This window comes from Heterodontus francisci, chromosome 7, assembly GCF_036365525.1.
Source record: "Heterodontus francisci isolate sHetFra1 chromosome 7, sHetFra1.hap1, whole genome shotgun sequence".
Classification (NCBI taxonomy): domain Eukaryota; kingdom Metazoa; phylum Chordata; class Chondrichthyes; order Heterodontiformes; family Heterodontidae; genus Heterodontus; species Heterodontus francisci.
This window is the reverse complement of record NC_090377.1, coordinates 121,642,031-122,102,945: the sequence shown is the minus strand read 5'-3', so window position 1 is coordinate 122,102,945 and position 460,915 is coordinate 121,642,031. Positions and strand designations below refer to the sequence as shown.

Sequence of the window (460,915 nt, the reverse complement as noted above, 5' to 3'; positions counted from 1 at the left end):
TCAGCATGATTCACAAATGCCTATTTTGACCCTGAGAACCCCCCCCCCCCCCAGCTAGTCGTGGATGCAAGCCTGGTTGACTTAGGTGCAGTTCTCATACAGAAGGACAAGACAGGTAGCTCATTAATCGTTGTGATGGCAAGCAGATTGTTAAGACCTGTACAGCAATCTTAGTCGCAAACAGAGAGAGAAGTGCTCTCAATTACATGGGGTATCTTACACTTTCATCTCTACCAATACGGAAGCTAATTTAATGTAATAATTGATCATAGACCACTAGTGAGTTTGTTCAACAATCCACATAACAAACCACCCAATCAAATAAAATATTGGATATTCAAATTATAAGAGTACGAGTTCCAGTTGAATATCAGCCCAGCGAGCTCAACCTAGCTTTTGTGATGTCCACTGCCGACAGTCATTCCTACTAGTCGTGAGAAAAAGGTACCTGAACAACATCTTAACTACGTAAGCATAAATGTAGTGCCAAAGTCACTAAAAGTACTTTAGATGGGTCAGTTTTTGTCCAGTGTGTGCAGGAGGGTTTTCTGACACAGTATGTAGACAGGCCAACCAGGGGCGATGCCACATTGGATTTGGTACTGGGTAATGAACCCGGCCAGGTGTTAGATTTAGATGTAGGTGAGCACTTTGGTGATAGTGATCACAATTCGGTTAGGTTTTCCTTAGCGATGGGCAGGGACAGGTATATACCGCAGGGCAAAAATTATAGCTGGGGGAAAGGAAATTATGATACGATTAGGCAAGATTTAGGATGCGTAGGATGGGGAAGGAAACTGCAGGGGATGGGAACAATCGAAATGTGGAGCTTATTCAAGGAGCAGCTACTGCATGTCCTTGATAAGTATGTACCTGTGGGGCAGGGAGGAAGTTGTCGAGCGAGGGAGCCGTGGTTTACTAAAGAAGTTGAAGCGCTTGTCAAGAGGAAGAAGAAGGCTTATGTTAGGATGAGACGTGAAGGCTCAGTTAGGGCGCTTGAGAGTTACAAGCTAGCCAGGAAGGATCTAAAGGGAGAGCTAAGAAGAGCAAGGAGAGGACACGAGAAGTCATTGGCGGATAGGATCAGGGAAAACCCTAAGGCTTTCTATAGGTATATCAGGAATAAAAGAATGACTAGAGTTAGATTAGGGCCAATCAAGGATAGTAGTGGGAAGTTGTGTGTGGAATCAGAGGAGATAGGGGAAGCGTTAAATGAATATTTTTTGTCAGTATTTACAGTAGAGAAAGAAAATGTTGTCGAGGAGAATACTGAGATACAGACTACTAGGCTAGATGGGATTGAGGTTCACAAGGAGGAGGTGTTAGCAATTTTGGAAAGTGTGAAAATAGATAAGTCCCCTGGGCCAGATGGGATTTATCCTTGGATTCTCTGGGAAGCCAGGGAGGAGATTGCAGAGCCTTTGTCCTTGATCTTTATGTCGTCATTGTCGACAGGAATAGTGCCGGAAGACTGGAGGATAGCAAATGTTGTCCCCTTGTTCAAGAAGGGGAGTAGAGACAGCCCTGGTAATTATAGACCTGTGAGCCTTACTTCGGTTGTGGGTAAAATGTTGGAAAAGGTTATAAGAGATAGGATTTATAATCATCTTGAAAAGAATAAGTTCATTAGCGATAGTCAGCACGGTTTTGTGAAGGGTAGGTCGTGCCTCACAAACCTTATTGAATTTTTCGAGAAGGTGACCAAACAGGTGGACGAGGGTAAAGCAGTGGATGTGGTGTATATGGATTTCAGTAAGGCGTTTGATAAGGTTCCCCACGGTAGGCTATTGCAGAAAATACGGAAGTATGGGGTTGAAGGTGATTTAGAGCTTTGGATCAGAAATTGGCTAGCTGAAAGAAGACAGAGGGTGGTGGTTGATGGCAAATGTTCATCCTGGAGTTTAGTTACTAGTGGTGTACCGCAAGGATCTGTTTTGGGGCCACTGCTGTTTGTCATTTTGATAAATGACCTGGAAGAGGGTGTAGAAGGGTGGGTTAGTAAATCTGCGGATGACATGAAGGTCGGTGGAGTTGTGGATAGTGCCGAAGGATGTTGTAGGGTACAGAGGGACATAGATAGGCTGCAGAGCTGGGCTGAGAGATGGCAAATGGAGTTTAATGCGGAAAAGTGTGAGGTGATTCACTTTGGAAGGAGTAACAGGAATGCAGAGTACTGGGCTAATGGGAAGATTCTTGGTAGTGTAGATGAGCAGAGAGATCTTGGTGTCCAGGTACATAAATCCCTGAAAGTTACTACCCAGGTTAATAGGGCTGTTAAGAAGGCATATGGTGTGTTAGCTTTTATTAGTAGGGGGATCGAGTTTCGGAGCCACGAGGCCATGCTGCAGCTGTACAAAACTCTGGTGAGGCCGCACCTGGAGTATTGCGTGCAGTTCTGGTCTCCGCATTATAGGAAGGATGTGGAAGCTTTGGAAAGGGTGCAGAGGAGATTTACTAGGATGTTGCCTGGTATGGAGGGAAGGTCTTACGAGGAAAGGCTGAGGGACTTGAGGTTGTTTTTGTTGGAGAGAAGGAGGAGGAGAGGTGACTTAATAGAGACATATAAGATAATCAGAGGGTTAGATAGGGTGGATAGTGAGAGTCTTTTTCCTCGGATGGTGATGGCAAACACGAGGGGACATAGCTTTAAGTTGAGGGGTGATAGATATAGGACAGATGTCAGAGGTAGTTTCTTTACTCAGAGAGTAGTAGGGGCGTGGAACGCCCTGCCTGCAGCAGTAGTAGACTCGCCAACTTTAAGGGCATTTAAGTGGTCATTGGATAGACATATGGATGAAAATGGAATAGTGTAGGTCAGATGGTTTCACAGGTCGGCGCAACATCGAGGGCCGAAGGGCCTGTACTGCGCTGTAATGTTCTAATTCTAATTCTAAAAACTAGCTGACATCACAGCAGTAACAAAACAAGATGAAACTTTGCGACTATATATGAAGGCTATGGAATTACAAAACTGGAAAGATGCGATCGAGAAAGTGTCTACAAGCAAAATAATTCACACACTACAAGGTCTTCACAATGTTCGACATGAGCTCACCATTACAACCAGATCTAATTTTGTATTATGCAACAACTGTATTGTCAGTCCATACTCATTGAGGGAATGTGTTGTTAATATGGCATAGGAAGGATACCAGGAATAGTCAAATCCAAACAACTCCTTAGGGAAAAGGTATGGTTCCCAGGAATTGACCGTATGTAGAGCACAAAATCAATCAGTGTTTGCCATGTCAAGCAACCACAATGTCAAATCTTCATGATCCTCGCAAGATGTCCAAACTACCTCCAGGCAGTGTTGACTTCACAGATTTGCCCACAGCTGAACACCTGCTTGTTGTCACTGATGACTACAGCAGATTCCCAATCGTGGAATTAGTTACGTCAGATTCAACAAAAGCAATCATTCCAAAGCTTGACCAGATCTTCACTTGTTTGGAATCCCTCAAATGGTAAGAAGTGACAATGGACCCCCATTCAACAGTGATGAGTTCAGTAAATTCGCAAACTACCTAGAGTTCACTGATAGGAAAGTCACACTTTGTTGGCCAAGAGCTAATGGTGAAGTCGAGAGATTTATGCGAACCTTGAAAGAAGTGACACGTACAGCTACAGCTGAGAACAAATCATGGAAGCAACAGCTAAATCAATTTCTTCCTAATTACAGAGCGACACCTCACTCGACTACTGGAAAACCTCTGGCTACACTCACCTTTACACATCCTATGCGCACATGTCTACCTGAGCTACCCTGCGGAGCTAATGATCAACATGTACACGAATGCAATCAAGAACAGAAGGGTCAAATGAAAGTACATGCAGAGCAAAACATGACACTTAGAACTACGCTACTGAAGCCAAGAGATGAAGTACTTGTGAAACGTGATGGTCATATTGGAAAACAAACAACCCTTTATGACATCCAACCACTTGTTGTGACCAACACAAAAAGATCAATGATCAATGCTAAGCACAGTTCACACATCATCACAAACTCGTCATTCTTCAAAGCACTGAAAACACCACTCGTAAGCATTGAATCTGATTCCGACATCGACATCTCAGATGAAGAACATGAGTCAAATGAGACTACACCTGATGTCCAATGATATCCTACTCATGAGAGAAAACATCCACCATACTTAAGTGACTATGTTACAAAATGAACTATTTATGAATGAGCTTATTGCTCACATTTTTAGAAACAAACCATTGAAACATGCTATGTCTCTCATTTACTAAGAAGGGGAGGAATGCAGTGTTGTAGTGTTTTGAAATTGCAATTGCATTGTGCATTGTGTACTCTAGAGGCTGCTGTAAAACACACATGCTAGCAAAGTGAAAGTGAAACTAAGGCAGAATAAAAGGAGAAGGCTTCATGTTCAGCAGCTGCAGTCTTTGGCTCTCTGTCTTTGCTTCATATCCTATACCAACCTCAGCGAAACCTCATTCAAGTCCTGAGGACATCACATACACAAGATGTCCTGAGGTTGCACTTTATAACTGGAACCCTACCTCCACCTCCATAACATCACTCAACGTCACCCCTGTCTCAGCTCATCTGCTGCTGAAACCCTCATCCATGCCTTTGTTACCTCTAGACTTCACTATTCCAATGCTCCCCTGACTGGCCTCCCATCTTCCTCCCTCCATAAATTTGAGCTCACCCAAAACTCTCCTGCCCCATATGCTTTCTGCCCCCAAGTCCAATTTACCCATCATTTGTGATTTCTGGCTTTCATTGACTTCCAGTCTGGCAGCAGCTCAATTTTAAAATTCTCGTCCTTGTTTTCAAATCCCTCCATGACCTCATCCCTCCCTAGCTCTGTAATCTCCTCCAGCCCCACAACCCCTACAGATCTCTGCACTCCTCTAATTCTGGCCTCTCGAGCATCCCTATTTTAATTGCTCTACCACTGGCAGACATCCCAGGACCTAAGCTCTGGAATTCCCTCCCTGCATCTCTCTACCTTATTTTCCTCCTTTAAGACGCTCCTTAAAACTTACCTCTTTGCCATCTGTCCTAATATCTCCCTGTGTGGCTCAGTGTCAAATTTTGTTTGATAATGCTCCTATTAAACTCCTAGGGATGTCTTACTACGTTAAATGCGCTATATAAATACAAATTGTTGTTTGTTGTTGTTAGAGTCATTAACGGATCTGATTGAAGCACGTATGGGGGAGAAAGAGCGAAGATTTCACTTAATAATCCGGGCAGAGTTAGCCTCAATGTTAGTTATTAGTACAAACTGTACAAGTACAATTGTGTGGGCAGAATGTGGTACTGCAACCAGCATGACATCAGCCTGTATTAGGACTGTTCAGTCCCAACTGGCATATTTACTGCTGGGTGAGTGATGTGTACTGAGCCATAATTTTATCAATTTCTATAGCCCATTTTTTTTACTTAGCCCCATGGGACTGAGAGGTTCTATTGTCCTGTCACTCAGTAGTGTGTGTGCAGTTAAATTGGTTCACACAGAAACCTGCAGACAGATGATCTCATTTCACTTCGTCAAATGAATAATTCCTTTCAAAGTTGTTGTGAAATTCAGCAAGGGTAGCGACTGTTTCTATAATATCCATGTTAGGACAAACTGTCAGAAAACAAGGTGTGTGGTGATATAATGGGGCTGATTTTCATCGCCACTGCCTGGAGATTAACCTGGTGGAGTTGACCAACTCTTTGCAGAATCTCTTGAAATCAATTGAGTGAAAATCAAGTGCGTTCCATAGAGGATGGGCAATCTCCTCCACCAGATTACAATCCAGGCAGTGAAGGCTAAAGTCTACCCCCGGTACCTTGGCACTGTTTATAGAAGAGCAGGGGAGTTCTCCCCGGTGTCCCAGCTAACATTATCCATCAACTAACATTGCTGAAGCAGCTTATCTGCTTGTTTACCCAACTGTTTGTGGGAGTTTGCTGTGCAAATTGGTTGGCAAGCTTCCTTCATTACAATACTGCACTTTTAAAGTACTTCATTGGCTATAAAGCACATTGGGATGTCCTGAGGACATGAAAGGTGCTATATAAAGTAAAAATAACTGTGTACACTGCTGCAGGTGGGGTGGGGTGACTGGTAGATGTGTGTCATGAACCTTACTGTCCTGACCTCTCTATGTTGCCATTCCTCTTTCAAGAAACAGAGGTGCAGGGAAATTCCAAATGGGAAGCCCATTGTTCTCTTTCTGAAGAGAAGGGAGAGGAGGGGAGGAGGCACTAATTATCCAAAACCAAGAACAGAAAGAAAACGATCAAAAATGATGCAGTATTAAGGTTTAATAGTAACTGTAAGAATGCACCCTAATCACTTTAATGTTCTCCCACCTTGAAGTATTGAGCAATTTAGCTGCCAATTTTATTTTGCCGTCATGTAGAATGTACATAACTGAAGTCGGATTGAGATGTAATGACATCAACACGCTTTCAGCTGCCAAGGCCCTAAACTCTGGAATTTCCTCCCTAAACCTCATCGCCTCGCTACCTCTCTCTCTTCCTTTAAGATGCTCCTTAAAACCTACCTCTTCGACCAAGTACCTGTCCCAATATCTCCTTATGTGGCTTGATATCAGTTTTTGTCTGATTACACTTCTTGTGAAGCACCTTGTGACGTTTTACTACATTAAAGGTGCTATATAAATGCAAGTTGTTGTTGGGATGGTTTAGGATATAGTTGCGTATACGTGTATGAAGAAATGTATTTAGGCACGATAAATTTATGACATTTACCAAATTACCATTTGTAATCCTTTTACATCTTTTCAATCTAACTGTTTATGAACTGTAGATGCAAGAGGGCAAAGAGGGAACTGAACATCATCATGGGAACACAGAACAGTTTGTGCCATAAAACAGGAATCAATATAAATATAACTACTTGGAAATTTCCTGAAGGCCTGGAATTCATGTTAAACATGAAGGTGCTGGGGGAATCCCTCAGCTCCTCAGCTAACACAGTTATAACTATCCCTCTCAAGTATCACAATATTATTGTGCAGATCCATATCAATCCTATCCCATTGCCCTATCTCTGGAACAGCTATCCAGAATTATGCAATGGTTTTCCAAGCCATTCCCAAACATCCTCCCTTCTCACTTTCATGAGGATGACCTTCCAGTCAGTCAAAAATACTTTTCGCTGTTGTAGTTTTTGGGTTGGACATGAGTTGCCAACCCAACAGGATTGCCCCAGAGTCTCCAGGAATTGAAGATTAATCACCAAGACACCACTGTTTGCAAATCTGGGAGCACCAAAAAAAAAAAGGTGTTATTTGTTTTAGTTTATTTGAATACCTTCATTTATTAGTTTAAAAAATATTGATGAAGAGGAAAAAGGCTGTTTTACTGGGTGCAATAGTTGGAGGTCATGTGATGAAGCCTCCAGGATTGCATCCAACCAGAGTTGGCAACCCAAGGTTGAACCTAAAGCTTCTTTCTAGAGCACAGGGGCAAGATTGGAGTTAGGGTTTGGTTCAACCCTATTTCACCGATACTTTTTAGCAATGCTTAAAACTTCACAGGCCCTGTGAGAACAAGCTTTATTTGACCCTAACTGCAGACTGATAGAAACTGGGCCTTGCCATTTGCAAGTCCATTCGAAACAAAACTACATTCCTATTTGAAGTCAGAAAGCTTTTACGTGCGTGGTAAGTAACACTTTGATTTTTTTTTTCCCTTTCCTTTATTAGTTTATTCCATAGTGAATTTATGAATACATTGATGTGAGGATGAACCCGATATTAAAGAGAGCTGACCTTTCGTTCATTGTTGGATGAGGCCTCTGGTTTGCTCATGTGCCTGTTACCTGGCAGCTGCCTTCAGTGGCAACAGTTGCCATGGTTATCATCCAACCAAAAGATCCTTGCTATTGTTTGAAACAATAACTCATCAAAACAACCCACCTAACGAGATATAAATAGAAACACATTTTATATTTGATGATAATAAAAAGTATATAATTGTTTGGCAGTCTGTAGGTAAACACCTTTGGGATTTCACGTTTCTACGCGGGAGAGAGCCTGACAACCAACATTGTTTTTGCTCATGGTCTTCACTCTTGTAAACTCAATGCTTCAAGTGGTATATTGCTGGTTTAGCTTGGTTGGTAGCACACTCACTTTTGAAGGTGGTGGGTTGGAAAAATCAACAGGTGATCTCCAGTGTAGGTCTGGGGGAGTGCTGACTTTGTGGGAGGCGCCATCCTTCTGATAAGATACTAAACCCAGGTTCCGTCTGCCTAATCTGGTAATTCAGGTGGATGCTACAAATCCAGTGGCACTATTCAAAATGAGGCCGGGAGTTCTCCCGATATCTCAGCCAACATTCTTCGCTGAACCATAAGGAAACAGATTAATTGGCCATCCATCGCATTGCAGTTTATGGGATCTTTCTATGCACAAAATGGCTACCCACATAATTGGGGGGGGGGAGGGTGGAATTTTATGGGGCCTGCAAGAGTGGCTTTCGTGGCGGGCAGGGTGACTTAATTAGACAGGAGGTGCTATTTTGCATCCCAACAGCGGGTTTAATTTTTGAGATGAAGACAGCGGCGTGTTTGTGGCGGGCCGGGGCTTATGCCATCCTGTGGCGGGTTCCATCTTTTCATACATGTGCATGCCGTAAATACTCATTACCTTATAATTATTTGAAATTAAGTCCGACCTGCCAGATTCAGTCAGCGGTGCACGGGAATCTAGTGTCACCCAGTTCACGTTCGTTTAAAGGTGACGTGCACCAGTCGACTTGATGCTGTTGTATCTGACGTCAGTGGTTTTCATTCTTGAACTCTTGGCACAAGGAAGGCCAACATTGGAAAGGATGTTTGGCTCCAGGCTCGGGACCAGCAAGGGTGATTCTTTTGCAGGGGAGGCGGGAAAGTCTTGGTGGGGGAGGATTATAGGGTGGGGTCTCAGGTGCATGGAGGTGCAGGGGAGGGAATGGTGTAGCGTTCAAGGTGTGGGCTAGGCACAGGTGGGGTGGTTGGTGGGGTTGGAGCAGATAATGGGCTGGATTTTGTGGAGGAGGAACCCTGCCTCAGCCTTTTTGAGCTTCCCCCCCCCACCCCACAGCGCGATACTCCATTGTTCCGGAGGTGAAGTTTCCGGCGCCAGGATCTCCTTTCCATTAAAGACGGGAATCCCACCTCCAAGAGCTGCTGGCCAATCACAGGGCAGGCAGCTCAGCTGTATTGAGGCCTTGGACCCAGGCCCAGCGTTGGAACCCCAGACCTCAGTTAAGTGAGGCAGTGTTGCCGGGGCCAGGCCAGAAGGCCCTGGCAAGGGGGGAGAGTGGGGGTGGTGGAGTGCTCATAAAGTCCAGGAGAAGGGCGGGGTTCTGGGAAGCGCATTGTTTCCCGACCGGGGCCCTGCGTAGATTGCCCATGAAGGCGGGACACCCCCCAACAAGCCCGTAGGGAGGGAATCTCGTTTTACATGGCATCCTCCCCGCATGGCAGAGGACCGCCCCACCACTGGCTAGATCCCAGTGGTGGGGGGAAAGAGGCCCTTAATTGGCCGTTAATGGGCCACCTAAGGGCCTCAATTGGGCTCTGAGCAGGAAGGCCGTCGTCGGCCTATCCCGCCACTATGAAAATTGTTTTGCAATGGGATGGCGATGGGCCCTCCACCCCCCTCCCCCCCTCCCCCCCGGCTCCCTGCCACCCGTCGTGATTCTATGGGGCCCACCTGCCTCCGAGCCTACCTTGGGGGGGGGCCCATAAAATCCAGCCCAATGTATGTGAGGTTCATGATAGGCCTAAAGGAAGAGGTGAGTACTGGCAATGCCAGGGTCCTCTGCAGCGAACTCAGGGTGCTGGCTGGCATAGAGAACAGTCACAGTCATAGTCATTGTCACAGGGGGCAGTTCCAGAGTCAGGTTTGGGTATTGGATTGTAGGGAGGGGCACGAGATTCGGTGACAACATTGAGTTGGAGAACTGGAAGATCTAGGGTGACAGTGGACATATCGATAGCGCCGTGTAGACACAGGGGGAGAGATGGCATGTAAGACACCAATAATGATTCAGTCCACGGATAATGGGTGGTGGTTTAAGGGTCACAGAGGGAAGGATCAAAGTAATGTTGGGTGGATCAAGGGTGATGGGGGCAGGCTGGAAGGTGGCAGAAGGAGGGTGGAAGGTGGGGAAATGTGCCTCAAATCTGGGGTGCACCATTGTTCAAAATGAAACGTGAAATCACGTGGGCTTGCCAGGAATGCAGATTGAAGTGGGAGGAGGCCAGAGGGAAGAGGCCAGAGTTGGGTGGGTGAAGTTGCGGATGTGTACAATGGTAGACGCATACAGGTTATCTGCTCATGACTTCAATGGTTGAGCATCGTGGGCAAACAAGCCTTAAGTTTAATGCTTGTCTCATTCAAACAGTTGCGAAGCTGCGATGACACGGGACTCATACACCCACTGAAGGGCCTCAATTGGCCTCAGGAACAAGAGCAAAGGATGTGACTGAGGAGGGTTCTTGTCGCTCAGCGGCTGATGCCACAACGCTTAAGAGGGGAAGGCTGCTCAGAATGATGCCATCCGGGGAAGGCTTCACAGAGGGTGGGCACTGGCGCGTCCTCAGGGCAAGAACAAACTACCTTCAGATGTCGGAGAGGCAACGCCAGTGAAGTCTGAGGATGTTGTGTGAAATGGTCACTGAAATTCATGGGATCATCAGCAGGACCTGCAACAATGTGGTTTTGATGGGAACCCCATGCCAGTTGCCCTCAAGGTGACTGCAGCACTCATGTTTTTCACTAATGGTGCTTTCCCGGGCTCAACGGGCAACATACATGGCATCTCACAGGCTGTGACTCACAGATGCATAAAAGAAGTGGCCTATGCCCTATTCCATTGTGCCAATGATTTCATCTATTTCCCTGTAGAGGAGGACAACCAGGCTGCAAGGTCTGTGGCCTTTGGCATCATCGCTTGTTTCCCTATAGGGGTGATCGAATGTACTCACGCAGCCGTTAGAGCTCCCTGGGACCAGCCTGCTGCATTTGTGAATCGCAAAGGCTTTCACTCTTTGAACATTCAACTGGCTTGTGACCACGGGTGAAAATCATGCAGGTCTGTGCTCATTTCCCTGGGAGTTGTCACAACGCATACATTCTGCGAAATTCACAACTAACAACAATTTTTGAAGCACTAGCTCAAGTTGACGGCTGGAGCCTGGGTGACAAGCATTACTCCCTTTGGACAAGGTTAATGACACCAATGAGGCATCCCAAAACTGCAGCTGAAGAGCGATACAATGCTGTTCACGCATCCACCAGAGCCAACATCGAACACACCATTAGTATGTTGAAAATGCGCTTCAGCTGTCTTGACCGGTCTGGAGGAGCTCTGTCGTACGCACCACAGAGGGCCTCACAAATAGTCGTAGTCTGCTGTGCACTGCACAACCTGGCAATGCAACGCAGATGTATTTTGCAGGAGGAGGAACGGGAGGAGCACTGCTCCTCCTCTGATGAGGATGAATTGGATGAGCCTGAGGAGGAGGCCATTAATGTGAATGAGCCTTTAATGGATGCCGGGGCCATGGAGGGACGTGCACGGGACATCAGGGAATACCTTATATTTGGACGTTTCAGCCAAGAGTGAGGCACCTACATGATTACAGCTGCAACACAACAACTACTTTATTTTCCTGGGATATTCCTCTTCCCCTGTCAGCTTAACCATTGCTCCAGTCTAATAGGAGGCGTCCTCTGTCATCTATAATTGCACGTGGGGTGGAGCTGTACTAAACGCAGTGGCAATCCAGTTTGCAAGTTCTCCCTGTGTCTGTGTGGGTTTTTGCCGGGTGCTCCGGTTTCCTCCCACATGCCAAAGACTTGCAGGTTGATAGGTAAATTGGCCATTAGCAATTGCCCCTAGTATAGGTAGGTGGTAAGGAAATGTAGGGGCGGGTGGGGATGTGGTAGGAATATGGAATTAGTGTAGGGTGGTTGATGGTCGGCACAGACTCGGTGGGCCGAAGGGCCTGTTTCAGTGCTGTATCTCTAAAGCAAAACAAAACTAAAAACAAAATAAGCATCATCGCAGCATGAGCTTGTCACCTTTCCACGCAATCCTCCTGTGTGCCCATATGGCATCAACACTAAGGTTGACGCTTCATCCTTATATCTTGACGATCCAACCTCACCATCCACAATGGCTCTTCCTCCCTCCTGCACCACCTCCTCCTCTGCTGGGGTCAGGAGTCTGAGATCCGGCACACCACCCCCTGCTTTGGTGTGCTCCCTTTCATTGTGGGTCTGATTGTCCTGCATGAGAAAGTACTGACTTAATGACATGTCAATTGACGCCTAACATCCCTCGTTTACGTGCACCGACATCACTCATTCTGGCCTGTCAGTCGCACGCTGCATCCAAGCGCCACCAGACTTCAGACTCGTACATTCTCCAGATTGAATTGCAATGTGGCACCAAGGCTGATCACATATTTGAACGCATGGCATGGATTCCCACTGACAGTCATAAAGTTTAACAGAGCCCTCCCGATCACATATCTAAAGCTTCGGACACATCACTTACCCTCGCCCGTTTCTGACACTGTACCCAGGTTCAGCGTGTGACCCCCAAAGCTCTCCAGCACTGGGGACTTCCTCGTGACATGCCTGGGTATGTTGTAGACTAATTGATAGGGATAGGGATAGGCTTTTCTCGTTTGGCAATTCCTATGTTCCTAAACATGTTGGACATCCCTCCTACATTAAAGGTGCTGTGTAAGTTTTTATTGACCCGAAATTGATTTGAATATGAATCTGACTTGGACACAATACAATCACCTAGATTTTAGAATGAAATTGAGGGGCAGGAAGCCAGTCCATCAAGCCTGCCTTGCACTGTGGGGCAGAGCATTACAGCTAAACACTTCTTCCCTAACCCCCCACCACCCACCCCTACAGTCATGTGATCTAGGGGAGGGAAAGCACTTAGGGCCAATAAGGGGAAAAAATACTCCGGAACGTTCCTCTCCGACTCCCTCAGGTGATCAAAACCAGTCCAGGAGATCACAGGGAACAAGTGTTATCTATAAAGACACTTACCTTCTTTATGATGTGATCTCTGCCTCAGTCAGGAACTGGTCCAGCTCCCTCTTAAAGGCTGCTGAAAGTCAGCACCCAGCACACAAGCTGGCAACATATTCCAGGGGACCACTACGCTCTGAGAAAAGGGGAACCATCTCTAACATCCAGTCTATCCCTATCCCTACTCTCCCTTTCGGGTGAGAAATTAGAACCGAGGCCCCGTCAGCCCCCTCAAGTGGACGTGAAAGATCCCACGGCACTATTTCGAAGAAGAGCAGGGGAGTTCTCCCCGGTATCCTAGCCAATATTTATCCCTCAGTCAACATCACTAAAACAGATAATCCGGTCATTATTGCTGTTTGTGGGATCTTGCTGTGCACAAATTGGCTGCCACGTTTCCTACATTACAACAGTGAGCACACTTCAAAAGTACTTCATTGGCTGTAAAGCGCTTTGGGATGTAGTGAAAAGTCGCTACAGAAATCTTTCTTTTACATAGTTTACACCCATGTGCCCTGGTGCTCCCCAGTGTGCTGAACTGGAATAATCTAGCAATGGGCAATCCAATGAGTTGGTTTGTTTAAATGGCCCTTTCCTTGTTTCTCTGCGGTACAAGCTCTGTTCAACCCAGGAGTCCCCAAGGATCCTGAAAGCCACAGTGCTGGGCCAACGCTGTGTGGGAATTGACTCTCAATCACAGCCTGCAATGTGTGGATGAAGACTGACCCCTGCAGCCCATCTGCCATTGGTAGAAGCAGCGGAAAATTCAGAACCACTCAAAGTTGCAGGGACTTGGCACAAGGACAGCCTTCACTCACTCAGCAGCTGGTCACTGCAACAGGTAGTGTATTTATTCAGCCAGAGCTTTAACAATTAAGCCATTGGGATGCCAAGCGTTGAGGTACGAAAGCAGCTGAAGTTGTAGGTTGACAAAAAAAGGAAAGAAGTTGCATTCTTGAAGTGGCTTTCCGGACATCCCAAAGTACTTTAAAGCCAATGAAACACTTTTGAAGTGTAATCACAGTTGTAATGTGAGAACGCTGAAGGACACTGGGGAGAGCTCCCCAGCTATTCGAAATGCAATCTTTTATGTCTAACCCCCCCAAGAGCTCAGTTTAATGTCTCATTCCTACATTACAAGAGTGATCACACTTCAAAAGTACTTCATTGGCATTGGGACATCCTGAGGCCGTGGAAGGACCTATACAAATGCAAGTCTTTCTTTCATCTGACAGAGCACCTCCAATGGCGCAGTGCTGCCTCAGTACTGGCACTGGAGGGTCAGCCTAGATCTTGTCGCAGGAGTGGAGCTCGAGCCCATAATCTTTTGACTCAGAGGCCAGAGGGTTGCCCCACTGAGCCACAGCTGGCAACTTACTTTGTGATGCTTATCTCCATATTGGCTGGTAGTGGGGGATAACCAATCCCGAATGTTTGAAAGTCGGGGACCTGCAGTCATTTAGTGGAGGAACAAGATAATCGCCAGTGGCTACAGCTAAATTCGCAAATTTGAACGGTGCAAAAATGGAAAGATTTTTCTTTTTCTGAGAAATAATTCCCCACCTTTGTTTGCTGTAACAAAGGATTGGGGTCAGTGTAAGGTCCACAACTGATCAGTGAAAGATGGTCATTTCCTGAGTTTTGACTGCAGCCTTTTCTTCTTGGAGACAAGTCAATATTTCATTAATTTACGCAGAGAAATTTCTATCAAAAAAGAAACAGCTGTCTGGGGATCAAGTCCCATTCCAGATACTTGAGCACAAAACCCAGGCTGACACTCCCAGTGCAGTACTGAGGGAGTACCGCACTGTCGGAGGTGCCGTCTTTCAGATGAGATGGTTAGCCAAGGCTCTGTCTGCCCTCTCAGGTGGATGTAAAAGATCTCATGACACTATCCGAACAGCAGTAGGGAAGTTCACCGCTCTCTGCCTATCTTTCCTCCTTTAAGATGCTCCTTAAAACTTAACTTTGTCCATATGTCTGAATATCTCCTTATGTGGCTTGGCGTCAAATTTTGTTTGGTAACACTCTTGTGAAGCGCCTTGGAATGTTCTACTGCTTTGAAGGCACTACATAAATGTAGGTTGTTGTTGCTTTTGGTGACGACACTTCAAAAAGTACTTCATTGGCTGTAAAACACTTTTGAATGTCTTGTAATCAGGAAAGGTGATGGGTAGATGGATACAGAGAGATACAGAGATTGATAGTATGAGGGCAAGTTTGCAATATCATGCCATTCCAGGGGTTAGTTTAAACTGGCTGTATCGACTCTGACACAGCGCTTTATGTTCTTGGTGCTTGCATAATTTTTTCATTTAAAAACATGAAGGAAAATATTCTATTGTGTGATCTGTCTGTCCGAGGCCAGGCCTTCATATGCTTGAACATGTAGTTGTGTAGATCTGGATCTCTCAGTTAGACAGCCTGTGACTCAGTCCCAGGTATCCACTAATCAATATATAAGCCTTCTAAACCCTTTGATTAGATTCCAGCCTGTAACTCACTCCTAGCTATCCATTATTCTATATATAAACCAGCTAAGTCCCTCAACTCAGATGAAAGGGGATATACATGTCAGGACACAACTGCATGATATTAGGTACCTTCTCTCTGGAGCAGATTATTTCCACTGATGTTCTTTTCACTGAGGTCATGCTCTTGGGTTGTAATTGTACAATTATATTTGGATAACCTTATCAATCCGTGTATGTATTGACTCCTGTCTTGGAGAACATAATGAACTGTGTAAGCCTGGGAAATGCTACTTTTCTCTGATAAAACCCAAATTCCTGCTGAACTCACCTTTTGTCAAAAGGAAAGATGAGGGAAAAGATTTTCATCAACACTTCCCACACACTCACATTCACAAACACACACACACACACACACACACTGTCATGATCCAGTTTTTTGTTTCTCCTTGGGAAATATTGCGGTATGTCTTTAAGGCAGCAAAAGATCAGTACTTCTTTAAGCTTCATAAGTAACTGAGTGAAAGTGCATCTTGGCAAATTTAAAGCGAAAGAAGAGAAGTTAGTGTATTTATTTCTCTCTCAAAATTCTGAAAAGTCAAGCCAGATTAATTCTTTAAAAAATAATAGCAATTGTTGATCTGGTGTGTTCATCGCTGGAAAAAGATTAACACTTCAACTGCTGAGCTGGACTGCTGAATTTCTTATCGTTGAAGAACTTGTTTTTTTTCCCATCGGACAACTGCGAAGACTTGAAGCAACCTTGGACTGTTTCTACATTGAGGATTCCATTTCGTCAGGAATGTAAATCTGCAAAGACTTTATTGTTATTTCTATTTTTCGGCCAGCTAACTAAACACCAAACTATTGATAGTTTGCATATATGTATGCGAATGCGGGAGTTAGATTCTTTAAATAAGTTATAAGGTCTTTAGATATTGGTTTACCTTAGTAGTGTTTAAGATTTTATTTTTTTCTAATAAACAGTTAATTTGTTGATATCTAAAGATACTTGGTTTGGTTTGCCTCATTTGAACATTACTAGTTTGTTTCAATTCGGCTGCTGCTTTCTTTGATTTGGAAAACTTTAAGATATGTATGATGTGACCTATGGGGCGGCGGGACTGAATTGACAGTGTGTTGCTCCCACTACAGTCAGAATTATATATATATTGATTGGGGGCTTTGTCTTGAGCGGTCGTACCATAACAATTCTCTCACACTCTCTCTCACACTGTCTCACACACTCACAGACTCCCACTCCCACACACATATGCACAATCACAGTCACAGACACATACACTCACACTCACAGACACGCACTCTCACACATACTCGCACACACTCAGACACAAATATTCACACTCATGCACACTCAAAGACGCACTCACACTCACATTCACAGCCACATACACTCACACTTCCAGACACACACACTCACACTCCCAGATACATGCACTCACACATAATCTCACTCAGACATCACGCTCACATACTCACAGATGCACACTTACAGACACACACACTCACACTGTCACAGACACACTCAGACTCATACACACACTCACAGACTAACTTATACACACCCACAGATACACACACACTCACATACTGACGCACACACTAACTCACATACACTCACAGATAAACACTCTCACACTAACTCATTCACACTCACAGCCACACACTCACAAAGGAAAACACTCACAGACACACACACACACACACAAACTAACACACACACTCTCACTCACATTCACAGCCACACACCCATTCACAGACACACACACACTGATATGTATGCACACACTCATGGACTCATGGACAAACACTCACAAGCTCACAGATACTATAAGTTTTCAGGTAGATATTACCTGAATAAAGTTCAGACAGAGGAAACCCAACCCATCTCAACATAGGATTCTTGACCAAGATAAACCTACAAGGTACAGATTCAAGTTCTAGGATCAAGTCAGAGAGTTTATTAGGCTTAATTAAGAGATACAAAGTTAATAATTAACAATGGCAATAAGTATGCAGCAACACTCAGCACCGGTTCTTGTTTCGGAGCTCACTGGGGCACCGAATTCTATCCTTCTTCTCTTGCTGTGTTCTGTTGACCATAGTCCATCTTCGTCTTCTAAGTGTGCCAACAATGTTCGGTTAACTCCTCCCTAATTGTGCCAATGAGATCCTGAACTCTCCTCTTTTTATCCCTTTTCGGGGGTCTCTGTCTTGTCATATTGGGCCATGATCTAATTCAGCTAACATGATTGGGTTGAGACTACATCATTTTTGATCCTAGTCTCATGATGTCTTAGCACATAAACCCTCACAGATGGTTCCTGTTTTAAGCCTTGCCCGATACCTGAAGTTCCCCTTTGTCCTGAGTTAGCTCTATTTCTGCAACTTTGTGGTTTTAGTGACTAGACTCTGTTAAGACCAGGTGAGGAAGAGGTCTCAGTCTCCCCTTTGGCCCCTTTCCTGGTTTGGCCATAACAGGGCTTAATTTTTAAAAACACAGTGTTTTTAGTTTCCCCTCAGTCAGTCCTTGCTCACTGCTCTCTAACTGTAATTGTAAAGGAATCAACCAGACAGGCTTTCTCAGGTTTCAACAAGAAAGGTGTAAGTTTAATAACCTTAACACTCTACCTCAGTTAAAACTACTAAAAATATGCGATGCCACCACGCTAGCATGCATATGCGATAAACACACACACCAATAGATACAGAGGAGGAGGAAGAATTAAAGGGGGATGGTTTGAAGTAGTAGATGGAATTCAGTTACTGCTTTTTGTTGTTGCTGTGAAGTCTTTGATTGAGGTTAAGTCTTGCAGTTCTCGTTGGGGCCCAGTGCACATTTTCAAACTCATTTCGCTGGTACCAGAAGGCTGCAGGAGTCTTCTGTCTTGAAGCTTAAGTTACTTCCGTGGGTCCCTGGAACCTTGTGTAAGAGAGAGACTAGAGATAGAGAGAGAGAGAGAAAGACCTTGCTTCTCTTTGGTCTTCAAAACTGCAAGCTACCTCAAAACTTGTCTGTGATGCACAATTCAATCAATCCTCAGGTTGGCCAGCAGGCTAGTCATGTGACCAGCTCTTTGACACAGCATCACCTACGAGGGTTGTTGATTCTTCAAAGCTTACTAGACACACTCGGTGGAGTCGGGGATGGGGGAGGGGGGCTTGCAGGGGGTGGGGCTGGAGTGCTGGCTCTTACACAGACAATGACTCTCAATGTCTTTTGATCATCACTATCGACAAAATCCATCTGCTAATTGAATTAAAAAAAAAATTTATTCATTCATGGGATGTGGGCATCGCTGGCTAGGCCAGCGTTTATTGCCCATCCCTAATTGCCCTTGAGAAGGTGGTCGTGAGCTGCCTTCTTGAACCGTAGCAGTCCATGTGAGGTAGGTACACCCACAGTGCTGTAAGGAAGGGAGTTCCAGGATTTTGACCCAGTGACAGTGAAGGAACGGCGATATAGTTCCAAGTCAGGATGGTGTGTGACTTGGAGGGGAACTTGCAGGTGGTGGTGTTCCCATGCATTTGCTGTCATTGTCCTTCTAGTTGGTAGAGACCGCGGGTTTGGAAGGTGCTGTCTAAGGAGCACTTCCATTGTCTCTCTGTGCAACTGTCTCTCAGTGCAGCCACATTTTCAGCCAAGGCTCTGTGATCTTACTGAACAAGTTGTGTTCAATGCCTAGGATCGGTTCAAATAGTGTTCCATATGATGAAATTAATATGTTTCCATTTGGTAGGTGGGGTTTCCTTCACAACTCGTTTTGACCATTTTGTTCTTACATTACTGCAGAAAAACATGTTTTCCAAATGTCAATTCAGCACTAAACAGCTATATATTGACCTATTTCAGCCAAGCCAATCCATCATACCTTGCAGTCAAGCCTTGACTCCAGTTTCTTACAGAATGCTATTCATAAACGTAAGCAATGAAAATACTATAAACCTTACAATACATATTCACTAACTCACTCATATAGAAACACACTCACACACACTCACACACACACACACTGACTCATACACACTCACAAATATGCATGCACACTGACACAAACACTAATTCACACACACTCACAGATACATATACACACACACGCATATGCACACACACTCAGAGACACACATACATACACTAACTCACTCACACTCACACACATACTCACACTCATGAACTAACACACTCACACACTAACTCACACACTAACTCACAGACAAACAGCCACATACTAACACACACTCTCATTCAGATGCTTAACGTATACTCACAATCACACACATGCTTTTCCTGCACTTACTCAAATTCACACTCACATTTACACACATTTGGAATGCAAAAATACGAAGCACAGAGAAACAGAGAAGGAAAGAACAGAGATGTACATTTGCAATTGCGACTGAGTTCATTTACTTGCACAAAAAAATGTCTGTCTCTATCCTTTTATTAAAATCTGGTTAGAGTCATACCTAGCACAAAGGAAGATGGTTGTGGTTGTTGGAGGTCAATCATCACAGTCCCAGGACATTGCTGCAGGGGTTCCTCTGGGCAGTGTCCTAGGCCCAACCATCTTCAACTGCTTCATCAATGACCTTCCCTCCATCATAAGCTCAGAAGTGGGATGTTCGCAGACGATTGCACAATGTTCAACACCATTTGCATCTTCTCAGATGCTGAAGCAGCCTGTGTTCAGCTGCAACAAGACCTGGACAATATCCAGGCTTGGGCTGATAAGTGGCAAGTAACATTTGTGCCCCACAAGTGTCAGGCAATGACCATCTCAAACAAGAGAGAATCTAACCATCTCCCCTTGACATTCAATGGCATTACCATCACTGAATCCCCACTATCAACATCCTGGGGGTTACCATTGACCAGAAACTGAACTGGACCAGCCACATAAAAACTGTGGCTGCAAGAGCAGGTCAGAGGCTGGGAATTCTGCAGTGAATAACTCACCTATCTCTCCGATGCCTATCCACCATCTACAAGGCACAAGTCTGGAACATGATGGAATACTCTTCAATTGCTTGGATGGGTGCAGCTCCAACAACACCCAAGAAACTCAACACCATCCAGGACAAAGCAGCCCGCTTGATTGACAACTCATCCACCACCTTAAACATTCACTCCCTCCACCACCAATGCACAATGGCAGCAGTGAGTACCATCTACAAGATGCACTGTAGCAACACATCAAGGATCCTTCGACAGCACCTTCCAAACCCATGACCGCTACCACCTAGAAGGACAAGAGCAGCAGATGCATGGGAACACCACAACCTGCAAGTTCCCTTCCAAGCCACACACCATCCTGACTTGGAAATATATCGCCGTTCCTTCACTGTCGCTGGGTCAAAATCCTGGAACTCCCACTGAACAGCACTGTGGGTGTACCTACACCACATGAACTGCAGCAGTTCAAGAAGGTGGCTCACCATCGCCTTCTCATGGGCAATTAGGTGTAATGCAACATAAATGAGATGCGTGGAGTCCAATTGGTTGAAGATCTCAACAGGTTTATTGCAGCTAAACCATTATACAGTACAGAGCTAACTATTTACAAGACCTGCTGCTAGATGTTACAGTTGCAGAGTGACGCTGGCTAGTCATCACATGACTGTGTCTTGGTACTTAGCTCATTAGCATACTAAGATCTTAAAGGGACGTCACTGTTCAAGACAATCATACAACATTAGGGATGGACAATAAATGCTGGCCGAGCCAGCGATGCCCACATCTCATGAACAAATAAAAAAAATGAAATCATCATAAAAATGCTTGGCTTATTCTGACTAAATTCCTTCCTGTGTTATATTAATGAGTTAGTGTTGTAGATTTTTGGTTTGTCACTGAAATATAAATCCTGCCTGTGGATCGGCGTCCTTTACAGAAACCAACCAATGGTCATTTCCGCCAATCAATCAGAGCTGGCTGGTGAGTTGAAAATCTACCCCAGTGTCTCAGTTGAAATAGCACAGATAGTGAAGCTGATACGAACATTTCAAGTGTTCGCACGAGTGTCGAATATCACAACATCGGGCTTACATCCCACCGGGCCGAACAAGTGCTCACAAGCACTCTGCAGAAACTGCCGCTGTGCTGACGTCTCACTCCTGCCCTTACAATGGAGTGAAGCCTCGATTTTAAAATTAGCAGCCTTGTCTTCAAAGTCACAATGCCTCCCCCCCGTGCTCTCCTCCAATTCTGGCCTCTTGAGCATCTTCGATTTTCTTCGCTCTGGCATTGGTGACCGTGCCTTCAGGTGGCTGGGGATGTAAGCTCTAGAATTCCCCCACTTAACTTCTCTGCCTCTCTCTCTTCCTTTAAGACTCTTCTTAAAGACTCTCTCTTTTGTAAGGCTGATTATTGGCTGTGTGTTGCTCTGTCTGCCACATGGGTGTGCTATACACTAAGTCAAGGCAGTAAATCTGATCAACTAATTCACTATATCATTCCACGTACAGCTCAAATCTAGCAGCATGTCCCGATTTGCTGCCAAGGAATAACAGGCACTTGGGCGTGATTCCAAAGGGGGAATCCGTACCTGTTAGAACTGTACCCCACCAGGGACTCAATGCTTTGTGGATAGCACCACCATGTGGCAGAAGCAACCAAAAACAGATCATATTAATCAATACACAGAACAAATTTGCATTTATAGCATACCTTTTTTGCAACTTCATGACATCCCAAGGTGGTTTACAGCCAATTAAGTACTTTTTGAAATCTTGTCACTTTTGTGATGTAGGAAATGTGGCAGTCAATTTGCGCACAGGAAACTCCCACAAACAACCATGTCATAAATATTTAAAAATCTATATTATTTAGGTGTCGGTTGATGGATAAATATTAGTCAGGGAAATCAGACCCTTCTTCAAATAGCATCTTGCAATCTGATACATTCACCTGTGAGAGTAGAATGGACATTGGTTTAACTCTTCCAAAAGACAGCATCTCCAACAGTGCAGCACTCCCTCAGTACGGCACTAGACTGTCAGCCTTGGTTTTTGTGCTCATGTCTCTGCATTGGGATTTGGATCCAGAGCCTTCTGACTCAGGTGCATGAGAACGACCAACTGAGATACAGCCGACATCGAAAGCACCTTTAACACAGCAAAACACCCTGAGGTGTTTCACAAGAGTGGTCTGTCTTCAGAAGAGACAATTGGTAAGAAGAAAGAAGTTAAAAAGCATCCCAAATATCAGCCCCAGATTTCCTGTCTGCCCCATTGGCAGCCAGGGCAAGGGATGGGTGTAGTTACACCTGTCCTTTGATTAGACTGCGACCCTCGATTGGGGGCATTTGAGTACTTTGGGCAGCACCATGGGATGTTTACAGGGCCCCTCTGGCAACTCGCTCAGTTTGGAGGGTGGTGGTGGTGGGAGTGGGGGGCGTTGTTGTATTCCATAGGATCATATCCCAGAATGAGTCAATGCCCACAGGACCGTATCTCACAATGAGTCAATGCCAACAGGACTGTATCCCAGAATGAGCCAATGCACATAGGACCATATCCCAGAATGAGTCATTTCCCACAGGAACATAATCCAGATGAGTCAATGCCCACAGGACTGTATCTCACAATAAGTCAATGCCAACAGGACTGTATCCCACAAGGACCCAATGCACATAGGACCATATCCCAGAATGAGTCAATACACACACAACTGTATCCTAGAGTGAGTCAATGCTCTCTCATGTTTACGAGAAGTGCAACGATGAAAAGATACAAATTTAAACTGAAGAGTTCTAAAAATTGACTTTTCTTTTTTAAAAACACGGACAATGCTGCATAATATGGTTGCGTGGGTATTCGAACGTTGCCACATAGTCTGTTTACAACAAAGGATGCTTAACTAAGTTGAGAGGTGTGAATTTCACCCATCCCAAAACATTCCTGAATTGAATGGGTTGTACTTAAACAAGGAAGTTATGAAGTGGAAACATCATAACCAGATTATTCTCATCCTGGGCCATTGTGTGATCACCATGGGGGATAGACCAAAGCGTCTCTCTCTACCAGAATCTGATTTGACAAACTTTTACCTTAAAAAGGCATCCAAAGGAGAGAGAGAGACACACACACACACCCAGAAAGAAGCACCACCAAGAAGCTTGTCCAGCTAAGAGCTAGGAGAAAAACCAACAAGCCAGAAGGGAGACACTCTGCTGTAAATTCTACATTTTCAACTTATGCAGCAATGAAATTGGAAGTGATCCTATCTTCAAACTGAACTTTCCACCAAGAGAGAAATTACAAACACCTTAAGCCTGCAACCAACAAGAACGTGACCTCCAAAATAATTCAACAGGTTTACTGTGAACCCTGAAACCTTACCTCACTTGAAAACCACTTATCCCTTTTCCTCTCTATCTGTCTCTTCGTGTGTGTGTGTTTGCATGAGTGAATACGTGACTGGATACGGTTGTGACAATTTTGGAAAAAGGCATATTGCTCAATAAATAATTAACCTCCTGTTTTAAACCTATAAGAAAATCTGTTGCTGTCTGTTTACTTGACAAATGAAACACAAAGGGGTTAAAGCCCTAATAACAGAAACAAATGCTGCGGTCAGGTGGGAGTTGGGCAGTGGGGACCACCCATACCCCTCACCACATGGCTGTAACAATTGGGGGCTCAAAGCCAGGACCTGAACTTCCAGATAAGGGCGAGATATGGAAAATGGGATGAAAATTGACCTCTAAAATTGTGGAAAAGTAAGCAAACAGGTTTTCTTGTATTTTTCTGTTTTTTTCTCTACAGTGCTAGAAGGAAAAGAGATGGCCACCTTTAATGTTGAAGAGTTTGTAGAGCAGGGAGACATATCCCATGATAAGTTAAATAAATTAAGTGTTGAAAATTTTAAAAGCTTAGCTATGGAGATGGGGATCACTTTCAAACAATACCAAAGAAGCTTGAACTGGTGAAGAGTCTAGCTAACCATTTTAAACTTACCCCTGAACCAAAGGAAAATATGGAAACAGAATCTGAAAAAATAATTCTAGCTAGAATCCAGTTGCAGGTCAAAAGGGAAGAAATACAGTTGCAATTGAAAAGAGAGGAGATGCAGTTTCAGAAGGAAAAGGAAGAAAGGGAGTTTCAGCTTCAAAAGGAAAGAGAAGAAAGGGAGTTTCAGTTGGAAAGAGAGGCAAAACGGTTTGAGTTACTAAGGTTGCAAACCCAAAATAAGAATGCCAGCAGCCACTCAAACCTTATCCCCAATTTGGAGCAAAACTTTGATGTACTGGGACACTCACAGTTAGTGCCAAAATTTAATGAGGAGGAGGTTGAGTCATATTTTATCTCATTTGAGAAAATAACTACCAGGCCAAAATGGCCTAAAGAATTTTGGACTCTCGTCTTACAAGGTGCATTTGTGGGCAGGACTTGTGAAGCTTTCTCTCTGTAATCAGAAGAGAGTTCCTCTGACTATGAACAAACTAAAACTGCAATTCTAAATGCATATGAGTTAGTACTCAAGCATATCAACAGATATTCAGACACACCAGGAAAAGAGCTGCACAGACTTATATTGAATTCAAAAGAATTAAACATATGGCTTTTGATTGATGGATATAATCTCTCAAGCTAGAACCCTCATATGAAAATTTGAGAGAAGTGATGTTGCTGGAAAAATTTAAAAGCAGCATCCCAATTAGCATAAGGACCTACATTGAAGAACAATTTACAAAGGTAAGAGAAGCAGCAAAAATGGACAACGATTATGAATTAATACACAAATCTCTAACTCAGAATAAATTTAGGTCTAGTTACTCTTACAGGCGAGGGAGAGACAGCAGGGATGCAAAGGAAGTAGAAATGGACTTGAAAGAAAAGGAGAGTAGGGAAGGAAAACCAGATCAGTCTCCAACTTTTAGAAGAAGGAACCCAGGGGATAAAGCAATAGAGGCATGCCTATGTGTTTCCAGTGTGGCAAATCTGGGCATGTCCAGGCAAATTGTTGGTATTCCAAAAAACAAACAGGAAGCACTGCAGTCCAACCAGTGTCCGTGGCTATGAAAATGATAAGTATGTGTTCTAATATAACCCACGAACAGAACACATACCAGAACTTTTTACAAAAAGGAAAGATGAGTCCTTTTGTATCCCAGGCACAAGGTAACAAGACAACCGTCCTCAGGAATGCTGGTTGTTTTGAAACATTACTGTTATCCAGGTTTACATAAATGCCAGCTGAAAACAGAACAAATACCATGGTGTTGGTAAAACGGCTTAATGGCAAATGCTTAAAGGTCCCTTAGTTAAAGCTTACCTGCAGAGTAAGTTGGTCACCATTGTAGTGATGGTCAGGATCATTCTGAGCTTACCAATGTAGGCGGTCAACCTATTGCTAGGCAATGGCTTGGCAGGAAGCACAGCATTATATCCAGTGGGTCCAGAGAAGTCTACAGAGACTGGAGAAACTGGGAGGAACAAGCAAAACTCTGCACAGCTGCAGAGGGCTGAGGAAGTGCCAAAAATCCTACAGGGGTGATAGGGCCAGTAAAGATTAAAGATGCTAAAGGAAAGCCAGTAGAATTTTACAAGGCCAAGATAGAGCCAGGAAAATTTAAAGAGGGCAAGACAGAGCCAAATTTTTATAAAGAAGCTGAGATGAAAGCAGCAAAGGTTGAAGGGAAAGCACCTGAGATATGGTTATCTGAAACCTTCTTTGAAGATTTAAATAGGGACAAGGTAAGTTCCCAAACAGACAAGCTAAAAGTGAGGGAAATGCCTCACCTAGTTGAACTGCTACAGGGGAGTGCAGCGGAAGCAGGACAACCACTGGCAAGCTGTAGTGTCCCAGAGGACATGGAGCAGATTAGGGAGAAACCTATCCCTGAAGTAAAAGGAAAAGGGAAGATAAAATGCCCTAAGGTAAACCTCACTTGTGAAAATCATTAAGAAAACTAAAAGTGAGGTCAATGTAGATCTACCCACTGAAGAATCAAATGATCAGGTTCAAAATCTAATTTATTTATTTAGAGATACAACACCGAAACAGGCCCTTTGGCCCGCCAAGTCCGTGCTGACCATCAATTACCCATTTATACTAATCCTACATTAATCCCATATTCCTACCACATCCTCACCTTTCCTCAATTCCCCTACCTATACTAGGGGCAATTTATAATGGCCAATTTATCTATCAACCTGCAAGTCTTTGGCTGTGGTAGGAAACTGGAGCACCCGTCGAAAACCCACACGGTCACAGGGAGAACTTGCAAACTCCGCACAGGCAGTACCCAGAATTGAACCCGGGTCGCTGGAGCTGTGAGGCTGCGGTGTGCAGCCCAACAATCTAGATTCAGAACTCAGAAAGAACAGGGAGAAGAGGAAATTCCAGACACCTGTTACAACCAGGTGAGCTAGGTGTCAAGGGAGTCTCTTGCTGTCCTCACCTGGTCTTATTGTAACAGGGTTTAATTATAAATACACTGTTTTTAAACTCCCATTTTTGTGAATCCGTGTTCACAGTCAGGCAAATAACTGAGCACAAACAGGCTTTCTTTGGTTTAAAGCAGAAAGATGAAATTTATTAAACCTTAAACTTAACTCTAATACAGTTCACACCTGCAGATATTCGATGTGCTCATGCTAGCATGCACACGCGATATAACATACAAGATAGGGACAGAAAAGAGTAGAAGAGATAAGTAGAACAGTTTGAGGCAATATCTTATTACTGTTTCTCAAGTTCACTGTAGTCCTTGGCTGAAGTTATACTCTTGCATTTCGTTGGGGCCCAGTAATCTTCTGAAAACTTTGTTCACACGGCAAACCTTTCTCTCTTTGACTCTTATGTGTCTTCAGTGGTTTCAGTTCCCTGAGAGAGAAGCAGCAGGCAGACAGACAGGAGGTGTTCTTAGTTCCAGGAGAGCACACGGCATTCTGCCTGGCAATTCCTTTGTTTGGGAGTTCAAATTCAAAAAGCTCCCAGGGTGCTCAGTAGGTTAGTCATGTGACTATTTCCTTATATGGAACAGTCTCTTCACATCCCTTGTTGGAGGTTCAAATTTCTCTGCCCCAGCCAGCTAGCCATGTGACTAAAACTAGTCTGACCACTTCTGTGCATTGGAGAGCCACTGCAGAGTCTCCATTGTTTCAACATTTTCTGTTACCACGGAAATGTCTTTCCAGTCAGGGCTTGCAATTTTAAGTTTTACTGTTCATGTGGCAAAATAATGTGTACCTCAGTCTGGGCAGGTGGGGTTTTCCTGACACACTCACAGGGGTGAAAAAAGAATTTATCACCCACTACCACCCTAGGATAAGATTTATCAATGTGCCAGAACCTGACTTGTTAAAGCCATCTGTTTCAGAAGCAGCAGTTAAGGGGTTAAAGCTTGTACAGACAGGGAAACTTGCCACCAGCCAAGGACAATGCACGAACAGAAATTTGCATACTACAAGCTTCACCAACAACCATGATTGAAATTAATGTTCCCAAAGTACAACAAACTCCGACTTTATTCAACAATACATATCTTAAAGAAATGCAATCTTTTAATGGTACCTTTTCCAAAGGAAGAATGAAGAAAAACTTCAAACTTGAACATGAAATGGCTGGTACAGACAATGCCAGCTGTAGCAGTTGTAAGATTGAGGAGTGGTCTGGCCCTATATCTTCTTTCTTTCTGAAAAAAAAAATGAAATCTGAGGAATTTCACTTTTTAATTTTTTCCCTTTGGGGAGGTGTCATGCTTGCAAGAAGATGATGAAAAAATACAAACTCAAACTGAAGAGGTGTAAAAACAGACTTTTTCAGAAAAATGAACAATGCTGCACAATATGGCCGCATGTGTACTCATAAATTACCACACTGTTGCTTTACAGTAAAGGATGCCTAACCAGGTTGAGAGGTGTCAATTACACCCATCCTGAAACTTTCCTGACTTGAATGGGTTCTACTGAAACAAAGAAGGTATGAAGTCGAAACATTATAACCGGATTATTCTCATCCTGCATGATCACCATGGGGGAGAGACCAAAGCATCTCCTACCAGAATCTGATGTGACAAACTTTTACCTTAAAAAGGCAGCCCTTGAGGCAGCGAGAGGGAGAGACACCCAGAAAGAAGCATTACCAAGAAGCTTGTCCAGCTAAAAGCTAGGAGAAAATCCAGAAAGCCAGAAGGGAGGCACCCTGCTGTAAATTCTACATTTTCAACTTATGCAACAATGAATTATAATGGATCCTCTGTCTTCAAACTGAACTTTCCACCAAGAAAGAACCTACAAACACCGCAGGCATGCAACAAACAAGAAATTGACTTCCGAGAGAATTCAACAGGTTTACCGTGAACCCGAAAAACTACCTCACTTGAAAACCACTTACCTCTTTTCCTCTCTATCTGTCTCTTCATGTGTGTGTGTCTGTGTCTGTGTCTGTGTCTGTGTGTATGTTTGCAAGTGAATGTGTAAGTGGGTGCAGTTGCGACAATTTCAGCATAAGGTATATTGCTCAATAAATAATTAACCACCTGTTTTAAACCTACAAGAAAACCTGATGCTGTCTGTTTATTTGATAAATAAAACACAAAGGGGTTAAAACCCTAGTAACAAAGCACTTGCTGTGGTCAGGTGGGAGTTTGAACAGTAGGGAAGCACCCACACCCCTCTCCACGTGGTCATAACAGCCAACAGGATCATATCCCGAGTAAGTCAATGTCCACAGGAACATTTCCAGACTGAGTCAATTTCTACAGGACCGTATCCCAGAATGAGTCAATGCCCATGGGACCGTATCCCAGAATGAGTCAATGTCCATGGGACCATATCCCAGAATGAGTCAATGTCCATGGGACAGTATCCCAGAATGAGTCAATGCCCATGGGACCGTATCCCAGAATGAGTCAATGCCCATGGGACCATATCCCAGAATGAGTCAATGTCCATGGGACAGTATCCCAGAATGAGTCAATGCCCATGGGACCGTATCCCAGAATGAGTCAATGCCCATGGGACAGTATCCCAGAATGAGTCAATGCCCATGGGACCGTATCCCAGAATGAGTCAATGCCCATGGGACCGTATCCCAGAATGAGTCAATGTCCATGGGACTGTATCCTAGAATAAGCAATACCCACAGGACCATTTCCAGAATGAGTCAATGCCCATGGGACCATATCCCAGAATGAGTCAATGTCCATGGGACTGTATCCTAGAATAAGCAATACCCACAGGACCATTTCCAGAATGAGTCAATGCCCATGGGACCATATCCCGGAATGAATCAATGCCCATGGGACAGTATCCCAGAATGAGTCAATGTCCATGGGACCATATCCCAGAATGAGTCAATGTCCATGGGACTGTATCCCAGAATGAGTCAATGTCCATGGGACCATATCCCAGAATGAGTCAATGTCCATGGGACAGTATCCCAGAATGAGTCAATGTCCATGGGACCATATCCCAGAATGAGTCAATGTCCATGGGACTGTATCCTAGAATAAGCAATACCCACAGGACCATTTCCAGAATGAGTCAATGCCCATGGGACCGTATCCCGGAATGAATCAATGCCCATGGGACAGTATCCCAGAATGAGTCAATGTCCATGGGACTGTATCCCAGAATGAGTCAATGTCCATGGGACTGTATCCCAGAATGAGTCAATGTCCATGGGACTGTATCCTAGAATAAGCAATACCCGCAGGACCATTTCCAGAATGAGTCAATGCCCATGGGACCGTATCCCAGAATGAGTCAATGTCCATGGGACTGTATCCCAGAATGAGTCAATGTCCATGGGACAGTATCCCAGAATGAGTCAATGTCCATGGGACTGTATCCCAGAATGAATCAATGCCCATGGGACAGTATCCCAGAATGAGTCAATGTCCATGGGACTGTATCCCAGAATGAGTCAATGTCCATGGGACTGTATCCCAGAATGAGTCAATGTCCATGGGACTGTATCCTAGAATAAGCAATACCCGCAGGACCATTTCCAGAATGAGTCAATGTCCATGGGACTGTATCCCAGAATGAGTCAATGTCCATGGGACTGTATCCTAGAATAAGCAATACCCGCAGGACCATTTCCAGAATGAGTCAATGCCCATGGGACAGTATCCCAGAATGAGTCAATGCCCATGGGACAGTATCCCAGAATGAGTCAATGCCCATGGGACAGTATCCCAGAATGAGTCAATGCCCATGGGACAGTATCCCAGAATGAGTCAATGCCCATGGGACAGTATCCCAGAATGAGTCAATGTCCATGGGACTGTATCCCAGAATGAGTCAATGCCCATGGGACAGTATCCCAGAATGAGTCAATGCCCATGGGACAGTATCCCAGAATGAGTCAATGTCCATGGGACTGTATCCCAGAATGAGTCAATGCCCATGGGACAGTATCCCAGAATGAGTCAATGTCCATGGGACTGTATCCCAGAATGAGTCAATGCCCATGGGACAGTATCCCAGAATGAGTCAATGTCCATGGGACTGTATCCCAGAATGAGTCAATGCCCATGGGACAGTATCCCAGAATGAGTCAATGTCCATGGGACAGTATCCCAGAATGAGTCAATGTCCATGGGACTGTATCCCAGAATGAATCAATGCCCATGGGACTGTATCCCAGAATGAGTCAATGCCCATGGGACAGTATCCCAGAATGAGTCAATGCCCATGGGACAGTATCCCAGAATGAGTCAATGTCCATGGGACTGTATCCCAGAATGAGTCAATGCCCATGGGACAGTATCCCAGAATGAGTCAATGTCCATGGGACTGTATCCCAGAATGAGTCAATGCCCATGGGACAGTATCCCAGAATGAGTCAATGTCCATGGGACTGTATCCCAGAATGAGTCAATGCCCATGGGACAGTATCCCAGAATGAGTCAATGTCCATGGGACTGTATCCCAGAATGAGTCAATGTCCATGGGACTGTATCCCAGAATGAGTCAATGTCCATGGGACTGTATCCTAGAATAAGCAATACCCGCAGGACCATTTCCAGAATGAGTCAATGCCCATGGGACCGTATCCCAGAATGAGTCAATGTCCATGGGACTGTATCCCAGAATGAGTCAATGCCCATGGGACAGTATCCCAGAATGAGTCAATGCCCATGGGACCATATCCCAGAATGAGTCAATGTCCATGGGACTGTATCCTAGAATAAGCAATACCCGCAGGACCATTTCCAGAATGAGTCAATGCCCATGGGACCGTATCCCAGAATGAGTCAATGCCCATGGGACAGTATCCCAGAATGAATCAATGCCCATGGGACAGTATCCCAGAATGAATCAATGCCCATGGGACAGTATCCCAGAATGAGTCAATGCCCATAGGACCGTATCCCAGAATGAGTCAATGTCCATGGGACCATATCCCAGAATGAGTCAATGCCCATGGGACAGTATCCCAGAATGAGTCAATGCCCATAGGACCGTATCCCAGAATGAGTCAATGTCCATGGGACTGTATCCCAGAATGAGTCAATGCCCATGGGACCGTATCCCAGAATGAGTCAATGTCCATGGGACAGTATCCCAGAATGAGTCAATGCCCATGGGACAGTATCCCAGAATGAGTCAATGCCCATAGGACCGTATCCCAGAATGAGTCAATGTCCATGGGACCATATCCCAGAATGAGTCAATGCCCACAGACTGTATCCTAGAATAAGCAATACCCACAGGACCATATCCCAGAATGAATCAATGCCCATGGGACCATATCCCAGAATGAGTCAATGCCCACAGACTGTATCCTAGAATAAGCAATACCCACAGGACCATATCCCAGAATGAATCAATGCCCATGGGACAGTATCCCAGAATGAGTCAATGCCCATGGGACCATATCCCAGAATGAGTCAATGCCCACAGACTGTATCCTAGAATAAGCAATACCCACAGGACCATATCCCAGAATGAATCAATGCCCATGGGACAGTATCCCAGAATGAGTCAATGCCCATGGGACAGTATCCCAGAATGAGTCAATGCCCATGGGACCGTATCCCAGAATGAGTCAATGCCCATGGGACCATATCCCAGAATGAGTCAATGCCCATGGGACCATATCCCAGAATGAGTCAATGTCCATGGGACTGTATCCCAGAATGAGTCAATGCCCATGGGACCATATCCCAGAATGAGTCAATGTCCATGGGACTGTATCCCAGAATGTCAATACCCATGGGACTGTATCCTAGAAAAAGCAATACCCGCAGGACCATTTCCAGAATGAGTCAATGCCCATGGGACAGTATCCCAGAATGAGTCAATGTCCATGGGACTGTATCCCAGAATGAGTCAATGCCCATGGGACCATATCCCAGAATGAGTCAATGTCCATGGGACTGTATCCCAGAATGTCAATACCCATGGGACTGTATCCTAGAAAAAGCAATACCCGCAGGACCATTTCCAGAATGAGTCAATGCCCATGGGACAGTATCCCAGAATGAGTCAATGCCCATAGGACCATTTCCAGAATAAGTCAATGCCCAAGGGACTGTATCCCAGAATTAGCTGGTATCCACGCAACTGTCCCCGGGTCTGTGAGGAGCGTCAGGACAAGAGGGGAAAAAAATTGAAACTACATTTAATAAACTGGCACCGGTACTGCGAGAGATGGTGATTTAATTTGTGTAGTGACTTTAGTTGAATCTGGCCCAGGTTTCCTTTTAAGAATAAAAGCAAAATACTGCGGATGCTGGAAATCTGAAACAAAAACAAGAAATGCTGGAATCACTCAGCAGGTCTGGCAGCATCTGTGGAAAGAGAAGCAGAGTTAACGTTTCGGGTCAGCGACCCTTCTTCGGAACTCAATGAGTTCCGAAGAAGGATCGCTGACCCGAAACGTTAACTCTGCTTCTCTTTCCACAGATGCTGCCAGACTTGCTGAGTGATTCCAGCATTTCTTGTTTTTGTTCCTTTTAAGAATGTCTGTTGTATAGCGTTCTCCCACTGTCTCAGTCTGCCGCGTGGATGTCAGCAAGGCATCCATAGCCGAGAACATGCTGACTGGGTACAGAGCAGTCAGTGAATCATTGTAGGTGGTGCTGTTTTATGATGCATGCTGGTGTCATGTTGGGGACCTACACTCAGCAGGAACATAAGGCCTGTGACAATGCATGTGAGAAGCACAGGAACCAAAATCAATTCAAAGAAAAATATTTCCTTTAGCAGGCTCTGCTGCCCATATCCTAACTTGCACCAGGTCCCATTTATCCATCATCCCGTCTTCACTGACTTATGTTGTCTGCCATCAACACCTCAATTTTGGAAATCTCATTCTTGTGTTCAAAACACTCCACGGATTCGCCCCTCCCTATCTCTGTAACCTCCTCCAGCCCCACAACACTCTGAGATCTCTGCGCTCCTCCAATTCTGGCCTCTTGCGGCATCCCTGATTTTAATTGCCTCACCATTGGTGGCCTTTCCTTCAGCTGCTTAGGAATTCCAACTCTGGAATTCCCTCCCTAAACCTCTCCTCCTCTCTACCTCTCTCTGTCCTCCTTCAATACACTTCTTAAAATTTATCTTTTTAACCAAGCTTTTGGTCATCTGTCCTAATATCTCTTTGTATGATTCAATGTAAAATTTTATTTGATTTCGCCCATGTGAAGTGCCTTCGGGTGTTTTACCACAGTAAAGGTGGTATATAAATGCAAGTTATTGTATTCAATGTTGATCAGTTCTGCTCTCCATTGGGAGTAAGCACTCAGACCAGCAGTCACTACATGTCCAGGGCACTTAATTTACCCTATAGAATGTGAAAGGCTCCATCTAAACACAAATTCTTTCTTTGTTTTCTTTCTTATTTAACAAATAGCTGCTTTAGGTATGGGTGGAATGTTCCGGAGTCCAGCAGCATTCGTGTGCTCATGGTGCCCAGTCAAATATAGCTATATGGGTCTAGTTACCATTAAAAGAAAGGTTTGCATTTATACAACACCTTCCACGACCTCAGGATGTCCCAAAGAGCTTTATAGCCCACACAATACTTTTGACGTGTAGTCACTGCTGTAATGTAGAAAACACAGTCGCCAATTTGAACACAGCAAGATCCCACAAACAGCAATGTGGTAATGACCAGGTAATTTGGCTTTTAGTGATATTAACTGTCGGATAAATATCGGCTAAGGTACCGGGGGAAATCCCCAGCTCTCTTTCAAAGTAGTGCCACGGGATCTTTTTTATCCACCTGAGAGGCCTGACAGGGCCTCAGTTTAATGTCTCACCCAAAAGACAGCACCTACCAACAGTGTAGCACTCCCTCAGTACTGCACTGAGGTGTCAGCCTGGATTTTGTGCTCGGATCTCTGGAGTGGGATTGAACCCATAAGTTTTGAACTCAGTGGTAAGAGTGCTACTAACTGAGTCACAGCTGACACAAACAATGTTTTTGGCTGTGAATTAATTCCATGTTTGAAGCATTGTCCATAAACTCCCAGGTCAACAATTCAACCATGAATTAAGAAACAGAATAGAATGCATTAGGTCAAGTAATGGCTTTTGCATAATTTTATGACTACAAAGCATCACAGAATCACAGAATTGTTACAGCGCAGTAGGAGGCCATTCGGCCCATCGTGTCTGCACTGGCTCTCCAAAGGAGCGACTCCTTCAGTTCCATTCCCCTGCCTTCTCTCCATAACCCTACACATTCTTCCTTTTCATATAACTGTCTGCTTCCCCTTTGAATGTTTCAATTGAACCTGCCTCCACCAGGTGCTCAGGCAACGCATTTCAGACCTTAACCACTTGCTGTGTGAAAAGGTTTTTCCTCATGTCACTTTTGCTTCTCTTACCAAATACTTTAAATCTGTGCCCTCTCGTTCTCGATCCTTTCACAAGTGGGAACAGTTTCTCTCTATCTATGCTGTCCAGACCCCTCATGATTTTGAATACTTTGTCACAAAAACCCCCACCAGCCTAGAATGAGGCATATTAATTTTGTCATATGAATATTAATTTTAAGCTGTTGCTGGAGAGAGGAAATAACTTGTTTAAAGAGGTTACCAGACATTTGGCTGGAGGACATTTGCATACTAAGAGACAGTGCTTGGAGAGACAAAGCAGCTACTCCCTGGTCCAATTAACCCAAATGGATTTTGATCACCAGACATTGAAGGTGTAAGAAAGCTCGCATTCCAGTGTCTGCTAAGATGGAGGATCCATAAACGCAGGAGTGGTTAAACCAGTTCATCACATGACTAACCTGCTGGCCAACTTGGAGTTTTGAATTGTGCTCACAGAACAGTTTGAAGACAGACTGCAGATTCCAACTGAACCTGGAACAAGAGAGCCTCTCCCATGGCTGGCTCTCTCTCGCTTTCTCACAAACCTCCAGACCCACTGAAGTCAATAAAACCTCAAGAGAAAAAAGACACCTACATCAAAACAAGTTAAAGCATGCACTTGGCCCCAATGAACGGCAAGACTTACTGGTAACCAAAGACTCCACATTGAACTCAAAGGACTGTAAATACACCCAGCTATTGCCTTTTCCCTTTATTCTTTCTACTTTTTCTGCCTCTATCTGCATGTGTTTATTGCGTCTGCATGCTAACGTGGTCGCGTCACGTATTCGTATTCACTAACCGAATTAGAGTTTAAGATTAATAAACTTCCATCTTTCTTGTTTAAATCTAAGATTTAAAAAATCTGTCTGATTTATTTCTTTGCCTTACAATTGGAAAGCAGTGAACAAGGATTCACTGAGGGGGAGTTAAAACCATGGTGTTTCAAAATTAACCCTGTTACTGTTAAACCAGGCAAAGGCTCAGAGGGAACCCCTAGACCCCTTTCTCACCTGGTTGTAACAACCTCGATCAAATCACCTCTCAGCCTTCTCTTCTCCAAGAAAAACAATCCTAACTTCTCCAATCTATCTTCATAACTGAAATTCCTCATCCCTGGAACCATTCTCGTGAACCTTTTCTGTACTCTCTCCAATGCCCTCATGTCTTTCTTCAGAATTGGATGCAATACTCCAGCTGAGGCCACACTAGTGTCTTATACAGGTTCATCATAACTTCCTTGCTCTTGTACTCCATGCCCCTATTTATAAAGCCCAGGATACTATATGCTTTATTAACCACTCTCTCAACCTGTCCTGCCACCTTCAATGACTTAGGCACATATACACCTAGGTCCCTCTGCCCCTTTTGAATTGTACCCTTTATTTTATATTGTCTCTCCATGTTCTTCCTACCAAAATAGAAAACTTTGGGATTTCCTTTAATGCTAGCTGACAGTGTCTTTTCATGCTCTCTCTTTGCTTCTCTTATTTGCTTTTTCACTTCCCCCTCTGGACCTTCTATATTCAGCCTGGTTCTCAATTATACTTTCTACCTGGCACACTGTTTCTTCTTTATCTTAATCTCTGCCTCTTTTGTCATCTAGGGAGCTCTGGATTTGTTTGCCTTATTTTTTCACTTCGAGGAAGCATACCTTGACTGTGCTCGAACTATCTCTTCTTTGAAAGTAGCCCATTGTCCAAGTACCAGTTTTTCTGCCAGCTTTTGACTCCTATTTATTCACCCCAGCTCCATTCTTACCCCATTGAAGTTAGCTTTTCCCCAGTTAATTATTCTTATCCTGGATTGCTCTTTGTCCTTTTCGATAGTCAGCCTAAACCTTATGATACAATGATCACTATCCCCTAAATGATCTCCTACTGATACTTGATCCACTTGGCCCACCTCATTCCCAAGAACCAGGTCTAGCAGTGCCTCCTTTCTCGTTGTAGAAACTTTTCCTGAACACGCTCTAGGAACTCTTGCCCCTCACTGTCCTTTACACTACTATTATCCCAGTCTATCTTTGGATAATTATAGTCCCCCATTATAACCACCCTATAACCTTTGCACTTTTCTGTAATTTCCTTGCAAATTTGTCCTCCATGTCCTTCCCACTAGCTGGTGGCCTATAGACAACACCGAGCAATGTAACTGCACCTTTTTTGTTCCTTAGCTCTAGCCAAATTGATTCTGTCCTCGACCCCTCTGGGACATCCTTTTTCTCCGGCACTGCAATGCTCTCCTTAATCAACACTGCCATCCCTCCCACTTTTTTCCCTTTCCTATCTTTCCTGAACACCTTGTATCCAGGAATATTTAACACACAGTCCTGCCCTTCTTTGAGCCAGGTCTCTGTTATAGCCACAACATCATATTTCCACATGGCAATCTGCGCCTGTACCTCACCAGTCTTATTAAGCACACTCCGTGCATTCACATACATGCACATTAACCCTGATTCAGACTTTATTACTTTGTCCCTTACTCTGACCCCACCTAATAACGTACTATTCCCTGCTCTTGTGCTATCTATCTCCCCCAGTATTCTGTGCATCTTGATATTCCTCTCTAATACTTGCTCCTGGTTCCCACACCCCTGACAAGTTACCGATTTTGCTTCCCTCCAAACATGAGCTCCCCCTCAGATTCCCACCCCCCTGACAATTTAGTTTAAACCCTCCCTAACAGCACTAGCAAATCTCCCTTTGAGGATATTCGTCCCAGTCCTGCTAAGATGCAATCTGTCCATCTTGTACAGATCCCACCTGCCCCAGAACCGGTCCCAATGTCTCAGAAATCTGATGCCTTTCCTCCTACACCATGTATGTAGCTAAGGCGCTATTAAACTGTGGTTGAAATTCTCTGAGGGTTAGATCCCACAACACTAATCGGACATGGATCTTTAATGAAGTTTTTGAATTTTCAAGCAACATTGTATTTGGAAAATCAGCTATATTGATTTAAAATTTATCTTGTTCGTAATATTTATGGTAAGTTTTTCTGCACCAGATGCACACACACAAAAACAAAAAGTTATCACTTTTTTGATTGGTTCCTCGGGAAATCTGAGACACTGATCACATCCCTCTTAAAATTATTTCGAAATCCTAACGTTGTTTGTCACTCCTGAGGTAACTTCCTAATGGGCTCCAGTGACAAGTAGGATTCTCTAAGATGTCAGCTGTGGCGCAGTGGCGAGTACTTTTATGTCTGAGTCAGAAGGTTGTGGGTTTGAATCCCAGTCTGGAGACTTGATCACAAAATCCAGGCTGACACTCTCGGTGCAGTACTGAGGGAGTGCTGCACTGTTAGAGATGCTGTTTTTCAGTTAAGATGTGACACCGCGGCCCTCTCATGGGGATAAAAAAATCCCATGGTAGTATTTTGAAGAAGAGCTGGGGAATTCTCCCTGGTGTCCTGGTCAATATTTATCCCTTAATGAACATCGCTATCTCATTGCTGTTTGTGGGAGCTTGCTGTGCACAAATTGGCTGCCGAGTTTCCTACATCACAACATTTCAAAAGTGCTTCATTGGCTGTAAAGCGCTTTGTTGCAGTCATGATCTCCAGAGCTTTAGCGTATTAGTATAAAGCTTTGCTGGCAACATTTGTCAGTGTGTGGTATGAATCAGCCCTTACAGTGCTGAGCTCATCTAACCCTCATAAGGCAAGTATTTGGAGATGCTTGAATCATAAATATAACTGGCCCATATTAACAGTAGCTCTATTTAACTCATGTCATAGATCTGTCCAAAACGTTGGGCTGATTAATTGCCTCTCCCTTCCCCAACTCCCACCCACCCAGCTTTTTCTGCAGGATTTTTGTTCTACAACTGACCAGGATATTTACAATCCTTCTCTAAAATGATGGCGAGCACTGTTGAGTGGGAAGCGTGTGCATCTTGCTGAGTCTGATTCTTCTTCCAACCATTAGCAAGGGTATCTATTTCACTGATTTAAATTCAGACCTGTCAACATTTTAGTGTCGGCTCAGCAGATTCCCAGAGGCAGGTGGAGGAAGAGAGGAAGATTTGATTTATCCTCACACATCGCTCCCCTCACTGAGCATTCCAAATCTTCAACACCATAGGGTAAACAGGTTAGGATTTCAATCATTGATTTTACACAGCTCCATTCTGTTCACAACATAAAAAAAGAGCAAATGCGAAAAACAGACCAACATTCCCGTTGCTCATCGGGAGGCTTATTTCAGTCGGAAATCTTCCCCAGAGCAGAATGTTGCCAGGAAACTTGCCAGACTGCACTAACTTGGCTCACGTTCATAGAATTACATTGTATTTACAGCACAGAAGTGGGCCATTCGGCCTAACGGGTCTGTGCTGCCTTTATGCTCTACACGAGCCTCCTCCCACCCCTTTTCCTCTCACCCGATCAACACATCCTTCTACTCCTTCCTCCCTCATGTATTTATCTAGCCTCCTTTTAAATGCATCTATGCTATTCACTTCAACTACTCCATGTGGTAATGACTTCCACATTCTAACAAGTCTCTGGGTAGTTTAAAGGTATTCCCTGAGGGATAAGGGATTGAGGTGGTGATCTGATTGAGATGTTTCAAATGTTAAATGGATTCGATAGGCTAGATAGCAAGAAACTATTTCCTCTGGTTGGGGGTGGGGTGGGGGGTGGGTGGGGAGTCCAGAACAAGGAGGCATAACCTTTGAATTAAAGCTAGGCCATTGAGGAGGAATGTCAGGAAGAACTTCTTCACACAAAAGATAGTGGAAATCTGGAACTTCCTCCCACCAAGAGTCTACAGATGCTGGAGGACTATTGGAGCTTTCAAGACTAATATTGATAGACTTTGGTTGGGTAAGGGGAACAAGGGATACAGAGCTAAGGTGGGTAATGGAGTTGAGATACAGATCAGCCATGATCTAATTGAATGGCAGAACAGGCCTGCTCCAATGCACAGGATTTCATGTACATCCGAGGACACAAGTTACAAGTTTCCAAGCCCTGTCTCTGACATTGTAATGAAGTGACAGACGTGTTGGAGAAACAATAACAATTTACATTCATATAGTGCCTTAAATGTAGGAAAATGCCTTAAGGCGCGTCACTGGAGCAATTTGACAGCGAGCCACCTAAGGATATTTTCGGACAGGTGACCAAAAGGTCAAAAAGGTAGATTTTAAGGTGTAATATTACTCGTTCCTTTGGTATGGGAACTATTGTAAGATTCACAGGATTGCATGTAATATCCAAAGGATGCATGGGTTTTTATTATAATTTAACTAGAACATATACATACACAGCTACTGCACGAGCACACCTACACACATCTTACGTCTACACCCGCAACTCCTTGGTCTTGTGTGACATGACATCACTTCCTCTGGTAGCCTTCACTTACAGCCTCTTAACGTGGTCCCACAACAACCCCTTTTTTCCAAAGATACAAATATATGTACAATATACAATGATGCGGTTTGGACTAGCTATACATGATTAAAACAAAGCGTTATTTACAAGTAAGCAAGTTTAACATTCTGTAAAAAGTGGAGGAGGTTTGCTTATTCATCCCAATCTTGTCATCCGAAACCTTTACTCAAAGCAGAACTTGTTTTGACAACTCCCCTGAGACTCTGGTGACTCAGAACTCTGGTTGGCATCTTCTTTCTCTGTGCTTGTAGCCTCTATGTGTTCATCTTCAGACTTTGTCTTTAACATGTGTGCGATGCCACAGGGTTGTCACTTGTAGTGTTGTCGTACAGCTCTCTGAGTTGACTTCGGTTCTGTCTTACAATTGCACCATTGGGTGGCTGGACCTTGTACAATCTGGGCTGGTCACATATCCTAGCAACCTCTGCAGGATACCAAGTTCCCGACACATGATTAAGGACTCTGACTTTCTGTCCTACTTGCAATCGAGCTAATTCTGGTCCCACTTGCCTGTCATATGATGCCTTCATCTTCCCTTGTTTGAAAAGAAGTCTATCCTTTACTGTGGAAAACTTAGAGAGATGATGACTGGGCAGGGTAGTTCTTGCCTGCCTTCCAAACATCAACTCTGCAGGCGACGGTATCCAATAAACCCGTATCAGATAGAGTAGCTCGGGGGGGTGCAGCATTGCAACCTTGAGATCTTGTCCCATCTGCCTACAGTTTAAAATTAGTGACTTGATGGTGCGCATCATGTGTTCAGCCATACCATTGGACTTTGGATAATGCGGCGACGATGTCAGGTGACGGACTCCCTACCTGGCACATGTCTTGGAATGGTCTTCCTGCATATTGCGGACTGTTATCGGAGATTATTTTGTCTGGGATGCACTGACTGTATCAGAAACCACTGCACTTGACATATCTTTGTATCTGCCTGATGATCGGACACTTGGTGAAGTAATCCGTAACAAGGAGAAAATCATCACCTTGAATGTGAAATAAATCTGTGCCGATTTTCACCCATGGGATGTGAGGGCGTTTCAAGGGGAATCAAGGGTTCCTTCTGTTGACTTGGCTGGGAACTTTGACATGCCTCACAGGATTTCACCACCACCTCAACATCACTGTTGATCCTGGCCAGTCGACCGTCTCTCTGGCAAGCTGTCTGGTACATTCTATTTCTAAATGCCCTTGGTGCAGTTGGGTTAGAATATCAGAACACAGAGCTTCAGGTATCAAGATTTGTTTCCCTTCAAAAATCACCCCTTGTGATATACCGAGCTCATCTCAATACAGCCAGAAACAGCGCAGACATTTGGTTACCTCCTGCATGGTGTCAGGCCATCCTTCCACAATCATCTTCCATAACAATGATAGGGTAGAGGCACGTGTCATCTCATCTCTTAGTTGCTCGCATTTGTGGTGTCAAAAACGCATGCGGTCGATCTTCAGGACATCTTTAATCTCAGTATTCACACCATGGACATGCAAATCTAGCGAGATATCTGCATCTTTATTTGGGTTAGGTAACCTGCTCAGGGTGTCCAATGCTCTGCCCAGTTTATATCGGAAATCACAATTGTAGGCCTGGACCTTCAGCAAAAGACTCTGCAAATGCAGAGGAGCACTCGTGAGCAGTTTGTACCATATGGCTTCAAGTGGCTGGTGGTCAGTGTCCACAGTAAAATGTTTTCCGCACAAGTAACTGTGAAACCAGGCAACACCAAAGTTTCACATTTGATGTTAGAATAATTGGATTGGGTTTGCTACAAACTCTTTAATGTGAAGGCGATTGGCTTCCCTTCCTGCACGATGCAGGCGCCTAATCCCTTCTGGGACACGTCGACTACGAGCGTGGTCTGTTTGGTTGGGTTGTAATACTGTAGCACGCTGTCTTGACTTGACAGAGCTAAGTTTAAAAACTCAAACACCTGCTGGTGGTCTTCCTGCAACAAGTAAGGGGTATCTTTATGCAGTAGTTCCCTAAGTGGTGCTGTTTACTCAGTGAAATTGGGGATGTACGGGACAAACATTGAGCAGCCCTAGACACTGTTGTAGGTCTTCCCAGTCCTGAAGAGTTGGCATGACTCTGACATCTTCGATCTTATCTGGGCCTGGGTATATTCCTGTGCGGGATATATTGACCCAAAGAAGTTGATGTGCCCAACGTTGACCTGGTACTTTTTGCTATCAAACACAAGGTCCTCATGACAAACAGTTTCAGTCATGTTCTGCCTTGGTCTGCCCCATCACCGCAATATCATCAGCTATACAGATACAGACCGTGACATTTTCCATTACCCTGTTCATGTATTGTTGGAAAATGTCCTGGCTAATACACAGACCAAATGGTAACCGTCGGAAACAGTATCGCCTGAATTGCGTTCTAAAAGTTGTGAGTAGCTGGGACTTCTTGGTTAAATGGACAGACCAATAGCCATGTGTCGCATCAAGCTTTGAAAAACACTTAGCACCTGTGAACTTAGGATTCTGCTCCTCCAGGGTCAGGATGTTATGCAGGCATCTCTTGAAGGTTAAATTCAGTCATCACAGGTCTAAGCAAATCCTGAGATTGCAATCTTTCCTCAGCATGCAGGTGATGAAGCTGCACCAATCAGAATGCTGGTGAACTTGACGGATGACTCTGTTGCGTTCCATCTCATCCAGATTCACTTTAAGCTTTTCTTGAATGTGCATGCTGCACTTCCTAGGCACATTGATAGTAGGAACTGCATCCTCCCTCACGCACAATATGGCATCACCTTTGAAATTGCCGATTGCATCAAACCTGTCTGGGTAAGGTAGTTTCAGGTCTCTAACCAACTCAATGCACTCCGTGTTGCAACCTTCCATACCCTTCAGTACGGTTCTGACCTCACATAATGTGATGATTTCTAAATCTTGGAATACTGGAAGTCCTGTGACACAGGCATGGTGGCAGATCACATGTAGAGAGAAGGCCTGCAAGATCAGATAGCAAACCCAACAAGAGATATGCCATCACACAACAAAGGCCCAAGCAGATACATCAGGTCAGCAGAGAGACAGATTGTCAGGAGGACATAGGTGAAGAGTGCACTCATGCGAACAGTGAGTAAGCATTTCCTGCAGTTAATTCGGAGCACCATGTTACACAATCTGAGGCATTTGCCATACAAAGAACAAAGAACAGTACAGCACAAGAACAGGCCATTCGGCCCTCCAGGCCTGCGCCGATCTTGATGCCTGCCTAAACTAAAGCCTTCTGCACTTCCGGGGTCCATATCCTTCTATTCCCATCCTATTCATGTATTTGTCAAGATGCCTCTTAAACGTCTCTATGGTACCTACTTCCACCACCTCCCCCGGCAACAAGTTCCAGGCACTCACCACCCTCTGTGCAAAGAACTTGCCTCGCACATCCCCTCTAAACTTTGCCCCTCGCACCTTAAACCTATATCCCCTAGTAACTGACTCTTCCACCCTGGGAAAAAGCTTCTGACTATCCACTCTGTCCATGCCGCTTATAACTTTGTAAACCTCTATCATGTCACCCCTCCACCTCCGTCGTTCCAGTGAAAACAATCCGAGTTTATCCAACCTGTCCTCATAGCTAATGCCCTCCAGACCAGGCAACATCCTGGTAAACCTCTTCTGTACCCTCTCCAAAGCCTCCACGTCCTTCTGGTAGTGTGGCGACCAGAATTGCACACAATATTCTAAGTGTGGTCTAACTAAAGTTCTGTACAGCTGCAGCATGACTTGCCAATTTTTATACTCTTGCCATGATTGGGATTATATGTCCACAGTTGTTCAGTTGTGGCTATGATATAAAACATTTGTGGTACCAATTCAGAGCTCCCATAGCTGCACTGCAGGATTATCATTTCAATCCATTTGATTGCAGAACCATTACAGGCAGTCAGCCTAGCTGTGGTGGGTTATACCATAGATTCCCATTCATTAATTACATGTCCTCCAGTATACGGAGGGATAGAAAGTTTGCACTTGCTCCGTTATCAATATTCACTCAGAGCTTATGCTTGCCACTCTTCTGTGGACATATAATCCCACATGTGACCTGCCACCATTCCTGTGTGCAGTATCTGAGCTCGGCCTTCTGCACTGCCTTGCCCAATGTCCTCACATGCCACAGGCTTGGTCCTGGTAAGCCGGATAACTGTGAATTGGGTGAGTTAGGCTAGATTTGCCACCAGGCCTAGCAGACTCCTGAGCCTTGGTTACCATACCAATTGTCGTAGCCTCCCCAAACACTTGTAATGATTGGCATCTAGCCATGATGCCTTAAAAGTTCCATCCATCATTGAGTAGTGCATCTATGGTGTGTCCTTTCTTCTTTTCTAGCAGGTCTATTTAAAAGGCCTCTAGTGGTGTAGATGCGACTACTAGCTCTGTAACCCATTCTAACAATTCAATATCTGCGAAGTTGCATTCTTGAACTTTGATTCAATACCTTGCAACAAACTGGTCAATGGACTCATCTGGCCTTTGCTGGTAGGTCATAAGTTCAAGCCTACGTAGTCAGAAATTGATCTTCACCTTGAGTTGCTCCTCCAGGAATGTCCATAGCTTGCTAACGTCCTACTGATCCTCAGCTGACAATCCTTATGTGTTGATCCATTGCAGGCCCTCGTTGCCCAGTGTGATCTTGATTTTCAATGCTTGTTTGTCTGGTTTGCTCACTTCTTGATCCAGGAAACACAGTTCTATTCGCTGTGGAAACAGTTTAAATTCAGATGCTATGTCTGACATCTTCCAATCCATAACTGGATACTTGAGTGCCATATTCTGGATCATCCTGCTTTTTTACAAATATAGACTTTTCCACAGGTTTTCTTTTTACCAAATACTGCTTTCTGTTTCCTTTTTAGACAGTTTTGTTTTTGCAGGTCTGCCCATTTTAAGAGTAACAAACTATAGCCGCTTTCTTTGTTTGCACAGCTCATTCATTTTTTTAAACTAAGACAGCAGGTTTTTTTCTCTGCAGAGAGCTGTAGCTTGCAGTACTGGCAGCTGCCACAACCATCCTTTTACTTTGTGCTGAACCTCCAGTGGCACTGTTGAGCTCTTCCCACTCTTTTCGGCTTAGGCCCTGCCCATGGAGCAAAAAACCCAGGGAAACTAATACAATGGCTACATTTTTCAAATTATTCCACCCACTGCCAGATTAGTTGAAAACTTTGATCTCCTGGCAATTTTCCCACTGTACTCACAGAGTTTCAACACCTTCCAGGTTCCAGTCTGCAGTCCTAGCTCATTGCACTGTTTTGTAGGGTCTCCTGCCAACTGCTGTCCACCTGAATCTTCAGCCACTCCATGTAAGAAATTGGCTGTTCTTTGTTCTCTCTTGGTGTGTTTCTTAGAAAAAAAAATCAAACATTGCCATGATGTAATATTTGGTGGTCTTCAGAAAAATATATCCCACTGCTGCCACCATATACTATTACTTGTTCCTTTGGTATGTGAACTGTTGTAAGATTCACAGGACTCCAAGTAATATCCAAAGAATACATGGGTTTTTATTATAACTTAACTGGAACATACACATATACAGTTACTACATGAACACATCTGCACTCATCTTACTCTGTCAGACTACACCACAACTCTCTGGTCATGTGTGACGTGACATCATTTCCTCCGGTGACCTTCACTTACAGCCTCTTAAGGTGGTCCCACAGCATAAGAAGCATTTTTATCAAGTATGGAGAGGTAGAGAGGCAGAAAGGTTTGGGGAAAGAATTCCAGAGTTTAGGGCCTAGGTAGCTGAAGGCACAACCATGAATGGTGCGATGAAAGAATTGGCAATGCGCAAGAGGCCAGAATTGGAAGAGTGCAGAGAGTTTGGAGGGTTGTAGGAGAATGCAGAGATAGAAAAGGGCAAGGCAATAGAGGGATTTGAACACAAGGATGAGAATGTTAAAATTGAGGTGTTGCCGGAGTGGGAGCCCATGTAGGTCAGCGAGCACAGAGGTGATGGTTGAACGGAACTTGGTGCGGGTTTGGACACGGGTAGCAGAATTTTGAATGAGCTCAATTTTACAGAGGGTGGAGGAGAATCATAGAATTGTAGAATGTTTACAGCACAGAAGGAGGCCATTCAGTCCATCATGTCTATGCTGGCTCTCTGTAAGTGCAACTCACCTAGTCCTGCTCCCCTGCGCTTTCCAGGTAGCCCTGCACATTTTTTATCTTCAGGTGCTTATCCAATTCCCTTGTGAATGCCATAATTGAATCTGTCTCCATCACACTCTTAGGCAGTGCACATATTTCCCCAGGTCTCTCTGTTCCTGTACCCACTTTAGAATTGTACACTTTAGTTTATATTGCTCTCCTCGTTCTTCCTACAAGAATGCATCATTTCACACTTCTCTGCATTAATTTTCATCTCCACATGCCCATCAGCCTGTCTAACTCTTGAAGTCTATCACTATCCTCCTCACAAGAGGCACGAGATCTAGTCATATATCTGAATGTGGGACTTTGCTGTTCATAAACTGGCTGCCATGTTTCCAACATTAGAACGAGGACTGCACTTTGAAAAAATATTTCGTTGGCTATGGTCCTGAGGTTGTGAGAAGTGCTGAATATGAATAAAAGCTAACTACAGTTGGAGATGGAAACGGTAAATGTTTCTGCTCCATGTTGTTACCAGTGAACCTCACTGGGGCTTGTGTGCCTTTGGGTGTTGGGAGTGAGCTCAGGTCTGTGTTGACCCTGTTGGTGGACAGAATTGGCAAAAGAACCAGAGACAACGTGAGGAAACATTTGTTTGCACAGCGAATTGTTGTGATCTGGAATGCATTGCCTGAAAGGGTGGTGCAAGCTGATTCAATTGTGGCTTTCAAAAGGCAATTGGAGACATACTTGAAGGGGGAAAAACTGCAGGGTTGTGGGGAAAAAGCAGGGGAGTGGAATTAATTGGATAGCTCTACCAAAGAGCCACCATAGACACGATGGGTAGAATGGCCTCCTTCTGTGCTATATGATTCTATGATTCATTCCAGGCTCTGACATGAAAAGCGGGCAGAAACAGATGAGATATTGGAGGACTGCTGGTTCAGCGTGAGTCAGCTCTTTCCGGAGACTAGCAAAGGACAACAGCATTTTTTAAAAAGAATGGGACTGATGAAATCCCACAGTCCGCAAAGATGTGCTTCAAAAGTAAATCATTGGTCAGTAATGGGCAGGTCCAGAACACAGTGTAATTCAGAGCAAAGGCAGAAAGGGAGATCAGAGTCTTTTAACAGCTCCTTATTGATTCATAATTGGCAGAGGGTACCTTCCCACTGGTGTTAAAGATACAAGGCTGAATGTAATCAGCCCCTCAATGCTGTGCGTCATGGCGGGGAGGCCTGTAAAATGCTAGCGGGAGCGGTTCACCTCGAACCACGATGCCGAGAAGGCTCCGCCAGATATTAGCGGTGGCATCGAGGCCTTGGTGTGGCCCCCCACCCCCGCCGCCAAGTAGTGGGGTCTTCATTAAAATGAGCATAACTAACATTTAAATCAGTCCCCCTGCGTAACATCGCTGGGGGGTGTGCAGCGGCACCTCCGTGTCGGAAGGCCACCACTTTCACAGCCCACAAAATAAGGGGGAAAAAAATAGAAAATTGAGCAGATTTTCAGGCCTTGAACAATACTCTGTTGATTGTGCATTTGCAATGTTTGGTGCTGATTTGACAGTAGCCCAAGGTCTTATGATTGGATGAGTCAGCTGATCAGAATTCATTTGATTTGTTCAAGATGTGCTGAATGCATGGGATATGTTTCTAATTTTACCCACAGCTGTGTTGATATGGATTTAGTGGGAATTAGAGGCACCAGGGAGCCCGGCAGGAGCCAAGGACCAAAGTAAATTTGATAAGGTCAGCTGTTGGGTGTCAGTGATCACAGCAAGTGACTAAACATGACATAGAAGGGCCTCGAAATGCAGTTAGGTGTCAACATCTTGCATTTATGTAGCATATTTCACCCCAAGAAAGGTCCCAAGGTGCTTCATAGAGCTATGCCTAGAAGTTAAGCTCTGAAATTCCCTCCCTGCATCTCTCTGTCGCTTTACCTCTCTCTCCTCCTCTTTTAAGGCCCACATCTTTGACCAAGCTCTTAGTCACTGGCCCTAAAATCTTCTCTGGTTTGGTGTCAAACTTTGTCTGAAACTGCTCCTCTGAAGTGCCTTGGGACATTTTATTACATTAAAGATGCTATATAAATGAGCATTGTTGTTGTTGGAATGCCAAAATGGATACCAAACCATTGAAGGAGCTGCTAAGAAGGCTGACCAAAACTTAAACACAGATTATTGACTCAAGTTTTACTGTGTGATGAACTTCTGCAAATATTAACACAATCTTGGGGACCCCCTGCAACTATTAACACACACCTGAAAATCCTAAGGAAATACTAACACTCTCCCGGGGACCCTCTGCAAGTATCAACAAACTCCCAGAGAGTGCCTGCAAATATTGACAAGCTCCCAGGGACCACCTACAAATATTAAAACATCTAGGAGTCCAAAGCAAATATTACATGCACACATGTTCCTGAGCAAACATTAACATATTCCCAGAGATTGCCTACAAATATTCAAACACCTCGGGACCCACTGCAAATATTAACACATACCTAGGTCCCCTAGAAAATATTAACACACTCCCAGGGAGCCCCTACAAGTATTGACACACTCCCAGGATATCCCTGCAAGTATTAACACACTCCCAGATATCACCTGTAAGTATTAACACACAGCTGGGTGTCCTACGCAAATACTAACACACTCTCGGGGACCCCATGCAAATACTAACACACTCCCGGGGATCCTCTGCAAATAATAATGCACTCACAGGGACCCCCTGAAAATATTAACACACAGCTGGGAACACGTTGCAAGTATTAAATCAATTCCAGGGTTCCCCTGTTCTCACTACAACCTGGAGGAGGCCATTTGTCTCATTGTGATTATACCAGCTCTTTGAAAGAGCTATACAATTTGTCCACCTCCCCCTACTCTCTTTCTGTAGCCCTTGGACCTGTGAAAAGTATGTCAGTTCCCCAAGCAAGACAGTGTTAGAATTGCAGAAAACAAGCATTATGGGGCACTGCAATAGAATAATGTGTTAGTAAGTAAGAAAAAGGAACAATATTAACACAAAACTGATGACAGACTTAAATCTGTTGACAATGGGCAGCCACTCAAGAACTTTAATGACCTTACCAGGCCAGGTAAAGCAAGTTATGAGGAGGTGGTCACATTTTCTACGAAAATACGATACTGAACACGTAGGTACCCAAAAACTGAAAACGGAAAATTGGGTAGGTGCTAAGTGGTTGAGGGTCTAGCAGAATGGATTTCCATTGCAGTTCCCAGCACTTACTCTCCCAAATACCCCCCAATTTTCAATAGGCAAAGAAAAATGAAGGCTTACCAGTCTGTTCCGTGTCTGACCATAAACTGTGGGAGAAGTGAGGGGGAGGCGGTGGTGGTGGGGAAGAGTCGGAGAAGTAAATTGTATTCAACAATAACAGCTTGCATTTGTATAGCACTAACATTGTAAAATATTGCAAGGCGCTTCACAGGTGTGTTACCAAACACAATTTGCAGTCACATAAGGAGATATCCAAAAAGACAATCAAAAGCTTGGTCAAACGAGTAGGTTTTAAGCAGCATCTTAAAAGAGGAAAGAAATTGTCCAGAACTAGGGCCTTGGCAGGTAAGGCAAGGCTGCCAGTGATGAAGCAATTGAAATCAGGGATGAGCAAGACACCAGAAGAGTGAAAAGATCTCAGAGGGTTGCAGACCTGGTGGAGGTTACAGAGATTGGGAGAGGCAAGGTCATGGATGGATTTGAAGACAAAGATGAGAATTTTAAAATTGAGGTGCTGCCGGGCTGGGCATAAATGCGGGTCAGCAGGCGCAAGTGTAATGAATGAATGGGACTTGGTGTGAGTTAGGATACAGGCAGCAGAATTTTGGATGAGTTTATGTTTATGGAGGGCGGTAGATGGGAGGCCAGCCAGGAGAGCATTGGAATAGTCAAGTCTAAATTCGGAATACTACGGAAACAACTTAAGTATATTGCCCTGCTTTAGACCTTCAATGGCCATTAAAAATTAAAAAGAGAAAGAACTGCATTTACATTCATGGGGCCTGGGAGAGTAGTTTATCTGATGCTGTGATAGTGGTGGGTTATCCCTCCAGGATTGAAGAGCAATCTCCAGGATACTTCTGCAAGCAACTCAAGGGAAGAATCATAGAGGAATTAAAAAGAATAGAGTGCTTAGTTTTCATTATTTTTGAACACCACATTTATTAGTCATAAAAGTATTGACATTGTGATGAAAGGCTGCTCGATAGTCAACAATTATCCAATTGAGTCAAGAAGAGTCTGTTCACTTTGCAATTGGAGTGGGCAGATGGTGCGCCATGAAGATGGACGTGTCGGGTGATCAATGGCGTGAGCGCGGAGGTGGGACAGTGGGAGGTGGGAGGTCTTATAATGAAACCGCCAGGAATACATCAACCGGAGTTGGCAACCCTAGTGGGTGAAAGGAGGGAAGGAGGGGCTTGGAATTTGGGCAGGAAGCCAGATCCAGCCCTGTCTGTAATGCTGGGAATTTTGCAGGTTGGGTCCAAAGCCATCTGTGAGTTTCAGATCCTGGGTCCTGATGGACTTCATCTACACTCTTAAAAGAAGTGGCCAGTGAGATAGTTGACGTGTTGGTTTTAATTTTCCAAAATTCCCTAGATTCTGGGAAGGTTCCATTAGATCAATATAACTCTTTTATTCAAAAAGGGAGGGAGACAGAAAGCAGGAAACAACAGGCCAGTTAGCTTAACAGCTGTCATTGGGAAAATGTTAAAAGCTATTATTAAAGATGTTATAGCAGGGCACTTAGAAAAATTCAAGGTAATCAGGCAGAGTCAACATGGTTTTATGAAAGGGAAGTCTTGTTTAACCGATTTATTGGAGTTCTTTGAAGAAGTAACATGTGCTGTGGATGAAGGGGAACCGGTGGATGTACTGTACTTAGATTTCCAGAAGGCATTTGATAAGGTGCCACATCAAAGGTTATTGCAGAAAATAAAATCTCATGGTGTACGGGGCAACATATTGGCATGGATAGAAGATTAGCTAGCTAACAGGAAACAGTGAATAGGCATAAATGGCTCATTTTCTAGTTGGCAAGATGTACTGAGTGGTGTGTCGCAGGGATCTGTGCTGTGGCCTCAACTTTTTACAATTTATACAAAAGACTTGGATAAAGGGACCAAAGGGATGGTTGTTAAATTTGTTGATGACACAAAGATAGGTAGGAAAGTTGTGAAGAGGACATAAGGAGGCTACAAAAGGATACAGACAGGTGAGTAGGCAAAGATCAGGCAAATGGAGTATAATGTGGGAAAATGTGAAATTATCCATTTTGGCAGGAAGAATAAAAAAGAAGCATATTATGTAAATGGTGAGAGATTTCAGAGATCTGAGATACAGAGGGATCTGGGTGTCCTAGTGCATGAATTGGAAAAGGTTAGTATGCAGGTACAGCACGTAATTAGGAAAGCTAATAGAATGTTATTGTTTATTGCGAGGGGAAGGGCGGCACAGTGGCGTAGTGGTTAGCACTGCAGCCTCACAGCTCCAGGGACCCGGGTTCGATTCCGGGTACTGCCTGTGTGGAGTTTGCAAGTTCTCCCTGTGTCTGCGTGGGTTTTCTCCGGGTGCTCCGGTTTCCTCCCACAAGCCAAAAAGACTTGCAAGTTGGTAGGTAAATTGGCCTTCATAAATTGTCACTAATATAGGTAGGTGGTAGGGAAATATAGCGTCAGGTGGGGGATGTTTGGTAGGAATGTGGGATTAGTGTAGGATTAGTATAACTGGGTGGTTGATGGTCGGCACAGACTCAGTGGGCCGAAGGGCCTGTTTCAGTACTGTATCTCTAATCTAATCTAATTGAATACAAAAGTAGGGACGTTATGCTTCAGCTATACAGGGCATTGGTGAGACCACATCTGGAGTATTGTGTACAGTATTGGTCTCCTTATTTAATGAAGGATGTAAATGCATTGGAAGCAGTTCAGAGAAGGTTTACTGGACTAATACCTGGAATGGGCGGGTTGTCTCATGAGGAAAGGCTGGACAGGCTAGGCTTGTATCCGCTGGAGTTTAGAAGAGTAAGAGGTGACTTGATTGAAACATATAAGATCCTGAGGGTTCTTGACAGGTTGGGTGTGAAAAAGATGTTTCCTCTTGTGGGAGAATCTAGAACTCGGGGTCACTGTTTAAAAATAAGGGGTCGCCCATTTAAGACAGAGATGAGGAGAAATGTTTTCTCTCAGAGGGTGGTGAGTCTTTGGAATTCTCTTCCTCAAAAGGTGGTGGAAGCAGAGTCTTTGAATATTTTTAAGGCAGAGGTAGATAGATTCTTGATAAGCAAGGGGGTGAAAGGTTATCGGGGGCAGGCGGGAATGTGGAGTTGAGGTTACAATCAGATCAGCCATGATCTTGTTGAATGGCGGAGCAGGCTCGAGGGGCTGAGTGGCCTACTCTTGCTCCTAATTCATATGTTCGTATCCAAAATCCACAGTGTTGATGTTCAGCCTGAGAGATTTGATGGATGCAGAACAGCTCCCACTCAATTGGAAACAATTCAACAAGATTATGGAATCATAGCATCATAGAAACTGACAGCACAGTGGATGTCATTCAGACCTTCATGCCTGTGCTGGCTCTTTGAAAGACCAGCCATGCTTAGTCCCAGACCGGTGCTTTTTGGCTGTAACCCTGTAAGTTCCTATTCCTTAAAGTACCTGTCCAACTCCCTTTTAAAGTTATTTATAGAATCAGCTTCCAGGTAAGGTGTTTCAGGTCCCGTCGACTCTCTAAGTAAAAGATTTCTCCTCGTGACTCCTCTAAATCTTCTGCCAATGTTTTTGAATCTATGGGCTGGATTTTAGGCAACAATTCCCACCGCCGCAGCTGGAAGCGGGTGTCGAGGCCATGCGGGCAGGATGTGGAGCTTCGCACATGATATTATCAGTGTGTACTATCTACAAGATGCACTGCAACAACTCACTGAGCCTCCTTCGATAGCACCTTCCAAACCCGCGACCTCTACCACCTAGAAAGATAAGGGCAGCAGACAGATGGGAACACCACCACCTGCAAGTTTGCCTCCAAGCCACACACTGTATCGCTGTTCCTTCACTGTCGCTGGGTCAAAAACCTGGAACTCCCTCCCTAACAGCACTGTGGGTGTACCTACCCCACATGGACTGCAACAGTTCTACAGAGCAGCTTGCTGGCACCTTCTCAATGGCAATTAGGGATGGACAACAAATGCTGGCCTAGCCAGCGATGCCCACATTCCATGAATGAGTAAAAAAAAATCAGGGCTGGCGGATTAAGAGCCAACAGGCGGCGGAGGCATCCATTGAAGCATTGGCTGTCAGGTGCAAGTCAGTTTCTCCGTGCAGGACACTGGTCAGGCAGAGGTGAGTCCTGCACGGCTGGTGCTGATTGGTTGCATGCAGGAGACTTGCCAGCTGCCACCAACATAGGGGTCATGCCTTTCTGTGATTGGTGACTAACAATGGGAATGTGTGTTCTTGCAGGAGAAGAGAGCTCATAATGCAGGGAAGTGTCTGGAACCGGAGGCAGCGTGCCCTACATGGCCATCCTCATTTCCATGGAGGAAGAAACGCTGGAGCTGGTTGGAATGGAGGCAGGCCAGGCTATTGCCAATGGTAAGACGGTTGTAGAGCCCCGAGAGAATGGTTGGCGAACCCGGCCAATTACCACCCCAACAGCCTACTCTCAATCATCAGTAAAGTGATGGAAGGTGTCATCAACAGTGCCATCAAGCGGCACTTGCTTAGCAATAACCTGCTCAGTAACGCTCAGTTTGTGTTCCGCCAGGGCCACTCAGCTCCTGACCTCATTACAGCCTTGGTTCAAACATGGACAAAAGAGCTGAACTCAAGAGGTAAGGTGCGAGTGACTGTCCATGACAGCAGGGCAACATTTGACTGAGTATGGCATCAAGGAGCCCTAAACTGGAGTCAATGGGAAACAGGGGGAAAACTCTCCACTGGCTGGAGTCATACCCAGCACAAAGGAAGATGGTTGTGCTTGTTGGAGGTCAATCATCTGAGCTCCAGGACATCACTGCAGGAGTTCCTTACGTTAGTGTCCTAGGCCCAACCATCTTCAGCTGCTTCATCAATGACCTTCCTTCAATCATAAGGTCAGAAGTGGGGATGTTCGCTGATGATTGCACAATGTTCAGCACCATTCACAACTCCTCAGATCCTGGAAGTCCCTTCCTAACAGCACTGTGGGTGTACCTACCTCCCATGGACTGCAGCGGTTCAAGAAGGCAGCTCATGACCACCTTCTCAAGGGCAGTTAGGGATGGGCAATAAATGCTGTCCTAGCCAGCGATGCCCACATCCCATGAATTAATTAAAAAAAACGTATCCTCATTGTTGCAGGAGGCAGTGTGCTGCTGGATGTCCTCATCGTTCAAAGCTTCTCCCCTTTGTAGCACCAGGTCATGCAAAGCACAGTACACCACCACGATACTTGCTGGGATATATTGAAGGGCCCCAGATGTACATTACTATAATGTGATATATGAATTTCAATGCTAGTGTGATGCTAGGTTTATAGGCCTTATGTTGCAAAGCCTGGCAGATCCTATCAAACAACATGTCCCTTCCGCTATTCGCAATTGGCAAGACACAGGCTGTACCCAACCAGCCCATGCTTGCAAAACTCAAAACACAGTGTCCAACATTAGATGTGATTCCGCGATTGGGCAATGTTTGCTCAATAATATTCAATGTGCTCAGAAGTACGCTGACAACCAATTTAAGATGGTCAGTAAGGCTTCCAGTGCGGTGCATTTGCGCATACTGGAAGCTACATATATTAATACACAGGTCCCTGTTCTTTGCAGACAGAAAGAATATGTACAAACATTGCGCCTGTTTCAGCTGAACAAAATAAGTGATAGCCATTCGCTGGTTTGTTCCTCAGGGCAATGCCTTGACCAATCTGAGTCAAGCAGCCTGGTTTTAATTTTAAACAAAGCTTGGCTGTTAACTGTCACTCACTGTAAACTGGTTCATTCGCCATGGCAATGCCTCTACCAATCAGAGTCCACTTGCCAACCAATCAGCACTCTCTTCTCATGCAGTATAAGTTGTTGTTTTCCCTTACATCGGTTATTCTTGCGATTGTCCTGATGAGTGCAAGATGAAAAGCTTCGACAACATGTCTCTGTTTTCAGCAATACTCAAGTTCTGTACTACATTCTTACTTGATGAATTGGTGTTGAACTTGTTAAAGGATAGGCTGAAAAACAAACTGAAAATTTATCATAGCTCATCATTCCAGATGGAATGGACAAAGCAAACAGAATACTGAGCTATATTGCTAAATCAGTAGTCTAAAACTTGACATTGTGTATTAAGTAACATGCGCAGGCGAGGCAATGGTTGAGGCAATGACCATTAGCAACGGGAGCATAACCAATGCTCCTTGCATTAAATAGCATCATCATCGTTAAGTGGTCCATCATCAACATCCTGATGGGGATGATCAGAAACTGAACTGGACCAGCCACATAAATGCCAGGGCTACAACGGCAGTTCATAATATAATTCGGCGAATACCTCACTTCCTAACTCCCCAAAGCCTCTCCACCACCTACAAAATACAAGTCAGGAGTGCAATGCCATACTCTCCACTTGACTCGATGGATGCAGCTACAACATTATTATCCAAAAAAAGCAGTCTTCTTGATCAGCACCCCATCCACTGGCTTAATCACCCACTTCCTCCACCATCAATGCACAGTGGCTGCAATGTATCCTAGCTACAGGATGTGCTGCAGTGACTCACCAAGGATTCTTCAACAGATCCTCCCAAACCCGTGATCACCATCACCTAGAAGGACAAGGGCAGCAGGCATGTGGGAACACTATCACCTCCAAGTCCCACTCCATCCCGACTTGGAAATATATCATCGTTGCTTTATCGTTACTGGGTCAAAATACTGGAACTCCATCCTGAACAGCACATTGGGAGCACATTCACCACATGAACTACGGCAATTCAAGAAGAAAGCTCACCATTAACTTCTCAAGGGCAACTGGAGATAGGCAGTAAATGCCGGGGTTGCCAGTGATGCCCACATTGTGAGAATGAACTAAAAGTACATTTGGGTCAGTGTCACTCCATGGTGAACAATGAACCATTCTGCTTTTGTGGAATCGAGCAGAAATAATATGACCGACACAGTGTGTCCAGTCCCTTTGAATTGATCAAAAATTCCACTTTCGACTACAATTCAAAAGAACTTAATTGGCTGTAAAGCGCTTTGAGATGACCTTAGGTTGTGAAAGGTGCTATATAAATGCATGTCCTTGATTTTTATTACTGCCATAATTATGCAATCCTCCAAAGAAATGTAGCATAATCTAACTCTCAATAATGCATCCTGCCTGGCATTATTTTCTGCAATTAATTATAAATAAGCAAATTAGCTTTATTCGTTCAGTGACAATTCAGCATAAAAATGACAAGCACGGCTTAAGTGTTGCATTGATGGAGGCCGGAATTGAGTGACTGGCTGCTGGGGTGTACTTCAGATAGTGCCATGAGATCCTTTACATCCAACTGAGAGGGTGGACGGGACATCGGTTTAATGTCTCATCTGAAAAATGGCACCTCTGGCAGTGCAGTATGCCCTCAACACAATGGAGGGTATCATCAAAGTGAAGACGGGACTCTGTCTCCACAAGGACGGTGTGGTGGTCATTCCTACCAATACTGTCATGGACAGATGTATCTGCGGCAGGCAGATTGGTGAGGACGAGGTCAAATATGTTTTTTCCCTCACCACCTGTCGCAGATCCAGTCTAGCAGCTGTAGCCTTTAGGACTCGGCCAGTAGTGGTGCTACCGAGCCACTCTTGGTGATGGACATTTAAATCCCCCATCCAGAGTATATTCTGTGCCCTTGCCACCCTCAGTGCTTTCTCCAAGTGGTGTTCAACATGGAGCAATACTGATTCATCAGCTGAGGGGGGGGGGGGGGGGGGGGGGTGCAGGCAGTAGGTGGTAATCAGCAGGAGGTTTACTTGCCTGTGTTTGACATGATGCCAAGAGACTTCATGGGGTCTGGAGTTGATGCTGAGTGGTGCTGAGCCCCTATTAATTCTAATCTACGTGAGCAAGCTGCATTCAAAATAGCAATGTGCATTGCTGATATTTGAAGGTGAGACTAAATTGGGGGGAGAGGAGGGGAACAGATGAGTTTACGAAGCAGCCAAGGAACTACAGAAAGATCTGCAAGTGGCAGAATTACAGAATGCAAAATTTAGTCAGGTTAAGCCCAAAGTGTTTTATATTGGGATAAAATAATGAGGACATTCTTACTTAATGAATTGGCGTTGAACTTGTTCAAGGATAGGCTGAAAAGAGAGAAAGATAGCAAACTCAGAATTTGCCATACCGGATGATTGCAGAGCAGCAATTGACAAAACAGAATAGTTTTAAATCATAGAGCAAAACTTGACATTGTCTATTAAGTAACATTTGCAGGCAAGGCAATGGTTGAGGCAATGACTATTATCAACACGAGATTATAGGTAGGCAGTAGGTAGGTGAACCCACACCTTCCCTCATTCCAGCGTCCAGCCTGAACGTCTCCAGCTGGGGTAAAATGATCAAGGCTCACAGCTCAGGACAACTCTGTATTCTTTTAACTATTGATTGTACCACGGATGACATACCAACGTCAGTCCACTGTTCCCTTTAATTTTAAGCAGTACTCACATACACTGTTCTCTAACTCCCTTCAGTTTCAATTAGTACCCACATACGCTGTTCCCTTTGACCTTCCTTAATTTCAAACACAACTCACCCCAGCAATCACTCAGGGGGTACATTCCCGTGGTTATCCTTACAAGTTGGCCAGTCTGTCCTAAATGCACATTTCTTCTTGTACAAAGATCACACCTGTGACAATGATTGATGCAACCTTCCCTTTTAATTGTAACATCTTAATCTTGTCTGTTTCCGCAATCATTAGAATTCTTGACTTGATCACGTCCACATCCTGAGTCCTTGAATAGGCCATTAATACACAAAGGTGGTTTGATGGGGAAAATTCTGGTCTTATCAGCATCCTCAGGCTGGTGAATGAATTTACCTTCTGTGTCAGTTTTGAGTTTAACATTTCCAAGGGATGGGGGGCCGATTTAGATGCACAGGAGGGATGGTCATCATTTTGTAAGTCCTGCTAAAACTTAGTCGCAGGTGTTCAATGGTCAGGACAGTCACTTAAAATTGAGCAAACACATACCATTATGTGGTCTGATTGCTCCTGCTATTTTTTGTAACATATTCATGAAGTCAATGCATCACGTCTGTGTCTCTGTATGGGTAATTTCAATTCTGCTCCCAGTTTGTTTTAAGAGTTCATTTAAAAGTCTTTTGGAGAGACCAAACCCAGATTGGATGACCACTTTGCGGAACACCTCTGCTCAGTCCAAATGCATGACCCCAAGCTTCCGGTTGCTGGCCATTTCAACACATCCCCCTGCTCTCATGGTCACATCTTTGTCTCTGTACTAACGCTTTGTCTTTCACCACACTATTAACATACCGTTTGCCTTTTCTCCATGACCTTTTGGTCAGTTATTCTCTGTGACCTTTTCCTATCAACCCCTTCTCTTTTGTTATCTCTTGTCCCATCCCTGCTTAACTTGCTTCAAACCTTTTACATTTCTATTATTCGCCAGTTCTGATGAAGGGTCACTGACCTGAAACGTTAACTCTGCTTCTCTCTCCACAGATGCTGCCAGACCTGCTGAGTATTTCCAGCATTTCTTGTTTTTATTTCATTTAAAAGTCCTGTTGGTTCCTGGATTCAAAACGTGGCCCATTTCTGCCAATTGTCAATTTACAAAGTGCCTACATAGCACAGCTGCTTGATCCTTTAATGTTTGTTTACTTTAAGTTAAATGAAAGACTGCATATTCAAATCCCTTTGGCATTAAATGGCATTACCAAGGTTGAGTTCTGAGGGATGATGAGAAATGGAATTGGATGAGACACATTAATGGCATGGCTACAAGAGCAGGTCAGAGACTGGGAATACCGTAGTGAGTGGGTCATCTCCTGATTCCCCAAAGCCTCTCCACTACCTACAAAACACAAGTCAGGAGTGTGGTGGAATACTCCCAATTCACTGGATGGATTTTTAAAAATTCTTTCTGGGATGCAGGCGTCGCTGACAAGGCCAGCATTTATTGCCCATCCCTAATTGCCCATGACAACTGAGTGGCTTGCTCGCCCATTTCAGAGGGCAGTTAAGAGTCAACCACATTGCTGTGGGGCTGGAGTAAGAATGGCAGATTTCCTTCCCTTAATGGACCTTAGTGAACCAGATGACAATCGATGAGAGTTTCACGGTGCTATTACTGAGACTAGCTTTTAATTCCAGATTTTAATTAATTAATTGAATTTAAATTACACCAGGTGCCATGGTGGGATTTGAACCCAGCTACAACAACACTATCCAGGACAAAGTAGTCCACTTGATTGATACCTCATCCACTGGCTTAAGCATCCACTGCCTCCATCATTGGTGCAGCATGGCTGCAGTCTGTACTAAGCTACAACATACACTGTGGCAACTTGCTTAGGCCTCTTCGACAGTGCCTTCTAAAGACATGGCTACCATCACCTCGAAAGCCAAGGGCAGCAGCTACATGGGAAGACCATCACCTCCAAGTGTCACTCCAAGTCACACACCATACTGACTGTAAAGTACATATTCATTCCTTCATCATCATTGGGCCAAAATCCTGGAACTCTCTACCTCATAGCACTGTGGGTGCGTCCTCACAACACAGACTGCAGTGCTTGAAGAAGACTGCCAATGACCTTCTCCTCAAAGGCAACTAGGGATGGGCAATAAATGCCAGCCTCGCCAGTGATGCCCACAACCAGAAAATGAATTTCAAAAACCTGGATCAGTGATATCACATGGCACACATGGAATCATTCTGCTATTGTTGTATAGATCAGAAATAATATGACCGACACACGGTTTTCTCCAAACTTGTTGACTTGACCGAAAATTCCTCTTTTGACTACGCTTCATAAGTACTTTGTTGGCTGTAAAGTGCTTTGGATTGTTCTTTGGTCATGAAAAGTGCTATGTAAAAGCACAACCTTGATTTTTAATGCATACCATGAATATGTTACCCTCCAAAGGAATGTAGCAGAATTTAAGTATTAAGAATTCACATTGCCTAATATTATTTTGAGCAATCAATTATAAATAAGCAAATTAGCTTGATTCATTCACTAACAATTCAGCATAAAAATGACAAGCACAGTTTATGTGTTGCATTGGTAGAGACCAGGATTGAGTGACTGGCTGGTGGGGGGAGCGAAAACCCTCTGCTGTACTTCAAATAGTGCCATGGGATTCTTTATGTCCACCCGAGAGGGCTGACCGGACGTTGGTTTAATGTCTCATCCAAACGCTGGCACCTCTGGCAGCACTCCCTCAGTACTGCACTGGGTATGTCAGGCTAGATTATCTGCTAAATCCTGTGACCACCGCAGGGATCGATGCTGTAACCCTTGCTGTTTGTAGTGTACATTAATGATTTAGACATGAATATAGGAGGTATGATCAGTAAGTTTGCAGATGATACGAAAATTGGTGGTGTCGTAAATAGTGAGGAAGAAAGTCTTAGATTACAGGATGATATAGATGGGCTGGTAAGATGGGCAGAGCAGTGGCAAATGGAATTTAATCCAGAGAAGTGTGAGGTGATGCATTTTGGGAGGACTAACAAGGCAAGGGAATATACAATGGATGGTAGGACCCTAGGAAGTACAGAGGGTCAGAGAGACCTTGGTGTACTTGTCCATAGATCACTGAAGGCAGCAGCACAGGTAGATAAGGTGGTTAGGAAGGCATATGGGATACTTGCCTTTATTAGCCGAGGCACAGAATATAAGAGCAGGGAGGTTAGGATGGAGCTGTATAAAACACTTAGTTAGGCCACAGCTGGAGCACTGTGTACAGTTCTGGACACCACACTATAGGAAGGATGTGATTGCACTGGAGAGGGTGCAGAGGAGATTCACGAGGATGTTGCCTGGGCTGGAGCATTTCATCGATGAAGAGAGACTGGATAGGCTAGGGTTGTTTTCCTTAGAGCAGAGAAGGCTGAAGGGGGACCTGATTGAGGTGTACAAAATTATGAGGGGTGTAGATAGGGTAGATGGGAAGAAACTTTTTCTTTAATGGAGGTGTCAAAGACAGGGGGCATAGATTTAAGGTGAGGGGCAGGAGGTTTGGAGGGGATTTGAGGAAAACATTTTTCACCCAGAGGGTGGTTGGAATCTGGAACACACTGCCTGAAGAGGTGGTAAAGGCAGGAACCCTCACAACATTTAAGAAGTATTCAGCTGAGCACTTGAAACGCCATAGCATACAAGGCTAGGGGTCAAGTGTTGGAAAATGGGATTCGAGTGCTTGATGGCCGGCACGGACACAGTGGGCCGAAGGGCCTGTTTCTGTGCTGTATAACTCTATGACTCTATAAAATCTGGGAGAGGGGCTAACTCCCCTGTTCAACTTCAAATATTGCCATGGAATCTTTTATATTCATCTAAGGGAGCAGACTGGGTCTTTGTTTATTGTCTAATCCCAAACATGCAAGGAATTGGCTGAAAGCAAAGAAGCAATGGGAACTAGTTATGGGAGTGATATTGGTTTTAGAGATGTAGTGACTGATCTGTGCTCAGGCCCCTGTTAATTCTAATCTATACGAACAAGCTGCATTCAGAAAAGCAGTGCAGATTGATGAAATTTGCAGGTGAGATTAAATTGGGAGGCGAGGAGGCAACTGATGCAGCTATGAAACAGCCAAGAAACTACAGAAAGACCTGCAACTGGCGGAATTACGTCGGATAAAATTCAGTCGGGTTAAGTCCAAAGTGTTTTGCACAGGGATAAATTAATGAGGAAAGTTTTACTTAATGAATTGGTGTTGAACTTGTTAAAGGATAGACTGAAAAGTGGGAGTGATAGTAAACTCGGAATTGATGCCTATATTATCTCTAGACTTGACTATTTCAATGTAGTCCTAACCAGCTTACCCCATTCTACCCTCCTTAAAATTGAGGTCCTCTAAAACTATACTGCCCCTGTCCTTACTGGCACAGTATGTTGTTCACATCTGACCCTTACACTCACTGACCTACATTATCTCACGGTCAAGCAATGTCTTGATGTTAAATTTCTCATCCTGGTTTTCACATCCCTCCATGGCCTCACTCCTCCCTATCTCTGTAATCTCCTCCTACCCCACAACCCTCCAAGATATCTGGTTTCTTGAGCGTTCCTGATTTTAATTGCTCCACCATTGATGGCCGTGTCTTCAGTTGCCTAGGCACGAAGCCCTGGAATTCCCTCCCTAAACCTCTCTGTCTTTCTCCCCCGCTTTCTTCCTTTAAGATGCTCCTTAAAACCTACCTCTTCAACCAAGTTTTTGGTCATCTGCCCTAATATCGACTTATGTGGTTCCATATCAAATTTTGGTTTATAATGCTCCTGTGAAGTGCCTTGGGATGTTTTATTATGCTAAAGGCACTATATAAAAGCAAGTTGTTGTTGTTAGAGTGGCAATTGACCAAATAAACAGAATACTGGGCTATATTGCTAAATCAGTAGAGCAAAACTTGACATTGTGCATTATGTAACATTTGCCAGTGTCAAGACAATGACCATTTCCAATAAGGGAGAGCATAACCAACTGCCCTTGGCATAAAATTACATCACCATCGCTAAGTCGCCCACTATCAACATCCTGGGGTGATCAGAAACTGAACTGGACCAGCCACATGAATGCCATGGATACAAGGTCACCTCCTCACTCCCCAAATCCTCTCCACCACCTTCATAGCACAAGTCAGGAGTGTGATGGAATACTTTCTACTTGACTAGATGGGTGCCGCTAAAACAAGATTATCCAGGACAAACTAGTCATCTTGATCGGCACCCCATCCACTGGCTAGAACATTCACTCCCTCCACCACCGGTGTACAGTGGCTGCAGTGTGTGCTATCTACAGGATGCACTGCAACAACTCACCAAGATGTCTTCAACGGCACCACTAAACCAGCCACCACCATCACCTAGAAGGACAAGGGCAGCAGGCATATGGGAACACCATCCCCTCCATGTATCCCTCCAAGTCACACACCATCCTGACTTGGGCATATATTCCTTCACTGTCACTGGGTCAAAAACCCTGAACTCCACGTGGAACAGCAGTGTCGGAGCAGCTTCATCACATGGACCACAGCAATTGAAGAAGGTGGCTGAACGCCTTCTCAAGGGCAACTAGGGATGGGCAATAAACACCGGCCTTCCTGGTGATGCCTATAGCCCGAGAATGAACTAAAAGCGTATCTGGGTCACTATTACTCCACAGCGAGCAAGGAACCATTCTGCTGTTGGGGTGCAGATCAGAAATAATATGACCGACACAGCACATGCTCCAGACTCTGAATTGACTGAAAATTCCACTTTTGACAACGCTTCAAAAGCACTTTATTCGCTCTAAGGTGCAATATAACGACACATCCTTGCTTTCTAATGCATGCCGTAAGTATGTAACCCTCCAAAAGAATGCAGCATAATTAAAGTCTCAATAATGCAGCCTGCCCAATATTATTTTTCTGCAATCAATTATAAATAAGCGAGTTAGCTTGATTCGTTCCCTGATAATTCAGCAAATTGTGTTGCATTGGTGGAGCCCAGGACTGAGTTGCTGGGGATGGGGGAGGGACTCTGAGTGCGCAGGTGCGGCACCTGCTTCGGCAGCATCCGTCAAGATGTCCACAGTCGGGCATCCCTGAATCAGACAGACAGACAGACAGAGAGAGAGAGAGAGAGAGGGAAATAGGCAGCGAGATGGGAGCCAACACCGCACATCGACACCTCTTTGAGTAGGGAAAGAGGGAAGCAGGCGGTGGAGCAAGGAATTAACCAGCCAGAACCAAGAAAGAAAGGCAGACAAATATGAATCATGAAGCTTCCCGGGTGCTGCTGTTTTTTGTCCCTGGTGATGCTGTGTTCCAGTCTCCAGCCTTTTGGTGCAACGGGTATGTAAAGAAGGGATGGGTTTTTTTTTGGGGGGGGGGGGGGATCGTCTGTAAATGTATTTTTAAAATGTAATAGTAATAGTGAAATGCAGTGCAGTTGGACTAACGTGGGGGCTCTGTGCAGTGCTGGCTGAACGTTGCACTGGATGAGAGCATTGCAGGTACCCTGAGTATTGCTCAGACGCAGAACGCGTCTGGAGAAGTGTTCGTGATTTTTTTTTAAATGTAATTTATCCCCCTCCTCAAGTGCAGGTATATTTATTTGTGTGCAGGGTTTGGGCTTATTGTAGATGCGGCTTGTGGGATTGCATCATCCGAGACAAGGCTTTGCAGTGAATTCAAAAACAAGGGGAATTCGTCCCCTTAGCAACAAGCTCTGAAAATGAGCTGTAAACATGTGGGTTTTTAAAAAAAATCTCGCTGCAATTGATTTTTTGCATATGCAAGCGAGTCGTTCATTGATGTGTTCCGTGCCTATTTGTTTAGCATTTCTTTATCTGTAATTGCGTGGAAATGCAATGTGAAAACGCCTTTTCTTTCTCTTTCATCTCTCTTGCTTGTTACAAGCAGTTTTGCAGTTGAACGGTGCTGATGGAGAGCCATTGGCAGCAGATGGTGGTGCAGCATTCAACCACAGCAGCAATACGACTGAGCAAGAGATAACGTGGCCTTTACGCTTGATCTATTACGTTCACGACGACAATGAGAGCACTTATCACATCCTGGATACCAAAGCCAGGAACCAGCAGAAGCACCATCAGGTGAGGAGGCAAGAGTGAGCAAAGCAAGCGATTTCTCCAAACCCTCCCCAGACAATTTTAATCCCAGCACTTGGGGGGTGGTGGGTCTGCAACCATCCCAAAGTGCGGTGAGAATGGGAGACTGGTCACTGCAGTTGTACTCCAATTCAAGGGTTTTTGAGACTTTTATTTCGCACCTTTTTTTTAACTGCTAGTATTGTGCTTTGACTGTTTAGTCCTGCAGCAGAAATATATTGATTCTAATGTTAACTTAGTGCAAACAGAAGTTGCATTCTTGCACCCAGATGTTAAGTTAGATATGCAAACACTGGCTTATTGAACTGTTTAGGTAAATGATAACTTACATTTATATAGTGCCTTTAATGTCATAAAACGTCCCAAGGCACTTCACAGGAGCTATTAGGACAGGCGCTCAAAGTAGGTATTAAGGAGTGTCTTAAAGGAGGAGAGAGAGGTGCAGTGGTTTAGGGAGGGAATTCCAGAGCTTGGGACTGACACAGCGGAAGACATGGCTGCCAGTATTGGGGCGAAGGAAATTGGGATGCACGAGGCCAGCATTGGAGAAATGCAGAGGTCACGGAGACTTGTGTGGTTGGAGGAGATTATAGTGTTGGGGAGGGGTGAGACCGTGGAGGAATTTAAATACAAGGATGAGGGTTTTTAAAATCAAGAGGTTGCCAGACCGGGAGCCAGTAGAGGTCAGCGAGCACAGGGGTGATGGTGAACAGAATTTGGTGAGGTAGACTGTTTGTGAGGCATACAGGCCAGGAATGACCCACATCCTATTTGAATTAGTTTGAATAAGCTAGAAAAGGGTGGCTGCTACAGTTGATCTTTGTCGAGGGTATAAGGAGAGGACAAATCAACTAATCTTCCTGCTCCTGATTTCTATCCAATGACCGTTCTGGAAAGTGGGCATGTATGGATTTCCACTGAGAGCATCACCATGCTTGGTTGTGATGGAAAGAAAGACTTGCATTTACATAGCCTTTCATGATCCCAGGATGCCCCAAAGAGCTTTACAGTCAATGAAGAACTTTGAATGTAATCACTGTTATATAGTAATCGCAGCAGCCAATTTGCTCACAGCAAGTTCCCACAAACAGCAAAGAGATGATCGTCTTTTTAGTAATGTTGGTTGAGGGTTAGATATTGGCCAGGACACCAGGGAAAAATCCCCTGCTTTTCGAATAATGCCTTGGGATTTTTCATGTATGTCTGAGAGGGCTGACGGGGCCTCGGTTTAACATCTTATCGAAAAGATGGCACCCCCAACAGTGCAGCACTCCCTCAGTACTGTATTGGAGTGTTGGCCTGGATTTTGTGCTGAAGTCTCTGGAGTGGGACTTGATCCCACGACCTTGTGACTCAGATGAGAATTCTACCAACTGAGCAACAACTGACGCCAATAGTTTAGACTTGCGGATGTAGCTTGGATCCCTGCCTGCTTCTGCAACCCTTTCAGACAGTACATTCCAGATAACAACTCACCAGCTAAAAAAAATTCTCATCTCCCCTCTGCTTTTTCCAGTTATCTTAAATCTGTGTCCTTTGGTTACCAACCCTCCTGCTAGTGGAAACTGTCCCTCTCTACTTGGTCTATTCTAACCCCTCATTGTCATTTGCTTGACCTTTTCTGTCCACTAGTTGCCAACACTGGCCAATTCCCTTTTACACAAGGCAATTTGAGAAGGAGACTGCAAATCAGATTCACTTTTGCACAAAAATTTCTGAATATTCATTGCGGCTTTCCAGATTTATGATAAATTTTCATTGGGCAAGGGAATTAAAGGTTACAGAACAAAGGCGGGTAGATGGAGTTCGGACACAGATCAGCCTTAATCTAATTGAATGGTGGAACAGGCTAGAGGGGTTGACTGGCCTCCTCCAGTTCCTGTAACCCATTGCCTTTTGCATTGAGGAAGTAAGCTGGCAAGTCATGGTGGCAACCTTCAGCTCTGTCCATTATGCCCATTGGGCATTACGCTTTGTCATGTTTGTAGCAATAGTGTCAATAGTTTACTGCAATATTGTAGTTTGTATATTTGTACAGTACATTGCAGGATTGTAATTTTTATAATTCTAGGTAATGCGCTTTAAGAAATGTTCATGTAAATTAGTTATTTTTATTGGCAGATTCTGCGTGCAGTGTTTGATTATTTTTCAAATATGCACAATTTCCATTCAATCCCATTGCTGACTAAACCGCTTCCTATTCATTCCACTTGTATAGCGTTAATGGACTGAAATCTTCTCCATTTACTGGCCACTGTATAGAATTCCAATGGGTCAAACCAGTTGTTCCCTTGTAAACGCTGAACGGAAAACCCCGGGCTTGCCCTCCCATTGAGGAGTGGCCTTCCCAGGGTTGATCAGAAAGGCTTGCATTTTCACTTCCATTTTAAGTGCTGGAAAATTACAATCAGGAATTTGGCTCCCATGTATCTAATTTAGTCCTGTTGTGTACAATTCTGGAATGTCTGGTGCCCATTCTACAGCATTGTTTCCTGTTTGTGTCAAATCTCAATGGATAAAATAATTTTCTGCTCAGACTAATCTCAGGATTATTCCCTGTGCCACGTGCTAGTGAGGGTAGGAATAGGAGGATTAGGCAAATGAATAAAAGCAAAATACTGCAGATGCTGGAAATCTGAAATAAAAACAAGAAATGCTGGAACCACTCAGCAGGTCTGGCAGCATCTGTGAAAAGAGAAGCAGAGTTAACGTTTCGGGTCAGTGACCCTTCATCGGAACTGACAAATATTAGAAAAGTCACAGGTTATAAGCAAGTGAGGTGGGGGTGGGGCAAGAGATAACAAAGGAGATGTAGATTGGACCAGGCCACATAGCTGACCAAAAAGTCACGGAGCAAAGGCAAACAATATGTTAATGGTGTGTTGAAAGACAAAGCATTAGTACAGATTAGGTGTGAATACACTGAATATTGAACAGCAGCAAGTGCAAACCTGAAAAAAAACAGTGGGTAAGCAAACTGAACAAACTAAGATGAAATGAAATAAATGCAAAAAAAGATTGTAAAAAAAAATGTAAAAAAAAAAGGAAGAAAAAATAACTAAAAATGAAAGTAAAATGGGGGGCTGTCATGCTCTGAAATTATTGAACTCAATGTTCAGTCCGGCAGCCTGCAGTGTGCCTAATCGGTAGATGAGATGCTGTTCCTCGAGCTTGCGTTGATGTTCACTGGAACACTGCAGCAATCCCAGGACAGAGATGTGAGCATGAGAGCAGGGGGGAGTGTTGAAATGGCAAGCAACCGGAAGCTCAGGGTCCAGCTTGCGGACTGAGCGGAGATGTTCCGCAAAGCGGTCACCCAGTCTGCGCTTGGTCTCCCCAATGTAGAGGAGACCACACTGTGAGCAGCGACTACAGTATACTACATTGAAAGAAGTACAAGTAAATCGCTGCTTCACCTGAAAGGAGTGTTTGGGGCCTGGGATAGTGAGGAGAGAGGAGGTAACTGGGCAGGTATTACATCTCCTGCGATTGCAGGGGAAGGTGCCATGGGACGGGGACGAGGTGGTGGGGGTAATGGAGGAGTGGACCAGGGTGTCGCGGAGGGAACGATCCCTTCGGAATGCTGACAGGGGAAGGGAGGGGAAGATGTGACTGGTGTTGGCATCACGCTGGAGGTGGCGGAAATGGCGGAGGATGATCCTTTGGATATGGAGGCTTTTGGGGTGAAAACTGAGGACAAGGGGAACCCTGTCACGGTTCTGGGAGGGAGGGGAAGGGGTGAGGGTAGAGATGCGGGGAATGGGCCGGACACGGTTGAGGGCCCTGTCAACCACAGTGGGGGGAAATCCTCGGTTGAGGAAAAAGGAGGTCATATCAGAAGCACCGTCATGGAAGGTAGCATCATCAGAGCAGATGCGTTGGAGACGGAGAAACTGGGAGAATGGAATGGAGTCCTTACAGGGGGTAGGGTGTGAAGAAGTGTAGTCGAGGTAGCTGTGGGAGTCAGTGGGCTTATAATGGATATTAGTAGACAACCTATCCCCAGAGATGGAGACAGAGAAGTCGAGGAAGGGAAGGGAAGTGTCAGAGATGGACCATGTAAAGGTGAGAGAAGGGTGGAAATTGGAAGCAAAGTTGATAGTTTTCCAGTTGGGGGCGGGAGCAGGAAACGGCACCAATACAGTCATCAATGTACTGGAAAAACAGTTGGGGGACGGGGCCTGAGTAGGACTGGAACAAAGAATGCTCGACATATCCCACAAAAAGACAGGCATAACTAGGACCCATGCGGGTACCCATAGCGACACCTTTTACTTGAAGGAAGTGCGTGGAGTTGAAGGAGAAGTTGTTCAATGTGAGAACAAGTTCAGCCAGGCGGAGGAGGGTGGTGGTGGATGGGGACTGGTTGGGCCTCTGTTCCAGGAAGAAGCGGAGAGCCCTCAAACCATCCTGGTGGGGGATGGAGGTGTAGAGCGATTGGACGTCCATAGTGAAGAGGAGGCGGTTGGGACCAGGAAACGGGAAATTGTCAAAATGACGTAGGGCGTCAGAAGAGTCATGGATGTAGGTGGGAAGAGACTGGACCAGCGGAGAAAAGATAGAGTCTGGATAGGAAGAAATAAATTCAGTGGGGCAGGAGCAGGCTGACACAATGGGGCTGCCGGGACAGTCCCGTTTGTGGATTTTGGGAAGGAGGTAGAAGCGGGCTGTCCGGGGTTGTGGGACTATGAGGTTGGAAGCTGTAGAGGGAAGATCTCCAGAGGAGATAAGGTCAGTGACAGTCATTTGGACGTTGGCTTGATGTTCGGTGGTGGGGTCATGGTCCAGAGGGAGGTAGGAAGAAGTGTCCGTGAGTTGGCGTTGAGCTTCTGCAAGGTAGAGGTCGGTACGCCATACAACAACAGCACCACCCTTGTCTGCAGGTTTGATGACCATGTCGGGGTTAGACCTGAGAGAACGGAGTGCCTCAAGTTCAGAGGGGGACAGGTTAGAGTGAGTGAGGGAGGCAGAGAAATTGAGATGACCAATGTCTCGCCGACAGTTTTCAATGAAGAGATCAAGAGCGGGTAAGAGGCCAGGGGGAGGGGCCCAAGTAGAGGGAGAATGCTGGAGGAGGGTGAATGGGTCTGCTGGTCGGGGGGAGGACTCCTGGTCAAAGAAGTGAGCCCGGAGGCGGAGGCGACGGAAGAAGAGCTCAACGTCATGCCGAGCGCGAAATTCATTGAAGTGGGGGCATAAGGGGATAAAACTGAGACCTTTTCTGAGTACAGAACGTTTAGCATCAGAGAGGGGGAGGCCAGAGGGTATAGTGAATACACGGCAAGGGGTCAGATCAGAAGGGGTGAGGTCAGAGGGAAGTGAAGCGGAGGGAGGATCTGGAGGGGCATTAGTCCCCATCAGCTGCTGGAGCTTGCGTTCCTTAACACCTGAAAGGAAAAAAAAAAGTTTTTTGTTAATGCGTCGGATGAGATGAAAGATGAAATGAAACTGCGGAGCAGAACAGCTTTGAGATAAGGTGAGACGGTGCTGCAGGAGAGAGAGGTCCAGTGTGTGCATGTGGTGGCGCATGGCACTGAGTGTGGATCTCAGGATGTGGCGAGAGTAGCAGTCCGAGGAATGTTGTATTTCTTGGAGATACCTGTGATCCTGGGTGGTTTCAAAGCATGATGGGTGAAACTGCAGTTGGGAATCCACGTGGAATAACTCGGAGCCGCAGACAGTCACTGAGGAAGGAGATGTGGCTGTGAAAACGAGTTTTGGTCGATACCTTATCAAACACCAGGAGGGAAATAGAAAGCAATGAAGATGAACAAGGTAAAAGAGACAAACGAAAATCCCGTCGGAGAGAAGAGCAGAACTTCTTCAAGGTAGGCATTCCTGGAAGAGAAGTGGCAGTGAATTTAACACCAAAATAAAAGCAAAATACTGCAGATGCTGGAAATTGAAACAAAAACAAGAAATGCTGGAACCACTCAGCAGGTCTGGCAGCATCTGTGAAAAGAGAAGCAGAGTTAACGTTTCGAGTCAGTGACCCTTCATCGGAACTGACAAATATTAGAAAAGTCACAGGTTATAAGCAAGTGAGGTGGGGGTGGGGCAAGAGATAACAAAGGAGGTGTAGATTGGACCAGGCCACATAGCTGACCAATAAGTCACGGAGCAAAGGCAAACAATATGTTAATGGTGTGTTGAAAGACAAAGCATTAGTACAGATTAGGTGTGAATACACTGAATATTGAACAGCAGCAAGTGCAAACCTGAAAAAAAAACAGTGGGTAAGCAAACTGAACAAACTAAGATGAAATGAAATAAATGCAAAAAAAAATTGTAAAAAAAAAAGGAAGAAAAAATAACTAAAAATGAAAGTAAAATGGGGGGCTGTCATGCTCTGAAATTATTGAACTCAATGTTCAGTCCGGCAGCCTACAGGCTGTGTGCCTAATCGGTAGGCAAATGAATGTGTGGCTGAAGAGCTGGTGTAGGCGGGAGGGTTTGAGCTACTTGGATCATTGGGATCTCTTCTGGTGCGGAGGTGACCTGTACAAGAAGGACGGGTTGCATCTAAACTGGAGGGGGACCAATATCCTTGCGGGGAGGTTTCCTAGCACTACTCGGGAGGGTTTAAACTAGTCTTGCAGGGGGGTGGGACCCAAAGTAGTAGTCTCTCAGATGAGATAATTGAGGCAAATGTAGAGTTTAAAGCAAGGAAGTCCAGTAGGCAGGCCAGGCAGGGGCAGAACAGGGAGCGTGGAAGGTCTGGTGGGCTAAACTGCATTTACTTTAATGCAAGAAGCCTTACAGGTAAGGCAGATGAACTCAGAGCATGGATCGGTGCATGGCATTGTGATATTATAGCTATTACGGAAACGTGGTTGAGGGATGGGCAGGACTGGCAGCTCAATGTTCCGTGGTACCGATCTTTCCGGCGTGACAGAGGTGGAGGTAAGAGAGGAGGGGAATTTGCACTATTGATTAGGGAGGACATCACGGCAGTACTTAGAGAGGATATCCCAGGGGGAATGTCTAGCGAGGCCATATGGGTGGAGCTTAGAAATAAGAAAGGGGTGATCACTTTGATGGGATTATACTATAGGCCCCCCAATAGTCAGAGGGAAGTGGAGGAGCATATATGTAGGGAAATCACAGATAGGTGTAGGAATTATCGGGTTGTAATAGTAGTTGATTTTAACTTCCCTAATATTGACTGGGACTGCCTTAGTGCTAAGGGATCAGATGGGGAAGAATTTGTTAAGTGGGTCCAGGATAGTTTTCTGAAGTAGTATGTGGATCGCCCTACTAGATAAGGGGCTGCACTCGACCTCCTCTTAGGAAATGAGGATGGGCAGGTGGTTGATATGTCAGTGGGGGTGCACTTTGGGACCAGTGACCATAACTCTATTAGCTTCAAGATAGTTATGGAAAAGGATAGGACTGGTCCTCAAGTTGAAGTCCTAAATTGGGGGAAGGCTAATTTCGATGGCATCAGACAGGAACTCTCAAGTTGAATGGGAGAGGCTGTTTACAGGTAAAGGGACATCTGGCAAGTGGGAGGCTTTTAAAAATGAGATAGGAAGAACTCTAGTGAGTTCAAGGGAGGGAACAGCGATATCCTGGAGCATATCAACATTACAAAGGAGGAGATGTTGGAGGTTATGAAGCGCATTAAGGTGGATAAATCCCCAGGGCCTGACCAGGTGTATCCTTGGATGCTATGGGAAGCAAGGGAGGAGATTGCTGGGGCGCTGGCAGAGATTTTTGTATCATCGTTAGACACGGGTGAGGTACCGGAAGACTGGAGAATAGCTAATGTTGTGCCTTTATTTAAGAAGGGCAGCAGGGATAAAACAGGGAACTACAGGCCAGTGAGCCTTACATCAGTGGTGGGAAAGTTATTGGAAGGGATTCTGAGAGACAGGATTTATATGCATTTGGAAAGGCATGGTCTGATTAGGGATAGTCAGCGTGGCTTTGTGCGTGGGAAATCATGTCTCACAAATTTAATTCGGTTTTTCGAGGCAGTGACCAAGAGGATTGACGAGGGCAGGGCAATGGACATTGTCTACATGGACTTTAGCAAGGCATTTGATAAGTACCCGCATGGTAGGCTGGTCCAGAAGGTTCAAACACATGGGATCCAGGGTGAGCTAGCAAATTGGATACAAAATTGGCTTGGTGATAGGAGGCAGAGGGTGGTAGTGGAGGGTTGTTTTTCAGATTGGAGGCCGGTGACCAGTGGTGTGCCGCAGGGATCGGTGCTGGGCCCTCTGTTGTTTGTCATATATATTAATGACTTGGATGTGAATGTAAGGGGCATGGTTAGTAGGTTTGCAGATGACACCAAAATTGGTGGTATAGTGGACAGTGAAGAAGGTCGTCTAAGCTTACAATAGGATATAGATCAACTGGGAAAGTGGGCAAGGGAGTGGCAAATGGAATTTAACACAGTCAATTGTGAATGATGCATTTTGGGAAGTTAAACCAGGGCAGGACATATACAGTGAATGGCAGGGCCCTGGGGAGTGTTGTTGAGCAGAGAGACCTTGGGGTGCAAGTACATAGTTCCCTGAAGGTGGCAACACAGGTAGACAGAGTGGTGAAGAAGGCGTATGGCATGCTTGCCTTCATCGGCCGAGGCATTGAGTCCAGGAGTTGGGACGTCATGTTGCAATTGTACGTAACTTTGGTTAGGCCGCATTTGGAGTACTGTGTGCAGTCTGGTCGCCGCACTACAGGAAAGATGTGATTAAGCTAGAGAGGGTGCAGAAAAGATTCACAAGGATGTTGCCTGGTTTGGAGGGCTTGAGTTATAAAGAGAGATTGGATAGGCTGGGTCTGTTTTCTCTGGAGCGAAGGAGGCTGAGAGGGGACATGATAGAGGTATATAAAATTATGAGAGGCATAGATAGGGTAGATAGCCCGAGTCTGTTACCCATGGTAGGTTTGACTAAAACTAGAGGGCATAGACTTAAGGTGAGAGGGAGGAGTTTTAAAGGGGTAAAATTTTCACGCAAAGAATAGTGGGTATCTGGAATGAGCTGCCTGAGGAGGTGGTGGAGGCAGGAACAGTAGTGACATTTAAGGGGCATCTGGACAGTACTTGAATGAGCAAGGCATAGATGGATATGGAATTAATGCAGGCAGGTGGGATTAGTATTGATGGGCATTATGGTCAGCATGGACGCGGTGGGCCGAAGGGCCTGTTTTTATGCTGTACGACTCTATGACTGGTTGTATAAAAGTCTCGATCAACCTAAACACAATCCTGATCAGAGCAAAAAATGCTTCCCAATCAATTCGTTTTGTTTTATTTGTTAGTATAGAATCCTAGAGCACAGGAGGAGGCCGCTCAGCCCATCATGCCTGTGCTGGTTCTTTGAAAGACCTATCCAGTTAGCCCCACTCCTCAATTCTTTCCTAATGGCCCTGCAAATTTCTCTTCTGTAGAAGTAAAAATCCAGTTCTCTTTTGGATATTATTGAATCTGCTTCCACCACTCTTTCTGAAAGGTCATCGACCTGAAGCATTAATTCAGTTCCTCTCTCCACAGATGCTGCCAGACCTGCTGAGTATTTTCAGCTCTTTCTGGTTTTATCTCCTTGTTTTCCCTTTGGTTCTTCAGTCAAATACCTTAAATTTGTATCCTTTGGTTACCGACACTCATGCCGTTGAAAGCAGTTTCTCCATCAAAACCCCTCCTAAATGTGAACACCTCTACCAAATCTCCCCCACCCTTCTCTGCTCTAAGGAGAACAACCCCAGCTTCTCCAGTCTCTCCACAGAACTGAAGTCCCTCACCCATGATACCATTCTATTCATATTCATAACAGCACAAACGGAGGCCATTCAGCCCATTGAGTCCATGTCGACTCACTGTAGAGCAATCCAGTCAGTCCCATTACCCTGCTCCATCCCCAAGGGCCTGTAAGTTTATTTTCTTCAAGTGCCCATCCAGTTTCCTTTTGAAATCATTCATCGTCTCTGCTACCACCACCCTCGTAGGCACCAAGTTCCAGGTCATTACCACTCGCTGTGTAAAAAGAATTCCTTCCTCACGTTCCCCCTGTATCTCTTGCCCAAAACCTTAAGTCAGTGTCGCTTAGTCCTTGTACCATCAGCTAATGGGAACAGATTTTCTTTGTCAACCTATCTAAACCTGTCGTAATCTCTATCAGTGGTGTATATCAATACAGGAATCATTGGTGAATTCAATCTGCATATAGACTGGGTAAACCTAATGAGCACTAATACTGTGGAGGACGAGTTTCTGGAATGTGTTAGGGATGGTTTTCTAGAGCAGTATGTTGAGGAACCGACTAGAGAGCAGGCTATTTTAGATCTAGTATTATGTAATGAGAAAGGACTAATTAATAATCTTGTTGTCAAAGAATCTTTAGAATTGAGTGACCATAATATAATAGAATTTTACATTATGTTTGAAGTTGAGGTAGTTCAATCTGAAGCCAGGGTGTTAAATTTGAAGAAAGGAAATTATGAAGGTATGAGGGGCAAATTGGCTGAGGTGGATTAGGAAAACACAGTAAAAAGTATGACAGTACATAGGCAATGGATAGTTTTTTTAAAGAAATATTATATAGTTTACAGCAACTATATATTCCTTTAAGGCACAAAACCCACAAAAGTAAAGGCAGTAAACTGTGGATAACAAAAGAAGTTAAAGATTGTATAAGATTAAAAGCAAAGGCTTATAAAGTTGCCAGAAATAGTAGTAAACCTGAGGTTTGGGAGGATTTTAGAATACAGCAAAGGAGGACAAAGAAACTGATAAAAGGAGAATAGAATATGAACGTAAGCTAGCAAAAAACATAAAAATGGACTGCAAAAGCTTCTGTAGGTACGTAAAAAAAAATGTTTGGCTTAGACAAATGTGGGTCCATTACAGGCAGAGTCAGGAGAATTTATAATGGGGAATAGAGAAATGGCAGAGAAGTTAAATGATAACTTTGTGTCTGTCTTCACTGAGGAAGATACAAGAAATCTCCCAGAATTAGAGATCCGAGGGATTAGAGGGAATGAGGAATTCAAGGAAATTAGTATTAGTAAGAAGGTTGTGTTGGAGAAATTAATGGGGCTGAAGGCTGATAAGTCCCCAGGACCTGATATTCTACATCCCAGAGTGTTTAAACTATGGAGATAGTGGATGCATTGGTGATCATCTTCCAAAATTCTATAGATTCTGGAATGGTTCTTGCAGATTGGAAGGTCACAAATGTCACCCCACTATTTTAGATGGGAGGGAGAGAGAAAACAGGGAAGCACAGACCTGTTAGCCTCCCATCGGTCATTGGGAAAATGCTAGAATCTATTCTAAAGGATGTAATAAATGGCCACTTGGATAATAATGATCTGATTGGGCATAGTCAACATGGATTTATGAATGGGAAATCATGTTTGACGAACCTGTTGGAGTTTTTTGAGGATGTTACTAACAGAATTGATAAAGTGGGGAGGGGGGGGTCAGTGGACGTAGCATACTTGGATTTTCAGAAGGCTTTTGATAAGCTCCCCCACAGGGGGTTGGTTAGCAAGATTAAAGCACATGAGATAGGAGGTAATATATTGGCCTGGTTTAAGGATTGGTTAACAGGCAGTAAACAGAGTAGGAATAAATGGATCATTCTTGCGTTGGCAGACTGTGACTAGTGAGGTACCACAGGGATCAGTGATTGGGCCCCAGCTGTTCCCAATATATTTCAATGATTTGGATGTGGGGACCGAATGTATTATTTCCAAATTGGCGGATGACACAAAACTAGGTGAGAATGTGTGTTGTGAGGAAGGTGCAGAGTGGCTTCAAGGGGATTTGGACAGATTTGTGAGTGGGCAAGAATGTGGCAGATGGAATATAATGTGGAAAAATGTGAGGTTATCCACTTTGGTAGGAGGAACAGATGTGCAGAGTATTTCTTAAATGGTAAGAGATTAGAAAGTGTAGATGTACAAAGGGACCCGGTGTCCTTGTCAATAAGTTGCTGAAAGCTAACATGCAAGTGCAGCAAGCAATTAAGAAGGCTAATAGTATGTTAGCCTTTATCGCAAGAGGATTTGAGTACAGGAGTAGTGAAGTCTTGCTTCAATTGTAATTAACCTTGGTTAGACTGCACCTGGAGTACTCTGTGCAGTTTTGGTACCCTTATCTTAGGAAGGATATTATTGCCATAGAGAGAGTGCAATGAATGTTCACCAGACTTGTTCCTGGGATGGCGGGACTGTCCTATGAAGAGAGATTGGGGAAACTGGGCCTGTACACTCTTGAGTTTCAAAGAATGAGAGGTGATCTCATTGAAACCTACAAAATACTTAAAGTGATAGATAGGGTAGATGCAGCTAAGATGTTTCCCCTGGTTGGGGAGTCTAGAACCAGGGGACACAATTTCAGAATAAGGGGGAAGCCACTTAGGACTGAGATGAGGAGAAATTTCTTTCCTCCGAGAGTTGTGAATCTTTGGAATTCTCTACTCCAGAGGGCAGTGGAAGCTCAGTCATTGAATATGTTTAAAGCAGAAATTGACAGATTTCTAAATACAAATGACATAAGGGGATATGAGGATAACGTGGGAAAAAGGCATTGAAGTGGAAGATCAGCCATGATCATATTGAATGGCAGGGCAGGCTCAATGGGCTGAATGGCCTACTCCTGCTTCTATGTTCCTATCAAATCTCCCATCAATCTCCTTTGCTCCAAGGAGAACAATTCCAGCTTCTCCAACCTAATCTTGTGGCTGAAATCCTTCATCATTGGAACCATTCTGGAAAATCTCTTCTGTTCCACTCCAAGGCCTTGACATCCCTCTTGATGTATGGTGCTCAGAATGAAATGTAATACTCCATCTGGGGTCTAACCAGTGATTTAGAAAGGTTTAGCGTAATTACTAGAATTAACATAGGCAGCCAACAGTATAACATGAACAGAAGATGAGCAGGTTTGATCCTTTCATCCATGTTGAGCTAGCTAATCTCATTGAGGGCAGAATGTAGGATTGCTGCAGTTCACCTCAGATTTACCTTATTCCTTGGGTTAGGGAGGAAGATAATTGTCCCCTGGTGCGGATTGCTTTGTACTGTTGGAAAGCGTGACTGTCGGATGAGGCCAGGATTGGTCTTGGTTGCCACAGTACCCATGCTTGAGTAGAGTGCTCATGTTTGCTCTCTGGGCTCACTCTTTGAGGAATGGCCACTTGAGCATGGTTTCTGGGGAGCTGCCGTACAAGTTTAGCCCAGTGTGAGCTAGTAATTTCAAGTTGGTGGGAATACGTGGGCAAGGAGGAACAAAAGAATTGTTCCCTGTGTTTAGAATGAATTGCTAAATATTTTGTGCCATGAGTAATGGTACAAAGATTTGCAACTGAGTATTGCCAACAAGTTGTAGAAATTCTGGACTTTACTCAAAGAAAGCCTTGCATTTGTGTAGCGCCTTTCAGGACCTCAGGACAAGCCGAAGCACTTTACAGCCAATGAGGTCCTTTTGGAGTTTAGTCACAGTTGTAATGTAGAAAACACAGGAGCCAATTTTCATGCAGCAAGCTCCCCCACAAACAGAAAAGTGATAAATTATCAGATAATCTGTTTTTAGTGATGTTGGTTGAGGGATAAATGTTGGTCAGGGTACAATAACAGCTTTTATTTATAAAAGCACCTTTAACGTAATAAAACATTCCAAGGCACTTCACAGGAACGTTACGAAGCAAAATTTGACACTGAGCCACACAATGCGATATTAGGGCAGGTGGCCAAAAGCTTTACCAAAGAAGTAGATTTAAGGATCGTCTTAAAGGAGAATGGAGGAGTTTAGGGAGGGAGTCCAGAGCTTGGGACTTAGGCAGCTGAAGTCATGGTCACCAGTGATGGAGCAATTAAAAACAGGGATGCTTAAGAAGCCAGTATTAGAGGAGTGTGGATATCTAGGAGGGTTGTGAGGCTGGAGGAGATTAAGATAGGGAGGGTTGAGACCATGGAGGTAATTTGAAAATTAAGATGAGAATTTTAAAATGCATGTATTGTGTAAATGGTAGCCAATGTAGATCAGCAAGTACAGGGATGATGGGTGAATGGGACTATGCAAGATAAGGATAGGGGCAGCAAAGTTTTGGATGACCTTAAGTTTATCGAGGGTAGAACATTGGAAGCTGGTCAGGAGTGGGTTGGAATAGTCAAGTTTAGTGGTAACAAAGGCATGGATGAGGGTTTCGGCAGCAGATGAGCTGAGGCAAAGGTGGAGTCAGGCGATGCTATGGAGAGTAGAAATAGGCAGTCTTCGCGATGGTGTGGATATGTGGTCGGAAGCTCATCTTGGGAGTCAAATGTGACACCAAGTTTGTGAAGAGTCTGATTCAGCTTCAGACAGTTGCCAGGGAGAGGGATGGAGTTGGTGGCTAGAGTTTTGTAGATGTTTTCCCAATATTTAATTGGAGGAAATTTTCTGCTCATCATCCAGTACTGGATAAGCATTTTGACAATTTAGCAAGAGTGGAGGAGCCAAAAGAGGTGGTGGAGAGGTTGAGTGGGGGTTTGTCAGCATATGTGTGAAAACTTGATGCTATGTTGTCTGTTGCTGTCACCAAGGGGCAGCATGTAGATGAGAAATAGGAGGGAGGCAAGGATAGATCCTTGGGACAGCAGATGTAATGAGAGAAGGAAGAGAAGCCATTACAGGTGATTCTCTGGCTATGATTCGAAAGGAATGTAATCAGGTGATTGCAGTCACACCTAGTTCGATGACAGTGGAGAGGCTTTGGAGAAAGATGGCGTGGTCAGCTGTGTTAAAGGCAGGATGAGAAGAATGAGGAGGGATAGTTTACCTTTGTTACAGTCACATAGGATGTAATTTGTGACTTTGATAAGAGCCTTTTGGTCCTGTGGCAGGGTGGAAACCTGATTGGAGGGATTCAAAAATGGAGTTCTGGGAAAGATGGGAACGGATTTGGAAGCGCCAACACATTCAAGGACTTGAGCAGAAAGGGAGTTTGGAGATGTGATGGTGGTTTGCAAGGGTTGAGGGGTCAAGGGTTGGCTTTTTAAAGAGCGGGCTGATGACGGCAGATTTGAAGGAGTGAGGGACAACACCTGAGGAAAGGGAACCGTTAATGTCAGCTAACGTGGGAGCCAAGAAGAAAAGCTGGGTTGTTAGCCGTTTAGTGGGAATAGGGTCAAGGAAGCAGGTGGTGGGTCTCATGGACAAGATAAGCTCAGAGAGAGCACAAGGGGAGATGGTGGGGGGCTGGGTGGGAATAAAGAAATAGAGAACAATGCAAATTTAGGGCTAGGGCAGGGGGGAGCTTTAGAGGAAGTTTCGTCCAGTGGGCTAGGGGAAGGAACGGAAGCGGCAGAGGCTGCTGATTGGATGGTCTCTTTTTGACAATTAAGTCCAAGTTGTTGGTGGTAAGGAGACAAGGGGAGAGGGGTTTAGTAAGACCGTTTGCAGTAGAGAAAAGAAGCTGAGGGTCATCTTTGCATTCGAGGATGATCCTCGAACAATAAGCAGTTTTAACAGACGAAGCAGGACCTGATAGTGTTTTATGTGGTTTAGCCAGATCTGACAGCGAATGGCTGAACCAGTTGTCCACCATATCCATGCAAGTCTGCATCACTTGGACTTGAGGGAGCAGAGATGAGGGCCACACCGGGGGAACGGCCAGGATGAGAGAGAGTAATGGTTTTAGTGGACATGGGGAGAATTCCCCTGCTTTTCTTCAAAATAGTACTGTGGGATCTATTAGGCCCACCTGAAAGAGTCCATGGGGCCTCGGTTTAACGTCTCTTCTGAAACATATTAAAGTGTTCACTAAACTGTACAGAGTGTCCCTGATGTGCCTTTGTCAGGCTGACAGGACCAACATAAATTGGAAGGCAGTAGCAATCCATGTTTACCACACCATTGGCCAACTTGCTCATGGCAAGTGTCCAGGTGGGGTAGACTGCCTGGATGTTTTTGATGTGTACAATAAAAGATCCCCTGGTGGTGTAATGGGTGAAGGCACTACACAGAATAGGCGTCAGCCTTGGCTCACTGGTAGCACACTCACCTCGGAGGCTGAAGTTCATGAGTTCATCTCTCACTCAGGACCTGAGTGCAAAATCAAGGCTGATATTCCTAGTGCAGTACTGAAGGAGCACTGCACTACTGGAGGTGCTGCTTTTCAGGTGAGATATTAAACTGTGGCCTTATTTGCAGTTTCAGGTGGATGTAATCTCTTTTGTGGGGAGATCTCTTCAGATCTGGTCAATATTTATCCCTCAACCAATATTACTTAAAAAAAAAATTATCTGGTCATTTTCTCATTGCTGTATGTGGGATCTTGCTGTGTGCAAATTGCCTGCTGTGTTTTCTACATTACAACAGTGACTACACTTCAAAAGTGGTTTGTTGTAAAGAACTTTGGGATGTCCTGACGCTGTGTAAGGTGCTACATAAATACAATTTCTCTCATTTTATCTAATTATTTCCTGCAGTGATTTCCTATGGGCTAACCTTCTGCTTTCACTTGGGACAACCAAGCCCTTTTGTTTCATTAGCTGGGGCAGGGATGAAGAAGTAGTTGAGTGGAATGCCAGTGTGCTAGGGAGGTGACAGACTGAACAGGCAACTGTGAGACTCAGCTGCCCCACTGGCATGCAGACAGCAAACTCTCTTAGCTGCTGTGGAGGTAGGGGGAGGCAAACCCGTAATCAGGTCTCTGCTGAAGAGTCTCACTTAAATGGCTTCCACTGTAGCACTGAATTGGCATGACCAATTAAAATGGTAGCCAAGAAGTCTGGCCCCGGCCTGGAGATAATGTAATTGGAGTGATGCACACCAGGAAGTGTTCCTGTTCCGGCCTTTCTCGAGGCAGCCATTGAGAGACTGTGGGAGTGATTCAGATATCTCCTACAATAACATGATTATGGACACTTTGGGTAAATAAATTCCCATTTATTAGATTCTCAGTGTTCCAATGGTCAGTCTTGAGTTGAGTGTGAAAGTAGAATTTCATCTGATTTCTAGCTCTGCGGGTTCAATGGACAGTTGACACTCAAGGGTCAAAGGTATCCAACTTGGATAGTCCATCAATGGGGGAGAAACTCTCGATAGGGTAGCAGTACCCTGCTGTTAGATGCCACGAGCACATCTAGAAGAAGCTGCATTAGATCTTATTTTCAACTTCTTCTGCACCTCCAGTCTAAAATGAGACTTCTTGCAGATTGGAGTCTGAGTGGCCTCCCAGTTTATGAATTGTTTGTGTTGTGAATAACAAGTCATTTGGATTCAATGAAATAGCCTCACCACATTAGAAAAATGCCATCAGAAGTTAGCAGCAAGTGCTCTTGTGTGATTGAATGATAATCACGTTACAGCAGGGGATATCTGATTAAATACATAATTCATTTTCAGCTACAGCATTTTTTCAAACTCAATTTAACCAAAAGGGTAGATAGTACACTTCCTAAGATATTCTTGGGGATAAGAGAGATTAACGCAGTGGATTTTAGCCATTTTACATCTGTCATCTCACTTCAAACCTACCTGAAGGACTCTGTCTACGGCGGCAAGGTGAAGTGCATCTGGACGGTTTCAGTCTGAATCCAAGAGGGTATAAATCCAAAATTCCAAATTGGCACGCTTTCCTAGAGAGGTCACAAGGAATGCTGATGTGGGGAATACTTGTGCCGCACTGTAGGGTGTTTGTAGGATAGTATGGATGGGCATTTATCCTGCCTGTAGATGGTGGCACAAATTCTAAGGCACTTTGAGTTAAAGAAGATGATGTTGGTACAGGTGGCCATAAACTTGTTCAAAGTTTTAAGGAGTGGCTTAAAGGAGGAGATAGGGACGGAGAGGTTCAGGGAGGGAATTCCAGAGCTTAAGGCCTGGACAACTGAAGACTGCCAATGGTGGGGCGAAGGGAGTGGGGTATGTGCTAGAGGACAGAATTGGAGGGGGTGCTGAGATTTGAGGTTTGTAAGGCTGGAGGAGGTTACAGAGATAGAGAGGGCAGAAGCCATGGAGGGATTTGATCACAAGGATAAGAAGTTTTGAGGTGTTGCCTCAGGGAGAGCCAATGTTGGTCAGGAAGTACGGGGATGATGGGTGAATGGGACTTCGAACCAGTTAGGATATGGGCAATAGAATTTTGGAAGTTGGGAGGCCGGCCTGGAAAGTCTTGGCATAGTAGAGTCTGAAGGTAACAAAGACATGAATGAAGGTTGTAGAGGCAGGTGAGCTGAGGCAGGCGTAGAGGTAATATTCCAGAGATGGAATTCGGAGGTCTTAGTGATGGACAGGATATGGGGTCAAAAGCTCAATTTCGGGTCAGCTAGAACGCCAAGATTACAATCAGTCTGATTCAGTCTGAGACAGTGGCCAGGAAGGGGGATGGAATCGGTGGCTAGCAAACAGTTTGTGGCAGGGACTGAAGAAATGGCTTCAGTCTTCCCAATATTTTTTTTTAAATTCTTTCATGGGATGTGGGTGTCACTGGCAGTCCAGCATCTGTTGCCCATCTCTAATGGTCCTTGACAACTGAGTGGCTTGCTAGGCCATTTCAGAGAACAGTTAAGAGTAAACCACATTGCTGTGGGTCCGTAGTCACATGTAGGCCAGACCAGGTAAGGACAGCAGATTTCCTTCTCTAAAGAACATTAGTGAACCAGATGGGTTTTTAGGACAATGAATAGTTTCATGGTACCATTATCGAGGGTAGCTTTCAATCCCAGATGCTTTTTATTAACTGAATTTATTAATTGAATTTAAATTCCACCAGCTGCCATGGTGGGATTTGAACCTGTGTCCCCAGGCATTAGTCTGGGTCTCTGGATTACTTATCCAGTGACATTACCACTGCGCTATCATCTCTCCTATAAGCTGAAGGTAATTTTGGCTCACTGGATGCTGGAGAAGCAGCATGATAAATCAGTAGCAGTTGAGAGGTCGAGAGAGGTGGTGGTGAGGTACAGCTGGCATACATGTGGAACCTGCCATTGTTTTTGGATGATGTTGCCGGGGGCCCTTGGGGACTTCAGAGGTAGTGGTGTGGGAGTGGGAAGAGAAACCATTGCAGGAGATTCTCTGGCTACAGCTGGATATGGAAGAGTGGAACGAGGCGAGGGCAGACGAGAAGTGTTGGAGGAGGATGGTGCGGTCAACCGCATAAAACATACATGAAGTACAATATACAAACACAGTGCAGTACCTAGTTAGCTAAGACGAGTGTGCAGAGCAACAAGTGAGTGAGACAAATGTATGTGACCCTTAACAATGTACAGTACAGAATTTCTGCATCCAAAGTGCAGAACATGAGCGTTTATATATTCCAGTACCACATTCTTTCAACTCATTAAAAACCTTTTCGCTTCTTAAATATAGCCACTGGTTTTTAATATTTAAATTTTGCTTTATTTTGAAAATCTAACATTGCGATTTCCTGAAATAAAAGGATTATATTTCACATTCAAGATAAGTAAGGACAGATTGTGGGCACTATAGTAAAAGTAATTTTGTGAACATTTGATTTGTACAGAGCAAAATTACTTCTGTCACAGCTTGTATTTGACCTTATCCAACCATACAGCTCCAATCTGTGGAGCCTTCGCTTTCTCAAAACATTTCCAGCAAATCATAGTTACAAAAATGAAAAGAAAGAAAGCAATCCAAGGCATACAAATTCTACCTCTAAATCAGTGTATAAACCTTAATGTAGAACTTCTTTCGGCTTGAAAAAGGGGAATGGGTGGGGCATTGATTCAGGAAGGCTCTGGGGGATGTGGAGTATGGGAGCTGGGAGAGAGATATTGATTGTGGGGATAAGGGAGGCCTTGACTGATCTTGTGGCTGAGGGAGATATTGATTGATCCACGGTGCATCAATCGTGGGAGCTGAAGGAGGCACTGTGGGACTTTATGGGAGGCATTGATTGCGGGAGAATAAAAAAAAACTCCGAGTACAAAAGAGAGCAATTCCCTGGGGATGTTGCTCTCCATTAGGTGTCTTGGGTATTGGTCTCCTTTACCAATGTCAAACAAACAGGCGTGCTTAAAAACTGCATGCTCACTCCCCTGTTTTATCCCCACACCCTAAGACATGATATTCGGGTTAACCACCTCAGAGTTGATAGTTCCGGGTACTTGACATCGGGAAGGATATATTGGCCTTGGAGTGGGTGCAGTGCAGATTGACCAGAATAATGCCAGGGCTAAAAAGGTTAAATTAATTGGCAGGTTGCATAGATGAGGCTTGTATTTCCTTAAATATAGAAGATTAAGGAATGATCTAATTGAGGAGTTTAAGATGAGTGGAAGATTTGATGGGGTAGCTAGAGGGGAAGTTGTTTTTTGGTGGGGGAGTCCAGAACAAGGGGCATAATCTTTAAAGTTGGAGCTAGGCCATTCAGGGTGATGTCAGGAAACAGTACTTCGTACAAAGGGTAGTGGAAATCTGGAAGTCTTTTCCAACACCCCCCCCACCCCCCCCCCCCCACTCCGCCAGCACACCCAAAAAGCTAATTAAAAAATATAACAATTGAAATTACTAGATATTTGTTCGGTAAGGGTGTTAAAGGATATGAAACCAAAGCAAGTAAATGGAGTTAAGAAAGATACAGATCAACCATGATGTAATTGAATGGCAGAACAGGCTCAAAGGCTGAATGGCCTCCTCCTATTTCTATGAGCGGCAGAACTTGCATTTATATAGCACCTTTCGGGACATCCCAAAGCATTTTACAACCAATTAAATACTTCGTTTGAAGTGTAACCACCGATGTTGTGTACGAAATGTATCAGCCAATTTACGTAGAGCAGGCTCTCTCGAACAGCTGACAGATAAGTGACCAAATCATCTGTGTGCAACGTCAGTTTGCTGCTAAGGCTTGAAACCAAACTCCTGGCCTGAGTCTGGAGCTCAACTGACTGAGTCTTTAAAGTACAGGACAATAGCAGTGGTAGGTTCTCTGAGATTATTGATGTTCAGTCTTTCTAATTGAAGACTGTTGACCTTTGCAATTCTTTGGTTTATGCCATGAATCATGTTGCTAGAGAGAGGCTGACACTTAGCAAATATTGAGACTTAAGCCCTGCCATTCTCTGCCTGTTGTCTTCATCTGTGTCCTTCCTGCATGGCTCCGTCTCTAGCCATGGCTCAGTAGATAGCACTTATTGGAGGATTGTGGCTTTAAACCCCACTTCGGAGACTTGAGTACATAACCTAGGCTGACACTTCAATGCAGCACTCCCTCAGTACTGCACTAGCCAGAGATGCCATCTTTCGGATTAGACATTAAGCTGAAGTCCTGCCTTCAGTTTTGAGGTGAATGTAAAATATTCCAAGTGCAGAGTAGTTCTCCTGGTGTCCTGGCCAATATTTATCCCTCAATCAGATCACCAACCAGATTTTCTGGTCATCTATTCCATTGATGACTGTGGGAGCTTGCTGTGTGTAAATTGGCTGCTGTGTTTTCAACATTGCAACAGTGACTAAACTTCAAAATTAATTGATTTAGCTGTAAAGTGCTTTGGAATGTCCTGAGATCGAGAAAGGAGCTACATAAGTGCAAGTTTTTACGTCTATTTTAGACTCCCACCCATTTTTTCCAATGCCACTATTCCTTGTTGATGGTACTTACCCAGTGAGTCGGGCATCAGCATAGATAGAGGTTGAGTCTTCCTGGCATCGTTGAGATGAAAAATGGAAGACTAGCTTTGTTCATGCATGGTTTACAGCTACAAAATCTGTCTGTGCAACACACTGCCAGTACAGCCACCGACAGCTTATTTGCCTCTGGTTCTTTCCAGGTGCTGCTGGGGCCATCAGTAGCAGCAGTCAAGTGTAACTCATCGCTGCATCAATCAGATGCCTTGTTTGCAATGACCTCATTCTCCCCATGGACTCCAGAGAACAACAGGGGGAAGCCCTAGGATATTTATTTTCAATTAGTAGGATTCTCAAAAGTGCAGGGTGTTAGGGATGGCACCATTTATCCCTATGGGACTAAAGAATTAAGTTAGGAGGATAGGTTGCATAGACTAGCTTTGTATTCACTTGAGTGTAGATGATTTGATTGAGTGTTTAAGATAAAGCATTTGATAGGGTTGGTAGAGAGAAACTATTTCCTCTGGTGGAGGAGTCCAGAACAAGGGGCCATAACCTTAGGATCAGAGCTAGGTCGTTTAGGGGTGATGTCAGGAAGCATTTCTTCACACAAAGGGTAGTGGAAATCTCAAACTCTCTTTCCGCCCCCCCTCTTCCCCCCCCCCCCCCCCTCGCCTCAAAAAGCTGTTGAAGGTTGAACATTTCAAAACTGAGATTGATTGATTTTTGTTGCTAGGGGTTATGGAACCAAGTCAGGTAAGTGGAGTTGAGATCCAGATAAGCCATGATCTAATAAATGGCAGAACAGTAGGATCAGAGTGGAGTGTGACTGGCCTCATTTTAACTGTTTTTGCATCCCTGCCCAGAGTTAAAATTGAGCTGAATTCCAGAGGTGAGGAGGGAGTGACGGTCAAATGTTGCCTTGAGGTCAAGGACAGATGTGGATCAAGGAGCCCTAGGAAAATTGAAGTCAGTGGGAATTGGGGAGAAAACTCTCCACAGGCTGGAGTCATAGCTAGCACAAAGGAAGATGGTTGTGGATTTTGGAGGCCAATCATCTCAGCCCCAGGATAGCGCTGTAGGAGTTCTTCAGGGTAGTGTTCTCGGCCCTACCCTCTTCAGCTGCTTCATCAACGACCTTTCCTCCATCATAAGGTCAGAAGTGGGGATGTTTGCTGAGAAATACTGTGTTCAGTTTCATTCACAACTCCTCAGATCATGAAGCAGTCTGTGCCCACATGAAGCAAGACCTCAACAACATTCAGGCTTGGGTTGATAAGTGGCAAGTAACATTCGTGCCATACAAGTACGAGGCAGCAATGATTGTGTCTAACAAGAGAGTCTAACCACCTCGCTTTGACATTCAATGGCATTACCATTGTCAAATTCCCCCACGATCAACATCCTGAGGATTACCATTTAACTGGATCTGCCAGATAAATACCGTGGCTGTAAGAGCAGGTCAGAGGTTGGGTATTCTGTGGTGAGTGACTCACCACCACTCCCCAAAGCATTTGCACCACCGACAAGGCATAGGCCAAGAGTGTGCTGGAATACTCTCCACTTGCCTGGATGAGTACAGCTCCAGTGACACTCACTCAAGAAGCTCAACACCATCCAGAATATAGCAGTCCGCTTGTACGGCACCCCATCCACCACCACCTTAAACATTCACTCCCTCCACCACCATTGCACTGTGGCTGCAGTGTATGCCCTCTTCCAGATGCACTACAGCAGCTCGCCAAGGCCTCTTTGAGAGCACCTTCCAAATCTGTGACCTCTACCACCTAGAAGGACAAGAGCAGCAGGTGCATGGGAACATCACCACCTGTAAGTTCCCCACCAGGTCACACACCATCCTGACTTGGAACTATATCGCTGTTCCTTCACTGTCACTGGGTCAAAATCCTGGAACTCCCTCCCTAACAGCACTGCGGGTGTACCTACACCACATGGACCACATCAGTTCACAAAAGCAACACATACATCCCAAGAATGAATGTATGATCTTTTTAAAAAATAAGAGCGAGATTCTAGGAGTTGCTTTGACTTTGCATGAGATTGGAAGTGAAAATCGGGAAACGTGTATAAACGGGCTGCCAATTCCCCAGCGCCTGATTTATGCTGTTGTACAAGTCAAAATGACTCCCTTGTTTCTTTTAGGGAACTTCTTTCGCAAACAGAAGGCAGCAACCAAATCTTTTGAAATTACTAGTTTAATACTGGCATAGGTGATGTGCAGCCACATATGCATGTCACTGATTGCAGACTCAATTTGAGTCAATATAGTCAGGGCAAAACCTGTGATGATGCCCAGTTGCAGTGTAAGTGGATGACACCTTCCTATCTGAAATTAAATCCATATTTTACCCACAGAGAGAATGCCTTCCCATAATTAAAATTCAGACTGCTGCACTTTAAAAGGCAATCATCTTCCTAGAGAATGTTGGCCTTTTTTTTTGTATGTGGATGCTGTGAAACCCATTTGTGCTGACATCGTTGCTTCACGAAGAATAGTTAAGTCATTTAAGAGTGATCAGGCTCTCTCTCAACACAAAACCACTTGTTCCCTTTCAACACCATTCCCCAAAATGGCTCCCATTCCTTTTCAAAACAGTTTGCTGTAAATATGGCTCCCAATTTCCCTTTACTTTTTTTTTTCTACTTTTTGCCTGAGAGATATCAACGTTGGGGAATTGAACAAGAAAGACTTGCATTTATGTACCACCCTTCAGGACAAGCCAAAGCACTTTACAACCAATGAAGTACTTTTTGAAGTGTAATCGCTGATATAATGTAGATAATGCAGCAGCCATTTTGCACACAGCAAGATCCCATAAACAGCACTGTGATAAATGACCAGATAATCTGGTTTTAGTAACAATTGAGGAATAAATATTGACCAGGTCACCAGGGTGAACTCCCCTGCCCTTCTTTGAATTAGTGCCTTGTGATATTTACTGTCCACCTGAAAGGACATATCAGGCACTGAGAGCCTGATTTTTAATTCCATCCCCTCACCTGTCTGAAACTGGGGGTGTATGGGGAGGAATTATATCCCGGTGGCAGGGGTTTCGACATCCGGAAAAAGTGACACCAAGATCCCCGCATCGCCTCTTCTCCGAAATGGAAGAATGAATGAATCTAGTGCCAATCAGGCACTTTAGTGAACAGTGGCGGGCCTTCCAAAGGATCAAGCCCCCATCGCTGGAGTTTCTGCTCTTGGAGAGCTACTGGCCAATCAGAGGCCGGCAGCTGCAGCACCACTGCACAGACAGTGGCTGCTGCAGGAGGAGCACCTACTGGAGGCCGAGGTGCATCACTGGAACCGGGTCAGGGCGGGAGGGGTCTCATGAGTGGAGGTGTTGGAGTGGGGAGGGGGGTTGACAGCAAGGGTTGGGTGGGGGGGCTCTCAGCGGGTCACCCCCCCCCCCCTTTCCGATGCCGGGTCCCTTGTTCAGGCAGTAAGTGCCTTGAAACAAGGCCCACCACCACACCAGAGCCAGGAAGCAGCCTGCATGGTTTTCCGTGCTGTGCTTACTGGGCGGCGACAGGGCCACCTGCTGCAGGGCTAATTGAGGCTGCGGTGGGAAGAGCCCCTTAATTGGGGGTTAATTGTCTAGTTAAGGGCCTTAATTGGCGGTGGCGTGGGAAGGCCATTCACAGGCCTTCCAGCCCCAGACTAAATATTGGTGCAGGTGGGATGGTGCCGGGAACCCCCGCCTCTGCCACCATCCCACCCGATTTTATGCTCTCCCCACCTTCAAACCCGCTGCCGGGGAGAGTATAAAATTCCCCAGGTGTGAATTGTGGGGGGGGCAGGGGGAACACAGTTTAATGTAAGGGCAGTGACTTACCTCCTGTGAACCCATTGGCTTCCTGTTTTAACCTGCTATTTTGAACAGGTGAGTGGGACACCACAGGAGGGCAGCAGGGTCCTTCTTAAAGATGCAGAATGGGGCCTGGCGACGTCCATATTAGTCAGAGGCTTGAGCTGGGGAGCAGCGTCGGCGTCTTCATCCATTCCTAATCCCTAGCTGCTGGCGAAACCTGCCGGAAGGGGCTATCGTGAGGCAGCTAAGAGATTGCATGTCATTCTGGGTTTCCTTGAGGACTAGAAGGAACAGGAGTGCTCCTCCAGGACAGCAGTGAATCCTTGGGCCTCCTTTCTCCAGGCTCCCCAGTCCTCCCTGACTAATTGCGCCCAGATCTCCCCTGGCCAGTTAGCTGAGTCCTTAGTTGTGGCTTTTTGCTGCTGAACCCTCAGTCTTGCCCACGAGCCAGGTGTGGGCGAGTCATGAAGGCAGTTTATGGAAATAAGGCCCGGTCATTTCAATGGGCTGAACATTCAGGTCCACAGGCTCCCCCCTGAATATCTGCACCCACTTTGGGGCCCACCTGCTCCATACCAGGCCCCCTTTAAAATTGGGACCTTAATGAGCACCAGCACTCGGTTGAGATATAGCCTTGGTAGATACAAAGCAAAGTTCTACCAACGGGGCCCCAACCTTAATCTCAGAAGGACTTCTCTGACTGCACCAGTACAATATTTTTCTATTTCTCATGCCAGTTATCCTTGGCCTTGTATGGTTCACTTTGCTAGTTAGTGCCAAATGGTTCTGTGCTGTCTGCTCAGACACACCATGATCTGGACGGATCCTTCCTGAAGTGTTCGTAGATGATCTTTACAGCCAGAGGACAGAAGTCTGAGCTGGATTTGAACACAGGTCCATTCCTAAACTCACTGCATCATCCTGTTCCCAGGAGAGTAGCAGGAGAGTTCTCCCCATTGTCCTCCTGGCTAATATTTATCCTTTAACCAACATCACTAAAATAAAATGCAGACTATCTGGGCACTATCACATCGCTGTTGGGGTTTTGCTGTGTGCAAATATAAATGCAAGTTCTTGCTTTGCAGCAGTGACATAATGGCCATCATAGTTAACAACTTGTTTTTGTGACTTTCTAAAATAGCTGCTGACTTCCAGTTGAGCTAGTTAACTATTGGCTACTCATTCCTCCATGAGCTACATTTAGTTGAGGCATAGACACGTATCCACTACTGGGTTGGGATCACACTGTGCTTGATTAGTAATGACTAAATTAACACATCTGTATGAAATTCTCCTGCATTTTAAATGTCAGTGCATTTGTTAAAATAATGGAGATATTTCCTACAAACACATTAACACACTCGTTATTATTGGTGAGATTTCAACACTGATCACTGCACCGTGGGATAAATATAGCATGCAGATGAAATTCCTCGCCATTTATGTTGGTATGCTGAGAGGCTGAGTGTGATATGTTAAGCTCACTATAAAGCTCGAAATGGGAAAAGGCCATTTGGCCCTCGAGTCTGTTCCAGACACAGAGCTGTATACATAGCATGAAGGAAGCCATTTGGCCCATCATGCCTGTGCCAATTCTTTGAAAGAGCTAATTAGTCCCACTCTTCTGCTCTTTCTCCATAACCCTGCAAATTTTTCCTTTTCAACTATTTTATCCAATGCCCTTTCAAAATTATAATTGAATCCGTTGCCACCACCCTCTCAGGCAGTGCATTCCAGATCATCGTAGCTTGGTGCAAAAAAAAAATTCCTCATCTTCCCTTGGCTTTTTTTTGTCAATTACCTTAAATCTGTGTCCTCTGTTTACTGACCCTCCTGCCACTGGAAACTCTTATCTACTTATTTTATCTTATCTTATTTACTCTTATCAACAGGCTTCATAATTTTGAAAACCTCCATTAAATCTCCCCTTATCCTGCTCTGCTCTAAGGAGAACAACTTCAGCTTCTCCAGTCTCTCTACATTACTGATGTCCCTCATCCTTGGTACCATTCTGCTAAGTCTGCCTGCTCTGCACACTCTCCAAGGCCTTGACATCCTCCCTAAAGTGTGACACCCAAAATTGGAGCCAATACTCCAGATGAGGCCTAACCAGTGATTTATAAAGGTTGAGCATTATTAACACTTGTCTCTCTGACTTACTCCCACAGGCTGTACACCTTACTCATGCAAGCTTCCAGATTGAGGCCTTTGGCTCCACCTTTATCCTAGATGTTACACTGAACCAGTAAGTATCAAGTTTCATATAAAAATGGTCTGGGATATAGTGGGTGTCGTGAGAGGCTCTTTCATTTTCCTTACAACTCCAAAGAATACCGACGACGTTGATTAGCTATGGGATATATACGGTTCCAACCAGAGATTTTTTTAGTTGCAGAACTGTAATTCCTGTACCTTTTACAGAGGTGGCTTTGGAAGTGTGGGCAGTGCATGCTGAACTGTAGCCTCTGGGGTCAGAGTTCAGGCACAACCATACTGATGAAATGAGAAAAGCAAGAAATAGCTTGCATTTATATGGCGTCTTTCACAACTTCAGGACATCCCAAAGCACTTTACAGCCAATGAAGCACTTTTGAAGTGTGACCGCTGTTGTACTGTAGGAAACGTGGCTGCCAATTTGCACACGGCAAACTCCCACAAGCCTGAAGTGAAGGCACGTTGTTGGGACTGGGTACAGGGATCCTTACTCTGCCTGAGCTGCAGCCTGACCCAGGGGTGCTCGGTATTGCCACAGGGTGATGTGAAATGTGAAGGGAACCCATTTTCTGGAATTTACATCACTCACATTAACTAGCAGAAATACATAAAATTGAGAGTGAGGGTTGGGGGGAACCATGCTTTGAAAAGATAGAAAGACTTACATTTTATGTAGTGCTTTTCACCGGACGTCTCAAAGCACTTTACAGCCGATGAAGTACCTTTTGAAGTGTAGCCACTGTTGTAGGAAACGGAGCAGCCAATTTGTGCATTGCAAGCTCCCACAAACAGCAGGGTAACTGAATCACATCTCCTGGATAAAGCACTTTGAGCCAATTGCCAATCTGAGATCATCTGGAAGAGGTTATTTCACACCAGTAAGGCTACAGCTGATGCAAAGCCCCAATAAGGGTGGTCGTCTTAATGTTAAAACCAAATTCTACTAGCCCACCGTGCTATCATTCACACTATAATGCCTGTAAAGAACTGACTGTGTCACCCATTTTCGAGAAGGCCGCATTTGCTGACAACGATACCGGTAGGTGGCGCTGCTGTGGCACATGCGCAAATGCAGCATGTGCCACTAAAACGTCACAGTCTGCGACTTTAGCAGCTGCCAGGACTAAAGATGGCACTGCTCAAAGAATCACACAGAGGCAACCTAACAAACACGTGGCAGCACACAATGGCCAGAGTGAGAGCGAGTAGGCCGGGGCCGGGGGAGCGGAGCGGGCCGGAGAGAGCAGCTGGGGGGCGGGGGGGGTGGGGAGCAGCGGAGCGGCCAGAGAGAGCAGCGGATAGGAGGAGGAGTGCGTTTTTCTGTGCATGCGCCATAAACTTGCAACAGCAAAAGACTTACCAGCCGGTCCCCGCACTCGGGCGACACCAAGGTCTTCAGCTGCTTGCTCCCCGCGGCTCTCTACGGCCATTCACTTCTGGCCCCCTCCATCCAGCCGTTCCCTCCAGCTGCGGATCCCCAATCCAGCTGCTTTCTCCCCTACTTCTCGACTGTACTTCAGGCATTGCAACTGTCTGGTCCCTGTCCTTTGCATGCTCCCACTACCCCCCCACCCCCCCCTCTCCCCACCCCTCCCAGTACCCCCCCCCTCTCCCCACCCCTCCCTCTACCCCCTCTCCCATCCCCCATCTCCCTCTTTCCCCCCCCCCTCCCTCTTCTCCACCCCCCCATCTCACTCTTCTCCCCCCCCCCCCATCTCCCTCTTCTCCTCCTCTCCCCCCCCCCCCATCTCCCTCTTCCTTCTCCTCTCCTCCCCCCCCCCCATCTCCCTCTTCCTTCTCCTCTCCTCCCCCCCCCCCATCTCCCTCTTCCTTCTCCTCTCCTCCCCCCCCCCCCATCTCCCTCTTCCTTCTCCTCCCCCCCCATCTCCCTCTTCCTTCTCCTCCCCCCCCATCTCCCTCTTCCTCCCCCACCCCCCCCCATCTCCCTCTTCCTGCTCCTCCCCCACCCCCCCCATCTCCCTCTTCCTTCTCCTCCCCCCCCCCCCCCATCTCCCTCTTCCTTCTCCTCCCCCCCCCCCCCCATCTCCCTCTTCCTTCTCCTCCCCCCCCCCCCATCTCCCTCTTCCTTCTCCTCCCCCCCCCATCTCCCTCTTCCTTCTGCTCCCCCCCCCCATCTCCCTCTTCCTTCTGCTCCCCCCCCCCCATCTCCCTCTTCCTTCTGCTCCCCCCCCCCCATCTCCCTCTTCCTTCCCCCCCATCTCCCTCTTCCTTCCCCCCCATCTCCCTCTTCCTTCCCCCCCATCTCCCTCTTCCTTCCCCCCCATCTCCCTCTTCCTTCCCCCCCATCTCCCTCTTCCTTCCCCCCCATCTCCCTCTTCCTTCCCCCCCATCTCCCTCTTCCTTCCCCCCCATCTCCCTCTTCCTTCCCCCCCATCTCCCTCTTCCTTCCCCCCCATCTCCCTCTTCCTTCCCCCCCATCTCCCTCTTCCTTCCCCCCCATCTCCCTCTTCCTTCCCCCCCATCTCCCTCTTCCTTCCCCCCCATCTCCCTCTTCCTTCCCCCCCATCTCCCTCTTCCTTCCCCCCCATCTCCCTCTTCCTTCCCCCCCATCTCCCTCTTCCTTCCCCCCCATCTCCCTCTTCCTTCCCCCCCATCTCCCTCTTCCTTCCCCCCCATCTCCCTCTTCCTTCCCCCCCATCTCCCTCTTCCTTCCCCCCCATCTCCCTCTTCCTTCCCCCCCATCTCCCTCTTCCTTCCCCCCCATCTCCCTCTTCCTTCCCCCCCATCTCCCTCTTCCTTCCCCCCCATCTCCCTCTTCCTTCCCCCCCATCTCCCTCTTCCTTCCCCCCCATCTCCCTCTTCCTTCCCCCCCATCTCCCTCTTCCTTCCCCCCCATCTCCCTCTTCCTTCCCCCCCATCTCCCTCTTCCTTCCCCCCCATCTCCCTCTTCCTTCCCCCCCATCTCCCTCTTCCTTCCCCCCCATCTCCCTCTTCCTTCCCCCCCATCTCCCTCTTCCTTCCCCCCCATCTCCCTCTTCCTTCCCCCCCATCTCCCTCTTCCTTCCCCCCCATCTCCCTCTTCCTTCCCCCCCATCTCCCTCTTCCTTCCCCCCCATCTCCCTCTTCCTTCCCCCCCATCTCCCTCTTCCTTCCCCCCCATCTCCCTCTTCCTTCCCCCCCATCTCCCTCTTCCTTCCCCCCCATCTCCCTCTTCCTTCCCCCCCATCTCCCTCTTCCTTCCCCCCCATCTCCCTCTTCCTTCCCCCCCATCTCCCTCTTCCTTCCCCCCCATCTCCCTCTTCCTTCCCCCCCATCTCCCTCTTCCTTCCCCCCCATCTCCCTCTTCCTTCCCCCCCATCTCTCTCCCTCTTCCTTCCCCCCATCTCCCTCTTCCTTCCCCCCATCACCCACATCCAACCCCCCCCATCTCCTTCTCTACTCCCCCAACACCCACTACCAACCCCCCCACACCCTCTTCCTACCCCCCCACTCCCCACTTCCTACACCCCCCACTCCCTCTTCCTACCCCCCCATCTCCCTCTTCCTACCCCCCCATCTCCCTCTTCCTACCCCCCCATCTCCCTCTTCCTACCCCCCCATCTCCCTCTTCCACCCCCCCCATCTCCCTCTTCCTTCCCCCCCATCTCCCTCTTCCTTCCCCCCCATCTCCCTCTTCCTTCCCCCCCATCTCCCTCTTCCTTCCCCCCATCTCCCTCTTCCTTCCCCCCCATCTCCCTCTTCCTTCCCCCCCATCTCCCTCTTCCTTCCCCCCCATCTCCCTCTTCCTTCCCCCCCATCTCCCTCTTCCTTCCCCCCCATCTCCCTCTTCCTTCCCCCCCATCTCCCTCTTCCTTCCCCCCCATCTCCCTCTTCCTTCCCCCCCATCTCCCTCTTCCTTCCCCCCCATCTCCCTCTTCCTTCCCCCCCATCTCCCTCTTCCTTCCCCCCCATCTCCCTCTTCCTTCCCCCCCATCTCCCTCTTCCTTCCCCCCCATCTCCCTCTTCCTTCCCCCCCATCTCCCTCTTCCTTCCCCCCCATCTCCCTCTTCCTTCCCCCCCATCTCCCTCTTCCTTCCCCCCCATCTCCCTCTTCCTTCCCCCCCATCTCCCTCTTCCTTCCCCCCCATCTCCCTCTTCCTTCCCCCCCATCTCCCTCTTCCTTCCCCCCCATCTCCCTCTTCCTTCCCCCCCATCTCCCTCTTCCTTCCCCCCCATCTCCCTCTTCCTTCCCCCCCCCCCATCTCCCTCTTCCTTCCCCCCCCCCCATCTCCCTCTTCCTTCCCCCCCCCCCATCTCCCTCTTCCTTCCCCCCCCCCCCTCTCCCTCTTCCTTCCCCCCCCCCCCCTCTCCCTCTTCCTTCCCCCCCCCCCCCCCTCTCCCTCTTCCTTCCCCCCCCCCCCTCTCTCCCTCTTCCTTCCCCCCCCCCTCTCTCCCTCTTCCTTCCCCCCCCCCCTCTCTCCCTCTTCCTTCCCCCCCCCCTCTCTCCCTCTTCCTTCCCCCCCCCCCCTCTCCCTCTTCCTTCCCCCCCCCCCCTCTCTCCCTCTTCCTTCCCCCCCCCCCCTCTCTCCCTCTTCCTTCCCCCCCCCCCCTCTCTCCCTCTTCCTTCCCCCCCCCCCCTCTCTCCCTCTTCCTTCCCCCCCCCCCCTCTCTCCCTCTTCCTTCCCCCCCCCCCCTCTCTCCCTCTTCCTTCCCCCCCCCCCCCCTCTCTCCCTCTTCCTTCCCCCCCCCCCCTCTCTCCCTCTTCCTTCCCCCCCCCCCCTCTCTCCCTCTTCCTTCCCCCCCCCCCCTCTCTCCCTCTTCCTTCCCCCCCCCCCTCTCTCCCTCTTCCTTCCCCCCCCCCTCTCTCCCTCTTCCTTCCCCCCCCCCCCCCTCTCTCCCTCTTCCTTCCCCCCCCCCCTCTCTCCCTCTTCCTTCCCCCCCCCCCCCCCCTCTCTCCCTCTTCCTTCCCCCCCCCCCTCTCTCCCTCTTCCTTCCCCCCCCCCCCTCTCTCCCTCTTCCTTCCCCCCCCCCCCTCTCTCCCTCTTCCTTCCCCCCCCCCCCCCTCTCTCCCTCTTCCTTCCCCCCCCCCCCCCTCTCTCCCTCTTCCTTCCCCCCCCCCCCTCTCTCCCTCTTCCTTCCCCCCCCCCCCCTCTCTCCCTCTTCCTTCCCCCCCCCCTCCCTCTTCCTTCCCCCCCCCCCGCCCTCTCTCCCTCTTCCTTCCCCCCCCCCGCCCTCTCTCCCTCCTTCCTTCCCCCCCCCCCCCCGCCCTCTCTCCCTCCTTCCTTCCCCCCCCCCCCCCCGCCCTCTCTCCCTCCTTCCTTCCCCCCCCCCCCCACCCCGCCCTCTCTCCTCCTTCCTTCCCCCCCCCCCCCCCCCCGCCCTCTCTCCTCCTTCCTTCCCCCCCCCCCCCGCCCTCTCTCCCTCTTCCTTCCCCCCCCCCGCCCTCTCTCCCTCTTCCACCCCTCAACCACAGTTGAATATCTGAAGTGCAGTTGCAAAGACGGGAAAATAGCATCCAAAACCTCAACAATTCCGGGTTTAATTATTGAGAAGTTTTATTAAGTACATGAAGCATTCGAGGAACAGCTGTGCATGGATACGTGAGTGTTGAGTCGCCAGCATTCCCGTGAGACAGGCAGGCCGAGTCTCTGCTGTGCACAGCTAAAGAGATTGTTCCTGGAGAGCCTTGTGGTGAATGAACGCTTGGCTCTCTATTCCACTACTGTATTGTCCATGTGAAGAAGGCAAAGTCACAAGAGTCTGAGCTCAGTCTATTCTTGGTGAATGTTCCCCGAGCGCATCCCAATGTGCATTCCCAATTCATCCATAAATGCAATGTTCCTTTCCACATCATAACAAGCTCCGCAGCATGATCCAGTTGCCTTCGTTGCTTGAATGCTGACCTTAAGTCTCAAGGATTGTTTTCTCGACGGCATGTTTTACATGAAATGAAATAAAGCAAATCTGTGTCAGAGCTTGCCTCCCTCCATCCACTGAAATTACTGTTGTGCACACCTTTTTAAGTTCTGCAGTGAAGGCACTAATTGATAACGTTGCCAATGAAGCACTTATTACCCACCTCAGATGCAGGAATCAGCACATCCTTGCGTCCTCTCCCGCACTGCCTCGTTTGCTTGAATGCCGTCCTTAAGTCTCAAGGATTGTTTTCTCAAGGGAATGTTTTACATGAAAAGAAATAAGGAAAGAACAGGAGTGTCAGAGCTTCCCTCCCTCCAATGAAATTACCGTTGAGCATGCTTTATGTTCTGCAGTAAAGGCATGTTCTGATAACACCGCCAATTAATCACTTAGTACCCACCTCAGCTGTAGGAGTCAGGATGATGTAACTGCCCCTATCTCGTGAAGGTTCAATGCTGCTCTCAGGGAAAACATGAATGATGTGAGGGTGCTGGAAAAAGAAGCACATTTCTTTTGGACTATGAACATAAAGCAGGGCATTTAGCCCAGCTGTTCCCTGCTAGTGGTTATGCTACTCGTGCGCCTTCCCATCCATTCCCATTTAATCCTGCCTACTACTATCAGCATCACCTTCCATTTCTTTCGCTCTTATCTACCTTTGCCTTAAAGCAACACTGAGGATGGAGAATGGTGTGGCTGCACTCCCACCTCACCAGTTGTGTACGCAGCAAGAGCATTCACATTCGTGCTACCACTGGACACGGCATGCTTGTTTCTTTTAGTGCTCAGTCTCTTCTTGCTGAATGTTCCCCAAGCGCTTGACCCCTTTGGATGCCCTCTCTGCTTGACAGGCAGCAGCTGGCAATTGCGGAGTCTCACAAGGCTCTGCATGGTTGTTTCAAGAGCGGATCGGGAAACAGGTGGCTGTGTGTCCATGTGCACTGCTCTGATGGGTGCAGGAACAGGTGGCTGTGTGTCCATGTGCACTGCTCTGATGGGTGCAGGAACAGGTGGCTGTGTGTCCATGTGCACTGCTCTGATGGGTGCAGGAACAGGTGGCTGTGTGTCCATGTGCACTGCTCTGATGGGTGCTGGACATCAGTCACGTGCCACAGTCCATGGATCCTGAGCATTTCACCCCCTGGCCTAATGAGCTGATGGACCATACATATGCCTGCCTGTTCACAGCTCTACTTCCCCCACCTGCGGTACCCTCTCCTTGCTGTTCAGTCACACAGCCGCCTGTTCCTGCACCCATCAGAGCAGTGCACATGGACACACAGCCACCTGTTCCTGCACCCATCAGAGCAGTGCACATGGACACACAGCCACCTGTTCCTGCACCCATCAGAGCAGTGCACATGGACACACAGCCACCTGTTCCTGCACCCATCAGAGCAGTGCACATGGACACACAGCCACCTGTTCCTCACGGGAAACCTCAAGGGACCACACGGGAAACATGAGATGAGATAAGAAATACAGAATGCACTCCATTGAAACTTTACAGAAATGAAAGTGACCGTTTAGATGGAAAGCTGTTCGCTGGACTGCAGCACATGTACTGCCTGCACACAGCCCCAGACAATGGAAATGTTTTCAGAGCAACTTACAACAGCAGAGCAACTTACCTTGGAGCAATCTCCTCTTTCTAATAAAAATGAAGCAGACTGAAATCTCCAAAATGACTAAATAATTGCGATAGAATGTGAGAAAATGCCAGACGAAACCTCTCCTCCTTCCACTTTCAGAAACTCGCGCCGAAGCTTTGATCCATGCGTGAATATCCGAAGGTTGACGCATGCGTGAATACCCATTGGCGTTACATAAAGCGCATACGCAGAGGCCGACCAGGCGCGTTGCCCGAAGATGCACACGTCACGCGATGACGTCATCGGCGCATGCCCTAACCAGTCCTGGCAAGCCGGAACGCAGCGCATGCGCAGAGAGCAGGAGACCGTCTGCGCATGTGCGCACCGCGGCGCAGCCTGATGACGTCAGTGGGGGCCAGCGTTGTCAGGAATCACTTTGTTTCGAGAAAAACAAAATCATTTAGGTGATGGGAGAAAGAAAGAAAGACTGTGGCACTATATAAATACAAGATGTCCCAAAGCACTTTATAGGCAATGAGGTAGTTCTGAAATGGGCACTGTTGGGTTCAAGACCCACTCCAGAAAGTTGAACATAAAATCAAGCCTGACATTCCCAAAAGCATTACTGAGGGAGTACCACACTGCCAGCGGTGCTGTCATTCACATGAGAGGTTAAACCGAGGCCCCGTCTTCCCTCTCAGGTGGATGTAAAAGATCTCATGGCACTATTTCAAAGAAGAGCAGGGAGGTTATCCCAGGTATCCTGACCAATATTTATCCCTCAATCAACATAATCTAAAACAGATTATTTAATTGTTTATCTCATTCCTGTTTGTGAGTCCTTGCTTTGCGCAATTGGCTGCTGCATTCCCTACATAACAGTCACTGCACTTCCAAAATATTTCATTGGCTGTAAAGAGTTTTGGGATGTTCCGAGATCGTGAAATGCGCTATATTAATGCAAGTCTTAGAATCATAGCTTATGGCACAGAAAGAGACCATTTGGCCCATCGTGTCTGTGCGGTGAAAAAAAAAATCGAACCACCCAGCCTAATCCCACTTTCCAGCATTTGGTCCATAGCCCTGCAGGTTACGGCACTTCAGGTGCACCTTTTAAATGAGATGAGGGTTTCTGCCTCTGCCACCCTTTCAGTCTGAGAGTTCCAGACTCCCACCACCCTTTGGGTGAAAAAGGTTTTCTTCATCTCTCCTGTAATCCTTCTACCAATTGCTTTAAATCTATACCCCCTAGTCACTGACCTCTCTGCTAAGGGAAATGGGTCCTTCCCATCCACTCTATCCAGGCCCCTCACAATTTTGTACATCTCAGTCAAATCTCCCCTCAGCCTCCTGTGTTCCAAGGAGAACAACCCCAGCCTATCCAATCTTTCCTCATAGCTGCATTTTTCCAGTCCTGGCAACATCCTCGTAAATCTCCTCTGTACCCTCTCCAGTGCAGTTATATCCTTTTAGTAATGAGGTGACCAGAACTGCCCACAGTACTCAAGTTGTGGCCTAACTCATGTTTTATATAGTTCCAGCATGAACTCCCTACTCTTATATTCTATACCTCAGCTAACAAAGGAAAGGATTCCATATGCCTTCTTATAATATAACCAACTTATAGACCTGTCCTGCTACCTTGAGGAATCAGTGGACATTCACTCCAAGGTCCCTCACTTCCTCTGCACTTCTCAGTATCCTCCCTATTCTTTCCTTCGTTATCCTCTTACTCTTAATGTAATGATAGAACATCTTTGGGTTCTCCTTGATTTTACTTGCCAATATTCTTTCATGCCCTCTCTTTGCTTTCTTAATTTCCTTTTTGATTTCACCCCTCCATTTCTGTACTCCTCTTGGCTTTCTGTCATATTGGCCAGAATTTTACGCCCCCACCAAAGAGCGGGAAGATGGAGGGGTGGGGGTGGGTTTTCGTAAAATGGAGCGGGAGGCTCTGGGGGCCCTTCCCAACTGGTTCCTGTCTCCGCCGCCATTTTACACAGGGCGGCGGTGGTGAAAAATGGCCCACCCTCCCCAGTCCAATCAAGGCCCTTAAGTGGCCACTTAACAGCCACTTAAGGGCCTCTTCCCGCCACCACGGGGATTTTACCCGTGGCTGGTCGCGTGGCCCAGGCCCGAGAGAAGCCACCTGACCACAGCCACCTGGTGCCTGACTGACGGCCACTCCCGCTACCCCAACCACCCCCCAGCACACAACATGCCCACCGTCCCCCCAATCGACCACCCTTGCCTCGCCGGGACCCGACCGAACACCCCCGGCGAGGCACCAAAAACTTATCTTCGTTCCGGGCTCCCCGACATTTTCTTTGCGGTGGCTGGGTTGCAGTCCCAACAGTGGCCACTGCTCCCTGTGGCGCTGCTGGGGCAGAGAGCTGCTGGCCCTCTGGCCGGCAGCTCCATTAGGCGGGACTTCCTGCCTCAGACCAATTAAAAGCTTTGGGACTGCAAAATGCGGAGCAGATCCCCAGGCCAGGCGGAGGCGGGTTCGCCACCGACTTTTCAGTCGGTGGATGGCTCCTATCCCCCAAGGGTTAAATTCCAGTCATTGAGTTCTTGGTGCCTGACATAAGCTTTCCTTTTCAGCCTTGTCATACCCTGTATGCTCCATGGGGCTCTAGGTTTGGCCATCCCACCCTTGCTCTTTGTGGAAACATGTTTACTCTGAACTCCCTGAATTTCCCCTTTGAATGCCTCCCACTGCTCTGACACTGATTTACCTTCAAGTAAATGTTTCCAGTCCACTTTTGCTAAATCATGCCTCTGCTTAGTAAAACTGTCCTTATCCCAATTTAGAACTTTAACTCCTGTTCTATCTCTGTCCTTTTCCAGAATTATGTTAAAACTGAGTTATGATCGCCATCACCAAAATGCTCTCCCACTACCACTCCTTCCACCTGCCCATCTTTATTAGCTAAAACCAAGTCCAGAACTGTACCCTTTCTTGTTGGACTTGCTATATGCTGGCCAGAAAAGTTCCTCTGAATGGACAATAAGCATTCTGTTCTCTCCATTCCTTTTAAACTAAAACTATCCCAGTTAATACTGGGGTAGTTAATATCCCCTACTATTACTGCTCTATTATTTTTGCAGTTCTCGGAGATTTGCCAACATATTTGCTCTTCTATCTCCCTCTGACTGTTCGGGGGTCTATAGTACACTCCCAGTGACTGCCCCTTTTTTGTTCCTAAGCTCAATCCATATGGCCTCATTTGATGATCCTTCTAACATATCATCCTTCCTCACAGTTGTAATTGCTTCTCTAAACAAAATTGCCACCACTCCCCTCCCCCTCCCTTTTTATCCTCCTCTCTATCTCATGTGAAAACCATGTAACTAGGAATGTTGAGCTGCCATTCCTGTCCCTCTTTAAGCCTGTAATAGCTATGATATCATACTGCCACGTTTCTGTCTGTGTCCTCAGCTCATCTGCTTTATTTGCTATTCTCCTTGCATTGAAATAGATATCCTGAGCACTGCCAAACTCTTTTAAAAAAAAAAAAAAAATATTTTCTATTCTTTGTTTCCTCTGTCTTCCAGACTCACTCACTCATTTTCTGCCTTCCATTTCCATTTAATTTTGCCCCATCTGAGTCTACCCTCAGGTTCCCATCCCCTGCCAAATTAGTTTAAACCCTGCCCAACAGTACTAGCAAACCTCCTGGCAAGGATATTGGTCCTGGCCCTATTGAGGTGCAAATGTCCGACCTGTAGAGGTCCCACCTTCCCCTGATCCACTCCCATTGCCCCAGGAATCTAAAGCCCTCCCCCCTGCACTCTCTCCAGCCACGTGTTTACCATCTCTAACCTCCTATTTCTATGCTCACTAGCATGTGGCACTGGGAGTAATTTGGAGATTTCTACATCCGAGTTCCTGCTTTTTAATGCCCTAACCTAGCTCCCTAAAATCTACTTTCAGGACCTCATCCCTCTTTTTATCTAAGTCGTTGGTACCAATGTGAATCAGGACCTCTGGCTGTTCACCCTCCCCCTTAAGAATGTTTTGCAACCGCTCTGTGACATCCATGACCCTGCATCAGGGAGGCAACGTACCTTCCTGGAGTTATGGTCCATCTCTGCAGAAACGCCTGTCTGTTCCCCTGTCGAATCCCCTACCACTATTGCTGTTCCGCTCTTTTTCCTTCCTGCCCGTGCTCCTGAAGTTTTTCTTCATGTCGTGGCAAGCAGGTCACGTGAACCATGTCCAAAGCAAGGTGAGGATAAAATGACCAAGATTTGAGCTGGATTTGAGATTAGAGAGAACCTTTGTTTCCCAAAGAGTTGTGGGAATAGAAGGTGCTGCCAAAGCAAGTGTCAGTTAGCACTTTTAATGGAAAGAGCTGGATGAATACCCAGTTGGAAATGAGATAGATTTATAAGGATAAGCACCAGATCAAATGAATCAAATAAAGTGATGAACTTGATGGTACCTTAGGCTTTAAGTGTGCTAAATCCTCCAGTGTGCTGGCCTAGTGCATAGCTTTTAGGCTGTAATACATAGAGTGGCTGATTTGTTATTGCTCAGCTCTGCTTAGAAAATGGCAGTTTTCCTGGCTTTTTTAAAAAATACATAATTGCTGTGTTTGGGCGACAGTTGTGCTATTTCACTGACTGTGAAGTGCATCGCGATGTCCTGAGGTGGTGAAAAGTGCTTTATAAATAGATGTCCTTCCCTCCTTTCCTTCTGTATTTGTGGGGGTTGTTCCAATTTATCTCACAGCAAAATATTGTGGAAGGATCCAGAACCAGAGGACACTGATTTAAGGTGATTGGCAAAGAAGCAACAGTGACATGAGGAAAATCATTTTGTACGCAGCGAGTGTTTAGGATGTGGAATACACTGCCTGAGAGTGTGCAGGAGGCAGACTCAATCGGGCCTTCAGAAGAGAAGTGGATAATTATCTGAAGAGAGAAAATTTGCGGGGGTAAAGGTGGGGGAGTGGGACTCTCTTGCAGAGAGCTGGCAGGGACATGACTGGCCAAATGGCCACCTTCTGTGCTGTAACCATTCTATGCTTCTAATGTTTATAAATCTTATGCAAAGCCTTACAATATTAAAAAAAAAACTTCTAAAGATTATGCTACAGTTTGCAACGTTCTTCAGTACACACAGGTATTAAATATTTTAGTTCTGTGAGTTAGTTATTTTGACTCTGCTGCCTGTGTTCATATTTGCCTGCTGATTTACCATGGTTGGGGAGGGTGGTGGAGTAAACAAGCCCATTCGCAGTATTGCACCAATGTTGCTCTTTGAGTTGCCCGCTCGAAGATGACGCGAAGATCATGAAACTTCATTCTGCACCTCGCTTGGGAAGCCTGATTGAGATAGGGAACTAACCACTGCTGGGAGTAATCTTTAAATGCAGATCTCCACTCGGTCACTCCATGAAACAAGGTCATAGCTCCAATGAGTTGCACTTTGTAGCTGCCCCCTACCCTCACAATATGTAAAGTCCGCAGCATTGCTGAAGAGCACCGCTACGGCAGTTGTGAACATGCTCTGCAGGTGGTGGCCGCTTTCACCTCACTAGACAATGAGGGGTAGCATGACATGAAGAGAAACCTCATGTTTGTCCTGTTGTTGAGGGGACAAATAATAGAATATTTTTAGGAGCAGAATATTGAAAATTAAAAACAGTAAGCTTTTATATTGGGCCGGATCTCGCTGGAGCATTTCATGGCGTGACGGGTGGTTAGACTTTTTCTCGCACCCTTCAGCTCAAATCTTTGCACTGTAACCTGCTGGAATTCTGAGCTAATAACCGCACAACAGGGGCAGTGGGGCATCTGGGACCTCAATGGCGGGACCAATGTTATATCTCCTTAACTTGTAAGATTGAGGGATTGTGAAAGAAACACAGGAATGACAGAGAAAGAGGGTGAATTAGATTCAACTCGGGTACAGAAAGAGAAATAGAGTGGTAATGAAAGATTTAATTAAGACGGGGGGAGGGGGGAAAGGTAGAAAAATCAATACTTGAAATTTTTTTAATTGCTCAGAAGAATTTACTATGTGCAGGAATGAGACTCAACAGTTCAAATTGTTTTCTTTTCTGGACAAGAAATATTGATTGGAATTGCATTACCAATGATCACAATGTACTTGCAGTCTTAATTGCCAGTTTTAACTTTCTGTGACGAATGTACTGGACGATTAATGTGTAGATATAGCAAGTTCTGAAAAATAATGGAGATGCTGTTTGTGTGAAGTAAACAGTGGAGCAGTGTAAATTGACCTACAAGTTCTGGAGGTTCACAGCTCACAGCATATCTTCATCCCCTAAACTTGCTGACTGATTTGCGCATTAATAATTGCATGCACCGTTAACACGTGGTTATTTTTACAGCAAGATCCTGCCCAATATTAATTGGAAAATGAAGCCTACAGGCCTGATATTCCTCCCTCCTTGCATCTGGGCATTGGGTCACCCATAAGGGTGTATATGACAATGAAATAAGTTTATAGGGTAGGTGATGGTGAGGGGGATGGGGGGGAGGTGGTGGTCGATGGAGTCCAGAACAAGGGGGCATAGCCTTAAAATTAGGCTATTGGGATGATGTCAGGAAGCATTTCTTCACACAAAGGGTAGTGGAAATCTGGAACTCTCTCCCACAAAAAATCCTGTTGGGGCTGGGGTCAGTTGAAAATGTCAAAACTGAGATTGCTAGGTTTTGTTAGGTAAAGGTATTTAGGAATAGGGAAACAATTGACTTAAGATACACAACAATCATGGCCTAATTGAATAGCTAGCGGAGCAGGCTCGGTGGGAGGGTTGGAAGGGGGTTTAAGTGGAGCTGAGGCCATGGGCGTTCCCACATGCAGACTTCCTTCCCTGTCCCTTGGTTTCAGGCCTGCGCCCAGAACTGTCGCTGGGTGGGAGGTGCAGAGATCTAGCTGCAGCTACAAGCCCACAAGGCCTTCAGCTGCAGGCATGGTCCTCTAGCCCATATCTCCTTTGGAGATCTGTGGTGTGGGAACAATGCCAGTTCAGCTCTTAGTCCGCACTTCATCTTACAGCCCTCTGCTGGCTTCTGGGTTCCCCATGCATCTGGGTGTCTGACTGGCATCCGGCAAGAAAATGAGGCAAGCCCAACTAATCCTTCAGGAAAATTGACCCTTCTTCACCTATGTGCAGCATGTTGTGGAATTCCAGGAATAATGTGGACTAGATGCAGGGTTAAAGTGTTTTCTTCTCTTACCCAACATGTCAGCTGTGACTCGGTGGCCAGCACTCTTGCCTCTGAGTCTATGGGTTCAAATCCCACTACAGAGACTCAAGTACAAAGTCTATGCTGACACTCCCAGCGCAGTATTGAGGCAGTGCTGCGCTGTTGGAGCTGCTGTCCTTTCAGATGAGATATTAAACCAAGGCCCCGTCTGCCCCCTCAGATGGACGTAAAAGTGGTATTCGAGAAAGAACAGGGCAGTTCTTCCCAGTGGCCTGGTTAAGATTTACCTTTCAACCAACATCACTAAAAAACAGATTATCTGGTCATTATCACATTGTTATTTGTGGAAGTTTGTTGTGTGCAGATTGGCTGCTGTGTTTCCTACATTACGTAAGTGACTACGCTTCAAAAGTACTTCATTGGTGCTTTGGTATGTCTTGAGGTTATTGAAGGTGCTGTATTAAATGAGAGTTTTTTTTGTGCCCCAACCCTAACTTCAGCGTACTCTCTTCTGAGTTTGCATGCAAAGCAGAAGTGACAATCACCCACAATGCCTTGCTGAGTCATCTAGCCCATACTGAGCCAGTTAGGGTTGACTTATGGGCATTTTTATGATTTGTAGGAGCCAAATCTATTAAGGAGTGGGCTCTGACTGGCCAGACTTCTTCACTTAGAATCCAGACAACTGCCAGAGAATGAGCTTTTCATCCATTGGATTGGCCTGCCTTTCAGGTGCCAGTCGTAAAGGTGCTGTACCATCAATCCCCAACACTCAACTTTGCTTTGCTTCCCCAATGTATTGACTTTTCTCCAGCATTCATTCCAGTATTCCATACACTAACTGCACTTTAAAGCCAAGTCGTGGAAAGTATTGGAGGTGGGATCCTTCCCTCTCCAATCTGCAGCACACAGCATGTTATGTCAGATCTGCTGTGAAAGCAAATTGAGTTTCTTTTTTAAAAACTGTCGAGTGAAGAGCTTTCTTGATTAGCTATCGTGCAATGGGTCACCATTATGTTCATTATCAGCAGTGGAAACAGATTTAAATTGAATGAAGAAAAGAACCTGGCAGCTGCAAATGCTGACTTAGAACCTTTTTAGGATTTATGAGTTCCTAGTCTGAGAAAGCCGGTGCTGAGGTAGAGTTGGAATTAGCTATGAGAAGGACCAGATTTAGCTGCAATTTAAAAGCATGATTCTGTCACCTCTGCCGATCCCATATTTGAATTTTTCTGTTGCATCCCAATGGACCACTTACCCTTTATTCGACAACACTTGTAACACGAGCATTGAATCGTTCTTTGTTTCGTGTGTTTTTTGTAAACATCATTTTCTCCCCAATCTCTCCCCACTGGGCCACTTGCCATTCTCAGAATCATAGAAAGTTTAAGGCACAGAAAGAGGCCACCTGACCCATCATGTCTGTGCCAGACGAAAAACGATCCACCTATTCTAATCCCACCTTCCAGCATTCGGTCCGTAGCCCTACAGGTTACGGCACTTGAGGTGCATATTCAGACTCTTTTTGAATGAGTTGAGGGTTTCTGCCTCAACTACCCTTTCAGGCAGTGAGTTCTAGACCCTCATCACCCGTTGGGTGAAAAAGTATTTTGTCATCTCCCCACTAATTTTTCTACCAATCACTTTAATCTATGCCCCCTCGTCACTTTTCATTGAGATAAGTGCCATTCTGTTCTTATCTGAGAGCTCAAGGGCTGAGGAGATAGTGAACAGGAGCGGAAACCTTGGATGGTCTGTCCCCTCCGCAGCCCAAGGGGTGTTGCTTCCAATTTTAGCATCCCAAAATGTTAGCCTGACTAACAGCACGCACAAGGGGATTGAACTGACCTGCTCTGTATGGACTTATTGCTACGCTGAGTAGTACCTTTCCCTAATTGGCCACAAGAGGAGAATTTTTCTTATTTATCTCTCTCCCCCTATAAGATTCTTCTTTAAAACCTACTTCTATGTCCATGCTTCTGGTTAGAGGTGTGCAAAGGAAACCCAACCCAAGTCCGAATGCTGGACCTGGAAGCCCAACTCGACCCGACCCGAACCCAACGCATGCCGTCGGATCCCGTCGGGGTCAGGTCGGGTAGCAGGCCTTTACCCATATACTGATGTAAAGGCCTGCCACCCGACCTGACCCGGACGGGTCCTGATGACATGTGCCCTGGTGGGGTCGGACTTCCAGGTCTGGAATTCAGGCTTGAGTCGGGTTTCCTTTGCACACCTCTACTTCTGGGTTACCTGTCCTGTCGTCTGGTTCTTGGTTTGGTGTCGGTTATTGTCTGTCAAGGCTCCTGTGAAGAAAGACCCATTTATACAGCGTCTTTCACAACGTCCCGGAGCACTTTACAGCCAGTTGAGTACTTTTGAAGTGTAGTCACGGTTATAATGTAGGAAATATGGCTGCCAATTTGTGCACAGCAAGCTCCCACAAACATTCATGAAGACTGAGTCGTCTGTTTTGGTAATGTTGGTTGAGAGATAAATATTGACCAGGACACTGGGGAGAACTCCCCTGCTCAATGTTGAAGTAATGCCATGGGACGTTTTATGTCTACCTGAGAGGGCAGCCAGGACCTCGGTTTAACGTCTCATCTGACCGACAGTACCTCCGACTGTGCAGCACTCCCTCCGTACAGCACTAGAGTGTTAGCCTGGGTACTGTGTTCAAGTCTCTGCCACAGCTAATGTCTGTAAGGCCTGAAATGAAATGAGTATGGGCAGTATGCAGTCCATTTCCTTGTGCCATCATACCAGTCTGCAACATAAAAGTGCCTGATATGTGAAACCTATTGTCCGTCACGATCACAATGACAGCTATTGTGGGGAAAATGGAAAAGCTACATTGAAGTAATAGGTAATCATAAACAGAATTGCTGGGAACTAGAGCTCATATTTATGTAACTGTCTTCAGGTTGATGAATGTCTCAAGTACTTTATAAAGGGAGGGGCTCCAGAGCAGATATGGAGTGAAGAAATTTGGGGGAGTGGGGGGGATGAGGAGAAAGTCATTGGACGTGTTTAAGGCAGAGAAAGAAAGACACCAGGATAGAGTGGATTTGGAAGAGAGTCCGACAGGGCAGGGGTGCATTGGCTGAGAGGATGGTCCTCCAGTGATGAAGCAGGGGCTACGAAGGAACACATTGTAATTCGGACTAAGCTACTATTCTGATCCAACAAGGTGCCTCAAGTCTACATGGAATGTGCAGCACAGAAACAGGCCATTTGGCACAACTGGTCTATGCTAGTGTTTAAACTCCACAGAAGCCTCCTCCCACACTACTTCATCTCATCCCATCAGCATATCCTTCTATTCATTTCTCCCTCATGCTTATCTAGCTTCTCCTTTAATTGCATCTGTGCTAGTGTCCTCAACCAAACCATGTGGTAATAAATTCCACATTTATTGATGTGTAATTGATACGTAAAGGGATTACATGCTGTAAAATAATGAGCAAATACCGCTGTATGTGTTGCATGCGCTTACACTAAGTCTGAATTTCTCGCTCTCTTACGTGTGTCGCTTGATCCCTGTGCTCAAATGCATCTCAGCTCATTACAATGGCCCCCATTCAAGGCTAATGAGCCTTGCACGCAAATTTCCAGCAATTACGACAGTTCAAAACAGGTATAAAATTACAGCCATAATTTTAACTATTTTAAGCACAGCCAATTATTTAGATATGAGTGTGGCACGTTGGCGAAGGTAGATGGGGAAATTAGATTCAAATGATATGACGGTAGATAAGCAATGAGAAAAATTTTAAGAAATAATTCATAATTCTCAACAATTTTATACATTCCCTTGAGGAATAAAAACACTATTGGAAAAGTGGTCCAAATGTGGCTAACTAGAGAAGTTAGGATCTTCTTCTTTGGCCTCCTTGTCTCGGGAGACAATGGGTAAGTGCCTGGAGGTGGTCAGTGGTTTGTGGAGCAGTGCCTGGAGTGGCTATAAAGGCCAATACTAGAGTGACAGACTCTTCCACAGGTGCTGCAGAAAAAATTGGTTGTCGGGGCTGTTACACAGTTGGCTCTCCCCTTGTGCTTCTGTCTTTTTTCTTGCCAACTGCTAAGTCTCTTCGACTCGCCACACTTTAGCCCCGCCTTTATGGCTGCCCGCCAGCTCTGGCGATCACTGGCAACTGACTCCCACGACTTGTGATCAATGTTACAGGACTTCATGTCGCATTTGCAGATGTCTTTAAAGCGGAGACATGGACGGCTGGTAGGTCTGATACCAGTGACGAGCTCGCTGTACAATGTGTCCTTGGGGATCCTGCCATCTTCCATGCGGCTCACATGGCCAAGCCATCTCAAGCGCCGCTGACTCAGTAGTGTGTATAAGCTGGGGATGTTGGCCGCCTCGAGGACTACTGTGTTGGAGATGCGGTCCTGCCACCTGATGCCAAGTATTCTCCAGAGGCAGCGAAGATGGAATGAATTGAGACGTCGCTCTTGGCTGACATACGTTGTCCAGGCCTCGCTGCCGTAGAGCAAGGTACTGAGGACACAGGCTTGATGCATTCGGACTTTTGTGTTCTGTGTCAGTACGCCATTTTCCCACACTCTCTTGGCCAGTCTGGACATAGCAGTGGAAGCCTTTCCCATGCGCTTGTTGATTTCTGCATCGAGAGACAGGTTACTGGTGATAGTTGAGCCTAGGTAGGTGAACTCTTGAACCACTTCCAGAGCGTGATCGCCAATATTGATAGATGGGGCATTTCTGACGTCCTGTCCCAAGATGTTCGTTTTCTTGAGGCTGATGGTTAGGCCAAATTCGTTGCAGGCAGCCGCAAACCTGTCGATGAGACTCTGCAGACACTCTTCAGTGTGAGATGTTAATGCAGCATGGTCAGCAAAAAGGAGTTCCCTGATTATGACTTTCCGTACTTTGGTCTTCGCTTTTAGACGGGCAAGGTTGAACAACCTGCCAACTGATCTTGTGTGGAGGAAAATTCCTTCTTCTGAAGACTTGAACGTGTATGACAGCAGCAGGGAGAAGAAAATCCCAAACAGTGTAAGGAAAGGGGTCTGATGAGGCACCGCTATGCTGAATTGTGCCTTACATATTGTCATGGAATGAGGTGATGATACTTAGTAGCTTTGGTGGACATCCGATCGTTTCTAGTAGTCTGAAGAGACCACGTCTGCTGACGAGGTCAAAGGCTTTGGTGAGATCAATGAAAGCAATGTAGAGGGGCATCTGTTGTTCGCATTTCTCCTGTATCTGATGAAGGGAGAACAGCATTTCAATGGTCGATCGCTCTGCTCGAAAGCCACACTGTGCCTCAGGGTAGACACGCTCGGCCAGCTTCTGGAGTCTGTTTAAAGCAACTCGAGCGAAGACTTTCCCCACTATGCTGAGCAGGGAGATTACATGGTAGTTGTTGCAGTCACCGCTGTCACCTTTGTTTTTATAGAGGGTGATGATATTGGCATCGCGCATGTCCTGTGGTACTGCTCCCTCATCCCAGCACAGGCAAAGCAGTTCGTAGAGTGCTGAGAGTATGGCAGGCTTAGCACTCTTGATTATTTCAGGGGTAATGCCGTCCTTCCCAGGGGCTTTTCCGCTGGCTAAAGAATCAATGGCATCACTGAGTTCCTATTTTGTTGGCTGTACGTCCAGCTCATCCATGACTGGCAGAGACTGGGCTGCATTGAGGGCGGTCTCAGTGACAATATTTTCCCTGGAGTACAGTTCTCGGTAATGCTCCACCCAGCGGTCCATTTGCTTGCGTTGGTCAGTGATTGTGTCCCCTGATTTAGATTTGAGGGGGGCGATCTTCTTGATGGTTGGCCCAAGAGCTCTCTTCATGCCATCATACATTCCTCTGATGTTTCCGGTGTCTGAGGCCAGCTGAATATGACTGCATAGGTGTTGCCAGTAGTCATTTGCACCTGGCTGTTCTTTGTCTGGCAGCGCTTCTGGCTGTTTTAAGTGCTACGGATGTTAACTCGCTGGGGGCTTTTTTGTAATTCAACAGTGCAATGCGCTTAGCGGCTATGACAGGTTCCAGCTCTTCAAAATGAGATTGAAACCAGTCAGCATTCTGCTTCTCACGTTTGCCATAGGTGGTCATGGCTGACTCATAGATGGCGTCTCTTATGTGGGCGTTCTTGGTCTCTGCATCCCCTGTAGGAGTGTTTTGAAGGGCTTTTTCAAGTGAATTTAGAGATTTATATAACAGCTGTGGACAAGAAATTCTGCTTGTGTTGATGCGCGGGTGGCCCTTCTACTTGGAGTGATGCAGCTTCTTTGGTTTGAGTCTAACCTTGCTGCACACCAGGGAGTGGTCAGTGTCGCAGTCCGCACTGTGGAAGCTGCGTGTGATTTGAACACAGTTTAAGGAGGCTCGCCTTTTGACGATGAGGTCCAGCTGGTGCCAACGACGTGATCTTGGGTGCCTCCAAGAAACCTGGTGACAGGGTTTAGTATGAAAGAACGAGTTGGTGATGCAGAGGTTATGATAGGTACACAACTCAAGCAGTCTCTGTCCGTTCTCATTCATCCTTCCAATGCCATAGCGCCCAAGGCAGGAGGGCCATGAGTCATGGTCGGCCCCAACCCTGGCATTAAAGTCCCCCAGCAGGAACAGGTGTTCGGTGTTGGGGATGCTACTAATGATATTATGGAGTTCCTCGTAGAACTGGTCTTTATCTTCAGGTGGGGAGCAGAGTGTTGGAGCATAGATGCTGAGTAGGTGTACTGGGCCAGAGGTGGTGAGCAGTCGGATGGACAGTATGCGTTACGAGCCATTTGAAGGTGGCTCTATCATGCTGAGCGAAGTGTTTCTGATGGCGAAGCCCACTCCATGCTGTCTTGGTTCTTCAGGATCCCTACCCTGCCAGAAGAAGGTGTAGTCTTGCTCTGTTAGAGATCTGCTCGCAGGGAGGCGTGTCTCCTGAAGTGCTGCAATGTCTACATTGAGTCTACTGAGCTCGTTGTTAATGATGGCGGTCTTCCGAGAATCGTTGATTTGTGTAAGTTCTTCCGACAGGCCAGGACACATAGTTCTGACGTGCCAGCTTGCAAAACGAAGGGCTGGTACCTTCTTTCCTTTTTTCATGCTGTTTGGTGCGGTGTTGCAGTCCGCTTTTCAGGCAATGACCCTGAGCTCCAAGCACCCATTGAAGCAGGTGGACTGTGGCGGGACAGAACCTTACTGACCGGGGGCTGCCTGGTTTGAGGCGGGCGGTAGCTGTCCAGTGAGGTGCGATGACCTCTCCCACCGACAAAGGCAACCCGCGGCGCCCAATCTCTATGCCAATTGAGCTGGACTTATAACCCGTAACTGCTGCCTTCCGTGTTGTTTTGGTCGCTGTGAGGCGACTATGGAGTGACCTCTCCATGACGCATGCCTGGGCGAATGTATGGAGGTTGTGAGTTGCCCAAGCGTCAAAACCCCCCTCTCGGCCTTTCTGGTGGGGTCCAAAGGAGTGCAGAGCACGATGTTTGGCACCGGTATGGCTGCAGGAACTGCCGGAAACATGCCAAAGGTGACACATGACTGCCTATGGGGTTCCGCTCCGGAATTTCTGTTAGGGTTTACTCCCTTAGCCTTGGACTCTCCCGAGACGCCCACAAGGCAGTGGGGTTGTTAGGACCCCTACTCAGGGATAGGTGGATGCTGGTGGGAGGAGGGGGTGCGAGGGGGAGGGGTGGAGGGAAGGGGGTGCGAGGGGGAGCTGGGAAGGGGGCTGTAGAGGGGTGGGGAGTGCAGGGGAAGGTGGTGCAGGGGGAAGATGGTGCGAGGGGGGAGCTGGGAAGGGGTTGCGAGGGGGGAGGGGTGGGGGAAGAGGGTGCGGGGTGGGGGAGCTGGGAACGGGAAGCGGGGGGGGGAGAAGGGGAGGCGGGGGAAGGGGGTGCAGGTCATAAAACATTTCAACGGCAGCAACAAGAAGACTCCTGGAAGGTGGCTCTCTAGGAAGCTCCCTTGCTGTGCAACTCTAACCATGGCCATCTGCTCCCATTCTTAGTGCTTTCTCCCCCAATCTACCCTCTTAAACTCTTTGAATTCCCCTGGCTCTGTAATCAGTACATTTGAGCCCTAACTACAAGTTAACAGCTAGTTTAATGTTACCTGGGCCCACTGCCCTCTCCCAGCCATACCTGCTCTTTGCTTTCTTCATTGAGCACTGAATTTTGCTGAAATTGACATCCAGTTTTCTGGACGCCCGGGCTACACTTCTCTACCGGACAAAATTGCAAAGTACAGCTGGTGATACTCTGATCTTCTATCCTGTTGTCTACATTGTCCAGAGCGTCCGCGGCCACGGCGTGCGGTAAGTCCAGTGCAGAGAGGAAGGAGCAGCGGAACCCTAGGGTAATAAGACCTAAGAAGTTAGGATAGTATTAGATTAAACGAAGCGGCTTACAATGTTGGCAAAAGTAGTAGTAAGCCTGAGGATTGGGAGGGTTTTAGAAATCAGCAAAGGAGGATCAAGAAATTAGTAAAGGTGGTGAAAGTAGAATGAGTTCCTACTCTGCTCTTTAATTTCTGTTTCTTGGAATGTGTTTCATGGCTTCAGTATGAGTCACATTAAAAATTGAAAAGCTTCCCAATTGCCTGTTGTTAAACATGCTGAGCTTAATGTGCACCAATGATGGTTCATTGGCTTGCTAACTTTTCATTTTCATATTTTACGAAGGAATATATAGTAAGAGTTCCATGCTGCCTTTGGGCTCAGAGTGCTTACGCTGGCCTAGTAATCACAGCACAGAAGGGAGGCCATTTGGCCCATTGAGTCCATGCCAGCTCTCTGTAGAGCAATCTAATCAGTCCCATTACCCCGCTGTATCCCCATAACCCTACAAGTTTATTTCCCTCCACTGCCCATCCAATTTCCTTTTTAAATTGTCTCCATTTCCACCACCCTCGTAGGCAGCGAGTTCCAGGTCATTACCACTCGTAGCGTAAAAAAAAAAGTTCTTCCTCACATCCCCCTGTATCTCTTGCCCAAAATCTTAAACCTGTGTCCCCAGTCCTTGTACCATCAGTTCATGGGAACAGTTTCTTTGACTACCTATTTAAATCTGCCATAATCTTGTACACCTCTATCAGATCTTCCCTCAATCTCCTTTACTTCAAGGAGAGCAACCCCAGCTTCTCCAACCGAACCTTGTAAATAAAATTCCTCATCCCTGGAACCACTCTGGTAAATCTCCTCTGCACCCTGTCAAGGAACCTCATATCCATCCTAAAGTCTGGTGACCAGAACTGGACTCAGTACTCCAGTTGTGGTCTAACCAGAGCTTTATAAAGGTTGTAAATGTCAGCTGTGGCTCAGTTAGTAGTACTCTTGCCTCTCAGTCATAAGGTTCCTGGTTCAAGTCCTACTAAAGGGATTGAGCATAAAAATCAAGGCTGACACTCCAGTGCAGTACTGAGGGATATAAAGGATTCCATGGTACTGTTTCGAAGAGGAGCAGGGCAGTTAGCCTTGGTGTCCTGGCCAATATTTCTCTCTCAATTAGCATCACAAACAACAGATTATTTGGTATTATCACATTGCTGTTTGTGGGAGCTTGCTGTGCACATACTGGCTGCTATATTACTACACTTCATTGGCTGTAAAACGCTTTGAGATGTCCGGTGGTTGTGAAAGGCACGATATAAATGCAACTCTTTCTTTCAGCATAGCTTCCCTGCTTTTGTACCCGATGCCTCTATTTATGAAGCCCAACATTCCATATGCTTTGCTAACTACTCTCTCAATATGCCCTGCCACCTTCAAGGATCTGTACACATGGACCCCCAGGTTCCTCTCTCCCTGCCCACTCTTTATAACTGTGCCATTTAGTCTATATTGCCTTTCCATGTTCCTTCTGCCAAAATACATCACCTTACACTTCTCTGTATTCGATTTCATCTGATACCTGTTTGCCCATTCTGCTAGCCTATCTATGTCCTATATCCTAGTGATCATCCTCACTGTTTGCCACACCTCAAAGCTTGGTATTATTGGTAAATTTTGAAATTGTACTCCGTATTCGAATATCCAAGTTACTTATATATCATCAAAAAAGCAGTGGTCTTCGCACTGACCCTTGGGGAACACCATCTTCCTTCAGTCTGAAAAATAACCATTTACCACAGCTAGCTGTTTTCTGTCCTTGAGCCAATTCTTTTATCCAAGCTGACACTGCGTTCCTATTCCATGAGCCTCAGTTTTGTTAACCAGCCTTTTATGTGGTATTTTGTTAATCGTTTTCTTAAAATCCACATAGACAACATCCACTGCATTCCATTCATCAACTTTCTCTGTTACTTCATCAAAAAATTCAATTAGATTAATCAAACATGATCTGGCTTTTACAAATCTCTGCTGGCTATGCTTAATTAATTCAAACTTCTCTAAGTGCCTGTTAATCTTTTTCCTGATTATTGTTTCTAAAACCTTACCCATCACTGATGTTAAGCTCACTGGCCTGTAGTTGCTAGGACTGTCCTTGCACACCTTCTTGAATAAGGGTGTCACATTTGTCGCTCTCCAATTCTCTTGCACCTCCGTGTATCTAGGGAAGATTGGAACATTTTGGTAAGCCCTTCCGCTATCTCGATTTCCACTTCCTTTAGCAACCTGGGATGCAAGCCATCCAGACCAGGTGACTTATCCACTCTAAGCATAGCCAGCCTTTCCAGTATATGCTGCCCATCACTTTTCACTCCGTGCATTACCCCTACCATCTTTGCTTCTACTGATATTTTGTCAGCATCCTCTTCCTCTTGTTTACACAGAATTTTAAGTTTGGCAGGAAATTTGGAGTAAATCCATATAGACAAAATGAGGCTAATTTTGGGTGCCGCTTCCTGATTATGCACCTTCAGGAAAATCCACCCCTTGGAGCCAATGGCAGTGATTTTAAAATCAAAGTTTAACATTTTAAATTCACCCTTACTTCAGCTGCTTCATCCATCCCTTCCCTCCAGCATAAAGTCAGAAGTGGGGATGCACGCTGATGATTTCACGCTCCTGACTTGTACCTGCTCCACTTGCAATTCCTCAGATAATGAAGCAGTCTCTGCCCACATGCAGTAAGGCCTGGATGACATCCAGGCTTAAGCTGGTCAGTGCCAAGTAACATTCGCACCACACAAGTGCCAGGCAATGACAATATCCAACAAGAGAGAATTGAACCACCTCATGGCTTTCAATTACATTACCATCACTGACTCCCCCACCATCAAGATCCTGGGGATCACCAGTGACCCAAAACTCAACCGGACCAACCACATGTATGCCATGGCTATTAGTGCATATCAGAGGTTGCATTTACTGCAGGGAGTGGCTTCATCTCACCACTGCCAAAAACCTCATCACCACTGACCAGGTACAAGTCAGGAGCGTGATGGAATACTCTCCACTTTCTGGATGGGAACAGCTGCAACAACAGTTAAGAAGCTCAACACCATCCAAGAAAAAGAAGTCTGCATGATCAGCACCCCATCATTCCCTCCCTCCACCATCAGCATACCATGGCTCATGTGTATTATCTGCAGGATACACTGCACCAACTTGCCAACCCTCCTTCAACAGCACCTCCCAAACCCGCAACCTCCACCACCTAGAAGAACAAGGGCAGCAGGTGCACAGGAACGCCACCACCTGCAAATTCCCCTCCCATTCATGCACCATGCTGACTTGTTAATATATCACCGTTCCTGGTCGCTGGGTCAAAATCCCTCCTTAACAACACATTGGGAGCACCTTCACCACACTGACTGCAATAGTTCATCTCCACCTTCCTGAGGGCAATGAGGAATGGGTAATACATGCTGGCCTTGTTAGTGGTGTCCACATCCAAACAATGCACAAAAAGGAAGACAAATTCAAACAAAGATGAAATGTCTTCTCTGAGGAGGCAGGGAGGTTACCCCACACTGGATCCAGTGCATTGTTAAATCACTTGTTCTGACCTCCAGAGGTGATGATATCTTGCGTACCTGTGTACCTGTATCAGGCCCACTCTCCATACCTTGTCTGACAGGACAATATTATACTTGCCTTTGTTGGAGGCACAGAATAAAAGGAAGCTGAGGTGACCTTTACGCATATGTATAAAGCTGGACAGGAGAAGACCAACTGGTCTCAGCCAGTCATTATGCTAACAAAGTACGGTTACTGTCAGGTTTCACCCTTACTAGTAGTCACATAATTTCTTGTCAGAAGCAAAAGGAAATTGAAAAACCCTCAATCAATTTGGGGAGAAAAACATCTGGGTAGTTACTTTTCCAGCCTTGAAGGCAATCAGTAACCAGTTCCAGGAGATCAGTGACCATGAGCTACAAATCCTACTCCCATCTACCTTCCGTACGCACAGATAGTAGCTGCAGCTGAAAACATCAGATAACTTCAAGTGTCATTTCGTATAACGCATTTGTAGCTCACGAGATATATTCAGATGAAGAAACTCTTCAGATCACTTGGTCTCATCCTATCATACTCTTATGTAAGATACTCTATCATCTTTCAATGATCCTGAACCTGTGCCCATGGTCCTATCCTTACAGTGCGGATGAACGGAAGAATTAGACAATCTGATTCTTCACACATTCCAAACCTTGCATTCACTTGGTATTCTGTGTATCTAGGGTCTTAAATCTAAGCAAAGGAAACTGTGAAGATATAGTGGGGGCTAATTGGAATTGGGGCGGCACAGTGGCGCAGTGGTTAGCACCGCAGCCTCACAGCTCCAGGGACCCGGGTTCGATTCTGGGTACTGCCTGTGTGGAGTTTGCAAGTTCTCCCTGTGTCTGCGTGGGTTTTCTCCGGGTGCTCCGGTTTCCTCCCACAAGCCAAAAGACTTGCAGGTTGGTAGGTAAATTGACCATTATAAATTGTCACTCGTATAGGTAGGTGGTAGGGAAGTATAGGGACAGGTGGGGATGTTTGGTAGGAATATGGGATTAGTGTAGGATTAGTATAAATGGGTGGTTGATGGTCGGCACAGACTCGGTGGGCCGAAGGGCCTGTTTCAGTGCTGTATCTCTAATCTAATCTGTATCAGGCCCACTCTCCATTTAGAATGCGCTCAGAAATAAGTGGCATTTCACTACCAAACGGATAGAAAGTCTTGCATTTATTTAGCACTTCATGACCTCAGTCTCAAAGTGCCTTGCAGCTAATGACATACTTTTTAAAGTCACTGTTGTAATGTAGGAAATGTGGCAGCCAATTTGCACGTAGAAAGCTCCTGCAAGCAGCAATGTGATAAATAACCAGCTAATCTTTTTTTAGTGATGTTGGCTGAGGGATAGATATTGGCCAGGACACCAGGGGAGAACTCCCCTGCTGTTCAAATACTGCTGTGGTATCTTTTATGCCCACCTGAGAGGGCAGACGGTGGGCCTGGGTTTATTGTCTCATCAGAAAGATTGCAACTGAGTACAGCACTTCCTCAGTATTGCGTTGGAGTGCCAGCCTAGATTTTTTAATGCTCAGGTGAGGGTGCTACTTATTGAGCCACAGCTGACACCTCAGCTGGAGCTGTCTTGTTAGCTATTTTCTGAAGAATTCCCTCCTCCTTCCTTCTGTGTTTTGAGGTTGAAGCACAGTGGGTCATCTGGTTCAGCAGGAGATTTTGTTCAAAATGCGGCTGTGTGCAAGCAGACAAGATATTCACAGTGCAGTTCCCAAGTTAGCTCACCATAGCATCCAACAAGCTTCATGACTGAGCTTCAGCACTAAAGCTCAATCCATCAAACCAAGTTAATGGAGCCCACCTAGAGGTAGTCAGCTGTGGCTCAGCTCAACATGAGCAGGTCTATCCACTGTGTGAGGTGCGTGGGGTGCAGGAACCCTGAGGAAAAGCCCAGGGAGAGGATCTAATAAGTAACTCGGAATCTGAAGAGGTGAACAGGCTAAGGCCAGGGAAAGACGTGGATAGGTATTAGATGTGGTCATTGCGATTCTGCCCAAAGAAGCTGAAGATCACCTATCTGTTGGTGAGAACGGCTTAATCAACAAAAGTAACATGTCAGTTCATTCGCCTGTGACAACGGGTTTTTTTTTATTAATTAAGGTCTTAGTTAATTTGCCAACAAATAGCAATTAATCATCAAATTAAAGCCTGTTAGGAAGTAGAAAATGACAAGTGTACACATTAAGCCAGCGGCCTGTAGTGACTGATGAAGTACGGAATAATTAATTGCTAAATTGTGAACAGGAGCTAAAATGTTCCTTTCACATTTTATTTCCCTATTTTCTCCCCTTCCCTATTATGCTGGCCATGGTTCCTCATGTGTTGCCATATCTCGCCAAAACTATGTTTACCATGTGTCGTCTTGAATACTAGTTATCATCTGGTTACTCAGTGGTTGGGTAGGGGCTTGACCGTCAAGCTAGGCTCTCTCCTTATCTGCTGACGTACGCTACTTTCCAGCAGTTCTCGGGCAGTGAACCAGCTCGTGATTTTTCTTTTTCTTAACTTGAGGGCAATTATAGGGGACCTTCCGAGATGAACTAACTCAACACAAACCAAGAATTGAACCTGAGATCTTCCTGTTGTTTACTGTCCAGCATTTTAATAAGTGGTGCATTATATCACTGAGCCAGGACAATGGCCTAGTAAACGGTTTTGGGTTAGTTAACTTTGCTACTTGTTTTACCATTCTTTGGTGTCTATAGTTCAAATCTCTCCATGGGTTCACCCCTCCCTTTGTCTATAATATTCTCCAGCTCTACATCCCTCTGATCGCTTTTCCTCTGATCCTGGCTTCTTGCACTTTTCCTCATTTTCTTTACCCCACCATTTGCAGCCATGCCTTCTGGAATTTCCTCCCTAAACCTCTTTGCATCCTTTAACACAGTCCTTAAAACCTACCTCTTTTTGACCAAGCTGTTGCTCACTTGTCTTCATATCTCCTTGTGTGGTGTGGCACCAAATTTTGTTTGATAACACTCCTGTCAAGTGCCTTGGGACATGTTGCCACATTTAAGGCATCATATAAATGCAAGCTACTAATTCAAAAAAGGAAGGATTGGTGTCAAAGGCATGAAATTGTCTGAAATTCATCAGCTTTTCAGTTTTGGAATGGGTATTAGAGCGTCTGAATTATACTGCAGTATGCATTTTTGCATTGAGGTACAAGTACATACTGTGCAAGAACAGGTTCAAAGACTGACTAAACCTCAGGAAATATTGAACATCATGTGCAGCCTCTTTTTAGAAGGTGGTGTTTATTTCTACACCAGTGTGTCTGCATTACCAAATGTTTCCGAACCTACTGCCTACAGTGCCAAGATTGACATAAGCTGCAATTTGATCTCTTGGGTATACAAAATGACAGCACTGGTCTCACTTATCTCCGCCCCCAGAATCTGGGTGTCATTTGCATTCATTTGAGGGAAAAGAAGGGGACGGTCAGCAGATCCAGCTGAAGCGATGGATCAAAGTTACAATTACATGTAGTAATTTCATAGAATCTTATAGCACAGAAGGAGGCCATTTGGCCTGTTGTCCCTGTGCTTGAAAGTGCCACCATCTAGCCCCACTCCCCCGACCTTTCCCCATAGTCCAGAAAACTTCTCCTTTTCAAGTATTTATCCAATTCCATTTTGAAAGTTACTATTGAATCTGCTTGCATCAGGCAGTACGTTCAGATTGTCACAAAAGAAATTCTCCTGGGAGGGGGGAATTTTATGCTCTCCCCTGTGTCAGGTTTGGAGGTGGGGAGGGTATATAATCGGGCGGGATGGTGGTGAGGGGTGACCCCGCCATCTTCCCGCCTCCACCCAAATTAAGTCCAGGGCGCAAAGGCCGTTCACAGGCCACCCCGCTCCACCGTCAACTGAGGCCCTTAAGTGGGTAATTAATTCCCAGTTAAGGGCCTCATCCACTGTCACTGAAATTAGCCAAGTTGCAGGTGGGCCTGTCACTGCATGGAGAGCACGCCAAACAAACCCGTATGGATTGCTTGCCAGCTCTGGGGTGTTGGGTGGGGGGGGGGGCGTTAGGGTCGCTCGTTAAAAGGCACTTTGTGCTTGAATGAGGGATCTGGCATCAGGAAGGGGGGAGGGCCCGCTGAGAGCCAACCCCTGCCCTTGTAGCCGACCCCCCCTTACACCCCCTCACCTGCAATCCCCAGCCCGTGAAATCCCTCCAGCCCTGACTTAACTGTGGCCTGGGTCCCTTGGTGATCCATGGCTACTGATGGGTATGTTACCAGCAGCAGCCACCGCCTTGGCAGTGGCGTTGCTCAATTAAAGAGCCTTTGATTGGCTGGCAGCTCTCAACAGGTTTGACTTCTGCTGCTGGGGTCCTTGATCCTGGGGAATGCCTGCTGCTGTGCATTTAAGTGCCTGATTGGCACTTGATCCAGAGGAGGCGATGTGGGGCTCTTGCTGGCGCTTTTGTCAGTGTTCGAGACCCTGTTGCCCGGGTAAAATCTCGGCCCTCGTCATCCCTCTGGTTCTTTTCTCAATTGCCTTAAAGCTGTGTCCTCTGGTTACCACCCCTCATGCCAGTGGAAAGAGTTTCTCTCCATGTACTCTATCAAAAACCCTTAGAATTTTGAACACCCCGGTTAATTCTCCCCTTAGCCTTCTCTGCTTGAAGAAGAACAATCCCATTTGGTTGTAACTCTGGGAGATGACTGGCAGAGCTGCACGTTGACATTCAGTTAATTGCTCTGCTGGGGGCATGAAAGGCTTGTCTTTTGTTATTGAATTTGACCCTGAGGTGGGAGGATGGTTTTTGACATTTGCAATAAAAAAAATTTTTTTTTTTTATAAGTGTTATGTGTTTGGGTCAGTACAGCTGGTGCAGCTTAAAAAAATTCTGCTGCAAACTGGGCAGATGTCACTCAACAATTTAGTTTATATTAAGCTGCCTGCCTCATCTCTGCCATTATGGGTAGGTGCACCGCTGACATTAGAATTCCCCCAACAAAAACTTTAATATTGAAAGGAGAATCATCCTGAGGTTGCTTTTGTGAAACTCAGGGTCATTGACAACGACCTTGCCTGCTTTACCTCTTGCTTGTGGTAGGGTATGTTGAAAGGGGAGTTATACAACAATCGTTGTCCTACTGAATAAACTGGAGCTGCAGAGTTACACAACAATCCCTGCCTTGCTGAATCAACTGAAAATATACTGTAATGCAACAACCCGCACGGTACTGAATAAATATTACACTACAGTCCTTACTTTTTTTTAATAACCCTGCTGAATAAACCCAGAATAAACTTAAAAAGTATATCGAAACACTGGAGAAGGTGCAAAAAATATATATACCAAAACTGAGAGTTATCATTACTATCAGGAACCTTTTCTTCTAGAGAAGAGAAGGTCTGATAGAGGTCTTTAGGATTATGAGGGGGTTTGATCGGGTAGACCTAAAGAAGATTTTTTAACTTGTGGGGATTACCAGATTTAGAGGTCATTTATATCAGATAGTCACTAATAAATCCAACAAGGAATTAAGGAGAAGCTTCTTTAGACGGAGGTTGGTGAAAAAGTGGAACTCGCTACCAGAAGGAGTAGTTGAGGCGAATAGCATAGATGCATTTTTAGCCGAAGCTGGATAAGCACGCGAGGGAGAAAGGAACAGAAGGATATGCTGATAGGGTTAGCTGAAGTAAGGATGGGAGGAGGCTTGTGTGGCGTATAAACACCGGCATAGACGTGTTGGGCTGAATGGCCTATTACTGTGCTGCAAAATTGTAATTCTGTGTAAACTCTACAGATATCCAAGAATCCTAGAGAACAGCACCTGGGTCACTTGGTGAATGCACTGCAGACTGGCTGATATTGGTTATATTGCCTGTGGAAACTTCTTAGAGCCGAAGAAATTCAAAGCCACATGGCTCTAAGTACACTGTAACAAGTCACATGTCTCCTCAACTAGTTCCCCAGCAAGCCCGAGCCTACATGTGCATTGTGCCCCCATAACAACCAGTTCAATTCTTCAGGAACACTAAATACGGCCTGCAGTGTAATCTCAAGTAGGTGCCCTCTTCCTCTTGTGATGTCTGAGCTCCCTAACACCCAGAAGAGCTTCATTCAAAAGCTTCTGCCTCTTCCTTCTAATACACCAAAAACAGGAGAATGCCTAATGGGACCAAATGGGAGGAAAGCACTTGCTGGCACATTTTAAAAAATTCTTTCATGGGATGTGGGCATCACTGGCAAAGGCAGCATTTATTGCCCATCCCTAATTGCCCTTGACAACTGAGTGGCTTGCTAGGCCATTTCAGAGAGCATTTAACAGTCAACCAGATTGCTGTGGGTTTGGAATCACATGGAGGCCAGACCAGATAAGGACAGCAGACTTCCTGCCCTAAAGGACATTAGTGAACCAGATGGGTTTTTCAGCCAACGTCAATGGTTTCCTGATCACCATTAGACCAGCTTTTTTTTAATTGCAGATTTTATTAATTGATTTCAAATTTCACCATCTGCTGTGATGGGATTCGAACCCATGTCCCCAGAGCCTAAACCTTTGGATTACTAGTCCAGTGACGCTACCACTACGCCAAAAATTAATCTTGCCCAGTGGCTGCAGGTGACATTTGTCAAAACTGAACTATTGCACCATTTGCTGCCTGGCCCTTTAAAAAGCATAGCTGATCAAAGTAGCTTCCCTCCCATCAGCGCTCAATTTTTCAGGGGCAGTCCGCACTAATCCTAATGCTCACTTTTATAGACACAGAGTGCACTAATCCTAATGCTCGCTTTTATAAGGGCAGCCCACATTAACCCTAACCCTAACATTTACTTTTATAGGGGCAACCCGCACTTACTGTAATCCATAGGTCCACATTTATAGGGACATCTTTCACTGGTGTATTGTATCCAGCTCTGGGCACCACACTTTAGGAAGGATGTTAAGGTCTCAGAGAAGGTGCAGAAGAGATTTACTGGAATGGTGCCATGGATAAAGGACTTTGGCTACATGGAGAGACTGGAGATGCTGGGATTATTCTCCTTAAAGCAGAGAAGATTATGAGGAGATTTAATAGAGGTGTTCAGAATCATGAACGGTTTTGATAATGTAAGTAAGGAGAAACTGATTCCACTGGCAGAAAACAAAGGACACAGATTTAAGGTGATTTGCAAAAGAACCGGAGCCGACGTGGAAAAAATAAATTAGGCATTGAGGTGATGTGATCTGAAATGCAGTACCTGAAAGGGTGATGAAAGCAGATTCAATAGTAACTTTTAAAAGGGAATTAGATCTATATTAAAGGGAATAATTTGCAGGGCTATGGGGAAAGAACGGGGGGGGGGGGGGGGGGGGGCGGGGGGGGAGTGGGACCAATTGGACAACTCTTTCAAAGAGTGGTATAGAAACGATGGGCCAAATGGCCTCCTCTTGTGCTGAATCGTTCTATGATTCTAACTGTAATGGCCAATTTTATAGGAGCATCCTGCACCAACACTAATGCTCACTTCTATAGGGGCAGCTTATATCTGACCTACAACTGACAGAAGTGGGACAGCTCTGGTCACAGACTCCAATGATGCAATTTCCCTGTGGTTTAAATTGAACTTAGAAGTAGGAACACCCTTTTCAGTCACTTCTGGGTACCTGCTCTCCTGGCACCCACTTGAATTCTGAAGGCAACTCAACTGGGGTAGAGACATGAACTAAAGTGCACTTTGCTCATATTTGTATGGAAAAGTCTAGTATTATTTAGAGGAGTATTAGGGCCAATAAGTTGATCTGAGATCAAATAACAATAATACAGTACAAATAAAAAGACGAGCTGTGGCTCCAGGGGCAGCACTCTTTGCCTTGGAACCACTGGTCATGGGTTTGAACCTCACTCCAGGGACTTGAACTCAAAATCCAGGCTGACGCTGCCAGTGCAGTACTGAGGGATCAGACGTTAAACTGACGCCCTGTCTGCTGTCTCAGATGGATATAAAAGATCACTTGGCACTATTTTGATAATGAGTAGGAGAGGTTTCCCCTGGGTTCGGGCCAATATTTATCACTCAAACAAATTACCTGGCTGCTACCGCAGTGCTGTCTGTGGGATCTTGCTTCATGCAAATTGGCTGCTGTGTTCCCTGTAATGAGTTCTTTATGTTGTCTGATGCAACATAAATGAGATGCGTGGAGTCCAGTTGGTTGAGGATCTCTGACAGATTTATTACAGCTAACTATTTACAGAACCTTACTCTGGGTGTTACAGCTGCAGAGTGACTCTGGCTCTGAGTCACATGATTATGTCCTGGTACTCAGCTCATTAGCATACTAAAATCTTAAAGGGACATCACTTGTAAAAGCAATCATACAACGTTACCCACATGACAACTGTGACCACACTTCAGAAGTATTTCATTTGCTGCAAAGTGCTCTGAAGTTGTGAAAGGCACTGTGCAAGTCTTTCTTTGCTGGCATCTAAATGGAACAGACTATTATTTATGGAGAGTGGTACTGAGACTCTTGCTCTGTCACTTCGCTGACACTGCTGCCATATATAAATTATAATCGTGGGAGCAGCAATGGCTCTTGTTCAAGCCACTGTTTGTTGACAGCAGCCTTGGAAGAGGCAACTAATGGACAGATCTGCATCTGCAAACTTCATTCACTTGGCAATCAAAGGGGCCCTTTCGAATCTGAGGAAAAAATAAAGTAACTCTAGCCATGAGTTATTGTGTCGAATTAATTTGGTGCAATCGTCCAAATAGAAGATGTTATGATCCCTCATGGGCTCCCTGGTTCTGTGCAGCCAGTTATGTTTCCCTCTGAGGGAGTCTGTGATGGGCAAAGTGTGTCTGTTCAGTATGAAGAGCCAAGAGAATAAATGTCCCAGCCCTTAATGTTGGCTATGCACCTGCTATGTCTTTCCTGTCTATTTTCCTCCTATTTGTAGCATATTCAGCACACCCTCCATTTACCTCCCCCATCCCTTTAGGGAGGGTACAGAAAAGGTTTATGAGAATGATTCCAGGGATGAGGGACTTCAGTTACGAGGATGGATTGGAGAAGCTGGGGTTGTTCTCCTTTATAAGATTATAAGAAATAAGAGCTGGTTTTGGCCATTCTGGCCCTGGAGCCTGCTTCTGTCATTCAATAAGATCATGGCTGATCTGATTGTAGCTTTAACTCCACTTTCTAGCCTTCTTCCCCCCCCCCCCCCCCCCCCCCCACAAACCTTGACTCCCTTGTGGATCAAATATCTCTTTAACTCAGCCTTGAATATATTCAATAACCCAGCCTCCACTGCTCTCTGGGGAAGAGAATTCCAAAGATTTATGACCCTCTGAGAGGAGAAATCCCTCCTCATCTCCGTCTTAAATGGGAAATCCCTTATTTTTAAACGGTAACCCCTCATTTTAGATTCCCCCACGAGGAGAAACATCCTCTCAGCATCTATCCTGTCAAGCCTCCTCAGAATCTTATACGTTTCAATAAGATCACCTCTCTTTCTTCGAAGCTCCAATGAATATAGGCCTAACCTGCTCAATGTTTCCTCATAAGAACCCCTTCATCTCAGGAATCAGCCTAGTGAACCTTTTCTGAACTACTGCCAGTGCAAGTCTATCCCTCCTTAAGTAAGAAGACCAAAACTGCATGCAGTATTCTAGGTACAGTCTAACCAATGCCCTATACTTGATCCCCTTGCTATAAAGGTCAACATTCCATTTGCCTTCCTAATTACTTGCCGTACCTCTCACATTTTCTGCTTCATGTACAAGGACACCCAGATCCCTCTGTACTGCAGGATTCTGCAGTCTCTCTCCATTTGAATCCTAGTCTGATTTTCTGTTCTTCCCGCCAAAGTGGGCAACCTCACATTTTCCAACATTATACTCTGCCAAACTTTTGCCCACTCACTTAACTATATCCCTTTGCAGACTCTTGGTGTCCTCCACACAACTTGCTTTCCTACCTTTCTTTGCATCTTCAGCAAATCTGGCTACAATACTGTTTGCCAACCTGAAAATGACCTGTTTATCCTGACTGTCTTGGTGGGGCGGGGGGTGGGGGGGGTTGGCGGTGGATTTTATGCTCTTCCCCCTGCGGTGACTTTGGAGGCAGGGAGAGCAGGTTATAGAGTTATAGACTTCTATATTAATCCCATATTCATTACCACATCCCCACAGTTCTCCTACCACCTACCTACACTAGGGGCAATTTACAATGGCCAATTTATCCCATCAACCTGCAAGTCTTTGGCTGTGGGAGGAAACCCACGCAGTCACAGGGAGAACTTGTAAACTCCGAACAGGCAGAACCCAGAACCAAACCCGGGTCGCTGGAGCTGTGAGGCTGCGGTGCTAACCACTACGCCATTGTACCGCCCAATTGGTAGCTCATTGTAATCGGGCAGCTTGTTGGCAGAATGGGGGGATCACGCCATCACCCAAATTAAGCCTGTGGATGGCCTTCCCACCCCCCCACTAGTGGGCAATTAATGCTCAATTAAGGGTCTCATGCCGCCGCCGGTATTAGCCCAGCAGTGGGCGGGCCTGTCACTGCATGGCAGGCAAAACGTTGCGGATTGTTTGCTGGATTTGGAGGTGGAGGGACCTTTGTTAATATGTACTTGGCCTGAAAGAGGGACCCGCCATCAGGAAAGGGGGGGTGCAGAGGTTGCGGGTCATTCCCCTGCCCTTGCTGCTGACCTCTCTACACCCAACTCCCCAGCAACACCCACCCCACATAAAGCCCTCTCTTCCTGAATCACCTAACCAGTGTCTCCAGTGAGTCCAGTACCACCAGCAGCCTCCGCAGTGGCGCTGCTCAGCTAAAGAGCTGCTGGCCTCTGATTGGCCAGCAACTCACCAGGCGGGACTTCAGTCACCAGGGTCCTTAGTCCTGGGGAAGGCCCGCTGCTATCCACTTAAGTGCCTTTTTTGTTATTCATTCATGGGATGTGGGTGTTGCTGACTAAGCCTGCATTTATTGCCCATCCCAATTACCCTTGAGAAGGTGGTGGTGAGCTGCCTTCTTGAATCGCTGCAGTCCTTGGGGGTGTAGGTACACCCACAGTGCTGTTAGGAAGGGAGTTCCAGGATTTTGACCCAGCGACAGTGAAGGAATGGCGATATAGTTCCAAGTCAGGATGGTGTGTGGTTTGGAGGAGAACTTGCAGGTGTTGGTGTTCCCATGTATCTGCTGCCTTTGTCCTTCTAGGTGGTAGAGGTCACGGGTTTGGAAGGTGCTTTCAAAGGAGCCTTGGTGAGTTGCTGCAGTGCAGCTTGTAGATGGTACACACTGCTGCCACTGTGTGTTGTTGGTGGAGGGAGTGAATGTTGAAGGTGGTGGATGGGGTGCCAATCAAGCAGGCTGCTTTGTCCTGGTTGGTGTCGAGCTTCTTGAGTGTTGTTGGAGCTGCATCATTCAGGCATTGGAGAGTATTCCATCACACTCCTGACTTGTACCTTGCCGATGGTGGACAGGCGTTGAGGAGTCAGGAAGTGAATTACTTGCTGCAGAATTCCCAGCCTCTGACCTGGTTACCACAGTATTTACGTGGCCGGTCCAGTTCAGTTTCTGGTCAATGGTAACCCCCAGGATGTTGATAACTGGCACGTAATTTGGCAGGCCTTCTCCAGAGGAGGCGAAGAAGGGCTCTCGCTGGCGCTTTAGCCAGTCGCTGAGACCCTTGTCACCCAGATAAAATCCCGGCCTCTGTTTCCTGTTAGTTAAAACCAATCCTCTATTCATGGCAATATATGACTCCCAACAGCATGAGCTCTTATCTTGTGCAGTAACCTTTTATGTGGACCCTTATTGAATGCCTTTTAGAAATCTAAATACACTACGTCTACTGGTTCCCCTTTATCCACCCTGCTCATTACCTCTTCAAAGAACTCTAATTAATTTGTCAAACATGACTTCCCTTCCATAAAATTATGTTGAATCTGCTTTTAAATGTCCTGCTACTAGTTCCTTAATGATGGATTCAAGCATTTTCCCAATGACAGCCATTAGGCTAACTGGCCTATAGTTTCCTGCTTTCTGTCTCCCTCCTTTCTTGAATAGAGCTGTTACATTTGCGGTTTTCCAGTCCACTGGGACCTTTCCAGAAACTAGGGCATTTTGGAAGATTACAACCAATGGATCCACTATCTCTGCAGCCACTTCTTTTAAGACCTTAGTGTGCTGGTCATCCGGTCCAGGGGACTTGTCAGCCTTTAGTCCCATTAGTTTTCCTAGTGCCTTTTCTCTAGTGATAGTTATTATTTCAAGTTTTTCCCTCCCTTTTGCCCCATGATTTCTTGCTATTCTTGGGATGCTTTTCATGACCTTTATTGTGACTTTGTTCAAAGTCGCTCCCATTTCCTTGCTTCCCATTATTAATTCCCCAGTCTCATCCTCTAAGGGACAAATGCTTACTTTAGCTACATTTTTCCTTTTTATATACTTGTAGAAGCTTTTCATATCTTTTTTTATATTTTTTGCTAGTTTACTCTCATATTCTAATTTCTCCCTCTTTTTTTAGCCATCCTTTACTGGTTTCCAAAATGTTTCCAATCTTCTGGCCTGCCACTAATCTTCGCAGCATTGTAAGCCTTTTCTTTCAATTTGATACCATCCTTAATTTCCCTAGTTAACCATGGATGGTGCATCCTTCTCATAGAGTCTTTCTCATTGGAATATATCTTTGAGAGTGATGAAATAACACCTTAAATGTTTGTCAGTCCTTCTCTACCGTCTTACCTTTTAACCTATTTTCCCAGTAGAGAAGAAAAGGTTGAGAGGAGATTTGATGGAGGTGTTCAAAATCATGAGGGATCTAGGCAGAGTAGATAGAGAGAAACTATTCCCATCGGCAGAGGGTCGAGACCAGAGGACGCTGATTTAAGTGACATGAGAAAACATTTTTTTTACACAGCGAGTGGTTAGGATCAGAAATGCGCTGTCTGAGAGTGTGGTGGAGGTAGATTCAATCATGACTTTCAAAAGGAAATTGGATAAGCACCCGAAGCTAAAAAATGTCCAGGGTTACAGGGAAAGGGCAGGGACCCGGACTTGATGGGCCGAATGGCCTCCTTCTGAGCTGTAACCGTTCCATGATTCTATGATCCCCTCTTCATGAACAACAGGGCAGGTGGTCAATTGGGCCACTATTCCTGTGCCAAGACCTCTCTCCAGGGAGGCATGCAAGAGTGACCAGAGGTAGATTGACCTTGATTTCTCACTGCCCTCACCCCCCTGGTGCACATTTGGGGGGTGTCTAGGTGTATACCTCCATCCTGCTGCTGCGTAGTGGATGGCATTGATACACCAATGGAATGCCCCCATCTGGATGCATGATTACAGAACTGATGTGCGAAGTCTGTAGCAGGCCAGAATTAAAACATGGACATGTCGGGAGAGTATTAACAGGTTGGAGGTAAGGGGGTCGATATTAACACCAACCCTCCCATACTCTCTGACCCTGAGCTCGAGAGGCCTGCCCCTCAATTGTATCAACCACCCCACTCTGACATCCCCCTGCCCACCACCATCCCCCCCAGATCTTTCCCTCCCTCTTGATTGGAGGAGTCCAACCCATCACACTGCCCACCAACCCCCAATCTTTCCCAATTGTCGGGGACTGTGCCTGAGGTTCTCTGGCTCCAGTATTCTGCCGATGGCTTTCCACCCTGTCTGGCTACCAATCTGTCAATCTGTCCAGCTACCAGGTGGGAAACAGAATCTAAAATATAAAGAAAATGAGGTCTTGCTGCTAAATCCGGCAAGACCTCCGCCTTCCTGGGATTTCTGAATTTTCCCCCTGCAAGGACATGTGCTCCCTCTTCCTTGCTTCCCCATAAAAATCAGGGCTAAGGTATCGCCCGTGGTTTAGTTGGTAGCACTTTCGCCTTTGAGGTAGAAAGTTGTGGCTTTAAGACTCACTTCAGATACTTGAACACATAATCAAGGCTGACACTTCAGTGCAGCACTGTCAGAGGTGCCGTCTTCCATATGAGTCCTTAAACTAAGGTCCCTTTTGCCCTCAGTTGGATGTAATAGATCCCATCGCACTATTTTGAAGAAGATAAATAGGGAGCTGGCAAAGGTTTTCAAGGAGTAATAAGGCAGGGGAGGGTTAATCAAGAAATGAAACAAGCTTAAATAGAAACAAAACAGGAAAGACGAGCCTGGGACAGGCCAAACTGCAGAAAAATGTAAATAACCAGGGAATAACTAGAGTTGTAGAAGTGTAAAAAAAGATGGTTAAAAATAAAGTGAGAGCACCTGCCATCAAAGATGAGTTAAGCTGTTGGTACAGCAATGCACATAATTTTCGTAATAAAACAGGGGACCTGGAGGCAATAATACATTGTGAGGAACTCGACATTGTAGATATTACTGAGACATGGCTGCGGAAAAAAATCTGGGAATTAAACATTGCAGGGTATAACATATTTAGAAAATATAGAGAGGGAAAAAGGGAGCTGAGGTAGCTGTACTTACTAGAGATAACATAATGACAGTAGAACCAAGTGACACAGCCATCAGTAAGACAGAAATAGAATCCATGTGAATAACGATAAGAAATTTAAAGACAGGAGCAATCACATTAATACGGGAAGTCTGCAGACCAGCTTGTGGTGGAACAGAGGCGGAAGAAGAAATATGCAAAGAAGTTAGGGAATGAGTAATAAACATCAAATAAAAATCATGGGGGATTTCAACCACCCCAAAATTAATTGGCCAGAAGAGGTAGGTAAAAGGAATAAGGGAATGGAATTCCTACATGGTGTAGAGGACTTCTTTCTAGCCAGTATGTAAGAAGCTACTGGATCTGGTAATGGGGAATGAACCAAAGCAGATAAGAGAAGTAAATGGGCAAGGGATGGGGGGGTGGTGCATCTAGGCAATAGTGACCATGATATGATACGGTTTAAGATAATAATTGAGAAGAATGTAGGCACGCCAAAGACCATGGTAATAGATTGGCGGAAAAGGTGTTTTTGAGGGGCTGAAAGTAGAATTTGGGAAAATAAAATGGACAACAATATTGGTAAACAATGATGTAGAATAGTAATGGGAAACATTTAGAATGGTGTTTAACAGAGTTCAAAAATATATTCCACTAAAAAAACAAGAACAAAGCAAACACCAGTGAGACACCATGGATGAATAAAGAGAAAGGGAATAATTGAGGGTGAGGAAAGGGACATACGTTACGTACATGGACAGAAAGGGACAGCATGACAAAGGAGAATACAAAGATTAGGAAAGAAGTCAAAAAACATTTCAGAAGGCAGAAAGGAACATGAAATTAAGTTATCAAGGAACACAAAAGGGTGAATTATTCTGTGGGCACATAAATAAATGAAGGAACGTTGGTATTGGAGAGGGCCCACAGCTGCTTGTGGGATCTTGCTGTGTGCAAAATGGCTGCTGCGTTTGCCTACAGAGTAACAGCACTGCAATTGAAAATAATTTGATGTGAAGCTCCTGAGAGAGGCCATGAAATGTAATGTAAATGCATGTTTCACTTTTTGAAAGAGGCTTCATTTTTGGAATGGCTGCCTGATTTAGCGGACTCCTTGGCTCAAATCCCACTCCTCGGGAGATTTGAATTCCACCAGTTCCTATTTTAGTTCTTCATCTCCGAGTACAAAAAAAAATCAGTCCAAAAATAAATTCTCATTGCGCTGCTAAGACAAGTCCCTTTGCTACTGTCCCGATTATTTTTAGATTGGTATTGGAGATTGCATATTAAATCTGGCATCACGGAGGGAAGTCAATGATGCTTGAAGAGACACAGCTGCTACCAACAGTGTCACCTGTTTCGCTGTTCTCTGTGATGGCACAAGAATCCTTTTCAAGTGTGAAAATGTTGAGGGAGCCATGCCAAGTTGTGATAGTTGGGGATCTACATAGTGTAAGCCTTGACTCAGTTGGTCGTGATCTTGCCTCCAGTCAGAAAGCTGTGTGTTCAAGTCCCACTCCAGAGACTTGGACACAAAATGCAGTCTGATGCTTCAGTGCAGTACTGAGCAGGGCACCTGTGACAATCTCAGGACTTCCTTAAGTGCTTTATAGCCAATATTTTTTTTTGAAGAATAGATACTGTTGCAATACAAGAAATGTAGCAGCCATTTTGCACAAAGCAGCAATATGATCGTGACCAGATAATCTATTTTTTAGTGATGTTGGTTGAGGGTTAAATATTGGCCAGGACACCGGGGTAAACTTCCCTTCCCTTCTTCGAAATAGTGCCTTGGGATCTTTTATATCCACCCGATAGGGCAGATGGGGCCTCGATTTAACATCTCACCTGAAAGATGGCATCTCTGACAATACAGCACCCCTTTAGTACTGCACTGGGAGCGTCAGTGTAGATTATGTGCTCAAGTCTGTGGAGTGGGTCTCGAACCCGACAACCTTCTAACTCAGAGGTGAGGGTGCTGCTAGTCGAGTAACGGGTTGGCATCTGGTTGTTGCCAGCATCATCAGCCACACTCGCTGCTGTTGAAGCATAAAATTGTGCCGAGTGGATTCGTGCACTACTGTGCAAGTGGAGTTAACAGAGCAATGGAATGTGACTGGAACTAACAGCAAGGGAGATGTGCTGCTATTTATAATTGCACTTTGGAGACATAGCTAGCAGTAGGTCAATTATATATGCGAGGTATTTTTTCACGCACTACCTTGGGACTCCTGATTGAAAGTGTTTTCAAACGGCCATCATTAAGGATAGTTTCCTCCATGCGCTCTGTGTAACAAAAGTGAATGTGCTCCTCATGAATAAGTTGGAGGATAGCTGAAATCTTCCCCTTTATCTGTTATGCTGAGATTTACCAACACATCTCTCTCCTCCCACAGAGCTGTGGAATAGTCCCAGATAAAAGCATCTGGTTTCAGATGAAAGCTCGTCACCTTCTGATCGAAAGAGGCAGTGAGAAAGATAGCACTTGCATTTCTGTAGCGCCGTTCATGATATCCTAAAGTGCTTGACAGCCAATGAACTTCTTTTGAAATGTGGTCATTGTTGTAATGTCGGAAACGTGGCAGCCACTTTGCGCACAGCAAGATCCCACAAACAACACTGTGCTCACGACTAGATAATCTGTTTTATAGTGACGTTGGAGGGATAATTATTGGCCAGGACGCCGCGGAGAACTCCCCTGCTCTTCTTCAAAATAGTGGCAGGGGATCTTTTATATCCATCGGAGAGAGCAGAAGAGACCTCGGGGCTTAACGTCTCAACCGAAAGATGGAACCTCAGCAGTGCAGCACACCCTCAGCACTGCACTGGAGTGTCAACTGAGATTATATGCTCAAGTCTCAGGAGTGGGACTTGAACCCAAAACTCACTGCCTCAGAATGGAGAGTGCTATCAAGTCAGAAGTCCATGAGTAATGCCTATTTCACATTAAAATAAAAATGGATCGATTCTGTGTATAAACAAAACAGAACTGTCAACTCTAGGCATAGTCCTTGGGTTTCCAGTCAGCAGTGTCCAGTGAGAGGAAGGTTTCAAGCTGGATGCAGATGCTTGTAAGATAAAGAGGGGAACTCAAAAAAGAATAGTCAGGGTTTTGTTAACATTGTGATGTATATAATCCATTGAGCTTTAAGGCAGGGACCCCATTCTGGTGGAATGTGGTACTTGGCGAATCGATAGGCCCCAAAATTTGGCACCACAATGCCCAGAGAAAGGAGCGAAAACCAGTACAATACAAGCAACCTTCATTGAATTTAATCTCTGCCTGCACCCTTGATTCTTAACAGATGGGTGATATGTCAGTGGGCAGCACAGCGATAGTGCTGTGTTCAAGGCTTTGTCCCGTCAAGTTTCTGGCAGATAATCGAGAGACTAGGAAATACAGGCTACACTTTGCGTATTATAACCGTCTAACTCCCTGGCATTTTTGTCGATGTCTGAGTCAGTCCCTGTTTATTTCAGAAACTAATGGGGTTTGATCAGCATATGCAAATACATGCTAACTTTAGATGCCGCTTTTATTTTGTGTGACCCGAAAACACTTCTCAGCTGAAGATGCTCAGTCCTGTTACTGCTGCTTCTCTGACTGTCATTGGCTGTCAGCTTTTTCTGGGTCCTGAGACTGTGTATCTTAAGGGTGGGAAATGTGGGACTGCTTTCCATTGTCCCCACCCCAACCCCCCCACCCTGTTCCATGGACCCAGTGGGGATAGTGGCACATTGGCCACTACATTGGCCAAACTGAATACTGGGGTTTATTTCTAGAAGGATAGAATTGAAAAGTACAGAGAAGTTATACTAAACTTGGTTTGACCCTTGGTTGGACCGCACGGTTTTGGTCACCAAATTATAGAAAGGATATAAAGGCAGTGGAGAGTGGGCAAAAAAGATTTGCAAGGATTGTGGGGATTATATCTATTAGGAAAAGATGAACAGTTTGGGTCTCTGTTCTCTTAACAAGGGAAGGCTGAGGGGTGACCTAATAGAGATCTTTAAAATTGTGAATGGCTTTGATAGTGTAGACACCGAGTGCGGAATTTTATCCACCGAGAGACGGGTTTGGAGGTGGGGGGGTGGGGTTGGTGCTGGTGGGGTCCGTAGAATTGCAACAGAAGGTGGAGGGCCTAGCACCTTCCTGTCTCATTGGAATTTTGTGTATGGCGGGATAGGCCGATCACAGCCTTCCTGTCCAGATGTCAATTGAGGCCCTGAAGGTCCTCTTCATGCTGCCGCTGGGATTTAATCAGCAGCGGGTGTGGGGGGCGGGGGGCGGGGGGTGGGGGGGAGGGGGTGGGTGGAGGGAGCCGCCACCAGGCAGGGTGGGTCACCCAGTAAAACGAGGTGACATCCTTGTAGGCTTGTGGGGGTGGGGGCGCTCCTCCATGGGCAATCTGTGACCCATGGCGGGCCCCCCACCGGGGAAGCTTCCACATAGGCTAACCACTCTCCCCCTGCACTATGATCAAAGCACGTGGAGTCGGGAGACAAGCAGCAGAATAGATAGGCTGCCAAGACAGAGAGCAGGAGTAAAGGGTAGCTATTCGGAATGACAGAATGTGGGAAGTGTGGTCCCAGGAGCCCCGCTGGCACGACAAAGTCCACTTCAGAGTGTGTGTTTCCACATGTGGGGTGGAGCAAAACTTGAGGACATCGCTGTAAGATAGTCACTAATAAACCTGAAGAGATATTCAACAGAAACTTCTTTACCCAGAGAGTAAGAATGTGGAACTCACCACCACAGGGAATGGTTGAGGCGGGTAATGTTGATGCATTTACCGGGAGGCTGGAAAAGCATATAAGGGAGAAGGGAATAGGGAGTTATGCTGATAGTTAGATGAGGAAGAGTGAGAGGAGACTGCAGACTGCAGCGGTTCAAGAAGATGGCTCACCACCACTTTCTCGAGGGCAATTGGGGATGGACAATAAAAGCTGGCCTTGCCAGAGACAGCTACATCCCATGAATTAATAAAAAGAAAGGAGCATAAACACTGGCTGGACTGGTTGAGCCAAATGTCCTGTCTCTGGACTGGTTGAGCCCAATAGCCTGTTTATGTTCTGTATTGTATTTGTAATTCTATGTACAATTTTTAAATGGGTGTAGGAATAGAGACACCTGGCGGGGCGGTGGTCACATTACATTTTTTGAAAGTGGCAGGACAAGTCAGTAAAGCTGTTAATAAAGCATATGGGATCCTTGGGCTTGTTAATAGGGGCATAGAGTAAGAAAGCAAGGTAGCTATGGTAAACCTTTCTAAATCACTGGTTAGGCCTAAGCTGGAGTATTGTGTCCAATTCTGGGCACCGCACTGCAGTCTCCTCTCATTCTTCCTCATCTAACTATCAGCATAACTCTCTATTCCCTTCTCCCTTATATGCTTGTCTAGCCTCCCGATGTCAAGGCCTTAGAGAGGGTGCTGAAGAGATTTATTGGAATGGTACGTGCAGAGACTGGAGATGCTGGGGTTGTTCTCCTTACAGCAGAGAAGGTTAAGAGGAGATTTAATATAGGTGTTCAAAAGCATGACTCTTTTGATAGGGTAACTAAGAAGAAACTGTTTCCAGTGGCAGAAGGGTCAGTAACCAGAGAACACAGATTTAAGGTAATTGGGAAAAGTACCGGAGGCAATATGAAGAAACATTATTTTCCCAGTGTGCTGTGAGATCAAATGCATTGCCTGGAAGGTTGGTGGAAGCAGACTGGATAGTTTTCAAAAGAGATTTGGTTAAACACTTAAAGGGGGGAAAAAATTGCCAGGCTACGGGGAAAAAGCAGGGTGGCGGGTCTTATTGCATAGCTCTACCAAAGAACTGGCACAGGCATGATGAATCAAATGGCCGCCTGTGCTGTGTAATTCTATGATTACAACAGTGACTATCCTTCAGAAGTCATTAAATGTGCGATATAACTGCAAGTTCTTCCTTAACCTCTATCGATTTAGAATTAACATTTACAGTTGTATTTTTTTGCTTTTCTAAACTACCTTGTGCATTGTAAGGAAGTCAGGCTGAATTGTGGGGTGTTTTAAAATAATTAGAAACCTAAGGTTCCATCCGCAGTGCCGAGGGTTTGATTGGTTCTCTGATCTCTGTGCTGACTAACCTGTGTTTTCTTTCTCCACCCTCACAGTAACCTGCTGTCCTCCAAGTACAAAGAAATACATTACGAGAAACAAAAGACATTCCTATCAAAGGTAAGCCCTGATTTTATTTGGTCTTTTGAGGTGAGAAGGAGAAAAGGATCTGAATTAAATAAACTGATGTGACACCTACATCGGTTTGGGGTGCGATTTCCCCTGTCTGCAGTTGGAAGCTAACAGCTGCTGAGGGAAACTCCATGAACAAATCTAGGGGATATAGGAAGTTGGCCATTCGGCTTCTTTAGTCTGTTCCGTCATTCAGTTAGACCATGGTTGATCTGTGTCTTGAGCCCATCTATCCACATTGGTTCTGTGACCCTTACTTAATAAAAATCTTGAGCCCCTCCGAGCCTCAACAGCATTTTGTGGGAGAGAGTTGCAGATTTCCACTACCCTTCATCACCCCTGAATGGCCTAATTATAATGTTATTCCCCCTTGTTCTGGAGTCCCCCACCAGTTTCTCTCCTGAATGACCTGGCGTGAATGTTTAGGCAATGATCCCTCGTTCTGCTGCAGCTCCTGCAGGAGAACATCCAAAGCATCTTCGAAGTGGGGCAGGGGGTCCATATACTCATGGATACCTTTCTTTGCTGGCTGCCCCTCCTGCAAAAAAACAGGCTCACTTAAAGTGGCAGCTGTGGCCCTTTAAGAGCTGCTTGATCCTGTCAGGGAGTGGTGGAAATGGAATGTGTCCCACTTCCCCCAGCACTAATGAGAAGAAATTGGCAGAGAAAAGCAGAAAGAAGCCCTGACTCAACAAATATGGCATGCGCTTGGTAGCTGATGAAAAGTCATCGCACCTTCATGAAAATTGATCACATTTTCTAGCTAGTTCTTAGTAACCATGCGTGCTTAATAATCAGTCAAAGCAGACAACCAAAGTTTATGTCTACTGTGTATCTGAAATTACACTGTGCACAATGAGCCTATATAGTTCAGAGTTAATTGCTTTGATATTTGTGGGAAGGCAGCGGGGATGCTTATTAATGGGCGGGAACTTGGAAAATTTGGGAACGCTGATTTAACGGCATGGCTGCATTAGAATTTCTTCACTCCATTTCCCACCTGGCAGCCAGCCAGATTAAGAAGCTGACTAGCTGCTAGGCGGGAAAGCCCGTGATAAATGGCACTGACCAGGGATGATCCCCAGCATTTGGGAAAATTGGGGGTCAGTGGGATTAGGGGCGTGGTGGAGAGAAGGGAGGGAGTGGGGGGTAGAGTTTGCGGGGAGAATTAGTCAGGGAGTGACCCTCTGCTGCCTGCCATAGGGTGGTTAAACATACCACCAATGCCACAGTTTAAGTGGCTGACGGAAAGATTGTACGGTCCAATTTCAAAGCATGTATTTTTGTAATGCAGATTTGTTTTATCGTTTGCTGCAGAAATGCAAATGAAGGGTTAACAAAATGTTTTTACAATAAATGTTCTTAACAGTGTACAATCAGAAGTGGAAGCTTATGACACCAGAGATTTCTTGGCAATGCAGTAATTATGTTGCTCAGTAGTAAATCATTCCTTGCCAGCAAGTTTTTAATTTTTTTCATATATTGATTGTTTTTTTGATACATTAAGCTACTACTACAATCCCCCAAAGTACCCAGTTTGGAGTGGCCAAGTAATACAACGAACAGTGCAATTATAAAACTGTCCTGGCATGCAAGCAACTGCAGCAGTCGGGGAATTGCGGATTGCTAATTCAGCAAAGAGTTTAAATCAGCATCGGGCATCCGTGTGGAGTGGGAGGAGCTGACCTGCTGCCTCACAGGGCTTGAAGAGGACAGTCAGCCTATTGTCACGTGGTTAGATACACTAACTGACGATACACTAGCCCCCCCACCACTCCCTTGCCCTCTTGGCATCAGTGAGACACATTTTCTTTGACTTTTGGTGATTTATCGTGGTGTGAAAGTGTGCAGTGGTGGGAATGTGGGCAGGTTCAACCAACAGCTTGCATTTATATAGCACCTTTAACATAGCCAAATGTTCCGAAGCGTTTCTGACATCATTTGACTCTGAGCTGCATAAGGGGATATTAGGACAGGTGACCAGGTGGTCAGAGGGGCAGGTTTTAAGGAGTGTCTTAAAGGATGAGAGAGAAGGTGGAGATGTTTAGGGAGGGCATTTTAGAGCTTAGGGCCTCGGCAGCTGAAGGCCCGGCAACTAATAGTGGGGTGAAGGAAATTGGAGAATCTCAGCGGTTTGGAGGGCTGAAGGAGGTTAAAGGAATAAGGAGCAGAATTTCCATTCTGGGGTCAGGAACCTGACATCGGGACCAGTTCCGGGTGTCGACCCTGCGCGCCATTTTCCTGACATGCCCACCTCAATTTTTAAAGTGTCAGCTAATTAATGGCCAACGAGCGGGCTCACCATCCAATTAAAGCTGGCGGCTGAGTTTCTGAGGCTGGAGGGCCAATGGGAGGCCCTCCAGCACTGACACATCGGCAGCCCCACTGGCCGAAGTGGGTGCTGCTGATGCGTGATGGAGCGAGAGAGAGGGCACCTCGACGTGGACGTGCCCTCTGAAGAAAAGGTCAGATGACTCTGATCGGGGAGGGGCAATGGGATTAATTGCAACTCCCTTCCCCCCACCCCCCCCACCCCTCCACCTCCCACTTTCCCATCGTGAGGCTGCCTTGATGCACTGGCCGTGATTTGACCAATGTGCAAAGCCCACATGCTGACTTGAAATCCCAGTTGGCGCAGGAAGGTCCTTTAATTGTCCTCAGTTGGCTGCCCCCTACTTGCGGGCGCATAGCTGTTCTGACTCCAGCCCTATCTCTCTAAAAATGGCTCAGTGTTGGGGACGTAGCGTTTAATCGACATGACGGCCGGTGGCGCAATATTGCAGGCCCACCCGCATCTCATCCTGACCCCATGGCCGACTGAAAATCCCGCCCGGGGAGGGGAGAAACCTCGGGGGGAGGGGGCAGATTTGGACACCAGGATGAGAATTTTAAATTGGAGGCGTTACCAGACTTGGAGCCAATGTAGGTTAGCAAGCACAGGGTTATGGGTGATTGGAACTTGGTGCGTGTTCGGACATGGGCAGTAGAAATTAGGATGAGCTGAAGTTTACAGGGGCTGGAAGGTGGAAGGTCAGCACAAGAAATAGGGGCAGGAGTAGACCATATGGCTCATTGAGCTTGTTCTATCATTCAATACCATCACTTGCCTGCCCACTCGCCATATCCCTAGATTTCCTGAGAGACCAAAAATCTGCCCATCTCATACTTATATGTATTTAATGATGGCACATCCACCAACCCTTGGGGGTGGAGAATTCAAAAGATTCACAACCCTTTGAGTGAAGTAATTTCTCCTTTTCTCAGTCCTAAATGATCGAACTTTTATTCTGAGACTGTGCTCCCGTGTTTTAGATTCCTCGACCAGCGGAAACAATCTCTCAGTGTCTACCCTATCCAGCTCCTTCAGAATCCTGTATGTTTCAATGAGATCACCCCTCATTCTTCTAAACTCCAGAGTGTATAGGCCCGATTTACTCAGCCTCTTATCAAAGGACAACCCCCTCATCTCAGGGACCAATTTAGTGAACCTTCGCTGTACCACCTCCAGTACAAGTATATCCTTCCTTAAATATTGTGACCAAAACTGCACACAGTATTCCAGATGTGATCTCACCAAAACCCTGTACAATTGTAGCAATACTTCTTTATTCCTGTACTCCAATCCCCTTGCAATAAAGGCCAACATGCCATTTGCCTTCCTAATTGCTTGCTGTACCTGCACGCTAACTTTCTGCGTTCCTTGTATAAGCACACCCAAGTCTCTTTGAACATCAACACTTACAAGTTTCACACCTTTTAAAAAAATATTCTGCTTTTCTATTCTTATGACCAAAGTGAATAATCTCACACTTCCCTACATTATACTCCATCTGCCATCTTGTTGCCCACTTACTTAACCTGTCCTTATCTCTTTGCAACCTCTCTGTATCCTCCCCAGAGCTTAGCTTTCCACCTACCTTTGTATCATCAACAAACTTAGATACATTACACTCTGTCTCTTCATCTAAGTCATTAATATAGATTGTAAATAGCTGAGGCCCCAGCACTGATCCTTGCGACACTTCAATATCCACTGCCTGCCAACTTGAAAATATCCCGTTTATGCCCACTCGTTGCTTCCTGTCATTTATTCAGATAGACAGTCTATTTGTGCTAATATGTTACACCCAACTCCATGAGTCCTTATCTTGCCTATTAACCTTTTATGTGGCACCTTATCAAATGCTTTTTGGAAAACCAGGTACACTACATCTACTAGTTCCCCTTTATCTACCCTACTGGTTACACCCTCAATAAATTCTAATAAATTTGTCAAACAGGATTTCTCTTCAGTAAAACCATGTTGACTTGTTCTTATCATACTATGATTTTCTAAGTGTATTGTTAAGACTTCCTTAATAATAGATTCCAGCATTTTCTCAACGACTGATGTCAGGCTAACTGGCCTGTAGTTCCCTATTCTCCCTCTCCCTCCTTTCTTGAAAAGCAGTGTAACATTTGTCAACTTCCAATCTCATGGAGCCATTCCTGAATCTAAGGAGAACATTGAGCAAGGAGAAGATTGGAATTGTCGTGTCTGGCAGTAAGTAAAGCATGGAAGGAGCACTGAAGCTGCTCAGTTGCTGCTATGCGTTACAGGCAGCAGTATTGTGAACATGCTTCTAAGGAACATCAGCAGCTGCTTGTTTAGAAAGCTCAGCAATGGCAGCAGCTGAGACGTAACCTGCAGGAACTTGAGCTACCAGGCAGTAGCTTAATCCTACTGTGCGAGCACCTTGTGCAGGAGAAAGTGCTGAGCGCCTGAAAAAAATAAAATGAACAAACACAAAAAAGAAATTCCGTCAACACTAGCAATCTTCGGAACAGTTTGCTGAGATCAGGGCAGGTTGATTTCATGCTGCATCCCATCATAGTGAGTAATTACTGGCACAAGGAGAGAAATGGACCACTTTACAATGCTGCTCCCTCTGAGGACCTGACAGGCATGTGTTAGTGCGCAGCTGGGCGAGAAACTTCAGGGTGCCCAGCTCCGTCCTGGAGAGGCGTCATGGCCTGACTCACCCACACAGTCCTACCACTATCTCTTCAATGCTTTGCTCTCCTTGTGTTGAGTTTTTTTGCTTTGGCATTGCAAATTCCTGTACTAGAAACAAAAGCATCAAAGCCACTGCTCTGATCACTGTGCCAGTCATTAGATCCATGGATGTTTAAAGAACAGATGCAGGCCATTCAGCCCATTATGCCTGTCCTAGCTCTTTGCTAAAGCAATCCAAAAACTTAGCTCACTGCCCCTCGGTTCCTCTAGCCTTGTGTCGTTCTCTGCTTTGAATATTTATTCATCCTTCCCATAAGAGATGAAATGGCCTCTGTCTCAACTGCCCCTTGCACCAAAACATTCCATATCCAACAATTCTGTGTGAAGAAATTGCCCCTTGCCCCTCTCCTCACTCTCAAGCCTCTCCTTCCAACAAAAGTTTTCATCCCTGTCATTTTTATTGAAAAAAATCATAGAAATTTGCAGCACAGAATGAAGCCATTTGGTCCACTGCCCGCTTACCAGGAGCTATCCGGCCTAATCCCACTTTCTGGCTCTTGGTCCATAGCCTTGTAGGTTGTGGCACTTTATGTGCATGTCCAGGTACTTTTTTAATGTTATGAGGGTTTCCGCCTCTACTACCCTTTCAGGCAGTGAGTTCCAGATCCCCACCACCCTCTGGGTGAAAAAGTTAGCAAACAATATATAACCAAGGCCTACATTCCTGAGGGAGCACTGCACCGTCGGAGGTGCTGTCTTTCATCCGAATTACGAATTAGGGCCTCGATTCATAGTCTCATCTGAAAGACAGATGGAGCTATTCTCTGCAGATAACCCTTTTCTGTAGCTTTTTATAAATTCATTCGCGGGATATGGGCATCGCTGGCAAGGCCAGCATTTATTGCCCATCCCTAATTGCGTTTGAGAAGGCGGTGGTGAGCCGCTGCCTTGAACACAACTGAGCGGCTTCCCAGGCCATTTCAGAAAGCAGTTAAGAGTTAACCAAGTTGCTGTGGGTCTGGAGCCATATATAGACCAGACCAGGTAAGGACGACTGATTTCCTTCCCTAAAGGACATTAGTGAACCAGATGGGTTTTTATGGCAATCTGGTAGTTACGTGGTCACCATTACTGAGACGAGCTTTTTATTCAAGATCTATTTAATTAACCAAAATTAAGTTCTCCACCTACCATGGTGGGATTTGAATTTATGCTTTTGGATCATCAGTCCAAGCCTCTGAATTACTAATCCAGTAACATAACTACTATACTGCCAAACCTATGCTAATACTGTGTAAGAATTTGATGCTGATAAAATGGGCACAAAGTATTCCTTTCCCCAGCAATGACATCTTTCACCTTGAAATCTGACTGCTCATGCACCTTCTGACTTATCAATCGATTATTTTAACTTGCGTCATTACTTTGGTGCATATTCAAGTAGCTGTAAGCTATAAATGCATCCCAAGGCTGATGGAATTAATTTAGTGCTTACCATGGCAATTTTCAGCAATGGGCTATATTTTATATGCAAATCATGCTTTAGCAATCCAAATACAGGTTACTGTAGAGGAACAACGTGAGGTGATAGTCAAGCTGTTTGGAGGCTTGATTGCAAAATGGAACTCTTGATAACTTTGGGGAGAAAGGGGAGAGTGGGATTGATGAAATCAATTATTATCGAAGAACGTCTTTTAAGTAAAGCAATTATCCTAAATGGAGATCATCACCTTAGCCTCTGAGCAGCAAAACATTTTGGCATTTTAATGTTAACCTATCCAAGGTTAACATATTCAGTTAAAAGTCTGACTGCGCTGTTGCAAGTTCTGTGTTTTTGGTAACCTTTTGCTGGGCTTTGTGCTTCATGGGAAATGTAAGGGCTGGGAAATGGAATGTTCTTTATTGCAGACTTCCAGAGCCATTGTTAAGCACTCCCAGGACATGAAAGCATGACAGGATGAGTTTACTGTCCCAACAAAGTGCCTCAACTGGATATATGTATGAGATCCCTATGGCACCAATATGACATGATTCCAGTTCCCATGCCAATCTTCCCATGTCACAATGCATTAAACTGCCAATTGGTGCCCATTTAGAGGCAGTTTTATAGCATGGGCTATGTCCATGCTGTGCTGTGGCTCAGTGGGTAGTAGTCACTTCTTAAGCTGAAAGGTTGTGGGCTCAAATCTAACCTTCAGAAACTTAATCTAGATTGATGTTCCCAGTGTGTTGCACTATTGACTGTACTGTCTTTTAGATGAGATGTTAAACTATGGCCCTGTCTACCCTCGCAGGTGGCCGTATAAGACTCCATGGCACTATTTTGAAAAGGAGCAGGGGAGTTCTCCCTGGTGTCCTGGCTAATGTCTATCCCTCAATCAGTATTTCTAAAGCATCATCACATTGCTGTTAGTGGGAGCTTGCTGTGCACAAAATTGACTGTTATGTTTTCTACAGCGCAGCACTTCAAAAAGTATTTCATTGGCTGTAAACTGCTTTGGAATGTTCTGAGGTGGCAAACAACACTATATAAATGCAAGGCTCTTTGAAATGCTCCTTGTCTGTGATATGCTGATATCAGTGTATTGTGAGGCAGCTGGTACAGTAGCACTGCAGTGTGTATCACATGGTGCTGAAACATTTCAGACTGTGTGATTTAGTGTGCAATCTGCTGTGCATTTAAAATGGATCTGCTTGCTTCAAGATACAGTTGAATGTTATATATGAAAGCCTTCTGGTGCTTATGGAAAAACCATGACGGCATGCTGAGGCTTGGAATATTTCTCTAATTAGAAGTATGCACAAGCCCTCCCCCACTCCCTCCAAAGCTAATTCCCAAACAAGCTCTTTGAATTTGCTCCTCAGTTTCGGGAGTTGACAGCTGGAGATGAAGTACCAAACCCATGTTCTGGCACCTCGGGTCTGATGGACCATTCAATAAATCCTGGTTCTGCTGTTGACAGTTAGCAACAATAACTTGCATTTATATAGCACCTTTCAACAACAACGTCTTATATTTATATAGCGCTTTTAATGTCATAAACCATCCCAAGGCACTTCACAGGAGCGTTATAAAACAAAATATGACCAAGCCACGTAAGGAGATGTTAGGCCAGATGGCCAAAAGCTTGGTCAAAGTGATAGGTTTAAGGAGTATCTTAAAGGAGGTAGAGAGGGAATTCCAGAGCTTAGGGACTAGACAACTGAAGGCACGGTCATCAATGGTGGAGCAATTAAAATTGGGGTGCTCAAGAGGCCAGAATTAGAGGAGCACAGATATCTCGGAGGGTTGTAGGGCTGGAGGAGATTACAGAGATAGGGAGGGGCGAGGCCATGGAGGGATTTGAAAACAAAGATGAGAATCAAGACGTTGCTTGACCGGGAGCCAATGTAGATCAGCGAGCACAGGGGTGATAGGGGAACCAGACTTTGTGCATGTTCGGATATGAGCAGCAGAGTTTTGGATGACCTCAAGTTTACGGAGAGTAGAATGTGGGAGACCAGCCAGGAGTGCATTGGAATAGTCAAGTCTAGAGGTAACAAAGGAATGAATGAGGGTTTCAGCAGCAGGTGATCTGAGACAGGGGTGAAGTCGGGCAATGTTATGGAGGTGGAAATAGGTGACCTTAGTGATGGCACGAATATGAGGTCAGAAGCTCATCTCGGGGTCAAATGTGACACCAAGGTTGTGAACCGACTGGTTTAATCTCAGACTGTTGCCAGGGAGAGGGATGCAATCTGTAGCTAGAGAACGGAGTTGGAGCAGGGATTGAAAACAATGGTTTCAGACTTCTCAGTATTAAATTGGAGGACATTTCTGCTCATCCAGTACTGGATATCAAATAACTCTCTTTAGCTTTGCATCATTGCCAATGCTTCACATCTACTGCTCTTCAGCTGGGAGTACAGTCCAATTCAAGCAAGACTTTTCCGGTTGCAATGGGGGCATTGTAGATTGCCATTCACTGATGCAAGAGGGTACTGCAACATGCACTTTCCTGCAATGGTGCTTTTCTGTGGCAATCTGAAGACGCATTTCTACAAATTTCTGAGCTCCAGTGTGGATATTTCTGCGCCAAGTGCTTCGGTCATGTGCAGACTGTTCCCCTAAGTCAATCTGGCATGAAATTATGTCTTGTTTGCATGAGTCCTTGTATTTTAGCTTTGGCTGCCCAATAGGTCTACTGGCACCGTCAAGCTCTCCATACAGTGCATCTTTTGGTAGGTGACCATCATCCATTCTAATGATGTGGCCTCGCCATCGTAGTCGATGTCACTTGAGCATTGCCATGATACTTTCTGATTAGAAAGCTGCAGTCCATGAGCACCTTCCACTTATTGTTGGAGGTGAGGGTGGAGGGGACAGGGGAGAGGGGTTTCAGAAGACAGTTTGCAGTAGAGAAAAGAAGCCAGGGGTTATCTTTGCATTCCATAGTGAGCAGTTTTAGCAAACAAGAGCAGGATCAGATTGTGATTTAAGTGGTCCAGCCAGATCTGGCGGTGGATGGTTAAACCAGTTGTCTGCCATATCCTTTCAAGTCTGTATCCCTTGGACTCAGAGAGCAGAGATGAGGACCGTACCTAGGGGAATGGCCAAGGTGAGCGAGAGTAATGGTCTTAGTAGGGACTAGATAGATAGAACATAGAACAGTACAGCCCTTCGGCCCACGATGTTGTGCCGAACCTTTAACCTACTCTAAGATCAAACTACCTACATACCCTTCATTCTACTATCATCCATGTACCTATCCAACAATCGCTTAAATGTCCCTAATGTATCTGCTTCTACTACCACCGCTGGCAGTGCATTCCATACACCCACCACTCTCTGTGTAAAACACCTACCTCTGACATCTCCCCGAAACCTTCCTCCAATCACCTTAAAATTATGCCCCCTGGTGATAGCCCTTTCCGCCCTGGGAAAAACCCTCTGACTATCCACCCTATCTATGCCTCTCATCATCTTGTACCCCTCTATCAAGTCACCTCTCATCCTTCTTCGTTCCAATGAGAAAAGCCCTAGCACCCTCAACCTTTCTTCGTAAGACATGCCCTCCAGTCCAGACAGCATCCTGGTAAATCTCCTCTGCACCCTCTCTACAAGCTTCCACATCCTTCTTATAATGAGGCGACCAGAACTGAACACAATATTCCAATTGTGGTCTAACCAGGGCTTAATCGAGCTGCAGCATAACCTCGCGGCTCTTAAACTCAATCCCCCTGTTAATGAAAGCCAACACACCATACGCCTTCTTTACAACCCTATCAACTTTGAGCGATCTAATAGGACATAGAACAGTACAGCATAGTACAGGCCCTTCGGCCTAGATAGATGGAATTTTGAAAGTGCAGTTGTAAGTGAATTAGGGAATAGTTTTTTCCAGAGACGGATACAGGTAGGGTTGGAACGTGGAAGGGAGGGTGGGTGGTGAATGATACAAGGAAGCGATCAGAGAATGCGTTATCTGTGATCGATATGATGGGACTAGCAAGACCATGTGAGATGGCAAGGTCAGGGAGTTGGTTGTGAATATGTGTTGGGGAATTTATGTGGAGGGAGAGATTTAGGGAGAATAAGAGGACAGTGAACTCAGAGGAGAGAGAGCCTGTGCGGAGTTTGCAAGTTCTCCCTGTGACCGCGTGGGTTTCCGCCGGGTGCTCCTGTTTCCTCCCACAGCCAAAGACTTGCAGGTTGATAGGTAAATTGTCCATTGTAAATTGCCCCTAGTGTAGGTAGGTGATAGGGGAATTGAGGGAAGGTGGGGATGTGGTAGGGAGTATGGGATTAATGTAGGATTAGTATAAATGTGTGGTTGATGGTCGGCACAGACTCGGTGGGCCGAAGGGCCTGTTTCAGTGCTGTATCTCTAAAATTAAAAAAAAATGATGAATTGAGATGGAGGTTGGAGTCATGAGGATGAGAAGTCGTTTGGTGCAGAGGCTGAGGGCGGAAAGCAATGAAGATATCTCGATAACAAAAATGTTATCGTACTTGGGCAGGCAGTAGCGAATGAGGATTTTAAATGAGAGGTGAGAAGGGTTGAACAAGGTAATATGCTCAAAGGAGGAGCAAGTGCCAGAGGAGTAAGGGGTCAAAGCAAGGTGTGCCAAGGAGCACCACATCACCACCACGATGGTCTCGGCGGGACAAGTGGTGAAGGTATAGCCAGGCAGGGAGGCTTCATTGAGGAGGAGGTGTCATCACCCCTCAGCCAGCTTTCCATTAAGGCCATGATGTTGGTGCAATCATCCACAATAAGTTCATGGATGGCACAGGCCTTGTTCACAAGTGAACGGACATTCTGGAGGGAAATGCGGAGAGGGATGGTGAGAGCTGATCCACTGGCAGAGTCCACAGGGTCAGCAGTGGGAGGGGTGAGTTGGACAGGAAGAAGGTTGGCAAGATTAGCCCCCAGTGGGCGCACTGGGCGGGAGGTTTGGTGTGAGAGTGGGATGGGGCAATTGGGATTACTGCTCATAATGAGCCAGCGCCGAGTGCCTTGATGAGCCCTCCAGTGGATGCTAAAAGAGGCAAAGAGGGAAGCTGTTGGCTTATCTAATAGGGAGTCAAGCCTGGGACAGCAGCAGGAGAGCAGGAAGGTCGAAAGTACTGAAGGGTTGGGGTAGGGAATTGGGAGGGCAGAGTATCTGAGAGTGGAGAAGTGAAAGAAGACCTGACAGTAGAAGAGAAGGGTCTAGGAGGGGTAAAGAGGAAAGAAGTTAAAAGGAAAGAAGAGCTCAAGTTACATCGGTCTGGTTACATAAAAATTGGGGTGCATAAAACCTGACAGTAAAATACTTGGTAAACATCCCAAGACGCTTCACGTTATCAAACAACATTTGACACTGAGCCAAGTCAGGAGACGTAGGATAAGTGACCAAAAGCTTGGTCAAAGAGGTAGGTTTTAATGAGTGTCTTAAAGGAGGAAAGAGAGGTAGAGAGGCAGTGAGGTTTAGGGATGGAATTCCAGAGCTTGGGCCTAGGCAGCTGTAGGCATGGCCGTCAATGGTGGAGTGAAGGAAATCAGGGATACATGAGAGGTCAGAGTTGGAGGAGCAGAAATGGTAGAGGGTTTTAGGATTGGAGGAGGTTACAGAGATAGGGAGGGGGAAGCCTTGGAGTGATTTAAAAATGAGGATGAGAATTTTAAAATTGAAACATTGCTGGACCTGTCAGTTAGCATAGGAGTGGTGGGTGAACAGGGCTTGGTGCATGTAAGGGTCCAGACATAAGAGTTTTGGATGAGCTGACGTTTACGGAGGGTGCAAGTGCAAGTCTGGCAGGAGAGCGTCGGAATAGTCAAGTCTGGAGGTAGCAAAGGCATGGTTGATGACTTTGACAGCAGATGGGTTGGGGCAGGGGTGGAGGTTGATGATGTTATGGAGGTGGAGGTACGGGGCCCTGGCGATGGAAAGTATATAGGGTTGGAGGCTCGAATCAGCATCAAATAGCAGTGTATACGGGATGGAGTTGCAGCTGGTTCCTCTGTCTGATACATAGACTATCTGTATCATTTCACCTGCAATGTCACGTTGACACGAGAGCAACCTAAGCCCCATGAGTGGAATAATTGCCATTGTGCTTGCACCGTACTTAAAACATACAGAAGTTACAACACAGAAACAGGCCATTTGGCCCAAACTGTCTGTGTTAGCATTCACCCTCCACGCAAGCAAATGGCCCTAATTGTATTTACCTGGCCTTTTTCTAAATTCCTTCTAACTCTAAGAATATAGAGATGCGTTTGCATTGTTTTCAGGATGGAATGAAGACAGGACAGCTAACGTATGTTAGTAACACCAATCAGAACTTATTTAAAGTGTGTGTTGGCAAATCCTGTCTTTTGATTGCAGTGACATTCCTAAAGTAAAGCCATAGTTCAGGAAGGTTGCTGAGATAGGAACAGGAAGATAATATTAAAATTCAGCAAGAGTTAGACAGCGTTCTTGTTAATGATGAGGATGCCTGTTTGCGAAAACGGTACAACTCAGGGGTTACAAAGAAGTCCTCAGTTAGATAGACCACCATCAACATCCTGGGGGTTACCATTGACCAGAAACTGACCGGACCAGTCATGTAAATACTGTGGCTACAAGAGCAGGTCAGAGGCTGAGGATTTTGCAGTGAGTAACTCACCTCCTGACTCCCCAATCCCTGTCCACCATCTACAAGGCACAAGTCACGAGTGTGATGGAATACTGTCCACTTGCCTGGATGGGTGCAGCTCCAACAACACTCAAGAAGCTCAATACCAACCAGGACAAAGCAGCCCATTGATTGGCACCCCATCCACCACCTTCAACATTCACTCCCTCCATCATCGACGCATAGTGACAGCAGTGTGTACCGTCTACAAGATGCGCTGCAACAATTCACCAAGGTTCCTTTGACAGCACCTTCCAAACCCGCGACCTCTACCACCTGGAAGGACAAGGGCAGCAGATGCATGGGAACACCACCACCTGCAAGTTCCCCTCTAAGCCACACACCATCCTGACTTGGAAATATATCGACGTTCTTTCACTGTTGCTGGGTCAAAATCCAGGAACTCCCTTCCTAACAGCACTGTGGGTGTACCTACACCACATGGACTGCAGCGGTTCAAGAAGGCAGCTCACCATCACCTTCTCAAGGGCTATTAATGATGGGCAAAAAGTGCAGGTGATGAAGGAATGAAGCACTTTGACTACGTTCAAGGAGAGCTACTGTGAACAGCCAGGATAGACATCACTCACAATTCTTGGGGAGTTCTTTACAAGTGACTTTCTAGATGTAGGAATGCGCGTACTGTTCTTTGTGTGGTCTTAAAACGAATGTTTTGAAATGATGATAAATTAAGTTGCTTATAGACATATTACTGTCACTAGCTTTTCAAATCTGATACTAAAAGGATAAAGATTATCCAACACCCTTTATCTAACTATCCCATCTAATCTTGAATTTTTCTGCCTCAACCACGAACCCTGGAATTTTGTTCCTCAGAACTCTTAGTGAAGATGTTTCTCCTGCCTTCTGTTTTAAATCTCTTAGATCTAATCCTGTATCTATGATTCCTTGTACTTGACCCCTCAACTACTGGAAGCAGTCTTTTTTTCCAAAAATATTCTTAATTCATAAAATTTGTAAAATAAATAATACATTACAGAACAATTCAAATTGGACATTTCATAAAGAGCAATACAGATCAGTTTCTTTCAATACAGTACATGAGGTGCCTCACTACCCTTGCCACTACCCAGACCAAAAACATTCTCTGGTGTATACAGCCCAAGGGGTTTTACACAGCTTCTAGCCCCTTGGTTCACTATGGCGGGAGGACCTTCCACAGTGGTCTTTCCCCATTGAGCCTTTGCGGCGGCTGCCCCAAGCTTTAGTGCATCCCTCAGCACATAGTCCTGGACCTTGAAATGTGCCAGTCTGCAACACTCTGTCGTGGACAACTCTTTGCATTGGAAGATGTGCAGGTTTTGGGCAGACCAAAGAGTGTCTTTCACCGAGTTGATGGTCCTCCAGCAGCAGTTGATGTTTATCTCGGTGTGCGTCCCTGGGAACAGCCTGTAGAGCAGAGTCCTTCATTACAGAGCTGCTTGGGATGAACCTCGACAAAACCCACTTCATCTGTTTCCACATCTGCTTCGCAAAGGCACATTCCAGAAGGAGGTGGGCAACAGTCTCCTCCCCATCACAGTCACCTCGAGGGCAGCGTGCGGAGGGGATGAGGGGCTGAGCCTGCAGGATGGATCTGACGGGGAGGGCCCTTCTCACCACCAGCCAAGCTATGTCTTGGTGCTTGTTTGAAAGTTCTGGTGATGAGGCATTCTGCCAAATGACTTTGACAGTCTGCTCGGGCAACCATCCGACAGGATCTGCCATGTCCTCTTCCTGCAGTTCCTTGAGGACATTCCGTGCAGACCACTGCCTGATGGATTGTCATAAAAGATGTTTTTCTGCATAAAAACTTTTCCACTAAGGATAGGTGGTTTGGCACAGTCCAACTGAATGGAGCGTTCTGCAGCAAAGTGACCAGACCCATCTTTCGCAACACCGGGGACAGATAGAACCTCAACAGCTTAACAGGGGTTTTTCACATGGCTTGATGCAGTTGCACACAAAAATGGCCATCAGGATGAGGACAACGTCAGGTACGTTTTTTTCCCCCTTTATCTAAAGGTTTGAACATCGTGTCCCTGTGGACCTGGTCCATTTTTGATCTCCAGATAAAGCGGAAGTTTGCCTACCCTGGTCAATTCTTTCACAGTTTTTCAGCAGAACTGTTTACATTCTAATAATTTAATTCTATTTTGCTACCTCCATTTATTATGATGGTGTATCATGAAGAGACTGGTTTACTATTTCAGCCATACAGCCACCAAGCCTATTTTATCTTGCTCCTCCCTATCTCTGTAATCTCTACTAGGTCTACAACCCTCCCAGATCTCCAACTCTGGCCTCTTTTGCATCCCTGAATTCCTTTGCTGCACTGTTGGGGGCCGTGCCTTTAGCTGGAATAAGCTCTGGAATTCCCTCCGTAAACCTCTTCACTTCTCTACCTCTCCTCCTATAAAGCATTCCTTAAAATCTAATATCTCCTTTTGTGGCTTGGTGCCAAATTTTATCTGATTAGGCTCCTGTGAAGCACCTTGGGGTGTTTTCCTGTAATGGCGCTAATGCAAGTTGTTGTTTATTTATATTATGTTAGCCTGTCTGCTACAGACGTACGACAGTAACAGCCAAGGGAATCGTTTAAAAACTCTCCTAATAAGCAGTGGTTAATGATGCCATGTGGTGTGGTGCTAAAGCCATGCAGAGCAGAAGGTAACAGGCTGAATCTCCCACCTCTGGTTAGTCAGTTGATCTCTGCTGAGGGCAGAGGCTAGGGTGCTACAGTTAGCTGTGGTTCAGTGGGTAGCACTCATATTTCTGGGATAAAAGGTTGTGTGTTCAAGTCCCATTGTAGAAATCTCAGCCCATAATGTCAGTTGATACTCCAGGTGCAATATACAGGAGTTGCTGTCTTTTGGATGAGATATTAAACTGAAGGCCCTTCTGCCTCCTCAGGTGGAAGTAAAACATTTTGTGGCATTATTTTGAAGAATAGTAAAGTTCTGCCCAGTGTACTGTCCAATATTTGTGTTTCAACCAACATCAATAGGGCAGACTATCTCGTGTGGGAGCTTCCTGTGCACAATTTGGCTACCACATTTTCTACATTACAACAATGGCGATACTTTAAAAAGTACTTAATTGATGGGGCCATCCTGAGGTTGAGAAAGGTGTTTGATAAATGGGAATCTATTTTCTGCCTGGTTTTCACATCTCCTGTTTCAGTGAAGATTGATTACCAGACACACAGCTCTCAAGACCAGGGGTATGTTAGGAATGAGAGTTATGATTTGAAATAGGAGCGAGCAAGATCATTAAACCCATTTAAACCCGATGGGGATCTCTTTAACTTTAAGAGTGGGAGATGTGAAAAGGCCAAATGATCGAGCCTTGCTGCAAATGATTGAGACGATGCAGGGATGCACACAGCCACTGGCTCTTGCTCCACTCTGACCGTCTGATCTGATTTCCCCTCCCTCTTTGTAAGGAGAAGCCACAGTCTCTGACCAGCACGGACCACAGTGGGAGTTGAAGAAGCTGCCATCAAATCTTTAATCGTACAGTTTACATTGAGTCATGTGCATTTTACATAGCTGTACTTTGTGCATCAGTTGTGGCGGAGTAGCTAGCACTCTTGCCTCTGAAGCAGAAGGTTGTGGGTTTCAGTCCCACTTGAGCATAAAAACAACGCTGATGCTCTAGTGCAGTACTGAGGGAATGCTGCATGGTTGGAGGTGCTGCCTTTCAGCTGAGATGTTAAGCTGTTGCTCTGTCTGCCCCCTCAGCTGGGTGTTAAAAAAAAAATAATTCCCTGCTGCTATTTTGAAGAAGAGCAGGGGAGTTATCCCCAGGTGTCCTGATCGATATTTATCCCTCAATCAACATCGCAAAAAAAAAAATGATCTGGCCATTATCTTGTAGTGTGTGGGATCTTGCGTGCAAATTAGCTGCTGCTTTTCCTACATTGTAGCAGTGACTACACTTCAAAAGTACTTCATTGGCCGTGAAGCGTCTTGAGATGTTCGGGGGGTGTGCAAGGCGCTATTTAAAATTAAGTCTTTCTTTCTTATAGTTACAGTGCAGAGGAAAGGGTTGCAGCAACTGTGAGACGTGGGGGCTTAGCATCTTCATGCCTGACACCCCTGCTAGAATGTACTCCAACAAAGAAAGAAGCCAGGAATCCACAGTTGCAAGGACATCAAAATTCATTTGGCTCCGCAAAGTGTTGCTCATTAAGGGACCAATTTTAACGTAACCTGCCTGTCAGGAAGCTGACAGGATTGGGTATGACATTGGTTTTACATCCGTTGTTAATTTAATATCGGGGATGGAGATGGGCTGCAGGGTGTAAAACTATCATTGCACCTGATCATGTGGATTTCCACCCAGTGACATGGATTAAAATTGTCCCTAAATATTTCTTAACTAATAAGAAAGGGTGCTTTGGGGCCATCCGAATGGTGTTTGACCTGTATTCGTGCTTCAACTGTATTCTTTTCTGTTTACTTTTCCCTCAGGGTGGAGAACACTGTTACTATCATGGTCAGATACGGGACAATGCCAAGTCCAAAGTTGCACTGTCCACCTGCGATGGGCTTCAGTAAGTATGATTGGGAGCTTTCCTTGGGAGGATCGCGCGGGGCTTTACAGCTGGGTTACGGGGTGAGTTCAGAGGTTAAAGATCACTCGGGAGACCAGGCGGTGGAGTCGGCTCGCCCGCAGCCCTTTCACTCCCTTGGACTAGAATTCAAATCCAGTACAGACCAGTGGAATGAACATTGTGGAATGGATGGGGAGGCTAAATCTATTTGTTGGTGAATGACAGAAAGCTGCCCTGATGTGGCTCGCAGTTGACACTCTTGCTCATAGAAAGCTGCAGGAGGGATAGAGGGTGTGGGAAAATGGAACTGTCCCCAATGCGAATGCTTCGGGGATTAACGCTTATAGGGCGAGTTTAACTCTGTACCTTGATGTACTGCATATGACCCCCTCCCCTCCCCCAAAAGCAAATGTAAATCCAAAGGAACAGTTCACCAACTCAGAGCAGGACCACTTTGGTAGTGCAGTGTTATAATAGATACTGAGAACATTTAGCTTCCTTTGCAGCCTATTAGATAAGGCAACGTCCTGCACCGCATTGAGCTACATGAGTCAGGAGGACGAGTTTAAGTTCCTGGTATACAGTGAATAGTTGGTCCAGCAATTAGAGCGCAGTTGGTTTTTAGTGCCGCTGGGGGTAGAGAAGAGAAAATGGACCCAGTGACCAGCTCCTATTTTCCACCATTGACAACCTCTGTTGGAAGTGTGCAATGGGGAGGCTGAGTGACATCACCATTTGGTTTGGCGTTGACACCCGTCACAGTCAAATAGATGGCGAATGAGATAGAAATATTGCACTGTACTAAGATGCCTCCTGGATTGCTGTAGTCACGTGACCTCGATCTCGAGGCACTCACTGCACGCAGCCATCACAAGACAGTTCAATAAAGACACAGTACAAGCAAGACTGTTGTCCTGTGAGCTTGTAACATGGTGTCAGATTGGAGCTGAGATTGAGTGTTGAAGAGCTATTTAGAAGCACAACTACTAAAAGAGGAACACAGGAATGTTCAGAGCTGCTAAAAGTCACAGAAAAGGAACAAAGAAGCAGGCCACAGCTGAAAGCACTCGGTAAAACACAATGGCTCCTCTCCCAGCACCAGTCGAAATGAAAGGTGATATGAAGCAGAACTGGCGGTTTTTCCACTTGTAATGGCAAAATTACAAAATTGCGACAAATTTAATTAACAAACGAGAGCAGCTACGAGTAGCTACACTTTAATCATTGTTGGGGAGAGACTGTTACAAAATGTATTCCACCCTAAATCTCTCCGAAGAACAAAAAAAAGGACACCAGAAATTCTGAAAACCTTGAAGGCACGCTTTGAACCCCAAGTGATTGTAACTCATGAACGGTATGTGTTCAATATTAGGGCCCAAGGTGAAAAAGAGTCCATTGATCAATATGTGACTGCATTAACACAACTCGCAAAATCTTGTGAATTTGCACGACTAAAAGATGATCTAATTAAAGACAGGATTGTATTAGGCATAAGAGATCCCTCAGTGAAAGCACGTCTACTGAGATAGGAGAAACCTACTCTGAGGCAAGCTATCGACATGTGCAGAAGCGCTGAGGTTGTAAATCAGCAGTTAGAGCATATTCATGGCAGAACAGACCAGGCCTTGCATTAAGCTGATGGACATTCACCGCCGAAACGGCAGAAAGATCACGGACAAAGGGCAGAATGTAAATACCACGGAGGACATCACACAAAGGAAAAGAAGGCATGTCCAGTGTGGGGAAAGCAGTGTTCTCACTGCAGGAAGCCAATCATGTTGCACACAAGTATTTGGCTAGAAGGAAGCACAACAAGCAGGTACAGATGGCCACTGGAGAGATATCCGCCAAAGATTCTGACGAATCACTATACACCATACAACAGGTTGGGTCAGTCAGGTCAGTAGGTGATAAATGGTTTGTGACTGTTGGAATGATGACTGCAGAAGGAGAATATCAAGTCAACATAAAGTGTTAGATAGACACCGATGTGTCATGCAATATCATGATCTTCATAGACCTGTGCAAAATGGCTCAACATGGCGATCCAAAAGTGAAACCATCAAAAGTAAGTTTGAGGCTATGTGATGGCACCATACTAGTGCTGAGAATTCAAATTATTCTGAGCGCTCAATGCAATGACAAGAACGAAGATCTGGAATTCCAGATCATAGACGGCAAACAAAAGCCACTCATCTCAACCGGAGCAAGTCTAAAAGTTGGACTGGTAACCCTCAATGTGCAGAAAGAGATTTGTAATGTGTCGCAGCACACTAAACCATTGACCACGGAACAGATCCTAGAGGAGTACAACGATGTATTTACAGGTTTAGGATGTCTTCCTGGAGAATATCATCTTGAAGTAGATGAGAGGGTAAGAACAATTCAGCATCTGCCTAGGAAAGTTCCCACTGCCCTCAAGGCCAGCCTGAAAGACAAGATAGAAGAGCTAGAAAAAAAGGGAGAAATCAAGAAAGTGACAACACCTACAGAATGGATTAGCAGCATGGTAACAGTGAAACAACCGGGAAAGCTGAGAGTATGCATCGACCCAAAGGATCTAGATAAAGCGCTGAAGAGATCTCACTACCCCATGTCAACCATCAGAGGAACCTTACCACAACTTGCAAAGGCAAAAATCGTCACTACCCCAGATTTGAGTAATGCTGGATGAAAGAAGCAGCTTTCTAACTATGTTCTGGAAGCGGTGCGGGGATACAGATGGTATGCATGCTGTTTGGCATTTCCACAGCTCCAGAGGAGTATCAACGCAGACAGCATGAGATAGTTAGTGATCTACCTGGAGTGGAAGCTAGAGTGGATGATCTGCTAGTTTATGGATGCGGAGACTCAATGGAAGAAGCCATTGCTAACTATGATCAAAATTGAATGCAACTGCTGGACTGAGCTTGCCAGATTAACCTGAAGCTGGACAAGAAAAAGTTGCAATTAAGGATGCCCGAAGTCATGTACATAGGTAACGTACTGACAGCAAAAGATCTTCGCCCAGATCCCGAAAAGGTGAGAGCGGTAACAGCAATGTGGGACCAACAGATGTAAAAGCAGTGCAACGATTTGTTGGATTCATCAACTATTTAGCAAAATTTTTGCCCAATTTGTCGTTGAAGTGTGAACCATTACACCAACTCACTGCCAAGGATGTGCAGTGGTATTGGGGCACAGAACAAGAAGCAGCGTTCACTTAAATCAAGCAACTAGTGATGGCAACGCCAGTGCTGAAATACTATGACGTAAATGATGTAGTCACCCTGCAGTGTGACGCCAGTGAGACAGGACTTGGAGCAACCCTAATGCAACAAGAAAAACTGGCTGCATTTGCATCCAGGGTGTTAACGCAAATGGAACGATGCTATGCTCAGATCAAGAAAGAGTGCTTGGCCATTGTCTTTGCTTGTGAACATTTTCATCAATACTTACTTGAAAGAGACAAAGTGATGGTCGAGTCCGACCACAAGCCACTCCAAAGCATTTTCTTCAAGTCGCTACTATCCACTCCAAAGCGTCTGCAAAGAATGTCACTCTGGTTACAGAGATATCATCTGGACATGACATACAAGCAAGGGAAACAGATGTACATTGCTAACATGCTGTTGAGAGCTGCACTCCCTATGAAGAAAGTAGGGGGTCGTATGACAGAGAAATCTTTCAGATCCAACTTGAAGCTGCAGCTCCACATGCTCTGGAAGTCATCAACCCAGCAGAGACGTTGAATCTGATTGACAAGTGCCTTGCTCAAATCAAGCGAACTACCCGACAAGATGCAACTCTGCAAGTGTTGAAAGAAGTAGTGATGAAATAATGGCCTGAAATCATCAAGGACACTCCTGTGATCACAAAAGCATATTGGGCATACAGCGATGAATTGACAGCCCAAGATGGCATCTTATACAAAGGAAATAGAGTCATTACCCCTAAGGAGTTGAGGAGAGACAGCACAGGGGCGGCCCAGTGGCGCAGTGGTTAGCACTGTAGCCTCACAGCTCCAGTGACCCGGGTTCGGTTCTGGGTTCTGCCTGTGCGGAGTTTGCAAGTTCTCCCTGTGACCGCGTGGGTTTCTGTCGGGTGCTCTGGTTTCCTCCCATAGCCAAAGACTTGCAGGTTGATAGGTAAATTGGCCATTGTAAATTGCCCCTAGTGTAGGTCGGTGGTAGGAGAATTGTGGGGATGTGGTAGGGGACATGAGATTAATGTAGGATTAGTATAAATGGGTGGTTGATGGTCGGCACAGACTCGGTGGGCCGAAGGGCCTGCTTCAGTGCTGTATCTCTCTCTCTCTCTCTATGACTCTAGATGCGAAAATGCATCCATGCAAGCCACCAAGGAATTGAGTTGAGTCTGAAGAAGGCAAGAGAAGTGCTCTACTGGCCAAACATGAGCAATGAAATTAAGGACCACATCAGCCAGTGCAGTGAGTGTAACGAGTACCAAGCTAAGCAAGCTTAAGAGTGCTGATGACAAATTATATCCCAGACAGACCATGGATGAAGCTGGGAGTAGACTTTCGCAGGAGCTGATTATCTTGTCACCGTAGAATGCTATTCTGACTACTGGGAGGTAGACCAGCTGACTTCAACGACTACCGGTGAGATTGTAGAATGTCTGAAAGCACACTTCGGTCATTACGGCATTCCAGACATTGTGATGCGCGACAATGGCCCTCAGTTTACGAGTGAAGAATTCAGCAGTGTCATAAAGGACTTTTTTCCTTATTCGTTCATTGGATGTGGGCATTTTTGGCTATGCTAGCATTTATTGCCCATCCCTAATTGCTCTTGAACTGAGTGGCTTGCTAGGCCATTTCAGAGTCAGCCATATTGCTGTGGGTCTGGAGTCACATGTCGGCCAGACCAGGGAAGGACAGCAGATTTCCTTCCCTAAAGGTAGGCCACCTGGCCACAATAATGTCAGATTAGAGAGCCCAGTGATTAATTGTATAGATTTCCAAATCTCGCACTCAGTCTGCTGCAGTTGTGACTCACACACATTACACATTTCACTGAGTCAGCGAATCATCTTTCTAAAAATTGATTTCCACTCCCACTCTCTTTTAATCTCTCTGCATCTTTTCGCATTTTCTAATCTAGTTTCCACCTCCACCTCCACTTAGGGTTGTGTACATCCCTTCACTGTGATTTGTACCCAGAATTTTGTAGCAGGTGAATTGGTCCTTACAGTTTTATCACCCTCGTTATTATCTTCAAATCTCATCATCCTCCCTCCTGCTTCCCTCTGTCACTATCCATTCCCCATCCTATCTCACGCACTCTCCCTCTGTAATTCACCCACCCCCATCCCATCTCACACACTACACGCTTCCTCTATAACCACCCAGACCCCATCCCATCTTACACATTCTCCCTCTGTAATTCACCCACCCCCAACCCATCTCACACACTACACACTCCCTCTATAACTACCCATCCCCCATTCCATCTCACACTCTCCCTCTATAACTACCCATCCCCCATCTCTCACACTACACTTTCCCTCTCTAACCACCCATCCCCCATTCCATCTCTCACACTACACTTTCCCTCTCTAACCACCCATCCCCCATTCCATCTCTCACACTACACTCTCCCTCTATAACTACCCATCCCCCATTCCATCTCTCACACTACACTCTCCCTCTATAACTACCCACCCCCATCTCTCACAATACACTCTCCCTCTATAACTACACATCCCCCATCTCTCACACTACACTCTCCCTCTATAACCACCCATCCCCCATTCCATCTCTCACACTACACTCTCCCTCTATAACTACACATCCCCCATCTCTCACACTACACTCTCCCTCTATAACTACCCATCCCCCATTCCATCTCTCACACTACACTCTCCCTCTATAACTACCCATCCCCCATTCCATCTCTCACACTACACTCTCCCTCTATAACTACCCACCCCCATTTCTCACACTACACTCCCTTTATAACTACCCATCCCCCATCTCACACACCACACTCTCCCTCTGTAACTCACCCATCCCCCATCCCATCTCGCAGACTACACTCTCCCTCTTTAACCACCCATCCCCCATCCCATCTCATCACACACACTACACTCTCCCTCTATAACTACCCATCCCCCATTCCATCTCACACATTTTCCCTCTGTAACTCACCCATCCCCCATCCCATCTCACACACCACACTCTCCCACTGTAACTCACCCATCCCCCATCTCATCTCACACACTACACTCTCCCTCTTTAACCACCCATCCCCCATCCCATCTCACACTCTGCACTCTCTCTCTATAACCACCCATCCCCCATCCCATCTCTCACACTACACTCTCCCTCTCTAACCACCCATCCCCCATTCCATCTCTCACACTACACTCTCCCTCTATAACTACCCATCCCCCATTCCATCTCTCACACTACACTCTCCCTCTCTAACCACCCATCCCCCATTCCATCTCTCACACTACACTCTCCCTCTATAACTACCCATCCCCCATTCCATCTCTCACACTACACTCTCCCTCTCTAATCACCCATCCCCCATTCCATCTCTCACACTACACTCTCCCTCTATAACTACCCATCCCCCATTCCATCTCTCACACTACACTCTCCCTCTATAACTACCCATCCCCCATTCCATCTCTCACACTACACTCTCCCTCTATAACTACCCACCCCCATTTCTCACACTACACTCCCTTTATAACTACCCATCCCCCATCTCACACACCACACTCTCCCTCTGTAACTCACCCATCCCCCATCCCATCTCGCAGACTACACTCTCCCTCTTTAACCACCCATCCCCCATTCCATCTCACACATTTTCCCTCTGTAACTCACCCATCCCCCATCCCATCTCACACACCACATTCTCCCACTGTAACTCACCCATCCCCCATCCCATCTCACACTCTGCACTCTCCCTCTTTAACCACCCATCCCCCATCCCATCTCGCACACTACACTCTCCCTCTTTAACCACCCATCCGCCATCCCATCTCACACACCACACATTCCCTCTGTACCTCACCCAACTCCCATACTACACTCTCTCTCTATAACCACCCATCCCCCATCCCATCTCACGCACTACACTCTCCCTCTATAACCACCCATCCCCCATCCCATCTCACACACCACACTCTCCGTCTGTAACCATCCATCCCCCATCCCATCTCACACACTACACTCTCCCTCTGTAACTCACCCATCCCCCATCCCATCTCACACACCACACTCTCCGTCTGTAACCATCCATCCCCCATCCCATCTCACACACCACACTCTCCCTCTATAACCACCCATCCCCCATCCCATCCCACACACCACACTCTCCCTCTTTTACACACCCATCCCCCATCCCATCTCGCACACTACACTCTCCCTCTTTAACCACCCATCCCCCATCCCATCTCACACACCACACTCTCCCTCTGTACCTCACCCATCTCCCATACTACACTCTCTCTCTATAACCACCCATCCCCCATCCCATCTCACACACCACACTCTCCGTCTGTAACCATCCATCCCCCATCCCATCTCACACACCACACTCTCCGTCTGTAACCATCCATCCCCCATCCCATCTCACACACTACACTCTCCCTCTGTAACTCACCCATCCCCCATCCCATCTCACAAAGCACACTCTCCCTCTGTAACCATCCATCCCCCATCGCTTCTCACACACTACACTGTCCCTCTGTAACCACCCATCCCCCATCGCTTCTCACTCCATTATCTCCGTAATCATTGTCGTTTGTTAAACTCTTTTTACTCTTTAGTGTAATCCAGAGGATCGGTTAAGACTTTAAACTCTTGAAATAATTGGCGTTATTGAATATAAAACACAACAGCTTGACAATAAGAATGTTTATAATGCAGCCAACAGTGCCTGGCAAAACTCAGAACGGTCAAGTTCTTCTGCTTCGGGAGACTGAGGGGGTTAATGCTTTGTTGATATTCCTCCCTGGCCTGTCTCCTCGTTCTTACTAAAAATGGCCCTCTGCACCAGTCTAACTGGCAAAGCAAGCTGTGGGTATTGTCCCGCTCCCATTCCCTGTCCCCCTTCCCTGTCCCCCTTCCTTGTCCCATTCTCTCTCCCATTCTCTCTCTCTCTCTCTCTCTCTCCCATTCTCTCTCTCTCTCTCTCTCTCTCTCTCTCTCTCTCTCTCTCACTCTCTCACTCTCTCTCTCTCTCTCTCTCTCTCTCTCACTCTCACTCTCTCTCTCTCTCTCTCTCTCTCTCTCTCTTTCTCTTTCTCTTTCTCTTTCTCTCTCTGTCTCTCTCTCTCTTTCTCTCTCTGTCTTTCTCTCTCTGTCTTTCTCTCTCTGTCTTTCTCTCTCTTTCTCTCTCTTTCTCTCTCACATTTCAAACAGGCCGCTGCTACAAAGACAGCTTCTGATGTTACATGGCCTAGTTTGGCAGCTTGTATTATCTTGAACCTCACTCCCATGGCCTGCATTATATTGGCCCCAGGATGGTGGGAACAGAAGCTTGCGGGGTGGGGGTGGAGTGGGCTCGGTAGGGGGTGGTAGCAGTGGTAAAATAGCCGGGCGCCATGTCAGGATGTCTCTTTGTCGCAGTCCAGCCGTCAGAGAGGTTTCCCAGAGGCGGGCCAGGTTGTGGATAAGCTACTCACTACACGGAGGCAGGTAGCCAATTTGCATAATTAACGGCCCGATTACAGGCTATTGAGCTGAGTCGCCAACATGGGGAGGCTGCCAGCCTCATGGAGGCGCCTCCTTGTGGCAGCCCTGGGGGGGGTGGCATCAGAGCCAGGGGTTCAATGTGGCTGAAAGAGGTGGCCAGAGGCTGGAAAGGCAGCCTCCTTGTCACAACGATTCCCCCCCAGAGGGGTTCCCCAACCCCCCCCCCCCCGCCCCCGATCGGCAGGGCCTTTTACTCATGGCCATTCTGAATTTATTATATCTACTTACCAGTCCGAGGGCGCCTTGCGTTCTCCTTCCTGCATCAACAGTGCCCACCTCTCCCGATGAGGCTTCAGAGCTGCCAGCCCTGTAATTGGGCCTGCAGCACCAGGAGCCTGCCCATCATCATTAATTGGACGGCGAGCCTGGCGGAGGCCAATTAGGAGGCTACCTCCAGTAAAATCACCAAGATGGTCCCACTGCCAGCAAGTGTGGTCAACAAGGTGGTAGATGGAGTATAATGTGGGGACGTGTGAGATTATTTACTTTGATACTAAGAGTAGAAAAGCAGAATATTTTTTAAAAGGCGTAAAACCTTTAAATGTTGATAGAAAACAGGAGCAGGAGTAGGCCGTTCGTCACTTCGGGTTTGCTCCGCCATTCAAAAAAGATCATGGCTGATCGTCTAATTCAGTACCCTGTTCCTGCTTTCCCCCCATATCCCTTGATCCCTTTGGCATTAAGAAATATATCTATCTCCTTCTTGAATATATTTAATGACTTGGCCTCCACTGCCTTCTGCGGTAGGGAAATCCACAGGTTCACCACCCTCTGAGTGAAGACATTTCTCCTCACCTCGGTTTTAAATGGCATACCCCATATACTGAGACTGTGACCCCTGGTTCTGGACTCCCCAGCCATCAGGAACATCCTCCCTGCATTTAGCCTGTCTACTCCTGTTGGAACTTTACAGGTTTATATGAGATTCCCTCTCATTCTTTGAAACTCTAGTGAATATAGGCCTAGTCGACCTAATCTCTCCTCATACGTCAATCCTACCATCCCAGGAATCAGCCTAGTAGATCTTCTTTGCACTCCCTCCAAGGCAGGAACATCCTTCCTCAGATAAAGAGACCAAAACTGCACACAATACTCCAGATGTGGTCTCACTAAGGCCTTGTATAACTGCAGTAAGACATCCTTGCTCCTGTACTCAAATCCTCTTGCAATGAAGGTCAACAGACCATTCGCCTTCCTAACTGCTTGCTGCACCTGAATGCTTGCTTTCAGCAACTGGTGTACAAGGACACCCAGGTCTCATTGCACCTCCCACTTTCCCAATCTATCACCATTCATATAATAATCTGCCTTTCTGTTTTTACAACCAAAGTTAATAACCTCACATTTATCCACGTTATACTGCATCTGCCATGCATTTGCCCACTCAAGAAGCTCGACACCATCCAGGACAAAGCAGCCCGCTTGATTGGCACCCCATCTACAAACATTCACTCCCTCCACCGCCGACGCACAGTGGCAGCAGTGTGTACCATCTACAAGATGCACTGCAGCAATGCACCAGGGCTCTTTAGACAGAACCTTCCAAACCCGCAACCTCTACCAACTAGAAGGACAAGGGCAGCAAATACATGGGAACACCACCACCTGCAAGTTCCCCGCCAAGTCACACACCATCCTGACTTGGAACTGTATCGCCGTTCCTTCACTGTCGCTGGGTCAAAATCCTGGAACTCCCTTCCTAACAGCACTGTGGGTATACCTACCCCAAATGGACTGCAGCCGTTCAAGAAGGCAGCTGACCACCACCTTCTTAAGGGCAATTAGGGATGGGCAATAAATGCTGGCCTGGCCAGTGACGCCCATATCCCATGAATGAATAGAAAAAAACTCACGCAACTTGTCCAAATCACATTGGAGCCTCTTTGCATCCTCCTCACAGCTCACATTCTCCTGCAGCTTTCTGTCATCAGCAAAGTTGGAAATGTTAAATTTAGTTCCGTCAGCCAAGTCATTAATATATATTGTGAATAGCTGGGGCCCAAGCACTGATCCCTGCGGTACCCCACTAGTCACTGCCTGCCACCTGGAAAAAGACCCGTTTATTCCTACTCTCTGCTCCCTGTCTGTCAACCAATTCTCAATCCATGCCAGTATATTTCCCACAATCCCATGTGCTTTAATTTTGCACACTAACCTCTGATGTGGGACCTTATCAAAAGCCTTCTGAAAATCCAAATACACCACATCCACTGCTTCTCCCTTATCTATTCTACTAATTACATCCTCAAAAAACTCCAGTAGATTTGTTAAGCATGACTTCCCTTTCGTAGACTCATGCTGACTTTGTCCAATCCCATTTATGCTTTCTAGGTGTTCTGCTATCACATCCTTTATAATAGACTCTAGCATTTTCCCACTACTGATATAAGGCTAACTGGTCTGTAATTCCCTGTTTTTTCTCTCCCTCGTTTTTTAAATAGTGGGGTTACATTTGCCACCCTCCAATCTGTAGGAACTGCTCCAGAGTCTATAGAATTTTGGAGGATGACCACCAATGCATCTACTATTTCCAGGGCCACTTCCTTTAGTACTCTGGGATGTCGATTATCAGGCCCTGGGGATTTGTCAGTCTTTAACCCCATTAATTTTCCTCGTACTTTTTTTTTTACTAATACTGATTTCTTTCAGTTCCTCCGTTTCATTATACGCTTGGTTCCCTAACATTTCTGGGAGGTTATTTGTGTCCTCCTTTGTGAAGACAGAATTTGTTTAATTGTTCTGCCATTTCTCTGTTCCCCATTATAATTTCCCCCGTTTTTGACTATAAAGGACCTACATTTGTCTTCACTAATCTTTTTCTCTTCACATATTTATAGAAGCTTTTACAGTCAGTTTTTATGTTCAGAGAGACTTGGGTGTACTCATACAAGGAACACAGAAAGTTAGCATGCAGGTATAGCAAACAATTAAAAAGGCAAATGGTGTGTTGGCCTTTATTGCAAGGGGATTGGAGTACAGGAATAAAGAAGTCTTGCTACAACAGTACATGGCTTTGGTGAGACTGCACCTGGAATACTATGTGCAGTTTTGGTCTCCATATTTAAGGAAAGATATACTTGCATTGGAGGTGGTATAGTGAAGGTTCATGAGATTAGGTCATGGGGTGAAGGGTAGTCCTTTGAGGCTGAGTAAATTGGGCATATACTCTCTGGAGTTTAGAAGAATGAGAGGTGATCTCATTGAACCACACAGGATTCTGAAGGGGCTAGACAGCATAGACATTGAGAGGTTGTTTCCCCTGGCTGGGGAATCTAAAACACGGGGGCCATTCTCAGGGTAAGGGGCCAATCATTTGGGACTGAGATGAGGAGAAATTTCTTCACTCAAAGGGTTGTGAATCTTTGGGGATTCTCGACCCCAGAGGGTAGTGGATGCTCCATCACTGAATATATTTAAAGCTGTGATAGATTTTTGGTGTCTCAGGGAATTCAAGGGATATGGGGAGCGGGCAGGAAAGTGGAGTTGAGGCCATGATCGTACTGAGTGGTGGAGCAGGCTCGCTGGGCTGCATGGCCTCCTCCTGCTCCTATTTATGTTCATATGAGCTGGCGTGTGGATCGGCTGCCCACTGCACAGAGGTGGGCAGCCAATTTGCATAATTAAGGTCCCTATTAGGGGCCATTAAGCAGGGGCCGCCACTATTTTGCCAGTGGCAGAGTGGCGTCCTGCCACGTGGGGATGCCGCCACCTTCATGGAGGCGGACACACTGTGGCAGCATGGGGTAGGGGGGACCATGGGAGGCTTCCCCTTCAATCAGCGGGGCCTTTTGGCCTCTGCCATCCTGAATTTATTATATCTACTTATCTGACCGAGGGCATTGAGCCTGGAGGCAGCCGGTTAGGAGGCTGCCTCTGGTAAAATCGCCGAGCTGGGCCTGCCGCCGTCAAGTGTGGGTTCAGGATCCCCCGTTTGGTCCTGACATCGGGTCCTGAAGCTCATGGTAAAATTCAGCCCCTTATCTCAGTGAAAGCTCATCATCTCAGTTAGCCTTCACCAGTCAGAAGCAGCAATAATACTGTTCAACTTGGTCAAGCTTCCCAGCATGCCGTCTTGTAATAGTCAAGTCGAACAGTTCTGTGTTAAATGATACGTTGTTAATGATTTCAACCAAACTCTGCTCGTGTAATCCAGGGTTTCTAGTTGATCGTCTTCGTTTCCTTGAAACTGGTGTTAAAAAAAAATCCACGTTTAAAAAATCCCCGAATCTTAAGTGGCAGGGTAGAGAGAGCTTTAATTTGCATTTGACTTTGTACCACACTTGATGTGAGAGTGCTTGATGCTGACACTGGTAGTTGGGCAAGTACAGGGTTTCACAGTACCAGCAACCCATAGCTTCAGGAACACGGAAGAGAAAACTTGGGTGAAAGCAGTTAAAATGCTGGGAGAGTGGCACCAAGGATTGGTCAGCTTCGTGCGAGCTATTGGGCACTGACCAAGACCACTGACCTTATTCTAACACTGTCATCCCTCTCTCTTTCTAGTGGCATGTTTGATGATGGTAACTACATGTATATCATTGAGCCATTGACACAGACACATACAGAGGTGAGTACCAAATATTATTCCTCATGTACTGTCAGATGATAGGTGCCACCAGTATTGCTGATATGGTAGGCCTTGTAGATTGTTGATAGAGCTTTTCTTTCTTGGGATGTGGGCATCGCTCGCAAGGCCAGCCTAGTTGATCGAGAAGGTGGTGGTGAGCTGCCTACCTGAACCGCTGCTGCCCATGCGGTGAGAGTGCTCTCGCAATGATACAACTGACTGGCTTGCTAGGCAGCTGCAAGAGGGCAGTCCAGAGTGAAGCACGCTGGTATGGGACTGGAGTTGCGGGTAGGCTATTTTAATCCAAGAAAGCCAGTTGTTGAAGGATGAAACTGGAGCCAATCTTTCCTCAGTCTTACATTATTCAGAGTGGAAGATTACAAACATGGAACTCCTAACTCAAACCTCCACTCAGTTTCAGTAAGTGACTCCTTATAAGTGCTCAAGTAAGACCCTAATTAACACCTTTCACCTGCATATAATTAAACAATTGATATGAAATTAACAGGCCAGACTGGGCAAGAGCACCAAGTTTATTTCCCTAAAGTGCATTAGTGAACCGACAACACCTTTAAAACGCCACAAGGTGCTTCACAGGAGTGTAATTGGACAAATTTGGACATAGTCACATAAGGAGATATTAGGACAGGTGACGAGAAGGTTGGTCATAGAGGTTCATTTTAATGAGCATCTTAGAAGAGCAGAGAGATTTAGGGAGGGAATTCCAGAGCTTAGGCCGCAGACAGCTGAAGGCACAGCCACCAATGGTGGGGCGAAGCAAGTGGGGGGATGCAAACGAAGTCAGAATTAGAGCAGCGCAGAGATCTCGGAGGGTTGTGAGGCTGGAGGAGATCGCAGAGATAGGGAGGGTGAAGCAATCGAGGGATTTGAAAACAAGGGTGAGAATTTTAGAATTGAAGCAATTCCAGACCAGTTAGATTTTTACAACAATCCAACAGTTTCCGTTTGTCCGTTACCTTTTTTGTATTTCCATTTTTTTTTAATATACATAACTGAGTTCAGATTCTCAAAACTGCCATGGTTGGACTTGTATTCACACTAACCGGATTATTAATCTGGGCCTTTGTCAAACCATGAGGCTGTTTCCACAATTGGAGACTCTTTTTGGAGCAGGAAGATACCCATTAGCCCGATGTGCCTGTGTGACATCATTGGGACTATTCCAAAACTGACTGGCTTTACTGTCTCAGCAGAATTGTGAAGGATGCAATGTTTTTTGTTCTGTAACATGAACTTTACTGCAGTAACTTGGGAGATTTTTTTAATGAGAGTTTTTTTCAAAAGAAATTGCCTTTCAGCAAATTTGCTACTGAAATCAATTCTGCAAGATGCAAAAAAAAAAGTCTCTTTTTCAAAGCTGCTGACAGCTGATATAGGAGAGCAGTGAGAATGGAGAGGTCATAAATCAATCACCAGACTTGATAAATGCACAAATGGCAACTCTGCACCCCTGCTGTGGAGGCAGATTATCAGCCCTAATCAGCCTCAGAGCACGCTGAAAAAGAACAAAGAACAAAGATAATTACAGCACAGGAACAGGCCCTTCGGCCCTCCAAGCCTGCGCCGATCCAGATCCTCTCTCTAAACATGTCGCCTATTTTCTAAGCTTCTGTATCTCTTTTCTTCCTGCCCATTCATGTATCTGTCTAGATACATCTTAAAAGACTCCATCGTGCCCGCATCTACCACCTCCGCTGGCAATGCGTTCCAGGTGCCCACCACCCTCTGCGTAAAGAACTTTCCACGCATATCCCCCCTAAACTTTTCCCCTTTCACTTTGAACTCGTGTCCTCTAGTAATTGAAACCCCCACTCTGGGAAAAAGCTTCTTGCTATCCACCCTGTCTATACCTCTCATGATTTTGTACACCTCAATCAGGTCCCCCCTCAACCTCCGTCTTTCTAATGAAAATAATCCTAATCTACTCAACCTCTCTTCATAGCTAGCGCCCTCCATACCAGGCAACATCCTGGTGAACCTCCTCTGCACCCTCTCCAAAGCATCCACATCCTTTTGATAATGTGGCGACCAGAACTGGCATTTATGCAACTCCTTTCAATCAGAACTGAAGGAGGCCATTCAGCCCCTCGAGGTGTTCCACCAATCAGTTAGATCATGGCTGATCTGCATTTTACTGAACGAAAATCTATTAGTCTCAGGTTTGAAACTTGAAATTGACCCCCAGCTTCAACAGTTATAAAATAAAAACAGCAAGTGCTGGAAATGCTCAGCATCACTGGGGAGAGAAAGAGTTAACAGGCCTAATAATACGTTTGGTTGTGATGGTGGGGAGGGGAGTGCGGGGCGATAGCGAGTGAGAGCTCAGAAGAACTTCTAGCACATCTGTCTATGGTATTCCTTTGCCCCACTTTTCTCTGTTTCCCATGCAGTTGTTTGCTGATGAATGGGAAGATATGAATTGACAAGGACCAATTGGGGATGTGCAGTGGGCGTTTTGGATGAACCTTATAGCTATTGTGTGTCAGCCGTGGCTTAGTTGGTAGCACTTTCGCCTCTGAGTGAGAAGGTGACAACGCAGAGTATGCGCAGAGCGATTGCTGCTGTCATCGGTGCGTCTGAACATTTTCCAGCTTGCTAGTATGAATCTGTGCATGCGCGCGGCGACGTCACCACATAATGTTGTCAGACGTAGTGATGTCCCAGATTTATCTCCCTCCTCAATGGCCACGATCGCTGCCTCCACCTCCCCCAACAGTATCCTGCTCCGTCCTGCAATCGCTGCCTCAATCCCCGCTCCCGTCTGCTCGCCAGTCCCGCCTGCCCGCCGCTCCCTCTCCCTCCCACTCGCTCTATACCGTCACTTCTCCGGCAGTGAGACAGGTGTGGGAGAGAACGGAGGGATGGAGCGGCGATTGCGGGAGGGAGCGGAGTACGGTTGGGGAGGACGCTGTCGATGGAGCAGCAAGCACGGCCATTGAAGGGTGATGGGGTTTGGGTTTAATTTGTTCCTTTGTGTCAAATTGAGCAGCGCCATCTTTATTACTGGAAGCTGCCCGAGACGTCGCAGACAGCGACATTTCAGTCAATGAGACTGCATTTGCACATGTGCCAGTACCGCGCCACCTAGAGGCTACATTCTTTTCCCGAAAAATGTACTTTATTCATAAAAATTTGCAAAAATACATTAGAAAACAGTTCAGAACAGTGCAAATTTCACATTTCGGAAATCAAATTTGTTCATTACAGAAACATGAAGTGCCTCACAATTGTTGCCATTCCATTTTAAATGCAATGTATATTGGCATTACATAACAAAAAACATTTTGGTGCATACAGCCCAAGGGGTTTTACACAGGTTCCAGCCCCTCAGTTCTCGATGGCAGAAGGATCTTACACCGTGGTCTTTCCCCATTGAGCCTTTGCAGCAGCTGCCCCAAGCTTTAGTGCGTCCCTCAGCACGTAGTCCTGGAATGTGCCAGTCTGCAACACTCGGTCATCGATAACTCTTTTCTCTGGAAGACCAGCAAGTTTCAGGCAGACAAAAAGAATGTCCTTCACTGAATTGATAGTCCTCCAGCAGCAGTTGATGTTTATCTCGGTGTGCGGCCCTGGAAACAGACCGTAGAGCACAGACTGCTGTGTTACAGAGCTGCTTGGGATGAACCTTGACAAAACCCACTGGATCTCTTTCCAGACCTGCTTTGCAAAGACACATTCCAGAAGGAGGTGGGCAACTGTCTCTTCCCCACTACAGCCACCTCGAAGGCAGCGTGCGGAGGTGGTGAGATTCTGGGTGTGCAGGAAGGATCTGACGGGGAGGGCCCTTCTCACCACCAGCCAAGCTACGTCTTGGTGCTTGTTTGAAAGTTCTGGTGATGAGTCATTCTACCAAATGACTGGCAGTCTGCTCAGGGAACCATCCGACAGGATCCACCATCTCCTTTTCTCATAGGGCCTTGAGGACATTTCGTGCAGACCACTGCCTGATGGATTGATGGTCAAAGGCGTTTCTCTGCACAAACCTTTCCACGATGGATAGGTGGTACGGCACGGTCCAACTGGATGGAGCATTCCGTGGCAATATAACCAGACCCATCTTTCGCAACACCAGGGACAGATAGAACCTCAGCACATTGTGACACTTGGTGTTTGCGTACTGGGTTGTACGCACAGCTTGATGAAGCAGTACATGAAGATGGTCATCAGGATGAGGGCAACATTGGGTATGTTTTCCCCCCCTTTATCCAGAGGTTTGAACATAGTGTCCCTCCGGACCCGGTCCATTTTGGATCTCCAGATAAAGCGGAAGATGGCTCGGGTGACCGCCACGGCGCAGGAGTGGGGTATGGGCCAGACCTGCACCACATACAACAACAACGTGAGCGCCTCGCATCTGATGACCAAGTACTTATCCACAATGGGGAGAGAATACTGCTCCCACATACTCAGTTTATGGTGTACCACGGCTACTCGCTCCTTCCAGGTTTTGGCACACACCCCGGCCCTTCCAAACCATTAAAAAAAATTCATTCGTTGGATATGGATGTCGATGTCGCTGGCTCGGCCAGCATTTATTTCCCATTCCTAATTACCCTTAAACTGAGTGCCTTGCTAGGCCATTTCAATCACATTGCTGTGGGTCTGGAGTCACATGTAGGCCAGTGGCGCAGTGGTTAGCACCGCAGCCTCACAGCTCCAGCGATCCGGGTTCGATTCTGGGTACTGCCTGTGCGGAGTTTGCTCCCTGTGATCGTGTGGGTTTCCGCCGGGTGCTCCGGTTTCCTCCCACAGCCAAAGACTTGCGGGTTTCTTGGTAAATTGGCCATTGTAAATTGCCCATAGTGTAGGTAGGAAAATGGTAGGGAATATGGGATTAATGTAGGAGGGGATGTGGTAGGGAATAATGTAGGATTAGTATAAATAGGTGGGTGATGGTCGGCGTGGACTCGGTGGGCCATAGGGCCTGTTTCAGTACTGTATCTCTCTATGATCAACAGATTTCCTTCCCTAAAGAGCATTAGTGAACCAGATGGGTTTTTACGACAATCAACAATGGTTTCATGGTTGCCATTAGATTCTAATTCTAGTTTCACCATCAGCTGTGGTGGGATTTGAACCCATGTCCCCAGACCACTAGCCTGGACCTCTGGATTACTAGTCCACTGACATTATCAACGCCACCAACTCCCCAACACCTTCAGGTAGTCTGACCTGATGGTGAAGGGGACAAAGGATCGGTCGGCCCAGTTCCCAAAGAACGTGGCCGTGCTCTTGCTGTGGCTCCCGAGGCCAGTTCGAACTGGTCGCAGATGCTCATCATTCTGCGAACGGACAACGGATCCGAGCAGAAGATGGTGACGTTGTCCATCTACTGGGAGGCTCTAACTTGAAGGCCTCCGCTGCCTGGGATTATCACCCCTCTTGTGCCCGCATCCTTCCTAATGGACTCAGCAAAAGGTTCGATACAGCAAACAAACAAGACGGGAGAGAGGACAGCCCTGTCTGACTCCAGATTGAATCGGGAAACTTTCTGATTCCCACCCATTAATTGAGACAGCGCTACTGATGTTTGTGTAGAGCAGTTTGATCCAATTGCAGATACCCTCCCCAAACCCCATTTTGGAGAGCACGTCCATCATGTAGGTGTGCGATATCCTGTCAGAGGCCTTCTCCTGGTCCAGGCTGATGAGGCAGGTATCCACCCTCCTGTCCCGTACATAGGCGATCGTATCCCTGAGTAGCGCGAGACTATCAGAGATCTTCCTGCCTGGTACAGTGCAGGTCTGGTCAGGGTGAATCACCAACTCCAGAGCAGACTTGACCCAACTGGCGATGGCTTTGGACAGAATCTTGTAGTCAACATTAAGCAGTGAGATGGGCCACCAATTTCTGATTTCCACCCTCTCCCCCTTCTGCTTGTAGATGAGGGTGATGATGCCTTTCCTCATGGATTCTGACATGCTGCCGAGCAGGAGCATACTCTCGTATATTTCCTGCAGGTCTGGGCCGACCCTGTCCCACAGAGCCGAATACAACTCAACCTGTAAGCCGTCGCTACCGGGAGTTTTACTCATCCCGAAGGACCTGACGGCCTTTATCAGCTCATCCAGAGTTAGTGTTTTGTCCAGACTCTCCTGCATGCTGTCATTTAAGATCTCCGAGACAGATGACAGGAAGGACTGGGAAGCCGTGCTGTCCGTAGGCTTCATGTCATACAGCCCAGCATAAAAGATTTGCTGATCCTTAGTATATCGGACTGCAAAGAGATTACCGAACCGTCCTCTTCCTTCAGGCCGTTGATCACAGAGCTCTCTGTGTGTACCTTTTGGAAGAAGAAACGTGAGCACACCTCATCCTGCTCAACGGAGCAGACTCTGGACCGGAAGATGATCTTGGAAGCCTCTTGGCAAAGAGCGAGGCCTGCTGGCTCTTCACTTCTTGGAGATCCTCCTTGACCTCGACCCCATCGACTGCAGTCAGAGCAGATTTTGCATTCTTTTCTGGAGTCGGGACATTTCCCTCTGTCTCTTTCTTGCCCTCTGAACACCTTTGAGGATAAAGAACCTCTTGATGTTCGCCTTGATCGCCTCCCACCAGTGAACTGGAGACTCAAAGAGGGGTTTCACGGTTCTCCAACCATTGTAATCCCTTTTGAGTTCCTCAATGTTCCCTGGGATCAGCAGTGTCCAGCTTCCATGTTCACCTGCCAACCCGCTGGTCATCCTGTAAGTGTCAGTCTGACAGTAAGAGGCAGTGGTCAGAGAAGAACACCGGCTTGACGTCGATGGATCTGACCGTGACAGCACGGAATACAAACAGGAAGTCAATCCTGGAACAGGCAGACCCGTCCAGTCTTGACCAGGTGTATCTACGCTGCGCTCCGTCTGCAGATTTGCTGAAGACGTCGTGCAGCTTGGCATCTTTTGCAGTTTCCATTAGGAATCTGGACGTAGCATCCAGTTTGCTGTTGTCACTGCTGGATCTTCCAGCTGCATCGATGATGCAGTTGAAGTCACTGTCAAGAATGATCGGCCTGGACGTCACCAGCAGCAGTGGGAGCTGCTGGAAGATGGTCAGCCGCTCGCTGTATTGAACCGGGGCGTACATGTTGATCAACCGGAGCAGAGCATTGTTGTACATTGCATCTGCTACGAGGAGGCGACCGCCCACCACCTCCTTAACTTCGGAGATGGTGAAGTTACCTCCCCGCAGTAGAATACTCAGGCTGGAGGAATGGGAATCATTACCCCCTGACCAGATCAGTGGCTCGTGGGACCACCATTGCGACCATTGCCTGTAAGTGCTGAGGTGCGGGATTCCACACTCCTGCAGAAACAGCAGGTCGGCTTTGACCTTGGCGACGTAGTCCATCGCGTAGTGGATTTATGCTATGCACGTTAATCGAAGCAGTCTTTATATCCATTTTAAAGTTGGGTGTTGCTTCCCACACCAGGTGTCCTTGCTAGTCCCAGTCCTTGGGTATGTTCCTGCATACCCATAGTGTACACAAGCTGTTTCACATTCGTTGGGCTCAGAAACCCCTCCTGGTTACGCATGGGGGTTTGTTCTGCTGGGGTGACATCGGTGGGGGGGGGGGGGGTGTTCTTGTAGGTAGCAAGGCTTGGGCTGTCCTCTGCTGTTGGTGTCTTTCCCCTCTGTTCCTCCTCAAAGACATCACTGCTCCTGGCTTCCCGGAGCTGGAGTGTGCTGGGCATCTCGCTGGAGTTGGGGCGCACTGGGCCTATCACAGCTTCCAGTGCCCCGGAGCTGGGGGATTTGCTCTTCCAGCTCCTTTGAGTTCTCCTGCTTCTTTTGCAGGTTCCGTCGTTCCGGCCCTTCCTTGTCCAATGAGGAGGAGCTGCCATAGTCTGTCTCAGACGGTAGCCTCCTCTTGCCACTGGTTTGGGTTGTGACCTGTGCCTTTTTTGGAGGCTTCTTCTTTTTGGTTTTTCTTTGTACCACTTGCCACTGACCAGTTTGTCCATCTGCTGCCTCCTCCTCCATTGATTCTATCTGTAGAGGAGGGATTTCCGGGCACGGGGTAGGTGTTGGGTCGCTGTTTGCAGCTGCCTCCCCTTTCTTCTCCTTCTCAAATAGACTTTCCTTGCTGCGGAGAAGATTGCTGTCTCCTTCCCAGCACCAAACACATTCACCGTTCCTTCTCCCGGCCTTTCCTTGGACCTTGCCGCCTGCGCATAACTGAGGCACCGTTTGGGGCAGGTTTTGTACCGGTGGCCTGCCTCACCACACAGGTTGCAGCACTTACTCTGCTTACAGTCCTTGGTCTGATGGCCTTCCTTCTTGCAGACAACTGTGCTGCAGTTAGCTGCCATGTGACCAGATTTGCCACAGGTGCGACAAACTCTGGGCTGCCCCGCATAGACCAAGAAGCCCCGACTTCCCCCGATAGTGAAGCTGGAGGGACGGTGGATGATGGCTCCATTGGCATCGACCTTCAAGGTCACCTTGACGTGCCGCTTGCTGGTCCAAATCCCAAATGGGTCCTTGACATAAGTGCTGCTGCCGGCCACCTCGACCTACCTGGCGAGGAAGGTGAGTACATCCACGACAGGAACATGGGGATTATAGAGGTGAATTGTCACCACCTGGTTGCGTTGCGACGGCAGCATGAAGAGCGGCTCCATTGTGAGGATCGACAGCGGCGCCTGGTTTCCTCCCTCCTTGAACATCTTCAGGAACTTGATGCATCCCGCCACATTCTTGAAAGTCACATCGAAATATCCACTGCTGGGGAAGTCCTGCAGGCAGAAGATGTCTGCAGCTTGGAATCCACAGCAATCGATGAGGATTTTCTTAATGAAGATGGTCAACCAGAGCACTTCCTTCATTATCTGCCACCACCACCCCAACGGTGTTAGGCACTCCCTGGCCTGAAGCTCTAGAATTGGTTATAGCATTGTCAGCAAGCACAGCCTTAGGTCCCACTGCAGGACTTGAACCAAAAAATATAGGCTGACACTCCAGTGCAGTACTGATGGGGTACACAGTACAGTCAGAGGTGCTATATTTTGGATGAGGCATTAAACTGAGGGCTTGCCTGCCCTCTCACATGAATGAAAAAGATCCCATGGCAGTAGTTTGAAGAAGAGCGGGGTGGGGGGGGGGGTTATCTTGGTGTCTGGACAACATTTATCCCTCAGTCAACATCACAAAAACAGATTTTCTGGACATTATCACATTACTTTTCATGGGAGCTGGCTGTGCACAGACTAGCTGCCATTCTTCCTACATTACAACAGTGACTACACTTCAAAAATGCTTCATTGGCTGTGAAGTGCTTTGGGTCGTCCTGAGGTTATGAAAGGCGCTATATAAATGCAAGTCTTTCTTTTCTATAAGAGAATCCCTGGCAGCATTGTGAATGGCTGGTGCTGCATTGAGGTCACCATCTTCCACCTCCACCACTGCTTCCTCTCCCTCCCCCTCCTCTCCCTCCCCCTCCTGTTCCTCTTGCAGGTCCATATCTCACTGCTGTGCAACATTGTGCTGAATGCAGCACACCGCGATCATTCCGGCGTCCCTGGCTGGTAAGTACTGGATTGTGCTGTCAGATCTGTGCATCTTGACCATGCCAGTCACTTGCTCAGTGACCTATCTGGTGATCATGTGGCTTTCGTTCTTGGGCTTCATTCATTGTGTTTCTGAGGGTTGTCATCGGCCAAGTTTGAAGCAGGTACCCTTTATCACCTAGCAGCTGCCCCTTAAGTCTGCTTGCAAGTCCAAAGAGGTCAGGGAGGGTGGACTGCTGTAGGATGAAAATATCGTGACAGCTGCCTGGGAATCTGCCGCCCACCTGCATTAATCTTTTCTTGTGGTTGCCCACCAGCCACACATTGATAGATTCGAAGCCTTTGTGGTTGGTGAATACTCCTGGATGATCTGGGAGTGCCTTAATTGGCATGTGTGTGCAGTCGATGATGCCCTGCGCCTGTGGGGGGCCAGCCAGAGCTGCAAACCCTGGCACCCACTCATTCTGACTGGCGCGTTGCAGGCGAAATTCACATAATTGCTGGTCCTGGCAAACGTCCCAGCAGTCACCCATCTTATGCATTTGTGGGCTGCTGACTTGAAGAAAATACAAGCCAAGTCTACGCAACCTACCCTCATCATTTAACCCTTTTCTCATGATGTCCCAAAGCACTTCACAGTCAATGAAGTACTTTTGAGGTGTAGTTACTGTTGTAATGTAGGGAACACGGCAGCCGATTTGCAACACAGCAAGCTCCCACAACCAGCAACGTGGGGGGATGTCCAGGACACCGATAACTCCTCCCAGTGCCCAGTTCTCCCCAGTGTCCTGGTCAATATTTATCCCTCAACCAACATCACAAAAAGAGATTATCTAGTCATTATTGCCTTGCCGTTTGTCAGAGTTTGCTGTGCACAAATTGGCTGCTGCGTTTCTCACTTTACACTAGTGACTACACTTCAAAAAGTACTTCATTGGCTGTAAACTGCTTTGAGACGTCCGTTGGTCGTGAAAGGTGCAATATAAATGTCGGTCTGTCCAGTCAGTGTTTTTCACCTACCTCTTGCCTTTGGGCAGAGGTCTGAGGTTCGCTGATTCTGGAGATTTGGGACAAAAATGTTTTCAGTAAAATTGAGCGTGAAGCTGTTGAATTGATGTAAAACCCTAACTGGTTCACTGATGTTCTTTAGGGCAGGGATTGACAACCTTTTTGCTTCAGAAGCCGTCCTCCCACGTTATTTAAATTGCATGGACCTCTGTGGCACAAATAATTTTTCTGTATAAAAATTAATTAGGAACGTGGAGCAGGAGTAGGCCATTCAGCCTATCGAGCTTGCCCCGCCATTCGATGTGTTCATGGCTGATCATCCACTTCAATGCCTTTTTACTTAATGTGAACCTTGTATAGTTGAATTAAGATGGGCTGAATGGTCTGCCTTATCTGTAATTATCATGATCTTGGACTACATTTTGTTTGCACTCAGTTTAGTCAGGTTTGTAAGTGGTCATCCCATGATATTCAGTGATTGCAGATCAATTCTGGTTCACTGTGATGGGGAAATCCCTAAGCTTGTGGTGTGGTGGGAAAATATTATGAGGAATTTTCCCCAGCCTTCATGAAAAATTAAAAATAACGTATTCCACAAAGAGCTGCATGTTTCTAAAGCTATGTAGTACTGGACGTAAGCAGAGATGTCTATAAAAATATTAATGGTCAACATTGTTTTTTTAAGAGTTAGGAAAAAGTATCAAAATCCCCAAAGGGGTTTACTAATTTTTAATCACTAGAAAGTTTGCTAGCGACCATTGGCATGGAATCATGTAGGAGGCCCAGACACAGTATAAGGGGCTGGCAGCCAGCTTTGCAGCTGCAAAATAAACACAACCTCCTCTGCAGCCACTTGAAGAAATATTTCAGTGTTTATTCAGTTTGCTTTCCAGTAGTTCTTGTGTTGAAATCCAGTTTTAATAATAACAGAAGCCAAAAGTGATACAATGGCACACGATACGTTAACATCAGCCTGGCAGTGGCCCCTCCCACCTCTGTCAGGTTTTTTTTAGCTTCTAGAACTGGATTGATTCCCACTTGTGCCATTAGGCACTTTACACGCAGATTAATTCATCCTTTTTGTTTTGCCTCTAATCACACGTTCCAGGCGCTGGAACAATTCCTGCGTGTTTGGCTCTCAGCTGCAGTCAATACCTTTGTTGGGGTCAGCCATTTACCCAGCACATTTATGTCCATTTTGTCGTATTTGACACGGCGGAGCTCTGCCAGCGTCTCACCCACCTTGGTCAAGGCGAGAAGTCCCGATCACTCGTGCCAGTCTGCCGACGTGTTGCGGCTTCAATGGAGACAAACCCCGGCTCAGGCTGCGTGAGCTACACTGTAGCAGGCTGAGATACTCCTGACTTTGGATAGTCTCTGCGCACCTCGCCCTCAATCCTTATTGGTTGCATTGAGTGGTTTTTCCACAACTCCGCGCTCTGCTAGAAATGAGGGTGCAATGGACATTGCTGCCAGTCAGTGGTGCAGAGGTGGTGCTGAGGGGAGGGCAGCGTCAGCTGGAATTTTATTTTTGGCAAGCCCCTTGAAACCTTCTCGCGGACCCCAGCTTGAGAACCTATTGCTTTAGGGAAGGAAATTTGCCGTCCTGACCCGGTCTGACCCTATATGTGACTCCAGTCCCACACCAGGGTGGTTGACTCTTACTTGCAGCCAATGAAAAGTAGATTCTCATCTCAATCAGACTGATCTGTGAAGTGGCTTAGCAAGCCACTCAGTTTTGGCAAACCCACTACCATCACCTTCTCAGGGCAACTAGGGATGGCCAAGAAATGCCAGGCTTGCTAGTGATGCCCATAACCTGAGGACAAATGAAGAAAAACGTCTGAATAAATGTACTTTTTTTTTTGCATTTCCTGCTTCTACTTCTAACTATTGATAATGTAAGAGTAACTGAACACTTTGCTTTGTAATTGCCAAAAAGCTTCCACCCTCCGTAACCTTCTGCAGGCTAAAGTGGGTTGTTAGAGTGGAGCAGAGGGAGGTTTATCCTTCAACCAGTATTCCCAGCCTGGTAGTACCTTATCATACCTGCAGTCTGAATTCAGCCTCGATGGTTAGTGGTGAACGTTTCGGAGAAGTCGGTACAGTAGGTGGTCAGCTGTGCCTTGGTGGTAGCGTTTTTGCCCCTGAGTCAGAAGGTTGTGGGTTCAAGTCTCACTCCAGTGCTTGAGCACATAAACTAGGCTGACACTCCCAGTGCAGTACTGAGGGAATGCTGCATTGTTGGAGGTGTTGTCTTTTGGATGAGACATTAACCTGAGGCCTCATCTGCCCTTCCAGGTGGATGTAAAAGATCACATGGCACCTAAACTTAAATAAGGGCAATTATGAGGGCATGAAAGCAGAGCTAGCTAAAGTGAACCGGCAAATTAGGTTAAGAGATAGGTCATTAGAGATGCAGTGGCAGACATTTAAGGGGATATTTCAGAATACACAGAATAGATACATTTCAACGAGAAATAAAAATTCCAAGTGTGGGACCCGCCATCCATGGTTAACTAAAACAGTAAAAGATAGTATCAAACTTAAAGAAAAAGAATATAATTGTGCAAAGATGGGAGGCAGAAAATTGGACAGAATATAAAAACAGCAAAGAATGACTAAAAGATTGATAAGGAAGGTAAAATTAGAGTACGAGAGAAAGCTAGCTAGAAATATAAAGACAAATAGTAAGGGTTTCTATAGATATTTAAAAAAGAAAAGTGTTAACAAAGTGAGCGTTGGTCCTATAGAAAGTGAGTCTGGGGAATTAATAATGGATAATAAGGAGATGGCAGATGAACTGAACATGTATTTTGCATCCGTCTTCACTACTGAGGATACAAGTAACATCCCAGTATTAGCTGTAAGTCAGGAAATGGAAGGGAGGGAGGAACTCAAGAAAATTACAATCACCAGGGAAGTGTTACTGAACAAATTGTTGGAGCTGTGGGCTGACAAGTCCCCAGGTCCTGATGGACTTCATCCTAGGATGTTAAAAGAAATGGCTAATGAGATAGTTGATGCGTTAGTTTTAATTTTCCAGAATTCCCTAGATTCGGTGAAGGTTTTGTTAGATTGGAAAATAGCAAATGTAACTCCTTTATTCAAAAAGGGAGGGAGACAGAAAGCAGGAAACTACAGGACAGTTAGTTAACATCTGTCTTAGGGAAAATGTTAGAAGCTGTTATTAATGACATTATAGCAGGGCATTTAGAAAAATTGAAGGTAATCAGGCAGAGTCAACATGGTTTTGTGAAAGAGAAATCATGTTTAACCAATTTATTGGAGCTCTTTGAGGGAGTTACATGTGCTGTGGATAAAGGGGAACCAGTGGATATATTGTACTTAGATTTCCAGAAGGCATTTGATAAGGTGCCACATTAAAGGTTATTGCAGAAAATAAAAGCTCATAGTGTAGGGGGTAACATATTGGCATGGATAGAAGATTGGCTAGCTAACAGGAAACAGAGTAGGCATAAATGGCTCATTTTCTAGTTGACAAGATGTAACGAGTGGTGTGCCACAAGGATCTGTGCTGGGGCCTCAAATTTTTACAATTTATATAAATGATTTAGATGAAGGGACCGAAGGTATGGTTGCTAAATTTCCTGATGACACAAAGATAGGTAGGAAAGTAACTTGTGAAGAGGAATAAGGGGGCTACAAAGTGATATAGATAGGTTAAGTGAGTGGGCAAAGACCTGGCAAATGGAGTATTATGTGGGAAAGTGTGAAATGGTCCACTTTGGCAGGAAGAATAAAAAAGAAGCATATTATCTAAATGGCGAGAGATTGCAGAGCTCTGAGATGCACAGGGATCTGGGTGTCCTAGTGCATGAATCGCAAAAGGTTTGTATGCAGGTACAGCAAGTAATTAGGAAAGCTAATAGAATGTTATTGTTTATTGCGAGGGGAATTGAATACAAAAGTAGGGAGGTTATGATTCAGCTATACAGGGCATTGGTGTACAGTACTGGTCTCCTTATTTAAGGAAGGATGTAAATCCTTTCAGGCGGCACAGTGGCGCAGTGGTTAGCACTGCAACCTCACAGCTCCAGGGACTTGGGTTCGATTCTGGGTACTGCCTGTGTAGAGTTTACAGGTTCTCCCTGTGACCGCGTGGGTTTTCGCCGGGTGCTCCGGTTTCCTTCCACAGCCAGAGACTTGCAGGTGATAGGTATATTGGCCGTTGTAAATTGCCCCTAGTGTAGGTAGGGAATATGGGATTACTGTAAGGTTAGTATAAATGGGTGGTTGTTGGTCGGCACAGACTCGGTGGGCCGAAGGACCTGTTTCAGTGCTGTATCTCTAAATAGAAATAAATGTATTGGAGGCAGTACAGAGGTTTACTGGACTATACCTGGAATGGGCGGGTTGTCTTACAAGGAAAGATTGGACAGGCTCGGCTTGTATCCACTGGAATTTAGAAGAGTAAGAGGCGACTTGATTGAAACATATAAGATCCTGAGGAGTCTTGACAGGGTGGATGTGGAAAGGATGTTTCTCTTTGTGGGAGAATCTAGAATTAGGGGTCACTGTTTAAAAATAAGGGGTCGCCCATTTAAGACAGAGATGAGGAGATAATTTTTTCTCTCAGAGGGTCGTGAGTCTTTGGAAAGCTCTTCCTCAAAAGGCAGTGGAAGCAAAGTCATTGAATATTTTTAAGACAGAGGTAGATAGATTCTTGATAAGCAAGGGGGCGGAGCGTTATCGGGGGTAGGTGGAAATGTGAAGTAATCAGTCGAGGGGCTGAGTGGCCTACTCCTGCTCCTAATTCGTATGTTCGTTCGTACTATTTGAGAAGAGCAGGGGAGTTCTTCCTGGGGCTCTGGCCAATAATTATCCCTCAACTAACATCACTAAAACAAATTTTCTGCTCATGATCACATTGCTAGTTGTGGAAGCTTCCTATACACATGTTGGGTGTTGCATTTCCTATATTACAACAGTGACTCAACTTCAGAAAAGTACTTCATTGGCTGTAAAGCACTTTCGGAAGTCCTGAGTTGGTGACAGGCGCCGTATAAATGCAAATTCTTTTTTTCTGCCTTGTGTGGAATTGGTTTCAGCAGTTTCAAACCCATTCCCACTGACACAAGTTCATCATACAGGACTGTCACTCATAGATTTAATCGGGATGTAACCTGTGCCATAATCTGACCTGGAATGGCTTTATCATAACAGTGAGTGTCTACAAGTCACCCAGGCATTGGTGGATGGAGTGTTTAGATACGAACTAAAATGGCCAGGCATATCAGTGGGAAAAAGGTGTCTGATATTCCTTTGGGTCGGAGATATGTGGAATATGATGGCTGATAGAGAAATGTTTTCCTGTTTTTTTTAGGAGAATTCAGCACGGCCGCACATATTACACCGGATACCTGTTGGATTGGAAGACAAACCTCTCCACTTTGGTAATTCCAGTCATTGGTGATGTTGGTACTATCTAACTCTTAGGCTGCTTTCTGTCCCAGACTGTATGGGGGGAATTTTCCCAGGAAAGGGGAGGCAGGATTGCACCCATGTGAAGAGTTAAGTTCCCTGAAATTGACATCAGGTCGGGATCCTGACATCATCATGCCCTCTTCTGGGTTTCCCCGGGGCGGGATTGAATGCAAGTGGGAAACCCCTTTGGATATGTCAGGTAAGTTATTAAGGTCATTAAAAAGCCAATTAAGAATTGTTTAAACCCTCATTTCTGGATTTCCCAGCCATGGAACCAGTTTTCCGACCAGTCAGCAGCTTGTCAGGGTCACTGAGACGGGTTCACAGAGGATAGAGCTTCTTCAGTGAAACTGACAAGCTGGGAAGTATTTGATCAGTTAGACTGAAGAGTTGCAGCCATGGCCAGGTGAGAGGCTGCTGTTCAAAGCACTTCCTCTCTGAGAGAATGCTATCACTGCTTGGCTGGTGATTGCCAACTTCTTGGAAGGCACTTCACCTGTCTATCACTTCACTCACCTTCAGCTGCACTTCCCTGCTGCCAGCCTTTCCCAGGGCATAGGATCAGCTGATGCAGCTCCACTTTCCACCTCTGTCGAGGGGCAAGAGCAGAGGCCACACCGCCACCAGAAACACCAGCAACAGCACCAGCTGCCTTCTCCTCAGCTGCATTCCCTCAACAGGGCAAATGGGTTGGACACTGAGATCCAGCTGGAAGGAGGCAAGACCTAAACACAGGGTCTACAGGCAGAGGATCAGCTTTCCCACCACATCGGAGCAGCAGTGTCTCATGGCAGGTCACTACTGACATCTGCAGCCTCTTGTAACAAGGCCTCCTTCCCAGCAGATTGGGTAACTGTCACTGGAAGGCCAATCACCAGCACCCCCTCCCCCCCCCCCCCCCACCTCAGGTCTCTGCCTCTCTTTACGGTTGTGTGTTCTCTTTTCCTGCAAGGAGAGAAAACAGAGAGGTGTGAGTGCTCATAATGGCTTGTGTTGAGTGGAGGGAAGGACCCGATTTGCGGAGAGTGACTGTGAGGCATGGGTGCGAGAGGGCAATAGGCTGAGGGTGAGTGTGATGTGCTGTTCAAATGGGGATTTGAGGTACCTGCAAGGAGAGGATTGAGTGGAGTGGCAAGGTGTGTGGTTCTGAGGAGTGCTGTGCAGGAGAATGCTGCGCAATTCAGAGTGTGGGTCTTGGCACCTGAAAGTGTTATTCCACTCATCTGTCATGGCCTTCTGAGGTCCTGGATCCACTTAACGCTGTCTCCAGATTGGAGGTAGCACACCTCTGCTGCTGACTTTCTCAGCCACCTCCATCCATGCCTGCTTGGTTGGAGAGGCTGTCCTCTGCCTCCTGTCCTTGGTGAGCTCACCTCACTGCAGCCCCTCAGATCCCCCAGCAGGACCTCCAGGTGAGAGTGGGAGACTTGAGGGAGCAGCTTTCCCAGGTCTCCTCTCCATTCTTGTGAACAAAGAGTCAGTAGCTTGAACAAGGTGCAGGAGAGAAAAAATACAGGACATTTCAGTAATTCTTGTGGCTGCTGCAGTGTCAGAATTCCAAGTGCTGATGAGCCCTTGTCACCCATATCGTGGTCCCTTTAATTAGAAATCCTTCCTTTGACAGATTTAACATGTCGTCCTGCCCACCCTCCCTAATTGGTCGGGGATCCAGGAGGCAGGCTGATAATGTCGTTGCTGAGTTAAAGAGCCACTGCAAATCCCGCACATTAGTAAATCCGACTGCTGACCCGAAAATGGTCCCTGCCGGAAGATTGGAAGATTCTGCCCTTCCTGCTTCCCAGTAACAGTTGGCCTCATGGAGCCTTACAGCTCAGAGGGAGGCCATTTGGCCCATTGTGCCTGTGCTGGCTCTTTGAAAGAGCTATCCAATTAGTCGCACTCCCCTGCTCTGTCCCCATAGCCCTGAAAATCTTTCTCTTTCAAGTCGTGTCAGCAAATTATTGCAATATTAACTTTTCCACTGGTGTAAAAAATGTCAAAAAAAAGGTTGTAAAGCCTTTGGCTTCATCTTTTTTTCCCCACTTCCTCTCCCCTCTACTCTTCTTGCGTACTTATTTCATTCCACGTTTTAATTACTGAAATGTCCTGTATTTTTCTCTCCGGCACCTTGTTCAAGGTACTGACTGCTTGTTAACCTGGCACCTACCATGCGAGGGCAGGCAGACAGCTTGAGCCACTTGGTGGGGATCACAGCTGGACCTGGCCCTGTCCTCGCTCAGAGTCCCAACACACACACACACACACACACACACACACACACACACACACACACACACACACACGTACGCGCACAACTACAGGCATGTACATACATGCACACACCTACAAACACACATGTAGAAGAAGCCCTTTCTCAAACTGTGTAACTTTTTTACACTGGGAGCTGGAAACCTGACTATTCCACTGCTTTCCTGGTCGGCTCCCATCTTCCACCCTCTGTAAACTTCAGCCCATCCAAAGCTCTGCTACTTGTATCCTTACTCGCTCCAAGTCCCTTTCCCCTATCACCCCTGTGCTTGCTGGCCTACATTGGCTCCTGGTTTGGCAACGGCTTAGCTTTTAAATTCGCATTCTTGTTTTCAAATCTCTCCATGGCCTTGCCCCTCCCTATCTCTAAATCTCCTGCAGCCCCACAACCCTGGGAGTTGTCTGTGCTCCTCGAGTTCTGGCCTGTTGTGTACCCCCACTCTCCTTACCCCACTAGTGGTGGCCATGCCTTCAGCTGTCCAGGCCCTAGGCTCTGAAATTCTTTCACCAGACCTCTCTGTTTCTTTGAAATGAAATCTGTTATTAACCCTTTCAGTAAAAGCTGGTCGAGTAACGCTGGGTTGCTGTAGGTCACTTCTCTCCCACAATCTCTTTCAGGGGATCTGAGCAAGGCTGACAGTCCATGGTCTTTACTGGCAGACCTAACCTGGCTCCGAACACGCAGGAGAAAAAGAGCAGTAAGTGTCCTGTCACTCTTTCATTATCCCTATCAGTCTATGTGCTGTGTCGCAATTAATTTGCTGATAAGTTGCCTATTTCACAAGCAGTTTGAAGGAGCGTTGGGGGTGGCTGAGTTCTTAGTGTCCCGGCCAACATTCACCTCACAGCCAGCATCACCAGTTTAAAAAAAAAACACATGGTGGACTCATAATAGAGATTAGGGGTTAAAGATAGTTACTCAGACAGGCAGAAGGTGGGAAGTGGGGTTCCACAGGGATCGGTGCTGGGACAACTGTTGTTCACCATTTGCATCAAGGATTTGGTCTCTGGATTCATAAGTACAGTTGCATAATTTGGGGATTCTAGTTAATATGGAGGATTGCAATAAAGTGCAAGAAGAGATTAATAAATTTGCACAATGGGTGCGTTATTGGCAAATTAATTTCAAGATAAAAGCGAGGTGGTGCATTCTGGTAGAAGGAATATGGAGGCTCCATACTCCTTGTAAAATTAGGGGGAATTTTAACGACAAAAAGCAGTCGGGTCGGGGGGAGGAAAACCTTAAAAATCAGATTCCCGACACCAACTCACCTTCAACCTGCCCACTTCCGGCTTTAACTGAGATGGGAAGGTGAACGGTGACCAATCTGCTCCAAGGAGGCAGTTGGCACTTTAAATATTATAACAAGGTTCTGAGCCTCCTTGTTCAGCTTTTGGAATTTAACTATGGGAGGCCGGGTTTTTTCAGCCTTGGGAAACTTAACAGCTATAGCCAGGCGAGGGCTTCCACCTACAGTACATCAAAGGTTTACTAGATTGGTTACTGGGATGAGAGGGTTGTCCTTTGACGAGAGGCTGAGTAAATTGGGTCCATACTCTCTGCAATTCAGAAGAATGAGAGCTGATCTCATTCAAACATACAGGATTTTGAAGGGGCTTCACAGGGTGGACATTGAGAGGTTGTTTCCCCTGGCTGGGGAATCTAGAACATGGGGGCGTAGTCTCAGTATAGGGGGACAATAATTTAGGACTGAGATGAGGAGAAATTGCTTCACCGAAAGGGTTGTGAATCTTTGGAATTCTCTACCCCCAGGGTTGTGGACGCTCCATCGTTGAATATATTTAAGGCTGAGGTAGACAAATCTTTGGTCTCTCAAGGAATTGAGGGATATGGGGAGCGGGCGGGAAAGTGGAGTTGAAGCCGCAGATCAGCCATGATCATTTTGAATGGCGGAGCAAGCTCGACGGGCCATATGGTCTACTCCTGCTCCTATTTCTTATGTTCTCATGTACCTGCTGGATCCAGTGTGCCTGCCTCGGCAATCCCTGCGGTCGGGGACCAACCCACCAGCCACCGCTGCTCCCCAGGCCTTTGCTCCCCCACCCCTACTCCAGCGTGGTAGGTTTCCCCACTTCCAGGTTACTTTACCGATAACACCCCTCCCTCTCCCACTCCCACATCTGCTCCCAGTCCATTCGGTAAATTAAAATCCAGGCCTAAGAGTCTAAATGGGTTAGAGGAACAAAGGGATCTTGGGGTACAGATTCATAAATCATTAAACACAGTTAACAAATCAAAATAAATCAATATAAAAAGCAAAGTACTGGGGTTCATTTCTACAGGAATAAAATCCAAAAGCAGAGAAGTTATGTTAAGTTTAAGCCTTGGTTAAACCATGCTTAGAGTACTGTGCACTGTTTTGGTCTCAGAAAGGATGTAGATGCACTGGTGAAGGTACCAAAGAGATTTGCAAGGATGATACCAGAACTGCACGGTTATGCCTATTGGGAAAGACTGAACACATTAGGGGCTCTTCAGTCCAAAAAAGAGAAGACTGAGAGGTGACCTAATAGAGGTTTTAAAAATTATGAAGGAGTTCGATCGGATAGATGTAGAGAAGGTGTTTCCACTTGTGGGGAAGACAAAAACTAGAAGTCATAAATATAAAATAGTCATTAATAAGCCCAATAAGGAATTCAGGAGAAACTTCTTTACCTCAGAGAGTGGTTATAATGTGGAACTTGCTCCCACGTGGATTAGTTGAGTTGAATAGCATAGATGCATTTAAGATGAAGCTGGATAAACACATGAGAGTGTCATGCAGGGCCCCACCTTCCAAGAATGAGGCATATTAATTCCGCCACATGAACATTGATTTTAAACTGTTACTGGAGTAAAGAAAGAACTTGCTTTTAAATAAAAAAACACCAGACCCTTGACTGGAAAGACATTTGCATATTTACAAACAATACTTAAAAGGGACAAAAGACCATTCCCTGACACATTCAATCCATAATGGACTTTTGATTACCAGACGTTGCAGGTGGAGGAGCTAGCATTCCAGGTTGACTGCTAAGATGGCCAAAATACACCAATGGATGTGGTCACACCAACTAGTCAGCTGACTAATCTGCTGGGCCACCTGAGTTTTTAGAATTTGAACTTGCCACAGAATTTTGAACTGGCAGAAAGCTCCTGGCTCCTGCATTGAGAACATCTCTCTCCTGTCTGCTCCCATCAGTTGCTCACCAGCTTTAGAATCCATTCTTTTGGGCCTCCTTATCTCGAGAGACAATGGATACGCGCCTGGAGGTGGTCAGTGGTTTGTGAAGCAGCGCCTGGAGTGGCTATAAAGGCCAATTCTGGAGTGACAGGCTCTTCCACAGGTGCTGCAGAGAAATTTGTTTGTTGGGGCTGTTGCACAGTTGGCTCTCCCCTTGCGCCTCTGTCTTTTTTCCTGCCAACTACTAAGTCTCTTCGACTCGCCACAATTTAGCCCTGTCTTTATGGCTGCCCGCCAGCTCTGGCGAATGCTGGCAACTGACTCCCACGACTTGTGATCAATGTCACACGATTTCATGTCGCGTTTGCAGACGTCTTTATAACGGAGACATGGACGGCCGGTGGGTCTGATACCAGTGGCGAGCTCACTGTACAATGTGTCTTTGGGGATCCTGCCATCTTCCATGCGGCTCACATGGCCAAGCCATCTCAAGCGCCGCTGACTCAGTAGTGTGTATAAGCTGGGGATGTTGGCCGCTTCAAGGACTTCTGTGTTGGAGATATAGTCCTGCCACCTGATGCCAAGTATTCTCCGAAGGCAGCGAAGATGGAATGAATTGAGACGTCGCTCCTGGCTGGCATACGTTGTCCAGGCCTCGCTGCCGTAGAGCAAGGTACTGAGGACACAGGCCTGATACACTCGGACTTTTGTGTTCCGTGTCAGTGCGCCATTTTCCCACACTCTCTTGGCCAGTCTGAACATAGCAGTGGAAGCCTTACCCATGCGCTTGTTGATTTCTGCATCTAGAGACAGGTTACTGGTGATAGTTGAGCCTAGGTAGGTGAACTCTTGAACCACTTCCAGAGCGTGGTCGCCAATATTGATGGATGGAGCATTTCTGACATCCTGCCCCATGATGTTCGTTTTCTTGAGGCTGATGGTTAGGCCAAATTCATTGCAGGCAGACGCAAACCTGTCGATGAGACTCTGCAGGCATTCTTCAGTGTGAGATGTTAAAGCAGCATCGTCAGCAAAGAGGAGTTCTCTGATGAGGACTTTCCGTACTTTGGACTTCGCTCTTAGACGGGCAAGGTTGAACAACCTGCCCCCTGATCTTGTGTGGAGGAAAATTCCTTCTTCAGAGGATTTGAACGCATGTGAAAGCAGCAGGGAGAAGAAAATCCCAAAAAGTGTGGGTGCGAGAACACAGCCCTGTTTCACACCACTCAGGATAGGAAAGGGCTCTGATGAGGAGCCACCATGTTGAATTGTGCCTTTCATATTGTCATGGAATGAGGTGATGATACTTAGTAGCTTTGGTGGACATCCGATCTTTTCTAGTAGTCTGAAGAGACCACGTCTGCTGACGAGGTCAAAGGCTTTGGTGAGATCAATGAAAGCAATGTAGAGGGGCATCTGTTGTTCACGGCATTTCTCCTGTATCTGACGAAGGGAGAACAGCATGTCAATAGTCGATCTCTCTGCACGAAAGCCACACTGTGCCTCAGGGTAGACGCGCTCGGCCAGCTTCTGGAGCCTGTTCAGAGCGACTCGAGCAAAGACTTTCCCCACTATGCTGAGCAGGGAGATTCCACGGTAGTTGTTGCAGTCACCGCGGTCACCTTTGTTTTTATAGAGGGTGATGATGTTGGCATCGCGCATGTCCTGGGGTACTGCTCCCTCGTCCCAGCACAGGCATAGCAGTTCATGTAGTGCTGAGAGTATAGCAGGCTTGGCACTCTTGATTATTTCAGGGGTAATGCTGTCCTTCCCAGGGGCTTTTCCGCTGGCTAGGGAATCAATGGCATCACTGAGTTCCGATTTGGTTGGCTGTATGTCCAGCTCATCCATGACTGGTAGAGGCTGGGCTGCATTGAGGGCAGTCTCAGTGACAGCATTCTCCCTGGAGTACAGTTCTAGGTAGTGCTCAACCCAGCGGTCCATCTGTTTGCGTTGGTCAGTGATTATGTCCCCCGATTTAGATTTGAGGGGGGTGATCTTCTTGATGGTTGGCCCAAGAGCTCTCTTCATGCCATCATACATTCCTCTGATGTTTCCGGTGTCTGAGGCCAGCTGAATGTGACTGCATAGGTGTTGCCAGTAGTCGTTTGCGCAACGCCTAGCTGTTCTTTGTGCAGTACTTCTGGCTGCTTTAAGAATCCATTGAAGACACATTAACACCAAGAAAGAAAAGTCTCCTACAGTGAACAAGGTTTAAGAAGAATACTGGGCCCCAACAAAAAGCAAAAATTACCTACAAGCAAGAATCACCTACGAAAGGACTCTACAGTGAGCTCGAAGCACAGTAACAAGAAACTCTTCAGATATTGCCTCAAACCTCTCCACTTTATTTTTCTTCTCTTTTCTGTCCCTATCTGCATATGTGCATCGTGTATGCATGCTAGCGTGGGTGGGTCGTCTATCCGTAGGCGTTAACTGAATTAGAGTTTAAGTTTTAATAAATTTCGCTTTTCTTCTTTAAACCTAAGAAAGCTTGTTCGTGCTCATTCCTTTGCCTTATAATTGGAAAGCGGTGAACAAGGATTCACCAAGGGAGAGCTCAAACCACGGTGTGTTTAAAATTAAACCCTGTTACAGTAAGATCAAGTGAAGGCTGAAAGGGACCCCTAGACCCCTTTCTCACCTGGTCATGACAGAAATTTGGGTGCTAGTGTCCAGGGTTTTACCCACAGACAAACAAGAGAAATTGGAAGTAGGAAGCCAAATTGTTCCCAATCAAAAAAAAGAGAAAGATTTCAATACAGGTTTTCTTGCGGTTGTGTATGCTTGAATACTAACATGTCTGTAACTGAAGATCCAAGCCAGGGTGAAGTAACTTCGGATAAGTTAAAAGCACTGTCTATGGAGGAGTTGAGGAAAATGGCTGAGCAGATTGGGATCACTGTACTTGGCAAGGCTAGGAAGTCTGAACTCCTAAGACTAGCGGCCAACCATTTTTCCCTTGAATCTGAAAAAGCAGAAGCAGTGTTAGATGCGGAATCTGACAGGGTATTTTTAGCAAAGATACAATTGGAACAAAGGAAACTTGAATTAGAGGAAAGAGAGAGGGCGAAAGATAGCGCCTTCCAGAAGGAACATGAAGAAAATGTAAGGCAGGGGAGAGAGAGAGAAAGACAGGAGAAGGAATGAGAGAGAGAGGAGAGAGAGAAAGAATATTCCAGAAAGAATGCGAAAAAAGAGAGTTGAAGCAGCTTGAGTTAACTAGGGGGTGACATAGTAACCCCAGTGAAAGCATGGCCAATATGGAGGAGCATAATTCAGGGCTGGGTACAAAATTGCTAAAACTCGCTCAACTAATTCCAAAATTCAATGAGAGAGATGTGGACGCATTTTTGGGTCTTTTGAGAAACTGGCAAGGCAGCTAAAATGGCCAACTGAGAACTGGTCTCTTTTACTACAAAGCAAGCTAACTGCAAAAGCTCATGAGGTTTATTCGCTGTTATCAGATGAGAGTTCATCAAATTATGAACTGACCAATAATGCTATCCTCAAGGCATATGAATTAGTACCGGAAGTTATTGCCAAAAGTTTAGAACCCTCAAAAAGCAAGCTAATCAAACTTATCTGGAGTTTGAAAGAAGTAAGCTTCTTGACCAGTGGCTGAGGGCTCTTAAAGTACAGCTCAGCTATGAAAATCTCAGGGAAGTAGTTCTGTTAGAGGAATTTAAAAACTCTCTCCCACTCTCCATAAAGACCCACATAGAGGAGCAGCAGGTTCAGAGAGCCCGGCAAGCGGCCGTTCTGGCTGATATGTTTGCTTTAATTTATAAGTCGGTTTCCCAGGGGAGAACCTTTCCTAATTGCCCCCACAAATCCGAAAAGGACAAAGGGTGGGAAGGTGATAGGAGCCCAGGCAGTCCTGGGAGAGAAAGGAAATCAGGAAACACAGGGGGGCCCTCCTCCAGCCAAAAAGGAAGGTGCTGCGAGCAAGAGTGAGATCTGGAGACCTGTGTCCTTCCATTGTAATAAAGCAGGGCATTTAAACGTAGACTGCTGGAAACTAAAGGGAAAACTGGTCGGGTTAATCAGGGCACACTCACTCAGTGAAGACGGGACCCTGATGGAAAGCACTGCAGAACAAGCTGTGGCTTTAACTGCAGTTATATTGAGTCCCAGGAAGCTTACTACTACAGGGGCAGGAAAATTTAATAGGATTCCTGAAGGTTATCAGGGTTTTGTGTTTGAAGAGAAAGTAACCCATACCCCTTGAGTGGGACAAGCAAGCCCATAGTAATTCTCAGGGACACAGGGGCCACTAGATCCCTTTTACTGGGAAAGGGCCTGACCTTTCCCCCAGAGAGTGCAGCGAACACCAGAATGGTGGTGAATGGTATTGGAGGGCAGTGTATGCCTGTACTTGTACACCGGGTGCACCTGGAGTGCGACCTAGTTTCGGGACTGGTCTGTGGACAGAGTTGACCTGCTCCTAGATAATGGCCTGGCGGGGGTGAAGGTGGTATCCCCCTCCAGTAGTAAAAGAAAGACCGCAGGAGGTCAGAGAGACAGGGCAGCAGCAGGAGACAGTCCCCTACAGTTTCCCTGAATGTGTAGTGGATCAGCCCATGATCAAACCACTTCCCCAAGAGGAGACTGAATTGGCACTGCAGGCAGATGACCATGAGGTCTGCCTGGCCGAGACTTTCTTTGGAAAGTTAGGAAACCCAGGGAATGAATTAAATGGATTTTCCCTAGCTGAGGCTCAGCGAGCCGACCCAGTACTGCAAGAGTTAGCGCAGGCTGCCCAGTCTGAAAGTGAAGCAGAGGGAGTCCCTAATTGCTACTATTTAAAGAATGAGGTACTGATGAGGAAATGGAGTTCTTCTGAGAGCATGAAGTGGACAGTAGTTCACCAGTTAGTGGTGCCACAGAGTTACTGGAGAGAAATATTAAGACAGGCCCACGAGACTACAGTGGCTTTACATGCCAGTATATGAAAGACCAAACAAAAACAAGAAATGCTGGAATCACTCAGCAGGTCTGGCAGCATCTGTGGAAAGAGAAGCAGAGTTAACGTTTCGGGTCAGTGACCCTTCTTCGGAACCCGAAACGTTAACTCTGCTTCTCTTTCCACAGATGCTGCCAGACCTGCTGAGTGATTCCAGCATTTCTTGTTTTTGTTTCAGATTTCCAGCATCCGCAGTATTTTGCTTTTATGAAAGACCAAAGCCTGCATAAGACAGCAGTTTGACTGGTCAAAACTCCACAAAGATGTGGTGGAGTACTGCAAGAGTTGCCACATGTGCCTGGTTGAGGGGAAACCCCAATCTACAGTGAAACCTGCACCCCTAAGTCCTGTACCAGTGTTAGGAGGACCCTCCAGCAGAGGGCTAGTGAACTGTAAGGGACCCCCGCCGAGAACAAAATTGGACAGGCAGGCACATGGCTGGCAAAGGTTTAGAAAGAGAAGGCAAAAAGGTGCCCCAGAGGGCAGTTTAAAGGAAGTCCAAGAGGATTCCCGGATGAAAAGCCCTACTGTCTGGTCAGCCAACCCCGACAAATTTGAAAAGTTAGACCCCACATCCTCCTATGTAAGCAGACTCTAGAAGCACCCCACCAGAGTTGCTAACAGCATTTACACGAGTCTGCAGAGACACAGAGAGTCCTGTAGGGGGCACAGAAACCATGAGGGTGATGCCTCACCTAGTCGAAGTGCCACAGGAGAGTGCAGTCGAGTCTGCACTAATACCTACAGACCAGGGTGTCCTAGAGAAAAAGGGGAGATTAACAAAGAATCCTCTCCCACAGTCAGACTTCATCCCCTGAAGTCAAAAGCCTTTGCATGACTCAGCAAAGCACTGAAAGAGAGTTCAGGGTATACCCGCCCACTACTGACTCTCCTGAAAAAAAATACCTAAGCAGAAACAAAGACCCTAGGCAGTCATGGAAATGGGCCAACTGAAGAAAAACTTCCCCAAAGAACCACATGGTTACTGGAATGTCAAAAAGGGGCAATTAAAGCAACACTGGCACCAAGAAAAGACAATTTTAATAAGCTTTAAGATTTATGATTGAATGGAAATGAATGCGGGAAATGCATGGTTTTTCTTTCTGTATCTTATAATTTTCTCTCGACATTTTAATGAAATGCGCTTCTCAAATCGCATTTCATTCCGCTGGGTGTGGGGGTGTCATGCAGGGCCCCACCTGCCAAGAATGAGGCATGTTACTTTTGCCACATGAACATTGATTTTAAACTGTAATAAAAACAAGAAATGCTGGAAATACTCAGCAGATCTGGCAGCATCTGTGGAGAGAGAAGCAGAGTTAACGTTTCAGGTCAGTGACCCTTTTTAAACTGTTACTGGAGTAAAGAAAGAACTTGCTTTAAAAAAAAAACAGACCCTCGACTGGAAAGATATTTGCATATTTACAGACAGTGCTTAAAAGGGACAAAAGACTATTCCCCGACACATTCAATCCACAATGCACTTTTGATTACCAGACGTTGAAGGTGGAGGAGCTAGCATTCCAGGTTGACTACTAAGATGGCCAAATACACAAACGGTCATGGTCACACCAGCTTGTCACATGAGACACATGATCCCCAAGAGAGAAAAGTCTCCTACAGTGAACAAGGTATATGAAGAATACTGGGCCCCAAGGAAAAGCAAGAATTACCTACAAGCAAGAACTACCTACAAAAGGACTCCACAGTGAGCTCGAAGAACAATAACAAGAAATTCTTCAGATATTGCCTGCAACCTCTCCATTTTATGTTTCTTCTGCTCTTTTCTGTGTCTATCTGCATATGTGCATTGTGTATGCATGCTAGCGTGGGCGTGTCGTGTATCCGTAGGCGTTAAATGAATTAGAGCTTGTTTAAGTTTTAATAAATTTCACTTTTCTTCTTTAAACCTAAGAAAGCTTGTTTGTGCTCATTCCTTTGCCGTACAATTGGAAAATGGTGAACGAGGATTCATCAAGGGGAGCTCAAACCACAGTTTGTTTAAAATTAAACCTTGTTACAGTAAGACCAGGTGAAGGCTGAAAGGGACCCCTAGACATCTTTCTCACCTGGTTGTAATAAAGGGGAAAGGAATAGAAGGGTATGCTGATAGGGTCCAATGAAGTAGGGCAGAAGGAACCTTGTGTGGAGCATAAACACAAGCAGAGACCAGTTGGACTGATGTTTCTGTGCTGTAAATTCTAAGTAATTCTGTGTATTTAACTGGTCGTTCACCGTATTGTGGTTTGTGGGATGATGCTGTGCACCAAATGACTACTGCATTTCAACAGTGAGTGCACGCTATAGTAACTGATTCTGGAAAGCACTTCGAGATATTTTGAGATGCAATATAAATACAAGTGTCCTGTTAACCACTTACAGTCTATCTGGCAGATCATTTCCCAGGTTAAGGGAATATCGGCATTGGTTGGGGAGCAGGGGTGATGTTACGTGATGGGCACTGACAGTAACTAGGCCCCATATCTATCAGACAGGCTGATCGATCAACTTCTGTCTCCTCAGGCTCACCGCAGAAGTGTCTTCTATGAAATGAAGTATCTGGAGCTGATGATTGTTAATGACCACACGATGGTAGGGAGCTGCTATACTTTCTACAGTCTACCTTCCTCACAGCCAGTTTGCATTGTGTGAATTACTCACACGTACAGCAACAAGTTGCATCATACAGTGTCTCTATCGTAGTAAAAATGTTCCCAAGGTGCTTCATAGGAGACAAAATGTGATATTGAACCACACAAGGAGATATTAGGACAGGTGACTAAAAGCTTGGTGAACCAGGTAAGCCTAAAGGGTTAGGGAGAGACAGAGAGGTTTAGGGAGGGAATTCCAGAGCTTAGGGCCTAGACAGCTGAAAGCACAGCCGCCAGTGGTCGAGTTAAGGAAATGGAAGAGACCAGAATTGGGGGAGAAGAGTTCTCAGAGGGCTTTGAGGCTGGAGGGGGGTTACAGAAATAGGGAGTGGCGAGGGATTTGAATACAGGATGAGAATTTTAAATTTGAGTCATTGACGGACCGAGAGTCAGTGCAGGTCAATGAGCACAGAGGGTGATGGATAAATAGAAGGTACTAGTTTGGACATGGGTAGCAGGCTTTCAGATGAGGTGAAGCTGGTAAGCTAGTCAGGAGAGCATTGGAATCTGGAGGTAACAAAGGCATCGGTGAGGGACTGAGACAGCGGTGTAATTACATATATAAGGCCCCAATTCAGGAAGCCCACTGCCTATTGGTGAATGCAGATCGTAAAGTCGCACCTATAGTGTTTTTGGACTGTCATTCACGTCCAATGTCGCTGTGTGACTTAAGTGGAGCCTCTGAAATGATGCTTCAATTGTATATAAAGCACTTAATCAATCGTCAAGTTGTGTATATTAATTTTTAGTGAAGGGTTTAAAATTAATAAAGAGAACATATTAGATAGGCTGTCTATACTTAAAGTGGATAAAACACCAGGACCGGATGAGATGCATCCAAGGATATTGAGGGAAGTGAGGGTGGAAATCGTGGAAGCACTGGCCATAATTTTTCAGTCTTCCTTAGACTCGAGGGTGGTGCCGAGGACTATAGAATTGCAAACATTACACCCTTGTTCAAAAAAGGGTGTAAAGATAAGCCCAGCAACTACAGGCCAGTCAGTTTAACTTCAGTTAATGTAACTTCGAGACAGAATAATTTGGGAAAAAATTAATAGTCACATGGACAAATGTGGGTTAATTAAAGAAAGCCAGCATGGATTTTTGAAGGGAACATCATGACTAACTAACTTGCTGAGTTTTTTGAGGAAGTGACAGAGAGGGCTGAAGAGGGCAATGCAGTTGATGTGTACATGGACTTTCATAAGTGCTACACAACAGACTTGTTAGTAAGGTTATAGCTCATGGAATAAAAAGGATGGTAGCAAGATGGATACTGGATTGGCTGAGTGACAGGTAACAAAGAGTAGTGGTTAATGGGTGTTTTTCGGGCTGGAGGAAGGTTTGTAGTGAAGTTCCCCAGGGGTTAGTGTTGGGACCCTTGCTTTTCCTGATATATATTAATGACCTAGACCTCGGTGTACAGGCACAATTTCAGAGTTTGTGGATGATTTGAAACCTAGAAGCATTGAGAACTGTGAGGAGGATAGTGTAGAACTTCAAAAGCACGTGGACAAGTTGGAGGAATGGGCGGATGGGTGGCAGATGAAGTTCAATGCAGAGAAATGTGAAGTGATTCATTTTGGTAGGGAGAACATGGAGAGACAATATAAAATAAAGGGTACAATTCTAAAGGGGGTGCAGGAGCAGAGGGACCTGGGTGTATATGTGCATAAGACATTGAAGGTGGCAGGACAGGTTGAGAGAGCAGTTAATAAAGCATACAGTACCCTGGGCCTTATTAATAGGGGCATAGAGTACAAGAGCAAGGAGGGTTACATTGAACTTGTATAACACATTAGTTCGGCCTCAGCTGGTGTATTGGGTCCAGTTCTGGGCACCGCACTTTAGGAAAGACGTGAGGGCATTGGAGAGAGTACAGAAAAGATTCACGAGAATGGTTCCAGGTATGAGGAATTTCAGTTATGAAGATAGATTGGAGAAGTTAGGGCTGTTTTCCTGGAGAAGCAAAGACTGAGAGGTGATTTGATAGAAGTATTCAAAATCATGAGGGGTCTGGACAGAGAAGATAGAGAGAAACTGTTCCCACACGTGAACGGATCGAGAACGAGAGGGCACAGATTTATAGTATTTGGTAAGAGAAGCAAAAGCGACATGAGAAAAAACTTTTTCACACAGAGAGTGGTTAAGGTCTGGAATGCACTGTCTGAGAACGTGGTGGAGGCAGGTTCAATCGAAGCATTCAGTTATATGAAAAGGAAGAATGTGCAGGGTTAGGGGGAGAAGGCAGGGGAATGGAACTGAGTGAATTGCTCTTTCGGAGAGCCGGTGCAGACACGATGGGCCGAATGGCTGCTTTCTGCACTGTACCGATTCTGTAATTGTTGTCTGCAACAAGTTTGGGGAAGTGGGAGGTGGAGTGTCGTTGCTGGGGAACCAGTGTCAGCATCAAATTCCCAGTCAGGTGAGCACATAGCTAGAATCAGAGGAATGCTTCTTCAGAAGGCCAACACCTGCTGCATCATTGTTGGCTTAGACCTGCAAGCTGTAGATCAGGAGGTTTATATGCTTGGTCTAGGGATATCTCTTCAACAATATTTGAGTGATCTAGCAGGTGAAATTAGGAGAAGCATATTTTGTTGGAGGAACAGTCAACATGGATTCAGCAAAGTGAGGCAACGGCTAAGTGACCTGCTGGAAGTTTTCAGACATTATTGATAATGTAAGCGAGGGATATGTACTTGGATTTTCAGAAAGTTTCTGCAAAGGAGCAACCTTGATAAGTATCAGCAGTGCCAAGGTGTCACAGAATAGTAGAATAGTATTGGGTAGAACATCAGTTTTAAAAAAGGGCAGCAGTAAGTGGAACTTTTAAGGCTGGAACAGATACACTCAGGATTCTTGAATGTTTTTCATTTGGAATTGACCACCACCTTGTGGCTTGTGGCCTGAACGAGACTCAGTGAGTACCCTGTTCTGGGTCATTTTGTGCTGGGGCCCATGTCTACTATAAACTGGGTTGGGAATTTCCTCAGACTCATTCACTTTACATCCAGCAGCGGGAGGAGATTTTCATCCCACCAGCTGATTTTTTCCCTCCGTTTTTATTAAACCCTCGTAGAGGTACCTACATGGAACCATTAAGGTATCAGGCAACACTGCTTCAAGCTGACCCTTGACAGTCGGCTAAGGGGACACAGGTTCAAAGCTGTGACCTTGCGTGTGATGTGGGAAGGCCTCCTTGACATAATGAGTGATCAGTATATGGACTGGGAATATAGGTCACAGGAGGACAAAACCCTGGAATCGTCGTTCCCTTACCCAAAGTTGGATGTTATGAGTTGGGGAAACTGTTCAGTTTTCCAGGTTGGAGGAGCTGGGATAAGTTGTGCAACTGTTCTGCTGGACACCCTATACGATGATCTTGTGAGAATAACTTCAAACCTGGGGAAATGAATGTTAGATTTTCAGAGAGGCAGTTGATGGGGATTCAAAATTACACAAAAGAGCAAATGGCAGTTTTTTTTTTATAAACTCACCCTTTGTGATTAATAACTTAAATCACAGGAGCTCACTGTAATTTTGCAGACTGCAATTTGATTAATAATTACAGGTGTGGAGGAACGGGCTCTTTTGCTCTGGGTCCAATCTCATGTGCTTCACCTGTCTACACACCAGAGGGCAACCTGTACACACAGATCACAGAGAATCAATTACTAGTTAAACCAGTTTACTTCTCAATAAAAAGTATTCCCAATTATCGGGCAATAGTGCTATTCGTGTAAATACTTTTATTACAAAATTAAATTCTACCTGAAAGACTTCAGGTTACAGTATCCAAGTTTATTTTAGTTCCAATCCGTTCCTTCATTTTCAGGCCACTGATATTTACTATCAAAAGTTCTTCATTTTACAAATAACCTTCATCAGTTACTACTTACCCATTTATCTTTTACTGTAGATATAACCCCTCAATTAGATTCTGGCCTGTAACTCACTCCCAGGTATCCATTACTATGTATGGAAGCCATCAGAACCCCTCAATTAGATTAGAGCCTGTCACTCATTCCTGGGGACTCATTAGAAAGATACACCGAAAGAGGCCATTCAGCCCATCATGTCTGTGACGGCTCTTTGAAAGAGCAATCCAATTAGTCTCACTTCCCTGCACCTTCCCCGTAGCCCTGCAAATTTTTCCCTTTCAAATATTTATCCAATTCCCTTTCAAAAGTTATTATTGAATCTGCTTCACTCCTTTCAAGCAGTGCATTCCATATCGTAATAACTTGCTTTAGAAAAAGATGTTTCTTCTTGTCGTCTCTGGTTCTTTTGCCAATTACCTTAAACCAGACTCCTTGGGTTACACTCTCTTCTGCCAATGGAAACAGTTTCTCCTTATTTATTCTATCAAAATTCTTCAAGATATTGAACACCTTTATAAAATCTCCCCTTAATCATGTTTCATCAAAGGAGAACAATTCCAGCTTCACCAATGTTTCCACACAATTGAAGTCCCTCATCCCTGGTACCATTCTAGTAAATCTCCTCTACACCCTCTCTGAGGCTTTGACATCCTTCCTAAAGTGTGGTGCCCAGAATTGGTCACAATACTCCAACTGAGGCCTGGCCAGTGATTTGTAAAGTTTTTTTTTAAACTTCCTTGCTTTTGTGCTCTATGCCTCTAGAAATAACCCCAGGACTGCATATGGCTTTTCAATAGCCTCCTCTACTTGGACTGTTACCGTCAAAGGTTTGGGTACATATGCCCCCCATCCAAGGTCTACACCCCCTTTAAAATGGTACCATTTATTTTATATTGCCTCACCTCATTCTTGCCACCAAAATGCAACACTCCACACTTCTCTGCATTAAATTTAATCTGCCATGTATCTTCCCATTTCACCAGTCCTCCCGAAGTCTGTCACTATCCTTCTCACTACATTTCCAAGATGGTGTTATCTACAAACTTTGAAATTCAGTATACCCAAACCTAGGTCATTAATTTATAGCAAAAAGAGCAGTGGCTCCAACAACGACCCCTGCGAGACGCGAGTATACTTCTCTCCAGTCTGAAAATCAACCATTTACTCTTCCTCTCTGCTTTATGTCCTTCAGCCAATTTTGTTTTCACACAGCCACTGCCTCTTTAATCCCATGGATACCAACTTTACGAAGAAGTCTATTATGTGCTACTTTATCAAATGTGTATATTGACTTTCAAAAGCCAACATCAACCACACTACCCGCATCAACGGGGACGGCAACGTGTCCGTACACAGACATCAGGGTCCGTGGTAAAAGATTTTGAGGCCCATGACTGGTAATTTCAGGGATGAGACCTTCTATATAAAAACAATTTGCACTGTCAGTTTCACAGCTGACAGGTGCTGGGAGCGGGAACAGTGGTTTCTGAACTTAGGACAGATTCAGGGTTTTCCGATCCATTCCGATTTTTTTTTTTAAAAGCCCGCCGGAAAACTCCGAATCTGTCTGAAGTTCAGAAACTTCTGTTCCCACTCTCAGCAACAGTCAGTTAGGGAGGGGAGAGTGAGGGGATAGAGAGATGGGAACACAAGGGAGAGAGAGGGACGACAGAGACGGGGGAGAGAGAGGGGTGAGGGGGAGAGAGAGAAAGGGAGAGGGGGGACAGGGAGGGAGAGAGGGGGAGGGAAAGAGAGAGAGGGGGAGATGGGGGGAGGAAGAGAGAGGGGGGCAAGAGGGGTAGGGAAAGAGAGGCAGCGAGGGGAAAGAGAGTGTCCCCTCTCTCTCTCTCTCTGTTCCCAACTCCTGAGCAGCTAAGTTATTTTAAAACACAAGTTTAAAGGCTTGTGTTATGTAAACTCATTTCAAAATGGCAAAAGTCACCTGGGGGATGTCTTGATTTCTACTCTCTGGCATGCATTACTTTCACTTGTAACACAAGCTCAATGACATGTTGGACTTTTACTTCAGTATTAATGTCACAATTCTGCTGCTATCCATTTGGAATCACATTGCTGCAGTAATTGTATTGAGGGGAAAATAAGCAAGAAAATCCAAGGAATCTCCAGACGTCAGCACTGTACATTTCTTATGAATACAAAAGTATGGTGTAATGCGACTGAGTGATAGTGGCAAAAACAGGGTGCTGCTGACCCATATACAATAGTTAGTAAATACAATGTAACGGATAGCTTTAATAAATATTAATCTATGATGAACTGCCTACAATTCCTTAACAAAATCCATGCTGCATTTGTAGTTTTAAGACTCTCGGGGAAAACAGTAAAAAAATTATTATATTTCACTGACCATGTTAGAAACAGTCATTCACTGATTTTTTTTTAAGCTGTGAATTGGATTAAAGGAAAAGTATTACAAGTATGTCAAAGTTCAGTCACTGCAATGTGCATCATTTACTATCCAGTTTGAGGGCAGATAACCTGAATAGCAAATGTCATTTGAAAGTTGCCTAGATCATATAATTACATTAGGTTAAGAGTGCACCTTTCCAACAGGTAAGAGATTTGGCTTGGACATAAATTGGTTATTCTGGAGTACAATCTTACAGATAGTGACTAAGCATTTTATAACAGAATAATATATGCAGTAACAACCGCTCAAAATATTTTTGCAAAAAATATTCTTGTTAATAATTATCTTGTCAGAGCTGAATTGGAAATGGCAGTGATAGACTGAGATATGGACATAAGTCAATTTGAGAGAATCGCTTTATTGGAGGAACTAAAGGGCACTCTTTATTTGTAATTGTATTTATCTAATTTTGTCACTAGCTTTGGTGAGTAAATGCCATTTTGTCCATGAGAGATCCTGTTGTTTCTGTATTTTAGAATTCAGGACCTAGTTTAACAGCCTGACAAGATGAATAACCTAGTCTTGGCTACCGTCCGTTAATCTCTATGTCCCTTCCTTTCCCACTCTGCTTTTCTGTTTTACATGACTCTTCTGAAGTACTATCTGCTTTCTCCTATAAAATTCCCCTGATTTGGAGAGCACTGCCCTTTTGTTGGCTGCCCTGTCTTCAGACACATGTTACAAACAGGTGGCGAAGTTGCACAAAGATTGACCATCATGGGTTAAGTTGTGTTGTGACAATAGCAGTTTGACAAATGTCTGTCGTCTTACTGCTGATTTTTCTCTGCTTCACCTCAATAACCTCAATAAGAATTTGTTCCTTAAATTTCATGGTTTATTGGACGAATTTGCACTCCTGACACAGTGTGAATCCACAGAGGCCATCCGATAAGATCCGTCTATTCTGTCAACAAATGTAGTTCGCTTTGGCATTGCTTGCTAGTTAGCTGATACAATTTTGCCGCTCTCCATTGATGTTTGTATGCTTAGCTATTTTATTTATAAGGAGAAATGTGTTTTAAATCGGACTGTGTTTTGGTGGCATTAGATTGGCTGTAAACATTATATACACATTAATTGCCCCCATGTCCGTGACTGAGACAATAATTTTGTCAAATGTCCATAGTGCAACATGCCAGTGCCTATCCCTGCTAATCAACCCTCTCTGTTGCTTCATCAAAGAACTCAATCAAGTTAAACAAACATGACTTGCCTTCACCAAATCCATATTGTCTTTCATTTATTAACCTATATTTTTCCAAATGCCTGTTAATTTTGTTCCATATTAATGTCTCTTAAACTTTCCACACCACTGATGTTAGGCTGTCGTTGCCTGGTTTATTCCTCTCTCCTTTTTTGTACAGGGGTGTAACATTTGTTGTCTAAAGTTTATTGAGTGTTACCTGTGTTCTGCTAGGGTCTGATGGTCCTTTTCCTTCTCTCTCACAGTATACCAGGCATCGATCCTCCCGGCCTCACACCAACAACTTTGCCAAGTCCGTGGTTAATCTGCTAGACTTTGTAAGTAGAAATCCAATTTGCACAGAAAATGAATGATGGCACAAAGGTTATTTTGTTTTCCCGCTACTTCGTGGAATCGGGGCGTCCATTCGGGACTGCAGATGGCAGTGTGTCAGGGCAAGCGCTCACACAGTCTTCCCCTGTGGCGTTAACATTGGGGGTTCCTGTTCTCCACCTGGCCAATGAAGGATTTTTGAAGTGTAGTCATTGTTGTAATTTGGGAAATGTGGCAGCCATTTTGCACTCAGCAAGATTTTTTTTATTCATGCATGGGATGTGGGTGTCACTGGCAAGGCCAGCATTTATTGCCCATCCCTAACTGTCCTTGAGAAGGTGGTGGTGAGCTGCCTTCTTGAACCGCTGCAGTCCATGTGGGGGTAGGTACACCCACAGTGCTGTTAGGAAGGGAGTTCCAGGATTTTAACCCAGCGACAGTGAAGGAACGGCGATATAGTTCCAAGTCAGGATGCTGTATGACTTGGAGGGGAACTTGCAGGTGGTGATATTCCCATGCATCTGCTACCCTTGTCCTTCTGGGTGGTAGAAGTTGTGGAGTTTGGAAGGTATTGTCTGAGGAGCCTTGGTGAGTTGTTACAGTGTAGACCTGTGTTGCAGCTTCACTAGGTTGACATCTCATTTTTAGGTATGCCTGGTGGTGCTCCTGACAAGCTGTCCTACACGCCTCATTGAACCAGGGTTGATTCGCCTGGCTTGATAGTAACGGTAGAATGAGGGATATGCAGGGCCATGAGGTTACATATTGTGGTTGAATACAATTCTGCTGCTGATGGCCCACAGTGTCTCATGGATGTCCCGTTTTGAGCTGCTGGATCTGTTTGAAATCTAGCACGGTGGTAGTGCTACACAACATGATGGTGGGTATCCTCAATGTGAAGACGGGACTTCGTCTCCACAAGGGCTGTATGGTGTTCACTCCTAACAATACTGTCATGGACAGATGCATCTGTGACGGGTATATTGGTGAGGACGAGGTCATGTAGGTTTTTTTCCTCGTGTTCGTTCCCTCACCACTTACCACAGGCCCAGTCTGGCAGATATGTTGTTTAGTCCTCAGCCAGCTTAATCAGTATTGGTGCTACCGAGCCACTCTCACTGATGTACATTGAAGTCTTCCACCCAGAGTCCATTCTCTGTGCTTGTTACCATTAGTGCTTCTTCCAAGTGGTATTTCAACATGGAGGAGTACTGATTCATCAGCTGAAGGGGTGCAGTATATGGTAATAAGCAGGAGGTTTCCTTGCTCATATTTGACCTGATGCCATGAGTCGATGTTGAGGACTCCCAGAACCACTCCCTCCCAACTGTATACCACTGTGCCGTCACCTCTGGTGGGTCTGTCCTGGTGGGACAGGACATACCCAGGAATGGTGATGGCAGCGTCTGGGACATTATCTGTAAGGTATGATTGGGTGAGTATGACTATGTCAGGCTGTTGCTTGACTAGTCTGTGGGACAGCTCTCCCAACTATGGCACAAGCCCCCAGATGTTCGTGAAGAGGACTTTGCAGGGTCAACTGGGCTGGGTGTGTCGTTTCTGCCTAGGTCGATGCCAGGTGATCTGTTCAGTTTAATTCGACTTTTCTCTAGTGGTTTGATACAACTGAGTGGCTTGCTAGGCAATTTCAGGGGCCAGTTAAGAGTCAACTACATTGCTGTGGATCTGGAGTCACATGTAGACCAGACCGGGCAAGGACGGAAGATTTCCTTCCCTCAAGGACATAAATGAACCAGGTGGATTTTTAGGACAATCCGATAGTGTTACGATCGTCATTACTGAGATTAGCTTTTCATTCTGGATCCCACGATCAGTAATGTGATATTGTCCAGTTAAGCTGTTTTTTAATGATGTTGGTTGAAGAATAAATATTGGCCAGGACACTGGGGACAAGTGTCCAGCAGCTCTGAGAGGGCAGACGGGACCTCAGTTTAATGTCTCATCCGAAAGCCGACACCTCCGACAGTGCAGCACTCCCTCAGTGAGATTTTGTGCTCAACTCTCTGCAGTGGAATTTGAACCATCAACCTTCTGGCTCAAAAGTGAGAGTGCTACCAACTGAGTCACATGCAAGTAATTCAACACTTACCTATGACCGGGGCCGTTTCTGGTTCCCTAATGCATTTCAAGGAAGGTGCTCTGCCGTGCTTACACCGTGTGGGTTTATATGTGACTCCAGTCCCACACCCCAGCGTTCTGGATCTTGAACTGCTCTCTGAAGTGGCATTTCAAGCCGCTAAGTGGTATCTAACGATGGGCAATAAATACTGGCCTTGCTGGCGATGCCGATATCTCAGAATGAATTAAAAAACAGAAACATTTTACAGCCCACCTCGTGGACAACTTTGAAAACCACTGGTTCAGACTAAGAGAGTCCCTGAGAATGATTGAATCAGTACATGCAAAGTTTAGCCCAGGAGGTATCCATGGCAACCTCAAGCTGTGCCCATATCGGGCCCATTTCGGACCTGCGAGCAAATCAAGGCATTTTCAAACAAATGGCACTATTTCCTGCTAATACCTATAATTTCAGAGTGCCTTTGTATTTTTGTGATTCTTTGCAAAATTATTTGTTACTGTCCCCTTCCTTTCTTTCTGTCTATCTCTGTCAATCTCTCCATATCTATATCTGTCTCTCTCTATCTCTCTATCTATCTATCTCTTTATCTCTATCTCTTTCTATCTGTCTATCTCCATCTCTCCATCTACCTGTCCCTTGAACTATCTATATATCTGTCCCTTCATCCATCTCTGTCTCTAGTTACCATTTTGAGAATGGCTGTTAGTCATTACATTTGGGGAATGAGGGGTCCCAAACCACAGTGTTTTAAAAGTTATGAAATGCAGATTATAAATGGCCATGAGTGAAATATCAGCTTAAAAACATAAATTGCTGTAAATGCTTAACAGGTCAGGCTGCATCTGTGGAGAGTGAAACAGAGTTAACATATCAGGTCGATGACCTTTCGTCAGAATAGGGAGAAGTTAGAAATATAATGGGTTTTAAGCAAGTGAAAGTGGGTTGGTGGGGGTGCGGGGGGGAGATGGACAAAAGGGAAGGTCTGTGATAGGGTTGAGGGCAGGAGAGATTAAATGACAAAGGGTTGATGGTGCAAGACCAAAGTGAGTGGTAATGGAACAAGTAAAGAAACAAAAGATGTGTCTGGAGGAGGTGTGAATGGCAGAATGATGAAAGCTGCTGTCTGAAACCAAAAACAAGAGAGAAGCTAGAAAGAAAAGCCAAAACCAAAGAAAAAGAAAACCAGATGGGGGGGGGGGGGCAGAGGTTGCCATCTAAAATTGTTGAACTGTTGAAAATGTTGAGTCCAGAAGGCTGTAAAGTGCCCAGTCGAAAGATGAGGTGCTGTTCTTCGAGCTTGTGTTGTGTTACATTAGAACGTTGCAGGAGGACGAGGACAGAAAGGTCAGAGTGGGAGCAAGGTGGAGAATTAAAATGACAGGCAACTGGAACCTCGGGGTCGCACTTGTGGACTGAAGGGAGGTGTACCGGAAAGCGGACACCCAGTTTGCGTTTGGCCTCCCCAGTGTAGAGGAAATCACATCGTGAGCAGTGAATACAGTATACTAAATTGAAAAATGTACATGTAAATTGCTGTTCCATCTGAAAGGAATGTTTGGGATATTGGATGGTGAGACATGTGGAGGTGAAGGGCAGGTGTTGCATCACCTGTGCTTGCTTTTGTTAAATATAGACTCTTTCATGATGTGGGTCTCTTTATGTGTTCTGCAGAATTCTGAAAAGCTGAAGGACTTTATTTAGCTGAATAGTATGTCTTTGATGTGAGGACACCACAACCTTGTTACTGATGCCTGTGCTGTATGTTCACATTGCCAGGCTTGAGGGCAATCATGTGCAATTCAGACAATGGAGCCAGTTCAGTTCAGGATCAAAGCAGCCACATCACTGTTTATATACGAGCTCTGTCTGGTTTCACAGGCGTTGCAGACGCAGGGGATTTTTGGGCCGCGCCAAGGTCGGAAACAGAGGCGGACCGGGCCCGGAAACACTTGGTGCTAGCCGGTGTGCTAGTTTTCTGACAGTGTTCCTGCTGGCAGCTAGTTCGGGGGAGGCAGGTTCAAGCCTGGCAGAGCTGCCCGCCCCCATGAGATGGGCAGCTAATTAGGCTCATTCAGAGCCTTTTTAAGGACAGTTAGAGGAGGCCCATTGGGATTTTCCGGTTGGCCTCCGGTTGCCAATGTGATAGGATTGGTGGGCCACTGTTCAATGCCGCATCCAAAATAAAGCGTGCCAAGGTCGGAGCAGCATAGCATCAAGCTGGTCGGGATTGAAGCAGAGTAACCTATAAAGTAGGCTGGGATCGGATCGGGGCAGCGTGAAGCAGATCGGGATCGGATCGGAGCAGCGTGAAGCAGGCTGGGATCAGATCGGGGCAGTGTGAAGCAGGCTGGGATCAGATCGGGGCAGTGTGAAGCAGGCTGGGATCAGATCGGGGCAGTGTGAGGCAGGCTGGGATCAGATCAGGGCAGCGTGAAGCAGATCGGGATCGGATCCGGGCAGTGTGAAGCAAACTGGGATTGGATCTGGGCAGCGTGAAGCAGGCTGGGATCGGATCGGGGCAGTGTGAAGCAGGCTGGGATCAGATCGGGGCAGCGTGAAGCAGGCTGGGATCAGATCGGAGCAGTGTGAAGCAGGCTGGGATCAGATCGGGGCAGCGTGAAGCAGGCTGGGATCAGATCGGGGCAGCGTGAAGCAGATCGGGATCGGATCGGGGCAGCGTGAAGCAGATCGGGATCGGATCCGGGCAGTGTGAAGCAGGCTGGGATCAGATCGGGGCAGCGTGAAGCAGGCTGGGATCAGATCGGGGCAGCGTGAAGCAGGCTGGGATCAGATCGGGGCAGTGTGAAGCAGGCTGGGATCAGATCGGGGCAGCGTGAAGCAGGCTGGGATCAGATCGGAGCAGTGTGAAGCAGGCTGGGATCAGATCGGGGCAGCGTGAAGCAGGCTGGGATCAGATCGGGGCAGCGTGAAGCAGGCTGGGATCCGATCGGGGCAGCGTGAAGCAGGCTGGGATCGGATCCGGGCAGTGTGAAGCAGATCGGGATCGGATCCGGGCAGTGTGAAGCAGGCTGGGATCGGATCGGGGCAGTGTGAAGCAGATCGGGATCGGATCCGGGCAGTGAAGCAGGCTGGGATCAGATCGGAGCAGTGTGAAGCAGGCTGGGATCAGATCGGAGCAGTGTGAAGCAGATCGGGATCGGATCCGGGCAGTGTGAAGCAGGCTGGGATCGGATCGGGGCAGTGTGAAGCAGATCGGGATCGGATCCGGGCAGTGTGAAGCAGGCTGGGTTCGGATCCGGGCAGCGTGAAGCAGGCTGGGATCAGATCGGGGCAGCGTGAAGCAGGCTGGGATCAGATCGGGGCAGTGTGAAGCAGATCGGGATCGGATCCGGGCAGTGTGAAGCAGATCGGGATCGGATCCGGGCAGTGTGAAGCAGGCTGGGATTGGATCGGGGCAGTGTGAAGCAGGCTGGGATCGGATCGGGGCAGTGTGAAGCAGATCGGGATCGGATCCGGGCAGTGTGAAGCAGGCTGGGTTCGGATCCGGGCAGCGTGAAGCAGGCTGGGATCAGATCGGGGCAGCGTGAAGCAGGCTGGGATCAGATCGGGGCAGTGTGAAGCAGATCGGGATCGGATCCGGGCAGTGTGAAGCAGATCGGGATCGGATCCGGGCAGTGTGAAGCAGGCTGGGATTGGATCGGGGCAGTGTGAAGCAGATCGGGATCGGATCCGGGCAGTGAAGCAGGCTGGGATCAGATCGGGGCAGCGTGAAGCAGGCTGGGATCAGATCGGGGCAGTGTGAAGCAGGCTGGGATCGGATCGGGGCAGTGTGAAGCAGATCGGGATCGGATCCGGGCAGTGTGAAGCAGGCTGGGATCGGATCGGGGCAGTGTGAAGCAGATCGGGATCGGATCCGGGCAGTGTGAAGCAGGCTGGGATCAGATCGGAGCAGCGTGAAGCAGGCTGGGATCAGATCGGAGCAGTGTGAAGCAGGCTGGGATCAGATCGGAGCAGTGTGAAGCAGGCTGGGATCAGATCTGGGCAGTGTGAAGCAGGCTGGGATCAGATCGGGGCAGTGTGAAGCAGGCTGGGATCGGATCGGAGCAGCGTGAGGCAGGCTGGGATCAGATCGGGGCAGCGTGAAGCAGGCTGGGATCGGATCGGAGCAGCGTGAGGCAGGCTGGGATCAGATCGGGGCAGTGTGAAGCAGGCTGGGATCGGATCGGAGCAGCGTGAGGCAGGCTGGGATCAGATCTGGGCAGTGTGAAGCAGGCTGGGATCGGATCGGAGCAGCGTGAGGCAGGCTGGGATCAGATCTGGGCAGTGTGAAGCAGGCTGGGATCGGATCGGAGCAGCGTGAGGCAGGCTGGGATCAGATCTGGGCAGTGTGAGGCAGGCTGGGATCAGATCTGGGCAGCGTGAAGCAGGCTGGGATCAGATCGGAGCAGCGTGAAGCAGGCTGGGATCAGATCTGGGCAGTGTGAGGCAGGCTGGGATCAGATCTGGGCAGCGTGAAGCAGGCTGGGATCAGATCTGGGCAGCGTGAAGCAGGCTGGGATCAGATCTGGGCAGTGTGAGGCAGGCTGGGATCAGATCTGGGCAGCGTGAAGCAGGCTGGGATCAGATCTGGGCAGCGTGAAGCAGGCTGGGATCAGATCTGGGCAGCGTGAAGCAGGCTGGGATCAGATCGGGGCAGCGTGAAGCAGGCTGGGATCAGATCTGGGCAGCGTGAAGCAGGCTGGGATCAGATCTGGGCAGCGTGAAGCAGGCTGGGATCGGATCGGAGCAGCGTGAAGCAGGCTGGGATCAGATCTGGGCAGCGTGAAGCAGGCTGGGATCAGATCTGGGCAGCGTGAAGCAGGCTGGGATCAGATCTGGGCAGCGTGAAGCAGGCTGGGATCGGATCGGAGCAGCGTGAAGCAGGCTGGGATCAGATCTGGGCAGCGTGAAGCAGGCTGGGATCAGATCTGGGCAGCGTGAAGCAGGCTGGGATCAGATCTGGGCAGCGTGAAGCAGGCTGGGATCGGATCGGAGCAGCGTGAAGCAGATCGGGATCGGATCGGCGCAGTGTGAAGCAGGCTGGGATCAGAGTGGGTTGTGAGTCTGAACCAAGCAGGAGGAAAAAAAATTGTGAAGTGACATCACGTGACAAGGAGTCATGTGGGGGTGAGTTTTCTGGTAAGCTTTTAATTTCATCTAAATTAATCAACTATAAACTAGGATTTGATTGATTAATTAGTATAAATACTAAAGCCAATTTTATAATTCATCATATAATTAAAGAATGTTTGACAACAAAGACCTCAAACCTGGCACCAAGCTCATGGTCTACAGGGCCGCAGTGTTACCTGCCCTTCTATATGTGTCAGAAACATGGACACTGTACAGCAGACATCTCAAAGCCCTGGAGTGATATCACCAGCTGTGCCTCCGCAACATCCTGCAAATTCAGTTTCAGGACAGGCACTCCAATATCAGTGTCCTCGCTCAGGCCAACATCCCCAGTATCGAGACACTGGTCATGGCTAGTCAGTTATGTTGGGCGGGCCATATTGTCTGCATGCCTGACACAAGATTCCCAAAACAAGCTTTCTATTCTGAGCTCCGTCACGGCAAGAGGCTGCCAAGAGGGCAGAGGAAACACTACAAGGCTGTCCTTAAAGCCACCCTGACAAAATGTGACATCTCTTGCCCGAGTCCGCCCAAAATGGAGAAGAAGCATCCACGAAGGTGCCAGCCAGTTTGAACAACGTCGACATGCCCAGGCAGTGATCAAGTGCAAACAGCGGTAGGATCGTTAGGAAATTCGAGCATCCCATTCACTTGCCTCACCAAGCACCACCTGCCCCACCTGTGGCAAAGTGTGTGGTTCCAGAATTGGACTTTTCAGTCATCTAAGGGCCCATAACCCTGGAGTAGAAGAAAGTCATCCTCGGTCCCGAGGGACTGCCTAAGAATTAATCAGATCTAGGGGATAAAGTTGAAATTAAGTAACAACGGATAGTAACGCTAAAGAGTTTTGAATTTCTTTAGTAAATTAAAATCTAAGATATTTAGATAATGAGTTAAGTAAAAAATTTCAGTGAAGCTTCCTATATAAAATAAATTGACATCAGCTCTAGAGAAGCAGCTGAATGCTGAGTAGCTGGTGAGTATTTATTTAAGTCATAAGTTTAATAGTCTAATAAATAGAGGCATGGCAGGGCACCTCAGACCTGTGGAGTGTGCATCGTGTATTATGTGGGGACTCCAGGACACTTCTTGTGTCCTGGATAACTATACGTGCAGGAAGTGTCGTCACTGCTGCAGCTCGAGCTCCAGGTTTCGGAGCTTGAGCAGCAACTAGCACCAGTGCTCTATATCCACAAGGCTGAGAATTTAATGGATAGCATGTTTATAGCTGTGGTCACCCCATAGCTTAAGAGTTTGCAGGCAGAGAGGGAACGGGTGACCGTCAGGCAGACACCCACCACCCACTGGATGAACATTTTTTTTCCTCGTCCCCTCTAATCCTTCTACCAATCACCTTAAATCTGTGCCTTCTGGTAATTGACCTCCTTGTAGGGGAAACAGGCCCTTCCTGTCTACTCTATCTAAGCCCCTCAGAATTTTGTACACCTCAATTAAGTCACCCCTTAGCCGCCTCTTTTCTAAGAAAAACAACCCCGGCCTATCCAACCTTCCCTCATAGCTGCAATTTTCCAGCCCTGGCAACATTGTTGTAAATCTCCTCTGTACTCTCTTCAGAGCAATTATGTCCTTCCTGTAATGTGGTGACCAGAACTGTACGCAATATTCCAGCTGTGGCCTAACCAGCGTTTTAATGATGATTCATTGAGCATATCATCCCTCCTCACAGCTGTAATTTATTCTTTGACCTATAATGCTACACCCCCTCCTATTTTATCCCCCTCTATCCTGCCTGAAAACTCTATATCCAGGGATGTTGAGCTGCCACTTTTTGCCCCTTTCAGGCAAGGGGTGAGTATTCCAATACACTTCTTTCTTGAGCCTGTGTAGAGGGTGAGAGGAAAAATTAGTTGTCGCAGAGTATTCAACCGCTAGTCCACTCTTTCAGCTTTGATACTGATATATGGTTCATTCCACAAGCTAAGTGATGCACCCATTGTTGGGGTGAAATTGCTGTGTGATATGAGCACACAATTGCTTCATGTGCTCCGACACAGTTCTTTGGGCCACTGATTTCACATCATGGGGATTTCACATCATGGGGGTGATTGTACTCCTGGTTCTGATATTCACTTGTTGGGAACTTGTATTCACAATTGGCAGAGGGTGGCACATCCTTTAGGAAATCTCAAGACGGACGTAAAATTATGTGAGTGTGAGCACCTCTGAGCCTGATTCACAAAGTGCACCCTTCACCCAGAGCTCTGCTTTAAACCGTGTCATCTATGGATCGCTAGGTAGCACTCTCTCCTCTGAGTCAGAAGGTTGTGGGTTCAAGCTCCCACACCAGAGACTTGAGCACAAAGTTTATTCTGACAACCCAGGGCAGTACTGAAGGTGTGCTGCACTGTTGTATCTAGGAGCATGAAAGCGAGGTCTTGTCTGCCTGGATGGTAAAGATCCCACGGTACTATTTTGAAGAATAAACAGAAAGGGGGGAATTTTATGGAGGCGATGGGGGTCTCGGCCACCGCCTGGAGAGCTGGCGTGAGACCCACGCTGTGTCCTCCGGGAAGACAGGCAGTTGAGAGGTCACCGGCGGGCCTTCCTCGGGATCAGGACCCTGGGGGCAGAAGTTCGTTCCACCGAGAGCTGCTGGCCAATCAGAGACCGGCAGCTCTTTTGCTGATCAGCGCCGCAGGGCAGGTGTGGCTGCGGCAGGAAAGTCATCCACCCGAGGCCTGGGTCAGCACTGGATCCCGGACTTAGGTAAGTGATGGCAGGAGGGGTTCTGCGGGCTGGGGGTCGCGGGGGAGGAGGGTGTAGGAGGGTCGGCAGCAAGGACAGGGGGGTGGCTCTCAGCAGGTCCCTCTATCAGGCACTGAGTGCCTTTGAATGAGGAAACCCACCCTGGGAGGCAGCAAGCAACCCGCAAAGGTTTGCATGTTGGACTCCCAGCATGGCGACAGGCTCTCCCACTACTGGGTTAATATCAGTGGCATCAGGAAAAGGCTCTTAACAGGGCATTAATTGCCTCTTAATTGTCTCAGTTGGCGGCGGGGAGGGAAGGCTGTCCACAAGCCTTCCCACCATGGGCTTATTTGGGGTAGAGATGGGAGGGTGGGGGGGTCCCCACCCTTCAATATCCTGCCCGATTAAATGCCCTCCCACCTCCAAACTTGCCATGGGGGAGAGCATAAAATCCAGCCCAGTGTTCTCCTCGGAGTCCTGGCTAATATTTATCCCTCAACCAACATCACCAAAAATCAGATTATCTCATCATTATCTCATTGCTGTTTGTGGGAGCTTGTTCTGCGCAAATTGTCTGCCACATTTCCTACATTACAACAGTGAATTCTCTTCAAAAGTACTGCCTTGTGAAGTGCTTTAAGATGTCCTGAGGACGTGGTAAGTTTACCTTTCTATGTGTTTTCTCACTGGATATCTGTAATGAATAGAAGATTTTTTTAGGTATTGGCGTCTGTCAGTCTCACAAGGAAAGGCAGCCTTTAATTTTTGTTGCTGCTTTGAGAAGAAAAAAATAAATTGTCTAATAGAGTGTCTTACCCCATGTGTGTCTCCTGCTTTACCCTTGTGTTTCTGCTGATCTGATTGGCTAACTGTCTGTTTACCCAGTGTTCCACTCCTGTACCTGTCCTGTCCTCCTGTCTTGCAGATTTTCAAAGAGCAGCTGAACACCAGGGTCGTCCTGGTCGCCATGGAAACGTGGTCGGACAAGGACAAGATTGACATGAGCCAGGACCAGATGCAGACCCTGCGCCGTTTCTCCAAGTATAGGCAGCAGTTCGTGAGGGAGCAGGCCGACTCTGTCCAGCTGCTCTCGTGAGTAAACTGTCTCAAAAACTTGCATTTATATAGTGCCTTTAATATAGGTAAACATCCAAAGGTGCTTCACAGGAGCGTTATCAAACAAAATTTGACACCGAGCCACATAAGAAGATATTAGAACTCATGACTGAAAGATCGGTCAAAGAGGTAGGTTTTAAGGAAGGTCTTAAAGGAGGAGAGAGAAGTCGAGAGGCAGAGAGCATTCGGGAGGGAATTCCAAAAATTGGGGCCTACGCAACTGAAAGCATGGCCGCCAATGGTGGGGTGAAGAATCGGGGATGCACAAGAGGCCAGAATTGGAGGAACGCAGAGATCTTGGAAAGTTGTGGGGTTGAAGGAGATTACAGAGTTAGGGAGGGGTGAGGTCATGAAGTGATTTGAACTCAAGGATGAGAATTTTAACTTCAGTGTGATGCTGGACCGGGAGCCAATGTAGATCAGCCAACACAGGAGTGATAGGCAAATGGGACTTGGTGCGAGTCAGGATACAGCCAGAGAGTTTTGGATGAGCTCAGGTTTAGGGAAGGTGCGAGTCCAGTCCGAAGAGCAAGGCTTCCAGAAATGAAGACAAGGGAAAAACAACTTAAATGATAAATATCTGGATCCTAAAAACATCCGTTAGCTAAGCCCAAGATAAAACAATAAGCACTACTAAATTCTACCATCATGTCCTCTCTATCTGAGCATTTGGGAAGACAGCATTTCAAATAGAAAATAAGTACTTAACAAATAAACAATTGTTCAGTATCAGAAGTAGCTTTTATTTCTCTCTTTCTTCTTCATTTCCCCTCTCTCCATCTTCCTTCTAACCATCTCACCATTAGTTCCATCCCTTCCAACACACACTAATGCTCTTTTATCCAACTGTTCTATTCTCCGCCTTTCCCCCTTCTCAGTCTTAAAAAAAAAAGTGCTAAGTCATACATGTCAGACCTTGTGAAACATGCTAGAATTTCAGTTAAAATCAGGATTAATACTTACTGTGTTACCAGAATATCTATCACAACAACAACTTTATCGCGCCATTGTCGTAGTAAAATGGGTCTTTGGTTTAATGTCTAATCCGAAAATCGGCACGTTCGAGTGGCACTCCTTCAGCACAGCACTAGAGTCTTAGCCTGAATTCTCTGCTCAAGGAGGTAATTTTAACCTCCAAAAATGGGACGGTTTGGTTTGGTTGGGAGGTTAAAAAGTTAGAAATTTGTAACAGGAAGCCAAACCAGCTTGAACCCGCCCACTTCTGCTTTTAACGGAGGCAGGACAAGGGGGCATGCGGCCTGCAGTCCTGCCGAATTCATTCGTGAATGGTGGTGGACAATTAAACAACTAACTGGAGGAGGAGGCTCCACAAATATCCCCATCCTCAATAATGGGGGAGCGCAGCACATCAGTGCAAAAGATAAGGCTGAAGTATTTGCAACGATCTTCAGCCAGAAGTGCCGAGTTGATCATCCATCTCGGCCTCCTCCTGAGGTCCCCAGCATCGTGGAGGCCACTCTTCAGCCAATTCAATTCACTCCGCACGATATCAAGAAACGACTGAAGGCATTGGATACTGCAAAGGCTACGGGCCCTGCCAACATTCTGGAAATAGTACTGAAATCTTGTGCTGCAGAACTTGCCGCGCCCCTAGCCAAGTTGATCCAGTACAGCTATAACACTGTCATCTACCTGGCAATGTGGAAAATTGTCCAGGTATGTCCTGTACACAAAAAGCAAGACAAGCCAATTACTGCCCCATTAGTCTGTTCTCAATCAGTAAAGTGATGGAAAGTGTCATCGACAGTGCTGTCAAGCGGCACTTGCTTAGCAATAACCTGCTCGCTGACGCTCAGTTTGGGTTCCGCCAGGGCCACTCAGCTCCTGACCTCATTACAGCCTTGGTTCAAACATGGACAAAAGAGCTGAACTCAAGAGACGAGGTGAGAGTGACTGCCCTTGACATCAAGGCAGCATTTGACCGAGTATGGCATCAAGGAGCCCTAGCAAAACTGGCGTCAATGGGAATCGGGGAAGACTTACCACTGTTTGGAGTCATAAAGCACAAAGGAAGATGGTTATGGCTGTTGGAGGTCAATTATCTCAGCTGCAGGACATCACTGCAGGAGTTCCTCAGGGTAGTGTCCTTGGCCCAACCATCTTCAGCTGCTTCATCAATGGGCGGCACAGTGGCGCAGTGGTTAGCATCGCAGCCTCACAGCTCCAGTGACCCGGGTTCGATTCTGGGTACTGCCTGTGTGGAGTTTGCAAGTTCTCCCTGTGTCTGCGTGGGTTTCCTCCGGGCGCTCCGGTTTCCTCCCACATCCCAAAGACTTGCAGGTTGATAGGTTAATTGGCCATTATAAATTGCCACTAGTTTAGGTAGGTGTTAGGGAAATATAGGGACAGGTGGGGATGTGGTAGGAATATGGAATTAGTGTAGGATTAGTATAAATGGGTGGTTGATGGTCGGCACAGACTCGGTGGGCCGAAGGGCCTGTTTCAGTGCTGTATCTCTAAACTAAACTAAACCTTCCTTCAATCGTAAGGTCAGAAGTGGCAATGTTCACTGATGATTGCACAATGTTCAGCACCATTTGCGACTCCTCAGATACTGAATCAGTCCATGTAGAAATGCCGCAAGACAATATCCAGGCTTGGGCTGATAAATGGCAAGTAACATATGCGCCACACAAGTGCCAGGCAATGACCATCTCCAACAAGAGAGAATCTAAGCATCTCCCCCTGGCATTCAGTGGCATTATGATCGCTGAATCCTTCAGTATCAACATCCTGGGGGTTATCATTGACCAGAAACTGAACTGGAGTAGCCATATAAATACCGTGGCTACAAGAGCAGGCCAGAGGTGGGAATCCTGCGGCGAGTAACTCACTTCCTGACTCCCCAAAGCCTGTCCACCATCTACAAGGCACAAGTCAGGAGTGTGATGGAATACTTTCCACTTGCCTGGATGGGTGCATCTCCAACAACACTCAAGAAGCTCGATACCATCCAGGACAAAGCAGCCCGTTTGATTGGCACTCCATCGACAAACATTCACTCCCTCCACCACTGACGCACAGTGGCAGCAGTGTGTATCATCTACAAGATGCACTGCAGCAATGCACCAAGGCTCCTTATACAGCACCTTCTAGACCCTTGACCTCTATCACCAAGATGGACAAGGGCAGTAGATGCATGGGAACACCACCATCTGCAAGTTCCCCTCCAAGCCACATACCATCCTGACTTGGAACTATATCGCCGTTCCTTCACTGGGTCAAAATCCTGGAACTCCCTAACAGCACTGTGAGTGCATCTGCACCCTAAGGACTGCAGCGGTTCAAGAAGACAGCTCACCACCACCTTCTCAAGGTCAATTCGGGATGGGCAATAAATGCTGGCCTAGCCAGTGACTCCCACGTCCCATGAACGAATAAAACAAAAATCTGCTGACAGGAGGCGGCTCGGTTGGTGAAACCTTTTAAGGAGGCCGCGTTCATCCGTTTTAACAGAGCATTTAGGCCAAATGGCCTGTGTACCCCTTCGTGTAACAGTGGGAATGATAGAATTAGAATTGAATTATGTTTTCCTGGTTTCTTGTCAATTCTGTGATTTTTTAAAATTTTGGTTTCAATTTCTATCATGTTGCATTTGCGTTGTTCTTGTGTTTTTGAGCAGAGGCATCACGTTTAAAAGCAGCATGAGCAGCTTGGCGTTCTTTGGAGGTGTTTGCTCGCTGACACGGGGAGTTGGAGTGATTGAGGTAAGAGTTTCCAGAAATGCCTTCTGCTCACTCATTGTTGTATAATACATCTACTATTCCTTAACACCATTGATTATAATCTACGTTGACACTCCAGAGCTGTACGGAGGGAGAGCTGCACTGTCGAAGGAGCTGTCTTTCTGGTGAGATGTTAAACCGAGGCCCCATCTGCCCTCTCAGGTGGATGTAGAGGATCCCATCAAAGATGAGAAGGGGAGAGCTCCCCCGTGTCCTGTGCCTGATAGCCTGGATTTAGTATTGAGAGTAACAGTGAGCCTTTAGTGCTCACCATTATTATGGAGTAAATTGGATAGCAACTTCCAGAATCCGCATGTACACAGTTAAATGTGGAAATCCGATTTACCCTGCTGCTCCACAGTCTGTACTATAACAGCACCTCACCAATAGACTCAGCATCACATATTGTTACAGCAAGAAGGAGGCCATTTGGCCCGTTGTGTCTGCGCCGGCTCTCCGAAAGAGCAACTTACCTAGTGCCATCCCCAGCCTGATTCCTGTAGCCCTGAACATTCTTCCTTTTCAGATAACAATCCAATTCCCTCTTGAATGCCTTGATTGAACCTACCTCCACCACACTCTCAGGCAGTACATTTCAGGTCCCAGCCACTCGTTGCAGTTTTTCCTCATGTCATCATTGCTTCTTTTGCCAATTACCTTTAATCTGTGCCATCTTGTTTTCAATCCCTCCACCAATTGGAACAGTTTTTCCCTATCCCACCTGTCCGGATACTTCATGATTTTGAATGCCTCTATCAAATTTCCTCTCAACCTTCTCTTTTCCAAAGAAAATAGTCCCAACTTTTCCAATCTATCCACAGAATCACAGAATTGTTACAGTGCAGAAGGAGGCCATTCGGCCCATCGTGTCCGCACTGGCTCTCTGGAGAGCAATTCCCACAGTCACATTCTCCTGCCTTCTCCCCATAACCCTGCATATTCTTCCTTTTCATATAAGTATCTAATTCCCTTTTGAATGCTTCAGTTGAACCTGCCTCCATCACACTCTCAGGCAGCGCATTCCAGACCTTAACCACTCACTGCATGAAAAAGTTTTTCCTCATGTCAATTTTGCTTCTCTTACCAATTACTTTAAATCTGTGCCCTCTCATTCTCGATCCTTTCACGAATGGGAACAGTTTCTCTCTATCTTCTCTGTCCAGACCCCTCATGATTTTGAGTACCTCTATCAAACCAGCTCTCAGCCTTCTCTTCTCCAAGGAAAACAGTCCCAACTTCTCCAATATATCTTCATAACTGAAGTTCCTCATCCCTGGAACCATTCTCGTGAATCTTTTCTGTACTCACTCCAATGCCCTTGCGTCTTTTCTAAGGTGCGGTGCCCAGAACTGGACGCAATATTCCAACTGAGGCCTAACTAGTGTCATATGCAAGTTCAACATAACTTCCTTGCTCTTGTACTCTATGCCCCTATTAATAAAGCCCTGGATACTGTATGCTTTATTAACTGCTCATTCAACCTCCAATGACTTATGCGCATGTACACCTAGGAGCCTCTGCTTTTGCACGCCTTTAGAATTGTACCCTTTATTTTATATTGTCTCTCCATGTTCTTGCTACCAAAATGCATCACTTCACATTTCTCTGCATTGAACTTCATCTGACACCTGTCTGCCCATTCCACCAACTTGTCTAATATAATAAAAACAAAATACTGCAGATGCTGGAAATCTGAAATAAAAACAAGAAATGCTGGAAATACTCAGCAGGTCAGGCAGCATCTGTGGAGAGAGAAGCAGAGTTAACGTTTCAGGTCAGTAACGATCAGAACTCCAACTTGTCTATGTTCTTTTGAAGTTCTACACTATCCTCCTCACAGTTCAGAATGCTTCCAAGTTTCGTATTGTCTGCAAACTTGAAATTGTGCCCTGTACGCCAAGGTCTAGGTCATTAATATATATCAGGAAAAGCAAGGGTCCCAACACTGATCCCTGGGGAACTCCACTACAAACCTTCCTACAGCCCAAAAAACATCCATTAACAACTACTCCTTGTTTCCTGTCACTTAGCCAATTTTGCATCCATGTTGCTACTCTCCCTTTTATTCCATGAGCTACAGGTTTGCTCACATGACTGTTGTTTGGCACTGTATCAAACGTCTTTTGAACGTCCATGTACACCACATCAACAGCATTGCCCTCATCAACCCTCTCTGTTAACTCCTCAAAAAACTCCAGCAAGTTTGCCATCCAGCAACTCCAGGGGCGGCACAGTTGGGCAGTGGTTAGCACTGCAGCCTCACAGCTCCAGAGACCCGGGTTCGATTCTGGGTACTGCCTGTGCGGAGTTTGCAAGTTCTCCCTGTGACCGCGTGGGTTTTCGCCGGGCGCTCTGGTTTCCTCCCACAGCCAAAGACTTGCAGGTTGATAGGTAAATTGGCCGTTATAAATTGCCCCTAGTGTAGGTAGGGGAATTGAGGGAAGATGAGGATGTGAGAGGGTAATGGGATTAATGTAGGGTTAGTATAAATGGATGGTTGATGGTCGGCACAGACTCGCTGGGCCGAAGGGCCTGTTTTAGTGCTGTATCTCTAAATAAATAAATAAATAAAGTTAGTGAAACATGACATTCCCTTAAGAAATTCATGCTGGTTTTCCTTAATTAACTTGCTTTTGTCCATGAGACTATTGATTTTGTCCCTAAATATTTTTTCTAGAAGGTTTCCCATCACCGAAGTTAAACTGACTGGCCCGTAGTTACTGGATTTATCTTTACACCTTTTTTTTGAACAGTGGCACAATGGTTAGCACCGCAGCCTCACAGCTCCAGGGACCCGGGTTCGATTCTGGGTACTGCCTGTGCGGAGTTTGCAAGTTCTCCCTGTGACCGTGTGGGTTTTCGCCGGGTGCTCCGGTTTCCTCCCACAGCCAAAGACTTGCAGGTTGATAGGTAAATTGGCCATTGTAAATTGCACCTAGTGTAGATAGGGATTATGGGATTACTGCAGGGTTAGTATAAATGGGTGGTTGTTGGTCGGCACAGACTCGGTGGGCCGAAGGGCCTGTTTCAGTGCTGTATCTCTAAATAAATAAATAAATTTACAATTCTCCAGTCCTCTGGCACCACCCCAGAGTCTAGGGAAGTCTTGAAAATTATGGCCAGTGCCTCTGCCATTTCTACCCTCACTTCCCTCAATATCCTTGGATGCATCTCATCTGGTCCTGGTGTCTTATCCACTTTAAGTACAGACAGCCTATCTAAGACTTCCTCTTTATCAATTTTAAACCCCTCTAGTGTCTGAGTTACCTCCTCTTTCAACATTTCCTGGGTTGCATCTTCTTCCTTGGTAAAGACAGATGCAAAGTATTCATTTAATACTTCAGCTATGCCCTCTGCCTCCATGTGTAAATCCCCTTTCTGGTCCTTAATCTGTCCCACTCCTCCTTTAACCACCCTTTTACTATCAATATACACATAGAACACGTTTTGATTCCCTTTTATATTAGCTGCCAGTCTCTTTTCCTACTCTCTCTCTACTTCTCTTATTTGCTTTTTGACTTCCCCTCTGAACCTTCTATATTTTGCCTCATTCTCAGTTGTGTTATCCACCTGACATCTGTCATAAGTATAGTTGTTCTTCTTCATCTTGATATCTATCTATTTTGCCATCCACGAAGCTCTGGATTTGTTTGCCCTGCCTTTCCCCTTCGTTGGAATATATCTCGAATGTGCCCGACCTACCTCTTCTTTAAATGCTGCCTTTTGTTCTCAGCATTGAAATCAATGTATGGGCATGAAGTTGCAGTACCTACCCATTAAACACGCCAAAAAAGTTAGGGCTGGTGCATTAAAGGGGCAGTTGATTTTTTAATAGCGTTGTAAGTCTTAATTACTGCCAAACAACCTCTGACCCTGAAAATTTAATTTTCCAAGTGTCGAGTCTCATTCCGTCAGAATTTAATTAGTGTGTGAAATTAAATCTTTTTTTTAACTATTTTTTTCTTTTTCTTTTATCTCTCTCTCAATCCCTTCTTTTTCCCCTTCTCTTTGTTTCACTTTCTGTACACAATTTAAATCTAATTTATATTTCCTGGTTTGTACTCTGTGGCCCCAATATTGAAGGGTGGGTTTGGTAAGTGGTGGGGGGAGGGGGAGGGCTGGGTGTAGTTTCAGCTGGGAAACCCTGTGTTGTGTGCAAGCTATTTTCTACTGAAATTACATGTGCTTAAAATTGTGTCACCGTAGCCACATCTTGTGGCTAGTCACCGATTTGTATTGGCCAACATTACGGTAAATGATTGGCTCAACTTTATGCTCATCAAATTGAAGACATACCCCAGAATTGATTTAAGGCACTCCTCGGTTAGATATGATCAAGGACAGGGTTGAGCTCTCTAGATTGCCCATCAAAAGACTTGAGGTCAGGTATAGCACAGGTGGGGTGCAGGGTAAAATGTCCTTCACTTGTCCTTACTGTAGCAGTATAACCTTATTATTTCCTACTATCTGGAAGCTCTAGCCACCAATTAGCAGAGGATCATGGGCAGTTTGCGCTGTGAACTCAAAGTTACTAAAATGTGGATGGGATCTGCCCCAATCCATTTCACCATCATTTTCCAGCAAACACAGGACCCTTTCATCCTGCTATTCTGGATTGGCTTCAAGCCAATACCCAAGGTGAAAGGACCCTGTGTTAAATTGCTGAAGGACACAGGCTATCAAAGCCCATCCTTCTCCCTCCCTAACTCTCCATCAAAGCCCATTCCCTCTCCCACCCTAACTGTCCAAAGTTTAACCAACTCCCACTGTAACTGTCCCAAATCGAATCCAGCTGCATTTTAAATGTGTCTGATGTTGCCACTTTACACAACAAGTCATTGCAAATATTTACCTCTTTACTAGTTGATGTTCTTTGGTCCCACTGACCTGGGTTCATTTGAAGTAATATTCTGGATCTGCCTTGTCTGTACCATTTAATATTTTATATGCCTCAGGGAGATCCCCTCAGAGCCACCTTCCTTCTAAGCTGGAGGACATGAGCTTGTCCAATCTACCATCATAGCTCGCCCCCATTACACTAGGGTCAGACATGGAGCTCCTCTCTGAACCAACGACACAATGACAGTATGTCTGTGCTTTTATTTAACTAATTCTTATTGTCCTTATTTTAATCTCTCAAAACCAGTATGGACAAGTGTGGTTGACGACTATTGCATTGGGGCAGAGTCTTGCACAGAACCTAGGCATACAGTGGAAGTCTGAATCGAAGAGGAAAAGTAAGTACCGTTAATATTGTCCCGATATGTGCTCCTAAAATGAGATGTGAGGAGCACTGTAATCACACCAAGACAGTGAGGAAGGGCCTTTTCCCCCAGTTCCTGGCAATGAGATGCATAATATTGGGTGTAATGTTTGCAGTTTGTGCATCAGTTTATTAAAGTATCTATTGAGCAGTGGCATGGAGATCCATCAGAGTGATTTGAACCTTGGTCCTTCTCGTGATGATGGTACCATTTTGTTTTTGCTGCTGATCACACACATAAGAAGCACGTACAGTGACATGTACAGTGGTTGGTGTTTGCCACTCAAATACCAGGATGGTGTGAGAGGAGGGAGAGACAACAGATGACCTGGCGCGTGTACAAGCTTCAAATTGTTAGTGACCTCTTTGTTCATTGCATGAAATTTAAAATGCTCATTCTTGTATTCAAATCTCTGCATGGCCATGCCCCTCCTGCCTATCTCTGTAATCGCCTCTAGCCCTGCAGTGCTCTAAGATCTCTGCACTTCTCCAGTTGTGGCCACTTGTGTTGCCCCAATTTCCTTCACTCCACTGTCGGCGGCCATGACTTCAGCTGTCCAGGCCCTCAGCTCTGGAGATTCCTCTCTAAATCTCTCCATCTCTCCGCCTCTCTTTCTTCCTTTAAGATGCTCCATGTACATTCGATCACCCGTCCTAATAGCTCTTTGTGTAGCTTGGTGTCAAATTTTGTCCTGTGACGCTTCCTGTGAAGCACCTTGGGATGTTTCACGGTGGTAAAGGCGCTTTACAAATGCAAGTTGGTGTTGCTGAAATGACTATTTGGGACAACTGACAGAGATACACTAACCACCTGTCCCTTGAATTGAAACTATGGAGGGCTGCTTTGCATGCAGTTAATGCACATTTTCTGAGCCCATCCACTGCTCAGTGCATACACAGAGAGACAAGATGTTGCATAAATGCTAATACTTACCCTGGCGCCTGCTCTGCCATCAAATAGATCATGGCTGATCTGTATATTAACTCCATCCACCCGCCGTGGTTCTGTTACCCTTGCTACTCTGACCTAACAAAAATCTGTCAATCTCAGCTTGCAATTTTCAATTGACCCCCAGCATCAAAAGCTTTTTAGGGGAGAGAGTTCCAGATTTCCAAGAAGTGCTTGCTGACATCTCCCGTGAGTACCCTAGCTCTAATTTTAAAGTTATGCCCCCTTGTTCTGCACTCTCCCACCAGAAGAAATCGTTTTCCTACATCTCCCCAATCAAATCCTTTCATCATCTTAATCATCTCAATTAGAGATCACCTGTTAAACTCCTATACTCAAGGAAAATGTTGCATTTAAAACTTTGTTGTTGTGCATGGCCAATATTTTCAATGTGTGATTGCTTCAGATTTTTTTGTGCAGTTGCGCATGCACAATATTTAACACCGAATGAAGTCTGCATGCTGTGCACATGTGCAGCTTAGCCAGAACGTTACTGAAGGGTTTCTCCTGGGACTGCCCACTGGCTTGCCGATTGTCACCACCCCTCACGCCTGTTCCTCTAGGCTAGAATACAGTGGCTGAGCTGTAATTCTGAATCAACTGTATGTAGGTGGGATTGGTTTGAACTGCGATGCTGCCTCAGGAAGCTCCATTCTACCCTGCCCAAGCCAGAGCAAAATGTTGAGCCCAGTTCGCACCTCTCGATGTGCAATGAGCTGAAATGTGGGAATTAGGTTCAGGGACAGTAATTTGGGTTTCAGGTTTGGGATGCAGGGTGCAGGCCCTGCTCTTTTTCTCAGTGACACTCCAAGATGACTCCAAAGAGGCAATCCAAATACAATAGGAGGACTGTGAGACGCAGTCCTGTGGGACTCGATTTAAACACAGCAGTAAATGAAGCTGAAAGCAGAGCCTTGCGGCTGACGATGTACTTTGTTTATTTTCCAGAGGAATGCGAGTGTCCGGGCTCATGGTCAGGATGCATCATGGAAGACACAGGGTATGACTGCATCAAATTTACATTACAGAAGTAGGCCATTCGGCCCAACAGTTCTAATTCTGTCTTTATGCTCCACATGCGCCTTCTCCCACTCTACTTCAGCTCACCCCATCAATATGTCCTTCTATTCCTTTCTCCTTTCTGCACTTATCTAACTTCCACTTAAATACATCTATACTATTCACCTCTTTCAAGATGGCTCCTGGGCTGGAAGCTCCCTAGGAAGCTCCCTTGCTGTTCAACTCTATCCATGGCCATCTGCTCCCATCCCTCACGTTTTCTCCCCCAATCTGCCCTCTTAAACTGTTTAAATTCCCCTGGCTCTTTAAATCAGTTCATTTTAGCCCTATCTAAAAGTTAACAGTTAGTTTAGTGTATGTTACCTGGGCCCACTGCCCTCCCCCAGCCACACCTGCTCTTTGTTTTCTCAATGAAATTGATCCGGATGAAACTGACGAGCACAGCTGCCGATACTTCAATCTCCGATCCTGCTGTCTTCACAGTCCAGAGTGTCTGCAGCCACGGCATGCGGTAAGTCCATTGAGGTGAAGAAGGAGCTGCGGGACCCGAGAGAAGTCCTGTGAAAAGGTGCCCCGAACACCCAAAACATCCACGAACGGCCCCCCCGGCCGCAACTTCAAAGCGCCCGCGGGAGATGGCTCGGAGAGCATCTGCAGCGCACTGTCGGCAATGCTGCATGCCTTTATTTAAACCACTGCAAAAAAAAACCCTTAGCGAATGTAATCACCTCTAAGTCTGCCAAATGATGCTTCACCTCCCGAAGGACGTGGATGAGCTTTCCGGACGTCGATGGTGGGCACTGAGGAAATGGCTTATTACCTGCACCAGATTCCACCCCTCCCTCCCCCCCCCCTTTACCCCCCTTCCACCCCCCCCCACCCCCGTCCCCTTCCCTGCTCCACCCTCTCAGCTCACCCCCTCACAACCCCGTCCCAGCCCGCCCCCCCCCCTCGCACCATCTTCACCCCGCACCCCCTTCCCCTACACCCCCCCCCCACCCCCTCCCTCTACCCCTCCCCCTTGCATCCCCTCCTCCCACCGGCACCATCCTACACCTGTGTAGGGGCCCCAACAACCCCACTGCCTTGTGGGCGTCTCGGGAGAGACCAAGGCTAAGGGAGTAAACCCTAACAGAAAATCCGGAGCGGAACCCCGTAGGCGGTCATGTGTCACCTTTGGCATGTTTCCGGCAGTTCCTGCAGCCATACTGGTGCCAAACGTCGTGTCCTGCACTCCTTTGGACCCCACCAGAAAGGCCGAGAGGGGGGTTTTGACGACTGGGCAACTCTCAACCTCCATAAATTTGCCCAGGCATGCGCCATGGAGAGGTCACTCCATAGTTGCCTCACAGCGACTGAAACAACACGGAAGGCAGCAGTTACGGGTTATAAGTCCAGATAAATTGGCGTAGAAACTGGGCGCCACGGGTTGCCTTTGTCGGTGGGAGAGGTCATTGCACCTCACTGGACAGCTACCGCCCGCCTCAAACCGGGCAGCCCCCGGTCAATAAGGTTCTGTCCCGCCACAGTCTGCCTGCTTCAATGGGTGCTTGGAGCTCAGGGTCATTGCCCGAAAGGTGGACTGATACACCGCACCAAACAACATGAAAAAAGGAAAGAAGGTACCAGCCCTTCGCTTTGCAAGCTGGAACGTCAGAACTATGTGTCCTGGCCTGTCGGAAGACCTTACACAAATCAACGATTCTCGGAAGACCGCCATCATTAACAACGAGCTCAGTAGACTCAATGTGGACATTGCAGCACTTCAGGAGACTCGCCTCCCCGCGAGTGGCTCTCTAGCAGAGCAAGACTACACCTTCTTCTGGCAGGGCAGGGATCCTGAAGAACCAAGACAGCATGGAGTGGGCTTCGCCATCAGAAACTCCTTGCTCAGCATGATAGAGCCTCCCTCAAATGGCTCGGAACGCATACTGTCCATCCGACTGCTCACCACCTCTGGTCCAGTACACCTACTCAGCATCTATGCTCCAACACTCTGTTCCGCACCTGAAGCTAAAGACCAGTTCTATGAACAACTCCATAACATCATTAGCAGCATCCCCAACACCGAACACCTATTCCTGCTGGGGGACTTTAATGCCAGGGTTGGGGCCGACCATGACTCATGGCCCTCCTGCCTTGGGCGCTATGGCGTTGGAAGGATGAATGAGAACGGGCAGAGACTGCTTGAGTTGTGTACCTATCATAACCTCTGCATCACCAACTCGTTCTTTCACACTAAACCCTGTCACCAGGTTTCATGGAGGCACCCAAGATCACGTCGTTGGCACCAGCTAGACCTCATTGTCACAAGGCGAGCCGCCCTAAACAGTGTTCAAATCACACGCAGCTTCCACAGTGCGGACTGCGACACCGACCACTCCCTGGTGTGCAGCAAGGTTAGACTCAGACCAAAGAAATTGCATCATTCCAAGCAGAAGGGCCACCCGCGCATCAACACGAGCAGAATTTCTCACCCACAGCTGTTACAAAAATTTCTAAATTCACTTGTAACAGCCCTTCAAAACACTCCCACAGGGGATGCTGAGACCAAGTGGGCCCACATCAGAGACGCCATCTATGAGTCAGCTTTGACCACCTACGGCAAAAGTGCGAAGAGAAATGCAGACTGGTTTCAATCTCATAATGAAGAGCTGGAACCTGTCATAGCCGCTAAGCGCATTGCACTTTTGAACTACAAGAAAGCCCCCAGCGATTTAACATCCGCAGCACTTAAAGCAGCCAGAAGTACTGCACAAAGAACAGCTAGGCGTTGCGCAAACGACTACTGGCAACACCTATGCAGTCATATTCAGCTGGCCTCAGACACCGGAAACATCAGAGGAATGTATGATGGCATGAAGAGAGCTCTTGGGCCAACCATCAAGAAGATCACCCCCCTCAAATCTAAATCGGGGGACATAATCACTGACCAACGCAAACAGATGGACCGCTGGGTTGAGCACTACCTAGAACTGTACTCCAGGGAGAATGCTGTCACTGAGACTGCCCTCAATGCAGCCCAGCCTCTACCAGTCATGGATGAGCTGGACATACAGCCAACCAAATCGGAACTCAGTGATGCCATTGATTCCCTAGCCAGCGGAAAAGCCCCTGGGAAGGACAGCATTACCCCTGAAATAATCAAGAGTGCCAAGCCTGCTATACTCTCAGCACTACATGAACTGCTATGCCTGTGCTGGGACGAGGGAGCAGTACCCCAGGACATGCGCGATGCCAACATCATCACCCTCTATAAAAACAAAGGTGACCGCGGTGACTGCAACAACTACCGTGGAATCTCCCTGCTCAGCATAGTGGGGAAAGTCTTTGCTCGAGTCGCTCTGAACAGGCTCCAGAAGCTGGCCGAGCGCGTCTACCCTGAGGCACAGTGTGGCTTTCGTGCAGAGAGATCGACTATTGACATGCTGTTCTCCCTTCGTCAGATACAGGAGAAATGCCGTGAACAACAGATGCCCCTCTACATTGCTTTCATTGATCTCACCAAAGCCTTTGACCTCGTCAGCAGACGTGGTCTCTTCAGACTACTAGAAAAGATCGGATGTCCACCAAAGCTACTAAGTATCATCACCTCATTCCATGACAATATGAAAGGCACAATTCAACATGGTGGCTCCTCATCAGAGCCCTTTCCTATCCTGAGTGGTGTGAAACAGGGCTGTGTTCTCGCACCCACACTTTTTGGGATTTTCTTCTCCCTGCTGCTTTCACATGCGTTCAAATCCTCTGAAGAAGGAATTTTCCTCCACACAAGATCAGGGGGCAGGTTGTTCAACCTTGCCCGTCTAAGAGCGAAGTCCAAAGTACAGAAAGTCCTCATCAGAGAACTCCTCTTTGCTGACGATGCTGCTTTAACATCTCACACTGAAGAATGCCTGCAGAGTCTCATCGACAGGTTTGCGTCTGCCTGCAATGAATTTGGCCTAACCATCAGCCTCAAGAAAACGAACATCATGGGGCAGGATGTCAGAAATGCTCCATCCATCAATATTGGCGACCACGCTCTGGAAGTGGTTCAAGAGTTCACCTACCTAGGCTCAACTATCACCAGTAACCTGTCTCTAGATGCAGAAATCAACAAGCGCATGGGTAAGGCTTCCACTGCTATGTTCAGACTGGCCAAGAGAGTGTGGGAAAATGGCGCACTGACACGGAACACAAAAGTCCGAGTGTATCAGGCCTGTGTCCTCAGTACCTTGCTCTACGGCAGCGAGGCCTGGACAACGTATGCCAGCCAAGAGCGACGTCTCAATTCATTCCATCTTCGCTGCCTTCGGAGAATACTTGGCATCAGGTGGCAGGACTATATCTCCAACACAGAAGTCCTTGAAGCGGCCAACATCCCCAGCTTATACACACTACTGAGTCAGCGGCGCTTGAGATGGCTTGGCCATGTGAGCCGCATGGAAGATGGCAGGATCCCCAAAGACACATTGTACAGCGAGCTCGCCACTGGTATCAGACCCACCGGCCGTCCATGTCTCCGTTATAAAGACGTCTGCAAACGCGACATGAAATCGTGTGACATTGATCACAAGTCGTGGGAGTCAGTTGCCAGCATTCGCCAGAGCTGGCGGGCAGCCATAAAGACAGGGCTAAATTGTGGCGAGTCGAAGAGACTTAGTAGTTGGCAGGAAAAAAGACAGAGGCGCAAGGGGAGAGCCAACTGTGCAACAGCCCCAACAAACAAATTTCTCTGCAGCACCTGTGGAAGAGCCTGTCACTCCAGAATTGGCCTTTATAGCCACTCCAGGCGCTGCTTCACAAACCACTGACCACCTCCAGGCGCGTATCCATTGTCTCTCGAGATAAGGAGGCCCAAAAGAGAAAGATTCACCTCAACTACTCCATGCACGTTCCACATTATAACTTCTGTCTGGGTAATGAAGTTTCTCCTGAATTCCTCATTGGATGTTATATTTTTTGGCCCCAATTTTGGGCTCCCCCACAAGTGGAAACATCTTCTCTACATTTACCCTATCAAACCCTTTCATAATTTTGAAGACCTCGTCAGGTTACCTCTGTCTTCTCTCTCATTGAGAAACAAACCCCAGCCTGTTCAATCTTTCCTGATAGTTCTAACCTGATATCATCCTTGTTAATCTTTTTGGCATCTTCTCCAGTCCCTCTACATCCTTTATGTAATATAGAGACTAGAATTGTGCACAGTGCTCAGTGTGATCTCACCAGCTGCTCAATAGTTTACAGTTGCACAGTGGTCAGCATGGCAGTGTAGTATTAAGTGAAAATGTAGCTACATAAGATAATTCGGGAACATTCCAGATACCTCTCCTCATACCTAATGGTATTGCTTCCAGAGGCAGTACCCATTGAGCTAAAACGGGAACTTACACACAAAGTAATGAGGAAAAGCAGGCCGCAGTGGCCACTGAGGTAAGCATAGGAAATGACGCCTCTTACCACCGTAAGCCCCGCCCTCACTACCTGATTGACTAGTACAGTTGATGGGCCAAATGGCCTCCTCCTGTGCTGTATGATCCTGTCATTGTCGTGTGTAGACAGCTAAAGTGTATGTTTGTCTTTGCTAACTGAAGTGTAAGGAAATGAAAATAAGCAGGATCCACCCTCTCCAATGGCCCAGTGGGAAAGCCACCCCTAGGTGTAGGGTTGAGCCAACTAGATCAAAACTGTTTGATCCCTTGACAGAGTTAAATTGGCCAAAGTGAATCTGGCTTCTGAACTTGGACCTCAAGTTTCTTTAGCAGAAAAGGAATAAAAAAACTTCCAGGGTTCCTGGTGCCGGTGGACCCGTGCTGCAAAATGTGTGAGAATCGTGGGGGAGGACTGCACCAGGGTTGCCTGCGATGCCTTCATTGCTTGAATAACTTGTCAACATCAGGGCCCCAATTTTAAAAAGGCTGGGGTTGGGGAGTGGTGGGGACTGCAGTGCGAGCCCCAAAGCAGGGTGATGGGTGGGGTGGGGGGGGGGGGCGGTGGGTGGTGAGCAAGAATGGGGGCAAACCAGGGGACACGGAGACCCAGAGTCCGAGCCCCACACCTTGCCAGATTATCCAGTTGGCGGGTGGGTGTGAATTAGATGGCAAGAGACCACAGTTGGGGACCTATGGGATTGGGCTCTGGGAGTCGGTGGAAGGAGGGTTCAGGCCTGGGGGGCGGGGGGGGGGCGGAAATCAGAGGTGCAGGATTGACTGGGGATCAGTGAGGTGCAGAGGGGATTGGGGCAAAGGATTTGGGAAGAGGATCGGAGGGAGTGCAGAGGAGATGGGGAATTGGGCGTGCAGAGGGAATCAGGTGGGGGATTGGGAGCAGTGGTTGAAAATTAGTGGGGTTTGGAGAGAGGGGAGATTGGGGATGGGGGGAGGGGGATTGGGAATCGAGGGCTGCAAAGGGGACTGAGGTGAGTTGTGGACTGTGGGACTTACCTATCTGGGCTGCCAGCTACCTACATTCGTGGGTTCTCCATTGCCCATGGAACTGACACCTGCCTGTCCGCTCGGAGACTCAGTTCATTCAGGAGAGGTGATTGGGGAGGACGCGGTGATGGAAACTCTGAAAAGGACAAAAAGAATTGAAAGCAACATGAAGAAATCATGTTTGTACTCACAGGCAGTCAAACAGGTCAGTTTTGGCCTTGTGCCCCTTTGATTTGAGCGCGGCTTCAGATGAAAGAAGGAAACTGCTTGGCTACTTGTGTGGAGCACTGATGGCCCTTGAGAGGAAATGAGCAAATCAGTAAACTAGCTCCACAGGGAAGAAACAATCTTTTTTAACAAGAGCCTGGATTTCTAAATAACCCAGTGTGGTCTCTGGACCACTTCAGAGACGCGTAAGTGCTGAGGCCTCTCAGCTTTACTGTTGTTTCAAACTGGAGTACGCTCATTGGAATTGCAAAGCATCACACTCAGCCTTGATGAGTCTTTTTAATTGCTCAGTACTGAATTTGTGAGGAGGCTACAAGTACACCTTAACTACATTCTTTATAGATGGCAGTATTAACATCAGCTGTGGATGTGAAATTCTGCAAGTGTTGATGCGCGGCTGGCCCTTCTGCTTGGAGTAATGCAGCTTCTTTTGTTTGAGTCTAACCTTGCTGCACACCAGGGAGTGGTCAGTGTCGTAGTCTGCACTGTGGAAGCTGCGTGTGATTTGAACGCTGTTTAGAGAGGCTCGCCTTGTGACGATGAGGTCCAGCTGGTGCCAATGGCGTGATCTTGGGTGCCTCCAAGAAACCTGGTGACAGGGTTTAGTATGAAAGAATGAGTTGGTGATGCAGAGGTTATGATAGGTACACAACTCAAGCAGTCTCTGACCATTCTCTTTCATCCTACCAGTGCCATAGCGCCCAAGGCAGGAGGGCCATGAGTCATGGTCGGCCCCAACCCTGGCATTAAAGTCCCCCAGCAGGAACAGGTGTTCGGTGTTGGGGATGCTGCTAATGATATTATGGAGTTCCTTCATAGAACTGGTCTTTAGCTTCAGGTGGGGAGCAGAGTGTTGGAGCATAGATGATGAGTAGGTGTACTGGACCAGAGGTGGTGAGCAGTCGGATGGACAGTATGCGTACCGAGCTATTTGAGGGAGGCTCTATCATGCTGAGCCAAGAGTGTCTGATGGCGAAGCCCACTCCATGCTGTCTTGGTTCTTCAGGATCCCTACCCTGCCAGAAGAAGGTGTAGTCTTGCTGTGTTAGAGATCCGCTCGCAGGGAGGCGTGTCTCCTGAAGTGCTGCAATGTCCACATTGAGTCTACTGTGCTCGTTGTTAATGATGGCGGTCTTCTGAGAATCGTTGATTTGGGTAAGGTCTTCCGACAGGCCAGGACACATAGTTCTGACGTTCCAGCTTGCAAAGCGAAGGGCTGATACCTTCTTTCCTTTTTTTGTTGTGCTGTTTGGTGCGGTGTTGCAGTCCACTTGTCGGGCAGTGACCCTGAGCTCCAAGCACCCATTGAAGCAGGTGGACTGTGGCGGGACAGAACCTTACTGACCGGGGGGCTGCCCGGTTTTGAGGCGGGCGGTAGCTGTCCAGTGAGATGCGATGACCTCTCCCGCCGACAAAGGCAGCCCGTGGCGCCCAATCTCTATGCCAATTGAGCTGGACTTATAACCCGTAACTGCTGCCTTCCGTGTTGTTTTGGTCACTGTGAGGCGACTATGGAGTGACCTCTCCATGGCGCATGCCTGGGCGGATGTATGGAGGTTGTGAGTTGCCCAAGCATCAAAACCCCCTCTCGGCCTTCCTGGTGGGGTCCAAAGGAGTGCAGACCACGACATTTGGCACCAGTATGGCTGCAAGAACTGCCGGAAGCGTGCCAAAGGTGACACATGACCGCCTTCGGGGTTCCGCTCCGGATTTTCTGTTAGGGTTTACTCCCTTAGCCTTGGTCTCTCCCGAGATGCGCACAAGGCAGTGGGGTTGTTAGGGCCCCTACACAGGGGTAGGTGGATGCCGGTGGGGGGAAGGGGGTGCGGGGGGAAGGGGGTGCGAGGAGGAGGGGTGCGGTGGGAAGGGGTGGAGGGAAGGGGGTGCGAGGGGGAACTGGGAAGGGGGCTGCAGGGGGTAGGGGAGAGGGGAAGGGGGTGCGAGGGGAAGATGGTGCGAGAGGTAGCCAGGAAGGGGGCTGCAGGGGTTAGGGGAGAGGGGTGCAGGGGAAGGGGGTGCGAGGGGAAGATGGTGCGAGGGGGGAGCTGGGAAGGGGGTGCCCTTCAAGACACTCCCACAGTGGATGCAGAGACCAAGTGGGCCCACATCAGAGACGCCATCTATGTCTCAGCAATGACCACCTATGGCAATTGTGTGAAGTGGAATGCAGACTGGTTTCAATCTCATATTGAAGAGCTGGAACCTGTCATAGCCGCTAAGCGCATTGCACTGCTGAACTACAAGAAAGCCCCCAGCAAGTTAACATCCGTAGCACTTAAAGCAGCCAGAAGCACTGCACAAAGAACAGCCAGGTGCTGCGCAAATGACTACTGGCAACACCTATGCAGTCATATTCAGCTGGCCTCTGACACCGGAAATATCAGAGGAATGCATGATGGCATTAAGAGGGCTTTTGGGCCAACCATCAAGAAGATCGCCCCCTCAAATCTAAATCAGGGGACACAATCACTGACCAACGCAAGCAAATGGACCGCTGGGTGGAGTACTACCGAGAACTGTACTCCAGGGAAAATATTGTCACTGAAACCGCCCTCAATGCAGCCCAGTCTCTGCCAGTCATGGATGAGCTGGACGTACAGCCAACAAAATCGGAACTCAGTGATGCCATTGATTCTCTTGCCAGCGGAAAAGCCCCTGGGAAGGACAGCATTACCCCTGAAATAATCAAGAGTGCCAAGCCTGCTATACTTTCAGCATTGTATGAACTGCTTTGCCTGCGCTGGGATGAGGGAGCAGTACCACAGGACATGCGCGATGCCAATATCATCACTCTCTATAAGAACAAGGGTGACCGTGGTGACTGCAACAACTACCGTGGAATCTCCCTGCTCAGCAGAGTGGGGAAAGTCTTCGCTCAAGTCGCTTTAAACAGGCTCCAGAAGCTGGCCGAGCGTGTCTACCCTGAGGCACAGTGTGGCTTTCGAGCAGAGAAAGCCACCATTGACATGCTGTTCTCCCTTCGTCAGATGCAGGAGAAATGCTGCGAACAGCAGATGCCCCTCTACATTGCTTTCATTGATCTCACCAAAGCCTTTGACCTTGTCAGCAGACGTGGTCTCTTCAGACTACTACCAAAGCTACTAAGTATCATCACCTCATTCCATGACAATATGAAAGGCACAATTCAACATAGCCTCATCAGACCCCTTTCCTATACTGAGTAATGTGAAACAGGGCTGTGTACTCGCACCTACACTGTTTGGGATCTTCTTCTCCCTGCTGCTCTCACATGCGTTCAAGTCTTCAGAAGAAGAAATTTTCCTCCACACAAGATCAGGTGGCAGATTGTTCAACCTTGCCCGTCTAAAAGCGAAGACCAAAGTACGGAAAGTCCTCATCAGGGAACTCCTCTTTGCTGACGATGCTGCATTAACATCTCACACTGAAGAGTGTCTGCAGAGACTCATCGACAGGTTTGCGGCTGCCTGCACCGAATTTGGCCTAACCATCAGCCTCAAGAAAAGGAACATCATGGGACAGGACGTCACAAATGCCCCATCCATCAATATCGGCGACCACGCTCTGGAAGTGGTTCAAGAGTTCACCTACCTAGGCTTAACTATCACCAGTAACCTGTCTCTCAATGCAGAAATCAACAAGCGCATGGGAAAGGCTTCCACTGCTATGTCCAGACTGGCCAAGAGAGTGTGGGAAAATGGCGCACTGACACAGAACACAAAAGTTCAAGTGTATCAAGCCTGTGTCCTCAGTACCTTGCTCTACAGAAGCGAGGCCTGGACAACGTATGTCAGCCAAGAGCGATGTCTCAATTCATTCCATCGTTGCTGCCTCCGGAGAATCCTTGGCATCAGGTGGCAGGACCGTATCTCCAACACTGTAGTCCTCGACGCGGCCAACATCCCCAGCATATACACCCTACTAAGCCAGTGGCGCCGGAGATGGCTAGGCCATGTGAGCCGCATGGAAGATGGCAGGGTCCCCAAAGACACATTGTACAGCGAGCTCGTCACTGGTATCAGACCCACCAGCAGTCCTTGTCTCCGCTTTAAAGACGTCTGCAAACGCGACATGAAGTCCTGTCACATTGATCACAGTTGCCAGCGATCGCCAGAGCTGGCGGGCGACCATAAAGGCGGGGCTAAAGCGAGGCGAGTCGAAGAGACTTAGCAGTTGGCAGGAAAAAAGTCAGAAGCACAAGGAGAGAGCCAACTGCGTAACAGCCCTGTCAACCAATTTTATCTGCAGCACCTGTGGAAGAGTCTGTCACTCTAGAATTGGCCTTTATAGCCACTCCAGGCGCTGCTTCACAAACCACTGACCACCTCCAGGTGCTTACCCATTGTCTCTCGAGACAAGGAGGCCAAAGAAGAATTAACATCAAGTCTGCAAACGTGTCCCAAATAAATTCTTTTGATTGCTGATATATTTAAACACAGATCGACAAAAATCTTGCGAGGTCCTCCTTCCCTCTCCCCAATCCTTTCAGATTTTCTCCTGAGAATAGAAACTTCTGTTTTACTAAGGTTGACGAGGGCCTGCAACCATCTGATACCCGGCCTATTTTTTTCTCATGCGAGAGCCTGGACCTTGAGTTGTCGCTGGCTGGCCGACAATGGCAAGCACCCGAGTCAAGGCTGATGCCAGCTGCACCCAACACTCACGCACACTGCCAAGCAGAGGTTGCTGGATGAAGGAAAGAAAGACTTGCATTTATATAGCACTTTTCACCACCACCAGACATCTCAAATCACTTTACAGTCAATGAAATGCTTTTGAATACTGTCATAATGTAGCAGACAATTTGCACACAGCAATGAGATAATGACCAGATTAACCTGTTTTTGTGATGTTGATTGAGGGATAATTATTGGCCAGGATACCGGGAATAACTCCCCTGCTCTTCTTCAAAATAGCACCATGAGATCCTTTATATCCAGCAGACAGGGCTTCAGTTTATCATCACATTTGAAAGATGGCATCTCTGACAGTGCAGCGCTCCCTCAGTACTGCTCTCGAGTATCAGACTTGATTTTTGTGCTCAAGCACTTGAGTGGACTTGAACATAAAACCTTGTGATTCAGAGGCAAGAGTGCTACCAACTAAGCCGTGGCTGACACTCAACAGCAAGCGGGAATGGGAACCCCTTTCTTATCCCCTATCCATGCTATTACGACACTTGCATAGAATTACATAGAACTTACAGAACAAAAATAGGCTGCTTGGCCCAACTTGCCCATGCTGCACACAAGCCTCCTCCCATCTGTCTTCCGCTTACCTCAACAATATATCCTTCTTGTATTTATCTAACTTCTTCTTAAATGTATCTCTGCTACTCACCTCAACCATTCCCTCTGGTAGCGAATTCCACATTCTCACCACTCTGGGTAAAGAGATTTCTCCTAAATTCCTTATTGAACCACTGAAGCTCCCTATAGCATCCTCCCCCCATCCCTGGTCCAACTGCTGCCTTATCAGAAAGCAGCAAACTCAGCACACACCTGGAATAGAATCTGGGATCCTTCTGATTGGTATCACTGAACTTACCTCTTGAGCGATCAAGGAAGCATTGCTATATTTGTTTTTTAAGTTTTTATTTGACTGTGACTCAGTAGTAGTAACATTCCCCACTGAGTCAGAAGGTTGTGGGTTTAAACAGGGAACCCATTTCCACTCCATCACTGAGCCCACCTACCTCCACCTCTGTACCATTGTCTGTCTGCACCAGTGCCGAAAGTCTCATCCATGCCCATGTTATCTCTAGACATGATTGTTTCAATGCTCTCCTGGCTGGCCTCCCACCTTGCCCCCTCTGTAAACTTGAACTCATCCAAAACTCTGCTGCCCCTATTCTAACTTGTATTTAGTCCCATTCAGTCGTCACCTCTGTGCTCATTGACCTACATTGGCTCCCAGTCTGGATTTTAAAATTCTCATCCTTCCTTTCAAATCCTTTCCTGGCTCACCTTTCTTATCTAACATCCTGCAGCCCCAAAAACCCTCCAAAATATCTGTGCTCCTATAATTCTGGCCTCGTATATTCCTAGTTTTAATAATTCCACCATTGGTAGCTGTGCCATCAGCTGCCTGGGCCCTAAGCTCTGGAATACCCTCCAAATCTCTCCGTCTCTGTATCTCTCTCACCTCCTTTCAGACACTGCTTAAAACCTACCTCTTTGACCAAGCTTTTGGTTACCTGTCCTAATATCTCCTTGTGTAGCTCAGTGTCACTTTTTGTCTGATAATCGTTCCTGTTGAGCACATGGGACATTTTGCTACAGTAAAGGTGCTATATAAATGCAAGCTATTGTTGTTGAGCATATAATCCAGGCTGACACTTCCAGTGTAGTACTGCGGGAGTGCTGCAGTGTTGGAGATGCCGTCTTTCAGATGAAACATTAAACTGAATCCCCCTCTCCCCTCAAATGAACATAAAGCGTTTCATGACACTGTTTTGAAGAACAGCAGTGGAGTTCCTGGTGTCCTGGACAATATTTATCCCTCAACCAACATCAAAACAGATTATCTAGTTATTATCACATTGCTATTTTGTGGGACCTTGCTGTGTGCAAATTGGCTGCTGTATTTCCTACATTACAACAGTGACTTCAGGTCAGAAGTGTTTTGTTGACTGTAAAGTGCTTTGGGACATCTTGGGGTCAAAAAAGGTGCTATATAAATACAAGCCCTTCCTTTTTCTCTTTTACTATTTTGCCATTCAGCTGACGCACATTATTTAGACAGTAATGATCAAGTATACTCTTTTAGCAGATTTATGCTTGGCTTTTTCACACCACCATTGTTTTGCATCTCTAAAATGACGCCTGGTACCTAAACTGAGTATATACTTCAAGTGAAATCTGTAATTTCAGTGGAGGGTGGGAAGATTTGCTCTGTGCGTCACATGGTCAATTTCAGGAGACTCAGACTCTTGACCCAGTGGGGGTTGGAATTAGCAGTTTATATCAGAAAATTGGGACCGTGCTTCCTGACCAGGCTGACTACATTCTCAGACACTGCAGCAGTCCAGAGTCTCTCTGAATGTACTCTTGACATTCAGGGAAATTGTAAACCTGTTCTTTACACATCTACAAATTCACTACACTGAGGAAGTCTTCTAATTATAATAACTAATTGAAAACATGCACAATTCACATATAAATTTATAAGATGAAAACAGTGCTGAATACAGTGACACTTTAATATTTTTGCTTTGGGCAATTTTGGGAAGTATATTGACATGCCCAGTGAGAGATGGTGGGCTACATTTCTCCACATTCATTTGGAGCAAGTCCCTTGTATAGCACCTTCACTTGTTTGTATGATCATTTGCTTCTACTTTGTCTAATTACCAGACGTGTAGACATTCAGGTAAGTGCATTGGTCTAATTTGCTGGTTACATTTGGCGTTGACAGATTGAAGTGAACGAAGGTGGGAGGGACAACTATCGCTCAAGTTTGACTTTGAGAGGGTCCCACTGGATTCTGTTTTTATTTGTATTGCATGGAACTGAGTGTGGATTGAAGTTGAGTTGAGTTTTTGGGTCAGGCCTGATTTTTTTGGCTGGCTCCATTTTTAGATCAATTTGATTTGGGTTTGTTTTTATGTGGGTTGGACTGAGGTTTGTTTGATTGAACTGGCATTGGCAAAATCGGTTGAATTTTCCTTTGAGTTGGGTGTCGAACTGGGATGGATTGGATTTGTGATTCGTTTATTTTGATTGGGTTGGGTTAGCTTTGTCTTGGTTTGTTTGAGTTCTCATCTCTACTGTCACTATGGCCCATCTGCAGGTTCCACCATGCTCGCAAGTTTTCCAAGTGCAGTATTATGGAATACAGGGAGTTTCTACAAAGGGGTGGAGGAGCTTGTCTCTTCAATAGACCAACAAAGGTAAGATTTCCTTATTCGAGAACGCCCAAGTTCAGTCAGTTCCCACTAGCTATCAGTCCACATCAGAAGCTTTATTTAAACTCATTCGCCAGGTTCACTCAAGATACAAGGAGAACACCCATACCCAGGTAACTTTCCTAATCCCTCACTCGCCAATCTGGACATGCGATGATCTGAAAGGTCATCTGATAAATGATCCTTCAAGTTCCCTCCATTACAAACTTTCTTTGTCGCACTGTATTTTATTGTTAGTATTATGGTCTATGCTCTTCTGAATTTCCATCTCATGTTTCTTCGAAACAGTGTATACGGGGACGAATTTTTGGGGGGGGGGGGGATTAATTTTTTTTGGGTCACATAAGAGGTACCTGCCCCAATCCGTGTGCCAAGAGGCGTAAAGTTAAGCAGCTGCTCCGCTGGGAGGACCTCGAGGCCCTTTCTGGCCCAAAGACGGAAGAGGTCCAAACGAACTCTTCAGCTCCAGTGGGAGCCAGTAATGATTAAATTAGGCCGAAGGATCTGCTCTGGGGATCAGGTAGTTTACTTCTGGTAAGCTCCAGGGCCTCAGCTGCTGAGTATTCTGCTCAGGCCATTCAAGGGTACAGAAGCAGGAATTCCCATGTTTAACCAGGAACTCCAGCAAGCATGCCCTCAAGATGTAAATGGAAGTACTGCCGTGCTCCTCTGGCCAATGGGAAATAGCAGATCAGAAAAACAGTGTGAGGTCCAGTGGAATTGACTTCCATTCCATGTTCCAAGCATTTTCCAGGCGACCTGCCCGATTCCACCTAGGTCCAAATCAGAATTACAGACCCAATGGGCTGAATTTTATACGCCCATTGGCGGCTGGCAAAAAAGACGCAGCCCGCCCATGCGGGCCGCATGCCGCAGAGCCGCCACGATTCTAAGCACGGCGGCTCATTTAAATAGCCGACCCCCGCCCCCCTTCCCGATGACGTGGAGAGGGCGGGCTGTCCGTCCCTGGCAATGGTGTCAGCTGCCTGTGTGCAGGTGCTGACGCCACTTTTAAAGGGCTGTTAGCCCTAACAGCTAATTTAAATATTTAAAGGTAAAGTGCATTAAAACAAATACATTCCTTTTGCCCCTCTCCCACCCCCTCAATAACAATTAAATTAATTATTTGCCCTTTTCCCCCCAAAACCTTTACCATCTGACCTTCTTCCCCCCCCCACAAACTGCACAAACTTTCAACTACAAACCTTCCCACCATCCCCTACACCCATGATGTTAATTTGACCCCGTTCCCCCCTCCTGCACTGATAAACTTACCTCCCCCCTCCCCACCAGTGTTGCACCTCATTTCCCTGGACGGGGATCCGAAGGAGCAGGAGTGCCAGTTACCGGGCCGAAGATTTCAGCGGAACATTGGGCGGCGACGTGAGGTTCATTAATTCATTCATTTTGATTTATTTAAATATTCAAATTAGGGTCCTGTCGTCGAGCAACGGTTGGGGGGGTTGGGGGTGGGGCTGCCACAAGGCCTCACCGCCGCCAGCAATATCGGGCCGGGCCCACCCGGCATCGGGGTGTGTGGCTGCCCTCTGCCGGAGGCATCTTCAGGCCCCCCCGCCACAGAACCCAACGCCTGGGGGAGAACAAAATCCAGCCCAATGTCTCTGTTCATACCTCTAACCTGAGTGCCAATTGCTCACTCTCTCTTATAGCTGTTCGAGACCACAGAGTGTGGAAATGGATACGTGGAATCTGGGGAAGAATGTGACTGTGGATTGCGAATGGTAAGCTTAGAGTGTTATGGTGGGTTTTTTTCCTCCTGCTTCTTAAGGCTGCCCTGTGCCTCCTCTGGCATATTAATTCCTTGGATTGTGAGCGAGCCAATTGGTCAGGCCGATAGCTGCATTGTCATTGGTCAGCTATTGCAACAGTTGCGTGGTGGGGGTAATTTTCAGCTTGCCTGCTGGGCACTAACCTGGCAGAGGATCCATGATCCTTGTCAGACCCCAAATCTGAAGCTTCTCCAGTTGACAAGTGAGAGGCCAGGCAAGGCAACCAGTGTTTAGACCACATCCCGGCCTACCAGGGTAGGAGGTAAGCTGCAGGGAATCTTGAGCATTTTACGAGTCTAAGGAAAGTTGAGACCAAGAGCACTCGTATTTTGCCACTATCGTTTACTCTGCTCTCAACCTAAGTTAAACCAAAATTGGAGTCTCGCTGCAGATGGTGCTTACAGGCTTGTGTTTGTATCAGGTCACAAGTGAGTCTTAAGTTACCTTGATAATTTGAACATGATGTCCGACTGAGGGGATCAATTTAATAGCGCTATTATTGGGCGTTAATCATTTGGCCGAGATGCAGAGTGGTGTTGGAAATCATGAGCTACAGACCTCGATTATCCAATAATAATGGAAAGAAAGGCTTGGAACTGGTCCAGTAGCATTAACTTATCTGCAAGTACAGTGCTTCACTCTGCAGTGGGGATCCCCCTTACTAAGAGCTTGGTCTGTAGAACAATTGGCTGAGGATTGGAAAATGCATTGAGGGCAGCTGCTCTTAACAGACTGCAGCTAGCCATCACAAGGGAAATGGGACATAAAGGTACAGGAGAGACATGAAAAACACAGCTCCTGTCTGATTCTGGAAAGTCAGAGGTCCTGGTGTCTAGGGTCCCTCTTGGAGCTGAGGAACATCTACCCAATGCCAGCTGAATGAAGGAACGTCAGCGAACAAGTCATTGCAGTCACTGAGCTCACTCATATCTGGCTGGCACTGAGAAAGAAGTGTGCTGGCAATTGGGAACTCCCACACCCTTTGTGTGGTACAGATTCAAGCATTGTATGCAACCATTGCTGGTTCTATACACTCCTTCATTGTACCAAAGCTGGATGGCGCACTTTCCTTGCAGATGTGGCACAGCAAGCAGTTATTCAGATTACCAACCGAAGGACCTCTTGTCCTATTAGGGCATTTTTCAGTGAGGTAAACAGGCATGGACTCAGAGGTTTTTTAAAATTCATTCATGGAATGTGGATATGGCTGGCTAGGACAGCATTTATTATCCATCCCTAATTGCCCTTGACAAGTGGTGGTGAGCTGCCATCTTGAACCGCTGCAGTCCATGGAGTGTAGGTACACCCACAGTGCTGTTAGGGAGGGAGTTCCAGGATTTTGACCCAGTGACAGTGAAGGAACGGCGATATAGTTCCAAGTCAGGATGGTGTGTGACTTGGAGGGGAACTTGCAGGTGGTGGTGTTGCCATGCACCTGCTGTCCTTGTCCTTCTAGGAGGTAGAGGTCGTGGGTTTGGAAGGTGCTGTCGAAGGAGCCTTGGTGAGTTGCTGCTGTGCATCTTCTAGATGGTACACGCTGCTACCGCTGTGTGTCAGTGGTGGTGGGAATGAATGTTTGTGGATGGGGTGCCAATTAAGCGGGCTGCTTTGTTCTGGATGGTGTTGAGCTTCTTGAATGTTGTTGGAGCTGCACCCATCCAGGTTAGTGGAGAGTATTCCATCACACTCCTAACTTGTGCCTTGTAGATGGTGGACAAGCTTTTGGGAGACAGGAGGTGAGTTACTCGCCACAGAATTCCTAGCCTCTGACCTGCTCTTGTAGCCACAGCATTTATGCAGCTGGTCCAGTTCAGTTTCTGGTCAATGGTAACCTCAGGACGTTGATAGTGGGGGATTCAGCGATGGCAATGCCACTGAACATCAAGGGGAGATGCTTTGATTCTCTCTTGTTTGAGATGGTCATTGCCTGGCACTTATGTGGTGTGAATGTCTCCCAAGAGCCAATCCTCCTCCTTCCCCATCCAAAAATGCAGCCAGCATTGACTGCCACTAATTAATGGCTGCCCCCTTTATCATTGGCCATTGCTTGTGCATGACATTTTGGTGACCAGTTGCTGCCTGATTTACAATTGAGTGCAAACTCCTTTGCATGTCGGGCGTAGAGTTGGATATGACGATCCATTATGCCCACCTGGGTGTCAGCCTTGACACCTTGCACCTGTCCACTGAGAAAGTTTTTTTTTATACGTTCTGGAAATGTGGGTATCACTGGCAAGGCAGGCATTTATTGTATATCCCTAGTCGAGTGCGGTTCATGTGGCAAAGGTACTCCCACAGTGCATTAGGTAGGGAGTTCCAGGATTTTGACCCAGTGACAATGAGGGAACAGAGATACATTTCCAAGTCAGGATGTTGTGTGGCTGGAGGGGAACTTGGAAGTGATGCTGTTCCTTTGCTGCCCTTGCCCTTCTAGGTGGTAGAGGTCACAGATATGGAAGGTGAAGATGTTGCCTCTCGCAAATATAATTTCTGGAGACTACCAGATGTGACTGATATTTCTGGGGGTGGTTTGGACGGATGCAGTAGCCATGAAAGCTACATGCTATGGTGCCCTCTTCTCCTACAGAAAGAGTAGACCCTGTAATACAATTCGCTGTACAGTCATAGGGCAATCTGGATAGTGATTGGGAGTGGAAACCCTGACTGAAGTCCTCTCCCTAGTCCCATGGCACTGAGCCAAATTGTAATATCCTGACCGCAGTTTCAGCAGAGGCTAGCTAACTCTGGGCAAACCAGGGCCAATGACTTTTCAGGTTGGCATAGCTCAGTATCAAGCCATATGGTGCATTTGCTCACTGAGTCATTGAGGGCACTCTTGTTTCCATTTTTAAACGTGCAATGTCTAATTAAAAAAAGAATCGTTCAGTCAACTGATTCGTAGTTAACCCAGCCAAGTTAATTTTCCAGGTGACCTGATAGAGGTCTTTAAAAATATGAAGGGGTTTGATAGGCTAGACGTAGAGAATATGTTTACACATGAGGGGAATCCAAAACTAAGGGTCATCAATATAAGATAGTCACCAATAAATCCAATATTCTGGAATTCTGGAGAAAATTCTTTACTCAGAGAGGTGAGAATGCGAAACTCGCGACTAGTTAAGGTGAATAGCATAGATGTACTTAAGGGGAAGCTAGATAAACACATGAGGGAGAAAGGAATAGATGGATATGCTGATATGATGAGCTGAAATAGAGTTGGAGGAGGCTAATGGGGAGCATGAACACTGGCACCGACCAGTTGGGCCGAATGGTCTGTTTCTGTGCTGGACATTCCATGTGTGGATATAGTGGATGACCTTCCGTTGTTTTTGTCCCCTCTCCCTCTCCCAGGAATGCTTCGGGACCTGTTGTAAGAAGTGTTCCCTTGCCAATGGTGCCCATTGCAGTGATGGACCTTGCTGCAATCACACTTGCCAGGTAACTCATGCCAATAACATGCAACTTCACCATAACTCTGCCCAGAGAAATGATCTCAATGGGGTTAATGCCTGCGATCGAATCTCCCCACTAATGCAGGGTGGTGGCGGGGGAATGTACAGGTGACAATCTGATGGCTTTAATGGAAGTAGTTTCCAGGGGAACAGTGGGCATCTGGGCTGTGCTGACAGGTTGGAGGCCCCTGTTCTGTGTAGCATTCATTTGGCCAAGAATAACCTCAGATCTGCCTCCAAACACCCAACCCACCTCCTGCACTGTATCTTTACCATTTACGGGGTCTTTTGACGCACTTGGGGCAAAGTTATGGTGGAGTAGCTGGATCAATGTTGTGGGAATTCCTGGCCTCTGTCTCTCCAATTTTAGGGAATTCTAGAAACAAGGTGTATGCACAGTGATAGCTCATGAGTTTCCTACATTATAACAGTGACTGCACTTCAGTAAGTTGGTTGTAGATTGGTTTACATCCTCTTGAGGTCATGAAAGGCATTCCATAAAGAAAAGTCCATCTTTCCTTTAAATGTAAGAAATGAGTGTGATCTAGGAATGAAAGGAATGCTGAATGAATCAGTAACTTCACATTAATGGCTGATCAACAACAACTTGCATTTGTATATCGCCTTTAGCATAGTGAAATGTCCCAAAGCGCTTCACAGAAGTGTTATCAGACAGAATTTGATGCTGAGCCATAGAAGGAGATACTGGGACATGTGACCAGAGGCTTATGCAAAGGGGTAGGTTTCGAGGAGTAGGTCTGAAAGGAGGAGAGAGAGGTAGAGAGGTTTAGGGAGGGAATTCCAGATCTTAGGGCCTAGGCAGTTGAAGGCATGGCCGCCAATGCCAACAGGCAGTTGACAAGGAAATAAGACATTAACTCTCAGTGTGTGTGTTAATAAACTCTAGACATATTTACCCCAGGGTAAAATTTAATGTCTGCTCGCTTAATGTCGCATCACAACATCTCCCCCCTTAACACACAGTTTGTACCAGGACCAGCTGCACAGAGCAAAAAAAAACTTAGGCGGTGAAAGGTGGCATAAAAGACTGTTGCATTTATATAGAACCTTTCTCAAGCTCAGGACGTCCCAAAGTACTCTACAGCCAATAAAGTGCTTTTTGGGGTGCAGTCAGTGTTGCAATGTGGAAACACGGCAGATAATTCTTACTCAGCAAAGTCCCACAAACATCGATGACCCAAGACAAACTTTTTTTAAGTAATATTTTTTCTATATTCTCTTCAAAGAGTATCTCAGTAATGTTCTGTGCTTTTACACTCTTACAGTTCCTGAAGCGAGGGTATGATTGTCGAGATGCAGTGAATGATTGCGATATAGCAGAGTACTGCACGGGAGACGCTGGTCAGGTATGTATTGTCCATTGTACTGAAGGGCCCAGAATTCTGTGGGGGTGGAAGAATCTTCCCACATTGTTGACCATAGGCCCCATCCCAAGTTGTGGGCTATGGAGTCATTTGCACGATCAGGGTACCCGCAAGGCCATTTCAGTAGCATCTGGCCCCAATAGGGTCTCACTTCCCCTAGGCCCTTGCAGCCTGAAGATAAAACAAAACAGTATCAGCTCTGCTCCAAAAGGAGCCATTTTTGTACAGAAGCTGATGGCCTTGGTGAGGCCTGAGGCCTTTCAAAAGACCACAAAGGATCGAAACAGCAGAGATTAGAATCCAGGAAAACCTGGCTGCTCCCCATTTTCTCGTCCCCTGACTGAAGATTCACCTCAGTTATCATTTAAAGGGGATGTGTATCTATCAGATTTATCATTGAACCATGAATATTATAAACAGCATGATCTTAACTTGTCCATTCAGCGTACAGTGGCAATCAAACAATTGAATGCTGAACGATATTGCTAAATCAGTTAATTCGGAGCTGGAGTGGTGTAGAAGTGTGTTGCAGCTAATACACCATTTAGCTCCTTGAGCCAGTTCTTCCATTCAATTAGATTATAGCTGATCTGTATCTTAACTCCATCGACCCGGCTTGGTTCAACATTACTTAATACATTGACATAACAACAGATCTATCTAGTAGGGAGGTTACGCTTCAGTTTATACAGGGCATTGGTGAGACCACATCTGGAGTACTGTGTACAGTACTGGTCTCCTTATTTAAGGAAGGATGTCAATGCGTTGGAGGCAGTTCAGAGAAGGTTTACTAGACTAATATCTGGAATGGTAGGCTGTCTTACGAAGAAAGATTGGACAGGCTAGGCTTTTATCCATTGGAATTTAGAAGTGTAAGAGGCGACTTGATTGAAACATATAAGATCCTGAGGGGTCTTGACAGGGTGGATGTGGAAAGGATTGTGGATGTGGAAGGATTGTAGGCGTCACTGTTTAAAAATAAGGGGTCACCCATTTAAGACAGAGATGAGGAGAAATTATTGGGGGTAGTTGGAAATGCGGAGTAATCAGTTCAGCCATGAAATTATTGAATGGTGGAGCAGACTCGAAGGGCCGAGTGGCCTACTCCTGCTCCTAATTCGTATGTTCATATGTATCAGTCTCAGTTTTGAAGTTTTCAATTGACCCCCAGCCTCAACAGCCTTTTAAGAGAGAGAGAGAGACAGTGCTCCAGATATCCAGTACCCCTTCTGTGAAGAAATTCTTCCTGATGTCACCCCAGAACAACCTGCCCTCACGATTTAACCCCTTTAGCCCTGGTATCATTCTGCCTCCAAGTTACGTCCCTGTCTCTTGAGGCACCTTAAAAGAAAGACTGTTGGCAGCTATTTTGTCTTGCTGTATTACAAGGAGGATGGGGATTGATTCCTGTGGAGTTAAGCACTGTTTATCTGCCATACGTTCAGTGGAAGCAATCTGCTGTTCCATCTGCAGGTGTGATCCTGAGCTTCCAGTCACCTGCACACTTCAGTTCTCCATTCCTCTCCTACTCTGACCTGTCTGTCCTCGGCCTCCTATACTGTTCCTGTGAAGCACAACGCAAGCTTGAGGAATAGCACCTCATCTTTCTACCGGGCACTTTACAATTCTCTGGCCTTAGCATTGACTTTAACAACTTCAGACTTCTCTCTTGGCCAGCAGGTGCTGGTAGTGGAGGATGACTGCACTAGAGCCACTGGGCGTGGAGGAGGTGGGGGGAGATTTGGGGATCCCCCCCTCAGGACACGGCCAGCAGGGCGGTCCACACCCCTGGGGTCTACCCACCTATCTCCGTTACATTCACAGGCCACGGAAACCCTCTCTGCTTTGCCAGATTTTCCATGCTTCCCTTCCCTTCTGCTATTCTGCTGTAACCATTTACACCTCCTCTGGACCCATCTTTTGTTTCTTTACTTGTCCCATTCTCACCTCCTTGTGCCTCATCATCCCTTTTCTCATTTAATCACTCCCCTCCTGCACCTTTCTCTTTGTTCTTTCCCTGCCCCCTTTCCCCTGGCTCTGCACTTGCTTAAAAGCTAGTCATCTCTAACATCTTCCAGTTCTGGTGAAAGGTCATAGACGTTGGGGCAGGATTTTCCACCCGATAGGGGAACAGGAATGGAGGCGGGTGGGCGTGTAATTTCCTTTCCCCAGGCCATTTTCCTGCATGCCAGATCGGGGGTGGAATGGCTACCTGCCCACAAGTGGCGGGTAGCTTGTTAAGATAATTAGAAGACTGGAATTTTCTAGTTGGCCTGCGGGCCTCCCTGCAGATTCAGGAGCATGTCATCTGCCTGGAGGCTCCTGGCTGACTTTGAGGCCCCCACTTGCCTACCTGGCCTCAGATGCGGCTGCAGTGGTGGCATGGCAGCTGTGGCCATTTTTTAAAAAGCTTTAAAAGTGCTGAGAAGGTGCCTCAAGGTGGAGGCATCCTCTCCTTCCCTTAACTTGCATGGCAGACTGCCACTCCTTCTGTGCTCGACGGCCTCCTATTGGCCCTCCAGTTTGGAGAGCCATCCTTAATTGGACGGCGAGTGCACCCTCTGGCCACTGATTGGCCAAACCAGGCAAATTCAATGTCGGGTTGCAGCTCCCGACACAGTGCGGGGTCGGGACCCACATCTGACCCCAGCATCTGGGTCCTGCCCCAAAATGCAAAATCCTGCCCATTAACTCTGTTTCTCTCTCTACTGATGCTGCCTGACTGGCTGAGTGTTTCCAGCATTTTCCTGCTTCTTTTGTTTTCAGATATCCAACATTTGTAGTATTTTACCCTAATATTGGATTCCTCGTTCTGTCTTAGTAGACATGTTAGCCCTTTGGGTAAACCTCTGTGTTAAGATAGAGGAAGAGAGCAGCTTGATACTAGCATTATGGAAGGACACCTGCCGACCTTCCCTGGCCTGGCCTACATGTGACTCCATTCTCTCACCTACGTGCATGACTTCTAACTGTCCTCTGAAGTGGCTTAGCAAGCTACTCAGCTCTATTAAACCATCTTTAAAAAAAAGAGAGCATTACAGGAGTACATTCACCCCATGGGCTGCAGCAGTGCGAGGAGGCGGCCAACCGCCTGCTCCTCAGGTTAACCGGGCAAAAAATGCCAGCCTTACCAGCGAGGCACAAAGCCCGAGACTTCTTCAAAAAAAAAAGTCACCAGCAATTTTGTACCCTATTATTATCACAAAATTACCCAGTTTAGGAGGTGTTTTTAGAAGCAATCATTGATTCATGATATTAAGTCTACCTTCCGAAGCCTATTGGCGAAATTTTTTTCGCACAAGAGGATAACTTTTACAGACTCAAGTTCCTAACTTGGAGCGTTGCCATGCGAGCACATGTCAGGAGTTCTGGTACAGAGTTTGTCCATCCATTTATTTCCCCTAATATTAAACAGTTAGACGCTATGTTGTGACATTAACATCATTCTGTGGCATTGCAGAAGGAATAACATTCGACCAGGGTCTCTTAAGGAGGCTAGGTATTCACTCCTCCTGAATTATTGATTTTATTTTTGTTAATTATATGTTTTTTTTTCCAGTGTCCACCCAACCTTCATAAGCAGGATGGATATAACTGTGACTTCAACCAGGTAGGTGCAGTTTGGCCTTCTTTCAGGCTACTGTTGGCATGTTCTATGGAACAAGATTCATCTGTTGTCCTCAGTGGCCCACAGGCAAAGTGAACCATGGACCTTTCTCACCTTGCAGGGCCGATGCTTCAGTGGAGAGTGCAAAACTAGGGACAACCAGTGCAAACTGATCTGGGGCTCAAGTAAGTGAACCACCTTCAGTACTGTCATTATTCAGAACTCGAGTACAGTCACCAGCACCGCTGTAAGACGTTCACCTTCAAAATTGGAAGACCCTTATATCGGCCAAAAAAACAATCACCCCTGTGCTCGCTGACCTACATCGGCTCCTGGTCAAGCGACGCCTTGATTTTAAAATCCTCATTCTTGTTTTCAATTCCCTCCACAGACTCTCCCCCTCCCTATCTCTGTAAGCTCCTGCAGACCCACAACGCTCTGAAATATCTGCACTCTTCTAAATGCTGGCTTCTTGAGATTCTCAATTTTATTTGCTCCACTGTTGGCAGCCATGCCTTCAGCTGCCTGGGCTCTAAGCTCTGGCATTCCCTTCCTAGATCTCTCTGCCTCTCCACCTTGCTTTCCCCCTTTAAGACGCTCTTTAAAACCTACCTCTATGACCAAGCTTTTGATCGTAGCTCGGTGTTACATTTTGCTTTATGACACACCTGTGAAGTGCCTTGAGACATTTTATTGCATTAAAGGCACTATATAAATGCAAGTTGCTGCTTTTTTTTTTATGTGAATGCCAGGTTCAGTATTGCCAGTTGTAGCGTTTTACATGCTTCATTTATTTTGGGCAGAAGCTGTTTTCCCACCTTTTTTAGGTGCACTGAATGCAAAAACAAACATAAAGAAGTAAATAGCACCTCATCAATATTCTGTTTCCTTTTGTGTGCTTGAACCTTTTCTAATGCCTCTAAGTGGGCTTACAGTTTTAATTAAATACTGACTAGTTTAAATAAAGCTACAAGTTAAAGTTGAGCTGGAGACAAAAGCTCACAACACAGAAGGAACATTCTTGTTATAAAGTACCATAGAACCATAGAAAAATTATGGCGCAGAAGGAGGCCATTCAGCCCATCGTGTCTGTGCCAGCTGAAAAAACTAGCTGCCCAATCTAATCCCACCTTCCAGCAGCTGGTCCGTAGCCTTGCAGGTTACAGCACTTCAGCTGCATGTCCAGGTACCTTTTAAATGAGTTGTGGATTTCTGCCTCCACCACTGATCTGGGCAGTGAATTCCAGACACCCACCACCCTCTGGGTGGAAAAGTTTTTCCTCATGTCCCCTCTAATTCTTCTACCAGTCGCCTTAAATCTGTGCTCCCTGGTAATTGACCTCTCCACTAGGGGAAGCAGGTCCTTCCTGTCTATTCTATCTAGGCCCCTCATAATTTTGTACACCTCAGTTAAGTCACCCACCCTAGCCTATCCAATCTTTCCTCATAGTTGCAATTTTCAAGCCCTGGCAACAAGTACAGTGCTGTAATTGTGCTACCACATTATACCGGACATTGTGTATTGCGGCAAATCACGGTCTGCTATAAGCAGTTAGAACTGTACCGCTGTAAGTTTTTTTACCATTCTGCGAATTCTGGGCTCGTTCCTTGTGATAAAAAGAGGTCTTTTAAATTGAACTAGGACGACACTATTTAAGACTGTCTCTGTTATGCTGTATTCTGAGTATGGCCTTGCTTACTTTGAAAGAAGTACTTCTCCCAAGAAGGACTTTTTTCTGATCCAAGGACTTGGGAGCTTGTCCGCTCTTGTTTGGAATATAGCATAACTCCCACCAGAACCTTTTGGATTTATGTAGCATATTGTCATATATCCCTATTGCCCTTATGTCACGATATTATTGGATATTGTCATATATCCCTTACCTCCAAAACAAGTTCAGGAACATTGAAAGGTCCGGTTAGTAATCTAAATTAAAATGAGATAATAAAACATTGCCCCCTACATGCCGTGTATATGAGATGTAGGTACTAGTTATACTCACATACCAAGGACTTCTTCAGGAGATTGAAAGTGTGCAACTGTTTCTTGTTATTAGCCACAGTGAGGGGATAGACAATGCCATACTCACTACCTGAACTACCTCGGAATTGGGGGTTGGGGGGGTTGTCATTGAGGTTTGTCGATTGGAAGATGCTACCTCAGCAGCAGAAGTTTTGATTTTGTCTCAGGATCTGTATCAGCCTCCAGTGGGGTTATTAAAACTGTCACTGTCTTATCTAATACAGATTTTTAAAAAGGGACACTGGGAAATATAAAACAAGAGTAGCTTTCAAAGCCTAAGGTGATTGAAGCACTTGAACATTGACAGGTTTCCACTTGAATCAACAAATTGGCATCAGAGAAACATAGATAAAGGGGGAACGGTAGTAGGCCATTTGGCCCTTTGGGCCTGTTCTGCCATTCAAAAAAGATCATGGCTGAACGTCTGATTCAGTACCCTGTTCCCGCTTTCTCCCCATATCCCTTGATCACTGAGACCAGGCCCTTTTTTCCTGGTAGCATCCCTCAGTGCCAATGTCCTGAAATGCATCTGCATGCTATTTTAATTAACTCATCAACAGGACCTCTACATTTACAGGAGGTCATTGGGACTTTGAGGGATGGTATAAATAGAATTGTCCAACGTACGGCCCTTGGGCCAGAATCTGGCCTGCCAAAGGTTTCGATCCAGCTCACAATCCTGTGTGACTGACGGGGCTGCCGGTGGCTCAGCTTTGATTGATGGCAGGATCTCTGGGACTAACCAATAGCTATTGGAGGAGGGGCGTAGTTTGGCTTTGATTGACAGCTCTCCTGTTAAGGTGTACGTCAGGCAGAGGGGTTTGGCTGGACCTATGTCTGATGGATGGCAGATGCCTGTCTGTGATTGCTCACTGTCTGTGACTGGCGGTGGGGTGAGCGCTGATTGGTGGTTCGCGGCGCAGGCACGCTGGGATCGACCATCCCTGTTGTTTTCTGGTGGTTCAGGGAGTGAGCGAGTGATTGGGAATGGCTGCTGCAGGGAAGAAGGAGAGAAAGGCTGAGGGGAGAGCAGGAAACAGGCCAGCACTCAGCCAGAGGTGCAGGGCAGAGTGGCGCTGAGGGAACAGAGAGAGAGAGATTCAGGCAGCCCTTTAAACAAGCACCGGCCCGGGGAGTAGAGAGAGGGTGAGAGGTGGGAGAGAGATAGATACAGAGAGGAGGGGGTAAGAGGAGGGGGTGAGGGAGGAGGGATACAGGAGGAGAGGTGGGGGGAGAGAGATAGACACAGAGAGGCAGGGAGAGACGAGGGGACGAGAGAGGAAGAGACAGGGAGAGAGAGATAGACTCTGGGAGGGGGAGAGAGGGGGTACAAAGGGTGAGAGAGAAGGGTGAGAGACAGATAGACAGAGAGGAGGAGGTGAAAGAGAGGGCGGAAATGGGGAGAAAGATAGATGGAGAGAGGAGTGGGGGGGCACATGGGGGGAGAGATAGAGGGGGAGAGAGGGACACAGCGGGGGGGAGAGGGGGAGGAGAGAGTGACACGGGGGAGAGAGAGGTGAAGAGAGAGAGGGACACTGGGAGAGAGAGGAACACAAAGTGGGGGAGAGCGAGTGAGAGAGAGAGAGAAAGAGATGGACACAGTGGGGATTGAGAGAGGGAGAGAGATGGACACAGAGGGGAGAGAGGGATGGATACAGAAGGGAGAGAGAGGTGGGGGAAAGAGAGGGACACAAGGAGAGAGAGAGAGGAGGAAGAGTGATGGACACAGAGAGAGGAGAGGGATGGACACAGAGAGCGCAGAGAGAGAGACCAAGATATCTCCTGACAGATGCAGATCTATCTGAATACTGCACATTGCTACATCAAGTGTATGGACAGACATTGACTACTTGTGCAAACAAAAACAATACCAGGTATCTCACTAAAGCAGCGTTCAACATAGTGACGAGAAAGTAAGTTAATATATTAGTCTTCTCATTTCAAGCTTTTTCATAAAAATGCACATTTTTTGTTGTTTTGATTATAGTAAGAAAAGCCTTTATTTTTCTAAAATTTGCTCACTGGCCCATTATGTAGGACAAAAATTGTAACGTGGCCCCTCACGCAAAAAAGTTGTATATTCCTGGTGTAAAACATGTGATATTGGCTTGGCAGCTCTTTAAACACCTTTCTGATGGAAAGGAAATTTGGGAGAAGTGTTCAATGGCTGGCCTGGCCGATATGGCATGTCATACACTGTTGCCACAGGGCACAATGACTGCTGTAGCATGCAGTGCACCTTGTAACATTTACAGGACACCAACAACAGCAACTTGCCTTTATATGGCACCTATAACATAAAAGGCATTTTGGGAGGAGCATTATCATACAAGATGAGACATCGAGCTACATAAGGAGATATTAGGACAGGTGGCCAAAGAGGTAGGTTTTAAGGAGTGTCCTAAAGGGGGAGAGAGAGACAGATGCTTTTGAAGGATGGGAATTTTAAAATGGAGGTGTGACCAGACTGGGAGCCAACGTAGGTCAGCAAGTACAGGGGTGATAGGTGAATGGGACTTGGTGTGAGTTCAGATAGGGGCAGCAGTGTTTTGGATGAGCTCAAGTTGGTAGGTGAGAGGCCTACCAGGAGAACATTGCAACAGTCGAGTCAGGAGGTAACAAAGACATGAATGAAGATTTCATCAACAGACAAGCTGAGGCAGGGGCAGAGATGGGTGATGTTATGGAGGTAGGAGTAGTAAGCGGTCTTGGTAATGGATATGGGGTCGGAAGCTCAACTCAGGATCAAATTAGCCGACACATTATGGTAGTGAATGAGCTCTCCTGAGTGGTGATGCTGGGCGTCTGATCAAATGGAGTGTCAGTCGTGTTTGTGTCTACTGCCACACTTACCTGCTGGAGTTTGATGTGGGTGCGTTAATCACTGCACTAAAAATAACACAGTCAGGAATTAAGGCTTGTGGAATGTTAGCCTTTATCTAAGGGAAGTTATGTTACAATTGTATAAAGCTCTGGTTAAATCCCATCTGGAGCACTGCATTCAGTTCTGGGCACCATACCTCAGGAAGAATATATTGGCCATAGAGAGGGTACAGCACAGATTCACCAGAATGATACTGGGGTCAAAAGGGTTAATTATGTGGACAGGTTGCACAGACTAGGCTTGTATTCCCTTGACTACAAGTTTAAGAGGTGCTCTAGTTGAGGTGTTTAAGATTATAAGATTTGATCGGGTAGACGGAGAGAAACTGTTTCCTCTGTTGGGGAGTCCAGAACAAGGAGGCGTAACCTTAAATTTAGAGCCAGGCCGTTCAGGGGTGATGTCAGGAAGCATTTCTGCACACAAAGGGTCGTGGGGATCTGGAACTCTCTCCCCAAAAACTGTTGATGCTGGGGACCATTTGAAAATTCTAAAGCTGAGATTGATAGATTTTTGTTGGATAAGGGTATTAATGGTTACAGAACCAAGGTGGGTAAATGGAGTTGAGATACAGATCAGCCATGATCCTATTGAATGGTGGAAGGGACTCAAGGGGCTGAGTGGTCTGCTCCTGTTCCTATGTTCCTTCCTCTATTCATACTTTGAGGACACCATCTGATTAGATCGGAACTGTACAGCTAAAACTATTCGGGCACCGATATATATGGATTTTGGTATAACTGATGGTACAAGGACTGGGAGATACAAATTTAAGGTTTTGGGCAAGCGACACAGGGAGGAATGTGAGGAAGAACTTTCTATACACAGCAAGTGGTAATGACCTGGAATTCTTTGCCTACGAGGGTGGTGAAAGCAGAGATGATGAATGATTTCAAAAGGAAATTGGGTGGACACTTGAGTGAAATAAACTTGCAGGGCTACAGGGATAGATTGGGAGAATGGGACTGACTGGATTGCTCTACGGAGAGCTGACATGGACTTGATAGGCCGAATGGCCACCTTCTGTGCCATAATGACTGTAAATATAAATATGTGGTATATATGCTTTTTGACAGCTTTTCTCATCCACAGAGGCCAGGGGCTCAGACAAGTTCTGCTACGAGAAGCTGAACACTGAAGGTACCGAGAAAGGGAACTGTGGGAAGGATGGCGATAAGTGGCTGCAGTGCAGTAAACAGTAGGTATTGACCGGTTAATAATGAAGAGGGCGTTCGGTCTCTGTGAGTTCAGTCAATGCCACTGCTGGAAGGGGAATCTCTGAGATGCTGGATTAATCTGCAGACTGGCCTCTGCAGCCATAGCTGCAGTGAATATAAATGCAGTAATTGCATCATGTGTTTTTGCATCATCTCATTTTGACGATAGTTTTGTGGGGTTTGGTCCCCAGTGTGGTGCCTTCCAAGATGGCAGCATGGATTGGGGATTGGACTCCAATTCAGTAGGGCTGATCATGTGACCTGCATGGCCATCTAGCAAGGCTGCATGCTCCACACAGGGCCTTCTGGCGTCACTCTTCATGAGGATGTTTGTGAGGCCGCGTTTTTCCGGTGACATACACCCCTGTCGGTGAGCACACCCCACCAGTTACAGTGAGTGAAATAAAAACAGAAATTGCTGGATATACTCAGCAGACCTGGCAGGAGCGAGAAACAGAATTTCAGGCCAGAACGAGTAGAGTGAGTAATCTGGTCACAGCACCGTATTCCGGGGTCGTCGGACACTTGGCACATATGTAAGACTTGCTGCTCCAGGACTGCAGTTTGCCATGGCAAGATCTGGCATCAGTAGAAAAGCCAAGTTGCTGAGCAGATCAGTGATAACAAGGCACTTAGCCCAAGTGTAGGCAAGAATAGGGGAGGAATTGTTCCACCTGTTGAACTGACTGTCAATTAAATCAAGGAAGGTTTTCTTTTTCAGTCCCGTTAGCCTGCCCCACTAATTTAAATAAGTGAAAAGATCTTATTGGGTGGGTGGGGAGGCAGGGGTGGTGGTGAGAAGAGTTTTAAGCTAGAAACCCGACCAGCTATTCGGCAGGGTTGTGCTTGTACCATCCTTACTTGATTTTCTACCCTGACTGGAGGGGTGGTACCGATTAGTCGTGATGCCATGGGGCTGCTTTGTGTTTGCCTCACCAGGCAGACGGTGGCTAAAGAGGGACTGGTAGAGCGGATGCTTCAAGGTAGTCAGTTTAATTTGTGCTTAAGTATGAGTGAACAATCTTTCCCAGCTCCCAGTAAGCAGCTCTTCCGTTTCTGACCTCCTGTAATCGTTCTACAACCAGCCTGCCTGCTGCATGTCAATCCCAGCAACATAACTGGTTAAACTCAGCTTCACATTACCTTGAAATAAAACGATTTAGGGAACCATAATCAACACTTGCAACCTTCTATAATTGCATTTCTATCAAAGTAATACTTGTACCCTTTATAGCTATACCCAAATATATTTCCATACCTTTATATATTTATGTATCTATTTATAACTTGAATTTTTTATTCTTTCATGGGATGTGGGCGTCACTGGCCAGGCCAGCATTTATTGCCCATCCCTAATTGCCCTTGAGAAGGTGGTGGTGAGCTGCCTTTTTGAACCTCTGCAGTCCTTGTGGTGTAGGTACACCCACAGTTCTGTTAGGAAGGGAGCTTTGGTCCAGCAACAGTGAAAGAATATCGATATATTTCCGAGTTAGGATGGTGTGTGGCTTGGAGGGGAACTTGCAGGTGGTGGTGTTCCCATGCGTCTGCTGCCCTTGTCCTTCTAGGTGGAAGTGGTCGCGGATTTGGAAGGTGCTGTTGAAGGAGCCTTGGTGAGTTGCTGCAGTGCATCTTGTAGATGGTACACACTGCTGCCACTGTGTGTCGGTGGTGAAGGGAGTGAATGTTTAAAGTGGTGGATGAGGTGCCGATCAAGCAGGCTGCTTTGTGCTGGATTGTGTGGAGCTTCTTGAGTGTGGTTGGAGCCGCACTCATCCAGGCAAGTGGAGAGATTTTCATCACACTCCTGACTTGTGCCTTGTGATGGTGGACAGGCTGTGGGGAGTCAGGAGGTGAGTTACTTGCCACAGAATTCCCAGCCTCTGACCTACAACCTTCTAAGGTTGTGGAGAATTGGTTATTGGCCCCTGCTGGACCCTCCGTTTAATGGTGGGATTCCCTTCCAACCTTTCTCTCGTGGGCCACAAAATCTGGAGGGCCTCTTTAGTATAGTGATCACCTGTACCCTTATGTTTAGTTTAGTTTATTTTAGTTTAGAGATACAGCACTGAAACAGGCCCTTCGGCCCACCAAGTCTGTGCTGACCATCAACCACCCATTTCTACTAATCCTACGCTAATTCCATATTCCTACCACATCCCCACCTGTCACTATATTTCCCTACCACCTACCTATACTAGGGGGAATTTATAATGGCCAATTAACCTACCAACCTGCAAGTCTTTGGCATGTGGGGGGAAACCGGAGCACCCGGAGGAAACCCACGCAGACACAGGGAGAACTTGCAAACTCCACACAGGCAGTATTGAACCCGGGTCGCTGGAGTTGTGAGGCTGCGGTGCTAACCACTGCGCCACTGTGCCGCCTGTGCTGTTCATTCCATCACGGTACTGAGGACACAGGCTTGATACACTCGGACTTTTATGTTCCATGTCAGTGCGCCATTTCCCCACACTCTCTTGGCCAGTCTGGACATAGCAGTGGAAGCCTTTCCCATGCGCTTGTTGATTTCTGCATCGAGAGACAGGTTACTGGTGATAGTTGAGCCTAGGTAGGTGAACTCTTGAACCACTTCCAGAGCGTGGTCGCCGATATTGATGGATGGAGCATTTCTGACGTCCTGTCCCATGATGTTCGTTTTCTTGAGGCTGATGGTTCGGCCAAATTCGTTGCAGGCAGCCGCAAACCTGTCGATGAGATTCTGCAGACACTCTTCAGTGTGAGATGTTAATGCAGCATCGTCAGCAAAGAGGAGTTCCCTGATGAGGACTTTCCGTACTTTGGTCTTCGCTTTTAGACAGGCAAGGTTGAACAACCTGCCACCTGATCTTGTATGGAGGAAAATTCCTTCTTCTGAAGACTTGAACGCATGTGAGAGCAGCAGGGAGAAGAAGATCCCAAACAGTGTGGGTGCAAGAACACATCCCTGTTTCACGCCACTCAGGATAGGAAAGGAGCCTGAGGACGCGCCACTATGCTGAATTGTGCCTTTCATATTGTCATGGAATGAGGTGATGATACTTAGTAGCTTTGGTGGACATCCGATCTTTTCTAGTAGTCTGAAGAGACCACGTCTGCTGACAAGGTCAAAGGCTTTTGTGAGATCAATGAAAGCAACGTAGAGGGGCATCTGTTGTTCGTGGCATTTCTCCTGTAGCTGACGAAGGGAGAACAGCATGTCAATGGTCGATCTCTCTGCTCGAAAGCCACACTGTGCCTCAGGGTAGACACGCTTGGCCAGCTTCTGGAGTCTGTTTAAAGCGACTCGAGCGAAGACTTTCCCCACTATGCTGAGCAGGGAGATTCCATGGTAGTTGTTGCAGTCACCACGGTCACCTTTGTTCTTACAGAGGGTGATGATATTGGCATCGCGCATGTCCTGTGGTACTGCTCCTTCATCCCAGCTCAGGCAAAGCAGTTCGTAGAATGCTGAGAGTATAGCAGGCTTAGCGCTCTTGATTATTTCAGGGTAATGCCGTCCTTCCCAGGGGCTTTTCTGCTGGCTAGAGAATCAATGGCATCACTGAGTTCCGATTTTGTTGGCTGTACGTCCAGCTCATCCATGACTGGCAGAGACTGGGCTGCATTGAGGGCGGTTTCAGTGACAATATTTTCCCTGGAGTACAGTTCTAGGTAGTGCTCCACCCAGCGGTCCATTTGCTTGCGTTGGTCAGTGATTGTGTCCCCTGATTTAGATTTGAGGGGGGCGATCTTCTTGATGGTTGGCCCAAAAGCTCTCTGAATGCTATCATACATTCCTCTGATGTTTCCGGTGTCTGAGGCCAGCTGAATATGACTGCATAGGTGTTGCCAGTAGTCATTAGCGCAACGCCTGGCTGTTCTTTGTGCAGTACTTCTGGCTGCTTTAAGTGCAACGGATGTTAACTCGCTGGGGGCTTTCTTGTAGTTCAACAGTGCAATGAGCTTAGCGGCTATGACAGGTTCCAGCTCTTCAAAATGAGATTGCATTCTGCTTCACACGTTTGCCATAGGTGGTTATAGCTGAGTTATAGATGGCGTCTCTTATGTGGGCCCACTTGGTCTCTGCATCCCCTATAGGAGTGTTTTGAAGGGCATTTTCAAGTGAATTTAGAAATTTATGTAACAGCTGTGGACAAGAAATTCTGCTCGTGTTGATGCGCGGGCGGCCCTTCTGCTTGGAGTGATGCAGCTTCTTTGGTTTGAGTCTAACATTGCTGCACACCAGGGAGTGGTCGGTGTCGCAGTCCACACTGTGGAAGCTGCGTGTGATTTGAACGCTGTTTCTCGAGGCTCATCTTGTGACGATGAGGTGCAGCTGGTGCCAACGACGTGATCTTGGGTGCCTCCAAGAAACCTGGTGACAGGGTTTGGTATGAAAGAACGGCACAGTGGCGCAGTGGTTAGCACCGCAGCCTCACAGCTCCAGCCACCCGGGTTCAATTCTGGGTACTGCCTGTGTGGAGTTTGCAAGTTCTCCCTGTGTCTGCATGGGTTTCCTCCCACATGCCTAAAGACTTGCAGGTTGATAGGTAAATTGGCCATTACAAATTGCTCCTAGTATAGGTAGGTGGTAGGGAAATATAGGGACAGGTGGGATGTGGTAGGAATATGTAGGATTAGTAGAAATGGGTGGTTGATGGTCGGCACAGACTCGGTGGGCCGAAGGGCCTGTTTCAGTGCTGTATCTCTAAAAAAAAAACGAGTTGGTGATGCAGAGGTTATGATAGGTACACAACTCAAGCAGTCTCTGTCCATTCTCATTCATCCTTCCAATGCCATAGAGCCCAGGCAGGAGGGCCATGAGTCATGGTTGGCCCCAACCCTGGCATTAAAGTCCCCCAGCAGGAGCAGATGTTCGGTATTGGGGATGCTACTAATGATATTATGGAGTTCCTCGTAGAACTGGTCTTTAACTTCAGGGGGGGAGCAGAGTGTTGGAGCATAGATGCTGAGTAGGTGTACTGGACCAGAGGCGGTAAACAGTCGGATGGACAGTATGCGTTCTGAGCCATTTGAAGGTGGCTCTGTTATGCTGAGCAAAGAGTTTCTGATGGCAAAGCCCACTCCATGCTGTCTTGGTTCTTCAGGATCCCTAACCTGCCAGAAGAAGGTGTAGTCTTGCTCTGTTAGAGATCCGCTCGCAGGGAGGCGTGTCTCCTGAAGTGCTGCAATGTCCACATTGAGTCTACTGAGCTCGTTGTTAATGATGGCGGTCTTCCGAGAATCGTTGATTTATTTATTTTATTTATTTAGAGATACAGCACTGAAACAGGCCCTTCAGCCCACCGAGTCTGTGCCGACCATCAACCACCCATTTATACTAATCCTACACTAATCCCATATTCCTGCCACATCCCCACCTATCCCTATATTTTCCTACCACCTACCTAAACTAGGGGCAATTTATAATGGCCAACTTACCTACCAACCTGCAAGTTTTTGGCTGTGGGAGGAAACCGGAGCACCCGGCGAAAACTCACGCAGACACAGGGAGAACTTGCAAACTCCACACAGGCGGTACCCAGAATTGAACCCGGATCGCTGGAGCTGTGAGGCTGCGGTGCTAACCACTGCGCCACTGTGCCGCCCTCTGCTTCAGGTAAAGCAGCCAGAAGCGCTGCACAAAGAATCCGACAGGCCAGGACACATAGTTCTGACGTTCCAGCTTGCAAAACGAAGGGTTGGTACCTTCTTTCCTTTTTTTGACGTGCTGTTTGGTGTGGTGTTGCAGTCCGCTTTTCGGGCAATGACCCTGAGCTCCAAGCACCCATTGAAGCAGGTGGACCGTGGCGGGACAGAACCTTATTGACCGGGGGCTGCCCAGTTTGAGGCGGGCGGTAGCTGTCCAGTGAGATGCGATGACCTCTCCCACCGACAAAGGCAACCCGTGGCGCCCAATCTCTACGCCAATTGAGTTGGACTTATAACCCGTAACTGCTGTCTTCCGTGTTGTTTTGGTTGCTGTGAGGCGACTATGGAGTGACCTCTCCATGGCGCATGCCTAGGCGGATTGTGAGTTGCCCAAGCATCAAAACCCCCCTCTCGGCCTTCCTTGTGGGGTCCAAAGGAGTGCAGAGCACGACGTTTGGCACCGGTATGGCTGCAGGAACTGCCGGAAACATGCCAAAGGTGACACATGACCGCCTATGGGGTTCTGCTCTGGATTTTCTGTTAGGGTTTACTCCCTTAGCCTTGGTCTCTCCCGAGACACCCACAAGGCAGTGGGGTTGTTAGGGCCCCTACTCGGGGATTGGTGGATGCCGGTGGGAGGAGGGGGTGCGAGGGGGATCACCTGCATCAATACAACCGCTCATCCAACTTGCTGGTGTTTCATGTGGGGACAGGAACAGGACAGTCTGCTCAGTCAGGAGTTCCCAGACTAACTGCAAGACAGAGAGGTGGCAATTAGACTCACACAATGAGAGATCCCCATGCAGAATCACAGCCAGAACATCGTCCATCTTGGAGTGGGATATTCCTGTTAGTTAGGGACATCCAAACACACTCACTGTGGAGTGGATGGAAGGCTGGAGTTCTCCATCTCCTGCATCACCACCGCCAGCTCATCCAACTTGAATATGTGTAATGTGGGGACAGGATCAGGACATTGTTATCAGTCAGGAACTCCCAGACCCACAGGGGAAAAGCGCCGGTAAATAGCACTGTGGGACTTGGAGCTTCTTATTCGGGTCTTGCGGCCTACACCAGGTGTTTCTGAAGCCTCCTCCCCTCCCACCGCCTCCTTTTCTCTCCTGTGCGCCACCGACTCCCTCCCGCTGTTGACCGCAATGGCGGCCTGCAGGAAGCAGACTAGATAGTAACTTTCAATAGGGAATTGAATACATACCTGAAAAGGAAACATTTGCAGGGCTATGGGGAAGTGGGGGAGAGGGGTGGGGGAGTTGGGGGGTGGGGGGGGGGGTGAGATTAATTGGATAGCTGTTTCAAAGAACTGACACAGACGCAATAGCCCGAATGGCCTGCTTCTGTGCTGTATGATTCTATAACAACTGAGCTCCAAGAATGTGCTGTGAGAAACCAGCGTGTTCCTGTGAGCAGCCTATAAAGAGAATCACAGATGAAATTAATTCTTAAGTTGACGCTCAGTTCCACAGTGATTGAAAAAGTGCAAAGTTTTTGTCCAGCTTGTCGATGTGGCAAATGGGTTTGGATTTGTTGGCAGGTGGTTTGTTTATGGAGTTTGGTCTGGGTAAAGAGTTGAACCTGGCTACTAAGCCAGTCTGGGTCCGAGGAAGCTATCAGTGTCAGATCGACACACAGCAGCAAGATCAGATGAGAGGACATCCCAGTAACAGCTATGATAACTTACAGCAGATACACAAAGCCGTCAGCATGACATTATAAGATTGTATCTGCCTCCTGATGTATTGTACACCCGATATTCGGTCCCACTACCGTTGATATAACTGCCTAATAGAACTTAAATAGTTCAATACAACTCAGCCAACCTCCCACAGTCTGCCCTCTGTAAACTTGAGGTCATCCAAAACTCTGCTGTCTGCGCTCTTGCTTGCACCAAATCCCATTCACCCTGTGCTCACTGACCTACATTGGCTCCTGGTTAAGCATCATCTCAGTTTTAAAATTCCCATCCTTGTTTTAAAGTCCCTCCATGGCCTCACCCCATCCCTATCTCTGTAACCTCCTCCAGCCCCACAACCCTCAAAGATATCTTCACTCCTCCAATTCTAGCCTCTTGAGCATCCCTGATTTTAATCGCTGCACCATTGGCGACTGTGCCTTCAGCTGCTGAGGCCCTAAGCCCTGGAATTCCCTCCCTAAAACCTCTCCACCCCACTCTGCTTCTTTAAGACACTCCTTAAAACATACCTTTTTGACCAAGCTTTTGCTCATCTGACCGAATATCCCCTTAGGTGGCTCAGTGTCAAATTTTGTTTTATAATGCTCCTGTGAAGCTCTTGGGACATTTTATTACATTAAAGGCACTACAAAAATACAATTTGTTGTTGAGTATCAGGCGAGTGTATAACAGGGAGGTGATACAACATCATCCAACTTGCGCTATTGCTCAGGACAATTTCAACCCCTAGCTTTCTAAAGCAACATGAAAGAGTAGAAGCAAATTACAAGGAGAGGGGATATTGGTATTTATTTTGTCTTAGCATTCTAATAGTTTGTTAAAAGGGAGCGATGAATCAGGAATGGGATCTTGCATTACATGAGTAAATGTGTTTAGCAATTGTTTACAGGGGTGTTTTTTCTTTATGGTGCTGGCGTTCTTGTTTGCAGATATTAACCTCAATGTCCAGCTTCCTCTCCCTTTATTTCTAACAATTCACCTAGGGAACTAGTCTGCTTAGGAGCTCTGGATAACATGGAGGCTCAGGATGCAAACAGACGGGGTCAGCGAACTGCAGTAACTTTGCTTCAAGAGGTGGTGTTATTTGTGTGTTGCTGTTTCTGGAGCGCAATGTATGCGAGTGTATAAGTGCCTCCAGTTGTCAGAGTCTCAATCACGTTGTCTTATTAATTGTCAGTGTTTCTAACCCTCTTTCTTTTCTCGTCCCACTGTTATCTTTTCCTTCTGTTGCACCTTTCCATGCTCGCCCTCTGACCTTCTCTATGCCAGTGATGTCTTCTGCGGCTACCTTCTCTGCACCAGCATTAGCCGAGTCCCGCGAATTGGCCGCCTCCTTGGTGAGATCACGCCCACGTCCTTCTACCACCAGGGGAAACTGGTGGACTGTAGGTAAGAACTCAACATTCCGACATTTCCAGTTTCGCGTTGTCGGGATTGCTTTCCATTTGAGAGCATAGGCCAGATTGGTGTTAAAGTGAGCATTTGAAAATCTGCTGTGCTATTTTTTGTGTTTTCTTTATGGCTGAGCTTTGAAACTTGGGCTTATTTGTGTTGTGTTGCTGTAGTGTGGCAGTTTTTGTGCCCGGTAAGGATATGTATACATGCGTGTGCATCTACATATGTTTGTGTATATGAGCGCCTCCATCTAATGTGTTTATAAATTTGCATGTATATTGTGTATGTAAATGTGTGAGTATATAATGCAGGTGTAGTTTTTCATTCTCTTCCCCGACAAGATTTCTGCTATGTGCCAACACTCATTATCATGAGCCTTGTCTAATGTATTCAGCACCCGTCTCCGCCCCTGCCTCAGCTCATCAGCTGCTGAATCCTTATTCCGTGCTTTTGTTATCTCCAGACTCAACTATATCAACTCTCTCCTGGCTTGCTTCTCATCTTCCAGCCTCCATAAGCTTCAGCTCCTCCAAAAAGCTGCCCGTATCCTAACTCACACCAAGTCCCGCTCACCTATCACCCCTGTGCTCACTGACCTACATAGGCTCCCGATCCGGCAACACCTCACATTTAAACTACTCAGCCTAATTTTCCAATTCCTCCATGGCCCACCTCTCCCTATCTCTGTAATCTCCTCCAGCCCTACAATCCTCCAAGATACCTGCATTCTTCCAGTTCCGGCCACTTGCATATTTCCTACCTTCTTTGCCCCACCATTAGAGGCTGGGCCCTAATCTCTGAAATTCCCTCCCTAAACACCTCTCTCCTCATTTATGATGTTTTTTGAAATCTGCTTCCATGACTAGGCTCCTTGAAACCTATGATCATCTGTCCTAATAGCTCCTTATGTGACTTGGTCAAATTGTGTTTGATAATGCTCCTGTGAAGAGCCTTGTACTACATTAAAGGTGCTATATAAATGCACATTGTTGTTTCCAGCTGTGCCCTGCTTCTAATTATGGCTGGAGTTTGCTTGGCGGGTTTTGGACTCTTTCACTGTCATGTTGCTTCATGTCTTTCAGTGGTAGTCACATCATCATGAATGACGGGACAGACCTGGGGTACGTTGAGGATGGAACTCCCTGTGGACCATCCATGATGTGCATGGATCGCAGGTGCCAGCCCATTCATTCCTTCAACATCAGTAACTGTCCGAGTGGGTCTGTGACGAAGATATGCTCCGGCCATGGGGTGAGTGAGTGAGTGTCTGTGTGTGTGACACGGCAGAGCTGGCTGTTATCCATGCTAGACTCATGGTAAGAGGACCCGAGGATGTATAAAAAGAGAACGGCTGTGAAATTCCTCTCATCAGCCACCGTAACTTTGCTGGAAGATCATTGGAAACTCGATCTTGACGTGTCAGCCAAGGCTCAGTGGGTAGCACTCTTGCCCCTGAGTCAGATGGTCGTGGGTTTCAAGCTCCATTCTAGAGACCTGAGTACAAACTCTTTGCTGACATTCCAGTGCAGTACTGAGGAAGGTGCTGCCTCGTCTGCCCTCTCAGGTCAAAGTTCCAAAGGCACTATTTTGAAAAAGAGCAAAGGAATTCTCCCCAATGTCCTGGCCAGTATTTCTCCCTCAGGCAACAGCACTAAAAACGGCTTATCTGGTCCTCATTGCATTGCTGTTTGTGGGAGCTTGCTGTGCACAAATTTGCTGCTGCATTTCCTACATTACGACAGTGACTGCACTTCATTGGCTGCGAAGCGCTTTGGAATGGCTTAAGTTGTTGCGTAAGGCACTATATAAATGCAGGTTCTTTCTTTCTGCTAAAGTTACGGGGGATAAACCAGATCTGTGGCTTGGGATTTGGGAATCATACAACATTAAGAGGTGAAGGCTTTAGTGTTGATTTATCTACCGGGGTGGGAGCCATGCGTGTGTAAACAGGCAAAGAAAAGTAACGTTACAGGACATGGAGAGATTTTGGAGAGAAGCTATTTCCATTCACACCCATTATCGGGTTGCCGTCATTTTAAAACTGTGCTTTATAATGGACATGCAACGGAATAGGCAGGGCCTGTCCCCCGCTCCCAACATTCGTGTTATCAACTGTGGGTTGATGTAATCCTGGAAGTTCCCACCTCCGACTGCCCCACCCAGTCAAACGGCCCTCTTTTCCTCATCTCTATTACTTTTATAACTAATAAATGAAAGTATTCAAAGAACATTAAAAAAGATACTTTTTCAATGCCGTCTTGATTTTTACCTCGTAACCTTGGCGTCCTCTTCAACCTTGAACTGAGCCTCCAACCACTGATCCCCACCATCACAAAGACCACCTATTTCCACCTCTGTAACATCTCCTGTGTCCGTCCCTGCCTCAGCTCATCTGCTGAAACCCTCATGCAGGCTTTTGTTACCTCTAGACTTAGCTATTCCAACCCTCTCCATTAAGGATTATTATCATTATAAGAACTGTTCTCCTGAGAGCAGAGAACATTAAGGGGAGATTTAATACAGGCGTTCAAAATTAAGAGTGGTTTTGATAAGGTAAGTGAGGAATAACTGCTTCCACTGACAGGTGGTTCAGTAACCAGAGGTCACTGAGTTAATGCAATTGGGAAAAAAAATCTAAAAGGGAGATGAGGAGAATTTTATTTTCACGCTGCAAGTTGTTGTGATCCAGAATGTGCTCTCTGAAAGAGCGATGCAAGCAGGTTCAGTAGTATTGTAGTAAAAGTGAATTGAATGTATACTTGAAAACGCGAATATTGGCAGAGTAATGGGGAAAGAATAGAGGTCTTGAGACTAATTGGATAGCTCTTTTAAAGAGATGATACAGGCACGCTGGGTTCTTCCTGTGCTATGGTTATGCCTTGTAGGACATAAAGGTAGATATGTAATCGCTTGATTTATCTTTGGAGCCTGAGAGGCATGTTCTAGAACATGTCCTCATCAGGTTAAATAGTCAGGTAGCATCCATGATCGAGTCAAACGTGCATGGTCTGTGGAAGGAGAGAGTTTGATGGGCTGAATGGACTTTTTGGCATGCCGTGCTCAGCTGTCTTCCAGCGCTGTGCTTGACACCATCTATCTTCCTGTGCTTTCATTCTCTCTCACTCTTGCTCCCATCCGGCTTCCCTCTTCCCTTTGCAGATGATGTTCTCCCTCTCCCCCACTCTCCTAGTCAGTTTGTGCAATAATATTCCAAAGAGAATCTCAGCAGCCATTTTGGAAAGTAAGAACCTCCGAAAGAAATAGGAGCACCTGAGCTTCATGGAAAGACGTCTGGTGCTGCATTTCTGGGAAGTGACTCAGTACCAATGTGCTGGGTAATCCTTATCCTTTTAATAACTGATTCCTAAAGCTAGAAGCAGTAATGTGTCTGACAATTATTCTATTGTTACAAAACATTCATCTTAAGACTACATACGGAGCAATGCATGCAGTCCTACAGCCAGAAACTCAACTCCCTGGGAATCAGGAGTGATACCTATCCAGGCAGTTCATGTTACCTCTCCTTGAAGGTAACCACAGCTTCTAACTAGGTTTTGCTTCATATCTCCCTCATACTTTTATTTAACAAAAGTAGACATTGGGTGGAATCTTATGAGACCTGCAAAGGCGGGACTAGGAGGGAAATGGGAAGTGTCAACATTGGGTCGGCAGCGGCAGATAACCAATAATTGCTGATTATTAGGATAATTAGGGAGACGGGGAGGACTCCGCTGGGTGTGGCCTCCTGCTGAGTGCTGAGCCCAGCAGCTCCATGGAGGTGGCCTCCCTAGTGGCATTCGGAGCCAGAAGCTCCATTCCCTAATGATGGGGCTACGAGCAGGAAAGGCCATACCCACAGTCCAAATGAATCCATCGGAAGGCTTTCCCCTCTGCTCCGAGGGGCCTACAGGCTTCGGCCCTCATATTATCAAGTTTGCTGATGACACAAAACTAGGTGGGAATGTGAGGTGTGTGGAGGATGCAAAGAAGCTTCAACGGGATTTAGACAGGCTAAGTGAGTGGGCAAGAACATGGCAAATGGAATACAATGTGGAAAAATGTGAAGTTATCCACTTTGGTAGTAAAAACAGAAATGCAGAGTATTTCTTAAATGGTGAGAGGTTGGGAAGTGTTGATGTCCAAAGGGACTTGGGTGTCCTTGTTCATAAGTTACTGAAAGCTAACATGCAGGTGCAGTAAGCAGTTAGGAAGGAAATGGTATGTTGGCCTTTATTGCAAGAGGATTTGAGTACAGGAGTAAAGAAGTCTTGCTGTAATTGTATAGAGCCTTAGTGAGACCACACCTGGAGTATTGGCAGTTTTGGTCTCCTTACCTTGGGAAGGATATACTTGCCATAGAGGGAGTGCAACGAAGGTTCACCAGACTAATTCTGGGATGACGGGATTGTCCAATGAGGAGAGATTGAGGAGACTGGGCCTATATTCTCTAGCGTTCAGAAGAACGTGGAATGCACAAGAGGCCAAAATTGGAGGAGTGTAGAAATCTTAGACGGTGGGAGGGCTGAAGGAGCTTCAGAGACAGGGAGGGGTGAGGTCATGGAGGGATTTGAAAACAGTAATGGGAACTTTAAAATCGAGGCATTGTCGGACTGGATGTCAATGTAGGTCGGCAAGCACGGGGCGATGGTGGCAATGTTAGCAGAATTGATTTAATGTGTACAGCAGAAGCATACAGAATTCTTACAGGGCTCGACAGGGTCGATGGAGGAAGGATTTTTCCCCTGGCTGGGGGGCTCTAGAACCAGGGGACACAGTCTCAGAATAAGAGGTTGGCCATTTGGGCCTGAGATGAGAAATTTCTTTACTCAGAGGGTGGTGAATCTGTGGAATTCTCTACCCCAGAGAGCAGTGGAAACTCAGTCATTGAGTAAGTTCAAGACAGAGATCGATAGATTTCTAAATATTAAAGATATCAAGGGATATGGAAATAGTGCTGTAAAATGGCATTTAGGTAGAAGATCAGCCATGATCTAGTTGAACGGCGGAGTAGGTTCGAGGGGCCGAATAGCTTTCTCCTATTTCCTATGTTCCTATGTCTAAAGTTATCATTCTTTTGTTAACTCAGCACCCTTTGCTTTAAATGCTTGCTCTTCATGAACGATGACTTTCCTCAGGAGTGTCAGGGTGATCAACAGATAGGATCTGCTGCTGTATAGGTGAAATCATTTCTGCTAACATTACCACCATCACCCCATGCTTGCCGACCTACTTTGGCACCTGGTCCGACAATGCCTTGATTTTAAAGTTCCCATCCTTGTTTTCAGATCCCTCCGTTACCTCACCCCTCCCTGTCACTGAAGCTCCTTCAGCCCTACGACCATCTAAGATTTCTACGCTCCTCCAGTTTTGGCCTGTTGCACATCCCATATTTTTATTGGTGGCTGTGTCATTAGCTGGCTAGTCCCTAAGCCTGAAATTTCCTCCCTAAGCCACTCTGCTTCTCTTTCTCCTCTTTTAAGATGCTTCTTAAAACCTGCCTCTTACCTGTCCTAATACGTCCTTATGTAGCGCGGTGTCAAATTTTGTCTCCTCTGAAGCACATTGGTATGTTTCTGCTATGTTAAAGGTGCTATCTCAATGCAAGTTATTTTTTTTAATAGAGGACAAGGTAAATACATATCTATATTCTTAAACTGAGAGACAATGGGCGGAATCTTCCTGCACCCGTGGAGGTGGATTTGGAGGCAGGGAGCCGGGAAAGTAGTGGAAAACTCTCTCGAGACAGTCCCCCGACGTGGTCCTTCCTCTAGACAGGTTTCCCAGGGGCAGGATGCCACTAGAATCGGCAACCTACTCCTGGAGGCAGGCGGGCAATCAACATAATTAAGGCCTCAATTGAGGGCCATTTCTGACAGTGTTGAAACTTTCCTGGGGTCGCACGGGTCCCCCGCTGTGTCAGGAGCCCACTATCGCTTCGGAGGCAACCTCTCAGTGGGAGGTCAGTGGACCGTTGGATGCTGACTGAATGCCGCTATCAGGGAGCCACAAGGCTCAAAGAGGCGCAGTTGCGGCCGCAGGCATTCTCGTGGAGGGACTTTCCCATCCACTCTGAGCCCCTTCGCGGTCTGGCCCTTGTTTTCGGAAACTGTGTTTGGCGTCTTTCATGAGTGCCTCCATTTTGAGGACTGCCTGAGTTCACCCACTTCTTCAGCAGTGCTCCTATTGGGGCTGCCGGCTGGGCTTTCCTACGGGTCCTCCCATTGGCCCTCCTGCCTCCCTGTTCCACCCACCATCTTTAATTGGAAGGCGAACGTGGAGGCTGCCTACTAATTGGCTGTCTCCCAGACGATTTCCCCTGCCAGCTGACACAAGTGGGGTCGGGACTCGAAAACGGTCCTGATTCCCGAAACTTTCATAAGTGCTGAAGATTCCGCCCAATGTGTGCAAAGGAAGATGGTCTTTTGAGCATCTGAATAGTGAAGTGCAGAATTATAGCTGATTTGATCCAATCTGTTGCAGCTATGCAGTAATGAAGCGACCTGCATCTGCGAGGGCACCTGGGCGGGAACGGACTGCAGCATGTACGACCCTAAACGCGACCAGGCAAAGCCACCACCAGAAGGCCCCAAGGGTTTGTTTGATTTCACTCTCAGCTTCTTTGCTTGACACTTTGATGCTCTTGCTCTTTCTCTTTCTTTTTGCGTTCCTCATTTGTTGCAGGGTGTTTAGAGTTTACAACAAAAAAAACTCGGCATGTTCACAGGTTGGAACTCAGGAGGGCTAGAAAGGCCAGGCAGCTGTCAAAGGAAAAATATTGCTGTCTGCATGTTTTTCACGTTTATTTCTTTTTAATACATTGTTTTGTATATTCTCCTTGCCCTTCCTCTGGTGTCTTCACCATGGCTTATAGAATTGCTGAAAGGCTGCTAGGTGACCGTTGCCAAGGCTACAGCTATCATCACTCTGTAACCAGCTACCCGGGGAGGTGGGGATGTCTGAGAGCAGCTCTTGAAGTGACCCTCTCGGACCAGGACGTTTGATCGTTAACCGCTGCCCTCCACCAATCCCGCTCACCCATTTGAGAACTGGAGCTATTCATGTGTGGAGCATTAGAGTGGTAGCAGGCTCATTGTCCTTCAGAAGAAGACTCTCAATAGAGCGAAACATTCCCTTGACCCAGCAGTTCAAATATGCCAGTGCCACGCAACAACAACAATGCATTTCCATTGCACTTCTCACCTTCAGGACAGCGTCTCAAAGAGCTTAATGTTTGGAGAACACCCATAAGGGGAATATGGAAAACTGGTTAAGATAGAGCGAGGACCAATGGCACAGTTTAAGAGCAGGATCCTGAGATTTTTGAAGGCAGTGACAAGGTAGAGACAACCAGCCAGGGGCATTTAAGAGAGCAGCAGTGTAGGGGACTGCAGCATTTTGAGTGTGTTAAAGCTTATGGAAGGCAGTACAGCATTGGAGAATCAACCTTCAAAGTCTACTGCCTGGCTATAAATATCTCAAAAGTGACCAGGGGAATTGAATAAAGAGGAAGACTGGAAGGAGAGAAATGTAGCATAGTGAGTGAAGAGGACAGGAGAGGAAGAGGAAGGAAAAGCAGAGAACTTAAGGAGTTTCAAACTGAATTTCGCAGAGGACTTGAGGGGACTAAATATTGAGGTGTATTGAAGGTAAATGCATTGACTAAAGAGGGGATTAAACATTGAATAACAGCAGGACTCAATGAGTTGGGGCATTGAATAAAAAGGAGACTCAAATAACAGGTGAGATGTGATTACATCTCATTCCATAATTTTCCTCTTTTTTATTGAATGTTTTTAATGTGTTGCTGCATCAGATACACCAGCTGCTGTGACCGACAGCGCAGTGACATGGTGTCTCAGTTGGGTAATGTCAGGAATTAAAGTCCAGAATGAGTTGATTATATGGTCATAAGACAGAGTAGTAACTGGGTGCCATAGTGAGTTAGGCACTTGGATCTGGGTGCAAATCCAACCAAGAGTGATGGACATCTCTCTGGGTGTCAGGGGCCCTACGTGAGATGCATTTTGACAGTCTTTACCGAGTTCCTGGTAGGGACAGGTCCCCACTGAATAAAATCTCAAACCTGGCAAGGTGGCTGCAATCAGAAAGTTCACAAGGATGGGTGTGGAATGTCACACTGATGCAGTAAGGGGAGCTGTTCTCAGGTTGGGCTAATGCCCATTGTTGTCATAGGTTAAAAATGATCTTTCTTCTCCAACTTGGAGCGATTGAGATGACACTGGGCCCTTGAAATTGGAAATGTTCCTTTCCCCATTGCTCACGTCCCTCATGTTAAAAGGAATGACAATTAACTAGCTCCTACTGCCCTTACAATTTGAAGTCACTGGGGGACCAACAGATTCTGTGGAAACGTCCTCCCACCACCCACCCCCCACCCCACCCCCACTCTCCCTTTGATAAGACATTTTGTTTTAAATTGGTGAGTCACTGAAGCAAAATCTGTTTACAATTCCCTTTTTATTCAAGTGTTTCTTATTCTGCAGGCTAACCCCAAAATGATCTTTACAAAAACCATCTCCAGCTCATGCTACGTGGGCTGAACCTACAAACGAATGCAACTGAAAATCAGTGCAGCTCCCTGCAAGGCTCAGAATATTGAGGCTCAGGCTTTGATATGTCTCAACCAAGCCATTATTATAGTGGGAAAGCACGTACCTCTAACCACAGCCTCTATGTATTTGGAAGTGGTAGAGGAAGGGTAATTGATTGTGTTGTTATTTACAATTGACTCCTGAAGCATACAATAAATAATCATACACATCGCAGCAACACTTACAACTAAACCTTGTGAGTTTTAACTGCAGAATTCAAATGCATTGCAGTTCTGAGCTCAGAAAACCGGTTGATCAGACCTTATGTCGAATTCTGAAGTGTCTCTTCCAACACTCACTCTTTATACCTTTTACTAACCCGACATGACAATTCGTATGTTTCATATTATAGAATCATTATCACACAGAACAAGTCCATTCGGCCCATTGAGTCCACTTCATTCAATGCTGATTTCATAATGCTCTGCCTTTGCAGCCATAGATCGTAGCTCCCTAACATGCCTACAGTCTCGAACTTTCCCTATTAATGGTCTTTCTCAGACATATGCTTATCTTCAAGGCCTCCCTCCAAAATATTGAACAAAGGGAGCTATACTGCTGTTGTATCATTTAAGAATCATACCTCCCTACTGAACATACAAAGACTAAAAGCTAACATTTGGACAATGTAAGGATTCACCCTTTTTTCTTGACCATAACATTACAATTCAGGACTAAAACATGCATAGTTTTGGTCCCTGTGAGTACCTGTACCCATGGTTTACATTTATTCAGTCTCCACGCAGCTGAAGCCATGGTGCTGTCATCTGGAGGGAGTGAACAGAAATTAAATTGGGTCCAACATACAGGAACTCAGTTGTTCCTGCTTTCTATCTATCACTCCATTGTAGATTCTCTCCTTTTTAAACAAACCCCTGATGGGGCAGACCTCTACCATAAACTTTAAGGAGTGTCTACACTCCCATCCTCCAAGTTCCAACATAAAATGTTGATGTTCAGGGTTTAAAAAAGAAAATGATTCTGTTGAAAATTGTAGCCAAACTTTTTTGGTGTTACTTTTTTAGAATTAGAATTAGAACATTACAGCGCAGTACAGGCCCTTCGGCCCTCGATGTTGCGCCGACCTGTGAAACCATCTGACCTACACTATTCCATTTTCATCCATATGTCTATCCAATGACCACTTAAATGCCCTTAAAGTTGGCGAGTCTACTACTGTTGCAGGCAGGGCGTTCCACGCCCCTACTACTCTCTGAGTAAAGAAACTACCTCTAACATCTGTTCTATATCTATCACCCCTCAACTTAAAGCTATGTCCCCTCATGTTTGCCATCACCATCTGAGGAAAAAGACTCTCACTATCCACCCTATCTAACCCTCTGATTATCTTATATGTCTCTATTAAGTCACTTCTCCTCCTCCTTCTCTCCAATGAAAACAACCTCAAGTCCCTCAGCCTTTCCTCGTAAGACCTTCCCTCCGTACCAGGCAACATCCTAGTAAATCTCCTCTGCACCCTTTCCAAAGCTTCCACATCCTTCCTATAATGCGGTGACCAGAACTGCACGCAATACTCCAGGTGCGGCCTCACCAGAGTTTTGTACAGCTGCAGCATGACCTCGTGGCTCCGAAACTCGATCCCCCTACTAATAAAAGCTAACACACCATATGCCTTCTTAACAGCCCTATTAACCTGGGTAGCAGCTTTCAGGGATTTATGTACCTGGACACCAAGATCTCTCTGCTCAGCTACACTCCCAAGAATCTTCCCATTACCCCAGTACTCTGCATTCCTGTTACTCCTTCCAAAGTGAATCACCTCACACTTTTCCGCATTAATCTCCATTTGCCATCTCTCAGCCAGCTCTGCAGCCTATCTATGTCCCTCTGTACCCTGCAACATCCTTCGGCACTATCCACAACTCCACCGACCTTCGTGTCATCCGCAAATTTACTAACCCACTCCCTTCTACACCCTCTTCCAGGTCATTTATAAAAATGACAAACAGCAGTGGCCCCAAAACAGATCCTTGCGGTACACCACTAGTAACTAAACTCCAGGATGAACATTTGCCATCAACCACCACCCTCTGTCTTCTTTCAGCTAGCCAATTTCTGATCCAAAGCTCTAAATCACCTTCAACCCCATACTTCCGTATTTTCTGCAATAGCCTACCATGGGGAACCTTATCAAATGCCTTACTGAAATCCATATACACCACATCCACTGTTTTACCCTCATCCACCTGTTTGGTCACCTTCTCGAAAAACTCAATAAGGTTTGTGAGGCACGACCTACCCTTCACAAAACCGTGCTGACTATCGCTAATGAACTTATTCTTTTCAAGATGATTATAAATCTTATCTCTTATAACCTTTTCCAACATTTTACCCACAACCGAAGTAAGGCTCACAGGTCTGTAATTACCAGGGCTGTCTCTACTCCCCTTCTTGAACAAGGGGACAACATTTGCTATCCTCCAGTCTTCCGGCACTACTCCTGTCGACAATGACGACATAAAGATCAAGGACAAAGGCTCTGCAATCTCCTCCCTGGCTTCCCAGAGAATCCTAGGATAAATCCCATCTGGCCCAGGGGACTTATCTATTCTCACACTTTCCAAAATTGCTAACACCTCCTCCTTGTGAACCTCAATCCCATCTAGCCTAGTAGTCTGTATCTCAGTATTCTCCTCGACAACATTTTCTTTCTCTACTGTAAATACTGATGAAAAATATTCATTTAACGCTTCCCCTATCTCCTCTGATTCCACACACAACTTCCCACTACTATCCTTGATTGGCCCTAATCTAACTCTAGTCATTCTTTTATTCCTGATATACCTATAGAAAGCCTTAGGGTTTTCCTTGATCCTATCCGCCAATGACTTCTCGTGTCCTCTCCTTGCTCTTCTTCGCTCTCCCTTTAGATCCTTCCTGGCTAGCTTGTAACTCTCAAGCGCCCTAACTGAGCCTTCACGTCTCATCCTAACATTAGCCTTCTTCTTCCTCTTGACAAGCGCTTCAACTTCTTTTGTAAACCACGGCTCCCTCGCTCGACAACTTCCTCCCTGCCTGACAGGTACATACTTATCAAGGACACGCAGTAGCTGCTCCTTGAATAAGCTCCACATTTCGATTGTGCCCATCCCCTGCAGTTTCCTTCCCCATCCTACGCATCCTAAATCTTGCCTAATCGCATCATAATTTCCTTTCCCCCAGCTATAATTCTTGCCCTGCGGTATATACCTGTCCCTGCCCATCGCTAAGGTAAACCTAACCGAATTGTGATCACTATCACCAAAGTGCTCACCTACATCTAAATCTAACACCTGGCCGGGTTCATTACCCAGTACCAAATCCAATGTGGCATCGCCCCTGGTTGGCCTGTCTACATACTGTGTCAGAAAACCCTCCTGCACACACTGGAGAAAAACTGACCCATCTAAAGTACTCGAACTATAGTATTTCCAGTCGATATTTGGAAAGTTAAAGTCCCCCATAACAACTACCCTGTTACTCTTGCTCCTGTCGAGAATCATCTTTGCTATCCTTTCCTCTACATCTCTGGAACTATTCGGAGGTCTATAGAAAACTCCCAACAGGGTGACCTCTCCTCTCCTGTTTCTAACCTCGGCCCATACTACCTCAGTAGACGAGTCCTCAAACGTCCTTTCTGTCGCTGTAATACTCTCCTTGATTAACAATGCCACACCCCCCCCTCTTTTACCATCTTCTCTGTTCTTACTGAAACATCTAAATCCCGGAACCTGCAACATCCATTCCTGCCCCTGCTCTACCCATGTCTCCGAAATGGCCACAACATCGAGATCCCAGGTACCAACCCATGCTGCAAGCTCACCCACCTTATTCCGGATGCTCCTGGCGTTGAAGTAGACACACTTTAAACCAAGTTCTTGCTTGCCAGTGCCCTCTTGTGTCCTTGTAACCTTATCCCTGACCTCACTACTCTCAACATCCTGTACACTGCAACTACAATTTAGGTTCCCATTCCCCTGCTGAATTAGTTTAAACCCCCCCGAAGAGCACTAGCAAATCTCTCCCCCAGGATATTGGTACCCCTCTGGTTCAGGTGAAGACCATCCTGTTTGTAGAGGTCCCACCTACCCCAGAAAGAGCCCCAATTATCCAGGAAACCAAAACCCTCCCTGCTACACCATCCCTGCAGCCACGTGTTCAACTCCTCTCTCTCCCTATTCCTCGCTTCGCTACCACGTGGCACGGGCAACAACCCAGAGATAACAACTCTGTTTGTTCTTGCTCTAAGCTTCCACCCTAGCTCCCTGAATTTCTGCCCAAATATATAGTTTTTACTTACCCAGCAGTCCCCTGGTCCTCCGAAAACAAAAGGGAATTTACTTTAACTTCCACTGAAACTGACCTCCCAGCTGCAAGTTCGCTCCGCACCTCCGCTTCTGTCAAAGCTGCTGCACCAAAAGAAAGTGATTTTAAACCGCCCAAATATATATTTACTATGACTATTGTACTATGGTCAGTCACAGATGGGATAATGGTTGGCTACCAGTGCATTTCTGAAGAGGAAAAATTTATAAGGATATGGGGAAAGAGCAGGGCAGTGGGAATAATTGCATAGCTCAAAGAACCAGCACAGACACAGTGGGCCAGTTGGCCTCCTTTTGTACTGTAAGATTCTATGCTTCTAGTTTATGATTGAATGGACTACAGATGAGCAGGGAGTTAGCACCATGATTGAATACAGGAGATGTAAAATGACATGGACATGTATCAATAGTGCTGCTGGATTATAAGGTTGGTGTGTCAGCAAGCAAGGCCCACCAACTGAGAGCACATGGATTCATGGCCTGTTTTTATAATGCTCTGAGATCTCCAACTCAGTCACTCTCTAGCAAGGCAGATTCAGAAGAAGGTAGAATGCCTGTTGTATCTTCACATCCAAGCAGATCAGAGTGCAATGACCTGACTGGAACCAACCACACTTCCTAACAACCTCTCTAAGTCATGGTTTCTACACCATCTTGTGAAGGCCGCAAACTAGAGGAGTTGCCACCTCCAAGCAGAGAAATGAAAGGGTGGGAGAGGAGGCAAACCCGCATACCACACACTGTTGTACCGTTGAGCTGGACCAGAGAGACAGGGATGGGTTGCCATGCCTTCCCTCGCAGTTCATGAAAGAAAGTGGCCCCAGTGGCAGTGGGAGGGACGGGAGGTTGTTGGGGGAGGGGGCAGGATAGTAACTGGTGTCACGGGGTGTCACTGTTTAGGTGCACCCCAATCCCTTGAAGAGGCCTCGCCTGATAACACTACATCGACGATTCAAATAAGTTTTGGTCTCCAGGAGTGCCGGAGCAGAATTCTCGGCAGCACAACCAGTGAAGGACTAATGGGCCTTCTGTTCAGCGCTGGGGATCTGTCCAGCGTCAGGGGAGGGGATGGCATAGCTAACACAGTTGGTGGGTCGCTAAGATATATTGTTTTAATTCAGCATCACGCGATGGGTCGTTCACCAAATTTGGATAGCTTTTTCAGTTATCCAATGAACCTTGCACGCACGCCATCTAAGCAAGTTTCCAGAGTCCTTCACCCAGGCCATCAGCACTAGGCCTCAGGCTTCTGCACTGAGTGACACAGGAAGTACATTGATATGGAACATTTAATTGGCCATTATCTATCACAATACTGATCGCAGTCATGAATGGAGGCACAAAGTCATCCACCTTATGTGGTAGACTCAGTTAAATCGTCAATAATATTAGGGAAATTACTATGTGAAATAAAAGGTTGAGTGGTGGATTAAATAGAAAATATGGATAATAGGAAAAAAAATTACCAGGCTGTAATTTAATCAGTGGCAATAACTGAGCTTATGAAGATTTTTCAAGGTCAGCTGACCTCCCCCAAGATTAATTTACAGCATTGAACTTTTTATCTGCAATTTTAATAAAACAACAGTGGACAGTTTTTCTCAGTTTCAGCGGAGCTATTGCGCATATTTTTGTTGTTATGAACTTTTGCACCCTTGAAGGTATTGGAACGATTTGATTTCAGAGAATCATAGAATGATACACCACAAGAGGCCATTCAGCCCATCGTGCCTATGCTGACTCTTTGAAAGAGTTATCCGATTAGTCCCACTTCCCTGCTGCTTCCCCATTGCCCTGCAAATTTCTGCTTTTCAAGTATTTATCCAATTTCTTTTGAAAGTATATTATTGAATCTGCTTCCACGTCCCTTTCAGACAGTGCATTCCAGATCATAACAACTTGCTGCATCAAAAAGAATTTCTCATCTCCCCTCTGGTTCTTCTGCCAATTAGCTTAAATCGGAGTCTTTTGGTTACTGACCTTTATGCCAGTGGGAACAATTTCTCCTTATTTACTCTATCAAAACCCTTTGTGATTTTGAACACCTCTATTAAATCTCCCCATATCCTTCTCTGCTTTAAGGAAAATAACCTCAGTTTCATGTTCAGCATTGAGCATGTGGTAGAGAACAGTTTGATATAAAGTAAAGCTCCCTCTAACCTGGCACGCCAGTGTAGGGAAGGTTTCCTCCTGGCGCTATGCATAGAGAGATTGCAAGCAAGCTCCTTATTGATGCGTTTACTGTTTCTCTACACAAATTGCTGAGAGGAAATGTACCCTAGTCTCAATCTCAAAAGAGTTGCATCAGTGTGGTATTCCCAGTTCTGACACCAGCCCTCCATTTTGGGCTCTCTGAGTGAGGTTGCTATTACAGTGCTAGTTTTCCAAATATCTCTGTCACCCAGCACCTGTGGAGCTCTTGGATACCTGGCCCCCCCCAATATGTTAGGACTCTTGTGATTGGCCACCCAAATTATGTTAGGACCTTTGTGATTGGCCACCAAAATGATGGTACAATCCTTGTGATTAGCCACCCAAACTTTAGCAAGCTAGTGAAACTTTGGACAGGCAGATTTAGTTAACAGTCGCTGTTTGGAAAAAAACAAATCCTCGGATTTCTGATCCATTAGGTGCAGGTCAGGCATACCTGGGGTCTGACCCCAGAGATCGTTGCCGAGTTAGCTGACCTCAATCAAGAGGATGACTAGAACATTACAACCAGCTCCCAAAAGCAAGGTTAAGCTGTGAAGCCTCCGTAGTTTAATAGTCAGCTGAAACCCGTGTTTAGGTTGATACGTCAAGAATGGCCATTCAGGCGAAGAGCTGCTGGCTTATTGTGGAAGTGTGCCCCGGCACGTGGACTGGGGAATGACCCCATTTCCTTTTGCACTAAGTCATTTATCATGGGCTTGAGTGTAACGTATCACCTTGAAATGTGACTGCCTCAACATTTCTTTATAGAAATATTTCTTGTGAAAAATCGCTATTGATTTTATTCTTAATCCATTTCTTTAGGTGGGTGGGGGGAGCCGAGGTTAACAAAATAGGCGACAGAAATGCAGCACTCACAGGCACAAATAATGGCAATAAAGGGGGCAAAGATGTCCTGCGCAATAATTAAATCTGCACCAAGTGAAAGGGATGTGTGAGGAAGTCGCTGGGAGAATGATGCTGTGGACATATGGCTTGGATAGATGCCTGACCAAGCAGGATAATGGACTGAGCGGTCTGTTCACAAACAGTGTATGTGTTGCAGTGAATGTCCGTACATGTTTGCCTCACGCACAAAGGAAAAAATGGCTTGACACAGTTGGTCCTTTTCTTCGGAAGGCCTCCGAGGCTTTAGCATTGGGCGCATTCAAACCTGTGTAAATATATTTGCTTTTGGCATAGATGAGAGAAGACCAGTCCATTTGTCGACATACTTTCACTGGACTTTTCAGGCTGATTCTTTGATTATTCTCCTATAAGTCTTTAATTGAGGCGCAGGTGATTTTACTTACATGTTTATAAGATATTCCACAAGGTAATAGGCTTCAAATGCATTTTATTTATTGGCTTTCATAGAAATTAAGCATACAGTGAGAACTACTGGATCAGATTTTGAGCTGTAAATAATAGTGAGGCTCATGGCACTCACCGTTTTTTACGTGGAATTGGACAGCGACTTCTGGCGGCCGTGCATCTGTAGTTAAACGTGAAAATTGTGAAGTTTCTATCTGAGATGCCCTGCTCCTCCACAAGCTGTGTAACAACAGAAAAAGGCTTGCCCATTCCAGCAGTACACTGTTAATGTCTTGATGTCTTAATTACAGCCTCTCTGGCACTGAAAATTAACTTTTTCAAGTGTGCAGTCTCATTCCTTCAGCTTTTAAATATTGTTGGAGTTTTTATAAAACTTTTTCTTTGTCTCTTTTATCTCTCGCTCTCTTTTAATCCAATCTTTCTTTCCTTTTTATTTTACTTTCTATGCCTGATTTGACATGGAACTAACTGTTCTAACTGGCATTTCCTGTTTCAGACTCATAGAATCCTAGAATGGTTACAGCGCAGAAGGAGGCCATTCAGCCCATCTTATCCATGCCAGGTCTCTGTAAGAGCAACTCTGTTAGTCCCACTCCTCTGCCCTTTCCCCATAGGCTGCAATTTTTTTCTCTTCAGGTGCTTATCCAATTCCTTTTTGAAAGCCGCAATTGAATCTGCTTCCACAATACATCTGACAATGCATCCAGATCTTAACCACTCACTGCATAAAAAAAGTTTTTCCTCATCTTGCTATTGCTTCTTTGTCAAGCACCTTACATCAGTGTCTTCTGGTACTTGACCCTTTCACAATGGGAACAGTATCTATCTACTCTGTCTAGACCCCTCATGATTTTGAACACCTCTATCAAATCTCCTCTAAGGAGAACAACCTCAGCTTCTCCAATCTATCTTTGTAACTGATGTCTCCCATCCCTGGAACCATTCACATAAGTCTTTTCTGGGCCCCCTCTAAAGCCTTCACATCCTTTCTAAAATACAGTGTGCAGAATTGGACAGAATACTCCAGCTGACGCCGAATCAGTGTTTTATAAATGTTCATCATAACTTCCTTGCTTTTGTACTCTATACCTCTGTATATAAAGGCCAGGATCCTATGTGCCTTTTAGCCGCTTTCTCAACCTGTCCTGCCACCTTCAACAATTTGTGTACATATACCCCAGGTCTCTCTCTTCCTGCACAGCCTTCAGAATTGTATCCTTTATTTCTTATTACCTCTCCTTGTTCTTCCTACTATGATGTATTATCACTTCACAATTCTCTGCATTAAATTTCATCTGCCACATGTCCACCCATTCCACCAGCCTATTTAAGTCTATCGCTAGCCGCCTCACAGTTCGCAATACTTCCAAGTTTATGTCATCTGTAAATTTTGGAATTGTGCCCTGTACATCCAAGTCTAGGTCATTAATATAGATCAGGAAAAGCAGGGGTCCTAGTACTGACCCCAGGGGCACCCCACTGTACACCTTCCTTCATTCTGAAAAACAACTGTTCACCACTACTCTCTGTTTCCTGTCCCTCAGCCAACTTTGTATCTATGCTGACATTGTCCCTTCTGTTCCATGGGCTTCAACTTTGCTGGCAAGCCTATTTTGTGGCACTTTATCAATTGCCTTTTGGAAGTCCATTTTCGCTGCTGACCACAAAATCCAGCCCATTATTCATAATAATGACACATGTACTTAAGATTACACTTATAATATGGAGAATTCACTATTCTTGAGCTGGAGTGGATGGGCTGGCCCAGCTTTATTGAATTATGGCATATGTACTCTAACACCCTTTCTTTTTATACTTTTCTGGCACATTGGCCACATGAGAATCCTCATGTTTTAAACATTACCTCATCCAGTTAGCTGGATTTCAGCTAGAACAAGGCTTCCCATACATCTTATCAAGGCTTTACCTTGACAGAATTGTCAATTGAATCATTCAGCTGATGGGTTATCACTTGCATTGGGCAGATGTTTCCTTGGAACAATTGAACCTTTGGAGGAAAGCTGCTTGCTCAAAGAAAACTTGTAGCCAAATGTTTCTCAGCTAAAGTCTCTGTCTGGTAAACGGAACCGACTTTTTCAGGCTTCTAACAGAAACTTGGAGCAAAATTTTTGGGGGTGAGTACGGTGGCGGGCGGGCATGAACATTCTCACTTCCGGCTGGTGTGCTGGTTCCCGGAACCATAGAATCACAGAATTGTTACAGCGCAGAAGGAGGCTTTTCGGCCCATCATGTCCACACTGGCTCTCTGAAAGAGTAACTCCCTCAGTTCCATTCCCCTGCCTTCTTCCCGTAATCCTACGCATTCTTCCTTTTCATATAACTGTCTAATCCCATTTAGAATTCTTCATTTGAACCTGCATCTACCACTTTCTCAGGCAGCGCATTCCAGACCTTAACCACTCGCTGCGTGAAAAAGTTTTTCCTCATGTCACTTTTGCTTCTCTTACCAATTACTTTAAATCTGTGCCCTCTCGTTCTCGATCCTTTCACGAGTGGGAACAGTTTCTCTCTATCTACTCTGTCCAGACCCCTCATGATTTTGAATACCTCTATCAAATCACCTCTCAGCCTTCTCTTCTCCAAGGAAAACAGTCCTAACTTCTCCAATCTATCTTCATAACAGAAATTCCTCATCTCTGGAACCATTCTCGTGAATCTTTTCCGTACTCTCTCCAAAGCCTTCATATCTTTCCTGAAGTATGGTGCCCAGAATTGGACGCAGTGCTCCAGCTGAGGCTGAACTACTGTCTAATACAAGTTCAACATAACCTCCTTGCTCTTGTACTCTATGCCCCTATTAATAAAGCCCAGCATACCGTATGCTTTACTAATTGCGCTCTGAACCTGTCCTGCCACCTTCAGTGACTTATGCACACATACACCTAAGTCCCTCTGCTCCTGCACCCCTTTTAGAATTGTACGCTTTATTCTATATTGTCTCTCCATCCCCCCCCCCCCCCCCCCCCGCCCACAGGCCATCTTCCCAGAGGCGGATCGTGGGGGGGAGGGCGGGGGGTGGTGGTCGGGTGGTGGGCAAGGGTAGAAGGGAAACCTGCTCACAAGCAGTGAGTAGCCAATTAAGGTGAGTAAAAGAGGTCAGCTGCAATTTCCAGTAGGCCTGTGGGCCCTTCGCTGCGTTGGCAGGCACGGGAGCTGGCTGGAAGTGGCCTCCCAGCGGCACACCCAGGGGCCAGTGTTCCAAGCTGACTTTGAAGCCCTCCCCGCCTGCCTGGCCACAGCAGCGGCAGCAGGCCGTCCTGTGGAGTGGTTTCCCCTCCACGATGATGGCTTGGCAGCTGTGACCATTTTTTTTTATTTTAAAATTATAAAACTTGCTAAGAGGGTGCCTCAAGATTGAGGCCCCACCCTGTCTCTTTCACCTGAAATGGCTGGCTTCATCTCCTTCAGTGCTGGAGGGCCTCCTTTTGGCGGGTAACTGTTTCCCACACTTTGTGGAGTCGGGACCCTGACCCATAACACACAATCCTGCCCTCACTTGGCAGAGGAAACCAAAAATGTTAAGAATTAACCATTAACTTACCCTCTGGACCTCAGTTATTTGGAAAGCTTATGACCCTTTCCAGCAGTTGTGATGTCCCCCTTCCAGAGTGATGTGAGGACAGACTTGGCAGCAAGCTGCCTGCCCAAGGTTCACTTGGATAATGTAGTGCTAACAGTAATGGGGAATGCCTGCAGGGATGGTGGCGGGGAACAGATATTCACTGTCCCACAACGCTGGAGGCTGGATTCTCCTTTTCCTCAGTGGCACACGTTATGCTCCCCCCTCAGGTCACAAGCTTGAAGCCAGCCTGCGCTGATGGATGAACCTTATTGCCCATCCCTAACTGCGCTTGAGAAGGTGGTGGTGAGTTTCCTTCTTGAATACAACTGAGTGACCTGCTAGGCTAGACCAGGTAAAGATAGCAGATTTCCTTTCCTAAAGGACATCAGTGAAGCAGTTGGGTGTTTATGATAATCCAATAGTTACATGGTCACCATTACTGATACTAGCTTTCTATTCCAGATTTATTGAATTTAAATTCCCCAGCTGGCAAGTTGGGGTGAGGCCCACTTGAGGTTTGTGTTTATACCCTCTTGAGGTTTGTGTTAAGGCCATCCTGAGGATGGGTTTGAGGAACACTGAATGGTCAGTGTAAAGTGAACTTTATTCTGCAACTGCCCACGATATAATTGACTTGGCAGGGGGTGGATGCGGGGGTTTGCTCGATGCTAAAACTAAGTCACCAAATTGAAAAAGTGCCTCATCTCCGAGGGCTAACACTCTCTCACCGCTGTCGAACACAAAGAGACTCACACGACCCAAATCCCACTTGCAACTGGAACAAGGAGATTCACTCTGAAATGGGGCAGTTTAACTGGCTCATTGTGTTTAGAGCTGGGGGGTTATTTTGGTAAACGGGTTAAGACTGTCAAACCTTGTGATGTTTCTGAAAAAAAGGGAAGGGAAGGAGAATCATTGAACGTCATCCTTTGAAACGAAACAAAAAACATTCAATTCATTTTAATTTCATTTTGTAAGTGCCATTACACATTTCCAGATGTTTCCATCTTTTCATATTTCTGTGACAGATTTAAGTTTAATCAATAGAGATGACAGACTCCGCTCATTATTTTATTTTTTCTTTCCAAAGGGCCTTTTAACAGCAGGTCTCTGTGTGCTGCCTGTTAACTCTAGCCCTTGCCTGTGTTCAGTCTTACTCTTGAGACTCCTGTAGCCTAGAGTTACTACATTCTGTGATACCAAGCTCAAGCCAAATGTCTTTCTGTGAAATTGTCAGTTTGGAATCATAATTCAAACATACATAACCACACAAAAAGAAATTAGACTGCTAGTTTGTCTCTGTAAAAAGCTTTCTTTACATATAGTTTAAAAAAAACTGAATTCAGTTATGCGGGAATAAAGCATTCATAGGAAGCTAGTTAATTATGGACAAGGCATATTCAGTCATTTAATTTTCTATATTATAAGATTAGTGCAAACTGTTTAAATAATCTATATTAAGAAAAAATACACCGTTGTATTTTTTAAAAAAATTGTTTTAAAGAAAATGCACCTTTTTTTTGGTTTGTCTGTATAGAGTTTATCTGTTGACAGTGTTGCTTTAAAGTATCCCTTTTTCCCTCTATACAGTGAGCTTGGCCACTAACAGGCTAATAGGTGCAGTGGCAGGGACCATTCTGGCTCTGGGGGTGATATTTGGAGGAACAGGGTGGGGAATAGAGTAAGCATCCTTCTCGGTCTCAGAGTTTGGTATTGGTGCCAGTGTGTGAGGTACATGTATGCACCTGAGGCCTTTCTGTGTGTCGTCTTATTGGCTTTGTGTCAGTGTGGTTGACTGTATTTCGCATCATGTGATTGACCGTGTCTGTGTCCTGTGATTTGCTCATGTACTGTTGAAACCCTCTCCTTTCTGGGACATGTGGGGCATGAGAGAGAAATAAATTGGGGAAAAGATACTAAAACAAGAGCAGAAACGTTACATAGTATTTGAGAAGTCTTTTAGTTCTACTTTCAAATGGTCAAGGCCTAACAAGTTTCCTAGCAACCAGTTCTGTTCTTCGCTGAAGCCTGTTTGATCAGGCCTTAAACTAGTGAGTCTCCTGGTAGAAGGAAATGCAGTGAGGACTTCAAAATCTAATCACACGTTCTAGTCGAGAAACTAGCTGCAGTGTCGATGATGCACAGTAACAAACACAGGGCTGATATGAAGGCTGACCCAAAATTGATGTGCACCATTGCAATTATTTCCGATCCTACAAGTCACTTGGGCAGGATCTATGAGGGGAAATTGGATGGATTGAGAGCACAGAGAGAAGCTCTGCTGTTCCCCCTGTTTTTAATCTGGTTTTAAATCCAACTCTCCATCTCCCCTCACAGTCACAACCGGTGTAAGGCCACTGAATGCAGTAAATGCACAGGGTGTTCTCATTGGAGACTGCAAGAATCAGTGGCACCCACCACGAAAGATGCCATCTCGTTATGTGTCAATTGGCACTTTAAAAAAAATACATTTTTAGAAAGCCATCATTCTATGGCAAAAAAAAACAAAATTGCAGACCAAGGCGTCAGTGACGGGATCAGTAAAGTGGAAACTTACCATTTTATTAGTTTCTACCAACTGACGTTGGATGAGAGGAAAGCTATCATAAGTTGGGTTATCAGGCTCATCGAATGCTAGTAATGGCAAAAATGAAGTATTCCCCCAGCCCCACAACAGCTCATTTCTATTGAAATGGCTAAATTTTTCTAGGAGTTGCTGCTCCTTGCAAACTAGTCCCAAACACAGCTCTTGGTCGAAGCTCCTGGACTCACAAGTTATCACTGTGCACTACAGAATCGTCATGGCAACTGTGTTTGCGATTTTAGACTTGTTAGAAATAGTGCTCTTTCCAGCTGGTTAAGTTGCTGAGGATAGAGTATGACGTTGGACCAGTGCACTTACGGAAGTATGTCCCCATCTTTTTTTAAGGAACTGTTCCTCCACTCCTGAGGGGCATCAGGATAGCGAATCAGTAATGGAGGCATTTTCCTGCTTTGGGCCTACTTGAAAGTGACTGTTTATGGTCCAAGAGTGTTATGGTATGGATGCTCCAGGCTTTAACTCTGTTAACAAATGTTGTCAGACATTTCTTATTGAGTTAATTTATCCATATTAAAAAAAGTAGGTTGAAAAAAGCTCCTTAGGAGAAAACCTGCTCACGTAGTTAGCGCATGTTAAGTCTTCAACGGGAAGCATATCTGCAAGAATGGAAAATTAAGTATAGTCCTAATCTGTTGAAATATCAAATTGGAATATTAAGAGGTCACCCTCTTTCTTCCCATCCTTTTCCCCAATCTCCCTCTTTCTCCTCGGCTTTCTCTCTCTCAATCTCCCCATCTCCCATCTCCACTCTCTTGTTCCCCGTCTCTCTCTCTCTCTCTTCTATCCTGTAGAAAATTCCAGAACTGATTTGGCACTGCATATCCACAATTATACAGTTGTCTTTGGGCGCCTTAGCTAAACACAATTTTCATCTGAGAACTCCTCTTCACAGATCTAATCGTCACTTAACCCTCCAATCTTGTTTTCCTTTAAGCTGTAGCGTGGGTCCTTGGCGGTTTCACTTACTTAACGATTTGATTTTTGCATGTTGTAGTGTTTAACAATGAAGTGATAAAAATTTGTTATTCGATCATTTCTAATTAGCATAAATAATTGTTTTCCCTCAAGTGTGAACTCGGTGGTTGGTTCTCACGCTGTTTCTTCCCATGATCCTTTGTCACAGGTCCTAGTGCAACCAATCTTATAATAGGGTCCATCGCAGGCGCCATCCTGGTGGCTGCTATTGTCCTTGGGGGGACAGGATGGGGCTTTAAGTAAGCAATGTCGCATGTCTTATCTTCAATAGCTGTGGCACCACTCTTTGCTTACAACACCAAGTTTCGAGGTCCTGCTACAAGACCTAACAAAAATAATAATTCTGGCTGAAAGATCAACCATTAATGTGAAGGGGCAGCTCTGAAAAATTGCTGTCTTTTTTTTCATTTCTCTCTGCAACAAAAAAAAACAATCCCAGGAATGGAGAGAAGTGTTCTTTTACCATCAGTCAGTCTGCAGCAGAACCACAGACAATTTGGACTGGCCTAGCTCAAAGCTTGAAGTGCATGTTTTATAAAGTATATATATATATATATATATAATTTGTGTCATTCTCCAATATTCCTAAGTGGTTTGCAAGAAGACCAGCACATGTGCCAAGTGGTATTGATACACTGATCAATTGTTGGTTGTGGGAAGGAGGCAAGGTTGATTGCATTGGGATTCATCATTTTCTTACAGGATTTAGATGGGGCGTTGGAGGCCTGTTGGGGGGAGTTATTTGGAATCCAGGAAACTGGATCATCACACAGTTTCGTTCTTTGTTTTGAATGCGTCAATTGTCAAACTGTTGATTTATCAGTCATGTGGCACCCTCCCTGCCTGTGCTGGTCTTTGGGGAGTGTTATCGCACTGTCCCATCAGTGTTCCGCTCCTTAAGGCAGCAGCCACAAGAGAAAGAAATGCACCATGGAGAAAAAGGAGTCTTGTGGGGCTTGTGTTAAGATCATTTCTCTTTCCTTCTATGGTTAGATTATGAGCAGAAAAAATATTTAGTCCCTACAGTTGTCCCTTTGGGGTTATTATAGTTATAAAACTCTTTGACATTAGTCGTTTTTTTTAAAATTAATTTTCAATCGGGAGGGTTGGCAGGATAGGGAAATACTCTGAACACCGCGATCATGTCATGTGAGCCCTCCCACTGTTCTCCAGATGTGATCTTGAAACTCTCATGAATGAGGGTAATGTATTTAATTTCTGAGGCGATATCACTTTGGGTGCATTTTTGATTCAGCAGTGAGTTAACAGGGCTGGGATGAGCCTTTAACTTAATGAATTTTACATTCCATTATATAGCGCTGTTTTATTTGTTTGGTTACCTGCAAAACCTTCTTCTGAGATAAAGCAACCCATAGGAGCAGGAGCGACAATGGTTGATCGAGGGAGTGATGAGATGTGGAATTTTGAAGAATATTTCCACCTTAAAGAAGCCCGCTGAAGGATTGCAAGTGTGCTTTGTTGACTGAAAGACTCTCTAAGCTAGGTGAAGTAAAGCCAGGAATGGTTTTGTAGGGTTTTCATTTAATCCTCTCTGTACTGCTTTAGCATCCAAGGGGGGATATGGATCAATGGAGGCTGAAAACTTCACTAAATAGTTGCTTTATTGACACTAAAATGTTAGAGTTGCTTATGACTGTAGTTAATAGCACAATGCGAAGCTCTGAGTGGTCAATTTTCCTGCTTCAGCAGACTGAAGGGTTAATTCTTCATTTTATATCTTCTTTTGATCTGCCCCTTCTTTGCCTCCTAGAATTTGCTGCAAAGTGGCTGGTTTTCTATCCTTCTAGCTGCTGCAAAAACAGTTGCTGATTGTGCATAACAGTTTCTCTCAGTCTTCCAAGGCTAGGCAGGCAACTGTCTTTATCTGTAAACCTCACTCTTATCTCCACAAAAGTACCTCAAGTCTCTTGAATGCAGCAGTGAGTCCTCAACAACCTGTAGCAATAGTAATAATTCACGATAGCTTTTGAGACGTGGTCAAGCTTCCCAGCATGCCTTCTGAATAGTTCTGTGCTACTAGTCCATTCTTTTACACTGAAAAGTCCCCAAAAAACTTTTATGCCAAAAGTCTTATCTATCAGTTCCATCTCCCGCTTCTCCCTCCTGTGAACAACATTTTATTTAATTTGACTTGGCACTTGGCAGTCTTTGTCAGTCCCATTTGGATATCACACCAGAAAATGTGGATATTATTTTAGCTTTTCTATCACAAGCCTAATTACACTGGAGTGACTATTGCAACACTAATGTGTGGCTAACACATCTCTTCTATAAAAAGTATGAAGAGGCCCTGGAGTAGCTGGGAAAAAGATTTACAATGTTGCTATCAGAACTGAGAGGTTATACCCATCAGGAAAGATTGAACAGGCTGAGGCTCTTTTCTCTAGAAAAGGGAAGGCTGAGGGGTGACCTGCTAGAGGTCTTTAAAATTATGATAGGGTAGATATAGAGAAAATGTTTCCACTTGTGGGGGAGACCAATGCTAGGGGCCATAAATATAAGACAGTCACTGATAAATTCAATAGCGAGTTCAAGAGAAACTTCTTTACCCAGAGAGTAATGAGAATGTGGAGGTGAATAGCATGGATGCATTAAAGAGAAAGCTAGGTAAGTATATGAGGGAGAAAGGAATAGAAGAATATGTTGATAGAGTTAGAAGAAGATGGTAGGAGGTTCGTGAGGAGCATAAACACCAGCATAGATCAGTGGGGCCGAATGGCCTGTTTCTGTGCTGTAAATTCTATGTAAATCATCCTTGTAATAGTTTTCAGGAAGGGCACACTTTATTTAGCCTGAAAAATGATCACGCTAATCCATTATTTCATATGCCCCAATGTACAATGATATTCTGGTGATGCTAAGGTTTTTGCCTCCACTATGTGTCTGTGTTTTGATCATTCTGTGGCAAATTCTTCCTGTCCTAAGGTCATCTTTCACTGACTTGATCTTTGTCCCACTGTCACTGTTTAATATTGACATGGTTTTCTGAATCTGTCCTTTCCATACTAGTTACTAGCTTGCATACTGCTGTAACATTACCTCTTGGTCCCCTGCATTCAAAGCTCAATAGGATCTGCCCTGAGACTTTTCTCTGGATGTCTGGCTTCGGCCTCTGTGACCAAAACTGGATCATAGTGCTGAAACTGTGACCTGACTAAAGTTTAGTTCTTACCTTGTGCTAAGGCCGTGCAGTTTTGATTTGCTTTGCTGACCGCTGCTCTGATATTAAAAGTAATCATATGAATTTGATCTCCTGGCTTGGGAGGCTCACCTGCGGGAGTATTTATTGGCAATTCAGGAGCTTCCGTGAAAATGAAATGTTGATGGGTGGGGGCTGGAATTGGCAACTGTCACCGTATTTATAGTCATAGGGTGGAATTTTATGCTCTCCGCTGTGGCGGGTATGGAGGTGGAGATAGCATGAAATCGGGTGAGATGGTGATGGGAGGGGGGGATGGTGGTGGTGGTAGGGGGCTCCCAGCCATCATACCACCTCCACCGAAATTTAGTCCAGATCGGGAAGGCCTGTGAAATTAGTGCCTGAGCAATGGACCCAGCATTGGAAAAGGGGGGTCCCGCTGAGGGCCACCGCACTGCCCTTGCTGCCAACCCCCTGCCCCCCTCCTTCGTGATCCCCACCCCGTGAGACCCTCCCACCCCGACCTACCTTATGTTTCGTGCCATTGCCGCTCCTCGGTGTTTGGTGGCTGCAGCTACAGCAGCGGCCACCGCCTCCACGGTGGCGCTGCGTCTGCTGGCCTCTGATTGGCCGGCAGCTCTGCAAGGCCAGGACATCCGGCGACGGGGTCCTAAATCAAAGGCCCTCCATTGTCCAGTTGTGCCTGATTGGCACTAAATTCGGCAGGCCTTTTGTACAAGAACTGGCGCAGGGAACTCAGCGTCAGTTCCCCCCACCGTCGAGATCCTTGCCGCCAGCAGAAAATTCCACCCGTAGAGTCATTATGGCACAGAAAGAGGCCATTCGGCCCATTGAGTCCATGCTGGCTCTCTGTATTTGATTCATTGCTGGTAATGCAGCGAAAAGAAAATCAAAAAAATACACACAGGTCTGAAGTGTAAAAGGTGCAAAATTTATATTCCAAGGGGAGATCTTATGACACGCCTTATCCCAGAAAATGTTGCTTGTTGACGTCTTTATGCATTGTTTAGCCATGGCTCAATTGATAGCACTCTGGCCTCAGAGTCAGAAGGTTGTGAGGGGGTTCAAGCCCTACAGACACCTGAGCACACAATCCAGACCGGCACTCCCAGTGCAGTACTAAGGGAGTGCTGCACTGCCGGAGGTGCCGTCTTTTAGATGACACATGCAACCGAGGTGTGCTGGCCAGTATTTATCCCATAACCAACATCATTAAAACAAATTATCTGTTCATTATCTCATTGCTGTTTGTGGCTGTGTGCAAATTAATAGCTGCATTTCCTAGATTACCATAGTGACTGTACTTCAAATGCAGTTAATTTGCTATAAAGCACTTTGGGATATCCTGGCATCGTGAAAGGCGTCATATAAATGCAAGTCTTTCTTTCTTATTTGATATCCACTTTCAAACCAAATGAATCTAGGGATCTGGGTATGTTAAGTATGAAAAATAATAACCCTGACCTCAATGCAAATTTAAATGCAGAAACACAGCACTGGTTATCAAAATTGTTTTGAATTAGTTGATACGTCTTTTTATCGCCAAGGTTAGTTCTGAGCACCTGTTTGGTTCATTCCAACGTGTTGGATGTAACAATATTTCCCTGGGTTTGATTGCATTTAGCAACCAAACAAAAGAGAATGGCCAAGGATTGCCTCACACATTGATTGCAAGGCGAATCCCACGTTGGCAATTTTCTTGGAACCTCTCCCACTCTGGCCACTATATCTTTGGTGGCATTTTAGGGGAATTCTGAAGAATTTCTCAGCATTAGATTCCTCATGATCAAAGTCACACAGGAGGGAATACCTGTATGTGCCTGAGGGAGGGTAGCCCTTGGGTTACATAGAGGCGGTTGGAAATATCAAGGGCCATGCTGAAATTTGTGACAGTGAGGGGAAGGGAGTAGTGAGCCACACACAAGAAAAAATATGGGTTGGGAAGACATCTCGCCCATCATTCCCAGTGTTTGCACCATTGGAATAGGGAATTTCAGAGCATGAGCCTAGGTAGGTGAAGGAATGATCACCAGTGGTAGGGTGAAGGGAGGAGGGATGCACAAGAGGCCAGAGTCGGAAGAACAGAGATTTCTTGGACGCTTGTAGGGCTGGAGGAGGCTGCAGAGATAGAGAAAGAGGAAGTCATGGAGGGATTTGAAAACTAAGATGTGAATTATAATATCGAGGCATTGCTGGATCAGCAACCAGTGTAGGTCAGGAAGCACATGGGTGATGGGTAAAAGGGACTTGTGTGAGTTAAGATACAGGCAGCAGTGTTTGAATGAGCTGAAGTTCATGGAGCATGGATGATGAGAGACCGTCCAGGAGAGCATTAGAATAGGCAAGTTTGGAGGTAACAACAGTATAGGTGGGGTTTTCAGCAGCAGATGGGCTGAGGGAGGAATGGAGGCTGGTAATGTTACGAAGGTGGACATGCGGATCCTCTGTGATGGAGAGGATATAGGGTTGGAGTCTTGGCTCCAGGTTCTCTAGGACCCTGAGGTTGCAAGCAGTCTGATTCAGCCTGAAACTGGGGCTGGAAGTGGCAAGAATACACAGCTTGTGGTGGATCCTGAAGACAATCACTGGTCTTCCCAAAGTTCAGCTGGGGGAAATTGTGACTCATCCAAGACTGGATGTCAGCCACACAAGAGGAAGTGGCGGGATCGAGAAAGATTGTCAAAGGGTAGAGCTAGGTTTTGTCACCGTACACGTGGAAGCTAACCCCATGTATGTAGATCATGTTGTCATACTTTAATGTGTAGATGTGAAGGAGGAGAGGGGGTAGAGGGTAGATCCTCAGGGGACTCCAGAGGTAGCGGTGGGAAGAGGAGCTGTTGCTGGATTTGCTCTGGCCACTATTCAGAAGGTAAGAGTGGAAACAAGTGAGGGCAGAACCACTTCAATAGAGGGGCAGTATTGGAGGAGAATGGGGCAGTTGACTACATGAAGGGGTACATTCACAGGACATCATTTGTGACTTTCATAAGAGCCACTTCAGTACTATGGCAGAGATGAAAGCCTGTTTGGAGACATTTAAACTTAGGAGTTGATGGAAAGATGGGTACAGATTTGGGAGGCAACAACATGTTCAAGGACTTTGGAGTGGAAAGGGAGATCTGTTGTTTGCAAGGACAAAGAGATCAAGGGCAGTGGGTCTAAGGATTTGGACTCCCACTATGTTTACTGGCTTCCAGTCTGCAGGACGCTGTCACTGCCCACTGATTTCTTTATTACATTCGCCACAGTGCCACAAATTTCCACCAGAGCAAATTTGCATATTTTAGACAAAGTCAGCCGTCAGTGATATTAGCAAACAACAGAATATTTGCCAATCCTGGTTAAGGTTTCTTATCACAACCTGCAGTGAAAGTGTACTGTTGGCCATTCTCTATAATTGTATTGGTTTAGAACACATCACTTCAATTAGTTTACCATAAACTCGTACCAATCTCACTCAGGGAAATTTTGGAAATAATGCAATATTGGGAGTCATTTTGCAGTAGGTTCAAAGCACATTGACAGGACAGAGTAAAGGAAGCTTTTTATATTCACTTTGATTACTGTGCCTGCGCTAAACTTGACCAAGAATGCCAAATGTTGCCATTGTGTGTCACAATGGGGAGGTTACATTCCCTATCTCAATTTGCGCAAACTATGAAGCAGCAGTTGAGACTTGAGGGTAAATGTAGGAAATGAGGAATCCAAATTGTGCACTGCAAGGTCCAACAAACACTAATGAGATGATGACCAGATAATGCCTTTTTGCGATCGATGCTGGTTGAGGGATAAATATTGGCAAGAACTCCCCTGCTCCTCTTCAAATTATTGCCATGGGATCTTTCATGTCCACCTGAGAAGGCAGATGGGGCCTCGGTTTAACATCTCATCCAAAAGACGGCACCACCAACAGTGCAGTGCTCCCTTAGTACTGAACTGGAGTGTCACTTTAGATTATGTGCTCAAGTGTCCAAAGTGGGACTTGAATCCACAACCTTCTGACTCAGAGTTGAGAGTGCTATCAGATGATTTATCACTGCTGCATAGAGTGAGCACACAATGCAGTGTACACTGTACAAGTTAACAATTTAATTTGTCTTGGGTGATAACCCACAGTAGGAACATAGGAACAAGAGGAGGCCATTTGGCCCCCCGAGCCTGTTTCGCCGTTCAGTGAGATCATGGCTGATCTGGACCGAACTCCATATCCTTTGCCCCATATCCCTTAATAATTGTAGATAACAAAAAATTTATTAATCTCAGATTTAAAGTTAACAATTGATCTAGCATCAATTGCCATTTGTGGAAAAGAGCTCCAAACTTCTACCACCCTTTGCGTGAAGAAGTGTTTCCTAATTTCTCTAATTTTTAGACTATGTCCCCTAAATCCTTGACTCGGTAACTAGCAGGAATAGATTCTTTATCCCTATCTGTCCCCCTTAGTATCTTATAAGCTTCGATCAAATCACCCCTTAACCTTATAAGTTCCAGGGAATACAACCCTACTTTGTGTAATTTCTCCTCATAATTTAACCTTTTGGAGTCCAGGTAGCATTCTGGTAAATCCATGCTGCATGCCCTCTAAGGCTGACATATCCTTCCTAAGGTCTGGTTCCCAGAACTGCTCACAGTATTCCAGGTGTGGTCTCGCCAGGGCCTTGTATAGCTGAACAATGACTTCCAGCCCCTTGTATTCTAATCTTCTAGATCTGTGGTTCTCAAACTGGAGTCCACAGAGACATTCCAGGGGGTCTTAATGCAGGGCAAGCCTTTAGGATGAGTGATGTGGGCGACTGCCCAAAATGCCATGGTTTAGCGTAATAAAGTGAGCGGTGGCCACAGGTGTGCTCTGCTCTCCCCTGTGCTGCTGCTCTACCCTTGCTCCTCTAGTGCTCCCCCTGTGCTGCTGCTTTGTCTGGGCTCCTCTCTCCATGCTCCTACCAAGATACACAGACTGTGCAATGAGAAGCAGGTACACCCATCTTACTGATATCGCTACATAAAAGCATTATTAGACATTCTTTACATGCAGCACTTTTGTATTATGAGTATTATATAGTATTATAATTTAATGGAGGTCATGATTGCTAATCCATTTGAAAAATAGTCCTTCAACCAAAAAACCTAGAGAACCACTGCTATAGATATAGCTTTCCATTAGCCTTTCTGGTTATTTTATCTATCTATTTGCTAGTTTAATGATATATGTACCTGGACCCCCAAGTCTCTTTGGACCTCCACTGTTTCTAGCTTTTCACCATTTTGAATGTACCTTGTTCTATCCTTTTTAGGTCCAAAATGAATAACCTCACATTTGCCTACATTGACATCCTTGCCACAGTTTTGCCCATTTACTAAACCTATCAATATCTCTTTGTAATTTTATGCTTCCAGCTACACTGTTTACAATGCCCAACTATATTTGTGTCGTTGGCAAACGTGGACATACAGCTTTCTATTCCATCATCTGAGTTGTTAATATGGTGAATAGTTGAGGTCCCAACACAGATCCCTGTTCGATGTCACTAGCCACATCCTGCCAATTAGAATAACTACCTATTATCCCTATGTCTGTCTTCTGCCACTGAACCAATTCCCTAACCAAGGTAATAATTTGCCTTCAATTCAATGAACTTCAACTTTAGCTGACAGTCTCTTTATGATGGACTTTATCAAATGCCTTCTGGTAGTCCATATAAATAACATTCCCTTGTCCACTACTTTAATCACTTCTTCAAAAAATTCAATCAGGTTTGTCAGGTCTGACCTACCCTTTACAAATCCATGCTGGCTGTCTCTGATAAGCTGAAAATGTTCAAGCTGTTCAGCCATCCTATCCTTAATTACAGATCTTGCAATTTCCGACCACAGATGTTAGGCTAACTGGTCTACAATTGCCTGATTTTCCTCTCTCACCTTTCTTACATAGCAGAGTGGCATGCGCAACTTTCCAATCAAAAGGAATGGTTCCCGAATTGAGAGAACTTTGGAAGATTTGAGTTAGGGCATCTGCAATGTTCTCACCTACTTCCTTTAAAACCCTGCGATGGAAACCATCCTGGTCCTGGGGATTTGTCACTCTTTAGTACCATTCACTTCATTACTTCGTTACTTTGCTTATATTAATTTTGGTGAGTCCCTGTTCTGGATTCAATATTAGTTTCCTCGGAACGTCTGAAAGGCTAACTTTTTCCTTTCCTGTAAATAGAGATGCAAAATAATGATTCAACATGTTCACCATTTCCTTATTTTCATTTGTAGTCTCACTGTTATCAGTTTTTAAGGGACCCAAATTCCTCCTGAAAACCTTCTTTTTTCCTAATATAATTGTACATTTTTGTGCTGATTTTGAGGTCCCTTGCAAGCTGATTTTTATATACCCTTTTAGTAGCTCTTATTATCTGTTTCGTCACCCTTTATTGTTCTTGGTATTTTTCCCATATCTGTGCCATTTTTTGCATTGTGTATTCCATTGATAGGGTTCATACTGGCTGCATAACACTAGAATCATACAGCACTAAAGGAAGCCACTCAACTCATTGTGCCTGTGCCAACTCTTTGGAAGAGCTATCCGATTAGTCCCACTCCCCTGCTCTTTCCCATAACCCTGCAGATGTTACCTTTTCAAGTGTTTATGCTTTCAAAAAAGGGCAGCACTGGGAACTAAATATTCCTGGATACAAGGAGTTCAAGAAAGATGGGGAAGGAAAGAAAGGAGGAGGGATGGCAGTATTGATTGAGGAAAGGGGGGGGACCAATTAGGGACCAAAAAGGGTACATATGCATGAAGGCAGAGGGCATGGCTGAGGTACTAAATTAATACTTTGCATCTGTCTTTACTAAGAAAGAAGATACTGCCAAAGTCATAGCAAAAGAGGAAGTAGTTGAGATACTGATGAAGAGGAGGCATTGGAAAGGCTGGCCGTACTTAAAGTTGATAAGTCACCAGGACCAGATGGGGTGCATCTGAGGATGCTGAGGGAAGTAAGGGTGGAAATTGCAAAGGTCCTGACCATAATCTTCCAATCCTTCTTGGATACAGTGCTGGTGCCAGAGGACTGGAGAATTGCAAATGTTACACCCTTGTTCAAAAAAGGGTGTAAGGATAAACCCAGCAACTACAGGCCAGTCAGTTTAATCTCGGTGGTGGGAAAGCTTTTAGAAATGATAATCCAGGACAAAATTAACAGTCACTTGGACAGATATTGATTAATTAAGAACAGTCAGCATGGATTTGTCAAAGGCCAAATCGTGTTTAACTAACTTGAGGTAACAGAGAAGCTTGATGAGGGTAATGCAATTGATGTTGTATACATGGACTTCCAAAAGGCATTTCATTAAGTGCTACATATTAGGCTTGTCAGCAAAGTTGAAGCCCATGGAATAAAAGGGACAGAGACAGCTTGGATATAAAGTTGGCTGAGTGACAGGAAACAGAAAGTTGTGGTGAACAGTTGTTTTTGGACTGGAGGAAGGTATGCAGCGGGGTTCCACAGGGCTAGGTATTAGGACTGCAACTTTTTTTGGATCTATATTAATGATCTAAACTTGGGTGTAGAGGGCACAATTTCAAAATTTGCAGACGATACAAAACTTAGAAGTATTGTGAACTGTGAGGAGGATAGTGATAGACTTCAAAAGGACATAAGCTGGTGGAATGGGTGGACACATGGCAGATGAAATTTAATGCTGAGAAGTGTGAAGTGATACATTTTAGTAGGAAGAATGAGGAGAGGCAATACAATATAGTGGGTACAATTCTGAAGGGAGTGCAGGAACAGAGAGACCTGGGTTATAAGTGCACGAATCATTGAAGGTGTCATGGTAGGTAGAGAAAGTGGTTAAAATCAGATCCTGGGCTTTATAAATAGGGGCATAGAGTACAAAAGCAAGGAAGTTATGATGAGCCTTTATAAAACACTGGTTCGGCCTCAACTGGAGTATTCTGTCTAATTCTGGGCACTGCACTTTAGAAAGGATGTGAAAGCTTTAGCGAGGGTGCAGAAAAGGTTTACAAGAATGTTTCCAGGGATGAGAGACTCGGTTGTTCTCCTTTTAGAAGAGAATGTTGAGAGAGGAGATTTGATAGAGGTGTTCAATATCATGAGGGGTCTGGACAGAGTGAATAGAGAGAAACTGTTCCCATTGGTGGAAGGATCGTGAACCAGAGGACACCAATTTAAGATGATTGCCAAAAGAACCAAAGGCGACATGAGGAAAAACATTTTTACGCACTTAGATCTAGAATGCACTGCCTGAGAGTGTGATGGAGGCAGGTTCAGTTGTGGCTTGCAGAAGAGAATTGGATAAACACCTGAACAGAAAAAAGTAGCTGGACTATGGGGAAAGAGCCAGAAGTGGGACTAGAGGAGTTGCTTTTGCAGAGAGGTGGCAAAAACATGACAGGCTGAATGGCCTCCTTCTGTGCTGTAACCATTCTATGATTTGATGGAAGTTACTTTTGAGTTAAGTTCCACCACCCTTTCAGGCCGTGCATTCCAAATCACAACTTACTGCATAAAAATATTCTCTTTATCTCCCCTCTGGTTCTTTTGCCAGCTAAATCTGCTTGCTGGTTACTGACCCTCCTGTCTTGGGAAACAGAGTAGGTGGGGAGAAACGATCAAGACCCTTCCTATTAGAATAGGGAAATCCAATACATATGTGCTAGTCAAGAACTTCAACCTTTATAGCTCCAAGGCGCTTCACACAGGAGCTGGGTGGGATGCGAGAGGGAGTAACTGATACTAAGCAAGATTTAGGAGAGGAAGGTTTATGGAAGTGACTAAGGCATGAAGAAGTGATAGGTTTTCAAGGGACTTTAGGAAGGTGGAAATGGAGGTTGAGGACGACTAGAATATTGGACTTGGTGTAGAACTGGATGCATGCACTGCATTCTGGATGGTGGCACAAGACTGAAATAAATGCAATAATACACCTGCTCAGTATGAGTGCACGAGGGCAACATGTCAGAGAGTCAGAGAGTAATGCACTCCGATTCTGCTGCTCCTATCCTATGCTAGACCAAGCTCCACTTGCTCATCAGCAACCTACATTGATTGCGCAACACCTCAAATTTTGAATTCCCTTCTATGGCCTCGCCCCTCCCTTTCGCTTAATCTTCTCCAGAAGCATGATCACCACCCTCCAAACTGTCCGAACCGCTCACTCGATCCTTTAATGCACCCACTTTCCCCTTTCACCACCCACCCACAGTTAGTGGTCATCCCTTCAGCTGCCTCTACCTCTTAAAGACTCTCCTTACATCTCCACTATTAGACTGAGCTTTTACTCACCAAATATCCCCTCCTTTGGCTCATTGACTATTTTGCTCATACATCCCAGTTAAACGCCTTGGGAAGGTTCTTGACTCTAAAGGTGCTGTTGTGCTCTGGACAGTGAACAAGAGCAGTATGATAGGTGTGAGGGAGTAAATACATTCCCAATCTGTGCCAGTGTACAGGGGCAATGTGGCGTATTTGGTCGTGCTCGCAGCTTTGGGTCTGACAACCCACTCTGGAATCAAGTGGGTGATCTAGATTGACACTTCAGTGCTGTACTGAGGGAGTGCTGTATTCTTACAAATGTGTTCTTTCGGACATAGTGTTCAACTGAGGCCCTGCCTGTTAGGGTAGGGAGTTGTCCTACCAATTTTGTTCCATTGACCAGTTTAGTTCCTCAGTTCATTTGCAGTTTGTAAATTGACGGCTGTGTTTGTCTACAGGACTTCCATGACATTAATGATTTAGACGTGAATATAGGAGGTATGATAAGTAAGTTCGCAGATGACACGAAAATTGGTGGTGTCGTAAATAGTGAGGAGGAAAGCCTTAGATTACAGGATGATATAGATGGGCTGGTAAGGTGGGCAGAGCAGTGGCAAATGGAATTTAATCCTGAGAAGTGTGAGGTGATGCATTTTGGGAGGGCTAACAAGGCAAGGGAATATACAATGGATGGTAGGACCCTAGGAAGTACAGAGGGTCAGAGGGACCTTGGTGTACTTGTCCATAGATCACTGAAGGCAGCAGCACAGGTAGATAAGGTGGTTAGGAAGGCATATGGGATACTTGCCTTTATCAGCCGAGGCATAGAATATAAGAACAGGGAGGTTATGATGGAGCTGCATAAAGCGCTAGTCAGGCCACAGCTGGTGTACTGTGTACAGTTCTGGGCAGCACACTATAGGAAGGATGTGATTGCACTGGAGAGGGTGCAGAGGAGATTCACCAGGATGTTGCCTGGGCTGGAGCATTTCAGCTATGAAGAGAGACTGGATAGGCTCGGGTTATTTTCCTGAGAGCAGAGAAGGCTGAGGGGGGACATGATTGAGGTATACAAAATTATGAGGGGTATTGATAGGTTAGATTGGAAGAAACTTTTTCCCTTAGCGGAGGGGTCAATAACCAGGGGGCATAGATTTAAGGTAAGGGGCAGGAGGTTTAGAGAGGAAAACTTTTTTTTCACCCAGAGGGTGGTTGGAATCTGGAACGCACTGCCTGAAGAGGTGGTACAGGCAGGAACCCTCACAACATTTAAGAAGTATTTAGATGAGCACTTGAAACGCCATAGCATACAAGGCTACGGTCCAAGTGCTGGAAAATGGGATTAGAATAGTTAGGTGCTTGATGGTTGACATGGACATGATGGGCCGAAGGGCCTGTTTCGGTGCTGTATAACTCTGACTCTGTGTGACTACCAAGCCAATCCAATGGCAGTAAACCACTTTGGGGCAATTTGAGGATATGAAAGGCATTATATAAATCTTTCTGGTTTCTTTCTCACTCTGTGCTAGTGCTTTCAGGTATTCCCATTCCTGGCATGATTCCTGGTTGGAATGCAAGGATTCTCAAGTTTGTCCGAAATACAAAATATCTAAAGTTTGATCTAGAAGATGTTTAATGTCTGGCCTACAGGAATTCTTTTTCATTCGTTCATGGGATGTGGGTGTCACTGGCAAGGCCAGCATTTATTGCCCATCCCTGATTACCCTTGAGTAGGTGGAGGTGAGCTGCCTTCTTGAACTGTTGCAGTCCATGTGAGGTAGGTATACCCACAATGCTGTTAGGGAGGCAGTTCCAGGATTTTGACCCAGCAACAGTGAAGGAGCAGTGATATAGATCCAAGTCAGGATTGTCTGTGTTTTGGAAGGGAACTTGCAGGTGGTGGTGTTCCTATGCACTTTTTTACCCTTGTCCTTCTAGGTGGTAGAGGTCACAGGTTTGGGAGGTACTATCAAAGAAGCCTTGGCGAGTTGCTGCAGTGCAACTTGTCGATGGTACACACTGCAGCCACAGTACATCAGTGCCAGCTAAGCGGGCTGCTTTGCCCCGGATGGTGTCGAGCTTCTTGCGTGTTGTTGGAGCTGCACTTATGCAGGCAAGTGGAGAGTGTTCCAGTACCCCACCGACTTGTGCCTTGTAAATGGTGGACAGGCTTTGCAGAGTCAGGAGGTGAGTAACTGGCTGCAGAATTCCCAACCTCTTACAGGAACAGGAGTACACTATATGGCCCATCGAGCCTGCTTCACCATTCAGTATGATCATGGCTGATCACCCATTTCAATGCCTTTTTCCCGCATTATCCCCATATCCTTCTATGTCATTGGTATTTAGAAATCTGTCAATCTCTGCTTTAAACATACTGAATGACTGAGCTTCCACAAGCCCTCTGGGGTAGAGAATTCCAAAGATTCACAACCCTCTGAGTAAAGAAATTTCTGCTCATCTCAGTCCTAAGTGGTTTCCCCCTTATTTTGAAATTGTGTGCCCTGGTTGTTTCCCCAACCAGGGGAAAGATCTTACCTGCATCTACCCTGTCTATCTCTTTAAGTATTTTGTAGCTTTCAATGAGATCACCTCTCATTCTTCGAAACGCTAGAGAATACAGGCCCAGTTTCCCCAATCTCTCTTCATAGGACAGTCCCGCCATCCCGGGCACAAGTCTGGTGAACCTTCGTTGCACTCCCTCTATGGCAATAATATCCTTCCTAAGGTAAAGGGACCAAAACTGCACACGGTATTCCAGGTGCGGTCTAAACAAGGTTGTATACAATTGAAGCAATATTTCGCTACTCCTGTACTCAAATCCTCTTGCGATAAAGACTGACATACCATTAGCCTTCCTAATTGCTTCCTGCACCTGCATGTTAGCTTTCAGTGACTCATTGACGGGGACACCCAGGACCCTTGGTACATCTACACTTTCTAATCCCTTACCATTTAAGAAATACTCTGCACATCTATTCCTCCTACCAAAGTGGATAACCTCACATTTTTCCACATTATATTCCATCTGGCATGTTCTCGCCCACCCACTAAGTCTGTCCAAATCCTCTTGAAGCTGCTTTGCATCTTCCTCACATCGCACATTCCTACCTAGTTTTGTGTCATCGCAAACTTGGAAATACTACATTTGGTCCCCACATCCAAATCATTGATATATATTGTGAACAGCTGGGGCCCAAGCATTGATCCCTGCGGTACCCCACTAGTCACAGCCTGCCAACACGAGAATGACCCATTTATTCCTACTCTCTTTTCTGCCTGTTAACCAATCCTTAATCCATGCTAGTATATTACCTCCTATCCCATGTGCTTTAATTTTGCTAACCAACCTCTTGTGGGCTTTATCAAAAGCCTTCTGAAAATCCAAGTATGCTACGTCCACTGACCCCCCCTTTATCAATTCTGTTAGTAACATCTTCAAAAAACTCCAACGGGTTTGTCAAACATGATTTCCTATTCATAAATCCGTGTTGACTATGCCCAATCAGATCATTATTATCCAAGTGTCTATTTAACACATCCTTTAGAATAGATTCTAGCATTTCCCTACTGTTGATACAAGGCTAACAGGTCTGTAGTTTCCTGTTATCTTTCTCCCTCCCTTCTTAAATAGTGGGGTGACATTTGCTACCTTCCAATCTGCTGGAACTGCTCAAGAATCTATAGAATTTTGGAAAATGATCACTAATGCATTCACTATCTCCTTAGCTACCTCTGTCAACACTCTGGGATGTAGAATATCAGATCCCGGGGACTTATCAATCTTCAGTCCCATTAATTTCTCCAAGACAACCTTCTTACTAATACTAATTTCCTTCAATTCCTTATTCTCCCTAGTCCCTTGGATCTCTAATTCTGGGAGATTTCTTGTATCTTCCTCAGTGAAGGCAGACACAAAGTAATCATTTCTGTCATTTCTCTATTCCCCATTATAAATTCTCCTGATTCTGCCTGTAATGGACCCACATTTGTCTTAGCTAAACGTTTCCTTTTTACGTACCTATAGAAGCTTTTACAGTCTGTTTTTATGTTTATTGCTAGTTTATATTCATATTCTGTTCTCCTTTTTTTATCAGTTTCTATTTCCTCCTTTGCTGTATTCTAAATTCTTCCCAATCCTCAGGTTTACTACTATTTCTGGCAACTTTATAGGCTTTTTCTTTTAATCTTACGCAGTCCTTAACTTCCTTTGTTAGCCACGGTTGACTGATTTTTGGGGTTTTTGTGCCTTGAAGGAATGTATAGTTAGTATAAACTATGTAATAATTCTTTAAAGACTATCCATTGCCTATGGACTGTCAAACCTTTTAATGTATTTTCCCAATACAACTCAGCCAATTTGCCCCTCATACCTTCATAATTTCCTTTGTTCAAATGTAACACCCTGGCTTGAGATTGATCTGCGGCACAGTGGCGTAGTGGTTAGCACCGCAGCCTCACAGCTCCAGCGACCTGGGTTCAATTCTGGGTACTGCCTGTGTGGAGTTTGCAAGTTCTCCCTGTGTCTGCGTGGGTTTTCTCCAGGTGCTCCGGTTTCCTCCCACAGCCAAAAGACTTGCAGGTTGGTAGGTAAATTGGCCATTATAAATTGCCACTAGTATAGGTAGGTGGTAGGGAAATATAGGTACAGGTGGGGATGTGGTAGCAATAGGGGATTAGTGTAGGATTAGAATAAATGGGTGGTTGATGGTCAGCACAGACTTGGTGGGCCGAAGGGCCTGTTTCAGTGCTGTATCTCTAAATAAAATAAAAAACATAATGTAAAATTCAATCATATTATGGACACTCATCCCTAAAGGTTCTTTTACAACAAGATTATTAATTAGTCCTTTCTAATTACATAATACTGGATCTAAAATAGCTTGTTCTCTAGTCCATTCCTCAACATACTGCTCAAGAAAACCATCCCGAACACACTCCAGAAACTCATCCTCCACAGCATTAGTGCGCATTACATTTACCCAGTCTATATGCAGATTGAAATCACCCATGATTACTGTAATACACATGCTATATCCTTCCCTTATCTTCTGATTAATACCATGCCCCATACTACCACTACTGTTTAGTGGCCTATAAGCAACAACTACAAATGTTTGCTGCCCCTTGCTGTTTCTTAGCTCCACCCAAACAGATTCCACATTTTGTTCTTCCAGTCTGAGATCCTCCCTTACTAATGTACTGATCCCATCCCTTATCAGCGCTCTTGCATTCACAATATTTATATGACTGATCCAGTTAAGTTTCTGGTCAATGGTAAATAAACCCCAAGATATTGAATGTGGGGGAATCAGCAATAATCATGCCGTTGAACATCAGGATGAGATGGTTAGACTCTGTCTTGTTGAAGATGGGTCATTGCCTGGCACTTGTGAATGTTGTCCAGGACCTGCTGCATGTGGGAACAGACTGCTTCGTTATATGAGCAATCAGAAATGGAACTGAACACTGCTCAATCATCAGCAAACATCCCCACCTCTGACCTTATGATGGAGGGAAGGTCATTGATGAAGCAGCTGAAGATGGTTGGGCTCAGGTCACTATCCTGAGGAACTGCAGCAGTGATGTCCTGGGACTGAGATGATTGACCTCCAACAACTACAACTGTCTTCCTAAATGCTGGCTATGACTCTAACCAGTGGAGAGTTTTCCCCTGATTCCCATTGACTCCAGTTTTTGCTGGGAATCCTTGATGCCACACTCGGTCAAATGCTGCCTTGATATCAAGGGCAGTTGCTTTCTCATCACCTCTGGAATTCAACTCTTTTGTCCATGTTTGGACCAAGGCTGTAATGAAGTCAGGAGCTGAGTGGTCCTGGCATTACCCAAACTGAGCGTCAGTGAGCAGGTTATTGCTGAGCAATTGCCACTTGATAGCACTGTCAATGACTACTTCCATCACTTTGCTGATGATTGAGAGTAAACTGATGGGGCTGTAATTGGCCAGATTGGATTTGTCCTGCCTATTGCTGGTTGGGCCTCAATTATTACATTTGTGGGCAAATTTACACCCCCCCCCCTCCCCCTCTCCCCGCCATCACAGGAATTGTCTTCTTTATTCTTGGTTGCTGCTAGCATTGAAATCGCACCATAAAATGAAAGTTCCAGGTACAGTGCATCGTTGAAGCGAGGAAGAGGATCCCAACATATCACATCTCTATGACCCTTACGGAGTTTTGGCCAGAGTGACCACTAACTCAGGACCTGCACCTGCACACAATGGAGGATTCCCACATTCATCACCTCTGGTAGTCTGAAACTGAGCTGTGCTATCTGTTGCACAATGACCTGCACACAACATCTGGATTAGGGAGTCCTCTTCCAGTAGAAGGCTAGGTTCCCACAGTGTGAAGAATCCTGGGAAACATCTGCTACATCAACATGCCTCCCATCTTCCACCCTCCATAAACATAAGCTCATCCAAACCTTTGTTGCCTGTATCCTAACTCACAGCAAGTTCCTTTCTCCCATCACCCCTGTGCTCACTGACTACATTGGATCCCAGTCTGGCCAGGCCTCAAGTTTAATATTCTCATTCTTGTTTTCAAATCCCTCCATGGCTTTGCCCTTCTCTATTTCTGTAATCTCCTCTAGCTCTACGACTCTGCAAGATATCTGCACTTCCCTAGTTCTTCACTGCTTTCCTCCCTCAGCCTCCATGCCAAATGACTTCTCAGTGATTTCAACCTCCATCTCAACTTGTCATGTTCTCTCTTCTGTGAGTTCACTGGTCTCCATCCTCCCTAAATCTCTCCATCCATGTAAACTCCTCAACCCATACTCAAGGCCAACTCCTTGACCTTGCCTTCTCATGTGGTCTTGCTAGCCCCATAGTAACAATTATAGTCAAGGCCATCTCTGATCACCTCCTTGTATTGCTTAACACCCATATCCCCCTTCCATGCCCAACCTTACCTCATTCTGTATTTGACCCTCATCTTTCTTGACCTGTGAGCAGTCTTTGACACGTTGACCACACCATCCTCCTCCCACTCTCCATTCTCATCCAGCTGGGTGGGACTGTTCTCACCTGGCTCCAATCTTATCTATCTAATCGTAGCGGAGTATCACTTCCAGTGGCTTCTCTTCCTGCTGCTACACTGTTACCTCTTGCATCCCTCAAGGATCTATCCCTGGCCCCTCCCTATTTCTCATCAACATGCTGCCCCTTGGCGACATCACCCGAAAGCACAGTGTTAGCTTTCACATGTATGCTGGTGACACTCAGCTGTACCTCACCACCATTTCTCTCGACGACCACTATTGCTAAATTATCAGACTGCTTATCTGACATCCAATACTGGATGAGCAGCAATTTCCTGCAATTAAATATTGGGAAGACTGAAGCCATTGTTTTTGGTCCTCGCTCCAAACTCCGTTCTCTAGCTACTGACTCCATCCCTCTCACCTGCAATAGTCTGAGATTAAACCAGTCTGTTTGCAAACTTGGTGTCACATTTGACCCTGAGGTGAGCTGCCGACCTCATATTTGCACCATCACTAAGATTGTCTATTTCCACCTCCGTAACATTGCCCAACTCAGCTTATCTGCTGCTGAAGCCCTCATTCATGCCTTCATTACCTCTAAACTTGACTATTCCTAGGCACTCCTGGATGGTCTCCCTTATTCTACCCTCCGTAGACTTATGGTCATGCAAAACTCTGCTGCCATGTCTTAACTCGCACCTTGTGCCATTCACCTATCACCCCTGTGCTTGCTGACCTATATTGGCTTCTGCTCAAGCAACGTCTTGCTTTTAAAATCCTCATCCTTTTTTCAAATCCCTCCACGGCCTCTCCCCTTCTTATCTCTGTAATTTCCTTCAGCTCCGCAACCCTCCGAGATTTCTGGGCTTATCTAATTCTGGCCTCTTGAACATTCCTGATTTTAATCACTCCACCATTGGTGGCCATGCCTTCAGTTGCCTTGGTCCCAAGCTCTGGAATTCCCTCCCGACACCTCTCTGCCTCTCCACCTTACTTTCTTCCTTTAAGACACTCCTTAAAACCTACCTCTTTGACCAAGCTTTTGATCATCTGACCTATTATCTCCTTATGTGGCTGAGTGTCATTCTTTGTTTTATAATGCTCCTGTGAAGTTCCTTGGGATAGTTTATTAACATTAAAGGCGCTATATAAATATAAATTGTTGTTGATGTAAAAGATCCCATGGTATTATTTCAAAGATGAGCAGGCGAGTTCTCCTGGTGCCCTGCCAATATTTATCCCTGAACCAACATCAGAAAAAAAAAAGATTATCTGGTCATTATCACATTGCTGTTTGTGGGACCTTGCTGTGCACAAATTGGTTGTCACATTTCCTATATTCGAAGAGTGACAACATTTCAAAAGTACTTTAAAGAGCTTTGGGAATTCTTGAGGAAGGTGCTGTATAAATGACTTTTTTTCTTTCATTCTGTAACATGACAGCAATGTGCCTGCACCTTGTGCAGAAATCCCAGCACAACATGAAGGGCCTGGTGAAATTGGTCTCGGTCACCACACTCCCCACCCCTCCCTCCCCCCCAACCATTTCCTGACCTTTGTGCATTCCCTGGAAGCAAAGGGCAGGAAAATTACCCTCTTTGTGTAAATGAATGTCCACCTTCATTGTGCAGAGTGCAAAACAATTAACGAGCATCAACCTGGGCCTCTTATGGAATGTATTAGCCTGCTGAATATTTTGGTAATGGTAATCATTTGAGGTTCCTATGCGAGATGAGACTCGCCTTGTAAAATTGGCTTCATATCTTGTTTTAAAAGTGTGCCAAACATGCAGTGAGAGTAGGAGATGCAATTCTATGTTTCTGGCATAGGGCACACTTGCCATGCTCTGTCCAGCAGTATCAGAACATGGGCATCCATAGAAAAGCACTTAAATCGACATTCACAAGATAAGTGTCTTTGGGGGACTTGATGATCTGAAGAAAAAGCAAGTAGCCAACCAAGCCTCTAATGTCTGAAGTACAGACACCCTACAAACATTACTGTACCTAGAGTGGCCAACTCTTGTTGGATGTATTCCTGGCGGGTTCATCACATGATGTCCCACCCCCAGGCTCCCAACATTGGTGTAACCAACATGTCCATCCTCATGGACATTATCTTCCTTTGCCAATTGGAAAGCAAACAGACTCTTCATGATTTAATTGGATAATTATTAACTGTCAAACAGCCTTTCCCTTCCTGCTTCCAACTCCTATATCTTTTTATTACCAATAAACAGAAGTATTTGAAAAAAACGGGAAAAAAAGACGCAGAATTTTTTCAGTGCATCTATGATTATCTCCCAGGTTACTCGCAACAGTGTCCTGGAGATTTATCTTCAGTTACTGGAGATGCCAGGACAATCCTGGAGAGTTGGCAACCCTAGTAGTACCTCATGCCATGCCTTTTCAGTGGTGACCTTTGATCACTGCGAGAAGAAGTATCCTTAATGATTATGCTGAAGCAATTGTATGCTCTCGGTTGTCCGCAGAGTTCATGACCTCTGGAATATTCTTTGTGTTGGTGCGCCCTCTTTAAGATCACTGGTTTCCCCTAGGTTTCTTTTGCATGCCATTTCTAACGGTGTTGGGCATGTTTTGGAAGGAAAAGAAAAACACAATAGTAGGTCGAGATGCCTTAGCATGAGGCCTTGCTTAAATGCCCCACATAAAGCCAGACTTTGGGGAGGTTGGAACACATCCCTATATCCATTGCTTTGTGATGTCTTGCTGTTTTTTTTTCCATGAAGGAACAAGCTTTATTTCCTCCCACTCCTCCCTCTCCTCTCCTTCCTCCTCCTTCTTCCTGGGAGAATGGACAGCCAGTGCCAGCAGATCCTATTATAATTCTGAGGGGGAAAAGCCAAAAGCTGTCACCAGCTCCAGAAATCTGTAAAATCCTCAATGTGCAAAGGTCATGGCTTTGTCCATTTTCCGAGGGTGTAACAGTAGGTGTGGTGTGTAAGTGTAACCTCTAACCTGTTATGCTGCTAGGCTGTGCTTCTATTATACAGGAATCCCTCAGTCTAAAGTTTAATTCAAAATAAAACTCAGGCCCAAACGTTGAGTGTTGTGTGACAGCACTTCTACAGCCATTGATGACTGCACCATTTGTCAAAATATAAGGCGGTTTCATGTGACGATTGAAACTGGAGAGAGGGAAGCAGGGAAAAGTAATGTCATGGGCATGAGCAAAAAAAAGTTACCATTTTAGCTGCTGGGCAATGTGGGCATGACCTGTTAGCGTTCAGACTCGCTATGCCACCGAGTGGAAGGGTTTGTGTTTGGGATGTCACCACCTGGTGAGCTCCCCAGCTTCTCCATGGCGCTGTAGAGAGACATGGAGGGCAGTTCCTCACCTCTCACCTCTTCCCCACACACTCAATAGGGAGGAAAGTATAATTAGAGGGAGTTTACAACTCTGCTTGCTGCTTTCCAGCAACCAGCATGAGGAGAGGCCTGGGGGAACAGATGGGCTGCCTGTCAACTCGGTTATCCAAGGTGAGCTGCATGGCCCAGGATGGGGTCATTAACATCATTTTAATTGGGTCAGAGGTCAGTTGTATCTCAAGCTGCTGACCTGTGCCATTCCTTTCCCTTCCTCTGTCTCCTGTAACCTCTAGAGGAATGTCCATGTATTGTAAGGAGCTTTAGAGCGAGGGCATGACTGTACCGTGAAGGCAGCACATTGGAATGCAAGCTAGTTCCTCTGTGCCATTACTAATGTTCTTTTTTATCCTCCCCCCCACCCCCACCACCAAACCTCCTGCCCCTCCCAATGTGTTTTATTTGCTCCCACCATCCAACCCCTTCCTTTCTACTGCACATTTGCAAGAAATGTCAAGAAGAGAAGGTACGATCCCAGCCAGGCTGGCGCAATCTGAAGAGAGGTGAGGGAGTGCCTCATCCGCTCTGCACCTGTGGATTCTGGGTACAATCGCTTTGCATAAACTGTCATGGCTCAGCGCAGCGGGTGAAACACAGAGCAGAAGCAAAACACCCAACGCCATGTTGACTTGAGATTTACACTCCACTTGCAGTGAGGGGGGAGCTGGAATACTCTACAGACAGAGAGGCTACCCTTTTTCCCTCAACTCCCAGCCCACTTCCTCCCCTTCCCTTTCCTCGACTTCCCACTCCCTGAGGAAGATACAGAGACTTATTGTGGTCTCCAAGTACACTCTTGCCAACATCAAAGCAGAGCAAAAGAGGATTCGATTCTCACCTCGTGGACAATCCGATGTGACACAGAGGAGGCACGCGACGGAGATTGAACGTTCCTAAGACATAGCTGCGCATGAGTTTTTATTTCCCTTTTTTGTTCCTGGAGCAGGCACTACTCTCCCATGGCATGACATTCTCTTTCCGAAGGTACTTGCATGGAAATTAAATGAAAACAAAACAAAAACCCAAGGGAAGGAGATAGCATCACAGCACTGATTGATGGATGTCTTAACAGCACTGTTTTTTTTCCTCAGAAGCTTAAATGGTCAATATTTTCATCCAATCTCAGGTCCATCTACTCAGCATTTTTACTTTATCTGCTTTGAACTGCCACAGATTTTTTTCTACTTTGTAACCAAGGCAGCGACAGAACATGGATAAAATATATGGATGTAAAAATAGGGACTGTAAAAAGGAGAACTACAAAATTGAAAATATTCTTTTTCTTTTACCACCTCATAATCATTTGTGTTAATATACAGCGGGTGTTTTATGGCAATCAGGTGAATGTTAGAATTTACGGCACAGAAGGAAGCTATTCGGCCCATCGTGTCCAATCGAAAAAGAGCTATCTAGCCTAATCTACTTTCCAGCTCTTGCTCAAACACCTTGTAGGTTACAGCACTTCAAGTGCATATCCAAGTTATTTTTTAAATACAGTGAGGGTTTTTGCCTCTACTCCGCTTTCAGGCAGTGAATGCAAGGTTGCCAACTCTGGCTGGTGTTCCTGGAGATTTTATCACATGACTGCCTCCCTCCAACTGCTCCACACCCACATTTCCCCCATTGGACGCCTGGTGCGACATTCTGCCTTCCCACACCAATTGGAAAGAGAGCAGACTCATTACCTGATTGGATGATTCTTAACTGCCAGTCAGACAGCCCATTTTGTACCATCACCGACATTTTTATAACTGATTAAAAGTGTTATTTTTTAATGCCCATATGATTTTTCTCCAGCGTTGCTCCCAGCACTATCCAGGAGATTAATCTTTAATTCCTGGAGACTCCAGGGCAATCCTGGAGGGTTGGCAACCCTAAGTTCCTCTTCATGCATTAATAACCTCAAGAAGATGGGTTTCCTCAGCATGTGACTTCCACCGAGGTCAATGGAGATGGTACCTGGACCACAGCACCTGAATGGCCACCTGCCTTGCCCCACTCCACCCGCTCTACAGCTGCTGCTTCTGTACTGTATATAGCATTAGCCATTCTAGAGAACACAAAACATTGGCCATAGCTGGGATGCTGCATGTAGCAACACAATGAGGCTTGGATCATTCATTGAGAAATTCAAGATTAAATTCAGCAGGAATATGCTAATAGGTGCATGGGGAACAAAACAAAGAAAGAAAAGATTAACGATTCAATTTTTATTTACTATGCAAAAATGTGTATTGCACACAGCTATCCACAAGAAAAAGATTCATGGTATGAACTGCTAAATACTTGAAAATCATGAAGAAAATGTTTTTTTTATATGCTCAATTCACTTCTGTTCTTAAAAGTTTTACTTATTAATGAAATGCCATGAATGAATGGAATGACTTACTAGTTCTTTAGTAATATGACAGCACCAGGTTGATTTTCATTAAAGGTCACCAGACTAAAAGAAAAATGATTGGGCTAATTTATATTTAATATTGTTATTCATCATGTAACAGGAGCATCATGATTGCTATGACGCTATAATACACAAGAGTGCAGTAAACCTTGATCCATGTTTCATATGTATCAGGGGACAATATACTATAGCAATATAATATATATGCTATATCACATTCTATGGCAAATGAATAAACTACAAAATAATGTTTTCCTTTCTCTACCGACAAGAGATTACAATTCACTCCAATCAGGTAACTTCTTCCCAAGGAACAGTTCTTCAGAATTCACTGCATGTCACAGATAGTTCTAGCAGCAATGCTAGTTTAGTAGGAGCGCATTGGTGGGCACTTGGTAAGTAACCTCTGGGACTTCTGTTCAAAAGTGCTCAAAATCATGGATGGTGTTGATGAATAGGGAGAAACTGTTTCCACTGGCAAGAGGGTTGGTAATAAGAGGACACAGAATTAAGATAATTTGCCAAAGAACTAGCAGGATGAGGAGAAATTTTTAATTATGCAGCAAGTTATTAGGATCTGGAATGCACTGCCTGAAAGCCTGGTGGAAGCAGGTTCAATAGTAAATTTCAAAAGAGAGTTGGATATATACTTGAAGGGGAAGCATTTGCAGAGCTATGGGGAAAGAGCAGGAGATTGGGATTAATTGGATAGCTCTTTCAAAGAGCCAGAAAAGGCACAATGGGCCAAATGCTCTCCTGTGCTGTATAATTCTCTTGATTATGGCAGAGCTGCTAAATGACTATTTCACATCAGTATGTACTCATGTAAAGACTGTGATGTCTTTCTCCAGTGGATGTGAGGATCTTGTAAAAGCTGTTCTATCAGCCTCAGTGCACCTCCTCGTGATCTAAAGTACAAGCTACCTGATGCCTATTTATAGACTTACTCAGATAAGCTATGAGGATAGTTTTTTTTTTAGATTAGAGATACAGCACTGAAACAGGCCCTTCGGCCCACCAAGTCTGTGCCGACCATCAACCACCCATTTATACTAATCCTACACTAACCCCATATTCCTACCAAACATCCCCATCTGTCCCTATATTTCCCTACCACCTACCTATACTAGTGACAATTTATAATGGCCAATTTACCTACCAACCTGCAAGTCTTTTGGCTTGTGGGAGGAAACCGGAGCACCCGGAGAAAACCCACGCAGACACAGGGAGAACTTGCAAACTCCACACAGGCAGTACCCAGAATTGAACCCGGGTCACTGGAGCTGTGAGGCTGCAGTGCTAACCACTGCGCCACTGTGCCGCCCTCTGTTTGTCTCAGACAATAGTAGTGTCACATTGGTGTACCAAGAGGGTCTTGCTTTTGACCTGATCTGATCTGACATGCTGATACTGACTGCAAAAAGTGAGATAACATTCCATTTTTCAGAACTGACACATTTCCATTACTGCCATTCGTTGCGATGCGGCTGCTGGGATTTGGATGGTCTGGCTCTGCTGGGATTCCAGTTGTTGGGAAATGGATGGTCTGGCTCTGCTGGGATTGGGATGGTCTGCGATCTGCTGGGTTTGGGATGGTCTTATACTTTACCTTCCCTGTGGTTGTCTTCATTTGTATTAAGATAGCAGGTCGTGTGAGCAGCAAGTGGATGCCAGTTTTTTTTTTTCCTTTCCTTTTTGCCTGGCTTGGCATCTCAAATGGGAGCATTGAGATGAAGAGCAGTGCGAACTGATCCATTAGGCTTGGCAATAATTGGTAAGACTCACATAAATAAGGTGAGCACATTGAGTGGCAGCCAGCCCCAAGTTGGATTGAGTGCTGACATTCTTGAGCACCTAGTTGTTTAGAGAGCGGGCACATCCCGTTATAGGGAATATCTAGGAAATGACATTCATCTTCTCGTAAACCAGTTGCAAAGTTGGGTGGCCCAAGGCTAGGGCATAGGATGGCATCTCCTACTCACACTTCATAAAGAAAACTTCTGATCATAGTTTATCTTTACTCTATGAACGATCAGCACTCTGTTCACAGCTCAAGATGCATATGTGACTATGTTCTAATGTCCAGTACCCACCAGAATTTGACAAAATATGTAAATTAATGAATTTTATGCCAAAACATCAGAGCAGTCGACTTATTGGCACTTTTCCTCCTGTATCACTATGAACGGAAAGAGTGGATTTTGTCAATTTGGAGTCAATTTCCCCATTCATGCTGACAGAATAAAACTAACTGATGTTATGGGAGAAATACACAATATGGCTACTCTGAGGCCACACCTCACCAGCAGATATAAAGCAGAGCGACATATTTCTTGGATTGCTAAAGAGGTTAACCCCTTTCAGGCAATTTTGTAGATTATACTTCCCCTTTGAACACTGAAGGGCTCTACATGTGCCCCTATATGTACCTCAACATGTCATACCCAAGGTGACTCTAGTAGGGTTTGTTTCAGGTACCTAGTACCATTACCCAGAGCAGATGAAATGGGATGTCAATTGCATTTCTAAAAGCTCAGCTTTAAAGAAAAGAACGACTTGCATTTATTTAGCATCCTTCATGGCTTTTCAAATCACTTTACAGTCAATGCAGTGCTTTTGAAGTGCAGTCACTGTTGTAATGTGGGAAATGTGGCAGCCAATTTGTGCACAGCAAGATCACACAAACAGCAATGTGGTAATGACCAGATCACCTATTTTGGTGATTTTGGTTGAGGGATAAATATTGGCAAGGATACCAGAGAGAACCCTCCTGCTCTTCTTCAAAATAGTGGCCGTGGGATGTTTTACATCCACCTGAGAGGGCAGATGGGGCCTAAGTTTAATGTTCCATCTGAAAGACAGCACCTCTGACAATGCAGCATTCCCTCAGCATAGCACTGGAGTTTAGGGAGATAATGGAGAACAGAATGTACAGATGAGAACAAGGACTGCAGGTGGATGAGCAAACTGACCATGGCACCATGGTGCAGGATGCCATTCAAGTAGAAGATGTGAAAAGGAATTTGTTAGTGATAGGTGTTACGACCGACCGCTCCTGTCAAAGCCCCCAGTCAAAATATACGATTCTGATTGTGGTGGGACCAATGCACTGTTAATTCAATCTGTTCCACAGATCGGCGAACATATCATTTAAAAACTTTCCAAATTAAAGAAAGACCCACCAAATTATACCATCTATTAACCCCCAAATGAGGCTAACCAAACCAGATTTCTTTAAATCAATAAATTAACTTTTTAATTAGAAGAACTAATTTCTTAAACACTTTGAAGATAGAAACAACATTTAAAATAGAAAAAATTAGAGTCCTTGCAAATATACAGTCCAATGTTGCTCAAAGTCCTCACAGCATGTTGTTCGAAGTCCCCACAGAATGTTGATTGAAGTCCAGCGAATTTCAACAATTAACGACTTGCAAACACTTTCAACAGAATCAATCTGACTTTAGAGTTTTTGAGTGATAAAAGATTGTCACAGTCTAACTTCCCTTTCTTCAATTTAAATTACCAGAGATCTCTGTCTTAGAATTTAGAATTTCGAGAGATAATAATTAAACAGACAAAAATCCTAATTCCTTCAGTTACAATGGTTGAGAGCTTTTTTTCAGTGCTGACACCACAGCTGTCTGTGTCTTCTGTCTGTGTTCAGTTAGGACAAACTGTCCTCAACTAAAAGCCAGTTCAAACTGAATTGAAACAAATGTATCGCATTTGTAGGCTCACTCCCAGTGGCTATATCTATGGTAACGAGAATGCACTGTTTGAATCAGTCTTCAAATGGCTGTTCTAAGGCAACGAAAATGCACCTTCCTATAACTCCTAAGGCTTACCTGCTCTTAAAGCAATACTGATCCCTTGCAAGCCTTAAAGGCAAACCGCATATTCCAAAAAAAACTACAGGACTATGACACCTCCGCTCCTAACGGAATGAAACACCATTCCTGAAATGCGTTTCATTACAATGGGTAAAAAAATACAAATTGAAAAATGCCAACACATTTTTTCATGCATTTACAGTTATACTCTACTAATAATTTACAGCGTTCTCATCACCATCCACATCGTTAAATCCACGACAAAGCGTCAGCGATAACATTATTTTTCCCCAAAATGTGTACAACCTTCAGATGATAAGGCCGTAACAATAGACTCCATCCAAAGATTCTAGCATTTTGGTTCTTGAACTTTTCCACAAATGTTAATGGGTTATGGTCAGTGTATATTAATATCTCCTGACAATCCTGGCAGACATATACTTCAAAATGTTAGAGAGCTAGTAAAAGTTCCAATGTTTCTTTTTCCACAGTGGAATATTTTTTCTGATGACAATTTAGTTTTTGAGAAAATACCCTACTGGCCTCTCTACGCCGGATTTGTCATTTTGCAGTAGCACTGCACCAACCCCCAGGTCGCTGGCATCGATCGCTAATTTAAAGGGTTTAGTGAAATTTGGAGCAGCCAATACTGGTTCATTAATTAGGATTGCCTTTAGCTTTTCAAAAGCTGCCTGGCGTTCATCTGACCATACCACTTTGTTTTTCTTTTTTTGTAGCAAGTTGGTTAACGGAGCAGCCACAGTACCAAAGTTTCGTACACATTTCTGATAAAACCCACACATCCCTAAAAATCTCATTATTTCCTGTTTAGATTTAGTGATAGGGAACTCTATTAAGACTTGCACCTTTGAAGTTTTTGGTAATACTTGACCTTGTCCCACTATGTGTCTGAGTTAAGTTACTCTTGCCTTTCCAAATTCACTTTTTTCCAAATTTACCACTAAGTCTGCAGCTCATAACTTTTTAAACAAAAGTTTTAGATTTGTTTCAGTGTTCTTGCCAAGTGTTACTATAAGTACATCATCGAGATATACTACACCGTTGGGAACACTGTCTACCACCTGATTCATTAATCTTTGAAAAGTTGCTGGGGCATTTTTTAGCCCGAATGGCATTACCCGGCACTGATAAAGACCGTCAGGTGTTACAAAAGCTGATATCACTTTGGCTCAAGGAGTCAAAGGAACTTGCCAGTGTCCCTTTAACAAGTCAATCTTGGTAAGAAGCTTAGCGATGCCTACTCTGTCGATGCAGTCATCTAAACGTGGAATGGGGTAGGAGTCTGCCTTTGTTACAGCATTGACTTTTCTATAATCTATTCAAAATCGGGTTGACCCGTCAGGTTTATGTACTAGAACTACTGGTGAACTCCAGCTACTCTGACTAGGTTCAATCAAATTGTTTTCCAGCATGTACTGGATCTCTGCTTTCACTTGGACCTGTTCGTCTGGACTCAAGTGGTAAGGATGTTGTTTTAAAGGAACGGTACTCCCTATATCCACATCATGTGTGGCTAAGGTTGTACATCCCGGCTTATCCCTGCAAACTCCTTTAAACATTGTGAAAAGCCTGGTTAGGTCTTCTCGCTGTTTTGCCTCTAAGTGTAAAAGCATATCGTCTAATTTTCCTAGCCATTCTGTGTTCGCTAATCTGACAATTGGAGGTTCAATCTGAGAATTTCCTAGGCCTAATTCTACCTCATCCTCACTATCCTTTTCCTTCTCCGCAGTCCCGATTACCTGACATACCTGTACTGGCTTATCCCTGTGGTAATATTGTTTGAGCATATTACAACCGCTGACACAACCGGTTCTTCTTCCGGCTATCAGGGGTGTCAATCAAGGAATCTACCTTACCCACTCTTTTGATCACTCTGTATGGGCCACTGATCCATGCTTTTAATGCTTCTCCCTGTAATGATAACAACAATAATACTTCATCCCCTGATTCAAAATCACGGGCTTTTGCATTCTTGTCTGCCCATTTTTTCATATTGGCTTGGGATGCTTTAAGCTGTTCCTGAGCCACATCACAAGCTTTTATGAGCCTTTCCCGGAACACAGATACATAGTTTAGTAGTGAGGATTCATTCTTTTGTTCCAAGAATCTGTCCTTTATAAGTTTTAGAGGACCTCTTACTTCATGTCCATAAACCAATTCAAAAGGACTGAAACCTGTAGACCCATTTGGTGAGTCTCTGGTGGCAAATAAAAGAAAGTATAATCCTTTATCCCAGTCATGTGGATATTCATGATAGTATATTCTAATCATCATTTTGAGAGTCTGGTGAAATCTCTCGAAAGCTCCCTGTGACTGTGGGTGACATGCTGAAGATTTCAACTGTCTAATCGCCAGATTGCCCGTGACTTCTTGAAATATCCTAGGCATGAAATTGGAACCTTGATCTGATTGAACTTCAAATGGTAACCCATATCTCATAAAGAATTGGGTTAACTTCTCTACCACTACTCTAGCAGTAATTGTCCTCAAAGGAATGGCCTCGGGAAATCGAGTAGCCATATCCATGATAGTAAGTATGTATTGATTTTGTTTTTGGCAAGGGTCCTACACAGTCTACCAATACCCTGCTAAATGGTTCCTCAATCACTACTATGGGAACTAGCGGTGTGGGTTTTATGGTAGGTTGTGGTTTTCTCACCATTTGACAGATATGGCATGTCCTACAAAATTGTCTCACATCCTTTGTAAGACCTGGCCAGTAATAATGTTGGCTTATGTGTGATTTGGTCTTCTGAATTCCCCTATGTCCTGCAAAAGGAATGTCGTGTGCTAACCTTAATAATCCTTGTCGATATTTAGGTGGTACCACTATCTGTTCAACAACTGTCCAGTCTTTGTCGGCAGGCCTATGAGGCGGTCTCCATTTCCTCCTCAAAACCCCATTTGCCATATAATAGCCTTTCTCCTTTCACCTCGGCTTCTAACAGAGTAGTCTGTGCTATTTGGTAGATCTCTGGATCAGCTTGCTGTGCTGCAATGATAGACGATCTGTTAAACATCTCATTTGGATTATCTAAATCCCCAAATAAGGTTTCAGATGCCTGATTACCTATTTGTGGTGCCCCTTTTACCTCCAAAAATGGATCCTGTTTCGCCATTGCTCGGGTAACTACACACGCAGGAAATATTCCCAGAACTTGCTCCCGTAATTGCTCTGTTTCCTTAATTTCACATGGTTCCTCTGTAACTACAGGGAGAAACTGATACTTTTGATGCAGCCAAATCGTTTCCTAGGAGTAGATCAGTTCCCTTTACTGGTAAACTGTGGACAACACCTACAGTTACTATCCCAGATATTAAGTCACTCTCTAGGCATACTTTATACAAAGGTACAGGTATATACTCCCCGCCAATTCCATTTACTAAAACTTTAGCATTCAAGGCGCTCTCTGGTGGAAACCTCATATCTTTCCCCAGCAAGAGTGTTTGGGTTGCTCCCGTATCCCTGAGTACAATGACAGGTTTTCCTGCCTCACTTAGAGGATACGGAGTTAATCTCCCCTTTAACAAAAAATCAATCTAACTCTCAGGTATTTTAATCTTAACCTCTACACTCTTCTTAGTTTTAGTATCTGGTTTCACATTCACAGCTGTCGTTAAAGCTATAGCCTGGGTCTGCCATACGCTCAGTCAGCGTTTTTTCCTCTGCAATAACTTTGTGTACCCCAACAAGTCCTATGGGTTTACCTCGCAATTTCCAGCACTCTGAACAAAGATGACCTGTTTTGTTGCAATGATAACACTTTGGCTTGCGAACCTCACTTCTACCCTCAGCACCTTCCTTTCTGACCTGAGGAGGTGATCCTGGGGCATTCCCAGCTGCTCCTTCTTGTCCCTGGCTACTTGCCTTCCTTTCACACTCCCACTTTCTATCCTTCTCGCATTTATGGGGGGGCGGGGGGGGGGGTGGTGGTGACGGACAAAATAGGTTGGCTTATTCACAAGCTCAAAATCATCAGCAATCTCTGCTGCTTGCCTAGCTTTCAAAACTTTCAGGTTATCTATATGAGTTCTCACTACTGAAGGAATGGAGTTTTTATAACTCTTCCAAGAGAATTAATTCTCGAAGGTTCTCATATGTGTTTTCTATCTTTAATGCCCGTATCCAACTGTCAAAATTCATTTGCTTCACCCTCTCAAATTCTAAATATGTCTGCCCAGTCAATCTCCTTAAGTTCCTAAACTTCTGGTGGTAAGCTTCAGGGGCTAACTCATACGCAGAGAGAATAGCCTTTTTTGCCATCTCATAATCTGCAGAAGCCTCTTCAGGAAGCATGCATAATCTTCATGAGCTCTACCTGCCAGCCTACCCTACATGAGCAATGTCAGCTTTCTTTCAGCCATTTCATCTGTTTGGCTATTTTTTCAAAAGATGAAAAATGCCTCTACGTCCCTTTCCTCAAACTTAGGAAGAGCCTGTATAAATTTAAACAACTTCTCGCTGGGTCCTGATCTAAATTCATATTCTTCCTCTGAATTTTCCCTGGATTTAAGACTACCCCTTTGTCTTAGTTCCATCTCTTTTAACCTAAATTCCCTCTCTTTTTCACTTTCTCTCTGAAGTTCAAGTTTTCTTATTTCTAACTGAATCCTAGCCAATACCACTGCATCACTCTCGGACCTACTACCTTCATATCTCTCATATTCCCTTTCTTGTTCCTCGTATTGCCCCTCATCTGTATTACCATCATCATCTTCTTCTGCCAATTCCAGATGTTCTGCTATTATGTCCATTACCTCTGCATTTTTTGGCACCTGATTTCAATTCCAACACCAATTTCGTTGCCAATTCCTTTAATTTGGTCTTAGTTAAAGTTATCAAGTCACTCAGGGAAACATTCTGCTTTCCCAAAAACTCTGCTACAACCACTAATGCCATAACAATGGTATAGACTGTACCTTATCATACAAGAGACTTGGTTCTTTTAATTTCTTTGTAATTGGTGTCAGATTTAGATCCCAACAATCAAGTTTCCAATTGATAAGATCCCAGACTTGAGAGCAATTAATCTGATGCCAAACGCAAGACCACAATTTAAATATGTTATCCCAGAGATCAGTAATTACTGATTCCAAATGTGAGCCCTCCAAATTTGTCTGATTCTGATCCCAAACGTGAGCCACCAGATTAAATATGATTCAACTGCGAGCGAGCCCCCAATTAAGATATGATTCAAATCCAGAAACCCAATTAATATGTGATTCAAATCTTGAGTGAGCCCACAATTAATAAGTTATTCAAATCCCAGGACGAGCCCCCAATAAATATGTTACGACCGACCTCTCCTGTCAAAGCCCCAAATCAAAATATACGATTCTGATTGTGGTAGGACCAATGCACTGTTAATTCAATCCCATTGTTCCATAGATCGGCTAACATATCATTTAAAAACTTTCCAAATTAAAGAAAGACCAACCAAATTGTACCATCTATTAACCACCGAATGAGGCTAACCAAACCAGGTGTCTTTAAATCAATAAATTAACTCTTTAATTAGAAGAACTAAATTCTTAAACACTATGAAGATATAAACAACATTTAAAATAGGAAAAATTAGAGTCCTTGCAAATTTATAGTCCAATGTTGCTCGAAGTCCTCACAGCATGTTGTTCGAAGTCCTTGCAGAATGTTGTTCGAAGTCCAGCGAATTTCAACAATTAATGACTTGCAAACACTTTCAACAGAATCAATCTGACTTTAGAGTTTTTGAGGGATAAATGATTGTCACAGTCTAACTTCCCTTTATTCAATTTAAATTACCAGAGATCTCTGTCTTGGCTTGACTTTTTAGAATTTCGAGAGATAATAATTAAACAGACAAAAATCCTATTTCGTTCGGTTACAATGGTTGAGAGCTCTTTTTCAGTGCTGACACCACAGCTGTCTGTGTCTTCTGTCTGTGTTCAGTTTGGACAAACTGTCTTCAACTAAAAGCCAGTTCAAACTGATTTGAAACAAATGTATTGCATCAGGCTCACTCCAGTGGCTATATCTATGGTAACGAGAATGCACTCTTTGAATCACAGTCTTCAAATGGCTGTTTCTGAGGCAACGAAAATGCACCTTCCTATAACTCCTGAGGCTTGCCGACTGTTAAGCAATACTGATCCCTTGCAAGCCTTAAAGGCAAACCGCATATTCCGAAATTGGATTGGTGGCATTGGGACCAGTACTCAGGAAAGAGAGAGGTGTTCCGTTAGGATGGGCTCCACGTAAGCCAGGCTGGGACCAGTGTCCAGGGCTGTGGATAGGCCTTTAAACTAACGGGGTGGGGAGGGAGGAGGGTCTGGGTGAAGGGAGATTTAGAAAGTCAAAGAGAAAAATAAAGGCAAAAGAACAGTCTAGTGATGTGGATAAAGCCAAGCAGAGTGAGACAGGAAGGGACAGAGAGTTTAACAGTAATTGTGCATCAGCAAGTAAGGTCCATGCAGGGAATAGCAGTAAAAAAAAATTAAAGGTTCTTTATCTGAATGCACAAAGCATCCACAATATAGTAGATGAAATAGTGGCACAAACAGAAAAATGGTTTCAATCTAATCGCCATTACAGAGACATGGTTACAACGTAACCAAGGCTGGGAAATAAATATTCCAGGGTACACAATATTTCAAAAAAAAAGGGCAGAATTGCAAAGGAGGAGGGGTAGCCCTGATAATATAGGATGACAGGGCTTTGGTGAGAAAGGACTTGGCTCAGAAGATCACGAAGTAGAATCAGTGTGAGTGGAGATCAGGAGTAGGAAGAGTCAGAAAACGCTGGTGGGAGTAGTTTATAGGCTCCTTAACAGTAGATATACCATTGGACAGAGCATTAAACAAGAAATTATTGGAGCATGTAACAAAGGCAATGTAATTTTGGGGGACTTCAATCTTCATATAGACTGGACCATTCATATTGACAAATGTGGTCTAGAAGTTGAGTTTGTGGAATGCTTTCATGACTGTTTCCTGGAGCAATACATAATGGAAACATCTACTGATAAAGCTTTTTAGATCTACTGTTGTGTAATGAGGCAGAGTTAATTAGTAATCTCACAGTAAAAGATCCACTGGGAAATAGTGATCATACTCTAATCACAAACAAGATAATCTTAAATTTAAACAAAGCCAATTACATAGGTATGAGGAGAGAGCGGCCTGAAATTAATTAGGTATGGCAGCAAACAAACCATGGGAAATATTTAAAGCTACAATCCAAAATGTTCAACAAAAATACATTCCATTGAAAAATCAAAACTCAGTAAGAAAGATCCATCTGTGGCTTACTCAGGAAATTAAGCATAGTATTAGATTAAAAGAAGAGGCTTATAATGTTGCAAAGAAAAGTAAGAAGTCTGAGGATAGGGATTGTTTTAGAAACCAGCAAAGGCCTAACAAAAAGTTGTTAAAAAGCGTAAAAAATGGAATACAAGAGTAAACTAGCTATGAATATTAAAACAGATCCGAAGAGCTTTTACAAGTATATAAAAAGGAAGAGAGTAGTTAAAGTTAACATTGATTCCTTAGAAGCAGAGAAAGGAGAAATTATTATAGGGAATGAGGAAATGGCAGAGACATTGAACAAATATTTTGTGTCTGTCTTCACAAAAGAAGACACAAGTTGCATACCAGAAATAGAGGGTAACCTAGAGGCTAATAAGAGTGAGGAAATCAAGGTAATTAATATCTGTAGAAAAAAAGTATTAGAAAAACTTGAGGGACTAAAATCCAACAAAACCCTAGGACCTGATGGGCTAGATCCTAGTGTTCGAAAAGGGATAGGTATAGACATAGTGGGCTAGATTTTGTTCCCAGCCTGACGTTGGGCTCCATGGCAGAGGGGGCAGAGAATCAGAGTGGCAGTGGCCCACCACGGAACCTGACGCCGGGATTGCCGGGCCCAATATTTCCGCCGGCGGGGAACCTCCGTGGCAGCCTCTCCACCACTCTACGATAAGACCCTGCTTTCCATATGCTAATTAGATGTTTGCATTAATTTAAATATATCCTGCAGCAATCTTACCTTCAGTTCCCGATCTTCAGTGCGATGTGCAACACTCGCGCCTTCAGTTTCCCGTCCAGGGAAAGCTGGCACCACCAAGGTGGAGAAGGGTTCAACTCTGCAGTATTTGTATGGGGAAGTTGGGGGGGAAGGGGTCAACTCTGCAGTATTTGTATGGGGTGGGGGGGAAGGGGTCAACTCTGCAGTATTTATATAGGGAAGGTGGGGGAGGTTTGGGGGTGGGGGGGTTTGGCTGTCATGAGTATGCTAAGTGGCTGCCTGCCGCAGAATCACAGCAGCATGGGTCCTGCACAGGGCAGCGGCCATTTTCTGCACCCGCCACCACTCCCGGTGGGGGGACAACAAAATCCAGCCCAGTGGATATGCGGGCTATGATTTTCCAAAATTCCCTGGATTGTGGAATGGTCCCAGGAGGTTGCATGTTGGTGAATGTAACACCGCTATTCAAGAAAAAGGGGAACTATAGGCCAGTTGCCCTGACATCAGTCGTCGGGAAAGTGCTGGAATCTATTATTAAGGAAGTCTTAACCGTACACTTAGAAAACCAAAGTATGATTTAACATGGCTTTACAAAAGGGAAATCATGTTTGACAAATTTATTCGAATTTGTTGAGGCTGTAACTAGTAGGTTAGATAAAGGGGAACAAGTAGATGTAGTTAAACCTGGATTTTCAAAAGGTGTTTGATAAATTGCCACACAAAAAGTGAATAGGCAAGATAAGGGCGCGTGGAATTGGGGATAATATATTAGCATGGGTAGAAGATTGGTTAATGGGCAGAAAGCAAAGAGTGGGCATAGATGGGGCATTTTCATGTTGGCAGGTTGTGACTAGTGGAGTGATGCAAGGATCAGTGCTGGGGCCTTAGCTATTTACAATCTATATTAATGACTTAGACAAAGAGACTGAGAGTAATGTATCTAGGTTTGCTGATGATACAATGATAAGTGGAAATGTATGCTATGGGGAGGGCACAGAGAGAATGCAAAGAGATATAGACAGGTTAAGTGAGTGGGCAACAAGGTGGCAAATGGAGTATAATGTGGGGAAGTGTGAGGTTATTCACTTTGGTCATAAGAATTGCTACGATCAGGTGAGGTGGGTTCCCCTCTTGTCCCTTTCCTTTGCTTGACCACAACAGGGTTTATTTCTTTTTTTAAAGTAGATAGACTTGCCCATTCAGTGAGTGTTTAACTATTCACGTGTTACAGTCATAAAAAGAACCAATTGGACAGGTTTTCTTGAGTTTAACAAAGAAAGAGGTTAGCTTTATTGTACTTAAACCAATATAAGTAAAATAATAAATGATGCTCCAACTTTCACTCACACACGCACACATACACTCGAGGTACACACGCTCGAGGTTCACACACACACACACACACAAATAGGTTACAGAGTGGAGAAGGATAAATCGGTTGGATTAGAGTCTGGAGCAATAAAAAAGGGTATACAATCTGTGGAGGTTGGTGACTCGGCTGGCTTTCGGCTGAATTTGGTGGTCCTGAGGCTTTCTGTTTGCAGGTGTGGACAGCAGGTACAGTGATTCTCCTGGAAACAGTGATGCGGATGATTTCCTTCACGGGGTCTCTGTCTGCAGCAGTGATAGGCCTAGGTGGTTACAGACAGCAGGCAGATTGCAAGGTGGACTGGAGAGAGAGAGGGATCCCACTTGAGTCTTCTCTGGTCACCCAGTGTGTATTTCCTCTTACAACTTAATCAGTTCATATCTAGGAATTCCCTTCTCTCAACCAGGGTCCTATTGTTCAAGTGATTAGTTCTGAGTAGTCCATTTCCACCAGTTTAGTGTTCCAAGTGATTGCCTTAATGTTCTGTTAATGAGGACAGGATTGGGAGTTCACTCAAAATTCCCAGGTCATTGTTCTTGTTGGGGACTGAGCAGACACTCGTCTCCACCTCAATGCATTGGAATGTAGGGTATAGTGATGCCAATTGCTGTGGCCAATTTAGCTGCTAGCAGACGCCTTTTATCTGTTCCTTTCTTTCCTTTTTAAAATTTAATTCAGGTTTCCAGCCAGTGGATTAAAAAAAATCATCATTTAGCATAGCACATTTTTGTGACAGAATAGAAGAGCAGAATATTTTTTATAGGTGTGGAACTTGTACATGTTGATGTTCAGAGAGACTTGGATGTACTAGTACAAGAAACACAGAAAGTCAGCATGCAGGTACAGCAAGCAATTAGGAAGGCAAATGGCATGTTGGCCTTTATTGCAAGGGGATTGGAGTATAGGAATAAAGAGGTCTTGCTCTTCATGCAGTTATACAGAGCTTTGATGAGACTGCACCTGGAATACTGTGTGCAATTTTGGTCTCCCTATTTAAGGAAGGATATACTTGCATTGGAGGCAGTACAGCGAAGATTACTAGATTGGTCCCTGGGATGAGAGGGTTGTCCTACGATGAGAGGCTCTGTAAATTGGGTCTATATTCTCTGGAGTTTAGAAGAATGAGAAGTGATCTCATTGAAACATACAATGTTCTGAAGGGGCTTGACACCGAGAGGTTGTTTCCGCTAGCTGGCAAATCTAAAATACGAGGGCACAGTCTCAGGATCAGTGGATGATCATATAGGACTGAGATGAGGAGAAATTTTTTCACTCAAAGGGTTGTGAATCTTTGGAATTCTCTACCCCAGAGAGTAGTGGACGGTCCATTGTTGAATATAAGTTAAGATAGACAGATTTTTGGTCTCTAATGGAATCAAGGGATAAGGGGAGCGGGCAGGAAAGTGGAGTTGACATCAAAGATCAGTCATGATCTTATTGAACGGTAGAGCAGACTTGAGGGGCGGTATGGCCTACTCCTGGTCCAATTTCTGACATTCTGAAGTTCCTAATATAGGAATTTCCGAATTAACTCCCATCCAGTTTCCACAGGGTCGGAAGGCTTCAGCTGCACATCAACCATGGCACAGTGAGCAGAGGTTTCCCCAACCCTTGGATTGGTGACATGATAGCTTGACTTTGTACTATCAGTTTTAATGTGTGTCATTTCCTGGGAGAGAGGCTTTTTCTCTCAATTTTCCCTTTATACATCTGTGCACTGAGCACATTAAAATCCTAACACAAGTTGAATAGATTATTGGCAAAATCACAAGTCTTGAGAGTGAGCTATTCTTTGGTTATAATTCCCAAGGGATATTCCTCTGGCCTTTTTACATTTATAGTTAATTTAATTCAAAGATCTTAATTATGGCGTTGATTTGCAGCAATAAGATGAAGGAGAAAAAGTGTGCTTATGACAGATGTCAGGTGGCTAATACAACCAAGAACCAGGCTGAATATAAAAGGTTCAGAGAGGGGAAGTGAAAAAGCAAATAAAAGAAGCAAACAAAGTATGGGAAGAGACTGGCAGCTGATACAAAATGGAATCCAAAAGTCTTCTACAGACATATTAATAGTAAAAAGGTGGTAAAAGGAGGAGTGGGAGCAGTTAGGGACCAAAAGGGATATTTATGCATAGAGGCAAGGCTTAGGTATTAAATGAATACTTTGCATCTGTCTTTACCAATGAAGAAGATGCTATGCAGACCATGGTGAAAGAGGAGGTAATTCAGACACTTGAAGTGTTTAAAATTGATGTGGCAGAGGTACTGGATAGGCTAGCTGTACTTAAAGTTGGTAAGGTACCAAGACCGGGTGAGACGCATCCAAGAATACTGAGAGAAGTGAGAGTGGAAATTGTGGAGGCACTGGTCATAATTTTCCAGTCTTTCTTAGATTCAGGGGTGGTGCCAGAGGACTGGAGAATTGCAGATGTTACACCCTTGTTCAAAAAAGGGAGTAAAGATAAGCCCAGCAACTACAGGCCAGTCAGTTTAACCTTGGTGGTGGGGAAGCTTCTAGAAACGATAATTCATGGCAAAATTAATAGTCACTTGGGCAAATACGGGTTAATTAAAGAAATCCAGCATGGATTTGTAAAGGGCAAATTGTGTTTAACTAACTTTCTGGAGTTTTTTGAGGAGGTAACAGAGAGGGTAATGCTGTTGATATGATGCACATGGACTTCAAAAAAGCATTTGATAAAGTGCTGCACAACAGACTTGTGAGCAAAGTTATAGCTCATGGAATAAAAAGGACAGTAGCAACATGGATATGGAATTGGCTGAGTGACAGGAAACAGAGAGTAGTGGTTAATGGATGTTTTTTGGACTGGAGGAAGGTTTGTAGTGGAGTTCCCCAAGGGTCAGTGTTAGGACCCTTGTTTTTCCTGATATATGTTAATGACCTAGACCTTGGTGTACAGGGCACAATTTCAAAATTTGCGGATGATATGAAACTTGGAAAACTGTGAACTGTGAGGATGATAGTGTAAAACTTTCAAAGGACGTAGACAGGTTGTGGAATGGGCAGACAAGTGGCAGATGAAATTTAATGCAGAGAAGTGTGAAGTAATTTATTTTGGTAGGAAGAATGCAGTAAGACAATATAAAATAAAGGGTTCAATTCTAAAGGGGATGCAGGAGCAGAGAGACCTGGGTGTATATGTGAATATATCATGTAAGGTTGTAGGACTATTTGAGAGCACGGTTAATAGAGCATACAGCATCCTAGGCTTCATTAATAGGGGCATAGAGTACAAAAGCAAGGAAGTTATGTTAAACTTGTATAGAACACAGGTTCGGCCTCAACTGGAGTATTGTGTCCAGTTCTGGGAGCCACCTGTTAGGAAAGATGTGAAGGCATTAAAGAGAGTGCAGAAAAGATTCATGAGAATGGTTTCAAGGATGAGGAACTTCAGTTACATGGATAGATTAGAGAAGTTGGGACTGTTTTCCTTGGAGAAGAGGAGGTTGAGAGGAGATTTGATAGAGGTTTTCAAAATCACAAAGGGTCTTGACAGAGTAGATAGGGTAAAACTGTTCTCATTAGTGGAAGAATCGAGAACAAGAGGGCACAGATTTAAGGTAATTGGCAGAAGAAGCAATGGCAACATGAGGAAAAGCTTTTTTCAGGCAGCGAGTGCTTGGGATCTGGAATGCATTACCTGAGAGTGTGGTAGAGGCAGGTTTGATCCAGAGGGAATTGGATTGCTATCTGAAAAGGAAGAGGCGCATGGCTACAAGGAGAAGGCAGGGAAGTGGCACTAAGTAAAAGCCAGCACAGACACGACGGGCTGAATGGCCTCCTTCTGTGCTGTAACAATTCTGTGATGACTTAATGGGTCAAAAGGTTGGGCCAAATGGCCTGTTTCTGTGCCATATATCCTATCCTAAAGAAAAGAAAGACCTGCATTTATATATCTCTTCAGAGCCAATGAAGTACTTGTAGTCACTGTTGTAATGTAGGAAATATGTAAATACAAGTCACAATCCTTAAGTGCCTGAGGTAAAATTCTTATAATGGAAGTAGATCATTACTTTTGCCTACAAATTATCTTGATTAACTATTTGAAACTGTGGAAGATACAGGGCTACGGGAGAGAGCAGGGCAGTCGGATTAGTTTTGGGATTGATCTTGCAAAGATCTTGCAAGTGGCCTCCTTCTGTGCTACATTCAGATTTAGTCCCTTCCTTTTAAAAATGCGTGCACGGATGAATTGGTAGCTTAATCACGGCAGGATTACCATCTCCAACAGATTGGCTATAGCTGGCTTTTAATAGTGGACCTGCCTGTCATTTTAATCCGCCAGCATAGTTTTAAATGGCTTTCATTAATATTTTATTACCTCTGGGAGGTAACCTACCTCCTTCTCCCATTTTCCCCGACAAAAGTTCTCCTCCTGTTAGAGAATTACACAGGTGGATAGGTGTCAGTGACTGGGGAGCTCATGTAGCTAGACTGGCCTGCCTCAACACATCTCAACTGCTGGTTGAAGGAAATTGCCTTTAGATAAACATCTCCTAAAGGATGATGAGAAAGAGGACTTAAACATAAAGGGATTAAAAGACGTAAAAAACCTTGCATTTCCATAGCACTTTTCATGACCTCAGGATGTCCCAAACCACTTTACAACCAGTTAAATACTTTTGGAGTGTCGTGACTGGTGTAATGTAGGAATAGGCAGCAGCCAATTCGTGAACAGGAAGCAACAGCTTAGTGGTGTTGGTTGAGGGATAACTATTGGCCAAAGCTCCCCTTGTTTGAAGTAATGACATGGGATCCTTAACTTCCACCAGAGAGGGCCTCATCCAAAAGACAGCACCTCCAACAGTGCAGCATTCGCTCAGCAATGCACTGAAGTGCAAGCCTGGATTACAAACTCAGCTCTCTGGAGTTAGGCTTGAACCCACAACATTCTGATTCAGTATGATGCGACAGTCTCACCGTTTAACCCTTAAATGCAAACTTCATTCTAGGCCAGTTAGCCTGACATCAGTCGTAGGGAAAATGCTAAAGTCTATTATTAGGGACATGACAACAAGGTACATAGAAAATAATTATATGATTGGACAGAGTCAACGTGGATTAACAAAATCATGAAATCCTATTTGGCATATCTGTTAGGAGTTTTTTGAGGTTGTAACTAGCAGTGTAGTAAAGGTGGAACCAGTGGATGTAGTGTATTCAAATTTTCAAAAAGCATTTGATAAGGTGCCACACGGGAGGTTATTGCACAAAATTAGGGCTCATGGGATTGGGGGTAATATATTAGCATGGATTGCAGATTGGATTGGGGAGGCGATGGCGTAGTGGTCATGTCACTGGACTAGTAATCCAGAGATCTAGGCTAATGCTCTGGGGGCATGGGTTCAAATCCCACCCGAGCAGATGGTGAAATTTGAATTCAATTAATAAATCTGAAATTTAAAAGAGCCAGTTTAATGGTGACCATGAAACCATTGTTGATTGTTGTAAAAACCCATCGGGTTCACTAATGTCCTTTAGGAAAGGTAATTTGCTATCCTTACCTGGTCTGGCTGACATGTGACTCCAGACCCACAGCAAGTTGTATCTAAGAAAAGGAATGAAACTGGACTGATTGATCTAAGCACTGGCAATGGCAAATCTGACCCTGCAAAGTCCTCCTTACTAACATATGGGGGCTTGTGCCAAAAGTTGGAGAGCTGTCCCACAGACTAGTCAAGCAACAACCTGACATAGTCATACTCACTAGATCATACCTTATAGACAATGTCCTAGAAACCACCATCACCATCCCCAGGTATGTCCTGTCCCACCGGCAGGACAGACCCAGCAGAGGTGGCATCACAGTCGTTTATAGTTAGGAGGGAGTTGCCTTGGGAGTCCTCAATATTGACTCAGGCCCCCATGAAGTCTCATGGCATCAGGTCAAACATGGGCAATGAAACCTCTTGCTGATCACCTGGTGAAGCTACAACACAGGAGTACTTGCATGCCAAACAGCGAAAGTAACATGCGATAGACAAGGCTAAGCGATCCCACAACCAACGGATCAGATCTAAGGTCTGCAGTCCTGCTACATCCAGTCGTGAATGGTAGTGAATAATTAAACAACTAGCAGGATGAGGAGGCTCCACAAATATCCCAATCCTCAATGATGGGGGAGCCCAGCACATCAGTGCAAAAGATAAGGCTGAAACATTTGCACCCATCTTCAGCTCGAAGTGATGATCCTTCTCGGCCTCCTCCAGATGACCCCAGCATCACAGACGCCAGTCTTCAGCCAATCTGATTCACTGCACGTGATATCAAGAAATGATTGAAGGCACTGTTTGGCATGCAAAGGCTATGGGCTCTGACAACATTCCAGCAGAAGTACAGAAGACTTGTGCTCTAGAACTAGCCGCATCCCTAGCCAAACTGTTCCAGTACAGCTACAACACTGGCATCTACCTGGCAATGTGGAAAATTGCCCAGATATGTCCTTTACACAAAAAGCAGAACAAATCCAACCCGGCCAATTAATGTCCTATCAATCTACACTCAATCATCAGCAAAATGAAGGGGTCGTTCGACAGTACTATCAAGCGGCACTTGCTCACTGATGCTCAATTTGGGTTCCGCCAGGGCCACTCAGCTCCTGACCTCATTATAGCCTTTGTCCAAACATGGACAAAAGAGCTGAACGCCAGAGGTGAGGTGAGAGTGACTACCCTTGACATCAAGGCAGCATTTTACTGAGTATGGCATCAAGGAGCCCGAGCAAAACTGGAGTCAATGGGAGTCAGGGGGAAAACTCTCTGCTGGTTGGAGTCATACCTAGCATAAAGGAAGATGGTTGTGGTTTTCAGAGGTCAATCATCTCAGCTCCAGGGCATCACTGCAGGAGCTCCTCAGGGTAGTGTCCTAGGCCCAACCATCTTCAGCTGCTTCATCAATGACCTTCCTTCAATCATAAGGTCAGAAGTGGGGATGTTCGCTGATGATTGCACAATGTTCAGCACCATTCGCGACTCCTCAGACACTGAAGCAGTCTGTGTAAAAATACAGCTAGACCTGGATAACATCCAGGCTTGGGCTGTTAAGTGGCAAGCAACATTCGTGCCACACAAGTGCCTGGTAATGACTATCTCAAGCAAAAGAGAATCCAACCAACTCCCCTTGATGTTCAATGGCATTACCATCGCTGAATCCCCCACTATCAACAACCTGACCAGAAACTGAACTGGACCAGGCACATAAATACTGTGGCTACAAGGGCAGGTCAGAGGCTAGGAATTCTGCAGCGAGTAACTCACGTCCTGTCTCTCCAATGCTTGTTCACCATCTACAAGACACAAGTCAGGAGTGTGATGGAATACTCTCCACTTGTATGGATGAGTGCAACTCTAACAACACTCAAGAACCTCGACAACATCCAGGACAAAGCAGCCCACTTGATTAGCACCCCAACAACTACCTTCAACATCTACTCCGTTCACCACCAACGTACAGTGGCAGCAGTGTGTACCATCTGCAAGATGCACTGCAGCAACTCACCAAGGCTCCTTCGACAGCACCTTCCAACCCTGCGACCTCTACCACCTAGAAGGACAAGGGCAGCAGATGCATGGGTACATTACCACCTACAAATTCTCCTCCAAGCCACACACCATCCTGACTTGGAACTATATCGCCATTCCTTCACTGTCGCTGGGTCAAAATCCTGGAACTCCCTTCCTAACAGCACTGTGGTGTACCTACATCCCAAGGACTGCAGTGGTTCAAGAAGGCGGCTCACCACCACCTTCTCAAGGGCAATTAAGGATGGGCAATTAATGCTGGCCTTGCCAGCGGTGCCCACATCCCATGAACAAATTAAAAAACAGAAAACAAAAAGTAGGAATAAAGCGGTTATCTTCAGGTTGGCTGTAATTAGTGGGGTACCACAAGGATCAGTGCTTGGGCCTCAGCTATTTACAATCTACATCAATAACTTAGATGTGTGGGAGAAGCCAGGGGGGACAATGGATCAGTGTTCACGCCGCACCCTCCATAGTACCCAGGTGCCCCTGGGGAACCAAATGATCCTACCAGCAGACTGAATTCCAAGAGGAGATTAAAGGACTCTGAAAGACTCACCTTACGGAATCCCAATCATCCCAGAACCACCAGTCTCAACATTGAGCAACCCTCTGGCTTTAGGGCATGCTCTCCAAATCTTATAACTTAATGTTGAGGGCCTATCGACTGCCAAGCGAAACCTCATTGGATGTTTTGCCACCCAAAACTCCATCAACATCATTTGCCGACAAGAGACCAATATATTTTGTAACTGAAGAAGCAGGTCATCAAAGATCAGACATGGTGAAGCAGGCTCGAAGGGCTGAATGGCCCGTACTCTTATTACCGATGTTCATACGTTGCACAAGTGAGCGGGCAGACAGCTCACAGCCAACAGAATCGTAAGTGAACTTGTGTAGGTCCCCTCGTGTGATAAGCAGTTGCTAAAATAACAAATACCAAAAATTTAGAAACCATTTCACACCTGTTCTTGATTTTACAGTCACCTACGTTGATGTAATATGCCGAGAGCAGCATGTGTGTAGATATTATCGATATTTTACACATATCACGTTGAACTAACAGATACATCCCACTGATAACGTAAACAAAAATACTGCGAACGCTAGGAATCTGAATTCGAAACAGCAATTGCTGGAAAACAGCCAACAGATCACACAGCATCAGTAGAGGCAGAAACAGAGTTAACGACCAGGATTTTGTGTGAAACGGTGAGGAGGGAAAGGTGGGGCTGGAAGCGGCTGGCAATGATGCTCCGGCTCAGATTCCCTCGATACCTGCATCAACCATCCCCTCAATACCTGCTGCAACTATCCCCTCGTTACCTGCTACAAACATCCTCTCAATACCTCCTTCAACCATCCCCTCGATATCTGCACCAAGCATCCCCTCAATAGCTCCTTCAACCATCCCCTCAGTAGCTCATTCAACCATCATCTCAATGACTGCTTCAACCATCCTCTCAATTCCTGCTTAAACCATCCTCTCAAGTCCTGCTTCAACCATCCCCTCGATACCTGCTTAAACCATCCTCCCAATTCCTGCTTCAACCAGCCCTTCAATATCTGCTTCAACCATCCCTTCGATAACTGCTTCAAACCATAAACTCGATACCTGCTTCATCCATCCTCTCAATTCCTGCTTCAACCATTCTCTCAATTCCTGCTTCAACCATCCTCTCAATTCCTGCTTCAACCATCCCCTCGATACCTGCTTCCACCATCCTCTCAATTCCTGCTTCAACCATCCTCTCAATACCTGCTTCAACCATCCTCTCAATACCTGCTTCAACCATCCTCTCAATACCTGCTTCAACCATCCTCTCAATTCCTGCTTCAACCATCCCCTCGATACCTGCTTCCACCAGCCTCTCTTTACCTGCATCAACCATCCTCTCAATTCCTGCGTCAACCATCGCCTCGATACCTGCTTCCACCAGCCTCTCAATACCTGCTTCAACCATCCTCTCAATTCCTGCTTCAACCATCCTCTCAAGTCCTGCTTTAACCAACCTCTCAATACCTGCTACAACCATCCTCTCAAGTCCTGCTTTAACCAACCTCTCAATACCTGCTTCAACCATCCTCTCAAGTCCTGCTTTAACCAACCTCTCAATACCTGCTACAACCATCCTCTCAATAACTGTTTCAACCATCCTCTCGATACCTGCTTCCACCATCCTCTCAATATCTGCTTCAACCATCCTCTCAAGTCCTGCTTTAACCAACCTCTCAATACCTGCTACAACCATCCTCTCAATAACTGTTTCAACCATCCTCTCGATACCTGCTTCCACCATCCTCTCAATACCTGCTTCAACCATCCTCTCAATATCTGCTTCAACCAACTTCTCAATACCTTTTTCAACCATCCTCTCAATTCCTGGTTCAACCATCCTCCCAATTCCTGCTTCAACCAGTCCTTCAATATCTGCTTCAACCATCCCTTCGATTACTGCTTCAAACCATAAACTCGATACCTGCTTCAGATATCCTCTCAATACGTCCTTCAGTGGTACTCTGAAGACCTGCTTCAGAAATCCCGTCAATACCTGCTTCAACCATTCTCTCAATACCTGCTTCAGTCATCCTCTCAATACGTTCTTCAGTCATACTCTGAATACCTGCTTCCAACCGCCTCTCAATACCTGCTTCAACCATCCCCTCAATACCTGCATCACCCATCCCCTGAATACTTGTTTCATTCATCTCCTCAATACCTGCTTTAACCATCCTCTCAATTCCTGCTTCAACCATCCTCTCAATTCCTGCTTCAACCATCCCCTTGATACCTGCTTCAACCATCCTCTCAATACCTGCTTCAACCATCCTCTCAATTCCTGCTTCAACCATCCTCTCAATTCCTGGTTCAACCATCCTCCCAATTCCTGCTTCAACCAGCCCTTCAAAATCTGCTTCAACAATCCCTTCGATTACTGCTTCAAACCATAAACTCGATACCTGCTTCAGATATCCTCTCAATACGTCCTTCAGTGGTACTCTGAAGACCTGCTTCAGAAATCCCGTCAATACCTGCTTCAACCATTCTCTCAATACCTGCTTCAGTCATCCTCTCAATACGTTCTTCAGTCATACTCTGAATACCTGCTTCCAACCGCCTCTCAATACCTGCTTTAACCATCCTCTCAATTCCTGCTTCAACCATCCTCTCAATTCCTGCTTCAACCATCCTCTCAATTCCTGCTTCAACCATACTCTCAATACCTGCTTCAACCATCCCCTTGATACCTGCTTCAACCATCCCCTCGATACCTGCTTCACCAATCCTCTCAATTGCTGCTTCAAGTATCCTCTCACTTGCTGCTTCAACCATCCTCTCAATACCTGCTTCAACCATCCTCTCAATTCCTGATTCAACCATCCTCTCAATACCTGCTACAACCATCCTCTCAATACCTGCTTCAACCATCCCCTCAATTCCTGCTTCCACCAGCCTCTCAATACCTGCTACAACCATCCTCTCAATACCTGCTTCAACCATCCCCTCAATTCCTGCTTCAACCATCCCCTCAATTCCTGCTTCCACCAGCCTCTCAATACCTGCTTCAACCATCCTCTCAATACCTGCTTCCACCAGCCTCTCAATACCTGCTACAACCATCCTCTCAATACCTGCTTCAACCATCCCCTCAATTCCTGCTTCAACCATCCCCTCAATTCCTGCTTCCACCAGCCTCTCAATACCTGCTTCAACCATCCTCTCAATACCTGCTACAACCATCCTCTCAATACCTGCTTCAACCATCCTCTCAATACCTGCTACAACCATCCTCTCAATTCCTGCTTCCACCAGCCTCTCAATACCTGCTACAACCATCCTCTCAATACCTGCTTCAACCATCCCCTCAATTCCTGCTTCCACCAGCCTCTCAATACCTGCTACAACCATCCTCTCAATACCTGCTTCAACCATCCCCTCAATTCCTGCTTCAACCATCCCCTCAATTCCTGCTTCCACCAGCCTCTCAATACCTGCTTCAACCATCCTCTCAATACCTGCTTCCACCAGCCTCTCAATACCTGCTTCAACCATCCTCTCAATACCTGCTTCAACCATCCTCTCAATACCTGCTTCCACCAGCCTCTCAATACCTGCTTCAACCATCCTCTCAATACCTGCTACAACCATCCTCTCAATACCTGCTTCAACCATCCCCTCAATTCCTGCTTCAACCATCCCCTCAATTCCTGCTTCCACCAGCCTCTCAATACCTGCTTCAACCATCCTCTCAATACCTGCTTCCACCAGCCTCTCAATACCTGCTACAACCATCCTCTCAATACCTGCTTCAACCATCCCCTCAATTCCTGCTTCAACCATCCCCTCAATTCCTGCTTCCACCAGCCTCTCAATACCTGCTTCAACCATCCTCTCAATACCTGCTACAACCATCCTCTCAATTCCTGCTTCAACCAGCCTCTCAATACCTGCTTCAACCATCCCCTCAATTCCTGCTTCCACCAGCCTCTCAATACCTGCTACAACCATCCTCTCAATACCTGCTTCAACCATCCTCTCAATTCCTGCTTCAACCATCCCCTCAATACCTGCTTCCACCAGCCTCTCAATACCTGCTTCAACCATCCTCTCAATACCTGCTACAACCATCCTCTCAATACCTGCTTCAACCATCCCCTCAATTCCTGCTTCTACCAGCCTCTCAATTCCTGCTTCAACCTTCCCCTCGATACCTGCTTCAACCATCCTCTCAATACCTGCTTCCACCATCCTCTCAATACCTGCTTCAACCTTCCCCTCGATACCTGCTTCCACCATCCTCTCAATACCTGCTTCAACCATCCTCTCAATACCTGCTTCAACCATCCTCTCAATTCCTGCTTCAACCATCCTCTCAATTCCTGCTTCAACCATCCTCTCAATTCCTGCTTCAACCTTCCCCTCGATACCTGCTTCCACCATCCTCTCAATACCTGCTTCCACCATCCTCTCAATACCTGCTTCCACCATCCTCTCAATACCTGCTTCAACCTTCCCCTCGATACCTGCTTCCACCATCCTCTCAATACCTGCTTCCACCATCCTCTCAATACCTGCTTCAACCTTCCCCTCGATACCTGCTTCCACCATCCTCTCAATACCTGCTTCCACCATCCTCTCAATACCTGCTTCAACCTTCCCCTCGATACCTGCTTCCACCATCCTCTCAATACCTGCTTCAACCTTCCCCTCGATACCTGCTTCCACCATCCTCTCAATACCTGCTTCCACCGTCCTCTCAATACCTGCTTCAACCTTCCCCTCGATACCTGCTTCAACCATCCTCTCAATACCTGTTTCAACCAACCTCTCAATACCTGCTTCCACCATCCTCTCAATACCTGCTTCAACCTTCCCCTCGATACCTGCTTCCACCATCCTCTCAATACCTGCTTCAACCATCCTCTCAATACATGCTTCAACCATCCTCTCAATTCCTGCTTCAACCATCCTCTCAATTCCTGCTTCAACCATCCTCTCAATTCCTGCTTAAACCATCCTCTCAATTCCTGCTTCCACCATCCTCTCAATACCTGCTTCAACCATCCTCTCGATACCTGCTTCCACCATCCTCTCAATACCTGCTTTAACCATCCTCTCAATACCTGCTTAAACCATCCTGTCAATTCCTGCTTCAACCATCCTCTCAAGTCCTGCTTTAACCAACCTCTCAATACCTGCTTCAACCATCCTCTCAATTCCTGCTTCAACCATCCCCTCGATACCTGCTTCCACCATCCTCTCGATACCTGCTTCAACCATCCTCTCAATTCCTGCTTCAACCATCCCCTCGATACCTGCTTCCACCATCCTCTCAATACCTGCTTTAACCATCCTCTCAATTCCTGCTTCAACCATCCTCTCAAGTCCTGCTTTAACCAACCTCTCAATACCTGCTACAACCATCCTCTCAATACCTGCTTCAACACACCTCTCAATACCTGCTTCAACCATCCTCTCAAGTCCTGCTACAACCATCCTCTCAATACCTGCTTCAACACACCTCTCAATACCTGCTTCAACCATCCTCTCAAGTCCTGCTACAACCATCCTCTCAATGCCTGCTTCAACCATCCTCTCAATTCCTGCTTCAACCATCCTCTCAATTCCTGCTTCAACCATCCTCTCAATTCCTGCTTCAACCTTCCCCTCGATACCTGCTTCCACCATCCTCTCAATACCTGCTTCCACCATCCTCTCAATACCTGCTTCCACCATCCTCTCAATACCTGCTTCAACCTTCCCCTCGATACCTGCTTCCACCATCCTCTCAATACCTGCTTCCACCATCCTCTCAATACCTGCTTCAACCTTCCCCTCGATACCTGCTTCCACCATCCTCTCAATACCTGCTTCCACCATCCTCTCAATACCTGCTTCAACCTTCCCCTCGATACCTGCTTCCACCATCCTCTCAATACCTGCTTCCACCGTCCTCTCAATACCTGCTTCAACCTTCCCCTCGATACCTGCTTCAACACACCTCTCAATACCTGCTTCAACCATCCTCTCAAGTCCTGCTACAACCATCCTCTCAATGCCTGCTTCAACCAACCTCTCTTTACCTGCTTCCACCATCCTCTCAATACCTGCTTTAACCAACCTCTCAACACCTTCTTCAACCAACCTCTCAATTCCTGCGTCAACCATCGCCTCGATACCTGCTTCCACCAGCCTCTCAATACCTGCTTCAACCATCCTCTCAATCCCTGCTTCAACCATCCTCTCAATTCCTGCTTCAACCATCCCCTCGATACCTGCTTCCACCAGCCTCTCCATACCTGCTTTAACCATCCTCTCAATCCCTGCTTCAACCAACCTCTCTTTACCTGCATCAACCATCCTCTCAATGCCTGCTTCCACCATCCTCTCCATACCTGCTTTTACCAACTTCTCAATACCTGCTTCAACCATCCTCTCAACACCTTCTTCAACCAACCTCTCAATTCCTGCTTCAACCATCCCCTCGATTCCTGCTTCCACCAGCCTCTCAATGCCTGCTTCAACCAACCTCTCTTTACCTGCATCAACCATCCTCTCAATACCTGCATCAACCATCCTCTCAATACCTGCTTTAACCATCCTCTCAACACCTTCTTCAACCAACCTCTCAATACCTGCATCAACCATCCCCTCGATACCTGCTTCCACCAGCTTCTCAATACCTGCTTAAACCATCCTCCCAATTCCTGCTTCAACCAGTCCTTCAATATCTGCTTCAACAATCCATTTGATACCTGCTTCAACCATCCCCTCGATACCTGCTCCTCCTCCACAGCCGTCCTTGAAGGGCCTGGAAAATCCTGGCCAATGTGTCCGGTTTGGGGAACTTGAAGAAATTAGAAATTTAACATTTTATCAGCATGTGCAAAGTCCGGGAAGGTGGTGGGAAGAGCAAAAGGGAAGGTCTGTTATAAGGTGGAGTGCAGGTGTGATTAAATGACCAATGGGATGATGGTGCACGTCAAAAAGAGGTTGGTAATGGGACAAGTTAAGAAACAATAGATGGGTCCCGAGGCGGTGTAAGTGGTAACTGCTGATCCATTACCAGTACTTCCTCTCCAAGAAAATGGGACCGGTGGTTAAGATCCAAAGTTGAACACAATGTTGCGGCCAGATGGCTGTAAAGTGCCTGACATCATTGCACTCTCACTTGTGATTGTGGTGACATATGAACAACTTCCCACCAGATGACATCAGACCCTGATAAAAGCACCTTCATTGCTGTGACTCATCTACTGATCCCATCTGCATAATTTAACCCTTACTGCACAAAGAGCAACAATTATTGTGCTTTAAACAACATGGATTTACTAATTACTCAGTCAGGTATGGTTTCAATGAACGTATAAGTCGAGTCGGCCTGTTGGGATTATAACAGGGAATATGGTTAGCCCTTGTAGTAGGGCACGTAAGTTAAGATAGGAGATCAACAGCGCAGCAGTTATCTGGGATGCAAAGCGTTTCACCACCAGTGAAGTATTTTTGAAGTGTAGTCACGGATGCAATGTAGGAAATGTGGTGGACAGTTTTCACACAGCAAGATCCCACAGACAACACTGCGATAATGACCAGATAATCTGTTTTAGTGATGTTGGTTGAGATATAAATATTGGCCAGGGCACTGGGACGAACCTCCTGCTCTTCTTTGAAATAACGCCATCCACCTGAGAGGGCAGACGGGGCCTTGGCTTGATGTGCCATCTGAAAGACGGCATCTCCGACAGTGCAGCACTCCCTCAACACTACACTGGGAGTGTCAGCCTAGATGCTATGCTCAAGATTGGGACTTGAATCCACAGCTTTCTGACCCTATTGTACCAGCGTCTGTGTCACGCAGAATTATTGCAGATGTACATTAGAATAAATTGGTAAGATTGGTGGAGTTGCTGTAATATTGACCACCCATTGAGTGATTCAAAATGATAGTATGTACCCTACAGAGTAACATCACAGGTCTTTGAAACCTACATGACTAAAAGAAGATGCTTTATGGAACAAAACAACAGAGAGAGATTGGTAAATAATCATAGGTAAGAGTTGAATTCTTACAGGCTGCCCAGGAACTCTTCCAGATGATAAATTCTATATCTTGTGTGGCTATTTTTGTTTGATGTCTTATAAAGTTGCCAAAGTATAAGTTAGCCTCAAAGTTATAATTCTCATCTTTGTGTTCAAATCCCTCCATGTGCACCGCTACTCCCTCCTCCAGCCCTATAATCAATGTTCCCTCAAAACTGCGCAGTCGTGTAGCAACCTGAAAGTTCCCACGTAGGCTGCGCACAGGTTGGCCCCTTTAAGTTGCTGCACGTGCACAGCCGCACAAAAAAAAAAAGGCCGGCGGGCTGAAATGAATTGGCCGCATACTACATTGTTTATAGCTCTCTGCAACCTCCCTGCTCCTCCAGATCTGGCCCACTATTTGTTCCCGATTTCCTTCACTTCATCATTGATACACCATGCCTTCAGCTGCCTCGGCTCTAAGCAGTGGAATTCCTTCCCTAAACCTCTCTGGCTCTGTACCTCTCTCTTCTTTAAGGCACTCCTTTAAAACGTACCTTTTTGATCAAGCTTTTTGTTGCCTGTCCCATTATGTCCTTAGGTGGATCAGTGTCAACTTTTGTCTGATAACGCTCATGGGAAACACCTTGGGACGTTTTACCATATTAAAGGCGCTCTATAAATGCAAGTTGTTGTTGTTTTATATTTTTGCTCCACTTTCCCCCCTGATAGGCCTCCCTCTGCTCATCTCCCGACTCAGGTAGGCTGCTATGTAACCTTCCAGCAGAACTGTCCTGTCACTGACTGTCGACAGGTTCTCGTGGAAATCTCTTTGAGATTTCCCCCCAGTGCTTTCCCATAGGGAAAACTCAGGCCTCCCACTAGGGACTCCTCCATCCCCCTCGGACAGCAGAATTCAAATTGGGTACTGGCTCTGTAGGGGCATCATATGCAGAAGTCCATATCCCATATGCTAAGCCTCAGAACAGAACGTGAGAGACTGCAACATCTGCATTAAGATCCAGTGTTAATACAAAGCATTATGTTTTTTATTCGTTTACAGGATGTAGGTTTTGCTGACGAGGCTGGAATTTTTTGCCCATTCCTAATTACCTCAGCCACTTCAGGGAGCAGTTAGTACTCAACCACACTGGCGTGGGACTAGAGTTACATAGAGATCCAAACCAGGTTAGGACAGCAGATTTCCTTCCCTAAAGGAATTTTAGTGAATCTGTTGGATTTTTATGACAATCACGTTCACTTTCACTAACATCTGCTTTTTATTTCCAGATTTTAAAACCTGGATGATCCAAACAAGACAACACAAACCCAAACACCTGCTCAAACACACTCACACCCAAAGACCTGCTCAAACACACCCAGACACACTCAAACACACCCACACCCGCTCAAACCCACTCACACACACTCAAATACATCCACACACACTCAAGCCCACACGCACATACAAACACACACTCGAGCCCACACACACACTCAAATACACCCATACTCAAACATGTAGAGCTCCTGCACCTCATTGGTGGGGTTCCTCATTGGTGTCAAGAACCAGCTTTGAAGGAGGTATCCCTTCGGTCCTTCAAGCCAGCCCTTAAGTTTGCTCCCTGGAATGAAAAGGTCTGGAATGTAGGGCTAATACTGTATGAGGCTTCATGACAGCTCCCAGGGAATCTGGCACACACCTGCATGAACCGCTTCTTGTGGTCACACATCAACTATGCACTGATGGAACAATATCCCTTGAGTTTGCTAAAAATGACTGGTTGCTGTGGTGATGCTTGGATTGCCACCTGCATGTAGTCAGTGGTGCCCAGTAGCTGTGGGAGCCCATCCAGAAAGGCAAATCCAAGTGGCCACTCATTCTAGTCATAGAGTTATACAGCACAGAAACAGGCCCTTCGGCCCATCATGTCTGTGCCGGCCATCAAGCACCTACCTATCCTAATCCCATTTTCCAGCACTTGGCCTGTGGCCTTCTATGCTATGGCTTTTCAAGTGCTCATCTAAATGCTTCTTAAATGTTTTGATGGTTCCTGCCTCTACCGCCTCTTCAGGCAGTACATTCCAGATTCCAACCACCCTCTGGGTGAAAAAATCCTTCCTCAAATACCCTCTAAACCTCCTGCCCCTTACCTTAAATCTATGCCCCCGGGTTATTGATCCCTCTGCTAAGGGAAAAAGTTTCTTCCTATCTAACCTATCAATGCCCCTCATAATTTTGTATACCTCAATCATGTCCCCCCTCAGCCTTCTCTCCTCTAAGGAAAACAACCCGAGCCTTGTCAGTTTCTCTTCATAGCTGAAATGCTCGAGCCCAGGCAACATCGTGGTGAATCTCCTCTGCACCCTCTCCAGTGCAATCACATCCTTCCTATAGTGTGGTGCCTAGAACTGTACACAGTACTCCAGCTGTGGCCTAACTAGCATTTTATACAGCTCCATCATAACCTCTCTGCTCTTATATTATATGCCTCGGCTAGTAAAGGCAAGTATCCCATATGCCTTCCTAACCACCTTATCTACCTGTGCTGCTGCTTTCAGTGATCTATGGACACGTACACCAAGATCCCTCTGACCTTCTGTACTTCCTAGGGTCCTACCATCCATTGTATATTCCCGTGCCTTGTTAGGCCTCCCAAAATGCATCACCTCACACTCCTCAGGATTAAATTCCATTTGCCACTGCTCCGCCCATCTTACCAGCCCATCAATATCATCTTGTAATCTCAAGCTTTCCTCCTCACTATTTACTACACCACCAATTTTCGTGTCATCCGCGAACTTACTGATCATACCTACTATATTCACATCTAAATTCTGGCTATTTTCATTTCTTTATTCGTTCATGGGATGTCAGCATTGTTGGCAAGGCCAGCATTTATTGCCCATCCCTAATTGCCCTTGAGAAAGTGGTGGTGAGCTGCCTTCTTGAACTGCTGCAGTCCATGTGGGGTAGGTACACACACAGTGCTGTTAGGAAGGGAGTTCCAGGATTTTGACCCAGCGACAGTGAAGGAATGGCGATATAGTTCCAAGTCAGGATGGTGTGTGACTTGGAGGGGAACTTGTAGGTGGTGGTGTTCCCATGTACCTGTTGTCCTTGCCCTTCTAGGTGGTAGAGTTTGCAGGTTTGGAAGGTGCTGTCTAAGGAGCCTTGCTGCATTGCTGCAGTGCATCTTGTAGATGGTACACACTGCTGCCACTGTGCATCAGTGGTGGAGGCAGTGAGTGTTGGTGGATGGGGTGCCAATCAAGCAGGCTGTTTTGTCCTGGATGGTGTCGAGCTTCTTGAGTGTTGTTGGAGCTGCACCCATCCAGGCAAGTGGAGAGTGTTCCATTACACTCCTGACTTGTGCCTTGTAGATGGTGGACAGACACTGGGGAGTCAGGAGGTGAGTTAATCGCCACAGGATTCCTAGCCTCTGACTTCTTCTTGTAGCCACGGTATTTATATGGTTACTCCAGTTCAGTTTCTGGACAATGGTAACCCCCAGGATGTTGATAGTGGAGGATTCAGCGATGGTAATGCCATTGAATGTCAAGGGGAGATGGTTAGATTCTCTCTTGTTGGAGATGGTCATTGCCTGGCACTTGTATGGCGCGAATGCTACTTGCCACTTATCAGCTCAAGCCTGGATATTGTCCAGGTCTTGCTGTACTTCTACACAGACTGCTTCAGTGTCTGAGGAGTCGCGAATGGTGCTAATCATTGTGCAGTCATCTGCGAACATCCGCACTTCTGACCTTATGTTGGAGGGAAGGTCATTGATGAAGCAGCTGAAAATGATTGGGCCAAGGACACTACCCTGAGGAACTCCTGCAGTGATGTCCTGGGACTGAGATGATTGACCTCCAACTACCACAACTATCTTCCTTTGCGCTCGGTATGACTCCAGCCAGTGGAGAGTTTTCCCCTGATTCCCATTTACTCCAGTTTTGTGAGGGTTCCTTGATCAGTCAAATGCTGCTTTGATGTCTAGGGCAGTCACTCTCACCTCACCTCTTGAGTTCAGCTCTTTTGTTCATGTTTGAACCAAGGCTGGAATGAGGTCAGGAGCTGAGTGGCCCTGGCGGTACCCAAACTGAGCGTCACTGAGCAGGTTATTGCTAAGCAAGTGCCTCTTGATGGCACTGTCGACGACCCCTTCCATCACTTTACTGATGATTGAAAGTAGACTGATGGGGTGATAATTGGCCGGGTTGGATTTGTCCGTCTTTTTGTGTACAGGACATACCCGGGCAATTTTCCCCATTGCCGGGTAGATGCCAGTGTTGTAGCTGTACTAGAACAGCTTGTCTAGGGGTGAGGCAAGTTCTGGAGCTATTGCTGGAATGTTGTCAGGGGCCATAGCTTTTGCAATATCCAGTGCCTTCAGTCGTTTCATGATATCACGTGGAGTGAATCAAATTGGCTGAAGTCTGGCATCTGTGATGCTGGGGACCTCAGGAGGAGGCCGAGATGGATCATCAACTCGGCACTTCTGGCTGAAGATGGGTGCAAATGCTTCAGCCTTATCGCTTGCACTGATGTGCTGGGCTCCCCCATCATTGAGGATGGGGATATTTGTGGAGCCTCCTCCTCCTGTTGGTTGTTTAATTGTCCACCATCATTCACAGTTGGATGTGGCAGGACTGCAGAGCTTAGATATGATCCATTGGTTGAGGGATCACTTAGCTCTGTCTATTGCATGCTGTCTGGCACACAGGTAGCCCTGGATTGTGGCTTCACCAGGTTGATACCTCATTTTGAGGTATGCCTGTTGCTGCTCCTGGCATGTCCTCCTGCACTCTACATTGAGCCAGGGCTGATGGTAATAGTCAAGTGGGGTAAATGCCGGGCCATGAGGTTATAGATTGTGGTTGAGTACAATTATGCTGATGGCCCACAGCGCCTCATGGATGCCCAGTTTTGCGTTGCTAGATCTGTTCGAAATCTATCCCCTTTTGCACAGTGGTAGTGCCACACAACACGATGGAGAGTATCTGCAATGTGAAGACGTGACTTTGTCTCCACAAGGACTGTGCAGGGTTCACTTCTACCAATACTGTCATGGACAGATGCATCTGTGGCAGACAGGTTGGTGAGGATGACGTCAAGTCGTTTTTTTCCTCTTGATGGTTTCCTCACCACCTGCCACAGACCCAGTCCAGCAGCTATGTTCTTTAGGGCTCGGTCAATAGTGGTGCTACCGAGCCACTCTTGGGGATGGAAATTGAAGTCTTCCACCCAGAGTATATTCTGCACCCTTGCCACCCTCAGTGCTTTCTCCAAGTGGTGTTCAACATGGAGGAGTACTGATTCATCAGCTGAGGTGGGGGTGGGGGGGGGGGGCAGTAGGTGGTAAGCAGCAGGAGGTTTCCTTGCCCATGTTTGGCCTGATGCCATGAGACTTGATGGGGGCCTGAGTCAATGTTGAGGACTCCCAGGTCAACTCCCTCCCGCCTGTATACCACTGTAGCGCCACCTCGGCTGGGTCTGTCCTGCCGGTGGGACAGGACATACCCAGGGATGGTGATGGAGGTGTCTGGGACATTGTAAGGTATGATTCCATGAGTATGACTATGTCAGGCCATTGCTTGACTAGTCTGTGGAACAGCTCTCCCAACTTTGACACAAGCCCCCAGATGTTAGTAAGGAGGACTTTGCAGGGTTAATAGGACTGGGTTTGCCATTGTCATTTCCGGTGCCTAGGTCAATGCCGGACAGTCATCTGGTTTCATTCCTTATCAACTTTGTAGCGGTTTGATACAACTTAGTAGCTTGCTAGGCCAATTCAGAGGGCATTTTAAGAGTCAACCACATTGTTGTGGGTCTGGAGTCACAAGTAGGCCAGACCAGATAAGGACAGCAGATTTCCTTCCCTAAAGGGCATTAGTGAATCAGATGGGTTTTTACAACAATTGACAATGGTTTCATGGCCATCATCAGACTAGCTTTTTAATTCCAGATTTATTAATTGAATTCACATTCTACCTTCTGTCATGGTGGGATTCGAACCCATGTCCCCAGAGTAATACCCTGGGTCTCTGGGTTACTAGTCCAGTGACAATACCACTACACCACCACCTCCCCTGTCAACACAGGGGAAGTTTACATAACTCCCAGCCCTGGCATACAATCCATCTATCATCTGCCTTATCCAGTTATGTGTGGCATACTACGAAACCCTTGATATGTCTCTGGTAGTGCCCTGGAAGGAGCCACAGGAAAAAAAAAACTGAGGCAATGGTGACTTTCACAGCCCCTGGTAATGCTTGACTGTCGGGTCCAGGAGGTAGCAGGCCTGCTTCTTGGAGGCTGCAGATGTTTGCCACCACCTCAGCCTCGGGAAACCCTTGCTTGGGGTGTTAAATCTGAAGGAAAGTTAAATTCCTGTGGCATGACCCTCTTTTACATCCAATTCTCACCTTGGATTATTTCATTGCCTAATTATTGTGGCGACTGCAGTCAACAGGTCGCTCAAACATCACAAAACGCGCCTCAGTGAAACCCAGATTCAGCACATGGAACCCAGATACGATTATTTTTTCTTCAAATTTAACTAAGTATCTAACCCCAACAGACACTTTTTTGTCTGTTAAAATCCCCCCCATTAGGTTTTCAGGCTCTTTGTTTTTGACATAGCTTTTTAATTAAGAAAAATGAAAAAAATGTAAATTCTTAACTTACAGTAAAACTGCAAAATTGTTTGAACAGTTGTTAATTCTTTGTATAAATTGAAAGGGGGAGGGGCCATACACAAGCTTCATGGGAATATGACCCATGATATACCTTCCTCTGGTACATTCTTCCATTTTTGTATTCTTTCATGGGATGTGGGCATCGCTGACAAGGCCAGTATTTGTTGCTTATCTCTAATTGCCCTTGACAACTGAGTGGCTTGCTAGGCCAAGGCAATTAAGAGTCAACTACTGTGAGTCTGGAGTCACATGTCGGCTGGACCAGGTAAGGACCACAGATTTCCTTCCCTAAAGAACATTAGTGAACTAGATGGATTTTTATGACAATTGAAGATAGTTTCATGGCACCATTACTGAGACTAGCTTTCAATTCCAAATTTTTCTTAATTAATTGAAGTTAAATCCCACCAGCTGCCATGGTGGGATTTGAACCCGTGTCCCCTGAGCATTAGCCTGGTCCTCTGGGTTACTTGTTCAGTAACACTACCACTGCACCACCGTCATTTTAAAATGGCTATAACTGTAGGGTTGGCAAAGAAAATATTGCCTGAAGCTCCCAATATCAGGTCACCACCCCCACCAGCAAGATTCAAAACACATTTGTACGTTGGTAAATTCTATGATCACTATATCAGTCTACACCATTTTAGAACTTTACAATTGTGTTTTATGTTCATGTTAATTGTACAGACAGAAAACATGAAGATAACTTGGGTATAATGGTCTGGATTTCCCTTCCTGAGAGGTTCACCACCGGAAGAGTAATGGGACTGCATTTCTCCCCACCAGTGTGATCCTGCTCTGACCCCATTTCTGGGTTAAGCTTCATTCTAATATTATAAGCGGGCAACCAGCGCTGGAAAGTGGAGTTGAGTCCACAAGCAGATCAGCCATGATCTTATAAAATGGCGGAGCAGGCTCAAGGGCCGAATAGCCTACTCCTGCTCCTAGTTCATATGTATGTTCGTATATGCGCTCTCTATTGGGAGCTCAGCTCTGGAGGCAGGGAGGGACAGGATCGGGTGCTGCTGCCTCATTTAGCAGCTGCTGCAGCTTAAAGAGGCAGGCCAGCAATTATTTGGGAGCAAGGAAATTGAACTATCGTGAGCAATGGATGGCATGAGTAAAGGTGCTATAGCAGCACGGAACCGAAAAGCATTCTGAAATATCCGCAGAGATTTTGTTGTGTGGAGTAAGGCTGAGGAGGCAGCATGTGTTTGGGAACAAGGGCAGGAAGCCAACTAAAGGCATGGTGCAGGTCGCTTGGAATTAGGCAGCCTTGGCAGTAAGTGCCATCTCTAGTAATGCTGGAAGAAATTCAATGACCTCACCAAGCAAACAAAGGTAAGAGGAGCCAGTAACAAAGCAACCTAATGAGCACTGTTCATGTTTTCACTCACCTAGCTCTCCATGTGTTGAACATATAGGGGTAGAGTTTCTGCTTTGGACACAATCGGGGAATTCCACCCAAAATGCGCTTGAAATTGCCCTGTTTAAGTTTCACTTCAAGGTTCCGCTAAAATTAATTAGCATAATCTCAGTCGTAAAATCTTCCATCAACCAGCGCAATCAGAAAGCGTAATAGAAGGTAATTGTTACATTTATTGGCCAACAGCCCAGATCTGCCAACAAGCTTTTGCTGACACAAAACCATTGATCAAAAAATTGACTATGTGAAAATAGACTTGAATGTCAACTTTTCAAATTTATTGAACAATATAATCCAGTCGATAAGGAAACCAGACAAGATTGATTTGCTGTACTGTGCGGAGCCGTATTCAATAATTGGTATTTTGATCAACTATCTCAGGTATTCTTGTCATTATAATTTAATAGAATACCCTCACTCATAAATATCCAAACTCACTATGACCAATTTGGTTCGGTTGGCGAAAGGCCTGTCTGATTCTGCAAATAAAATTTACAAGGATGATAGCAGAAATAAGCATTTACAACTATCAAAAAAGATTGAATAGGCTGGGACTCGATTCCCTATAAAAGGGAAGGCTGAGGAGTGAACTGATTGAGGTCTTCAAAATTATGAAGGGATTTGATAGAGTGGGTGTAGAGAAGATGTTTCCATTTGTGGGAGAGACTAGGGGTCCATAATATAAGATAGTCACTGATAAATCCAATAAGGAATTCAGGAGAAACTTCTTTACCCAGAGAATAGTTGGAATGTGGAAATCGCTGTCACATGGAGTAGTTGAAGGGAACAGATGCATTTAAGGGGATGCTAGATAAACAAGAGGGAGAAAGGAATAGAAGGATTTGCTGATAGGTTAGATGAAAAGAGGTGGAACGAGTCTTGTGTGAAATATAAAGAGTGGCATAGACAGTAGGGCAGAATGGCCTGTTTCTGTGCTGTAAATTCTGTGTAATGAAGGCTTACTCAATCTCAACACGATGATGCCTAATCTCAGTGCCTGCTCGGGTTAGCTGAGCTTCAAGTCTTGCACGCAGTCTATTATCAAGACTGCCTACGTCCTTCAAAAACATTGCCTATCTTTATCCCATCTGTAACTTCATGCCTGCTGGAGACCCTCATTCATGTCTTTGTCACCTCCATACCCTGCCTTCAGAGGGAGCTGGACTGATTCTTGATTGGGACAGAGATCATATCATATAGAAAGTAAGTGTCTTTATAGTTAACATGTGATCTCCTGCACTGGTTTCAATTGTCAGAGTGGGTTGGCGAGGAATGTTCGAGAGTTTTTTTCCCTTTTAGGCCCTGGGGCTGTGTGCCTCTCCCAGGAGATTACAGTGCTGGTGAGGGTGGCTGTGCGGGGAAGAAAGTGTTTAGTCATGATGCTCCAGCCATCATGGTTTGGGCAGGCTTGATGAACCAGTCGATCTTGGCCCTCAATTCCATAAGTTCATATTTTCCAATGTTGGTCTTTCTACAGAAATATGGTGGGTCTTCTGTTACAAACTTCTCCAGGCAAGGACCTACACATTACTTTGGTACCACCCCTATTCAGAAGCAAGAGGTTGTATATGGTAGAAGATAGGCAATTCAAGATTCACAATGTGTCTCTTCCTACATGGTATTAAGTAGTGATGAACTTGAGGTTTCACAATGTAAAGGGTACATCCTCTATCTTTACTTGCTTTTTGGTTGCAGTAATAGACCTAGGAGGCTCTGTAGGAGGGAAGGGAAAAGCTGCTTCCTGAAGCCCAGCCTATTACGGCTCCAATTTATGCAGAACTGACACATCCATCTTGTCTAACAAAAAATCCCCATCACTCATCACTCCTGCCCTTGCCAACCTCCGTTGGTTTCCTGCTACCTGTTACCTAAATATGCTTGCTTTTCAGAAACACTTTGCTGCCTCCTCCCTACTTTTTACAACCTCCCTGATCCTACACCCATCTAGCTACCCTCCAACTCTTCCAATGCTGGTTCACCACACTCACCCAACTCTTTCTGCTCTTTCAGAAAGGTAGCCCTCAAAGCACTGCCCTCCTTGTATCCTTTTGTCTCGCTACATCTAACCCACTTTCAAAAGATTCCTTAAAGCCTACCTCTTTGACAATACCTCCAATAATAACCTGACCTGCTTGCGTCCAGCCTTAAATGTGAAGAGCCTTGCAATGTTTTGCTACATTAAAACCACGATATAAATGTATGTTGCTGATCATTTTGTTCTCAGCCCTGGCTCAGTGGTAGCACACTCGCTTTGGAGTTACAAGGCTATGGGTTCAAGTCCCATAGAAGAGAATTGAGCATAAAGTCTCAGCTGATGCTTCTGCGCAGTACTGAGGGAGGTGCCTTCTCTCAGATGAGATGTCAAACTGAGGCCCTGCCTGCCCTCTCGGGTGAAGGCAAAAAATCCTGTAGCGTTATTTTGAAGAAGAGCAGGGGAGTTCTCCCTGGTATTCTGGACCAATATCCCTCAACCAACATCTAAAACAGATGATCTGGTAATTTATCTCATTGCTGTTTGTGGGAGCTTGCTATGCTCAAATTGGCAGCTACGTTTCCAACATTACAGCAGTGACTACACTTCAAAAATACTTCAGTGTCTGTAAGTGCTCTGGGATATCCTGAGGGTGTGAAAGGTGCTTTATAAATGCAAGTCCTTTTCCCTCCCCTCCCCCACCCCACACACCCAGGAATTGTGCCCGACTCCTTGGCTCCTTTCACACAGCAGAAGAAGCCATTCAGAAGCAGTTCCCAGGGGCAGGATGTCTACAGGCCACTTTGACAAAGCTTCCCCTGAACATTTTAATGCCCAGGATTGACCCATCCCCCTTCCGCTGGGCAGTACATGACACTAACCAGGGAGCACATTCCAGGCAGTATGTAAAGGATGAGGACCTTGGAAAAGCTGAGGAAGGGAGGCCCTCGCTGTGTGCTGGACGTCGGGGCGGGTGTGCGGGAGGTGGAATGTGAAGGGGGGTTGCAAATGGACCTGGACTACCACTGTGTGCTCCGTAGCCGAAATTCGGCCACTTGTGCTGGAGCTGACTGAACGGGAGCTCTGTGTCTAACTGTGAGCCAGCAATACTTGACACTGCTTCATGTGATCGAGTGACAGTCATCGGTATCCCTCACCCTGATGAACACAACAGGTCGCCAACCCCCTCAGAAAATCAAAATGAAAACAACCGAGAAATAAATTCTATTCTTCTCATTTCTATTTGAAGCCTCTTCAGAACAACAGCGGCAGTGCTGAGGTACAGGCAGCTGGCTGAATCTGGATTGATCCAGAACAGCGATTTGCTTTCTTTGAGCTCTGCGGATGATGTACAATTTGACAGAAAACCTGGCCATCCGACAGCATGAAAGAAGGAAACAAAGAGAGACTTGCATTTATGCAGCGCCTTTCAAACCCCCGGGATGTCCCAAATCATTTTACAGCCAATTAAGTACCTTTGCTGTAATATTGGAAATGTAGCTAACTTGCACACAGCCAGGTCCACAAACAGCAATGCAATAATGACCTGATAAATTTATTCTACAGTGATGTTGGTTGAGGGTTATATATTGGCCAGGAGAATTTCCCTGCTCTTCTTTGAGAAGTACCATGGGATCTTCTACATCCACCTGAAGGCAGATGGAACCTTGGCTTAACATTTCATCTGAATGACGGCACCTCCGACAGTGCAGCACTGGACCATCAATTTCGATAATCTACTCAGGTTCTGGACTAGGACTTGAACCAACAACCTTCTGACTCAGAGGTGAGACTGCTACCCACCAAACCATGCTGACATCTATTGGGTGAGGTTGGGTGGGGAAAAATGGCACTGAGAAGCTGATGACTCAGCAAGCCCCACCAGCAATAACTTGCATGTAGATATATTGCATCTGATGTGGTAAAAAGCCTCAAGGTGCTTCACAGGAGCAATATCAGACAAAATTTGACTCCATCTCTGAAACCCCTACAGCCCAGTCAAAGCTCCTTCAATATTCCAACTCTGATGTCCTCTGCACCCCCTTCTTGGTCCAACTTTATGGAAATCTGTCCGTAAACCCCTTTATCTGGTACTTCACTACTCACCTGCAAAGCCTCCTCAAACCCTACCTTTTCTCGACCATCCTTTCAGGCATCTCTTTTAACTCATTTGACTGTTGCTCATTATCTATTTATTCATCTGTTTTGGGACACTAATTGTGTCCTCCTCAATGCAATGGCTGTTGTTGTCAGATCAGTGCCAATTAAGTGCTGGCTAGGGGCCGTTTCATGCCATGAGCATTGTCTACTAGTTCGGGCATCTAGGACTAGGGGGGGCATAGTCAAAGCAATTCGAGCCAGACCTTTCAGGAGTGATATTAGGAAACACTTCTTCACACAAAGGGTGGTGGAAGTTGGAACTCTATTCCACAAACAGTAATTGATGCTAGATGAATTGCTAATTTTCAAACTAAGATTGATGGATTTTTGTTAGTCAAAGGTATTAATGGATATGGGGCAAAGGCGGGTATATGGAGTTCAGTCACAGATCAACCATGATCTCACTGAATGGCGGAACAGGCTCGAGGGGCTAAATGGCCTACATACGCCTGTTCCTATGTTTTTATGTTACTAGGAAGTGGGTTGAGACTGTCCAAACTCAAGTTGCAATAAGGAAAGATCTTGCATTTCCATAGCACCTTTGACGACCTCAGGGCATCCCAGAGAGCTTTATAGCCAATGAAATACTTATTGAAGTGTAGTCACTGCTGTAATGTACGGAAATGCAGCAGCCAATTTGCACACAGCAAGATCCCACAAACAGCAATGTGACATCGACCAGGTCATCCGTTTGAGCAACGTTGATTGAGAGATAAGTATTGGCCAGGACACCAGGGAAAACACCCGTGCTCTTCTTCGAAATAATGCAATGGGATCTTTTACGTTCAGCTGAGAGGACAGAATGGCCTCAGTTTGACGTCACATTCGAAAGATGGCACCTTCAACAATGCAGCGCTCCTTCAGTACTGCACTGGAGTGATAGACTAGATTTTGTGCTCATCTTTCTGGAGTGCGACATGATAGAAGAATTGTTTTCCCCCATCAGTCTCAGCTGGATGTGATTCCAGGAGCCGGATTTTCAAATGCCGGCGGGGTCAGGACCCAGTACGGGCGCAATTAAAAATTCACAATCCTGGAGGTCATCTCTGGATCCCGACAGCTCCGCGACAGTCTGCAAAATTCAAAGTGCTGGCGGGGGTGGGCGGGGGGTGCGCGGTGGTAAGGAATGGGGAACCCCCTTGCCTCCAATAAATAGCCTATTAAGCTCCTTTAGGAACTTTGTAACTGGCTGGAGATGTGGGTCCTGCAATTTTTAATGGCGATTTCAGTGACCCGAACAGTCTGGTGCACATTAGTGCACTGCCGTCGTGTTCGCTGCAGGGCAAAGGAAAAGTCTTTTTTTTAATGTTTAAAATTGTCGGGCCTCTGTTTTGGCCGTTTTCACTCCATCTCATCCCTTTATGCTGCTGGCCCTCTGAGGAGCTGACTGCTCTCTTCGGCAAGCGGCAGCAGCCCCCAAATTGGCTGCCGCTTGCCTTTGCCACTGGCGCCAGGCAGACAGCTCCCGCCTCCTGGAGGCACCTGGCGCTTCTAATAGAGCACTGAGCTCGCCTCCTGTCCAATTAGGGCATTAGCATTTTAAAATAGTGTCGCGTGAGTGACGCAGTGGAAATGGGGGAGCGGGACCCAAAATTCATCTGGGCGTCGGGTTCCCAAACCCCCTTTGAAAATCCGGCCCCAGGTCTCAGAGACTGAAAGGTACCTTTGTTGCTCCCTACAGTACCCAGGTGGTCCTATGCTAGATGTACTAAAAGCATCTCCGAAAAGTTTCACTAATGCACTGAGAGGGTTAAGGTCCAATGCCATCAGTTGCTCAAACATAATCTGTATTCAGTTGTATTCAGCTGTGCGTAACTGGGCTGATCTTTTGCGAAAATTAGTCATCTAAAAGTAATGATACATATTGAAATACTTTACTTGCCCTTGGGTTAGATCCAGTACATTTGATTTGAATTGCTCTCTCAATTACTATATAGCAAGTGGATTTTGTTAATAGGAAGGTAAAAGCATGCCGATGAACTGATTCATATGACATTTCAATTTAGTGTTGGACAAATGGCTCATTTATCTACTAAACCTTTCTAATGTCTTTTGCTCTCTGGGATTTACATTAGACCCAATACAGTTAAAATGAAATGCCACCTCATTTTTTACCAATTGTTCATTTCAAAAGTTCATACACAAGTACTCCGTCAATTGCCCTAAACCTTGTGCTGAGGAATCTGAGTTTGGATTGCCCTGTTTCATTTTCACCACCATTTTTTCTCTAATCTATCTATTTTGTTAAAAATATTGTGGAGTTGCTCTTTGACAACCTGATTTTGTCTGTGTCGCCTTCCCGAAATTTAATTGGTCTGTGGGAATTTGCATAACCTCCATTCTAGCAATTTCATTGGTCTGTGAGAGTTGCGCGACCCACTATTATTCGCTCGCAGTGAACAGTCTTTCACCGTTGCCTCTTCATGGCCCCACTACTGCCATGATGCACCATTCAGGGATCACGGGAGTTCCCCGACTCTCATCCCCTGTGGGGATCTGAACCGCTTGTCTCATTCTCCGTAGCCTCTCCAACTTCCTAACTTTGAGTCTGTAGCCTGGCCTCCCACACTTCTAGCTTCCGAGCTCCTCAATGTTCCCAGGTACAGACAACACAATCTCTTGGAGTGATGCACAGTGTCCTGAAAAAGCATTTGGCCAGGGATCTTACAGTAAACCAATTGCCAAAATGCCTCACTAGCTTCTATGCTCTTAAGTATAGAAGGCAAAAATGAGCAGGGGTCTGCTGGACTCCTAAGATGGAGTCTAGCTGGCAGGAGCCGCTACATTGAAAGAAAGACCTGCATTTATATAGCACCTTTCAGGGCCTCAGAATGTCCCAAAGCACTTCACAACCAATGAAGTACTTTTGAAGTGTAGTCACATTGTAATGTAGGAAACATGGCAGCCAATTGGCGGACAACAAGATCACAATCAGCAATGCGAGAACGGCCAGATAATTTGGTTTCGTCATGTTGTTTGAGGGATAAATATTGACCAGGATACTGGGGAGAATTCCCTTGCTCTTCTTCAAATATTGGCCATGGAAACTTTTATGTCCACCTCAGAGAACAGACAGAGCGTCAGTTTGACATCTCATCTGAAAGACAGCACTTCCGACAGTGCAGCACTCCCTCAGTGCCAGTGGGAGTGTCAGCCTGGATTTTGTGCTTAAGTCTTTGGACTGAGACTTGAACCCACAACCCTCTGACACTGAGGAGATAAAGTGGCAAAGAATTTAAAATAACATGACTGGATTGACTGGTGGATCGATCAAAAGACACAGAGAGGTTTTTTTGTGCGTTCAGCGGTTCCGAGTAGTCTCATCTCAGCTGCTCTCGAGGCTTCACTCATAAGCAATACAATGGGAGGTTAACTAGTTAAAGGAGTGTTCTGCTTTGGAGCCCACATTCTCTGAGGATTTGGGGAATGCAACCATACCAGCATGTCAGCTGACTACAATAATGTCATTATTTTCCAGAATGCATTGATGATCTACATCTTAACTCCATTTACCCATTTTAGTTCCCTCCCACCCCTCCCCAGGATCAACAGCTTTTTGGGGGAGAGAGTTATAGACTTCCAATAGTGTTAAGGCACTTCCCGACATTACTCCTGAATGGTCTAGCTCTAATTTTAACATTAATGGTCCTTGTTCTGGACTCTTCCACCAGAGGGAATAGTTTCTCTCTAACTGCCCTATCAAATCCTATAATCATTTTAAACACCTCAGTTAGATCACCCCTTAATATTCTATAATTCAGGGAATAGAAGCCTTGTCTATGCAACCAGTGCTCATAATTTGATCCTTTTAGGACCAGTATCATTTGATGAATTTGCACGCTGAGGTGCAGTGCCCAGAATGGAACGCAATACTCCAGGTGGTATCTAACCAGAGCAATATATAACTGTCATGTAAAATCTCATCATTTGTAGTCCGGCCTCCTTGATTTGAAGGTCAATGTTCCATTAGCTTTTTTTAATACCTATCCACCAGCTTTTAGTAATTTCTGCACTTGGGTCCCTAAATCTCCCTGCTCCTCCACAGTTCCCAGCTTCTTAGCATTTAGAAACTACTCTGATCTATCTTTCTTAGGTCCAAAGTGGATAACCTCACACTTCCCCACAGTGAACTCCATCTGGCATGGCTTTGTCCACTCATTTAATCTATCAATGCCCCACTGCAACTTCCTGCTCCAGTTTACACGAGTTACTGTAAATCATATAGCCCACTCATCCTTCAGTTCCCACACCCCATTTATAGAAAACGGCAGATTTTAATTCCATTGAAATCATTTGCAAGGTTACCATCCATGCGATAAAGATGAAAATCTGCCCCCGTGCGCCTGAAGAAGGAGTGAGTAATTTTGAAATAAAAACAGGAAGTGCTGGAAATACTCAGCAGGTCTGGCAGCGTCTGTGGAGAGGGAAACAGAGTTAGCGCTTCAGGTCTGTGACCTTTCATCAGAACGGTTTAAAAAAATTTTTATGTATATGCATAATAATTTATATTCTTTGGGAGTTTTTGCATGAGAACAGAGAAGCTAAAGGGGAGAACCGATATAGAGATTTTCCAAATTGTGAATGGTTGGCAAATGACTAACCATGAGGGTAGACTCAAGGTTATCACTCAAAAAACAAAGGTAGATTAAACATTCTCACTCCGAAGGTTATTAGAACTTGAAAATCTTTACCACAAGTGACCCCTGAGGCAGAGATTGTAACATCCTTTGCAAGCAGATTGACTAAGCACTCGATTAAGAAGAACAAAAATAGGATTATCGAACAAGGGCAGAACAATGGAATTACAGTAGATAACTAGATGAACAGCTAACACTGGAACGAGTGTGATGGGCTGAATAGCCTCCTTCAGTGCTAGTTATGTAGAGTTGGATATGTTTTCTCAAATAGATGCATTTCTAATTATTAATGTGCTTCCGTTATATACAACCTGATATATTCTGTATGATTATGATACTAATTTATGTAAATCCAATTATATATTAAGTTGCAAGATCATTTTTAGGTATGATATTTAAGTATGTAACAAGCCTGGGTGACTGGCACAAACGGGCTTAATCAATGGTACCTTTTTAAATTTTGAGAAATTTGGAATTTTGGAAATTTGAGACGGTCCCTAAAATACCCGATTCCCTTAACCGAACACGTAAATAGTGAATTAAGTAAGTAAGAGGACAATTGTTAGAAATTGCTCATTTCTTCCTTCTACTTACAATGAGCTTTTATCTTGTCAATTTAAATTTAATTCCCTAAAAGGTCTTTTGTCACTTGCTGCCATTATTATGCTGATTTTCTTGAACTTATTCATACCTACAAAATTAATTTCTTTTCTCAGTTTGATCACTTGCAGTCACATTCTTCGTTTGTCCACCTTCGACATTTCCTCTCCACCCTCTGTCCAATATTCGGGTACTTCCCGCCATCCTAGGATGCTCCATTACATTTTTACTGCTGACTGCCTGCAGCAGTTAATAGTTGTCTCTTTGGTGAAGTTTCAGCCCCTCTAAGTTAGAAGGTTTGTGGGTTCAAGTCCTACTCAAGAGACCTGAGCACAAAATCAAGGCTGACACCCCCAGCGCAGTGCTGAGGGAGTGCTGAACTGTGGTGAGATGACATTCATTCGCCCAGAGCACCGTGGCCAAGAGAAAGTGAGTGAGCGGTGGTCGGAGGCGTGCTCTGCTTACCCCGTGCTGCTGCTCTGCCCCTACACTTCTAGTGATCTCGCCGAGTACTGCCCCCCTGTGCTCCTACTCCTGCTCTCTCCGGGCTCCTGCTCTCTCCATGCCCCTGCTTTCTCCGGGCTTCTGCTCTCTCCATGCCCCTGCTCTGTCCATGCTCCTGCTCTCTCCATGCCCCTGATTTCTCCGGGTTTCTGCTCTGTCCATGCCCCTGCTCTGTCCATGCCCCTGCTCTGTCCATGCCCCTGCTCTGTCCATGCCCCTGCTCTGTCCATGCCCCTGCTCTGTCCATGCCCCTGCTCTCTCCGGGCTTCTGCTCTCTCCAGGCTCCTGCTTTCTCCGGGCTTCTGCTCTCTCCATGCCCCTGCAGTGTCCATGCCCCTGCTCTCTCCATGCCCCTGCTCTCTCCATGCCCCTGCTCTCTCCATGCCCCTGCTCTCTCCGTGCCCCTGCTCTCTCCGTGCCCCTGCTCTCTCCATCCTCCTGCCCTCTCCGTGCTCCTGCTCTCTCCATACTCCTGCCCTCTCCATGCTCCTGCTATCCCCAGGATCCTGCTCTCTCCAGGATCCTGCTCTCTCCGGGCTCCTGCTCTCTCCAGGATCCTGCTCTCTACGGGCTCTTGCTCTCTCCATACACCTGCCCTCTCCATGCTTCTTTCTCCGGGCTCCTGCTCACTCCATACTCCTGCGCTCTCCATGCTTCTTCTCTCTCCATGCTTCTTCTCTCTCCATGCTTCTTCTCTCTCCATGCTCCTGCTCTCTCCAGGCTCCTGCTCTCTCCATACTCCTGCCCTCTCCATGCTTCTTCTCTCTCCAGGCTCCTGCTCTCTCCAGGCTCCTGCTCCCTCCAGGCTTCTGCTCTCTCCATGCCCCTGCTCTGTCCATGCTCCTGCTCTCTCCATGCCCCTGCTCTCTCCATGCGTCGGCACTATCTGTGCTCCTGCTCTCTCCGTGCCCCTGCTCTCTCCGTGCCCCTGCTCTCTCCATGCCCCTGCTTTCTCCGGGCTTCTGCTCTCTCCATGCCCCTGCTCTCTCCATGCCCCTGCTCTCTCCATGCCCCTGCTCTGTCCATGCTCCTGCTCTCTCCATGCTCCTGCTGTCTCCGGGCTCCTGCTCTCTCCATGCTCCTGCTCTCTCCGGGCTTCTGCTCTCTCCATGCCCCTGCTCTCTCCATGCCCCTGCTCTCTCCATGCCCCTGCTCTCTCCATGCCCCTGCTCTCTCCGGGCTTCTGCTCTCTCCAGGCTCCTGCTTTCTCTGGGCTTCTGCTCTGTCCATGCCCCTGCTCTGTCCATGCCCCTGCTCTGTCCATGCCCCTGCTCTGTCCATGCCCCTGCTCTCTCCATGCCCCTGCTCTCTCCGTGCGCCTGCACTATCTGTGCTCCTGCTCTCTCCGTGCCCCTGCTCTCTCCATCCTCCTGCCCTCTCCGTGCTCCTGCTCTCTCCATACTCCTGCCCTCTCCATGCTCCTGCTATCCCCAGGATCGTGCCCTCTCCAGGATCCTGCTCTCTCCGGGCTCCTGCTCTCTCCAGGATCCTGCTCTCTACGGGCTCTTGCTCTCTCCATACACCTGCCCTCTCCATGCTTCTTCTCTCTCCGGGCTCCTGCTCACTCCATGCTCCTGCTCTCTCCATGCTCCTGCTCTCTCCATGCTCCTGCTCTCTCCAGGCTCCTGCTCTCTCCATACTCCTGCCCTCTCCATGCTTCTTCTCTCTCCAGGCTCCTGCTCCCTCCATGCCCCTGCTCCCTCCATGCCCCTGCTCCCTCCATGCCCCTGCTCTCTCCATGCCCCTGCTCTCTCCATGCCCCTGCTCTCTCCATGCGTTGGCACTATCTGTGCTCCTGCTCTCTCCGTGCCCCTGCTCTCTCCGTGCCCCTGCTCTCTCCATGCCCCTGCTTTCTCCGGGCTTCTGCTCTCTCCATGCCCCTGCTCTCTCCATGCCCCTGCTCTCTCCATGCCCCTGCTCTCTCCATGCCCCTGCTCTGTCCATGCTCCTGCTCTCTCCATGCCTCTGCCCTCTCCATGCTCCTGCCCTCTCCATGCTCCTGCTATCCCCAGGATCCTGCCCTCTCCAGGATCCTGCTCTCTCCGGGCTCCTGCTCTCTCCAGGATCCTGCAGTGTCCATGCTCCTGCTCTCTCCATGCTCCTGTCCTCACCGTGCCCCTGCTCTCTCCATACTCCTGCCCTCTCCGGGCTCCTGCTCTCTCCAGGATCCTGCTCCCTCCGGGCTCCCGCTCTCCCTGCTCCTGCTCTCTCCAGGCTCCTGCCCTCTCCCTGCTCCTGCTCTCTCCAGGCTCCTGCCCTCTCCCTGCTCATGCTCTCTCCGGGGTCCTGCTCTCTCCATGCTCCTGCTCTTTCTGGGCACCTGCTCTCTCCCTGCTCCTGCTCTCTCCAGGCTCCTGCCCTCTCCATGCTCCTGCTCTCTCCGGGCTCTTGCTCTCTCCATACTCCTGCCCTCTCCATGCTTCTTCTCTCTCCGGGCTCCTGCTCACTCCATACTCCTGCCCTCTCCATGCTATTCTCTCTCCAGGCTCCTGCTCTCTCCATACTCCTGCCTTCTCCATGCTTCTTCTCTCTCCAGGCTCCTGCTCCCTCCAGGCTTCTGCTCTCTCCATGCCCCTGCTTTATCCAGGCCCCTGCTCTCTTCGGGCTCCTGCTCTCTCCGGGCTCCTGCTCTCTCCGGGCTCCTGCTCTCTCCATGCTCCTGCTCTCTCCATGCTCCTGCTCTCTCCATGCTCCTGCTCTCTCCGGCTCCTGCACTCTCCGGGCTCCTGCTCTCTCCGGGCTCCTGCTCTCTCCGGGCTCCTGCTCTCTCCATGCTCCTGCTGTCTCCGGGCTCCTGCTCTTTCCAGGCTCCTGCTCTCTCCGGGCTCCTGCGCACACCGGGATTCTGCTCTCTCCATGCTCCTGCTCTCTCCGGCTCCTGCTCTCCCCATGCTCCTGCTGTCTCCGGGCTCCTGCTCTTCTGCAGGATCCTGCCCTCTCCAGGCTCCTGCTCTCTCCATGCCCCTGCTCTCTCCATGCCCCTGCTCTGTCCATGCCCCTGCTCTGTCCATGCCCCTGCTCTCTCCATGCCCCTGCTCTCTCCGTGCGCCTGCACTATCTGTGCTCCTGCTCTCTCCGTGCCCCTGCTCTCTCCATCCTCCTGCCCTCTCCGTGCTCCTGCTCTCTCCATACTCCTGCCCTCTCCATGCTCCTGCTATCCCCAGGATCGTGCCCTCTCCAGGATCCTGCTCTCTCCGGGCTCCTGCTCTCTCCAGGATCCTGCTCTCTACGGGCTCTTGCTCTCTCCATACACCTGCCCTCTCCATGCTTCTTCTCTCTCCGGGCTCCTGCTCACTCCATGCTCCTGCTCTCTCCATGCTCCTGCTCTCTCCAGGCTCCTGCTCTCTCCATACTCCTGCCCTCTCCATGCTTCTTCTCTCTCCAGGCTCCTGCTCCCTCCATGCCCCTGCTCCCTCCATGCCCCTGCTCTCTCCATGCCCCTGCTCTCTCCATGCTCCTGCTCTCTCCATGCCCCTGCTCTCTCCATGCGTTGGCACTATCTGTGCTCCTGCTCTCTCCGTGCCCCTGCTCTCTCCGTGCCCCTGCTCTCTCCGTGCCCCTGCTCTCTCCATGCCCCTGCTTTCTCCGGGCTTCTGCTCTCTCCATGCCCCTGCTCTCTCCATGCCCCTGCTCTCTCCATGCCCCTGCTCTGTCCATGCCCCTGCTCTGTCCATGCTCCTGCTCTCTCCATGCCTCTGCCCTCTCCATGCTCCTGCCCTCTCCATGCTCCTGCTATCCCCAGGATCCTGCCCTCTCCAGGATCCTGCTCTCTCCGGGCTCCTGCTCTCTCCAGGATCCTGCAGTGTCCATGCTCCTGCTCTCTCCATGCTCCTGTCCTCACCGTGCCCCTGCTCTCTCCATACTCCTGCCCTCTCCGGGCTCCTGCTCCCTCCGGGCTCCCGCTCTCCCTGCTCCTGCTCTCTCCAGGCTCCTGCCCTCTCCCTGCTCCTGCTCTCTCCAGGCTCCTGCCCTCTCCCTGCTCATGCTCTCTCCGGGGTCCTGCTCTCTCCATGCTCCTGCTCTTTCTGGGCACCTGCTCTCTCCCTGCTCCTGCTCTCTCCAGGCTCCTGCCCTCTCCATGCTCCTGCTCTCTCCGGGCTCTTGCTCTCTCCATACTCCTGCCCTCTCCATGCTTCTTCTCTCTCCGGGCTCCTGCTCACTCCATACTCCTGCCCTCTCCATGCTATTCTCTCTCCAGGCTCCTGCTCTCTCCATACTCCTGCCTTCTCCATGCTTCTTCTCTCTCCAGGCTCCTGCTCCCTCCAGGCTTCTGCTCTCTCCATGCCCCTGCTTTATCCAGGCCCCTGCTCTCTCCGGGCTCCTGCTCTCTCCGGGCTCCTGCTCTCTCCATGCTCCTGCTCTCTCCATGCTCCTGCTCTCTCCGGCTCCTGCACTCTCCGCGCTCCTGCTCTCTCCGGGCTCCTGCTCTCTCCGGGCTCCTGCTCTCTCCATGCTCCTGCTGTCTCCGGGCTCCTGCTCTTTCCAGGCTCCTGCTCTCTCCGGGCTCCTGCGCACACCGGGATTCTGCTCTCTCCATGCTCCTGCTCTCTCCGGCTCCTGCTCTCCCCATGCTCCTGCTGTCTCCGGGCTCCTGCTCTTCTGCAGGATCCTGCCCTCTCCAGGCTCCTGCTCTCTCCGGGCCCCTGCTCACTCCATGCTCCTGCAGTCTCCGGGCTCCTGCTCTCTCCAGGCTCCTGCTCTCGCCGGGCTCCTGCTCTCTCCAGGATTCCTTCTCTCCAGGCTCCTGCTGTCTCCATGGTCCTGCTGTCTCCAGGATCCTGCTCTCTCCGGGCTCCTGCTCTCTCCGGGCTCCTGCTCTCTCCGGGATCCTGCTCTCTCCGGGCTCCTGCTCTCTCCGGGCTCCTGCTCTCTCCGGGCTCCTGCTCTCTCCAGGATCCTGCTCTATCCGGGCTCCTGCTCTATCCGGGCTCCTGCTCTCTCCTGGCTCCTGCTCTCTCAATGCTCCCGCTCGCTCCATGCTCCCGCTCTCTCCAGGCTCCCGCTCTCTCCAGGCTCCCGCTCTCTCCAGGATCCCGCTCTCTCCATGCTCCCGCTCTCTCCATGCTCCCGCTCTCTCCATGCTCCCGCTCTATCCGGGATCCTGCTCTCTCCGGGCTCCTGCTCTCTCCAGGATCCTGCTTCCGGGCTCCTGCTCTCTCCGGGCTCCTGCTCTCTCCAGACTCTTGCTCTCTCCAGACTCTTGCTCTCTCCAGGCTCCTGCTCTCTCCAGGATCCTGCTCTATCCGGGCTCCTGCCCTCTCCATACTCCTGCCCTCTCCATACCCCTGCCCTCTCCATACCCCTGCCCTCTCCATGCTTCTTCTCTCTCCATGCTTCTTCTCTCTCCAGGCTCCTGCTCTCTCCATGCTCCTGCTCCCTCCAGCCTCTTGCTCTCTCCAGGATCCTGCTCTCTCCGGGCACCTGCCCTCTCCATACTCCTGCCCTCTCCATACTCCTGCCCTCTCCATACTCCTGCCCTCTCCATACTCCTGCCCTCTCCATACTCCTGCCCTCTCCATGCTTCCTCTCTCTCCAGGCTCCTGCCCTCTCCATACTCCTGCCCTCTCCATGCTTCTTCTCTCTCCAGGCTCCTGCCCTCTCCATACTCCTGCCCTCTCCATACTCCTGCCCTCTCCATACTCCTGCCCTCTCCATACTCCTGCCCTCTCCATACTCCTGCCCTCTCCATACTCCTGCCCTCTCCATGCTTCCTCTCTCTCCAGGCTCCTGCCCTCTCCATACTCCTGCCCTCTCCATGCTTCTTCTCTCTCCAGCCTCCTGCTCTCTTCACACTACTGCCCTCTCCATACTCCTGCCCTCTCCATGCTTCTTCTCTCTCCAGGCTGCTGCTCTCTCCGGGCTGCTGCTCTCTCCGGGCTGCTGCTCTCTCCGGGCTGCTGCTCTCTCCGGGCTGCTGCTCTCTCCGGGCTGCTGCTCTCTCGGGGCTGCTGCTCTCTCGGGGCTGCTGCTCTCTCGGGGCTCCTGCTCTCTCGGGGCTCCTGCTCTCTCGGGGCTCCTGCTCTCTCGACGCTCCTGCTCTCTCGAGGCTCCTGCTCGCTCCATGCTCCTGCTCGCTCCAGGCTCCTGCTATCTCCATGCTCCTGCTATCCCAATGCTCCTGCTATCTCCATACTACTGCTCTCTCCATGCCCCTGCTCTCTCCATGCCCCTGCTCTCTCCATGCCCCTGCTCTCTCCATGCCCCTGCTATCTCCATGCTCCTGCTCTCTCGGGGCTCCTGCTATCTCCATGCTCCAGCTCTCTCCATGCCTCTGCTTTCTCTGGGCTTCTGCTCTCTCCATGCCCCTGCTCTGTCCATGCTCCTGCTCTCTCCATGCCTCTGCTTTCTCTGGGCTTCTGCTCTCTCCATGCCCCTGCTCTGTCCATGCTCCTGCTCGCTCCATGCCTCTGCTTTCTCTGGGCTTCTGCTCTCTCCATGCCCCTGCTCTGTCCATGCTCCTGCTCTGTCCATGCTCCTGCTCGCTCCATGCCCCTGCTCTCTCCGTGCTCCTGCTCTCTCCGTGCTCCTGCTCTCTCCGTGCTCCTGCTCTCTCCATACTCCTGCTCTATCCAGGCTCCTGCTCTCTCCATGCTCCTGCTCTCTCCGTGCTCCTGCTCTCTCCATACTCCTGCTCTATCCAGGATCCTGCTCTCTCCAGGATCCTGCTCTCTCCGGGCTCCTGCTCTCTCCAGGATCCTGCAGTGTCCATGCTCCTGCTCTCTCCATGCTCCTGTCCTCTCCGTGCCCCTGCTCTCTCCATACTCCTGCCCTCTCCGTGCTCCTGCTCGCTCCGGGCTCCTGCTCTCTCCATGCTCCTGCTCGCTCTGGACTCCTGCTCTCTCCATGATCCTGCACTCTCCATGCTCTTGCTCTCTCCAGGATCCTGATCTCTCCAGGATCCTGATCTCTCTGGGCTCCTGCTCTCTGCATGATCTTTATCCCCCTGGGCTCCAGCTCTCTCCCTGCTCCTGCTCTCTCTAGGATCCTGATCTCTCCAGGATCCTGACCTCCCCGGGCACCTGCTCTCTCCGGGCTCCTGCCCTCTTCAGGATCCTGCTCTCTCCGGGCTCCTGCTCACTCCGGGCTCCTGCTCTCTCCAGGATCCTGCTCCCTCAGGGCTCCTGCTCTCTCCGGTCTCCTGCTCTCTCCAGGATCCTGCTCCCTCCGGTCTCCTGCTCTCTCCCTGCTCCTGCTCTCTCCAGGCTCCTGCCCTCTCCCTGCTCCTGCTCTCTCCAGGCTCCTGCCCTCTCCCTGCTCATGCTCTCTCCGGGGTCCTGCTCTCTCCCTGCTCATGCTCTCTCCGGGGTCCTGCTCTCTCCATGCTCCTGCTCTCTCTGGGCACCTGCTCTCTCCCTGCTCCTGCTCTCTCCAGGCTCCTGCCCTCTCCATGCTCCTGCTCTGTCCGGGCTCTTGCTCTCTCCATACTCCTGCCCTCTCCATGCTTCTTCTCTCTCCGGGCTCCTGCTCACTCCATACTCCTGCCCTCTCCATGCTTCTTCTCTCTCCATACCCCTGCCCTCTCCATGCTTCTTCTCTCTCCACGATTCTGCTCTCTCCATACTCCTGCCCTCTCCATGCTCCTGCACTCTCTGGGGTCCTGCTCTCTCCAGGCTCCTGCTCTCTCCAGGCTCCTGCTCTCTCCAGGCTCCTGCTCTCTCCAGGCTCCTGCTCTCTCCAGCTCCTGCACTCTCCGTGCTCCTGCTCTCTCCGGGCTCCTGCTCTCTCCGGGCTCCTGCTCTCTCCGCGCTCCTGCTCTCTCCGCGCTCCTGCTCTCTCCGGGCACCTGTTCTCTCCAGGCTCCTGCTCTCTCCATGCTCCTGCAGTCTCCGGGCTCCTGCAGTCTCCGGGCTCCTGCATTCTCCGGGCTCCTGCGCTCTCAGGGCTCCTGGTTTCTCCAGGATCCTGATCTCTCCAGGCTCTTGCTCTCTCTGGGCACCTGTCCTCACCAGGCTCCTGCTCTCTCCAGGCTCCTGCTCTCTCCAGGCTCCTGCTCTCTCCAGGCTCCTGTCCTCTCCCTGCTCCTGCTCTATCCTGGATCCTGCTCTCTACGGGCTCCTGCTCTCTCCATGCTCCTGCTTTCTCCATGCTCCTGCTTTCTCCATGCTCCTGCTCTCTCCGGGCTCCTGCGCTCTCCGTGCTCCTGCGCTCTCCGTGCTCCTGCGCTCTCCGTGCTCCTGCTCTCTCCGTGCTCCTACTCTCTCCGAGCTCCTGCTCTCTCCATGCTCCTGCTCTCTCCGGGCTCCTGCTCTCTCCGGGCTCCTGCTCTCTCTGGGCTCCTGCTCTCTCCATGCTCCTGCACTCTCCATGCTCCTGCACTCTCCGGGCTCCTGCTCTCTCCATGCTCCTGCTCTCTCCATGCTCCTGCACTCTCCGGGCTCCTGCTCTCTCTATACTCCTGCTCTCTCTATACTCCTGCCCTCTCCATGCTCCTGCTCTCTCCGTGCTCCTGTTCTCTCCGGGCTCCTGCTCTCTTCATGCTCCTGCTCTCTCCGGGCACCTGTTCTCTCCAGCCTCCTGCTATCTCCAGGCTCCTGTCCTCTCCATACTCCTGCCTTCTCCCTGCTCCTGCCCTTTCCATGCTCCTGCTCTCTCCATGCTCCTGCCCTCTCCATGCTCCTGCCCTCTCCATGCTCCTGCCCTCTCCATGCTCCTGCCCTCTCCATGCTCCTGCTCTCTCCATACTCCACCCCTCTCCATGCTCCTGCTCTCTCCGGGCACCTGCTCTCTCCCTGCACCTGCCCTCTCCAGGCTCCTGCCCTCTCCCTGCACCTGCTCTCTCCAGGCTCCTGCCCTCTCCATGCTCCTGCTCTCTCCATACTCCTGCCCTCTCCATGTTTCTTCTCTCTCAGGGCTCCTGCTCTCTCTCAGGGCTCCTGCTCTCTCCAGGCTCCTGCCCTCTCCATGCTCCTGCTCTCTCCATACTCCTGCCCTCTCCATGTTTCTTCTCTCTCAGGGCTCCTGCTCTCTCTCAGGGCTCCTGATCTCTCCAGGCTCCTGCTCTCTCCATGCTCCTGCTGTCTCGGGGCTCCTGCTGTCGCCATGCTCCTGCTCTCTCCATGCTCCTGCTATCCCCATGCTCCTGCTATCTCCATACTCCTCCTCTCTCCATGCTCCAGCTCTCTCCATACCACTACTCTCTCCATGCTCCTGCTCTCTCCATGCTCCTGCTCTCTCCATGCTCCTGCTCTCTCCATGCTCCTGCTCTGTCCAGGCTCCTGCATTCTCCAGGATCCTGCTCTCTCCGGGCTCCTGCTCTCTCCGGGCTCCTGCCCTCCCCATGCTCCTGCCCTCTCCATGCTCCTGCTTTCTCCAGGATCCAGCTCTCTCCGCATGCTCCTGCTTCCTCCATGCTCCTGCTCTCTCCATGTTCCTTCTTTCTCCAGGGTCCCGCTCCCTCCAGGCTCCTGCTCCCTCCGGGCTCCTGCTCTCTCCATGCTCCTGCTCCCTCCGGGCTCCTGCTTTCTCTGGGCTCCTGCTTTCTCTGGGCTCCTGCTTTCTCTGGGCTCCTGCTTTCTCTGGGCTCCTGATCTCTCCAGGATCCTGATCTTCTGGGCTCCTGCTCTCTACGGGCTCCTGCTCTCTACGGGCTCCTGCTCTCTCCATCCTCCTGCTCTCTCCGGGCTCCTGCTCTCTACGGGCTCCTGCTCTCTACGGGCTCCTGCTCTCTACGGGCTCCTGCTCTCTACGGGCTCCTGCTCTCTCCATGCTCCTGCTCTCTCCGGGCTCCTGCTCTCTCCGGGCTCCTGCTCTCTCCGGGCTCCTGCTCTCTCCGGGCTCCTGCTCTCTCCGGGCTCCTGCTCTCTCCGGGCTCCTGTTCTCTCCGGGCTCCTGCTCTATCCTGGATCCTGCTCTCGACGGGCTCCTGCTCTCTCCATGATCCTGCTTTCTCCCTGCTCCTGCTCTCTCCAGGATCCTGGTCTCTCCGGGCTCCTGGTCTCTCCAGGCTCCTGCTCTCTCCGGGCTCCTGCTCTCTCCGGGCTCCTGCTCTCTCCGGGCTCCTGCTCTCTCCGGGCTCCTGCTCTCTCCATGCTCCTGCTCTCTCCGGCCTCCTGCTCTCTCCGGCCTCCTGCTCTCTCCGGGCTCCTGCTCTCTCCTTGCTCCTGCTCTCTCCATGCTCCTGCTCTCTCCATGCTCCTGCTCTCTCCATGCTCCTGCTCTCTCCATGCTCCTGCTCTCTCCGGGCTCCTGCTCTCTCCATGCTCCTGCTCTCTCCATGCTCCTGCCCTGTCCATGCTCCTGCTCTCTCCGGGCTCCTGCTCTCTCCGGGCTCCTGCTCTCTCCATGCCCCTGCTCTCTCCGGGCTCCTGCTCCCTCCGGGCACCTGTTCTCACCAGGCTCCTGCTCTCTGCAGGCTCCTGTCCTCTCCCTGCTCCTGCTCTCTCCATACTCCTGCCCTCTCCCTGCTCCTGCTCTCTCCAGGCTCCTGCCCTTTTCATGCTCCTGCGCTCTCCGGGCTCCTGCTCTCTCCATGCTCCTGCCGTCTCCATGCTTTTTCTCTCTCTGGGCTCCTGCTCTCCCTATGCCCCTGCTTTATCCAAGCCCCTGCTCTCTCCTGGCTTATGCTCTCCCCAGGATTTGCTCTCTCCATGCTCCTGCTCTCTCCGGGCTCCTGCTCTCTCCGGGCTCCTGCTCTCTCCGGCTCTTACTCTCTCTAGGATTCTGCTCTCTCCATGCTCCTGTTCTCTCCGGGCTCCTGCTGTCTCCATACTCCTGCCCTCTCCATGCTCCTGCTCTCTCCAGGCTCCTGCAATCTCCGGGTCTCTGCTCTCTCCATGCTCCTACTTTCTCCATGCTCCTGCTCTCTCCGGGCTCCTGCGCTCTCCAGGCTCCTGCTCTATCCAGGCTCCTGTCCTCTCCAGGCTCCTGTCCTCTCCCTGCTCCTGCTCTCTCCAGGCTCCTGCTCTATCCTGGATCCTGCTCTCTACGGGCTCCTGCTTTCTCCATGCTCCTGCTCTCTCTATGCTCCTACTTTCTCCATGCTCCTGCTCTCTCCGGGCTCCTGCGCTCTCCTGGATCCTGCTCTCTCCTGGATCCTGCTCTCTCCTGGATCCTGCTCTCTCCGTGCTCCTGCTCTCTCCGTGCTCCTGCTCTCTCCGGGCTCCTGCTCTCTCCGGGCTCCTGCTGTCTCCATGCTCCTGCTCTCTCCGGGCTCCTGCTCTCTCCGGGCTCCTGCTCTCTCCGGGCTCCTGCTCTCTCCGGGCTCCTGCTCTCTCCATGCTCCTGCTCTCTCCGGGCTCCTGCTCTCTCCGGGCTCCTGCTCTCTCCATGCTCCTGCTCTCTCCGGGCTCCTGCACTCTCCGGGCTCCTGCTCTTTCCGTGCTCCTGCTCTCTCCGGGCTCCTGCTCTCTCCGGGCTCCTGCTCTCTCCGGGCTCCTGCTCTCTCCGGGCTCCTGCTCTCTCCGGGCTCCTGCTCTCTCCATGCTCCTGCTCTCTCCATGCTCCTGTTCTCTCCGGGCTCCTGCTCTCTCCAGGTGCCTGCTCTCTTCATGCTCCTGCTCTCTCCGGGCTCCTGCTCTCGCCGGGCACCTGTTCTCTCCATGCTCCTGCTCTCTCCAGGCTCCTGCTCTCTCCATACTCCTGCCTTCTCCCTGCTCCTGCTCTCTCTGGGCTCCTGCTCTCTCCGGGCTCCTGCTCTCTCCATACTCCTGCCCTCTCCAGGCTCCTGCTCTCTCCCTGCTCCTGCCCTTTCCGTGCTCCTGCTCTCTCCATGCTCCTGCCCTCTCCATGCTCCTGCCCTCTCCATGCTCCTGCCCTCTCCAGGCTCCTGCTCTCTCCATGCTTCTTCTCTCTCTGGGCTCCTGCTCTCCCTATGCCCCTGCTTTATCCAAGCCCCTGCTCTCTCCGGGCTTATGCTCTCCCCAGGATTTGCTCTCTCCATGCTCCTGCTCTCTCCGGGCTCTTGGTCTCTCCAGGATTCTGCTCTCTCCATGCTCCTGTTCTCTCCGGGCTCCTGCTGTCTCCATACTCCTGCCCTCTCCATACTCCTGCCCTCTCCATACTCCTGCCCTCTCCATGCTCCTGCTCTCTCCAGGCTCCTGCAATCTCCGGGTCTCTGCTCTCTCCATGCTCCTGCTCTCTCCGGGCTCCTGCTCTCTCCGGGCTCCTGCTCTCTCCGGGCTCCTGCTCTCTCCGGGCTCCTGCTCTCTCCGGGCTCCTGCTCTCTCCATGCTGCTGCTCTCTCCATGCTGCTGCTCTCTCCATGCTGCTGCTCTCTCCATGCTGCTGCTCTCTCCATGCTCCTGCTCACTCCATGCTCCTGCTCACTCCATGCTCCTGCTCACTCCATGCTCCTGCTCTCTCCAGGCTCCTGCTCTCTCCAGGCTCCTGCTCTCTCCATACTCCTGCCTTCTCCCTGCTCCTGCGCTCTCCGGGCTCCTGCTCTCTCCGGGCTCCTGCTCTCTCCGGGCTCCTGCCCTCTCCATGCTCCTGCCCTCTCCATGCTCCTGCCCTCTCCATGCTCCTGCCCTCTCCATGCTCCTGCCCTTCCAGGCTCCTGCTCTCTCCATGCTTCTTCTCTCTCTGGGCTCCTGCTCTCCCTATGCCCCTGCTTTATCCAAGCCCCTGCTCTCTCCGGGCTTATGCTCTCCCCAGGATTTGCTCTCTCCATGCTCCTGCTCTCTCCGGGCTCCTGCTCTCTCAGGGCTCCTGCTCTCTCCGGGCTCTTGCTCTCTCCAGGATTCTGCTCTCTCCATGCTCCTGTTCTCTCCGGGCTCCTGCTGTCTCCATACTCCTGCCCTCTCCATACTCCTGCCCTCTCCATGCTCCTGCTCTCTCCAGGCTCCTGCAATCTCCGGGTCTCTGCTCTCTCCATGCTCCTGCTCTCTCCATGCTCCTGCTCTCTCCGGGCTCCTGCTCTCTCCATGCTCCTGCTCTCTCCATGCTCCTGCTCTCTCCATGCTCCTGCTCTCTCCATGCTGCTGCTCTCTCCATGCTGCTGCTCTCTCCATGCTGCTGCTCTCTCCGTGCTGCTGCTCTCTCCGTGCTGCTGCTCTCTCCGTGCTGCTGCTCTCTCCGTGCTGCTGCTCTCTCCGTGCTGCTGCTCTCTCCGTGCTGCTGCTCTCTCCGTGCTGCTGCTCTCTCCGTGCTCCTGCTCTCTCCGTGCTCCTGCTCTCTCCGTGCTCCTGCTCTCTCCGTGCTCCTGCTCTCTCCGTGCTCCTGCTCTCTCCGTGCTCCTGCTCTCTCCGTGCTCCTGCTCTCTCCGTGCTCCTGCGCTCTCCGTGCTCCTGCGCTCTCCGTGCTCCTGCGCTCTCCGTGCTCCTGCGCTCTCCGTGCTCCTGCGCTCTCCGTGCTCTTGCGCTCTCCGTGCTCCTGCTCTCTCCGTGCTCCTGCGCTCTCCGTGCTCCTGCGCTCTCCGTGCTCCTGCTCTCTCCGTGCTCCTGCTCTCTCCGTGCTCCTGCTCTCTCCGTGCTCCTGCTCTCTCCGTGCTCCTGCTCTCTCCGGGCTCCTGCTCTCTCCATGCTCCTGCTCTCTCCATGCTCCTGCACTCTCCGGGCTCCTGCTCTCTCCATGCTCCTGCTCTCTCCATGCTCCTGCTCTCTCCATGCTCCTGCTCTCTCCGGGCTCCTGCTCTCTCCGGGCTCCTGCTCTCTCCGGGCTCCTGCTCTCTCTAAACTCCTGTTCTCTCCGGGCTCCTGCTCTCTTCATGCTCCTGCTCTCTCCGGGCACCTGTTCTCTCCAGCCTCCTGCTATCTCCAGGCTCCTGTCCTCTCCATACTCCTGCCTTCTCCCTGCTCCTGCTCTCTCCAGGCTCCTGCCCTTTCCAGGCTCCTGCCCTTTCCATGCTCCTGCCCTTTCCATGCTCCTGCCCTTTCCATGCTCCTGCCCTTTCCATGCTCCTGCTCTCTCCATGCTCCTGCTCTCTCCATGCTCCTGCCCTCTCCATGCTCCTGCCCTCTCCATGCTCCTGCCCTCTCCATGCTCCTGCCCTCTCCATGCTCCTGCCCTCTCCATGCTCCTGCTCTCTCCATACTCCACCCCTCTCCATGCTCCTGCTCTCTCCGGGCACCTGCTCTCTCCCTGCACCTGCTCTCTCCAGGCTCCTGCCCTCTCCATGCTCCTGCTCTCTCCATACTCCTGCCCTCTCCATGTTTCTTCTCTCTCAGGGCTCCTGCTCTCTCTCAGGGCTCCTGCTCTCTCCAGGCTCCTGCCCTCTCCATGCTCCTGCTCTCTCCATACTCCTGCCCTCTCCATGTTTCTTCTCTCTCAGGGCTCCTGCTCTCTCTCAGGGCTCCTGATCTCTCCAGGCTCCTGCTCTCTCCATGCTCCTGCTGTCTCGGGGCTCCTGCTCTCTCCATGCTCCTGCTATCCCCATGCTCCTGCTATCCCCATGCTCCTGCTATCCCCATGCTCCTGCTATCCCCATGCTCCTGCTATCCCCATGCTCCTGCTATCTCCATACTCCTCCTCTCTCCATGCTCCAGCTCTCTCCATACCACTACTCTCGCTCTGCTCCTGCTCTCTCCGGGCTTCTGCTCTCTCCATGCTCCTGCTCTCTCCATGCTCCTGCTCTCTCCATGCTCCTGCTCTCTCCATGCTCCTGCTCTCTCCATGCTCCTGCTCTCTCCAGGATCCTGCTCTCTCCGGGCTCCTGCTCTCTCCGGGCTCCTGCTCTCCCCATGCTCCTGCCCTCTCCATGCTCCTGCTTTCTCCAGGATCCAGCTCTCTCCGCATGCTCCTGCTTCCTCCATGCTCCTGCTCTCTCCATGTTCCTGCTCTCTCCATGTTCCTGCTCTCTCCATGTTCCTGCTCTCTCCATGTTCCTGCTCTCTCCATGTTCCTGCTTTCTCCAGGGTCCCGCTCCCTCCGGGCTCCTGCTCCCTCCGGGCTCCTGCTCCCTCCGGGCTCCTGCTCCCTCCGGGCTCCTGCTCCCTCCGGGCTCCTGCTCTCTCCATGCTCCTGCTCCCTCCGGGCTCCTGCTTTCTCTGGCCTCCTGATGTCTCCAGGATCCTGATCTTCCGGGCTCCTGCTCTCTACGGGCTCCTGCTCTCTACGGGCTCCTGCTCTCTACGGGCTCCTGCTCTCTACGGGCTCCTGCTCTCTACGGGCTCCTGCTCTCTACGGGCTCCTGCTCTCTCCAGGATCCTGCTCTCTACGGGCTCCTGCTCTCTCCATGCTCCTGCTCTCTCCATGCTCCTGCTCTCTCCATGCTCCTGCTCTCTCCGGGCTCCTGCTCTCTCCGGGCTCCTGCTCTCTCCGGGCTCCTGCTCACTCCGGGCTCCTGCTCCCTCCGGGCTCCTGCTCTCTCCGGGCTCCTGCTCTATCCTGGATCCTGCTCTCGACGGGCTCCTGCTCTCTCCATGATCCTGCTCTCTCCATGCTCCTGCTTTCTCCCTGCTCCTGCTCTCTCCAGGATCCTGGTCTCTCCGGGCTCCTGGTCTCTCCGGGCTCCTGGTCTCTCCGGGCTCCTGGTCTCTCCGGGCTCCTGCTCTCTCCGGGCTCCTGCTCTCTCCATGCTCCAGGTCTCTCCATGCTCCTGCTCTCTCCGGCCTCCTGCTCTCTCCGGCCTCCTGCTCTCTCCGGGCTCCTGCTCTCTCCTTGCTCCTGCTCTCTCCATGCTCCTGCTCTCTCCATGCTCCTGCTCTCTCCGGGCTCCTGCTCTCTCTCCATGCTCCTGCTCTCTCCATGCTCCTGCCCTGTCCATGCTCCTGCTCTCTCCGGGCTCCTGCTCTCTCCGGGCTCCTGCTCTCTCCATGCCCCTGCTCTCTCCGGGCTCCTGCTCCCTCCGGGCACCTGTTCTCACCAGGCTCCTGCTCTCTCCAGGCTCATGTCCTCTCCCTGCTCCTGCTCTCTCCATACTCCTGCCCTCTCCCTGCTCCTGCTCTCTCGAGGCTCCTGCCCTTTTCATGCTCCTGCGCTCTCCGGGCTCCTGCTCTCTCCATGCTCCTGCCGTCTCCATGCTTCTTCTCTCTCCGGGCTCCTGCTCTCCCTATGCCCCTGCTTTATCCAAGCCCCTGCTCTCTCCGGGCTTATGCTCTCCCCAGGATTTGCTCTCTCCATGCTCCTGCTCTCTCCGGGCTCCTGCTCTCTCCGGCTCTTACTCTCTCCAGGATTCTGCTCTCTCCATGCTCCTGTTCTCTCCGGGCTCCTGCTGTCTCCATACTCCTGCCCTCTCCATGCTCCTGCTCTCTCCAGGCTCCTGCAATCTCCGGGTCTCTGCTCTCTCCATGCTCCTACTTTCTCCATGCTCCTGCTCTCTCCGGGCTCCTGCGCTCTCCAGGCTCCTGCTCTATCCAGGCTCCTGTCCTCTCCAGGCTCCTGTCCTCTCCCTGCTCCTGCTCTCTCCAGGCTCCTGCTCTATCCTGGATCCTGCTCTCTACGGGCTCCTGCTTTCTCCATGCTCCTGCTCTCTCTATGCTCCTACTTTCTCCATGCTCCTGGTCTCTCCGGGCTCCTGCGCTCTCCTGGATCCTGCTCTCTCCGTGCTCCTGCTCTCTCCGTGCTCCTGCTCTCTCCGGGCTCCTGCTCTCTCCATGCTCCTACTCTCTCCGGGCTCCTGCTCTCTCCGGGCTCCTGCTCTCTCCGGGCTCCTGCTCTCTCCATGCTCCTGCTCTCTCCATGCTCCTGCTCTCTCCATGCTCCTGCTCTCTCCGGGCTCCTGCTCTCTCCATGCTCCTGCTCTCTCCATGCTCCTGCTCTCTCCATGCTCCTGCTCTCTCCATGCTCCTGCTCTCTCCGGGCTCCTGCTCTCTCCGGGCTCCTGCTCTCTCCGGGCTCTTGCTCTCTCCGGGCTCCTGCACTCTCCGGGCTCCTGCTCTTTCCGGGCTCCTGCTCGCTCCATGCTCCTGCTCTCTCCGGGCTCCTGCTCTCTCCGGGCTCCTGCTCTCTCCGGGCTCCTGCTCTCTCCGGGCTCCTGCTCTCTCCGGGCTCCTGCTCTCTCCATGCTCCTGCTCTCTCCATGCTCCTGTTCTCTCCGGGCTCCTGCTCTCTCCAGGTGCCTGCTCTCTTCATGCTCCTGCTCTCTCCGGGCTCCTGCTCTCGCCGGGCACCTGTTCTCTCCATGCTCCTGCTCTCTCCAGGCTCCTGCTCTCTCCATACTCCTGCCTTCTCCCTGCTCCTGCGCTCTCCGGGCTCCTGCGCTCTCCGGGCTCCTGCGCTCTCCGGGCTCCTGCGCTCTCCGGGCTCCTGCGCTCTCCGGGCTCCTGCGCTCTCCGGGCTCCTGCTCTCTCCGGGCTCCTGCTCTCTCCGGGCTCCTGCTCTCTCCGGGCTCCTGCCCTCTCCATGCTCCTGCCCTCTCCATGCTCCTGCCCTCTCCATGCTCCTGCCCTCTCCATGCTCCTGCCCTCTCCATGCTCCTGCCCTCTCCATGCTCCTGCCCTCTCCAGGCTCCTGCTCTCTCCCTGCTCCTGCCCTTTCCATGCTCCTGCCCTTTCCATGCTCCTGCCCTCTCCATGCTCCTGCCCTCTCCATGCTCCTGCCCTCTCCATGCTCCTGCCCTCTCCATGCTCCTGCCCTTTCCATGCTCCTGCCCTCTCCAGGCTCCTGCTCTCTCCATGCTTCTTCTCTCTCTGGGCTCCTGCTCTCCCTATGCCCCTGCTTTATCCAAGCCCCTGCTCTCTCCGGGCTTATGCTCTCCCCAGGATTTGCTCTCTCCATGCTCCTGCTCTCTCCGGGCTCTGCTCTCTCCGGGCTCTTGGTCTCTCCAGGATTCTGCTCTCTCCATGCTCCTGTTCTCTCCGGGCTCCTGCTGTCTCCAAACTCCTGCCCTCTCCATACTCCTGCTGTCTCCAAACTCCTGCCCTCTCCAAACTCCTGCCCTCTCCAAACTCCTGCCCTCTCCAAACTCCTGCCCTCTCCAAACTCCTGCCCTCTCCATACTCCTGCCCTCTCCATACTCCTGCCCTCTCCATACTCCTGCCCTCTCCATACTCCTGCCCTCTCCATACTCCTGCCCTCTCCATACTCCTGCCCTCTCCATACTCCTGCCCTCTCCAGGCTCCTGCAATCTCCGGGTCTCTGCTCTCTCCATGCTCCTGCTCTCTCCGGGCTCCTGCTCTCTCCGGGCTCCTGCTCTCTCCGGGCTCCTGCTCTCTCCGGGCTCCTGCTCTCTCCGGGCTCCTGCTCTCTCCATGCTGCTGCTCTCTCCATGCTGCTGCTCTCTCCATGCTGCTGCTCTCTCCACGCTGCTGCTCTCTCCACGCTGCTGCTCTCTCCACGCTGCTGCTCTCTCCACGCTCCTGCTCACTCCATGCTCCTGCTCTCTCCAGGCTCCTGCTCTTTCCAGGCTCCTGCTCTTTCCAGGCTCCTGCTCTTTCCAGGCTCCTGCTCTCTCCAGGCTCCTGCTCTCTCCATTCTCCTGCCTTCTCCAGGCTCCTGCTCTCTCCGGGCTCCTGCTCTCTCCGGGCTCCTGCTCTCTCCGGGCTCCTGCTCTCTCCATGCTCCTGCTCTCTCCATGCTCCTGCCCTCTCCATACTCCTGCCCTCTCCATGCTCCTGCCCTCTCCATGCTCCTGCCCTCTCCATGCTCCTGCCCTCTCCATGCTCCTGCCCTCTCCATGCTCCTGCCCTCTCCATGCTCCTGCCCTCTCCATGCTCCTGCCCTCTCCAGGCTCCTGCCCTCTCCAGGCTCCTGCTCTCTCCCTGCTCCTGCCCTTTTCATGCTCCTGCCCTTTTCATGCTCCTGCCCTTACCATGCTCCTGCCCTCTCCATGCTCCTGCCCTCTCCATGCTCCTGCCCTCTCCATGCTCCTGCCCTCTCCATGCTCCTGCCCTCTCCAGGCTCCTGCTCTCTCCATGCTTCTTCTCTCTCTGGGCTCCTGCTCTCCCTATGCCCCTGCTTTATCCAAGCCCCTGCTCTCTCCGGGCTTATGCTCTCCCCAGGATTTGCTCTCTCCGGGCTCCTGCTCTCTCCGGGCTCCTGCTCTCTCCGGGCTCTTGCTCTCTCCAGGATTCTGCTCTCTCCATGCTCCTGTTCTCTCCGGGCTCCTGCTGTCTCCATACTCCTGCCCTCTCCATGCTCCTGCCCTCTCCATGCTCCTGCCCTCTCCATGCTCCTGCCCTCTCCATGCTCCTGCTCTCTCCAGGCTCCTGCAATCTCCGGGTCTCTGCTCTCTCCATGCTCCTGCTCTCTCCATGCTCCTGCTCTCTCCATGCTCCTGCTCTCTCCATGCTCCTGCTCTCTCCATGCTCCTGCTCTCTCCGGGCTCCTGCTCTCTCCGGGCTCCTGCTCTCTCCGGGCTCCTGCTCTCTCCGGGCTCCTGCTCTCTCCGGGCTCCTGCTCTCTCCGGGCTCCTGCTCTCTCCGGGCTCCTGCTCTCTCCATGCTGCTGCTCTCTCCATGCTGCTGCTCTCTCCATGCTGCTGCTCTCTCCATGCTGCTGCTCTCTCCATGCTGCTGCTCTCTCCATGCTGCTGCTCTCTCCATGCTGCTGCTCTCTCCATGCTGCTGCTCTCTCCATGCTGCTGCTCTCTCCATGCTGCTGCTCTCTCCATGCTGCTGCTCTCTCCATGCTGCTGCTCTCTCCATGCTGCTGCTCTCTCCATGCTGCTGCTCTCTCCATGCTGCTGCTCTCTCCATGCTGCTGCTCTCTCCATGCTGCTGCTCTCTCCATGCTCCTGCTCTCTCCATGCTCCTGCTCTCTCCATGCTCCTGCTCTCTCCATGCTCCTGCTCTCTCCATGCTCCTGCTCCCTCCATGCTCCTGCTCCCTCCATGCTCCTGCTCCCTCCATGCTCCTGCTCCCTCCATGCTCCTGCTCCCTCCATGCTCCTGCTCTCTCCATGCACCTGCTCTCTCCATGCACCTGCTCTCTCCATGCACCTGCTCTCTCCATGCACCTGCTCTCTCCATGCTCCTGCTCTCTCGGGGCTCCCGCTCTCTCGGGGCTCCCGCTCTCTCCGGGCTCCCGCTCTCTCCGGGCTCCCGCTCTCTCCGGGCTCCCGCTCTCTCCGGGCTCCCGCTTTCTTTGGGCTCCTGCGCTCTCCGGGCTCCTGGTTTCTCCTGGATCCTGATCTCTCCGGGCTCTTGCTCTCTCCCTGCTCCTGCTCTCTCCCTGCTCCTGCTCTCTCCATGCTCCTGCTCTCTCCGGGCTCCTGCTTTCTTTGGGCTCCTGCGCTCTCCGGGCTCCTGTTTTCTCCTGGATCCTGATCTCTCCGGGCTCTTGCTCTCTCTGGGTACCTGTCCTCACCAGGCTCCTGCTCTCTCCAGGCTCCTGTCCTCTCCCTGCTCCTGCTCTCTCTATGATCCTGCTCTCTCCGGGCTCCTGCTCTCTCCAGGCTCCTGCTCTATCCTGGATCCTGCTCTCTACGGGCTCCTGCTCTCTCCATGCCCCTGCTCTCTCCATGCCCCTGCTCTCTCCGGGCTCCTGCTCCCTCTGGGCACCTGTTCTCACCAGGCTCCTGCTCTCTCCAGGCTCCTGTCCTCTCCCTGCTCCTGCTCTCTCCATACTCCTGCCCTCTCCCTGCTCCTGCCCTCTCCCTGCTCCTGCTCTCTCCAGGCTCCTGCCCTTTTCATGCTCCTGCTCTCTCCGGGCTCCTGCCCTCTCCATGCTCCTGCCGTCTCCATGCTTCTTCTCTCTCTGGGCTCCTGCTCTCCCCATGCCCCTGCTTTATCCAAGCCCCTGCTCTCTCCGGGCTTATGCTCTCCCCAACATTTGCTCTCTCCGGGCTCCTGCTCTCTCCGGGCTCCTGCTCTCTCCGGGCTCCTGCTCTCTCCGGGCTCCTGCTCTCTCGGGTCCTGCTCTCTCCAGGATTCTGCTCTCTCCAGGATTCTGCTCTCTCCATGCTCCTGTTCTCTCCGGGCTCCTGCTGTCTCCATGCTCCTGCCCTCTCCATGCTCCTGCCCTCTCCATGCTCCTGCCCTCTCCATGCTCCTGCCCTCTCCATGCTCCTGCTATCTCCGGGTCTCTGCTCTCTCCATGCTCCTGCTCTCTCCGGGCGCCTGCTCTCTCCATACTCCTGCCATCTCCATACTCCTGCTCTCTCCTGGGAACCTGCTCTCTCCCTGCTCCTGCTCTCTCCCTGCTCCTGCTCTCTCCCTGCTCCTGCTCTCTCCATACTGCTGCCCTCTCCATGCTCCTGCCCTCTCCATGCTCCTGCCCTCTCCATGCTCCTGCCCTCTCCATGCTCCTGCCCTCTCCATGCTCCTGCTCTCTCCATGCTCCTGCTCTCTCCCTGCTCCTGCTCTCTCCCTGCTCCTGCTCTCTCCCTGCTCCTGCTCTCTCCCTGCTCCTGCTCTCTCCCTGCTCCTGCTCTCTCCCTGCTCCTGCTCTCTCCCTGCTCCTGCTCTCTCCCTGCTCCTGCTCTCTCCCTGCTCCTGCTCTCTCCATGCTCCTGCCGTCTCCATGCTTCTTCTCTCTCTGGGCTCCTGCTCTCCCTATGCCCCTGCTTTATCCAAGCCCCTGCTCTCTCTGGGCTTATGCTCTCCCCAGGATTTGCTCTCTCCATGCTCCTGCTCTCTCCGGGCTCCTGCTCTCTCCGGGCTCCTGCTCTCTCTGGGCTCCTGCTCTCTCCGGCTCTTACTCTCTCCAGGATTCTGCTCTCTCCATGCTCCTGTTCTCTCCGGGCTCATGCTGTCTCCATACTCCTGCCCTCTCCATGCTCCTGCTCTCTCCAGGCTCCTGCAATCTCCGGGTCTCTGCTCTCTCCATGCTCCTGCTCTCTCCATGCTCCTACTTTCTCCATGCTCCTGCTCTCTCCGGGCTCCTGTGCTCTCCAGGCTCCTGCTCTCTCCAGGCTCCTGTCCTCTCCCTGCTCCTGCTCTCTCCAGGCTACTGCTCTATCCTAGATCCTGCTCTCTACGGGCTCCTGCTTTCTCCATGCTCCTGCTCACTCCATGCTCCTGCTCTCTCCATGCTCCTACTTTCTTCATGCTCCTGCTCTCTCCGGGCTCCTGCGCTCTCCAGGATCCTGCTCTCTCCGTGCTCCTGCTCTCTCCGTGCTCCTGCTCTCTCCGTGCTCCTGCTCTCTCCGTGCTCCTGCTCTCTCCGTGCTCCTGCTCTCTCCGGGCTCCTGCTCTCTCCGTGCTCCTGCTCTCTCCATGCTCCTGCTCTCTCCGGGCTCCTGCTCTCTCCATGCTCCTGCTCTCTCCATGCTCCTGCTCTCTCCATGCTCCTGCACTCTCCATGCTCCTGCACTCTCCATGCTCCTGCACTCTCCGGGCTCCTGCACTCTCCGGGCTCCTGCACTCTCCGGGCTCCTGCACTCTCCGGGCTCCTGCACTCTCCGGGCTCCTACACTCTCCGGGCTCCTGCTCTTTCCGGGCTCCTGCTCTTTCCGGGCTCCTGCTCTTTCCGGGCACCTGTTCCCACCGGGCACCTGTTCCCACCGGGCACCTGTTCCCACCGGGCTCCTGCTCTCTACCTGCTCCTGCTCTCTCCCTGCTCCTGCTCTCTCCATGCTCCTGCTCTCTCTGGGCTCCTGCGCTCTCCGGGCTCCTGGTTTCTCCAGGATCCTAATCTCTCCGGGCTCTTGCTCTCTCTGGGCACCTGTCCTCACCAGGCTCCTGCTCTCTACGGGCTCCTGCTTTCTCTGGGCTCCTGTCCTCTCCCTGCTCCTGCTCTCTCCATGATCCTGCTCCCTCCGGGCTCCTGCTCTCTCCAGGCTCCTGCTCTATCCTGGATCCTGCTCTCTACGGGCTCCTGCTTTCTCCATGCCCCTGCTCTCTCCATGCCCCTGCTCTCTCCATGCCCCTGCTCTCTCCGGGCTCCTGCTCCCTCTGGGCACCTGTTCTCACCAGGCTCCTGTCCTCTCCCTGCTCCTGTCCTCTCCCTGCTCCTGTCCTCTCCCTGCTCCTGTCCTCTCCCTGCTCCTGTCCTCTCCCTGCTCCTGCCCTCTCCCTGCTCCTGCCCTCTCCCTGCTCCTGCCCTCTCCCTGCTCCTGCCCTCTCCCTGCTCCTGCTCTCTCCAGGCTCCTGCCCTTTTCATGCTCCTGCTCTCTCCGGGCTCCTGCCCTCTCCATGCTCCTGCCGTCTCCATGCTTCTTCTCTCTCTGGGCTCCTGCTCTCCCCATGCCCCTGCTTTATCCAAGCCCCTGCTCTCTCCGGGCTTATGCTCTCCCCAACATTTGCTCACTCCGGGGTCCTGCTCACTCCGGGGTCCTGCTCACTCCGGGGTCCTGCTCTCTCCGGGCTCCTGCTCTCTCCGGGCTCCTGCTCTCTCCGGGCTCCTGCTCTCTCCGGGCTCCTGCTCTCTCCAGGATTCTGCTCTCTCTGGCACTTGCTGTCTCTGGCACTTGCTCTCTCCGGGCTCCTGCTCTCTCCGGGCTCCTGCTCTCTCCGGGCTCCTGCTCTCTCCGGGCTCCTGCTCTCTCGGGTCTTGCTCTCTCCAGGATTCTGCTCTCTCCATGTTCTTGCTGTCTCCATGTTCTTGCTGTCTCCATGCTCCTGCCCTCTCCATGCTCCTGCCCTCTCCATGCTCCTGCCCTCTCCAGGCACCTGCTATCTCCGGGTCTCTGCTCTCTCCATGCTCCTGCTCTCTCCGGGCGCCTGCTCTCTCCATACTCCTGCCATCTCCATACTCCTGCCATCTCCATACTCCTGCCATCTCCATACTCCTGCCATCTCCATTCTCCTGCTCTCTCCAGGCTCCTGCTCTCTCCTGGGCACCTGCTCTCTCCCTGCTCCTGCTCTCTCCCTGCTCCTGCTCTCTCCATGCTCCTGCTCTCTCCAGGCTCCTGCTCTCTCCATGCTCCTGCTCTCTCCGGGCACCTGCTCTCTCCCTGCTCCTGCTCTCTCCATACTCCTGCTCTCTCCATACTCCTGCCCTCTCCCTGCTCCTGCCTTCTCCAGGCTCCTGCCTTCTCCAGGCTCCTGCCTTCTCCAGGCTCCTGCTCTCTCCAGGCTCCTGCTCTCTCCAGGCTCCTGCTCTCTCCAGGATCCTGCCCTCTCCATGCTTCTTCTCTGTCAGGGCTCCTGCCATCGCCAGGGTCCTGCTCTCTGCGGGATCCTGCTCTCTGCGGGATCCTGCTCTCTCGGGGCTCCTGCTGTCCCCATGCTCCTGCTCTCTCCATGCTCCTGCTCTCTCCATGCTCCTGCCCACTCCATGCTCCTGCCCACTCCATGCTCCTGCCCACTCCATGCTCCTGCTCTCTCCGGGCTCCTGCTCTCTCCGGGCTCCTGCTCTCTCCATGCTCCTGCTCTCTCCATGCTCCTGCTCTCTCCATGCTCCTGCTCTCTCCGGGCTCCTGCTCTCTCCGGGCCCCTGCTCTCTCCGGGCCCCTGCTCTCTCCATGCCCCTGCTCTCTCCGTGCTCCTGCTCCCTCCGAGCACCTGTTCTCTCCAGGCTCCTGTCCTCTCCCTGCTCCTGCTCTCTCCATACTCCTGCCCTCTCCCTGCTCCTGCTCTCTCCAGGCTCCTGCCCTTTTCATGCTCATGCGCTCTCCGGGCTCCTGCTCTCTCCATGCTCCTGCCGTCTCCATGCTTCTTCTCTCTCTGGGCTCCTGCTCTCCCTATGCCCCTGCTTTATCCAAGCCCCTGCTCTCTCCGGGCTTATGCTCTCCCCAGGATTTGCTCTCTCCATGCTCCTGCTCTCTCCGGGCGCCTGCTCTCTCCGGGCTCCTGCTCTCTCCGGCTCTTACTCTCTCCAGGATTCTGCTCTCTCCAGGATTCTGCTCTCTCCATGCTCCTGTTCTCTCCGGGCTCCTGCTCTCTCCATGCTCCTGCTCTCTCCGGGCTCCTGCTCTCTCCGGGCTCCTGCTCTCTCCGCGCACCTGTTCTCACCGGGCTCCTGCTCTCTCCCTGCTCCTGCTCTCTCCCTGCTCCTGCTCTCTCCCTGCTCCTGCTCTCTCCCTGCTCCTGCTCTCTCCATGCTCCTGCTCTCTCCGGGCTCCTGCTTTCTCTGGGCTCCTGCGCTCTCCGGGCTCCTGGTTTCTCCAGGATCCTGATCTCTCCAGGCTCTTGCTCTCTCTGGGCACCTGTCCTCACCAGGCTCCTGCTCTCTACGGGCTCCTGCTTTCTCTGGGCTCCTGTCCTCTCCCTGCTCCTGCTCTCTCCATGATCCTGCTCCCTCCGGGCACCTGCTCTCTCCAGGCTCCTGCTCTATCCTGGATCCTGCTCTCTACGGGCTCCTGCTTTCTCCATGCCCCTGCTCTCTCCATGCCCCTGCTCTCTCCATGCCCCTGCTCTCTCCGGGCTCCTGCTCCCTCTGGGCACCTGTTCTCACCAGGCTCCTGTCCTCTCCCTGCTCCTGTCCTCTCCCTGCTCCTGTCCTCTCCCTGCTCCTGTCCTCTCCCTGCTCCTGTCCTCTCCCTGCTCCTGTCCTCTCCCTGCTCCTGTCCTCTCCCTGCTCCTGCCCTCTCCCTGCTCCTGCCCTCTCCCTGCTCCTGCCCTCTCCCTGCTCCTGCCCTCTCCCTGCTCCTGCCCTTTTCATGCTCCTGCTCTCTCCGGGCTCCTGCCCTCTCCATGCTCCTGCCGTCTCCATGCTTCTTCTCTCTCTGGGCTCCTGCTCTCCCCATGCCCCTGCTTTATCCAAGCCCCTGCTCTCTCCGGGCTTATGCTCTCCCCAACATTTGCTCACTCCGGGGTCCTGCTCACTCCGGGCTCCTGCTCACTCCGGGCTCCTGCTCACTCCGGGCTCCTGCTCACTCCGGGCTCCTGCTCTCTCCGGGCTCCTGCTCTCTCCAGGATTCTGCTCTCTCTGGCACTTGCTGTCTCTGGCACTTGCTCTCTCCGGGCTCCTGCTCTTTCCGGGCTCCTGCTCTCTCCGGGCTCCTGCTCTCTCGGGTCTTGCTCTCTCCAGGATTCTGCTCTCTCCATGCTCCTGCCCTCTCCATGCTCCTGCCCTCTCCATGCTCCTGCCCTCTCCATGCTCCTGCCCTCTCCATGCTCCTGCTCTCTCCAGGCACCTGCTATCTCCGGGTCTCTGCTCTCTCCATGCTCCTGCTCTCTCCGGGCGCCTGCTCTCTCCATACTCCTGCCATCTCCATACTCCTGCCATCTCCATACTCCTGCCATCTCCATACTCCTGCCATCTCCATACTCCTGCCATCTCCATACTCCTGCCATCTCCATACTCCTGCCATCTCCATTCTCCTGCTCTCTCCTGGGCACCTGCTCTCTCCTGGGCACCTGCTCTCTCCTGGGCACCTGCTCTCTCCTGGGCACCTGCTCTCTCCCTGCTCCTGCTCTCTCCCTGCTCCTGCTCTCTCCCTGCTCCTGCTCTCTCCGGTCTCCTGCTCTCTCTGGGCTCCTGCGCTCTCCGGGCTCCTGGTTTCTCCAGGATCCTGATCTCTCCGGGCTCTTGCTCTCTCTGGGCACCTGTCCTCACCAGGCTCCTGCTCCCTCTGGGCACCTGCTTTCTCTGGGCTCCTGTCCTCTCCCTGCTCCTGCTCTCTCCCTGCTCCTGCCCTCTCCCTGCTCCTGCCCTCTCCCTGCTCCTGCCCTCTCCCTGCTCCTGCCCTTTTCATGCTCCTGCTCTCTCCGGGCTCCTGCCCTCTCCATGCTCCTGCCGTCTCCATGCTTCTCTCTCTGGGCTCCTGCTCTCCCCATGCCCCTGCTTTATCCAAGCCCCTGCTTTATCCAAGCCCCTGCTCTCTCCGGGCTTATGCTCTCCCCAACATTTGCTCACTCCGGGGTCCTGCTCACTCCGGGCTCCTGCTCACTCCGGGCTCCTGCTCACTCCGGGCTCCTGCTCTCTCCGGGCTCCTGCTCTCTCCGGGCTCCTGCTCTCTCCAGGATTCTGCTCTCTCTGGCACTTGCTGTCTCTGGCACTTGCTCTCTCCGGGCTCCTGCTCTCTCCGGGCTCCTGCTCTCTCCGGGCTCCTGCTCTCTCCGGGCTCCTGCTCTCTCGGGTCTTGCTCTCTCCAGGATTCTGCTCTCTCCATGCTCCTGCCCTCTCCATGCTCCTGCCCTCTCCATGCTCCTGCCCTCTCCATGCTCCTGCTCTCTCCAGGCACCTGCTCTCTCCAGGCACCTGCTATCTCCGGGTCTCTGCTCTCTCCGGGCGCCTGCTCTCTCCATACTCCTGCTCTCTCCATACTCCTGCTCTCTCCATACTCCTGCCATCTCCATACTCCTGCCATCTCCATACTCCTGCCATCTCCATACTCCTGCCATCTCCATTCTCCTGCTCTCTCCAGGCTCCTGCTCTCTCCCTGCTCCTGCTCTCTCCCTGCTCCTGCTCTCTCCCTGCTCCTGCTCTCTCCATACTTCTGCTCTCTCCATACTTCTGCCCTCTCCATGCTCCTGCTCTCTCCAGGCTCCTGCTCTCTCCATGCTCCTGCTCTCTCCGGGCACCTGCTCTCTCCCTGCTCCTGCTCTCTCCATGCTCCTGCCCTCTCCCTGCTCCTGCCTTCTCCAGGCTCCTGCCTTCTCCAGGCTCCTGCTCTCTCCATGCTCCTGCCCTCTTCCTGCTCCTGCTCTCTCCAGGCTCCTGCCCTTTTCATGCTCCTGCTCTCTCCGGGCTCCTGCCCTCTCCATGCTCCTGCCGTCTCCATGCTTCTTCTCTCTCTGGGCTCTTGCTCTCCCCATGCCCCTGCTTTATCCAAGCCCCTGCTCTCTCCGGGCTTATGCTCTCCCCAACATTTGCTCACTCCGGGCTCCTGCTCACTCCGGGGTCCTGCTCACTCCGGGGTCCTGCTCACTCCGGGCTCCTGCTCACTCCGGGCTCCTGCTCACTCCGGGCTCCTGCTCACTCCGGGCTCCTGCTCTCTCCGGGCTCCTGCTCTCTCCAGGATTCTGCTCTCTCTGGCACTTGCTGTCTCTGGCACTTGCTCTCTCCGGGCTCCTGCTCTCTCCGGGCTCCTGCTCTCTCCGGGCTCCTGCTCTCTCGGGTCTTGCTCTCTCCAGGATTCTGCTCTCTCCATGCTCTTGCTGTCTCCATGCTCCTGCCCTCTCCATGCTCCTGCCCTCTCCATGCTCCTGCTCTCTCCAGGCACCTGCTATCTCCGGGTCTCTGCTCTCTCCATGCTCCTGCTCTCTCCGGGCGCCTGCTCTCTCCATACTCCTGCCATCTCCATACTCCTGCCATCTCCATACTCCTGCCATCTCCATACTCCTGCCATCTCCATACTCCTGCCATCTCCATACTCCTGCCATCTCCATACTCCTGCCATCTCCATACTCCTGCCATCTCCATACTCCTGCCATCTCCATTCTCCTGCCATCTCCATTCTCCAGCTCTCTCCAGGCTCCTGCTCTCTCCTGGGCACCTGCTCTCTCCTGGGCACCTGCTCTCTCCTGGGCACCTGCTCTCTCCCTGCTCCTGCTCTCTCCATGCTCCTGCCCTCTCCATGCTCCTGCTCTCTCCAGGCTCCTGCTCTCTCCAGGCTCCTGCTCTCTCCATGCTCCTGCTCTCTCCGGGCACCTGCTCTCTCCCTGCTCCTGCTCTCTCCATACTCCTGCCCTCTCCCTGCTCCTGCCTTCTCCAGGCTCCTGCCTTCTCCAGGCTCCTGCCTTCTCCATGCTCCTGCTCTCTCCATGCTCCTGCTCTCTCCATGCTCCTGCTCTCTCCAGGCTCCTGCTCTCTCCATGCTCCTGCCCTCTCCATGCTTCTTCTCTGTCAGGGCTCCTGCCATCGCCAGGGTCCTGCTTTCTGCGGGATCCTGCTCTCTTGGGGCTCCTGCTCTCTCGGGGCTCCTGCTGTCCCCATGCTCCTGCTGTCCCCATGCTCCTGCTGTCCCCATGCTCCTGCTGTCCCCATGCTCCTGCTGTCCCCATTCTCCTGCTATCCCCATGCTCCTGCTCTCTCCGGGCTCCTGCTCTCTCCGGGCTCCTGCTCTCTCCATGCTCCTGCTCTCTCCATGCTCCTGCTCTCTCCGGGCTCCTGCTCTCTCCATGCCCCTGCTCCCTCCGGGCACCTGTTCTCTCCAGGCTCCTGTCCTCTCCCTGCTCCTGCTCTCTCCATACTCCTGCCCTCTCCCTGCTCCTGCTCTCTCCAGGCTCCTGCCCTTTTCATGCTCATGCGCTCTCCGGGCTCCTGCTCTCTCCATGCTCCTGCCGTCTCCATGCTTCTTCTCTCTCTGGGCTCCTGCTCTCCCTATGCCCCTGCTTTATCCAAGCCCCTGCTCTCTCCGGGCTTATGCTCTCCCCAGGATTTGCTCTCTCCATGCTCCTGCTCTCTCCGGGCTCCTGCTGTCTCCATACTCCTGCCCTCTCCATGCTCCTGCTCTCTCCAGGCTCCTGCAATCTCCGGGTCTCTGCCCTCTCCATGCTCCTGCTCTCTCCATGCTCCTACTTTCTCCATGCTCCTGCTCTCTCCGGGCTCCTGCGCTCTCCAGGCTCCTGCTCTCTCCAGGCTCCTGTGCTCTCCCTGCTCCTGTCTTCTCCCTGCTCCTGCTCTCTCCAGGCTCCTGCTCTATCCTGGATCCTGCTCTCTACGGGCTCCTGCTTTCTCCATGCTCCTGCTCTCTCCAGGATCCTGCTCTCTCCGGGCTCCTGCTCTCTCCGGGCTCCTGCTCTCTCCGGGCTCCTGCTCTCTCCGGGCTCCTGCTCTCTCCGGGCTCCTGCTCTCTCCGGGCTCCTGCTCTCTCCGTGCTCCTGCTCTCTCCGGGCTCCTGCTCTCTCCAGGCTCCTGCTCTCTCCATGCTCCTGCTCTCTCCGGGCTCCTGCTCTCTCCAGGTGCCTGCTCTCTCCGGGCTCCTGCTCTCTCCAGGCTCCTGCTCTCTCCGGGCACCGGTTCTCTCCAGGCTCCTGCTCTCTCCAGGCTCCTGCCTTCTCCCTGCTCCTGCTCTCTCCGGGCTCCTGCTCTCTCCGGGCTCCTGCCCTCTCCCGGCTCCTGCTCTCTCCCGGCTCCTGCTCTCTCCCGGCTCCTGCCCTCTCCGTGCTCCTGCCCTCTCCGTGCTCCTGCCCTCTCTATGCTTCTTCTCTCTCTGGGCTCCTGCTCTCCCTATGCCCCTGCTTTATCCAAGCCCCTGCTCTCTCCGGGCTTATGCTCTCCCCAGGCTCCTGCTCTCTCCGGGCTCCTGCTCTCTCCGGGCTCCTGCTCTCTCCGGCTCTTGCTCTCTCCAGGATTCTGCTCTCTCCATGCTCCTGTTCTCTCCGGGCTCCTGCTGTCTCCATATTCCTGCCCTCTCCATGCTCCTGCTCTCTCCATGCTCCTGCTCTCTCCAGGCTCCTGCAATCTCCGGGTCTCCGCTCTCTCCATGCTCCTGCTCTCTCCGGGCTCCTGCTCTCTCCGGGCTCCTGCTCTCTCCGGGCTCCTGCTCTCTCCATGCTCCTGCTCTCTCCATGCTCCTGCTCTCTCCATGCTCCTGCTCTCTCCATGCTCCTGCTCTCTCCATGCTCCTGCTCTCTCCATGCTCCTGCTCTCTCCGGGCTCATGCTCTCTCCATGCTCCTGCTCTCTCCATGCTCCTGCTCTCTCCGGGCTCCTGCTCTCTCCGGGCTCCTGCTCTCTCCGGGCACCTGTTCTCACCGGGCTCCTGCTCTCTCCCTGCTCCTGCTCTCTCCCTGCTCCTGTCCTCTCCCTGCTCCTGCTCTCTCCCTGCTCCTGCTCTCTCCCTGCTCCTGCTCTCTCCCTGCTCCTGCTCTCTCCCTGCTCCTGCTCTCTCCCTGCTCCTGCTCTCTCCCTGCTCCTGCTCTCTCCCTGCTCCTGCTCTCTCCCTGCTCCTGCTCTCTCCATGCTCCTGCTCTCTCCGGGCTCCTGCTTTCTCTGGGCTCCTGCGCTCTCCGGCTCCTGGTTTCTCCAGGATCCTGATCTCTCCGGGCTCTTGCTCTCTCTGGGCACCTGTCCTCACCAGGCTCCTGCTTTCTCCAGGCTCCTGTCCTCTCCCTGCTCCTGCTGTCTCCATGATCCTGCTCTCTCCATGATCCTGCTCCCTCCCGGCTCCTGCTCTCTCCAGGCTCCTGCTTTATCCTGGATCCTGCTCTCTACGGGCTCCTGCTTTCTCCATGCTCCTGCTCTCTCCAGGTTCCTGCTCTCTCCATGCTGCTGCTTTCTCCAGGATCCTGCTCTCTCCATGCTCCTGCTCTCTCCATGCTCCTGCTCTCTCCGGGCTCCTGCTCTCTCCGGGCTCCTGCTCTCTCCGGGCTCCTGCTCTCTCCGGGCTCCTGCTCTCTCCGGGCTCCTGCTCTCTCCGGGCTCCTGCTCTCTCCGGGCTCCTGCTCTCTCCGGGCTCCTGCTCTCTCCGGGCACCTGTTCTCACAGGGCTCCTGCTCTCTCCAGGCTCCTGTCCTCTCCCTGCTCCTGCTCTCTCCATGCTCCTGCTCTCTCCGGGCTCCTGCTTTCTCTGGGCTCCTGCGCTCTCCGGCTCCTGGTTACTCCAGGATCCTGATCTCTCCGGGCTCTTGCTCTCTCTGGGCACCTGTCCTCACCAGGCTCCTGCTCTCTCCAGGCTCCTGTCCTCTCCCTGCTCCTGCTCTCTCCATGATCCTGCTCCCTCCCGGCTCCTGCTCTCTCCAGGCTCCTGCTCTATCCTGGATCCTGCTCTCTACGGGCTCCTGCTTTCTCCATGCCCCTGCTCTCTCCATGCCCCTGCTCTCTCCATGCCCCTGCTCCCTCTGGGCTCCTGCTCCCTCTGGGCTCCTGCTCCCTCTGGGCACCTGTTCTCTCCAGGCTCCTGTTCTCTCCAGGCTCCTGTTCTCTCCAGGCTCCTGTCCTCTCCCTGCTCCTGCTCTCTCCATACTCCTGCCCTCTCCCTGCTCCTGCCCTCTCCCTGCTCCTGCTCTCTCCAGGCTCCTGCCCTTTTCATGCTCCTGCTCTCTCCGGGCTCCTGCCCTCTCCATGCTCCTGCCGTCTCCATGCTTCTTCTCTCTCTGGGCTCCTGCTCTCCCCATGCCCCTGCTTTATCCAAGCCCCTGCTCTCTCCGGGCTTATGCTCTCCCCAACATTTGCTCACTCCGGGCTCCTGCTCACTCCGGGCTCCTGCTCACTCCGGGCTCCTGCTCACTCCGGGCTCCTGCTCACTCCGGGCTCCTGCTCACTCCGGGCTCCTGCTCACTGCGGGCTCCTGCTCACTCCGGGCTCCTGCTCACTCCGGGCTCCTGCTCACTCCGGGCTCCTGCTCACTGCGGGCTCCTGCTCACTGCGGGCTCCTGCTCACTGCGGGCTCCTGCTCTCTCCAGGCTCCTGCTCTCTCCAGGCTCCTGCTCTCTCCAGGATTCTGCTCTCTCTGGCACTTGCTCTCTCTGGCACTTGCTCTCTCTGGCTCCTGCTCTCTCCGGGCTCCTGCTCTCTCCGGGCTCCTGCTCTCTCGGGTCTTGCTCTCTCCAGGATTCTGCTCTCTCCATGCTCCTGCCCTCTCCGGGCTCCTGCCCTCTCCATGCTCCTGCCCTCTCCATGCTCCTGCCCTCTCCATGCTCCTGCCCTCTCCATGCTCCTGCCCTCTCCATGCTCCTGCTCTCTCCAGGCTCCTGCTATCTCCGGGTCTCTGCTCTCTCCATGCTCCTGCTCTCTCCGGGCGCCTGCTCTCTCCATACTCCTGCCATCTCCATACTCCTGCCATCTCCATACTCCTGCTCTCTCCGGGCTCCTGCTCTCTCCGGGCTCCTGCTCTCTCCGGGCTCCTGCTCTCTCCGGGCACCTGCTCTCTCCCTGCTCCTGCTCTCTCCCTGCTCCTGCTCTCTACATACTTCTGCCCTCTCCATGCTCCTGCTCTCTCCAGGCTCCTGCTCTCTCCATGCTCCTGCTCTCTCTGGGCACCTGCTCTCTCCCTGCTCCTGCTCTCTCCATACTCCTGCCCTCTCCCTGCTCCTGCCCTCTCCCTGCTCCTGCCCTCTCCCTGCTCCTGCCTTCTCCAGGCTCCTGCCTTCTCCAGGCTCCTGCCTTCTCCAGGCTCCTGCTCTCTCCATGCTCCTGCTCTCTCCATGCTCCTGCTCTCTCCATGCTCCTGCTCTCTCTGGGCACCTGCTCTCTCCCTGCTCCTGCTCTCTCCATACTCCTGCCCTCTCCCTGCTCCTGCCTTCTCCAGGCTCCTGCCTTCTCCATGCTCCTGCCCTCTCCATGCTCCTGCCCTCTCCATGCTCCTGCTCTCTCCATGCTCCTGCTCTCTCCAGGCTCCTGCTCTCTCCAGGCTCCTGCTCTCTCCAGGCTCCTGCTCTCTCCAGGCTCCTGCCCTCTCCATGCTTCTTCTCTGTCAGGGCTCCTGCCATCGCCAGGGTCCTGCTCTCTGCGGGATCCTGCACTCTGCGGGATCCTGCTCTCTCGGGGCTCCTGCTGTCGCCAGGCTCCTGCTGTCGCCAGGCTCCTGCTATCCCCATGCTCCTGCTATCCCCATGCTCCTGCTATCCCCATGCTCCTGCTATCCCCATGCTCCAGCTCTCTCCAACCACTGCTCTCGCTCTGCTCCTGCTCTCTCCGGGCTCCTGCTCTCTCCATGCTCCTGCTCTCTCCATGCTCCTGCTCTCTCCATGCTCCTGCTCTCTCCATGCTCCTGCTCTCTCCATGCTCCTGCTCTCTCCATGCTCCTGCTCTCTCCATGCTCCTGCTCTCTCCGGGCTCCTGCTCTCTCCGGGCTCCTGCTCTCCCCATGCTCCTGCCCTCTCCATGCTCCTGCCCTCTCCATGCTCCTGCCCTCTCCATGCTCCTGCCCTCTCCATGCTCCTGCCCTCTCCATGCTCCTGCCCTCTCCATGCTCCTGCCCTCTCCGGGCTCCTGCTCTCTCCGGGCTCCTGCTCTCTCCGGGCTCCTGCTCTCTCCGGGCTCCTGCTCTCTCCGGGCTCCTGCTCTCTCCGGGCTCCTGCTCTCTCTGGGCTCCTGCTCTCTCCATGCTCCTGCTCTCTCCATGCTCCTGCTCTCTCCAGGCTCCTGCTCTCTCCATGCTCCTGCTTTCCCCAGGATCCTGCTCTCTCCATGCTCATGCACTCTCCGGGCTCCTGCTTTCCCCATGCTCCTGCTTTCTCCATGCTCCTGCTTTCTCCATGCTCCTGCTCTCTCCATGCTCCTGCTCTCTCCATGCTCCTGCTCTCTCCATGCTCCTGCTCTCTCCGGGATCCTGCTCTCTCCGGGCTCCTGCTCTCTCCGGGCTCCTGCTCTCTCCGGGCTCCTGCTCTCTCCGGGCTCCTGCTCTCTCCGGGCTCCTGCTCTCTCCGGGCACCTGTTCTCTCCAGGCTCCTGTCCTCTCCCTGCTCCTGCTCTCTCCGGGCTCCTGCTCTCTCCGGGCTCCTGCTCTCTCCGGGATCCTGCTCTCTCCGGGCTCCTGCTCTCTCCGGGCTCCTGCTCTCTCCGGGCTCCTGCTCTCTCCATGCTCCTGCTTTCTCGAGGATCCTGCTCTCTCCATGCTCCTGCACTCTCCGGGCTCCTGCTCTCTCCGGGCTCCTGCTCTCTCCGGGCTCCTGCTCTCTCCGGGCTCCTGCTCTCTCCAGGCTCCTGCTCTCTCCAGGCTCCTGCTCTCTCCAGGCTCCTGTCCTCACCCTGCTCCTGCTCTCTCCATGCTCCTGCTCTCTCCGGGCTCCTGCTCTCTCCGGGCTCCTGCTCTCTCCATGCTCCTGCTCCCTCCGGGCTCCTGCTCTCTCCATGCTCCTGCTCTCTCCATGCTCCTGCTCTCTCCATGCTCCTGCTCTCTCCATGCTCCTGCTCTCTACGGGCTCCTGCTCTCTCCATGCTCCTGCTCCCTCCGGGCTCCTGCTCCCTCCGGGCTCCTGCTCTCTCCAGGCTCCTGCTCTCTCCATGCTCCTGCTCTCTCCATGCTCCTGCTCTCTCCGGGCTCCTGCTCTCTCCCGGCTCCTGCTCTCTCCGGGCTCCTGCTCTCTCCATGCTCCTGCTCTCTCCAGGCTCCTGCTCTCTCCATGCTCCTGCTTTCCCAAGGATCCTGCTCTCTCCATGCTCCTGCACTCTCCGGGCTCCTGCTCTCTCCGGGCTCCTGCTCTCTCCGGGCTCCTGCTCTCTCCATGCTCCTGCTCTCTCCATGCTCCTGCTCTCTCCATGCTCCTGCTCTCTCCATGCTCCTGCTCTCTCCATGCTCCTGCTCTCTCCGGGCTCCTGCTCTCTCCGGGCTCCTGCTCTCTCCGGGCTCCTGCTCTCTCCGGGCTCCTGCTCTCTCCATGCTCCTGCTCTCTCCGGGCTCCTGGTTTCTCCGGGCTCCTGGTTTCTCCGGGCTCCTGCTCTCTCCGGGCTCCTGCTCTCTCCGGGATCCTGCTCTCTCCGGGATCCTGCTCTCTCCGGGCTCCTGCTCTCTCCATGCTCCTGCTCCCTCCGGGCTCCTGCTCTATCCTGGATCCTGCTCTCTACGGGCTCCTGCTCTCTCCAGGCTCCTGCTCTCTCCAGGCTCCTGCTCTCTCCATGCTCCTGCTCTCTCCGGGCTCCTGCTCTCTCCGGGCTCCTGCTCTCTCCGGGCTCCTGCTCTCTCCGGGCTCCTGGTTTCTCCGGGCTCCTGCTCTCTCCGGGCTCCTGCTCTCTCCATGCTCCTGCTCTCTCCGGGATCCTGCTCTCTACGGGCTCCTGCTCTCTCCATGCTCCTGCTCCCTCCGGGCTCCTGCTCTCTCCAGGCTCCTGCTCTATCCTGGATCCTGCTCTCTACGGGCTCCTGCTCTCTCCATGCTCCTGCTCCCTCCAGGCTCCTGCTCCCTCCATGCTCCTGCTCTCTCCATGCTCCTGCTCTCTACGGGCTCCTGCTCTCTCCATGTTCCTGCGCCCTCCGGGCTCCTGCTCTCTCCAGGCTCCTGCTCTATCCTGGATCCTGCTTTCTCCATGCTCCTGCTTTCTCCATGCTCCTGCTTTCTCCATGCTCCTGCTCTCTCCGGGCTCCTGCTCTCTCCGGGCTCCTGCTCTCTCCAGGCTCCTGCTCTCTCCATGCTGCTGCTTTCCCGAGGATCCTGCTCTCTCCATGCTCCTGCACTCTCCGGGCTCCTGCTCTCTCCAGGCTCCTGCTCCCTCCGGGCTCCTGCTCTATCCTGGATCCTGCTCTCTACGGGCTCCTGCTTTCTCCATGCTCCTGCTCTCTCCATGCTCCTGCACTCTCCGGGCTCCTGCACTCTCCGGGCTCCTGCACTCTCCGGGCTCCTGCTCTCTCCGGGCTCCTGCTCTCTCCGGGCTCCTGCTCTCTCCGGGCTCCTGCTCTCTCCGGGCTCCTGCTCTCTCCGGGCTCCTGCTCTCTCCATGCTCCTGCTGTCTCCGTGCTCCTGCTCTCTCCGTGCTCCTGCTCTCTCCGGGCTCCTGCTCTCTCCGGGCTCCTGCTCTCTCCGGGCTCCTGCTCTCTCCATGCTCCTGCTCTCTCCGGGCTCCTGCTCTCTCCGGGCTCCTGCTCTCTCCGGGCTCCTGCTCTCTCCGGGCTCCTGCTCTCTCCGGGCTCCTGCTCTCTCCGGGCTCCTGCTCTCTCCGGGCTCCTGCTCTCTCCGGGCTCCTGCTCTGTCCGGGCTCCTGCTCTGTCCGGGATCCTGCTCTCTCAGGGCTCCTGCTCTCCCCATGCTCCTGCTCTCCCCATGCTCCTGCCCTCTCCATGCTCCTGCTCTCTCCATGCTCCTGCTTTCTCCAGGATCCTGCTCATTCCGCGCTCCTGCTCTCCCCATGCTCCTGCTTTCTCCAGGCTCCTGCTTTCTCCAGGCTCCTGCTCTCTCCAGGCTCCTGCTCTCTCCATGCTCCTGCTTTCTCCAGGATCATGCTCTCTCCATGCTCCTGCTCTCTCCGGGCTCCTGCTCTCTCCGGGCTCCTGCTCTCTCCGGGCTCCTGCTCTCTCCGGGCTCCTGCTCTCTCCATGCTCCTGCTCTCTCCGGGCTCCTGCTCACTCCGGGCTCCTGCTCTCTCCGGGATCCTGCTCTCTCCGGGCTCCTGCTCTCTCCGGGCACCTGCCCTCTCCAGGCTCCTGCCCTCTCCATGCTCCTGCTCTCTCCGGGCTCCTGCTTTCTCCGGGCTCCTGCTTTCTCCGGGCTCCTGCTCTCTCCGGGCTCCTGCTCTCTCCTGGCTCCTGCTCTCTCCGGGCTCCTGGTTTCTCCGGGATCCTGATCTCTCCGGGCTCCTGCTCTCTCCGGGCTCCTGCTCTCTCCGGGCTCCTGCTCTCTCCATGCTCCTGCTCTCTCCAGGATCCTGCTCTCTACGGTCTCCTGCTCTCTCCATGCTCCTGCTCCCTCCCGGCTCCTGCTCTCTCCAGGCTCCTGCTCTATCCTGGATCCTGCTCTCTACGGGCTCCTGCTTTCTCCATGCTCCTGCTCTCTCCATGCTCCTGTTCTCTCCGGGCTCCTGCTCTCTCCAGGTGCCTGCTCTCTTCATGCTCCTGCTCTCTTCGGGCACCTGTTCTCTCCAGGCTCCTGCTCTCTCCAGGCTCCTGCTCTCTCCGTGCTCCTGCTCTCTCCATACTCCTGCCTTCTCCCTGCTCCTGCTCTCTCCAGGCTCCTGCCCTTTCCATGCTCCTGCTCTCTCCGGGCTCCTGCTCTCTCCGGGCTCCTGCTCTCTCCGGGCTCCTGCTCTCTCCGGGCACCTGCTCTCTCCCTGCTCCTGCTCTCTCCATACTCCTCCCCTCTCCGGGCTCCTGCTCTCTCCGGGCACCTGCTCTCTCCGGGCTCCTGCTCTCTCCATGCTCCTGCCGTCTCCATGCTTCTTCTCTCTCTGGGCTCCTGCTCTCCCCAGGATTTGCTCTCTCCATGCTCCTGCTCTCTCCAGGATTCTGCTCTCTCCAGGATTCTGCTCTCTCCGGGCTCCTGCTCTCTCCGGGCTCCTGCTCTCTCCGGGCTCCTGCTCTCTCCTGGATTCTGCACTCTCCATGCTCCTGTTCTCTCCATGCTCCTGTTCTCTCCATGCTCCTGTTCTCTCCGGGCTCCTGCCCTCTCCATGCTCCTGTTCTCTCCGGGCTCCTGCCCTCTCCATGCTCCTGCCCTCTCCATGCTCCTGCCCTCTCCAGGCTCCTGCTCTCTCCGGGTCTCTGCTCTCTCCATGCTCCTGCTCTCTCCGGGCTCCTGCTCTCTCCGGGCACCTGCTCTCTCCATACTTCTGCCCTCTCCAGGCTCCTGCTCTCTCCAGGCTCCTGCTCTCTCCATGCTCCTGCTCTCTCCGGGCACCTGCTCTCTCCCTGCTCCTGCTCTCTCCATACTCCTGCCCTCTCCCTGCTCCTGCCTTCTCCAGGCTACTGCCTTCTCCATGCTCCTACTCTCTCCAGGCTCCTGCTCTCTCCATACTCCTGCCCTCTCCATGCTTCTTCTCTGTCAGGGCTCCTGCCCTCTCCAGGCTCCTGCTCTCTGCGGGATCCTGCCCTCTCGGGGCTCCTGCTGTCGCCAGGCTCCTGCTATCCCCATGCTCCTGCTATCCCCATGCTCCTGCTATCTCCATGCTCCTGCTATCTCCATGCTCCTGCTATCTCCATGCTCCTGCTATCTCCATGCTCCTGCTATCTCCATGCTCCTGCTATCTCCATGCTCCTGCTATCTCCATACTCCTGCTCTCTCCATGCTCCAGCTCTCTCCATACCACTGCTCTCGCTCTGCTCATGCTCTCTCCGGGCTCCTGCCCTCACGGGCTCCTGCTCTCTCCATGCTCCTGCTCTCTCCATGCTCCTGCTCTCTCCATGCTCCTGCTCTCTCCATGCTCCTGCTCTCTCCATGCTCCTGCTCTCTCCATGCTCCTGCTCTCTCCATGCTCCTGCTCTCTCCAGGCTCCTGCTCTCTCCAGGCTCCTGCTCTCTCCAGGCTCCTGCTCTCTCCAGGATCCTGCTCTCTCAGGGCTCCTGCTCTCCCCATGCTCCTGCCCTCTCCATGCTCCTGCTTTCTCCAGGATCCTGCTCATACCGCGCTCCTGCTCTCCCCATGCTCCTGCTCTCCCCATGCTCCTGCTCTCCCCATGCTCCTGCTCTCCCCATGCTCCTGCTCTCCCCATGCTCCTGCTCTCCCCATGCTCCTGCTCTCTCCGGGCTCCTGCTCTCTCCGGGCTCCTGCTCTCTCCATGCTCCTGCTCTCTCCAGGCTCCTGCTCTCTCCATGCTCCTGCTTTCCCCAGGATCCTGCTCTCTCCGTGCTCCTGCTCTCTCCGTGCTCCTGCTCTCTCCGGTCTCCTGCTCTCTCCATGCTCCTGCTCTCTCCATGCTCCTGCTCTCTCCATGCTCCTGCTCTCTCCGGGCTCCTGCTCTCTCCGGGCTCCTGCTCTCTCCGGGCTCCTGCTCTCTCCGGGCTCCTGCTCTCTCCGGGCTCCTGCTCTCTCCGGGCTCCTGCTCTCTCCGGGCTCCTGCTCTCTCCGGGCTCCTGCTCTCTCCGGGCTCCTGCTCTCTCTAAACTCCTGCCCTCTCCATGCTCCTGTTCTCTCCGGGCTCCTGTTCTCTCCGGGCTCCTGCTCTCTCCAGGTGCCTGCTCTCTTCATGCTCCTGCTCTCTTCGGGCACCTGTTCTCTCCAGGCTCCTGCTCTCTCCGTGCTCCTGCTCTCTCCATACTCCCGCCTTCTCCCTGCTCCTGCTCTCTCCAGGCTCCTGCCCTTTCCATGCTCCTGCTCTCTCCGGGCTCCTGCTCTCTCCAGGCTCCTGCTCTCTACGGGCACCTGCTCTCTCCCTGCTCCTGCTCTCTCCATACTCCTCCCCTCTCCGGGCACCTGCTCTCTCCGGGCACCTGCTCTCTCCGGGCACCTGCTCTCTCCGGGCACCTGCTCTCTCCGGGCTCCTGCCGTCTCCATGCTCCTGCCGTCTCCATGCTTCTTCTCTCTCTGGGCTCCTGCTCTCCCCATGCCCCTGCATTATCCAAGCCCCTGCTCTCTCCGGGCTTCTGCTCTCTCCGGGCTTCTGCTCTCTCCGGGCTTCTGCTCTCTCCGGGCTTCTGCTCTCCCCAGGATTTGCTCTCTCCATGCTCCTGCTCTCTCCGGGCTCCTGCTCTCTCCGGGCTCCTGCTCTCTCCATGCTCCTGCTCTCTCCATGCTCCTGCTCTCTCCGGCACTTGCTCTCTCCGGGCTCCTGCTCTCTCCGGGCTCCTGCTCTCTCCGGGCTCCTGCTCTCTCCGGCTCTTGCTCTCTCCTGGATTCTGCTCTCTCCATGCTCCTGTTCTCTCCGGGCTCCTGCTGTCTCCATGCTCCTGCCCTCTCCATGCTCCTGCCCTCTCCATGCTCCTGCCCTCTCCATGCTCCTGCCCTCTCCATGCTCCTGCTCTCTCCGGGCTCCTGCTCTCTCCATACTCCTGCCATCTCCATTCTCCTGCTCTCTCCAGGCTCCTGCTCTCTCCGGGCACCTGCTCTCTCCATACTTCTGCCCTCTCCAGGCTCCTGCTCTCTCCAGGCTCCTGCTCTCTCCATGCTCCTGCTCTCTCCGGGCACCTGCTCTCTCCCTGCTCCTGCTCTCTCCATACTCCTGCCCTCTCCCTGCTCCTGCCTTCTCCAGGCTACTGCCTTCTCCATGCTCCTGCTCTCTCCAGGCTCCTGCTCTCTCCATACTCCTGCCCTCTCCATGCTTCTTCTCTGTCAGGGCTCCTGCCCTCTCCAGGCTCCTGCTCTCTGCGGGATCCTGCCCTCTCGTGGCTCCTGCTCTCTCCATGCTCCTGCTCTCTCCATGCTCCTGCTATCACCATGCTCCTGCTATCTCCATGCTCCTGCTATCTCCATACTCCTGCTCTCTCCATGCTCCAGCTCTCTCCATACCACTGCTCTCGCTCTGCTCATGCGCTCTCCGGGCTCCTGCCCTCACGGGCTCCTGCTCTCTCCAGGCTCCTGCTCTCTCCAGGCTCCTGCTCTCTCTAGGCTCCTGCTTTCTCCAGGATCCTGCTCTCTCAGGGCTCCTGCTCTCCCCATGCTCCTGCCCTCTCCATGCTCCTGCTCTCTCCATGCTCCTGCTTTCTCCATGATCCTGCTCATTCCGCGCTCCTGCTCTCCCCATGCTCCTGCTCTCTCCAGGCTCCTGCTCTCTCCAGGCTCCTGCTCTCTCCATGCTCCTGCTTTCTCCAGGATCATGCTCTCTCCATGCTCCTACTCTCTCCAGGCTCCTGCTCTCTCCATACTCCTGCCCTCTCCATGCTTCTTCTCTGTCAGGGCTCCTGCCCTCTCCAGGCTCCTGCTCTCTGCGGGATCCTGCCCTCTCGGGGCTCCTGCTGTCGCCAGGCTCCTGCTATCCCCATGCTCCTGCTATCTCCATGCTCCTGCTATCTCCATGCTCCTGCTATCTCCATGCTCCTGCTATCTCCATGCTCCTGCTATCTCCATGCTCCTGCTCTCTCCATGCTCCAGCTCTCTCCATACCACTGCTCTCGCTCTGCTCATGCTCTCTCCGGGCTCCTGCCCTCACGGGCTCCTGCTCTCTCCATGCTCCTGCTCTCTCCATGCTCCTGCTCTCTCCAGGCTCCTGCTCTCTCCAGGCTCCTGCTCTCTCCAGGCTCCTGCTCTCTCCAGGCTCCTGCTCTCTCCAGGATCCTGCTCTCTCAGGGCTCCTGCTCTCCCCATGCTCCTGCCCTCTCCATGCTCCTGCTTTCTCCAGGATCCTGCTCATACCGCGCTCCTGCTCTCCCCATGCTCCTGCTCTCCCCATGCTCCTGCTCTCCCCATGCTCCTGCTCTCTCCGGGCTCCTGCTCTCTCCGGGCTCCTGCTCTCTCCGGGCTCCTGCTCTCTCCATGCTCCTGCTCTCTCCAGGCTCCTGCTTTCCCCAGGATCCTGCTCTCTCCGTGCTCCTGCTCTCTCCGTGCTCCTGCTCTCTCCGTGCTCCTGCTCTCTCCGTGCTCCTGCTCTCTCCGTGCTCCTGCTCTCTCCGGTCTCCTGCTCTCTCCATGCTCCTGCTCTCTCCGGGCTCCTGCTCTCTCCGGGCTCCTGCTCTCTCCGGGCTCCTGCTCTCTCCGGGCTCCTGCTCTCTCCGGGCTCCTGCTCTCTCCGGGCTCCTGCTCTCTCTAAACTCCTGCCCTCTCCATGCTCCTGTTCTCTCCGGGCTCCTGTTCTCTCCGGGCTCCTGCTCTCTCCAGGTGCCTGCTCTCTTCATGCTCCTGCTCTCTTCGGGCACCTGTTCTCTCCAGGCTCCTGCTCTCTCCGTGCTCCTGCTCTCTCCGTGCTCCTGCTCTCTCCATACTCCCGCCTTCTCCCTGCTCCTGCTCTCTCCAGGCTCCTGCCCTTTCCATGCTCCTGCTCTCTCCGGGCTCCTGCTCTCTCCAGGCTCCTGCTCTCTACGGGCACCTGCTCTCTCCCTGCTCCTGCTCTCTCCATACTCCTCCCCTCTCCGGGCACCTGCTCTCTCCGGGCACCTGCTCTCTCCGGGCACCTGCTCTCTCCGGGCTCCTGCTCTCTCCATGCTCCTGCCGTCTCCATGCTTCTTCTCTCTCTGGGCTCCTGCTCTCCCCATGCCCCTGCATTATCCAAGCCCCTGCTCTCTCCGGGCTTCTGCTCTCTCCGGGCTTCTGCTCTCTCCGGGCTTCTGCTCTCTCCGGGCTTCTGCTCTCCCCAGGATTTGCTCTCTCCATGCTCCTGCTCTCTCCGGGCTCCTGCTCTCTCCGGGCTCCTGCTCTCTCCATGCTCCTGCTCTCTCCATGCTCCTGCTCTCTCCGGCACTTGCTCTCTCCGGGCTCCTGCTCTCTCCGGGCTCCTGCTCTCTCCGGGCTCCTGCTCTCTCCGGCTCTTGCTCTCTCCTGGATTCTGCTCTCTCCATGCTCCTGTTCTCTCCGGGCTCCTGCCGTCTCCATGCTCCTGCCCTCTCCATGCTCCTGCCCTCTCCATGCTCCTGCCCTCTCCATGCTCCTGCCCTCTCCATGCTCCTGCTCTCTCCGGGCTCCTGCTCTCTCCATACTCCTGCCATCTCCATTCTCCTGCTCTCTCCAGGCTCCTGCTCTCTCCGGGCACCTGCTCTCTCCATACTTCTGCCCTCTCCAGGCTCCTGCTCTCTCCAGGCTCCTGCTCTCTCCATGCTCCTGCTCTCTCCGGGCACCTGCTCTCTCCCTGCTCCTGCTCTCTCCATACTCCTGCCCTCTCCCTGCTCCTGCCTTCTCCAGGCTACTGCCTTCTCCATGCTCCTGCTCTCTCCAGGCTCCTGCTCTCTCCATACTCCTGCCCTCTCCATGCTTCTTCTCTGTCAGGGCTCCTGCCCTCTCCAGGCTCCTGCTCTCTGCGGGATCCTGCCCTCTTGTGGCTCCTGCTCTCTCCATGCTCCTGCTCTCTCCATGCTCCTGCTCTCTCCATGCTCCTGCTATCACCATGCTCCTGCTATCTCCATGCTCCTGCTATCTCCATACTCCTGCTCTCTCCATGCTCCAGCTCTCTCCATACCACTGCTCTCGCTCTGCTCATGCGCTCTCCGGGCTCCTGCCCTCACGGGCTCCTGCTCTCTCCAGGCTCCTGCTCTCTCCAGGCTCCTGCTTTCTCCAGGATCCTGCTCTCTCAGGGCTCCTGCTCTCCCCATGCTCCTGCCCTCTCCATGCTCCTGCTCTCTCCATGCTCCTGCTTTCTCCATGATCCTGCTCATTCCGCGCTCCTGCTCTCCCCATGCTCCTGCTCTCTCCAGGCTCCTGCTCTCTCCAGGCTCCTGCTCTCTCCATGCTCCTGCTTTCTCCAGGATCATGCTCTCTCCATGCTCCTGCTCTCTCCGGGCTCCTGCTCTCTCCGGGCTCCTGCTCTCTCCATGCTCCTGCTCTCTCCATGCTCCTGCTCTCTCCATGCTCCTGCTCTCTCCGGGCTCCTGCTCTCTCCGGGCTCCTGCTCTCTCCGGGCTCCTGCTCTCTCCGGGCACCTGCCCTCTCCAGGCTCCTGTCCTCTCCCTGCTCCTGCTCTCTCCCTGCTCCTGCTCTCTCCATGCTCCTGGTATCTCCGGGCTCCTGGTATCTCCGGGCTCCTGGTTTCTCCGGGATCCTGATCTCTCCGGGATCCTGATCTCTCCGGGCTCCTGCTCTCTCCGGACTCCTGCTCTCTCCGGGCTCCTGCTCTCTCCAGGATCCTGCTCTCTACGGGCTCCTGCTCTCTCCATGCTCTTGCTCCCTCCGGGCTCTTGCTCCCTCCGGGCTCCTGCTCTCTCCAGGCTCCTGCTCTATCCTGGATCCTGCTCTCTACGGGCTCCTGCTTTCTCCATGCTCCTGCTCTCTCCATGCTCCTGCTCTCTCCATGCTCCTGCTCTCTCCGGGCTCCTGCACTCTCCAGGATCCTGCTCTCTCCGGGCTCCTGCACTCTCCAGGATCCTGCTCTCTCCAGGATCCTGCTCTCTCCGTGCTCCTGCTCTCTCCATTCTCCTGCTCTCTCCAGGTTCCTGCTCTCTCCATGCTCCTGCTCTCTCCGGGCTCCTGCTCTCTCCGGGCTCCTGCTCTCTCCGGGCTCCTGCTCTCTCCGGGCTCCTGCTCTCTCCGGGCTCCTGCTCTCTCCGGGCTCCTGCTCTCTCCATGCTGCTGCTCTCTCCATGCTGCTGCTCTCTCCATGCTGCTGCTCTCTCCATGCTGCTGCTCTCTCCATGCTGCTGCTCTCTCCATGCTGCTGCTCTCTCCATGCTGCTGCTCTCTCCATGCTGCTGCTCTCTCCATGCTCCTGCTCTCTCCAGGCTCCTGCTCCCTCCATGCTCCTGCTCCCTCCGGGATCCTGCTCCCTCCGGGATCCTGCTCTCTCCGGGCTCCTGCTCTCTCCGGGCTCCTGCTCTCTGCGGGCTCCTGCTCTCTCCGGGCTCCTGCTCTCTCCGGGCTCCTGCTCTCTCCGGGCTCCTGCTCTCTCCGGGCTCCTGCCCTCTCCGGGGTCCTGCCCTCTCCGTGCTCCTGCCCTCTCCGTGCTCCTGCCCTCTCCGTGCTCCTGCCCTCTCCGTGCTCCTGTCCTCTCCGTGCTCCTGTCCTCTCCGTGCTCCTGTCCTCTCAGTGCTCCTGTCCCCTCAGTGCTCCTGTCCCCTCCGTGCTCCTGTCCCCTCCGTGCTCCTGTCCCCTCCGTGCTCCTGTCCCCTCCGTGCTCCTGTCCCCTCCGTGCTCCTGTCCCCTCCGTGCTCCTGTCCCCTCCCTGCTCCTGCCCTCTCCCTGCTCCTGCCCTCTCCCTGCTCCTGCCCTCTCCCTGCTCCTGTTCTCTCCAGGCTCCTGCTCTCTCCCTGCTCCTGCTCTCTCCATACTCCTCCCCTCTCCATGCTCCTGCTCTCTCCGGGCTCCTGCTCTCTCCGGGCACCTGCTCTCTCCAGGCTCCTGCCCTCTCCATGCTCCTGCTCTCTCCATGCTCCTGCTCTCTCCGGCTCCTGCTCTCTCCGGGCTCCTGCTCTCTCCGGGCTCCTGCTCTCTCCGGCTCTTGCTCTCTCCTGGATTCTGCTCTCTCCATGCTCCTGTTCTCTCCGGGCTCCTGCTGTCTCCATGCTCCTGCCCTCTCCATGCTCCTGCTCTCTCCGGGCTCCTGCTCTCTCCATACTCCTGCCATCTCCATTCTCCTGCTCTCTCCAGGCTCCTGCTCTCTCTGGGCACCTGCTCTCTCCATACCTCTGCCCTCTCCAGGCTCCTGCTCTCTCCAGGCTCCTGCTCTCTCCATGCTCCTGCTCTCTCCGGGCACCTGCTCTCTCCCTGCTCCTGCTCTCTCCATACTCCTGCCCTCTCCCTGCTCCTGCCTTCTCCAGGCTACTGCCTTCTCCATGCTCCTGCTCTCTCCAGGCTCCTGCTCTCTCCATACTCCTGCCCTCTCCATGCTTCTTCTCTGTCAGGGCTCCTGCCCTCTCCAGGCTCCTGCTCTCTGCGGGATCCTGCCCTCTCGTGGCTCCTGCTGTCGCCAGGCTCCTGCTCTCTCCATGCTCCTGCTATCACCATGCTCCTGCTATCTCCATGCTCCTGCTATCTCCATACTCCTGCTCTCTCCATGCTCCAGCTCTCTCCATACCACTGCTCTCGCTCTGCTCATGCTCTCTCCGGGCTCCTGCCCTCACGGGCTCCTGCCCTCACGGGCTCCTGCTCTCTCCAGGCTCCTGCTCTCTCCAGGCTCCTGCTCTCTCCAGGCTCCTGCTTTCTCCAGGATCCTGCTCTCTCAGGGCTCCTGCTCTCCCCATGCTCCTGCCCTCTCCATGCTCCTGCTTTCTCCAGGATCCTGCTCATTCCGCGCTCCTGCTCTCCCCATGCTCCTGCTTTCTCCATGCTCCTGCTCTCTCCAGGCTCCTGCTCTCTCCAGGCTCCTGCTCTCTCCATGCTCCTGCTTTCTCCAGGATCATGCTCTCTCCATGCTCCTGCTCTCTCCGGGCTCCTGCTTTCTCCATGCTCCTGCTCTCTCCATGCTCCTGCTCTCTCCATGCTCCTGCTCTCTCCATGCTCCTGCTCTCTCCGGGCTCCTGCTCTCTCCGGGCTCCTGCTCTCTCCGGGCTCCTGCTCTCTCCGGGCTCCTGCTCTCTCCCTGCTCCTGCCCTCTCCAGGCTCCTGCCCTCTCCCTGCTCCTGCTCTCTCCCTGCTCCTGCTCTCTCCATGCTCCTGCTCTCTCCATGCTCCTGCTCTCTCCATGCTCCTGCTCTCTCCGGGCTCCTGGTTTCTCCGGGCTCCTGCTCTCTCCGGGCTCCTGCTCTCTCCGGGCTCCTGCTCTCTCCGGGCTCCTGCTCTCTCCGGGCTCCTGCTCTCTCCATGCTCCTGCTCTCTACGGGCTCCTGCTCTCTCCATGCTCTTGCTCCCTCCGGGCTCCTGCTCTCTCCAGGCTCCTGCTCTATCCTGGATCCTGCTCTCTACGGGCTCCTGCTTTCTCCATGCTCCTGCTCTCTCCATGCTCCTGCTCTCCAGGATCCTGCTCTCTCCAGGATCCTGCTCTCTCCGTGCTCCTGCTCTCGCCGGGCTCCTGCTCTCTCCATTCTCCTGCTCTCTCCGGGCTCCTGCACTCTCCAGGATCCTGCTCTCTCCAGGATCCTGCTCTCGCCGGGCTCCTGCTCTCTCCATTCTCCTGCTCTCTCCAGGTTCCTGCTCTCTCCATGCTCCTGCTCTCTCCGGGCTCCTGCTCTCTCCGGGCTCCTGCTCTCTCCGGGCTCCTGCTCTCTCCGGGCTCCTGCTCTCTCCGGGCTCCTGCTCTCTCCGGGCTCCTGCTCTCTCCATGCTGCTGCTCTCTCCATGCTGCTGCTCTCTCCATGCTGCTGCTCTCTCCATGCTGCTGCTCTCTCCATGCTGCTGCTCTCTCCATGCTGCTGCTCTCTCCATGCTCCTGCTCTCTCCATGATCCTGCTCTCTCCATGCTCCTGCTCTCTCCAGGCTCCTGCTCTCTCCAGGCTCCTGCTCCCTCCATGCTCCTGCTCCCTCCGGGATCCTGCTCTCTCCGGGCTCCTGCTCTCTCCGGGCTCCTGCTCTCTCCGGGCTCCTGCTCTCTCCATGATCCTGCTCTGTCCGGGCTACTGCTCTCTCCGGGCTCCTGCTCTCTCCGGCTCCTACTCTCTCCAGGATTCTGCTCTCTCCAGGATTCTGCTCTCTCCAGGCTCCTGTCCTCTCCAGGCTCCTGTCCTCTCCCTGCTCCTGCTCTCTCCCTGCTCCTGCTCTCTCCATGCTCCTGCTCTCTCCATGCTCCTGCTCTCTCCGGGCTCCTGGTTTCTCCGGGCTCCTGGTTTCTCCGGGATCCTGCTCTCTCCGGGCTCCTGCTCTTTCCGAGTCCTGCTCTTTCCGAGTCCTGCTCTTTCCGAGTCCTGCTCTTTCCGAGTCCTGCTCTTTCCGAGTCCTGCTCTTTCCGAGTCCTGCTCTTTCCGAGTCCTGCTCTTTCCGAGTCCTGCTCTTTCCGAGTCCTGCTCTTTCCGAGTCCTGCTCTTTCCGAGTCCTGCTCTTTCCGAGTCCTGCTCTTTCCGAGTCCTGCTCTTTCCGAGTCCTGCTCTTTCCGAGTCCTGCTCTTTCCGAGTCCTGCTCTTTCCGAGTCCTGCTCTTTCCGACTCCTGCTCTCTCCGGCCTCCTGCTCTCTCCGGCCTCCTGCTCTCTCCGGCCTCCTGCTCTCTCCGGCCTCCTGCCCTCTCCGGGCTCCTGCCCTCTCCGGGCTCCTGCCCTCTCCGGGCTCCTGCCCTCTCCGGGCTCCTGCCCTCTCCGGGCTCCTGCTCTCTCCATGCTCCTGCTCTCTCCGGGCTCCTGCTCTCTCCGGGCACCTGCGCTCTCCGTGCTCCTGCTCTCTCCATACTCCTGCCCTCTCCCTGCTCCTGGTCTCTCCGGGCTCCTGCTATCTCCATGCTCCTGCCCTCTCCATGCTTCTTCTCTCTCCGGGCTCCTGCTCTCCCCATGCCCCTGCTTGATCCAGGCCCCTGCTCTCGCCGGGCTTCTGCTCTCCCCGGGATTCTGCTCTCTCCGGGCTCCTGCTCTCTCCAGGCTCCGGCTCTCTCCATGCTCCGGCTCTCTCCGGGCTCCTGCTTTCTCCAGGATCCTGCTGTCTCCGGGCTCCTGCTCTCTCCATGCTCCTGCTCTCCCCATGCTCCTGCTCTCCCCATGCTCCTGCTCTCCCCATGCTCCTGCTCTCCCCATGCTCCTGCTCTCCCCATGCTCCTGCTCTCCCCATGCTCCTGCTTTCTCCAGGATCCTGCTCTCTCTGCGCTCCTGCTCTCCCCATACTCCTGCTCTCTCCATGCTCCTGCTTTCTCCAGGATCCTGCTCTCTCCGGTCTTCTGGTTTCTCCAGGATCCTGCTCCCTCCGGGCTCCTGCTCCCTCCGGGCCCCTGCTCTCCCCGTGCTCCTGCTCTCCCCGTGCTCCTGCTCTCCCCGTGCTCCTGCTCTCCCCGGGCTCCTGCTCTCCCCGGGCTCCTGCTCTCCCCGGGCTCCTGCTCTCCCCGGGCTCCTGCTCTCTCCGGGCTCCTGCTCTCTCCGGGCTCCTGCTCTCTCCGGGCTCCTGGTTTCTCCGGGCTCCTGGTTTCTCCGGGCTCCTGGTCTCTCCATTCTCCTGCTCTCTCCATTCTCCTGCTCTCTCCATTCTCCTGCTCTCTCCGGGCTCCTGCTCTCTCCGGGATCCTGCTCTCTCCGGGCTCCTGCTCTCTCCAAGCTCATGTTTACTCCAGGCTCCTGCTCTCTCCATGCTCCTGCTCTCTCCGGGCTCCTGCTCTCTCCGGGCTCCTGCTCTCTCCTGGCTCCTGCTCTCTCCAGGGTTCTACTCTCTCCAGAATTCTGCTCTCTCCATGCTCCTGTTCTCTCCGGGCTCCTGCTGTCTCCAGGATCCTGCTCTCTCCGGGCTCCTGCTCTCTCCGGGCTCCTGCTCTCTCCGGGATCCTGCTCTCTCCGGGCTCCTGCTCTCTCCGGGCTCCTGCTCTCTCCATGCTCCTGCTCTCTCCGGGCTCCTGCTCTCTCCGGGCTCCTGCTCTCTCCAGGATTCTGCTCTCTCCAGGCTCCTGCTCTCTCCAGGCTCCTGCTCTCTCCAGGATTCTGCTCTCTCCATGCTCTTGTTTACTCCAGGCTCCTGCTCTCTCCAGGATTCTGCTCTCTCCAGGATTCTGCTCTCTCCGTGCTCCTGCTGTCTCCATACTCCTGCTGTCTCCATACTCCTGCTCTCTCCAGGATTCTGCTCTCTCCAGGATTCTGCTCTCTCCGGGCTCCTGCTCTCTCCGGGCTCCTGCTCTCTCCAGGATTCTGCTCTCTCCGGGCTCCTGCTCTCTCCGGGCTCCTGCTCTCTCCGGGCTCCTGCTCTCTCCGGGCTCCTGCTCTCTCCGGGCTCCTGCTCTCTCCAGGATTCTGCTCTCTCCAGAATTCTGCTCTCTCAGGGCTCCTGCTCTCTCCAGGATCCTGCTCTCTCCATGCTCATGTTTACTCCAGGCTCCTGCTCTATCCAGGCTCCTGCTCTCTCCATGCTCCTGCTCTCTCCGGGCTCCTGCTCTCTCCGGGCTCCTGCGGTCTCCGGGCTCCTGCTCTCTCCAGGATTCTGCTGTCTCCAGAATTCTGCTCTCTCCATGCTCCTGCTCTCTCCGGGCTCCTGCTGTCTCCATACTCCTGCTGTCTCCATACTCCTGCTCTCTCCGGGCTCCTGCTCACTCCAGGATTCTGCTCTCTCCATGCTCCTGCTCTCTCGGGCTCCTGCTCTCTCCGGGCTCCTGCTCTCTCCAGTATTCTGCTCTCTCCATGCTCATGTTTACTCCAGGCTCCTGCTCTCTCCGGGCTCCTGCTCTCTCCGGGATCCTGCTCTCTCCGGGCTCCTGCTCTCTCCAAGCTCATGTTTACTCCAGGGTTCTACTCTCTCCAGAATTCTGCTCTCTCCATGCTCCTGTTCTCTCCGGGCTCCTGCTGTCTCCAGGATCCTGCACTCTCCGGGCTCCTGCTCTCTCCGGGCTCCTGCTCTCTCCGGGCTCCTGCTCTCTCCGGGCTCCTGCTCTCTCCGGGCTCCTGCTCTCTCCGGGCTCCTGCTCTCTCCGGGCTCCTGCTCTCTCCGGGATCCTGCTCTCTCCGGGCTCCTGCTCTCTCCGGGCTCCTGCTCTCTCCGGGCTCCTGCTCTCTCCATGCTCCTGCTCTCTCCGGGCTCCTGCTCTCTCCAGGATTCTGCTCTCTCCAGGATTCTGCTCTCTCCAGGATTCTGCTCTCTCCAGGATTCTGCTCTCTCCAGGATTCTGCTCTCTCCAGAATACTGCTCTCTCCAGAATTCTGCTCTCTCCGGGCTCCTGCTCTCTCCAGGATTCTGCTCTCTCCGGGCTCCTGCTCTCTCCAGGATTCTGCTCTCTCCAGGATTCTGCTCTCTCCAGGATTCTGCTCTCTCCATGCTCCTGCTCTCTCCGGGCTCCTGCTCTCTCCGGGCTCCTGCTCTCTCCGGGCTCCTGCTCTCTCCGGGCTCCTGCTCTCTCCGGGCTCCTGCTCTCTCCGGGCTCCTGCTCTCTCCGGGCTCCTGCTCTCTCCAGGATTCTGCTCTCTCCAGGATTCTGCTCTCTCCAGAATTCTGCTCTCTCCAGGCTCCTGCTCTCTCCAGGCTCCTGCTCTCTCCAGGATTCTGCTCTCTCCAGGATTCTGCTCTCTCCGGGCTCCTGCTCTCTCCAGGATTCTGCTCTCTCCAGGATTCTGCTCTCTCCAGGATTCTGCTCTCTCCAGGATTCTGCTCTCTCCAGGATTCTGCTCTCTCCAGGATTCTGCTCTCTCCAGGATTCTGCTCTCTCCAGGATTCTGCTCTATCCAGAATTCTGCTCTCTCCATGCTCTTGTTCTCTCCATGCTCTTGTTCTCTCCATGCTCTTGTTCTCTCCATGCTCTTGTTCTCTCCATGCTCTTGTTCTCTCCATGCTCTTGTTCTCTCCATGCTCTTGTTCTCTCCGGGCTCCTGCTCTCTCCAGGATTCTGCTCTCTCCAGGATTCTGCTCTCTCCAGGATTCTGCTCTCTCCAGGATTCTGCTCTCTCCAGGATTCTGCTCTCTCCAGGATTCTGCTCTCTCCAGGATTCTGCTCTCTCCAGGATTCTGCTCTCTCTAGGATTCTGCTCTCTCCAGAATTCTGCTCTCTCCATGCTCCTGCTCTCTCCGGGCTCCTGCTCTCTCCGGGCTCCTGCTCTCTCCGGGCTCCTGCTCTCTCCGGGCTCCTGCTCTCTCCGGGCTCCTGCTCTCTCCTGGATTCTGCTCTCTCCAGAATTCTGCTCTCTCCGGGCTCCTGCTCTCTCCATGCTCCTGCTCTCTCCAGGATCCTGCTCTCTCCATGCTCATGTTTACTCCAAGCTCCTGCTCTCTCCAGGTTTCTGAACTCTCCCGGCTCCTGCTTTCTCCGGCTCCTGCTTTCTCCGGCTCCTGCTTTCTCCGGCTCCTGCTTTCTCCGGTTCCTGCTTTCTCCGGGCTCCTGCTCTCTCCGGGCTCCTGCTCTCTCCGGGCTCCTGCTCTCTCCCGGATTCTGCTCTCTCTGGGCTCCTGCTCTCTCTGGGCTCCTGCTCTCTCTGGGCTCCTGCTCTCTCTGGGCTCCTGCTCTCTCTGGGCTCCTGCTCTCTCCGGGCTCCTGCTCTCTCCGGGCTCCTGCTCTCTCCGACTCCTGCTCTCTCCAGGCTCCTGCTCCCTCCAGGCTCCTGCTCTCTCAATGCTCCTGCCTTCCCCAGGCTCCTGCTCTCTCCGGGCTCCTGCTCTCTCCGACTCCTGCTCTCTCCAGGCTCCTGCTCCCTCCAGGCTCCTGCTCTCTCAATGCTCCTGCCTTCCCCAGGCTCCTGCTCTCTCCGGGCTCCTGCTCTCTCCGGGTTCCTGCTGTCTCCAGGATCCTGCTCTCTCCATGCTCATGTTTACTCCAGGCTCATGTTTACTCCAGGCTCCTGCTCTCTCCGGGCTCCTGCTCTCTCCGGGCTCCTGCTCTCTCCAGGATTCTGCTCTCTCCAGGATTCTGCTCTCTCCAGAATTCTGCTCTCTCCAGGATCCTGCTCTCTCCGGGCTCCTGCTCTCTCCAGGATTCTGCTCTCTCCAGAATTCTGCTCTCTCCAGGATCCTGCTCTCTCCATGCTCATGTTTACTCCAGGCTCCTGCTCTCTCCATGCTCCTGCTCTCTCCAGGATTCTGCTCTCTCCAGGATTCTGCTCTCTCCAGGATTCTGCTCTCTCCAGGATTCTGCTCTCTCCGGGCTCCTGCTCTCTCCGGGCTCCTGCTCTCTCCGGGCTCCTGCTCTCTCCAGGATTCTGCTCTCTCCAGAATTCTGCTCTCTCCGGGCTCCTGCTGTCTCCATACTCCTGCTCTCTCCATCTCCTGCTCTCTCCGGGCTCCTGCTCTCTCCAGGCTCCTGCTGTCTCCAGGATTCTGCTGTCTCCAGAATTCTGCTCTCTCCATGCTCCTGCTCTCTCCATGCTCCTGCTCTCTCAGGGCTCCTGCTGTCTCCATACTCCTGCTGTCTCCGGGCTCCTGCTGTCTCCGGGCTCCTGCTGTCTCCGGGCTCCTGCTGTCTCCGGGCTCCTGCTGTCTCCGGGCTCCTGCTCTCTCCGGGCTCCTGCTGTCTCCATACTCCTGCTCTCTCCAGGATTCTGCTCTCTCCAGAATTCTGCTCTCTCCATGCTCCTGCTCTCTCCATGCTCCTGCTCTCTCCATGCTCCTGCTCTCTCCATGCTCCTGCTCTCTCCATGCTCCTGCTCTCTCCATGCTCCTGCTCTCTCCATGCTCCTGCTCTCTCCGGGCTCCTGCTCTCTCCGGGCTCCTGCTCTCTCCGGGCTCCTGCTCTCTCCGGGCTCCTGCTCTCTCCGGGCTCCTGCTCTCTCCGGGCTCCTGCTCTCTCCGGGCTCCTGCTCTCTCCTGAATTCTGCTCTCTCCTGAATTCTGCTCTCTCCATGCTCCTGCTCTCTCCATGCTCCTGCTCTCTCCATGCTCCTGCTCTCTCCATGCTCCTGCTCTCTCCATGCTCCTGCTCTCTCCAGGCTCCTGCTCTCTCCAGGCTCCTGCTCTCTCCAGGCTCCTGCTCTCTCTTGGATCCTGCTCTCTCTTGGATCCTGCTCTCTCCTGAATTCTGCTCTCTCCATGCTCCTGCTCTATCTGGGCTCCTGCTCTATCTGGGCTCCTGCTCTATCTGGGCTCCTGCTCTATCTGGGCTCCTGCTCTATCTGGGCTCCTGCTCTATCTGGGCTCCTGCTCTATCTGGGCTCCTGCTCTATCTGGGCTCCTGCTCTATCTGGGCTCCTGCTCTATCTGGGCTCCTGCTCTATCTGGGCTCCTGCTCTATCTGGGCTCCTGCTCTATCTGGGCTCCTGCTCTATCTGGGCTCCTGCTCTATCTGGGCTCCTGCTCTATCTGGGCTCCTGCTCTATCTGGGCTCCTGCTCTATCTGGGCTCCTGCTCTATCCGGGCTCCTGCTCTATCCGGGCTCCTGCTCTATCCGGGCTCCTGCTCTATCCGGGCTCCTGCTCTATCCGGGCTCCTGCTCTATCCGGGCTCCTGCTCTCTCCGGGCTCCTGCTCTCTCCGGGCTCCTGCTCTCTCCGGGCTCCTGCTCTCTCCGTGCTCCTCCTCTCTCCAGGATCCTGCTCTCTCCATGCTCCTGCTCTCTCCATGCTCCTGCTCTCTCCATGCTCCTGCTCTCTCCATGCTTCTGCTCTCTCCATGCTTCTGCTCTCTCCATGCTCCTGCTCTCTCCATGCTCCTGCCCTCTCCAGGCTCCTGCTCTGTCCGTGCTCCTAATCGCTCCATACTCCTGTACTCTCCATGCTCCTGCTCTCCCTGGGCTTCTGTTCTCTCTGGGCTCCTGCTCTCTCCGGGCTCCTGCTCTCTCCGTGCTCCAGCCCTCTCCAATCACCTTTCCCCAAGTTCCTGTTCACTCCATGCTCCTGCCAAGGATAGACAAACTGGAGTGAGAAGCGGGCACACCCATCTTACTGATACATGTAAATAAATACCTGTTTTCAGAAAAGCATTATTAAAGCACTCTTTACCTGCAGCACTTTCATAATAGGAGTATTATCTCGTGTTATAATTTTGATGTGGTCTGTTTTTATTAATCCATTTGTAAAGGGGTCCTTCAATCAAAAAACTCCAACAACAGTGATAATATTTCAAAAGCATTTCATTGGCTGTAAAACAGTTTGGGACATCGTGAGGTTGTAAAAGGTGCTTATGTAAATGCAAGTTCATCTTTTATTTAAAGGAGATATTAACCTTGAACTGTTACCTTCATTGAAATAGTAGCCCCAGGTCCATCACAAGATGTTAATTTCTTATTCTGTCGACCAGCGACTGTAATTCCCAGACTTATATTCTTTTTGCCTCTGCTACTTCAATGAGTGAATAATTACCATGTGATGAATATAACCAAGCACCACTTCCACTGTTAGACTTAATTAGTTAAGTGATGAGATGCATAAACAGTTGCAAATTATGGCAAAAACAGACATTAAGAAGCCAAATATGGATATATTCAGCTAGTTATCACAAACATCGATGCTTTGAAAGGAGATTGATCCCCAGTCCAGTGAGTGGATGAGAGCAAATGCCGTTTTCTTTAAGTGTTATAAAAATGAACAGAAAATCTTGCTCTTGAGCCATTAGTGAGATCAAAGATGGCTAATATCTGAGCATAGAGTTCTTCACAATACAAACGCTATTTTTTTCTCCGTTAAGTAGGGGGCAGGGTAGTTTAAAGTTGGAGAGGGACCATATCACCATGGCTTAAGAATACATGAATTCTGGAATAGCCAGGTATGGCCTTTTAGTATGTCGACCTGTGCAATGAAGATGCACTGTTACTGTCCCAAGATGGGCTTTTGCAGTGTTCTAATGCATCTGAAAAATTAAACATTAAATAAAAAGAAAGACTTGCACTTTTATAGCGTCTTTCACAACCTTCGGACATTCCAAAGCACCTTACAGCCAATGCAGTCTTTTTGAAGCGTAGTGACTGCTGCAATGTAGGAAACTTGGTGACCAATTTGCATACAGCAAGCTCCCCCAAACAGTAAAGTGATAAATGCCAGATCATCAGTTTATCTGGATAAATATTGGCCAGCATACTGGGGAGAGCTCCCCTCCTCTTCTTCGAGCAGTGCCATGGGATCTTTCATGTCCACCTAAGAGGGAAGATGGAGCCTTGATTTAATGGCTTAACTGAAAGTCAGCACCTCTGGCTGTGTAGCACTCCCTCAGCACTGGAGTGCCAGAGTAGATTTTGTGCTCACGTCTCTTGTTTGGGACTTGAACACACAATCTTCTGAGTCAGAGAGTGAGTGAGTGAGATAGATAGGTGGATAGACAGACAAATAGACCAACCCCAGTTTTCATTGTTCCATCTTTGGCAACCATGGCTTCAGCTGTCTATGCCCCACGCTTGCAGAATCACTCCCTAAACCTCTTCTCCTCTCTACCGCTCTCTCCTCCTTAAAGACATTCCAAAAATCTACCTGTTTGACCAAACTTGTGGGCACTTGTCTTGATACCTTTTTACGTGCCTCAGTATCATATTGTGTTGGATAACACACCTGTGAACTATTTTGAGATATTTTACTACATTAAAGGCGTTATATAAATGATGTTGGCCAGGGGCTGCAAGAAACACAGAATCAGTTACAAACTGCTGGGATTGTTTGACCTGTAGTAACCTGGAGCTCGGACACTGGCCTGTGCTGGTAAAAACCAGTTTGAACTAATTACTTTATGGGACAAGACAAAGAACAGGACACTGGAAAAGGGCCTTATTTGGACATGGTGTGATACGGGGGTCTTTGGGCCTGGGCCAATTAAGAGAAGCTGTGAACGAGGTGATCAAGCTTAAGCCAACCGGAAAGACACAGCTCAGATTTGGAGAGATAAGCAACAGGATAAGAATAGAGCTTTTTGGGCATAGAGCCAGCGAAAACTGTGGAGATCAACCATTGTGGAAGCGGAAGACCTTGCGTGAGCGACGTGGCGACAATGTAGAAGAGAGAGAGAGAGAGAACGGAACGCCTGCCAGCGTTAACTCTCCCTTTTTCGGGTAATATCCTTTGTATTCTGTGACTAGGACAGGGAAAGGTCAGAGGAACCTAGTGGGTGTGCTTATGAATTCTAGCTAGTTTTTTTATTAACTGTATAACTCAGGAGAGTTGTATGTTTTTGTCTAACTAAGTGTATAAGCCTTATATTGTACAACAATGTGAATAAAGTAAATTGATAGTTAAAGAAAGGACTGAGTTCCCCCTCTTTGTACTAAGCCAGTAACTCTACCTGTGGACAAAGGGGAGTTGACTCCACTCCACGGTTAACAATGAAATTTGTTGTTGGGAACTAAAAGCATCCTCATTTGGCAGATTACAGTAACACTTCCAATGATATTGTGGGTTGAGCACTCTGAAGAAGCCCCAGCCTCAAACATTCTGAATCAGAAATCTGAGGCTAGGGTCTTTCTTGCTGGATGAATCAAGTTGGGCGAATGGACTTCCTCTTCCTTAATTATCTGGTGATAATGGGCGTAAGGAATCCAAAGTCTTCATTCTCTCCAGTCAGTGGAGGTTGCAATCAGACAGTATTGCCCAGTTTCTTTACAGTCTCTTTCCAATCATCAGCGAGAGGGTAGCTAGAATGTAGAACTCATTCCTACATGCAGTAGTTGAGGTGAAAAGCATAGATGCATTTAAGGGGAAGCTAAATAAACACATGAGGGAGAAAGAATAGAAGGATATTCTGATAGTGTTAGATAAACACCAGCATAGGCAGGTTGGCGGAATGGTTATTTTCTGAGCTATACATTCTATATAAATCTCGCTAATCTTTCCCTACTCTCTCCAAACTCATCGTCTTCATTAGATCCACTTCCTGATCTGTTGATTCACTTCCCACTCAGCCCCTAATGATCTGACCATCTTCCTGACCACTAAGTTAGCTGGTATTGTCAATGTTTTTCTTTCCTTGGACAGCCACTTTCTCCCCTTCAAAACTGCCTTCATTACCATCCGCCCCGCTGAAAACCCACCCTGGACCCATTCCTTCTATCCAACCTGGGCTCCATCTCCAACCTTCCTCAGTGTATCTCCTCAGTGACAAATTTGGTCAGATAATGCTCCTTTGAAGCACCTTGGGATGTTAAAGTCGCTATATAAATGCAAATTGTTGTGGCTGTTGAAGTGATTTTTGGAAGGGAGCTCCAGCAAACATGCTTTCAATGTAGAAAAGCATCCCAAGAGGCTGCACACAGACATATTCAAAATATCTGACACTGAGCCAAAGAAGGAGATACCAGGACAGGTGATCAAAAGCTTGGTGAAAGAGGTGGTTTTCAAGGAGGGTCTTAAAGGAGAAGAGGTGGAGAGGAGGGGAGATTTAGGTAGGGAATTCCAGAGTTTAGGACCTAGACAGCTAAAGACATGGCCACAAATGGTGGGACAGAGGGGGAAGGGGCATGCACAAGAGATCAGTGTCAGAGAAACAGTGAATTCAGGGAAGGGGAGGTGGTGTGGTTTGTAGGGCTAGAGGTGATTAGAGAGATAGGGAGGGGCAAGGAATGAAAGTTGAAAATTGGATGCATTGGGGGGCACGGGGAAGCAAAGAGAGGTGAGTGGGATTGTACAAGCAGAGTTTCAGATGAGCTGAAGTTTAGGGATAGTGGAGGGTGTAGTCTGGGTGGATAGCATTGGAATAGTCGTGTGCAGTAACATCTGATGGCAGAAAGCAGGGAGCAAACAGACCCCAGCTCTATTCCAATGTAAAATTGATGTTATTTTTACCCATATTTCAGTCACCTCATTAGTTCCCCTCTCCAGGCCACAGCCTAGTTTGCAGGAGTGTTTATATTAGGTGCAAATACAACCTGAGCACACCATTAACTGTAGAATCATAGAACAAATACAGCACAGAAGGAAGCCCATCGTGTCCACGTCGGCTCTCTGTAAAAGCAACTCAGCTCGTCTCATTCCCCTACCCGTCCCAGTAACCCTGCAGCTTTCTTTTCCTGTCAAGTTCTTATCCAATTCCCTTTTGAAAGCCATGATTGAACCTGCCTCCACCGCACTAGGATGGGATCAAAGAAAACCCTAAGGCTTTCTATAGGTATATCAGGAATAAACGAATGATAAGAGTTAGAACAGGGCCAATCAAGGATAGTAGTGGGAAGTTGTGTGCGGAATCAGAGGAGATAGGGGAAGCGTTAAATGAATATTTTTCGTCAGTATTTACAGTAGAGAAAGAAAATGTTGCCGAGGAGATTACTGAGATACAGCCTACTAGGCTAGATGGGATTGAGATTCACAAGGAGGAGGTGTTAGCAATTTTGGAAAGAGTGAAAATAGATAAGTCCCCTGGGCCAGATGGGATTTATCCTAGGATTCTCTGGGAAGCCAGGGAGGAGATTGCAGAGCCATTGTTGTTGATCTTCAAGTCGTCATTGTCGACAGGAGTAGTGCCGGAGGACTGGAGGATAGCAAATGTTGTCCCCTTGTTCAAGAAGGGGAGTAGAGACAGCCCTGGTAATTATAGACCTGTGAGCCTTACTTCGGTTGTGGGTAAAATGTTGGAAAAGGTTATAAGAGACAGGATTTATAATCATCTTGAAAAGAATAAGTTCATTTGCGATAGTCAGCACGGTTTTGTGAAAGGTAGGTCGTGCCTCACAAACCTTATTGAGTTTTTCGAGAAGGTGACCAAACAGGTGGATGAGGGTAAAGCCGTGGATGTGGTGTATATGGATTTCAGTAAGGCGTTTGATAAGGTTCCCCACGGTAGGCTATTGCAGAAAATACGCAAGTATGGGGTTGAAGGTGATTTAGAGCTTTGGATCAGAAATTGGCTAGCTGAAAGAAGACAGAGGGTGGTGGTTGATGGCAAATGTTCATCCTGGAGTTTAGTTACTAGTGGTGTACCGCAAGGTTCTGTTTTGGGGCCACTGCTGTTTGTCATTTTTATAAACGACCTGGATGAGGGTGTAGAAGGGTGGGTTAGTAAATTTGCGGATGACACGAAGGTCGGTGGAGTTGTGGATAGTGTCGAAGGGTGTTGTAGGGTACAGAGGGACATAGATAGGCTGCAGAGCTGGGCTGAGAGATGGCAAATGGAGTTTAATGCGGAGAAGTGTGAGGTGATTCACTTTGGAAGGAGTAACAGCAATGCAGAGTACTGGGCTAATGGGAAGATTCTTGGTAGTGTAGATGAGCAGAGAGATCTTGGTATCCAGGTACATAAATCCCTGAAAGTTGCTACCCAGGTTAATAGGGCTGTTAAGAAGGCATATGGTGTGTTAGCCTTTATTAGTAGGGGGATCGAGTTTCAGAGCCACGGGGTCATGATGCAGCTCTACAAAACTCTGGTGAGGCCGCACCTGGAGTATTGCGTGCAGTTCTGGTCACCGCATTATAGGAAGGATGTCGAAGCTTTGGAAAGGGTGCAGAGGAGATTTACTAGGATGTTGCCTGGTATGGAAGGAAGGTCTTACGAGGAAAGGTTGAGGGACTTGGGGTTGTTTTCGTTAGAGAGAAGGAGGAGGAGAGGTGACTTAATAGAGACATACAAGATAATCAGAGGGTTAGATAGGGTGGATAGTGAGAGTCTTTTTCCTCGGATGAGGATGGCAAACACGAGGGGACATAGCTTTAAGTTGAGGGGTGAAAGATATAGGACAGATGTCAGAGGTAGTTTCTTTACGCAGAGAGTAGTAGGGGCGTGGAACGCCCTGCCTGCAACAGTAGTAGACTCGCCAACTTTAAGGGCATTTAAGTGGTCATTGGATAGACATGTGGATGTAAATGGAATAGTGTAGGTCAGATGATCGGCGCAACATCGAGGGCCGAAGGGCCTGTACTGCGCTGTAATATTCTAATTCTAATTCTAATTCTAATTCACTCTCAGGCAGTGCATTCCAAATCCTAACCATTCGCTGCATGAAAAAAGTTTTTCCTCATGTCGCCTCTGGTTCTTTTGCCCCTCACCTTATATCAGTGTCCTTTGGTTCTCGTCCCTTTCGCCAATGGGAACAGTTTCTGCCGATCTACTCTGTGCAGACCTCTCATGATTTTGAACACCTCTATCAAATCTCCTCTCAGCCTTCTCTTCTCTTAAGGAGAAGAGCCCCAGCTTCTGCCATCTATTCTCACAACTGAAGTCCCTCATCATTGGAACCATTCTCGTAAATCTTTTCTGCACTGTCTCTAAAGCCTTGCTAGAGTGTGGTGCTCAGAACTGGACACAATACTCCAGTTGAAGCCCTATCAGTATTTTATTAAGGTTCGTCATAACGTCCTTGCTTTTGTACTCAATGCCTCTTTATAATGCCCAGGATCCCCCTTTGCCTTTTTAACCATTTATCTCAACCTGCCCTGCCACCTTCAATGATTTGTGCACATATACCCCCAAGTCCCTCTGCTCCTGTACCCCCTTTAGAATTGTACACATTAATTTATATTTCCTCTCCTGTTCTTCCTACCAAAATGGATCAGTTCACACTTCTCTGCATTTAATTTTATCTGCCAGATGTCCACCCATTCCACCAGCCTGCCTGTGGCCTCTTCAAGTTTATCGCTACCCTCCTCACAGTTCACAATGCTTCCAAGTACTGTCTTATCTTCAAATTTTCAAATGGCGCCCAAGTCTCGGTCTTTAAATAGATCAAGAAAAGCAGTGGTCCTAATATCGAGCCCTAGGGAACCCCACTTTAATGCCACAGAAATACACTGGGAGATCTGAAAATGCAACCATAACCCAGAGTAAGCACAGCATGGAGGAACATGAACTGTATTTGAGTAGAAAACAAACAACAAACTTGGTTTTAATTTGCATTTAGTAACCAACTTGTCTTTGTGCCTCTCCTGATCACTCTTTTGGGTTACAATGTGCAGAGTTGGGAGAGGGGGGAGACAGAGGGAGGTTTTGTGCTGCGATTTGAAGAGGCTGTGACTGATTCACACTGAGTTAGAAGCTCTCTCTCTCTCACTGACGTACGAGGCAAAGTGAGTCTCGGGGCTTCAAAAGGCTATCAAAATAGTCAATGAGCATTCAGTCCCGGAGGAGCCGCGCAGACACAGACAGCGTTTACATCTGAGACAAGGTGAGACTTCAGATCCGAGGTTACGCGACCCGGAAAACAGCGGTGCAAAACCCGCACACTTTCAAGGCAAGTTTTGCGCCCGGGATTTGAATAGGAAACCAATGGTGGGGAGAGAGCGGGCAGTCTGCAAAAGTTCGGAATACGAATAGAATAAAAATTAGACATCAACAGGTGGGGAAGATTAATTCATAAAATAAAGTTAAAGTATTCTGCACCATCCAAGAATAACATCACCCCAAATTTTTTTTCAGCTATTAAGCATATTTTAACAATGCATTTAAACTATGATATTGTATTGACACGAATGTATTTCGTTTCCGCTAAGTTGCTTGTTTCGTGATTAACCTTCCAATTCCTCTCCACTTCCCCTGCTCCTCTTTATCTCTTCCTCCCCTCCCTCATCCTCTCTCCCTGCCTTCTCACTCCCTCTTTCTCTTCTCTCCCTCCCCTTTCCTGCTTCCAATCCACTCTCTCTTCCTTCACCTCTTCCTCTCTCCCTCACCTTTTACTTTTTCCCTCCATGCCCTCTTTCACTCCCTGCTCTCCCTCCCCCTTCCTCTTTCCTCCACCTTTCCATTTCCTGCTTTCCATCCTTTTCATCCCTCCCACCCCTTTCTATCCTTCCCTTTATCCCCCTCCCGTCCCCTTCTTCCTCCAGTTTACTTCTCTTTCCTCCCTCCTTTGTCTCCTTCCTCCCTCCTTTGTCTCCTTCCTCCCTCCTTTGTCTCCTTCCTCCCTCCTTTGTCTCCTTCCTCCCTCCTTTGTCTCCTTCCTCCCTCCTTTGTCTCCTTCCTCCCTCCTTTGTCTCCTTCCTCCCTCCTTTGTCTCCTTCCTCCCTCCTTTGTCTCCTTCCTCCCTCTTGCTTCTCTTCTTCCCTCCCCATCCCTCCTACCTTCCCCTTCCCTCCCTCCTTTTCTACTATCCTTCCCCCTCTTTCCTCCTCCTTTCCACTCCTCCTTTCCCCCTTATAACTCTACTCCCTCCCTCCCTTTTCCTCCCCTCTCCCTCCCTCCCTCCCGTTTCCTCCCCTCTCCCTCCCTCCCTCCCGTTTCCTCCCCTCTCCCTCCCTCCCTCCCTCCCTCCCTTTTCCTCCCCCCTCCCTCCCTCCCTTTTCCTCTCCTCTCCCTCCCCTTTTCCTCCCCTCTCCCTCCCTCTCTCCCCTTTCCTCCCCCTTCCCCCCCTCTCTCCCCACTCTCCCCCCTCTTTCCTCCCCCTTCCCCCTCATTGTCCTTCCTACCTCATCCTTAAAACTGCCTGTCCTGCTTACTTTCCGCAACAGTTCCTGTGGTGCTGCAACTTCTTCAATTCTCATTTGGAATTTACTTTTTTGTAAATGTTTGCTTCACAGACCAGTTTAAGGGGTGCTTTGTCTTCATTTTGTTTGATCCACAGTGTTAAGGGAATGTCCCTTATTTTCACCTGCAGAGAGCTTAGCCTGAGCTGGGAGCAGTTAGTGTTCTCATTCATGTTGTTGAATTGTCATTTTTACCAGAGAAAACAACACAGGATATTCTTGTCCACTTGGGGGGGAAAGGAAGTCAATTGTAAATGCTGCAGCAAGAGGCTAGAAAAATAACCGTAATTGGCTTTGATATGGAGATTCTGAGTGAGAGATTTGTTCTTGCTTGTTATCGTGCATCATTTGAAAAGTCATGTCTTTAAATTAACTGCTGGAACTGAAGTGGAACTTGCAATTGAAATTGCAATTTAGACACAAATAATGATAGGTTATCTGATCGTCTCTAGTCCCAAGTGTAAGGAAATTGAAAATAGCTGCTCACTGCTTATTGCCATTTGTACTAAGTATTATTAATACTGTAATAAAAAAGCAAATTATTAATATTGTGTTCTACTACAGCAAAGGACAAATGTTCTCTGTGTTAGCGCTACTGTAAACAGTCGGATGGTTTGCTCTAGTCATTGTTCATTAGAGACACTGTAAACACAGTGGGAGCCTTTACTTTGGTCACAGTGAGCCAGAGACAATGAGCTAGAAATTGGTCCACACCGTGTTTTGGGAGCAGTGGTTGCGATTTGTGACCAGCCCATGCCTGTTGAGGTGCAGAGAGGCAGCCAGTAAATTTGGTGCTGCCTCTTTATTTACCTGATTGTAGCATAGGGGTGAGTTGTCCCACACTGCTGGCTGCCTCTGTGCTCATCAGGGAGCTAAGTGCTAGTAGCACGCAGTGCAGCCAGCCTTCTGCTTTTAGAGGCAGTCTGTTCCTCTTTTTAACACTTTAAAAAAATTCTTTCATGGGATGTGGGCCTTGTTGGCTGGGCCAGCATTTATTGCCCTTGAGAAAGTGGTGGTGAGCTGCCTTCTTGAACCGCTGCAGTCCATGTGGTGTCGGTACACCCACAGTGCTGTTAGGAAGGGAGTTCCAGGATTTTGACCCAGCGACAGTGAAGGAACGGCGATATAGTTCCAAGTCAGGATGGTGTGTGACTTGGAGGGGAACTTGTAGGTAGTGGTGTTCCCATGTATCTGTTGCCCTTGCCCTTCTAGGTGGTAGAGTTTGCAGGTTTGGAAGGTGCTGTCTAAGGAGCCTTGCTGCATTGCTGCAGTGCATCTTGTAGATGGTACACACTGCTGCCACTGTGCACCAGTGGTGGAGGCAGTGAGTGTTGGTGGATGGGGTGCCAATCAAGCAGGCTGTTTTGTCCTGGATGGTGTCGAGCTTCTTGAGTGTTGTTGGAGCTGCACCATCCAGGCAAGTGGAGAGTGTTCCATTACACTCCTAACTTGTGCCTTGTAGATGGTGGACAGGCTTTGGGGAGTCAGGAGGTGAGTTACTTGCCACAGAATTCCCAGCTTCTGACCTGCTCTTGTAGCCACAGTACTTATATGGCAAGTCCAGTTCAGTTTCTGATCAATGGTAACCTCCAGGTTGTTGATAGTGGGGTTCAGTGATGGTCATTGCCTGGCACTTGTGTAGTGCGAATATAACTTGCCACTCATCAGCCCAAGTCTGAATGATGTCCAGGTCTTGATGCATCTGGACACTAACTGCCTCAGCATCTGAGGAGTTGTGAATGGTGCTGAACATTGTGCAATCATCAACGAACATCCCCACTTCTGACCTTATGATGGCAGGAAGGTCATTGATGAAGCAGCGGAAGACGGTTGGGCTGAGGACACTTAAAGGGAATTTCTACTGAATTACAGGAGGCTGCTGCTGAGGACTATTGCTGCAATTGTAAACAAAGAAAATGAAACACCATGGCAGAGAGGGACTGCAGGATCACATGCGATGCTGGATGTGGTGGAGGTGGACAGGAGGAGAGATGTCATGGTTCCACAGGGGGCCAGGAGGTTCCGCAGGGGGCCAGGAGGCCCCAAGGGTCACCCTCAAAAGTGGTTGGGAGCTGGTGGCTAGGGGCGGTCAATTCCCATTGTCTTAACCAAAGGACCTGGCAGCAGTGACACAAGAAGTCTAATGACCTCATGTGGGCAGTCAAGGTCAGAGCATAAGAACATAATAAATAGGAGCAGGAGTAGACCATACGGCCCCTGGAGCCAGCTTCACCATTCAATACGATCATGACTGATCTTCTGCCTCAACTCCACTTTCTCACCCACTCCCCATCTACCTTTATTCCCCGAGAGACCAAAAATCTTAGCCTTGAATATACTCAATGATGGAGCATCCACAACCCTCTGCGTTAGCGAATTCCAAGGATTCACAACCCTTTTAGTGAAGAAATTTCTTCTCATCTCAGTCCTAAATGATATCCTGAGACTGTGCCCCCATATTCTAAATTTCCCCAACAGAGGAAATATCCTCTCGGTGTTTGCCCTGTCAAGTCCCTTCAGAATCTTGGTATGTTTCAATAAGATCACCTTTCGTTCTTCTGGACTCCAGGGAATACAGCCCTAGTCTACTCAATCTCTCCTCACAAAACAACCCTCTCATCCCAGGAACTAATTTAGTAACTCTTTGCTGGACTGCCTCCAATGCAAGTATATCTATTCTTAGATATAGCGACCAAAACTGTGCACAGTACTCCAGGTGTGGTCTCACCAAAGCCCCGTACAATTGCAGCAAGACTTCCTTAGTCTTGTACTCCAGTCCCCTTGCAATAAAGGCCAACATGCCATTTGCCTTCCTAATTGCTTGCTGTACCTGCATGTTAACTTTCTGTGTTCCTTGTACTCGAGCACCCAAGTCTCTCTGAACATCAATATTTAAAAGTTTCACGCCTTTTAAAAAAAAAAAAATATCCTGCTTTTCTATTCTTCCTACCAAAGTGAAGAATCTCACATTCCCCCACATTATACTCCATCTGCCATCTTGTTACCCACTCACTTAACCTGTCTATATCTCTTTGCAGTCTCTGTGTTCCCCCTCACAGCTTGCATTTCCACCTAGCTTTGTATTCTCAGCAGATTTAGAAACATTACTGTTATGACCAGGTGGGAGAGGGGTCTAGGGGTTCCCGCTCAGCCTTTTCCTGGTTTGACCGTAACAGGGTTTAATTTTTAAAACGCCGTGTTTTAGCTTCCCCTCAGTGAATCCTTGTTCACTGCTTTCCAATTGTAATGGCAAAGAAATCAACCAGACAGGTTTTCTTAGATTTAAATGAGAAAGGTTTATGTTTATTTACCTTAAAACTCTAATTCGGTTAAAACTACTATGAATACCTGACGCAACCACGCCAGCATGCATACGCGATAAACACACACACAGATAGAGACAGAAGAGGAGAAAGAATAAAGGGGAAAAGTTTGAAGCAATAGCTGGAGTTCATTTACTGTCTTTTGAGTTCGATGTAGAGTCTTTGATTGCTGTTAAATCTTGCTGTTTCATCGGAGTCCAGTGCACGCTTTCAAACCTGTTTCGATGTAGGAGTCTTCTCTCTTGAGGTTTAAGTGGCTTTAGTGGATCTGGAAATTCATGAGAGAGAGAGCGAGGGGGAGACCTTCCTTCTCTTTTATCTTTAATTTGCAGTCTCTGTCTTCAAACTGTTCTGTGAACACAATTCAAAAACCCTCGGCCAGCAGGTTAGTCATGTGCCTAGGTTTTTTCAGCAAACTCTCCTGTGTTTGTTTTGTGGATTCTCCACCTTAGCAGACACCATCAGTGGTGGTTGGGGGGAGGGGTGCGGGATGGAATGCTGGCATGTTACACATTCAATGTCTGGTGATCAAAATCCATTTGGGTTAATTGGATCAGGGAGCAGTTCCATTGTCTCCTCCTGGCAATTTTCTCTTAGAATGCAAATGTTTCCAGCCACTGCTGTGATCTCTTTAAACAAGTCATCTTTTCAGTCCAGAAGCAGCTTAAAATTAATATTTCATATGAAATTAATATGCCTCATTCGTGGCAGGTGGGTCTTAATGATACCTCCAACCCAATGGAATGAAATGCGATTTTTGGAAGAGCATTTCATCAAAAAGGACTAGAGAGAAGAGTAAGTACAGAAAAACACACATGCATCTCTCTCATTCAATCTCATTCATTTAGAAATCCTAAAAATTTGTTACCGCCTGTATTTTCTTGGTAGCAGTGCTGCGTTAAACTGCCCTTTTTGGCATTCCAATAAAATGTGATTTATGGGGAATTTTTTTAGTTTGCAAATTTCTAGGGTGTCATTGTTTCTGTTGAGGACTGCAGGGGGAGGCTTAGATTTAATTAGCCTTAAGTTGGAGTTCTGCTCAGGAGAGTCAGTAGTGGGTGGATCCATTCTGAACTCTTTTTCAGTGTTTTGATGAATCATGCAAGGGCTTTTCACCTTAGGGTTGGTTGGTTCCCTTTTCTCCTGACTGTGGGGGAGTATTCCTTGCTAATCTTCCCTTTGTCCTCTGGGACACTCCTTCTTAAAAGTATTTGTCCCGATTCTACTGCACTCCCCTGCGGCACTTTGACCTTGTGAGGCAGCTTCTCTGCCCTCTTGAGGACTTTTTTTTTTGTCTCTGCAGGCTTCTGTAAATGCTGTGAGCAACTCTGGTGGTGTGTTTCTAGGAGCATGTGGGGTCTACTTTTTCCAACATTTTGGAGTTGGCTGACCAGAAAATGGGGGTTTCCATTTGGGATTCCTCCCAGACTTCCTTTAACATGCCCTCTTTGTCCCTTTTTTCCCCTTTCCTCTCTAACCTTTTGCCTGCATGACCCCTTTTGTTCTCAGCGGGAGTCCCTTGCAGTTCACCAGCCCTCTGCTGGAAGGTCCTCCAAACACCGATACAGGACTTAGGGTTGCAAATTTCACTAGGTTGGGGTTTCCCCTCAACCTGGCACATGTGGCAATTCCTACAGTACTCCACCACATCTTTGTGGAGTTCTGGCCAGTCAAACTGCTGTCTCATGCGGACTTTGCTTTTTCATATACTGACATGTACAACCACTGTAATCTCATGGGTCATTCTTAATATTTCTCCCCAGTATCTCTGCGGCACCATTAACTGGTGAACTACTGTCCAATCCTTGCCTTCAGGTCTGTAAGGAGAACTCCACTTCCTCATCAGTACCTCACTCTTTAAATAGTAGCAATCAGGGACTTTTTTATTTTATTTAGAGATACAGCACTGAAACAGGCCCTTCGGCCCACCAAGTCTGTGCTGGCCAACAACACCCATTTATACTAACCCTACAGTAATCCCATATTCCCTACCTACACTAGGGGCAACTTACAATGGCCAATTTACCTATCAACCTGCAAGTCTTTGGCTGTGGGAGGAAACCAGAGCACTCGGCGAAAACCCATGCGGTCACAGGGAGAACTTGCAAATTCAGCACAGGCAGTACCCAGAATTGAACCCGGGTCGCTGGAGCTGTGAGGCTGCGGTGCTAACCACTGCGCCACAGTGCCACCCTCTGTCAGTTTCATACTGGGCAGCCTGTGCTAACTCTCGCAATACTGGGTCAGCTTGCTAAGCCTCAGCTAGGGAAGATCCATTTAATTCATTCCCTGGGTCTTCTAACTTTCCAAAGAAAGTCTCACAGACAGACAGACCTCATCGTCGGCTGCCTGCAGTACCAATTCAGTCTCCTCTGGGGGAGCTGGTTTGGTCATGGCCCTATTCACTACACAAGCAAGGGAATTTAGCACAGTGGGTGGTACAGTGGCGCAGTGGTTAGCACCGCAGCCACACAGCTCCAGCGACCCGGGTTCAGTTCTGGGTACTGCCTGTGCGGAGTTTGCAAGTTTGCCCTGTGACCATGTGGGTTTCCGCCGGGTGCTCTGGTTTCCTCCCACAGCCAAAACCTTGCAGGTTGATAGGTAAATTGGCCATTGTAAATTGACCCTAGTGTAGGTAGGTGGTAGGAGAATGGTGGGGATGTGGTAGGGAATATGGGATTAATGTAGGATTAGTATAAATGGGTGGTTGTTGGTTGGCACAGACTCAGTGGGCCAAAGGGCCTGTTTCAGTGGTGTATATCTAAATAGACTGCAGGGGACTGTTTCCTGCCACTGCTCTGTCTCTCTGACCTCCTGTGGTCTCTCTTTCACTACTGGGGAAGCTGCCACCTTCGCCCCCGCCAGGTCTTTACTTAGGAGCAGGTCAACCCCGTCCACAGGCAAACTAGGGACAATCCCAACAATCACCGGTCCCGAAACTAGGTTGCACTCCAAGTGCACCCGCGTAAAGGTACAGGCATACACTGCCCTCCAAAACCATTCTGGAGTTTACTGCACTCTCTGGGGGGAAAGGTCAGGCCTTTTCCCAGTAAAAGGGATCTAGTGGCCCCTTTGTCCCTGAGGATTACTATGGGCTTGCTTGCCCTATTCGAGGGGTATGGGGTTACTCTTCCTTCAGACACAAAATCCTGATAACCTTCAGGAATCCTATTAAATTTTCCTGCACATACAGCAGCATGCTTCCTGGGTCTTACTACTGCTGCAGTTAAAGTCACAGCTTGTTCTGCTGTGCTTTCCATCAGGGTCTGTTCTTCTTCACTGAGCGGGTGTGCCCTGATTAACTCTACAGGCTTTCCCCATAGTTTCCAGCAGTCAGCTCTTAGATGACCTGCTTTATTACAGTGGAAGCACACAGGTCACTGGGTCTCACTCCTACTTGGAGCAATATCCTTTTTGGCTAGAGGAGTGCCCCTGTGTCTCCTGCTTTTCTTTCTCTCCCAGGACAGCTTGGGCTCCTAGCACCTTCCCACCCTTTGTCCTTTTCAGATTTGTGGGAATGACTAGGAAAGGTTTTCCCCTGGGGAACCAACTTATGTAAGAGAGCAAACTCATCAGTCAGAACTGCAGCTTGCCGGGCTTTATGAACTTTATGAAGAGTGGGAGAGAGTTTTTAAATTCCTCGAGCAAAATTACCTCTCTGAGATTTTCATAGCTGGGCTGCACTTTAAGAGCCCTCAGCCACTGGTCAAAAGCCAGCAGCTTATTTCTCTCAAACTCCGGGTAAGTTTGATCAGCTTGCTTCTTGAGGGTTCTAAACTTTTGGCGATAGGCTTCCGGTACGAACTCATATGCCCCGAGGATAGCATATTTTGTCAGTTCATAATTGGATGAGCTCTCATCTTGCAACAGGGAATAAACATCATGGGCTTTTCCTGTTAGCTAGCTTTGTAACAGCAGAGTCCAAGTTTCAGCTAGCCACTTTAACTACCTTGCAAGCTTTTCAAAAGATACAAAAAAACGTTTCCACGTCTCCCTCATTGAATTTTGGACTCAGTTGTGAAAATTTTAACAATTCAGTACCCAGCCCTGAATTACGATCCTCCATATTGGTCATACTTTCACTGGGTTTACTCTGTCACCCCCAAGTTAACTCAAGCCACTTCAGCTCTCTCTCTTCGCATTCCTTCTGGAAGGCTCTCTCTCCTCTCTTTTGCTTTCTTCTGTCTCTCTCTTTCCCTTTCTTCAAATTCAAGTTTCCTCTGTTCCAGTTGTATCTTTGCTAACAATACCCTGTCGGAGTCTATTTCTAACCCTGTTTCTGCTTCTTCAGATTCAAGGGAAAAATGGTTGGCCACTAGTCTTAGTTCAGATTTTCTAGCCTTGGCACAGACAGTGATCCCACACTGCTCAGCCATCTTTCTCAATTCCACCATGGACTTATCCCAAGTGACTTCACCCTGGCTTGGGGAGTTACTGGCTTCAGTCGCGGGCGTGTTAGTATTCTAGCACACACAACTGTAAGAAATCCTGTATTGAAATCCTTTCTCTTTTTGATTTGGATCAATTTGACTTCCCACTTCCAATTTCCTCATTTGTCTGTGGGTCGAATCCTGGACGAGCCCCCAAATTTCTGTTAGGACCTGGTGAGAAAGGGGTCTAGGGGTTCCCTCTCAGCCTTTTCCTGGTTTGACCGTAACAGAGTTTAATTATTAGAACACCGTGTTTTAGCTTCCCCTCAGTGAATCCTTGTTCACTGCTCTCCAATTGTAGTAGCAAAGAAATCAACCAGATTTTCTTAGATTTAAATAAGAAAGGTGTAAGTTTATTAACCTTAAAACTCTAATTCGGTTAAAACTACTATGAATACGCAACACGACCACACTAGCATGCATACGTGATAAACACACACAGAGATAGAAATGGAAGAGGAGAAAGAATAAAGGGGAAAAGTTTGAAGCAATAGCTGGAGTTCATTTACTGTCTTTGGAGTTCGATGTAGAGTCTTTGCTTGCAGATAAATCTTGCCGTTTCATTGGGCCCCAGTGCACACTTTCAGACTTGTTTCGATGTAGGAGTCTTCTCTCTTGAGGTTTCAGTGGCTTCAGTGGATCTGAAAATTCATGAGAGAGAGAGAGCGCGAGGGGGAGACCTTCCTTCTCTTTTGTCTTTAATTTGCAGTCTCTGTCTTCAAACTGTTCTGTGAACACAATTCAAAAACCCTGGGCCAGCAGGTTAATCATGTGTCTAGGTTTTTTCAACAAACTCTCCTGTGTTTTTTTAGCAGAGACCCTCAGTGGGGGGCGGGGGGTGGGAAGGGCGGAAAAGAATGCTGGCATGTTACACATTCAGTGTCTGGTGATCAAAATCCATTTGGGTTAATTGGATCAGGGAGCAGTTCCATTGTCTCCTCCAGGCAACTGTCTCTTAGAATGCAAATGTTTCCAGCCACTGCTGTGATTTCATTAAACAAGTCATCTTGTCAGTCCAGCAACAGCTTAAAATTAATATTTCATATGATGAAAATAATATGCCTCATTTGTGGCAGGTAAGGTCTTCATGACATTTCTCTCAGTCTCCTTGTCTGAGTCATTGATTTAGATTGTAAATAGCTGAGGCCTCAACACTTATCCTTGTGGCGCTCCACTAATTGCAGCGTGCCAACTTGAAGATACCCCGTTTATCCCTACTCTCTGCTTCCTGCCCATTTACCAATCTTCCATCCAAGCTAATATATTACCCCAAACTCCGTGAGTCTTTATCCAGCGTAGGTGGCACCTTATGAATGCTTTTGGAAATCTACGTGTTTTACTGGCTCCCCTTTATCTACCTTACTAGTTACATCCTCAAAAAGCTCTAAAAAATTTGTCAAACATGATTTCCCTTACGTAAAACTATGTTACTCTGTCTGTTCATACGATGATTTCCTAAGTGTATTGTTAAGACTTCCTTAATAATAGATTACAACATTTTCCCAATGAATGATGTTAGACTAACTGGCCTGTAGTTCCCTGTGTGTTCTCTCCCCTCTTTCTTGAGTAGCGGTGTAACATTTGCTAACTTCCACTCTGCTGAGACTGTTCTAGAATCAAGAGACTTTTGAAAAATCAAAACCAGGGCATTCACTATCTGTGCAGCTACCTCTTTTAGAACCCTAGGATGTAGGCCATCAGGTCCTGGCGATTTGTTGGTGTTTATTCCTTAAGTTGCTCGAATACCTTTTCTCTGTCGATAATAATTACTTTACGTTCCTCACTCTTATTATCCCCTTGGTTACCCTTTATTTCTGGTACATAATTTGTGTCTTCTACTGTAAAGATAGGGACTGGTTTGATGAAAATGACGAGGAAATTCAAGATCTGCTAAAAATAATGTCAGCTCATCAGGCACACCGAGCTCAGCCGGCCAGCCAAGAGAAAAAGGACAGCCTACTGTCAAGCCTGTATCACCCTTCAAAGTAAACTGAGTAACATCCAAAATGACTGGTGGATCGCATTTGTGGAAAAAAATTCAATTGTACACTGATGCAGGTGATATAAGAAGTTTCTATGAAGCACTAAAATCTATCTATGGACCAGCATATCAAACCCAAAACCCCCTGAGGAGCAGAGATGACAAGACCCTACATACCAACAGGGAGTCAGTCCTGCAACGCTCGTCGGAACACTTTGAGACTCTCTTCAGCACCAAATGCACAATGCATGATACTGCCATCAATCGCATCCAACAACAGCTTGTCAAAGAAGAACTGGATAACAGCCCAACCCTGGAGGGAACTGTGACCTTCATTAACTAGATGAAGAACAACAAAGCCCCTGGAGCTGATGGAATTCCACCTGAAGCCTTCAAGCATGGTGGCCCTGCCCTATACACCAAGCTCCATGAGTTTTTCATGGCCTGCTGGGAACAGGGCAGGATTCCATTGGATCATCGTGATCATCATCTTGTACAAAAACAAAGGAGAAAAATCAGACTGCTCCAACTACCGAGGGATCACCCTCCTTTCTATTGCTGGGAAGATCCTGGCTAGAATACTTCTGAACAGGCTTGTGCCGACCATTGCGGAAGAAAACCTCCCAGAGAGCCAGTGTGGTTTCAGAGCAAACAGAGGCACCACAGACATGGTATTTGCACTCAGACAATTACAAGAAAAGTGTCATGAGCCTGTATGTCACTTTCGTAGACCTCATCAAGACATTCGTCACTGTGAGCAGAGATGGACTTTGGAAAATCCATGAAAAACCTGGATGCCCAACCAGGTTCCTGGCCATGGTGAAGCAGTTTCATGAAAATCAGTACGGACAAGTCAAGCAAAACAGCAACCTCGCAAGTCCCTTCAGTATCTCCCAATGACGTGAAGCAGGGATGTGTGCTGGCCCGACTCTATTCACCATCTTTTTCAGCATGATGCTGCAGCAGACAATGGGAAGACCTTAAGGAGGGAGTTTACGTATGCTTCCAGACTGAGGGAGGCCTTTTCAACCTCCGGCATCTTCAGGGTCAAACAAAGACACAAGAAAAACTGATCCGTGAACTTCTTTTTGCCGATGACTGCGCTCTCCTGGCCCACTGTCATTCAGACCTGCAACATATAACAACACATTTTTCCGAGGTGCCACAATTCTTCAGACTAAAAATAAGTTTAAAGAGAACTGAAGTCCTGCATCAGCCTGCACCCCTAAAAGAAGATAGACCACCAAGCATTGGCATCGAGGGAACCGAGCTGAATAATGTCAAGCAATTTATTTATTTGGGGAGCGTCATCTCGTTTGATGCCACCATAGACAAGGAAGTGGACAATAGGCTCTCAAAAGCAAACAGTACATTCGGCAGACCGTACAAACGTGCGTGGAGCAACCACAGCCTCAGCACAGACCAAACTCAAAGTGTACAAAGCTGTAGTCCTTACCACCCTTCTGCATGGCACTTAGTCATCCTATACCGCCGTCATGTACGCCTTCTAGAGCGCTTCCATCAGTGCTGCCTCCGCAGCATCTTCAAGAATCACTGGCAGGACCGCATCACAAACATTGAAGTCCTGGAAGCAGCCAACATCACCAGATTCGAGGCCATCCTCTTGCAAAGCCAACTGCGTTGGGCAGGTCACGTTGCCTGGGTGGACGGCAGTTGCCTGCCCAAGATTGTGTTGTATAGAGAACTGACCAAGGGTAAAAAGAACAGAGGGGCCCCATGCAAACGATTCAAGGACTCCCTGACGAAGTCCCTCTCTTTGTGCCACATCGACCATTGCCAATGGGAAGCACAGGCCATAGATTGTGATACCTGGAAATGCTATATCAGGAGGGCTACAGACACCTTTGAGACTGAGCAAAGAACCAGCATGAAAGAGAAAAGCAGGAGAAGAATAGATCCAATTGCCCCCAGCACCGACTACACCTTCACTTGTACCCACTGTGGGAGAATCTGCCGGTCACGGATAGGCCTGACTAGCCACCAGCGGGCCTGCAACCGATGACTACAACCTTCCCAAAATCTTCATCCGCGAAGAAATGCCAAGAAAAAAAAAACTGAAGATAGATACAAAATATTTGTTCAACGTCTCTGACATTTCCTCATTCCCCATGATAATTTTCCTGTTTCTGACTCTGAGGGACCAATGTTTACTTTAGCTACTCTCCTTTTTATATACTTGTAAAAGCTCCAACAATCAGTTTTATATTCTTGCCTAGTTTACTGTCATATTCAGTTTTTCCCTTTTTATCAACTTTTTAGTCACCCTTTGCTGGTTTCCAAAACTCTCCCAATCCTCAGGCTTACTACAATTGTTTGCAACATTCTTTTAATCTAATACAATTCTTAGCTTCCTTGGTAAGCCACGGATGGATCTTTCCTGCTGAGATTTTACTTTTTAACGGAATGTATTTTTGTTGAACATTTTGAATCATCATTTCTTTAAACGTTTCCCACTGTTTATTTACCACAATACCTTTTAGTCTATTTACGTAGTCAGCTGTAGCCAGCTGTCTCCTCATACCTGTGTAATTGGTTCTGTTTAAGTTTGAGATTCTTGTTTTAGACTTCAGTATGTCATGCTCAAACTTAATATGGAATTCAATTGTATTATGATCACTTTTCCCAGAGGATCTTTTTACCACGAGATTCCTAATTAATCTTTCCTCATTACACAATAGTAGATCTAAAATAGCTTTGTCCCTAGCTGGTTCCGCAGCACATTGTTCAAGGAAATTGTCGAGAAAGCATTCTACAAATTTATCTTCCAGACTACCTTTGCCAATTTGATTTGTCCAGTCTTTATGAAGAATAAAGTGCCCCACAATTATTACATTGCCTTTGTTGTGAGCTCCAATTATTGCTTGCTTAATGTTCTGTCCAACTGTATAACTACTGTTAGGATCCCTATAAACTACTCCCAGCAGCATTTTCTGACCCTTATTATTCCTGATCTCCAAGATCCTTTCTTACTACTGTCCTTTTGTCATCCTTTATCAGGGTTACTCCTTTTCTACCTTTTCCATTCTGACTGTCCTTTCAAAATTTGGGTACCCTGGAATATTTATTTCCTAACCTTGCTCACCTTGCAACCATGTCTCTGTAATGACGATTAAATCAAACCCATTTATCTCTAATATAAAAACAGATGATGCTGGAAATACTCAGCAGGTCTGGCAGCATCTGTGGAGAGAGAAACAGAGGCAACGTTTCAGGCCTGTGACCTTTCATCAGAATTTGTGCCACTAGTTCATCTAACTTGTTATGAATCCTTTGTGCATTCAGATGAAGATTTTTAATTTTTTTAACCACTATTCTCTGCACGGACCTTATTCACAGTTGCACTCTGTCCCTCCCTGTCACACTCTGCTTGTCTTTACCCCAATTGCTACTCTGCTCTATTGCCTTGACTTTTTTTTAGATTTCTAAATTTCCCTTCAGCTGATCCCACCCACCACTTTTAGTTTAAATCCCTATGCACAGTCCTCATTATACTATTCACCAGGGCACTGATCCAGGCCCAGTTTAAGTGGAGACCATCCCTATGGAACAGCTTCCTTTCCCCCCAGTATTGGTGCCAATGCCCCATGGATCAAAACCACTTCTCCTTATACCACTGTTGGAGCCACACATTTAATTCTCTAATCCGCTTGACTTTATGCCAATTTGCGCAGGGCGCAGATAGTAATCCAGAGATTTTTACCCTTGAGATTCTGCTTATTAATTTAGAACCCAGTTCCTCCAACTCCCACCACAGAACCTCAATCTTAGTTCTACCTATGTCGTTGATTCATATGTGCATCTTCACATGACATCTCCCACTCATTGCTCAATGCACTACACCTCCATTACTCACCCAGCAGCACTCACTGGCACTCAGGACTCATGCCCAGCACCCATTTACTCCAGCTCACCCTCGCACACGTTCCAATGATGCCAACCTGACATCCAGCTCCTGCTGCTTCCACATACCTGCAGCTATTCAGCTATGGCAGGCACATCACCCAAAAGCAGTGCAACATGATCACTAACATTCTGCGCACTCTCTCTCTCTTGCAGGACAAGATGGCCCACGATAGAAGAAGTAGAGCAGAATTGGCGGGTGACAAGGATGCCTGCATCTCCTGAGACCCACGGGGATGACAGTCCTCCGCATCTAGCTGCAATAGAGCCTGTGGCATGCAGCGTCACTGAGAACATTGAGGGTGACCACCTATTCCTGACTTATGCCCTCTTCAACTCCTAGCTCCCCCTCAGCTTGCTAGCTGGCATGGTGAGCAATCTGCAGATGCTGTGACCATGGACCTCTTGATTTCCACCCCAAACCCTTCCCTCACTCTAACCTTCCCCTTCTAACATCCTGCTTTCTGACACCTGAGAACTGCCCAGTCACAGCAACCCCAAGATGAGGAGAGAGAGAGCAACAGCACAGCACTGATGAAGAGGCCCTGTCAATTGATCTGGCATTTGCAGCCACCAGTTCAGATACTGGGCACTGCACATACCTTAAAGTCTAGTATAGAGCTGGGGTCAGCACGTGTTGAGCCACAGGGCACAAGCTGGCTGCAAGTCAGGCCAAGGGAACGGGATGGTTTGTGTGCCAGATCACCGGGGGATGAGGTGGAAGACAAGTTCTGCGGCAGAGGACTCAGATGAGAACTTTGGGGCAGCATGCAGGAGAGCACCGATGGGCATACACACCGAGATGCTGAGTGCATTGGCTGGCCTGCCAGACAGCCTCTTGTCACTGTCACGGAGGAGTCCGGCTCCAAGTTGGCAGAGGGCATCGCACAGAGCTTGCCCTCTCTGCAGCCTCAGCTAATACGCTGCAGACCCAGAGGCAACTGCTGCCCTCCGTACCATCCTGCAGCCTTCGTGTGGACAGGTCTCCAAATCCTATGCCCGCCCTGTGAGAATGCAGCAACACACCCTGCCAAATCCGGGAACTCCACACAACACCTTCAAAAACACTCCACAGTACTTCCAGACTTTGAAGTAGCAGAGGATATTCCAAATCACCTCACCTGTATGTTGGTTGCCTGGCCCTTTAAGTAATGTTGGTGCTGGGTATCTGTTGCTGCTGAATGCTTGTTCTTGTTTCTCAGTGAGTAACAAGCAAATATGTACAATCGGTCTGCGTGGTCCAAATTTGGCGGTTGAACCTCTCATCAGCTGGTCGGGCTAAGGGACATCAGGACAGCACCAGATCAGATGCTTCTGGCATACAGAAGGGGCTTTGCCGGAAACAGCTGGGAGTCCAGCACACCCCACCAGGAGGACGGTTGGCTGGAGACAGCACTACAGATCCCAATCAGTGCACAGATTTAGTCTGGTCATTCTGTATTAAAGACATTTGGAACATAGTGGGAGGGTTTTCTCTGCACCCAGTGTGTTAGTGTCACTATGAACACAGTAGAAGGGCTTACTCTGGTCCCAGTGACACTGTAAACATGATGGTAGGGTTTACTCTGGTCCCAGTGCTAGTGACACTGAACACGGTGGGAATGTCTACTCTGGTCCCAGTGTAGTGGAATGGGTGGACAAGTGGCAGATGAAATTTAATGCCGAGAAGTGTGAAGTGATTAATTTTGGTAGGTAGAACGAGAAGGGACAATAGAAAATAAAGGGTGCAATTCTAAAGGGTGTGCAGGAGCAGAGGACCCTGGGTGTATATGTACATAAGTCATTGAAGCTGGCAGGACAGGTTGAGGGAGCAGTTAATAAAGCATACAGTATCCTGGGCTTTATTAATAGGGGCATAGAGTACAAGAGCAAGGAAGTTATGTTAAACTGGTTTGGCCTCAACTGGAGTATTGTGTCCAGTTCTGGGGGCCACACTTGAGGAAAGATGTGAAGGCACGGGAGAGAGTGCAGAAAAGATTCACAAAAATGCTTTCAGGGATGAGGAAATTCAGTGACGTGGATAGATTGGAGAAGCTGGGACTGTTTTCTTTGGAGGAGAAGGTTGAGAGGAGATTTGATAGAGATATTCAAAATCATGAGGGGTTTTCTGAAAAGTAAGAATGTGCAGGGCTACGGGGAGAAGGTGGGAGAGTAGCATTAGATAAATTGCTTTTTCAGAGAGCCAGCACAGACACGATGGGCTGAATGGCCTCCTTCTGTTCTGTAGCAATTCTGTGATTCAGTAAAAAGTCAAGGCTGACAGTCCAGTGCAGTACTGAGGGAGTACTCCACTGTTGGGAGGTGCTGACTTTCAGGTGAAATATTAAACCAGCTTTGAGATGTCTGATGGCTGTGAAAGGCGCTATATAAATGCAATTTTTTTTTCTATTAAAACAGATTATCTGGTCATTTCCCTCATTGCTGTTTTTTTTGGGATCTTGCTGTGCACAAATTGGTTTTCTAGAATACAACAGTGATGGCACTTTGAAGAAGTACTTCATTGGTTGTAAAGTGCTTTGGGGCCAGGAAAGGCGCTATATACATGCAAGTCTTTCTTACATTACATATAGAAACACTCTGCTTGGTTTTAAATTGTCTTATCGCATTGTCTAAACATTGTAAGTGCTGAGGCTACTATTGCAGCTAGGATCTTTTGAAGTCTTCCTGTGCTAATTCTGCTCCTTGCATTGTATGTTTATGGTCAATGTTGTTTTGTCCAATCAACACTATTCCCCAGTTTATTTGCTCTTTCTTTAACCAGCTCCATACCTGATCATATGGTTCTGAAAAGCTTTAACTGTCCTTATTGGCCTCTATGTTAGTGCAATTGGGAAATTTGACAAACTTATATTTGTTTTTGTTAACCAGGTTATTAATATGTTTAGAAATAGCAGAAGTTCAAGCACTGTCACCCCATAACTGTATGTTACCCTAAGGCAGCAATTTCAAGAGAAGCCAATTGTTTCTCCAGGACAAGTGACACAGACACTGTGGCAACAGGAATATAAGATAGAGTCAAGGGTGGGTGAGGGTGCAAAGTGAAGGGCAAAGCAAGGTAGCAATCATTTCTTCGACAGCATCTCCCAAACCTGTGACCTGCATCACCGAGAAGGACAAGGGCAGCAAGCACATGGGGGTTGCAAGTTCCCCTCCAAGTCACACACCATCCTGACTTGGGAACTAGATCGCCATTCCTTCCTCGTTGCTGGGTTAAAACCTTGGAACTCCTTACCTATTAGCACTGTTGGAGCACATGGACTGCAGTGGTTCGAGAAGAAGGCTCCCCACCACCTTCTCAAGGATAACTAGGGATGGGCAATAACTGCCGGCCTTGCCAGCGATACCCATATCCCAAGAGGAATTTTTTTTAAAAATCCAGTCAGAGTATTTTGAAGCCTCCACTAACAACCCCACAAAACCACTGTTGGACTGTTCATCCAATATCAAATTATCCGTGAGCTGGAATTTCCTTTGACATATCACTTGTAAAACTGAAGCCACTCTGTCCGTATCTCCAGTTTGATCCTGCTTGCCACAGGTTGCTCGGAGTGATCCTAACTATGCACAGCCTTGGGGTTATGTTTGGCCTAGTGCTGGAGTTTAATCCCAAATCCTCTGCATGGCCTAACACTATTTTCACTTTTACAGCATCACCTACCAGTTGCCCTTAACTCACTTTTACCTCTTCTGATACCCTAATCCACACCTTTGCACCTCTAGGCGCCACTCTCCTTGCTGGCCTTGCGAGTCCGGACTTCAATCAACTTAACTCGTCTGAAACTCCACTGCCAGCATAATGTCCTGCACTAACTCCTCCTTGTCCATCCACCAAAGCATTACCTTCTAAATCCTTATCCTCGTTCCTCTACATGGCCAATTTCAACAACAACTGCTATTTTAACAGTGAAAGGAAGTAGGGTATGCACAAGAGACTAGAGTTCGAGGAACACAGAGATCTTGGAGGATTGTGGAGCTGGAGGATGTTACAGCGATGTGGAAGGGCGAGGCCATTGAGGAATTTGAGTCCAGGGATGAGAAATTTAAATTTCAGGTATTGTGAGATTCGGAGCCAATGGAGATCAGTGAGCACACGGGTGATGGGTGAACTGAACTTGGTGTGAGTTGGGATACAGGCAGCAGAGTTTTGGATGAACTGAAGTTTACAGAGCATGGAAAGATGGGAGGCCGGCCAGGAGGGCATTGGAATCATTGAGTCTGGAGTTCTTTTCTTGTTAATAAAACCACAAGATGAATACTGTGATGTCTTTGGGACTGGGGTGAGGTTTAGCTGACTTTTATATAAGGTATGAGGCAGAGACAGAGAGTCAACGACTGCAGCTCCTGAACATAAAGGCTTCTCCTTTCTTCTCTGTTTTACTTTCACTTTGCTAGCATATGTGTTCTACAGCAGCCTCTAGAGTACATAATGTACAATGCAATTGCAATTTCAAAACACTGCAACACTACAAATATAAATTGGTTAAATCTCAGATTGTGAAGATCTGGCACTATTGAATACTCTCCATTATAAGCAACTGTTAAAATTGGTTTGTACTTGGCTCCATATTACACCGAGCAATGTCTTCTCCAGCTGCTGCCTGTGATCTCCAAGTGATTAGCACTTACCCTCTGAGATGAGTCTGTAGTTAGACTGGTTCAAGACAAGACAACATTGTCATTAATGTGTTACCATACAGCACAGTGCCATCCAGTCTGCCAAATTATAGTAGGAATTTTATGTATGTGGCAGTTTTTTCAGACAACAATCACATTTTATTTATATAGCGTCTTTAACATAACAAAACATCCCATGGTGTTTCACAGACAAAATTTGACTCTGAATCATATTAGGAGAGATGACCAAAAGCTTGGTCAAAGAGGTCGATTTTAAGCAGCGACTTAGAGGGAAAGGTAGAGAAGTCTACAGATGGATTTTCAGAGCTGAGGGCCTAGGTAACTGCACGTGCAGAGGGAAGGAAGTTGGGGATGTGCAAGACACCAGAATTGGAGGAGTGCAGAGATCTCAACAATAATATTAACTAAAGTAATATTCATCAGTGGCTAATGTTCCCAGTCTAAAGGGAAGTGTATTGTCAGTTAGCAACAATAAATAGACGAGAACTGTTGAACCATTTACTCATTCCCCTTTGATTAAACTCTTGTATCCCTATTTCTTTTACAGAACGAGTAAGATGGGCCCCACAAGTATAAGGAGGCTGGTGTGGAACCACAGTTTGATGGGCACATTGTTTCTAGTGGGCTTGCTGTTCCCACCCCTATACTCCTGTCATGGACAGATTGATCCCCTAGCTCTGGGTCGGGCGGACCCTCAGTGTTGGGAATCCTCCTCTGCTCTTCTCCTTGAGATGAGGAAGCCCCGAATAGCAGACACTGTCACCGGATTCTGGGACTTCATGATCTACCTAAAGTCATCGGCTGAGTCCAAACATGCTGCCCTCTTCTGGGTCCTGGCACAGCTCTTCTGGGACATCTATGTGGACTGTATGATATCTCGAACCCATGGGCTGGGAAGAAGACGATTCATTGAAGATGAAAAGGAACTAACCGCGCTACATGCTCAGATCTCAAGCAGTATGTGTCCAGCCATCATCTACACATGCTCTTTCTGTTCATTCATCCATCAGTCCTCTCGTTCAATTTATCATCCACCTCACCTGACCACTCCCCCACCATCCTCCTGAAGGCGCCAGTTTGATGAGGAATAGTTCCGTGCAACTTGGCAGCCTTCTGCCACTTTGCCCAAATGGTCATTCTCGTGCGCGAGCCAAGACAGCAACAACAAGATCTACTTGCATTTATATAGTGCCATTATTGTAGTAAAATGTCCCACAGGCGCTTTACAGAGGCATAATTAGAGAAATTGATACAGGGCCAAAGAAGAAGACATTAGGAGAGGTGACCAAAAGCTTGGTCATAGAAGTAGGTTTTAAGGAGATTGCTAAAGGAGGAACAAGAGATAGAGAGGCAGAGAGGTTTAGATTAGATTAGATTAGATTAGATTAGAGATACAGCACTGAAACAGGCCCTTCGGCCCACCGAGTCTGTGCCGAACATCAACCACCCATTTATACTAATTCTACACTAATCCCATATTCCTACCAAACATCCCCACCTGTCCCTATATTTCCCTACCACCTACCTATACTAGTGACAATTTATAATGGCCAATTTACCTATCAACCTGCAAGTCTTTTTGGCATGTGGGAGGAAACCGGAGCACCCGGAGAAAACCCACGCAGACACAGGGAGAACTTGCAAACTCCACACAGGCAGTACCCGGAATCGAACCCGGGTCCCTGGAGCTGTGAGGCTGCGGTGCTAACCACTGCACCACTGTGCCGCCCATAGAGAGCAAATCCCAGAGCTTAGAGCCTAAATGGCTGAAGGCACAGCGAAGGTAGGGTGAAGGGAGTGGGGGATGAAAACGAGATCAGAATTAGAGGGAGTGTAGAGTTCTGTGATATCAGATGAGGTGAGGCCATAGACAGTAAGCATGAGCAAACTAATTAGTCCTGAATGCTACTGCAGCCAAGAAAGTTTCAGCAAGGATAGTTGGATAGCGATTGGTGGCAGGAATTGTGTCTGATTTTTCTTTTTGCTTGAGACCAAGTGCAGCATGTGGCTAACTTAGCAGAGACTTACAATCAAACCTTCGGAGTGTTGGCATCACCCACTAGGCCACCAGGACCCAGGTCTCTGCTTAATTTTTATAACTATTTGCCTTCTCTTATAATTATTGTCTTATGAGGAAAGGTTGGACAGACTGGGCTTGTTTTCACTGGAGTTTAGAAGAGTGAGGGGAGACTTCGTTGAAGTGTATAAGATCCTGAACGGTCTTGACAAGGTGGATGTGGAAAGGATGTTTCCCCTTGTGGGTGAGTCCAGAACTAGGGGACACTGTTTTAAAATTAGGGGTTGACCTTTTAGGACTGAAACGAGGAGAAATATTTTCTCTGAGGGTTGTGTGACTTTGGAACTCTGTGTCTCAGAAGGTGGTGGAGGTGGGATCATTGAATATTTTTAAGGCGGAGGTAGATTGATTCTTGTTAGGTAAGGGAATCGAAGATTATCGGGGGTAGATGGGAGTAAAGGCCTGCTCGGGTCTGCAAATGAGACACGACCCGAGCCCGACAGAACCCCATCCGACCCCAAGCCCGACCCGGCCCGAGTCCTTCCATTTTTTCCCGCGCCTGGCCCGACCCGACCCGACCCAACCCGACCATCAGTTAACTTACCTTCGGTTTTTCACTTTGTTCCTTACCTGCACAAGCTTAAAACAACTGTAACAAAACCACCTTTAAAGTCCACAAAGTAAATTAACATTAGAGTCACTTACCTGAAGTGGTGATAGAGCGTGTTCGATCCGGCCCAACCCGACCTGAGCCTGAATGCCGGACCCGGAAATGCGTCCCGAACCCGACATAAGTCGTCGGGTCATGCCGGGTTCGGGTCGGGTATCTTTAGATGGGAGTGTGGAATTCGAGACACAAACTGATCAGCCATGATCTTATTGAATGGCGGAGCAGGCTAGAGGGGCCAGATGGTCTACGTCTGCTCTTAATTTGAATGTTCGTATGTTCGTAATTGTATTGTGTATAATTGTACCCTAGCTGAGCAGAGGGCTTGCAATAGCATGATATTAGTGATGATGGGTACAATATGTTCAGACTGTACTGTTGCCCCTGGAATAGGAGGAGGTTAATTTAATTAGTTTAATTGAAAGCTGAAATATTATGGATCGGGTTTTGAGTGGGTGATAAACCACCCATTCTATTAGCGCAGGCTGTAAATAGCATCTAGGCACCAAGCTGGTTTCCCCTCAGTTTATATGAGATAGGCAGCCTATGGCCTTGACCTCCCTATCTCTGTAACCTCCTCCAGCCCCACAACCCTCCGAGATATTTGTGCACTTCTAATTCTGACTTCTTGCATATCCCTAATTTTAATCACTCCACCATTGGTGGCCATGCCTTCAACTGTCTAGGCCCCAATCTCTGGAATTCCCTCTCTCACTCTCTCTGGCTCTCTCCCTCTTTCAAGACACTCCTTAAAGCCTACATCTGACCAAGCTTTTGATCATCTTTTCTAACATTTCCTTTTGTGGCTCGGTGCCAATTTTTCTTTTGGTAATGCTCCTGTGAAGCACCTTGGAACTTTTTACTACACTAAAGGTGCTATGTAAATGCAAGTTGTTGTGATATCTACTAGCTGCCCTTGATTTGCTATTTTACACCAAGTGTCAGAGAATTTGAAACTTGACACCAAATATGATCGCAGCTAAAGCGTTTATTGTGCTCAGGCAAGTCTCAACACACTCAAATATCTAAGCAATAGTTTTAGAGAGAAATAAACAAAATGGCCCCACTTTTCTCCTGGGTAGAGAACGGTAACCATCATTGATCCTTTTGTTCCTGTGTCTCTCCATAAATTGAGACAAAGCTCAAAATCTTTATAGGCCTCTAGTCATGCATACTGTCCTTGATGATTCATTATGGCATGATTAGAGTTATTGCAAAGCAAGATGACCAGAAGTGGGGTATTTCCTGACAAAACACCAAGTGTTTGTTTACCACTGTAGGCCCATTGTCCTGTTTTCTATCTCAAGATATCTTTATAAATGTATTGACAAGATTTAACCAACGGGCACAAATTAACACATCCTGTACCTCAGCAGAAAAGAAACCACACAGTCAACTAAATTATGAACTTTTCCCATGCCGAGTAGCTTTCCTCCTCTCCTGTTGATATCGACAGCTTGTTCAGGTCCTCCCCGTTCCTCACTTGAGTGCCCAAAGAAAGAAAGATGTGCATTTTTACAGCATCTTTCACTTGTAAGATAGATGCATTTAAGGGCAGGCTAGACAAGGATGTGAGGGAGAAGGGAATAGAGGGCCGAGCTGATGAGTAAGACGAGGAAAAGTGAGGGGGAGGCTCGAGTGGAGCATAAACGCTATCATGGACTGGTTGGGCCAATTGGCCTGTTTCTGTACTGTATATGCGATGTCAATACAGCATTCTAGGAATGAACAAAATAACCAGATATTTAGTTTTAGCTACTGTATAAGTCAAAATCTGTAATTATATGAGATTAAATCAAACCCTAACCCTAAGTATGTATGTATATGTGTGTGTGTATACATAAATATATATAGGACAAGCAGCTTTTGATTCCATTCCCTCTGTTAGTAGAATCGAATTGTGAAATTGAGAAGAACCCAAGTACAAACTTAAATTTAATTTTTGATGTGCAGATATGTGGTCTGTGAATTAGAGCACAGAATCCAGGCTTACACTCCAGTGCAGCACTGAGGGCACACGGCACTGTTGCAGGTGCTTTACATGATCGAAGAATGTCCCAAAGCATTTAAAAGTGATGAAGTACCTTTTTTGAAGTGTAGTCACTGCTGTAATGTCAGAAATGCAGCTGCGCATTTGCGCACAGCAAAGACCCACAAACAGCAGTGTGATAACTGACCAGATAAGCTGTCTTAGCTATGTTGGTTGAGGGATTAATATTGACCAGGCCACCAGGGGAAAATTCCTCTTCTCTTCCTTGAAATAGTACCAGGCCATCCTTTTGGGTATTTTATAGTAACACCAGTTACAGGCACATAGGCTGCTGAGAACCTCTTCCTGAAACCCTATGCCGAGCTCCCACTGGTCTGTTAGAAAGAAATAAAAGAACTTGCATTTATATAGCACCTTTCACAACCTTAGGTCATTTCAAGTGATTTACAGCCAATGAAATACTTTTACTATGGTAATATAGGAAACACGGGAGCCAATCTGTGCACAGAAAGCTCCCACAAACAATGTGATGATCACCAGATAATCCGTTTTTTAATGATGATGGTTGAGGGATAAATATTAGCCAGGATACCAGGGAGAACTCTCCCTTGCATTTCTCAAAATAGTGCCATGGGGTTTTTTTATGCACACACGAGAGGGCAGATGGGCCCTCGGTTTAGCATTCAACTGAAAGACGGCACTTCCAACAGGGCAGCACTCCCTCAGTACTGTACTGGTGGGCCAGCCTAGATTTTGTGCTCAAGTCTCTGGAGTGGAACTTGAATCCATAACCTTGTGGCTACCGTTGAGTCACAACTAATGGCTGACACTTCTTACTCCTGTAAAAGGACTCAACCACTTTCCCTATTCATCTCTGATGAAGATCTCTATCTGAAGTATTAACCTATGTTAATTGTATGCCTCTTGATGCATTCTCATTCATTCTATTAATGAGTACTATAAGTACATTATAACTGACTGTTATCATGCACTATAGTTGGTGCTACATGTTTCCTTTTAAACTGCAATCTTCACATCAGCCCTCCAGCTGAATGCTCTTAGAAGGTCATTAACGAAATAGAGGCTCTATTTGTTGGGATTTTAATTTGTGAGAATTTGTAAAAAGTTAACTGTAGCTGAACATTATTAGAGGTCACACATTCGTTCTCTCAAGTTACATTCTTAGCTGACATCACTGTAGTGCTGAGAGAGTGCTGTATTGTCAGAAGTGCCATCATTCAGATGAGATGTTAACCTAAGGCTCCATCTGCTTCCTCAGGTGGATGTAAAAGAGCTCATGCCACGATTTGAAGAAGAGCAGGGGATTTTTTTTTCTGGTGTCCAGGTCAATATTAATCCCTCAACCAACATTGCTAAAAGCAGAATGTCTGGTTGTTGTCACATTTCTTGTTTGTGGGAGCTTGCTGTGTGCAAATTGGTTGCTGTATTTCCTACATTATAACAGTGACTATGCTTCAAAAAGTACTTAATTAACTGTGGAGTGCTTTGGGGCTTCCTTAGATTGTGAAAGACGCTGTATAAATACAAGTCTTTTTTCTTTTTTTTTAGGCAGTACAGATGTGGCAAAGATCAGCTTGTCAGTTGTTTTTCCTTAAACATTTTTATTTGATAACAAACAAGCATTAGATGGAAATACAAATAGCCAAGGCTCTCGAACTTATTATACATAAGTTGTTATACCCCTTGGACCTGACATATACTTACCATGCAGTCTTCAGATCTAACACTGGTGATGAAAAATCGAAAAATATTCTATTGCATCCAACATTTGCATACTTTATCTCAATGAGCTCAAGTCCAATGTGGAGCCCAACTCATCAGTTTTAAATCCTAACTCTCAGCCAACGTAGCTTTTGTCGCTCGTCGCTATCACCACGATTGATTCATTGTTATTTTTCTAGAATGAGTGTATGATGAAAATCTAACTGTCTGTCTGGTAGCACAGATTGATCTCTATTAGGATACTGTGTAAGACTAGGAACCAGTAGTTGTGGCATGGCAAGCATATATCAGATCCAAGGGGTGTACAATTATTTTTTGGGTGGTATCCCAAAATGGCTGAGAGCAAATTGGCTGCTTGCTTTAGACTCCATCCAATATTTGTTTCCATTAAGGTCAACAGGCTGCCAATTTTGCTATGGCCCACTTTTTTGCTACTGCACGAGATGAATTTCACCTCCAAGGTAGATATAATCTGCCCCAGCACACATTAACCCCAATCTGAGGGAGCACTGTTTCCTCGTTCCTCCCACCCCAACTGCTACTCGAACCCTTACACATGGCCTTGTCACTTCCTGACTCCACAACTCTTAATGCTCTTCTTGATGATCTCCCAGCCTCCACAGAATCCAACATGTCCAAAACTCTGCTGCATTGTTCATCCCATACTAATTCCCATTTGCCCATGATCCCAGACCCCTCTGACCCACACTCGTTATCCATCCCCCAACACATCACATTTAAAATCCTTGTCCTTATCTATAAACCTAGCCAAGGCTTTGCCCCACCCTAATTCTGCGAACTCTTCCAGTCCTATATGCCCTTCTGAATGCTCAGTTCATTTGGTTCCAGCTTCCTGTATATCCCCCCATTCCCTCTTCCTTCAGACCAACATTGGTGGCAGAACTTTCAATCCCAGTTTTACTCTCTGGAGTGCCCTACCTAAGAAGAACAAGGTCAGCCAGCACATGCAAATACTGCCACCTGCAAGTTCCCCTCCCAGTCACACACCATTCTGACATCCCATGAATGAAAAAGAAACCTAAACCTCTCCACCTTTCAAAACCCTTCTTAAGATTCATCTTGTCGACCAAGCTTCTGGTCACTCTTCCGAATCTCTCCGCGGCAGCTGTGGCTCGGTAGTATCACTCTCGCCTTTAGTCACAATGTTGCAGGTCCAAGTCCCACTGTGATGCCTTCTTTCAAATGAGACATTAAACTGAGATCCTGTCTGCCCTCTCAGGAGGATGTGAAAGATCCCACCACACTATTTCTAAGAGGAGCAAGGAAGTTCTCTCTGGTGCCCTTGTCAGTATTTATCCCTCAACCAACATCAGTAAAACAGATTATCACATTGCTGCTTGTGGAACCTTGCTGTGCACAGATTGGCTTTGGTGTTTCTTATATTACAGGTGGTGGAATTTCAAAAGTACGTCATTGGCTATAAAGTGCTTTGGGACATCCCGAAGTTGTGAACGGACCTGTAGAAATACAAGCCTTTTTTTTTTCTTTTCTTCTTTCTTGGATCAGCTTCCAATTCCTTATACCTATTTGTGAATCCCTTTGGGAGAGTTCTTAACGTTACAGACATTATGTAAATGCAACAGGCTCCAGTGCAGCGTCAGTGAGACATTTCCATCTTCTCTCCATCGTCCTTGCAGCCAGGATAAGATTGGCAATCGGGGCTCAATTCTAGGTGGGATAGTGAGGTTGTTCTGTGTTGATTAAAGATTGGGTTCAGACTCAGCATAGTCACTTTCTACAGGATGCAAAGGTTCAACATACTTGTACTCTGTAGGCTATATCTAGGCAGGCATTTATTTTAAAATGGGGTCACATTTTCCTAAAACAAAGCACACAGAGGAATTTATGTGAACATTCTCATTTAGAAACTGAATTCACAGCTGGATCACCAGTTCAAAGGAATCTGTTGTTACTCACTGAGGGAGATTTTAACTCCAGCCTCGCCCATTGAGAATGGACAGCAGAAGGGGTTCAACTCGGGCCAGTTGATTTGCCAGCCTGAAGCCATTCTGTTCCTGCCTGGCGCTACCTTATGTTCACTGGTTTTCAATTTGGCCGAGGCTCCTACTGAAGGCAGTCGGGAGCTGCCTTACATTCCAAAGTCACAGGCCACTTTCTGCCCTCAGTGTTGCGATGTGATTTTAACGTTGTGTTCGGGGGCGTCTCACAGCACAGTGGACAGGCCTACATTCTCCCAACCCCGATTGTCTCCTAAGCCCAACTCCCACTGACTGCTGGGAACATTCCCACGGGTTCCCATCTGTGGTCTCCCGTCACCAAATTACCATTCCCGCCACCCTTTTGAAATCACTGTATCACCCATTCCTCTGGTTGGGATTTCTTGAGCACACGGAAGGGGTTCTGACTGGAAGCAGCTAAGCTCTGAGTCTCCGATCGATGCTGGGTTTATTCTGCACAGCTTCGATACTAAACTTTCAACTTTCAAATTCCATTCTGGCCTCAGCAGCTGTTTCCTGGTTCCAAATTCTCAGTCATGGTTGAGCACCAACCCACCCCCTGCCACTCACCCCAGCACTGATTTATATTTCTCCTGACCCCGGTCTCCTGTTCATCATCAACTGCTAATTGGTCAGGTATCCAAAATGGTTTTGCATCATGTTTAATTTGCCTTTCTCTCCCCATCTGTGGTATTTTTAAACTAATAAATGAAAGCCTTGGAAGAATTTTAAAAAAAAATTTCTATGATTTTTTCACCTGGGTTGCTCACAGCAGTGCCCTGGAAATTAATTTTCAATTCCTGGCATTTCCAGGGCAATCCTGGAGAGTTGGCAACGCCATGTATGGGGCCTTTACAAGTCTGGTGATAATGATGGGTTTTTTGCTTTCCTCTTAGGGTCCTACGACGAGGATCAAAGGGTGAACAATGCCAAAGAAAAGGAATTTGTCCAAGACTGGGTTGGCATCCAAGTGTACAGAAGTGGTCCTGGCATCATGCAGAGCAGGATAACAAAAAACTTGGGGCTCAAAAGAGCCTGGACCACGTAAATGTCCCTGTTGCTCAGTGTCTTTTTTGCACCTTTGTGTTCTTTTTTAAGTTCAATAATAAACAGGACGAGTGAAATATCAGTGTTGAATTGTCCCTTCATCCACCAAAATTTAAATTGCTTTTCATTTACATATATGACTCACTGAATAGAAATCTTTGCTTTGTTTAAAAAAGGCTTCAAACTGTGATGTGATACTGATTTTATTTTGTACATAAATAAATTTTACCAATGCAGCATTTAAGTGTTTACTTAAATCTAATTATCTATGGCTGCTGCCATTTTAAGGAGATGGAGGGAGAGTGATTTTTTAAAAATCAAAGTTATCCATGGCCAGGATTTTATCTGGACGACGGGGTGGGGGTGGGGGGGGGGGGGGTCTCGAATACTGGCAAAAGAACCAGTGATGGCGTCGCGACGTCGCCTCTCAGGAAGGCCCGTCAGATCAAGTGCCAATTAGGCAATTAAGTGGACAGTGGCAGGCCTTCCCTGGGATCTAGGACCCCAGTGATGGAAGTCCCGCCTACTGAGAGCTGTTGGCCAATCAGAGGCTAGCAACTCTTCAACTGAGCAGTGCCACCACGGAGGCAGTGGATGCTGCCAGTACTGGACCCACCTGAGGTCCAGGGCCGGCGCTGGACCCAGGCCACAGGTCAGTCAGGGCAGGAGAGGGGTTTTGCGGGGTGGAGTCGCAGGGGAGTGGGGGGGGGTTGGGGTGGGCGGATGTAGTGGGGTCCGCAGTAAGGGCTGGGGGTGGCTCTTAAGTTGACCACCCCCTTCCCGATGCTGGGTCCCTCAGTCAGGCACTAAGTGCTTTTCAACGAAGGACCCCCTCCCCCGCCACAACTCAACCCCAGAGTTGGCAAGCAACCCACACGGGTTTGCTTAGCATGCTTTCCGTAGGCGACAAGCCCACCTGTCACTGGGCTATTTCCGGCTGTGGCGGGATGAGGCCCTTAGTTAGGCTATGATTGCCCACTTAAGGGCCTCAATTGGCAGGAAGGTCGTTTACAGCCCTTCCCGCCCCGGACTTAATCTGGGTGGAGGCGGAAAGGTGGCGGGGCTCCCCCGCACCCCTACCCCTACCCCCACCACCATCCCGCTCTCCCTGACTCCAAACCTGATGAAGAGCATAAAATTCCACCCCCCTCCCCGCAATATGTGTCAATGGTTACGATAACACTGCTTTCTAGTTATCCAACATAAAGTAAAATGAGGAAGATTAAGAACACGACAGCTGTGGCTCAGTGGGTAGCACTCTTGTCTCTGAAGATTGTGAGTTCTAATCCCACTCCAGCGACTTGAGCTGAAAATCCAGGCTGATCCTCCAGTGCAGTACTGAGGGAGTGCTATGTTGTTGGAGGTGCTGTTTTTAAGATGAGATATTAAACTGAGGCCCCGTTTGCCCTCTCGGGTAGACATAAAAGATCTTATGGCAATATTTTGAAGAGCAGAGGAGTTCTCCGTGGTGTCCTGGCCAATACTTATCCCTCAAGCAACATAGCTAAAACAAATTATCTGCGCATTATCACATTGCTGTTTGTGGGATCTTGCTGTGTACAAATTGGCTTCTCCTACAATATAACAGTGATTACATTTTTAAATTATTTCATTGGCTGTAAAGCACTTTAGGACATTCCAGGGTCATGAGAGGTATCATATAAATGCAAGTCTTTCTTTCTGGTGGTCTTGTGAGTGAGAGGTACTCAAACAAAGTAATGTATTTTTCTCTGTGCCCCAAGGGTAGTCATCTGGCAATAGACTGCTCGCCTGTTATAGAAACAGTCTGATTTTAATTGAAATCAGTGGATTGAAGATCAGATGGTTACTTTAACAGGTGGATCCAGAAATTTACAACTAGGAGTTTCGGCCTATTGATTTGCACTTATCTCAGTTTGTGGGGACTAACTGTGTTGTGGTTCAGCATTTAGTCACCCATGTTCGAACCGCACTCGGAAGAGTCCATTCATGGGTGCGTAGAATGTGAAAGGATGTTTAATGGTGAGAGAATAAAGCACTTGTAAATATTTTGCCCTAGGGCTGACTTGTGTGTCTCCATGTGATGCTGCTGTGATATTTGGGAGAATGGGAATTGAGGGTTGGCATAGCAAGCAAGTGTACTATTGAAGATTGTGTCTGGCTCAGAAGCTGGAGCCGTACTGCCTCTCTTTTCTAACCCCTGGGCCCCTGTTGCCCAGCAGTCTGTCTCTGACCCAGCCAGAATCCAGGAGGCTTGAGACCATTTCCTGGAGTGCCCTTCCGAAGGTGACACAAGCCCCCACTGCCACCAACCTCTCAAAAAAAAGCCTTTGTCACAAGCACAAATGAGCGAGACTACTTGGTGAGATGACATGAGAAGAAGTGCAAGAAGGGGATTTTGGCAGTGCAATGGTGAGCGACAAAGTTAGAAGGAAGTTCCATTAACTCCCTCAAAGGGGGAAGTCAGCCTTACTTCTCAGGTACAGTTCCGCAGAGTTACAACAGTGACAAAGACTTCAAATTGTACAACCCCTTTAGTGTGGAGAGACCAGTTGCTTCATGAGAAGTTAACTGTAAGCCGAGGAAGGAGAGATAAGGGAGGGTGGCCAGAAAAGGGGTCTGCACTTTAAACGTCAGCCTGTCCTTTCTCTTTTACTGTTCTGATAGACTTGCGAATGTTGGACCATGACTTTCTGCCTTTATCTTGATCAGCAGTGTGTCCTCTCTCTCCAAAGCTCCTCTGCAATTTGCTGCTGCTGTCAACTTTGCATTCTTTCTGCTGCCGGCACTGTGAGGGCCATCTCACAGTCCTCTATACCAATGGCTGCCATTTGCCTTTGTCCCATTGCCGATGAGAACTCCCCGCAATGACACTGCCTCCTCCCTCATGGCGTGTTTCCAACAGCGCATCGAATCTGACCCCGCCCCCGGTCGAAGATTGCCCCCTGCCTCTGGAGCGAGCCATTATCGAGCTTGGTAAGGGCCTTAAGTGGCAAATTTTAAACGTTGGGTGGGCTTCTCCTTCCAAATGCCGTCGATCCAATTGAAAATCCAAACGTGCTGGTCTTGTGTCGGGAAACTGGCATGACAACCTGGGATAAAAACAAGGAATGCTGGAATCACTCAGCAGGTCTGGCAGCATCTGTGGAAAGAGAAGCAGAGTTAACGTTTCGGGTCAGTGACCCTTCTTCCAATGCAGAGTTCATTTCCTCTCTGCTCATGGTCACCCACACAATCCGTTTCGATTGGGGAAATCATGGGTACAAGAGATGGAGCAGCCTGTTTGGGGCTCTGGATCGCTTCTCCGAGTGCAGCGGGCAAGGCCAACAGCCAAATGAGCAAACCTCCACACCTTAAAGAGTCTGCATATTGCTTGCACTATACTCATATGCACCTCTGTCACCTTTGTGGCATCGGGATCGAAACATGTAATCAGGAAAGAGATTAAGCATTAATAACAGATGCCAAGACATGCTGGTGGCACACAGCACCATGGTCAAGTGATACGCCCAGCTAATAAAAACTTTCCCTTTTCTGACCATTCTTTAATAATGATTTTCATGTAAAATCATTTGGGTATGCAGTATTTTACACCATTCCAACTGACGTGTATGTCCACACGCTCAGTAAGAATTTGGTACCAATTACCACAGCATGGATTGAAGGTATCAGATCGATAACTATTCCCAGAAGGTGTTAATGTGACAGAGAATTATCCACACTTTTTTGACACTTGAAGATGCACTTCAGCAGATCAATCATATTGATTTGTGACCAGGAATAAAGCTTGCACCGTTTTGAGAAGCAAATGGCTACATTTTATTTTTCTCTCTCTCTGTCTCTTCACTTATTTACTCCTCTTATTGTAAACACTGGTTGCAATTTGTAATGAAATCACTTCAATTGAAGCAGCCCTGAGCCAGTATTTTGCACTTTTCCGTATTGGAAATGGGTCGGACAACAGCAGAAAGTAAAAACAAAAGCACACAGATTTCAGGCTGTGAATTAGAACTGGGCTAAGTTTACATCTACGGTCAAAATGTACTTAGGCCTTGGACATATCTTTTAGGGGGTACAATGTACAATGTTACAAGTTTAACTTGTCAAGCCTGGAAGAAATGTGCCTGCTTCTGCAGGCCCACAACCGCTCACCTCCTTTCACCTGCTGGTTTCTCCCCCAAGGCCTGGGAAATCTGTCCGACTGTGGTTAAAAATAGGCACATGGTTAAAATGGAGGCACGCAGCCTCCTTGAAAGGTTTCAATGACCGACCCGCCTGCTGCGAGCGCATCAGTCACCCGCTCCTTGTCCTACCTGTATTAAAGCTGGAAGTGGGTGGGTTTCAGACGCGTCAGGTACCTGCTTCAGATTTCTACCGTCTTAACCTCCCACCTGACCCACACTGACCTGTTTCTGGGGGGCTTAAAATTACCACTGTTATTTCAATCTAGAACCCTTTCGTGTCAGTCTGGTCTGCTGCTTGCCCACTGGCTGTTCTTGGAAATGACTTGGATGAGGGGAGCGATGGCATGGTAGCTAAATTTGCAGACGATACAAAGATAGGTAGGAAAGTATGTTGTGAAGAGGACATGAGGAGGTTGCAGATCGATATAGATAGGTTGAATGAGTGAGCAAAATGGAGCATAATGTGGGAAAATGTGAAGTTGTTCACTTTGGCAGGAAGAATAAAAAAGCAGAGTATTACTTAAATGGAGAACAACTGCAGAATTCCGAGGTGCAGAGGGATCAAGGTGTTCTAGTGCATGAGTCACAAAAAGTTACTATGTAGGTACAGCAAGTAATA

At 47.7% G+C, this 460,915-nt stretch overlaps 2 protein-coding genes across 2 annotated transcripts; one reads left to right on the top strand and one right to left on the bottom strand.

Annotated features, from left to right (window-relative positions):
• The first annotated feature begins 64,695 nt into the window (after positions 1-64,695).
• Positions 64,696-318,908, top strand: LOC137371787 (disintegrin and metalloproteinase domain-containing protein 23-like). The gene is made up of 25 exons (XM_068034660.1): positions 64,696-64,940; positions 65,511-65,701; positions 93,256-93,332; positions 140,432-140,495; positions 158,125-158,207; positions 171,427-171,490; positions 187,358-187,427; positions 190,345-190,424; positions 200,401-200,469; positions 208,293-208,364; positions 219,228-219,394; positions 223,062-223,146; positions 228,311-228,401; positions 230,325-230,376; positions 244,811-244,910; positions 246,596-246,667; positions 250,067-250,153; positions 251,454-251,534; positions 255,112-255,162; positions 255,281-255,344; positions 261,156-261,261; positions 269,892-270,011; positions 271,100-271,268; positions 276,498-276,609; positions 316,929-318,908. Exons 1-25 carry the CDS (start codon positions 64,865-64,867, stop codon positions 316,985-316,987), a joined length of 2,262 nt encoding a protein of 753 aa, XP_067890761.1. The 5' UTR covers positions 64,696-64,864; the 3' UTR covers positions 316,988-318,908.
• A 23,683-nt stretch (positions 318,909-342,591) lies between these two features.
• On the bottom strand, positions 342,592-345,144 carry LOC137372418 (fap1 adhesin-like). Its single transcript, XM_068036306.1, has one exon. It carries the CDS (start codon positions 345,142-345,144, stop codon positions 342,592-342,594), a length of 2,553 nt encoding a protein of 850 aa, XP_067892407.1.
• Positions 345,145-460,915: the final 115,771 nt, after the last annotated feature.

What these genes read in the sequence shown, in the direction of transcription:
- LOC137371787 (XM_068034660.1), top strand. Translation starts at nt 64,865, where the DNA reads ATGAAGCTTCCCGGGTGCTGCTGTTTTTTGTCCCTGGTGATGCTGTGT. An exon ending in TGACACAGACACATACAGAG is followed by an intron (nt 171,491 to 187,357) that starts GTGAGTACCAAA and finishes TGTTTTTTTTAG; the next exon opens with GAGAATTCAGCACGGCCGCA. An exon ending in GTCTGAATCGAAGAGGAAAA is followed by an intron (nt 228,402 to 230,324) that starts GTAAGTACCGTT and finishes TTTATTTTCCAG; the next exon opens with AGGAATGCGAGTGTCCGGGC.
- LOC137372418 (XM_068036306.1), bottom strand. Translation starts at nt 345,144, where the DNA reads ATGGTTGAAGCAGGAATTGAGAGGATGGTTGAAGCAGGAATTGAGAGG.